Source organism: Dermochelys coriacea, chromosome 10 (genome assembly GCF_009764565.3).
Source record: "Dermochelys coriacea isolate rDerCor1 chromosome 10, rDerCor1.pri.v4, whole genome shotgun sequence".
Lineage (NCBI taxonomy): Eukaryota > Metazoa > Chordata > Testudines > Dermochelyidae > Dermochelys > Dermochelys coriacea.
Genome location: NC_050077.1, coordinates 24134367 through 24711082, shown reverse-complemented (window position 1 = coordinate 24711082; position 576716 = coordinate 24134367). Strand labels below are relative to the sequence as shown.

General features: G+C 41.3%; 1 protein-coding gene, 1 long non-coding RNA gene and 1 other non-coding gene across 5 annotated transcripts; 1 reads left to right on the top strand and 2 right to left on the bottom strand.

Moving 5' to 3' along the window:
• Nucleotides 1–125522: 125522 nt before the first annotated feature.
• Nucleotides 125523–447464, bottom strand: GRIN2A (glutamate ionotropic receptor NMDA type subunit 2A). 3 transcript variants are annotated; one of them, XM_043493655.1, is made up of 13 exons: nucleotides 447272–447464; nucleotides 445281–445703; nucleotides 267632–268224; nucleotides 237530–237644; nucleotides 213597–213802; nucleotides 210098–210266; nucleotides 209818–209971; nucleotides 207208–207333; nucleotides 203351–203580; nucleotides 184699–184859; nucleotides 154386–154573; nucleotides 133967–134205; nucleotides 125523–128224 (listed from the first exon to the last, which is right to left on the bottom strand). In XM_043493655.1, exons 2-13 carry the CDS (start codon nucleotides 445683–445685, stop codon nucleotides 126434–126436), a joined length of 4377 nt encoding a protein of 1458 aa, XP_043349590.1. In that variant the 5' UTR covers nucleotides 445686–445703; nucleotides 447272–447464; the 3' UTR covers nucleotides 125523–126433. The 3 variants fall into 3 exon arrangements, with proteins under 3 accessions (XP_043349590.1, XP_043349591.1, XP_043349592.1); XM_043493656.1 differs by lacking the exons at nucleotides 445281–445703; nucleotides 447272–447464 and adding an exon at nucleotides 434013–436705 and having other exon boundaries at nucleotides 125524–128224; XM_043493657.1 differs by lacking the exons at nucleotides 445281–445703; nucleotides 447272–447464 and adding an exon at nucleotides 301484–301557 and having other exon boundaries at nucleotides 125524–128224.
• Nucleotides 417459–417611, top strand: LOC119863115. The gene has a single exon (XR_005295501.1). It is a non-coding gene; the product is annotated as a 5.8S ribosomal RNA (ribosomal RNA).
• Nucleotides 447465–530183: 82719 nt separating the features above from the next.
• On the bottom strand, nucleotides 530184–534286 carry LOC122456089. The gene is made up of 3 exons (XR_006274750.1): nucleotides 533953–534286; nucleotides 531483–532594; nucleotides 530184–531444 (listed from the first exon to the last, which is right to left on the bottom strand). It is a non-coding gene; the product is annotated as an uncharacterized LOC122456089 (long non-coding RNA).
• Between the last annotated feature and the right edge of the window lie 42430 nt (nucleotides 534287–576716).

The window sequence follows — 576716 nt, the reverse complement described above, 5'->3', positions numbered from 1 at the left end:
TCCTCTGTAGCATGGGGCATGGTTCACTTGAGGGAGGCTTGTCTGCTCCTTGAAGTCTTTAAACCATGATTTGAGGACTTCAATAGCTCAGACATAGGTGAGGTTTTTTGTAGGAGTGGGTGGGTGAGATTCTGTGGCCTGCGCTGTGCAGGAGTTCGGACTAGATGATCAGAATGGTCCCTTCTGACCTTAGTATCTATGAATCCATGAATCTATGAATTCCTTCACGCTGGGTGAGGTTCCTTTCATTTAAACATTAGGTATTGGCCACTGCTGCACTGGCTTTTATAGACCAGTGGCCTATAATCTCCATGGCTGTAGCAAGCCTCTGATTTCTGGTTAGTTATGGTTCATTCCAAATGTCTACAATGTATTATTTGTATTATCACAGCACCTAGGAGCCTCAGCCATGGACCAGGACCCTATTGTGCTAGGAATTGTACAAACACAGAACAAAATTAAAATCCTTCATCATCAATAACTACAACAGATCACAGCAGGTAGAATTTACAAGTGACTCAGGCTTCATTTTCAGCCAGAAGGTAACTCAGCTTTCAGTTTTGAAAGCACAAATATTTGCACTCATAATGAACTCAAAGCAGAGACGGTGGAGATATAACAATGTGGGCACAGTTCTTTGCAGTCACAGAACTGCCCCGTGCAGAATATCTGCCCCATATCTAGAAGCCAGCCTCTCCATTGTTCCACATCAAAAACAACTCCATCCAAAACATGCTGAAATACTGGATTCTAACACATGTAGTAAACATTCTAATATAGAACAACAACTTAATATGAAAAAGCTGATGGAATTCATTAAAATTATATTAGTTATATTGATGGCTGGGCTGCAGAAATAGCAATCCTGATGAAAACTGAATCATTCTTAATGAATAGCCCAATCAATGGGGATAATATACAGAGATGAAAAGCCAACAGCCCAGCTCAGCTTCTTTCTTTTATCATAAAGAGGTAAGTTTGAAGTGTCTGAGAGCATGACAAACATAGTAAAAACGTGCAATGCCCTACTGTGTCCTAGTTGCCAGTGGTGATACAAATCTGTTATTGTACATGGATATAAAATATATTTCAATATACAGTGGGTGACTGGCTTTTATCCATTGGTAACTGAAACTGGCAGGGGAATACATGGAAATATTCAAAATTGGCCTAATCTGACAATTTCACAACAAATGTATTCACGATCACTGGGCAACCATGCTAATGCAATTGGAAACATCATTGCTGAATGAAAGGAGAGAGACAGAATGGAAACAAGAGCGCTATGTCCTGGAGGAAAATGCACATAGCAGTTAGAGCCTAGCTGCCACATGCCTATGAGGGAGAGATAATGCAATAGGCCAGAATGTAAATTTGCAATCTCTGAAGCTGGAACTGCTATTACACAGTTCTATGTCAAGTAAAATGGAAGAAAGGCTGTTAAATCTCTGTCAGACATTAGTCCCACCAAGACTACCCTTACAGCATAACCTACAAGCTGAAGGTTAAGACATGACTTGATCATGATTTATATGTGCCTGATAGTAAGAAGCCCTTTTTAATCTCACAGGTAAAGCCATAATGAGATCCAATGGCTGGAAGCTGAAACGAGACAGACTAGAAATAAGGAGCACATTTTAAAGTATGAGGGCAATTAACCAAGAGAACAATTTACTGAGTGATGTGGGAGATTTGACATCACTTGAAGACTCTAAATCAAGACAATGTCTTTCTAGAAGATGTGCTCTAGCTCAACCAGAAGCTATGGGCTTGACGAAGGAATTACTGGCTGAAATTCTACAGATCCTTCTCTGCAAGAGGACAAATTAGGCGACTGTAAAGATCCCCACTGACCTTAAATCTCTGAGTCTGACTTTCCACATTGTATCTCTCTCTCTAAGCCACAACACCACCACAAAGGCAAATAAGATTGACCGGCAAATTAATTAAAGTGATATTTCAGCTCCCACGCTCATTCCTTTGCTCAAAACAGATTTTTTTTTTCTGTGCACCAAAGACATTAATTCTCTCTCCTGATCATAACCCTAGCTCTATTCAACTCTGTGATATCTGTCTGAGCTACCATCATTTTGATTTATTCATTATTTTTCCCTTTTTTTCCCAATTCTTCTCATTTATTCAACTCTCTTACTGAAGGACAGGTAGGAGAATGGGGTAAAAATGCCACTCAATGCCCTGCTAGCCACTACTAAAATTAACAGAAAACTAATAGAATGTGGCAGTCAGAAGCTTTTGTATTTCTGGAAAACTGATCTTACAAAAATCTGGATAGGTTCCAAATTTCAGAATGGGTGGCTTCTTCCCACGGTTATGCTACAGCTTTTCCTTCAGTCGAGGGAAAGAGAAGCCTCCATTCTCCCATGACCTCAATAACAGTGATAGACAATTCCAGCAAGCTGCACTACCCGGTGTGCTGCACAGCCCATTGGCTGAATAAAGCTGATGGGCTAGAGGTTTTGGGGTGCCCCCCACATTAGGAAGCATTATGTGAAAAACGAAGCAATGAAAGTGTGGGGAGTGACACTTGATTACCTATTGAGGAGTTAACAAAATGCTGCATCCACATAACTTTCATACCTCACTGGCATGTACAGAAAATGGGAGTTTTGTAGCCACTTCTTGAATAACCACACAGCAGACAGGGGGTCCCCCTCTGACATCTATCTTTTGGGAAGAGGGAGTGACACCTTTCAAACTCTGATTGTGTTCTGAGGAGGGAGCATCTCCAGAAGCAAAGGTAATAAGTAATTGCCTACCCAAAGGAAATCTGAAGTTGAGGGGCCAGGCCCAATGCTGGAAGTTGAATTAGGCCTTCGGAAAAGTAATATATTGAGTACTGGATTAAGGGTTACATTAGCTCATTTTGTGTCAAATGATATGTTATAACTTGGTTCCACTTTAATAGAGTGGTTATCATTAGAGTGAAGTTATGTATTTTCATATTTTAATTTCCACTAATTCATATAAGCCAGAAATTAATCCTAGATGCAGGAGAATGGTTTAGATGTCCATTCATGACAAACTCCACCTGGCCTCTTACAGTGCATGCAGTGATTCATATATCCTGTTAGCTTTCTCCCCCATCTTCAGTCTGCCTCTACTTGTATTGTTGTTAGCACAGAGTGCCCGAGGTAAGCAACAGCTGGATTCGTTGCCCAGTGTGCGTTGCCCAAAAACCACAATGGGGTGGAGAAGTAGAAAAGTTTATTTGAAGCTTCAAGCGGTACAGAGAGACAACAATCTCAAATCCTGCACAGCAGTGCAAGCAGTTACACATATTTTTATACATTCTTTCTTTAGCATACTTATCCAATAGCAAGCTGCCCTGAGTATCCATATAGCCAATTCGGTATACCAGCCAGTTCCCCTTTTTCCTCTTATCATCTATTTTACCATATATGGAGTTGTTTGTTCAGCATTATCTAACATTTCTGTCCTGTTAGGCCTAATCTTGCTTCAGCCAGTTTGCGTCTGCAACAAACTGTTGCAAACTCCTCAGCATGACTGCTGTGAGTATCTCTGGGCAGAAAAGGGAAGGGGGAGGCCATCTGGGCCTAGAGTGAGGGGGGCTTCATTGACACTCGTGGTCTTCCATCCCCTTGAGTTACCTAGTGGCCATGCCCGGTGTCCCTAACAGTATCATGCTTCTGTTTCTCTTTCAATGTGCACAGCAGGGAAGGAGGGAAACTATCAGTGCCTCCTATTTGCAGTCTCAATATGGCATCTCTTCTCAAGGGGATGACTAAACCCTTAGGCAGGAGATTGTCACAACTCCCTTTGTGGTTTCAGAAAAGGCAGAAAATGCTTCAGGCGTTGTGGTTGGGGTACAGCACATTGTTGTGACAAGTACATAGCACACCTGGGTTTGCTACCTGTCCTGCACTAATAAGGACAGTCCTAGATTTCAGTTAACTCTATTGACTGCATAACATGGCTTTTCCTCTCAACGTTCCCTCATTGCAGGAGATGCCACTCATTTTAGTTTCAAAGTCACCTATGTGTCACACAAAATTGCAGTTTCTATTGTTCAAATTTATTTACCATCAAATACTGAATCATGGAACTGAGGATATAGGAAGGTCTATTTACACTAAAGGGAGGACTCCCACAGCAACATAAGTTTCCTGTAAGAATTTGGTGTGTGTCCTTCATTTTGGGTCTTGGCACATATTGTGTCACATATTTGAACCTCGACAAGTCAAGAGGAATGATCTAAGTGCAGAATTTCTATGCTTTTGAGGTGGTGAGTGGCCTTTTAGTTAGATGGCTCTCATTAAAATAAAAAAATCATATTACTGAAACCAGGCACACTGCTTTGAAGATTTAAGAGTCTGTCGGCAGTCTTCAAATCATATAAACACATCCAGTTTTCCTTTGTACTAACAGTGATAAACAATCATTAAACTGGAATGAGATTTCTCAAGTCCCCAAATTTCTCATGAAGGAATTTCCTCATCCTTCCCTTCCCCACTATAGGCTGCCAGTATTTTAACACTTTCTCCTTACAGATGGTCTCTGTTGCACAGAGAAAGAGCAGAGAACTCTTCTCTGATTCCTGCTTGTCTCATTCTTTTAGCATCACTCAACTGCAAGATAAAGTTGATCACACTCTAGATATATGTCTCCAGCGAGATCACAGTTCTGAAATGTAATATGGGAAAGCCAGTGAGAGTTGGGCAGCTAACCCCCACAGTGCTACTTTGCACACTTTGGTTTGGAAAGACAAGCACAATAAAATGTAGGAAGAAAGTTGTAAGCTGTTGAGGAGATGGGATGGAAGAGAGGACTTGTTTTCCTCCATCTCAATGAGTGACTATTCAGACCTATTCAAACACCATAGGAAGAAGGGAAATCAGAGATGTTTTCCCTCCCCTCTTTTCCACGATTTCAGAAAAAATGCTTTTTAAAATTATAAGGTGATGAAAAAGATTCTACAAGAGTCAGGGACAGGAAGCTGGAGTGCAAACATAATGATGAGGCCTGAATTTTATTTGCTCTGGTCCATGATTTGCAAACAGAGTTGCTCATGCAGCAGGTGTCATCTTACTCTATGAGTAAGCCCTCCCATGTCTCAATTTTGGTGTCAGTCTTAAAGTCATTAGCATTTAATATGCATGTAGAATATAATTAATAATGGGCAGTCAGCTACGTCAAATAGCCACTCATATTTAGAAAATGAAAGGCTCTCCCACTGTAGAAATAGTTGCACCTATTGAACTAAATCATAATATTAAAAAGAGAAGGTGCTGCTAATGATACCATTGGAAAGAAAGTCACAGAACAGCACTCAGCCAGTGCAGTGGGTAGTTTCCCAGAGAAGAGGCATTCATGGAATGTGTCCCACATTCATCACACTTGCAAGTATTTAAATGTTTTCAGGTGGCTCCCTGCTCAAGTTTGAGCCTGTGAAAATTCCATGCACTGTCACAGAAAGCAATTGAGTACATATAGTCTATTTTTATTCTAGCAGAACAAGGTATTGTGCGGGAACATTACATGATTTTTTTTTAATTAGAAGTTTACTTTCTAACAACCTTCCAGAATTAGAGAAAGGCCTGAATCAAAACCCTAGATCCAAATCTCACTCTACTTTCATGATAGTCTGAACAAAAAAAATCTCAGTTCTAAATATGCCCAAATTCCACAGTTTGAAGCTTCGATCTATATCTGAACTATTCTGAGGTCAGAGCTGGTCCTTTGTAGAGTGAGGTTTGAGCTGTGAATCTGAATCCTGGTGTGGATCCAGATCTGGATCACACTCATTTTTACGTGATATAGAGAAGATTTTGTGTGATCTTGTTCTCGCTCTGTTGTATTTATTTAGATGGAATAAATTGGCCCTATGAGTCAAAGGTGTTAACATGACCCTGTTAGTGCCTAACATTAAACGTTTAAAACAAGGTTTAGGGTTTGGTAAACAGCCTATTTAGTATCATTGCAAATCCAACTACAAATAATTTAAAATCATTTATTAAAGTTCCTGAAAAAAGGAAAAACAATTAACATTTGAAATGTAAAGTATTAAGTAAAGCTTTCTTTTTAATGACTTCCCCTAGTTCCCTTTCCCTTTAGTTGGAGAGAGTTTTTAGGATTTTTCTTTCTATTTGACAATCTTTTAGATGGTCATAACAGCCCATTTTGGAAAAAGAAAAGAAGTTAATTGAAATGGGCTGGAACTGTCATTGTTAAAGTCTGAACCTGTTTCCTAGGGCAGGTCTACAAAAAACCAAAATTGCTTGCACAAATTGATTAATGGAAAAACAAGAGAGTCCTAAATACTGTTGAGATGAACAACAGAGTTATTCAAATACTGTTCTTCAGTAGTCAGCCAGCTCCAGGTCTGATACTTCACTAAAGCTTTTTCTTTTCAAACACTTCCAGCCACCTACTGTTGAGTCCAAATTGCTCTTCAAACTATACAGCCTAGGCCCTTTATTAGTAAAAAGTATAATGTTTATTAAGCTCTCAGAAGGCAGGTTAGAGGAAAACCACAGAGCTTCTATTCACTGCCAAAACACCTGGCAATGGTTTATGGAAAGACCAAGAGCACAGGTCTTTAACATCTGCTTTAGCATAAGCCATCCCATCCTAACACTGCATCATCTCATTTGTACAGCTACCCCCATGCTAAAAACTTGATATCCCTCCTCACACGCTTTCTCCACTGGCCACCAGTTGGCTTCATGGAGATTTCACACCTTGTGCCTCTATTATTCCTTTAGACAGGGCTGTCTCCTCACTTCGACTTGTTGGTGGGCTTTCTTTGAGAATAGATAGAACACTTTCACCAGGAAGCAAGTAGAGAAGAGTCAGACCTATTCGGGGTAAACGACAATAGATATTAGCTAGAACTGATCAACTTTTTTTAAAACAAAAAACAAAGTTTGAGAAAACAGACTTTTTTTCAAAATCAGAAATTTGGAGAAATTTTTTTTTTAAAAAAGTGTCCTGATTGTCAGCAAGATTGGAGAAGTTGTTTCTTTTCCCCTTTCTCCTTCTGCCTCTTTCTGAGGGACAGAATGGAAATAAAAAAGAAAAGGGAGTGGGGGAAGGCGATTACATTGCAATGTCAAGATCTTAATCTATTGAAGAAGAGTCCTTTGTTCACATTGTTCCTCTCATATATTCTGGAAGGGATATGGAGGTCAAAGCTAACATGGTGAGTATGCCAAGATTAGTTCTGAGGGGATTTGAGTTAATACTTAGACTATTCCTCACTGTCAAGGTGATGATTATCTGCTGCCAGAAGCTTATCCAGGTATTACTTGTGTAGAATAGAAGGAAACTAACCAGTATGATATATTTCAGAGTAGCAGCCGTGTTAGTCTGTATTCGCAAAAAGAAAAGGAGTACTTGTGGCACCTTAGAGACTAACAAATTTATTAGAGCATAAGCTTTCGTGAGCTACAGCTCACTTCATCGGATGCATTTGGTGGAAAAAACAGAGGAGAGATTTATATACACACACACAGAGAACATGAAACAATGGGTTTATCATACACACTGTAAGGAGAGTGATCACTTAAGATAAGCCATCACCAACAGCAGGGGGGGGAAGGAGGAAAACCTTTCATGGTGACAAGCAGGTAGGCTAATTCCAGCAGTTAACAAGAATATCAGAGGAACAGTGGGGGGTGGGGTGGGAGGGAGAAATACCATGGGGAAATAGTTTTACTTTGTGTAATGACTCATCCATTCCCAGTCTCTATTCAAACCTAAGTTAATTGTATCCAGTTTGCAAATTAATTCCAATTCAGCAGTCTCTCGTTGGAGTCTGTTTTTGAAGCTTTTTTGTTGAAGTATAGCCACTCTTAGGTCTGTGATCGAGTGACCAGAGAGATTGAAGTGTTCTCCAACTGGTTTTTGAATGTTATAATTCTTGACGTCTGATTTGTGTCCATTCATTCTTTTACGTAGAGACTGTCCAGTTTGGCCAATGTACATGGCAGAGGGGCATTGCTGGCACATGATGGCATATATCACATTGGTAGATGCGCAGGTGAAGGAGCCTCTGATAGTGTGGCTGATGTGATTAGGCCCTATGATGGTATCCCCTGAATAGATATGTGGACAGAGTTGGCAACGGGCTTTGTTGCAAGGATAGGTTCCTGGGTTAGTGGTTCTGTTGTGTGGTGTGTGGTTGCTGGTGAGTATTTGCTTCAGATTGGGGGGCTGTCTGTAAGCAAGGACTGGTCTGTCTCCCAAGATCTGAGAGAGCGATGGCTCGTCCTTCAGGATAGGTTGTAGATCCTTGATGATGCGTTGGAGGGGTTTTAGTTGGGGGCTGAAGGTGATGGCTAGTGGCGTTCTGTTGTTTTCTTTGTTGGGCCTGTCCTGTAGTAGGTGACTTCTGGGTACTCTTCTGTCTCTGTCAATCTGTTTCTTCACTTCAGCAGGTGGGTACTGTAGTTGTAGGAATGCACGATAGAGATCTTGTAGGTGTTTGTCTCTGTCTGAGGGGTTGGAGCAAATGCGGTTATATCGTAGCGCTTGGCTGTAGACAATGGATCGAGTGGTATGATCTGGATGAAAGCTAGAGGCATGTAGGTAAAGTAAAACTATTTCCCCATGGTATTTCTCCCTCCCACCCCACCCCCCACTGTTCCTCTGATATTCTTGTTAACTGCTGGAATTAGCCTACCTGCTTGTCACCATGAAAGGTTTTCCTCCTTCCCCCCCCCTGCTGTTGGTGATGGCTCATCTTAAGTGATCACTCTCCTTACAGTGTGTATGATAAACCCATTGTTTCATGTGTTCTGTGTGTGTGTATATAAATCTCTCCTCTGTTTTTTCCACCAAATGCATCCGATGAAGTGAGCTGTAGCTCACGAAAGCTTATGCTCTAATAAATTTGTTAGTCTCTAAGGTGCCACAAGTACTCCTTTTCTTTTTTCAGTATGATATATTGTGGGTGAGGGGAACGGGGATGTTTCAGCTCAATATAATATTACTTTGTCTTTCCTATGCATAAAAATAACAAACACAGTGTGAGAAATTATACTTTAGATATCAACTGCAATTAGTAAGTTAGACATTCTCATTATTTTTAGACATTGCTTACTCCAGCAGGAGGTTTGAGATTTCTATCATTCAGTTGTGGTGTGGAAGATGAAATAGATGAAGATGTCTACATTGGGAAACATATTATTCTTGTATTTCAATAAAATCTAAGAGTTCCAGTAATGGACCAGAACCCAATTATGCTAGGTGGTATTGTGATAGGGGGCATCTGGCTCTTTGAGGCCCCGTGCTGGAGGTCCTCTGGTCCTATCACACCTCACCCCAGAAAAGGAGCAGCGAAGGTGGGTCCTCCAGGCCTGCCTGGAGAGGCTACATAGAAGCAGCCAATCAGAGCTCAACCCGCTCAGATAAAAGGAGCAAATTGGTTCTTGTCTGTGACCTGAGGGGTGAGGAAGTGGGCTTTGATCTGGCTACAAGAGCTTGATGGGCTTTGTTTACTGGCCCTGGAGGAGATAGGATGTGAGAATTCTAACCCTAAGGTAATCGGTGAAAGGAAAGGGATCAGGTGGTAAGAAGCCCAGGGAAAATGGCAGGAACCAATCAAAGGGGGAAGTATGTGGCTGCTGTTTATGGGGTCCCTGGGTTGGGACCCAGAGTAGTGGGTGATCTGCATTTGTCCACTGGCAAAGTGGCCTAAGCCCTGAGAAGGGAGCAAAGGTTCTTTAGATGCCCAAGTGAAGGTCTGGATTAAAAAGGGCTTAAGACTCTGGTGAGGGCCAACACTGTGTTGAACTTTTTGCTACCCTGGAAGGGGTCATCCATTTTGCCTGGGTGTACTGGCTAGAAGGCTGGGCCACTGAAGACCTGCCTGATGGGGTTGGCAACCTACATGGGTGCCAGGAGCAAGAAAAAAGATTGCAGCACCACCCCCAGGGCATTGGCAAAGCCTCTGATAGTGTGGCTGATGTGATTAGGCCCTATGATGGTGTCCCCTGAATAGATATGTGGACAGAGTTGGCAACGGGCTTTGGCAAAGCCCGTTGCCAACTGTGTCCACATATCTATTCAGGGGACACCATCATAGGGCCTAATCACATCAGCCACACTATCAGAGGCTCGTTCACCTGCGCATCTACCAATGTGATATATGCCATCATGTGCCAGCAATGCCCCTCTGCCATGTACATTGGTCAAACTGGACAGTCTCTACGTAAAAGAATGAATGGACACAAATCAGATGTCAAGAATTATAACATTCAAAAACCAGTTGGAGAACACTTCAATCTCTCTGGTCACTCGATTACAGACCTAAGAGTGGCTATCCTTCAACAAAAAAGCTTCAAAAACAGACTCCAAGGAGACACTGCTGAATTGGAATTAATTTGCAAACTGGATACAATTAACTTAGGCTTGAATAGAGACTGGGAATGGATGAGTCATTACACAAAGTAAAACTATTTCCCCATGTTATTTCTCCCCCCCACCCCACCCCTCATTGTTCCTCAAATATTCTTGTTAACTGCTGGAAATAGCCTACCTTGCTTGTCACCATGAAAGGTTTTCCTCCTTTCCCCCCCTGCTGCTGGTGATGGCTTATCTTAAGTGATCACTCTCCTTACAGTGTGTATGATAAACCCATTGTTTCATGTTCTCTGTGTGTGTATATCAATCTCCCCTCTGTTTTTTCCACCAAATGCATCCGATGAAGTGAGCTGTAGCTCACGAAAGCTTATGCTCTAATAAATTTGTTAGTCTCTAAGGTGCCACAAGTACTCCTTTTCTTTATAAGAGGTAAGTGTCAGACTGTCACAGGTGTGCAAATGCAGAAGAAAAAGACAGTCCCTACTCCAAATACCTTGCAGTCTAAGGAAGGTTCAGGAGACAGCCATTGACAACAAACTTACAAGGGAGCAGAGGGAAACAATGAGCATTCTGGTCAGAATGATAGGCACCAGTCAACAACATATTTTCTTTGTTTAACTACTAGGCTACATGATATGTTCCTGCTGATGGTATGAACAAATACATTTGAAACTACAGATCAGTTATATCTGCCCTATTTTTTTCTAATCTCTGTGGAAAGTTTTTTTTCCTTAATATTTTTAAGAAGCAGAGGAAAACACTGGGAAAGTTAACTACCAGTGGGTTTACTTAACAAACTACATCGTCCAAAGATCCTCACTACGATTAGATTATCCTTTTCTGTGTTGATGTTCAAGCTAGGAGCCATGTACAATCTTACTGTGCTATATTGATAATTATATTGTGTATACAGTTCCAAAATGTGAACTAGGTACTTCATGAACCAATTAAGACAGGACCCTGTTTTATAATCTCATCAACTCATGGCCTCATCCAAAACACATTGAAGTCAGTGGTTTTGGATCCAACTCTAGGATCCTGATTCTGCAATTAGATCTATATGGATGAACCTTTCACCCAGAGTTGAGCCTTAGTGCAGAGGTCCATCCGTGTGGACCATATTGACTTCACTGAGATCCGTAATAGACTATTTACACAACAAAAGGGGATGGGAGAATAATATACCATATGAGATTGTTCCAAGTGTTTCTATCTATATAAAATGAGGTTAATGTTTTATTGATTGTCTTCAGTGACTAACTCACACAAAAATATTGTAAGAAAATAGCCAGGACTCCAATGCCCGCTCTTCAAAGAAATATCTAACTGGAATTAGGAGCTAAACTCCATGTAGGGAGTTTAACTAGAATGCAATGGTAGATTAAAATTATGGGAATATGTTCTTGGGGCAAATAGATATTTTAATACCTTTTTGCCTACTCATAATTGCATGGATAATCAAACAGGGGCAGATTTCAATGGCAGCTGCTGTGTGCCAAGCACTTTAGACACATATTTCACTTCTTTTAACAGTGAAGGTACTTTGCCATTGGAACAACTTACTTAGGGTCATGGTGGGTTGTCCAATCACTTGATGTCCAGTCTTGATTTAAAGATATCTTTTAAAAATATATTCTAGGGTTCAAACAAAAGTTGCAGGCCTTTTGCTGAGATTATTGTATGACGGTCTATGACTTGTGTTACGCAGAAGATAAGACAAGATGGTCCCCTCTGGCCTTCAGATCTATACACTTGTGTGTCTGAACGGGATCTCAGCTCTTCTGAAACTCTGGTCTCATTTGTGTGTGCTTGATGAATGCTTTAAAAATATGATGAATGTTGTATTCTCCAGATACACACTCCATCAAAAGTGTTGACTGGGTAAGTGCCTGGCATCATTATTTTTCAGATGTCTGGGAGAATTGTAAATGAAGTATTAAATTCAGGTAATTTGTATATGGGGTAGAGGTAGGGTTGGAATGGAGGACTCTTCCACATGACAAGCATTTCCATTTTTCTCCAGGGTGAAAGGACGTTTTCTAAAGGTCTCTGCTTGCATTTATGTATCCAAGTGAAAGTCAGGTTTTCTAATACATTTACCCCCCACCCTCCCAAGGTTTCAGTTCTAAAACTTATGGTCAAATTGTTCAGAGTCACTCAGTTCTAATGTGGTGTGCTGTTTTGAAAGTCTGTCCCCCTGTCCACACTGGAAGGGAATATAAGTTTCAGATATATTAAATTGTGTCAGTTTCTATGTGCCCTGTTTCCCAAGGACCTTTTCCTGTAGGTGGAAAGTGGCAGGGGAAATCCCCTCAGGACTGGTTCACTAATGATTTTTGCCAGCAAGGGACTCTGATAAGGTGACCGTACATAGAGCATCTTCCTACAGCAGGCCATGGCATGACAAGTGCACTTATCTCAGTTTCTCCTCAATTTAGCCATAAAAAGAATAGTTTCTCTCCCTGTCCAATACAAAGTCCCACTTTAGTCATGTACAATCAGTAATCCATAGAACCCTCATTGTAAAGCCACTCTCTCAACTCCTGCAGTAAAACATATCAGAGGATGACAATTTTCTATTCACCTCTCCAGAGACATCGCTTCCAGGTCAGTCACCACCTGTGAGTCCACCAGCTCTCAGTTCCCAGTTCCTTTCTGTCTTTGTTCCAGGGCCCCTCTCTCCTGGCCATCTACCTGAGAGTGATCAGGCTCATGACTTTTCTACCCAGACACAATCCCACAACTCAGCCCTGTTCAGCCTCCCAGCACTGGCTGTCAGACTCAGGAAGGTCAGCAAGCTAGCTCTACTGGTCTCCTAACCAATTCCTCCCTGTTCCTAGGGAGGGCTTGGAACCTTGCCACTTCCTACAGCATCCCTGCCTTGTCCAGACAGCTCTCACCTGCCCTTTCCTGGCTTCTCCACTTTATACTGTCAGGCAACTCAGCGTCACCAAATCCTTCTGTCTTCTCTCAAGTCCTAATTGGGGAGCAGCTGACAAATCACAGATGCACTATACCCTGCTTCCTCTTAAGGGGCCAGTCCTACCCTGTGATAGGCACAAAAACAGAGAGAGAGAGAGAGGCTTTACTAATCAGAAGGAGCAGGAAAAGAGGCAGGATTAGATTGTGATTACCAGTGTCTATAGTGAACATGAAGTTGACAAATTTCAATTTGTTAGTCTCTAAGGTGCCACCGGTACTCCTTTTCTTTTTGCGAATACAGACTAACACGGCTGCTACTCTGAAACCAGTGTCTATAGTGATAGCCTGACTTATAGCTAGGCAGCTTGAATTGTACAGCATGAAACAATGTGGTTTTGGTGAATAGCACAGCACCAGCGATGCAGCTTGACCTATCAGTCCCTAGATAATACCATCAATGTCAGTTTCTCTCACTAAAATGTTTCCCATGAGGGCCAACACCTCTCCTCTTCACATGGCTGATCACTGTGAAACAGAGTAGTGGTGGAAAAGAACATAACCTATGAGCTTCAGACAGCATTTAAATTTGGTCCTAAAAATCCTTCAGTCGGAGGAAGAGGAAAGGTGTTGGGTGATGGTGAATGAAGCTCAGTAAAACTGCCAGTAGTATTAGTATCTCCCAGAGTGCTTACAATGCCCTGCAACTGGCATGTCCTATGGCAAGCTACTCTGGTGCAACCACCTAGAACCCATTTAATAATCACCTCTTTAGTTTCCCAGACCTGCAGTCAAATGCAGAACATCATTCCATCCCATCACCATTAGACACCTCCATGGCTTCCCAATCTCTCCCATCCATTACCCCATAGTTTCTCCCTCACTTGCTCCCTCTTTCTCCATTGTCTCCCACAATCTTTTCCCTTCTGCTGCTTCTTGGCAATCACAGTCTTACCCCCCTGCTTAGGGCTGGAAAAGAAAACAATACATCGTCTGCATGCTTGCCATCTCCGTCTATTGCACACACGATTTCCCTGCTTTCCCTTTCCATCATAGGTGGTATGAGTGGGGATGGGGGCTCATAGAGAGGCAGATAGAGGGTGCCCAAACCTACTAATAGCAATAAGCATCAGGCAAAGAGAGAAGTGACGGGGATCTTGGCAGGTCTGTGTGCAGAGGACAGGGATGCTCCATTGGCCCTGGAGGCAGCATGTTTGCATGTAAGCAACCACTTATGATCGGTGGGAGAGAGGCAAAAGTTGGGGAGTGGGGGGTGATCAGCCCCCCTTTCCCTCCCTGATATTTGTCTAAATGTGTGGGGTCCCATGAAATGCAGGATACTGAGAGTGTATGTCAGTGTTTTGTTAATGGGAATGTGATCAAGATGGGCAGAATCAAGGGCAAAAAGCCATCTCTGGACAGGGTTGTTAGTAGTATCCTATGACGGGAATGATCTACTCTAGACAAAAAGACACTTCTCCAGCCTCTCTCTAGTTTGAACACTGTTAAGAAGAATAAATGAATTGCAAACTATTAGTGTAATCTGAAAAAGATTCATCAGTTTATTTGCTTTAATTCAGTGAAAGGACAAAACAGGAAAATACGCAAATCCGTTGTAGGTGATGAAAAGGAAATTCACATATGGGAAAGATTTGATTTGATAATTCATTCAGTCTGATAAGAAATGCCAAGCTTGCATTACATAAAGTAAAATGCATTTTAGTAGTGTGAATCTGAGAGACTCTTTCCTTGCGTCACACAAGACGTTTTCACAATCACGTTTTCACTCATGCATGGGATTTTTTATTTGTCTGCACATTAATAGAATGACTCTTGCATAAAACTTTCACATGACTATTTGCGGGAAGGATTTTTAAGTAAGGCACTTATGTGTATTCAAGATTTTTTTTAAAAAAAAGGATTACTAAAAAGAAAACTGATGTAAATCAGAATTTTTAAAATGCCAAAAGAGCTTTTAATCAATTTTAACTTCTTGCAGGCTGCTGCGTTTCACACACAATTCACATGACTAAAGTTTACGTGGACATATACTTTCATCACTTTTATGCCTATGTACACTCACTGAAAAAGATGAGACTTATATGGGACTCATTATATGCATCCTTCTAGTCCAAATGCAATATAGTTAAGTCTATTTCTTTACATTATCAATGGGAATTCAGAAGTCTAAAGATCCTCATCATAGCTGTTTCATTAAACTCCATTTAATCTTTCATCTCCATATTTCAACTAAGAGAAATGATAATCAAGGAACTGTACTGTCGAGGACACATTTTAGATTTATTTCTAGGGTAAGGAGACACTTACCATTTTCCGCATTAAGAAGCAATTAGAAATGGCAGCCACTACATATACTAAACAAACCCTCAGAATAAAGTATTAATGGCCAGCCAGTGCAGTACTGTCTAAAACAAGAATAATTTGGCCAAGAATTTGTTAAAACCCCTCCGTTAGCCAAAAGAAAAACAAAGAAATGTCACTTTTCTGTTAAACCTCTAAAGCTTTGCTCCCCTGCTGTGCTTCTCCTTCTTCAGTTTTATGCAGGTGTACCTCTGTTGGTTTAACTGGAATGCAATAGTGGGGAATCATGTCCTTAGATTTGTTTCCATACAAACTTAATATTATTAGCAGGGATGTTGTTGTGCTTTCTTTAGAAAATACTTGCTTTGGCTGATGAACAGAATCCCCAAACTACCCTTTGTTTCTGCCTGAAGCAGTGTAATCTTTCTGAAAGTTATAATAGTTAATTTGTATGGTAGTAACTCCCCTGAACCTTATTGTACTGGGGTCCGCACAAATATAGTAAGAGAGAATCCCTACCCCAAAGAACCTGCAATGTAAATAGATTAATAGATTGTAAAATCAGAGAGGACCATTGAAATCACCTAGTCTGACAGCCTGTTAATACAGGACATGGGATTTATAGGCAAAACAGACTAAGTATAACAGAGATTAAGTAAAAAGAAAAGGAGTACTTGTGGCATCTTAGAGACTAACAAATTTATTTGAGCATAAGCTTTCATGAGCTACAGCTCACTTCATTGGATGCAACCGATGAAAGCTTATGCTCAAATAAATTTGTTAGTCTCTAAGTTGCCACAAGTACTCCTTTTCTTTTTGCGAATACAGACTAACACGGCTGCTACTCTGAAACCAGAGATTAAATATTACCCATCTTTTACAGATGGGGAACTGAAGCTATATCTTCCCCCCCCCCGCCCAGTCTAGTGTAGTAAGCACAAAACATCCTTTCTCTCATAGGCTATCACTGTTGCTCTCATCCTAATAGGAAAAGGTGAGTTATATGTCTGCCTTTAGACCCTATGTTTGTGATCAGTGTTCTAGTGTATAAAGAATGGTGGGACGGTATAAGTAGAAACCTCAACTAGGCTGGTTTGTTTGTTTCTGTTACCATGCTATTTGTGTCTCTTCTGACTGGCACTGGTATGCCTAATATGGCAGCTGATATATGGGGGTCAATTCTGCCTTCATTTTCAAGACATGCATTGATAAAATGCTGCGTAACTCAACTTTGACTTACTTATACCCCTGTGGTGTATTTTCTAGTTGGGAAAACAGCTTTTCAGAGCCAGGGGTGTTGCATCATATGGAAGAGTGCAGGGGCAGAGGCATAAGAAAAGTCTGAGAAATACATAGACACGTTATTCATATTTCTCCCCTCTGTCTTAGTCCCTTCCCTTGAAAATAACCAACAAAAATTAAACCTGCCAAAGTCAGTTTTAACTTGCACTTCAGTTATAGGCACCACTGGAAGCCCATCTTTTCCAGTTCTAATTGGTAATGTCCCTACTAAAAACTAAATATGGCACAGGGCGTTACAACACCATAGAGATGAACACATGTGCACAAATAGACGTGTGGACCTTCACAGTAGGTGACCCCAGCATGGAGATGATAGCATGTACATGTCACGATAGCGTAGGTCTATAACTTGCACTATGTTATCTTGTGAGGTTAACAAGGGGAGAAGGGGAAATCTGGAGGAGTCCAGAGAGGCCTTCTATCCCTGTTCCCTATACCTCCAGAGGGGGAACCCCATGGTGAAGATTTTGAAGAGTTGAGAAAAATGCTGCAGATGTGGAACTACTCCTCCCCCTACAGCCACACACAAATACAGAGGATCCAATCCTGCAAACTCTTAAGCACATGCATAACTGTACTTCAATAGGACCACTAATGTGAGGAGAGGTATGCACATACTTAAGTGTTTGGGGCCCATGTTTGCTTATTTGAAAAGCTTGATTCACATTTTCTTTGCGCACACTTGTTTTCATTGTGCAACTGACTTGCTCCGAGATCTTTCATGTGGCTCTGACACTCCACCTGCCCTTTTCATAAGTGCTTGTGTGTTTTTCTCTGGTGTGTCACGAAGTATCCAAAGATAGGTCACTGCTCAACTACATTACAAGGCTCTCTTATTCAAGAAGATGATATGTCAAACAGCTGTGACAACAGGAGCTCACAAGGGGCAGCCTTTAAAATTGGAACTGTTTTTGAGCTCCAGGTTTGACTAGACACAGTGCTACGATTGAGCAGAATATGTCAAATGACTGACATGATCCAGAAACCTTTTTGGTTAAGAAAGGCTTAACTATCTGCTTAGACCTCATACAGAGCTGAATAATGAGGCAGGGAGTGAGGGCTCTAAAAGGTAGTACAGGAAACCAAATAAACAGCTACTTGGAAGGAAAAAAGCCTTAGAGAAAGGAGAGAGCTTTATATCCAATTGTTAAAGGGCAGATTTGGAGCACCCATGGAAAAAAACTAGCATGTGCTTAGCACACACTGGTAGCCAAGCTTCCCTCCTCCCCCCTCCTCCCTGCCAATGCCTGCCACCCGCTGGCAGCCCTGCCGATCAACTCCTTCCCAGCACCTCCCACCTGCTACAGATCAGCTGTTCTGTGGCATCCAAGTGGCGCTGGGGGGGAAAAGGGGGAGGTGCTGGGATGGGGTGCGCTTGGGGGAAGGGGAGGAACTGGGCAGAAAAAGGTAAGGAAAAGGTGAGGAGGGGGTGGAGTGGGGGCTTAGGGGAAGGGGTGGAGTGGGGGCTGAGCAGGTTGAGCACCCTCAGGAAAAGTTGGAAGCTGGTCCCTGTGCTTCCCAATTTCATTTGGGATGATAAATTTATTTATATCTGAGGTTCTCAGTTACCACAGGCATATAAATACAAGGCATATAAATATCTAAATAATTGGAGATCCTGCCTTTTTAACTACTAGATTGGATTAGTGCAATGCTTTCTACACAAGATCACATTAGGATACTATCGCTTGTTCTGTGTTAGCCACAGGGGATATTAAACCCATCATTTGCCTCCTCCAGTGACTTACTATTGACTTCTTGTTACAGTTCAATCTGTGTTTGGTTTGTAAAGCCCTATCTGACTTGGGTTCTTGATATTTGAAGTGTTGACTGTTTGCCTCTGAGCTGCCATGGTAACTGAAGTCAGCCGTTGCTCAAGGTGACAAATTCCATCAATGATCATTTTTCTAAAAGGAGATTCAATGACAATAATATAAATGGATATAATTTGATGAACTAGGGACAAGCCACGGATAAGGCTGTTGTCCAGTGTTTGTGAAGCAGTTGGAATTTTCAGTTAAAGATGTAGACTGGGATGGTTCCAGGATTATTAAAACCTGGTACTCAAGATGTACTTTGTCTGTTCCTCAGTACAATTTATTGATGATAATAGAGAACTGTATTTACAGAAATTAAGAACTTAAGAACTTGCATAAAAGACAGAGGAACTAGAATCTAACTTATTTCATTGGCTAGATCTATTTTTTTCATATCTATAATTGTACATGTTGGGTTTATATTAAAAACCAGAAATGTGTTTGAGGAGATACTCCCATAATGAGACTGAGAAGATATTTATATAATAATGGTCAAACTGCAATGCCTTTCCAGGCAATTCATGGCCCATTAGGAAGAGTCGTAATGAGTCTTAAATGATAATGGGTTACTAGTCTTCCAGAAATCCCTCACAATGAGGTAGTTATGTTGTGTTACTGCAATCATAAGTTATCGATGGAGAATCATGGCTATGTGTTGTCAGATGGAGTCCTTGGGATCTATAGTACTACTAATATTACATTTATTCTCAGTGGTAGGAGCAGACAAGGGGTACTATTGACAATGAAGGTATGGTGATGCTTATATTGTTTCAGTAAGATGAGAGAGGCATTGTCATAAGTGGAGAACTGGAGTCTTTCAAAGAATTAGAACCATATATTAAAATAATAGGGAAATCAGGTGGTGGAATCTGGGCACAGAAAGACACAAAAAGTAAAATCATCACTGATGGTGATTCATATAATTGTGTGCAATAACCACCGGCTAAGAAGGACAAAAGATGATCTGGAAAATGCTTTGGCTGGGATACCCTCTCCTATAGAAATACCCAAAGTTTCCCAAACAGAGGGTTTTTTGTAACAGTTCCATCAGAGAATGGTGTTTGTCTTCCCCCATACACCATAGAAAGGCCAGGAGGCTCACTCCAAAACTAATGGATTCTGCAGAATCCATTGGTTTATCCCAAAGGAACCGGAAACGCTGGGTTCCTCAGTGCCAGCTTTGGGGTAGGGAATCCGTACAGAAGGGACCCTCAGCAGCCCAGAAGGTCAGGCCCAATGAATGTAACAGCCTGAAAATCCCTAAATGTGATCAAGACTCTGAGTTTAATTTTTTTTTAAAGTATTTTATAGAAGTTTTGGATTTTTGGCATCAGAATTTGAATATTTTTATGGATGTGTATGTGTGTGTGTGCATTTTTCCATATATAAGTAATGCAAAACCATATTTGATATCAGATTATTAGACTTCTCAAGCACTGGATGGAGGTCAGATCAAGAGGGGAATCCTGTTTATATCTGTTATCTTTGTGTCTGCTAGAGCCAGAATGTTAACGCGTTTCCATTAATAAAGGGGCAAACTATTTTGTGGCGAACAGATTCTGCTGTTCCAGCTGTGGCAAGCCTGAGGCTGTCACACCTTTCTTATACGCACAAATTCTAGGATTTTAAATAGCAAACTTTCTCCCCCTCCTCCCCTGCAAATTCAATGGGAAAAGTCAACCTCTTTTTTGAGTCTGTCCAGCTTGCTGACTATATTCATGCAGAACCTACTTGTAGTCCACTTGAAACCATTTTGGCTCTTGAAACTTAATGGGAGGCAGCATGGCCCAGTAGATAAGACATGGAAATGTGACTCTTGGATTCTATTTCTGGCTCTGTCACAGACCTGCTTTGTGACCTTATGCTTAATGCCACTTCACCTTTCTGTGTGCCTCTGGGTAAGCTGCTACTTATCTCTTTTGCAAAGCGCTCTGAGTTCTTGAAATTAAATAAGATTCAAATGTAAAGTCTTATACTGAATGTGTACCAGAGAGGAACCTGCAGTCTAATCTTTGTAGCTGTAACTCTGGACAAGTTTATAATATTAAAATATTGTTTTGGCTTAATGTATTGTGGATGTTTAATTCAACTCATAGTTATCTGAGAATCATCTGAAATATTTCCTGTTTCAGATATTCCTTATTCTTTTATTTTCTGTGGATCAAGTACAGGGTTTTTATTTTCAGGGATGTTGCCAAGTTTGCTCTTCCCTATTTTGACCTTGTCTTGCCTCACTTATAACTTAACTGGAGGGCGTTTTCCTGAAGATGATGTACAGTCTAGTGCATGTGGGAAATATGGCAGATTGTTGCATAACAGGGAGGTTGTTGCAAAGGGAGGTTTAACACGAGGGTAAACCTCTACCCTTACAAAAAGTGCCACAGGATCGCCAGTATCCTTTCAGAGCAGACCAGATCTCTGATTTCAAATGTATCAGTTGATAGATGGCCACAGGAAAGTCCATGGTACTCATCATGGTACCTGCCTGGGAAGGATAAAAGTTGAAGGTATAGTTCCAGGATATGAACCTGTGATTCCAGAGAAGTTTAGGGGGGAAACCTGATTCCACTAAAGCCAATGGGAGTTTTACCACTGATTTCAATGGGGCCAGGATTCTTCAAGTTAAGTGCTTCAAACCTGAGGCCTAGGATACTCATACTTCTTGCATCACTTCAATATTCTCTTCAGCTTTTTACTTGATTATTCATGCAGGGAATGTGAAATATTTTGAGAGTTGTGAGCACTCTGGTGATCTTTCCATTTTCACTTTACCACCCCACAACTCCTCTGTGTTTCGGTGATCCTGGCTTCAGCTGAAGAATGGGTGGATGGTGATCCCTTCCAGAGCCCATCTTGAATCAGCCATTTGCCATTTGAATCAGCCACTGTTGAGATTAGCTTGTCAAAGAACCAAGCTGCTTTTGCCCTCATCCAGGAGCTGCTGTCTTGTGGGCTGCCTCCACAGCACGCCCATCCCCGATCTGGGAGCAAGGGACTGAAAAATAATCCTTATGGCATGTATACTTAGTTTCAAACACGTTATATCCTCCCGAACATTGCAACTTCAATCAAACAATCATAAAAATCACCTCTCCCTTGAGCCAGTGAGCAGATGCCATGAAGGTGGATGGATAGACATAGCTCTGAACTCATGGCTGATGTAGAAATCTTCTGGGAGAAAGCATCATGGGTCACAAGGTCAGTGATACCCATGGCAACATAAATCCTAGTGCAACACTGACAGACATCCAGCTTTTAAAAGGTTAAATCTGAAATGATAATGGTCACAAACTAGTAAAATTGCTTTGTCTCAAATAACTTCCTGTGGCTGCAAGAAGAAGCCACAGCTGAAACCCTTATTAGACCTTTAAAAAAGTGATCTGCCTTGTAAATCTTATTGAGACTCTGTTATAGCAAGGTCTGATTGAGCTGTGTCAGATTGACGGGCTGGCAGATTAGTGAGTACAAACTTTTGCTGATGAAAGGACTGTGAAAGGGGAAACTATTCAACTGTGAGCAAACAACTCTTATATAAGATGGAGCCTTGATCTCTCTGCTGTCTCAGCAGAGTGCAAACAGTAGGTATTAACATACAAAAAATTGGTAAGAGAGGTCATTTTAAGCAGAGGTATCAATTATTGCATATCACAGGTTTTAGAATATACATTTATCTCTTTGTTATCCCTCCCTCACTCCCAAAAACTCACAGATTAAGTAATGTAAGTGATTTTATGCAGTAATAAGATATATGAGAGTATTGAGGCGTTACACTAATCAGCCTGTGTACCGAGGAATAACACTGGATTTCTTCTTGATGTCTTTGGTTTCTTTCTTTGCTACAGGTAATGGCAGGGTATTATTTTTCAGCATGAAACTAATAGTGATAACATGATACCCCAAAAAGCTATTAGGATCAAATGAATTGATTAATCAGCATCCCATGTACTTATTTTACAATAGAGTTGACTTTAAAATCATTTAAAAAAAAAGAAGAAATTCATTGTATCTCTTTGCAGTATAAATAGATTTCCACAAAAGAATGTTAGAAAAATGGTTTATGAATTAAACACTTCCTGTTTAAAGAGGCTTTATTGGTTTGCAAAAGAGAAACAAAAGAAGAGAAACATTTTGTGTAGTATACTCCAAGTGTGTGCACATACATAAAACTGAACCTTTATACTAAGCAGCAAAAAGGAGTTGGTACATGTTTATATATTTGTAGTTACATACTGTACACAAAACAGGAAATATTCAATGACTTATTGGAATTTTTAAAATTTAAATATTCACCATAATCCAGCTGTTAACCATTTGTTAATTTTTAGAAGCACAAATCCACTTAAATATGCACATCACAATACAATGCATCCACTGACTGAAATGTAGCTGAAAAGAGTCTTTCCTGTTCTCTACAATATTTTAAACAGCTGTTTAGAAAACGTAAGCGCTGTTTATTGTACTACTAATCTTCTTGGTGATTTGTTCCAATGTACTAACTGATATGAAATTTCATAAGGACATATTGATGTCAATGGTATGCATAGCATTTTGCATATACAATGATATTCCTTGCCTGTTTCAGCTAATCATCATTTTGTTTCCTCGGGTAGATTACTCTATATTTTATAATGTAAGAGAGATTATTTCACAGAGCCAGAGAGAATAGATAAGATGAGAAACTTACACAATATTTATAATATCCAGCAAACCCCAGCAGGTGATGTTGAGTGTGGCTCATTAGGAAGTGGCTTCTACCCTGTCAGGTAATACTGGAATATTGATCACACTGTAGGATGGAATTGAGATCAAGCATAAAATGCATTCACATATATTTGACTTCTTGTGCTAGATAGCCTGTGAAAATCTGTGTACAATGTGCATATTAACATTTAATAAGAGGCAATTTCTGATTTGTCCTGGTTGACTGGATAACAGGTAATATGAGAGAGATTGAAAGAAAGAGAAGGTCTTGAAAGTCGTGTCTGGGTCTGAGGGAAATAGGAATAAATCATCTGCGTGTAATGCTGACTTGGGACCTCATCCAAGGTCAATGGAAAGACTTGCACCAACTTCATATGGCATACCCATTGGGAGGTACTGAGCTCCTTTGTCACCCATTGACTTCAGTAAGAATGGAGTGTGTGCCGAGGAATGGACCCTTAACTTCAAGGGTTCTGCAATAAAAGTGAAAAATCTTATTAGCTGGATTATACTGAATAGCTGTGGACAAAGATTCACCAGTACAAAGGAGTGGGGGGGGGGAAAGTTACCATTGTCTAGTTGAGGAAAGGATGGTTGATGAAAGGGTGCCATTAATTAACTCCTGATGATGGATTTTTGTGCTTTAATGATGTTAGATGTAAAATTTAGCATCAAACTCAAACCATTTTAATACGGGACATTGAAAGTCCAGTCCAATTTGTCAAATGCTTTCTTAACATCTAAAGAGCATGCTTCCACAGTAGTCTGTTGCTTATTTGCAAAAGAAGAATGTTTCAGAAAATCCTGGCATCGTCCATACCAAACAGTTGCAAGTCCTCCTTGACTCTGGGATACTTTGTGTTGAATAACTTTTCCCAATATCTTTGACAGAAATTAGGACCTATTACGAATTAGGGAAATTAGCCTTAAACTGCTATCATACTCTGCATCCTTGCCTGGTTTTTTTCTAATGAGACTATCCATCTCCATAAAATAAGGTTGTGGAGGTTTAATAAATTCCAGCACATCATATTGGATTTGCAATTTAGGGGCTAAAGAATCTGTAAAAGCTCTGTAAAATTCAGCTTGGAAACCATCTGAACTTGGAGTCATTTGAGGTGTCATAGCTGTAATGACAATTTTATTTCTTTTATATTAATAGGCAGTTCAAGGTTATCTTGGAGAGAATTAGCTGTAGCAAGAGCATTCAGGAAACAAAAGGAAGTGCAGCTGCAGGTACTCCATGTTCACCTTCGTGTAATTGGGGAAAAAAACCCAGCATTTGGCCTATAAAGCTTAATACTAACTGAAGTGCAGATTTTCAAAGTCAGAAGCCAAGGTCTGTATTCAAAACTGCATGCACAATTAATCTAACTGTCTATTTTAGGTACTTATATGGCCCTGTTACCATGGCATCTGAGCACCACACAATCCTGAATGTATTTATCCTCATAACAGCCACATGAGGTAGGGCAGTGCTGTCAGCCTCATGGTACAGATGAGGAATTGAGGCACAGAAAGATTATAACTTGCCTAATGCCACACAAGAACCTTGTGGAAGAGCAGGGACTCAAGCCAAGGTCTCCCAAGTCCCAGGCTGAGATAGATGAGGGACCATATCTGTCACTTAAGAATGGCCAAACAACAGCCATCAAGTCTGTTCCTGTAATAAATTTCATGCTGCCTTTACATTAACAAAAGCCTTCAACCCTTATAAGAGAGTATCCTCTGATGCACAATATCTTTACATCCCACTATTTAGCTGACTACTGTGGCCATAGTCAGATCTACTTATATATCTAGCCTTGAGGTGTATAAAAATCATATCTTACCCTGCATCCTTCAAAGGGAATTTATGTCAGCCAAGTTGTCCTGGATCTTCAGTTCAGGATTCCATCTGAATTTGAAAGGGTACTGGGTTTTTTCAGTTCCAGGATCTCATCTATGGAGTTAAGTCTTCTGGAATCCCGCTGTAGCTGGCTTCAAGGTGAAATGTGACTGTGCAAAGTTTGATGTACAGTATTTGAGTCAAGCCATCAATGACTATCCTAAACTTCTTTTTTGGATATTTTTCTTGAGACTTTCTACCCAGTTTTCAGTTGGTTGGTTGTTGTTTTTTTTCTGAGGTATTGCCATTGTGTGTTCTGAGCATTCGGCTGATTTTCGTTTAACTCTGTACACTGCATCTGGAAATGGATGTTTCAGAAATAAATTGTGCTGTGGTGCTGCATGATTCAATTTTGACTTGTGTGCAGATTCTGTGGACAGCAATCCCATCCCAAATTACTCCCTCCTGAGTATTCCTAGTGCATTGTCAAATATTAGCAGACAAATAAAAGACCAAGTTTCCACTACATAGAGAAGTACTTCAGCTACACACATACATTACTAACATCAACATGGAAACCTACTTACAACACATCACCAAAGAGACTTTATTGGAAGAAAAGTACATGAAGATAAGTAAGATTGCAAGAGGAATTGTCATTGCCAGGTTGCTTATAGGTGCCAGGTTGAGCAGTATGCTTATTCTGTCTGCAGTCTCCTGCTCCTGGATAGTCCAGATTGTGTCTGGTTTGGTAGGAAAGGGGGCACAGTAGTGTGTGGTTCACCTGCCTCATCTGTCAATGATAGAAGGTTAAAGATCCACACCACCCCTCCAGCTCCTTCAGACTATGTAAAAGAGTCAGAATGATGTAAAAGCCCCATATCTGGCCTGTGAAGGATTCCCTTGGTGCAGGAACTGTGGATGAGGCAAGCTGAGGATATCCTTTCCCGCATTATTTTCCCTGGCATAGGAGATATGCCAGGGGTGGGCCTGAGGAGTGGGAGGTGCTGCAGTGTGCAGTGCTGTGGTGGTTTAGGACTGCATTGCATCATATGGTTAGTTGCTGGAATTTAAGCCCTCAGGGCTGTCTAAATTATTCCAGGAGACCTGTCCAGACCCAAAACAGCCCAGGATCTGGATGGTGCAATGGTGACTTAAAGCCACCTTAGCCCCCAACCCTGGGATATGAGTTCTGTACTGTGCCCTTTAGAAGTGTAGCACAGAATTGCAACCAATTCTAATTGTCCATCTAATTGTTCTCCTAGCGATTGTGCTATCATTCTCATTAGAGATCTCTCCGCTGGTACTCAGGACAGCAGAAGAGCAGGGATGGAGAATAACTACACTGAGGTGAATCTTGTGAAAAACCTTTGACTATCCTGAACTATCTTCGGATGTGCTGCTGGCTCCCGCCGGGTTCAGCACTGATCTATAGTGGCTGGACAAGAAATTGACTTCCCTTGGAAACGGTTTCTAAAATTTCCCTCCTCCTTACCCTCACTTGGCAAGAAAGGTGAGAAATAGCTTATTTTGAAGTTGCATTTAAAAATGGAATTATTTTAGGAAGGGAGATTTTGGGGGGCCCTAGGAATAAGCCTCATACCTTGCTAGATCGTCTGAATGGAGTCCTCCCTTAGTGCTTCCTTATGCAGCAGCAGGAAGCAGCCCCTTTGCTGAAGAGAGAATTTCCACAGTTAGCTGGAGAAAAGATGAAAACTCTCTTCAAAGCTTCATGCAATAGTGGTGGGTGGGGATCAGGCAATGGAAGAACACCACCAGGGGCAAGGAAGTGACTCCTGCAAATTCCTGCCACAAGGGAGTTAGGGATACAGCTGAGTAGCAGCAGTGAGTTACCCATCAGAAACAGGTTTCATAGTAGCAGCCGTGTTAGTCTGTATTCGCAAAAAGAAAAGGAGTACGTGTGGCACCTTAGAGACTAACAAATTTATTAGAGCATAAGCTTTCGTGAGCTACAGCTCACTTCATGCATCCAATCAGAAACAGTTATCTTCGCCTGTTTATTTGTCTCTCCAGAATAAACATAGAGCCAAATGTTGTCCCCTGTGCAAAGTCTGGGTGAACAGACTATGTTCAGGGGTCTGTACCTGTTGGGGTGTTGGGGGGGGGGCTGGGGGGGTAGGGTGGAGTCCTAACCTTACAACCAGGAGCCTGTAGCAGCTTCCCAGCCATTCTGCAGCCTCTGAAGTAGAAGCAACAGCTTACTCAGTCCCCTACATGCTGGAGCTGGTAAATTATATGAAGCATCCAGAGGTGTGGAAGGATGTGGCATGGGGGCAGGCCATGGGGGCAGGATTGCACCTCAGTCCCCTCTCTAGTCTGAGTGCATCCTACCAGACTAGAGACGTATCAAGGTATCATGCCTTTCTCTCTCCTGCGGTGGAATTCTGCAGTTCTCCCAGTCCTAGTCTCGGCCCTCCACTGCCCTGTGTATCGACCATGTGTATTTAGGGGGTCAGACTGAGTTCTGGAACTCATGGTTCTTCGCTTTAGGAGTCTGTGACCACTGGTATACAGTGATCAGAGCCGTCTTAAAACCAAAGTGGTGTTCATGTAACACTGGGAACAAGTCTGTAGAGAAAAAAAAATTTTAAATAGTCTACACATTTCCCTCTTAAAGGTGTACCATCTCCTGATTGTAATCTAAGCAGGACGAATGCCTTCAAACACACTCACAGTTGGCTGTGTCTCAGCCTGGTTCTCCCAAAGAATTCCCCCCATCTTGAGTGAGAGGCCCTTTTTTAAACTGCCAGAGTTCTTTTGTTATGTAGTCCTGGTTTTTGCCCTTCTGGCCCAAACTAGTCTGGTAGGATCAGCAGGAGATCAAGCCAGAGTCCTGAGAGCCAAAGGGTCAGCAATTGTCTCTTAACAACTGTTCAGTGTTTGCTGAGGGCTGACTTATCTTGAGCCATTCTCTTCCCTTACAATCCCCTATTAAACTAGAACATTCATATAGTAAACATTCCAGGTCAACATACAGTATTCATAAATTAGAGAGCAGCTCCAATTCCATCACAGGAAGATTGAGGAAGAAATCAATATAGGGAAGTTTCAATCAGTGTCTCTGCATAGTCTTTGTCCCTAGTGGGAATGTCCTTGCCCCATCTCTTCTTTCCCCTTCCATCTCACCACACTGCTGTAGAGACATAATGCAGCAGAACCAGTGGTAATACTGATTATTAGGCTTTGCACTCTCCATCATGGATAGGCAGCATTTGCCTTCAAGTACATTGCCATTCACTATCGCAGTATCCATTCTTTCACCACAAATTGTGAAAGGACCAAGCCTATTTAAGTAACATACATGCACATTCTGTGAACCATTCTTGCTAGCATAAAATATAGTGCCAGACATAGGTGCTGGAACTGGGGGTGCTGCCACACCCCCGGCTTGAAGTGGTTTCCATTATTTACAGGGTTTACAGGTTGGTTCATTGGCTCTCAGCACTCCCACCATAAAAATTGTTCCAGCGCCCCTGTTGCTGGCACCATCCTAACCCCTGCTTTCACACAAACTTAATCAAAAAATAAAACCTCTCCTGTTAAACTATCCCAGTATCCAAAACTTCTTATGTCAAGAACATTTTGATTTATCAAATAACCAAATATGACTCTCCCTTTATCTTGAGCTACAATTAATGTCTGCACATGATTCATAATGCACAAACATGTAAAGCACTTTTATTAAAAAAAAATTATTGAGTCTTCACTCCCTACAAAGTAAAAAATATCAGGTGACTATATGTAGAGGTTGTTTTGAGACAAAATTATTGTGGAGAGCTAAAGGGCAAGTTAGTTTATACATCAAGGAGTGGTTTCTAGTTTGCAATTTTTTTGTGCGCTGTCAATAACCCTTTGGGTATGGCAGTTTTTAATTCAGTTTGTTAGACCATTGTAGAAGAAGTTGTTTCTGAGACAGATTGAGTACTTATGCACCAATTATTGGCCTGTTAATAGTCTTCTGAAATTTGAAAGTTGTCGTGTACCCATATGTTATCCATTTACAGGAGTACTGAACCAGGATTCTTGAATTATGCAGTCTGACCATGAGTTACATTTATGCACAAATTAGCCAACATATATAAAACAAATGAGACAGCAGGATAGCCAAAAATATACTTATGACCATTATCTATAACATGGTCATTCTCTGTTCAGGAACAATTGATTTATCTCTTGCAAGCTTTTCCTTGCTTTGATTCTTTAAGAAAATTTATTTGGGAGAGCAGGCATCTGAATTAATATTGGCTGACCAGAAAATAGATATCTTCCCCTCCTGACATTTCAGCCATCACACTGAGTTGTTGTTTTAAATCACATCATAGCATGTTACCTTGTAACATGCTGTTACATCTGATGTATAAATCACTAAATCCTGTTAGAATCAATGTATGCTCAGCTGCAGTTCTCCTTCCGTATACCACTGCTTTGTATCAACGTTTAGTAGACCCAGGACCAACTGCACTTGACAGCAGTCCTGCCCTTGATGAAGGAAATGCCAATTTGCTATTGAATCCAATCATATAGTTTCAATCTATCAAGATTTGCCTCATAGCCTCGCTTAGTTCTAAGATTACTTTCACCAATGGGGGTAGACTGGCTGGCTGGGGGTATACTGACTCATAGCTCAGGATGCTACAAACACTTGACAAAGTGGACACAATTTTATATAGCCAATACAGGCTGACAACCATTGTTCACCACCACTACATTGCGGTGCAGGCCTCACATACCTTAAGGTCTCATGCAGTTGGGGGATGATGCATGCAGATGTTTGCTGAATACTAACAGATGTTGCCACCAGAGCTAGGAAAAAATGTTTCCCATACACCACAAAGCACAGGACAAATCTCCTGTCATCTAATATGTATAGTAGTCATTTCTATCCCCAATGGTTCTCCAGATGTCACAGTTTGAAAGGACTGCTGGTTTATTTGACCAGACAAATGGAGTTCCTGGATCACTCTCTCGCTATATAACTTTCCATTAGAGGATCTCGTTGTGGGAGAACATTTCCAGTTTGTGTTTTAAGAAATCTTCTATTAGAAATGAAAGAGAACCATTTTTAAAGCTGTGTGGGGAATATATTTTTTTATTCGTTAGGTCAGGTCCAAAAATCCAAGCACCTTAACAAAAAAAGAATCAGATTAGAAACAAAATGACATCATGACAACATGGTCCAAAAGTCAAACAAATATCCTTGGACTGTGTTTAAAAAACAATTCTGTTAGCCCACCATCCCCAGCTCTCATAAATAAGACTCCATAGACAGGCGAGCTCATAAGTATACATCATAGCAGGCACCGGAGAATTAGTAATAAGAAAAATGACCCAAATGCTAGTCTGTTACAGTACTTGTTAATTAGATTTTCAGTATGTAGAGTACAGCTTTCAGGAAATGATTGCTGTGCAATTACATACAGTAATTACTCAAAGATAGCTTGTCAATACATTTGTTGGTTTCATAATTTTCTGTCATTTCCCAAGTCTGAGCCACTATAGCTTTGAACTGTATTTACACTCCTCTTGGGGCACCAAGCATTACAGACTGAAGGGCCAATTCAGGCTCCATATTCTGGCTGTCAAAGCAAGGGGACAGACTTGTTCCCTAAGGCCCTAATGAAGTCAATGGAAAGACTTCCAACAAGTTCAAGGGCAGCTGTGTGGGGTCATAAGCCCACTTTGTGTAAGAGATAAAAGCTAGATCCTCAGCGCTGGCTGAAATTAAATAGATACTTAGCTGGTGCTATCTACCATAGCTTCACTGCAGTCACTTATTACAGTTCATAACACCTGAGGATCTGGCCCACTGAATTTATTACAATCTCATTTTTAGAAGTGGTTCATCAAAAAAACTCACTTATTTTTGTTCCACACACTTTCAAAAGAAATAAGTTAACTTTTTTTTTTAATTCACTGAGTGTTCAGATTTGCTCTCTCTGTTCCTCTCCCCCCATTGTCCTTTTCCTATTTTGCCAAGGAAAAAGGGGAGTGAGGGGAAGACAATGAAAAAATGGGGAAGAAAGTGTGTGTGGGGGAAAGGGAGGTAAACCAGAAACCAAACAACAACAACAACAACAAATGAAAAACATAATCTCTTTAGTTTGAAAATGATCTCACCACACAGTTAGCAGTGGGGGGTCACCATCTGGCTTGTAGGAAAATGTGTGTGGCCCCTTTAAAGGCTAGATAACCAGAAAGGGACTGGCTGTTGTGGCAGCCTCCGACCAGGTCATTGTGGGCACATTGACCCATCCCTCTACCAGGTCACTGGAAGAGAGGGGAGATTATTTTCAGATTATTTACATCCATATTGATGCAGAAAAAGCCCTCTTTTATCTTTTTTTTGCAGCATAGCAAGACAATGGAAACTTTCCAGAAATTCTAGTTTCAAGAAAGGGTAATTTTTCATTTTGAAAAATGTTGAGCAGGCAGCTCTAATTTTACACGATAATTCCTCTGACTTTGAAATTTTACTACTGATAGTGGAACGGTACTTAGGCTAAAATATTCTCACCCATGAGAGTACCCAGATTTTAAGGATTCACTAATTTATTCTCTAATAATCCACAAGTAAATTTTGACTCTTGTCCATGGATTTTGGATTAGGCTTTTCCAATAGTATGAGTCAAAAATAACACTCCTGAGATCAAGGAAGATACACTGTCTGTCAAAGCAAGGGGACAGACTTGCTCCCTAAGGCCCAAATGAAGTCAATGGAAAGACTTTCATCAAGTTCAAGGACAGCTGTGTGGGGTCATAAACCCACTTTGTGTAAGAGACAAAAGCTAGATCCTCAACACTGGCAGAAGAGAGGTAGAACAGATTGATTTATGTCACATGTTCACCACTGTGACTTCTATGATATCAGTGCAGTTATTTCTGATTCACCTTATTGGAATGGCCTAATCCAAATTCCATTGCAGCTAATGGAAGGACTCTCCTTAACTTCAGAGTGCTTTGGATCTGGGCCTAACTGAGAGGAGATGTGGCGCCACCACACAATATTCTTCACCAAACCTCAAGCCAAATTCCCCATGAAATTTATTATTTATTGTTGAAATGTTTGCATTTTAACAGTCCAACACATTTTTAATATGCAGGGGCAACTATGAACTATGTAGTTCTTCTTCATGACAATATAATCTTCTCCTTCTTGTATCAAGTGATTAATTACAGAGTGCCAGAAAGATATTTCTCAATGACCCAGTTATACAGTGGAGTTGCAGACTGTAAGAAACCTTCATTGTAAGTGACAAAATACAAAAATTGCTGTTAAAGAAACTATTTCCACATCATCCAGATACTTTAACATAAATTTAAACCCTACCCACAAAGGGCAGCTCAAAAGCACACTAGTGCAACTTCAACTTCCCTGGGTGCCCTGCCCATTGTCAAACTTTGCACATGAAAAAACATTGGTTAGTCATAAATACAACAAGGCAGCATCAGTGGAAATCAGTATCTTGTTTTAAGCATATATTTGTTAATACTTGTAAATATTTGTTAGTTTACTTTTCGACAACAGGATGATCTTCTGTTTATTTTTACAGATTTCAGAGTAGCGGCCGTGTTAGTCTGTATCCGCAAAAAGAAAAGGAATACTTGTGGCACCTTAGAGACTAACACATTTTGAGTGGGGAGATTTTATATACACAGAGAACATGAAAATATGGGTGTTACCATACACACTATAACAAGAGTGATCAGGTAAGGTGAGCTATTACCAGCAGGATAGAAAAAAAACCTTTTGTAGTGATAATCAAGGTGGGCCATTTCCAACAGTTGACAAGAACATGTGAGGAACAGTGTGTGTGTGTGTGGGGGGGGGAAATAAACATGGGGAAATAGTTGTACTTTAAAGAGATCCACTTCCTGGACACTACAGTGCTAATAAGTTATGGTCACATAAACACCACCCTATACCGGAAACCTACTGACCCCTATACTTACCTACATGCCTCCAGCTTTCATCCATACCACACCACACGATCCATTGTCTACAGCCAAGCTCTACGATACAACCGCATTTGCTCCCACCCCTCAGACAGAGACAAATACCTACAAGATCTCTATCAAGTGTTCTACAATACCCACCTGCTGAAGTGAAGAAACAGATTGACAGAACCAGAAGAGTACCCAGAAGTTACCTACTACAGGACAGGCCCAACAAAGAAAATAACAGAATGCCACTAGCCATCACCTTCAGTCCCCATCTAAAACCTCTCCAATGCATCATCAAGGATCTACAACCTATCCTGAAGGATGACCCATCACTCTCACAGATCTTGGGAGACAGGCCAGTCCTTGCTTACGGACAGCCCCCAAACCTGAAGCAAATACTCACCAGCAACCACACACCACACCACAAAAACACTAACCCAGGAACCTATCCTTGCAACAAAGCCCATTGCCAACTGTGTCCACATATCTATTCAGAGGACACCATCATAGGACCTAATCACATCAGCCACACTATCAGAGGCTCGTTCACCTGCATATCTACCAATATGATATATGCCATCATGTGTCAGCAATGCCCCTCTGCCATGTACATTGGCCAAACCGGACAGTCTCTACGTAAAAGAATAAATGGACACAAATCAGATGTCAAGAATTATAACATTCAAAAACCAGTCGGATAACACTTCAATCTCTCTGGTCACTCAATTACAGACCTAAAGTAGCAATTCTTCAACAAAAAAAACTTCAAAAACAGACTCCAACGAGAGACTGCTGAATTGGAATTAATTTGCAAACTGGACACCATTACATTAGGCTTGAATAAAGACTGGGCATGGATGTGTTGTTACACAAAGTAAAACTATTTCCCCATGTTTATTCCCCACCACACACTGTTCCTCACACGTTCTTGTCAATTACTTGAAATGGCCCAGCTTGATTATCACTACAAAAGTTTTTTTTCTCTCCTGCTAGTAATAGCTCACCTTATCTGATCACTCTCATTACAGCATGTATGGTAACACCCATGGTTTTATGTTCTCTGTGTATATAAAATCTCCCCACTGTATTTTCCACTGAATGCATCCAATGAAGTGAGCTGTAGCTCACAAAAGCTTATGCTCAAATAAATTTGTTAGTCTCTAAGGTGCCACAAGTACTCCTTTTCTTTTTGTTTATTTTTATTTATTCTTACAGCATCAAAAAGTGTGGTACATGTCCCCAGTACAGAAACGCCTGGATCTCTGCTCCAAGGAGCTTACATACTCCATCTCTGATCCTGCACATCAGTGCATGATATGTTTCCACCTTGTGTGTCTAATTTACAGGGGAGGAGTTAATTACATTCCCAGCTACAGAGCCTGGATCTTTAGTTGAAGCTGTAGAAAACCCTGGCAGTTGCTCTGGATGTTTCCAGTTCAATCCCCATGGTCAGTAAAGATGTTGGCTGCCACACCTGCACAAGCTTGTATCCATGTGTGGGGCTCTACTAACTCTACTATAGAACTGGGACCTAATACCAGACATGAGCTGATGAGGAAGTAACACAACACTGTGACCTGGTCTACATTTGGGGAGGTGGGGGGAGGAATCGATCTAAGTTACACAACTTCAGCTACGTGAACAATGTAGCTGAAGTCGACGTACTTAGACCTACTCACCGCTGTGTCTTCACTGCGGTGAGTCGACTGCTGCTGCTCCCTCTTCGACTCTGCCTGTGCCTCTCTCAGTGGTGCAGTACAGGAGTCAACAGGAGAGCACTCAGGAGTCGATTTATCGCATCTAGACTAGATGCGATAAATCGACCCCCGCTGGATTGATCGCTGCCCGACGATCAGGCGGGTAGTATAGAACATACCCTCTGGGGTTATATAAATAAACTAACACAGTTACCCACTGAGGCCTAGTGCTCAGCATTGTGGAGTGCATTTAGTTGTAATGAATATAAGTTTGTTAGTTATTCTCTTTAAGGCTTGTTTGAAGAAGCGGGTTGTAAGAAAGGATTTGATTAAAAAGAAAGTACCAGCACTGATCTGACTTAAACAAAATTGCAAAAGTGATTTTGGGCAGTGTTCCACTCCTAAAAAAAAAGGAGGTGCCAGAATTCATGTCTGCTACTGCCGTTAAGTGGTAGTACTGGAATCTGCCATTTCAGATCACCCAAACAAGTGCCAGACCAGAAATCCAGAGCATTCCAGCATAATTATAATTATAATTCCTTGCCCTGGAAAAACAAGGTGTTGAACCTGGCATCAATGGCAGACATTAGTGGGCGAGGGACAATATGATACATTTCTAAGGGCCAGATTCTGATTTCCTTAAATCCCTGCATGTGGGCCAGATTCTAACCTCAGTTACACCAGAGTAAAATCAAGACTTTGTGCATTAACCTCAGTGAATTTTTGCTGTGTTTATACTGATGTAACTGCAACCACAAACTCACCCTATCTGTCTTTATAATTTGCTGTGAAGTGTGCTATGGTATGTAAATGTTCCTGCTTTTCTTTTGGTGATTGTAAAGAAGAAAATTCATAGCCGATTGCATTTTTAGAAGAAAAAATTTAAGAGCTCTATCAAGGGCATTAGAAAGGTAACACATTGGCACCATTAGTGGCAGCCAGATAACTTTTTCCCCCATGGCTTCATTTACACTGGTGCTGGTGATCAATTTTAGCAACATGGAGACACTGCAAGGACTATTAGTAAAAGAGTTCTTCCCCCTCCCACTGAGGTTCAGATTTTTCCATTTTCTGTTCTCACAGCTATAAGAATAAAAGCTAAATACACAAAGCAAAAGTGTACCAAATGATAGCTGCTTTAGCCTCAGTTACTATAAGAATTTCTGTCATTTGCACCATGTATTATTTCATTGCTAGCCTTAAATTAGCATTTTCTGGGATCGCTTAATTATAGACAGGAATAAGCTTTTGCTTTCTATTTAGATTTCCCTAATTCTGAATTTTCCACACTCTTGCCTTCTGTAAAGAAAAAAAGAACAGAGTTGTGTGATCTAAATGTCACTTTTCCGCTACAGCATGAGTCTAGCCTAGATCATGAAAACATGCTTCTAACTCGTTTATACAAATCATGTAGCAGCTTATTGTTACAAATAAAGTGAGAATTCTAGGTTGTTTGCAATAGTTTCCCATTCCTAAGATTTCTTAGGCATAAGATTTCTTAATGTTGCATAAATGACCTGATATTTCTGTAGCTGTGTATATTTTCAAACACTACCATCTGCTTCTGACTTTTCAATCCAAGCAGAGCTGGCAAGCTAGCTATTAAAATAATCCATAATAAGTAGGGCTGTCAATTAATTGCAGTTAACTCATGCGATTCACTCAAAAAATTAATCGCAATTGAAAAAATTAATTGTGATTAATCTCAGTTTTAATCACATTGTTAAACAATAGAATACCAATTGAAATTTATTATACATATTTTTGGATTTTTTCTGCATTTTAAAATATATTGATTTCAATTAAAACACAGAATACAAAGGATGCAGTGCTCACTTTATGTTATTACTTTTGATTACAAATATTTGTACTGTAAAAATTATAAACAAAAGAAATAATATTTTTCAATTCACCTCATGCAAGTACTGTAGTGCAATCCCTTTATTGTGCAATTTACAAATGTAGATTTTTTTTGTTACATAACTGCACTCAAAAAAAAAAAAGCAAAACTTTAGAGCTTACAAGTCCACTCAGTCCTATTTCTTGTTCAGCCAATCGCTAAGACAAACAAGTTTGTTTACATTTATGGGAGATAATGCTGCCCAATTCTTATTTACAATGTCACCAGAAAGTGAGAACAGGCATTTGCATGGGACTTTTGTAGCCGGCATTGCAAGGTATTTATGTGCCAGATATGCCAAACATTCATATGCCCCTTCATGCTTCGGCCACAATTCCAGAGGACATCCATCCATGCTGATGATGCTTGTTAAAAAAATAATGCATTAATTAAATTTGTCACTGAACTCCTTGTGGGAGATTGTATGTCTCCAGCTCTATTTTACCCGCATTCTGCCACATATTTCATGTTATAGCAGTCTTGGATGATGACCCAGGACATGTTGTTCATTTTAAGAACACTTTCGCTGCAGATTTGACAAAATCCAAAGAAGATACCAATGTGAGATTTCTAAAGATAGCTACAGCACTCGACCCAAGGTTTAAGAATCTGAAGTTCCTTCCAAAATCTGAGAGGGATGAGGTGTGAAGCATGCTTTCAGAAGTCTTAAAAGAGCAACATTTTGATGTGGAAACTACAGAACCTAAACTACCTAAAAAGAAAATCAACCTTCTGCGGGTGGCATCTGACTCAAATGATGAAAATGAACATGCATTGGATTGTTATGGAGCAGAACCCATCATCAGCATGGATGCATGTCCTCTGGAATGGTGATTGATGCATAAAGGGACATATGAATCTTTAGCACATCTAGCAAGTAAATATCTTGCGACGCCAGCTACAAAATTGCCATGAGGACACCTGTTCTCACTTTCAGGTGACATTGTGAAGAAGAAGTCGGCAGCATTATCTCCTGAAAATGTAAACAAACTTGTTTGTCTGAGCAATTGGCTAAACAAGAAATAAGACTCAGTGGACTAGCAGGCTCTTAATTTTTACATTTTTTTATTTTTGAATGCAGGTTTTTTTGTACATAATTCTACATTTTTAAGTTCAACTTTCCTGATTAAGAGATTACACTAAAGTACTTGTGTTAGGTGAATTGAAAAATATAATTTCTTTTGTTTTTTACAGTGCAAATATTTGTAATAAAAAATAAACAAAGTTAGCACTCTATACTTTGTATTCCGTGTTATAATTGAAATCAATATATTTGAAAATGTGGACAACATCCAAAAATATTTAAATAAATGGTATTCTATTATTGTTTAATGATGCGATTAATCACACAATTAATTGCTGTTAATTTTCTTATTTGCTTGACAGCCCTAATAATAAGATTATTTCTTCTTATTATTATTATTACTAAATTAGTCAACTTATTGTAATTCTGCTTGCTTTATAAAACATGTGTTACCTTCACTCAACACTTGTCTGAACATAGCAAGGTTTACATATTATCGAAACCCCAGTCTGGGTGAGAAATGAGATATGATTCAATTGATTTACCATTCCAGTTTAGACCATTGAGTCATGTCATCAGGTACACAGCTTCCAGCAATAGCCAGCACCAGGTGCTTCAGAGGAAGATGGAAAAAGCCCTATAGCCAGACTGGTGTGGGAGAGAAGACAGGCAATGACGAACTGTTTGTAGAGAATAAGCTTATACCCTTATGCATGAGATTTGATTACCTTTAGCATCCTTAAACTTGCATAGTTAAAACTTTCATTAGAGATCATAAACTCTCCAATTCTTAAATTCAGCCACAATATGTGTCTTGATGAGTTTGTGGGTTAATGAATTCCAGAAGTTGAGAAAACATTGTGTAGGAAATTACTTCCTTCTGCTGATTGTAAAGTTTCATTTCACGTCTTCCTGTTTTCATGAGACCAGATAAAATTAATTAAACTGGTCAGTCTGGGTTTTTTACTAGTCATTTGTTTATATTAATTGGGAATGATTCAAATGTCATGCTCCAAGACATAAAAAGATTCCTGACATACACAGGGAATCATCCATACCATGTTCAACATCACCCAATTGGCTAGGTGAATTATTTTGTGTGTGATCAGCAGAATCACCCATAGAAGCAGTGAATAACCTCAGTAGCCAATCATGTTATCTGGATGGCCTATCAGAGTAAACACCCTGCCATCTCTTCCACAATTCTGAAATACCCTAGAATGTCCTTAAAATCATCAGACACTACCGGCTAATCAATGCTATGGCATCTCTTCCAAATATACTGTGGAAAGATGCAAATCCTAACAGGTTTCATGCAACTTACAGATAAGCATATTGGCCAATCAGATATATTTCCCCACCCTCCTTTCATTTAACCCTTTTCCAGTTCATAACATTACAGTCAGTGAATATCACTAACATCTCACACTCATTTTAATTGCACAAGGACCCCAAATTGTATTACATGTGGCACTGGAGAGGTGTTGAGTCTATTTCCAATTAAGCCTGGAATTTGACAAAAATGTATATACTGCTCATTACAGAAAATACATTAGTCATGTAATGATTCATGAGCTATTCATCTGTAAGCCATGCAAAAACTGTCCATGTTCAGAATTCCTTTCTAAATTTAGATCCTACAGTAGTTCACTTTAAAAGAAATATTAATCACCAATTGGGAACATTAGTCTTTGAGAAGAAATAGGGAAGGTCTCGGGATTCTAATTAGTTCAGAAAGCTATGAATAAGTACAGCCAACTTTAAATACTAAGATTAATTTTGATTATGTATTCCACTAATTAAGAAATATCTTTAGTAGTAAATTGTAGAGTTCTACTAAGTACACCTAATATGCTTTAAGGCCTCAGCTGTGTGTGTTTGTTTGATTGGTTGGTTTTGTTTTGTTTTGTTTTTTTAGTGACAATAAGAATTGAAAAAAAAAATTAGAATTGTGTGTCTGCCTAGGAAATGCTAAAGATTTGGATTTTGTAGTCTTTCCTCCAGTAGTGCTTTATATAACTACACTCTATGAAATCCAATCAACACCTAAGGAGCTAGCATGTTGTAAAGAGATGGTTCTACAAGATGTCACGTGTTCTGACTATCCACTGAGATAATGCCAGTATAATTGCCATGCTCCATGTAATTAATGTGGTTTAGGAGGGGTTTAATGATAATTCTATATTGAAGCATCAGATTAAATGTTGAGATAATACAACTCATAAATTGGACTCAAGTTTCTAAAAGGACCTCAGCTTTGCCTTTAAATATGTATTCAAAGTTTTGCATGCACACAGATATTTTTCAGTTGAAGAGAAAAGAATTGGCATGTGCAAATCTCAGAGTTAAGCACATGACAAGCCAGTTTGTGGGCATAACATTTTGTTTGCCGGCGTACATGCTATTCAAGTTTTCAGATGTTTGTTTGCACCAAATTAAAACCCTGATTTTTAAGCATAAGCCTCATAGTAATACCACTTAGTTTGTTTGCAATAGCAGTCATGTTTTAGGGCTTATTTTCCATGTCATTACTAGGCCTCAATTTAGCAAGGTATTGAAGCATATGCCTAACACCATCTACAGTTACATGCTTCAGTACCTTGCTGAATTGGGGCCCTAATTAGCAAAACTGACTGCAAGTACTCATGCTCTTCTCAGTGATCCAGCAGGGACCTGTTTGCCCACCAGAGTATCAATCTCGGTTAAACAGATCTAATGCTTATGCTCCAAGGGTGAACTGAAATTCTAACTACTGTTGATGCGCTGACAAAAGGAACAGGGGAAACTTTTCTACTCTGGAATTGCCATATGCAAACTAGAAAAGATCTAGATGGCCAGAATAGAAACAAAATGCTATTTTGTCTGTTTTGCCTCCTCCAGGAGCCAAACTAATAATAAAGGAAACATTACTCCTGTGCTAGAGTCAAACTTCAAAGCAAATCTTTGAATGAATTAATCATTTGCCAACCTAGTGACTTGGCAATGTTTGCATGAGGGTGAGAAGTTGACGTCTATACTCCTTTGCCTTCTCGCAGCTCATAGCGTGCTCTTGAGCAAGGAACAGCAAACAGTCCCACTGTCTGACTCATGTTTTGCAACTGAGTTTTAATTTCAAAATAGGTTGATAAAAGTACCAATTAAGCACTAGTTTCCTGTGATATAGATTACACTTCTGTGAACAATAGGTAGCACTGATATGATAATGAGTTGATTGTCTCCCAACAGCAGTTCTAGAACTGAAAACTATTTCTATGCAAGTCCTGACCTCAATTATAACATGGTCTTCAGTTCATTTCTCCCCCCTGCCCCCCGGGTCTGATTCTTCACTCATGTACACAGATTTTACTGCAGTGTAATTAATGTCTTCAGTAGAGTTACTCCCAATTTACAACAGCCTGAGAAAAGACTCAAGCCCCATCAAGTAGAGGATTACTGTTCTACTTATGAACTGCTGTGGGTAGAAGATTGTTTCACAAAAGAGGACCCTTTTGTTCAGGATTTGTATTGTTGGTATCTAAAGCTATTACTGTTACTATCTGCGAGCACAAGGTCAAAACATCATAAATTACTCTAAGTAAATTACATTTTTCACATTCCTTTTCAGATGCCATTGATTATTTTATGAAAAGTAGTTGTTCATAGTAATGCTTTTGTTCCAGATAAAATTGTCTTAACCCATCCCAGAATATTTCTTGTACATAGGGTTGCCAACTATCTAATCGCACAAACCCAAAAACACTTGCCCCACCCCTGCCCCACCCCTTCTCCAAGGCCCCGCCTCTGCTCACTCCATCCCCCCTCCCTCCACCGCTTGCCCTCCCCCACCCTCACTCACTTTCCCAGTTGAGCTGGGGCTGGGAGTGCGGGCTCTGGGCTGGGGGGTGGGCGGAGGGGTACGGAGTTTGGGACGGGGCTCTGGGCTGGGGCAGGGGGTTGGAGTGCAGGAGGGGCTGTGGGTTCTGGGACGGAGTTTGGGTGCAGAAGGGGGCTAAGGGGGTTGGGGTGTGAGAGGGGGTGAGGAGTGTGGGCTCTGGCTGGGCAACGCTTATCTCAGGTGGCTTCTGGAAGAGGCCAGCACATCCAGCTCCTAGGCAGAGAGGTCAAGGGGCTCTGCGTACTGCTCCTGCCAGCAGGCACTGCACCCGCAGCTCCCATTTGCTGTGGTTCCCAGCTAATGGGAGCTGTGGAGTCAGCGCTCAGGGTGGGGGCAGTGCACAGAGACCCTCCTGGCCGCCCTTGTGCCTAGGAGCCAGATGGAGATGTCTGACACTTCCGGGATCCACGGCAGGTAGGGAGCCTGCCTTATCCCTGCTGCATCACTGGTCTTTTAACGGCCTATTAAAATCTCCCAGATTGGTTTTAGTAGCCTCTGGGAGATCGAGACCGATTCCAGGAGACTTCAGGCCAATCTGGGAGGGTTGGGAAATCTACTTGTACATTACACAGAGGCAAGTGCTATCCCAGATACTAGCATTGGGGTTAGTAATTTTGATGATCTGCATAATCAGAACCTTAAACGAAATCACAAAATCAGGCACAATGCATAATGTCAGGGCACATGATCACCTAAAGGTTGATCTAACATTCATGAACTAAACATGTTAACTATGTAGCTACAGAAATCAGTGCTCTGTTGGAGAGGAAGTCTCAAATTACTACTTTGGAAAATAGTTTTGATGAAATATGACTTTCTTTTGTAAAAATTCAAACCAATGTGCAAAACATTATTAAGTGTTAAAATACCACAATATGTGTATCACAATATGTTCCCAGGTTTTTAAAATCTCCATCCTCTGAAGCATTAGGCATGGCCTCAACTGGAGATGGGACATTGGATGGGGAGGGCCAGAGCTCTGAGGGGTCACTGAGCATTCTCTCTCAGGTGCTTGGCTGGCTGTTTTTTTCTTGGGACTAAATGCGGGGTCAGGAAGGATTTTCCCCCAAATTGGCCTTGGCCGTGGCCATGAATTTTTTGTCTTCCTCTGCAGTATGGAGTGCAGGTCACTTTCCAAGATCTTCTGGGTATGCATCAATCAACTCCCTGCCATTGCGGGGGGCTTGAGCACTGGTGCACCTTAGTCCCTCCTATTCCCTGACTGTGGCGCATAGCAGTCTAGTCTCCTGCGGGCTGTAATACTTTGGTCTGATTTCAGTTTCTGGGGTTAGTGGCGGTGGTGGCCCGTGATAGACATGAGCTCAGCCTGGATGATCTGGCCTTAAACTCTGATTATGTGGTGCAGATATACAAGTAATTTGCATGCCTGTGGAAGGAAGGAAGGACTTGTGGTTAAAACTCTGATCTAGGACTCAGGAGATGCAGGTTCATTTCCTCGCTCTGCCACAGACTTTGTGTGATCTTGGGCTGCCACAATTTCTCTGTATTTCAATTCTGAAACTCAATGGTGTAGAAAAGATATATTAATTAACATATGCACTGATGCAACACAGTGATGGGGCCCATATAAGTACTTACAGAGATTATTACGTGCAGTATCGTAGGAGACAAAGGGAAGCACAGAAAAGGGAAACTCTTCAACAGGAGCAGAAAAAGTTTATTTAAAATCCTTTAATCTCTAGCAGGAATCTGTGATCTTTTCGTCAGCGTATAGCATGACTAAAAAACAAGGCGTAGCGTTAAAGAATGATGCAACCAGCTAAAGAAAAAATATAACATCTTGCTTTCTCTAAGATTTATGCATTGCTGAAGGACCTTGACATTGAAAAACAGGAAGATGGCCAGCAGCCACGCCAATAGTAAAGTTACAAAAACAGCATGAAGGTGTGTGATTAATATCACTCAGAGAAGTCAGAGAGTAGTGTCTGCTCTCTTGATTTTATACTAGAGGTATTTTCAAGTAAAGCACTGAATGAACAAGAGAGACAATACAAAAAGATGACTTCGCTCTCATGGGAAGAGAACCAAGTTCAAGAACTATGGCAGGGATGTAAAAATAATCACCCCAATCACATATAGTCTTATCACCTCATACCCCAGGCTATGCTTGTAAAGTCTTGTGAACAGAGCTAAAGAAAATACATCCATCAAAACTAGGTTTCTATGGAAAATACCTTTTTGACCCAACCAAAAATGTTCATAGAGAAGTGTTGTCTTTTCTCCCTTTATAATCCTTCCTCCCTTTTCCAATGGGGAAAAGGAGTAAAAGAATGAGTGAAAATGTTGGGGAAGGGAGAAATAAAAATAAATGAATTAAATTTAGTTTTGTTTCAAGTTTTTTTGTCAAAACCCCAAAGTTGCAGGAAAATGTTGGTGTTTTAAAATGTTTTCACAAAACATTTGTCTCAATCGAGACATGTGATGCTGAATAACAACTACCTCTGCCCCTACTAGCTGGAGCATCCAGTCTGATGATATTTATACTGTTCTCTCCATAGGCTGAACTAATCATACTGCTTCTTTGCCTCACAGGATTGAAGCCAGAGTCTGCACTGCCTCCCATAGTCAGTTTGCACCTGTACAACACTTATAGAAAATGAAATCCAGATCAAACTTCTCCTTGCCCTTACTCTGGGAGCTACCTTTTGCACCCACTGTGCATTGGTGCCAATAACTACACAAGGTGCAGGGCAGTGGAGAGTCAGGCCTCAGTGGTTTAGGAGTTAAATTCATTAATCCGGTTCCTGGGGCCACAGACATGCAGTTCGCTGGTGATTATTAGCTGTTGTGACTTTTGCCTGGGCTGGAATGTGGAGAAGGGAGGGTGCTGGATAGGAGATGATAGGATTAGCCTGAAGGGTGTAATGGAATCTGCTAGAAGAAGCTTGCTGATGTCACAGTGTGGTATAATGGAAGGTATAGCTGTACCAGGAGTTTATACTGGTGCCTAATGGCCTACCGCAGCTTTGCTTTTAGATGTCAGTTTTGGTAACACTGTGTGCTTTCAATGCTCTGTAAGCCACACATGATATAACGTGTAAAATAAAAGCTGGGAAAATATAAACAGTGCGTGCTTGAAGCATGCCAGCAGTACTCATTTGCTCTAAGTTGCAGCAAATAATTAGTGTGAAACAAAAAATTGAACTAAGAGGTCCAAAAGAACTAAAATTAGTAACATGCCAGAGGAGAACATGGTCATAGCCGAAGGCAAGGAAACAGTTGATGGATGTTGTGATTACGGCAGCCAAAAGATAAATTCCATATTCCCGATGCTGAGTTCTGTTTAACAAATAAATTAGTAATGTTGTCAATAGCGGTTCCACCGGGGCTGACTTAGAAGGGGTGAGACAGGATGATATAACCTTGACTTAATGGGACTCTAACAGCTGCTTTGGGTATAGAGTGATTGAGGGCCGCATGCTGCTGCTATTTCTGTACTACTGCTCCCATTGTCATTCTAGCCGCTGTATGTAGTGGGGGGCGGGGCAGCTGTCCTTAGTCATTTGCTGTCACTCTAAGATGCTTCACTGGCAATTTTTACACCAATGTGCCCTTTTGCATATTTGAATGGCCCCCACTGAAGTTTCTATGAAAGGAAAGGGGAACTGACACTATCCATAGCAAACAAGTGGACTGCTGCCTTTAATTCAGGGCTCAGTGGCGTCTGTAAGGCACGGTGCTGAGATGAGGACAGGGAATCACTCTCCCTCCTGGGAAAAGAAAAAAGAGCATGCAGAGCATGCATCTGCTGCTGCACCCCTTTTCATGGGGCACTCCTTATTCCCTCCACTGCAGAGCTGACAGCTGTATCAGGGTAAGGGCAAGAGAAACAACCCCACTTCCAGCCAGCTCCCTTTGAGGCATCTTGCATCCTGGGTGAGGAGGGAAGGTACATTTCTTAACCCTGAGGGCAGGAACCACATTTGTGATTTGTCCTTCTGAAGCACACACAAGAGGTGGCAAAGGCTCCTTGTGACCTCCCTGGTGGTATTAGGTAGACCAAGCAGAATGCAGGCAGATGCACTGCAATATGTCCAGTTGAGTCTGCATTTGCAACACCATTTTTATTGCTGTTCTGAACATCTCTGGAGAAAAAGCTTCAAACTGTCCCAAGCAATGGAGTAGTTTTATTACATGAGGGGGAAATATCAAGGAGGATGTAGATTGAAACTACGACATCAGTTTTATTGATCAGCCCTTGCTCACAGTGGATTTGAACCCAGGTTTCAAAGAGATAAAAACTTGGGGCTGGGATTCTGTGCTTATTGACGTTAGTGGTAAAACTCCCATTGATTCCAGTGGTACAAGATCAAGGCTCTAGTGCGTTCACACAGTGCATGCATCACTATGCATCTCACTCCCAGTTTCTGATTTTTATGTCCAAGTGAAATCCAATAGGCTGGATGCCTTGACAGGCTCAGGATAGTACTGGAAGGTGTGATAGCTCATCTTATTTTAAAACAAATGATATTGCAGCAGAAACTTATTTACATTTTAAGCACTATGAGCAGCAATTCTAACCCAGAACAATATAATTGACAAAGGCCTCTGTGTTCTCAGATATTCACCGTAGTTCTGTAGAAGAATAGAATCAGACTTTGTAAGAATCCACTCTGTTACAGCAGTCTCAATTCTCTATGATAGACAAATGTACTATTAATAACATGTGTTTCTCCCACACACTCCCTTTGTTCCCTGAGAATCAAAATAGGTTCCTCTATAATCATGATAGATGGTTTTGCATGTTGCCAGCAGCCAAATTAAATGTGTTATTTTTATTCTTAATTCATACAGAAGGGAGAGAAATGAGAATAAATAACAATCCATTAATTAAATCTCATGGGCACACAGATTGCCTCAAATGGGAAAGAAAAATATTTTTCTGTAACTGCTATCCTATGCTAAATGGCTCATAATTGCTATTCAAGAATAGATCAAGGGTTTGTTTTTTCTAACATCTTCTTTGTTTCTATTTTTGATCAGATTGCAAATTAGATTGCACTGTACTTTTACTTTCAACATCACTGCAGAAGTCCTTAGGCTCATACATAGGTCAAGACCAAAAGGTAGATAGATCTTAAAGGATCATCTCTAGAGTTGGCTGGTCAGACAATGGTAATTATCTTTTGAAAAGATCTTCAAAGTTTTTGTTCCACATCAGAATGAAAACCAAGCCTTTCAAAAGATTTCATGAAACAGAATTTTGTCAAAATGGCAGCTTTCTGATCGAAAAGGTTAGGTTTGGGTCTCTCTCTATAGAGCATGTATGACTCCTTTAATGCTCCTACTACCTGGGAGCTTCAAGTCAACCTCAAATCAAATAAAAAGGATCTTCATTAGAGGGGTGGTCTGAAGCTTCCATTCACAACTGGTGTGGAGGGATAGAGGAGTCACAATGTAGCTCTGACATACCTCCATAATCCCTATGGCTTCCAGGCTGTTCCTGTGAATGTCACCCACTTGCACAGTTGTATTTCCCATTGCAGTAAGGAAACAAAACAGTAGGATCCTGTGCTTTAAACAGAAAATTTCTAAAGCAAATCCTAACTCATCAAACCCATATTATTGTAAATAAATTGTCTTCTATTTCATACATAGAAAAAAGAGACTAGGCTCAATTAATAATGATGGAACTTGAGTGATATATCCTCCAAATTACATAACAGGCTGAAGCCTCAGGCTCATCTGAGCAGGAACAGAACATCACATCATTAAAAAAATATATGTAGTGTGACAAAGCTCTCTCCTTGCCTCTGTGGGTCCCACGTTTCCTGGCAGATTTCACTAGCTTCAGAGACTCACTATGACCCTCCACGTAACCCTTCTTTCTCTAGGGACAAGAGTCACAGTCTACTGAGCCATTTTCATCATAAGCTAGCGAGGGAGGTGAGGAGAAGTTATCCTTCCTTGCATAGTCTCTGTTGTCTCCCAGTCTCAGTGATTAATCAGGGGGCAAAGGTGGGGGAGCCCAGGCCCACCCTCTACTCCGGGCTCCAGCCCAGGGACCCTAATAGTATCAGCTATGGTAGCTGACCTTTTAGAAACATGACATGTACAATTCCCTGGGCTACTTCCCACACAGCAGCCCTCACTTCCTCAAGCTCCACTTCACCCTTACCTCAGGGCCTCCTTCCTTGTTCCTGATATGGTGTGTACTACTCAGCCTCTCCAACAGCACAACTTCCTCCCACAGCTCCTGACATGCCCTCCCACCTGACTGACTGGGAGGCTTTTAACTTTTCAGCCAGCCCCTGATTGGCTTCAGGTGTCCCAATCAACATAGCAGTCTCCCTGCCTTCTGGAAAGTTCTTAATTGGCCCCAGGTGTCTTAATTGAGCTGGAACTGCTTCCATTTCACTTAACTTGGTACCAGGGATTTGTTTAGCCTGGAGCTAATATATCTATCTCCCACGACTCTTCCAGAGCCATCTGGCCTTGCTCCGTCACAGTAGATAAAGATAGACAGAGGAATAACATGGAGAATTGAAATCCATACACACGTCATGTACATATACAAATCATTACACATATATTTCTCAAGGTTATGCCTCTTGCAGGGCTTTCCAGTGTGTCTTCTGCTCTCTTTGTCTTGTAGACTGTAAGTTATTTGGGGCCTTCACTTTATACAGCACTAAGCACACTGTCACCACATTAATGTTTGCTAACAATAATAATATTAAGAAGGAGGAGAAACACAAGCCAGAAAAGAAAAAGAACAGGTCAAAGAATATTTAAATAAGTTAGATGTAGTCAAATTGGCAGGGCCTGACAAAATTCACCTTTGGAACTAACAAAATTCAGGAACTAGCTGAAGTAATCTCAGACCCATTAATAATTATCTTCAAGAACTCATGGAGCATGGGTGGAGTCCCAGAGGATTGAAAAGGGCAAATATAGTAGCTATCTTGAAAATGGGTAAATAAAGAGGCCCCGGGGTATTATAGACCTGGAAAGATACTGGAACAAATTATAAATCAATCAATCTCAAGAATCATAGGGTGATAAGAAATAGCCAACATAGATTTGTCAAGAACAAATCATGCCAGACCAACCTAATTTCCTTTTTTGACAGGGTTACTCGTCTAATGGATGGGGGGAAGCAGCAAACAGCTTGAGTTTAGAAAGGCTTTGGACAGTCCCACATGACATTCTCATAAACAAACTAGGGAAATGTGGTCCTGCTCTACTTGGCATTGGTGATGCCTTAGCTGGAGTACTGTGTTCAGTTTTGGGCACAAAAAAGATGTGGACAAATTGGAAAAAGTCTAGAAGACAGCTACAAAAATTATAAAATGTTTAGAACTCCTGACCTCTGGGGAAAGGTTAAAAAACTGGTTCAGTTCAGTTTCGGCTTAAGTCTATGGGGAAAGGATAAAAAACTGGACATGTTCAGTCTTGAGAAAAGAAGACTGAGGGGGGCACCTGATAACCGTTTTCAATTATGTTGAGGGCTGTCATAAACAGCATGGTAATCAATTGTTCTCCTTGTCCGCTGAAGGTATGAAAACTAATTATCTTACTCTGCAGAAAGAGAGATTAAGGTTAGATATTAGGAAAAGCTTTCTAACTATACAGATATTTAAGTACTGGAATAGGTTATGAAGGGAGGTTGTGGAAGCCCCATCACTACAGATTTTAAAGAACACCTGTCAGAAATGGCCTTGGTTTACTTGTTCCAGCCTCACCATGGAGTGATGAACTAAATGACCTCTCAAGGTCCCTTCCAGCTCTCTATTTTTATGATTCTGAAGTAAATTAATAAACTAACCCTCCCTCAAGTCTCACAGACACCGAAGTATATGGTGGCTCCCTAGAGCACGGCAGATGCACCTGACATGATATAAAGAGCTATAAAAAAAGACACCAGATTCAAGTAAATAGAAATCACTTCTTCAAATTAGACTTTTAGTTATTTAATGGCTAATAAGCTTGAAAGTTTCCTTCTTACCTTGAGTTTTGAGGAGGTCTTAGGAGCTGCCCCCATGGTTTAACTGCCCCTCCCCACACAAAAATATATGGATATAGGATCACCACCACTACCCCCAGCTCATTTTCCTCCTTAAAAAGCTTTCAAAGCTTTCCACCAATCAGATTTCTTCACATCTGAACAAAGTCAACCTGAAGATCATGTATCAGGTCCAAGCCTCTTTAGAGCACAGAGGCAAAAAGTGATCATTTCAGTCCATTGTATAATTTATTACTGTAAAAAACCCTCTTTATTTCAATATATGCCAATAGGCTTTTGATTGCTTTTCCCCCCTCTGATCAATCTGGATTTAGCAAAGGATTCAGCAGCTAGATATAAATGCCATACAAGGACAAAAAAAAGTTTCAGAAGTTCATCTTCTCTACAAGCTCTTACAGAAAACTTTGAGGTGGAACAACACAAGGATTTAGCATAACTAAGGTCAATTCCATCAAAAATATCATACATTAATGCAACAAAAAATGGATTTCAGTCAATCATACCTTAAAAAAATGCAATGTTAGCTTAAGTCTCTTGTAACCAAATGACACTGATAACCCCTATTGACACAATGTTCAAGCTTTACAGAAAAGTCCTACCGAATTTAACATAAAATTATGGCCTTTCTGTAGGTCTTTGTGGATCTTCCTATAGAATTTAATAGAGAATTATATTCCATCAAAATAATTCTATAGGATGGTTTTTAAAACCTACAGAAATAATCTCTATTAAATTTATATCTAATATTCTATACCCTATTCTATAGTTTAAGTAATTTATACTAAAACTTGTTGGTTTTGTCCCTATTAAATTAATTCTGTGAGATTTTTTGTAGAGGAGGGACTCACTACGGGCCATGCCCCCTCACAGCTTCCTTCAGGGCTGTGGTTCACTGGATTCCCCCTGGAGTTCTGCAACAAATCCCAAAAGTGAAAACTTAAAACACTTCTTTCCTTCCCAGACTTGAGCTTCAGTCTTTCACAAGTCTTCCCTGATATGCTGCTCCTCAGCTGAACACTGTCTGCCTTCCTGGAGATGTGCCCCTATTTTGAGACCCCTCTGCAGGAGGTAACTCTCCTCCTGGGGCTTCTCCTCTGGTCTCTCCTGACAGCTCCCGGACTGCTTTCAGAAAGGAATAGAGGTAGAGGTAAAGGTGGTAGGGTAGCATTGCACATCAATGATGTAGTAACCATAAAGAAATAAGAAGAAATAGTGTGTACAAAACTGAATTTGTTTGGGTCAGAATCATTCTGGGGAAGAATCATAAAAGGGATTCTACTGGGATAGTGTTAGGAGACTGCTATAAACTCCCAGGGTTGGACTTGGGTATGGATAGAGATCTCTTTAATATTATAGAAAGATAAGTACTACTGGGTCACAAATGGATCATAATGGGAGACTTCAACTTCCTGGATATAGACTGGAGAACAAATGCTAAAACACTGATAGGGTCCAATTAGTCCTGCTTGTGACAGTTTTCTTTATCAAATAGTCACTGAATCAACAAGAGGTGGTGCAATTTTAGACATTGTTTTGGTAAGTAGCGAGGACATCAAAGAAGACCTGGTCATAGGACATAACCTTGGATCTTGTGATTATGAGTTTAAATTAGATATAAGCATAATCAAATCCAGATCATCAACTTTATGTTTTTCTTATTTCAAAAGGAAATCAAGGGAATTAGTTAAATAAATCAACTGGATTGGAAAACTCGAGGACTTAAATGTGGAGGAAGTTTGGAATTTCTTTAAATCAATTGTACAAAATCTTTCTGCAATTTTCAGAGTGGTAGCATGTTAGTGTATATCAGCAAAAACAATGAGGAGTCCTTGTGGCACCTTAGAGACTAACAAACGTATTTCGACATAAGCTCTCGTGGGCTAAAACCCACTTCATCAGATGCATGGAGTAGAAAAATACAGTAAGCAGTATAAATTTTACAGCACATGAAAAGATGGGAATTGCTTTACCAAGTGCGGGTGGGGAGGAGGTGTTCAGTGCTAATGAGGCCAATTCAATTAAAGTGCAAGTGGCCCATTCTCAACAGTTGACAAGAAGGTGTGAATATCAAGGTAGTGCTAACGAGGCCAATGCAATCAAGGTGGACATTGCCTATTTCCAACAGTTGACAAGAAGGTGTGAGTATCAGCAGAGGGAAAATTACTTTTTGTAGTGACCTATCCACTCCTAGTCTTTATTCAGGACTAATTTGATGGTGTACAGTTGCAAATTAATTCCAGTTCTGCAGTTTCTTGTTGGAGTCTATTTTTGAAGTTTTTTTGTTGAAGAATTACCACTTTTAAGTCTGTTATTGAGTGTCCAGGGAGATTGAAGTGTTCTCCTACTGGTTTTTGAATATTACAGTTCTTGATGTCTGCTTTGTGTCCATTTATTCTTTTGTATAGAGACTGTCCAGATTGGCCAATGTACATAATGGACCCCCCACTTGGTAAGGCAACTCCCATCTTTTTATGTGCTGTAATATTTATACTGCTTACTGTATTTTTCACTCCAAGCATCTGATGAAGTGGGTTTTAGCCCACGACAGCTTATGCCCAAATCAATTTGTTAGGCTCTAAGGTGCCACAAGGACGCCTCGTTGTATCTGCAATTTGTATCCAAAGCATGGAAAAAACTTGTAGGGAAAGATTCCAGACCCAACTGAATGAATAACCCCCTCAAAAATGTTATTAGGAATAAGCAGAGAGCCTACAAAGAATGGACTGATCAGCAAAATAAGCTACATCTTGGAGGTTAGAAAATACAGGAATAAAGTGAGAACTGCTACAAGCCAACCTGAACTATCACTTGGCAAGGAAATTAAAACAAATAATAATATGTTTTAGTTATATAACTAAAAACAGAATACGGAAGGATGAGGTTGGGTTGCTAGGCAGTGTAAAAGGGGAAAAGATTAAGGATAATCTAAGTATAGTCCCAAAACTAAATGAATACTTTGCCTTGATCTATCAAGCAGACAACGCAGCAAAATGAATGCAAGAATTAAAACATTAAGTTGAATTCTTAACACAAGTGATAACCAATTATGCCACTTAAGCAAGAGAGCTCGATGCGGAAAATTGGAACAAAGAAAAATCAAATGGGCTGCATGATTCTGTGTGGATTACAGTTTAGACTAGGAGGAAGTAGACAATGGGAGGCCTGCGAGAGAGCCATTACAATAATCCATTTGAAAGAACATCACTGCATGCTGCAGGATCTTAACTGTATCAATAGCTAAATAGGCATGAATTTGTAAGATGCTTAACAAGTGATGAAGATGTGTCTGAGGATGAAAAGGAAAATCAGTCAAAAGAAATACCCATCTTGGATACTACAGCAGCAGAAGACTGGTAATATAAAAAGAAAAGCAGTACTTGTGGCACCTTAGAGACTAACAAATTTATTAGAGCATAAGCTTTCGTGAGCTACAGCTCAGTGAGCTGTAGCTCACGAAAGTTTATGCTCTAATAAATTTGTTAGTCTCTAAGGTGCCACAAGTACTGCTTTTCTTTTTGCGAATACAGACTAACACGGCTGCTACTCTGAAACCTGGTAATATAAAAGAAATTAGTGTCAAAGGATGACACTCAAGTGCAGAAGACATGGCCAAAAAATAATTTCCTTTTTGTCCAAGTTAAGTAATTAGCAGGCAACCAGGCATATGCATCTTTTCATCTCCCCAGCATGTAAATTACTCACTTTTCACGTTCATTGAATACCAAATCAGTCCACTTTCACACCCATTTTATAGCCAATGTCTATATCACTGCTGAATTTATCCCACAGACTAACCCGGGAGTTGCACCCACTTATCCAGGCTCCATCTACTGGAATTTGGCCAATGGGCTATAATCCTGGGCAGAGGAGAAACAGGAAGTATGAATGGTGCACTATTAATGGAATGGAGGCGTAGGCACAGAAACACTCACTTGGGAAGGTGAGCAGATATTTATCACAATAACACTGAAATAGACACTGGTTTACAGTAACTTCTCCTTAATTTACTAGTCAAGGTTCTCTGCACACAGCTCATCCCAACCTTGATTTGCCCTGAACCCCCTTTGGATAAGATTTCCCAACTGTCCAACAGTTTACGCAAGAGGAGAGAAAACCCTCCTACTTATGTTGCAGGGCCCTGTCATCTCTCCACCCCAGTTTCCCACTCGAGTCAGCTTTTCCTGCAGAGCCCAGTCTTCCACTTCTCAGAATAGTTCTGCCAGTCTCCCAGAGAGCAGCCACAAGCAACAGCTCCACCTGTGGTCTGGTTGGGAACTACAGCTCCCCTTTTCACTTTCCCTGAACAAGGCACTAGATTGTTTTAAACATGTTTCTAGCATGTGAGTATCACTCTACATAACACCAGTATTAAAAATATGGCCTCATGTTTCCACAGTCCTACACAAAGTAACTCTGGTTAGTAATCTAGATGAAAATTCATGAGTAAGAGAGCCTGTTTCAAAGATGCTTAAGTCAGAAAGCGAGTTGGACAAATTCTACTTTATTATGATCTGTATGGCAAAAAAGCAGCTGTATTATAATATTAGTTATTTTAAAGCTTAAAGAATACTTAGATGATCTCTTTGGATTAAGGGGGTTTTGAAAGGTGGCAATAGCCTTTTATAGAGTCAAAACTTTTTCATTAATAGAACATGTCTGGGTATGAGGAAGTGTTAGATCTTTATCTCTGATTCAAGGAAACCTGTCTTTAACTAAGAGAATTTTTCTATTGACTGTTCTTGTTATGGTTTGGAAACTGTGCAAAGCACGAGATAGATTTTATCTTTAAATTCTGTGTCCTGCTTGGGTAAGGACTTAGCATGCAAGTATCTGTGGCACCTTAGATATGACATCAGTAAAACACAGTCAGAAAGATTGTGTGCAGAAGCAGAGTTTATACATTAGGGGCTAATTGTCCTCTCTAATATAAATAGATGACTCCCGCTGAAGTAGCTGCCCATGGGGGCATCCATCTATCAGCAAAATGTGACCTCATAGTCTTGAAGAGACTGAGGGAGGAAGTTTTACATGGCTGAGCATTACTGCAGAAGCAACCAAAGTTGCTGTTGCACAGAAAGCAGTCTCCAAAACCTGTGTTCAAGTTAATAAACCCTTTTGCGCCCCTCTGCCTAATCTATAAAAAGGACCACATGGGCTAGACTTTCGGCAGAACTTTATAACTGTATCTTCCCTGCTTCACTCAGACTCCTCAGAAAGGCCATTCTTTTAAAATCAACAAATTAATGGAGAGGATTCCAACATAACCCGCAACCCACCTCCACTCTCACTCTCCAACACCAGCAATAATGTGAGAAGGCATACAAATGCACCCTCCCTTCCCCTGTTATACATGTGAACCCATTGAAGGGGTCATATAGCAGCAGGCTAACCAGCATTAAGAGCATTACAGTAATCTAGTCCGCTTGTGATAAAGTCATGGATAAGAGGATAAGACCGAGTGCTACCGTGTGGGGGGGGGGGGGAGGGCTCAGGAAATATTTTCTCAGTGTTTCTCAGTGTTAAGACTGGAATCCATGATGACCCTTAGATTTCTAAAACACTCAACTATTAAACAATTTAAGCCAAAAATAGGCAATTGTCAGCAGTTGTCCAGTCTAGGTTTAATTCAAGCATAGCCAATTAAAAAGCCATCCAAGACCGAACAAATTTCAATCAGATGGTTTCATAGCACAGAAGCTGCAATTCTAGGATCTCCAAAACAGACATTCACTCCATTAATGGCATAGCAGTGAAAGCCCAGTGTGTTGAAGACTATGAAGACTGGGCTGGAATTACAAATGATCACTTTAAGAGCTAGGGGAGGGGGAAGATCCATGGTCTTGCATACAAAGGGCTCCATAGCAAAGCTTTTGAACAGAGTTAAGTCAGCAGACAGCCATTCTATAGTAAGGTGGGGGTGAGTGGTTTTTAGAGAGCAGCCTGCTTTCTCTCTCTCTGTTTTGGGGTTCTTATGTTTCCTGAAGTCTAATAGGCTTGCCAGAATTTCATTTTTTTTAAATAATCCTGATGGATAATCTTGATGTTTATTTTTAAGCATTTTTTTCCAATTTTTATCAGTTTACATTTTCACAGTTGTAGGAAATTGGAGGGATAGTGTCCAGCAATGGGGGAGGGGTTGGGGGATTAGACAATAACTACTTAATGACAGCAGATGCTGAGATTCAAAAATTTAAAGCATGATAACTATTAAAACACAAATTGAAACATCACAATGTCAAAATAGACAAAAAGAAAAGGAGTACTTGTGGCACCTTAGAGACTAACAAATTTATTAGAGCATAAGCTTTCGTGAGCTACAGCTCACTTCATCGGATGCATACATTTTCCACTGTATGCATCCGATGAAGTGAGCTGTAGCTCACGAAAGCTTATGCTCTAATAAATTTGTTAGTCTCTAAGGTGCCACAAGTACTCCTTTTTGAGGATACAGACTAACACGGCTGCTACTCTGAAACCTATCAAAATAGACAAAGTAAATCAAACTGATCAATTCTCAAACAGAATTTTTCTTACTTTGCCAAACTATACATTTCAATTATCATTAATAGAAATATTTTTTGTCTTCATGTGTACAGTGAAATAGATATTTACTGTTATTTACAGATTAAAAATGGAACCTTTCTAAGCCTACAAATAATATTTTATTGCACCATTACAGCAAGAGTATTTCTGTATGCCATGGAACGTAACACCCAGTATTACCACCTAATGAGAGAATCCAGTGAGAACACATAAGTAACAAAAAAAAAAAAAAGACTATAGCAAAGAGAGCCCCAGGGGATATCATGTGAAACAGTAAAAAGACCCACTGTTTTTTAAGGATAGAGAGATGTTGGGAATAAAACTTAAGTGTTGATTAGGGGTCAGACAAGTTTGTTGGGAGCAAGGAGACAAAAGTACTTTTAACCAGCTCTGCCACTGACTTGAGGGATCTGAGGCAAGGCTCAGCCTCCCTCTGTTTCAGATTAGCCCATTTATAAAATAGGCATCATAATATCTCACTGAAGTCTTGTGAAGCTTAAATAAAGCTCTGAGATGCTTGGATCACAGATAGTATTATCAACTAATGCAAAACTGGGTGATGGAATAACAGCACTAAAAATCTTTTGACAGAGGAGCAGTGCAGTCGAATGGATTGACCCCAGAATTAGGAGCCAAGAACTCATGAATTTTAATTCTAGCTCTAGCACCAGACTTACTGTGGGGCCTTGGGTAACTCACTTAACTTCTGTATTCTTCATTTTATCCAGTTTTACTTCGCTATTTCATAGGCATAAGGAGAATTAATTACTAAATATTTGTATAATGCATATCTGAAAATCTTAGGCTAAATTCTGCCCTGAATTGTACTTTCTCTGTGGTCAATGAAGTTATAGAGAGTAAGTTTGGGACTAATTTGTCATACAAAGTTCTAAATATTATTCACTTAACTGCACCAGTAATTTGAACTGGGTGAAGTCAATGGGACTTAAGTTCTTAAACTCCTAAATCACTATTGAAAATAGGATTTAGTCTCCTATTTCATTTATGCACAGTTAAAAATGTTACCTCAAGAGGATAACTAATCTTGATCAAAACTGGATCTAGAGTATCTCTCGTATTCCATCAAAATGGGCTGATAATTCTTCCTGTAGGACAGATAAATTGATCATTAACTACCCAAGTATGGCTGTCCTGAGATTCAAAGAATTTATATTTTGTTTAACTATTCTACAAATTAGAGGTAGCCTTTAGAGCTGTGTGGATGATGGAAATCCCATTTCAAATGATTTAAAGATTTTGAAATTTGTTTTCATTCCAATTTGGAACTAAACTTAAACATTTCTAAAGTCTCCATTAATGAAAATTGTCCCCAAAAATTCATTCAGATCAATTGAAACACTTTGTTTCAGTTTTGACTTTATTTTATATTGTGATAGTTTCATTCTGAAAATATTGAAATGGGACATTTCACCATTGTCAGAATTTTTTTCCAGTTTTTCTCCTCAACGAAATGTCAATGAAATTGACATGATTTTGCAAAGTGTTTTGATTTTAAAGAAAAATGGTTCTGTCCATTTTTTTTTCCAACCAGCCATACTAGTCTGAGCCATGCAGTTCAGATCTGGATGGATTCAGAGTTTGTCAAACTGCAAGAATGTTCAGCTCCAATGAACCACTTTAGACCCATCCCGAGTGCAGACAGTTCCTGGGTGTTAGATTTCCTGGACTTCCTCAGTTCTAGATTTACAGTAAAACTAACCAGATCGGGATGAGACAGAATCTGAACTAAATGCTAGCACATCTACTTCCAAATCCAGGTCTTTTTTGACCATCCCATGTTTAGGCTCCTGTTGAAGCCCAGGTCAGCTAATGGATAAAAAAGATCACACCGCTGTGGGAATGGCTCTTGTACGTTACTGAGCATAACGCACCACAAATAGCCACAGTCTGTAAACTCTTCTGAAACAGGCCCCAGGAATAATAAACATGCTTAAATATGCTCTTGTGATGTATTAGCAGATGCCCTTTATAAGTGTATATATGCTCTACCTATGCATATTGAATTATACTCTTTCTGCCATGCTGAAAACTATTGCTGAGAGAATAATTTATTCAACAAATATAGCCTGTGCCATCTTAATGAAATATCAACAGATTGCAATTTCATCAAATTTGATATTGGCATTGTCAAGTTTTTTGTGTGTTTTTTATTTATTTATTTAATTTCATGGATTATTTTGCATTCTCAGAATATTCTATTCCTGATATTAATCAAGCTGTGCTGCTAATTGTGTGACTGGTCTGATAAATCTTATGGCATTGTTTCGATCCCTGATTGAGTACATGTATAAATACTCCTGTCACAAATAGGAGACAGATGCAAATGTAAAAATATCAGTCTTCAAAAATGCTCATGCATGAGACTTTGAAATTCACTTATAAATAATGTATCTGACAACTGATTGGAAAACACATCAGATAAACTATTCATGAATATTATTCTACTAGCTCCAATTTTATTGTAACTTGTGCACCCCTGAGGGATAAAGAATAGATTACTCTTACTTGGAAGAAAGATTATTGAGCTGATACAATCCTTACTTCACGTCAAAATATTAGAAGAGGTCTGCGCTTTCTTTTGTGTGTTCTCAGGGAATAGGTCTAATTGAGAAACCTATTTTAATATTAACATTTATTAAAAGTTCTGTAAAATGCTTAGAACCTGGGATAAGCCCAGTGAATAAATTTAAATAAATATTGTGTGTTTTCCTAATCAAATGCCAGGGAATGGGCCTATAAAATGTAACAATAAGAACAATAATATTCATGAAAGGAGATGTGTATCTGTATATGTAATTTAGTGATTCCATTAGTTTCCATATACCTGTAAAATAAGTTTGGCCTTATTCTAGCCCTCACATTTCTAGTGATTTGTGTTTGATCAATCTTACTTTTTATTTGCTTAATTTAGCTATGGTAAGATTACATATTTCTGAGAAAGATAACTGGGAACAACTTCTTTTTGCTCAAATATTGCAATAAATGCATTTTATTAATTAGCATAATTAAGAAACAATTCTATTTTCACCTGGTAACATTTTCAATATAATTCTTAACAAATAATACTACATCTATATGTATGCACACACAATACTACATCTAAAAGCAAACACATTTTGGGGAAAAATATTCTGAATTTGAGTGAGAACATAATAGGCAAGTTTAGATGTTACAATAAAGGATGAGCATTTATAGCCCAGATGTTAAGAGAAGTGAAAAAGCCATTGAATATTTGGTTTATATTTAGCCTTTTGTCAAAAAGCTTAGAAATGAGTTACTTTTAAGATTTTAAATTGGAAGCAAAGCACATGTAACTTAATATATTTACGTATATATACCAGCCTTCGTACAGAGATGATCATAAACAACATATAGGCAAACCTCTCTTTCACAAATTTCAACCCAGCCATTAATGCCTTGTTCTCAGGGAGCAACTCTGCTTCAAAAATGTATCCTAACAGAGACACTAAGGCAGACAGCTTGCTGCTTGTCACATTTCCCCATTTCCCCCAGAGAAACTCCATAAGAATACCACCACCACAGCATTTTCTCCAAGTCTAAACACTAGCTTGCACGTTACAATAAAGAATTAGCAGGACTGTCACAACATTTTAATGACAGGTTTCAGAGTAGCAGCCGTGTTAGTCTGTATTCCGATGAAGTGAGCTGTAGCTCATGAAAGCTTATGCTCTAATAAATTTGTTAGTCTCTAAGGTGCCACAAGTACTTCTTTTCTTTTTACGAACATTTTAATGGTCCACTACATACATGTTATGGAGCTGATAGCAACAAACAGGTTTGTTTCTGCTAAACTGTTAAGCTATGTAGTGTCCCAGAAGTTAAATATCATAAATAGCCAAAGATGTGTCTGAACGAGACAAGGGTCTTTCCACTTAAGATGCTACTTCAGCCATGATTTGGCCTATAGTTTCACAAGCTGGATGGGTTTTTGTCCAAATTCTATCTCTAGTTATAAATTGAATACTTCTCCTTTGTTAGTTAGAGTTGGCTTGTTTGCATTGTTGACTGTGTTCTCTTTGACCTCAGCTATCTGGCTGTGCTGGCTTTCCGAGCTAGTACTTAGTAACAGGTAAAAAGAAAAGGAGTACTTGTGGCACCTTAGAGACTAACAAATTTATTTGAGCATAAGCTTTCGTGAGCTACAGCTCACTTCATCGGATGCCATTTGGCTGATTAACCTCATTAGTGTTTTAGAAATTAGGGCTTATCTCCCTCCATCCACTAAAGCAGGCATAGATGGATTTCCCCTGCTACTGGCATACCAAAGGGTTGCCAGGACATGGCTCTCAGGCATGCTGAGCAGGAAGAGCAGGACTCAGGGCCAGCTTCACTTCCTGCTAGTCAACCTGAAGCACTCCTGTGTGTTCACTAGCTTTCCATCCATTCCATGCAGAGGGTAAGTGGGCTTCTCCTGTGCTCCGACTACCAGAAGCTTTGTGGGGATGGTTTGCATACTGTCCTCATACTCTGCCCCTCCTGGATAGTTTTCTGTCTCTTTTTGGAAGGTTATGCAGCCAGTGTGTCATAGGCTTTGAAGGGTGGAGGTGCTCCTCCCCAGGAACCCCATGGTACACTCTCTGCTGTTCCTGTTGCTCTTTCAAGCAATAGCAGTACAGAAAACAATCCCTATTAAAAGAAGTATTAAGACCCCTTGGAATCCCCCCAAATCTAAAGTTAAACTATTTCTGGAGAAAGTAAACTACACCATCAATCATTTGTTGACCCGGTCTTTCTTGTTTAACTTTAAGAAAAGTAATGATCAAGAAAAAAATTAAATAGTTCAGGTGCCCTTTGCATTAATCTGTGATACAACCAGATTTTCACTCCTTCAGAGAAACACCATCAATTGTTTTTCATGAATTCTTCTTTACCATTCAGCAAAGCACTTATATACCTAAACGTAAGCTTCCAGGGTTGAATTTTCAAAGCTGCCTAAAGGATCTGGATGCTCTGTTCTCATTGATTTTAATAGGCATTGGATGTCCGGCTCCTTTAGAAATCTTTGAAAAGCCTTAAGTGCAGTGTTGAATAGACTTGGACTTAAGCCTGTGTTTTGTTGAGCTGGAGCCTCGAGCAACAGACACAGAGGTAGAGAATGAATGTTAATGAATTTTTCAAATAAATGAAAAGGACGAAAAAGAGACAGCCATAGTGAATGTGCAGAAAGTGCATAATGCTGTATCCAAAGCCCACTGAAGTCAATGGGATTCTTTTAACTGGTGTTTGGATCAGGCCCACAGTATCCAAGTTGTGTCAAAACAACTTAAAAGTATATACACAATCAGGGCCGTCCCTAGGAGGGTGCGGGGCCCGGGACATAGGTGTCAAGTTTCTAATCTGCCGGGGGGGTGCTCTGCCCTGGCTCTGCCCAGGCTCCTCCCCCGCTCCACCTCTTCCCGCCCCGCCTCTTCCCTGCCCAGTTCCTCCCCCTGCCACAAGCATGCTGCACCCTCACCCCCCTCCCCCAGCGCTTCCTGACGCCGTGAAACATCTGATTAGTGGCAGGCGGTAGGCGCTGAGAGGGAGGGGGAGGCACTGATCAGCGGGGGGAGTGGGGAGCCAGTGGGCAGGAGGCACTGTGGGGAGATGAGGAGGCAGGACCAGCTCTAGGCACCAGCAAAGCACACACGTGCTTGGGGCGTCACATTTCCAGGGGTGGCATTCCGGCCATCCTTTTTTTTCCCCCAGCCCCACTCAGTCAACCAATGTGCCCCTGCGTGGGGCGGGGCAGCGGGCTCAGTAAGGGGATTCCAGCCTGGGGGCGGTCCCTGCCCTGGCCCCCTGCCACCGGGGGAGCGGGGTGATGCCCTCCTCCCCCCATGCCAACCCCTGCCGCATGTGTCACAACCGGCAGAGGAGCCGGAAAGGAGCAGAGCCCGGGATCGGTGCAGGATCCTGGTCCACCCCCCTCTCTGCAGCTCACCCGCCCCCCAGCCGCTCTGTTGGTTACTTTCCCCTCTGCAGGGGTGGAGCCGGGTCTGAGATTGGGCTGGGGGCCCACAGGCAGGATGTACAGCTCTGAGCACCTCACTCCAAACACTGCTATAGCATTACACAGTCTTTTAACATTACCAGTATTAGTGGCTTCTGGTGAGCGCAGTTTCTCAAAACTGAAATTACTAAAAAATCATTTGATGTCCACTAGATCTCAAAATTGTTTGTCAGGACTCGCATTCATTTCAATTGAAAGTACCATTGCAAAAAATTTAGATTTCACTGAATTATTAAAAGACTATGCAAGTACAAAACCCAGAAAAATTCAGTTAATATAAATTCTTTTAATTCACCAGAAACTGGGCGCACTGGAAGACACTAACGTTTTTTATTACAGTGTATAGTTGAACCCAAATTGGTTGTAATTGTGATTTTGTTAAAATTAAAATGAATACACTAGTAGGAAATTGTTTTATTTCACTAACTACAAATTCTCAGTTTTCATTTTTTTTCTTTTAAACAGTAAAAAAAAAAGACACATTGCAAAGTGCAAACATGTGTAAAAGCCAAAAAAAAGGGGGGGGGGCAAATTTGCTGTTTGCTTGGGGTGGCAAAAAACCTAGAGCCAGCCCTGTGGGAAGGTTCTGGTGGGGAGGTTCTGGTAGGGGGGCTCTTCCCTGCCTGCCACTAGCCATTTGCCTCCTCACCCTGCCCACCTCACCTCCCCACCTTCCTCCTCACAATTTTCAGAAGCACAGGGCCCCCCAAAGCACAGGGCCAGGGGTGGTCGCCCCTATTCACCATTCCTAAGGGATGGCTCTGTACACAATAGAACACTTGGGGGGGAAATACATACATAAACTGAGCCAATCAAGGAAAATATTGGTACATGGGCTTATTTTCCTGGAACAGATCCCATGAGTTTCTTATCTTCTTGAAATATTGTATTGTCAATTACAAGAAATGCTCCAACAATGACTAAAGAATTAGTTTTGCCTGCAGCTATAGATGTGTGTGTGCTGAACTGTTTGGGGATTGGAATCCCTGAGGAAATTATTCATTTGCATGTGAGAGACTTAGTTCAGTGTCAGGAGACATGAAGCAGCAGATAATTAAACCTATGAAACAAGAGAAGTGTTCATTCCTGAGAAATTCAGGAGTAGTTGGCACTTCTCAGGTGGCCATCTCCTAAGAAGGGCTGAGCACTTGCCACTCCCAATAAACTCCAGTTGCAGGTAATGAACCCCAGTTCAATACCTCTTAGGTCTGACCTTTATGGCTTGTACCTGCTAGGTGTTGAGTGAGCATTCTCAATTCCCAAGGGAGTCATGAGGTACTCAGCACTTCATACCATTGAGTCCCTATTGAGATGTTAATGCATCCATTGCATTAACTGCCTGTCATTTATGCTTCTCCACCACAGAAATCAGAACCTTCAAACTCCCACCAATATCAGCGGGATGAGAGGACTCATAGCTTGGTACTCTAAAATAGTTTGACAGCATCACATTTTGCCTGGTCAAATTGCTCTTGTTGCACTAATGAAAGAGCCATATTCTAGAGTAGCATCCGATAAAGTGAGCCGTAGCTCACGAAAGCTTATGCTCAAATAAATTTGTTAGTCTCTAAGGTGCCACAAGTACTCCTTTTCTTTTTGCGAATACAAACTAACACGGCTGCTATTCTGAAGCCTGGCATTCTCGAGTGTTACTTGCAATGGATTCAAATGGAATCGAAAACCTGATAGGACTTGCTTTTCCATATATAGTAATAGTGCCGCCAGCTTTTAGCAAAGGAAATATTCAGATAGCAAATGGGTAACCAGTCTTTCTGTGAGATAATCAAAAAGTCAGCTGATTGGTTTGTAGTTAATTACTAGCACATATGCATGAACTGAAAATGGAGAAAGAAAAGAAGTACTTGTGGCATCTTAGAGACTAACAAATTTATTTGAGCATAAGCTTTTGTGAGCTACAGCTCACTTCATTGGATGCATGCAGTGGAAAATACAGTGGGGAGATTTTATATACACAGAGAACATGAAGCCATGGGTGTTACCATACACACTGTAACAAGAGTGATCAGGTAAGGTGAGCTATTACCAGCAGGAGAGAAAAAAAACCTTTTGTAGTGATAATCCAGGTGGGCCATTTCCAGTAGTTGACAAGAACGTGTGAGGAACAGTGGGGGAGGTGGGGAGGGGAATAAACATGGGGAAATAGTTTTACTTTGTGTAATGACAAATCCACTCCCAGTCTTAAAATGGAGAAGCTTTCTGGTTTTGGGATGCTGCTCCAGTGATTATCCTCATTAGCAGAGTATTTCAAAGGCATTAGGTAGAAGGTCCAACTGGGAGATGCATTTGGATCCCTCTTGCTGTACAAATCAAAAGGCACAAACACACATGAGAACTGATAATGAATGCAGACGTTAGGCTGCTGAATGACCAAACATGTCATGTGCGATGTTTAGTTAATGAATTCATGCCAAATGGACTTGCCGAATGGTATAGTTCTCATGATTGGGTAGAAAAGTACTCTTATACAAGGAGGCACTTTGCCTGAATTATCATGCAACATCTCAGGTTGTGTTCTGCAATCAGTAATCTGGGAGATAACGTACAAGAGAATATTCAAGGTCCTGGATGCACGCTGTATTATGTGAGTAACAAGATCCAGCCCCATCCTCTTATCTCAGCTACTACAACAGCCACTTGGTTGATCTGGATGCTGGACTTCAGGGCGCTAACCTTCTATTCCTTGCCTCCTTCCCATTTAAATGGGCAGGAGGTGGAGGAAGAGCCATAGGCCACACGTGGCATTGCAGCCAAATTTCTCCCATGCTTCGTTTTGTGATTTAGTCAATATTCTACACAAATTACAATATTGTACCTACTGAGCTATACGTCGTGTGCAGGAGACATTTTAAGACACTCTCACCATTCTTTTCCTTTGGAGAAATAAGAGAAGTATCTGTATCTAATGGTTTTGATTATCTTAACATATACCCGCTTTGGATCCAGTCCTCTTCCCATTGATTTCAGTGGTGCCAAATTGGACCCACTGTCCCCATTGACTTCAGCAGGAGTTGGGTGCATTGAGCATCTTGCAGAATCAGGCTTTTACATTATGTAATCCTATTTTGAAATCAACTAGAGGAACTGATGACTTTCTCTAAACTTATTATTTGCTGAGGTGGTTTCAGCAAGTTGGCTTACATTGGACGAAAGCATTTACAACCAGTTTATAGCTGAAGATTATCGGCTAGATTTTCTCACAAGCTAATGAAGCCAACATTATATTGGTTCAAAGATTTTTATCAATACAAACCCTCTCCTAAGGTCATTTGTCTGGATCAAACTGTGCTGTGTTGATTTGTAAACTTAATTAACTGTTTCACCAAGAGCCAAGAATGGGAACATAATGATTAATTATATCTTTTTAAGTAATGCAATGGCTGAATTAGCTTAATAACAATAGAGATGAATCTTGATGATCCCTTTCAGATGAATACAGGCAATTGTTACAAAAGCAAAGGTAAGGAAACATTATGCATTAATAGAATTGAAGTAACTACATACAGCAGTAATCATACAAAGTACCTCAAAAGAAGAATGGTTAGAGCACCAGCCTAGGACTTGAGATACACAGTTTCAATTCTTTGTTCAGCCATAGACTTCCCTTTTGACCTTGGGCAAGTCACTTAGCTTCTCCATGCTGAAGTTCCTCTTCTGTAAAATGGGGATAATAGCACCTCACAGGGGTGTTGAAGATACATACTTGTCAAAGATACTTTTTTTTCAAAATGCCATTCCCATCCTCAAGTGTTATCCTGCATTACATAAAAAAATCCTTTAGCATGCAAATATAAGAATGTTATAATTTAAGAACCATCTTAATCCATGGTTTAGGCATAATGGTCCAGTCCTAACAACCATTACTCATCATAATATCCATTTGAAATCAGCTTCTTCATGACCACTCCAGAAAATAAGGACTTGCAGATTTGGCCATAAATGATGCACATACATAAGCAAATGTCCATACTTACACTTGTGTTAAATACTGTATTCATGAAAGTATTAAAGCTGTCTTTAACTTTTACAGCCATACAGATCATTTTCTTTTTAAATACGTACATCACTAGAGACAACAATTCTAAACATTTAAATCTTTATAGCATTCTAGGAGTAACACTGGAAGTGACATCTATATAGCAAATCTGACAGATTCCTTCTTGCAGAAGTTTAGAACTCTGTCAATACATATTTCTCTGAACTGACACTTGGCAGGTGAGTTACCTTTCTGTGCTCTTGTAAATAAAGAGACTTGCCCCAAACCAAATTCTACAAATTTTACCTTGATGAAAACCAACTGTGCTCATTTTTCAGGAGTTTGTTGTAAAATGTTAGAAGGACTACTGCATAAAGTGATTGTCAGAATGTCATTGTTGTTTTGGACCCTCTAGTTTACCAGTATGAATAAGGAACTTCTAAAGCATGATGTAATTAACAACGTAATAACACAATGTATAGCTAATTTGGCGCCTGAATACTAGGGCAGTAAAGGTGAATTAAAATATTTATGATGGAAAGCTATTGTGCTACACACACCCTAGATCTGTACGAGAGGCAGTGTAGTCTAGTGAATATGGCACTGTTAGGTCTTCACAGCAGAGTTTTCTCTCACTACGTGTTTGCACAGTGTAACACAAGGAGGCCCTGATATCACGTGGGGCCTCTAAGACCTACTGTAATGCAAATAATTAACAATAATAGACCATTGCCCCCTCCACTCCTGTACAACACTGCTCCTCCTCTCCTCCCAGACTGCTTAGGCTTCATGGGATTCATGTTATGTAGAGTCATATATAAGGTGACTTATTTTGTTACTGTCCTGGACAGGTCTGCGCATAAGGAGTGAAATTAATCTCTGGTTTAACTGCAGTGGCAACAGTTGAGCTACACCAAGGGGAATGGGGTACTTACTGGAGGACTTTTTTTCTGCTACCCAGCACTGAATGTTCCTGGTGCTTTCATGTTGTTGATGTATTGTAATGAAACTGTGTGGCAAATAATGCATGACTGTATTTTACACACATTTACATCTGTAATGAGTTTGTAATAATTTTTAAATCTGTAACCTTTAAAGGACAACAGCTGATTGATTCCTCAGAGTTAGAAGTTGTAGGACCAAAATCACTGGTGAAAAAAAAAATCAAAGCAAACATACCTTCAAAGCTTTCAAAACTGTGTGACTTAAAAAGGAAAAGTTAAAAGTAATGCATGTTTGTTTATTTTACATTCATTTCAAAAAGAACAATCCAATTGAAGTGTTGACAAACTATCTTTTGCAATGAGTCACAATTAAATGGAGATTGTCAGACTCAATTAACGTATCAGTTTAGTTCAGATGTTGTTCTGTCAAAATGAAGTGAGGATTGGTTGGTTGGTTTGTTTTGAAGTCTCGACAGCTTATTCTTTGTTGAGAAATCTAATACCAAAAACAAAAATACTTTAAGGAACATTATTAACTCTTCTTGATGCTGTCTAATAGTATAGAAACAGGTTTCAGAGTAGCAGCCGTGTTAGTCTGTATTCGCAAAAAGAAAAGGAGTACTTGTGGCACCTTAAAGACTAACAAATTTATTAGAGCATAAGCTTTCGTGAGCTACAGCTCACTTCATCGGATGCATTTGGTGGAAAAAACAGAGGAGAGATTTATATACACACACACAGAGAACATGAAACAATGGGTTTATCATACACACTGTAAGGAGAGTGATCACTTAAGATAAGCCATCACCAACAGCAGGGGGGGGAAGGAGGAAAACCTTTCATGGTGACAAGCAGGTAGGCTAATTCCAGCAGTTAACAAGAATATCAGAGGAACAGTGGGGGGTGGGGTGGGAGGGAGAAATACCATGGGGAAATAGTTTTACTTTGTGTAATGACTCATCCATTCCCAGTCTCTATTCAAGCCTAAGTTAATTGTATCCAGTTTGCAAATTAATTCCAATTCAGCAGTCTCTCCTTGGAGTCTGTTTTTGAAGCTTTTTTGTTGAAAAATTGAGAATTATTGTTGAGAATTATAACATTCAAAAACCAGTTGGAGAACACTTCAATCTCTCTGGTCACTCGATCACAGACCTAAGAGTGGCTATACTTCAACAAAAAAGCTTCAAAAACAGACTCCAACGAGAGACTGCTGAATTGGAATTAATTTGCAAACTGGATACAATTAACTTAGGCTTGAATAGAGACTGGGAATGGATGAGTCATTACACAAAGTAAAACTATTTCCCCATGGTATTTCTCCCTCCCACCCCACCCCCCACTGTTCCTCTGATATTCTTGTTAACTGCTGGAATTAGCCTACCTGCTTGTCACCATGAAAGGTTTTCCTCCTTCCCCCCCCTGCTGTTGGTGATGGCTTATCTTAAGTGATCACTCTCCTTACAGTGTGTATGATAAACCCATTGTTTCATGTTCTCTGTGTGTGTGTATATAAATCTCTCCTCTGTTTTTTCCACCAAATGCATCCGATGAAGTGAGCTGTAGCTCACGAAAGCTTATGCTCTAATAAATTTGTTAGTCTTTAAGGTGCCACAAGTACTCCTTTTCTTTTTGAGTATAGAAACACACACCTAAAGACTCCAGCATATAAGTACTCAGCTATCTACAAGTAGATTTACTGAACAAATGTGTCATTAGAATGGTAAAGTCTTTGTCCATCTGAAATAAATGCCAAGTCTCAGTACAGTTTTAAGTGTTTTGTTATTGCTGTTGCTGGTTGGTTTCTAACTAATTAGCATCCTGGTTAGCAGAGACCAAGGACAAAATAAAAACAAGCCAAGTGAGATACCTTCATTTGTAAAGGTGACCCAGAGCAGTCAAGGCTCTGACTCGTTCCTGGAAAAATGGTACTTTGCATTTCTTGGGTGGGAGAGTTGGTACTGCAGCATAGGTAGCTGAACTATATGTAATTTTTTCCAGTGCCACTTTGTTTTACCAGAAGCCAATTTGAAAGATGCTTCAGACACTAATCTAAACCTTGATCCATTTTAAATATAGCTTCTGAGTCATTTTACTAAGCTCCTGGCTATTATCAATATCCATCAAGAATTCCAATGTGTATTAACCTACAATTAGATAATGATTAACAATTACCAGGACTCCTGCAAATGATGAATGTAGCAATACATGCTGGGCATAGGTAAGACTCTTGTGGCTCTAATTTGCTTTAGTGTGGGGTAATAGGTGCACCACCAAGTGGAGGTGTCTGGGGGGCATTACAACTGAGATATTCAAAGTAGTGTACAGGATTTAGATGCCTACTTCCTATCACTTTTAAGGGAATCGGGTGTTCAAATTGCCTATATCTTGGCAAGGTAGGCATGTGTGTGCAAGCGTGTGCATGCGTGTGTATTGTGGGGCTTCTGGAAGCGCCCCTTGCTGCACCTGCTTCCTAGACTCTACTCAAAAAAAAATTGACTGTTACAATATTGAACCTGACAATTTTTTAACACAGACCTATGTTTGCGTCTCAAATCTAACTTTTAACATTTCATGCACGGTCTGCCTTACAGACTGCTATCACGATCAGAAATTCAATACAGCTGGAGCGATGTTCTAGTAAGCAAAGTTCTTTCTGTGTGAATGTTCGGTGAGTGCCAAGTGGAATTTTATGGAGGGAGCTGCAGGCATCTGCACATTACAAAATGGACTTTGGGAAAATGGAAGAAGGGCTACAGGGTTTTCTAAACATTATTGTCCTGTGATTGGTCATGTTCATTCCACCATTCGTCAACAGTATTTCTGAAGAGGTAATTCTTATTTGTGTTACCGTAACTTATAGGGAATTTTTTAAAGCATTTTTAGGTTTTGTAGAAACCTGATTTCTCACTGTGGGGCAAAGGGGTTTGGAATGCCCAACCACACACACAGGCATCTTGTCTTACTCTAAGGGATTCAAAAGGGCTGTATATTTCTGATTAAGTGACTAATGTCCATTTAAATCAATGGCAGTCTTTCAAGTGATTTTAGTGGGTGTTGGATATGTTCCGTACTCTCTGTTGTAGCTGCAAGAATATTATGGACCTTAAAATCCACTTTGTATTACAGAGTAATACAATATATTCATTTAAATTTAGTGTCTTTCATTCTTAGGGCAAAACTAAGTGCACAATATATAGATTATATGAACTTATTTAAAGGGAGGCTCGGCTGAAATAAATGACTTCACCATCAAGCAAACCTCATGGGCTAAACAAGTGTGATTATAAAATGACTTAATTCCTCCTCCAACTCCTCATCACAATTGTGTGGAATGCCAAAGGAAGAGAAAAAATAGATGCTTGTCCACAAATATTTCCCATTGTTAGATCTGGGACATTCTGGGGAGGATACCCCTCTCCACACCCAGAGATCATCAAGTCCACCAACCTACTAACCACTATTCCTATGCTTCTGTATAAGGTTGTCATCATGGGCAATATAAATTTATAATTTCAGTGAACTTTTTAATAACTGCTGGGACATGAGCCACTATAGGACACATGAATCTCAGAGGAAGACAACTGCTGTGAGTGATTTTTAAAAGTAGCTTTGAGGAATGGTGACATTCTACTGTAAGTTACAAAACAATACTGTTTGACAAAACAAAAAGTAAACCTGTCTGTTAGGAAAGAGCACTTTTTGCCCTAGCTGTCTGCTAACATTGCAGTGTAGAGCTCAGGAATGACTGAAGATACACACATGTGCATGCACACAGAGAGAAAAATACTTGTTTCCTGTTTTATTGTCTACTTCTAGTCCTACATCAGTGGGCAGAGAGGAAGCCTGTTTCTAAATCATCACAATGATGAACATTTTCCTGTAACAACTGCCAAGCTCAGCCCTGGGGCTCTTGTTAACCTCAGTGAGATGGTACCTAGTTATGTCCGCATACAGTCCATTTCTACCTCTCTCAGCTCACAATGGAGACATATGCAATTTTATTAGATAAACAAAATCTGGTTTTCAAAGACATTTTCTAGGTAATTATGTACTTTCCTACTGGTTTTGAAGACCAAAAAACACCTGCTGGGAAGTAGGCATGCAGTGGAAAATAAGGTAGGAAGATATAGATATAGATACACACACACATACACACACACAGAACATGAAAAAATGGGTTTTGCCATACACACTATGATGAGATTGAAGTAATCTCATCATAGTGTGTATGGCAACACGATTTTTTCATGTTCTCTGTGTATATCTATCTATCTATCTAGCTAGCTAGCTAGCTAGCTATCTTCCTACTGTATTTTCCACTGCATGCATGTGATGAAGTGGTTTTTAGCCTACGAAAGCTTATGCTCACATAAATTTGTTAGTCTCTAAGGTGCCACAAGTCCTCCTCATTCTTCTTTCAACTAATTCAATGTCTTTAAAAAGATGTTTAACTAATTCTATATTTTTTCAGGATCCCTGGTAATGAACTGTGTCTTTACTGCACAAAAACCTGAATAAAATAGATGTAAGGTTTATGAAAACCACTTTATTCTCTCAACTGTCTTTCAGAACTATTCTACATTCTAATATGTCATGCGGGTTTACTTAAATAAATACGCCATGAACAAACATAACTGGCAGGCAAACTTTATTTGAGTCTTATTTCTCTATTAAGTTTTCTTTCTATTCTTTATTTCTTCCCTTTTACTATAGGTTGTTGCCACAAAAACTCACCCTGCAGACATACAGACCTAAAGCTTCGATGCATAGATGTCTGAGCTCAGAGAGACAGAATTTAGAAATATGTATTTTTTTTGGTCTGAATGAAGTTCTCAAGTGCTTATTTCACATTTTATGTGTAACTATCTATATACATATATACCTATAGACACACACACATACACACACACACGCACACACACAGAGTCAGGTCCTCATATATATGAGCCAGTTCCTCTGCTGGTGAAAATAAATGAGATATGCTGATTTACATCAGCATCTGGCTCTGTATACCTGTAGCTGATATAATGAATGATGCTCCAAGCCTATAAGAAATAGCCATGCTTCAACTACCAGCTTGATTGTTTTTTGTTTTATTTTTGTTTTTGTGCCACAGCAACAAAGAGCAGATGCTGTGAATCCCACTGGGCAAATCATTTATACTAGTGTCTTTTAATAGCCTTGGAAATAGAAAGGCATTTTACTGAGAAAGCAAAACTTCATCTTGGTTATGCTTCCCAGATGACTATTTGAAAAAAGTCTGGTAAATAAAACAAACAAACAAAAAACTAAAAACTTGTTTAAAGCATTATGGTATATAATTTGCTAAAGGTATTTTTGTTTTTTTGTTTTGTGCCCTTTATACTAAAAAAAGAGTGTAAAGTGAAAGTAACTCACATGTCAAGGTCACCTTTTATTGCCTCTTTTCCAGCATAGAACTTCATATGCCTATCCCAGGGCTATTGAAGACCAAAAAAAAAAGCCATTTAAATATCAATAAGACTACATCTATTTTTTCCTAGGCATTTTTTTCTAATATTTGTAATGTAAAAGTTCTTGGTATAATTTTATATAGCCTGGACCCACATCTATTTTTATGATTTTTAATAAATCATAATAAATTGATAATCCATATTTTTACTAAGAAACAGCCTCATGCTTGGCTGTGTAGTGTATGGCTACTATTGGAACAGAAATTTGGCATCAGCACATGTATCAACAGACAAATCAGGCCAAAACAGAAAAGTGCTTGAAGTTGTCCAAAAGTCATCCTGATGTTCTTATTCCTCTGATTATTTATAGGGCTAAAATCAGATCTTTACAACTGAACATTAATAAAAGACTCTAGGAGTAAAACTATGAATGCAGATTGTATGGGAGACAGTATCTACACTGACTTTTCATAAACAATAATAAAACAGGTCTATACCGTACTTAAATATTTGATATACTTGACCAGATAATCGGTATTTCAAGTCCTATGTATCCTATCACTGTCTGTTAACCCTAACTGGTGCTTCAGAAGAAGGTGAGAGAACTTTATTGGTGGAGGTGCTGTCTTCTGAGGGATACATTAAAAACAAGGTCCTGACCAGATGTGGTTACTGGAGATTCTATCACACTTTTTTAACGATAGCAAGGGATGCAAATGTCCTGTCTAAATTGTAATTCAGGCTATTACATTCTGCCTACATAAAAATATGTGGGGATATGAAAGGCAGCATTGCCTGCTCACTAGGACACTGGACTCAGACTCAGGAAACTTGGTTCTATTTCACAATCATGTATAACAGCTTCTTTGATTAAAAACATTCTTGGTTAAGAGAAGTGATAGTAGTAATTAAAATAAATATACATATATAACAAATGAAAAAAAGGGGAAGTTGATAGCAATGAGTACAAATTGGCAGCTAAGAAATGCAGAGAATTGATAAGAGAATCTAAAGATATCTATGAAAAATCTATGGCCAATAGGATTAAGGATAATAAGAAGGAATTATTTAAATATATATGAAGTTCTAACACTAATATTGGTCTAATACTAAGTTAAAATTACCTATCTTGATTCTGAAAAGGCAAAAGTATTCAATAAATAGATATTTGGAAGAAAACAGATTGATATATTCATATTTTTTATTACATCAGTAACTAAGGAGGATGTTAAACAGCAACTTTTTAAGTTAAACATTTTTAAAATCGGCAGGTTTTGCATGCAGGAGTATTTAAAGAATTGGTCAGGGAGCTCTCTGAACCATTAATATTGATTTAAATTAAAAAAACCAGTGGAATACTTGGGAAGTTTCAGACGATTGGAGGAAAGCTAATGTGCCAATATTTAAAAAGGGTAAACAGGACGACACAGGTAACTATAGGCTGGTTAACCTGACTCTGATCTAGGCAAAATCATTGAATGCTTATATGGGATAAAAATCAGTAAAAAATTAAAGATGGTAAAATAATTAACATCAGTCAACGTGGTTTATGGAAAACAGGTCTTGTCAAACAAACATGGTCTCTTCAAAAAGATATCAGAAGTCTGGCTGATAAAGGTAACTTGTGTTGAGTCTATATACTTTTGACTTCTCTAAGGCATTTGACTTAATCCCATATGACATTCTGATTTTTTTTTAAATTATACTATATAAAATCAAGGTAGCCAATAACAAATGAATTTAAAACTGGTTAGCTATAGATCTCAAAAAGTAATCATAAATGGGGAATCATTATCCCATGGGTGTGTTTCCAGTGGAGTCCCACAGGGGTCTGTTCTTGGCCCAATACTACTATCTTTATCAATGATGTGAAAGAAAATATAAAATAATTATTTGTAAATGATAAAAATTAGTTTGGGGTAAATAATGCTTATTACAGGTCAGTTATATAGACTGATATGGATTGCTTGTTAAGTGGGCGTATTTGAACTCGATTTTAATACAACAAAATGCAAGATTATACATCTAGGAACAAAGAATGTATGATACATTTACAAGATGGGAGATGGTATCCTGGAACAAACAATCCAGAAAATACTGAAATTATGCCATTATATTTGGGAAAAAAATGTTATACTAATTATTTAAATTTTATGACCCTAGATGCTGCATTGCCTTCCTTGCTGTAGTGAGCTAATACAAAGAGGAAATGCATTCTTTCCTTCAGAGCTGAAACCTTAGACCTAAATTTAAGGCTTGAATGTTACACAGTCAGGAAAGGATAATAATAAAAAAACCTTGATAAACACCTGGAATATCACCATAGAAAAGTGCCCCGGAGCACAGATATTTATAAAACAGGATTAGATCATCTAAGGGGATTCATTCGTGTTTAAAAGCTCCACTGACTTCAATAGGAGTGGCAGGTCTTCATTGTAATGAAGACGTGACACACACACAGAAGTACTGGTAAAAGACCAATTGTCATCTCCTGGACCCAGCCACAATATGGGTCATATGCTGACCTTTGTCACTTGGCAGGGGATCGGTCTCCAATGAAATCAATCATATTCCGTTTCACTGAGGATTTGGCTCCTATACAAAATTCACACTGCAAAAGCAATTTACATAGGACACAGGTGTGGTGTCTGGCCATTCTGCTGTTAATGTATATTGCAGCAGTAATGCAGGTTGAATTTATAGAAGTCGTTTTTTTAGAAATCGTTTTTATATAGTCGATCGTGTGTGTCCCCACACAAAATATTCTAAGTGCATTAAGTGCATTAACTTAGTGGAGTGCTTCCACAGTACTGAGGCTAGCGTCAACTTCCGGAGTGTTGCACTGTGGGTAGCTATCCCACAGTTCCGGCAGTCTCTGCCACCCATTGGAATTCTGGGTTGAGATCTCAATGCCTGATGGGGCAAAAAACACTGTTGCGAGTGGCTCTGGGTAACTGTTATCAAGCCTCCCTCCCTCCGTGAAAACAATGGCAGACAATCGTTTTGCTCCTTTTTTCCTAAGTTACCTGTGGAGCCTGCTCATGGAACCTGCTCAGCTCACCGTCACTGTAAGTCTCCTGGGTGCTGGCAGACACGGTACTACATTGCTACACAGCAGCAGCAACCCATTGCCTTGTGGCAGCAGATGGTGCAATAGGCCTGATAACCATCGTCATCATGTCTGAGGTGCTCCTAGCCACCTCGGTAAGGTCGGTCAGGAGTGCCTGGGCAGACATGGGCGCAGCAATTACATTAGGAGTGACTCGACCAGGTCATTCTCCTGCCCTCAGTCCTATTGTACCATCTTATGGTGAGCAGGCAGGAGATGAAGATGGCTAGTAGTTCTACTGCACCATCTTCTGCCGAGCAGCCAGTAGGTATGGATGGTTAGCAGTCCTACTGTATCTTCTGCTGCTAGCCAAAGATGTAAAAGATAGATGGAGTGGATCAAAACAAGAAATAGACCAGATTTGTTTTGTATTCATTTGCTCCCCCTCCCTTCCTCCGTGAAATCAACGACCAACAATCGTTTTGGTGAGGTCTGTCAGGGGCACCTTGAAAAGTTTAATGGAGATTCACTCCTGCCTGAAATACCAGGAGGAGGGATAGCTCAGTGGGTTGAGCATTGGCCTCCTAAACCCAGGGCTTTGAGTTCAATCCTTGAGGGATTGAGGGGGACATTCTGTGTGACAGGTTTTTTTTGTCTCTCCTTCATGTAAAGCCACCCCCTTTGTTGATTTTAATTCCCTGTAAGCCACGTCGTCAGTCGCCCCTCCCTCTGTCAGAGCAACGGCAGACAATCGTTCCGCGCCTTTTTTCTGTGCAGACGCCATACCATGGCAAGCATGGAGCCTGCTCAGATCACTTTGGCAATTAGAAGCACATTAAACACCACAGATTTCAGAGTAGCAGCCATGTTAGTCTGTATTCACAAAAAGAAAAGGAGTACTTGTGGCACCTTAGAGACTAACACATTTATTTGAGCATAAGCTTTCGTGCATCTGATGAAGTGAGCTGTAGCTCATGAAAACTTATGCTCAAATAAATTTGTTAGTCTCTAAGGTGCCACAAGTACCCCTTTTCTTTTTATTAAACACCACGCGCATTATCCAGCAGTATATGCAGCACCAGAACCTGGCAAAGCGAAACCGGGCGAGTAGGCAATGTCAGCGTGGTTACGAGAGTGATGAGGACATGGACACAGACTTCTCTCAAAGCACGTGCCCTGGCAATGTGGACATCATGGTGCTAATGGGGCAGGTTCATGCGGTGGAACGCCGATTCTGGGCCCGGGAAACAAGCACAGACTGGTGGGACCACATAGTGTTATAGGTCTGGGACGATTCCCAGTGGCTGTGAAACTTTTGCATGCGTAAGGGCACTTTCATGGAACTTTGTGACTTGCTTTCCCCTGCCCTGAGGCGCAAGAATACCAATATGAAAGCAACCTCACAGTTGAGAAGCGAGAGGCAATAGCCCTGTGGAAGCTTGCAACTCAGACAGCTACCGGTCAGTCGGGAATCAATTTGGAGTGGGCAAATCTACTGTGGGGGGCTGCTGTGATGCAAGTAGCCAACACAATCAAAGATCTGCTAATATCAAGGATAGTGACCCTGGGAAATGTGCAGGTCATAGTGGATGGCTTTGCTGCAATGGGATTCCCTAAATGGTGGCGCCATAGATGGAACCCATATCCCTACCTTGGCACCGGAGCACCAAGCCAGCGAGTACATAAACCGCAAGGGGTACTTTTCAATAGTGCTGCAAGCACTGGTGGATCACAAGGGATGTTTCACCAACATCAACGTGGGATAGTCGGGAAAGGTACATGAAGCTCGCATCTTCAGGAACTCTGGTCTGTTTCAAAAGCTGCAGGAAGGAACTTTCTTCCCAGACCAGAAAATAACCGTTGGGGATGTAGAAAAGCCTATAGTTATCCTTGGGGACCCAGCCTACCCCTTAATGCCATAGCTCACGAAGCCATACACAAGCAGCCTAGACAGTAGCTGTTCAACTACAGGCTGAGCAAGTGCACAATGGTGATAGAATGTGCATTTGGGCATTTAAAAGCACGCTGGTGCAGTTTACTGACTCCGTTAGACCTCATTGAAACCAATATTCCCACAGTTATTACTGCTTGCTGTGCGCTCCACAATATCTGTGAGAGTAAGGGGGAGACGTTTATGGTGGGGTGAGAGGTTGAGGCAAATCGCCTGGCTGCTGGTTACGCGCAAGCAGACACCAGGGGAGTTAGAAGAGCACAGGAGGGCGCGGTGTGCATCAGAAAAGCTTTGAAAACCAGTTTTATGACTGGTCAGGCTACGGTGTGAAAGTTTTGTTTGTTTCTCCTTGATGAACCCACTGCCCCTTGGTTCACTCTACTTCCCTGTAAGCTAACCACCTCCCCTCCTCCCTTAGATCACCACTTGCAGTGGCAATAAAGTCATTCGCAAAAAGAAAAGGAGTACTTGTGGCACCTTAGAGACTAACAAATTTATTAGAGCATAAGCTTTCGTGAGCTACAGCTCACTTCATCAGATGCATTTGGTGGAGCTGTAGCTCACGAAAGCTTATGCTCTAATAAATTTGTTAGTCTCTAAGGTGCCACAAGTACTCCTTTTCTTTTTGCGAATACAGACTAACACGGCTGCTACTCTGAAACCTGTCAATAAAGTCATTGTTGCTTCACATTCATGCATTCTTTATTAATTCATCACACAAATAGGGGGATAACTGCCAAGGTAGCCCGGGAGGGGTGGTGGAGGAGGGAAGCACTGGGAGGGGTGATGGGGGAGGGAAAGATAAGGCCACACAGCACTTTAAAAGTTTAAAATTTTAAAACTTATTGAATGCCAGCCTTCTGTTGCTTGGGCAATCCTCTGGGATGGAGTGGCTGGGTGGCCGGAGGCCCCCCCACCGCGTTCTTGGGTGTCTGGGTGAGGAGGCTATGGAACTTGGGGAGGAGGGCAGTTGGTTACACAGGAACTGTAGCGGCAGTCTGTGCTCCTGCAGCTCAACCATATGCTGGAGTATATTAGTTTGATCCTCCCGGAGCCTCAGCATTGAATCCTGCCTCCTCTCATCATGCTGTTGTCACCTTTCTGCTTCAGCCCTCTCTTCAGCCTACCACTTACTCTCTTCAGCCCGCCACCTCTCCTCCCGGTCATTTTGTGCTTTCTTGCACTCTGACATTGTCTGCCTCCACACATTCGTCTGTGCTCTGTCAGTGTGGGAGGACAGCATGAGCTCAGAGAACATTTCATTGCGAGTGCGTTTTTTTCACCTTCTAATGTTCACTAGCCTCTGGGAGGGAGAAGATCCTGTGATCCTTGAAACACATGCAGCTGGTGGAGAAAAAAAAAGGGACAGTGGTATTTTAAAAGACACATTTTATAGAACAATGGGTACACTCTTTCACGGTAAACCTTGCTGTTAACATTACATACATAGCACATGTGCTTTTGTTACAAGGTCACATTTTGCCTCCCCCCCAGCGTGTGGCTAGCCCCTCCCCCTCCCCATGGCTAACAGTGGGGAACTTTTCTGTTCAGCCACAGGCAAATAGCCCAGCAGGAATGGGCACCTCTGAATGTCCCGTTAAGAAAAGCACCCTATTTCAACCAGGTGACCATGAATGATATCACTCTCCTGAGGATAACACAGAGAGATAAAGAATGGATGTTGTTTGAACGCCAGCAAACATACACTGCAATGCTTTGTTCTACAATTATTCCTGACTACATGCTACTGGCCTGGAGTAGTAAAGTGTGCAATCATGGTGGACGGAATGAGGCTGCCTTCCCCAGAAACCTTTTGCAAGGGCTTTTGGAGTACATCCAGGAGAGCCATGAATGAAAGGGCAAATTAATCATTAAACAAGCTTGCTTTTAAATCATGTATAGTATTTTAAAAGGTACACTCACCAGAGGTCCCTTCTCCACTTGGCAGGTCTGTGAGGAAGCCTTGGGGGGTACTGGTTCCAGGTCCAGGGTGAGAAACAATTCCTGGCTGTCGGGAAAACTGGTTTCTCTGCTTGCTTGCTGTGTACTATCTACAACCTCATCATCATCATCTTCCTCATCCCAAAACCTACTTCCGTGTTGCCTCCATTTTCATTGAAGGAGTCAAACAACACAGCTGTGGTAGTGGTAGCTGAACCCCCAAAAATGACATGCAGCTCATCATAGAAGCTGCATGTTTGGGGCTCTGACCCGGAGCGGCCGTTCACCTCTCTGGTTTTCTGGTAGGCTTGCCTCAGTTCCTTAAGTTTCACGTGGCTCTGCTTTGGGTCCCTGTTATGGCCTCTGTCTTTCATGCCCTGGGAGATTTTGACAAATGTTTGGCATTCGAAAACTGGAACGTAGTTCTGATAGCACGGATTCCTCTCCCCATACAGTTATCAGATCTCGTAACTTCCATTCGGTCCATGCTGGAGCTCTTTTGCGATTCTGGGACTCCATCATGGTCACCTTCTCTGATGAGCTCTGCATGGTCACCTGCAGGTTGCCACTCTGGCCAAACAGGAAATGAAATTCAAAAGTTCGTGGACCTTTTCCTGTCTACCTGGCCAGTACATCTGAGTTGAAAGTGCTGTCCAGAGCGGTCACAATGGAGCACTCTGGGATAGCTCCCAGAGGCCAATACCATCTAATTGTGTCTACAGTACCCCAAATTCAACCTTGCAAGGCCGATTTCAGCACTAATCCCTTGTCAGGGGTGGAGTAAGGAAATTGATTTTAAGAGCCCTTTAAATCGAAAAAAGGGCTTCATCGTGTAGATGGGTTCAGGGTTAAATCTATTTAACACTACTAAATTGACCTCAACTCCTAATGTAGACCAGGGCTATAATATATTTATAACAGCAACACAGTCTAAATCCTACAAGATCTCAGCATCCCCATCTCCCATTGCAGCTCAATGTACCATTGAGGAATAGTTAGTATTTCCATTACAGATATCTTGCATGTCTTTATATACGACTTGGTAGTAAGTTTATTTCAGATAGTGAACAAACATATCAGTCTGGGAGCTTTTTCGAAGAAACATTAAAGACTGTACATTTGAGAAGCCTGTCAGTTCTGAGTGATTCCTTAAATATCTTGAACTCAAAATTAAGTTTATATTTCAAAATTAAATTTTGCATGAGGGTGGTATGTCACAGAGACTTGAATGGCTCTGTAGTTTAAAAGAAATTGAATTGGCTACCTTGCTGACTTTTTGACAATAGTCTCAGAATGTGCATATTGATAATCATAATTGACTCAGTATTGCAGGTTATTAATATAACTTTGGGGGTGTGTAATAGGGTGCAGACTCACCACCGTGGTGCCTCATTCCAGTCGCTCTGGGAATTAGTGCTGTTCAGCTGTGGAGCGCCCTCTGCAGGTGGTGTCTTGCCCATTGTCTGCTCTGCAGTGCTATCTGGGACCCACATTGCTCCCTGGCTTGCAGCGTTCTCTTCTGGACACAGAAATCCAGCTGTGCCCCTGCTCTATTCTCTCCCCTTCTAGGGGTATCAACAGTCCTCAGTCTGCACCTGCCTTCGTGGCCACCTGCCACCCCAAAGTCTAGTCCTTTTCTTCAGGGACAAGGCACAGTCCATCAGCCATGCTCCTCCCCGACTAGGTGCAGGGGAAGGGGGAAGGGAGGGACCCAGGCCCACCCACTACTCTGGGTCCTGGCCCAGGGACCCTCTGGCAGCAGCCATGTCCTTCCCTCCTTCTCTCCCCTCTACTGCGCACACTCCCTGGACCCTAACCCACTTGGCCCTTGCACCTTCTCGGCCTTTCTTTCAGGGGCCTCAGCCTGGCAAGTATCGGGCTGGAGCTTTCCCTCTGCTCCCCTGAGCCTGCCCAGCGCTGCTCTAGCTAAGGTGCTATCCTTGGCAGCCAGTCCTCCTCCCTTGCTTGTCAGGAAGAGACTGCAGCTGCCTCTGCTTTGTAGCCTTTATATAGGGCCCAGCCTGGCCCTCATTGGCTGCCTTTCTGCCCTTCTCTGATTGCCCGGATTCTACACAGGCTCCCTCCAGGCCCTGCTTTAACCCCTCTTCTGCCAAAGTGGAGCAACTGCCCCATTACAAAGTTCCACGTTAAAATGTGACTCATGGTTCAAAGTAGCTTTCATGATATAAAAACCCCAAAACAGTCTAAATGCAGATAGATCACTACTGCATGTCAGCTCCATAATGGAAACAAATGAACAATTCCAGTTCATTGGGTCAATGGTATTCATTAGTAAAATTTTCAAAATATATTTTTACATAACATGAACAGGAACATGCATGTGTATCACATTGAGCAAAAAGCCTTTTGCCTTTTCACTGATTTTTCCTACAACATTTGGCAAATATTGAAGTATGTGCCTTCAAAGGGCTTGCCCTTTCCTGATCATCTTCCATTTCCACTTGAAATTCGCACATCACAGTCATTTATATTAGCATTAGGCTGCAGTTAGAGACAGCGTTGTAGCATGTTGTGCATGAAATGGTCACCAGAACATCTGAAATGAGCAGTATTTGACTATTTACACATTTCAGTTTAAAATGGAATAAGTGCCATTTTCTCAACAGTCCCGTGTTGGTTTTGTATTAAAAATGAGAACATTTTAAAGAAAAATTGTTTTCAACGGTAAGAAACATGTTAAGACTGTGCATATTGCCCTGGTCAAATGATAATTTTCCAGAAATGTCAAGAAAATGCAAAAATTTTGATGTGGGAAAAACATGGTGGCATGTATCTATGAAAGTATCATCCAGCCCCAACCCTAATTATATAATCATTGCAGGAACAAAGAAGCCAAATTTGGGCTGGGTTGTGAAGGAGACAGCTCTTTTCCAACAACTAATGTCTGAAATAGCAATACAGATGGTATAACCTGCCATGGCAAGTCCACACTGGCAGAGGAAGAATTAACTGGGACCAGAAAGCAATTAGTGTGCCCAGTTGCACTGGGAGGGTGAGCCAGGCCCAATATAGAATTAGGCCCAGAATTAAAGATGAGTCCACACTGTGAGGAGTGGAGATGATCAGGACAATAAAGGGAAGGCCCAGGGAGAGATTAGGCCTTGAGATCCTCTCCTGAGCAGGACACTCTGGCAAAGGTCCAGAAGATATACTGGGGAGTCACAAGGGTGGAGCAAGGGTGCATTGAACCTTGACAAAATGGCAAGACCCCAGAGAGACAGCCCAAGGATCAGGTTTCCAGAGAAAAAAGAAATGGACATACAGTGAGGCTTAGGATTTCAGATGTTAGCCATGCCTCCAGGGAGAAAGCCCAGGGAGGCAGCACTCAAGTACAAGAGTTGGAAAGAATTCTGCAGAGTTCAGGAAGGGGTGAAGAGCCTGTGAAGGAATGAGCCCAGGAAGGGGCTGACCTAGAGAAAGACTGAGATAAGAAGTGATCCAGAGTGGCAACAAGGGTCTCTGGGCTGGAACCTAGAGTAGGGGGAGGGACTGGGATCCTCTACCAACCACCAAGGAAGGTGGCATGAAATCCCCCAACTATAAGGGGTAAAAGGACCACTAAGCCTAGACGTGCACTAAGACCTGGCGTAAAGTCAAAAGACTATTGTTTTGTGGAAATCTTACCCTGGAAGGGGTGGGACTCAATGTGACCTGGCCAAAGGGCCTCAAGTCACTAGAAGAAGCAGACCACCGTAGGGCCAGAATGGCTGTCGGCAGGCAGTGGCAGAGGAGGAGACCCTGCTATGGCATGCCCAGCCATGAGGGGAAGTGCCAGCTTGGGAATCACATTTCTATCTTGTTGCGGAGATGAAGGAAGGAGACATGCCTCAGGGCCTTAATTCAGCCCTGGATGATTGCTACTTCCCACCACCCAACACAGATGTAATGAGGTTGAGTAGTGCCCATAGAAGACAAATTAAAACTACTAATTATTCCTTAAAAAAAGTTTTTAATGATTTTTGGCTTTCAAGGCAACACAGACAAAATAAGAAAAGAAAGAGTAAAGACCAGCATTGTATAAGAATTAGGATAAATGGCAGGTTATATGAAGACAAGCACAAGTACATGTATAGTTAGTATTTACCAACCACTTACCACTGGTTTTACACTACAGTATTGCTACAACTAAGATTAATTTAGCTTGAGCAACCAGACTTCTTTATTTCATAATTTTACCCTGCATTTCTCCGAAAATACGTTATCCTTTAGTCGGCCATTTTTTGCACTGGCAAGGTACAGACAGTTGAGAAGTGCACGTCCCTTCAGTTTAGGGGGTGTGGGTCAGGTTTTCCTTGTGACTGAAACACACACACACAGTTTTGTGTCTTTGCACTTTTCATTTTATTTGTTGGCCATGTTTTAAAACAGACCAACCAATTAGGGTGGGCCAAATTGTCAGTGTGATTAGAATTGTATAAGTTATGCATTATTTTTTTGTTGCCAATTGTCTTAAATGTGTTTAATGTAGGTTTGATAAGTTATGTCCAAGGGCATAACTTATCTATACTACAGAGGGATCGGCACGAAGTATTATTTGGTTGCAGCGCATCCTGACCACAAGTTTAATTTTGCAAGGCTTGCTTTTTGAAGCTTCCAGAAGTTTGAGGCCTAACACTGCTAATACCTTTGTTCATTGCAAGCTTGACAATACTTTTGCACACTTGTCACATACAGAAATTGTGCAGTATTTAACTGTTACCTTCCAGGTGTGTTTCAGTTGGAAAGTGCCTTATGAAATCCCAGAAAAAATATCACAGTTAATGCTTAAAATTCTGTAACAAGCCTTCTCTGTAGGGAGCTAAGTGCTACAGGATGTTCAGGTTCTAGATCAGTCAGTAAACATGGGACCATGTCCATGAACAGACCAAGTTTTTTTTTAAGAACAGAAGTAATCTCTCTCTCCTGCCATCCGTCTCCACCCTCTGGCAAACAGGACAAACAGAAGTCAACCGAGGACAAATTTGGCCCATCATCTTTAATTGGTACTTCTTTCCAACACATGCATTGCTATACATTTAAGCAGGAGACTAAAACAGACAAAAGATCATTCAGAACTATAGACAGTGTCATAGAGCTGTTGTGCACCAAACCCAGCATTGAGCTTCTCATTTGCTGTCCCACAGAATGCTAGAAGTTGCTCAAGCAGCATTGCTCTAATGATGTAAAATCCATTATAAATTTCTAAAGCAGCATTCTATTTGCCAAGTAACTGAAGGTGAAGAACTGTTGTTGATTTACACAGTATGACACAATATTATAATATTGATTATTCTCATTGGCCAAGTTACGGCCATATCTGAAAATGCATGCTAGAGGCGAAGACAGCCCAGGGAGCTCCACCCTCTTCTTCACATACGACTGGAGAGGGACAGCATGGGGCTGTAAAGCATTAGGGAGCATGATGGGATAACCAGCTGGCGTTATTGCAGCTATCCGTGCATTAGAGAGAGTATGTCTGGGAATGGACATTGCACAGAGGGAAGGTGATGAGGCCATGTCAAGAATCAGCAGAGTTGTGTTTTGCAAAGACACAGAATGTCCCACTGCCATAGTGCTACCCAGTAAGCATTAGTGAGTTACACTGGCATAAAACCTCCCTACATAGTGCTCCCCCATGCCAGAGATACAATGGAGAATTCTCCTCTATTTATTGGAAGAGATGTGCCCCTCTACACTCCCATCCTTACTTTAGCACCTGCATGAATATTAGCAGTAAAAACACTAAGGCCCCTACCTGGTTTACTCTCTCTGATAACTCGGCAAAACTCTGATCAGAGGCACTGGAGCTATCTATCTGTCTGCAGACTCAGACAGACATTGTATCAATTTATACTGTCCATGTTTGAAGGGCTATCTTTGCTGCAGAGATGGAGACATGAGTGTCCCATGTCATGTTGTGCCCAGGGTCTCACATTAACTTAATCCAGCCCTGATGGTATAAATACATCAGTAGATTAAGGAGGACAGGATAGACCCAACATATACCCAAATTCAAATTCGGAGCAGGATTTTGATTCAGCATCTTCCTCCAAGCCTATTACAGAGAAAGGTCAGAGCCTACATACTGAGTTGAACTTTCCCAAACTTTGGCTGTCAGGGATAAAAGGTTTTGGGTAAGGCCCATCTTTTGTAAACACAGAGCTCTTACTGATGCCTTTGCCTTGATATGCTCTTCATAGTATTGACTATTTGGAATAGGAATCTTATTCTTCGACTCGTGCAATTTTCTGCAGTTGTTTCACTTCTGTCCTCTGTCTTCTACCTTTCATTTTGTGCTACCTCTGGGAGGACTTCATCTTGAGAAAAAGCTCAGTCAAGCTCTGGTATTTTAAGAGTAATACGTAAAGAAGCTCCTTGAAAAAAAGTAATATCTATATTTCTTATACATTGGTGTGGACATTTTCTCCTCTTTGCAGCTGTTTTCACATGTCACACTTTAGCTTTTGCAAAATGGTAAAAAAAAATAAGCAACTAAAAAGCCTAGGGCCTTGTCTACACTGCCACTTTACAGTGCTGCAACTTTCTTGCTCAGGGGTGTGAAAAAACACCCCCGAGTGCTGCAAGTTTCAGCGCTGTAACATGACAATGTAGACAGTACACTAGCGCTGGGGGCCATGCTCCCAGTGCTGGTAGCTACGCTCCCAGTGCTGGTAGCTACTCCCCTCATGGAGGTGATTTTTTTTATAGAGCCAGGAGAGCTGTCTTTAACATTGCTAGTGAAGACATGCCCTAGCTTAGGTTAAGGGGCTCTAATGAAAACTATCCATTTTCACTTGGAAAATTTTCACAAGAGTTTGTGAATTCAATCAAGGACGTCATCTCTCTCTCTCAATGAATAGTGGTAGTGTGCATGGGTGTGGATGTTGGAAAAAAATCAGTTCTAGCCCAGGGGAAAAAAATGTACTTTTTTCATGATTTTGTGCAATGTTAAATGTTACCCCTTTTACAGCAAAATGAATGTTTTCACTTATGAAAAGTGTATTTTGTTTTGATGTCAAACAGATTAGAGGAAAAACGTTTTGCTTTTTGCTTAAACAAATATATTGTTGTTTTACCAGCAATTAGAAGAGGAGATTTTTTCATGCCACTGTCTGTATAAAAAGCTGAATCCTTCCTCATGAGTAGAACTCCAAACAATAAGAAGAAACTCACTTTGCCAGAAAGTAAATAATTGTTGCACTGTAACCAGGTTAAGCTGGAGTGTGTAAGCCTCTATCACAGTGATGTATGGCAATATCAGCTACTGGGCAAAGCAAATTAGTCTCTCAGGTACAGTGTTTAATCATTTCCAGGAGCAAAGATTCTTTCTTGGAAGTGAACCATAATATTTCAGTGAAAATAGCCATCTTTCAAAAAGGTTCTTTTACACCACAAAATGGAGAAAATGGGCATTCAAAAAGTACAAAATAAGTAAACAAAAAGAAAACAATCACACTCAGCAAACTAGAAATTGAGGATTTTAATTTTTGTGATATGTACCTTTAAGAGCTCAGGGGCCCTGCAAGCCTAGCCTAGCTTGTCTGTTATACATCCCATTGCCAGCTGTGAACTGGGACCTAAGAGGCAGACGTGAACAGTGATACCTATTGAGCGTGCTTATAGTTCAGTTTCAAGCACCAAGCCAACAAGGCAGGAAAATCCTACTAGCAATTTCTGTTTCTTTCACACAGAATGGCCCCCTCAATTTCTGTTTCTGTTGGGGTTTTTTTGTTTTTGTTTTTTTGTTGTGGTGCTGGCGTTTGGGTTTGTTTTGTTTCTGGGTGTATAATGTGTATACAGTTTTCTCTTCAGGTGAACCCTAAAAAAGCATTTCAGGTGATGAAATTTGCCTGGACATTGATAAACTGTCCAGTTTTTTTCAAACTGAGTATTTCTTCCAGACTCACTGATAAACAGTCTTTCACCAAGGCATTAAAGTACAGGACTACAATCTATTGCTGTATCTTACCAATATAACATTGTTATTACATAATGCAGTACACATTGTATTTCACTTTTCCATCACTACTTTTGACAAGGCACTGAACTAGTATCTACAGTCCAGCATTAATGAGGTGCACCTTTTCAAAACTTAAAAGACTCTTGCCATAGAAAAACCCTGTGTAGAAGCAGAAAAAAGTAGAGTTGCCAAGAACTTCTTACAATACATGATGAGAGCACTTCTTCCTTTCATCAGTGCTGTCAATTACAACTCAAACATTATGTGCAAGCAGGAGAAAATTACCTCTGATCTAACTAAATGTTAACAAATGCAGTGGTTCAGGGTACTGGAGCAGAAGGATACTAATGGCCACTGCACCTGGAGAACAGAAGAGACACAATTATATTTTCTTTATTTTAATTAGGTTTTCCAGAATTACTATATAGCCCAACAAATTTATGAAGTACAACATTAGGCTTCTTTGTCTTTATGATTCATTTTAAATCCAAAATTAGCCCAGACATTACTTTTTAAAAAATCACTTATGAATTCCACTTACACATAGTGGAAAATTAAGACTTGATAGTGTCCTTAAATGTTGAGGAAAAAATCCTATAGAATGATGCCCTCGAAAAAGAGAGATTATATTCCAGCACATAGGGAATGAAGAAGAGTAGCTCCAGGTCTGATCTTGACCCCTAAAACAATGTTTTGATTTTAAATACTTGTTTATTTCAGTTTTAAAATAAAGTACCATTAAATCAGGGACAGTAAACCTGACACTTAAAGTGCTTTATAACTTGTTTTAGCTCCTTTTCTCTTAATCTCCAAACTTTAGCATATCTTACTTAGTGCGTTTGCCATGGTACTAAGCAGGCTGAGGTCTCTATATACCAAACCCAAACCTTGTTTGACACTGTTTAATGTTGGACAGTCATAGCATTATGTTGACTCTTTGGGCTCGTATTTTATTTTAATTAATACAACAGTTTCCTTCAACCTTCAGATTCAAAATCAATTCTTCCTTGGTAGTCAGAACCAAAGCTAAAAAGGCTGATGGCTGGATAAGGCCTTTACCTTCTGAAACAAGACGCTGTGCCCAACATATTTCAAGTACTTACTGGACATTTGGTGTTTTATCTGGCTTGTCAGAGAACATCCACCACTCATTGGATGGTATTTATATACATTTTGTATTTGGGGCAAAAAAATGTTTTTCCTCCCACTTTGTAATTATAAAAATAGTGAAATTTTTCTGAATATTACATACCTGCCCCTTCTGTGGTCTATCCAGCCTTCTCACAGCAGACAATTGGCTTCCATTGTCACCACACTACAGAGTCTCACGGGGCTGTTCCCTTTGTCAAATGATATAATAAATTTGAGGATTAATTACATCTCAAATACCAGAAAAATAGAAGACTATATTCTGACTGGTAGGGAGAAAATACATTCTCCCCTATTAAGTTAATAAGTTTTTATTTATTTATTTGATTAATTGGTTGGATGGACTTGGGCACCTGATGTTTAGACACCACCAGCAAAGAAATTGGGGCAGAATATACCATGTGACTTGAGCCAGGGGTCAGAACCCAACAAAGGAATGATTCTAAGAGAATACTTTAAAAGCATACTGCAGATGATATGCCCAAATTCAGAGAAAAACACTTAAAAATGTTCTTAAGTCCCATTGACTTCAATGGGATTTAAGTACCCACTGAAGTACCATTCTTAAGGGTACTTTCTCAGGATCATAGCACTTAATACCATGAACAGTCTAGTTAAAGACACAATGCCTGGTGTAGCAAGTGTTTGGAGGTTTGAGGCTGAGCCAGCTCAAGAGAGAATTTTTTTGAATTGGAATATTCACTGGTTCCTATTAGATTACAATTTAGAGTATAGGCTCTTCAGGGCAGTCAGTACAGCACCTCCCATATTGGGGATATCCACAAATGAGAAGAAATCATTCTGATAGCTCAAACGACATTCACTCACAACATTAATGAAACTTTCCCGGACACTCACACACTTTGCAGATGCACTTTCTCACATCGCAGAGGCTTCCTTAATGCATCCATCCCATGGACCATCAGTTCAGATAGCTCCCTTTTCATATGATATGTCTGTTAAGATCTTTGCTTGTAACTAAGGTCCTGGTCCTGCAATTTCATGTTCATGGGCAGACTGCTGGGCCCACTCAGAACCCCTTTAAAATCAGCTGGGCTCCACACAGGTGAAGCAGTCTCCCTACATGCAAGAAGTTGCAGGGAACAGTTGAAATGCTGAATTGCACTAACTTATGCAGGCACCCTCATCTCATGCTGATGTTATCCTCACCTAAACCACACTCACCTAAACCATATGCCACCCTGTGGTTCCCAGAACCCATCACACACAATCTAGGCTTGATTCTCCTAACCCCTATTCTGCTGGCTTCTCTTGAAGCCTCGCTGTTCACCCCAAGAGCTACCATAATGCCTTCCCATTCAGATTCTCAGTGCTTCATTTCTCTTCCTGACTGCTTTCTCTCTCTTTCTTTCTCGCTAAACCTAAACTCTACCAGCTGCTCCCATTAATGCTTATCGTTCTGTTGGCCAGCCAGCTTTGAAACAGCTGTATTCCAAGTCCTCAACTCTGGAGGAGAGCGAAGGTAAATTCCAGCTGAATGGCTTTGCAGATCAGCCAGCTGGCTAGTTTTGGAAAAGAGCCCTTCCCTGAGCCCCAGCAGACAAAATGAAAAGTACTTTGGTTAAGCAGGAGTTTCTGTTAACTTGCATTTAGTTAAATGGGTTTATGCTATACTTATCCAAAATAATGGAGCAGAAGATTTTCTACATATGAAAAGTCTATCAAATCTGTATTATGACATCCTTCAGAGAGCACAAATGAAAGAAAAAAAACCATTATTTATGAAAGCACAGCGATTCCATAACTCCAAAGAACAATGGAGGGAAATGTGAGTGGCACAGAATTGTAATGTAAAATTGCAATGAACATTATTAAGAGCTGGGGCAAAACAGAGGTGCTACAAAATTGATGTTATCAGTTCAATTTAGTTTTAGTCATTCAAGGTGCAGAATCATCAGAGTTTTATTATAACCAGTCAATGGCCTCAATAGTTTTTCCTGGCTGTGAGTTTATCATCAAGTTGCAAGAATAGCAAGCAGCACATGTTACAATATAAGGCTTTAAGGGCATTTTTACTGTATTGTAAAAATTGTGTTTGCTGAGCCTCTGAGGCTGAACACACAATATGAGAAGAAAGCTGGCTACTGTAAATCCCTTTGAGATTCTCCTGTATTCCGAAAATAAGAGTGTAGAGAAAAATAGGAACTATAAAATACCTACTATACATGATAGTTTCTTGACAGCTCAGACAACCATGTTGGGGAAAACATGGTTTCAAAGTTGTTCAATCTGGTACACAAACAACAGGAGTCAACATAATCTCAGAGTCTCTGCACTTGAAATATGTATACCTTGTTCAAATGAAAGTTCCTATTTTTGGCTGTGTTCACACTTAGCACTCTTACACACAATCTGCATATAAAAGTTAACAGTAGCTTGCACAAGCCCAGCCTAGGGCATATCATGGCACTATGGCTAAATAGAAGACTTTAGTCTCCAATGCCATTAATCCTACATATGTCACAAGAGTCAAATTAATTTAAAAAATATATACACTCACACACACACACACACCAGGTGAGGCTTTACCACACATTGTTTAAAGCTTAACTATTGTACTTTAAATTGTTATGAAAACTCCTAACTAATAATACACATCTCAACACATCAACCTTCATATAGACTATTACATTTATAAACATGCAAGAACATAATAGCATCCAGGATGGCAGGAAGAGCGGTAACTGGATGAACAGCCACAGAGCTTCAGGTAACAAATATCTAATCCTCATTTGCCTCTTTCTTTACCAGTACCCAAGTGCAATTGTGATGGGTGCCATCTCAGCCAACACACGGGGAGTGAACTGGAAGTCTCCAGAACTTGTAAAAACATGAGCTGCTGCTTGATCTCAAGAGTTAAATTTTGCTACTTGCAACTGTAATGGACCCATATCCTCTTCAGATCAAGAACAGTGGGGGACCTGTAAAATACAGTCACCGGTGAGTTACACCCCTACATTGTTGCATGAGACTAAATAAGAGTAGAATTTGGCCTCAGGACTTTAACATACAGAAAATACAAATTTGAAGGGAGGTGATAGCATCTTCTAATGTTTTGGAGGTGACATGCAATGTTTGAAAATAACACTGTCAATATCCAGGACCATTGTATTGCTTAAAATGTACATGTGATTGGCTGACTACGCTCATTGTTCAATATTAAAAAACGTTTGAGAGAACAAATGACCTAGCTTAGTCAAGTTTATTAACTAAAACAAAACATTACAATACAGAAAAGAAAGAGTTAATACCATACCAGTCCTTTGGGGACGCTTGTTTCCCACAGTGTACAGTTCTCCTTACACAGAAGGTGTGCTTGCAAAATACACCCCATGATCACCTGTTCTTACAGGGCACTTTTTTTACAAGTGAGAAAGCACTTCATACATCACCCAAGACTAAAATTCACCAATCAGCTTTTTACCTTGCTTTTTTCTTTTACCATGGTGTACCCTTTTCTTAGCTTTGTTTTGGATATTACATTCCAAACCAGTGGGCACAGAGGTACATCTTGACCTCATTGATGAGCATGATCTGTGCTCATTCAGATATCTTGTTTTTGAGATGTTCCTGTTTCTAATGCCAAAGCTGACTTCAGCTTTGTAACATGTTGTGGGATACCTGAGCAGAACTGTGGGAAAAGCAAAATATATTCAGTTAATATAACTTCTCAACACCTATTTATACTTATTTATAACACTGCTATCATGTGACAATACTGTGTATATATACACTCACTCACTCACTCACTCACACACACACACACACACACACACACACACACATAGAGAGAGAGAGAGATATTAGGGCTGTCAATTAATTGCAGTTAACTCACGCAATTAACTAAAAATAATCATGATTAACGGCAATCTTAATCACACTATTAAACAATAGAATACCAATTGAAATGTATTAAATATTTTGGATGTTTTTGTACATTTTATACATACACATATAGTGTATTCAGTGTTGTAATTGAAATCAAAGTGTATATTATTTTTATTACAAATATTTTCACTGTAAAAATGATAAACAAAAGAAATAGTATTTTTCAATTAACCTCATAAAAGTACTGCAATGCAATCTCTTTGTCATGAAAGTGCAACTTACAAATGTAGATTTTTTTGACACATAACTGCACTCAAAAACAAAATAATGCAAAACTTCAGGTCTATAAGTCCACTCAGTCCTACTTCCTATTCAGTCAATTGCTAAGACAAACAAGTTTGTTTACATTTACAGGAGATAATGTGGCCCTCTTCTTATTTACAATGTCACCAGAAAGTGAGAACAGGCATTTTCATGGCACTTTTTACCCTGCATTGCAAGGTATTTATGTGCCATATATGCTAAACATTCATATGCCCTTTCATGCTTCAGCCACCATTCCAGAGGACATGCTTCCATGCTGATGATGCTTGATAAAAAAAATAATGCACTAATTAAATTTGTGACTGATCTCCTTGTGGGGAGAATTGTATGCCCCCTGCTCTGTTTTACCTGCATTCTGCCATATATTTCATGTTATAGCAGTCTCGGATGGTGACCCAGCACATGTTCATTATAGGTTTCAGAGTAGCAGCCGTGTTAGTCTGTATTCGCAAAAAGAAAAGGAGTACTTGTGGCACCTTAGAGACTAACAAATTTATTAGAGCATAAGCTTTCGTGAGCTACAGCTCACTTCATCGGATGCATTTGGTGGAAAAAACAGAGGAGAGATTTATATACACACACACACACAGAGAACATGAAACAATGGGTTTATCATACACACTGTAAGGAGAGTGATCACTTAAGATAAGCCATCACCAACAGCGGGGAGGGGGGGGGGGGAAGGAGGAAAACCTTTCATGGTGACAAGCAGGTAGGCTAATTCCAGCAGTTAACAAGAATATCAGAGGAACAGTGGGGGGTGGGGTGGGAGGGAGAAATACCATGGGGAAATAGTTTTACTTTGTGTAATGACTCATCCATTCCCAGTCTCTATTCAAGCCTAAGTTAATTGTATCCAGTTTGCAAATTAATTCCAATTCAGCAGTCTCTCGTTGGAGTCTGTTTTTGAAGCTTTTTTGTTGAAGTATAGCCACTCTTAGGTCTGTGATCGAGTGACCAGAGAGATTGAAGTGTTCTCCAACTGGTTTTTGAATGTTATAATTCTTGACGTCTGATTTGTGTCCATTCATTCGTTTACGTAGAGACTGTCCAGTTTGGCCAATGTACATGGCAGAGGGGCATTGCTGGCACATGATGGCATATATCACATTGGTAGATGCGCAGGTGAACGAGCCTCTGATAGTGTGGCTGATGTGATTAGGCCCTATGATGGTATCCCCTGAATAGATATGTGGACAGAGTTGGCAACGGGCTTTGTTGCAAGGATAGGTTCCTGGGTTAGTGGTTCTGTTGTGTGGTGTGTGGTTGCTGGTGAGTATTTGCTTCAGATTGGGGGGCTGTCTGTAAGCAAGGACTGGTCTGTCTCCCAAGATCTGAGAGAGCGATGGCTCGTCCTTCAGGATAGGTTGTAGATCCTTGATGATGCGTTGGAGGGGTTTTAGTTGGGGGCTGAAGGTGATGGCTAGTGGCGTTCTGTTGTTTTCTTTGTTGGGCCTGTCCTGTAGTAGGTGACTTCTGGGTACTCTTCTGGCTCTGTCAATCTGTTTCTTCACTTCAGCAGGTGGGTACTGTAGTTGTAGGAATGCATGATAGAGATCTTGTAGGTGTTTGTCTCTGTCTGAGGGGTTGGAGCCAATCTGAAGCAAATACTCACCAGCAACCACACACCACACAACAGAACCACTAACCCAGGAACCTATCCTTGCAACAAAGCCCGTTGCCAACTCTGTCCACATATCTATTCAGGGGATACCATCATAGGGCCTAATCACATCAGCCACACTATCAGAGGCTCGTTCACCTGCGCATCTACCAATGTGATATATGCCATCATGTGCCAGCAATGCCCCTCTGCCATGTACATTGGCCAAACTGGACAGTCTCTACGTAAACGAATGAATGGACACAAATCAGACGTCAAGAATTATAACATTCAAAAACCAGTTGGAGAACACTTCAATCTCTCTGGTCACTCGATCACAGACCTAAGAGTGGCTATACTTCAACAAAAAAGCTTCAAAAACAGACTCCAACGAGAGACTGCTGAATTGGAATTAATTTGCAAACTGGATACAATTAACTTAGGCTTGAATAGAGACTGGGAATGGATGAGTCATTACACAAAGTAAAACTATTTCCCCATGGTAATTCTCCCTCCCACCCCACCCCCCACTGTTCCTCTGATATTCTTGTTAACTGCTGGAATTAGCCTACCTGCTTGTCACCATGAAAGGTTTTCCTCCTTCCCCCCCCCCCCCCCCCCCCCCCCCCCCCCCGCTGTTGGTGATGGCTTATCTTAAGTGATCACTCTCCTTACAGTGTGTATGATAAACCCATTGTTTCATGTTCTCTGTGTGTGTGTGTGTATATAAATCTCTCCTCTGTTTTTTCCACCAAATGCATCCGATGAAGTGAGCTGTAGCTCACGAAAGCTTATGCTCTAATAAATTTGTTAGTCTCTAAGGTGCCACAAGTACTCATGTTCATTATAAGAACACTGCAGATTTCACAAAATGCAAAGAAGGTACCAGTGTGAGATTTCTAAAAATAGTTACAGCACTCTATCCAAGGTGTAAGAATTTGAAGTACCTTCCAAAATCTGGGAGGGATGAGGTGTGGAGCATGCTTTCAGAAGTCTTAGAAGAGCAACACTCCAATGCGGAAACTACAGAACCCGAACCACCAAAAAAGAAAATCAACCTTCTGCTGGTGGCATCTAATGAAAATGAACATGTGTTGGTCTGCATTGCTTTGGATCATTATCGAGCAGAACTCATCATTGGCATGGATGCATGTCCTCTGCAATGGTGGTTAAAGCATGAAGGGGCATTTGAATATTTAGCACATCTGACACATAAATATATTGCGACACTGGCTACAACAGTGCCATAAGAATGCCTGTTCTCACTTTCAGGTGACTTTGTAAACAAGAAGCAGGCAGCATTATCTCCTGCAAATGTAAACAAACTTGTTTGTCTGAGTGATTGGCAGAACAAGAAGTAAGATTGAGTGGATTTGCAGGCACTAAAATCTTGCATTGTTTTATTTTTGAATGCAGGATTTTTGTAAATAATTCTATATGTGTAGTTCATCCTTCATGATAAAGATATTGCACTGCAGTATTTGTATGAGGTGAATTGAAAAATACAATTTCTTTTGTTTTTCAAAATACTTGTAATCACAAATAAATATAAAGTGAGCACTGTATACTTTGTATTCTGTATTGTAATTGAAATCCATATATTTAAAAGTGTAGAAAACATCCAAAAATGTTTAAAATAAATGGTATTCTATTATTGTTTAACAGTGCGATTAATCACAATTAATTTTTACTCACTTGACAGCCCATATAATATATGTGTGTGTGTGTGTGTGTGTTGAGAGAGAGAGATGTATATCATATTATTTATCATGCACAAAATACCTCTTAACGGTGTATATATTATGCCTATATATTGGCAAATAATTGTATGTGTATATATATATATATATATATATATATATATATATATATTGCTCTACTGCTATCTTGTGACAATACTGCCTCAAGTCCTCAACCTATCATGGTACATCAGAGTTTGAAACCTCTGGACCAAAAATTGTATTATTCTTTTTTTTAATTCTAAAAGAATAAAAACAATAAAAAGCTCCTCTGAAAGCCGAATTTCACCCCTAGCAATTGTCAAAATCCAAATAAATACAGGAATTCAAATAATTCTTCAAAATATTTGTTGGATTTATATTGTTATAGTGGGAAGTATAATACTTATGCTGATACATTGAACAATGAGAAATTGGTTAAAAATGCTTCACTCAAAAGCAGTGGTTTTGATCCCTTTCAGGGAAAAATCTTAAAAACTCGCAGCTTTATTAAATTAGAGGCATCCAATTATATTGCATTATATGCCACAATGAACAGAACCTGATGCAACACACACAGTTCTTATATAATATGCAGTATAGTATCCCCCATTCAGAATAAAATATCTTTATTCAAGATATCTTCATATTGAAGAAGTTACCCATGAAAAGAGGAGTTTTCTCCTGTTAACCATATCCCTAAGATGAATTGGAAAAGATATAGAGAAGTTAGACACAAATTATTAGGGGTATGAAACAGCTTCCATAGAAGGAGAGATTTAAAAGAACTGGGACTTTTCAGTTTGGAAAAGAGATGACTATGAGGGGATGTGATAGAGGTCTATAAAATCATGACTGGTGTGGAGAAAGTGAATAAGGAAGTGTTATTTACTCCTTCACATAACACAAGAACCAGGAGTTACCCAATGAAATTAATAGGCAGCAGGTTTAAAACAAACAAAAGGAAGTACTTATTCACTCAACACAACATCAACCTTTGGAAGTCATTGCCAGGTCATGTTGTGAAGGCCAAAACTATAACAGGGTTCTTAAAAAAAAAAGTTCATGGGAGATAGGTCCATCAATGGCTATTAGTCAGCAAAGTCAGGGATACAACTCCATGCTCTGAGTGTCCCTAGCCTCTGTTTGTCAGAATTTGGGAGTGGACAAAGGGAGATGGATCATTTGGTGATTGTCTGTTCTGTTCATTCCCTCTGAAGCATTTGGTATTGGCCACTGTCAGAAGACAGGATGCCGGGTTAGGTGGACCCAGTATGGACATAATTTCAATGGGAGTTTTGCCTGACTAAGCATTGCAAGTTGAAGCCCAAAACTGCATCTTTTCCATCTTTGTTCACTGTCATACTCCAGACTGTATTTCCAGTTCCTCCTCTTCTTGCCCCAGTGAAACAATATTGGGTAGAACATATTAACTATGAATCTTCTTTTTCTTTTACTGCTTTAGTATCCTTGAACTCAGCACTTCTGCACTGAGGTTTGTTTTTCTATTAAACACCAAGATAATGGACAGCTTCTGTTAGTGTTCCAGATTATCCAATAAAAAGAAAAGGAGTACTTGTGGCACCTTAGAGACTAACAAATTTATTAGAGCATAAGCTTTCATGAGCTACAGCTCACTTCATCGGATGCATTTAGTGGAAAAAACAGAGGAGAGATTTATATACACACACACACACACAGAGAACATGAAACAATGGGTTTATCATACACACTGTAAGGAGAGTGATCACTTAAGATAAGCCATCACCAGCAGCGGGGGGGGGAAAGGAGGAAAACCTTTCATGGTGACAAGCAAGGTAGGCTAATTCCAGCAGTTAACAAGAATATCAGAGGAACAGTGAGGGGTGGGGTGGGAGGGAGAAATACCATGGGGAAATAGTTTTACTTTGTGTAATGACTCATCCATTCCCAGTCTCTACTCAAGCCTAAGTTAATTGTATCCAGTTTGCAAATTAATTCCAATTCAGCAGTCTCTCGTTGGAGTCTGTTTTTGAAGCTTTTTTGTTGAAGTATAGCCACTCTTAGGTCTGTGATCGAGTGACCAGAGAGATTGAAGTGTTCTCCAACTGGTTTTTGAATGTTATAATTCTTGACGTCTGATTTGTGTCCATTCATTCTTTTACGTAGAGACTGTCCAGTTTGGCCAATGTACATGGCAGAGGGGCATTGCTGGCACATGATGGCATATATCACATTGGTAGATGCGCAGGTGAACGAGCCTCTGATAGTGTGGCTGATGTGATTAGGCCCTATGATGGTATCCCCTGAATAGATATGTGGACAGAGTTGGCAACGGGCTTTGTTGCAAGGATAGGTTCCTGGGTTAGTGGTTCTGTTGTGTGGTGTGTGGTTGCTGGTGAGTATTTGCTTCAGACTGGGGGGGCTGTCTGTAAGCAAGGACTGGTCTGTCTCCCAAGATCTGTGAGAGTGATGGGTCGTCCTTCAGGATAGGTTGTAGATCCTTGATGATGCGTTGGAGAGATTTTAGTTGGGGGCTGAAGGTGATGGCTAGTGGCGTTCTGTTGTTTTCTTTGTTGGGCCTGTCCTGTAGTAGGTGACTTCTGGGTACTCTTCTGGCTCTATCAATCTGTTTCTTCACTTCAGCAGGTGGGTATTGTAGTTGTAGGAATGCATGATAGAGATCTTGTAGGTGTTTGTCTCTGTCTGAGGGGTTGGAGCAAATGCGGTTATATCGTAGCCCTTGGCTGTAGACAATGGATCGAGTGATATGATCTGGATGAAAGCTAGAGGCATGTAGGTAGGAATAGCGGTCAGTAGGTTTCCGATATAGGGTGGTGTTTATGTGACCACCGCTTATTAGCACCGTAGTGTCCAGGAAGTGGATCTCTTGTGTGGACTGGTCCAGGCTGAGGTTGATGGTGGGATGGAAATTGTTGAAATCATGGTGGAATTCCTCAAGAGCTTCTTTTCCATGGGTCCAGATGATGAAGATGTCATCAATGTAGCGCAAGTAGAGTAGGGGCATTAGGGGACGAGAGCTGAGGAAGCGTTGTTCTAAGTCAGCCATAAAAATGTTGGCATACTGTGGGGCCATGCGGGTACCCATCGCAGTGCCGCTGATTTGAAGGTATACATTGTCCCCAAATGTGAAATAGTTATGGGTGAGGACAAAGTCACAAAGTTCAGCCACCAGGTTAGCCGTGACAGTATCGGGGATACTGTTCCTGACGGCTTGTTGTCCATCTTTGTGTGGAATGTTGGTGTAGAGGGCTTCTACATCCATAGTGGCTAGGATGGTGTTTTTAGCAAGATCACCAATGGACTGTAGTTTCCTCACGAAGTCAGTGGTGTCTCGAAGATAGCTGGGAGTGCTGGTAACGAAGGGCCTGAGGAGGGAGTCTACATAGCCAGACAATCCTGCTGTCAGGATGCCAATGCCTGAGATGATGGGGCGTCCAGGATTTCCAGGTTTATGGATCTTGGGTAGCAGATACTCTTCTTCCTTCTCCATTGTACCTGCCAGACGTGACATATCTGTTTTCTATGGCACAGAGTCTGTACAACCTTAGGTAACTAAAATATGTTGATATTTTTAAAAGGACTGGCACTGTCTAACTTCTAGAAAGAGGTCTTCAGTGTAAAAGGTTAACCATTACAAATTGAGTGCCTCATTAAGTTGTAATTCCTGCTGAAAGACTATTCTTAGATTCAATCTTTGAAATCATTATTATGGTACTTTTTATAACCTATCTCATTAAAAATATTTTGATCACTCTTGTTATACTTTACTCCTCTCATTAAGGACTCTTATGATCATTCTTCTTATGCTGAAACCCTTGAGGGGAAACAAAGCTGTTCCCTCCATAGGTTTTTCCTGTACCCATTGTAAGGAGGACAGTGTGATAGTATTCAGTACAGCTGCACTGCCTTATTGCCACTCAGCCAGCCTGCAAAACCAAGAAAAAATTAAGCCAGAAAAGAAACCACTTTTATATTCCTGGACTCCTGTGGACACTTCTGCAAGTCCATGAAGCTCTAATGCATATAAAAATCTGCATGCATGATCCATTGAAAAAAAGTCATGTGAAAAGTCTTTCAATAAAAAAGATTTAACAATGTAACTTATACAAGGTTAATAGAAAATGAAATTTCTTTGCAGGATACAGGCCAAACCCACAGTACATCGAAGGACAAATTGTTGGTGAGTTGCATACTTTGTCAGTAGTGTCCAGCCTATTTTTTAAGTGAAGGATAGCTTCCCATTGTATGCTCACACTATGAATGGAACTTGTCAGGTATACAGAATAATATAATTCTGATCTTGTCAAGGCTTCAAAATTTGTCTTGTTGGTAGTTATAGATCCAGACAGATTTGGAGGTTTAATTTTCATTATCATATTTCATCTTGGATGTCTACGGAGGAACTTGTTCAGTTTAGTCAATTATGTTTTCATCTTCATAACCACAGTTTGAATCATGCAATAGTGAAAGTAGCCAACCACCTTGGGGACTTTGAAAAAGTGAATAATGCATCACCATTGTATCTTAGTATTATTATTTGTATTACTGTAATGCTTAGAGTCTTCATCCAGGAACAGGGCCCCATTGTGCTAGGCATTGTCCAAACACATAGCGAGAGACAGTCCCTGCCATAAAAAGCTCACATTCTAGCCAGAGAAGACAGACAGAGTTGGAAGCAAAACAGAGGTGAAGGGACATAATCGATTTGATATTTACACTATCTTATTAATCATAAAACTTCTAGCTAAACTGGGAATCTCTAAGCATTGTTGGTTTGATATTCATAGGTTCTAAGCACCTGCAGCCCCACACTGTCTTCCACAGGAGCTGGGTTTGCTCTGAAAAAAAAATCAAGCCACAAGAATTGCTACTGGAATCAGTAGAAGAGGGTTTGATGATTTGACACGATTGCATATGGTATTTGTGGGAAGTTTGTAAGCACACTAAGGAGAGGATATACTGTACACCTATTGTTTTAAAAACATACAGAAAGGTATTGAAATTCATGGGCCTAATTCAACTCTCAGTAATACAGTGAAATATTTCTAGTCTGACTCAAATTCTGTAATGTGGGGTAAAGAAATTAAGAATTTCAGACCAAGTTCTACCTCACTTACATTCATGCAATGGGCAGAATTTGGCCATTAGGATAAACTAGGAACACTGGGGCCAGAATCTGCTCTCATTTACATCCAAGCAACCCTCCCCTCCACCTCCACTCCCTCCTCCCCCCCCCAGCATTAATTTAAGGCCAGAAGTGACTCTGGATTAACACTGGTATAGCAGAGCCGAATCAGCCCACAGTTAATTTCCAGTAAATTCAATGGAGTTTAACACAAGTAAAGGAGACTAAAATTTGACTCATAAAATATGGGATTTTTTTTACCTAATATTATAGTACATATGGTACAGCATTCTGGTAAATATGATTTCATACACACCCACGTGCTGATCTCAGCCCCTGAAATAAAATTGCAGAAATACCATGAGTGACTAGGGTCAGGTTTTTATAAGTATTGACTCAAGCTCATCACTAAAGGACTGATTTCTATCATCAAAAGTGAGGGGTGTGTGACATACCCTTCAAGTTACCTCTGTGATCCACATATGAGATGTTTTTAGAATTAATGGATATGCACGCCATTCTCTCAAGATACTAATCTGTAATGCTTTTTTTGGCAACCTAGAGCATATCTATATGGAGAATTAGCACACAGCAAGCTGGCCACCTGTATCCTGCTAGCATGCACTAAAAATTCCATAGTGCACTTTGATCTACTACTGTTTCAAAGTGCACTACAAGACTTTAGTGTGCAATAGTAGGGTCCACACAAGCTGGTTCACTGTAGAGTCGTGTTCTCCCCCCCACACAATTTGCCAATCCCCAACACTGCTGGGATTTAATTCTCCAGTGCATACCTACAATGATTTTAATGGATTTACTCCGGCATAAAACTCATGTACCATAATGAGAATCAGTCTCCTGCTGAATGTGATTTGACATAGTCCAGCACAAGTCACAATACCAGTACTTGCACCTTTTTGTAAAATAATTATTGTGCAGAACAAAGACTTTCAGCTTATTTGTTGGTTTCAGAGTAGCAGCCGTGTTAGTCTGTATTCGCAAAAAGAAAAGGAGTACTTGTGGCACCTTAGAGACTAACAAATTTATTAGAGCATAAGCTTTTGTGAGCTACAGCTCACTTCATCGGATGCATTTGGTGGAAAAAAAAAAAACAAAAAACCCCCAAAAAAACACTTTTTTCCCCACCAAATGCATCCGATGAAGTGAGCTGTAGCTCACAAAAGCTTATGCTCTAATAAATTTGTTAGTCTCTAAGGTGCCACAAGTACTCCTTTTCTTTTAGCTTATTTGCTGTACCTCTGGTGTCCCAGCACAAACCTACTGCATGTCTGCTGCATGTAAATTCTGGTCGGAGAACACCTGAGAACCCTATTCTCTGGATTTGATAGCTAAAACAAGATCTGTAAACCAACAGAATGGTTGGTTAAGTGACGAAGTATGAGTTTATCAAGTGTCCTTGAAAATATGGGAATCCTAGCCACAATTTGCGGATTATACAGAATTATTTAGGTATTTGAGGCTACATGAAATTACAAAGAAATGGAAAATGACCCAACAAACGGAGACCACTGGACTGCTCAATAGTAGATTACATTCAGAGAAATGCCAGGTAATGTACATTGGGAAGAATAACTTGAACTACTCAAACATTGCTGGGTTCTGAATTAACTGCAGCCTCTCAGGGAAAAGACCTGGGTGGCACCACAAGCAGCTTAATGGAATCATCTGCTCACTGCATAGTAAACAACATCTCAGCATGTAAAGACAAAGCTAGAAAACAACACTGAGATTGTAATGCTATTTTAGAAAACATTTGGTGTGCACTCACCTTGAAGTGCTGGTCTCCCATCTAGAAGAAGTTCTAACAGAAATAGAAGGAGTCCAAAGATGGGCAATCAAAATGATTAGAGGCATGGAGAGACTTCTGTATGAAGAGAGGGCTGTTTAGTTGAGATTGGAGCTGAGAATGAGGGGACATAACTGAGGCATACAATAATGAGAGAGACACATGGAAAGGATATATCAGGAGCTGCCTCCTATCCTTTCCTTTCAGGATGCCAAAACAAAGAAGCATCCAATGCAATTGACATTGAGAAAACAGCACATAGTTAACATATAACATTGCTGCTTGATCGTATAGCACTGGGCATTTATATGAATAATGTCAATATCCACAATTAAATAAGAAAAAAAATAAAATGATGTATCTCTCTACATACAACCATTAACTGCCTGAGTTTGGAAAGAATCTTTCTGAATTGACAGGTTATTTCATAATTGTCCATTTCAAGGATTCTTCCACCTTCCTCTGAAGCATCTGGTAATGGACATTGTCAAAGACAGCACACTAGGCTACCTGGACCACTCGTCTGACCTGCTATGACAATTCTCTATCTTAGGATCTAGTGTGGCCACCCATCCGCATAGTATCAGCACCTTCTACATAAAATCAATAGCAACAGTGTAACCCTTAGTGCACTTCATGGAGCCTCTGGCACTTTTTGGTGGAGGTAAAATCTGCTTTGGGTAGAGGGGCTGCTTTTCATTTTTTAAATTTTAATACATTCCTTGTTTTGGTTGGTTGAGTGGGTGAGGTTTATTGGGTGTCAGTGTTCTGAGTCATTCTTATGTCAGAAAGACCTTTTCAAAGAGGAAAGTTTTGCATTATTTTCTGAAAAAGGTCACTGTATTTTTTGATCTCAGGAAGTTTGTTCCATGGACGGCTCCCAAAGACCATCCCCATTCCTTTGTTCCTACACAGCCCTAAATAGATTGGAAGAGAAGATATTCTAGTTAAGGTACAGATGTGGTGGAGGCATGGGAGCAGCAAGCCCGGCACTTATTTCACGTGCAAAACACCCATTGATTTCTATTTATGTATTCCTTTTATACCACTGAGAGTTATTAGAAGACTGCTTACACAGAGTCAGCATGTTTGCTTAAACATTAGCATTATGGGCAAAGATGTTCAAAGGACAGGTGCTTAGCACTTTCTGAACATCAGGCCCCTAAATAAGAGGTCTCAGGCTGGGCACTCAAAAACCATAGTCATTTCTGAAAACCTTGGCCAAATGCAGTAGATTGGGTCTTTGGGATGCTTGGTGAAATAACACATAAGGTGTCAATATTAAGGCTGTATTTGTGTCTCTCAGGCTGGAGTTTTATGAGCAAAAATGTTTGAAAAGCTATTTGACTAAAAAGCAAACACATTGCCAAAAATATTACTGCAGAATGAACATTGAATGTAATTGGTGAAACACTCGCAAAGCACAAATAAATATAGCAGCAGCTTTGCTCCCAAATGAGAAACAAAGTTAGTGTAAACATTCGAATTCCCACTTGTCTTTTTTTCCAAAGCACAGCCAAATATTGCTTCTTTACAAGTGCAGTAGCAATAATAGCACTCAGAGGAAGTTCAGCTACCAGCAGAATTATACAAGGTGCAATTTTTCACTTGCTGGATTGAAGGAGAAGGTAAAGTCAGCATCGTGCTTATGTAACTGCAGAATATTTTTTCTACGTTTCTTTCAAACTGCCAGTGCTTCTTTTTTCTTTAATTGGAAGCAAACGTACAACTTTGAGCCTTCTTGTTTTTCCTTTGAGCACAGATAAACCCCACTGCAGCAAAACGTTGTCTGTTACTATTCCTGTTAGACTTTGGGGATGGGGGGATTCATTCATAAAATGATCCAGTCCTGTGAGGTTCAAATCATCCTCAACTCTAGTGAAGCAGAGGGACTATTCGCTTAAGAAAGGACAGGGCCTTTAGGCTCTCAATGTATTTTTAAAATATATTTTTTCTGTCGATAGTCCTGGAATCAGATTCCCCCGCTGACTTGCAAAGTAGGTATAAACTGCCACTGTTCTGCCTCACTGGTATGTTACACTCTCTTTGCACAGGTATAATTGATTCACAGGATGCAAAGCAGTGGAGAATCAGTCCCTGGGCCATTCACATCCCACCTGACTAGCAGGGTGAATTCCACTGAGTTCTTATAAAAAAGAGCCCCTGCCTTTATTGCAGAGCAAATGGGATTTTAGTACTTCTGGACTGTAGCTATGAAACTAGTAGCAGCAACTGTACACAGATCATCAGAAAATGTCTTGCGATTTTGCAATGATCTGCCATAACCAACGTTAATATTGACTATCATCTATACATTGCCTTCCCTCATCTCCCACGGCAGCATCAGGAAATAGCACTGCATTGTAGTTGGATTATTTTTGGAAAGCGAGGTTTCAGGTGGGGAGAAAAACAGTGATGTGTACAGAACATGAGTTAAATGTTAAAATGCTGGTTCTAGTAATGCTACCTTGTCACAAAAAAAATGCCCCCCCTCCCAAAAAAAAAAGGATTTTGGGAATGAATCGAAGGCACTTACTAGGAAGAAAAAGAAAGTGGAAAACAAATCAGAGGGGAACTTTACTATTTTCATTTGCCTTTTTCATGGTGGCTCCAATGAAAAGGAGGGTAGCTGCTTACAAGTGGCACTCTGTGTAGTAATATACCTAGTGAACTAGACTACTGCAGTGGAGCGAGAGTGGTGGGAGCAGGAAGTCTGCAGCAACTTTTACTTGAGCTATAGACCAGTTGCTTGAACCTGAGTGTTTTTTGTGGCTAAAACTAGAAGCTAATGCCATCTGTAAGCTGTTGAGAGCAGCAGAGGGAGAAAGTCTGGGTGCCAATGAGAAAAATCGGGTCCGGTAATTAATGTTGTGCCCAAGCAGAAGGACGTACTGTCTTGAGCAATTGCTATTAAAACCAAGATGGTGTTTATATCATAGAGATAAAGTACTATACTTTTGTTGATGAATACTTTGAAACTACTTACATTATAATACTTGGTTTACATTGAAATATGCTGATTATAGCTGGAGGTTTTTGTTTTAAAATAGTTTGGTTTCCCAGTCTCCACTTACACAAAAATTAAAGGTGCCATAGAAGAATGACAACTTTCTTTGTCACACTAGTAATGGAATCAAGACAATAATATTAGAAAATAAGAATGTCTTTGAAATGGATCCTAAATGGACTCAAAGCCAAAGTGTAGCTGAGTCATCAAGGCAAAGTTAGAAAGAGAACCAGGTCACTGCAAGGGATTAGAAAACTAGTTTGGATATAATACTGTACTCAATCTGGATCTTTAGACAGAAAATAAGGGAATCAGAACTGAACCATTTTCCAGGTTGGCATCACATAGTTTTGCAAACCATATTTAATTTTCCAGCACCACTTATTCTAACTCTTAAAGGGATTGTATTTATTTAATTACTTAAATGATGTAACATTCTTGAATTTGGCCTCCATAAATCAGGTAAAGTAAGGCATACCAGTTAATTCTATATTGTTCTGAGACACAAAATGGAATCAGATATGGGCTTGTCAATATGATAGAAAGTTATCTAGTAAAGACTCAAGAGTATGGGCTGATTTCATTTTTAGCTGATTTCACAAAACCTACAGCTTCATAACTAGGACCCTACCAAATTCACAGTCCATTTTGGTCAATTTCACAGTCATAGGAATTTTAAAAATAGTAAATTTCATGATTTCAGCTATTTAACTCTGAAATTTCATGGTGTTGTAATTGTAGGGGGTGCTGTCCCAAAAAGGAGTTGATGGGGGTTTGCTTATAACTTTATCAAACTTTAACAATTTAGACTGAAATTTTTCATGCTGGTGTCTGCCTCGGGCTTTGTTTTTGTTTGTTTTTTAAAAGAACATTTCAGACAAAACAGTTCAGTTATTTCCAAGAACGAGGCTAGGGAAATGTACATTGTTTTGTCCATGTTAAAATAAATCAGGCGACCTTTCTTTTGAACAGCTTCTAGCATGCTTTGGAGTGTGGATTTGAAATTTGGTGGCTTTTGTATCTAGGATGTTTCTTTTGCCATCCTGATGAAAATCAGCCCAAATTTGGCCAAGTTATGAGCCCTTGAAAAATCACCGTTCATATATGCTTCTGGATTTCAGCAGCTGAAGTCCTCAAACATTCTCTCCACACTGGGCCTGCTCCACAGCTTGGGGCCAAGCAGCACTGTTCCTGCAACTGCACCTGTGGGAGGCTGCAGGCCATGTCAGGTCAACTGGGAACAGGTAGCTTGTATCTCCTGAATTGTCAGTGAACCCTTTGTTTGGCCCAGGCAGCACAGAGGAGGAAGCTTGCTTGTTTGAATGCAAAAGTGACAAGAGGTGGACCAGGGGAATTGAGGGAAGTAGATTGGAGCCTGGAAAGGGGACATGGAAACTGGAATTGGAGGCTAGTGGGGGAGATGGAAACTGGGGCTGGGAGTTGGGAGTTGGATGGTCAAGAAGACTAGAAGCTGGAGAGGAACTATAACCAGTTGGGCAGGGACCCTGGGATTGGGAGACAAGGAGGGAAAGGGGGAGGGAGACTGAGATCAGAAGAGGAGCCAAGGAGCAGACTAGGGCTGAGAACCAGTGGAAGAGGGATAAGGAAGTGGGTGAGGAAGGACAGACACATCTGACAATGCACCAAGATGTGGGGGTAGGGTGGGATGGGGATTGGGGCTGACTGAGAAAAGAGACTGGGACAAGAAGCCCAGGATGGGAAATGACACTGAGGCTGGAAAAGTTGCCCAGGCAAAGAAAACTGGGGCAGGCAGCCAGCAGGGATGGGGAATATGAGCGGGATGCAAGAGGTGACTGGAGGCCAGGGTAGGGGAGAGAGAGAGATTGGATGAGTTATCAGGAAGGGGGATAGAATGGGTTGGTGAGGCATGGAGACTGGAACTGAGAACCAGTGGATGGGGTAAGGATGTGAGGAACGACAGGAGACAGATCTGATGGTGAGCTAGAATTCAGGGGGAGAACTGGAACAAGGTGTGGGAGAAGGACACCAACATTGGACAAGGGGTCCAGGAAAGGTGATTGAGACTGAGATTCGGTTGGGAGAGGGAATGTGAGTGGGGGGGGACACAATAGGAGGTTAGCGTATGTGACAGATAAAGATTGGATGAGATGCCAGGGGAAATAGGGACTGGGTGGGCCAGAAAACTAGGACTAGAAGTGGAGGCGGGGACTGGGACAGGGAGTCCAGAGCATTGAGACTAGACTTCACAGGGTAAAGAAACACTTGGCTGAGAAGCCAGGGATGAGGAAGAGACAAGGCTGAGACAAGTAGAAGGGGCCTTGCTTGGGGGGAATGGGCAGAAGAGCCTGTGCCGAGTAGAAGGCATACTTCCCTGCAGAACCTGGAATGGAACCCAAGATCCCGAAGCCTCACGATTCCTGTGCAACCTTCATTTGTCCCCCCCACCCCCGCCTTGTGTGTATGCATGATGATACAGTTTTTAAAAACATTATCACATCCTATTTTTCCCCACAGTATTCTTGCCTCATTTAGTGCACATGCTGGAACTACTCTGGGGATGAATTCAGGGCTGTGTAGTAAAGAAGACCTGTCTATAGGACCCTTGCTCCATGTATAGCAGAAGTTGAAAGATGTTGAAAGCTTGTCTCTCTCACCAACAGAAGCTGGTCCAGTAAAATATATTATCTCACTCACTTTGTCTGTGTAGTGAATGAGGCAGGGGACTTCAAGAAAAGAAAGGATGTTCTCATAGTTAAGACAGTTGAATCCTGGCCTGGAGAACTGGATTCTATCCCTGCCGCTGCCATATAGCTCCTGTGTGATACTAGTCAAGCTAGTCACTTAAACTAAACTTTTCATACATGGTCACTAAATGTATATTCCCCATTTTCTGGGTGCCCAACTTGATATCCTGGGTTCTGATCTGTAGAAGTGTTGAGTGCTTACAGCTGCAACTGAAGTCAATGGGAGCTATGCTTTGAACATATTATAATGCTAAGTACTCTGAAGAATCAGGTCCTAGGTGTTTCAAAGTGGGAATCCAAAATTAGTGGATAGTTTTGACCTTAATCTCTGTGTGCCTCAGGTCCCCAGTTGCAAAATAGGGATAATACCACCCTTTTATCTCAGAGGGTGTTGTGAAAACAGATTCATTAATATTTGTGAAGCTCTCAGATACAATAGTGACAAGTGTCATAGAAAAGCTCATGAGAAAATTAATAATTCTGTCTTCAGAGCAGGGTTTGCATAGTTCGTGGTTAATATGTGGAATTATGCAGAGAAAACAAAATATTGAATAACTGTTTACTAAGTGAGAGCCAGCCATTCAGTGCACTTAATGAGGCAAAATTCCTGTGGGGAAAAACAGTGTGATTATATAATTAAAGACTGTCATAATACATACGCACGAGCAGACTGAATTAAGGTTGCAAGGTCCTGAAAGGCCTTGAAGTTGCCAATCGTGGAAGGCACTGATGGTGGAACGGCTTCATCTGGTTATGTAGATGAAATAGTCAGTGGAACAGGCTAATATTTATATTCCTTGGTGAGAACTTTCTTATCACTTTGAGGGTCATGACTTAATTCTTAAAAGGAGATCCTGTTGTGGTTGTAATGCCTTAGGAAGTCTTGCAGAAGGAAAGCTACAGCTCACGAAAGCTTATGCTGAAATAAATTTGTTAGTCTCTAAGATGCCACAAGTACTCCTTTTATTTTTGCGAATACAGACTAGCACGGCTGCTACTCTGAAACCTTCATCAAAATAGTTTCAGATGAGCATCACCAGCTCTTTGTGTGTGTTTGGAGAAAGATTCACGAATAGCATATTTGCCTGGGACAAGAGTTTCCCCGGACAGAAGAGGCATTTAATATGCACATCATGTAGCTGTATAGCTGTCTCGCAGGCTGGACAAGTGTGGAAGCCTTGAGACCTAGACTCAACCAGTATCAAGGAATTTTTGGGTGGGGGGGAGGCAGGATGTTCCAACAGGCTAAATGAACCCTAATAAGACTACAATAAACTAAGTAACACTAAGAAACTGTTAGCTACACTAACAGCTGCAGGAAAGCAGTGGGACAGTGCTGCTCCATCTTGCAGCCACAGGCTTCAAGAATAAACTAAGTGGTAGTTGGGTCTGTTTCACTGTTTATGTCTTTGGTGAGCAAGGAGGGGGGTGCAGGGACCTGCAGGGAGCATGTGGAGCCCCAATGGACACTGTTGGTCAAAAGATCCCAAGCTTCCATGCACACACCTAGAGAGGGATCCATGTGGACCAATACTCAAAGAAGAACTAAAACATTAAACTATTTATAAACAGAACATGAAACTCACCAGTTTAGTTTCTCTGTCCATGTGAAGGACAGAAAGCAAAAACCTGGACTAAATGGTGCAAGGTAAATCAGATCTTTAAAACCTGTCACCTTTAATAATTAAGGTCATATTATCAACACAAAGGTGCTTTTTTAATTATACAGTCCAGGATGAGATGTACTATATAGGATGAGATGCTCAGATACCATGGTGAAGAGACAGGGGAGAGAGAGAGATCTTAACTGTGTCCCCTCACTGGATTTCAATAAGTGTTTGATTTAAATAAAAAAATAATTAAATTGGTTTAAAATCTCACCTAAGTAGATTTTTGGAGTGAACTAGTGGCAAATGCCCTAATATATATTAGGTGATATTGTCTAAATAAGGGTTTTCAAAAACTCTCTTTCCGCTTAAGAATACTTCTCTATATGGTCTTGTCTACACTGGGAAAATATCAGAAAATATGTTAACACATTTTAACTAACATGACATCAAACATGATTTTACCCTTGTTAACCACTAGAAAGCCAATGAGTTTTTGAATGACGTATTCCTGTTTACACTACACGTTTCATATTTGAGTTAAAATGTTTTCTAGCATAATGCATCTTCCCAAGGCAGGCAAAGCCTATGGATGATCTGTTTGGATGCTCCTCTGTCAAATACAGTGCGGGGGATATTCATTATACTAACTAAAGCATCACAAGCAAAAATGTCAGAAAAACTAAAAGAAAAAAAGAAAGCTGGAGAAAGCTTACATAAGCGATAGATGCAATATGAAAGTAATCAAACAAGCTGTGACTGTCTCTTCCAAATCTTTTTAACCTTCATCTTTTTTAGGTTTGCAATGCTTTGGTTGGGGGATTTTGTTATCCCTGCAGTGGTTTGATGTGACATTCTTTGGTGTCTAGGAATGTGGATAGCTGCTTGCTATTAACTTCTACTCCATTATCTGCTAAAAGTCCCTTCACTCACTCCCTGGGTTCCCTCAATTTGCCATACTAAAGAACATCAAGGAATTGTAGCAGCCTGTTGGACATATTGTTCTTCTTGGCAGGCAGATTACCTTCCAAACTTCCAAGACCTAGAGGATCATATATCATCTGATGACTTTGTGTAGCAGTACTCCAGCATCCTAAGCAGGGACTTGGCTTCCTTTTCTTGCTATGAAAGGATCCTGCAAATATCCTTTGGACTACCAGTTTGCTTCAAGGTGCAGCTGAGCCATCAGAGGCCATAAAGCAGCAGTTTCTTTTTCTTTGAGCAGCAACAGCAACTGCACAAAAAAAGACATCATCAGAGAAAGCGAGAGTGTGCCAACAGGAGCTGCTCTGTCATATTTTGCTTAGTAAAACAAAAAGGGTTCCAATGCTTTATTCTTTTATTTTTACGCATGCTTCACCTACCCAACTAAGGCAGTTAGTGACAGGGACATCACTTGTTAAGTTACAGCAGCCTCGGATCTGCTCTAAATTACGCCTAGCTAGTCAAGGCTCCAGAGAGCTATTCCATAAGATGGGGATTAATTTGGGTTTGCTTTAGCCACAATAATTCTCTCCAGGGGCTGCATGTGAAACCAGAGGCCAGAAGGATGACAGAGCTATGGGGGGCTCCATCCCAGAGCTAAAGCACTCCATTTCTGGCCTCCTCCACTTCTCACGTTACAGCTGGGGTTTGGATGATCTCATTCTGTCACAGCTTTAATTACCATTCCTTTACCCATTTACTCTCTGACTCTTTTACTGACATCTCTGTTCCTTTTCCCCCAACACCATCATTTCTATCACCTGAGCAGCCTCCTTTGAAACCCTTTCTTTGGCTGAACAGGGCAAAATGCTGCGACTTCTTCCTCTAGAATGTTTCCAAGATCCATATATTGCTCTGTATCATGACAACAAAAACAGTAATTCAGGCCTTCATGTAGCATATGGACTACCACCACCACCTCCTCCTCTCCATCCTTTCTATCATCACATCTCTCCCACCCACTCCCTCCAAATCCATAGAAAACACCACCACCAAGATCTTCCTAGCTCATCGTTCCCCCGGCCCCCATCTTTCTTTCAGCTCTTCTATAATTGTAATGTTAAATTGATAAATTCCAGATTCTGCACCTCCTGTACAGGTTAGTAAGTACCAAGGTGAGATTCTAAGGGGTCACACGCAAATTGCTTCTTCCGTTGCAACTGTTCTCCTAGCACAAAGTTGTTCTGGTTTAAGTCCTCCATTAAAATTCAGCCCTTTGATCATTTTCATACCCATCACCTCAGGATCAAAGCCCAGATAAGACAACAGACTACAGGTATGCAGAGCTGCCTTCTGCTGACCTGTAAAGCCTGCAGCTGCAGCTACCCCATCCTCATCTCATCAGGAGCTTTCCTATCCTCATCTCAGAGAAAATCCTTTGCAACTTTCCATTATCTGTTATTATGGGGAGGGAGCTTTCTGCCCATTTGCTCTTGTCCTTGACAGGACATAGCGGAGCCTCCTTCCCCAAGCTCCTTGTGTATGCTTTGATTGGGGTGAGGGTATAAAGAACCAAGTGACAGGCCTCTACCTGCCTCCAGAGTGGAACTCCATGGTTCATGCCACTTTGGACTGGATCACCAGGCTACAACACACCCTCTTCCCACCATGCTTCCATGGTTCCAGGGCATGCAGTGCCTTGCACTGTCCTGGCAGTCTCTCATGAGTGCACCCCCACAGGTGACAAATTTCATTACCTTCACCTTTCTCCAGGTGGAACCCCTCCCCTCTCTCAGTTCTACCATGCAGACTGGATCCCAGGGTGGTGGACTTCCTGTTTCCAATAGCGTTAACATGACCAGCCCAACTGCAATTGATACTTGCAAGACAATCATCTCTGGGTACCTGGGACAAGAGACTGATTAAAGTGGCTTCAGAGAGCTCCTTCCAACCAGATGTATTGTGCATTTGCCTAGAGGTACACAGCAAGGATGGAGAAAGGGTTAAACTCACAACAAGCCCAGAGGTCTGAGGCTTGCTTGCAGTTCATCGCCTCCTCTCTCAAAGCTTAGACCAGCTGTCTCAAGCACATCCTGCAGAGCCCCTGCCTCCTGTATGTTCTGCCTATAGCAGGGTGTCACCCAAGAAGCAGCTGCCCACTCCCCAGCTGTGTTTTTTTTTATGGCTTAGTGTTCTTTTGATCTTCGTCTCTACCCCTGGAAAAACAGGCCCGTAACTCTTCTGGTGATGACTGGTAGGGATTTCCAATGACTAGCTCACCCATTGTTTCTCTTAGGACCCTAGCTATTCTCTCTGGTGAGATCTTCTCTCTTGTTTTTCTTTCATTTTCTTTCTGTTCCCCACAACAGCCTCCTTTGATTTAACTCTGTGTAGTCAGCCAGAATAATATTGAGGCACACATAATACAAAATATAATCTCTCCCTCATTCTCCACAATTCCCTTTCTTCCCCTCCCCAGCCACCGTAGATGACCTCAAACATTACTACCATCTAGGCAAAGCTCTACACATTCCAGCCTTCCAAAATGCTTCTCAATAATATGGCAAGTAAAGCTGGGTGAATAATTGATTTTTCAGTTCACTGACAGTTATGAAAATTGGAGAAAAAATCCCCAAACTTTGGTTAGACCCAAAACAAATCCAAAAAATATCAGTGAACAAAAAAGTGCATTTCAAGTTGAAACAAACACATTCTTTGATGGAAATATTTTGTTTCCAGGTATTTTTAAAGGGCTTGATTCACAAAACGAGGGAGGGAGGAATGTTGTTACCCACCTTATAACTTTATAACTCTTAGCCCAGTGATTAAGGCACTGAGATGTGGAAGACCTAGGTTCAAATCCCTACCTTACAACTGAAATTTGAATTGGGAGGTCTTGCGTGGATCTTTCTCCCCCAGTCTCCTGTTAAAGCTGTCCCACTCTGTATAAAATACTTGAATAGTCACTAGGCCAGAGTCAGCAAGATCAAACTACCAGGCAAAGTCGGTCACTCGCTTCAGGGGAGAGAGATCAAATTCAATTCCCTGCTCCAATGAAAATGTAATTATATAAAGTGGGAAAGCTTCAACAGGAGAATGGGAGAGAGACCATCCCAAGACAGACCTGGTGCTGAGAGAGAGAAACCTCAAATATTTCCTGGGCTAAAAGTTATAAATTGGCCACTGCTGCCACCTCCTCTTTGTGAATCTAGCCCAAATTTTTTTTCGGGACTTTTTTTTCTCTCTTGTCCAAAACTATTCAGCAAATTCATGTCAAATATGTGAATATTTTTGGTCAACCAAAATGGCATTTTTCAGTAAATAGACTAATAAAAGAACGTCACCCCTCTCTACTGGCAAGATATCACTTCCTCATTGGAACTGGAAGGGGACTTCACAACAGCCTGAAAGAGCTTCTGTGGACCAGCAACCAGGGAGGATGCCTCTTTGTCTGGATAGGAGCCTTTGCTTTTTGTCTGTCATAGTTCAGAAGGCATGAAAGCCCAGCAACCTGTTACAAACCCTACTTGATGTAAAAAGAAAAGGAGTACTTGTGGCACCTTAGAGACTAACAAATTTATTTGAGCATAAGCTTTCGTGAGCTACAGCTCACTTCATTGGATGCATCCGATGCTCAAATAAATTTGTTAGTCTCTAAGGTGCCACAAGTACTCCTTTTCTTTTTGTGAATACAGACTAACCCGGCTGCTACTCTGAAACCTACTTGATGTAGTTCCTAACTCTTCTCCTATTGAGGAGCATCACAAAAGACAGTCCTTCTCATGCAGAATGGATTTTTCATAAGCTAATTGGCTCTGTCCTTTCATGTCCCCTCCCCAATAAAGTGGCAAAATGGAGTATATAATATCTAGCTTCAGGTTTATTCACCTTTTGATAATTTGTTACAGCAAAAGGATGACTCGAACTATATGATTATTACCACCTTTCAAATCAAATTAACTGAGTAAAAATGCCCCAGGAAAGCTTAAATTGTAGGCAGTCCTAAACCTTGTATCATTTAATAAGCAACATAGACAAGAAGAATGACTGTTTTTCATTTTCATATCAATTGGCAGAAATTATCTTTATTAGAAAAATGAAATTTTCATGTATTTACATTTTTTTACATCATGTTATACTTGGCACGTGTGTTTTCCTCAATAGTTATATACATTTCAGTTCACCCAGACATTCATGTCCCTCATTCACTTAACTTTTTTCTGCATGTTTAACAAAAATGAAGAACACAACACAATTTATAAGACAACCATAGTAATTATATATTTTTTCTATCATAAAAAGTTTGAAGCAAACATTTTTTAGATATGTCTGAAAATATTTATACAGTATTAGCACTTAGTCATGCACTGGATTAAAATATGTTAAGGGGTAGATTGCTGGAGACAATACATAACAAAGGAAATAAAAATTACAGGGTTCACAACTCCTTTGGGTTGTAGTGTGTGCTATTAGATAAAACCAAATTACCAATTAGGGTTTTAAAGACATGATGAGGTGGGTGAGGGGAGTGGACAGCTGTGTACAAAGGTGTGTGTGTGTGTGTATAAGTAACTATATTGTGGCTGGCAGATGTGTGTCTGTATTAAAACCTTTGTTTGAGTTCATTAAATCAATCTTATCTGATAAAAATAGGCTTATAATTGGAATGTTAAAACTATTTTTTATTCATTCTATTTTTCCATTCCCTTCCTTTTGGACAATCCATCAGGCTAATAAACACCAAAATCTAATCTCGCTTACAAATGAATTATTTATCCTTTATCCCATTTGATGAATAAGCTTTTATTTCAAATCTAATATTCTGATTTACTTCCCCAGGTGTTAAGAGATTGTCAAGCCATTACCATTCTTTGCTAGGAGTTTTCAAGTTATAATTTGGCAAATTGTACTAGTAAGTATTAGAAATCATAGACTATTTAATTTCCTGAGTATGAAACAGAAGAATTCCAAGATTTCTGGTAAGATGTTATTGATAGAATACATATTTCTACTACTGGGGGGAAGATAACCATGTTGTGTAATAACTCCAGATATTTTTTTCTATCTTACGGGGAATACCTTTCAGCAGGTACAAATAGTATCAGCTACTATTGCGAATTTGTATTTTGTGAGGACACTAACAAATGAAAATAATCTGAATTCAACATTTTGAGGCACAAGCCAATATTAATTTTCAACTATGGCTCAACCTTTAGAGTATTATAAATAACTTATGCCAAGACTAAAAATTCTAATCTGTGCTCTTGAGACCTGTCTGTAAATTTTACAGTAGGATTACAATCATAGTCATTTATTTCTTCCAAAAATATGATGGATTAAAATTAATGGTATTAACTCACAAATTATGGGCCTATGACAGCACTTGAAAGCAACACATATAAAACTGTGCATACAAACAGGACAGATGCATCCAAATAAGGTCGACATGTTCCTAACACACACAAATCATGTTTGTACATGCTAATAATAGGGTGGACAAAAGATAGCACATGTGTATGTGTACAAATTTACAGATCAGATTGTCTTTTCCAGCGCAAAATGCTGGTTGTGGAATGAATGAGATATTAGTTTAAAATCTTATCATAAATTCCATCCAAAAGTGCACATAGGCGAGATAATGTGAACCACAAATTGTAAACAGCTCTCATTAAAAATTCTACAATTTCACATAATGAAACTTTCATTATTTTACTGAACATCACTTGTTTTTTAAATCATATTTGTGAATAACTGAGAAAAATGGATCTGATCCAGCATTACTGTCCGAAACATTCCTATTTAAGTCAATCGGATATTGCCTGAGTAAGGAATCCTGGACTGGGCCAGAAAAAAGTAAATTAATCAAAGATGGTTTTATTGTAGACAAAGGACTGGAAGTCAAGTCCTTCAATGAAAGATGCATGCACTCAGCTGTAAACAAAATATGACACCAAGGATTTTTCCCCATTAGAATTGAAGGGTGAAAGGTTAATAGAAACAATTAAAACTCTCATTTGGAGAAAAATAAATGGCAGGAATGCCTTGAATGACCTTTCCAAAAGAGGAGTTGTGGGAGTTTAATGAAAAAGCATGCTGAGAACTGGACATTTTCTGTAAGAGTTTTTGGTTAAAATGGTATAACTTCAGAGTCAAATACTGCAGTTCTCTCTCAGTCCTTGCTCAGACAAGACATTCATTGTAGTCAGTGAAGGCTTTGACCACTTTAGGAGCTAGCCCATTCAGGATATTACCTCCCCTACCTTTTCTCTCCCTTTCAGAAGGAACCAAATAACCACTGCCTAGACTATATAGATAGAGGTACTAGCAGGCAGCGGCAATGTTTATTATTATTATTATATTTATTAATTATATTTATTATTGTTTAAAAATTGCCTATTTTTAATAACTTTGTTGAATAACTGCCTTAGTATATCAAACTCAAGGGGCTGGACCCTCAACTGGGGCAAATCAGCATAACTCCCTTGAAGTCAACATAGCTGCACTGACACACCAGCTGAGGAATTGGCTTTACAATATAATCAGCATGAGCAAAATCTGCTTTTATTTTTGTCTAACTAGTTTTCACATTCGTTACTAAAGAACAGCATGTAATTAGTTTGTCAGATCTTTGAGACAGGGACTGTCTCTTCCTATGTGTTTTTACAGAGCCTACAACAATGGGATCCTGATCCTTACTAGGGCTTCTAAGCACTACCGTAATTTAAATAAAGCAATAAAATAAATATTTGCCGGTACTTGCGGCATTATTAAGGAGAGGGTTTTGAATGGGAAGAATGCTGTCATTTAAAAATAAAACATTTCTGGAAATGCTTCCAGTAGTACAATACTTGTTTTGGGAGAATGCTCACACACCATCGTGTTGGCATGTGTATGAATGCATGTATGTATACACTTTATATATATTTAGGTTAGCAGGTTTAATTTAAATACAAAATCATATGGTATCTGGTAATTAAAATATTGGGCTCATATAATTTAATAGTGTATCCTATAGTAGGAATGCACTAGTAGTAATAATATGCAGGAAAATTACACATTTTATTCCTTTTACCATTAATACACTTATGCTTATCAAGATGATAGGACTTCCTTTTCCATAAAATCATAAATAAAATATTTAATTTCATTCCTTGACCCCTTTTTACCATGTAACCCTCATCTTTTTTCTCCCATTTTCTTAGTGATGGGCTAGCACTGTAAACTCAACAGCACTTGAATCTTCTAGATCAACAATTTCTGTATGCTCCAAAAACTCTCTCTGATAACCAGTATCTTAATTGCAGGATACCTGCCAATACATGTCATTTTAAATCTTAACACTGTTTCCTTTTCCCAGTTCTGAACATAATGTTCACTTTGACTTCTGTATGACATATCCCTAATAAAATCTCTTAACACCCTCTGATCTTTTATTGATAATGTTTGGAGAAAATATGCTTCACAGATCCCATCCATTCAAGAAACATTTCATATAAAAACCCGATAACACTGCTCTTAGTGAACACATGCAAAAAACTTGCATGGTGTGGGGGCCTTTAGCTGCACAACTCCTAACATAAGTTGCATAAGTAAAGATTCTGCACGAGTCTTGACAATGCAGCTCAGAAACAGAATCTCCTCCCCAAGAAATAGCGTAAGTTGTTTTTCTGATTCATCATCAAAAGATCTGATCAGCAAATGATATATAATAGAAGAATCCAAAAATGATGGTTTAGGTTTTTTTTGACAAAAATCTGTAAAAAAGGACTTTTCCAAGCATATGATGTACAATATTTAGATTAAAAGTTATTTATTCTCATTATGCATTTGCTAGGGGAAACATAGCCCTGCTCCTGATAGCAGCATAAATGCAAAAGAAGATGCTCTCCATGTTAATTTCATGTCAATGTAAATACAATAATTTCCCCCCCATTAAAGCTTAGTGCCATTTATGAGAAATGAGGGAAATGTTATTAGTTCCCTAACAAAGTATAATCTTACTTGTAATTTTATATTGCACTGTATTAGTATCACAATATTATATTTATTTGTATTTATTTTCACAGATTTATAACGTGCATATAGAAATATACATTTGAACTATATTAGTAAAAACAAATACTAATACAAAAGGGAAAGGACAAAAAATATCAGAGAGTATAACTAGTTATCAGCATTACTTTTTAAGTTGTGGAGAATCAGAAACATCTCTTTTTAAATACATATAATAGGTTAACCTATTAATGAAGGTCTTGCATGACAATGTTACAGCATGATTATATTCTATACCAATTTAGCCTTGCTTTTAATACAAATAAAGAATTAATCAAAAGGACTAAAAAGGAGAATTAAAATATTTCAAAACAAAATAAAAAAGATCTAAGAAGCAAAGAGGTAACTCAGTGATCACCTTAATATTATTTTTGGTTTTTAAATTATAGATATGATTATATAGTAAGATCATTATTGCATGATCTGCAGTGGAACCCTGACAGCTCTTTAGACTAACACTAATTTTAAAACCATTTAAAACACTGACCGTACAGTACATGGTACATGCTATATATGAGACGTAACAAAAAAAACAACTCATGAACATGCAATAACAAGTAAGAGCATTTTCACTGTTTTGGAGGAGCCTGCACATTTATAATTCTAACTTTAAAAGATTCAGGGTTTTGGAAGAGCGCCAAGTTCTACAGAAGGTACTCAGTACACGGGTATGGGGAAATGCTGCAAAAAATGCAAAGAGTATCTGATTGCTGATGTGAAATAATTGGGGATCTTATTTACAAACACTGTGGCCTGCTCCCCAGCAGTGTTATAAGTGAGTTCTACAATTCTCCCCACAGTTCAGTGTTGGACTAGACCTCAATGAATATAAATCACCATCTCTTAAGCTCACAGACATGGTTCTGACTGCATTATAATGAAGAAGAATTGGTATTCTGTTAATACCACAATGAAAGCTAACCATTAACAGTAACTTCACAGTATGTACAGTATGCTTATTTCAGATTGAACACTCCTGTAAATTATCAAAATTATGCAACAAGAATGTCGGTCCTGGTGCTGCCCCTGTTGAAGCCAATGGGAGCTTTGTAATTGGCTTTGATGAAAGCAGGTGGACCTTTTTGTATTGCATCATATGTACATATGCAGTTGTGTTTATATTCACAAATATAAGTGAGCATTCATGATTAATTTTGTTTCCTATTAGTGACAATAAATACTAATATTTTGCTAATATAATTAAATACTAACACAGTACAGTGTAGATTCATTAGGAAAATGGTTCATATTCTACAGCGTTAAAGTGACTATTCTTTCAAGCACTGCTCAAATAGGGAAAGGAAAGTACAATATCTGGAAGAGTCTCACACCAGAGAGGATGCCAAATCAAAAAAAAGACAGTCATTTACATCCAGTTGCAGGAAATACTTTTTACACCAAGAAGATTACTTTACCATTGTAATTCTATTGTATTTAGTTTAAATTGTAATGGACATTACCCTGTTCTGGTGCGCAATCTGTCATAAGGATCCTAAGGACTAGCACTGGATTTCTAAGGATGGAGAGAACCTCATGCATGTTTTTACTTAGATGGAATGGAGCACACACTGATGACCAGTACTTGATATTGTCCATCAAGTACGTAGAGCAGTTATCGCTCTATATTAAGCAATAGAGGAATCTTCTGTAATGATCAATGTATTTATTAGCTCTTATTTACCATATTTCTTAATGAAATAATTGTGAATCAAACAGCAAAAGATTTCAACTATTAATTCGTCCAGAGTCTGAGCTTGATTCTTAGTCCTTTTCCTCTGCTATGGTTCAAATCAGGAATTCCTGATCTATTGATTGATTTAGAGATAAAAGCACATTGAATAATTCCATATCTTCCCCTTCCTTGTTCTTTAAAAAGCGCATATAGTAGTATAGTAATGATGTAGATACTAAGTTATTTTACAATAGACAGATTCTGCTACTCTTACTTTACATTGAATTGTTCCTTTATACCATGTGTGGTCACCAGGAAAACAGTGGGAACACTAGGGAGTAAGGTATTAGAATCAGGCACTAATTTATACTGTCACATACTTTGGAAATGGTAGTTACCTACACTGAAATTAGCAGAATCCAACTCTTTGCCACCTTCAAAACCATGTGGATAAAAATTACCAGGAAAAGACTCTCTTGATTTCTTTAAACCTTGTTGTGTGTTCTCACGCAAGGGCAGCTGAAAGATTATGCTGACATGCAGAAAGGAAAGGGAGAAATATGAGATTATGCTGGAGCACAGTTTGCTACGGTGACTGGGTTCAATTCCTCCCCAGAGGACCTGCTCGTATCTGAGATTCTTCAGTAAGGAGATAGTGAGGTCAGAGAGAGACTAGGCAAAATATCAAATAAAATTTGCCAGAAATAAGAAAAAACATCTGTTTTTTTTCTTTTTTCCACCCTTGTGTTTAAATATCATGTTTTTCCCTTTTTGTTGTGGGAGTGGTAGTTAGTGGGTGGCTGCAGAATATAGCAAATGTGGAGACTGTGATACAGAAAATGTAATTAGAGGAGAAAACAATTTTAAAAAAGAATAAAGGAAAAACATACTGGGATGAAATAGGAGGAGAAAAACCATGAAGTCACTTCTACAATTTCTGTGAAATAGGAAAGGAACAAGATACAAATATGCCAGCAGTAGCTGTTTTCACCTCTATGTACCTGAGCTATGTAATGCTACAAAAACAAACTAACAGTCTTAAACACCAGTGACAACAATGGTCATAGTGATTTAGAGTCTGATCCAGCTCCAACTGGAGCCAATGGGAGTCTTTCTATTAACGTCACTGGGGTCTGGATCAACTCTTTGGTGATAACACTGACCAACAAACTGCTGCAGCGATAACTGAGAAAGTGTAACAAGTCACAGGCGCTGCCCATGGAAGTATAGAGATGGGGGTCACATGCATGAGGTTTCCCTTTCCCTCTCCAAGAAAGAGGAAGGAGATAAAGAAATCCTTGATCTCAATTTGACTGTTAGTGCAATGGTATCAACTATGTGAGAGTACTACAGGCAGACAAAATCCAGACCTCCCCAGGGTTCTATGGCTCAGTATCACATGCTGTGGCTTTTGGCTCCATTGCTAAAAGCTTTTCTTCAGCTTTTTAAATTTTTTTTTCTTTACACAGATCCATCAGTAACCATCCCACCTTTGTCCCTGAAGATGAGCCTTTATATTTCTTCTCTTTTTAGTTACGGTTGTATGCCACAAAATCAAGATGGTAAATACATCGTGGGGATAAGAATCTGAGTGTATGTGGTTCCTCCCATTAAGGCATCAGTGAGCAATTGTGTTACTATATTACTCAGCCTTCCTGCTGCTTCTTAAATTTGGTTTCTTTGTGATGCACATTTACATTGCATCTATGTAGAGACTAAGATGAATGCTGTCTGAACTGCAACAATCTCCAGAATTCCACCCACCTCAGAAAAAGAACACACCACATTATATTTTTCAGCTAATCTGCTTGTACATTTCACAGAAGTACAAGTCCACCTGGTTTCAGGATATTTACATTTGAATCTCCAGTTACCTAGAAAATTTTGCAAATGGGGAAAAAATCAACATTTTAAAGCACACTATCCATGTATATATATATACACACAACATGCAAAGCATGTGTGCCTATATACAGAAACAGATGACACAGCAACCTTAGAATTATCAGATTTTGAGAGACTTACTGCAAATCATAATAATTAAGATGGAGTCATTGCTAAGTTTCATGATTCATCTTGTGATAAAATTCCCAGTAAATTCAATGTCACAGGTAGGGATGGCAAATTGGTTTGATTTAAATACGAGTTACTCTGCTGGTTCAAAATAATCTAAGCCTTTAGCTCATGACTAGCATTGGACAAACAGTGGAAACAATTTGCCCCAAATATATTTGCTATACCAATTTGTGGTTCAATGGGATAGTGTTCATACCCTTGGTTTGTTCACCTTCCCACAAATGCCAGCCAGTTTTTGTCCACATGATTCTGTGGGAAGAACAGAGTGATCTAAAAGAAGCACTCACCTAGTCACCTATGTGCTCTGAGTTTAGGTGTTTGGTAGTGAGCGTGTTTGGAGGCAACAAGAAAAGCGAAAAAGAATGTCAGAGGTTTTAAAACACCCTAGATGAAAGTTCACACTGAGCAGCAACAAAGAGCGGGATGGATGATGCTGAAAGAGCAGAACTTGTCCTTGCCCAAGGACACATAACATGTTCCAGTCCTAGAATAGGAAGCAAGGTGCCTGCAGTGTGTTGAGATACTAAGGTGCAAGAGATTGGTTTCTGGGGACAACCACCCTGTGGAACTTCTCTCCTTGTGGTCCAAGAATATCCATGTACACACAAGAGGGTGATTAACCTTACCACCATCATCATGGAGAAATGGAGAACCAGGAAACAGATGAGCCAGTCAAGCTTCACAGCAGTAAACTGGACAACAGCTAGAAGATGGTGCCCTAGAATTTACTAGCCCTGCTTAGCTCAGAGCTCCTCTCAGCATCTCTCTGAGAAATTCAACACCTTAGTGATCCTGGCTGGCATGTGCCTCCTCCTCATAAAAGTTAGGTCAACTAATCAGGAAATGGAAACCATACCGTGTGACTCAGGGATTATCACAAAGACCAAATTTGAATACAGAATTATCAAGGGAGTACTCATTATGAACAGCTGGAAAAACCTCATAGATTTTATAAACATACTTGGGCCTAATAATCTCAATTGAGATTTTCTAAGGAGCTGAAGGGAGTTACGCCCCCAATTCCCATGAGGGTTGAGTGCTCAATTCCCTTTGGAACCTTTGAAAATACCAACCACCATCAACAAATTTGTAAAAAGCTCATTGTGCACAATTCTTGAACTGAAATAAAGCTCAAATCTACTTATTAAATTGTTTTCAAGAAATAATTCAAGCAGCTGTAATAATGACTACATTTTGTCTCATCTCTACTTTTGGCCCTTTGTTCTGAATACACTTTATCAATGTGTAGAGAGCAAGAATGTTGTCTATATTTTCTCTCTTGTGAAGTGTGCTATCACAATTCATGACAACAATTGGTATATTGTACTTATTTCATATAGGTATTATAGTTTTATCTGATATGAACATGATACTTCTCAGAGTCAGAGCTTAGGGGAGAGCTATGGACACTTGGGTTGAAAAAGGCAAAGATTATTTTTGCCCAGCAATGATTACATTTTCCAGTCCAATGGGCTAGTACTTCTTCCACTTAATTCCATTGTTTTCCACTAGAATTTCCCAATTCTGCCACTTCTTCAATGAACTCTTTAAGGAACTTGAATTCATATAAATTTGAACTATCTGCCCCCAGCACAGTAAATGGAACAGCTCTCAGCATAGTTCAGGGAATAGGTGAGCACAGCTTGTTGAATGTTTTCCATTGTACACATTACTTTGGTATACATTTTCCCCCATGGTAAAATGCAGTATATATTTCTGGAGTGCAGATTGTATAATGTATATATGTGAAATAATCTGCTGAGCGCAGAAACAAATGTTGTGTAAGAATGCATCTATACCTTGTGAATGGCTTTGAACCATCAGTGGGTTATTTAACATATGCCTCACGAGTGATGATAAAGATATTGTCCCTTAGTTTCGCTATAACTACATTACTATGTGTGGATATTAAATCTTAATGAAGGGTTAGAGAGGTTTAAAAAACTAGCCTGATGTTCAACAAATATACAAGATATTCTAGAAGGAAGAAGTCACTAAAAAGGTGTTAATCTTTCATAATACGGTATACGCAAAAATGGTATTGCATTCCTGACTGATTACATTAAACATATGTTGGTGTCTGATACAATATTAACAACTGTAATAATATTAACATACAATTAATTAGATGTCACCATTACTGCATTGTGAACAATGAGCTACAGATGTTTTCATTATTATTTTGTTTTGTAATGAAGGGATAAAAGAGATACTATACAGCCCTGAGTAATGACCATTAAGGGGCAAATGCAAACACATATTCGGCTTCAAGATAAATAATGAGGTCCATAGCTTGACAGTTTTAAGATCCATATATTGATATCTAAAAATATATATTCTAGGTTATGCAGCTTATTTTTGACTGCACAATGAGACTGCAGAATTTTTTAGTAACTGAGTTTGTAACTGTAAGTGCTTATGAAATATAATGAAAGCATTTGTACACCAGCATTAACCAATATCCATATGTCTTCCTTTTGATACATAACAGTTTGGGCCTATATTTTCCACATTTATCTTTATGAGATTAGAATGAGCATAACATTTTTGTGCTAACACAGTTTTTTATTCCATTTTAGGGCCCTGAGTTTTTTCTTTTTAATTATTTTGATGTTTGAAAACAAATATGAAACTAAAAATATAGTTTTGAAAGTCTAGCTCTCTATTCTTTTACAAGCCTGTATTTAGTTACAGTGCAAATGCGCTCTTCACTCTTTTTGTCTGTCAAACTACATGCATACCATATTGCTCATCCAGTATTAGAAAACCATTAAACATTCCTGATGACGGAAATACATTGAGTGATGCTCAATAACAGAATTTAGCATAACTAAAACAGTAAAATAATCAAAATACAAAATAGCATAGTTGCCAACATATCTTGGCATAGGTGCCAACTCAGTGGGTGCTCTGGGGCTCAAGCACCTATAGGAAAAAAATAGGGGGTGCTCAGCACCCACCACCCAGAGCTGTTGGGCAGAGCCACCAACAGGCGCTCGGGGAGAGGGGAGGTGGAGCACCTCCTGGGAAAAATAAAAGTCAGAGCCTGTGTAACTTGGGGCTCTTCAATTCAACCTCCATTTATATAAATGGCTTCCCCCCAGTTTTCAACAAACCCTGGATACATCTAAAAAGATGTCCTATCCTCTTACCTATTCAAGTACTGAGGGTTTTGCATATTATCATAGTACTGTTTAAGAATACACTCTTTGCCTCTAAGATGATGGCAACTATGTTTCCCTATAGATAAAGTGTAAATGGGAAACTTAAACATCTGATTCAATACTAGGCATTTTCTTATACACACGTCTATTGCTGCAGGAATTTAAAACTCTTGGAGTTGAGTACACACTATTCTTATTTGCAACATAAGGCATAACATGCTCTGAAAGGTACATATCATTATGGACCTGGCCATCTCGGGAACTATATGATGCTGTGGACTTTATTGATGACCTTGAATAATTATCATTTCTTGCTTTTGCTGCTAATGATTGTTTGTAAAGATCAGCAGGACTTCGGCCAAAAACTAAGTGCTGGTCATCACGATAGGAGTGCAGAAAAGGGTTATCTGCAGAGTGATCAGGATACAGGGATTTGCTCCGCTTACTGTCCTTCAGAGTTTGCGTTACAAGTGAGCTCTTGTTACTCAACAGTTTGCTTGGGGGGACATGAAATGTGTTTGCATATGAGCTGCAGTCTAGAAACCTCTCCTTCTCTTTCAAGCTTATGCTGCGAGCAGCCCTTCCAATATCTATGTCCCTGGACTTATCGGGGATGTTGTCAAAAGAGTGTTGCCTGCTGATCCTCATCTTATCCTTTTTCTGATGCTGGATTGCATTATTCTGAACCCAGTCATGCTCATACATTTCTTCAGGATGCTCCAAGTTGGCTGCTTCCTGCAATATTTGATCTTCATCAATATCATATAGGTTCCCCATCCGCAAGCAAGCATCACATTTATAGGGAGACCTGCTTGAATAATGGCCTGTGTAACTGGGCAGATTTGAAAGACAGCTCCTGCAATGGGTGGAATTTTGTCTGTATCTATCATTCACCTCGCCTAGCGAAGCATTTTTATCTTTTAAGGTATAGTGCTTTGAATAAAGTTTGTACTGGTCATTATTTGGAAGACTGTCTTCATTATGCAAAGGAGTCCTGTTACCGTGTTCTGCTTTCCTGTAGTTGTCATTGTGATCTTGGTAAACAGCAGGGAATTCAACAGTCTCTGGAAGGACAATATTTTCAATATATTGGGGTGGGTTCAGGTGGAGACCTGGCTGCTTGTCAGCATCAATTGTGTAAATTTTATCCCGAGGAGTGCTTTGTTTAGTTTTCAGGTATGTCAGCTCCACATCACTACAGTCCTTTGGGTATTTTGACACCACTGATTTTTTTTTAACATTGTCCTTGGTTTTGTGGTGTTTGTTATTATTTTCGGGTTCCATATGGCAAGTGGTTCTGCTTGAGGTCTCTGATACATCCGAATGGACAATCTCCTCAGGAAGGTATCTCTGTCTCTTCACAGAATGCTGCCTATTTTCTTCTGAACCATTTTCTCTCTGTGAACCTTGGCTCTGAAGAATCGATTCTTGATGTAAAGATTCCACAGATTTCATCCAAAGCTGCCTGGGTCTGGAGTTTACTTTTGCTTCTGCTGTAACAGCAACTTCCACTGTATTTGGATTTGATTCATTTAGTGTGAGAGGATGCTGACCTTGGAAAACATAGTTGTTAAGATTGTCTTTGTGTCGGTTGCTGACAAATGTTTGCAGTTCACTCATATTGTCACCAAAAAGGTTGTCCTTTGGCTGAAAAGACCTGTTTTCAGAGAATATCAAATTCCCCTTATCCATGACCATGTCCATAATTAGTGAACCCCTTTGAATAAAATCACCTGTTCTTTTGGGGGAATTAATTCTTGAAGGATTAATATTGGTCATATTTTTGGCTGTTCGCAGTAGTTTTAACATGTTGGTTTGGGAGCTGGTCAGAGTAAAGTCAGGTGATTTCTTTTTTTCCTCAATGTGCACTCCATGAATACAGCTATAAATACCCTGTAATAAGAGTAACATAAAACAAATTATATCACTAACTGGAAACTTTAAATACTGTAATTTTACATATTTCATTATTAGCAATATGATTAAATTGGACATCACTTATTTAATGAGCACAAAGAGCAGAAGGGCCTGCTGTCTTCCTTCAGCATATTTCTAGAATCATACATAAGACAGCGATGATAAATATTTCTTGATTTCATCTATGTAACAGTAAAAGAAAAGCATTGCTAACATCAAACAAAACATTTTCCCCAAACTGTATCATTCTTTGGCACCATAGGCCTCAGGCATTAAAAAGGAGAAAGTTATACTATTATACTGACAGGTTTCAGAGTAGCAGCTGTGTTAGTCTGTATCCGCAAAAAGAACAGGAGTACTTGTGGCACCTTAGAGACAAACAAATTTATTAGAGCATAAGCTTTCATGGGCTATGGCCCACTTCATCGGATGCATAGAATGGACCATATAGTAAGAAGATATATCTATATATACACATACAGAGAAGGTGGAAGTTGCCTTACAAACTGTAAGAGGCTAATTAAGTAAGATGAGCTATTATCAACAGGAGAAAAAAACTTTTGTAGTGATAAGCATCCGATGAAGTGGGCTGTAGCCCATGAAAGCTTATGCTCTAATCAATTTGTTAGTCTCTAAGTTGCCACAAGAACTCCTGTTCTTTATACAATTATACTGTTAGCACTGGATAAAAAAAAAAGTTTTCTGCCTCCAGCCATGTGTAAGCCACCAGCTGCTCCCAATCTGATGGGCATGTCAAGAAGGTTTCCTGGACGGAAGATGAAGGCAGGACAAAAAAGGACTTGAGCCCATCATAATTTCTGATCCCTCTCTTTTTCTAGCATCCTCCTCCTTGCCACAGCAACTCCTGTCCATTCGAGATCCTACAAAAATAATTATTCTTTAATATGTCAACCTCTTTGGCATGACTGCTACCCTCACAAACACTGAATAGTACTTAACTCCATGAGTGATCCTATAGAAATCAATGGAACTATTTACATAGTAGGGAACTACTCAATTTAAGTAAGTCAGGAAGAGGTCCTTCACAATAGTCAGTAACAAAGGGCTAATACATAGTGCAACATCGGCAGTGAGTCTGAATTCTGGTGGCCATGGCTTCCCTGATGAAAACACTGAAGATTTCTTATAGCCTTCTTGAATACTATTCTTTATTTCCTGCTGGGTAATTCATGTGACAGCTAGGTAAATAGATGCCATACTCATGGGCAAAGGGGAACCACTTGGTGTTACAAGGGTTATGCCTACAAGATCTCAACAATTGTAACAATGAGAACAAAGAGAAATGTTCATTTCTTTTGTCCACAGACAACTGAAACACTAAGTTTAATTTCTGTAAATTAAATTCAGTAAAGATCTGCAAATCCTAAGCAGCCAAAACAGAATGTAAACATAATATAAATGCATTTTATGTATGATACCTTTATACTGTTATTTTTTAATTTGCTGCTAATTATCAGCAAAGGGAGTAATTATGAATGTAGCATAATTACAATGCACATAATGCATATTATCTGTTTTTTTCCAGTTTTCTTGTTAGCATAAAAAATGTCTGCATTTTTGCTTACTCCTGTTTCAGCCTGTTAGCTGTGCAAAAGCAATGGAATGCCTTAGTTTATGAAGAAGCTCTCACAGACTGCTGACATCTGCTAAATTGAACTATAAAGTTGATGCTAAATAAATAGGCCAATAAAGGATTTTGGTATGACTTAGTTTAAATACAAAATCCAAGAGAAGTTCTAGAAGTTATGTAGCATGTTAAGATTGTATTCTTAGAAGGACTTTTGAAATCATAAACTCCTTAGTCATTGGTCAGACAAACGTCCCAACAAAGTCAATGGGCCAAATGCCCAAGTGAGTCAATAATTTTTTATTCACTCCTTACTGGGGAAAAACTCTCATGATTGCAGTGAGTATTTTGCCTGAGCAAAAAGTGAGCGATAGCAACAGAATTTAACCATAGTAAATGCATACAAAGCAAAGATTAAGGGCCTTGCTCTTTTGTAACTGACTTGTTTATTTTTTGGTTTCGTGGTTCTTTTCTTACTTGTTTAAAAGTCCCTACCCATCATTCCCTTCTCCTTCTCTTTTGAAAAGGTGTTAACTACAGAGAATACCTAGCCAACAATGAGGAAATCACAGAAGTTCAGTGAGGACCCAGAAGCCTGGATGCTTATCTGAAATACCCACACCTGTTGGTCTAGAAAACTAGACTAGAGTTGAGCAAGAACAGGGATTTGCTTGAAAATTATTCTATTTTCCCACTTTCAGTCAAACAGAAAAAGTCAGTCCACATGGTATTTCAGTTCTGTTGTTTCCTCTCCCAGTCAGAATTAGTGTGGTGTATTGCAAACATGAAAAATAAAATGTTCTAAAATGTTAAATTAACTTTTTGAAATTGGATTTGCTTTGCATTTTGGAGTGAAGATTGAAGTCAGTTCATATTTTAATTTAAACCTGTTTACCCGTATGTAGCAGGATTCTACTAAATTTTAAGCTCTCCTTTAGGATGAATTAGCTGTGAATTTGCTTGTGAAAGGAGTAGCTTTTTCAAAGTATTTGGGAGAATTTCAAATATAAATAAGGGAAAATAACAGGCAGATTTACAATATGCTGTAAAACAGAGCAGCTCTTTCATTGCAAAAACGTAAGACCTTTTGTTACAGGATTACACTAACATTTCAAGGGAATGTAGTAAGCCTGTTTTCTGAACGCTACAGAAAAATATTGAAATGAACAAGACAGATAGCAGGCTTCCTAGAAAGCTTTTGCATTAACCAGGATAAGAAAACCCTGAATGAACAACAGTAACTCCTTGCAGATACTACAGACTCATCAAAGGGAAGTATGACTGGCTTGGAGTCCCCTTGGATTCTAAAGATGTTTGCAAAATATTATTAATGCAATGGTTTCATGAAGCAAATGAAATCACTGGAGGCCACCCCCAAGAAAAACACTCCCGCCATTATTGCTTTGTCACAGCAAAAACCTCTCTCTCACTCCCAGATGACATGAATGGAACATTATAGCCATAATAAACCTATAACACCAAAGAAATACAACTGAAGATGAAATGTGCCAATTCCCCATTTACAGTGCCTGGGTTTTGCAAAGTAAATGAGAACTTTCCTTTTTAGCTACTCTCACTCTTGTGAATCTCAGCCTTAAAGTTGGTGTCATTTTTGTAGGTGTGGATTTCATTGCTTTCAATGTTGGTTACTATTTAAGATCTTTCTAAGAAAATTGGGTGGGCTCTCACAGAAGATAAATCTACGTTAGTCTACAGCATACCTAGATGCTTTAGCAATAAAGCCATAGGACCAAGCTGATCCTTTGGATCACAGTTTCTCAAACCTTTTTACAGGGTGGATCACAAATTTAAAGACTGTGCAAAGGAAAGAGGAGATGGCCCATGAGAAAATCATGAGCCAGCTCCTCACCCATTCACAACCACATAACATCCCCTAGGTAACAGCAACAATGGCTTATGTGGAAGAGTAAAATATTTTCAGCAGTCTTAATGCAAATCAAAGGAGGAGAGTCAGCACCATGTGATCATTTTAATCTCTCGTCAAACCATCAGTGGTCCATGCAACACAATTTGGAAAACACTGCTTTAGAGCACAGCAAACACTGATCTTCAAAGACTTCATCTCCTCTCACCTTGATTATTGCATATTCTTCTCCATAGCCTCACACTGCTCCAGATCTTTGTGCACCAATATGTGTAGGATGCTGCTGCCTGCTCCTTCCCATACACAAAGAAACACAACTACAACATCCTCATCTTCTTCTAACTACTCCACTGCGTCCTGTTCGTTTTGGAATCCATTAAAATCAATATCCTACTAACATACCAGGCATTGATTTCTCTTTCACCTTCCCCTCCCACACTCCCTATCTTCCCCCCACCCCAATCCCTCAACTACTGTTGAAGCCAGAGCCTTAATCTCCGCAGTTACTGTCATCTGAAACAACTTCTCTCTTTTTCTGCTCATCAACTCTGCAACTCATTATCCCACCATATCGCAAAAACGAATCACCTTTTCTAAAAGAAACAAAACCAAAAGGCACCAAATGAACATTTTATGCAAACTGCAAAATTTACCAAATGGTGTTAAAATGTATATTTAACACAACTGAGCATGATTTTCCACACAGAAAATATTCTCCATATAATTCAGTGTGGAAACATCTTCAGACTACAAAGTCCATCTCTGATTTGCCCAGCTGGGAAGCCAGGAGTGGAGTGGAGTGGAGGTAAAGCGGGTGCGGGGGGTAAAGAGGTCTACAGTGTATCTCACTTGAAAAAGTAAAGAAGCCAATATGAAAAAGGAGAAGTGATTGTGTATGGTGCATTTTTTAAAGGTGGGGTTGTTTAGGAAGCTCAAATTTATGCATAAGCCAGCTTCGTAAATATCTGGTCCAGGACAGTATTCAGTGAAAATAACAGATTTTACTTGCAGCTGTCTGTAAAACAGGTCTACAAAGAAGCACCAAAATTAAAAGTCCCATCTTGCAGTTTTGTAGTTCCATATAAACATTGCAAACAAAAAAGTATATAAAGGTGTTTTTTTTTTCAAAAGTTAGATGCAGTCATAACAAAACTATTTTAAATTCATAAGGGCCACATTCCTTGCGCACCCCAAACTCCCTCTGATGCCGACGTAGATCTGAATGTGTCCAAGGATCAGTCTCAAAAGAAGTAAAACAAACATTTAAAATGCCCACACCACTGAGTTTGGTGCTAACACTCATGGGCCATAACTGTAAGCTTTCCACATAGGGTATCACAGGGCAAAATCCCTTACCAACAAAATAGGACATAACATTTACTCTATGCTACTCCTTTTAGCTGAAAGTCCAATAGAGTTTGGATTTACTTTGGGGAGTAGCCTCAACATGTTTTGGGGCAAATAGGCATATGGTTCTATTCACTTTGGCTACATTAAAAAAATTTCAGAGTCCATCGGCTATTTAATGTTTGATGCATAAAAAAACCCTCGTTTGTCAAAAAGAGTAAGACTAAACATATTTTCTGCTTTTACTTCTACAATTATTTATTTGGATATAAAAATCCACTTTTTAATTGGTAGAATTATCTTTAGAAATTGACCTAATCTCTAACCTAAATAAATTACATTTTTGTGTGTCTAATCTGAGTTTTTTGAAGGAATCTAATTAATTAGGAAAATGTAGCTGAGAAATACCTTCTATACTATTTAACACTCTTAGAACCCCACATGTTCTATGAAATGCACAGTACTGAGAGTTAATATTTATCATCTGATTAATGCAGGTTTTTAAAAATTGCTTCATTCCAATGATTAGCCCAGTTCCTGTTAACAAGTAAATCTTGTATTTCTCCACTAAACCTTTCCCTAATGAAGAATCAATAGCCTGTGATTTCTGTATTTGCTTATTGACTATCCTGACATGTGCTAGTCCACCAGACAGCTTGCAGTCACAGCTATCAAATGAAAGAACAAAAGAAAAAGCCCTAGGAGTGTATATAAAATGCAACTATAATACAAACCCAGTGGAACATCTTATCAAAGTTTTTAAAATGTTTCAGATATTCAGCAAAGGGATAAATTGAGAGAAAATATGTCTGCCTCAGAGGGTGTGGATCAGTGGTTTTAAGAAACTAGTTGTTATATTAACTACTGGATAAAAGATGTTTATGAAAGTTATACTAACCCTACTGATTGAGAACAACAATCCTGGCCTGTCTGTGCAGACCCCAGTGAAACAGAATCTGAGTTTCCAGTAAAACAAATGTTCCCAGACAAAGGTTATTAGGCTGAGTGCCATGGCTGCTGCGAGCATGTAAAATACGCCTGCCATGTTGTCAATATCCAGCTGACTGCTCATGACTTCGTTCTTCTCATTATGACAAATACCAGTCAACCACTGTGTTTCCAATTCTTCCATCTCTCCTGGAGAAAACAAGAAATCATACAGTTAGGATTTGAAAACCATCATTCATAGTATATTGCAAAAATGAAAATCTAGGACATAGAGTAATTCCATCTTTAAAAATACAGTACTCTAATATCTCATTATAAAGTGACTATTCTTTTCTGCTAATTTAGGACTACACTACTTTAATAGATTTCAGGTCACAGTACCTCGGGTTGTGACTTCATCAGATTTCATATGTTAGCTAGACTTAATTAGCCATTCCCATCTCGGATTTTCAGGAAGAGGAGAGAAACATCTGAATGTGGCACAGTCTTCAAAAACAGACCTTTTGCGTTTCATATATTATCTCTCTTACTGTGGAAGCAGACTTTCAACAATTTAGCTCTTTGACATCTGACAGGATCTCCCTATCCTGTTTTATTTATCGGTATTTTTAACTTCCATTGTCATTTGTTCAAATAAGTAGAGTTTTAAAAATAGATATCTATGGTGATATCTCTATTCACAGGTTTTATCTCTTTGCCATGTCTGTATCTAGTGGAGGATTGTACTCTATAGAACTAGTCAAAAGGAATGTAATCTAGTGGGCAGAAAAAGGACTGGAATGCAGGCTTCCTGGCTTCTATTCCTAAGTCTGCCACAACCTTGCCAGGGGATGTCAAGCAATTCACTTTACTCAGTCATACCCAGCAAAACAAATATACCATCTCCCATAGCTGGGTGGTTCTTAGGCTGAATATTTGTAGTTTACAGGTCTTTGAGTTCCTCATCATTATTGTCATCACAATATGCAGACAGCTAGTGCAGATCAGTCTGGCTTTGTTAGGCAAGTTGCTATTTAAAATATACAAAACTAAGTACACTCATCCAAGCAAATAAAAGTGTTATAGGATCTAGAACTCTGAATGGAGCTCTTTCAGCAATGTATAAAAAATATTTAAATTATGTTGTACTTTGTGCATGGACAGAAGCTACTGCAGGTACTTATAGCATTCAATTCTCCCATCACCATCTCCTCAATTCTTCTCTCTCTCTTGAATATTACCTTATTCGGTGAGAAAAAATCACTTAAAAAGCATCTTTGGGGCAATCCATGCTCCCCCACCTCCCATATTTTTCTTCTCTGTGATGTAATCACCACATGGACCAAAGCAAAAGACTAGTGAGGCTCAGTATGAGATCCAGATATATTTCAGGATCTCCCTTCTCTTACTTTTCAGCATGCCAGTGGCATGTCAGCAGCAGTGAGGTTTTCATAGAAAAGCTACTAACTAACTTATCACACTATTCCAGGCTTTTAAGAAGGGGCTAAGCTTGCATGACAAAGGGCAATGTCCTCTTAGCATTGCTCAGAGTCTGAAACCCTGGCAAAGTGTTCACTGCAACTGTTTCTCTCTAAACTCATTCTTTATGTTCCCTGAACAGCAGAAATAGTTTCTATCCTTTTTTAACCTCACATTTGGTTTAGTTCTGTCTGCAAGCACACAGGAGAACTAATGAAATTGCTTCTGGAAAGGTTTTTATATTGTACAATGTGACTACTCTCGAAACATCTTTAGTGTTCCTCTACTGGAGCATTACATGCAAAATGCATTTTGATTCTAATGCTAAACCTTTTCTTCTCAGAGATATGCAGTGGCATGATTCTAATTTCTTTTGTAATGACATGAATTGTCTGCTTTTGGCCATAATGATCAAGAATGAAATGGGACCTACAGAGAAGTATCATGTTAGCTAGCTTCATCTACTTCACAATTTAGTACACAATACATTCTTGTGCAGATTTCCTAAGCTACCCCTTCCTTGACAATGAGCTTTGTAATATAGAAGGTGGGATCTTCCTGGTTTTCTGAGAAACACCAGAAGGCACTTCAAGCCTGTAATCAAGAAGAGGGTTGGTGTAAGCTGCAAAGAAGTTGTATTTACATATTAGTTACCCCCCCCCATATCAAACTGGAACGCTACTGAGATGGCATGTAAGAATAGTTCACAGCATATAGAGTCCAAGGGCAGACAGGCAAGTTGATGGCCACAAATAATTGGGCTATGAGGACTAGAGTAGAGGTAAGTGGGAATTAAACACCAGGACAGAAGAGAAAGGTTGCCTGCATACTTCAGTGATGAGCATTTTACAAGTTCCTACGTCAGAGGAACCAGTCATGACTTCTTAGGGTATATCTACACTGCAATCACTGATCGTGATGACAGCTTGCACATACCTATCCAAGCTATTGTTAATCTACCTAAGTCAGATACCAGAGCAGTGAAGCTGCAGTGGCATGGGTTTCAGCATGCAACTACCCGCCTGAGTAATTGCCCTGGGTTCTGGGCAGGCTTCTACAGTACCTGAGCGAACTAGCCGTGATGGCAGTGTAAACATACCCTTCGTTAAGACCGAATTGAGTTTTACAGTTAAAGCAGAGATTCAACCTCTATGTATGAAGAATAGTATATCCTCACAAAAATGACAGTGCTTACTCTTCAAGATCTCATAACAACACCACAATGAAAAACAATTCTAAATTGTCTTTAAAAATCACTTTAATCTGGGACAATAAACACGAACGTTCATTAATCACAATTATATAATTATTGCCTGTGCTCAGGATGCTTATATGCACTTTCTTACCTTAAAATGTTTGGATTCCTATTCTTTGGTTTGTATCCCAATACCATTTAGAGCCTCAATGAGATATTGCTTTGCCTCCCATTTATAGTCCTCCCTAAGATCTACCAATAAAACACAAAGGCTCAAGAAAAGAAAAATAAAAGTCCAGAGAAAGTGTAATATTGCCTGCATGTTTATTACCATCAAAGGTTCAGACAATCAGCCTGCATTGCTTTCTATAGGAAAATCCACTGTCAGATGTCAGGTTTAGCTGCTGTGCTCTTTCACAATTCACAACAAATTTCATGGAGGGATTTGACTCTCTTTTTTATAACTGTGTATTTCGCATTTCCTCTCCTTCGGCATATACACCAAAAATAACTAGTGATAAGCCACTAAGCTTTTGAAAAAAGGACAGCACAGAAACAACCCAGGCTTTTTTAAACTGAGATATGACAGTGCCCTAGCAACCTACAAGGAACCAAGTGTTGTGCAGTGGTTTATTGCCTCTCCTTATACCTGGTTAAGAGTGCAATCACTTCCAGCAGATACCTAATATATACGCTCCGCAACAATTTACCTCATTTTGAAACTATATAGGGTACACGTTTGGGAATTTTGTTAAACTCTAAGTTGACATACAAATGAAAGGACATTGTTAGACTGAGTATAGACCAGACTGCTAACATACACAGAGATGGGCTAAGTCATAATTCTGGAATCCTGATTTCAAATACCCCACATTTGAGATCTGGGGGGTTAGGTTAGGTCATTAGAGCGAGAGAAGCTATTTGCAACAGTAGGTGAGCTGAATTCAAAACACTGAAGTTTGGGAGTGGTCTTAATTTTGGTTCAGGATAAAGATACTGTCTTTTCAGATCCTTCAGTACCCTGAGCTGGAAGTGGCCAGGGAAAGATGACCCCCAAGGGTAATGAACAGTCTTGGCATATGCATGTAGCTACAGGTAAAGGACTAGCAGTCTGCATATGCTCTCCCTATGTGTGCATAGGTCTGGCTAGTGGGCTAAAGCTGATAGTGCAAAGGTCCCCAAACTGTGGGGTGTGCCCCACAACAGTCACAGAGGAATGTTCGGGGGGCCCGGATCAGCCCCCACAGGATATGGGGAGGGAGTGCCAGCCAGCTCCACTCCTGGCCCCGGCCCCACGCCCTTGCCTGAGGCTCTACTCCCTGCCCCAGCCCTACCCCCAGCTGTGGCCCCCTTTCCCCTGGACATGTCCCCCCCCTTCCTGGAGCCATGGCCTTAGCTCTGGGATGAAGGCGGGCACAGACAAGGGTGGGGGGGGCACGAGGTAACAAGTTTGGGGATAACTGTGATAGTATAACATCAGGTTCTTGGAAACCTGTGAAAGTAAGCTCAATGTATATAAAAAACAGGCATCTGTGAAGTTTGGCATCAATGCAGTTGGAGCCTGAACTACAGTCTGCTAATTGGTCTCAAGTTACTTATAATTTATCATTCAATTTTTAAGGCTTTTTGTTTTAATATCAGAAACTTGCCAGCAGGAATGGCCATACTGTTATTGATTTATTCTTCATACACCATATGCAGATAGGATTAAAAGGCTTATGGACTAGTAAAAGTTTCAGTATCAAAGAACATGGATGAAAGAAACAGGACTAGAAAATGAAACCGATCTGAACAGATTTACAAAAGGGGTAACAGCAGTAATTTTTTTCAACTTTAACAGACTCAAAGCATGTCTATTTGGTAAAAATTACAAATAAATAGAAAGTGACTGCAGTAGGTGGTATGTTAATTTCTACACTTCTGTATTTATAGAAACCTGACTCACCCATAGCACAGAGAATAGTGCAAGTAGATATTTGTAAATATCACCATGGAAGGTTTTCCTCCTTTCCCCCCCCCTGCTGTGGGTGATGGCTTATCTTAAGTGATCATCTCCTTACAGTGTGTATGATAAACCCATTGTTTCATGTTCTCTGTGTGTGTGTATATAAATCTCTCCTGTTTTTTCCACCAAATGCATCCGATGAAGTGAGCTGTAGCTCACGAAAGCTTATGCTCTAATAAATTTGTTAGTCTCTAAGGTGCCACAAGTACTCCTTTTCTTTTTGCGAATACAGACTAACACGGCTGCTACTCTGAAACCTATCACAAAGTAATGACCCATAAGAGCCATTTCAAGCAAAGCTGCCATACCAACATTCATAGGAGGCCATGGAGCTCTCACCATATCAGACACAGGCGTAAATACTAGCATGACATTACTGCTTATGTTTCAGTGCCACGTGATGTGGCATGTGAGCTGCTTGATCCTGACTGAACTCTCGAAAAACAGCTTGAGTTCCCTTGTGATTCCGGGTCTCTTTTATTATGGCCCTGACTGGAGCACATCACAGGCTCCCCAACATCTTTGTCTCTTACAAGTGAAATACCCTGACAGTGAACTAGAAATACAAGGTTTCAGAGTAGCAGCCGTGTTAGTCTGTATTCGCAAAAAGAAAAGGAGTACGTGTGGCACCTTAGAGACTAACAAATTTATTAAAGCATAAGTTTTCATGAGCTTCAGCTCACTTCATCGGATGCATTTGGTGGAAAAAAGTTTTCCACCAAATGCATCCGATGAAGTGAGCTGTAGCTCACGAAAGCTTATGCTCTAATAAATTTGTTAGTCTCTAAGGTGCCACAAGTACTCCTTTTCTTTTTTTAGAAATACAAGGGAAGTCTTCTTAGTGCTTATAAGAGAGGTTCTCTTCTGTGTTAGATTTATCAGCAAACGGCTGAGTACCTCTCATTTCAGTTTTTAAAAGTTCTCGTGACACTTGGTTCTACGGACCATGAGACAGTCACTCTGTCATGAGTTGGGTGGCACTGCCAATCGTTCGAATGATGCCAGCTTTCTATTAAATAGTGAAACTCTAGCTGTCTCACCAGCTCTTTGAAGCTATTTATAGTGTATCATGGGCACAGGCTGAACTGCACTTTGGACCCCTTTTAGTTCCTCTCAGGTGAACCCCTTTGAGAATAAGTCTTGTTACCGTCACACCTCTCAGGGCAGAACTATGTCATTCAACCACTCTGGGCCTGATCTCCTCTCACGTGTTAACAGTTTTTGGCACCTGTGAGCCCTTTCACTCTGGGGACCTGGGACAGTGGCTGACTCAAAAACAGTTTCTTCAGAACAAACCATTCAATCCCCTGAAGGCACAAAGCTTGCAGAGCAAAGGGTAAAATAATAAAGGTCTATATGCATATTTCCCCTCACCCAACCCTTAATCTTTCCCTACAAGCTTTGGTACATTTCACCTAGCCCAGGTACCTCCATCTCTGGGTTGGGAGAAGCTATCTGCTCTCTCTCTCTCCAGACATGTCTGTCAGTTCTCACTGACATGCCATGGGCAGCCCATGGCAACTCACTCAACTACTTCCCTTTTCTGGGATGCTCCTTTGGATCCTAGGCTCAGCCCCGGGAAGAATAAACCATTCTAGCCTGGAAGGAACAAGGGGGATAGCCTCTTCCCAACTGATGGCCAAACATTGTTATCCCAGCCCCTCTGATGCTATTTATCACAGGTGTCATTGTTTTATTTCCTCTTGATTCCCCCTTGACAGCATCCTTTGTTCTAACTCTGGTAGAATATATTCAGGTAGAATAATACCACACAGATAAATGCAGATGCATATGATATTTATCAAAAACTAATACACTACTCACTCATTTTCCTCACCATTTTTATATAAAAATAATGCTAAAATCCTTGGCTTTTTTTCAACAAGAAAAGAAGTTACAACTTTTTAGTAAATGTATGGTGCTTTCCTCATCCTTAATTAAAACAGTTCCTCATTAACAGCCCAAATAGCTCCCTAGTTAAAAACAGGGTGGGAACAAGCAAGCCCAAGCTTTTGTAATTCCATCTGGGCAGAGACCAAAAAGAAAGTCATTAAAACTTCCATTGCTAATCATTTGTACAAAAACTAGTTTCCAAACTGGTCATACTATTCCATTCAGAGAAAGGAACACTCTGCTGATTTATTGACATTTGAGTATTTCCTGGGCATCTTCTTCCTGGAAGGGGAATGGGATGAGAAAAAAGGTAGAATCCTTGGTGCTTTGTCTTGGCTTTCTTCTTCCACTCACCCCTGCTATCTATAGGGAGCCCTGCTCCTATGTTTTTAACCAGCTCAGTAGCTACTGAATAACTGTCAGGAGAGGATATGTGGGAATCCTTCAGTTGTGTCTATGTGCTGATGTACAGCAGTCCAGAATTGTGGTTGGGGTTTTAATGCCCCTTTTCCTCCAAACGTGTAACATGTGCCTGAGTAGTACAACCAAATCACTCACTACAGATAGTAGTAACAAACAAGGGTAGGAAAGCTGATACAGCTCAGAGTAGCGACGGAGAGTGAGGTAAAGGGCTCACAGACAATTATCAGAGGAAAAGAATAGCTGATGGAATTATTTCAGCAGATGAGAAACCCATGTCAAGGAGCCATCAAAATACCCGTCAGTAAGAAATAAGGATGAGAAAAACACATAGTAAAGTAAGTGAGGCTGTGATCAACCAAGGATTAACTAAAAGGAAAAAGACACAATTATCATTGTGTAAAATGGCCTTTATGAAGTATTTAACTTTTATTGTTATTTCTATTGTATTAGCGCTCCAAGGTTCAAATCAGGATCAATGCCCCACTGTGAAAGGTTCCATAGAAACAAATGCTGTAGGCAGACGCTGTCTCTGCCCTAAAGCCCTTGCAATTTAATTTCAGAAAAGACCCAATGAGAGTCTGAAAATGGACCAGAGTAAGACAATCAAGTAGTTTTCTTTTCCTCACAGCTAGACTTATGTTCATTTTAGTCATCTTTCATAAAGACTATTAAACTTCCATTAGTTAAACTAGCACAGTACTCAACTAAAACATTTTATAGTTGTCCCACTCATTTTGATTACAAAAAACTGAGAGCAGTTTCATTTTGAAGCACCATCAGGTATTACCCAGCACAGCTGAGCTGCTTTGCATGAGCAGTAGATAATTCCTAATAATTGGGATGTTTTCTGGAGAACAAGGGAGTGTATGCTGAATCACATAAGTGTATCCTAGGTTCAAAAAATGATTAGTAATGAAATCATATCAGAACTTTGGCCAAATATCTCTACAGTAGATCATTTAATCTTTGTAAAACCTTTTATTTACAATTTTTCACCTCAGATTATTAGCCATGAGCTGGAAACTAAATCTGACAACTGAATTCCCTCCACAAACTTCACTGAAGAGGTTGGATTCAAACTCCTGAAGTCAAACCCACCCCTAAGATTTTGAGTTTGTGTCAGACACAAACTGGTAAGGCTTACTTTCCAAAGTGAATTTGGATGCAGCCCAAGTCGTCAGAAAGCTTTCAGAAACCTCACGAGAACAGATCTTGTAAAATTTCAGCCATTTAGGAGCAAAATCTTATGAAAAGAAGACAAGATTTTTAGCACAAGACAAGATTTTATGTTCTTCTATGTGTCTGACAATTTTATTCTTTACTATCGTTTCAACTAATTTACCTGGTACTGACATTAGACTTACCAGTCTATAATTGCTAGGATCACCCCTACAGCCCTTCTTAAATATTGGTGTTATATTAGCTATCTTCCAGTCTTTGGGTACAGTAGCTAATTTAAAGGACAGGTTACAAACCATAGTTAATAGTTCCGCAATTTCACATTTGAGTTCTTTCAGAACTCTTGGTGAATGCCATCTGGTCCCGGTGACTTGTTACTGTTAAGTTTCTCAATTAATTCCAAAACCTCCTCTTGTGACACTTCAATCTGTGACAATTCCTCAGATTTGTCACCTACAAAAGATGGCTCACGTTTGGGAATCTCCCTAACATCCTCAGCCATGAAGACTGAAGCAAAGAATTAATTTAGTTTCTCTGCAATTACTTTATCGTCTTTAAGTGCTCCTTTTGTATCTCGATCATCCAGGGGCCCCACTGGTTATTTAGCAGCTTCCTCTTTCTGATGGACTTAAAATTTTTTTTGTTATTAGCTTTTGAGTTTTTGGCTAGCTGTTCTTCAAACTCCTTTTTGGCTTTTCTTATTACATTTTTACATTTAATTTGGCAGTGTTTATGCTTCCTTCTATTTACCTTACTAGGATTTGACTTCCACTTTTAAAAAGATGTCTTTTTATCTCTCACTGCTTCTTTTACATGGTTGTTAAGCCACGGTGGTTCTTTTTTAGTTCTAGTTTATTTAGTTTTAGTAACCAACAAGAGACTGCTGAATTGGAATTAATTTGAAAACTGGATACAATTAACTTAGGCTTGAATAGAGACTGGGAATGGATGAGTCATTATACTAAATAATACTATTTCCCCGTGTTATTTCTCCCCCCACCTCACCCCCCACTGTTCCTCAGATGTTCTTCTTAACTGCTGGAAATGGCCCACCTTGCTTGTCACCATGAAAGGTTTTCCTCCTTCTCCCCCCCCCTCCTGCTGGTGATGGCTCATCTTAAGTGATCACTCTCCTTACAGTGTGTATGATAAAACCCATTGTTTCATGTTCTCTGTGTGTGTATATAAATCTCCCCACTGTATTTTCCACCAAATGCATCCGATGAAGTGAGCTGTAGCTCACGAAAGCTTATGCTCAAATAAATTTGTTAGTCTCTAAGGTGCCACAAGTACTCCTTTTCTTTTTGCCAGCTATCTATGTTTCTAATGATTGAATCTCCCATTACTAACACCTGCCTTTTCCTAATGACTGGAGTTCCTCCCCCGGAGAGGTAACTCAGTTCGAGAGGATACCCCATCATCATCTGGAAGGAGGGTCCCAACTATGGGAAGGTTTCCCTCTGTTCCCGTTGACTGCTCTCCTTCCCTGGGCCTTTCATCCTCCTTAACAGCGCAGGGGCTGTCTGACTGGAGGTGGGACAAATCTACAGTGTCCTGGAAAGCCTCATCAACATACCTCTCTGCCTCCCTTAGCTCCTCCAGTTCCACCACCCTGGCCTCCAAAGCCTGTACATGGTCTCTGAGGGCCAGGAGCTCCTTGCATCGAATGCACACATACGCCACCCGCCCATAGGGCAAGTAATCATACATGCTACACCGAGTGCAATAAACAGAATAGCCCCCACTCTGCTGCTGGGCTTCTGCCTGCATTTTCTCCTACAGCTACCTAGGTTAAAGATAGGTTTTTTTGTTTAAATCAAGAAGTTTTGATAATAATTAAGTTTAAAAGTTTTAAAGAATGGCAAGTGTACCTCGTCCCCTTCCCAACTTCCTCTCAAAACTCCCTGTTAGCGGTCCCTGGTCACAAAGCTCCCTGGTCACTTGCTCACTGCTTTATAAAGCCCTGGCTTTCTTGATAGCCCCGCCCCGACTAAGGCTCAGCCAATGAACAGAAGCTTCTAGATTTCAAACCTTGTTTAGAAGCTCCAAATGCCGGCCACAGCACACGGTTCTTCAAACAAACAATCAGACAGACAAACACAAGCACAGCACAATGCAAGTAACCCCCAAACACAAACACACACTACAGACAGCCACTTACCCCAAGGGTCCCATATTTACTCCTCCTTCACCTGGAGAACACCCTCTCGAAATTCCCTGTTAGTGGTCCCTGGTCGCCTTAGCTGAAATTAATGACGCTATTTATGGAATAAGGGACTACTCACATTCTGAGTAAGGAGGTCAGAATCTGGCCCTGTATCAATGCTTGGTTCTTGGAACCCATAAGTATCAAGAATTCTGAGTTTCTTTCCCCAGCACCCACAAAATCATATGACATATTTATCATTTCTGGATTAACGTTGACTTGTTAAAAATGTCAAAAGAACAAAAGGCCTGAGTAAAAGCTATGAATTCATTGTGAGCTAATGACTAGAGTCTGTGTGGCCCTGTTATTGAAGGATGAATAAAACCAGAACAGCTAAGCATGATTTCCAACATTACATTCTCACTCACTCCTGTTCAGCTACACACACGCCCCCACCTATCCACTCACACTCTCCAGTCACATTTGTTCCACCCACTGCTTAAGGAGGACACTAAATATATAAACAGAAAATCACAGGGAACACGGATGTGTTCTGCCTAAGCAGCACGCACTGTAAATATGTACTTTTACTCACAGGACATTTTTTCTGGCCCTTTATGGTACAGCACGAGTCACAATGTATTATAATTTAAATATCCATTTGGAAGATTTATGCAAATACACACCAGAAAAAGAAGTAGGGGTGAGGTTTGAGAGATTTAATGAGAAGTCTTTTTCCTACAGTTGCATTTTCCCGGCTAGGGGTTGGAAACACACACCTACTCACTGAGATTCTCAGTCAATGTATAAAGCTGCTTTAAAGCCCATGGAAAATTAACCAACATTTGGAAGATTTTATTAGCAGGGTAATGACTGTGTGGAAATCTGAGCAAAACAAGGTTTCCTCCCACTAGTTTGTTTCAACAGCTCTAAGAGTCAAAACCTTAACACTGCCACATCAGCCAATCTTTAAAGGACACCGCTCTCCAGGAGACCTCTTCCCAGATCCTCACTCAAGTGATCTTTCTTAACACCAGCTAACATAATAGCCTCCTCCCCTTCCTCAAATGTCTGGCCTACAGCTGAGGTTCTACCTAGGCAGCCCAGCTAGTAGTTATCCAATCCATTTCTCACACACATCTTACGCCCAGCCACGCATCCTCTTCTCCAGCTCCTTCTCTACTGATGCCTTCTATCTTCTTCCATTGTCTGCCTGCCTCTCCTTAACTGCCTTCCTATTCCCTCACATCTTACCAATTTCTGCCCTTCTCTCTTGTCTCCTACTGCTCCTATCCCCACTTGTCCAATGGCTCTCTGCTTCTTCTCTTTACAACATCCTCACGTTACTCATCACTCTACCTGTCCTGATCACGTGCCCCGCTGCTCATTTGTCCCTCAGCCAAGGAAATGCCTCCTCACAAATTTGCCAGTCCCACCCCTAGAGCTATAAAAGGATTCAGAAATTATGCTGCAAACTTTGAACTATTTTGCTGCATATTTTCTAAAATTACTGTTTTGTCACCAGTGGAAAAAAAGACCATCAAAACTGGAGCAGAAGGTGGGTAGATTTGTCTTCAGATGCTTGAGTTTTCACAGGGCTTAGAGAGCAGGTTGAAAATATAGAATGCCAGGCAGCTTAGCCTAACTGACTAGACAAAAAATCAATAGAAAAGAACAACCTGAGAGTATAGCCGGGCAATTTTTTCAGCAGACCTTTTCTCCACTGAAAAATGCAGATTAGATTGACCAAAATAAATTTGTGTCAGTTTCTGCTAATTGTTTTGGTCTAAACAAAGAGAAAAAAAAATCAGAAAAGTTGAAACATTCCATTTCAATTTTTCAGGCTAGATTCGCAAGGGGATTTAGACGCCATGCACAAAACCGCAGAGGAGGAGATACCCCCCCAGGTTGGAGTGAAATTCACCACTCACCAACTCTTTATTAAGGCAAAACACTAGCAAGCATCAGGGTCAAATCCCTGATCTGAATCAGGGGCTTGAATACAAGTGACTGCCCTAACATCAGAGTCATTATCAGTCTCTTATTTAAGCATTTTATACAAAGAGGAACAGCTTAAATTGAAGAGATTGAGAAAGACCCACTCCAGCATACCCAATAGCCTGGTGGTGAGACTGCTCACAGAGAGGTGGAGCAAGACTTGGATACAAGTCACTGCTCCAGAGAGGATTCAATCTGGGTCTCCCACATACCAGGGGAGTATCCTAACCAATGGGTATAGGCAATCACCAAGCCCACATCCCAATATTCTATTTCATGAATCTAGCTCACCATTTCCTTTGTTTTTGTTAAACATGCTCAAAGTCAAAATAAAATTTTTCATCTGGGTCAATACAAAAAGTTTAGTTTGATCCCAAATAATTTTTTTCTGACTTTTTTGATTCATCAACAATCCTGGGAAACTGCAGGTTCAGTTCAACCCAAACTCATTTGGTTTTTGTTTATTTCAGAACTGCCAGTGAACGGAAAAAAACCCAGCTATTCGTCCAGCTCTCCTTGACTGCTGCTAAGGTAGTGGGCTGGCTTACAGGTTGGTTAGACTGCCTTACTGAGCGCTGTAAAGTTAATTATTTTGTAAGGGAAATCAAAGTGGATGTTGTATAATCAGATCCCTGCTATTAGGGGAATACAGTCCTACCAGTGGCCAGAATGATGGAGCTGGTTGATAGCAAACAGAAGCATAGAAAGGCCAATACCAATTCTTCCATTGGTTACAAACTTAGCACTACTAGGGTTAAGGGACATTTTATTTCTGGGTAACAGATAAATGTAAGCATGCCCTCTAATGAATAAAATGAGCCCCTTTTGTGCATCAAACTGCACTGCATTTAGAGAAGTATCTTGAAATAGTCAATTATTTTAAATAAAACTGCAAATGTTAATTACCAGGCTGGAGTCTGTGCATAGGTAATGAGGCTACTGAGACAAAAAAAGGACATCTGCTATTGTTAAGCATGCTTAATTCACCTTTGGGCTTTAAAAATTACACACACAAAATACACTGCAGGAATCCATCTAATTGTTAAGGTTAAATCAGAGAAGCACACAAAATCATGTAGTATGTATGCTAGTTATGTTCATATATGCACATATATGATACAGCAACTTGCTCCCATGCAAATGTCTGGCTAATACCATCCAAAAGGTTTTCTTATTAACAAAGTATTCAGATCAAAAGGTTATGCATGTACAACTCATAAGAATTTTTTCTTATGCTTCTCACACTGGTTAGATTTATAATTATTCACTGACTTTCCTCAATAACAACAACAGATAAACATTCTCTTGTTGATAATGAATAATTATCTGGCAGTACCTCTTTCATAAGCCTCATTTTAAAGAGTCAATCCTACACAAGCGTGTGAAGTATTTATGCAATCAATAGTTTGTGTATTTACCCAAAAAACCCTCATTCTGAGCCTGATGAAGGTGTCCTGTGAAGTTTATTTTAAGACCACCAAAAACATTTACTTTTGGGTTTCACTTGAAAACTTAGCAAAGATGTTCAGTGAATTATCAGAATGACCTGCCTCTATGGAATCTTATGCTCTAATAAATTTGTTAGTCTCTAAGGTGCCACAAGTACTCCTTTTCTTTATGGAATCTGTGTCCATCCCTTCTGATTGCTCAAAATTGAGTTATAAGAAGTCTCACCTAAAGGGATTATGGATAGAACCACTGAAATTAGAGCGGGAATACACCTATCATTTCATTTAGCCCATCTCATTGCTAGCACAGTTGAGTTATTCCCTACGTTACATTTTCTAATGCTTTGTTCCATTTTATTTTCAATGTGCCACAATTCCATACCACAGATTTCACTCAGGGAGTTAATATTAATTGTCAATTTTTCTTTTCTTAAGATTATATATTTTCTTATCTCCAAACTTGCAGGGTATAGCAGAAATGATCTTTGGTAGAATTGATAATTCAACTTCTTCTAGAGCCCTGGGCAGGTAACATACGTTAGAATAGAGTGGTGTACATCATGCGAATGATGTCCTCCTATTGCAGGAAGTGGGTATTGCTGGACCTCCTTCCTTCTAACTCTGTGTTGCTAACCACCATACTTCTTAAGTTGTGACTGAACAATTCTTTAAGAACTTTTACAAATTTAGCCTGGTTCTTTAGAACAGAAAATGCACATTTCAGAAACCCTGAGTGGCCCAGAAATCCTTTTAAACTACAAAACAATAAAGCAATATTGCAAATATGTTCATATGCTCCATGGTTTACTTATGAAACTTGTGCTTAGGTTTCTAAGCACTGTATGGGCAAACAAAGTGTACTACTAGAGACAGCCAGTATTGCATCATTGACGTGCGTTCAGCCAAGTACCATTTATACCATGGTCTATTTTATGCTGAAATATAGTAAATTAATCATATTCAAGAAATTTCTAAAAAGTTTTAAAGCTTATTTTAACTGTTTCTTTTATTTTAAACCAATAAAAACCAAGGTTCTGGACATGAGTATTCACAATCTAAACCAATACACAGGTTAAAAAAAAATTAGCTACAGGAAAATCCTACTTATTTTGCCCCATCCACATCAGCATATGTAGTGCCTGTCATAACACAATAAGCTGACTAACTGTGGTAAATGATTAGACAAGACAATCTTTAACTCTTTAACTCTTTAACCTTTAACTCTAGCTTCCCTGCCCCAACATACATGCATGCGCATGCGCGCGCGCACACACACACACACACACACAGTCTCTCATCACACTCCTATTTTTGATTTGAGAAAATACTTCTTTTACAATAATTGTAGACAAAGTAGTAAATATAGATGCAATAGCATTTTCACTGTTTGGACAAAGAAGTTTTGCCTAGATTTTTCAACATCTTTGTTAGCTTTTTCTCTATTTTTTCAAAAATGCACATAATCTCAGCTACTAATTTTCAATAGAGAAACTGAATTGTTAGCAAAACAAATTATTCTCTTACATAGGAGGATGACAAGTAAAAAAGGTAAAAGAACTTAGAGTTAAGAAAGTGTAAATTATGAATTACAAAATGCACATAATTTAGATGTTAGGCTACAAAGAGGCATTATCAGAGAATGACTTTGCATTGGACCAGGGCAGTGTCCAATAGTATTAACCCCAGATTGTGAGACACAGGAACCCTGTATTCTTATCCTGATTCTGACAATGATTCCCTTTGTGGCCTTGAGCAAATAATTTAACCAGTCTGCCTCATTTTTCCCAGCTATAAAATGGGAATACTATTACAAGCAATTCTATTGCTTGTAAACAACTATTATTATTCTGAGCAATTTTAGAACACTGCACACTGAATAAAGAAAAAAAATGAAAGTAATCATATTGTAACCAGTTAAAATCTAGGTAATTCATAAAAATAGAGTATGCCATTTTGTTTTATACTGGAGTTTTATGGCTTATTTGCTCATTGGTTGGAAGAAGTAAATAATGTTTCTATTGTAGGCCACCCTGACTCCAACAGATCAGTAATGGTGCCATAAGCAACTGTCACTCTACTGCAGACAAAGTTAATGAAACAAGATGAGGCCCTTTAAATTGCCCCCAAGCCCCGGGGTTTTCAGCCACCTCTGCAGCTGGTAGCTTAGGGGTGATTTAAAGGGCCCTGGGCTCCCAGCCGCCACTACCGTGGGATTTAAGGCCACACCTCTTCCGGTTAAGGCCACACCCCCTGCTCAGGATTCCAGCGTATCAGTAAGTCCTCTAACTTACTTTCACCCCTGCATAAATCTATATTTGTTTCTCAGTTATGCCATTCCCTCCACTGTGGATGGGGGCAGAAAGTCTGTGACTGAATAAGAATAAGGGAATAAGTGATTGAACAGTTATTTCAACATAAGCACGTAGCATTCCTTTACGCTGACTGGATGAATGACTGATAATGGCCCTCGGAGTGCAGGAACTTTCATAACACTTGTACATTTATTGAGATATTGTATAATGTGCACCCAGACAGTGGAAGGGTTAAACTTTTCACTCTGGTGAAGAGATTCTGATAGCCCCATAAGCTTCACCTGAAGAGGAGAGTGTCCCTTAAAGAGCAGTGTCCCTTGTCCCTTAAAGAGCAGTCATTAAGAGCATGGAGGGGGAGAGAGAAGTATATTGGGAGGGAGGCATCTCATTGGGAGGGGCTACTCCTATTCTGTTGTTGATCAGGAAGGAATCAAACTGGCTGCCCTCTGAAGACAATCATCTTGGGATCTAATTCTCCAGTGTCTTGCATATGTATAGTCATTTGACCCCAAATATAGAGTGAGCTTAAATGAAACCCTTCTGGTTTACATCCACTTTGCATAGGTATAATTGATTCATAAGGTGCAAAGCAGGGAGAATGAGGCTTTTGTGTGGCTTTGGGTGGTTGGTTTGCTACCCTACAAGAAAGGAAGAGCCAGAACAGTATTTAGTTGACTATGTCAAAGGAAAAGCTTTCTGTTAACTACAAGAAATAAACAGATTTGGCTTTTTTGGACCATGATAAAGGAGTGGCTTGTCTCCTAAGAGGGGACTCAAAGGCAAAAGGAAAATCTGTTTTTAAATGATTCTGTGGCCTTCTTAGAATCACTACAACTAATATCTAGAGGGAGAGAGAGAAACATCTTCATTTACATTTACAAAAAGAAAAGGAGTACTTGTGGCACCTTAGAGACAAACATATTTATTTGAGCATGAGCTTCATCGGTGAAGTGAGTTGTAGCTCACAAAAGCTTATGATCAAATAAATGTGTTAGTCTTGAAGGTGCCACAAGTACTCCTTTTCTTTTTGCGGATACAGACTACCATGGTTGCTACTCTGAAACCGTTCATTTAAATCTGTTTCAGAGTAGCAGCCGTGTTAGTCTGTATTAGCAAAAAAGAAAAGGAGTACTTGTGGCACCTTAGAGACTAACAAATTTATTTGAGCATAAGCTTTCGTGAGCTACAGCTCACGTCATCGGATCCCCTGCTTTGCACCTTATGAATCAATTATACCTATTTTTTTTCATTTAAATCTGTCACTGTTGAGCACACTTCAGGAAAACCAGCACTTTAAACTCAGTGTCAGCATTATTCAATAATGTTCTTTGTAAATGCAATGACTATAGTCATTCCAAATGTACAAAATTTGCCAGATTTAGCAAGATTCAGAAAAGCAATTTATCCCACTAATAGACATTATTGCTAATGGTCAATTATTAAGTCTTCATGACCACATGTTTTGCTTTGACTTCTCACGTAAAGTGATGGCTGTTTACATATAGAATATATTGAGAAAAGTGAAGAGCAGACTAGGAGAAGGTCAACTAACCAAAATAATTTTTTGTCTGAACAAAAAAAAACAAAGAAGAAAATAAAGGGAAAAATAAAGCTTAAAATGAATTTTTTTTTAAGGTTAAGCACCCAGTATAGATAAAAATAATAGTTGTGTGCACGAGAAGAAAATATTTTCAAATACAGAACAGGCATCATTTTGTGCCCAGGTCTTCCTTTTGTGCCCAGAGATCGCAGACAGAAGCTAAAAGGCATGTTTTTGAAAAAAAACCTCAAGAAATATATTATTACATATGAAAGGTAATAAATAAGCTTAGTGAGGTATCCACAATATGGGTCAATGTAAATTAATACCTCCTTTACAGAGGACAACATTTTTATTTAGTTTTTGAGGTACTTAATGTTATTTTTGAGTACCCCAGAAACAGGGTGGATTTGATTTAAATACTGATTTAAATCACTCATCAGGAAGACTAGTCAGGAAGACTTGATTTAATAATGACTTTCTACATAAAAGTGCATTATTGTTGGTTGTTATAACCTTAATACATATTCTTCACAACTAATAGATAGATGTAGGTTTCATTTTTAGAAGGTATATTTTTAAGTGATTTATTTTGAAAACTTTTCAGATTATTTTTACAGCTATATCAGAAAATGAATGATTGATTGGTTATTTCATTTACCAAAGGTAATTGAAACAGATATTTATGAAGTCATGAGGAGGTGAACTATCTTCCGTTCAATAGGTCAATCATTAATATTTGGAGGATTTTCTTGCCATGGTGTATTTGGAGGAGAACATCACCAGGCAGACATTTAAATTGTTTTATTTAACTAAAACAACAATGTTATGTGTTCTGGATTTTTTTCAACAGCAAACATGTAATATTTTAAAAAAAACAAGCATATGAATTTTTGAATTTAGTTAAAAAATTAAGTTTTTTAAAATCAGGTTTGTTTTGTTAAAATTGTTTTTAACTAAAATAGTTAAATGAAATATTAAAAAAAATTAAATTGACTATGTCAGCCAGGTCAACATGAGAAATTTAAAATATTGGCTTCTGCAGCTAACTCAGTCGTCTTCACCTTCATTTTCCTATTTGTCCATAATCTGGAAAAGAAAAACAAGCTTTCCTGCTTTTTCAGGTCCCAAACAATTTCTCAGTTTGGAATGAATTAGTCCAAAGGAAGAAAATATTCTTTCTACACTGGCAGAAGAAGCTGCTGCTGTTAAAAGTGAGATTATCACTTCAACAGTCTCTGAATCCAAGTGCTTAAGTGACTTCCACCAGGTTACTAGTGTGACTTTTTTTAAAACATCATCAGCAAACACATATTTCTTGAATGGTTTTTATTCCCATACTGGCTCTATTTTACAGTCTGTTGCCATTTAGGTTTTCCCTTCTAGTGAGAGAATGGTATGGTAGATCACAAATCAATGAAGGCTACCCTCAAAAAGACCTCAAGACTTCTGGAATATGCTGCTCAAGCAGTTGCACTTTTGTTTATACTGCCTGTCCCTCCCTTCTCACATTTATCTCCAGACTTCTTCTCCTTGTCCAGATCTATTCCAGCCCCAACAATCTTCTCTTCATTGAACTTTTTGAAATTTTGCACTTTTAGAAAGAGGTAAGGGGTTGACTCTGTGTACACAAATTTGCAGAGGGACAATAGGATTGAGGTCTGTTATTTCTCACCTCTATATATTATTTATTTATTTTAAAACATTTTTTCTGTTAACAAGCATGTTATCTCTGGAGACACAAATCCACAGTTTGAGAACTGCAAAACTAAGCATCTCTGATGGTATCTTCTAGACTGAGCACTGAGTCCCATTGGGTAGATAGAACGATTAATTTAAGTAATCTATACAGAAGACCCTGGAAGACCATAAAATTGGGTCCCTAATCCATGAACTATTGGAACTCATTTACAAAACTTTTCTTAAACATTACACAAATATATTGTCTCATACTATAGAATTAGAATTTATAATCCCTACTCCATGATGAGATATTTTTGAGTTATAATGTATCTTAATTAAAACTATCTTTCGATGAATTTTATGACAAAAAGCTTTTTGTCAAAAACAAATTTAAATTTAAAAAAATCAGATTTTTTTTAAATCATTGATTTTTTTCCACCCTGCCCAAAAAACAACTATTATGTTCATTACATCTCTGGGTTCTCTTCCCTGCTCTGTTAGTGTCTCAAGTTACTAGGCAATTTATTTCACCTCTTTTGACCTGATTCAGAGTCCATTGAAGTCAACGGGTATCTTACCTTTAAATTCAATGGGCTCTGAATCAGGTCCTTGTGCCTGTCTGTACAATGGGCACACACATTCTTACTTTGATGGAACATTGTGAGACTCAATTCTTGAATGTTTGCTAAATCCTTTCAGATTTTTTACTAAGAGCTATGATACTGAAAAGTATTCTGGTCAAAACCCTGATATTCTCATGAACATTTTATAACCTGGATGTCATTCAATGATTTAGCCATCCAGATATAGTCTCTAGCATCAAAATCAGTGGATTTGGTATATTTGTGTGGGATGTGATATGTGAAAGTAGCCTTTTCATGAAAATATGGCCCAGTGGTCTTGGAGATTAGGTGAGTGGAGTGAGTTGAAGGGAATCACTGGGTTAGATTGGGGTGCAAACTACCCGGCTCAAGAACACCTAGACAGAACTTTTTAAAAAATTCTTTCTTGAACAAAAAAACTTATAGCAAAGAAGTAAAATAATTATCTGTGCACACAAAATAGAGAGGAAGAAATGTTTGGCCCTACCATCACCAACAAACTGAAGGAGTGCTAGATCAATCTGTCTCTTCCAAGGTGACCCTTTCTGGAGAGCTATTCCATAGCCTGTAGTGGCAAAGATGTATCCACTGCCTATTGTTACAAGTTTGCAGCCCTCATCTCTTCCAGCCTTGTAATTCAGCACTGCTGCATCATAGATGAAAGCATCCAACTTCCTGAAATAAAAGACAACATTTTACAAACCAAATCATTAGGGACAACAATTGTCTGCCTTCTTTCACCCTGGACATCAGGACTCTGTTGAATATGACTAATGATACTAAAAAATACATATGATAAGTTGCTGTTCTGTATAGACAGACATTAACAAAAAGCCATATATTTTTAGAGGGGGCAAAACAGGACACAGTTTTGCACTTCTATTTTAAGGGACACAGTTAAAAATATACAAAGAACATGACTAGCCAAACCAGTAAACAATTGTAATAATGTCAAAGGCCAACACATTTTACCTTTGGGATTCAAAATGAATAATCCATAACTCTATATTCAACATAATCTTAAAGGACAATGGATATGCCAGTAAATAATGTAGAATAGAAGTAAAATGACCAACGAGCTTTATTGAAAACATTGAATTAGTCTGAAAATCTGACTAAGCCACTTTTCTTGACACTTCCTTATCTTTCTCTTTCTTTCCAAAAATAAAATGCACCAAAGAACGAAAGTGGAAATTAAGCCCCTTGTGAGACAACAGAAATAATAAGCCTAAAATATTATATATATATATACACACACACACGCACCCCATCCTCATTACTTTTATGTCCGTAGCACTGTAAAAATAGAAGAAGATGCTTCAGAAAATTGTAAGCCTTTTTACTCATCTCCTTAAAAAAATAACAGAATGCACATGACTTAACCACATTGTCTTTGAATTATGCAGCAAAGAAAACCTCATCAGAGACTAAGTAGATAAAAGAAAAGGAGTACTTGTGGCACCTTAGAGACTAACAAATTTATTAGCGCATAAGCTTTCGTGAGCTACAGCTCACTTCATCGAAAGCTTATGCTCTAATAAATTTGTTAGTCTCTAAGGTGCAACAAGTACTCCTTTTCTTTTTGCGAATACAGACTAACACGGCTGCTACTCTAAAACCTGTAAGTAGATAAAGGAAGGTAAGTAGCACCATCAAGGGATTGCATATAAGGAGTGCAGTAAGGATAGACTTAGAGGTAGTGGGACAAAAGGGATCATTTCACAGATAGAGCAAGAGTGTGCATACGCATGGAAGAAGAGGCCAGTCAAGAGGAACTGAATCTAAGAAAGAATATGAAAGTATATTTAATGGTTAGAGAACATTTGGGAGTCAGGACTTCTGGGTCCCAAACGCTAACTCTGCTACTGACTTACTGGGTGACTTTGGGAAAATCATATTGTGTTTCACTTTCCCCATCTGTAAAATGGGTATTGTTATATTAAAAAAAAACCATTAAAAGACATTACTTAAGTTGCAAATACAAGCACTCAAAAGTCAGGAAGTGCCAGATTTATGGTGGTCTGTGCAATATTAATTCTGCCTCCTCCTGTCTCCAACCGGTGCACTGAATGAAACAGGAGTCTTGTGGAAAAGACAGTATGTGATCAGACCCATAACTGAAGAAGAGCTCTGTGTAGGTAGAAAACTTGTCTCTTTCACTAGCAGAAGTTGCTCCAATAAAAGATATTACCTCACCCACCTTCTGTCTCTAGTATGTGATAATGTAACAAAGACTGTATCATAACACATATAGACAAAGGAGCAGAATTAAAGATGCACAGGCAACAACAAATGTGACATTTCCTCACTTTTGGCTGCTTGACTATGTAATCTAAACATTCTTTTACCTCTGGTTTTTGGTATGTAACTTTTCATAGATTTTTAAAAGGAAATGGGTGAAACCAACTTGTGTTCTGTAGAGTAGTGATTTTCAACCTTTCCTCATTTGCAGACCCTTAGCATTTTAGAATGGAGGTGTGGACCCCTTTGGAAATCTTAGACATAGTCTATAGACCCCCAGGGGTCCACAGACCTCAGGTTACAAACCACTGATCTAGAGCTCTAACAGCTCCCCCCTCGACCCACCAGCCCCACTCTCCCCTATGCATCATCCAGATTTGAAGCCTGAATCTTCAATACTGCAGCATAGCTGGCAACAAGAGGAAGGCTGTTGTCTCAGAGGATTCCTGAGCTACTGGCACCATGTTCTGGATCCTGGGGATGGCCAACAAATCCTGCCCCAGTCTGGTTCTGTCCCTTCTGTTGGAGGAGCTCCTGCCAGAATTGGAGGCTGAGACCATGTCCCAGTGCTCAGAGTGGGGTAGAAGAGACCAGCCTTGCCCTCCTCACTTCTATTCTAGCTTCTTGGGCAGCTCCCAGGTGTTCCCAGGGCTGTGTCTGCTGCTGCTGTTTTTGTGGCAGCATAAGCCCCAGCTGATTCGACTGTTCATGTTCAGTTATTTTGGCATGCTGCCAAATATGCCCTCAGGAACGCAACCAACAGGAAATATGTTGATTTTTTAAACAGTTTATAACTTACCTGAATGGAATTTCATAGAATAAAGAAAAGACTTTGAGTCAAAGGGCTTTCTCCCTCACAAATTTCAAAGGCTTTCTGAAAGCAGCTGAGGTTTTACAGCTTTTAAAAAAAGAGAATCTCTTCTAATGAAAAGTGTTTGCCAACTTAAATGCAGCGTCATTACCAGCTCCCCCTCTAATAATGCTTATCTGCCTCACATAGATGATAATGAGGGTTAGTGTCAATAAAGTGCTTTGAAATCTTCAGGTGAAAGATATTACAGAATTTCAAAGCATTTCCTCATATTAATTAACACTGAACACTCACGTCCTCCTCTCCTACTCCAGAAGTAATGCTTATCAATATAAAAGAGGTATCAATACAGTGCTTTTTAAAATTAAATGTGCTGAGAAAAAGGACTAAATTTGTCACGCTGACACTCACAGTTCAACACTGATGGGCCCCTATGTAAGAACCTACATACACAAAGCAGATAGATTCTTGGTTGTAAGTATTTTGGGTCTATATAGTACAGAATTTTTTGGATGTGAAAACTGAAGAGCCTGAGAAGTACTGGCAAACAGCTGATGTGTGTACAGCAGTTAGCTGTAGAGACCCAGTGTTTTGCACTCATACAGTATATTTGTGGTGAATTGGACCCAGCTATTATGCAACAAGTAGCTGTTTGTTGAACTCAAGTCTCTGAAGAAAAATTAAATGATTCCTTGGGGACAAAAGCTGCAAAATCACCAACAGGCCCCAGGAGGCAATTTAGAGTAATACCATTGTGCCAAACATTTCAGTTCCAAACAATTATATTTAGTACATGAGTTGTAGACAGCAGTGTTCAAGCATGAGCGTTATGACAGCTCTCAGCAGGCAACATTCATAGCCTTTCTATAGTGGCACTCTGTACAGAACGTGCTAGGATTTACAATAAAATTGCAGTATACAGTATGCTTCAAGAAAACAAAACCAGGGAAGGCTAGATAAGACAGACAATTGTTGACTCTGGTAAGATTTCAATCATAATAAGCCATCTTTTACGACCCTCAATAATTTTGTCTACAAAAAATCAGCAAGAAAATTGCCATATTTTCTCTGAAGGTTGAAAATGTTGAAGAAAATGGGTGAGACTTTTTGAGTATATGTCTACACAGAAACACCATATGGATAAACTGAAGCACAGAAAAATTAAGTGACTTGCCTAAAATCACTGAGAGTTAATGTAGGCCCCAGAAATCACAGTAGTATTAATTCCCATACTCCTGCTATAGCCACTAGACATCACTGTCTCCCTACTTTCACAATCTAATATTAAATACATTACACAAAGCTGTTATATTTCTTCACATTTTATTTATAGTGAGAGGAGAGAATTGGTCAATGTATTTAATGTTAAAATCTGTCAGAAATTACATGGAAAAAATGAAAGTTTGTGCAAAAATTATGCATAAGTGAAATTTTCTGTAACATTTATCATTAATATTTTAATAGAAATTTTATTAAAATACTTTCAAAATCTTGGATATCCTGTTAGTGAACAAACTAAACTATTCTACAAAGATTGATAAAAAAATTCAATAAAAATATTGCCCAAACCAGAAAGTTGGTCCATTTTGAAGCCTGTGAAATATAAAACATCTTTAGCAATGTTTGTGTACTTGTTTTCTAATTCACCTTTTGGGGGAAGAGGAGAAAAGAGAACATAAGAAAACAAATCTGTCCAGTATAAACTGCCTTCAATGAAGTTATACTGGTTTATGCAAGCAGTGAATTTGCTCTTTGATGAATTTCTTATTTCATTTCTTGTTTAAATTAGTAACTCCACTTATATCAATGGAATTGTGCCTGTTTATGCACATAAAACTGTGGGCAAAATCTGGCTTTGGGATCCACACTTCATCTCTCTATTTAATACACACACAAAACTCCTGATGCCAATGGACATGCTACACGGGGATTTGAATGCAGAATAAGAAGCAGAGGTCCACAATGAAGAAAAATACCCCTGCAGTGCAGATTCCAGACCAACATTTTGCCTTAAGAAAAAAACTGCTCTGTATAAACCAACACAACATAACCCGAAGTTTATCACCACTTTAATATATGTAGCAATCTATCACCTTGCTGCCAAATAAGATCTCATTGACAGGCTTTACACTTTAAGGGTTTTTTTTATAAAAAACAGTTTAGAAACAAAATACAAGCAGCTTACTTAAGTGCATGATGGAATCCAATACTCAATAAATATTTAGCACCTGAATTTCAGAGGTAAAATCTAAAGTAAGTTTTGGGTACCATTAAAAAAATGCAAGTGTTTAGGGAAGAGTCAGGCCAGCCATTTCCAGGGATACAAAGACTAATCAGTGTGTGACCCTGACATTGTCTAGAACTGCAGATGTAATTAGGACCTCAGGAAAGATGAATGCCAAAATTAGGCATTAGAGAAAAGCCACATGAAGCCAATGTAAAGTCAGTCAAACATCACAAAAGCACTGGAATAGATTGAGGTTATTGTCCTTAGTCTTTTGCTACTTTAAAAAGTGAAGCTGCTCCCCATGCTTCCTGCATTGCTTTAGTTGCTCTTTAAGGACTGTCATCAGCTCAACTGTTACAGGCTGTGAGCTGGTTTTCATTATGGGGAGATCCATGCTGTAGTGAAGCCCCGCTAAATCGACAGCAGAACACTCTCCGGTAGACCGTGGTACTCCAGCTCCCCGAGAAGATTAGGGGGAGTCGACCGGAGAGCATCTCCCATTGACGCAGCACAATGAAGACAGCAGTGTAAGTCAACCGAAGCTACGTAGCTGGAGTAGCATAACTTAAGGTTGACTTACCCCCAGAGTGAAGACAAGCCCCGAGTCTGTGTACAGAGAACTTTTTGAAGCAGGAGAAGCCCAGTTTCAGAGCTAGAAAAACTAAAGGAGCTGCAGGCAATAATTAAAGGGATAAAGTTTGAGGCTTAGGTTAATAAGGCCAAAGATGGTTTTTTTTAGCCACTCCTTCCTAAAACTTCATTGCTGAAATCCTCAGCTCGTGTAAATTGGCATGGCTCCATTGAAGCTGAAGATCTGATCCTATTTTATTATACAATTTAATTAAAACAACCATGTTTTAATTCATAGGTCCTGACGGGTACATATTGCAATGGTGCACACTCACACTACTGCCTAGAAACAACAGGTAATGGAACATACAGCAAAAGAACACAACTAGTAGTTCTCAATTCAGGCCACCCAGTTTTTACCAAGTGACTTTCAAACACCATCTCCTGAAGGAACTAGAGAAGCATCATGCATTTCACTAATGACATCCATGGCTAGTGGAATCCAGATAAACTTGGACTATTATCTGGGGCGAGGAAAAATACTTCTTTGAGAAGCTAATACTGACCCAATCAATCATTTTGGGCTAAATTCTGGTCTTCAATATAGGCACAAAACTGCCACTGAAATCATAGGATGTGAAATGAATGTATTCAAGGGAGGGGAAAAATGATCCTTTATTGGTCATGGCTTAAACCTTAAAAGACAGCAATACATTTCAGATTAAAATACGAATTGGCATAATTAATCATTTACATGTTTCTTGAGATACTGTCACAGGCGCCGACTTTGTCATTTGCCAGGGGTGATCAACCCCTGCTCCATCCCAGGCCCTGCCTTCACTTCACCCTGCCTCTTCCTCCTCCTCTCCATCCCTGCCTCTTCCGGCCCTCCCCCTCCCTGCAGTGCCTCCTGCACACCGCTGGACAGCTGATTGTGGCGGTCAGGAGATGCTGGGAGCTGATCGGCAGGGCCCGCCAACAGGCGAGATGCACTAGGAGCAAGGGGGAGGAGCTGATTGGCGGGTCACCGGTGGATGCTGAGCATCCACTATTTTTTCCCCATGGGTGCTCCAGCCCTGGAGTACCTATGGAGTTGCTGCCTATGTCTCCTGTCCTTACTATGCAAATAAGCTAAAAAGGCCACATGGATTCTGCTCAGTGCTTCTGAGAACATGGAGCAGTAAACCAGCAAAGGAGAAACAGATTTCCTTCTATAACTGTTATGTCTAAATATGAAGTACATCATGACATTCAGAAAAGTTAGAAGATGCTTTGATGTGGCCATAGTTATTTGCATTACTCTTCCTTTCTGTCAAATGGTGTTTCTTGAACAAATAATATCCTGGTTCCTTTGCAGATCAAAGGGATTGATGCATGACTGAAGTTATTTTCCCCTTCTCGACTAGTGCCCTAGTTCCACACACACACGCACCAGGAATTCTTTATTAAATGGGTACCATTAAGTGAAGTGTTCATCTGTCATATACAGGATGTTAACTTCAGATCCAGAGCTCCTCATTCTTATTTCTACATGCTTTCTGTCCAGGACCCCTTAATATGTTCTATAAATAGCTATATAAAAGCTAGGTATTATTACTATGACTGCATATTATGGTTCCACGAGCACAAAGGCTGAGTACACCCTAATATTCAAAGTGTGCAACTATAACACAGTTTTAATGCATAGCATTATCTCTGTAAACAGCTATCTATTCTATGAACACTTGCTTTCTCACTTGGCTCAGCAGTTTCTTTTTTAGCTCTCATTATGTTCTTATGTGTCTCTCTTTCTTGGTTTTGTGTAATATGTTTAAAGGCAAATTATACAATTACGGCTAATTAATGGAAGGCAGTTAATGGGCCACCTTTTCTTTCAATGACTTGTGCAGATTAATTAATAAAATCATAGATCCTTTTTTTTATTTTGGAAGCTTACCTAGGTTATACCTGAAGTGACCAAATTTTACCTTAATTTCTCCAGATTTGCTGTAAGTGATTGATAGAATGACTCCACTACAAAGGAATTACAATGTGAATAGCCAATGGGATATGTATTTACCAAAGCTGTAGTCATGTGCATTAACATATACATCATGTGACGCAGAGGTGTCCGTGGCATACTTTATTGGCTAGGGTTATTGACTCACCACAGAGATCAGAGCAACAGTTAGTGATTCTTCAAACCACTAGCACTTTTTACAAAGTTAATTACCAAGAATGTTCTCTCTCTTTTGACTTGGCATCATTAGCATGATTCTGTAACTAACTCACTTTGGTTTCAGAGTAGCAGCCGTGTTAGTCTGTATTCGCAAAAAGAAAAGGAGTACTTGTGGCACCTTAGGGACTAACAAATTGATTTGAGCATAAGCTTTCATGAGCTACAGCTCACTTCATCGGATGCATTCAGTGGAAAATACAGTGGGAGATTTATATACACAGAGAACATGAAACAATGGGTGTTACCATACACACTGTAAGGAGAGTGATCATTTAAGATGAGCTATTACCAGCAGGAGAGCGGGGGATGGGGGGAGAGAAAACCTTTTGTAGTGATAATCAAGGTGGGCCATTTCCAGCAGTTGACAAGAACGTATGAGGAACTGTGGGAGGGGAGGAGGGAAATAAACATGGGGAAATAGTTTTACTTTGTGTAATGAACCATCCACTCCCAGTCTCTATTCAAGCCTAAGTTAAGTTGTATCTAGCAGTCTCTCGTTGGAGTCTGGTTTTGAAGGTTTTTTGTTGAAGAATAGCCACTCTTAGGTCTGTAATTGAGTGACCAGAGAGATTGAAGTGTTCTCCAACTGGTTTTTGAATGTTATAATTCTTGACGTCTGATTTGTGTCCATTTATTCTTTTACGTAGAGACTTTCCAGTTTGACCAATGTACATGGCAGAGGGGCATTGCTGGCACATGATGACATATATCACATTGGTAGATGCGCAGGTGAACAAGCCTCTGATAGTGTGGCTGATGTAATTAGGCTCTAGGTTGGTGTCCCCTGAATAAATATGTGGACAGAGTTGGCAACAGGCTTTGTTGCAAGGACTGGTTCCTGGGTCACTGGTTCTGTTGTGTGATGTGTGGTTGCTGGTGAGTATTTGCTTCAGATTGGGGGGCTGTCTGTAAGCAAGGACTGGGCTGTCTCCCAAGATCAGTCAGAGTGATGGGTCGTCCTTCAGAATAGGTTTTAGATCCTTGATGATGCGTTGGAGAGATGACTGCATAATTTCTACATGAACTCTACAGATATCTTACATCTATTCTGTCCAAATTCTTTTGCCTTTTAAAATAAATTCAAGAGTAGCCAGAACAGCTGTCACTTTTACAGCAACCCTTAAAGTGGGACATTTTATTTTGATCTATTTTAGAGAATCTATTGGAATCTGCTCAAGGCTGGGTGAAACATGAGAATATATTTGAGCTACCTCAAGATGCTCATTGTGGAGTTTCTTTTTCACACATTGTGTAAATATGTTGCTCGTAAAGGATACTGGGTTTACAGTCCTGGAAAATGAATCTTTCATTTATCCATAAAATAGGACTATCTGCCACAGCAGCAGAGCCATGCAATCTCATAAGGGTGCCTTTAAAACCTGCCCCAGAAGGCCTAATTTTAAGGCTGAGAAGATAACTCAGTCTCCAGCATCATTCAATGCTTAGCCCTCGTCTATACCTCAGAGTTAGGTTGACGCAAGGCAGCTTACATCAACCTAACTCTGTCAGTATCTACACTAAAATTTCGCTCCCATTGATGTAACTCACTCCCTACACCAACTTAATTCTATCTCCCCGAGTGGTGTAGAGTCAATGTCAATATAGTTAGGTCGACGCAGTGTCATTGTAGACACTGTGTTGCTTTACCTCAACTGTTGATCGCTTTCAGAAGCCATCCCACAGTGCACCACACACAGTTCAATTGGTGCAAGCCCTCCAAGTGAGGATGCACACCGCCGACATAAGGAGCAGAGTTTAGACATGCAAAAGTGATGAAATGACTGTGGCAGCTGTATACCAATATAAATTAGGTTGACTTAATTTTGTACTGTAGACATGCCCGTAGTCCACTACAGCCTCTCTGCAGGTCCTGCCAATTAGTGCCCGTCCACTGGGAAACAGAAAAAACTCATCACAGAGCCATTACAACTTTTGTCACTACCAGCTTGTGTTAGATTTGAGCAGGCAACCTAGAAGCAAAAGACATGATGCAGAATTAAAAAAAAATCCAAGAACAAGTGGGTCTGAAGGAATCCTAGAAAATAATCCAGGCTGTATTTTAAGCTTTTTTAGCTATATAGCAGTATTTTTGACTTCGACATATCCTTCTGTTGAAATACTGGGGGCAGAGATGGGATGAGGCTGCAACTGAAACAGAAAAGGGACCCCATTGGATGTCCTGTTTCCTGTGTGACACTTCTGATGCTGTGGCTGGAAGAAGAAAGAGACCCCATTGTAAATCCCAGCTGCAAACTATGTCTCCCACCCAACTGCTCAACAAAAAATATCTGCTATGCTATCTAATGTTTTTGTTTTCAGTAGCTCCAGCCTATAGTACCTGTCCAGATAGACCCTTATAAAAACAATAGATTTCTTCAGAATTTATATACACTGCATTTTCAGACACATTGAAGCTGTCTGCTTGTTAGGGGGAACATTACCTACCTATTCCTTCTGACTATCTGTGTTAAAAGAGAATCTAACCTATTTTTCTGATTGATCCATAGGGAAGAATGAGTTTTCCCCTCTTTATCGGTCTCCTGCCTCAAAATGCCCTCACTCAAATTTATACATGGAAAATGCAGAGCACATTAAAAGCAAATTTCTGTTAGAGCAGTGACACCATGCTGCATTTTGACTGATTGTAGAGGCTTTACCTCATCTGCCAGGCCAACCTCAGGCTACCAGGAAAGCTCATATGAATCTTTCTGCATCATTTGTCTATTGTGACCTGAACTGACATATTCACATAACTCATTCTCAATCCAATTCCATTCACATCCTTCTCAGTCCCTCCAACTACCTTCCCAATACATATAAAATTTCTCTCAACAACAGAAATGACTGAAAGTAAAAGGTATAATTATTATTATTGTTTTATGTGATAGGATAAGTCCTATTTCCAGACTCAGAAGCCGGGTGATGAAGTACTGTACTTATAAAGCTTCACTTTATTAAAACAATAAACTCAAAACAAGTATCTAGTTGAGGGAATATGTTTTTAGATTTAAGATTTTGTCGCAGCTAAAGCTGCATAGTGAAGGATAAATACAGCATATTGCAATAAGTGTCTGTCTTCATCACCAAATCAAACTGACAGTAACATAAATACAATATTTTTTCAAGAAACACAAGAGAGATTCCCCAGATGGAATGGAGTGGAACAAGGCCTTTAACTAATTCAATTGCCAGCCCTTTTACATTGCTTCCAATTTGTTTTAAAAAAAGGCTAAATATAATTACATTTGTAAAGCTTGATTTGGACAGAAATGGAATAAAAAACCCAAAGGGTATATACATTAACATCCACATACTATCTAAAGGAATTTAAAAGCACAGAGAAATAAATGGCCATAAGTCAGTGTTTTCTGAAGAGCGGGGCAGAACAATTAGCTGGGGAGCACAGACCTCACAATTATTCTCTGTTTTTCCTCTCTTCTTTTTTTTTTAAAGTAAGTTTATCTGTTACAGTTGTGAAGAAAATCTTAAAAACGTGATCCGAATGTAACTGACACGATGCCGTTTGAGGTTGTAGAGCACCTGAACTAATAATTATGAGGTGTGAACTCCCCCATTCATTCCAATGGGTGCTATATCACAATGGATCTCAAACAGGGGTATGTGTACCCCTAGGGGTATGCAGAGATCTTCAAGGGGGTACATAAACTCATCTAGATATTTGCCAAGTTTTACAGCAGGCTACATAAAAAGCACTTGCAAAGTCACTAAAATTTCATACAGACAATGACTTGTTTATGCAGTTCTAAATACTATACACTGAAATGTAAGTGCAATATTTATCTTCCAATTGATTTATTTGATAATTATATGGTAAAAATGAGAAAGCAAGCAATTATTCAGTAAAAGCATGCTGTGACACTTTTTTGTATTTTTAGGTCTGATTTTGTAAGGAAATAGTTTTTAAGTGAGGTGAAACTTGGGGTATGCAAGATAAATCAGACTTCTGAAAGGGGTACAGTAGTCTGGACAGGTTGAGAGCTATTGCTGTGTCAGGTATCAATGATACTGTAAATTGCAGGCACCATTGTTAACTAGTTTGCTGCTCATTAAAGCATGTAAGAAAGGATAGGAAACATCACACAAAGTGCTACACAATCTTCTCTGAGTTATCACTCTTTTCACATAGCAGGAATGACGGGGCGTGTGACTAGTTTCATTTTCCTGAAAAGTAGATTAAAGAACCTGTAATGGGGTTGGCACCCACATCTTGTGAGTGTTCCCTTCTGGTTGGGCATGTCTGCATTCTTTAGTTCTGGTGACCCCTTTCGGTAGTTCTCATATGGGTTTTTCAGAGACAGTGCTCCGTCCGAATCACCCTGTCTGCATGATAACCATCACAAACCCCTTCCAGGGTATACAGTTCACTGGGGACTATCTCAGTACCCCTCTGGTGGTGTCTCTCTTTAGCCCTCTCTGGGCTTTGGTCTTTAAGTAGGCTAGCCCTGGTATAGGACTGTATCCCCAGGGCTTCCTCCCTGAAGACACTATCTTCCTGCAGCCCTCTCCAGGCTCAGTCCCTACTTGGTCCTAGCAGCCAGCCAGGAGCGTCTCACTCCCCTGGTCCCTGCCCACACTGAGCTGTTCATGGCCCTGCTGCTCTTCAAGGCAGCCAGGCCTACAGTCGTTTCTTCTCCTGATCCAAGCAGCAACTAACTACTTCTCTGTGGCTTCTTTTATATGGCCCTCCTGGGCCCTGATTGGCTGCTTCCCTTGCAGCCACTCTAGCCTGCTTGGAGGACCTCTCCACTGCTCCTTTCCTGGGATGGGTGTGGCAGAACCCTGAGGCCTCCAGTAGGGGGCCTTTGGGCCTCGTCCATCCAATCACAGGGCCTCAGCTTTCAGAAGTTTGGGGGAAACTGCCACAAAGTTGAGTACAATTTAATCCTTTACAATTTATGCACGCAGCGGCACATCCTATCTTTACTCCAATGGCCGACTTCTGTTTACTTCAAGCAATAATAATAGTGGTAATAGTGAAAAGGAAGAAAATTAGTCCCAATTGAGGTGCAAATGTTTAGGCCGATTAGATTTCAGAAACAGTACTTTAACAAACAGATCTCTGAATAAAGCTTCCTACTGGAACAGCAAGATTAAGGATAATACCCTTCCAACCCCACACTCATTCAATAATAACTTTCTGCCCAGTGCCCAATTTGTGTGACTCAAACTATTCATCAGCTGAGAATAACTCCATTCACTGTGCAGATACATGAATGTGAACTGAGGTTCAAAATCAAGTACAAGAATGAAATTGAAATTGAAGTATCACAGCCATACAAACCAAACTAAATGAAGTTATTGACTGTGGGAGTTGACTGAACTCACCCGACCAGAAGAAAAAATTTTGAGGGGGCTGACCTGCTCAGTGGAGTATTTGCACAGAATGACACCCATAAAGTTATTGCTCACACATATGCCCCTTCAGATCTTTTAAAGAAAACGTATTTGGATTTTACATTTATTGTCAAACTAAATAGGCACTACTCAGGTGTAAATGTGCATCCTAAGAGGGCAAAGCATCTTTAAGGTGACTGGGTACTTTGCTTAGAGCATCTTGAGTTAGAGGTTTCTAGGGCATTTCTAGAGAGATGTCCAAAAGAAGGAATTTCTCCACCAATACAATATCTTGTCAATCACAGGTGAACCTTAAAAGGTCTAGTGCTGGGGAGGCACGTACCCAAAGTGGGTAGACTTAGCTAGAATAGTCACAGTTCTCAGATCTGCTTTCCTGGATTGACAATATTTAGAGAGCTCTACCTTTCTGGTTCTTCCAATCAGGAACACTACAGGGACAGATATTTTCAGAATGTCTTCTTCCAGGTCAGCACAGAACCAGAAAATAAACAGGCATAGAAATGAAAATGAATATATTTGCTTAATGAAAAAATTATCAGAATATTTTTGAACTTCAGACAAACTCAGGTCCAGATTCCATTTGAGTTATAAGCTAAAGTTCAAATAATATAATTTATCTGAATTAATTTGCTTCTCCCTGTCTCATATTTCTACTGAAATTTGGATTCTGTTTTACAGATGTAAACAGCAGAAATGGATTCTTAGTCTCTGAAAGTCTCTAATGTATTGCCAGATAAATGGGTTGGCAGCTGATTTGTAAGGATTAAAGCCATCCAGAGGCTAGTTAGGTAATGGGATACTCTATGTTTCTTGCACATTTTCCTATAAAACATTGACAGTCAATTATTTGAGGCATCAACCACTCATCCTTTTTCGCATTCAAATGTTGGGTTTATCAGTATGTAACTTTAACAGCTCATAGAAGGAAGATCACTAGGTGCAATAATTTGTTCTTCACCACACATGGTACCCCCAGGTATTTAGACTCTCACAAAAATCTCTATGTACTAATCTTCTAACGCCCTGAAGAAATAATGTGCAGTAATTTTCCTGCAAGTTCCTCCTTTACAGAATAGTGTTTTAGGGCATGCACTAAAAAGTCATATAAGGTAGAGTATAACCTGCAACTTAAAAGGTTCTCAAGTATTTTAAGGCATTTTATATTTATTGCTATGAGCCTGTCATAGAGCTTGCCCTTTAAGGGCATCAGCTATCCAGCCTACCTGTGATGGGCTCCACTGAAGGGAGTGAATCAACCCAGGTCCACCTGGGTATAGTTAACTGTCTCACTAGCTGGAAGGCAGTTAATTAAGCAAGGAGCATGAGGGCCTAATAAAAGGCTTAGGAGAGCTCAGCTATAAAGAGCACCTCAGAAAGAAAGCTCCAGAGAAGGGGTCCTCCTTGGGAGCAGGAATGAGGCACACCATGCAGCGAGGCCTGAGGGAGAAACCCTGAACAAGCAGGAGAAAGACTGTAGGTATTTCCAGGTAGCAGAGAAGCCTGAGGCCTTACAGCAGAAGAAGCTGCTGAGGGAGCCAAGAGACTTTTGTTTTGGGACTTAAGTGTTAGCTGGGCTCTGAGGTCAGAGCCTTTAAACCCTTGTACAAGTGCTCATTTCCAGAGGCTTTACCCAAAGGAGATATACTGCTGTAGAGTATTTGGCTTCTCCGTGGCCAGAGATGTTTGACCTTGTTAACGGAAACCACGGACAGCTTCACCAAAGCCACACTTCCTCTCAAGGAGGTGCTCAGGAGGATGCTGTGCCCCTTCTACAGGGCCACAGTACAATGTGTATTAGTAGTGCCACCGGACATTGATTTCTGTGCTTTATAACACTAATCATGTGGCTGGTAATAACTTGCGCAAGATAAAAGACAACCACTAATGGAATTTCTTTCAGACAGACCAAAAATCTGACAAGAGTTTCCCCGAGTCTCAGACAACTGCTTGTAAAGATAATGAACAAGAAAAGTGCAACAGCTCTCCTTTATCTCCTGACTGACCATTTTATCTGCAACCATTCCATCACTCTGGAAAATAGAAAAGTCAGAAGTTCCCGTGGATTTGTTTGCACTTCAAGTACAATAGTTTAATTCCAAGCCTATACAATCTTGAAATCTCCGAACGTACAATAACTCTGTGAAGCAACAATGCAGAAAAACAAACACCTCCAAATTAATAGAATTTTGGAAGTTAACTGATGGGAAAGGCCTATTCTGGCATCCCAACCATCTCCCTGATCCAGGACTGATTTTTCTATGGCTTGGACCACTGTAAGGGTAGACATGTTGCAGTCTGCATAATTTTAAAGTTTAAGTGGAAATAGCAAACTAACCGTTTCACTCTTCCAAATGATGTGTGATGAATTGGAGTGTCAGGTACAAAAGTGGATTTGAAAATGGATGGAATATTAAGCATTCCAGGACATTCAGGAGTGCTTATAATATGACACTTTGAAAAAGAAAATCTTAGGTTCCAATGTGTTAAGAACCTCAAATTCCTATTAACATACTATACTTTCAATGAAATGTTAAAAATATGAATGGGACAAGGATTCAGCCATTTAAAAAAACATTTATTTTAGGTGGCTTCTTTTACTCTACTTCAATTCTATTTTGACACTTTACAAGACACAAAAAGGAGTAAGTTTGGTAGTGCTGGGTAGAAAGAGGAAGTCAGAAGAACAGAGTCACAGGGCAAGTGTCTTTTGGGAAAATCAGTCACTCAAGGGAGAGATTTCTGTTTTTTTGGATGAGATTAGGAGACTATTATTTGAAGGTATGCAGGAATGTAATAAATTAGACAAAATTCAAACAAATTTGGCTAAACAAAAGTTAGAGGGACTGGATGGCCCAGGGCAGTGTTTCTCAACCAGTGGGCAGGCCATGAAAGGCAAACAGGAAAATTCCGAGGCATTAAACATGTCATTCTAATCTAAAGCAAAGAAAGTCTCACATCCCTATACACCCTAGCCCTTTTAGGTCTCTTTCAACACTCTCTCTCAACTATGCTTTCCCTTCCAGAGCCCTGGTCTACACTAGGCGTTGAGGTCGAATTTAGCAGCGTTAAATCGATTTAACCTTGCACCTGTCCAATTGACGAAGCCCTTTTTTTCCAACTTAAAGGGCTCTTAAAATCGATTTCCTTACTAAACCCCCGACAAGGGGATTAGCGTTGAAATCTGTTTTGCTGGGTCGAATTTGGGGTTCTGTGGACATAATTAGATAGTATTGGCCTCCAAGAGCTATCCCAGAGTGCTCCATTGTGATCGCTCTGGACAGCACCCTCAACTCAGATGCACTGATCAGATAGACAGGAAAAGGCCCGCGAACTTTTGAATTTCAATTTCCTGTTTGGCCAGTGTGGCAAGCTGCAGGTAACCATGCAGAACTCATCAGCTGAGGTGACCATGATGGAGTCCCAGAATCACAAAAGAGCTCCATCATGGACTGAACGGGAGGTACGGGATCTGATCGCTGTATGGGAGAGGAATCCGTGCTATCAGAACTACGTTCCAGTTTTCGAAATGCCAAAACATTTGTCAAAATCTCCCAGGGCATGAAGGACAGAGGCTATAACAGGGACACGAAGCAGTGCCACGTGAAACTTAAGGAGCTGAGGCAAGCCTACCAGAAAACCAGAGAGGCAAATGGCTGCTCCGGGTCAGAGCCCCAAACATGCCGCTTCTATGATGAGCTGTATGCCATTTTATCCATTGTCTGCTGTTGCCCTGACGGAGGGAGGTGCGACTGACGACATGGCTTACAGGGTTGGCTTACAGGGAATTAAAATCAACAAAGGGGGTGGCTTTGTGAGAAACTGAATGGCCGCCTCAAGGATAGAACTCAAAACCTCAAGAATAGAACTAAAAACTGGGTTTAGCAGGCCATTGATTTCACAGGGGGAGGGAGGGAGGGTGGAGAAAATGAATACAAAACAAATCTGGTCTATTTCTTGTTTTGAGCCACTTCACCTATCTTTATACATCTTGCTGGCAGCAGACTGTGCAGTACGACCGCTAGCCATCATCACCTCGGCAAAAGACGGTGCAGTATGATTGCTGGCCATCATCTTCTGCTGGCTGCAGATTAAAAGACAATTGCCGTGAGACGAAACAAGGGAAATGACCTGGCTGAGTCACTCCCATGTTTGCCCAGGCGCCCGGTTAAAAGAGCACCCAGGACTACGTCGACGACGGCTACTAGTCATACTGCACTGTCTGCTGCCAAAAGGCAATAAACTGCTGCTGTGTAGCAATGCAGTACCGCATCTGCCAGCACTCAGGAGACATACGGTGACAGTTAGCTGAGCAGGCTCCATGCTTGCCGTGGTACGGCGTCTGCACAGATAACTCAAGAAAAAAGGCACAAAACAATTGTCTGCCCTTGCTTTTACGGAGGGAGGGAGGGAACGGGGGCCTGACGATATGTACCCAGAACATCCCGTGACAATGTTTTAACCCCATCAGGCCCTGGGATTTCTACCCAGAATTCAAATGGGCGGTGGAGACTGCGGGAACTGTGGGATAGCTACCTACAGTGCAAAGCTCCAGAAGTCGACGGAGGCCTCGGTACTGTGGACACAGTCCGCCGACTAAAGAAAAGGAGTACTTGTGGCACCTTAGAGACTAACAAATTTATTTGTTATATTTATTTATTTAGTCTCTAAGGTGCCACAAGTACTCCTTTTCTTTTTGTGAATATAGACTAACATGGCTGCTACTCTGAAACCTGTCAGTCTGCCAACTACATGCACTTAGAGCATTTGTGTGGGGACACACACACTCGACTGTATAAAAACGCTTTCTACAAAACCAACTTCTATAAATTTTACCTAATTTCGTAGTAAACATAACATAAAGCCAAAGATAGTGAACAAACAAGGACTTTCAGGGATTATTTGAGCATCTGCAGCTTTGCCCAGCCCTATTTATGTTAAACATTATTTGATTTTGGATCAATAGTTTCACATTGTTGTTTTCACATGGGGAAACATCTCTTTCAAGCCATTTCCACTCAGCTTGTTCTCAGTTGGCTGTTTATGATGTAGTTTTCTATTTGGCATCATGACAAAATAATTTATCTGCCAGTAAAAAAATTTAAACAAACAAATATTCGAGTGACACCCTTGAAGCACCCTAACTTGAAACATGTCTGAAAAGTGATAGCGTCTAACTTCAGAGATTTTTAATGCCTAATAGTAAATTGTGGACTGTACCTGCCAAAGGTCTTGCACTATAAAGGAGCTAAAATTACATTTCCAAGCTGATCCTTAGTCTGTTAACAGCTACAGACCAGGCCATTAAACTGGATGTGTGCAAATTGACAAACATTGCATCCTTTAATAGAAGGCAGCTTCCCTCCTGTGTAAACCTCTGCATCAGCCTAGCTGCTTAACCTGCATATCTAGCCACATCAATTATTGCAAATAAGAACAGATGGATTTACATGTTGCTGTGGGGGTAGCCGATTGTATATAAGGGGACTATTGGTTCATGGAGTACAAAGGACTCCTGTAACTGCAGCCTACATAAAATAAAATATATTGACAACTTAATCCAGTCAATGAAACTCTCACTTAAATGGGCCTGCCACAGTTCTGATCTATCAGCTGAAGAATCCATTTCATTCTGTAAGATAAGACAGACACTGTGACCACCCTTCTTCAAGCAACATCCATGTATGATAGAATAGTACATGAGAAAAGTGACAAAGAAAAACAAGGTGCTCAATTAGTAAGTGTGTGTTTGTGTAAGTGAGATGTATTCTAATTGATTTCTATGTTAAGAGATTTCCCTAATTAAGGCTTTTGGTTTAAGCCATTAGCCGTAAAAAGCCCTATTGAAATTCAGGTGTAGACATGCTTAGACAAAGGCCTAAGCCAGGAAAATAAATACATCTCTCATGCTGCTCCCAATCTCCAAGTCTCTGCCCCCATCTGTCATTTTCACATCTCAGTGATGCACAGGAGAGCTGTGCATGGAGAAATGGCGACTACTAAAAACTACTAACAGTAGTAACAAATACCAGAAAACCAAAAAAAAAAAAAAATTGCCCATCTCAAATTTTTTTTGTTTGAAAAGAGATACCTCCTCTTTACCTACCCCTTCCTAAAAAAAAATAAAGCAAACAAAAATTGGAACACACGAACATACCACAAGCGGCTGGTTATTTCTCGTTCAAGGAATTATTCTGGTTTTGATTGACATAATGTGAATCAACAGGTACTCTAACGATACGAATGGCCCTAAAAGTTTAGATTGGTTAACGCAGCACTGGCCCCCTTGATCACTGCAACTCATGGAGCTCACTGTTTGATGTCTATAGATGCACACACTACAGTGATGGCAGGGCTCTGTTGCTATGCAGAAGCTATCAGGCCAGGCCCGCTGACTGACCCTTCATTTGCACTATCCTCTCTCAAGCTCTTCAAACACATGACAAACCTGAGCAGAAATGGTGTGGAGTCAGCACAAGTGAAAGAGTCAATTTCAGCCTTTGAAATCACAAAGGTGAGATGAAAATCAGAGGATTCCTGAAGGAAATTGGGAACATAGAAGACTTCAGCCAGTATAGATGCCTCCTAATATGCAGAAGGATGGCTTAAAAAGGACTTGCAATGTTTTCTCCTTCCCTTGAACATGCATGTGGAGGACGAGTTATAGAAGTGGCTGATCAGAAGAGAGTCTGGCTATGTCTACACATCTCATTTAGATAGCAGGCTAAAGACAATAGTATACTACTACTGCCATGGTAGCACAGACAGTGGTGAGTGGTGGTACAGGCTAGCTGTCCTAAGTATGTACCCAGGGGATCCAGACAAGTTTGTACTTGGGGCTGCTAGCTCATGCAGTCACTCACTGCTGCCCATGTTACCATGGCTATGCCTTTTTTAGCATGCTAACTCAATGAGAGATAGCACAAGTGTCTCTACACAAGCTGGGAATCACATCCCAACCTCCAAGTGTAGATGCAGTCAGTGTTGAAAGATTGTGTTTTGGGAGCACCAAGTTCCACATCAAAAGTCATAGGACTAGGTTGTCAAGTATCGGGGGTAGCCATGTTAGTCTGTATCCACAAAAACAACAAGGAGTCCGGTGGCACCTTAAAGACTAACAGATTTATTTGGGCATAAGCTTTCGTGGGTAAAAACCCCACTTCTTCATGCAGAAGATGCCTCTGAAGAAGTGGGTTTTTTTACCCACAAATGCTTATGCCCAAATAAATCTGTTAAGGTGCCACTGGACTCCTCGTTGTTTTTATAGAACTAGGTTGAACTCCAGGCTCAGGAGTTTTCTGTTCACATTCTGCTCATAACTTACTTTGTACTTTCTTGTTGTAAGCACTATCCTTTGAAGAAAAGCCCTTGCTGACTGAAACTGGGATTCTGCTGGGTCATTCTGCCAGCCTGCATATTTCGACCTGCTCTAAACCCTAAGAGGGGTTTTCTCTGCTTTAACTGAAACTTGCACATGTTTATTCTACTGGCTTGACTAGCTTTGTCACAGCTCTTGGTACAGTTTGCTATGTTGTTGTCAAGGTACCTTCCCAACTCTGAACTCTAGCGTACAGATGTGGGGACCTGCATGAAAGACCCCCTAAGCTTATTCTTACCAGCTTAGGTTAAAAACATCCCCAAGGTACAAACTTTGCCTTATCCTTGAACCGTATGCTGCCACAACCAAGCATGTTAAACAAAGAACAGGGAAAGAGCCCACTTGGAGACATCTTCCCCCCAAATACCCCCCCAAACCCTACACCCCCTTTCATGGGGAAGGCTTGATAAAAATCCTCACCAATTTGTACAGGTGAACACAGACCCAAACCCTTGGATCTTAAGAACAATGAAAAATCAATCGGGTTCTTAAAAGAAGAATTTTAATTAAAGAAAAGGTAAAAGAATCACCTCTGAAAAATGAGGATGGTAAATATCTTACAGGGTAATCAGATTCAAAACATAGAGAATCCCTCTAGGCAAAACCTTAAGTTACAAAAACACAAAAGCAGGAATATACATTCCATTCAGCACAGCTTATTTTACCAGCCATTAAACAAAAGGAAATCTAATGCATTTCTAGTTAGATTACTTACTAACTGTAAGTGGGGGAATAGTCCCGATATTGTGGGGAACCTTCCTGACTTCTGCACTACCCCGGTGAAGTGGGCTAGCGAAAGGCTAGCTGAGTCCTCGCTCCCACTTCCTTTACCCAGTGGCCTCCCTGCCCTTGAGGACTCCCCTTCCACTCTCCTGCCTGGCAGAGTCCTCGTATCCTCAACAAGGCTGGGCCCAGGATTCCTGGGGGGCTTGATCCCCAACCCTGCTGTGGTCACCTAGGACAGGGGCTAGGGTGTCCCCACTCTGAGATACTCTCTCTGCACTGGGCACTTCTCTGACCCACTGACCATTACATACAAGTTAAAGCAAATGCAAGTTATTTAATCAACAATTAATTTGAAAAAGAATAAGGAAAAATGGGAAAGGTTAAAGGAAACACATCAACCTGCTCTGTGGCAGGGAACATCACAAACAGTTTCTCTGGAAAGTCAGGGTACTTCACAGTCTGTTCCTTGGAAGTCCCAGGCTTCTTCTCAGGCCCTGGCTGTGCTGTAGGGATGCTGTGGATTGGACACTCATTCTGGTGGTGGCCACACGCTCTCAGGCTCTAAGTGGTAGGACCCTTCTTCCCAGGGTCGCACCCGCTCTGTCGGGGTTATGATCCAAGCCTGGCCTGCAGAGCCTCTTGGCTGAGGCATTTCCCTGTGCTGGGCCCGCTGCCCAGGGTCTCCAGCTGCTCACCACACCCAGCTCCGGACTGCTCCAGCCCCAGCTCCACCACTCTGTCTCAGCACTGCTGCTGCTGCTGCTGCTGCTGCTGCTGTGCCTCCAGCTCCCTGGGCTGCTTCTTTGGCCCCTCTGCCTCTAGTTGCTACAGCTCTGCTCCCAGGACAGGTCTGCTCTGCAGGCTGCTTCTGTGACTCTGCTCCCAGCGCTGACCTGCTTCCTGGGCTGCTTTTATGGCCCCTCTGGCTCTGGTTGCTGCAGCTCTGCTCCCAGGGCAAGTCTGCTCTCTCTGGGCTGTGCCTCTGGCTTTGGGGCTGCAGCTCTGCTCCCAGGACAGGGTCTGCTCTCTCTGGGCTGCTTTTCTGGTCCCTTTGGATCTGGCCCAGCTCTGCTCCCCAGCTCAGCTTGGGCCCCTGCTTTCTTCTTAGTTTGGCCCCACTCTGTCTGACCCAGGCAAATCCAGCTCACACGAGGATGGGACCTCCATGGCCTCCTGATTCCCTGATTAGCCTGCCCGCCCTGTCATTCAGGCTGACCTGGAGCATTGGCCTCTCCCCATTGTTCCTGGGGGCTGTCAGTCTTAGGGTCCTGATTCCCCATCGACCCTTCCTTTTGAGTACTGGGAGCTAGCAACTAAAACACCCACACTGAATGTTAGTTAGGGGGCAACAGTCCCCTTACATAACTAACAGAAGTTCTGAGACTGCATTCCTGATCTGTTCCCAGCAAAAGCATCACCCAGACAGATCCTTTGTTTTTCCGCCCTCCCAATTTGAAAATACCTTGTCTCCTCATTGGTCATTTTGGTCACGTGCCAGTGAGGTTATCTTAGCTTCTTAACCTTTACAGGTGACAGGGTTTTGCCTCTGGCCAAGGGGGATTTTATAGCACTGTATACAGAAAGGTGGTTATCCTTCCCTTTATATTTATGACTGTTGTACTTCAGGGTAAGGAGGTTTCCAGAGAAATGGGCTAGGGGTGGGGGGAGATTAAGAAAACCATCATAATCAGTCATTCCATGGCAACCATCCTACACGTCATCCTACACATCAGGTCATTTGTAGCAAAGGAAACAACTAATGTTTGGTATATGAGATAGATAATGAAGAGAGATTTCTTTTGTATTCTAATATCTAACAAATAGCACAAAGCAAAGTGGATGAAAAGAAAAACTAATTTGTTTGTACATTATTAACAAAGACTGTGGTGACACAAAGGGAAATTCCCAATTACAATAACATTGTTCTCCTGAGTGAAGTACATAAGAAGTCAAAGTCTGGAAGTATACAACAGCAAAATTTTAAATAACTATTGTGAACCTTACAGTATCAAAATATAGAAAAGGAATTACCAACTTAGGTCTCTTTAAACTCATCTGTCTGGGTCCTAGTCCTCCAGTCTCTTTAGCATTCCTTTCTCTTCAAATCTTTTTGAATAGTCACCTCACAGAGACTATCCCCAGAGTACTACTATTTTCCTGCAAACACCATTCCCAGTGTAACTGGTTCCATTACTGCAGCCTTAGGCCTGAATCTGATCGTATACCAGTTTTACATTGATGTGTCTCCATTGAGTTAAATCAAGTTATTCATGATTTACACCCATGTAAACAAGGATAGACTCGTGCCGTGTATATCTACAGTGACAAATACATTGAATTTCTACTCATTTTTTCATTTTGTATTGAGTAAGTGGAATGACATCTGGGATGTAGTCTCTTCAGATCCAGCATTAATTATTTGTTTATTTGAAGCTTGCAGCCATGCTACTTGCCCATGCTATGAAAATTACTCTAATCAAGTTCCAAATAGTAATTACAGGAGAGCTGATAGAGATAATAAACATTTTTTCTGTGTAAATCAGATCTCACGTTGAACCTCAATCCTAAATCTGATCCTCCATCCAGTAAGTGAGCACTACAGTCAATTAACTATCCTGAGACCTGATTCTAAACCAATACCAGTCAGCTCAAGTACCACAATAGGTGTTCTTGCAATTACTTTTTAAAAGCTTTGTTTTCTGGCTCTTCCAGCCCTTGTAGTGTGCCTGATGGTCAAAAAAAGACTAGATTTAGTTGTAACTAACACAAAGTGTATTTTTTAAAAATGCAGGATACTGTGTGCCCACATACATACACACGCACTACAACACTCCTGGCCTCTCTCATTTACAGACTGTGTGTTATTTACTGCAATGTTGCCACAAAAAGCCCTGGACAAGATTAATGGAATGGGCTGCTGACTACAATACACACCTGAGTGTCATGGATGCCCAGACCGATAATTTTCACTGTCCAAATTAGAGATCTGGACCAACACCCTGTGGAATCTATTTTTCACAACTATTGTAGAGGACTGCAAAGTAGCAAACCTCTTTTATTTTCTTACAATTCATTTTAAAATGAATGAAGGACTAGATCTCCGTTTTGTAAAAATCTACTGAAGTTAATGGAGTGACAATGGAGCAGAACTGGTGTACTAGAGTACCGTCCCTTAGTATTTTGCAGATCTTTTCTAGTCTATCATCCTTTATTGATTAATAAACAAAATAATTAATGCAGAAAAATAAATGTATAGTATTCTGTGTGTCTGGAGTTCTGTGTCTGCTTCCTCCTTTGCATCAGCCTCTGACCTGCAGCAGTTTACTTTAATAACCTAATATATCAACCACCACTTACATGATTAGCCTTATGTCTTGCTGTAATATCTGGTATTAAAGTAGGACCTGAGCCAAATAGACTGAAAATAAAAGTATCACAGAAATGCTGCCAGTTTGGGGGGAATTTTCCACAGACTTCTGTTGTCACCAAGAACATGTATTTATTTTGTATGCTGCTTTAAGACAGAAAATTCCAGTGAGGCAGATTAGAGCAGTGACATGTTATCTTCCAGGATAAAGTGAGATTTATTTCTCCTGCAATCACCCATGTAGTCACTTCCAATTGCCAGTGCTTCTAAAGGAAAGATGGACTTTCAGCTATCATAAACCATGAGAAATAAGAGTAAGGAAAATCTCATGGCATAGGTGCTGGAACTAGGGGTGCTGTCACAGCCCCTGGCTTGAAGTGGTTTTCATTATATACAGGGTTTATAGTTTGGTTCAATGGCTCTTAGCACCTCCACTATAAAAATTGTTCCATCACTCTTATCTCATGTTGTGGGACACCTGCTGAGAAGATAAGAGGGCTGCACACTGTGTGGTAGGATTGGGTCCCAAAGGCTAGCGTATGATTCATCATAGCATCCCACTCAGCATGCAGGTACAAGAGGCACCCAGAACAGCTAATGTCCCAATACATATTCTATATCATGCCATGATGATAATTAAAAGTCAGTCATAGTGCCTAGGTTAATAATTGCCTACTGAACTATCACATTATTCTTTATACCTGTAGAAGTGGTAGTGCCATTTTGTATGCCCAAAGACTGAAAACTGAAACTGAAAAAACTCCGCACATCCTTGTTCAAATATCTACATACCTATAGACAACACCCAAACAGCAAATAGCATAAGGTGTGCTGGCTGCTTAATACAAAAATACATGGTATTTAAATGTCTTATTTTGCATCAAGCACAGGGAAATGGGAACACCTTTCAGGCACAGAGAGGGAGGGATAGTTGTTGCATGAGGAAATTGGCTTGCTACCTGGCCAGAAATGTCAATACCAAAACAACATGAACACTGTTTTTATGGTATTTCTAATAGCGATGATCAAAGCTCAAATGATTTGGAAGTTCTGGTCACAAAAGTATACAAAAAAGCTGATGCTGATGCTTATTCAAAGCTAATCTGAACCTTCAGAGTCTGAAAAAAACAAACTGATATCTCACAAGAGGCCACTTTCTAGTCTGATTTCTATGTGGGCCAAAAAGACCACACCATTATTGTTAGCTACGTATTGAGTACTAAGTATTCATTACTGTATTAAGGGAGACCAGACTCCTGCCGCAAGGAGCTTTCCATACTAATTAGACACTGATAGTACAAAACAAATATAGGGACAAGAAAGAAAGAAAGAAACTGAGCATTAAACCTTCAAGCAGCTAATGCTTTTAGCTCTGGGGGCCCCTGGCTTCAGTCCCTGGTTTGCTGGCCAAGGGGAATGTCATCCCACAACACATACTACACATTGCCAGGGTAAACAAGAAAATCTGAAAGGAATGGAGTGTGATGAAGATAAGAGATATATTGGAGAGGATGAGTATGAAGAAAAGAGCCCGTGAACTTGGCCAGGAGGTATTCATTGGTGACCTGAATGACAGTGGTTTCAGTGGAAAGGAATGAAATTGGACTGCACAGGAATTAAAACAGTAATGAGGGCATGAAGGCCATGAAAATAGACGGCATGCTAAATAAAATGGAAGACAAAGGGGCAGAGAGAGATGGGACAGTTGCAGAAAAGGCTTGAGCTAGCAATGGCTGAGAAAAAAACAGAGGAGTTCAGCAAAAAAAGCAATGAAATTGACCTTTTAGTTCTCAGGACGAATAGTCTAGGGTATGAAAAGTTTGGCTGTTTTCTTTTTGTATTTGTGTGCTGTAAACCTATTGTGACTATAAATTGTAGGTTTTGTTTTGACATTTTATTTAATAAACATGAACATAAAGAGGAGTTCAGATGGGAAGCAACAGAAGCCAGTAAACAAGAGGGAATAGAGTCACAGGGGCAAGTCAGTTCACTGAGATTGAGCCATATCTATACTGAGTATGTAACAGCGGAGATATGGAAACAGAGGACCTCCTGACTACAGGTGATACAAGTGACAAATATAACTCAAGAACATAACGGGAAGCAACTGATGTGCTGGCTGGGCTGCAATACAGTGTTCTGTAGTAACAGAGTGAGTGTCCACAATCATAACACTGATTTGGACCCTCTGCAGCTTTTGAAAAAGTGACACTTTTGTAGTCTGAAACTTCAGCAGCTGATGGTGTATTTTTACTTGCCTTTTAATCCTTCCTTAGATGCCATGAGACAAAACACTAAATAACTAAGCTGTATGTAACAGTTGTCTTATACTGATATGGAAAATACTGTACATGGCAGGTTATTTGCACCATCTGCTGCATAAGTGTCACTCAAGGGAAGCAGGGTAGACACCTAGGAATGTCCAGGTTGAGAAATCACTTAGAGGAGGAAGAGAAACTCCTGCGGGAAAAGTCTATGAAAATGAATAGTTTATGCTGTCAAGAAGATTAAATCTTGTAGGGAGGAGGAACAGCTGGTGCAACAGGAATCAGTTTTGAGTTTTAGTGGATATTCAGAATTCCCTTGCAACCAGGCAACTGCCTTCACACACCATCACCTGAATGGTATTTTATTTGTGTTTCACAGCAATGTCTTAGAGTCTTTTATAGTGCAAGCAGCTGGATCAAAAACTACACTGAATAAAATGTGTACAACCCCGCCCCCGCCCCCACCCCTGCCCCCGCCCCCGCCTGCAAGTACACACAACAACCCAAATACACAATCTTTGGCCAAGAGAAAGACTTTTGCTGAGTGTAGCTACCTTCAGGAAGTTTCATACAGCTAGAGGATTGGAGAACACTTCAATCTCTTTGGTCACTCGATTACAGACCTAAAAGTTGCAATTCTTCAACAAAAAAACTTCAAAAACAGACTCCAATGAGAGACTGCTGAATTGGAATTAATTTGCAAACTGGATACAATTAACTTAGGCTTGAATAGAGACTGGGAGTGGATGGGTCATTACAAGGAGTAAACTATTTCCCCATGTTTATTCCCCCCCTTGACTCCCACACTGTTCCTCAGACGTTCTTGTGGCACCTTAGAGACTAACAAATTTATTAGAGCATAAGCTTTCGTGAGCTACAGCTCACTTCATCGGATGCATTGAAGTGAGCTGTAGCTCACGAAAGCTTATGCTCTAATAAATTTGTTAGTCTCTAAGGTGCCACAAGTACTCCTTTTCTTTTTGCGAATACAGACTAACACGGCTGCTACTCTGAAATCAGACGTTCTTGTCAACTGCTGGAAATGGCCCACCTTGATTATCACTACAAAAGGCTTTTTTCCCCCCCGCTCTCCTGCTGGTAATAGCTCACCTTAAGTGATCACTCTTGTTACAGTGTGTATGGTAACACCCATTGTTTCAGGTTCTCTATGTTTATAAATCTCCCCACTGTATTTTTCACTGAATGTATCCGATGAAGTGAGCTGTAGCTTACGAAAGCTTATGCTCAAATAAATTTGTTAGTCTCTAAGGGCCACAAGTACTCATTTTCTTTCTGTCCAATCATGATTCACCACACACATATAAACTAGAAAATATATAACTTGCATTGGTTAAACATAAACTGCGGTACTGCCTTCAGTTTTGACATTTTAAAAAGACATTGACAAATTGGAAACAGTTCAGAAAAGAGCAATAAAAATGATAAAAGTTTATAGGACAGGACCTAGAGTACAAGTAAAAGCTAAGAGAGACTTGAGCATGTGGACATAAGAAGAGACATAACACATCTGTCTACCAGTACAAAAAGGAGATTTATATTAAAATGATAGGCACCTCTTATTCTGATTGGACAATGAGGCCCAAACAAAAGTAACAGGTTAAAACAGTAGCAGGAAAATTAGCTTCCATACTAACTTTAAATATTTATAAGAAAAGATATGCATTAGAGTAAGATGTGAGATTGCTACTGGTGGAAATATACTGCCACTTAATTCAATCTTTGGTTAACCTGAACCTCTCATTTGATTAATACATTTGGAATCGAATCATTAGTAAAAGTGAATAATCTCCATCTTCTACTATACTTAATTTTGATAGTTTTAATCAGGTTTTAGAAAGAAAATGTCAAATTCTGAAGATGACCCGTACATTTATAAAAGATGATCACAACTAATGTGTTGTTCAGAAGTTGCTACTGTAGCAATATGCACTGGTATGTGATATGCAAGCAGTGAGACACACTTGTAGGGGGCAAATGGATGGAGATCAACCTTTCATTCAAAGAGGAAAAGACTTGTTCAAAGACAAGAAGGCAGTATACATTGTTTACATCTGTGATGGGGTGTGCATACCCTGCACTGGACAAGAGGGGTTAACCCCACACTATCAGCGGTGGAAGTCCGGCCCCCCAGACGTGCTGGACAAATCCAACTACTGCCTCGGTATAAAAGGGAGCAACCCAGCTCATTCTAGGCTGACTGCCGGAGGGGAAGGACTTTGGGTTGACGCACCAGCCAAAGAGCCATCACAGCTTTTGCCTGCGAGAACTGGAGACCCTAAGAGCCAGACTGGAGGGCTGCAGCTGATGGAACCGCAGAGAATCACCCATGTTGAGGAGCCTGGGAACCCCAATGCTCAATGGACTACAATGTCTGGAAACGTGGTAGGAAGTGACCCAGAGAGGATGTGCAAGTGGTACCTGCCACCTGAGTGAAGTAAGCATGTTTCAGTGGGAGTCCCCGCTGACCCAATGGCAGAGCACTCTGTCACTGTCATGGCCCTGGGTCGAGGCTTGGTAGAGCTGGGTGGGTCTGGGCCTCTCTGCTTGGGCTGTCATCCTCCCACCAGTGGCGGCCCCTTCCTCCTCCCCAGATACTGGCCATTGAGCCTCACTTTCCTGTACCTAGGAGATGCGATATTGATTCTGGCCATTGGGTCACACTACCCTGTATCTGAAGGCTGTTATATGTACCCTGGGTGCTAGGCCATATTGCCCTACACCTGAGGGCCATCATATCGACTTTAGTCACTAGACCACACTGCCCTGAACATAAGGACTGCTGGCAATGACTCTGGCCACTTTCGGCCAAGAGGCTGTCGGGGAGACTGTAACGGCACTGGTATCACAACCCTGCCCCGAAATGGGGACAGGGTGTGTATACCCTGCAACAACATCTAAGTTAAGATATTTAAGAAATAAGGACATTGATGCTGTTACAATGTTGGCAGATGAATTAGGCAACATTTGTGGTCCATCCCATCCCAATAGATTTTATGAAGAACAAAATCAAATGGTTTGAGTCTGTGAGAATGCACAATGCTAGGTCATCAGCAATAAGAAAAGGAACATTTAAAAGGCATAGATTAGCTAGAAGAGGGGGAGGTTGCCATTTGCAAAATGGCCACTTTAAGGTTGTACCTGCTTGGCTTGCCAAACTTAAAAGGCTAGTTCCAGAACGGTAGCAAGGGGAGAGGGGAGGGTTTCCTATAAGAGGGCAAACCCTGCCATGGGGAGGGAGAAAGTAGAGAAAAGGTTGTCACAAATCATGCTTCTTCAGTGTTGGGCATATTACCAATATATTATGGTTTGGGTTTTCATATTGATTTGTACTTTTTTTCTTTTCAATTTGAGAAATTTTAATTCCACATTTTGAACCTACCACATGTTTGGTATCACAGCCTCCAACATGATTAAAATGGCACACATATTATGTGAGGACAGCTTTTGCTCCCCTGTGGTTACAAAGTCCATCTCTGAGAAGAAGAACCATTCAACCAGAGGCTTGGTATCTGACAGTCACCTATCATTATAAGTGTGGATCAATATTCCTCAGTTTCTGTAAAGCCTGCAGCATTCATTAAAATAAATAAAAAATGCTTACCCAGTTTTCAAGCTGATCAATGCATCCTCAACGCCTTTCTGATTATACTTTGTCATATAGAGGTGCATATCTGGGTAGTTGTTTCTGATGTTTCTCTCTGTGCTCCCATTTGGAACAGTTCCAAATCGAAATGGGGGTGAATAGTCATATGGCCTCTGAAACTAGAGAGAAGGAAAGAAAAACGCAAAAGAGACATGTAAACACATGGCCTAGGTGAGACAACTCTAACAGATTGATCGTCTGTTAAATAATTTGCATAGACGGCCTGAGTTTTGTCCAGCTAAAATCTCCACATCACCTGCTTCAAGGACAACTTGTGTTTCTGCCATGCTGGACTGACACCTCCTGGAAAAGCCCCTCTTGTCACTTGTGGAGCTTGTATGAAAATGTTCACGCCCAAAGTGACATCAGTGCATTTCTGACATTCTATATTGCTCCCTCACAACCTCCAGGATGTCTTGTGATGGCAGCTGAGTTGACCACAGGAGGCTTGAAACACTGGAACCAGGAGGATGTCCCTCCCTTGAAAACCAGCCCCTCCCTCAAAAACCAAAAGCTAAAAGAAAGAGCAAGCAATGGAGTGGGGATGGACAGGTGATATGCCATTGCCAGCCACACTAAAAATACATCCCTCAAATGAAGTCCTCGCCATACACATGCTCTTATTTTCTGTAAGTTTTAGGTGAAATTTTGCACAAGAGACAGCATAGGATGAAAGGAGCCTTCCCTGTCATTGGCCTCTGACACAAGGGACCACAAAGACTGTACCAGACTAGCACCTGCAGCCTGCTTGCCAACCCACAGGGAGAGGGCAAGGTCAAAGGGAGGGGAAATTGGCTTGAACCAGTGCAGCTGCCTTCATGTGGATGGAAGTTTATTCTGCACCCTTTGAAAAGGGCAGCGGCAGCTGCCTTGTCTCCCTCAACAATGCCTTTGACAATCCCTGCTGGGATAGTGCATACCTAAGCCCAGCCCGGACCTTTGACTTAAAGACTAAAGTAATTCATTTATGAGCCTGGGGTCAGTGGCTTACTGGCAGCGAGGAGTTTTTCCAAATTGGATAGGGTTAAAAAATGGACATGCTATGGAGCTAGGAAAGACAGAATGGACAGGCATCACACTGGGAATGTTTCAGTATTTCCATGGGATTAACAGTAGCTCTTTGGGCTTGAGGTTGCAGATTGAGTAAATATTTGGATAACATTGTAAGGAAATGTTACCAAAAGTGAAGGTTAATTAAAATGTTTTGTTAAAATTGGCCCTAAACTGAAGTAACTTGACTAATGAGGAATTTCAATTTAATATGACTAAAAGCAATTGTGGGAAAGACATTATCTAGGATCCTCACTCCACAGTTTCAATGGTAAAATGCTCTTTGTATTATTACTGTAAAGTTAGAGTCCCAATCCATCTCCCATATAGTGCAAGAATCAGCCAATATTCATTTATACAGCACTTGCTTTCTTTGGGCCACAGAGGTAGTGTTTCCTTTCATAAATTTTGCTCTTGGTACAGCAAGAATTCCCAGGGTCCAATGCCAACTGTGAGACAGACTGCAAATAGGCTTGCCTATAAACTATTTGCTATAGGAACATTTTCACTTCTGTCAAACCTTGGGTTTAGACTCAAAATAGTTTCTTTATTGCAGTATATTTTTCATGGGATGCCACTGCAATTGAATACTTCATTTTAATGAAGCCTATGGGAAACTAGAATGAAACTAACTTTATTTCATTTAATTTTGTTGCAATATGCTTCTTCCTGTATATTTCTATTTGCACATTCACACTGCTTTCCTGTTTAAAGGATTATTTCTCTACATTATCTGTGCCATTTGATTCAGGCTTAACCTAAAAATCAGACTTTTACACTTTAGTTCATACTTTGTGTAACTGGTTTCTTGCTCTCTCCTTTCTGCATTTTGTAAGCAGAATTGAGCCAAATTCTGCTCCCAGATATATGCCCACAACTTCCATACATGTCCGTGGGAGTCAAATTTTGAGGGGAGAATTAGGTCCAGGTATTTGTTTGACTTATAATTAGTGTCTTAAAATTAGTATGACTAGTTCCTCAAGTACTAAGGCTGGTTTAATTTCCTGGTCAAAAATGTTCAGATTTTAAAATTTCAACGAATTTTTTTTGCTGTTATTGTAATAATTTATTTTTTTGAAAATTCAAATTTGATGAGTTTTTGCAAGCTCTATTCATAGTATTAATGTATAAAAGCAGAGTTGGAAAAAAGTGAAAAAATTGTTTGAATGCCTTGGTGACTTCTCAAGAAATTTTGCTCTATTTTCACTTTTCATTAAGATCCATATGAGCAAAGCTGTCTTCATAGGACTGTTTGCAGGAAATGAATTTCAAAGTGACAGTCAAAATTCAATTCCAAAACATTTATTTAGGGCAGAAATAGCTTATAAAGTACAGGTAATTCAATCAAAGAACAGAATAAATAATATGTGACTTAGGAGACCAATCAGACAACTCAAATACTGAAATGCTAATATTAAAACTAAAAGAAGCAAATCGTTCAAGAAAAATCCATAGGCTGGACTTTATTGCCACAAAACATTCAACCAAGTATTGCTAGCCAAGAGCAAATTCTTAAAGGAGTTAAATTTTTTTTAGAAGTGATGGTCTGTTCATGCTCTGCAAACAGGAAAAGAACTAAATGTAATGAATAAATGTTCTGCAAATAGTTCCCCCAGCTCGAAGGAGGAATTTGAAAATTTCAATGATACTTTTAATAATATCTATTCTGTGAACTGACATAGGTTGGAGGGAGCATATAGGACTTGTGATTGCATCAAAGGTCCACAAAGCATGGGTTTCAGGAGGCAGCAAAAAGCCTCACTTCTGGCAAGCCTTGCTTTTAGACTCAAGTTCTCATATATTTTCAATCATTCTGAAGCACCCTGATGGGAATTGGAATATATGGTAGCTATCAGGATGCAATTTTATTTTAAGATCTTTTGTCAAGTATTTTCAGCTCTTTTTTATTGTTAATAAAAATCTCTAAATTAAATGCAGAAAACTTCAATTTTGATCGTAAACGGACATTTGCTATTATTCAAAAAGGCTATCAATCCATTCTTAACTCCCCATATTATGCCTGCTACTAGCACTGCAGCATATACAGTAACCAAAACTTCTCATCCACTGATCTAGGACCCCCATGACACATGTATAATGGTCTGAGCTGAGAGAGTAGTCTTATTCTCATTTTTATAGTTTGTTTTTATCTATATGCCTTTCTGCTCCAGATGTTTTCATCCAAGTGACTGATATCAGGCCTGCATGATGATACCCACATTTGAACTCTCTTCCTTCGCAAACACCATGGTAGAGACGGATTCCAGATATGCTGCCATCAGTCTATTTCTTACCAGTACAGCGCAAAGTGGAATTACAAAAAGTATTGTTAAAGTCACAGCTATCAAAAATTCATATAGAAGCTTTCATCTGACAATTCTAATGACACTCTGTGGGAATGTCTATACTGCAGCTGGGAGCATGCCTCCCAGCTGAGGCAGACAGATACTTTCTAGCTCTTGTCAAATTACCATACTAAAAATAGCAGCATGGTCACTGCAGCATGGGCTAGTTACCTGAATATAGACTTGGGGCATCTGGTGGGCTTGTACCTGAGTGGCTAGTCTGTGCCACTACTTATGCTGCAATGTTCACATCACTGATTTTCAGGCAGAGCTTGTGCATATTTGTCTACTCAGGCTGTCTATGTAGACATATCTTGTGTTGTTCTAATAGCAAGTGGAAGAGGCAGGACAAGGAGAGAGGGCACAGGGCAAAACTTTTACTCTAAATGGCCAGTCAACCAGTCTGCCTCTTGACTTAATTCTGCTGTATGCTGACAAAGATGAAATTAATCATATAACAATAAATAACTGCTCAAATGTTTGCCCTATATTATTCCACACAAAAAACCCTATGTTAAAAGAACTGCATAGTTGCAAAATCAAGGATTCCGATGTTAGGAAATGCCAGAATTAAGGCTGCCTGTGGAAAACAATCCAATCTGAGGCAGACATCCAAAACACAAAATTTCAGCTAGAATAGCTGAAGTTTAGTGAAATTAAAAGCAGCTGAAACAGGGTCTTCTAATGGGAAGTGCCGGGCCACCTTAATAGATTCATAGATTCATAGATACTAAGGTCAGAAGGGACCATTCTGATCATCTAGTCCGACCTCCTGCACAGCGCAGGCCACAGAATCTCACCCACCCACTCCTACGAAAAACCTCACCTATGTCTGAGCTATTGAAGTCCTCAAATTGTGGTTTAAAGACTTCAAGGAGCAGAGAAGCCTCCCTCAAGTGACCCGTGCTCCATGCTACAGAGGAAGGCGAAAAACCTCCAGGGGCTCTCCAATCTGCCCTGGAGGAAAATTCCTTCCCAACCCCAAATATGGCAATCAGCTAAACCCTGAGCATATGGGCAAGATTCACCAGCCAGATACTACAGAAAATTCTTTCCTAGGTAACTCAGATCCCATTTATCTAATATCCCATCTCAGGGGATTAGGCCTATTTACCCTGAATATTTAAAGATCAATTAATTACCAAAATCACATTATCCCATCATACCATCTCCTCCATAAACTTATCGAGTAGAATCTTAAAACCAGATAGATCTTTTGCCCCCACTGCTTCCCTTGGAAGGCTATTCCAAAACTTCACTCCTCTGATGGTTAGAAACCTTCGTCTAATTTCAAGTCTAAACTTCCTGGTGGCCAGTTTATACCCATTTGTTCTTGTGTCCACATTGGTGCTAAGCTGAAATAATTCCTCTCCCTCTCCTGTATTTATCCCTCTGATATATTTATAGAGAGCAATCATATCTCCCCTCAACCTTCTTTTAGTTAGGCTAAACAAGCCAAGCTCCTTAAGTCTCCTTTCATAAGACAAGTTTTCCATTCCTCGGATCATCCTAGTAGCCCTTCTCTGTACCTGCTCCAGTTTGAATTCATCCTTTTTAAACATGGGAGACCAGAACTGCACACAGTATTCTAGGTGAGGTCTCATCAGTGCCTTGTATAATGGTACTAAAACCTCCTTACCCCTACTGGAAATGCCTCTCCTGATGCATCCCAAAACCACATTAGCTTTTTTCACAGCCATATCACATTGGCAGCTCATAATCATCCTATGATCAACCAATACTCCAAGGTCCTTCTCCTCTTCTGTTACTTCTAATTGATGCGTCCCCAACTTATAACTAAAATTCTTGTTATTAATCCCTAAATGCATAACCTTACACTTCTCACTATTAAATTTCATCCTATTACTATTACTCCAGTTTACAAGGTCATCCAGATCCTCCTGTATAATATCCCGATCCTTCTCTGAATTGGCAATACCTCCCAGCTTTGTATCATCTTCAAACTTTATTAGCACACTGCCACTTTTTGTGCCAAGTTCAGTAATAAAAAGATTAAATAAGATTGGCCCCAAAACCGATCCCTGAGGAACTCCACTGGTAACCTCCCTCCAACCTGACAGTTCGCCTTTCAGTAGGACCCGTTGCAGTCTCCCCTTTAACCAATTCCTTATCCACCTTTTGATGTTCATATTGATCCCCATCTTCTCCAATTTAACTAATGATTCCCCATGTGGCATGGTATCAAATGCCTTACTGAAATCTAGGTAAATTAGATCCACTGCATTTCCTTTATCTAAAAAATCTGTTACTTTTCAAAGAAGGAGATCAGGTTGGTTTGGCACGATCTACCTTTTGTAAAACCATGTTGTATTTTGTCCCATTTACCATTGACTTCAATGTCCTTAACTAATTTCTCCTTCAAAATTTTTTCCAGGACCTTGCATACTACAGATGTCAAACTAACTGGCCTGTAGTTACCTGGATCACTTTTTTTTCCTTTCTTAAAAATAGGAACTATATTAGCAATTCTCCAATCATTCGGTATAACTCCTGAGTTTACAGATTCATTAAAAATTCTTGCTAATGGGCTTGCAATTTCAGGTGCCAATTCCTTTAATATTCTTGGATGAAGATTATCTGAGCCCCCCGATTTAGTCCCATTAAGCTGTTTGAGTTTCGCTTCTACCTCAGATATGGTAATATCTACCTCCATATCCTCATTCCCATTTGTCATGCTACCGTTATTCCTAAGATCCTCTTTAGCCTTATTAAAGACTGAGGCAAAGTATTTGTTTAGATATTGGGCCATGCCTAGATTATCTTTAACCTCCACTCCATCCTCAGTGTTTAGCGGCCCAACTTCTTCTTTCTTAGTTTTCTTCTTATTTATATGGCTATAGAACCTTTTACTATTGGTTTTAATTCCCTTTGCAAGCTCCAACTTTACTCGACTTTTAGCCTGTCTCACTTTATCCCTACATGTTCTGACTTCAATAAGGTAGCTTTCCTTGCTGATCCCTCCCATCTTCCACTCCCTGTATGCTTTCTGCTTCTTCTTAATCACCTCTCTAAGATGCTTGCTCATCCAGCTTGGTCTACAACTCCTGCCTATGAATTTTTTCCTCTTTCTTGGGATACAGGCTTCCGATAGCTTCTGCAGCTTTGATTTAAAGTAATCCCAGGCCTCCTCTACCTTTAGATCCATAATTTCTTCAGTCCAATCCACCTTCCCTAACTAATTTCTTTAATTTTTGAAAGTCAGCCCTTTTGAAATCAAAAACTCTAGTTGCAGATTTATTTTTGTTATTCCTTCCATTCAGTTTGAACTGAATTAGCTCATGATCACTTGAGCCAAGATTACCCCCTACAACCATTTCTTCTATGAGGTCCTCGCAACTCACCAAAATTAAATCTAAAATGGCATCCCCTCTAGTCGGTTCAACAACTACTTGATGAGGAAATCCATCAGCTATCGCATCTAGGAAAATCTGAGCCCTATTATTATTACTAACACTGGTCCTCCAGTCTATATCTGGGAAGTTAAAGTCTCCCATGATCACGCAGTTTCCATTAGTATTTACTTTATTAAAAACATTAAAAAGGGCTCAATCCATATCCAAATTAGATCCCGGAGGTCTATAGCACACCCCAAGCACTATTGTAGGAGAGGCTTTACTAGTTTTCTTTCCCAATGTAATTTTTGCCCAGACGGACTCTGTCTTATCCATTGCATCGCTTCTTATTTCTTTACATTCTACCTCATCATTGATATACAATGCTACTCCACCACCTTTACCTTTGTTTCTGTCTTTCCTAAACAGCACATACCCTTCAATATCTGTAGTCCAGTCATGACTACTATTCCACCATGTTTCTGTTATCCCTATAATATCTGGTTTCATTTCCTCACCAGTAGCTCTAGTGCCTCCATTTTGTTACCTAGGCTCCTTGCATTGGTGTACAAATATCTTAATTTTTGCTGTTTGGCCTCGCTCACATTTTGTACCCTATTAGGCACAGTCATTCTACAGCCAGTATAACCTATTAGACTAGTATCCACACCACCCTCGCTCCTTATATACATTCTCCTACCCACGGCTGTATCCTTTCTTACTTCGTCTTCTTCCCTCTCTATGCTAAAATCTGGCGTGGAGATTACCTGGACATCTCCCATCCATCTCCCCCCAATTCCTAGTTTAAAGTTCTCTTTATCAGTTGTGCCAGCCTCCATCCTAGAAGTCTATTTCCTTCCCCACTCAGATGAAGTCCATCCCGAGAGAACTGTCCTCTGTCCGTGAATGCCTCCCAGTGGCCATACATCCCAAAGCCCTCCTTATAGCACCACTGCCTAAGCCATCTGTTGACAGTCATAATTTTGTCACATCTTTGTTGCCCTTCTCTAGGAACAGGAAGGATCCTGCTAAAGATCACCTGAGCCTCAATTTCCTTAAGCGTCTTCCCCAGCCTAGCATAGTCTCTCTTAATACTTTCCAGCGAGAATCTAGCTGTATCATTTGTTCCCCATGAAGGATATTTAGGGGATTCTTTCCCGCTCCCTTTAGGATCCTTTTCAACCTCAGGTCTACATCCCGTATCTTAGCACCCAGAAGACAGCACACCCTTCAATTCTCTGGATCAGCTCTAGTTACAGGCCTGTCTATTCTTCTCAATAAAGAGTCCCCTATCACATAGACCTGCCTTTTCCTGGTGACGGTGCTATTCTCCAGTCTCTCCCCTGTTCCCTCTGGCTGCAACTTCTTTCCATTCCTGTTTTCCCTTATAATCCTCTTCAACCCATCCTGTATCCTCCTGGAGTTCATATTTGGTGTAGTCTCCCTTGACTCTTCCCCTTTTCCTATAGGACTAGCCTCTCTTCTCTTCTTCCTTACCCTTCCACCTTCAACAGGTACCTGCTGAGCCCCTTCTTCATTTTCCAACTCTGCAAACCTGTTCCTAAGCTCTATTTCTCCTTCACTAGCCCGTCTTTTCCTCTGCCTAGTTCTTTTAGTCACATGCTTCCACTGACCACTTTCCTCACCCAGTCTCCCCTCAAAATTCCCCAGCCCTGCTTTCATATGTAAATCTGAGCTTTTCCCTTCAGATACTTCATATCTTTGCTCCATCATCTGCTCAAACCCCTTCCTAAACTCAACCAGACTTTCCACCTGCATCTCCAAACCTCAGATCTTTTCCTCCATCAGCTCTATCAGATGGCATTTCATGCAGAAAAAACTCTTACCAGGTCCCCCCTCCAGGATCATGTACATACCACAGCTTCCACATCCAGTCATCCTCATTGTGTCTTCCACTACAGGAGTCACTCCCACAGCTGCCTCCATATCTGTCATAGCCTTCCCACCTAAGTCCTGTTAATCTGGGAAACACAAGCCACACCAAAAAGACCACTCCCCACCCCAGCAAAAGCAAACCCCAAACAAGCCCCACAATACAAACTCCCACTCAAACTCCCCTATTTACAGCTCTATGTGCTGGCTGCTGTGCCGCTGCAGCTGTCTGTGCCGCTGCCTGACTGGCTGGCTACCTTTATAGGACCTCCAGTCAGAAAAGCCCTGCCCCCTAATCAGGGCTCAGCTTCTCTCCCAGCACAAAGCCCCGCCCCCTAATCAGGGTAATAATACGTGGAGCTATAAGTCCTACATATAATTAGGCTTGAAAGGATTTGATTTTTCTCAGTAATATCAGTAAATCTTGATTTCACTGAACCACACAAACCAGTGAACAAATAGTTCCATTGATAATAATCAAAATTTACACATAGGCAAAGTAAGACTTCATGGGTAAAATCCAGCGATTTAGATTTTTTTTAATTATGGTGGTTACAAAAGGACTGGTGAACGAACATTAAAAACAGATAGGATTTGTGGATTTAAGGATATTTACTTTGTATATTTTGACGTGTGATTTTAACAATTTGTGTTTTAATGGTTTATACATCTTTAACATTTTGAATTTTAATATCTACCACAATTAAATAATTATTGACTGACGGCCCCCAATTTCCCACATCTGTGAACATTTAAATCAATAACAAAGTTTAAAAATGATTACAAATAAGCACCAATATTATCCATTGAAATTATAAAAAGAAAATCTAATTCTGCCAAGCCTATCTATAATAAAGGCAATCTAGCTATCATCATCTCTCCTCTCCACAGGTCTCTTATTGTGTCTGGAGCATTTAATGGGTCTTAAAGTCTTGAAAAGTTTTAAAGTTATTTTTTTCTATGTTTAACATTATAATGGGGCTCCTGCAAGGATTGGGCCCTGCTGTACTAGGGGATTCTTTTATACATACAGAGAAGTAGACATGAACCAGACATGACATTCTAGAAATTCATGAGTAACTAGACAGTGCTGATCATTAGCTTGGATTGTAAAAAGAAAATTTTTAAACAAACTGTACAATGTCAATTTCTAAAATATAGGTGCCAACTTCTAGACAAATAGTATAACGTCAGTCTCTATAATGCAATCTCCAAATTATGCTTAGACCTGTACAGATGCACTGAAGGGCAGGACATCTCCATCACATCCACACAGAAAAGAAGTGGGCCTATGACTAACAGTACCTACTTGTGCTGACCCAACCCACCCAGTGGTGATTTTTCTGGCCAAGGCTACAGCACACTGGGATACTTACACTTGGGGATGGGAGGAAATTCTTTGCTACGTCTTACAAAAGAGATTGCATGACCTGTAGAAATCTGGGCTCTCCTTCTCCCCATCTTGTATCTGTTGTGCAAGGTCAGTTACATTCAGTCCCTGAGCACAAGGCCCATATGGAACTAGTCACCACAAAGGCAGTGTGGTCACAAACTAATGGAGCCATCAGCTGTGGAGCAGACCACATACTAGAGCTCCTTAAGGTGCCCATCAGGAAAAATACCCATAATTTTCTACTGTTGTTCAATAATCTTCCCCATATTTTTTTAAAAAGGCATCCTGTGGTATAATAAGTAACAGCTGCTCAGAATGCCAACCTTTTGCACTTACTTTGTTTTTATACAAAAAGTACACCAAGGCTTTTAAAAATCCTTTTAAATAAAAAAGGATGTCAAAACATAATTTCCTCTTTTCTTCTAATCTCCTGGAGAATTGTGAAGAAGTTTCTGAACACCCACTTCCAGGACATTCTGTGTGGGTACTTCTAGTGCGACAAGAATCACATGGAATTCAGTTTTCAGAGTAGCAGCCGTGTTAGTCTGTATTCGCAAAAAGAAAAGGAGTACTTGTGGCACCTTAGAGACTAACAAATTTATTAGAGCATAAGCTTTCGTGAGCTACAGCTCACTTCATCGGATGCATTTGGTGGAAAAAACAGAGGAGAGATTTATATACACACACACACAGAGAACATGAAACAATGGGTTTATCATACACACTGTAAGGAGAGTGATCACTTAAGATAAGCCATCACCAACAGCGGGGGGGGGAAGGAGGAAAACCTTTCATGGTGACAAGCAGGTAGGCTAATTCCAGCAGCCTGGATTTCTACATAGACTGCTTCCGCCGACGTGCACGAGCTGAAATTGTGGAAAAGCAGCATCGCTTACCCCATAACCTCAGCCATGCAGAACACAGTGCCATCCACAGCCTCAGAAACAACTCTGACATCATAATCAAAAAGGCTGACAAAGGAGGTGCTGTCGTCATCATGAATAGGTCGGAGTATGAACAAGAGGCTACTAGGCAGCTCTCCAACACCACTTTCTACAAGCCATTACCCTCTGATCCCACTGAGAGTTACCAAAAGAAACTACAGCATTTGCTCAAGAAACTCCCTGAAAAAGCACAAGAACAAATCCGCACAGACACACCCCTGGAGCCACGACCTGGGGTATTCTATCTGCTACCCAAGATCCATAAACCTGGAAATCCTGGACGCCCCATCATCTCAGGCATTGGCACCCTGACAGCAGGATTGTCTGGCTATGTAGACTCCCTCCTCAGGCCCTTCGTTACCAGCACTCCCAGCTATCTTCGAGACACCACCGATTTCCTGAGGAAACTACAGTCCATTGGTGATCTTCCTAAAAACACCATCCTAGCCACTATGGATGTAGAAGCCCTCTACACCAACATTCCACACAAAGATGGACTACAAGCCGTCAGGAACAGTATCCCCGATACTGTCACGGCTAACCTGGTGGCAGAACTTTGTGACTTTGTCCTGACCCATAACTATTTCACATTTGGTGACAATGTATACCTTCAAATCAGCAGCACTGCGATGGGTACCCGCATGGCCCCACAGTATGCCAACATTTTTATGGCTGACTTAGAACAACGCTTCCTCAGCTCTCGTCCCCTAATGCCCCTACTCTACTTGCGCTACATTGATGACATCTTCATCATCTGGACCCATGAAAAAGAAGCTCTTGAGGAATTCCACCATGATTTCAACAATTTCCATCCCACCATCAACCTCAGCCTGGACCAGTCCACACAAGAGATCCACTTCCTGGACACTACGGTGCTAATAAGCGATGGTCACATAAACACCACCCTATATCGGAAACCTACTGACCGCTATTCCTACCTACATGCCTCTAGCTTTCATCCAGATCATACCACTCGATCCATTGTCTACAGCCAAGCGCTACGATATAACCGCATTTGCTCCAACCCCTCAGACAGAGACAAACACCTACAAGATCTCTATCATGCATTCCTACAACTACAGTACCCACCTGCTGAAGTGAAGAAACAGATTGACAGAGCCAGAAGAGTACCCAGAAGTCACCTACTACAGGACAGGCCCAACAAAGAAAACAACAGAACGCCACTAGCCATCACCTTCAGCCCCCAACTAAAACCCCTCCAACGCATCATCAAGGATCTACAACCTATCCTGAAGGACGAGCCATCGCTCTCTCAGATCTTGGGAGACAGACCAGTCCTTGCTTACAGACAGCCCCCCAATCTGAAGCAAATACTCACCAGCAACCACACACCACACAACAGAACCACTAACCCAGGAACCTATCCTTGCAACAAAGCCCGTTGCCAACTCTGTCCACATATCTATTCAGGGGATACCATCATAGGGCCTAATCACATCAGCCACACTATCAGAGGCTCGTTCACCTGCGCATCTACCAATGTGATATATGCCATCATGTGCCAGCAATGCCCCTCTGCCATGTACATTGGCCAAACTGGACAGTCTCTACGTAAACGAATGAATGGACACAAATCAGACGTCAAGAATTATAACATTCAAAAACCAGTTGGAGAACACTTCAATCTCTCTGGTCACTCGATCACAGACCTAAGAGTGGCTATACTTCAACAAAAAAGCTTCAAAAACAGACTCCAACGAGAGACTGCTGAATTGGAATTAATTTGCAAACTGGATACAATTAACTTAGGCTTGAATAGAGACTGGGAATGGATGAGTCATTACACAAAGTAAAACTATTTCCCCATGGTATTTCTCCCTCCCACCCCACCCCCCACTGTTCCTCTGATATTCTTGTTAACTGCTGGAATTAGCCTACCTGCTTGTCACCATGAAAGGTTTTCCTCCTTCCCCCCCCCCGCTGTTGGTGATGGCTTATCTTAAGTGATCACTCTCCTTACAGTGTGTATGATAAACCCATTGTTTCATGTTCTCTGTGTGTGTGTGTATATAAATCTCTCCTCTGTTTTTTTCACCAAATGCATCCGATGAAGTGAGCTGTAGCTCACGAAAGCTTATGCTCTAATAAATTTGTTAGTCTCTAAGGTGCCACAAGTACTCCTTTTCTTTATGGAATTCAGTGACTCATTTACAAGATTGCTAAAGAGAAGAGAGTCATAAAGGTCTCAAAGCCGAGGACAAGGGTAAATTGCCTGTCACCATATACTTAGCAAAAGAAATAGGAGGAGGAGGGAGAAATAACACATTCCTTGAATGGGAAGTTATTGAATGTTGAGAGTCAGGGACAACTGCTCAAAAGAGGGATAGATTTCTCCTGACTTTCCTCTATAAATACATCACCAAGGGAACTGACAGTAACAACCCCAGTGCCTGGCTGGGATCACTTCATTGCAGTGACAATATTGACAAAGGAGCTTGACTTTTCAATTGTGACTAGAGAAAACTAAAGAAAACAAAAAAGTATTGATTCACCAGCCAAGAATTCATAGTGAAGTGGATTTATGAGTTTCTTTATGTCCATCTCTTAACAAATACAGAATTATAGACCATCTCTTTAATGGGTCTTTAAAACTACTGGAGTTTTTCTTCAGCTCATTATGCAGTGTCCATTTGAACTGAGTTTCAGGGTTGGTTGGTTCCTCTCCCATGCCGCCCCCCCCCCCCTCAGAATCTAATCTTGCTGAGGCTCTGAATTCTGTAAAGAAAACCACTAATGATAATTCCTGGACTATTATACAAAGCATTAGGGAATCCTACCAATGAGTGCCAAAGGGCCAGAGGGAAAATTATATTTATTTCAACATGATTGGGATTATTGCCCTCATAACCCATGGTTACTTTTTTAAAACACTAATTATTTTAAATCTTTAAAGTCTGAGAACATTTCAAGAGGCAGGGGGTGGGAGGAAATGTATGTACCTAAAAGAATATCTTGAAGCAATTCTTTATTTTTCAGGATTTCTAGATACTTTAACAAATTCACTGAAAAGATGTGGCTCCTCTTTTACTTAATATCTATTGGTTAGGTAGAAGGGAATCTAAAGATTGTAAAATCAAAATCATGTCCATAGACTAAGTACATTTTTAGTAGCAATATGGAAAGGAATTACTGGCATTTTCTGGCTAAAGATTTATTTATTTTTTGGGGAGGAGTGGGAGAAGGGAGGGACAAAACCCATATAGAAAATCACAGATGTACTGAAATCACTAGCTGATGGCCAAGTCCAGTGACATATATATTACCCATTGCCTATATATGGGCCAGAACTTTGAATCTAAGATCTTTTGACACTTTCAGTTCCAGGTTGCACCAAAAGCGGGATGGAAAGTGGAGCAGGGAGAGCAGTTTTTTCCAGAACAAAATTAGTCCTGCTCATTCTGTTTTTTATCAGTCTTTCCTATGGCCATCTACATAGACTGCAATTAACTCTTTCTATCTCTGAAAATTCTGGGGATTGTTCAGGGCCTGGGTATGAAATGCAGCTATTTAAGCTGTTGCGTTCCCTTGAATGGTAGTTTTAAAATAACTTTACGTGTTCATTTCTCATAATCCAAGTATTTGGGTACAAATCCTCTGTCCTGTCTCCGTAAGAGCAAAATGAGAAAGCACACCATACTGCTCAAAATTTAACATGAGATTTGATCAAAAGGCACTGTACTAGGAAAAGCTGCTTGCATGAACACGGTGGGACACAGTGTCACATTTATGAAGATTTACACATCAACTACAGAGCACTATCACAAAAACATATCTGCTATGTATCACCCTCTCACTCTTTCCATTTTAAGAAAGGGAAACATAAAAATGTCTGCATCAAATATTTCTTATGTGTTGCAATTTAAAATAATTTCTCTTTTTCCCTATTCCCATCACTGACTTTTGGTAATGGTTTTGTAAGTTAATTACATTGTTGGTACTATTCTTAGAAATAGTCTTCAAATGTTCTACCTTTAACAAAATACATATTGCATGTGTTCATGGTGCAATTTTTCATCCTTCTAAACCTGTGCAGAAGTATCTGTTTTATCTAAAAGGGAAAAAACGATTACTTACCAGTATTGTAACTGTTGTTCTTCGAGATGTGATGCAGATGTGTATTCCATGTAGGTGGGCATGCATCCAGCACATGGAAGCCAGAGAATTATGGCTAGCAGTACCTGTAGGGGTAGCAGTTGTGCCCTGTGGCTATAAACCCGTCCCCTGGGGATATAAGGGCAGCACCACCCTCGCCTCTCTCAGTTCCTTCACACTGACCATGAAGAGCGCAGGATCCAATGCAGAGGGGTTGGAGGGTGGATTGTGGAATACACGACCACATCACAATACAGATAAGCAACCATTTTCTCTACTTCGAGTAGATGCAGCCATGTATTCTATGCAGGTGACTCACAAGCAGTACTCGCAGGAGCCTTTTTAAACAAAGACTGCAGAATTTGCATCAGATCTGGATGCAATAGTAATACCATAGTGGTTTGTAAACAGATGTACAGAGGACCAAATAGCAGCTCTGCAAATGTCCATTACAGGAACATCATATTAGAAACGTCATCAATGTTGCCTGGGCCCCATGGAATGACCGCACACCCTTTGAGGAGGTGCAGTCTGAGGTACTTTGTATGCTGTCATGATACAGGAAATTATCCACCTGGAGATCATCTGTGAAGAAACTGCTGGCCCCATCATTTGGTCTGCACATGACACAAACAGATGAGATGAAGAATGGAAAGGTTTAGTCCTATGCAGGTAAAAAGATAAACATTGCCTGACATCCAGTGTGTGAAAATGCTGCTCATGTGGAGTTGAACTCAGCTTAGGGAAGACCACTGGTGAATATATCACTTGGTTCAAATGAAACTGAGAAACCACTTTAGGTAAAAACGTAGAGTGTGGCCGCAGAATTACATTGTCTTTGGAAATTGCACATAAGGCAGCTCTGCTATCAAAGCATGCAACTCACATCCTTGGAGAGGTTATCACCACAAGGAAAGTGGTTTCCTGACACAAGAGAGAGAAAGAAGAAGTTGCAAAAGGCTTGAACAGAGGCCCCATAAGAGCCGCTGAGACAATATTAAAATCCCACAAAGCAACCAGTTATTTCTGGATGGAGATGAGTGACTCCTTTCAAGAACCTCACTGCCATGGAATTTGAAAAAACTGTGTTCCCATGGATGGGTGGATAAAATCACTGCCAGGTACACTCTCAACAAACTAAGTAAAAGACCAGAAGACTGAAAGTGTAACAGGTACTCCAAGATGTCTTGGATATAAGCCATCTTCAGCTGAACTCCCTGAGCTAACAACCACATTGAGAACCTATTTGGTCAAATAGGCCACTCTGATGGAGGGCTTTCTGCTGTTAAGTAAGATTTGCCAGACAGCCTTCCAACATCGTTCCTCATCATCATCTAAACATGCAGCATGTTTAGATGATGAGAGGCAAGGAGCTGAGTGCTGGATGCAAAACCTGACCATGATCCTGAATCAGGAGGTTGGGATGAATATGAAGATATATGGGAGGGCAATCCAGTAATGTGAGGAGGTCTGAGAACTAGCACTGTCTTGGCCACAGGATAGCAACGAGAATGAGCTTGGCACGATTCAGTTTCAGTTTGAGAATGACCTGCAGATGATCAGAATTGGAGAAAAAGCATATGGGGTGTATACAGGAGTGCTAATTTCCAGCTCAGAGCCCAAACTGAGACCCCTTCAGGAGCAAATCATCTGGCATTTCTTGCTGTCTCTTGTGGTGAACAAGTTGATTGTTAGAATGCCCCAAACTGCAAAGATGGACAGCAGGATATTGGGCTTCAGAAACCACTTGTGATTCAGGGAGAAATTTCTGCTGAGGTGATCTTCCAGGTGATTCTGGATCCCAGGTAAATGACTGCTCACAGGGCTAATGTTTTTGCTGATGCAAAACTGCTAGAGCCTAATTGCCTCTTGACACAGCATGCTGGAGTGTGATCCCCCATCTGTTCACATAATACATCACAGTGGTATTGTCAGTAAAGATGTGCACTGCTGAGTACCTGATGTGATCTTAAAAGGCCTGACAGGTATTGCAGATGACACAAAGCTCCAGGACATTGATATGCAGACATGCTTCCTGTTCTGACCACAGGCACTTAACTTTTAGTGACCCCGGATGTGCTCCCCAACCTATTACAGAGGCATCAGTGACAATAGTCCTGGTCACTGTGACCAAGTGAAAGGAATGCTCTGGCACAAATTGCCCTGAATCATCCACCACCATAAGGAGTCCAGAATCAGTGGAGGATTCCAGTCTGCCCAAGGGATGACTATTTGGATGATAGACTGACTTCAGCCATATTTGATGAAGGCAAATTCTAGCTAAATGCACTACCTGTGTGCATGCAGCATATGGCCTAGCAACCTCAGGCATACTTGGGCTGTGGTTGAGACTGAAATTCCAGATATAGATGTCAAATCGGATGGAATCAGTCAGCCAGCAGAACTGCTCTCAAACTTGTATAGTCCAATGAACTTGATTATATGAGAAGGAACCAATGTTGACTTCCCACAGTATGGTACTGGTTAGCACTCCTCTTTGGAAGAGGCTCTATGAGTCCTGGAGTGGTCCCAAGTAGCCTTATGGGACCTCTTCCTCGCTGCCCCAGAGAAGGGAGAATGATTCCTCTTCTTCTTGGGGGAAACAATAGGGTCTGAAAGTGAAGCAGCAGCACTTGCCAGTTTGGAAGGCAACTGCTGATCAGATGAGGGCTTGGTGCTGAAGCAGGTGTCACAGCCTGCTCCAGAAGGTGCTGCTTCAGCCAAAAGTCTCTGCCACCTGCGTCCTCTTTTTGAATGATTTACAGATGGAATACCATTCCTTAATGTGTCCCTCACTAAGACACAGGCACTTTGTGTGGTAATGACCATTGGGGATGGCCCCCGCATGATGGACCATGCTTGAACCCTGGTGAGAGTATCACACAGGGCAGCCAACTACTCAACCTAAGGTACTACTATCTAACTATTATGTAGAGAAAATCTCACAGAAAACGGAGACCAAAATGTGAGGTGAAAACACCAGTCAGCTCCAATTCTAGCCACAGGAGGTAGGAAGGAACTAAGAAGGGGTTGGAGTGGTGCTGCCCTTATACAGTAAAGGGAGAACCTAGCACCAGAGGTGTGAGCGCCGCCTCTACAGGTACTGCTAGGCAAAATTCTCCAGCTTCAGTGTGCTTGGCACATGCACACCTATATGGAATAATACACAGCTACATCTACTCAAAGAACATGAGTTTAATGATTCACACAACTTAGTTTCACATGACTTCATTTCATTGCATATTTTTCCTTCAGAAAAAGAATATAAAGCCTCTATAAAAAGAGATTTATGTATATATATATATATATATATATATATATATATATATATATATTATTTGGACCCTGGGCTTTTAAATAAAGAAATAAGTTTAATATGAAGGCACATAGTTTCATTGAAAGCAGCGGTTGCAAGTTCATATCTTGATAGGGACTTTTAGCATCTAGCATATCTGATTAACTGAGTACAATGAATTGGAAAATGGAGATTGGGTCTCTTTTCAGAACTTGAACACCTACCTTTTTATCACTTAGCCCAGTCACCTGATCAACAAATTCCTCTTGAATCATAAATGCAGCCAGGTTGGCAGTGTAGCTAGCCAGGAAAATGACAGCAAAAAAGGCCCAAACTGACACCATGATTTTACTGGTTGTCCCTTTCGGGTTTTGAACAGGCACAGAGTTGTTGAACACCAAGCCCCAGAGCAACCACACTGCTTTTCCAATGGTGAAGGATGGCCCATGGGGAGCTGTAATTGCAAAAGGCACAGTCGTTTTAGTTTTACTTGACTGCAGTTCAATTGGGTTAAAATACAATATATATTAACAAAATACTCTCAAATAGGTGGTTTAAATCCTTTCAGTATGAACCCATTATATTCCTGATGGAATAATTTCAGTTCTTTAACCACTGTACTGAATACTGTAATTGAAGTTCTTTCCATATTTGTTAACACATTATTCCAACATTTTTCAAGGTAGAGTTTACCCAAAATCAATTTTAAAATGAAAATTGAAAACATGCACTGTAAGTTTGGGTTTGGATGAGATGCAAAGGAAGGGGATATCTCTCTCACATAAACTTATGCCACAGTATTTACCATACTGCTAGTCTAATATGGCAATCAAAATTTAAAATGCAATACATTGGGGTGAGTGTTTAATAAGTAAATACAAATATTTTTGTTATATTATTCAAGACTTTGTCCTCTCTGCTCTATTTTAATGATGCTTCTTGACATTATAAACTCTACTGATTAGTTTAATGAAAAGCCTTTCCCACTTCATTATTTACATTCAAAAAATTAATTTGTGAGTTGAATAGTTTAATCACAGTTAAGAAAGTTTCCATTCTGAATAATCATTAAGGCCCATAGTCAGCAAGGTTTTTCAGCATGTACTTAACTTAAAACATGAGTAGTCCCATTGACTACTACAAGGAACTGCTGACAGGCATCATGTAAGGCACATGTTAAGTACCTTATTGAATCAGAGCTAACAGGATACATTCTCTCCTCAGAATGCACAGTTAGTTCCCACTGACTTTGATTAGAGAAGTATTACTGGGAAGAATTTGACCCAACTAGTCAGGTTTTTAATCAGTTTTGATTTTTCACTTCAGATGAAAGATGCGGGAAAAAATGGCCAACATAGAACCCCTATACTCAAACAGCAAGAGAAGTGGGTCATTATCCATTTAAAAATCATTTACTTGTATAGCCCTGTGTCAATAGGCTACTAGAAAATTAGATTTAATTAGAGCTGAGTAGGAAACTGTTTCCTGTCCTGCAAGAAGTTTTGAAATGTAGAAAAATTTTCACAAAAAGTCAGAATCTCAATTTTTGCAAACCTAAAATTTAAAAAAATAAAATAAAATCAGGACAGATCAATCAAAATGTTTCATTTTGATTTCAACTTTTTATATTATAAATTAACTTAAATTTATCAACACAATATTTTGAGCCTTCCAAAAAAATCAAACATTGTTTCAAAAAATGGCAACATGGGACATCACTATAATTTCAAAAAAAGCTTTTCCTTCTATTTTTCTTTAAACTGGAAATTAGCTAACACTGACCTTTCCTGCAGACAGTTTCAGATTTAGAGAATCTGGGTTTCCTAATGCAAAAACAATTTCATCAAAAAATTCCTAATTGACACTAGAATTAATAGTACTTGCTTGACTTGTTTTTTTTGAAGTCTGATTTACAAGAATTAATTTCTGTATAATGCTATCAACCATTTTAAACACTTAAACAATATACAGAAATATTGAAAGGAAAACAAATAGGATGTAAAAGAAACATTCTAAAGCAATAAACTCCTACTCACACAATGTGTATGCAGTTAATTTATACTCTCATTTCAACAGAACTCTTCCTTTACTACAATGTTAATTTTTGATGTTACATTCAAACAGAATGACTTTTGAAAAGATTATCTGCTTCCCTGACTGCAGTGGCACTATGAGAATATTGTGCAATAAATATATGTAATGGAACTGACTTTTGGTTTATGAAAGCACCTTTCAAGGCCATTAAAGGCTGAGCTGATAGTGTGGATATAATGTACTTTATGAGCAGTGGAGATAAGAAAAGCATAAGCCATTCAAAAAAAGCGAAGCTGGGTATAGAAGCTGAAGTTTAGTTTTTTTATCATTGTTCTTTTTGTCTCTGGAAGCTGAACTACTGTGGGGCCTGATCCTGCAACCCTTGCTTCTGTGAATAGGACAATCCCACACAAATATCCTCATGGTTCTAAGACTCGTGTAATTGGAATCAATGGAAGGACTGGCATAGGTTCAGTGAAGATGGAAGAATCTGGCCTATGGCTCATGCTACTTCTCTGTAGATTAATACTTAAAAAATGCTACATTAAATCATTTGGCCTTCACAAGGTATGGTGTACAATGTTCTCAGAAACCAGGAATGTATACTACCGAGAAGGCTCCAGGATTTTTAGATAATTATATAGTGACATCTGTTTAATTTTACATGGCCTGATTTTCAAAGGCATCAAGTCAGGTTCAAATCACTGGGACCTCAAGACGTCACGCCCGCTTTATTTTAATGTTACAACAAGTGTGAAGATCTTTGCTCATCAGCAGATGTATGACTGTTATACAATATGGTTTTTCCTCTGCAAATAACATTCATAACACCTAATATATTGAGATAGATGATGACTATTAAATCTATTAGGGTTTGTTAATATTTTATAAAGATGAAACTATGAAAGCTACATGACATCAAAGACTTAGGTAAATGTGGAAAGAGTGGTAATATTGCCCTTAAACTGCTTCTTTTACCTGTGGTTTTCATAGGGAATCGCTTCAGAATATACATTCTAAATTCTTTTGAGAAAAACCCAGAAGAAAAATGTCATCTGTTCCTAAAAGTTTATTAACCATGAATATTTAGAATTCACCAAAGAAGTGGGTAATCTACCTACTTTCTCAACTTCTTATATGAGTACCCATCGTCATAGTATCTGAGCATCCTGACAGACCTATGACACACACTAGAATATACTGTTAGCATATAATAGTCCCCAGTTTCAACTGGTATTGCCCAGTTGCAAGATGTTTAGCTATAAAATAAAGTATGTGTGATGTAGTTAAAAAAAATTAACCATTAAACTGAAAGTAAAATAACAAAGTTAGATGCAGCACAGCATAAATGCTTACAAAAAATATTGATTCTTGGGGCAAAAATGCTACTAAAATAGTTTGATTGAAAAAGGTACATTCCCTATAATAATTTGATGTAGTGGTATATTTTGAAATAATCAAATATTTTTTGGAAATAAGGGGGCGAGTTCAACATACAGCTGTGCACACTACATTGTAAGGAACATGGCCCTTCCGAGCTTCTCCTTTCAGAGCTGAGCCTATTGCAAGGGAATCCTATCTTTTTTACAAGGACTGTATTAGATCCTGTTTAATCCCCATGTTTTTTAAAAATTACGCAGAACACCGCAATAGTTTAGATCAGTGAGTTTGAATTCCCAGTCAATTCCCAGGAGTCAATGGGGGCTTGGAGTGCAAGGAAACTAGAATCAGACTCCTATGTGCTAAGATACAAGTTAATTCCAAATATTTTCCATAGCGATACTTTGAGTCTAGTAAGGTATCTTGACCACCACATTACTGCAACGTGATTTTCCATAATATCACTCATTCACAAACTTCATTACACTATATTAATGCGAAGCATGACAACACAAGCTCTCAACCAGATAAAACATTTTAGTTAAAAGCAAATGTAGTTGTAGAGCTGTTCTTATTGCTTCAATTTTATTGCTTGTTTTGAGAGGAGTGAGGGGTGGGAGGTGTGTAATTTTGCATAGTCCTTGATTTTGTAAAATGTAAAGCTTACCTTTCCCTTTTGCTAAGTTCCTGTTATATCCTACAGGACTAAAGTACTCAAATATAAAGACAGCCATGGCGGACACAATGAGAAGCATCACAAACATCATCACCCAGACAGAAGCACTAAAAGGCTCTGCAGCAAAACAGACAAGAGAAACAGAAACACAGTTCATTAAACCAGTCACAGCACAACAAGAATTCTAATGTCTAGCAACTGTTTGTAAATTAGCTTTTACCACCAAAACACTAGCTATGTAATGATATGTAACAAGAGGCCAGTTTGACTGGAAGACTGAAAGAAAGAGGGAAAACCTGCAACCTGTCCTTGATTGCTGTTTCTAAATAGGCTAAATACAATTAAAATAATAATTCATCTTAAAATAGAGTTGCAATTCAAGAACGAAGGCTGCATTTTCTGTTCCACTGGGCAAAACCTGCACTCACATTGATCAGCAAATTTTAGTTTGATTTATCACATATCCACTGATTTTTTTGGTATTATATAATCTTTTATACAATCTTTTAATTGTTTGTTTATATATTCAGTTATATGTGCCTATATAAACATGACCATTAAGGTCCTGATTCAGCTAAATCAGGTCTGAAGTACATATCCAACTCTCTCTCCCACACTTATCTTAGCTAAGCCAATGTGGCAGGAAAAAAAAGGTAAATCTGTGACTTTACAGACAACTTTGAAGTTTTAAGGAAAACTTTTACTATGCTCAGAAAAGGGAAGGATTTACTGCCTGGAGAACCAGTTTATACCCATAATTTTTACAAATATGAAGATTATCTTCAACTCTATTGAGGGTAGTACAGTTAATCTATAATAATTTCTGTGCCTGTGACATATCAGGAGATATAGGCAGCTTGCTGCAGGGATAAGACAGGACAGGACATTCACTCAAATGCCTCATGTAAGGGCATGTGACCAATGAACATGGAAGAGAGCTTTTTATTTTACCTTTTCCTCTTCTTCCATTGAGCAGGCATCTCTACATGTTTCCACCACATGCAGATATGTCCTTTCACAAGTTATGTTTTTAATTTCTGGAACAGGTTTTTTAAAGTAAGTAGTAGTAGTTTTTGCCTAGCTTCTTAGCAAGTGTAGCAATAATTTTGCTAAATCTGAATTACATGTTTTGAAAGATTTTTTAGAGAGGGAGTGATGGACTGAGATTCATTTATTTAAATAAGATGGATCATACCCATCTGTAATGAGAATATTTTGGCTAGAATAGTGTAACAAGTAAGCAAAACAACAAGAGTTTCTTAAGGGGTATTGGAGACTTCTAGGTCAGTTTGGAAGTAGACAGACATAAGGGGAGCCCTTTTAAGAAACCCAGATTGTGTTGATAATAAATATTGTGTTATTTATTCATATATTTATATTTGTTTATTTATTCACATATATTTATATTGTGTTATTTATTCATATATATTCAATATTCATATATTAATTGGCGTAAGAGCTATGTAAAAATTAAAGGGGATTAGGATGTGTTTTTAAAGGCGAAGGAGTACTGAGAACCCAGAGATAATTTTAGATGTTGCTTTAAAAAAAAAAGACATAGGCTGAATACGTTTTAATTTGGGAGAACCTAGTTAAGATACAATTTGAAATACAGATCAGAGGAGATGTGGTACAATATCAGAGAAGTTCTCTTAGAGATACTGAAATGTCTCAGAATGTTTCTGATCAGAAATAAATATTAGACAGAAAAGTCCAAGACTGTCAGCAATACTACACCTCAAATTAAACTAGGTAAAACAGAAATAAGGAAAAGGGCAGAACAGGACAATGCAGCTAAACTGGGCTATAAGCAATAGTTTAAGCAGAATGTACTTAAATAATATAAACAGTCTGGCAATGAGGAGGAGGATTAAAAAATAAACAGAAGCAAACTGAAAAGAGCAAAAAGCAGCATCGAACAACAAATATAGAATAAATAACTAAGTGGATCTTCACATCACATATAGTTACATTATAATGAGTCCAAGTGAGCCATGTGGTATGCAAAGGACAGCAGGGGAGCCCCCAGGTGAGCAGCTAATAATAAAGCAGCCTCAGCAAAAGTTACAGGCTGGTGGGAAAATATTTTAGAAACAAATTCTGTGTGCGTTAAATGATACCACCAAGTGCATAATTTGATTGGAAAGAAGAACATGGATTATTGAAAGGGAAGTAACAAACTTGAATTTAATCAAAGATAAAACCAGCAAAAGAAATGCTGTGGTGGATGTAACTTATCCACAGTAGTCGTGCTTACAAAGAAAGAGCTTTCCATTAGGAGGGATAGTGCTGATTCTCATGTTTAAATCTAAGGAATCTCTCTCAAAAAGATAGGAATGTTCTAAACAACAGGAACTTTTAAGTGCAGTCGGTGTTGATTTTCACAAAATACTTGTAAGATCTAGTTTGTATGACTATTGGTAAGATACGTGTTTTGGGTGAGATCTGAACTACCATTTGTAAAAGACACTAGAACTTGGAAATATAACATAGCAAATAATGAGGAATAATGCAATCAGATTCTTGGTGATGTATAGCAAAAGCTCTCAAAGTCTATGGAAATGCAATTAAATAGATCTGGAAGGAGGAAAAAAAACATACCTAGAAATGCAGATGGAGAAACCGTGCCATTGCTCCTTGACACCATGACACTTATCCCAGTCTCAACAAATGGCACTGAGAAGTCAACCACTTCTGAACGCTCTTCATTAATTGTAAGAGAACCCACAGCCATAACTGCTCTCTGATAGACCACCTGATCCAGAAAGAGAAGAAACCAACAACGTTACCCACACATGGTATACCATATTTCTCCAAATGAATTCAAAACACTTGTTTGCCAAGTTTTTACTTAAGAGTTCTTTTACCTAACAGAACTTACTTCACCAATCATTCCATTCCACACATTATTGACCTTTTTGCCATGCTTCCCATTGGTCACCAGATATAGGTCATATGTGAACTTCACAGTTCTAGATAATTTCTTCAGGATGTCAATGCAGAATCCCTTGCAACATTTCTTTATGTTAGTTCCTTCATTAGTTGAATTGCTGTTAACATGAAAGAAAGAACCAACCAGTTCAGTTATGAAAAACAGAAGAGGCTACATACCAGCAAGTTTGACTGTATTTATCAGTAAACAAGTGGAATTCAAAAGTGAGACATACAGACAGTGCAGTAAAATTCTGCCTTGCAATGTGTTGCTTCTTCATAAATTTGTTCAGCATTTACATAGGATGGTGATAGTACCTTATAAATACCATAGATAGATTTAATTAGCAATAGATTGGATTGTTTGGTATCACACTTCTGCCATGTATCTTATAAGCCAGCTACGAATTCCTGTGACCAGTTTTACAAGAAGGGAATGGGTACTCACATAGCTGAAGGTAGCACTGGCTCCAATTTAAAATTACTGATGTACTTGAAATAGCACTCGGAAGAAAAGGGGACTTAACATACTGAGCTATAATAACATAATATAATATAATATAATATAATATAATATAATATAATATAATATAATATAATATAATATAATATAATATAATATAATATAATATAGGGGCTAAATTGGTCAGATAATGAACAAAAGAGGCTTAAATAAACTTTTTGCCATACTGAGAAGCAATTGATGAGGACCATTGTTGTCTTGGACCAATTTAGAAATAATAGTGCACATATGACATTTTATATGTTGTTAGCAGGCCCTGCCAATAAAATTCTTATCTTTAAATGACTCAGCAGGATTAAACTGAGCCTTATAAATAAGTGTTACATAAATCAAAAGCATGTCTCTAGTACAAGGCTCATTTCAAACATATAATAATAAATAAAACCTAGTTCTTATAGAGAGCTTTTCATACATAAATTTCACACTACATAAAGGGATGCAAGTGTCATTATCCCAGTCAGATGGGGAAACTGAAATACAGAACTGAAGTATCTTTTCCAAGGTTATACAGAAGTTCCACGGTAGACCCTGCAATACAACATAGGCCTCATGACTCCCATTCCATTAACCTTCCCACTGGAATATACTGTCCTCCTATGTAAAGAGGTTTGTATGGTCTTGACTAGAATTGGATGGGAAATTTTCATTTAATTCTTTCTCCTCAGAAAACGTCAATTACTCAAAACGAAATGTTTTCATGGAAATACGTTAGTTTCAATGAAATTTTCATTGGAAAGATTTCTCATGTCTGGGGGTGACTGGGAGTATGGGAGTGAGTGAGAGACAGAGACCAGCCAGAATAGCCAATAACCGTTGGTGAGGGCACTCACTTGGGAGGTGTGAGACCTAGGTTCATGTCACCACATGCCTTAACCAAGAGGCCACAGAGCCAGCCCCTCTCCCTGGTCCAATGAATATTTAATTATTTAGACAAAAGTGCAATAGCTCCAACATGAAGGAGACACACACACACACACACGTGGCTTCTTGTCATTTAGCACTTATGCCTACATGAAATTCTCCCACATGAAAGTTATATTAAATCATTACAATCCATTTTAATCTGAAAGTGAGGAGAAAAATCTCCTTGCAGTTCCAATAGGTGGCTCTGGGCCCCTGTATTTTGCCCTCTGGAAGTACACAGAATTCCCATCAGCATCAAGCAGAGTTCTGTGCATGCAGAGCAAGCAGAATAGCAAAACTCAGATCAGCCATGTGGAGATTTCAAGAGGAGAAATTTCTTACATTTTACTTCAATGCACATTTCACGACCATAGCAATTTAGAAAAATGTGAGTGTTCTGATAGGCCATGTTGATGGGGTGTTCACACACACTTGCCCTGAAAGGGTTAATGTAAGGTAAGAAGGAAGCCAGTTAACCAAACAGGCCACAGCTGAGGGCAATCAGGTGGTGTAAGTAATCCCCTGGCTGAATGAGGGAGCCCAGCAGAGGAGAAAGGAACTGGGCTGAGCTTATCAAGCCAGGAAGCTGATAGCAGCAGAGGGAGCTGCAGGGAAGCAGATTGCAGTCACTCCCTCGGAGAGGGGAGGTGTGTTTGCAGCTACAGTTACTCCCTGGGTAGAAGGAGCTGTGAAGCTGGCAAACCTGGGGAAGCAAGGAGGTAAGGAAAGAGCTGAGGGGAAAGGCAGTAAGGTCCAGGAGGGAACAGATCCTAGCTTCTTGATTAGAGGGTCCCTGAGCTGGAACTTGGAGTAGATGGTGGTCCCAGGTTCCCCTGCCAGCCACTGAGGAATTGGCACTGTAGGGTAGTGAATGGGAAAACTGCCAGAGACTGCTAGCAAGGAAAGATTTTGATACCCTGGAAGGGGAAAACATGTATAGTGACCTGGGTGGAGGGTCAAGTCACAAACAAGGAGAGAGAGAGCGCGAGCAGTAGGTTGGTAGTGCAAAGAGCAACAGAAGGCGCCCCGGATATGGAAAGAGCTAATCCCCAGAGTAGTTTTGAGTGGATCCTGTGACATCATGGTAACACTAAGGGTTTTGTAGGAATATATAAAAACAGCAACAACAAGTTTAGAGTCTGATCAAAGCCTACTAAAGTCAATCAAAAGACTTTAATTGATTTCAGGAGGCTCTGGATGAATCCATATATAACACCATTCATCCCACTATCTCAAAGTAGTTCTACAAACATTGTTGAACCTCATAACATCCCAGTGAAGTAGGTAAATGCCATTATTATTACACTCATTTTCCAGCTGCATAGACAGAGGCAGGTTAAGGGCCTGATTCAACACCTATTGAAATCCATTAGATTTTTTTTTCCTGTTTAACTTCTATTGGCACTGGTTCATCCTTGGTGACAAGCCCAATACTGCAGAGAAAATCACAGGCAGAGGTGGGAATAGATCCTGGTAAATATGAGACACTGATAAGTACGACACACTGGCATTCTGTATCACAGAGCTTTCTTTACAAAATATTATACAAAAAAATGCATCTTTTCAGTATCTGCCACTGTCAAAGGATTAATCGAATCAGTAACATTTCAACATGGCTGGACATTCTTAAATCAGTTTTAAAAGCTCGTGTTAAATTATAACCTTTGTTATAGTGTAATCTATTTCCATATGACTCAACGACTAAGTCTTCATGATTGAGAATTTGCTGTGAATTTATTATCAAGACATTTATTTAATATGATTTACATAACATTAATCAGAAGCTAAAGTGTGTACAAGTCCAAATCACAAAAAGGAAAGACTTGTACAAAGACATGAATAGTGGGACAAAACAAAGAAATGCAGAGGAAAAGGAGAAAAGAAAAATAGAGAAAATTGAAATATATTTTAAAAATGCAAAATAGGAGACATAAGGGAGAGAGTTGATGGGAAGAAAAAGAAGAAGCTAAAGAGCAGGTGTATATGAAAACAAAGGTATTTCCCAAGAAAAGTTTGTACTTACTTAATTTTGACAAATTTACGGCATGGCACAGTATTTTTTACACAAGTTTCTGTCAAAGGATCCATATCCTCAACGATGACAAAGGGGGCCTCCTCCAGGGTAACAATACTCAAGTGGTTGTCATCAGGGTCACTGTCTGCGAAAGAACTAAATCTTGGCCATACGGAATATGTCAGGCTCAGAGTCTTGTTCTCCCATTTTCCCACCTGAAACATGGAGACACACACACTGCTGATATCTGCTTGCTTGGGGCTGTCGCTGTTTGAGATGTAACTTTTAGGGGAGTGATACATAGTTGCAACAAACTATACTGGAAAGAGTCTTAATTTTCCATCAGAATTGGTTTAGAAATATTCAGCTGACACACTAAGAGAGAGAAACCAGTAGGATCAAGCCAACTGAGGATATATAATTTTAAGAGGAAAAATGTAGGTAAAGGTCTGCTAGTCTCAGTGACAACATTGATTGTTAGTATTTAAACCTTGGCTATAACATTGTCAACATTTTGAAAATAATATTTTATGTTTGCACTATAGCAGCAATAGGCACCCCCAACTGTGCTGTCTAAAACCCATGCAATTGTCCCTGCTCCAAAGAGTTTCCTATCTAGGAACAAAATATACGTCTGTCAATTTTATGAGAGTGTTATTGGCATAACTCTCTGAAACAAAACAATACTTACCATCACCTCTCCCCTTTAGGCATTCTTCAGCAAAATACACACCTCAAAGCTTGGCATTTTTATTAAGAATTCCACCTTCTAGGTAACAAATTAACACTAATACAATAGAGAGTTGTATTAAAGGGACTTTGCAACCAGCAGATAGGCTTCAATCTGGAAATCTCTGCAATAGCATTCTCTGGGTATTACAAGTGTTGACTGATTATCAATTCATCAGAACGTTATCCTTGTATAATAGGTGAATATAACTGAGCCGCTCAGTAATAGCAACCATAATGTAATTAAATTTAACATCCTTGTATGGGTAAAAATGCCTAAGAAGCCCACTACAGTAGTATTTAACTTCATGGTATGCCCACAACTTCAAAAAGGGAAACTACACAAAAATGAGGATGCTAGTTAAAAGGAACAGTCCCAAGGGTGAAATGCCTGCAAGCTGCATGCAGACTATTTAAAAACACCATAATATAGGCTAAAACTCTCCCCTTTCTTCCCCCCCCAAAAAAAAACCTGTAAGAGGACGAATAAATGCCTCCACGGTTAGAGTAAAGAGAAGGTTTGAAAAAGAAGCATCCTTGAAAAATTGGAAATCAAATCCTAGTGAGGAAAATAGAAAGGAGCATAAATTCTGGCAAGTAAAGTATAAAAGTAGGCGGGGAAAAAAATGAAAAAAAATTAGAGCAGATAGCTAAGGACACAAAAACTAACAGCATTTTTGTTTAAATACATCCGAAGCAGGAAGCCTGCCAAATAGGCAGGGGGCCCCTGGATGATTGCGGTGCTAAAGGATCATTCAAGGAAGATAAGGCCGTTGCAGAGAAGCAATATGAATTATTCGCATTGGTCTTCATTGCAGACAATGTCAGGGAGATCCCCTGAGCCATTCTTTTTAGGTGACAATCTGAGGAACTGTCCAAGATTAAGGTGTCCTAATTGATAAATTGAACAGTAATATGTCTCCAGGTCCAGATGGTATTTATCCAAGAGTTCTGAAGGAGCTCAGATATAAAATTGCAGCACTAACAACCCTGGAATATAACCTCTCTCTTAAATTAGCTTCTGTACCAGATGACTAATAACATAATGCTTATTTTTAAAAAGGCTACAGAGCTGATCCTGACAATTACAAACCAGTAAGTCTAACTTCAAAACCAGGCAAATTGGTTGAAACTGTAGTAAAGAACAGAATAATCAGACACATAGACGAAAACAATATGTTGGGGAATACTCAACGTGGCTTTTGTAAAGGGAAATCATGCCGATCCAATCTATTAGAATTCTTTAAGGAAGTCAACAAACATGGGGACAAAGATGATCCAGTCGATATAGTGTACTTGGACTTTCAGAAAGCTTTTGACAAGGTCCAACATCAAAGGCTCTTAGGCAAAATAAGCAGTCATGGGATAAGAGCGATCAGTACCTGGTCAGTTTTCACAGTGGAGAGAAGTACAGGATCCCTCAATGATCTGTACTTGACCTGTGCTATTCAACATATTCATAAATGATCTGAAAAAGGGATGACAGTGTGGTGGCAAAATTTGCAGACAATACAAAATTACTCAAGACACTTAAGTCCAAAGTTGACTCCAAAGAGTTACAAAGGGATGTCACTAAACTGGCCAACAGATTAAATTCAATGTTGATTAGTGCAAAGTAATGCCCATTGGAAAACATAATCCCAACTATACATACAAAAGGATGGGGTCTAAATTAGCTGTTCCCACTCAAGAAAGATCTTAAAAGCATTGTGGAAAGTTCTCTGAAAACATCTACTAAATGTGCAGCAGCAGTCATAAAAGCTAACAATGTTAGGAACCATTAGGAAAGAGAGAGATAAAAAGACAGAAAATATAATGCCATTATATAAATTCACCGTATGCTCACAACTTGAACACTGCATACAGTTCTGGTCACCTCATTTCAAAAAAGATATATTATAATTGGAAAAGGTGCAGAGAAGCACAACAAAATTATTAGGGGTATGGAACAGCTTCCATATGAGGGAAAATTAAGAGGACATATTGTTCAGTTTAGAAAAGAGATGATTAAGGGGGAATAACAAAGGTCTATAAAATCATGAATTGAATGGAGAAAGCAAATAGGGAAGACTTATTTACCTCTTCACGTGACATAAAAGCTGGGGGGTCACCAGATGAAATTAATAGGCAGCAGATTTAAAACAAACAAAAGACAATACTTTTCATATAACACACAGTCAACCTGTGAAACTCATTGCCAGGAAATGCTGTGAATGCCAAAAGTTTAACTGGTCTCAAAAAAGAATTCATGGAGGATAGATCCATCAATGGCTAATAGGCAAGATGGTCAGGAATGCAACCCTATGCTCTGGCGTCTGATTGCCAGAAGCTGGGACTGGATGACAGGGGATGGATCACTTGAAATTGTTCTGTTCTGTTCATTCCCTCTGAAGCATTGGCACTGGCCCCTGTTAGAGACAGGATACTGGGCTAGATGGACCATTGGTCTGACCCAGCATGGCCCTTCTTATGTTCTCATATTTTTACTGTTGTCAAACGTGCAGAGTCATTTATTAAATCATTGTTAGAGCTGACTGAGGTAAAAAACTAACCATCTCACTTTTTTCTGTGACCTGAAAAAATGGCAGGCCTAATGTCATATTTGGCAAGCACAAATTCCAGTTGTGCATGTTTTACGTCTCATTACAAATAATGTATTCTAACTTGTTTTACTTAGAAATGAAATAGCCTTAAAAGCTTAACAAGCAAGCAAAGACTCTAACTTTAGAATAAATGTATTCTATCATTTCTGCCTATTTTGAAGATTCAAGACAAATTTTAAATTTAAACTTTGTTTTAAAAGTTTGTCCTCATTTAATTTTTTAAAATTACACACATTCCTAAGGTAATGGCCCCAATCCTGATCAATCTTACATAAGTTTTACACCAGTGTCACTTAAATTAATTCAGTGGTGTTAAGTCCTGATTTAAAATGGAATAATAGAGATTCAAATCAGGCTCAATATCTGTCTCTCCTCAACCAATCTTGACTCTTTCTGCTATCCAAAAATCAAGTATTACTTCAATACTTTGTGAATTCTTTTTATAGCATTCCCTCTTCAGACTGTTTATAACTGCTTTGTATCTTCAAATATAATTGCATGGTTTACCTGAGCCCTATGATAATAAAAAATACAAATAAGCTATCAAGCCACTTAACATACATCCTAGGAATTTTTCCCAATCCCTGACTAATTTAGCGAAAACCATTTAATAATATAATCATGAATCTGACAAACATTTGTTTCTCTAAAAAACAGGCTGAAAGTAACAGTACAATCTGACAGGCCAGACTCATGAAAGCAAAGTAGGGTTTGGTGATACTTCTACATTTTTAGAAATTAAAAGAATAAATACTATTATTGCTTTGTCATCTTTAAAAATTAAATATGTTCAAAGAGAAAGAGAATTGAATTTCAATACAAATTGAAAACTGACAATTTGAGGGATAGAGATCACAATCTGATAGCTACTGAAGTTTCAGTTTTGTATGAATTATGCAAATTCAGTCTTGCATTCAATTTCCCCAGCTACAGACACTGCAGATGTCCACCACAAAACCCACAACATTCAATCCCACCAAAACTACTGGGATTCACCTTTTGGAGAACTGGCCTGTTGTCGTCCTGGCTTTACACCATTTTCTCTGCAGTGACTTAAGTGAAGCTCTTCTTAATTGACTCGAGTGGAGAATCAGGCACCTGGCCTGAAAATCCTGCAGAAAGAGGATCTTCAGAAAATTCAAGGGACCCATTCCCAACATGAGCAGAATCATTGGCTCAGCTGTGCGGCCATGGGTCATTCTGTGACCTTACTGATGGGGATCAGAGTGTGCAGTAGAAGTTAATACTTTTCTTAGAAACATTTATTTCTCCTGTTTCAAGCCATAAATTACTTATATTTAATTTTGTAGAGACCCATCCCACATACTATTAAATTGTATTGTAGTAGTGTCCAGGTGCTCCAGCAGGGATCCACTGTGCCAAATGCTGTACAAACAAAGGTATAACAGACCATCGCTCCCTCCAAAGAATTTATAATTTAAGGCAAAACACATGCTTAAATCCATTCCCATTCAGAGCAGCACTTAAGCACATGTTCTCCCCAGCTTAATTTCTATTCAGTTTGAATTTCCGCCTTCCTGGGATGCACATGGACTCAGATCAATAATGCTGAATTTTAAAAGGAAGTATGAGAATGGCTGCCTCTTGTACACTAAGGCTAAAATTTTCAAAGGAGCCTAATAGGTGCCCAATTCAAAATCAAGGGGATTTCGGAGCCTGACTTCTGTATCCTACTTTGAAAGTTTTGGCCTGAAATTTGACAAAATACAACCTATCCCCATTTGATTCCTTCCATGCATTTAGGCCATTGGGAGAAAAACAATTTCACATGCATGAAAATATTCCTGTATATCTGTATGACAGAGCTGCATTTCGAAAAGGGATTGTCTGCTGAGTGACAGCATGTAATCCCATTCGCAGAGTGTCCATGCTTGGGTGTGTTCGCACACAGACATTCTGTACATTTTTGCCCATGGTGAAACCATTTTAGGAACTCCGCCAGCTGGTACTGGGAGAGTTCCAAAAGGATTAAAACTTCAGTCAAATGAAGGGCAAATATTGCAATAAAAATAATCAGAATTTCAAACTGCACAGAGTAGCAGCATCTACCCAGGGTTGCCGGGTGCCCGGTTTTTGACTGGAATGCCTGGTCAAAAAGGGACCCTGGCGGCTCCAGAAAGCACCTCCGGCCGGACCGTTAAAAGTCCGGTCGGCAGTGCAGCAGTGTTAAGGCAGGCTCCCTGTGGCTCCCATAAGCAGCAGCATGTCCCCACTCCTGCTCATAGATGTAGGGGCAGCCAGGGGGCTCTGTGTTCTGCCTCCACCCCAAGTGCCAGCTCTGTAGCTCCCATTGGCTGGGAACTGCGGCCAATGGGAGCTGTGGGGGTGGCGCCTGTGGATGCGGCAGTATATGGAGTTGCCTCGCTGTGTCTCCGCATAGGAGCTGGAGTGGGGACATGCTGCTGCTACTGGGAGCTGCCTGAGGAAAGTGCGGCCCAGAGCCTGCACCCCGATCCCCCTCCTGCACTCTGAACCCCTCGGTCCCAACCTGGAGCACCCTCCTGCACTCCAAGCCCCTCATTCCCAGCTCCACCCCAGTACCTGCACCCCCAGATGGAGCCCTTAACCCCCCATGCCCCAACCTCCTGCCCCAGCCCTGATCTCCCTCCCACTCTCTGAACCAGTTGATCCCATCCTGAAGCACCTTCCTACACCCCAAATCTCTCATCTCCAGCCCCACGCCAGAGCCCGCAGCCCCAGCCAGAGCCCTCAACACCTCCCACACCCCAATCCACTGAGCCAGTCCCGTGAAAATGAGCGAGTGAGTGAGGGTGGGGAGAGTTACAGAGGGAGGGGGGATGGAGTGAGCCAGGGGTAGGGCCTCAGAGAAGGGGAAGGGTCTCGGAGGAGAGGTGAGGCAGGGTTGGGGCAAGGGTGTTTGGTTTTCTGCAAGTAGAAAGTTGGCAACCCTACGTCTACCTCCCACCTGTCTATTCACACCAGTAAGAAAAATAGAAATAGGACATGGCCGGGATTCTGTGGATTGACCTGCTCATGAATATAGCAGTGCATCTGTAGACATAGCTACGTGAAGAGACAACATTCTGTATAATTTTAAAGGGTTTCTTGTTTGGCAAGCCACTGCTTCTTCCTATGATTCTGCTGAATCTCTGTCATACGTGGAAATATAATTACAAGCTGCCAGCTGGAATCTGAGTTTATTTGTTCATATAAAGATGAGGATTAAAGAAAAGGTTTCATAGTTTAGTGTTCTATGTTTCAATTACAGTTATTGTCTGAGGAGGAGAGTAAAAAATGGGAGGGGGGCTGATTTTTAAGAAGTTCTGATCACTTACAACTGCAGATCAAGTCAGTGCAAACTGTGGGGTGCTGAGTTCCCTCAAAATTAGGCCCGATATCTATCACAACTGCCACTTTGAGGTAGGGGATTTACTCTAACAGTGTCAGCCTAGTAACTTATTAACTAACCTGAAAGTTAGCGATCCCATTGTATGTCAGCATTGTTCATCAGTGGACTTGAGTAAGACACACTCCTAGGTCTCAGTCATACAGACCCATCCAGATGTATTGCTATACACACAGAAGGTCCCATTGACTTCAGCTGGGCTCTGTGGTATCAGGGAATTAGTCCGAGTCTATTGGAAAGCTCTCCACTGACCAGCTTGGCAAACAGCAACAAACTGCTGTCTGTCTATACCGTATTGAAGCAGGAGGGGACAATGATGAGAGGAAGAGGTAGAAAAATGCTGAGGAAATCTTGCTGGTGACTTGAGAATGGCAGATCATGTGTAATGTTAATTAGAAAATGCCTGCAGGTTCCCTTCTTAAGGAATTTTTGGGCTGGATATTGCTAGTTCTAATTAAGAACTGGTTAGCACAGACACTGGATTTGCTCTGTCAAAGATGCTAGACACATGAGTGAACAGCTCCTATCTTCACATGATATTTAGACTTCTGAGCAGTATGATGGCTGAACAGTATAAGTTTTTAATGAAAACATACAATTTATGTAAATCAGCCACAGCTCTGAATTTCAAAATCACATTTTTTTCAAATTTATTTATTTTCATTTGGCATGCATATTGTTTAGTTTTTACAGAATTAAAGTATTTAGTTAAAAGGTAGGAAGGATTTAATATTAAAATTAACTTTGGAAGTTTTCTGGTTAGCATTTTTGTATGTTAAGTTGAATTATAGTATTGCTAATAAGAATCTGAATGATAGTACTAATGAGAGTTTTAAATAATACTATTTTAAATCTTCAAACATTTATTCTTCACCACATCCTTGTGCAGTAGATAAATATTCTCATTTTACAGACTGAGGGACTGAGGCAGAAAAGTGAAGGCTCCTACATCAGCAAGGAACTTAAGCACATACTTAACTTTAAGCATGTAACTGCTTTCCCAGATCAGGGCCCAAGTGATTTACCAAAGTCAAAATTGGGACTAGTTAGCATCAGAGATATCTTATAATTGGGGAGTTCCAGGCTCCCATTATTATGCTCATACCACTAGACCACACATCCCTCTATGTTAAAATAATATCCAAATCTTTGTACGTTACACCCACCTCTGTTTATAACCAAGACAGTCAGCTTCTAGTTCAAATAAATTGTGTCCAGAAGGGTATTCGCTAATCATTTAGTTATCTTATTGCATAAGAGAAATGTAAATAACTAAATATAGACAGATATGAAAGACAAGTCTTTGGTGCTTGATGAATATGTTTTTAATATTATCCCTTCTCTAAAGATTATTGCAAAGATAGATTTGAGTTTGCACAAAGGAAGAACTCTCATTTGGTCTAAATAGCTGATAATATGTTTTATTTTCAATGCCTTGCTGATTAATCCTTTAAGGCTGCAAGCAGTAATAGAACTGACCCTCTGATAATGCAGACTCTGGGTCTGTCCATTACAAGACTTTGAAAAAATAAATATCTCCTGAAACTAACAAGATGTTTGCTGTTGGGATACTGGCTCAGAATGTTCCAGTTTTTAGAAACAGAAATAAATGCCCAGAAATTAAATTACAGCACTGCTTCTGCTTCTACTATATTACCCAAGACTTGGCAGAGTTAATGGATTATCCTAATGAAAGCAATGAAGTCAATTTAATTTGGACTTTAGCATAAACATTTAATAATATTAACCTTATTGATAGAAAATATGGGGCTACATCTAGCAAGCAGGACATACTAGGCAAAATTTTCAAAAGTACTTAGGTCCCATGGGGACTTTCAATAAAACTCAGTCTCCAAAATCACTCTAATGCCTGTAAAATTTTACCCACTACAATTATATTTGGAAAACTGCAGATGCCATGTACCGTGAGTAGTCATTATGATTTGTAAGTTTGGCATTAAGGCTTTGTGTGTGTATTGGATCTTATCCTCTGCAAAGTAGTGATCCCCAGCTTCGATGCATTCCACTTTAACTGAAATATGCAAAAGATATTTTCAAGGTATGGTGCTAGGGACGTCTGTTTTTTGAAAAACCTATCTCAAAATATATGACCATTTTAAAAAGTATCTTTACTCAGAGGCCACTGTTTGTTTTACTATCGATGAATAATGTACTTTAATTTGGGTTTAAATATGATTTTGTAACTCTTTTGATATAATCATCTCAGTGAGGAAAAACTGTTCATATTTAAGTCATATTTTTGACTAATTTTAAACTTTTATTGGGGGAAACTGCTATTGTTGGTAAGTGTTGGACTGCCATTCTAATCAGATTTTTATTAATTATTATTATTAACAATTCTTTGCCCTTAAAAGATTTCATGTGAGGGACTTAAGTACTTTACAAACATTGAACAAGCACATCTTGGGTAGTAGATAATTAAATAGTTGAACATTTACTATACAGGGAAATATTTTGCCAAAGCTGGGCAATTTCTATGCAATTGCACATAACGGTTTGCAATTCAATGCGATAATGCACAGACTTCATTTTTTGTTGAATTCTCAACACCTGATTATGCCTGATTTTTAACTATATGAAACCCACTGATTTAACAGGAGTTTGAAACTTCACCCTCCAATCAAGTCCGAAAATCTACTATTGAGCTGAATTGGGTTAATCTTTTAAAAAGACGCACAAAAAATCAATTTGATTGATGTATATTGGTATCACTGACAAAGGTACACTATCCTGTTTATTCGTATGCAACATTATTTTAATTTATATTCTCTAAAAGCTAAACTACATTTGATATATATACATTTGGATATATGAATCTCAAAAGCAGGGGATGATCTCTCTCAGCTATGAATGAATTAACTTCAAAGCTTTTCAATAGTGTAGCAGTAGGAGTGCAGTGCTTGAGGGAGATGAATGTACATTGGTAGTAGTCTTCCATCAAGGACCTCTGGAAATATATTGGGTCAAGAAACATGTTCTGCTGGTTTAAAGTGTAGCTTAACTAGATCTATATCAATGCAATGGGAAATCTAACATTTTATAGAGTGCCGTTTGTATGCGCAAACATAATATATTTTGATGAAAATAGGCATTTTAGCTATCAGTCTAAAACATGGGGAAAGGCGCATGTATTACCAGTATATTTCTTATAAGTTTGTTGATCTTAATTAGCATACATTTGCCAAAGGGCCTTTTAAGAAGAAAATAAATCACTAAGGTGCTATAACAGTTTCTCTCTTTGCACAGACCAATTCCAGCACCATTAGAATTTAAATTGGAAAAAAAATATGCTTCAAGAATTATCTGAGTTAAACATCTAACCAGAAGAAAAGCTCTACATAATAAACTGCACAGTGAGGGTAGCAAATCCATGGAGATATTATTCAATGCAAAATACTAACCCGTATTGGTGGATGACTAATGGTTTAGTATTGTAGGATAAAATATCAAGATGCAAAATTAAATGTATTTTATAAGTTTAAGTATAAATATCAGAGTACTTAGGGCTCATTTCAGTGGATGGTATATGATTTTTAAACCAACATCTAAAGAAATCTCCAGAAAAATCACCCTTTTTAATGTAAGAAAGGAAGCAATTGTAGGAAAAAAAATGATAGAATGTTTTCACACATATAATTCTAGTCAATGAGGGAATGAGATGCTGCATTCTCAGCAATATGAAAGGCAATGGAAGCACTCTGCTGTAAGACCTGCTCAGAGGGGATTCTAATCAAGACACATGAACACAAATTTATAGCCTGCCGCTGCAGCTACCAGGTCTTCCTCCACCAGATAGCCCAATCCTTAAATGCCTCTCCCTCATCCCTAGTGAAGGGTTGCAGGGTTCCTCTATTCCTCCCTCAACAGAAAAGGAGAACAGAGCATGCAGGATATTGTTAGTCTATCAAAGGGCACTTTAGAGACTGTCTCCTCTCAAGACGACAAAGGGGAAAACAAGACGACCAACAGGGACATTCTTCACTCCCCTTTCCACACTTGAGGCCAGGAGAGATTAGGGCCTGACAATAGTTTCAGCTTCATTTCTGCTGAATTGTGAAAGGATTTACTTCCTTGCCAGGAGATCACACTCCATGTGGCTAGAAGCACATGGGTTTACAGTCAAAAGCCCATGAAGGTGAGCCCAGAGCCAATCTATTGCAGAGGCATTTGTAGTATGACAAATTTGCCATTAGGATTGCTTTCAGAAGCACAAAGCATCGTAATAGAAATCTGGTCCTACAATAAGGAGCACTGCAACAAGGCTTTGATTCAATTCCTTACAGGGAGAGGAGAAAGCTGTGCAGTTCAGTTCCATGACTTTGGTGTAGTTCAATCTGCTCATCACTGTGATCAATTATAGGAACAAGAGGAGATTGTTTCTACTAATCAGACTGTGCACTACAGGAAAGAGTCCAGCTGAGTTGTTCTTCACTTCTCTCTGATTCAAGACATATGGGTTTACTCATAGGATATTCTGTATTCTCCACTCTCAGCTGCTCTATAGCTATTTCCTCTTTTCTCCATTCTCCATCCCAGCTATTTCAGCTTCCATTCACAGTTAACCACGCTGGCCTACAAGCACAACAGACAACTCCTATGTGAGGACCCTATGAGTCCGACAAGTACCGCTTCAGCTATCAGTAAGCCTCTTACATCACTTAGTACAGCACTAATAAGGAGACCACATAAATTCTTGGTTATCACCATCAAGAAGAAAATTGTCACCATTAATTCTTAATAGGAATATAAAAAGGTATTCCAACAGAAGATCCAACATTCTGAAGTCTTAACACAAATCTTTGTGTTCAGTGTCATTTGTTCTCTGCCAGTGTACATCCTGCTGGGCATGAATAAGCCATAACGACTGCCAAAATGTAGGCTATGCAAAATATTGTCAAATACATAAAGGAAGTACTAAACAGAAATAGCGAGCATTGCTACTTGTTGCCATAAGCAGATTGTTAAATTGCAGCCCTATGCTGCTAATTCTCTTTCTCTATTGATCTTGGTGGCATAACAATACACATAATTAGAACTTAAAATTGAAGAGTCTAGACATCTACATCAGGTCTTGATGATTTGAAGCACGTAAGCAAAATAGAGCTAGCTTGTATAACACAGAAGAATGAAGCATTACAAGTGAATGGGGCATTTTACAACCCTAAAATGCCCACTGTCTCTTGTCGGCCACTGCACAATGATAATATAGTGCAGAAAAAGTAAAGCACTCATTACATACTTGTGTGGGAAGGAACAGGAATCTTAGGGACAATTTGCATAAGTCTATTCTAAAGGTTTGTTCAGAAAGCAGTGCTGTAATGAGATGTAATTTGTAAGGTGTAAAAGCTATCATTAGGCTTGGCAGAATTCTATTTTTTATTATTTTTATAATTTCAGTGATAATATTGATGCTTATTTTAATTGGTTTAAGTGTTACACAAAATTATGGGGCTTACACTTTTTTTTTTAATTTTTAACCATTTACCTTTTCACAGTTGTGGGAAATTACGGGAGACACAATTATTTAATGACTGTCTGAGATTCAAAAAGTTAAAGCTTGATAACTGTTAAAACACAAGTTACCAGCAGCCCATGTCAAAATATACAAAATAAATATCCTAAATAAAACTTTAAAGTTCTCAAGAAGCATTTTTCTTCTCTTGCCTATATGTACATTTTCATTATTATTGATGGAGATATTTTTGTCTGTGTGTCGTGAAATTGACAGTTACAGATATTTATCAATAAAAATCAAATCCTTTTAAGCCTACCTATAATGTAGTCAGATGTAATTTGCACTTTCTTATACACTGTTTTCTGATTATGTCCAGAAAGTGCATGGGCTTAATTATTTTCCTTAGTTACAGGTATCCATTTTCTAGCCAGCCTGCTGAAGACATTATATTTCATGTCTCATACCACAAGCACTTCTGGGCTAGTGTTCAACATGGGGAGAATCAAGTAATTTTTCTCTAATATTCCTTTTAAAATCTCTTTTCCCATTGTGGTAATGTGATTTTTTTTTATAGAGTGACATCCATTTAATTGAGCAGTAAATACACTGTAGAAGGACCATTTGGAACTCTGCATTTTGTAACCTGGAAGATGGAGCTATTGAATAGTTCAGAGACAGGTCTGAAAAACTTGATTTATGCTCCATCCCTAAATCCAATTAGCTACATGTAGTTACAATCTACAGCAAATAGATCTACAGAACGAAGAATAGTCTGCTTAGAGGGAAAAGGGCATAGAAATGTGTGTGTCTGGAAAGAGAGAGTCTGTTTAAAGATTCCTAAGAATCCAATTAAAGTCAACAGAGAAATTACAAGTGGGAGTAAGATTACTGTGGGCAGACATCATAGTGATGGGACCACACACACACACACACACACACACACACTCTTCCATATACAAAGGTTTTGAATCTCAGCTTTAACTATAAAACTCAACACAGCTTTAACTATGAAACTGTGATCACTGCTTCCATAATATATGCATACAGTATACATTTGTAGGCACACACACACACACACAAATATACTTAAAAGCTCCTATATTCTTGCAGCCATGTCTTGCATCTTAACCTGGATTTGGAAAGTTTTTCTTTTGTTTTGGTTTAATCTCTCCAGGATACAGGTGAAAATATACAACACAGCTGAGAATGCAGGAGCTTGTTTGATGTCAGATAGAAATACTAGTTATTAGAGCCTCACCGCATTCAGTCTTTACCAAAGTAACCCAGTGAACTGGCTAGAAAAAGCACTTTCTGATAACATCTTTTGTATATGTACATTTTCTGCAAACTACAACTGGCAATAGTCGAAGGTGATGATAAATTGTTAATCTTTATGTAACATATTTAGACAAACAACCAAACTCCACAAAACATAACATACAGAATAGCTCATTGCTGTACATTACAGAAAATAGATAAATCAAGTCACTGTAACTAGTAATATCCTGGCTGCAGACAGAATAACTGCAGGGAAGTAAAGAAAAACATATGTCACATACACCAAACAATTTCTGAAAGGAATAATCAGATATAAATGTGCAACTTGTAGAAAGTCAATATTATCATTGAAATGGATAGCTTGATGTTGTGGTGGGAATAAAGCATTTTAACAATAGGATTCCATTCAAAAGTTTTTGCAATCTATGTGAGGTACTATGAACTGTCAGATTATATTTATGGTACTAAAACTTTGTCAGGAAATTAAAACATAAGTAATCAAAGGAACAGTGTGTTAACAATAAATATTTGACAAAGATTATACGTGAAAGAGTAGATACTATACAACAAATAGCACTATAACAGGGCAGCTAACTAATGCAAAAGCATCATTGCAATACTTTGCATTAGTATAATTCAGAATATAATATGCTTGCTAAATTACAAGACTATTATTCATAATCCTTTTGTAAAAAAAAAGTGACAAAATGAGATGAATAGCTACATCTGCTCTCATTACTGTTCAAGCAGGCACATTGCCTTTCAGAACACATTTCAGTTGCAATCTATAACAGAGCACATGCTTTCTTTTTCTCTGAAATACCAACAGGTGTGGTGAAGATGCATGTGGAGTATCTTACTCATATCAAGAAATTAATACCAAGCAAATATATGGCCTGACATACACTTTTTGTAGGAAAAGTAGCTGTTTCTTTTGTTCTAGTGGACTTCTCTAACTACTCTTTGGGAATGCTTCATCTTAGTTTTAGGTCAATATCTGGAAATTACAAGATTTGATCAATTAAGCGTGTCAATTTAGTAACAACAGGCAATGGCAGAAAACTACCACTAAAAACAAACCTTTCAAAATTCAGGGGTCCTGCACATGCCTATCACAACATGTGGTACACCTTATCTAGTGCATCAAAAGTGCCCAGCAACAACTATGTGGGTGACTTCAGCCAATCACTAAGCTCACACATGAACTCACAGAAAAATGATAAAAGGACAAAAACCCTGCATCACCTGTGTATGAACACTTTCCAAAAAGTGATCATTCCATATCTGATCTTACAATACTCATCCTCAAAGGAACCCTGCTTGCACCTTCAGAAGGCAAGCCTAGGAACTTAAATTCATGATGTTAGACACCACATATCATAGACTCATCAGGGACACTGGTTTCATGGCTCATTACGACAATTTGTAACACACATGCCAGCTAACCCTTAATGGCCCACTTCAAACTCCTATTGCATAACAATCTAACCCTTATTGCCCACTCTATTTCGATGGCCTCCTACAACATTCATTACCCCTTATGCTTAACAATCTGCCCCAACTTGTATTTAACTTATTCTGATTTCCTTCCCAAGACTGAAGAAGAGCTCTGTGTATAACTTATACCTTCCACCAACAGAAGTTGATCCAATAAAAGATACTGCCTCACCCATCTTGTCTCACTGCAGAGAAAAGCATGAGAGAAAACTCCTCTTTTAAGGAAAAAAAACATTTGCCATACCCCTTCCATTGCAAAATATGATGCATGGCAGGATACAGAATACTGTAATCACTTCATATTTTTGAAGGTCCTCTTGCATGACACTTTTATCTAGATCCCAGTTTCCTCAATTACTTTAAGATACAGCATGCTACAATTAATACATATATGTGTTAATGACAGGAAACATTAATTCTAGATATTCACCTGAAGGTCTTGATGAAGTTCAAGAAACATATTGGAACCTCTGACCTTCAAAACTGGGTTGAAAGCCTCACAAGGGAGACTATGCAGCTCTACCCCTTATTCCTCATTCCACTCCTCTGTGGACAGTAAAGCCCAGATACTGTGGCCCTCAGGCACTAGAGTAATAAGTGAGGTGTGTATATATACCCCCCCAAATTATAGAGAGACAGCAGCAGAGCAGTCACACAGGCTATCGCAGTCTTGAGTGGTTTTCCCGCTGCTCCTTAGTTTGTGGAGAAAAGTCCCAGTGCACAGCATAGTTCCTTCAGCTCCTGTGCTGAGATTAGGATTTCACCCAGGTAGCCTAGTGCAACATAGCTTTGTTTAGTGCAAGTTTTCAAATAAGCCTGAGAAGTACTGGGTTAAATATAAGTCTCTGGTATGTACACTGGGAACTCTCCAATAATGCAGGTTTGGCATTTCACTATAATAGGAGAGTACTACTCAGGCCAATGACCCTCTCTCTCTTCACCTCCAGATTGATGGTTTGACAGCTGTCCTTTTGGCTGATGCATAGGTTACTGAATCAGGGACCTTCCAAAACTAAAAGCATGAGCTGCTATAGCTTGATCTAAAGTGCCAAGAGAATCTATACACTGGGGTTGTGACAATTCATATCCTCTGTGGATTGGCCCTGAAAGGGATCTGTAACACACGCACACCAGTGGGTTATAGTGACAGGGCCTTGGCAGCTGAAGCAGCCTCTGGATGGCCATGCCTTCATTCCCAGTGGGAAACAGCTCCAGCACAAATGCCCCTGCTCCTGTATCCTTCCACTGGGCCCAGCTGCTATAAAAATAGGAGTCAGGCATTCTTCACCACTCCTCCACAATAGTTACAACTCTTCCCTTATTTTTCAGCCAGAGAGGAGGAGAAGAATGGTGATTATTCTTTTGGAACACAGAATTTAACAACTGCTAGGTAATAACTGATGCATTCCAAGGAAATTAGCTAAGTGCAACACCGATACAATGAAGTGAAATTTCACTATAAAAAAAACTATTAAAAAAAAAAGCCAAGTGGTTCACTGAAAAGCAGAGACGCAATTCTGGATTTTAACTCTATTCTGAATACAGTTTTATCATGAACACATCTAGAAATACGTTGTGTTTACATTTTAAACAACATGACTTTAAACAGGACTTTGCAACTAAGGTAGCCAAGAAAGTGTGTTGCTACATCTACTCTACATGTAAAGTCCTGTTTAACATCATGTTAGAACATATTAGCCCCATGACAGAGTTGCCTATAAGAAGGTTCCATTGTATATTTCACATGAGGAATATGTAAACAAATGGACATTTGGTTCCCAGTTATTTCAACTGTTCTAGTTAAAAGGTATATGGTCTCCCCATATTTTTTATTGAAAGTACCATAATGTGATCTGAATTGCCAACAAAAGTGCAGCTTCACTTCATCTACTTTGGATGCAATGATTTCCTGAGAAATTATACTCGGTACTGTATTACCTCAGTAATTTTTCAACATCACGGTAATTTTACAGCAAAAGGCTTTCCAAAATCTGAAACAGTGTTCTGTTTTTCAGTTCTAAACATGGACAGTGTTGCTTCCTTGTAATGCTGTACATGCTACACTTCCTCTATGGGCGATATGAAACAGGAGATATTTTTTTCCAGACGGAACTCTCCATGGAGAACTTAGTTCTCTTATCTAGGACAGGGGATTCCCCCACCACAAGCCTCCTATTTTTCAGCTATGCACATCATGTCTTGCACATCAGGGCTGACTCCTCCTTCTGCAAGTTAATCAAAGTGCAAAATCAAGCCCTTGACCACATACAATAAATGCAATATTGATATTAATATTAATTTTATATATTATATATAATATAATATTAAAATGCACAGTTGGAATTGTAATAAGTCTGGACACGTGGAAGTGAAGGTTCCTACAACAACATGAGATTTGGAACAGACTCAGCTGTGTTGTACCTACAATGTAATATTTTCTACAAACATTTTTACAAGAAGCAGGAGTAAAGCAAAAAATGTTTTTTACATCTCACTGATTTATTATACATTTTTAAAAAGTCTTATTTCTCTTTTTCCCCCTTGCCCTAGAAATATGAGATATCAGATGCTCACTTCCCTTTCTGTGCAGGTGGACAGACATGAACAGTGATATGATATACAAGGCTATAACCTCACCTGTACTACTCCCTCCCTCCAATCTAGGAACAAGGGAGAGGTAAATCTCACTCTTAGTTTATAGCACCATTTGACATTATTCTAAAGACTGGGGTTCTTCAGAAAGAGAAGGATTTGAGGATATTGTAACTAATTTTATAAAGATAAAATAGCAAGCAGGAAAAATGTTTTTAACAAATCAGGTTATGTGTTTATCTTTACACATCACAGAATAATAATAAAGCACAAAAATGTTTTTATCCTGTGCTCACTTTTATATATGTAACATACTCTTGTTTAAGTGTAATATGTTCCTGCTTTTGCTATTAAATGTTCACCATGAAGTAAAGTTTAATATAGGATATGCAAAGTAGCTGAATTAATTTTTCTCTAGGAACTTAATTTTGCATTTGATATTTGTTTATCTATTTTACTATACTTTAATATCAGATTGATATGTTTTTTGCATTTAATTTCCTTGGCTTTAAAAAAAACCCAGAGGCTATGTGATTCATGCTTAAAATGTTTATATTTAAATGGCCCCAAAAACCTTTGAAGTTCACATCTCTGTGAGGTCAATTGAACAGGAAAGGATGATACCTCATTGAGGTGAACAGATGCTACTGTTTGGCAGTGGAACAATTTCTGCAGGGCTAGTTTAACAGGACAGCAGCACATCACACTGTATTAGAGCTAGGGTGGTGTTGCTTACGATTGCATTTTTATCCAGATAGACCGTTTCAATGAAGCACACACATTACACATTCCACGTAAACTGTCTTGCCTCAGAACAACAGCCCCTGTGCCCAGCAAGAATGGGAGGGAGAATACATAATTGTGGAGCCTCTTTAGGATCCATCATGACATCTTGGTGGATGCCTATTTAATATTCCTAGAAGTGATTTTCATAACTATTATTCATTCAACCAACGTTTTTCAAACTTGGTTGTGGACCACCCACTCCCTCCTCTCCCACCCCCCATTAACACTATTTATACACTTAGTGTAAGTTTCAAAGTTTGCATGTCTGAGTCATTTATAGAGGGAAAGTGATTCTTTTTTTATTTTTACAGTGAGAACATGTACCTTTTTTCAGCCTGTAACAACTCAGCTATGGCTGAATGGATTTTCTGCACATTTAAACCTTGCAGCTAAATCCAGTATAGGTATTTTTAGTCCCAAAAGAGAAATTTTATGGAAGTTATAATCAAGTAAAAACAGATTATTATACTATGAGCAAAGGGAAACTGAATCAAGGGGTTTCATATTAAAACTTGTACCTTAAGGAGAAAATTAGATAAAAGCACTTCACATTAAACAGAAGCAATTACTTTTCATTACTCACATTATAAAGTAACTATACTGCAATTTATATGTACATTCGCTATACTACAAGGACTAGTGGATTGTTGTACTATCAGTATTTTACGTGAGTGACCCATATAATTAGATACTAGGAGTTTTAAAATCCCACTGAAACAGAACTGTAATACAACCTATTGAAACACTGCCAGTTGAAGTAAAATTGTGTCCATCAGGAAACCAACAAAAGGAAGATGTTGGTCTAAGATCTAAGTTTAATAATATATTTAAACTGTTTGAAAGGTGTCGGACTTTTTGTCAAACTCCTACAAGAGCAAGAAGAGGGGAAACATTAGATAAACTTGTGATAAAATTAGATAAAATGACACTGTACAGATCTAAGTGTCCACACTCAGTTTGTTCTACTAGTGAAGGAAACAACTGAGGTGTATGGTATCTAGGAAGGCACATGGAGCATTGTCTATCCATGCCAGAAGAAAGACAGGAGGCCATGTATGTGGTTTAATTAGGCCACAACTTCATTCACTTATAACATGTGGGAGTACCCAGCAACAAATTGCATAATGCAGGGAAGAGGGGGTAAGCTTCCCACCGGTCCAGACACAGGAGACCCAAACCCCCTTCCTCAGCTCCCTTAAGAAGACCAGAAAAAGAACAGGGATCTACTCCGCACTGACAAGATTTAGGAGTTCTTTCTTTCAAAATTCTTTTCCAGTCCAATTTACCCCATAGTCATATCCCTTCCATACAGAGAACATGCACTGGATGTCCTCCACAAGAAGATGCCAGCAAAATACTTGGCTCCTCCCCCATCCCCACTAGGTCCCCAGATGTCCACAAATTCCCTCTTTTATTTTTAAACCAAGGAGAGCCATATTTGCATGCAGTGTCTGCTCCCAGGTTGCCACAGAGCCTATAAGGTTGCAGTGGGTACAGCAGAGATTATAAAGATTTGCATAAATGATTAGGCTAATACCTTCTCATGTCTCCAAGTTGAAATTCATGAATTCTCATACCTTGTCTGAAGCTGCACAATGGAACTATAATGCTTCAAAACATGTCTGTAGCAGAGCCTATACTCAGTCCTCCCCACTCTCATATGGTGGTCACTTGTTGAAATAGACCCAAGTATTTCTTTGAAGTCTGGAGAGCATTTACATCGAGGAGTTTGGACATGACCTGTCCCCTGGTTAGTTTCCCTAAGCAGTTACTAGTTCAGTTTTCAAAACTCTATCAAACCGCTTGCTTTGGTGGTCCCTTAAGACAAATTTAACTATATAAAGTGTATGAAATTATGATACTATGAGGCTCACTGGCTATGTCTTAAACCATTTTCCCCTTGAGCTGTCTCATACAAATACTGACCTCACAGTGTGTCGTTATCAAAGTGATTTTTCCACAGATAATATATAATAGCTAGACAAGTGCATATTTAAAAATAACATTTAAGATTTTAGTGATGGTTAATGAGCAGAATGTTCCTCAAAATATTCAGATTTACATGTTTAGTTCACACTGCAGGGTTAATAATTTAATTCATGTCAATGAATGTAAAGAAATACATCATGTGATATGGTAAACGCTCTCTGCATGGCTATCATGTTTACTGAGTCTACAAAAAGAAAAGGAGTACCCGTGGCACCTTAGAGACTAACAAATTTATTAGAGCATAAGCTTTCGTGAGCTACAGCTCACTTGCATCCGATGAAGTGAGCTGTAGCTCACGAAAGCTTATGCTCTAATAAATTTGTTAGTCTCTAAGGTGCCACGGGTACTCCTTTTCTTTCTTTTTGCGAATACAGACTAACACGGCTGCTACTCTGAAAACTGAGTCTACAGTAACTCATTCTTGATCATACAAATTCAGCTTGGAAACTGATTCAGCAACATTTAGGCAAACTGGAGCTCCAATCCTACATTCTGTATGTATCCCAGATGTGGATGTCACGTGACTTCATGGATTTCAGTGGGAGCTTTGGTTTCCCAAGCAACGCATGATCAAGCATTAAGAATTTAAAATACATCTGTCATACCTCTGCCTATTTTTCCCAGGCCCTGATACAACAGGCATTTTCTCAGTTCCAGGTTATGGCATAAAAGGAGTACTTGTGTCACCTTAGAGACTAACAAATTTATTTGAGCATAAGCTTTCGTGAGCTACAGCTCACTTCATCAGATGCATGAAGCTGTAGCTCACAAAAGCTTATGCTCAAATAAATTTGTTAGTCTCTAAGGTGCCACAAGTACTCTTTTTCTTTTTTGCGAATACAGACTAACACGGCTGCTACTCTGAAACCTGAGGTTATGGCATGTTACTCACAATTAACTTGATTAATAATCTCACTCTTTTCAAATGTGCACATAAGATTGACAGAATCTGGCCCTCAGTAAATGCATTTTCAATGGGAATACTGTAAGAGTGAAGATTTGTAGGATCAGTCTCATAATATATTTATTTATGTTCTACATCATCACATTGTACAGCATTAGCATTTATCAAAGAAAAGAGAATTATTTACTAGCTACAGTGGATTTTTTCCCATGGAGCACATTCCCTGGGCATGGAGGTTTACATGCACCAACAACAGCTTAGCCCTCAGTATAATTAAATGCATTCTAGCTGCAGTCACGATTCAGAACCTCCAGCCAAACTTTGAAAGGATTAAGATTAACACTCAAAAGGAATTTAACACAATGCTTTTTAATAAAAAAATATTTTGAAAAAAATATTGACCATTTATAGCTTTACTGCCAGGCAGATGGTGATGATGATGATGATGATGATGATTTATTTTTGCTGGTAGGTAGAGCAGGACATGACATTTTAATTAGCAGTCAAAAAACTTTAAAAACATGAAATTATTCAAATTAATAATTTTTAGATTTTTAGGGTTTTTAGATTGTGTTTGGATTTTCAAACCCATCCAAATTTCGGAAAGATTGTGGGGTTCACTTACTCCTCCAGCGTGAGCTCAGTTTAATTAGTGAACTCGGAAGAAACCGCAGAGCAGTCTCCAAAAAATTCTCTGATCCACATGGCATATCTTGACCAATATTCTGCTCTTTCAATGCATACAGAACTCCTAGTGATGACAAAATGACAGATTTGTGTCACCGATATTAATGGTAATACTGCCCATATGGAGAGAGCAGATTATCGTAGTGGAGTATATTTGCTGTTTTAGGTCACAAAAGACAATTTTCTTATCTTAACTCAACGTATAAAATATTAGTGCCACTCTTATATCACATTAGGTGATTTCAAATTTGTTAAGATTTTGAAAGCTGGGAACCACGTATCATTGGGACTTATTTGGTAGGATATAATTTAAAAAGTCAGTTAGGACATGAGAAAATAAAGAAGCCTGGACTGAAAAAAGAGTTTGTGAAATAGTATATTAAAAGGGGATATTAAAACATTCAAGACTATTATACAATAAGAACCCAATTCTGATGTTAATGGCAGTAGATGGTAGTTATATGACAGAAAAAATTTAGTCCTAGATGCTAAATTGCCATTTTAAACACTAAACTCCACTTTAAAAATATTTACACCCTATAAATTGCCATGTTTGCTATCTATATGATAAGATTACAGGAGTGTCACTCTCTGTGTCATTCTGAAGCTTAAAATGGCTGTTGAGTCACTATGAAATGATAAGAACAGCATAGTTGAGAGCTCTTTGTTTAGAATATCATCAAGATGAATCATCACTGGGTTTTGCAGTCTGCTACTGTCCGATTTTTAAATTCTCAGCCACTTTGACTTTGCAAATGACACCCAAGCAACAGCAAGCCATGTGTCTATGCCATTGCTGGGTAAGGAATCATGTCCCTAGCCTTTGTTTGTCACAGGGTGGAGATGGATGGCAGGAGAGAGATCACTTGACTGTTACCTGTTAGGTTCACTCCCTCTGGGGCACCTGGTATTGGCCACTGTTGGTAGACAGGATTCTGGGCTGGATGGACCTTTGGTCTGACCCAGTATGGCTGTTCTTATGTTTTTATGCCAAGAGTCCAATACCATTGTGATATCAGAAGTATATTCAGATTACTTCCTTTACTTTGCAGCTACTTTGCATGCAATAACTTTACTGGTTGTATGAGGGAGACTGTACAGATGGTGGATTACTTGGCATAATGGCTACACCCGTGCAACCACATGGGCTGTCAGCAACTAGTTCTGCATTAACCGGCATACCTACAGGATGTAGTAGTACTAACACAATTATTAGAGCTGGTCATATTTTGTCTTAAATATGCTGTTTCATCAAAGTGGAAATGTTTTGCAGAGATGTACTGATTTTGACAAGTTTTCAACAGGAAGGTTTCTGAAGTCCTAGGTGGCTTCTCTAGCCGCTTTTGACAGACACCCGTGAATTGAAAACTTGACCTTTTTGATCCAAAAATAATCAGATGTTTTAAAATAATTCTATTTGGCAAAAATGTTTGAGAGGTTTTGTTGTCATTCCAATGCAAAACAAAAACAAACTTCAAAACCTCCAAAGTTGTTGCAAAATGGAATGGCCACCAACAGCCAGCTCTACTATCTATCATGCAAATACTGTGCACTTACAGACAGCCTTACATCCAAGGACTTCAAATCACTAATGAATGAAGGTTCAACATTCCTATTAGGCAGGTATTGCTATCCCTGTTTTACAGAAGGAAAAACTAATGCACAAGAGACCTACCTAAGGTCACTCAAGATTTCCAGAACAAAACAAGGAGTAGAACCCATAAGCCCAGATTCCCAGTTTTGCGTTTTAGCCACATGATCATCCTTTCCTTACCTTCAGGCAGTGGCATTTACATAGAAAGTATATGCTGCACGTATATGCAGCCTAATATAGACATTGAACACATACCATGTCACCAATCTATTTAAGGGATTTGCTTACATTTACAGTCAGAATAGCAGTGTATTGACATCAACAAACTAGGAATTCAGAAGTGTTTCACGGGAGAGGGAGCTGCACTGAAATTCTCTCTTTGCGCCTTTCAGTACATTAATATGCAGACAAATGCTCACCTTCTCCCACTTCCGGTCCTTGTTCAGCACTATCACCACCAGCTTTGGGTGTGCCTGGTAGCCATCTTCTGTGAAGGACAAATCTTTACCTTCCCAAGTCACATTCATCATAAACCTACGAGGAAAAAAAAAAGTTTAGTGAAAAATGAATGAGCTGGCCAACAGTTAATGAGCAAGCTAATTCATACATCAGAACAATACTGATGAAATACACACGCATTAAATCCCATCACTGCTATGAAAACCCTAGGTCTGCAGCTGGAGTCTCGGGGCATTCCTTGAAGGGAAGAAAAAGCAAAGTACTATATACACATGACTTGCACTGCAGAGGTAGACTGTTATTTCCCACCTTGTTACTGGATTTGCTTTCATCAATTTATCATGATTTGGTTGATGGTAGGTGAACAATAAAATACTCGGTGGTTATGCTGTGTCCTCTTACTGCACAGGAGGAGTGTAGATGAAAACCGTCCAGTTCAACATAATTAAAATAAGCTCATACAGCTTTGTTATTAGACATTGTTTAGGCCAAGAAACAAACCGTTCATTTGATTCTACATGTAACATTTGCTCATGCATCTATATTTTCTATCCTTACCTGTAACTTCATTGTGATTTAATTAAACCTGTTACCAAGAGGAACTATATGCTCCATCTGTATTGATACTGATGTTATAATTAATCATATTTTATATTTGCTTATAAGGAAATATGCAAAAAATGTGACTCACCCATTTTATCTCCATTTACATCAATAAAAAAGAATACACTAGAGGAATGCTACCACCTTTCTGTTATACAGATCAATTTGAATGTCAGATTATGTTAACAAACATTTTATAGCAACTTAATATCATACCTTACTATGGCCTTCAAATCTGACCTGAACCTGATGGGTTGAGATTGGATCGGGTGAAGCCTTGCACTGCAATAGGGTAGGCTCTCATCACCTCCTACAGTGGTTTTGTGCCCTGTTCCTGCTCACCCTGCTATCTTGTTGCACTGCGTGTGCTGTGTAGTGAGTGTCCTGATACGTCTCAGTGAGCTGATGGTGGCTGGCAGGAGTGGGTCATGAAGCCACCCCATAGGCAGGAGGCAACCAGAGGCATGAGGAGCAGTAAGCCCCCACCAGGCCAAGTCCCAAGGATGAGGCGGAAGTGGCACTGATACAGGTTCTAGAAGGAGTGTTGTGTCTGAAAAGGACTTGACACTCTCAGGCTGGGTTCAAAGTCAGCTGTTCCTATGTCATTCTTGCATCTGGATAGAGCTTTAAAATTAGGCCCAAACAGACCTCTATAGCTTACCCCAACTCCTATATTCTCTCTTTCCAATATTCTCTCCCTTATTCTCAACTACTCCCTTTGCATTTATCTGTGTTTTGAATTTTGTTTGACTGGGCCGAGGTTCCCGAGCAATCCAGGTAACTCTGCATAACTGTCCTGTCATCATCATCATTTATCAATCAACCAATCTTTGCAGCATCCATATATTTTATAAGCAGTGATTTTATATTTGCTTCCAGAACATTAGTGAATATGTGAATACCACCAGGCCTAGTACCAATCTCTATGGTGCGCCCCTATTCGAGGATTATTCCCCACTGAGAACTATTTTTTGACATCTATCAGTTAGCCAGTTCTATCAGTTAGCCCATTTAACATATGCTCTATTGATATCATAGTACTAATTTCTTTAACAGAGTGTTGTGCAGTTTTAACCAAAATGTGTTACAAAAGTCTTAAGTATTTTAGATCTACGAAAAAAGAAAAGGAGGACTTGTGGCACTTTAGAGACTAACAAATTTACTTGAGCATAAGCTTTCATGAGCTATAGCTCACTTCATTTGAGCTGTAGCTCATGAAGGCTTATGCTCAAATAAATTTGTAAGTCTCTAAGGTGCCACAAGTCCTCCTTTACTTTTTGCGAATACAGACTAACATGGCTGCTACTCTGAAACCTTAGATCTAGGAAGTTATCTTTATCAATCAAACTTGCAGTCTTGTTGGGGACACCGGGCATGGCCACTAGGTAACTCAAGGAGATGGAAGACTACGAGTGTCGATGAAGCCCCCTCGCTCTAGGCCCAGATGACTCCCCCCTTCCCTTTTCTGCCTGGAGATACTCATAGCCTTCACGCTGAGAAATTTGCAACAGTGTATTGCAGGCACAGACTGGCTGGAGCAAGATTAGGTCAAGCAGGACAGAAATGTTAGATAGTGCTGAACAAACAACTCCATATATGGGGGAATAGATGATAAGAGGAAAAAGGGGAACTGGCCGGTATACCGGATTGGCTATATGGAGACTTAGGACAGCTTGCTATTGGATAAGCATGCTAAAGAATGAATGTATAAAATATGTGTAACTGCTTGCAGAGGTGTGCAAGATTTGAGATTGCTGTCTCCCTGTACCGCTTGAAGCTTCAAATAAACTTTTCTACTTCTCCACCCCGTTGTGAATATTGGGCGACGCACACCAGGCAACAAATCCAGCTGTTGCCTGCCTCGGGCATTTTGTGCCAGCAACAGTTTTTGGCGTCCGTGGGTGGGCCAGAGGTTACAACACAAGCCTTGCCCGCGTCCCTTGCAGGGACCGGCGGGTGAGGACTCCGACCGACGCCCAGTGCACACCGGTGTGATTCCCGGGGACCTCAGAGGGGCATAGCCCAAACGGCTCCGTAGGGCACAACGGTGCAACGCGCCTGATAAATGGAGAAGTGCTGCGGGCGACGGTGGGGAACCGGTCCTTCGAATAAGGTAGGAACCTTTTGAAATCCAGATTGTCTGGTCTGTTTTGAACCTGGGGACGCCCAGAGTTACCCTGTAGGCATGGGACAGGGACAGAGCTCGGGAGGGAGGGCACAGTGTACGCCCCTAGAGTGTATCCTAGCAAAGTGGAAGGTATTTGGATCGGATCCAATGACTAAGAATAAATTAAAATGATACTGTACAGTTGACTGGCCTCAATATCAAATAGAGGACCAGGAGCAGTGGCCAACAGGAGAGTCAATTAATTACAATACGATCCTCCAGTTACTTTTGTTCTGTCAGGGAACGGGGAAATGAAATGAACATCTGTATGCGCATTTGTTTTTGGCTTTGTGTAATCGATCAGATGTCTTACAGCTATGTAACTTGACTCCGACTGGTTCGGTAGTGGCTAATGTTAGTCCCCAGACCCCCACTCCAACTGTGATGGCAGGTCTGGTGTCCCCTTCGGCCCCCATGCCCCCATCTGATAGGGCCCCTACAGTGGGCTTATATCCTTTACTTACTGAAACTAAGATCTCCCATACTGGCATGGGTGAGCGTCTGGTCACGACTATGCAGGTCTATACCCATGTGCCCTTTAACCCTATGGATTTGGCTGCTTTCAAAGTACAGGCATGGGGAGCGTCAGCTTTCCAATGAGAGGAAGGAGGCTGTCTGCCAGGTTCCCGTTCCCATTAATCGTAAACGCCTCAGAGCCTTCCTGGGCATGGCGGGGTTCTGTCGATATGGATCCCGGAATTTGGACTGTGGGCTAGACCCCTGTATGATTGTGTAAAAGGAGCAGATCATGACCCCTTCTATTGGACCCCAGAGGCCGACAGGGCATTTAAAATCTTGAAAAGGAAGCTGATGGAAGTTCTGGCTTTGGGCCTCCCGGATCTGACTAAGCCATTTCAACTGTATGTACATGAACGAAAGGGGGTGGCCCTAGGAGTGCTCACACAGTTGTTGGGAGCATGGAAACGTCCCATGGCCTATTTTTCTAAGCAGCTGGACCAAGTAGAAAAGGGATGGCCAGCGTGCCTGTGGGTAGTTGCAGCTACAGCCTTGACGCTGGCTGAAGCTGAGAAACTAACTTTGGGAGGGACAATACAGATATATACCCCTCATATGGTCCGAGCTTTATTGGATGCAAAGGGAGGCCTTTGGCTCATGCAGGCTCAGATGGCTAAGTACCAGGCTAAACTTCTAGAGAATTCTGAAGTCACCTTTCAGTCTTGCCCCTCCCTTAACCCCGCCACTCTCTTACCGGAGACTGAGGAACAGGAACATGATTGTTTAGAGATCATAGATGCCCAATACTCTAGCCGCCCGGACTTAAATGATATACCCCTCCTAAATGCAGATCATGAGTGGTATACTGATGGTAGCAGCACTGTGATAAATGGGCAAAGGAGGGTGGGCTATGCTATCGTAACCCTCCATGACACTGTAGAAGCCAAGGGTTTGCCCACTGGGACCTCTCTGAACTAGTCGCCCTTACCCGTGAACTTGAACTGTCAAAAGGAAAGCGGGTCAATGTTTTTACCAATTCAAAATATGCCTTTGGAGTGCTACATGCTCATGCTGGCTTATGGAAGCAAAAGGGAATGCTGACAGCTCAAGGCTCCCCAGTCAAGTACGGGCCCCAAATCCTCCGGTTCCTAGAAGCCGTACAACTCCCCTCAGAAGTGGCGGTGGTACACTGTAAAGCTCATCAAAGGGAAGATCAAAATGTGGCCGGGGTAATGCCCGGGCAGAAAGAGAGGCTAAGCATGCTGCCATCCTGATATCCCCTCAGACTGAGAATGCCCATATGCATGCCCTTATCCCATCCATGGGGGAGCTTCCAACCCCCCAGTACTCTGGAGAGGAGAGACAGCTAATCGACAAACTGGGTCTCCAGGAAAAGGAAGGATGGCTCCATTCCCCGGAAGGGAAGGTCCTTCTACCGAAGGGCCTGATCCAGCCAGTGTTACAGAAATTACATCAAACCACTCATGCTGGCAGGAAAGCACTTATCCAACTGATGGGAAAATACTTTATAACTTCTGGACTCCGACCCCTCGCTACCCAGGTACAGGCGGACTGCTTAGTCTGTCAAAAGAATAACCCCCGACCAGGACATCCAGGGCCACCCGCTGCTCTGGAACCCACTCCGGGCCCCAGGCGGGTGTGGCAAATAGATTTTACTGAGTTTCCTCAGATCCAAGGGTACAAATATCTCCTTGTCTTAGTGGATCGATTCAGCGGATGGCCAGAAGCCTTCCCATGCCGCAATTGCACTGCCAGGTCAGTAACCCTTAAGTTTGTTAAGGAGGTCATTCCTCGCTTCGGACTTCCCCTGTGGATGGAATCTGACAACGGGACACATTTCACATGAAAGCATCTTGAGTGCCTTGCAATCCCCTGGAAACTCCATACGCCCTGGAGACCACAAGCCAGTGGCATAGTAGAGCGTACCAATCAGACCCTTAAACGACATCTTTCAAAAGTGTGCCAAGAAGCCTCCCTGCGATGGCCTGATGCCTTACCCCTCGTCCTGCTCCGCATCCACGCTCTCCCAAAGGGTAGATTAGGGCTTAGTCCCTTTGAAATTATGTTTGGGAGGGTATGGCCTATGAATGGCACACCGGTTCTGTCAGGGGAGTGGGAGCTGAGTAATGGTTTTTTGTCTCAGTATATGTGTTCCCTGTCTGCTGTTCTCTTGTCTCTTCACAGGTATACTAAAGACTCCCAGCCTCTTCCCTTGGACTCTTCCGTCCACTCCTTACAGCCCGGCGATTCTGTGCTTGTTCACACCTGGAAAGACGAGCCTCTCCAGGAAAAGTGGAAAGGACCCTACATCGTCCTGCTGATCTCCCATATAGCGGCAAAGGTCGAGGGACACAAGAACTGGATCCATCACTTGTGTCTGAAGGCAGTACCCACCCCTTCATCAGCAGAGCAGTGGACCATCCACCCCATTGATTCCTCATCTAGTGACAATCTCGGGCTAAAGTTACTGTTTAAGAGACCCAAACAGCGGGCACCTTAGCGCCAAAATGGGCCCACTCAAAAACTGGAAACCCTGGACAGGGAGGACCCCGGTAATAGTTAATCGTGTAACCCTGTTATTTTCTATGCTGTTATTTCTAAACTGTGCATATCGGGAACATAATTCCTTTGTTTTACTTGTTCACCATGTTGCTACTTTAACAAACCAAACTGATTGATGGGTGTGTGCTCCAACTCCACTTTCCCCCAGAATAGGAGTGCCCCTTGTCATGCTGCCCTTAACCCTAGCAGAATTAGCCGCCACCAAAGAGCAGGAAAGTAGAAATCGAACGGACTCACCATTCTGGGATAAGATCTCTTTGCAGCAAGCTACCTACAAGGATCAGGAGTATTCAGTTGCAGTGCTCACTGAGGGAGTGTTTTGTTTTACCCAAAACCAATCTGATCACTATAGGCGTCCTGTGGGAAGGAGCTCCTGTGTTATTACACAGTGGGCCGATGGATATTGGATAAAAACCGAGAGGGGAGGTCAACAGTGTGGATGTAATGGTTCCTCCCCTTTTGGGGAAACTCTTACGAATGATCCTTCCACAAAAAGAGGGTCAGGAAATATAAATTGCCGTTCAGTTAATATTTCCATTATAGCAGGCCAATGGTGGGTTTGCAGCGGTCCTTATGGTGAGTGCAATTTGAACGGCACAATTAGAAATACCCCCCCTTGTACCCACTTGGGAGGATGGGAAGCCCCCCTGGGGGCATATGAATTGTTTGGAAAAGCGGCCTTAAATATCCCAGGAATCCCTCTAAGAAACAGTCCTTACTGGGCCCTACAGGGCCACTATTTTGTATGTGGCCGAAAGGTTTACAAGGTATTGCCAGCCAATTGGACAGGTAGCTGTTATATAGCTTATGGAGTTCCTCATCTTTCAATAACCACCACACTGCCCAAAGGAAAGATTAGGAATACCCGAGATACCTCTGTTGAGTCACGAGAAGAGACCCTGCAGCGACTCAATGCGGCCTTGGAGGGCAATGCTAAGAATCCCCTCACAACTGAAAAGCTTACAGGGTGCTCCATATTGGGAATTGTGCCACTGATTACCGGGCCAGCCATAGCATGCATAGGCTGCTATATTCAAGCTTCAAATAGTGCTTGAAAAAGTAGCCTTAGAATTAGAGGACTCGATTCATGATCTAGGGTCAGCAGTAGTAACATTAAATAAGGAGGTACAGCAGCTCAGAACGTATTCCCTCCAAAACAGGCTGGCCTTGGACTACCTTTTGGCATCCCAAGGGGGTGTTTGTGCCCTTGTTGGGTCCCGATGTCGTGTATATGTAAATGACAGCAGTTATGAGATTTATGATAAGGTGGTACAGGCAGAGGCCCATGCCCGAGCCGGAGCACAGGCTGCTTACATTGCCCCCGAGGGTGGTTGCAAACCTTGTTTTCAGGCTGGGGTTTGTCATCTTGGCTTGGTGGTTTATTTAGTCTGTTGTTGAAAAGTTTTCTTCCTGTCTTAATCGTACTAATGGTGTTATGTTGTGCAATATCATGTGTCAGAGCCCTTGTAAAAAAACATGGTAATGCATTCCCTTCAGGGCTACCATAAAATGCTTATGCAAAGTCCCCTTATAAAAAGATAAGGGCCCAAGTGAGAAAACTCAGAGACAAGGCTGTTGAGTATTCTCAAAGGAGGGAGTTGTTGGGGACACCAGGCATGGCCACTAGGTAACTCAAGGGGATGGAAGACCACGAGTGTCGATGAAGCCCCCTCGCTCTAGGCCCAGATGGCCCCCCCTTCCCTTTTCTGCCTGGAGATACTCATAGCCTTCACGCTGAGAAATTTGCAACAGTGTATTGCAGGCACAGACTGGCTGGAGCAAGATTAGGTCAAGCAGGACAGGAATGTTAGATAGTGCTGAACAAACAACTCCATATATGATAAGAGGAAAAAGGGGAACCCGGCCGGTATACCGGATTGGCTATATGGAGACTTAGGACAGCTTGCTATTGGATAAGCATGCTAAAGAATGAATGTATAAAATATGTGTAACTGCTTGCACTGGTGTGCAGGATTTGAGATTGTTGTCTCCCTGTACCGCTTGAAGCTTCAAATAAACTCTTCTACTTCTCCACCCCGTTGTGATTATTGGGCGATGCACACCAGGCAACGAATCCAGCTGTTGCCTGCCTCGGGCATTTTGTGCCAGCAACAGTCTCATCAAAGAGTGAGAGCGAGACCAATTTTCTGCAAAACCATGTTGACTGGCATAAATTATATCTCTGTTTCTTAATTCTTAATCAATTGACTCCCACATCAGCTTTTCCACTATTTTGCCTGGATTGATGTCAGGCTAACCAGACTTGTGTCATCCTGCTTGCCCTTTTTGAACACAGGCACTACATTAGCACTCTTCCAGTCTTTGAAAATTTTCTCCTTAATCCAAGATCTATTAAAGATGAACATCAGAGCAGGCCATAGATCTCCTCAGCCAACTCTTTTAGGACTTTTGGGTACAAGTTATCTGGGCCTGTTGATTCAAAAGTGTTTATCACTAGTAGATGTTCTCTAACATCTTCCTTAACTACTAATGGATTGGAAAATATTTCATCATTCTCACATTATTCTTACCAAATACAGAACATAGTGATTTATTGACTGCTTCTACCTTTTCTGCATCATCATTAACTATTTTACCATCTCCATCTAGTAATGGGCCTGTAACCATTGCTAGCATTTCTTTTTTTCCTAATGTGCTTAAACTTCTCTTTATTGTCCTTAGCCCTTCCAGACATGGATTTTTATCTCATGTCCGTAGCTTCCCATATCAGTTCTCTGCATTTTATAGCAGTCAATATAAATCAGATGTAATCTATTTCCTCTTTCTCTATTTGTTGTGTATTGCTTTTTATTTCTAATTGCTACCTTCATTTCACTACTTAACCAGGAATGCCTTTTAGACAAAGTTTTCCCTCTTTCTTCTTTGTGAAATAACAGCTTTCTAGCCATCTAATAAACTCTTCTTCAAGAGCTCTATATTTTCATTCACAACTTTTCTCTAAATGTTTCTGCCCAGTCAATTTTGCTCAGTTTTCCTCAGCTTTGGAAAATTAGCCCTTTTGAAGCACCAAGTACATACATTACAAACCTCTAGTGAAGAGATAATGTACAGCAAGTCTGACTGTTAAGCCCTCAACAACTTCAATACAAGTAAAATCCTTGTTTCCCCATTCTTATCTGTGCAGATCCCCAGCAACAGTAGAAACTGTATGGTTTTGCTGTAAAAACAGCAAGATTAAAACAATGCATGCTTGCGGTGACCAACACACTCTTTTCACCCAAAGCACATCTCATGCAGAAGGGAAGACTGAATTGTGCCAGATGGTTTACATCTGGAAAGAGGCAGGGACAAGTCTACATAGAGAAGTTACTCAAATACAATTCATCTGGTACTTCTACCTACATGGGTCAAGGGCAAACATCAGAGGTTATCCTTCTCTTACCTTCCTCTTCTGTTATTCCTCAGACTCCTTCACTGGGTCTTGATTCATTCAATTGAAATTGTAAGATCTTTGGAGCAGGTACCATACCTTCCTGACAGACATGCCAAACCCATAAAAAAACACAGAAATTGGCCTCTTTTTTGTCTTAATTGGCTTGTGAGTTGCTTTTTGGCTAGTTTTTGGCGTGCAGCTTGTTTCTTGTTTGGCTTGTATCTTGTTGCTTCTTTTTTTTTGATTGGCTCCCAGCAAGCAGGGGTAAGGGGGGGGGCGACTGCAGTCCCAGACTGCACCCCAAGGGGATCTAGTCACATAGAGTGTTGGGGTTCTTAGAGATTGTCTTGTTTTGGCCTTGTTTTGAAATGGGATTAGCTTGATTTTTGGCTTATTTTGAAAGACGGAGTGCTTTTTTACCACGTAAAAGTTGGCAACTGTGCTTCATGTTTGGAGAGCAGCTAATACAATGGGGCCTTAACCTTGCTGGAAGCCTTTGGGCAGTACCATAATGCAAACAAACAACAATCTAGCCCTGAGATTGGAGATGCACTCTATTCCCACAGCACAACCTGTGGGGAGGACTGTCACACCACCTTAATGAATATCAATCCTCCAAAACATAACATAGCAAAGCTGACATGTGCATTGGGGACGGTGGTTAGACATATCTGCCTTTGTAACAAATCTATGATAATATATTTTCATAACATACCATACAAGTTATGATCAGAGCTATATCTTAATCCATTCAAAGGATGTGCAACCATTCATTGCCCCCCTTTTGATAAATTTCTAAATGCTGAATAATGGGACCAAGACTTACTATCATTATAAGAAAATAACATACATCTGCTCAGTTTCACACTATAGCATTGCCATTTAACACCCCTTTCCTGGATAGTAACCTACATGCTTGCAGTATGTTAATTATTAATAATAATATTAATTATTAATCTAGGTCTCATCTATTAAAAATGTTTAAGGGACCTTTTCTCCAAATTCTCTATATAAAAATCAACTTCCAAACCATACACAGAGGACATGTATATTACTCTCCTATGCAATAATGGAAATAGTATATGTCATACCTTTTCCTATTCTGTATGGGCTTGGGTCAGATCCTTATTCTTGCTCCAGCCTGGGTAAGCCAAGTAAACTGAGCTGGAGCAGCACAAAGGAGAATTAAAAGCCCTGGTTCCAGATGAAGGAGGATTCCCCAACTCTTAACAGGCCTGACAAACTCACTACACATTATTGTCACGGTATTTATCTATAAAGAATGTTGTCAGACACATCAAATGAAATCCGGTGACACACTAGTCTTTAATATCATTGTGAGATGTATGTAGAGATGATACCTAAAAAGTTATGTGTATATACTGAAAATATATCCCAGGAGTCACAAAGGGCATCCTTTAATAATTGGAAGTCTAATCCTAGTGTGGAAAATAGAAAGGAGCATAAACTCTGGTAAGTAAGTGTAAAAATATAAATATGCAGATGAAAAAAGGATTTGAAGAGCAACTAGTGAAAGAAATGAAAAACTAACCCCACATTTTTATTTTAGTGCATCAGAAATAGGAAACCTGCCAAATAATCAGTGGGGTCACTGGACAATCAAGGTGCTAAAGGATCACTCAAAGAAGACCAGGCTGTTATGGAGAAGCTCAATATATTCTTTGCATCAGTCTTCACTTAAGAGGATGTGAGAGAGATTCCCATACCTGAACCATCTTTTTAGGTGACAAATCTGAGAAACTCTCCCAGATAGAGGTATCAGTAGAGGTGGTTTTGGAACAAATTGACAAATTAAACAGTAATAAGCCACCAGAACCACATTGAACTATTGCTGTAACCTATTGCTTAAATCAGCCTGTGTACCAGATGACTGGAGGATAGCTAATGTAATGACAATTTTTCAAAAAGACTCCAAGGTGATTCTGAAAATTACAGGCATCTAAGCCTAACTTTAGGTTGAAACTATAGTAAAGAACAGAATTATGAGACTCGTAGATGAACAGAATATGTTGGGAAAGAATCAACATGCCTTTTGTAAAGGGAAATCATGCCTCCCCAATCTATTAGAATTCTTTGAGGAAGTCAACAAACATGGGGACAAGGATAATCCAGTTGATACAATGTATTTGGACTTTCAGAAAGCCTTTGACAAGGTACCCTCTCCTGGAAGGGGGAAATATAGATGGTGACCCAGCCAGAGGCTCAAGTCACGAAGAGGATGCTGCGGTACTTGGACTGAGATGGGTCTGCAGTTGGAGAAGAGGACGGGTGAGTACACCGGGAGAGGGAGCAGCAGCCAGCAGAGCTAATCCCTGTGATGGCCAACAGGAGGGGCTGTGGTGAGTGGACCCCATCACAGCGCCCTATCACCTGTTTGAACTCAATGCTAATAAAAAACAGGGACATGTGAAGGCAACAGGCACCAGAGAATAAACACTGTGAGGGTTACAGACCCTGGGGACAAAAACAGTGGCTTTGGGGGAATATAAAAGGGGAATGCAAAAGGACATATCTTTATCCTTCACTGAGGAAGCAAAAAGAACACACTTTTTGCATTCATGAATGCTGCACCCTGGCCACGTGTGTTAGTTACACTGGGAGATTGCTTTAGGTGAGAAAATGCTTTAGACAAGAATTTTAGCCTGTTAAAATTAAATTTAGACTCTAAGAAGTGTGTTATTTTGATTTACATGTAACCTATTCTTATTCTCCTTGCTCACTATCTCTTATATCTTAATCTTTTTAATAAAGATATTTGTTTTCACTGTAAAAAGATTACAGTGCTATGTCATAAAAGACCTGATCCTGAGTTGTTCCCGTTAATCTGTGCGTACATTGTCTCTTTGGGGACAGTGTACTTGGTAATTACTGGGAGTGTCTACTGACAAGAGCTGGATACCGCAAGGAACTCGCGGGTTGGGGTGTACTTGCCACCAGCCTGCATGGAGACGGCGAGGTCTCCAGACAGCTGGAAGTCAGTGTTTGTGGGGAAGAGGCTGTTGGTTTCAGGGAGCTGAAGCACAGAAGACAGGCAAGACTACTTCACGCTAAGTGTAGGTAGTGGCAAGACACCTCACGACCTTGAGTACCCTTGGGGAGTGTCACATGCTAACTTTCGTGAAAGCTACCACCAGCCTTGCCTTTACTAGGATTTGACCTTGTGGTAGCTAACACAAGGTAAGGACACTCCCCCCCGCCCTCCCCACCACACACACAATAAAGACCAGACCTAAGGGGTACAGCACAAAAATCTCACCCTGGAAATTTAACAATTACTTTTTGTTGGCACACCGTGCCGTCTTTCTAAAATTTTAGAATGAAGGTAACGTAGCCAATCCTCCCATGGGAAGCTGATACTCTTATTTCTGAATCATCCTCCAGGATATATAATTTCCGATGGATCTTTCACTGATACTTTTAGGATAGGTCTGCATTGGATCTGGAGGTGTAATTTCCACCTCAGATTATATATATATATATATACACATATATATATATATATATATATACACACACACACACACACACATCCTGGTTGAGCTAGTGAACTAAAAATAGTACTGTAGCCATGGCTGCATGGACAATGGTTAGCTGCCCTGAGTATAATCCAGTCTGAAACCCTAGGTACGTATTTAGCGTGCTTGCTGGTCTCACCCCTCATGCAGCCATGACTACTATTTTTAGCATGCTAGTTTGATCAGAGCTAGCAAAGGTATGTCTACTTGAGCTGGAAGTTATACCTTCAGCTCCGGTGTAGACATACCCTTAGTGTATCTGATTGTAGTCCCTTTAGCTCAACCTATCTGTCTGATGCTATATATTGTTTATGTTTAATTTTAAACATATACCAACTCAGCTGGGCACTTGTACAAATTTGAGCAATATAAAATTTATATAATTAATGTTGAATAAAAAAACCCATGCACTCCTCATATAACAGATGAGTATAAATACACCGTCTCCCCCCAGATGCTTCAAGCAAAAGCACGAGTAAACCGATGGGACAGCAACTTTGCACTAGGACTTTAAAGATCAATATCAGATTCTCGAATGAGGAAGCCAGTAAAGTAAGTAGAACATTGATGCAATGTACTCCTTATAGCCTTGCTTCCTCAAGCAATCAGTTGCTGCTTTCTCCACTAGAGATTCAAAGGTTCACTATGTACTATACATTACAATAAGCCATCCTGGAAATCACAATGACTCAAGTTATTTTAGCAGGTTCCACAAGTGAGTGAGAGAGATGTTCTTAATTGCCACATCAATTACAGATTGATAAGAGTCACCTCGGACTTCAAAAGTATCTGTATATTGTGAAACTCCTTGAGGAAAGTTGGGTATACCTCCTCTATAACAGAGGCAGGCATCATTCCCATTCCATCAAACTTTATTGATGCTTCCTCCATCTACATAATCTCTAAGATTATTAGGACTGAAACCAGATACCCAGCTATCATCCAGGTTCTTATTTAGGCCAAACAACTGGAAATGAAAGCAGACATTCTGCAACATCAGTATTCAACAAAAGACATTTAAGCTATATGTTATCAGCATCCTGATGAGACTACAACTTAAACCACCACTTTAAAGCTCCTCCAGCAGCTTCAGTGTGTTGAGCAGGAGTGACAAAAGTATGACTCGATGAAACCACACAGAGAAAATTCTCAGGGCAGATGAGCAGCACGCAATACTACTCTGGGGTCCCTCAAAGGAAAAAGGATATAAAAAGGGTGACTCCATTTATCAATGCCAGAATCCACAGACAATTTATTAAACTTCATGTTGATTCTTCTGTATCTGTTAACTTGGAACGGATCTTTGTCCATCTCAAGGAGGTCAGACAATAAGACCAGTCCAATTTTTAAAGCATATGGAGACCTGAACCTAAGACTGATATGGAATGAGAAGATTTGATGATTCCAGTTATTGCCAGACATTCATCACCACAGCCATCTCATCAACCTTGCCAAAGAAGTTCAGGGTAAAGATCTGGAAACAGTAAGCCGCTCTGTCAAAATCATGAGATTTTCTGAGTAAAGACCAAGAATGGGATTTTCCAAAGTGTCTGAGTAACAATGGAGCACAGGTCTCATTGAAAATAAATAATCCTTGTGCTCCTATGTGACTCAGACACTTTGGAAAATCCCACCAAAAATTAATATTTAGACACTCACATCCTATTTTGCCTAATGGAGGCACTAACAATGGATCAATCTGTCTTGGCTAGGTTTGACCATTTCTTATTATGTTTAAATGAAATTAGCATTTGTGAAAGATACCAAATGTACACCCCTAGTGACTGAAATCACGTATTTACCCACAGAGGACACATAGTATGAGCAGGGAGGCTCACACTGCTTTGCTCCTGATGAAAGTGTCAGAACTAGCTTCTCAGGAAGGCTCTGAGTTGATTACTGCAGAAGAGGTTGATCTGTTACACAACGTGGTCTTCTTTCAAGGTGGAACTCACCTCACTGTTAAAAGAGGTGATTTCTGACACTTCAGTAATTCAGTCTTTTTAATATTTCACCCCCAACTGGTCAAATATTATACCCAAAGCATTGGGAGAAGCACTTCAAAAGGGAATAGAATAAAAATAAATCTGTTGGGTGCCACTTATGAGGAATGTTTGAAGAACACCAGCCAAGAGACCCCAGGAAAGTGATTTATAAAAAAAATATTCTAGCTCTTTACAGTCAGATGACAGAGACAAGGAACTAGCCTAAATTCAAGGTAGTGCAGAAACGACTTACTACAACCTACCTACATTACAGATTGATAGTTTCAGCATCCCTCACTGGCTTCAGTGTCCCCCTTGCCAGGTTTCAGATCTCAGGCTCCAATCTGAGCAGGAGCATTTACACTGCAGTGTTTAGCCCCATAGTACAAGCCTGAGTCAGTTGACACAGGCTCTGAAACTTTCTTTTTTTTGGCGGTGGGGGGCAGCCACCATGTAGACATACTGAGAACAAACTGCTTCCCCTGTGCCAGGATCAGAAAAGGAGGTGAGAAATAGACATTTTTACTGCTGCTGAGAGCCCAAATGCTGGCAAGAGACTGAGCTATTTCAATCTGCAGGCCAGGCTACCTTGGATTGTAATAATATCCAATTCCCAATGTTGTGCCAGGTCAGTGCTTGGATGGGAGACCACCAAAAGCAAAGTGTTGCAGGAAGGGTTGGTTCAATAGTCGATGCTCTTCTGTCAAGTCTCACAGAATCACATCCCCACATTGTTGTGAATGCCTGGGAGATTGCTATGGACCCTATGACACTTTTCACAAGAGGTGAACTATTATCCCCAGAGTCACAATTTGAGTAGTTTCATTCTGCTTTCCTCAGTTTACACCAAATTTTCAGTTATTTAAGATCACTCTTAATGAACTGAACTTTTGTGTAAACATGCACTAAGGAACTTTCAGTTTGTACTAGCAGAGTCTACATGGGCCAGTTAATGCACAACAATTTGTGTGCTATAGAATTCACAACTCACTGGTCTGCATTACTGTACCATGAAGACAAGTCCTCAGTCTTTAAATTGGGCAGCCATTAAAAGTATCTCTGAGCTGGATCCTGGTTCTATTGAAGTTAGTAGGAGTTTTGCCATTGATTTTTGATAGCAACAGGAATGGGTTCATTGTATGTAAATGTATTGGGTCTTCCAATATTTGTGACTTCATATACGTTTTTGTGTGAATGAATGGCCAGATGCCACTGGAAGGGATACCATATAATGTCTTTAATAAATAAATTCAGGAGGCTAAGGTGTGATTTTTGCTTTCGGGATTGGAACAGCTGAGACAATAGCATACGTCATTCCAGAGGAAGGTGAAAGCATCTCATATCTCTCAACAGTGAGCCTTGTGGAAATGGTGCCTGCTAGCCTCAAACTATGAATTTCAAAACTTCTATCTTTAAGAGTCTTCTTATTGTAATTACAAGAGAAATTTGCTTTCATCTGTAGTTCAGAAAAGCAATACAGACATCTAGTGGCCAGTTGAGTTAATGACAGATAAGGCTTCTCATCCTCACCAAAAGAATACACAGGGCCATGAATACATGACAAGAACCATAATGAAAAGCTGACAGCTTGTGCCACACACTCTCAAAACTCCTTTTCTTTTTGCGAATACAGACTAACACGGCTGCTACTCTGAAACCAAGAACCATAATGTAATTTCAGTTCTACCTTATAATGAAATGTGAGTATGAGCAATGAATGACAGGTCACAGTGATGGTTATAGTCTAATCCAACAATTTGCAGTTTTGTTTGGTTTCCAGTTGCCCTAAAACCGACATTTGGAAATTCCTATTGCCTTCTTGCCAACATTAATTTTAACAGCCTGAGCTGTTTTAAAGAGGAACCACTGATCCCACACAGCTCAAGAAGAAAACTTGAATCTCAGAGTAATGCTCAGAGCACAATATGAATAGGACTTCTGAAGCTCATGTAACATCTACCTCCACAATAAATCATTGTCCTGGGAAGAACTAGTTTAGCAGGCAAGGGGTGAAAGTTATTACTAAAACAAGATATATCATGGCTAAACTAAACGTGAGCACTAATAGAATTCAATGGTGATTAGGAAATAGAATACATGTTCAAAGAGATGACGAGTCCTTAGGATCCCTTACTATCTGAACTTCAGCCATTAATTTCCTGGCCTCATCTTTCTGCCAACAAACAGATAAACTCAATAAATGTCACAGGTGCCATCAACTTGGACTATCATTTTTCATCTGCGTTCTCCCTCACTACCTAGCATTGCAATTCCAAAACAACTGAAGGCAATGCACAGAAAGTGAGAGAGGGTTGAGGCTCAAAGAAATATGGATTTCATCAAAATCTTTTTTCTTGGAAAATAAGGAATTTCTAGATTTCAAAGTTGATCACATCTTACAGGAAACATGATGTTTGCCAATATTTCAGTTTCCTCCAACTAATATGAATCAGCCACTTTAATAACCAAAGAAGACAGCCTGTTTTGGTTTGGCATTCAGCCAGTACTGAAGCTTATAAAACTTGGACCCACTCCCACTTTTTAATCTTTGTTTCTTCATTTCAATGAATCCATGAATTATTGAGTTTCCTTAATGTGGTTTTATGTGAGACTTTTGTAATTCTGGAAATACTTATCAACAGGTACACCAGAAATATACATTATCAGAGAGACTTCTTAAAGAAGCCATTAAAAAGTAAGCTAATGAAACTCAGGGAACTCTATATGGCATGCTACATAGACTGCACTGGATATCATGTAAAACTCCAGTGATCTGACTCGTTTACTTTAAATTACTCTTCCCCTTTGTATTTAGCTTGATCTGTTTTAGGATCTGATGCATTTTCAGACTGTAGCTCTTAACTACACACAACTGTACACTGGGGAAGTTTTTTTTTAAAAGGTCTTATAATATGGACAGTTCTCTTTTCTTTCTCATTTCAAACCCTTCCGAATGGTAAATAGGAAGTGTTTCCCTATGTCCTGGGTACCTCTCATCTGTGATATCCTGGTTCTGAGGGAGCTGTAGAATCCCAGGCCTGGGGCCAGCACAGGATGAATCCATTTTGGGAACAATGTGCTCAGTGGCTGTGAAAAAGAACTGGCATGCCAACTATCTACGCCTCCTGCCAGCTGCTCCTTAAAGTATTAGTTGCATCAGCTCTGGAGAAGTCATTCTGCCCAGGATTGTACGAAATCAGCAGCAAAGAGTAGGACAGGATAAAAAAAAGCTGAGGGGAACTGGACAAAGCTTGAAAAGGATGGTTCAGCATTCAAGCCTGCAATGTTGATCATTACATGCTAGCAATAGTGCAGCATAACTCAGACTTTAAGGTCAGAAGGGACCATAATGATAATCTAGTCTGACCTCCTGCACATTGCAGGACACAGAACCTCACCCATCCACTCCTGTAATAGACCCCTAACCTCTGGCTGAGTTACTGAAGTCCTCAAATCATTGTTTAAAGACTTCAAGTTACAGAGAATCCACCATTTACACTACTTTAAACCTGCAAATGATTCATACCCCATACTGCTGAGGAAGGTGAAAAAAACCCAGAGTCTCTGCCAATCTGACCCGGGGAAAACTTCTTTCCAAACCCAAATACGGCTATCAGTTAGACCCTGAGCATGCGGGCAAGAACCAGCAACCAGACGACACCAGGGAAAGAATTCTCTGTAGTAACTCAGAGCCCTCCCAATCTAGTGTGCCATCACTGGCCATTGGAAATATTTGCTTCTAGCAGTCACAAACTTTGGAAATACAATAGGTTGTAGTGAGCCAACATTATTATTCATAATTCATGCTTTGCAAAAAATAGTGAACATTTTTTTACATTAACTTTTTGCCATTTGGGGTAACTTTGCATCTCCAAACATAGCTTTTCTATGAAATCTGATTAAATATCTTTTTTCATATACCAAAAAGCAAGAATGCACCAATTTTAAATGTTGCATTTCAATGCCGGCTTCAGGTGCATTTATGCCAAATTCTGGGGAAAAGAGGCACATATTTAAGTTGCAAAAAGAGGCAATTCCTCTGTAAAATAGGCCTCCTTTTAAATTCCTAAAGAACCTTTTGTTGTGACTCTTTCATACTCTCGGTCATCTACATTGATCTAATTTGGCACAGAAAAGTGTTGTTTACATTTTGAGTAATTATAAAAACACACTACCTCTACTAGCCAGCCAGCACCAATGATACGCCACTCTCCAGTGGGCTCTTAGCTGGATGAGTGTTGTCACATGCAATTCCTGTTGGGCTGGTGGAATATGACAAGAGTTCCATTAACACCACTCTTCAGAGAGCATTGGGGGCAACTAGAGTGTGTGCATTAATCAAAGATGCTAATATAGCTTGCAGTGTTTAAAATAGGCTCTTCAGTAGTGAGCTACACTTGCCACACAATGATTCACCAATCAGATCAGTTAATTACTATGCCATGGTTGCCAATCAGGAGCCATCATCCATGCAGAAACAAACTAGAGAAAGTTAAGAACTATTTGATCATCTAATCCATCCCCTGCCATCAGGGAATGGTTCACTGCAGTGTATTTCTCAGGCATTTGTTTGGCTTAGATGTAATTTTTTCACGTCACCGAGGGTATCCTGGAAGTGGGTTGTTTAAAATTAAGTTGGTAGGACTGGCAGCCTGGCACTCATTAAAGGGCCTTCATCTATGCAACTAGTACTCTCTGAAGATCTGCCAGAAGCCAGATTTGATTATCTTCAGTCACACCTTAAGGCTCACGTCCTCATGAATGCTTTTAATTAATGAACCATCACTGCAGAAGAATAGTGGTTTCACTTGCCATTTGGATTCCTTTTAAAAAAATCCATTATAAGACACGATGATGAATGCTGCCTTATAAAAGTAATGGGATAGTATAGCATAGGTGATAGGAAAGAATTTACATAAGCAACTGTCATTCCAAAGAGATAATTATAGCCATCAAAAATGGCAACTTGTTCAGGCATTGGACTACTTGCCAAAAAATAGGATACTAAGCAGAAGATGTCAAGTATGCTGTCCATCTATATAATTGTAAATAGAGATTGGAATTACTGACTCTTAAACTATAGCCTGGTACCAAACACATAGGGTAAAATTAATCACTGGTATAATCAGTGGAAGTGAAATGGGTCCAATTCAACTGTCAAGGGAACTTCAGAAATGAAGTAAGATGCATTATCAAGAAATTCTAGGATTTATCAGGAGAAAAAGGAGTGATTTTTTTCTTGCATTGACTGAAAATAAATGTATACCTAAATATGCTTTTATCGTTCCATATTGATTTAGGACAGCACAGCAAGTGTCCTACTAGTGACAAAAACATTTTGCTCCAGACATAATCCGTTAAGTAATGAAACATTCTTAATCAGGTAGCAAACTATGTTATGTTTATTTATCCCAATTTTTGACAGAACTTAATGAAATAAGCAAATCCTCAGTAAACTGGTTGTCAAGAGATCTGTTGCTGCATACACGCATTACACAGACTTGTTAGATTATTCATCAAACCATTGTGTTCATGTAAAATTAGGATTGACTCAAATTCAAAAAGAAAAAAAGGAATTAATCTGGCATTGCTGGAAGCTGGAATCAAAGTACTGAACCAAATGAATTAATATCAGGGTTTGTTATATAAGAAGCCTTTCCCACGTAAGGGATGCATTGCTTTCACAGATAGGATGCAGGTTGGCAACATCGATATATCAGAGACGAGAGTGAAATCAGGGAATGAATGTGTGTAGAGGATCATATTGAAGACTAAGTTCCACTTGATTTTAAATTTTCAAATAAGTTGTTAGATTGGTTTGTTTTTCTAAGCCACACTGTACAAACTAAAAAGAAAAGGAGTACTTATGGCACCTTAGAGACTAACAAATTTATTAATTTGCAAACTAGATACAATTAATTTAGGCTTGACTAGAGACTGGGAGTGGATGGGTCATTACTAGATCACTAGTAGATTACTACATCTCAAAACTATTTCACTTGTTTATTCCCCCTCCCTCCCACCCCCCATTGTTCCTCAGACGTTCTTGTCAACTGCTGGAAACGGCCCACCTTGATTATCACTACAAAAGGTTCCCACCCATCCCCCCCTCTGCTAGTAATAGCTCACCTTAAGGGATCACTCTCATTACAGTGTGTATGGTAACACCCATTGCTTCATGTTCTCTATGTATATAAATCTCCCCACTGTATTTTCCACTGAATGCATCTGATGAAGTGAGCTGTAGCTCACGAAAGCTTATGCTCAAATAAATTTGTTAGTCTCTAAGGTACCACAAGTACTCCTTTTCTTTTTGTGAATACAGACTAACATGGCTGCTACTCTGAAACCTGTCATTATGCAAGGCACTGAATTTAGCTGTATAGAGTGGAAATCTATCAACTTCATGAAAAAACTCATACAGATAAAGACAGACATCATCTTCCTTTCCAAATGCAAACAGATGGACATAATACCAAAAGGACTGAAGATAAAAAATCCATTACAATCTACATATCACACTAAACTATCTAAACTACTACATGCCAAAAGGGGCCACAACAGTGGTTCCCTTAACCCACCCAGCAATATTATTAATCTATCCAATTATACTCTTAGCCCATCAGAAGAATCTGTCCTATCTTGGGGCCTCTTCTTTTGCCACTCCACCCCCACGAACATGATACAGTTCTGTGGTGACCTAGAATCCTATTTTCAACGCCTCCGACTCAAGAAATATTTCCAACACACCTCTGAACAACATACTAACCCACAGAGACCTTCCTACCAAGACTACAAAAAGAAGGATTCTGGGTGGACTCCTCATGAAGGTCGAAACAACAGACTGGACTTCTACATAGAGTGCTTCCGCTGACGTGCACGGGCTGAAATTGTGGAAAAGCAGCATCACTTGCCCCATAACCTCAGCCATTCATAACACAATGTCATCCACAGCCTCAGAAACAACTCTGACATCATAATCAAAAAGGCTGACAAAGAAGGTGCTGTCGTCATCATGAAGAGGTCGGAATATGAACAAGAGGCTACTAGGCAGCTCTCCAACACCACTTTCTACAAGCCATTACCCTCTGATCCCACTGAGGATTACCAAAAGAAACTACAGCATTTGCTCAAGAAACTCCCTGAAAAAGCACAAGAACAAATCCTTACAGACACACCCCTGGAACCCTGACCTGAGGTATTCTATCTGTTACCCAAGATCCATAAACCTGGAAATCCTGGATGCCCCATCATCTCAGGCATTGGCACCCTGACAGCAGGATTGTCTGGCTATGTAGACTCCCTCCTCAGGCCCTATGCTACCAGCACTCTCAGCTATCTTCGAGACACCACTGACTTCCTGAGGAAACTACAGTCCATCACTGATCTTCCTGAAAACACCATCCTAGCCACTATGGATGTAGAAGCCCTCTACACCAACATTCCACACAAAGATGGACTACAAGCCGTCAGGAACAGTATCCCCAATAATGTCACGGCTAACCTAGTGCTGAACTTTGTGACTTTGTCCTCACCCATAACTATTTCACATTTGGGGACAATGTATACCTTCAAATCAGCAGCACTGCTATGGGTACCCACATGGCCCCACAGTATGTCAACATTTTTATGGCTGACTTAGAACGCTTCCTCAGCTCTCGTCCCCTAATGCCCCTATTCTACTTGCGCTACATTGATGACATCTTCATCATCTGGACCCATGGAAAAGAAGCCCTTGAGGAATTCCACCATGATTTCAACAATTTCCATCCCACCATCAACCTCAGCCTGGACCAGTCCACAAAAGAGATCCACTTCCTGGACACTACGGTGCTAATAAGCGATGGTCACATAAACACCACCCTATATCGGAAACCTACTGACCACTATTCCTACCTACATGCCTCTAGCTTTCATCCAGATCATACCACTCGATCTATTGTCTACAGCCAAGCTCTACGATATAACCACATTTGCTCCAACCCCTCAGACAGAGACAAACACCTACAAGATCTCTATCATGCATTCCTACAACTACAATACCCACCTGCTGAAGTGAAGGAACAGATTGACAGAGCCAGAAGAGTACCCAGAAGTCACCTACTACAGGACAGGCCCAACAAAGAAAATGACAGAAAGCCACTAGCCATCACCTTCAGCCCCCAATTAAAACCCCTCCAACGCATCATCAAGGATCTACAACCTATCCTGAAGGACGACCCATCACTCTCACAGATCTTGGGAGACAGGCCAGTCCTTGCTTACAGACAGCCCCCCAACCTGAAGCAAATACTCACCAGCAACCACACACCACACAACAGAACCACTAACTCAGGAACCTATCCTTGCAACAAAGCCCGTTGCCAACTCTTTCCACATATCTATTCAGGGGACACCATCCTAGGGCCTAATCACATCAGCCACACTATCAGAGGCTTGTTCACCAGCACATCTACCAATGTGATATATGCCATCATGTACCAGCAATGCCCCTCTGCCATGTACATTGGTCAAACTGGACAGTCTCTCTGTAAAAGAATACATGGACACAAATCAGATGTCAAGAATTATAATATTCAAAAACCAGTTGGAGAACACTTCAATCTCTTTGGTCACTCAATTACAGACCTAAAAGTGGCAATTCTTCAACAAAAAAACTTCAAAAACAGACTCCAACGAGAGACTGCTGAATTGGAATTAATTTGCAAACTGAATACAATTAACTTAGACTTGAATAGAGACTGGGAGTGGATGGGTCATTACACAAAGTAAAACTATTTCCCTTGTTTATTCCCCCCCACCACCACCACCACTGTTCCTCAGATGTTCTTGTCAACTGCTAGAAATGGCCCACCTTGATTATCACTACAAAAGGTCTCCCCCCCCGCTCTCCTGCTGGTAAGTGATCACTCTCGTTACAGTGTGTATGGTAACACCCATTATTTCATGTTCTCTATGTATATAAATCTCCCCACTGTATTTTCCACTGAATGCATCTGATGAAGTGAGCTGTAGCTCACGAAAGCCTATGCTCAAATAAATTTGTTAGTCTCTAAGGTGCCACAAGTACTCCTTTTCTTTTTGCGAATACAGACTAACACGGCTGCTACTCTGAAACATTTCAAAGAGAGATGAATACAGAGATATCCCATGTTTACAATTCCTTTAAGTGCTAGGGTGTTCTTTTGATCTCTGAATTAGACAGGGACTATTTATTACATTGTTGACCATTACCCAGATACATGTAAATATGCAAAAACACAAACATTATCTCCCCATGTCTTCAAGGGTTGAATTTGAGCCATTTATTCTGCAGGATGTTTAACCCTTTCTAGCCTTGTGTCACCGAGTCCCACTGTAATAGGGATAAACCCTCAGTAGGCAAGACATGTTCTACTGAGAAGAACATGTTCTGCTACTCTGAAACCTGTACAAACTAAGTTAATCAAAACAGATATAGACAGATATTTGTCAGTGTTTTGTTGGTTTGTTTATTGAATAAGGCCTCAAAGTTCATTCAAGATGGCTCCACTTTGCCATGTATGTGCCTAAGCTTACTATTGACTTCAACTGGACTACTTACAGAAATAAGGGCTACTTGTATAACCAGAGTTTGTAAAAGGGTTTGAGGGAGAGCTCTGTGTGGCTCGAAGGCTTGTCTTTCTCACCAACAGAAGTTGGCCCACTAAAAGATATTACCTCACATATCTTGTCTCTCTGAGGGTATGTAGGATCAGGTACTGTATTCCTAAGCACTGCTTTTCTCCAGACCAATGCCCTCTGCACCGCCTGAGCTCTGCATTGTAGCTGGATGAAGTAGAGTACAAGAATGACCACTTGTACTAGTCTTTGCACTAGCCCCCACACAAGCTAGTGATGGGGCCTGTGTAGAGGACAGGGGCAGGGCACAGAATCTGAGTTTATATTGTGCAAGGAGTAAGCAATGGCTGGGCACACTGCTCCAGACTCACACTTTGGCCAGAGATTGGAAACAGAGGGAAATTCACTACCTACCCAGCATAGCCACATAGTCACTGTAGCTGTAAGTAGGTTCATACATTTCGCCCACACTTCATAGTGTATCTATAGATGCACCTCCAAACCTCTTTGCTATCCAGGAGTGAGGGCAAAGAATAGCAGTTATGCTATGCTCATCAAGGAACACATCTGAGCTGATTGAAAAATGGGTAATATTTTGCAAAAAAAAAAAACCCAAAAACCTGTCCCTGATTTTTGTTCCAAAACTTTATACATTTTTACCCTACTAGAAAAACTCCAATGGCATGTATAAAAAAACAAAAACAAAAAAACCCAAACACATACACCTTTTTTATTTCATGGGAGGGCAGAATTTCTCATGGTGATCAGCAGGGTTTTTTGGAAGAGGGAGTTTTTGTTCAGACATTGTGTTAATACACTGCTAGCTCTAAATGTATTGTTATGTTAGTGACCATATTGTGTGTAATGGTATATCTGCCTTGGGAGATTATGGGTATATTGCAAGTGAGGAGGGAGCATGTAAACAGATCAGCCATTCTGTTTTTCTCAACTGCAAATTGTTACCTATGCTCCTAAATTTAATGCTACTCGAGGTAAACCTCTAGACATTAACTTGAAAAATATGTATGTTTCATATTTCTGAATTTTCCTTTTCATTTTTTCTACATGGTGAGGCACTCTAGGGGAAAGCTGATTTCTTCCCACATATATTAGAAATGGACATTGATCAGCTTATCCCAATAAATTCAAGCAAACCAGCATTTTTCCTGTGTCTAAAAAAGACAACAACAGCATCTTAGATTTGCAGTGAAGGGGGGAAACGGTTTGTGTGTGCTCAAGAGAGATAAAATGCCTTCAGCCAGTGCGTTGCTCACAGGAGTCAAGGGGTAAAACATTGAAAGTTTTTGCTTTGTAATAGATTTCACTTCAAAACAGATTTTCTTTTAAAAAATCCAGAGCTTAAATTGATCATCTGGATGCAAAAAATAGTGTGTAAAATGTTACCTATCTTCATTTACAAACAAACTAGGTATAGTGAAGTGGGTTTAGAATATAATGCTAGGTTTCAAGCTGAATTTGACAGTGATGATAAAAGTGAGGGTCTAAAATCCTCTTTTTTCTGCTTCTTTCCTGAGCTTAAAAGAAAAGGAGTACTTGTGGCACCTTAGAGACTAACAAATTTATTTGAGCATAAGCTTTCGTGAGCTACAGCTCACTTCATCGGATTCATCTTTCCTGAGCTTGTTCTCATTTAGCATCAGGTATTACTTCCTCTAGGGGTTTTTTCAAGATACAGTACTCCCCACTGAGTTCTCAGCTTCAGCATTTGCAAGTTGTATCACATCTGTAATTCACTGTTATGGTGAGACATTCAATACAGATCAGTAAGGCATGACATAGTGGACCTTAAGCCCTTCAACTATTTACAATAATTTTAGCCTTTCCCCCGTTCGTCAATACTCCTGGTTTAAATCCGTCCTTTAATACTGCTTTCATGTATTTTTTTTAGTTTAAAATAGAACAAGGCAGCATGAAAGCCCTGAGTGCTAATCCTAGCTCAGCCACTGACTTGCTGTGTAGCCTTGGGCAATGCACTTAAATAGGTAACTTCCATTATTCTGATGGTAAAAGTGAAGCACATTCAACTTATCTGCTGCACCACGGTACTAAGAGGGTTAATGTTTCCAAAGCACTATGGAAGTGCTAAGCATTTGTATATATTGATTCTGGCATTATACAGTAAATATTAATTGAGTACTCCAGAATAATAATTTTTTTAAAATATAAAAATGACTAATTACAGTAACTACATCAAGCAATTTCTTATTATTGTGACATTTCCTCTATAAACAGTAAATAGCACCCTTTCCACTCCCATTATATTGTGAAGTTTGGAAGAGAATGAATTGTCTTCCATACAGGAAAACTTATGCTCATGTTATAGGTAGACATGACTGCTTCCAACAGGAAAGTGGCTTTATTCACCGTATATTACAGCTCCATCCACCAGTAATTTGCAGGTGCATTATGCATTACATACTGTAGGATTTCATGTTACAGCCTAATTGCATTGCGGAGATGCATACATTCCCCTTGTAGTCATACAGATTTAATGGCAACTCATGATCACACAGAGAAGGAATGCTAAATTGCTAGTTCCGCTCCAAAGCAGTGAGTAACTGAACAAGGTAAAATGTTTCAAAACATATCCAAGCTTTAAAATGGACTTCCACCTTGAACAGTGTTTTTTTTAATACAAGAGCTTTTAAAAGTGAAAGGGTATAACTGTGAAAGATATTCAAGACTGCAACATTCATGGAATTTGGGGTGCAGAGTTAACGTGGAATTTATCTTTTCAGTGTAAGCTCTAATATTAAAGTGTGTGATTTAGTGAGCACAGTGTCAGTAGTTTTTTGGGGATTTTTTTAAAATGTTGACATATACTTAATAAAAGAAGAAATCAAGAGCAATAAAAACTTCATATAGAGATTACAGTGAATCTGTCATTGATTCAGATTTGTTCTGTCTTAGAATAAATGATTTTGGAAACATATTGCCAGTAGCTATGTTGCAACAGGTTGTCACTGCATAGTTTTTTGAGTGTTCCTCCCTTCCCTCCTCTTCCTCCTCCCTTCACCCCCGCCCCGTGGTGGGGGGAATTCACAGATTTTTCTGCAGCAATTCTGGTGATTTTCCACAGTTCTTTCAGAGGCTCACGGTGGGATGGAGGGAGCCAGGAGGAGGAAGCCTACCACTTAGTGCAGCTCCTCACCAGGGCCACACTAATTATGGAATGTGGATATGAAGCAAGAAAAGCTCTACATGATACAGTATTTGACATTTAGCAGAAACTGCCGACAATGATGTCTACATAGACGGCAGCAGCACCAAAGTGGAGCCATTTTGAAAGGAAAAGCAGCTATTCCTGGATGCCATAATTTTACATACCAATTCTTAATATAAATACGCATGCCTATTCTACACTATACGAAAGCATAACTCAATCTCCTTTTCTCAAAGTGGACATAAAGAAAAGCTGTTCTCCACATCTGGAGGTTTACACATGCACCCTGTGTGATGTTGCCCTCCATATGTTTTATGGAAATATGCTTAGAAGTGTGAATACGATGTAATTGGAATATGCTTTATGCAAAAGGTCTCTTGTAAGGTATCATAACAAAGGTTATAACCTACTGAATATATTCCTCCTATTTGTATGCATGTATCATTCTTGTTTCTGAAGCTAGAAATATGAAGTATAATTCTGAGGTCCTATTGTAATTATGCAAAGTATGGGCCATTAATGGTGGTTTAAAATCTTGATGGCTCCCATTGACTAGGACAAAAGAGGTGGCCAGTCATGAGAAAACCCCTGCTTACCACCTGAGATGTCTGCTGGATCTAACAAACACTGTACCAGGGGAAAGGATTGGGTCCAGACTAGGAAGGAGTCTAGTCTGTGAAATAAGCTTATTGGAACATCTTTGAGGGTGAGATATTACCTGTAATCAATTTCTTAATGTATTAGGCTGTGACTTGCGTGTTTTCTTTTATTTTGCTTTGTGATTTACTTTGTTCTGTCTGTTATTACTTGAAACCACTTAAATTCTAATTTTTATACTTAATAAAATCATTTTTGCTTTTTAATAAACCCAGAGTAAGTGATTAATATCTGGCCACAGTGAGTGCATATATTCTAATGTGAATGTACTGTGATACTGAGCAGTAGCCAAATTATAGGTCATATGGGCAATGCCCCTTTTACTGATTGACATTCCATTAGGTATCACACACACACACAGTATTTCTGGAGAGGATTTCTAGTTTTGTGTGTGTGTGTGTGTCCCTTCTAAAGTTACTGTGTGTCAGGAGTCATAACTCTGGAAGAGGAAAAGCAATATGGTATACCAGCAGGTATAAAAAGGAGAGAGAGAAAGAGAGAATGATTTGAATGGTGGATAAATGTATTACTTAATTCTATTTAAAATATAAGAATGTATTGATTTCTCTCTCAAAACTATGTATTTCTATATACTATACTTATAAGTCACATTCATTATCAGCAAAAGAAAATAGCTACAATTTTGCATGCGTTACTGTATTTAGGAATTCTATACACATATTTCTCCTCTTTCTTTTCACATTTTCAAAATTCTGGAGAAATTAGGAGGACCAGAACCTGGCTCCTTTCTCTGTTTGTGAATTATTCAGACTTCCATTTTTTACTATTTTGCCTGGTTATTTGGAAATTATTCAATGAATAGTTTATACAAAAATATTTCAGCCTCTAGAGTGCTTAAATTCTTTCCCATAAGCACAGCTTTGAATATTTTTTTTGTGTTGTGTGATTGCCACTTAAATCAAACAGCATTCTTGCCATTCCCTGACTGGACACTTCCCAAGCATACTTGTAGCATACTTGCTCAAATACATCTTGGTACTCATCACAGCATCATTCATTACACAACCATGTAAGTACAGGTATTGAAGAATACGATATCCAATTACATATACAGGGGAGACTTTAGGGAAGCAGAATGCAGTTAAGTGTGGTTATTAAAGGTTCTCTCACAAGTGGTCAGGACTTTGACTTACATTTACTCGAGCATCCCAGTACCCCTAAGACAAGACTAGAGAAGAGTTTATTGAAACTAAACAAACTGTTCCCATTTGAAAAGTGACACAATATTGCGAGAATACTTCCATGTCAACTTAAGTTAATGCTGATGACTTTTTACATAAGTTTCCAAGGTAAAATACTTACAAGCAGAGGTAGCAAAAAACTACAATAGTAACAGACTTCTGTCCCTGTCTGTTATTAGTTGCCCAGATTACCCTGGACGTGTATAATTTCCTGCATCACCATTTTAACACAGAGTAAAAAGATGTACAAAGTATTAACTAATTAGAGTCCTCTAGGAGTTAAAGGGAGTAACGCAAACTCAGTCAAGGCCTGCATAGTATTTTGGCAATTTCACCTCCACATTACATTTTTGAGAAATGATTACAGACACAATAGATAATTAATTAATGTCCCACCAACCCACTATACTGAAACCAGATTTCTGAAGGTACCAGATCCAAAGAGATGGTAACTCTCTAGTGCAAGGAACATGGCATCAGTTCCATAGAATAGTACAAATAACAACATACCAGACCTTTTTGTAGAAATCCCCTGGAAATCTCTGACAAACAATAAATACAGCATATCTTTTATAAGGAGGCTGAAGGGATTAATAAAAAGTATTATTTTACTACAAGGAAATATATTGGTACTAATCTGAAAAAAATAATCTTCAAATCCATGTATAGTGTAGGAAAAAAGTAGAACGTCTTACTTGTGTAGTGTGTGAGATGGTCGATCAGTCTTCTCTAGTTGTCCATAGCAGCTGGTTTTTGCTTCTGGAACGAAGGAGTACTTTTCCAACATGGCTGATGCAGCTGTGCTGATAATCCCAAGAGCGTCCCGCACCCGAGCTTCTAAACTGTAGTCCCATTCATCATAGGATGCTGAAATTAGCCCTGAAGGAAATTCTTTGGGAGTGATTTCTGTGTTGCCACTAACCAGGCTGGGGACTATCCAGAAGAAATCATAGCCTGTAAGGCCTAGGGAACGGGCTTCATCAAGAATGTAAACAGCTTCATCCTTGGAACAATAAAGCAGGATAACAGATGAATGAATTTTCTTCAACTGAATCTGGGTCTTGGCATCTCCAATGGCAGTATCAAGTATGATCACATTCTGCATGTCCCAGCCCACAAAACTGTTTTCCACTGTGGTCTTGATGAAACTTATGAAGTCCCGATATCCAGGAAAGGTGCTGGTCACCAGGGAAAAGACATGCCAGTCATAATCTTGCATCACTTTCAGCATGACAATGGCTTCCTGCTGGATAGACGCCCCAAACTGGAAGAATGTGGACATCACATCCTAGAATATGCAAAAGACAATGAAAGGTTACTATAATTGGATTGATGTGCAAAGAAGAGAGGGTGTCTGTGTCTTCTGTCCTCTTAAGGCCCATAATGGTTACCTCTCTAACTTTCAGTGACTGTACGAAGTTCAAAGAATCTTTTTTACATTTTACATATAACACAGCCAGACAGATTTTGCTGTTTTCTTGTAGTCAGTAACACCAACCACCAGTAATTGCAATGGCAGATTAAATCTTTAGGAAAAATGACATGAGCATCTATTTATCTACTTGGGAAATTTCTCAAATCACTTGAAAGTAAAGGAAGTAAGTCAAACTAGTAATTATAGATGAACCAATAGATCTCTACACTATTTGAATGAATTAACTCCACTATGCTGATGTAGATTTACCAACTCTTATTGTGAAACACTGTAGTCCAGCTGGATTATTAAACAAAAGGGAAGCATCTTTATTGCATGTGCAGTATATGTGTGAAGCAACACTGAACACACAGGCCTGGTTTACAGAGGTGCAGAGCTACCACAAATCTAATTTATTTCAATGGGAGCTGTCAGCAGCTCTACAATTCAGACCCATTGTACTTGCATACTCTGCATTCACTACTCATCACATTACATTCAGATCACTCTGCCCATCTCAAATTAGAATCGTATTATATCCAGTAATAAAATAATTACTACTGATTTATAATAATGATAATCTAGGAGTGTCTAGCAACATGTTCCAGTCCTCATGAGATTAGTTAAATGGAAGTAAATTTGAAGAATGGTCTTGCATTCTATAACTTGCATCTATGTGTGTTGTCCTAGTGGGCACATGGGCATCCTTAATTTGCCATCGGACACTTTCCTTGAGTTTGCCTTGCTTAGGTGTATATTCTCAGTCACAATATTTGACACATTCCATTTTCCTTATGTCTCCCTATTATGTTTATGTCATCCAACAAAAATCCACTTTTGTCATCTAACAAAAGACGACCACTTATATCACGATACTTGTGTGTACTTTATAATAAACTCTTTACAGGCTTCTAATATTTCATACATGGACAGGTCATTTTCTAAATTTCTATTTAGATTTTATATTCTAAATTTACACAAATTAAAATTACTAGATTATCAAAGCATATACCATCAGTTATATAATTTTACTTTATCCCCGGTGGTAACAACAGGACATGTTTATTTCATTTTCAGACACTGATATTCTTCATAGATCATCATGTTAATATATATATATCATTTTTTGAAGAATTTCAAGCATCGGCTGTTCAAGGTTTCTAACGCTATCTCTAGAAAAGTGTCAGTCATTCCTCTAATGACTTTATTATTAATACAAACATATATCACAGTTCATCTCAAAGTGCCTTATGAATTCAGCTAAGAACTATTATTTCTATTTTACATATGGGGAAACTGCAGGAGATAAGGAAGCAGATACATCTATGACCAAAGTCACACAGCAAGTTGGTGTTAGACTCAGAATTGAAACTCAGGTCTGTTAATGCCCAGTTGTGTATTCTGTCCATTGAACTATACCAGCTTCATGCAGAGAACTCTCTGCACAGGTGTTTGAGTCTTTTTGTTTGTTAAGGAGGCAAGCAGTGTTATTGTTTTTAGAGCCTTAAGTACCCAACAGGAGGATTTTCTAGGGCTTAACCCCAATGCAAATCCTACCATAGGGTCAAACTATGATAAAAGCCAACTAGGGCAATAATGTGTGCATCACTGGTGCTAATTAAATCTTCTGCCTTGGCAGGTATTGTCATGTCAAAAGGTATTGTCATGTCATTGTCATGTCATGTCATGTGACTGCCAGTGCTAGCCTTCCAATAGATTTGGGTAATATCCAGTTTGATGAATTAAGGACACTATGAGGCATATTGGGGAAAGAATTAAACATGGTATATTTTACTGCTGAACATTTATAGGAGCAATTCCCCAGGGACTCCAATTATAAAGCTAAAAAAAGTCTTTCTTTCATGGATACTCACAGCTACATACAAACTGAGCACATTGAAAATATGCTCAGAGTCAGCATTTCACATCACTACACCTAAAGGAATTAAACATCCCAAACCATTTCCATTAATCTAACTTTACATTATTTCTCCAATACAAAGTAAATAACCAAGTGATTGACTATTTGGAGAAATATTACCAAACCAATAATTAAATCTAATGCACTCTCTTTGCTTTTTTGCTTTTCAGATTTCTAAACTGTGACTGATACTTTTTTATCCGTGGTGTGCTCAGTTGCAATGGCAAAAGGACCTACTATGCACAAATAAAACAGATAAATAATAGCATTTAGAATGTGTAAATAGACTTGATGATGAAATCCATCACATCCTTTCACTGCATCCCTATGTACCACTCATGACTATAAGCATAATGGAATTGCTCCTCCAAGTGAAGGATCTGTGCAAGGGCCATTGCCTGCATAGATTCCGGGGGCACATCAGGGAACTCCAAAGAGCAAGGAGACTTACATGAACAGACTATCAGCCACAATACAGCTCAGAGAAATACTTACAAATGTATCCTTTTCTAATATGCACATATAGACGCTCAGAGCCCCAGCTACTGTCACAATCACTTCCATGGTCATGCATGTTTCAGAAACATTGGGTAACAACATAACTAAAGGAATCTGGCAAGATGAGCGAAATGATTGAAATGAAGCTCTCTCCTTGAAGGATGTCATCTCTGAAATCACTTATTTAGAAAAGATACATTAGCATTCAATGGAGCTTTGGCAACATATTAAACTTTCTAAAGTTTGCCTACTATTGCAGGATTTATTGAAACGGCCTTTTAACAAATTTTGACTATGACTTGACTTATCCACATATTACAAGCAAGCAATTTGCGATTAATACCATCCAATGGTCCAGCTCATTAAAACAATAATTAAGAGGATAAGACAGAACTTTGCTGCAGAGCATTCAGTGTGTTAGCATTAATGTTATGGACCAGATCCTCAGATACTCCATAGTCTTCACTGGTGATATGTTGATTTATATCAGCTAAAGATCTGGCCACATGTGCTCTGAATGATTTTTTTTGCCACTACCTTAAAATGGGAGCAGGAGCACGACCTAATAGCACAGTTAAAGAACAACTGGAGACTTACAGCTAAGGATAGCAGCAAGATGGAAAGTTGCAGGCAGACACCTTTAAAAATTCAGTGGTATCGACAAGTGCATATAAGGATCTATCTTTATGTGCATATAAGGAAAATATTCAGACATTACATGCACAGGATTTATTTGGCAAAAGTGATCATTTTGGTGAAGCTGGGAAATTGCAGGCCCAATCCAACAGCCTGTAAACATGCAAAACTCCCCAAAGGGGAGGATCAGGTTCAAAAACACTTAAAAATATTAATTTATGTTTTCTTTAAAGTTTTAAAAGCATCACCACTGGTAAAAATGGTCATCGCTCCATTGACTTCATTGTGTATCCTTACTTCTTCTGGGGAAGAGCTAAAACATTTAGTCAGGTAAATGATGCAAATATTTATTTGCAATCTGCAATGGGATACTTTTCCTCTTTGTACCAGAATCAGAAGAAGACAGTGACTGACGCAAGAACAAATTAATTTACACCTTGCTGGGCAAGTTAAGCTTGTTTTGATCTTGCCTGTTTAGAAAGTGAGACAATGGGTTAGAAACCAGATTGTTATTCAAGATATGTGATTTAAGCACCAATCAAGAACATCAATTCTATTTAATGATGAAGTATATTATGAGATTAGGGATATAACTAGGGTCCTACCAAATTCCTGGCCATGAAAAACGCGTCATGGACCGTGAAATCTAGTCTCCCTCTGTGAAATCTGGTCTCTTGTGTGCCTTTACCCTATACTACACAGAGTTCATGGGGAAACCAGTGTTTCTCAAATTGGGCGCCCTCACCCAAATGGGAGTTGCAGGGGGGGTTGCAAGGTTATTTTAGGGGGGTCATGGTATTGCCACCCTTACTTCGGCACTGCCTTCAGAGCTGGGAGGCCAGAGAGTGACTGCTGTTCTCCAGGTGCCCAGCTCTGAAGGCAGTGCCCCGCCAGCAGCAGAACAGAAGTAAGGATGGCCATACCGTAACTCCCCCGACAATAACTTTGTGACTCCCTCCACAACTCCTTTTTGGGTCAGGACCCCTACAATTACACCACCATGAAATTTCAGATTTAAATAGCTGAAATAATGAAATATATGATATTTAAATCCCATTATGTGAAATTAACCAAAATGGACCATGAATTTGGTAAGGCCCTAGCTATAACCAAGATATTTGCTAACTATTTCTCTCTCCCCTCCCTATCCTGTTGGAAAAATCTTACAAGAAACTGCATAATTTTCTCTTATTTTGTGATCAGCACCTTTTTTGTAATCATTTTGAAGATTTTATACCAGGTGTAGTAGACTTTACTCCTACTTTACACTAATTTATCTCTAGCGGTAAAGATTTTCAGTAGACTATTTTAACTTTTCATGGAGAATGAACAACTGAAATTCAGAGAAGGGTATTCCTGAGCGTAAGTTGATTAGTTGAATATCAAAAGAAGGAAAATAATACTAGAGAATAATACTACTAGAGAAGCATCAAAGGTGAGCAGATATTGTAGCTTATAGAACAGGGGTGGGGAAACTGTTTGGCCCGAGGGCCACATCGGGGTTGCGAAATGGTATGGAGGGTCGGGTAGGGAAGGCTGTGCCTAAGCAAACAGCCTGGGCCCCGCCCCCCATCAGCCTCCTCCCATTTTCCCTCCCCTGACTGCCCCCTTCAGACCCCCCAACACATCCAACCCCCCCAATCCTTGTCCCCTGACCGCTTCCTCCCGGGACCCCTGCCCCTACCACCCCGCAGGACCCCACCCCCAATCCAACCCTCCCTGTTGCCTATCCCCTGACTGCCCCAACCCCTATCCACTCCCTGCCCCCTGACAGGCCCCCTGGGACTCCCAACCCATCCAGCCCCAACTCCTTGTCCCCTGACCGCCCCCTCCCAGGACCCCCCTCCCTAACTGCTCCCCCAGGACCCCACCCCCTAGCCAACCCCCCCTGCTCTCTGCCCCACCCTGAACCTCCACCCCATCCAACCACCCCCTGTCCCCTGACTGCCCCCCCCGGACCTCCTGCCCCTTATCCAACCCCCTCTCCCCCCACCCTCTTACCATGCCGCTCAGAGCGGCAGAACAGTCTTATTGGGAAGCCTGGGGGGGGGGCAGGTGCAAGTTGTGCTACCTGCGCAGCAGCATAACTACAGGGGAGGAGGAACAGCAAGGGAGGGGCTGCGGGCTAACCTCCCCAGCCAGGAGCTCAGGGGCCGTAGTTTGCCCACCTCTGTTATAGGATGAACTTGACCTCTGCCCATTTCTTTCAAATATAAGGGGAATGTAACTTTAGTTAATGTCAGAACTATATCATGATTTACTTTCGCTGTTTTAAAACTTTGCACTGGGGAAAGGCCAAGTGAAGTCTGAAGATGATAAGGCATGGAATTGTCCCCCGCCCATGCCTTACAAATATATGCCACATCTCCCTTTATTACTTCAAGGAATAAAGACCAGAGAAGCAGAATTTTTAAAAGCATGCTATATATAACTTAATCAAGCACATTCTGCTCAAAAATATAAAATTGCTGAACATAGCTTGGGCATTTTTGTGGGAGTATCAGTAATAGCTCAGTCAGAAATACCTCTGGTTAAAATTCTAGTCCCAACCCAGGCAAAACTTCCAGTGGAAGTTTGCAGAATTTGTTATATTTTTTGAGTCTATAAAGACTAGTGCTTTCATAACATGGGTTCTTTTCATGTACTTAGCTAATTAACAATAATTAAAGGGATTTTGTAAAGTTTCATTTTACAGCACTTATTCAGCTTGAGTCTCCCTGCTGCTCCGATTCAAGTTTGAAGTGAGTACTAATTTTTGTCATTAGTTTTATATATAGCAGAAAAGCAAGCAACTAAAAAAACATGGTATGAACGAGTGGGAAGAGTCACTGCTGCACACTGTACAATTCACTTTTCTCTGCTCCTTTATGTTTTTCCAATAAAGGAATCTAATGTATAAAGTTTGTAAGACATGTCACCACCTTGAAAAAATGTGAAACACCTCTTGCAGAGACATTTGTTTTGGTCACTGAACATGATAATGTTATTTTAATTGGTGCACACCTTCTGCGTTTTCACACTGAACAGTTAGTGATTGCTCATACAGTGGAAACTGTGGAGTCCAAGTTAGAGTTTCTGTTCAACTGAAAAGGCTAAGTGAAAAATACTTTTGAGAACAAAAATGAAAGATGGCTAAAAGAGAACATCAGGGAGTACACAGCCTGTGACTGAACTTGGTGACAGACACAGCCAGACTCATGTCAGATACCTGGTGACCCTGCAATGATGGGCTTGGGAACTTGATGAGAGAGCATCACAAGGCCGCATCCTTCTACAGGATAATTTTCTACTCCCACTGCTGTAAATTGATTCACGAGGACCAGCCTGCCTTTGTGAAGATTCTTACCCGGGATTTAGGAGGAGGCTGGATCTGTGGACTATCTCAATACCTTGAGGAGGAAGTAAAGACCCTGAAGATATAAGTTGAGGGAAAGGGACCAGCCAGCTGACTCTTGCAGGTCCAAGAAAAAAAAACTTGGAGAACTGACTGCACCCTAAATTTTAGGAGGGGTTAAAGTCTACCAGGGTACCCCATCCCATTCCTGAATGAAGGCAATTCCAAGTAGTAAGAGGGAGTGGGGTCAGCCCTGGGTCTGGAACTCTTCAATATTTTCATTAATGATTTGGACAATGGAGTGGAGAACATGTTTATAAAATTTGTGGAGGATACTAAGCTGGGAGGGGTTAAAAGCTCTTTGGAGGAGAGAATTAGAGTTCAAAATTACCTTGACAAATTGTAGAATTGGTGATTCAGTAAAGACAAATACAAAGTAAGTCACTTAGGAAGGAAAATACACAGCTACAAAATGGGGAATAACTGGATAGGTGGTAGTACTGCTGAGAAGTATCTGATGGTTATAGTGGATCACAAATTGAATATGAGTCAACAATGTGATACAACTGCAAAAAAAAAACTAATATCATTCTGGGGTGTATTAACAGGAGTGTTGTGTGTAAGACACTCTATATAGTATCCCACTCTACTCACCACTGGTGAGACCTCAGCTGGAGTACTGTGTCCAGTTTTGGGCACTATTCTTTAGGAAAGATTTGGACAAACTGGAGAGCGTCCAGAGGAGAGCAACAAAAATGAAAAAAATGTTAGAAAACCTGACCTCTGAGGAAAGGTTAAAAAACTGGGCATGTCTTAAGAAAAGACAACTGAGGGGAAACCTGATAACAGTCTTCAAATATGTTAGGGGCTGTTGTAAAGAGGATCACAATAAATTGTTTGCCATGTCCACGAGAGATAGGATGAGAAATAATGGGCTTAATCTGCAGTAAGAGAGATTTAGTTGGAAATTAGGAAAATCTTTTTAACTATCAAGGGTAGGTAAACTCTGGAATAAGCTTCCAAGGGAGGTTCTGGAATCCCCATTATTTCAGGTTTTTAAGAACATGAGGTTAGACAAACACCTGTCAGGGATGGTCTAGGTTTACCTGGTCCTGCTTCAGTACAGACTGCTGCACTTGATGACTTCAACTGGTCCCTTCCAGCCCTACATTTCTATGACTCTATGAAAGTGAGACAAATTAATCAGTCCCTTTACAGCAGCTTCTTCTCTACTTCAAGCAATATAGCCAACACCTCAACAAACTTCAGAGTTCATTGAGGACTCAATTAAAATTTTGCACATTATATCCTTTGACTGGTAACTTTTCAAATAGTTACTACAAATGATTGGAGTAAAGTTAATCCCTGTTCAAAAATTGAGAGGGCTGCTGTTATGAAGCTGCTCCAGCAAAAGAAAATACACTGCCATTGCCAGCTGTCTGCAGGGAATTAACACGAGAATCTATTAGAATCCATATTCACAGATGTTCAGGCCCAAGAGGACCATTATGATCTTCTAGACTCACCTTCCGCTAACACAGACTATAGAATTCTTTAATAGAGTCAACAATATACCGCATGCATGAGGAATGGTATATACAATTTATTTGGATTTTCAAAAGGCCTCTGAATAAAGTCCCTCACAAGACGGACCATCGGGTGAGAGTGAATGCTGTGTTGTGGATTAGAAACTATTTAAAAAGATAGAAAACAGAGCATAGGGAATATGTGGCCAATTTTCAACATGGAAGGAGGTTAACAGCAATATGCCCCAAGAGTTATACTAGGACCTATGCTATTTAATACATTTATTCATGAATTGGAAAAGGGATTAAAAAGAGAGGGACCAAAACCTGCAGATTACAAAAGTATTTAAATTAGTCAAATCTCAAAAGGATTTTGAGGCACTTCAGGAGTAACAAAGCTAGGCCGCTAAACATAATGGCATATGAAGTTAAAAGCAGAGGCGTGAGATGTATATTGGAAGGAATAGTTTGAACTACTCAGAGGTGTTGATGGGTTCTAAGTTAACATACATCTCAGGAGGGAGAGCAAGGTGTCATTGAAGATAGTCCACTGACAATATCTATTCATTATAGAGCAATCAAGAAAGCAAACAAATTGTTAAGGGATACTGAAAAGGGGTGACGTTAAAAAGTTTTAAGCATTATTCTCCATTGTAGAAAAAATAGAAAGAGGTTAACATTTGTACCCTCTTACTCTTCCCATTAGGGAAGCTAGAGCCTTACCCATTCACAAGAAGGGAAACATAAAAACCAGGGTAAAATAAATACACCTTGGAGACCAATTATGTGCACTTTTCACAACATCTTATGTCATGGAAAAGAAAAGCTGTAGGAGGAATCTGTGCAGGTGCATCTGCTACAGTGCTGCAGACAGTCAACTGTAAACTGGCACTTTCCAACTGAGGGCTGAAAAGCAGTAGCAGTTGCTGCTACCACTGCACTTCATTAAAAGGTTTCAGACTAGCAGCCATGTTAATCTGTATTCGCAAAAAGAAAAGGAGGACTTGTGGTACCTTAGAGACTAACAATTTTATTTGCGTATAAGCTTTCATAAGCTACAGCTCACTTCATCGGATGCATTCAGGGAAAAAGTGGTCTTAATTAATGAGCTCATGTACAACTAAGGGGAGGTTCAGTGTCACACCTACTGTTTTGGCCTAGAGCTACCAAGAACAATTAAACAAGAAAAAATATGCATTTGTGTCAAGAAATCAAGCACTCCTCCTGTTAACAATCTTGGTTAAACAAGTGTCCTTCTGAAGTATGCAATGTCAGAGAGCTGTCACTCAGCTCTCGGCACTCCAGGCCACATAACAGCTGTAAATGAACTTCAAACTCATAAAGGGGTCAATCATAGTCAATCATCTGGATGAAATATTTGACACTCAGGAATGAACAGATCATATAAAGCATTACTCTTCTCTCTTACCCGGTAAGGTATGGATCTGGAAAGAAAATTCTATCCAATATCAAGCTACTGATTTACAGCTCAGACATTAGCTGAAGTTACATAAAGGTTGTTTCATATATTCATTACCATGTCAGAGAATTACAAGTAAAAACATCTGAATTAGACAATCTATTTGTGAAGAATTATATATAGGGTCTAAGAGAAGCAGGAGCTGAACTTGAATGTTGCAATCCCTGTAAGCTCTGTCAAAACACTTAGACAATGACCATGTTCACACTCAAATATGCTACAATCAAGGGTCTGATTTTGCTCCCCAAGTTAACACAATCTACAGTTGACCTCGATAACAGAATCAGGCCCAAAGGCATTCCTTAAGATAAGTTTTGTATAAGAGTACTATATGCACTAATGAAAAGGTATGGATATCAGGATATACGAATTGCTATAAAAACAAATGTCACTGGACATCAGGTTCACATCTGAAAACATTCCGTCTGAACTGAATTCCAAAATTTCTCTCATTGCCTTTATGTAGGGGGTGAAATAAAATCCAAAACTGTAATTATACAAGGCTTCTCAATCTACGCACACCTTTTATACAGATAACTAAGTAGGTTTAATCAAAACTTCCACTAAAAATAAAGCAGCATGCAATTTAAAAAAAAATACTACTCTAATATTTAACCAGCAGGTGTGTTTTCTCCAAGCGAACTATCAGTCTGGCAGAGGGTGTTTATTACCCTAGGGTATATAATAAGGAGCCAGTCAACTCCAGTTGCAAATAACTTCTACAGAAGGCTAAGACTGTAACAGGGTTCAAAAAAGAACTAGATAAGTTCATGGAAGTTAGATCCATCAGTGGCTATTAGCCAGGATGGGCAAGAATGGTGTCCCTCGCTTCAGTTTGCCAGAAGCTGGGAATGGGTGACAGGGAATGGATCACTTGATGATTACCTGTTCTGTTCATTCCCTCTGGGGCACCTGGCATTGGTCACTGTCAGAAGACAGGATACTGGGCTAGATGGACCTTTGGTCTGACCCTGTTTGGCCATTTGTATGTTCTTATGATTTTCTAGAAGTACCAAGAACATCAAATTTTGTACCTAAAACTAACTCAAGGCAAGAGAGTCTTTGATAATGTTTCATCTAAAAAAATCTGACAATATGAATGTAACTGGTATGCTGAAGAACAACAGTGAAGTTAGAAGTTTTATACCAGTATCCACTGTGGAGCCTTGATTCATCATAGCCCAAAATATGAACTTCCTGAAGAAAAGCTTTGTTTTACGAAGTTGGAAAGCGGAATGAAGTCTTTGTAAAATAAACGTTCCATTACCCTGAGCTAAAGCATCCTCATGAGATGCAGAACTCTCACTTTGGAAGCTGAGGAGATAAAATTCAGACAGATACTGATACATAGTGATGACTCTGAAGTGTTGTAAGTGCCAAGATGAGACCTAACTAAGGACATGAACGTTTGATGCTACAGTATGTGATGGATGATAGGGAAGATAATTATAATGTAGAGATATGCAGATAAAAATATGCACTACCTGCATCTACTGAATACACCCACTCAGTCCCACACCTTTTCCTTGACAAATCAATGTTTCAGTGTTGGCATCTCGTTTCAGGATGCATAGCCTTGCACAGGCAAGACTTCTGAGAATAGTGTTGTCATACTTCAAGAGACCTTTCAGGCATTATACCCTTTGGGCAAATAGTACTCTGGGCAGAAGCATCTCTGCCCTACATATATTCATGTTATTTAGATCTTTATGTGTATAACAAGGATTTTTCTGCTATGTACTGTATCTATCTTATCGAGTTATTATTCTTCAGTTGATGAAAAGTAAAATATACAAAGGTGTGGTTCTTATTTCTAGCAAAAAATAGAAAAGTTCACCTACAATATGCAGGATGGATACATGATGAAAACAATGAAAGGAAGCTAGAAATGAACTCAAGCTGCCAAGCCTAGCTCACAATATTTTTCCATCATATTCATTATTTCTTTACTTACAAGGTTTAATGAAAAGTTCTAGGGAGGATTACAGATGTGATACTGGGTTGGATTTATGGTCTAGTAAATCCAATACTTTGTCTCCAATGGTGGACAAAAGCTAAAAAGAAGATAACTCTTCTTAATGAGCTTAGCCAAATATTTGATACTGTACCCCTTTCAGGAGTCTGATTTGTCTTACATATTCCCAAGTCTCACCTCACTTAAAAACTACTTGCTTACAAAATCAGACATAAAATACGAAAGTGTCAGAGCACACTACTACTGAAAAATTGCTCACTTTCTCATTTCTACCACATAATTGTAAAATAAATCAATTACAATATAAATATTGTACTTACATTTCAGTGTATTGTGCATAGAGCACTATAAACAAGTCTGTATGAAATTTTAGTTTGTACTGACTTTGCTATGCTTTTTACATAGCCTGTTGTAAAACTAGGCAAATATCTAGATGAGTTGATGTACCCCCTGGAAGACCTCTGCATACCCACAGAGCTACATGTACCATTGGCTGAGAACAACTGGAGTAGGGCATTTAGCCTCTAGAAACTATGAAACTCCAGGCCCAGGCCCTACATGTCCACTATACAGCCCCCTCTTGATCGCTTGGCAACAGAGCTGCCTAAGAAACCATCATTCTAGCCCTCAAAAAGGAGGGTTCCACATTGCCTAAGAGTTATTACTGACAGAAGCCAGCTTAAAGTTAAAGCCATTGCTGAGATGATGATCAACATACTGCACCCATTCCCAGCTATGGAACAACCCCTCCCCACAAAGGTCTCTTCACCCTGTCCCCATGAGCAGATCCATCCCTTCTGTACAGAAAGAGGAAGATCCAGTTTACTAAGATGTATTATTCAACTTCATTTAATTATTTTTTATTCATGCAACTGAGAACAGGTGAGCTTGGAAAGCAGTCAAAATAGCATCACAGAGAGTCTCCATCAAATGGTATTGGCTGCTGCTCGGTTCCTCTTCCAGGCGACTGTTTTCCAATGCCTTATTCAGCATGAAGGCAGCACAGGTCAAATTATTAAATTAAATTTAAAAAGCAAAAAAATCTAATCTTTAAAAATCCTAATGCCTTTGCCACTCATGTTCTGTCTACACTTATAATACTCCCTACTGTGAAACTGCAGCCATTGTGCTGGGCGCTTTAGGAGATGTTTAAATTCTTTTTTAAACTAAAAGTTAATGAAGCGAGGTCAATGGTTTTTCCTCAGGGGACAAGCATCCATCACCACAACGTGAATATCAGCCTTGTTGGAAGTCTCAGTGAAATGGCAAATATTTAAATGGGCAGAGATCAGATCAGCCAGAGAAAAGCTGCTTCTGCTCCCCGGCGTGTCCATCGGACCACAGATGGCCACTCTAAGTTAGGGTAGACTCATCCAAGCAGAGCCAAAACACCTTCAAAAAGCAATCAACGACAGTACTGGTGGACCCGCTGCAGGCAGTGGGACAGACCACCACAACACATGCTGCTCATTCCCCCGCCCCTGCTGCCCTAGGGCAGTCCTGGCCGGCTTGCCCTTGCGCTATCATCACTACACTGAGCAACTGGAAGGCACCTCAGACAGTAATTCTACATCTACATCAGTGGGAGCACGGAGAACAAGTGTCAACTGAAGTGTGGGGAGATTCATTAATATTTGTAATCTTCAAGCCTGTCAAGAGGATAGAGGTTATAAAGCAACGCTCACAATATGAATGGTCCTAAATTGCAAGATCCCTGCCCCACAACTTGAGCTTCCTGCCCCACTGCCTGCCCACAAAGACTATTCTTCCTGAGCAATTTCAGCCAAATGGGGCTGCCTCTGAAAGGCATTACTTCTGACGATGATCAGCTAGCTCTAACATGTCATACCAGGAAGTGCTGCCTTACAGAGTTAAACACACTGGAACATTAGAACTCAGTAAACAGTCAAAACAACTTCACGAATATTTTCATGAACAAAAAGCAGAAATTTGGGCTCTTTGTGATTAGTGGGTCATCCACTATTCACAATTATTTTCACATCCACTGGGTATTCATAAAAATATAAGACATTAATTCTGACAGCTTTGCAAATTTTAGCATAAATGTTTATTTTTCTGAAAATTGTAACCAGAAGTCCATTGTTATTCATTTCTATTTTCCAGTTTAAAAATATTACAGGCATCCAATCTGACATACGATACCAGTTGTACACCATATATATAGAATAATCAAACTAAACCATTTGGGAACACCCAATCTGAAGATTATTCATCCAAATTATTCAGCAAATAACAAATAATTTCAAAGAAAATCAGCATTCATCAGCAAATGTTTCACTAGCCAAATATGGGGCTAAATTATTACTTTTCATAACATGGTCCAACCAGTTTTAATCATCAATGTCACTACAAATTTTATTTGAACAATTTAACCTCATCTGTCTAATAGAACTCCAATAAGAGATAATTTTCAACAGCTTTTCAATTTCTCAAATATGAAACATTAGAGCTTTTTCTGTAAAAATAAGACACAGGCTCAGAATAAACAAGCAGAAAGTAGTATCTTTTAAAATATAAACTTCTTACTAATTGCCGGAATGATTTATCTTCAATTATACACCATCCATTTGGCACATTTCACTCTAATAGATTACCTGGCTTTAGTAGAAAATACCATTAAACCATTCCTACTGAAAGAGGCCCCAACTCAGTTTTTCAAATGACTAAAATCTGAATAGAGAGGCTGTTTCACTCCAATGTTTGAACAATACTGTTACATTCAGACAGAAAGGGTGTGTAAGTGCTAAAATGTGATGTGGTTTTTAAATGAAAAAATATCGTCCAAGAAGGTGTAAAGGCTGATGACATTTAAAAAGGCACTCCATTATTGCACTGAGACCAAGCTCCATGCTTCTGTTCTGCTTTGTCCAAAAAAAAAAAAGTCTCCTATATCAGAAAAGTCATTCATTATATTATATTGTGTGATCAAACAAACATATAGTGTAGTTCTGTATACTAATTGCTTCACCACTGTGAAAATAACTGGCTATGTCATTCCCTCTAATGGATGGGTAGCATTTTTTTCCTTTAATTCATGCCCTGGCCAATAAGTTTTGTGAACATGTCAGATTTATTAATCCCCAGTCTCTCCACAAAAACAGAAGACTCTGAACGAAGAGTAATGACAGAAAGATGAAACCAGGTGTCAGGTCTAAAATAGCTGGAATATACCATTTTTTGCTTTCCGTGAGGAATTGTTTTCCTTGTAGCATCATCTCAACCCCTCTGAGAAACATGGTGGATTTCATCAGCTGGTCATGACCAAACTTCATCATTGGCCATAGACTGAAGTATAAATAAAAACTGCAATATAAAAACACCACTTAAGTGTTTAGAATTGTGTGACAAATGAATGTAGAGGGGAAAATGAATGTCAAGGACTCAAATTATTATTTGAAAATGAGACAACTAAATCAGCAAGAGGCCCAATGGAGCCATCACTGAGGTTCCACACCTCTTTTTGGAATCTAAATGTATGCTGCTAGATGTTCCCATTAACAAACAAATGAGCAGAAGAGTCTGAACATGCCAAACATTAATAGGACTGCAGTTTACTCTGCAGACAGAAAGAGTAAGAGTTACACACAGGGCCTGATTATATAACCGTTGATGAGGATAGAGTCTGGAGCTTAGTGCATGAGTCTCTACTGTATGAGCCAAAAGCCAACTGGCTGTTAGCTAAGGCTGTAGAGCAGACTTATTTCTCTCCCTCCCTCCCCCCCACACCTTCTCCCTCTCCCTCTCCTCCACTAGATGGGACAGAACACCACACCCTGGAGGTGTGGGTTACACACACCAGTATGATTAAGGATTCCACAATGTAGTATATAATATTTTTATTCCTTTTGGAGTACAGAAGACAGTTATTCAGCAATTCAGATGTGCACCATAGTTTCATAATCCTCACCACACACACACACACACACAAATCTAATTTCAAGCTGTTTCAGAAAACTTGGATGAGAATAGATAAGAGGACCTGAAACTACTGTAAAAGCTAAAATTTATATTACTTACTATCAGTCCAATTTAGAGAGATCAGACAAATCGCATTAAGAATTCTTCAAAAGCTGCCTTTTAAAAAAAGCTTAAATGAGATGGCTTAAGACACTTTCAGGATATTAATTGTGTCCTCGCTGAAGCATAGCTCTGCAGGTAGAGAATCAGTATACAAAGTTTTTATTCTCTTAATTGCCTCTGCCGTGTCTATTAACAGACTTTCATCCACATTTACATTTTTGGCCAAATTCTGGCAAGTAGTCAGTTTGCACAAGTTTGTCAAGCAGAAAATGTGGCATGAGGACATGGTCACTTCTCTGAGAGTACATGCAGCATAGAAAGAAGGGATGTGGGCTGGCCAAGGTTTGGTTAAAAGTGGTCCATGTACAAGGTAGCATATCAGTGAATCCTGAAGATTAAATGGCTGGTACATGTAGGATAAAGTATTCTCCCTCATGTGGTTTTCAATGTTTTCAATGACACCTCTCTGCACAAAAACAGAGATTTGGTCTGTCTGCTGGGATCTTAGCATAAATATTTTGATATATAGAATACTCTTATCACCAAAATATGGTCCTTTGTTTTTTTTCATTCCAGCCGGCCTAGATTAGTAAAAAATAAAGAATTAAAACAGCAATACAAATTACGCAGGGTATGTGCAGTACCATTTTGCAATTAGCATCTAAAAATGTGATTGGTAATATGAGAGACCTATTTATAATTAATCACGGAATGTGTCATTTAAATAGAAGTTTCTGTAAGTGATGTTCGTAATTATTGCACTTTTGCTTTAGTGTTCTTGTATTAGCTATACCTTCTTGACAGAAGCAAATGGAAAGCGCCCTTCAATAGCAAATTCACTAATGCTTAGTCGTGCTATCCTAAATAAAATGGGTTTATTTTTAAACCTCATACAACCAAAGTGACAACTCTTAGGAGCAATCCTGCCTCCGCTCTGGGAAACAGTTCTTATTTATTTGTATAAAATTTAACTTTTTTTTCCAAATTTTATAAAACCAACCAGTTAGTACTGAGAATTGTCATAATACTAGTGGCCTTGCAGGCCTACTTTGTTAGCCTGATCGGTGAAAATTTGGACAAGTTTCATGAATTGTCACGATTGGTTATACAAAACTGCTTAAGAACAGATGTGAGGAGGTGACAGAAAAGATGGGATTAATTATATTAGAAAGGGTCTACTGATACCACTCAAAGATTTCAGAGTAGCAGCCGTGTTAGTCTGTATTCGCAAAAAGAAAAGGAGTACTTGTGGCACCTTAGAGACTAACAAATTTATTAGAGCATAAGCTTTCGTGAGCTACAGCTCACTTCATCGGTGAGCTGTAGCTCACGAAAGCTTATGCTCTAATAAATTTGTTAGTCTCTAAGGTGCCACAAGTACTCCTTTTCTTTTCACTCAAAGATTGTGTTAAGATTATGATGTAAACAAAAGGAGCAAAGGATTTGAAGTCAATGAACCAAAATTGATATGTCAGAAAGAGGCTTAATTGTTGGACAAAATAATGAGAGTATAGAGTATAAAAAAGAAAGGCTTTGGTAGGGAGAGAATTTTTACCATTGCTACGGCTGTGGTGGAAGGATTATTGCTGTGACACCAGCCCTTGGATACCAGAGAGATGAGCCAGGGTCCAGGGCAACAGCTGTCATGACCGAGGTTCCCTGTAAGCTGCACGGCAGGTTATTTAGGGCCGCGCAGGTGCCCCAGCCTGGCCCAACTCTGCCGGAACTGCCGCGGCCAGGGAGAGAAGCCCCTCCCCAAGCCCGAACCAGCCGGAGCTGCTACAGCCGGGAAGAGGAGCCCTTCTCCTGGCCCGGCCCAGCCCAGCCCTGCCAGAGCTGCCACAGCAGGGAGAAAAGGAGTACTTGTGGCACCTTAGAGACTAACAAATTTATTTCAGCATAAGCTTTCGTGAGCTACAGCTCACTTCATCGGATGCATTTGGTGGAAAATACAGTGGGGAGATTTATATACACACACAGAGAACATGAAACAATGGGTTTTATCATACACACTGTAAGGAGAGTGATCACTTAAGATGAGCCATCACCAGTGGAGGGGGGGAGGAAAACCTTTCAGGGTGACAAGCAAGGTAGGCTATTTCCAGCAGTTAACAAGAACATCTGAGGAACAATGGGGGGTGGGGTGAGGGGGAGAAATAACATGGGGAAATAGTTTTACTTTGTGTAATGACTCATCCATTCCCAGTCTCTATTCAAGCCTAAGTTAATTGTATCCAGTTTGCAAATTAATTCCAATTCAGCGCCCCTCCCCACAAGCCCAGGTGCTGCTGCAGGGGGAGAGAGCTGGGGGGAATCCTCTCTCCCTGCCGAAGCCCCAGGGCAGCCTGCAGCCAGAGCCCTCACGTCCACCGCATACCAATCCTCTGCCCCAGCCCTGAACCCCTCATTCCTGGCCCCACCCCAGAGCGCGCACCCCCAGCCAGAGCCCTCACCCCCGCACATCTACCCTCTACCCCAGCCCTGAGCCCCCTCCCACACTCCGAATCCCTTATTGGTGCACATAAAATGAATTCTGCACATGGGTGGGAAAAATTATATGGAACACTGGTCTTGACTAATCTACCAGTCCAAAGCATCCATCTGTGACTGACCAATGAGCCTGTATTCTGAAATAAAAACTGTATTTCCCACATCTTTACTGTGCTATCTCTTCTGTCCATTCTGTCTCTATCTGTTTTGTCTAAAGTGACTATTTGACTGAACACGAGACTTTAACCAATATTCACTGTCTCCCAAAAGGGACTTTGTTTGGCATAAACAATCAATTGCTGTTTCAATGCTCTTTACCTTGTTTTGATTCTTTTCCTTTAGTATGTTGACATTAATACATTTCGCATTAATTTTGTAGTTTGTTTCCCATGGTACTAAGCAGGCTAAGGTTTCTGTATACCAAACCTCAGACTTCGCTTAACTCTGTTTAATGTTGAACACTGGCTGGGTTATGTTAACACCTTTAGTCTATATATTCCATCTAAATTAATATAACAGGATCCATGAAATGTTTGGCTCTAAAAAGCTCTAAAAAAACCCAAGAAATCATTTTAAAACAAAACAAACAAACACCTGACCCATAACTCATACCCCAAACCCCAGCAAGGACATTGACTTCCCGAACTGTCAACAGTCTCAGATCTGACCCTCTTTGCAGAAACCTGATGGCCATTTTTTTTAAATCATATATGATAAGGACATCTGTGCACATATTCCCATACTTCCTCTAGCAGATGGGAAACCTTCTAACTCATGAGACGTTACCTGACCTATTTAGATTTCACCAATAAAAGACAAACTTTTGTATTCTCCAAATGGATCCAGAATGTTAAAAAGAAGTGTAGCTTTTAGTTCGATTCAGGACTCATGTTGCAGTTCAAAATTGTTCACTTACCAACAAACATTGTCATGTGATTATAATCTCAGATATTTCTAACTATGCATTGATAAGCATAGAGCTGAAATTATACCAGCTTCCAGCTAAAACAGACTTTCTTATTCAGTACTTTAATTTCAAAGTGACATGCGCTCTGTTATGAATTTATAATAGCGGATTTATACTTTTCATTCTTGATGTTGAGCTGTGGGATTAAGGGACTATTGCTTGGAACTGTTTAAATGTATGTTACACACTGAGAACATAACTGAACTTTTCACTTCAGTTTTGCATTTTTTGTATAATACATTTTTCACCAGTAATTTGTTACGCACATTTTTTTGTGTTGTCACCTCTAATTGCCCTGAACTCTCATTGAATAACACTTTCATATCAATGAGTATTAGCATCATTTTCTTTTCTTTTAATAAGCATCCTCATAGCATGTTTCAAAGAGTCCGCACCAGCACATTGTATCATCAGTGAGAGGACACAGTTTTCTTTCACTGAGTTTTCTACGTTAATTGAACCGTGGAGGCAGGGAAATTTTTGGCCAGCATAGATTTGCATACCCTGTGCCAGAGAAATTTAATATTGATGCACATGTTAAGTCAAATGGCGGAGGAGGGGGACGAGAACAGCATTTACCACTAAGCCAATAACAAAATGCCCAAACACTAGCATTACTATTAAGACAGTCAATTCACAAGATAGATACAATCTCCCAAAGCACCGGTGAGGAGTGCAGTATAATTAGTTAGGTCAATTTCATAGGCACTATTTAGTTACTTTTGCATTGAATTCAAGAAGCAAGGTGGATATGTGCACAGTAAAATATAGGAGATGTAAGCAAGGAGAGTGGAGATTGTGCTGTTACCAAAATCCACAGAAATTGTTTGTTCCTTGATCAAATTCTTCTCCCCTCTCCCAAATGTACAATATAGTTCATCTCCACCCCATCTTGTCCCAATCTTCTCCTCCATAGTCCTCTCTGTCCCTCTTGCTTCTTTAGCTACATCAGGAAATTAAAAAATTCCAGTAGTGACCATACAAGCATTTTCTTCTGTTCTTGAATGACAGTTTGAGTTCTTCTATACCTTCAGCAGCAGGAAAGGACTCATCATGCATTACTGAATCCATAGTAAATGATGCCTTATGAAACAGCTGATGACTGACTGGAGGACCTGAGGGCCCAAGGCAAAGCCAATGGTCATTACTTCTTTAGTCATTAAAAACCTGGATATTGGACTGTATTGGTATTATACAGCTCCCTTTATTAAAATGTTACATGAAACTATTTCAGTTACAATTGGGGGTGGGAGGGAAGAGAGAAAGAGTTATTTCTAGTTCACATGGTTCATTAGTCCTAAGGACTTACATAACCCATAGTTTACCACTGGACCCAATTAAAGTGCTGAAATAAGGACACTGAGCTAGACTGAATTCAGAAGACTTTTAATAAAGTTAACAATTAGTGTCACAGCATTTCACATTTTCTTTTCAGTACTCAGATTACCTCGAGTTTGATTTTTCCCCTTTTTAATATGAACCCAAAGCCCGCTTAGCTCCCAAATTCCTACCCAATTAACTCACTGCTTTCCATGCCACTTGCACCTCAGACTTGCCAAGGCTATTTAAAGTTAATGAAGGTGGATGGGCTGAAAGTCTCTTCAGGCTATAGTTCTTTCTCATTGCTTTCATCCCTGTCTCTCATGTCAGTAGTATTCTATGTACTGATAGAATTTCAACCTAGATTTGCTACACATGCACATAAGCAGATTAATGAAATACTACAGAAAGGAGTAGCAAATTACATAACACACAATGCAGCTCAGGCATACAATACACGCATAAGAATCTATAGGTGTTTTATTCCCCAGTGGTGTTTAAGGAACTAAAATCTTCATCAGTTTTTAGGGTTGTTTCTTTCCCTGTCTACAAGACACCAAAAAAGGAGATTTCCTAATCAGACTTCTTGGATCCAAAGTCCCAAATTGAATTCAGTGAGAGTCATCATGGGCTTTGGACCATGTTTCTTTAAAATGCAGAGCTTTTACCTCTATGATCAGTGGATCACCATCACTGTATCATCATAAAAGGAGTACTTGTGGCACCTTAGAGACTAACAAATTTATTAGAGCATAAGCTTTCGTGAGCTACAGCTCACTTCATCGAGCTGTAGCTCACGAAAGCTTATGCTCTAATAAATTTGTTAGTCTCTAAGGTGCCACAAGTACTCCTTTTCTTTTTGCAAATACAGACTAACACGGCTGCTACTCTGAAACCTGTATCATCATATGATCTCTTAGGTTCTCTGACCAGGTCACTGTAGTGCTCCCCTTCCGGTATATCAAAGTCCTTTCTTTCAAACAGTCTCAGGCAGTATTCTCATTCACTGCCCCAATGGTGTTACTTCCCCAGTGGCTAGTAGGGGAACCCAGGCCTGCCCACTGCTCCGGATTCCAGCCCAGGGACTCTATACCTGGCAATTGTGCTTTTCCTGGATTCCCTACTATAGCTTTTGGCTCCTCCATCTCTACATGTACCAGCTCAAACTCCCTCCTCCCAAGGAGTAACTTTAGACTACTGAACTTCATAGCCTCAAACATCCCTCCCTACTCCCAAGGAATGACTGCAGACTACTTCCCTGCAACCTCTTTTTGTTGCCAGCTCCCTGGGTTTATACTAATCCAGCCCACACTTGCTCATCTGACTTTCATCTCAGCCTAAGCCTCTTGTGTGATCTATCACACTATTTGGCCCTTTCTCAGTTCCTTAACCCTCTTGAGACTGGTGTGGGATGAACACCCTCTCACACTCTGGTAAACACATATTGTTTCCTGTGGGATGCATTAGAGTCCCCAAGTAAAATGCAATTCTGACACCTTTATGGCCTCCCTGAGGACACCATACTTAGATTCAGACCTCCAGCCATCACCTTTCTCACTGCCATAGTTGTGGCATAAAAAATCCCAAGTCCATGAGGGGTGTAGCTACCAGCGCTGGTGCACTGTCTATACTGTCATGTTACAGCGCTGATACTTGCAGCACTCAGGATGGTGTTTTTTCACACCCCTGGGCAAGAAAGTTGCAGCGCTGTAAAGTGCCAGTGTAGACAAGCCCTAAGCGACTTGTGTATCACACAGGGAGCTTGTGCCTGAGCCAGAACTGAACCAAGCTTAATTCCTAGGGAAGTACTTTAACCATAAGACAGCTACTGCAACCTCCTCATTTCTTGCCTGACTATGTCTTACCTCTACACCTTTCACTCCATCCCAAACCATCAAAAGTCATCTTCCTCTCGGTGAGGCTGCAGTAACAAACAGAGAAGTACCTGTGTTGTTGTTCGGTGACCCATAATGAGAAAATTCTAACTTCCCCTGACCACGATTGAAACCCACCTCCCATCTCTGTTTCAATTCCATTTACTAGGGCTTCTCACAGGACCCAGGATGTGACCAATAGTGCATCATAAATCAATGATTTCACTTGATCAGCAGCAAATATTGAACTCAAAAAGATGATTAATGTTAATTTAGAAATAGCAGAGTCAGGAATGGGTATCTGTTTCTTGTAAAATTAAGATAAATATCCAGACTGGAATGCCAAGTAGAAGCAAATTGTTTAGCAAGCAGAACTTTCCGACATTCTATTCTTCTTAACTGAAGAAAAGAGTGACACTGATTAGATTATATTGATCATCAGAGTAGCATTATTTGTTGCAATTAGATGTAAGGCTCTCCTGTCGCCAGAATTCTATTAGATTAGTCTGTCTAGACCAACATGTCCCAGTCTTGCCAAATTGTCATCATCTATCAAGTATGAAAGAAAGAAAACTTGTGTTTTCGGTAATCCCATGTCATTCCTATCCCTGCACCACTAAAAAAAATGGACTCCTGGCTAACCAGATATTTTAATTAAGGCTGCATATGCATAGTAGTTGCCACACAGATGCACACCTCCTTCTCCAAAAAGTAATCAAAGCCATATCATCTGAGCCAGCCTCAGGAGGACTGGTTACTGAGATGGTTCTCTAGGGAACACCACTAACTTAAATGATGCTTTAAAAAATAAAAAGAGGTTGAGGATTGAAGAGAATATTTAGGTTCCCCCCAGCACACACACACCCTCCTGCTGCAGCCGTGGAGCTTAGGTGCTTGTTCCTTTCAAGCCTTGAAATCAGATTTACAGTTTCCCTTTCCAAGAGCTAGAAACTTAAGAAAGAAGTTCCTTTTACATTGCTGGTTCGCTCACATTAGGGAAATGCAAGACTGCATACAGATGGCACCACTGAGTTCCCTTTTGAGATTCCTCCTGCAAGCTCTGACCAAAGGAGAAGAAAGAGATACCCTACTAGAAGGCAATGAAGGATAAAGACTGTATATTTTTTCAAATTGCTCTGAAAGCTTCATTTGTTTTTTCAAATTTAGTATTAATTAAATGTTCAAAATAGGGCTGTCAATCGCAGTTAACTCAAGTGATTAATGCAAAACAAATTAACTAGATTTTAAATTAATTGTGATTAATTGCAGTTTTAATCACACTGTTAAACAATAACAGAATATCAATTTAAATGTATTATAAATATCTTGGATGGTTTTCTACATTTTCAAAGGTATTGATTTCAACTACAACACAGAATATAAAGTATACAGTGCTCACTTTATATTATTTTGTTACAAATATTTGCACTATAAAAATAAAATAAATAGTATTTTTCAATTCACCTCAAACAAGTACTGTGGTGCAATTTATCGTGAAAGTGCAATTTACAAATGTAGAAATATTTTTTCATAACGTCCTTCAAAAACAAAACAATGTAAAACTTTAGAGCCTACAAGTCCACTCAGTCCTACTTCTTCTTCACCAATCACTATGACAAACAAGTTCATTTACATTTACAAGAGATAATGCTGCCCTGAGATAAAGTTAATGGTAATGTATTACAACATCATGAACCTACTAGATTTTTTTTACACTGTCTCTCCATATACACACACACTCACACACACTCTGTGTAAATCTATATCTATAATTCTCTATTGCATTTGTACTGTAGAGTTGCTGTTTCTGTATCACTCAGACCTGCTTTACACTCATCAATTCATAGTTCTTTCCAAAATATTTTAATACAACATGAGTTCAAAGCATTTTACAGTTGATACTGTGAAGGCACATTCCCCCGAACATTCACATATGCAACAATAATGGAATCTCTTGATAAGAAACCTCTCTGCAATTCTGCTTGCTCGCTTGCTTGCAATAGCATCTAGCTGAAGGATCATTTTCTTTGATAGCCCCAGGCTGTTTTGCATTATATGCAGTATAAGGAAATAAATCCTTTTTATTTTTCATGAAAGTTCCCCATTTACAAATGAACAAATTGCAGGAAGAAAATTTTAACTATTTGTCTTTTTAAAAACCATGAGTGATGAACAGCTTTTTCCATTCAACATAATGTAATTAAAATGAAAATTCTTTATAATCAGCCTGACAAACTATATGCATACAAGAACTATTGTACTGTATCTCTCTTTTGTAGTGAACACACTAATTGAGGCATTTTCAGTTAACACCACAGTAATTAATCTCCCCATAGTTATATAAAACCTATCTCAACAGTTCTTGGTGTGCCACATTTCCAGATTTGGATTGCTGCTACTCCAAACTGTTCTTTTATTGGCCCAAACTCTCAATGAAAAATGTAGTACTTATATCTTGCTATTTGGCTCCAGAGCTGTAATGAGTAGCACTGGACTTTCCTGGCTATTACAGGCAGATTTCTGCATACAATAGCCCAGTTCAGTACCCACACACACACACATGTACACTACTTATGCACAGTACATACATACATGTATGTGTATACACACCTCTAATTAACTGAAAACATTGAACACTTAGGGGTAGATTTTTCAAAAGCACAAAGTGCAGCAAGCCACCACTTTGTGCTTTTGAAATCTCCACCATAGTCATTACCAAAAAATAATCACCACAACCAGTCAATTCAATGACTAAATTAATTTAAAAAAAAAAGACTTCACAAAAAAAAAAGTTTGGAAACAATGTAAAAATTCCAAGAGATAGCTACAAATTTATCTATACTACTACAAAACAGTACACTAATGCTCAACAATGCCAGAATTTAATGTGATGTTAGCCTAACCTAACTTTGCACAGATGAATAAATAAAAACAGAACAATTTACTCTCCCAAGAGTAAGTGCTGGATTTAGCATTTTTCAAGTATATAGCCATATGAAAACTCACATGAAAAGAAGATTAATTGTATTGGAGATCTATGGGGGCATTTTCTGAAGTGAACTTCTAATACTAAACCTACAATTTTCATGCACAAGTATAGCTATTAAAAGCTGTGCTGTTGTAATTTTATAGAGCAGTATTAGAATTGATTTGTTCTTTAGGGCCAATTTCACCAACAGTGTCGTGAGTAAAGAACTCATTTTTTATTTCACAAATTGTCATTCTGAATAATTAACATTAAATTAAAAATATCATTTTTTGATATTTTTAATGCTTTTAATGTTTATAAAAATCTGGCACATTTATAGAAACAGCACAGTCCAGGACTACTGATAATTAATGTTTCTATTTAAACAATATTATGACTATCTGCATTTGTAAAAAAAGTCTTATACCATTTACAATTCCTTAAAAAACATATAAGCAAAACAAACTGCAACAAGCACCTAATTGTCAGATTAAAGTAACCATCAAATGATGGTTACTTTCCAAAAAACAATCGCCAACCAATCACTTAGGCAAATTTTCTCTCAGACATACCCTTAATTCTGGCAAGGTGCAAGTGAAACAAATGGGCCCAGAAACACACTCAAAGTCAGCAAAATGAACGGTGGATGCACAAATTGAGCATGTTTCAGGGTCAAGTACATGCCAATGAAAAAAGCCTAACTTTGCACTAACCTCCAGAGTCTTAAGTCTCATGAAAGCTTACTGGAATGCGTCCACTGATCTCTCTTGCTGAGATAAGCATTGGGTTTGTGATGATTTGGGGAATCTGCCTGTACAATTTATTAATTCTGTTTGAGGTTATGAAGTGGTTTATCAAATTGTTGTGTCGGGGAATACCTCTATTTGGATGTGGAATCCAGCAGCTGCTGATATGGGCTACAGAATGGATCCAGTCCAGGGACAATGTAGAGTTGTTAACCTTAACAGCTTCTCTGGACCAAATAACGGATATGCTAAGGAGAGTGGACTTCCTTAATCTTGACTACAGGGAAAAGGAAGCAAAGAGAGGAAAATTCCCTGACAGAACAAAGATGACAAAGTAGAGGCTTAAAAAAGGACTCACAGGAGGAGCAATGGGAAAGCTTTTGGAGGAACAGGAAGGTTTGAGCAGGCGACAAGAACAGGCAGGGGGTCTGGTTTCATAACAGGGGGTCTGGTTTCACAGTAGGAGGGACCAATCAAGTTCAGAGAAAGCAGTGGGCCTGGGAAGACTCCATGATTTGGAAGACTAGTCATGAGCTGCAGAGTAAGGATTCTGGATTCCCCAGAAGACTTGTCTCATAACCAAAAAACTCTTCTGAGTGATGAGAAACTGGAAGCAGGAAAATGAATATGGGGGAAGGGGTGCACGTATGCGCTACAGATCAGTATTTCTTGTGCTAAGTAGAAAGAAATGGTGTTTTAAAATCCTGTGCTAAGTCTGTCAGAGTGCCGATCTGCTTTCACTATGACGTACGTTTAAAGAGGTAAACTGTAAAGCTTTGCTGGGATTCTGGGAAACCTGCAAGGGGAGGTTCGAGGGAAAAAGAGCACTAGCTTTAGGGCCTCAGCAATTGCACCATGGAATCCCCACAGTCAAGATGTGTGTGAAAAATAAGGTCTACACCTGGAGTGGGTGCCTACAAGCCCAAACCCAGGGACAGTGCCTAAACTCTGCCCAGCCCCAGGAAGCTAAGGGCATGCGGGATTCAACAATTGGATCCCCCTCAGTAGGCTGGTCAGTGTCCAACAGGGTGAACTCAGTAAGATCTGTGATAGGACAAAAGTTTATGTCCAAGATAATCAGGACCCAGAACACATAGCATTGTTGTCCTGCACTTCAAAGGCTAATGATTTAGCCTGGGATACCGCCTATTCACTGAATTGGAAAAATGAAAAGAAAGATCATTTAACCAAGTAATCTTTTGTTCTTGAAATGTATTGCCTCTGCACATTATGCAGAGTGCCCTGCCACTTAAGATTGTGCCTTCCTACCAATTTGTTCCACTGATCTTTCTGAACATCACCAAAGATCCTGTGTGGGATGCTGGCTGGTAAAAGGAGATAGAAGGAATAAAGGCTGGGTGATGACAGACGAATGACAGCAATATCCAAATGGAGGAGGGCTGACCTAGAAAAATAAAACCCCATGTTGGGCAGCCATGATTAAAAATGATGCACAGAAAACTACAGACCCAGTAGACCCACTGGGATCCAGTGGTTTATCTCTCTGGATCCTCTTTTGGATGCATATTTTTGTTGGGCTGAGGAGAGGCTTTACTCTGAGGCAAAGGCTGCCCTCAGAAAAAGCAGGTCCCCTAAAATTCCCTAGCCCAAACCTGGGAAGGTCCTATTTTTTTGGACCCATAAAGATTTAGAGAGGCCATTTCAGTCAGGCATAACTGGAACCAACCAGGGCTTGCATTGGGCTGGTACATGGTAGTATGGCATAATGGCACCTCTTTCGTGCTGTTTTATCATTCTCCAGAAAGTTCTGCTGCTACAGGCAGGGCAAGCAATTTCATTGTGGGGCTTTGCAGAGATAGCATTGTCAAGGAGAATACCTACCAGTACGTTGGAGCTAGCCTTTACATTGCACCTTGCTAGGGCCTTAAAAATCCCTCCTTTCCTGTAGGAAGAAGAGTGTCTTACAGGAATTAAATTTTAATCAGTGGAATCCACACTGCAGGGCAATAAATCCCTTACAAGTAAAGTGTCATTTTAGGATCCCTGGACTGCATATACAGCAAGAGTAAAATATCAACCTTGTACTTGGTTTCTTCTCAAACCATATGGTAGCATCTACCATCCATGGATCACAAAGTGCTCTATGCACAGTAATTAAGCCTCAATTCTCCTCAGGGCTAAATAGTTCCCTGATCTAGCAACATGTAAATTCATTATTTTTCAGTAGATCCATCAAAAATATGCTAAACGTATAAGTGTACATCTCCCATGGAACACATCCTGTGTCTGGGGAATGAAGCATGTAAATGCCACGGATTTAAGATGAGTCACACAGCTAGCAGCTTTTGGGGTTTTTTAAGTGTTTACAAAAGACGTCAGATAGCAATCTCAGAGCCTGAAGATCTCTGTCTGCTCATAAAAAGGAGGTACAGTAAGGGCAGTGCCAATATTCCTAACACCATTCTTTGGAAAAAAAAAAACGGGGGTAAAAGGATATTTCAGCTTTACAGACCTTTTAGTCCCTCCCAACAGGGATGACAATACCCACTATTACCAGTACCCAAGCGCAGAAGAATACCCATGCTCTGCAGAACAAAAGAGTTATCCCTGCCCCAAAGAGCTTTCAATTGTAGACGTGACAATGAGTATAACAATATGGGGGTGGGGGGATAGGGTGTGAAAGCACAAGAGTTAGGATTATAAAATCACATGGTGACTCAGTGGATGGTGTGCAAATGCAATTTATGATAGGGGCAGGTGTCCAGAAGAAAATGAAATGGTATTAATTCACTTTGTATTTCCCTGAAGAACCATCAACAAAAGTTAGTGATCCATAAGAAGAACAAGGAATTTGAATTTTAGCTGAAGTAGCATACTGTAAGGACTGAGGTTGCTCCTCTTCCAAAGTTTGAAACTTTTCTCTTTTATTGTGAAGCAATTATTTAGTTTGTCTCAAAAACCCCTGCACTTTTAAACAAATAAGATATTGTGCACTTCCTGAACTCAACAGCAGAGACTGAGCATTTGAGCCATTCACAGGAGAAAAATGTTTCAGCAGAGGGTTGGAATGAAGAAAAGACAGGGCACAGCCCCTTTGCAACAAGCTACAAAGCTCCTTCAGAAACAAGGATGGAATCATGAGTCCCCTGACCATCTCCAACCATTGGCCAAGCCCATACCTTTCCTTCATGCTGCAAGGCTCCCATGCACTGGGATGGTGGTGAAAGGGTACAAGGAAATATGCTGATGTTCCTTACTCACCATCTTTATGCAGCAGAACACCACGAGTTCTGCAATCAGCATTAGAAGATTTTAGCTTTATTGTTTCATAATCCTTAAACAAAAAGAAAGGGAGTACTTGTGGCACCTTAGAGACTAACAAATTTATTTGAGCATAAGCTTTCGTGAGCTACAGCTCATTTCATCGGATGCATTTGGTGGAAAATACAGTGGGGAGTTTTATATACACACACAGAGAACATGAAACAATGGGTTTTATCATACACACTGTAAAGAGAGTGATCACTTAAGATGAGCCATCACCAGCAGCGGGTGGGGGGAAGGAGGAAAACCTATCATGATGACAAGTAAGGTAGGCTATTTCCAGCAGTTAACAAGAATATCGGAGGAACAGTGGGGGGGGAAGTTGGGGGGGGAGAAATAACATGGGGAAATAGTTTTACTTTGTGTAATGACTCATCCATTCCCAGTCTCTATTCAAGCCTAAGTTAATTGTATCCAGTTTGCAAATTAATTCCAATTCAGCAGTCTCTCGTTGGAGTCTATTTTTGAAGTTTTTTTGTTGAAGGATAGCCACTCTCAGGTCTGTAATCGAGTGACCGGAGAGACTGAAGTGTTCTCCGACTGGTTTTTGAATGTTATAATTCTTGACATCTGATTTGTGTCCATTTATTCTTTTACAGAGAGACTGTCCAGTTTGACCAATGTACATGGCAGAGGGGCATTGCTGGCACATGATGGCATATATCACATTGGTAGATGCGCAGGTGAACGAGCCTCTGATAGTGTGACTGATGTGATTAGGCCCTAAGATGGTGTCCCCTGAATAGATATGTGGACAGAGTTGGCAACGGGCTTTGTTGCAAGGATAAGTTCCTGGGTTAGTGGTTCTGTTGTGTGGTGTGTGGTTGCTGGTGAGTATTTGCTTCAGGTTGGGGGGCTGTCTGTAAGCAAGGACTGGCCTGTCTCCCAAGCCGTGTTAGTCTGTATTCGCAAAAAGAAAAGGAGTACTTGTGGCACCTTAGAGACTAACAAATTTATTTAAGCATAAGCTTTCGTGAGCTACAGCTCAAGAATGTGACACTAGAGAACTAAAGATATTTGCTAGGTTACAGTCTCATTTCAACGTGCAGCAAGTTGTGCATGTTACATGAGAAGTAGGATGTGCCACTGGCAGACAGAACTAGTCATACACATTTCTGGGGATGTGCAAAGGATCGCTAGGGAAGAGGGAAATTCAGATTAGCGTCCAAGTGGCTAGTAAACAATTTATCCAGGAGGACAGTAGAGTAGCCCGCACAGAAAAATATCCTCTTGCAGTCAGATAAAGTGACAATGGCCGAAAGCTCTCCCTATCTCTTCCCCATTCCCTGGAGAGGAACAGACCTGAGATCTTGTATACATATAATAAACTGTTTCTTGGATCTTCTAATCCTCCTAGCCAAATACATTGTCAAACAGAGAGTACAGGACCCTGTAGAAGACTCAAAAAAGCAAGACAGCTTCTGTGTATTTCTTTACCCCACCCATCACCATAAATACAAGCATATCAGCGAGGAGAAAACCTGATTTCTATAGTCTGCTGTCCGAACTCCCATCATACAGCACGGTCTCCAGCATGAGCAGGGAATAATGTGGGGCTGGAGAGAAAGATGAAAGAATGCGTAGGAGCAGCATTGCTGGCAGAACAATATCTAAATAACCACATTAGATGCCGAATCATCTGTTCCCAATTTATTTTACTTTGATTAATGCTGAATCTCAATATAGCTTCCAAGGATGTAGATTTACTACAGGCATGTAGAGTGTATTATTTTCACAATCAGTCATTCCATACCCTAGCTCATTATGAGAAAGCAATTTTAAGGCACAGACTTCAGATACACATGGGAATCACTAATGCATACTTCTCACATTATAAACAAACAAGAAAATCTCACACTTCTAGACACTGGGGATTGCAGCTGCTCCCAGGCTATAGCAGGCAATAGCCAAATTCTGCATGCTCAGCAGAAACCATAAAGTTTAACTCCCAGCAAATCAGCTACAGTACTGAGTCCTATTTCTTCTTCATTGGCAGGAAGAGAGGAATCAAGGCAGCATGTTTCTAGCTATCTAGGCGCAAAAGAATGCTTCTGCCAAAATCTCCTTGCTGTTTCTTCCTGGCCTGCCAGTAAGGAGAAGCAGCACCATGCCTCTGATTTACTGTGACTTAGGTTCCAGATGTTTGCTGACTCTGCAGGTTATATGTGTTGCCTTTTTTCTTCATATACATTTCAAGTTGTTAGCTTGTGTAAGCGGGGGAATAGTCCTGCTATTGTGGGGAACTTTCCTGGCTTCTGCACTACCCCAGTGAAGTGGGATAACAAAAGGATCCGAGTCCTCGCTCCCACTTCCTTTACCCAGTGGCCTCCCTGCCCTTGAGGACTCCCCTTCCACTCTCCTGTCTGGCAGAGTCCTTGTAACCCCCACAAGGCTGGGCCCAGGATTCCTGGGGGGGGGCTCAACCCACAACCCTGCTGTGGTCACTTAGGAAAGGGGCTAGGGTGTTCCCACTCCGGGGTACTCTCTCTCTGCACTGGGCACTTCTCTGACCTACTGACCATTACATACAAGTTAAAGCAAATGCAAGTTATTTAATCAACAATTAATTTTAAAAAGAATAAGGGAAAACGGGAAAGGTTAAAGGAAACACATCAACCCGCTCAGTGGCAGGGAACATCACAAACAGTGTCTCTGGAATGTCTGGGCAGTTCACAGTCTGTTCCTTGCAAGTCCCAGGCCTTCTTCTCAGGCCCTGGCTTTGCTGCACGGATGCTGTGGGTTGGACACTTGCTCTGGTGGTGGCCACACACTCTTAGGCTCTAAGTGGTAGGATCCTTCTTCCCAGTGTCGCACCCGCCCTGTCGGGGTTATGATCCAAGCCTGGCCTGCAGAGCCTCTTGGTTGAGGTGTCTCCCTTTGCTGGGCCCGCTGCCCAGGGTCCCTCTCGGTCCCTCCAGCTGCTCACCACACCCAGCTCCCGACTGCTCCAGCCCCAGCTCCACCACTCTGTCTTTGCTCTGCTGCTGCTGCTCTGCCTCCAGCTCCCTGGGCTGCTTCTTTGGCCCCTCTGCCTCTAGTTGCTACAGCTCTGCTCCCAGGACAGGTCTGCACTGCAGGCTGCTTCTGTGACTCTGCTCCCAGCACGGACCTGCTTCCTGGGCTGCTTTTATGGCCCCTCTGGCTCTGGTTGCTGCAGCTCTGCTCCCAGGGCAAGTCTGCTCTCTCTGAGCTGCGCCTCTAGCTTTGGGGCTGCAGCTCTGCTCCCAGGACAGGGTCTGCTCTCTCTGGGCTGCTTTTCTGGTCCCTCTGGATCTAGCTCAGCTTGGGCCCCTGCTTTCTCCTTAGCTCAGCCCCACTCTGTCTGACCCAGGCAAATCCAGCTCTTACGGAGGATAGGACCTCCCTGGCCTCCTGACTCCCTGATTAGCCTGCCCACCCTGTCATTCAGGCTGACCTGGAGCATTGGCCTCTCCCCATGGTTCCTGGCAGCTGTCAGTCTCAGGGTCCTGATTCCCCATCGACCCTTCCCCCTTTTTAGTACTGGGAGCTAGCCAACCAAAACACCCGCACTGAATGTTAGTAAGGGGGCAATAGTTCCCTTACACTTGCATTAACCTCAACATGATAAGTTAGGCAATACAGCATTTGTGGGTCTAAACTATTCTTTAAAGAGGAGCTTTTACAGTGGAATCATTCTGGTAAAAAAGGCTTTTTGCAAAAAGTCTTTTATTTACAATGTCCATCTTTCTAACGCTTGAATATATGTTTAAAGCTATTACTCCCTCTCAACCCTTATCTTCTGATAATTTTTTTCTTGGCAAAATTTATCATCGTTGAGCATTAGGACATCACTTTGGTAGGACCAAGTGTGAAACAGATATCACAATTATCATCTTCATGGGAAACACACCTTTGATAAGAAGCCAGGAGAACAAGAAAAGTAAAGCAAAGCAAATTTTGTAACAAATGAAGATTAAACTTTTATACAATAGAGCATAGCAGAACTTGTGCATTAATGACTAGGGGACTCAGTGTGAATAATGAAATTTTGTGAATTAGTGAAGCTCAAATTCAGTCTCCCCTCTCCCCAACTACTGAATTGAATCCAAACCTGCTCTACAAGCACTGTCCCATGCCTTAGATTTGAATAGCTTTTAAAGCCTGTGCAGACTCATTGGGTACAGGTAGAAATCTGACATAGCAACAGAGCCTTTGTAGATCTCTATTCCACAGTGCATGCCCTTATATAGGCTCCTGCCTTCCTGAAATGGAGGACTAGGCAACAACAGGTGTACCAGCAGTCTAATCCCTAGATCACCAATTAAATCACCCCAGGGTAAATCTGAGGTCAAAGCTGTGCTTAATGGATAGATTGGGAAAGGGTGGGAGAGAACTACAAGGCTAGTTAACCCATTAGCCCAGAAAGCAGAAAAGGCAGTGGAAGGAAGGCGAAGACAGACATAGGTATGTGCTCCTGTGTGAGAGATGGCTTTTAAGGGGGGAAGAGAAGAAATCTCTTTTATTGCACCATCTTCCAGTTTGTGGCTGGAAAAGACAAGAGTGGGGCTGTGCCCTGTGACACTCCCCTTCAATAACCAGGCGCAGATTAACATTATCCGGTTTGGCATCCATTGTGCTTTTACACTTAAAGAAGGACCTGCCAATTGTGCAGCATGCTTCCTCCACTGTATCACACCATGGGCATGAGGGTTCTATTTAAATGATACCTTTTTAGGAAATTATGTCTACAAATTATATAAAAACAAAGAGTTTATCTTCATACACTTTTCTTTATTCATAAAAAGTCAGTCAGCAAGCCACTTGTACCCATCAAATGGCCACTGCTGAAAACATGGTAGTGACTCCAAATAATTTTAAATGTTGCTTCACTATTTCAAACTTGTTTAAAATGAGGATGGTGCAAGTTAACATGAAAATCTATGGCATCAACCCATAATTCCCACCTGGATTTGCTTGTCAGTTCTCAAAACAGTAGCTTAAAGCTAACTATAATAAGTGCTTAGGTTTGTAGGAATCCTTAGTGTATGAGTGAATAAAAATTGAAAGTGAAAAAAGCGTCCAAGGTTTCTGAAGGGAACTCCTCACAATGCATCCATTCCTAGAGTTAAAACAGATCTGATTTAATCAATCTTGACAATTTCACTTCAGTACTATTGCTCGCAGTTTCTGCAAAGGAAATGAACAGCTAATAATCTGAATGCCAAAATGAAACACAGTCTGCTGGGAAGACTCGGCCATGTGGATTTAAAATATTACTGAATAAATTTTAACCATTAGCTTTCCCTTGCATGTCCAGAAACTTCTATAGATACATCCTTGCATTACTTTCAAGTTCACCTCCTTACAGTAAGAGAGCCTAGTACACAGGGGAGCACAATATCTTCTTATATGATGAAGTTAAATCAGCATTATAACCATCAAGACACCAGTTGGAGAAAAGAAACTTGAAGAGCTAACAGATAGTGACAAGGCCAAAGCAGTTAACACTGCATCTACAAGCACATTCGCCCTGGAACAAGAGCCATATTGCTAAGGCACTGTGTGAACAGGATGTAAAGTAGATGGATTTCTTTCAGTTTCAGTACATGTTACACACCACACACATTCAGTCTCCATGAATGTTGTGGCGCAAATTCAATCATCCTGCTATTTAATTTGATGGGTAAGCACAGCAGGGTAGTACCAGTTATCTTTCTTCCAGCTGTCCCAGAAGCACTGGATAATTTTTAAAGTACCTACAATATAGGTTAACTGGACATCTCAGGCTGGGTACCCAAAAACTGAGGCTTCCAAAATCACTAGTCACTTTTGACAATCCTCGCCATAGTCCCTCTAGCTTCCAGCTAGCTATGATATGTAATGGACAAATGGCTTTTATTCCAAAATATAGTAATCATTTTTTTCTTCCACAGTCCATAACACAGCAAAGAATAAGAAAGATGTTTCACAATTGTTAGAGACATGGAGTAAGTGAACATTAAGCAAAATGGTATTAATAATGGTTCAATGCACAATGAAAATTTACTGGAGGAGAAAAACACAGTGGATCTAATGAAGAGTGCATTGAGAAGGAAAATGGAACTGGAAACTCACTTGTGTCTCAGATGTCACCAGTACTGGAAAAATGTACAGCACACTATTCCCAATAGAGTTTAAATAAAGAGTGGGATAGGCAAAAGGGATAGGCAAGCTAAGCAGACCCCATTTTAACTGTTACATCTTCACTGAAGCACAAAGAACTTAGTACAAAAGAATTGCAAAGTCCTTTATCAGGCACATTTTTGTCAAAAGTAATGTGGAGGAAATGGAAAGGCCCAAACTATAGGGGACTGCCTTGGATAATATCTAGAATATGTACTGGCATATATGGTGTGTGAGGAAAGCACAATGAGAAGAATACTTTGGGGATAGATCCTCAACTCAAACTTCTCCCTTTCAAGCCCCAATGACTAAATGGAGCTAGTCAAATGGGCCTTAATGCTAAGAAACAAGGAGTTGGGCAAAACAGAGTCCTGCTCCTTGCCACTGCTGCTAATTTTCCTACAATCATACTAACAAAACTTTGAAAAACAAAAGCCAAAAAAGACTGAGGTTGCCTCTGCACCTCAGCAAAGCACAAGAGCAGCTGGGGAGACCAAGAAGATGATGTTGCCTGCCTAACTAGATGGAAGCAAAATTATCATCTTTGGTAGAAGAGGTAGCCATCCATTCGTATAGTCATCTGGCATCAAGGGCACAAGAAGAACAATGGATAGCTCTGTTGTCATTGGGAGGAGTCAGCTGAAGGGAGAAGTGATGAGAAAAGACATGTCCAGGCCAAGTATAAATTGGGGGGAGGGTGTGAAATCAGCTCTTTAGCAAAGTTGCCTCAGACACAAGAGCTGTCAATCAGTTATTAACAAAAAGTATACATTCTGACAGTCTCCTAAGCATTTTTGCATGCTACCAGGCATATTAAAGAGAAAAGTCCCATCAGCAATGCAGTATTTCTAATTGACCCCAAAAGCCAGCTGTCAAGCTATTTACACTCTGCCAAATGAGTTTTTCAGAGTGTGTGAGGACACAAGGACTTTAATACATTATTTACAAGGGAAATTCCCACTGTAGTGGAAAGTGGGGTGAAAACATAAACTAATACATGATAGCAGTAAGGGAAGGCCCCCAACATGTTCTGCCAAATTAAAGGCTAGTCACTAGTGAGTTACATTTGGTTTCTGATCAATTTTCATGTTAGCTGTATAGAAAAAAAATCTCTGGCCATGACAGTCCCCATATAAGTTTACACAAACTGATAATCCACAAGAGTTACTTGCATGCCATGGTTTCAGCTAACAAAGCTGAGTCTAGTTGAGGAAATAAACTTTTTGTTCAAAAATTCACCGTTAACAGGTTCTGAAAAGCCAAGCCTTAAAAAATTAAGGTGGCTCCTCTACAGATATGACTTAAGCACTAGCACTAACCTGAGACAACACTTATTGTGGTAGCATTACAGAGTGTGTCTTTTTCACAAGACTGAACACTTTTTTCAATATGCTGAGGGCCATGTTATTATCTGAACCTCAAGGGACCATACCTTTTCTACTGAAATAAAACACTTTTATTAAAGGCACCAGATGTGTTAGCTGCCATTTGATTAATCACCCGAAGTTGTGCAATGTTCCTAGTAGTTCAAGACAGAAGTTTGAAAAGCTGAATGAGTAGGAGAATGGCTGGTGGTGCTGGAAAGATACTCTCTCTGCATTATGAAGCCAGTTTATGCCATTTCATCAAGAACTAGTGGGAGCTATTTCTGGATTCAGTGTATTTTAAAGAACATTCATAATTTTACAAACAGGCCAAAGATCATTTAGCCCTTGCATGTTGTTATAAGTAGTAAATCTATATGAAGATATACATAAGTAGCTGATTTTGTTAGCCCATATAAAATGAGTAGTGGAACAGTTTAAGCTAAATTCCATCCAGATCAAATACAGCAATATGCTCGACTGTGCTTCAGTGGACTTGTGGGCTTTCCATTTGTCAGATTTTGAGTATTTCAGAGCCTATTGATGGGATTTAGGCACCTAAATGCCTAAAAAAAGTCACCATTAAACATTTCATGCCTTATTTCTAGTCTGAATTTGTCTAGTTTCAACAATTTTCATAGATAAGGCCAGAATTGACCACTGTGATCATCTAGTTTCACCTCCTGTATAACACAAGCCAGAGGACTTCCCTGAATTAATTCCTATTTGAACTAGAGTCTACCTTAGAAAAAAAATCCCCTTTAGATTTTAAAATGTCCAGTGACAGAGAATCTTCCACAATCCTAGATATGTTGTTCCAGTGGTTAATTTCCCTCATTATTAAAAATGTGTGCCTTATTTTTAGACAGAATTTGGACAGCTTCAACTTCTCACCATTGGATTGCCTTGTATCTTTGTCTGCTAGACTGAAAAGCACTCTATTATCAAATTTTTGCTCCCCCTGTAGATAGTTATAGACTGATCAAGTCACTCCTTAACCTTCTCTTTGTTAAGCTAAATAGATGGAGTTACTTGGGAATCTATCGCTATGGTGTATTTTTCAATCCTTTAATCATTCTTGAGGCTCTTCTCTGAGCCCTCTCCAATTTATTAACATCCTTCTTGAATTGTGGACACCAGAAGTGGACACAGTATTCAAGTAGCAGTGATACTGTGGCAAGTCACTAAGGTAATATAACCTTCCTACTTGAGATTCCCTTATGTGTACATCCAAGGGTCACATTAGCCCTTTTGCCCACAGAGTTGCATTTATGCAGCTTATGTTCAGCTGATTATCTACCATGACTCTTAAGTCTTTTTCAGAGTCACTGCTTCCTGTTCCCCATCCTTAAAGCATGGCCTACATTCTTCGTTCTTAGATGTTTGACTTGACATTTGGTCATATTTAAAATACATGCTGTTTGCTTGCACCCAGTTTAACAGTGATATGTGCATTCCTTTGTATCAATGACCTGTCCTTTTCATTATTTATCACTCCCCCAGACTTTGTGTCCTCTGAAAACAATCAGTAATGAGTTTGTTTGTTTTTTGCCAGGTCATTGATAAAAATATTAAATAGCTTTCCCATTTACAATTGCATGTTGAGACCTGGCAGCTAGCCAGCTTTTAATTCATTTAACATGTGCCGTGTTAATTTTATATCATTCTAGTTTTTTAAATCAAAGTATCATGTGGAACAAAGTCAAATGCTTTATAGAAGACTAAGTGTCTTTTACATCAACACTATTACTTTTATCAACCAAATTTGTAATCTAATCAAAATAAGATATCAAGTTAGCTTGACATGATCTATTTTTTATAAAAATCCACATTGATTGGCATTAATTATAATAGTCTCCTTTATTTCTTTAATAATCAAATTCTGTATTAGCCATTTCATTATATTGCGCGGGATCGATGTCAGGCTGACAGTACTATAAATACCGAGGTCATCTCATTTACCCTTTTTAAATATTGGCAGTTTAGTTTTCTTTCCATCCTCTGGAAGTTCTCCAGTGTTCTAAGACTTACTGAAAATCAACAGTGCTCTTTTAAAACTCTTGGATACATGTTATACAGACTTGCTGATTTTAAAATGTTTACATTTAGTAGCTGCTATTTAACATCTCCTGAGTTACTGTCAAAATGGAAAATATTCCATCATTATATGAATGCATCATCTGTCTTTTTCCCAAATGCAAAACAAATGTTTTGAACTTCTGCCTTCCCAGGATGAGTCTGCATATTGCATGATTATTCTGAGATATGGGAACACCCTCAAATACTAGAATTCTTTTAATTTCCCCATGAACCTGTAGACTGAGTTGTACAGATGATTGTTTGTTTATCAGCCTTTTGTACAATTCCTAAAAATGTTATACTGACCATAATAATCATTTCAAACATGACATTCTATTGATAAAAGTCTCCATCGTCTTGCTGTACTTACAAGTTACAGCAACATCATAGGATATGATTTATCCAGAAGTTCTTTGCTTCAGATTCTCACAGTAACACAATGTTGCCAACATAGTTCATTCCCAGCAAGTAGCACATAACTGAAATATAATGTTAATCATAATCTGCTTAAAATTGCTTATCAGTGACTTCCAGAGAGCCAACTAAGAGAAAGAAAATATGCTTGGCAAAGGACATAAAACAAAGTTAGAACACTGGAAAATCTAAGTAAAAACAAACAAACAACTTGCCATTACAACTAACACAGAAGGTTCCTATTTACCAGAGCTTCTATATGGGGGTTGAATTGTTTCTTAACCCCAAATATAAAGCTTTGCATGCTCAGTTCTATTTGTTTTGCAGTAGTGACTTGAGGCCCAAACCAGGATTGGGGGTCTGTGACCAGGGTCCCAGTGGGGGCCAGCTGTGATCACTCAACTAGGTTGAACTGCAAAGAATGGGGCAGAAATCCCCCAAAATCTGGTGGATATTTCAATACTTAGATTTACCAAGACAGCTTCTTTATTACCATACTGGTTACACAGAAGTCCAAACAACACAGTTACCTTGAAGTGATCCTGCCTCAGGCTTCCATCCAAATAAGTCAAATATGATGATTTCTGAAAATCTTATTTCATTATATAAAAGAAAAGGTTCTACCAATCCCAAAGGATCATCTACCATTCCCAGGTAAATGTTTCACATCTTACCCAAATAAATGCATACAGCCAATTCTTATCAACTAAACTAAAATGTATTAAAAAACAAAAGAGAGCAAGTATTGTTAAAAGAGCAATATACATACCCACATGAGTTCAATTCTTTGAGGTTCAGATTCATAGCAGAGATGGTGAGCTTTGTAGTTGCAAAGAGTTCTTTCAGAAATAGTCCATAGGTTATAGTCCAATGTTTATATTTCGGGGCAATCGAGTTAGAACTGGGGTCTCAGTCCTTCTGGTTCAGGCTTCCCCTGCATGAAACCTTATGCAGATCTGAGAGGAACAGGATCAGGACGCAAGGATTTTTTATACAATTTCATGTCTTTTTTGACAAGTTGGAGTTCCTCAGGGAACAAAGGGTAATTAGTATGACTTTGAAGGAGATCCATCATCGGTATTTGGCTATACGAATTAACATAAGGCAATTGGCTTGTTCCTCCACCATTCACAAATGAAAAGGAGTACTTGTGGCACCTTAGAGACTAACAAATTTATTAGAGCATAAGCTTTCGTGAGCTACAGCTCACTTTATCGGATGCATTTGGTGGGAAAACAAACAAAACCCCCTTTTTTTCGGGGAAAAAAACCCCCTTTTTTTTTTCTTTTTCCACCAAATGCATCCGATGAAGTGAGCTGTAGCTCACGAAAGCTTATGCTCTAATAAATTTGTTAGTCTCTAAGGTGCCACAAGTACTCCTTTTCTTTTTGCGAATACAGACTAACACGGCTGCTACTCTGAAACATTTCAAAGAGAGATGAACACAGAGATATCCCATGTTTACAATTCCTTTAAGTGCTAGGGTGTTCTTTTGGTCTCTGAATTAGACAGGGACTATTGATTACATTGTTGACCATTACCCAGATACATGTAAATATGCAAAAACACAAACATTATCTCCCCATGTCTTCAAGGGTTGAATTTGAGCCATTTATTCTGCAGGATGTTTAACCCTTTCTAGCCTTGTGTCACCGAGTCCCACTGTAATAGGGATAAACCCTCAGTAGGCAAGACATGTTCTACTGAGAAGCCTCTGCCACCCACAATCTGGTAGCCATTGCAGTCAAAACAGTCAAATGACCATAAGGAACAAAGTGATGTTTAGATGACAAGGGAAGAATTCTAGCCACGTGCCATTCAAAAAAATTAAGTGATGTACTTTTACATGTGACATTGAAATTCTTATTAATGCTGCATTCCTTTTCCACACAGGCCACTCCCTTGTAGAGAGAGTCACCTTATAGCTCTGTACCTAAGTAAACAATTTATCAAGCATAAAATCCCATAAATAGTAAATTTGAATTAACAACAGCACAGGAATTTCAAACCTTCATGTGACAATATGAACTTCTTTTAATGCTTTGGTTTGTTGTATCTTTGTGCGTGTCACAGTATGAATGGTTATGGCTTTGGAATATACCTACAATAAACAGATGTTGCTGTTATCAAGCTCCATATTAACATTTAAGCCATATTAAAAGTACTCCTATGACTCTTCCTGCCTAAAATATATATTTTATGTGTAGTGATTTATGTGCTTCTATAATGTGTATGGTGTTGCCACTGATTGACAGTTTGGTTCATTATTTGACAGGCTTTTTTATAATATCTACATATTAAGGAAATAGGGGTAAATTTGATCAGTAGCCACAAGAAGAAGGCATGCAGCAATTGCATCCACTATTTTAAAAAATATATTTCCTGAAAGTGAGTCAGTTTGACTCTTGACAAACCATCCAGCAAACACTCTTTTTTTCCTATTATTTTAATTGTTTTTATTAGAGTAGCACCAAGATAAGCCCCTATTGTACTAGGAGTGATGCTGCTTACACATAAAAAAGTCCCTGTCTTGAAGAGTTTACAATCTGAATGGACAAATCAGACTGGGGGGCAGGGCAGAGATGGAAAGAGGGAGAAAGAAAGTGGGAATAGAAGGCACAGAAACGTTAAGCGACTTGCCCCAGGTGTCACAGAACTGGAACTGAACTTCATCTCCTGAGCCCCTGCCCAATGTTTTACTCATGTTTTTTTAATGTTCTGTGTAATCCACACACCTCCTGGGTGTAGTGTTCTGTCCCATCTAGTAGCACTGAGACCACTTAGAGAGAAATTAATTAGTCTGCTCTACAGCATTAGCTAATAGCCATGTGGCTTTTAGCTCATGCAGTAGCAGCTCATGCACTAAGCTCCAGAGGTCCCAGGTTCAATCCTGCCTACCAACAGACCCGGGTCTGTCAGCATTACATCTAAACTTGCATGTAACATTTACTGTATGAAAGGGAAAACATATATTAAAAAGAGATCACTCTAGCAGCACATAAAAGCTCTGTGAAGTTTGTGGTAGGGAAACTTACAATTGTGAACAAAGATATAAAGCTAGTTCTTATTCTGGGACCCCTTCATGCTACAACCCCAGCTATACTGCCAACAAGCTGGAATGCAAGCGAAAGTGTGCTTGTGAGGAATGTGACGTGTTTGTATCCTTACATTAATCCTTATAGTAAACATGGGTTTGTCAGAGATTCCATACAACATTAGGTATTCTCCACAAGCAGTTTAAGAGGTGAGTCGCTTTACTTCTCCAAGATTGTAACGGGTGAAAAGGGAACTTGTATCAGGAACAGATAATAAAGCATCTTTAGTATAAATAGTAGTTAGATTCTTGAAGGCCTTTGTGAAGGTTACAAAGGCCCAGTCAATTGGCTTAACTCATTTTAATGTCAGCTTTTGCAAATAGATATGGAAATTTCTCCACTCTGAAATGAAACCAATCCCAGAATGGTTTCATCACTGTGATCATAAAAATACTAATACTTCTACAAGCACCTTCCATCTAAGTCTATTAAAGCACCTTTCACGCACTAATGAATTAAGCATCAACACCCCTATGATGTAGGAAAGTATCATACCCATTTTGCAGATAAGGAACCAGAGGTATAGACAGGTTAAAGGCCACACTAAAGGCCATTGTGCTGAATGCAGAGCCAGAAATGGAACCCAGATTTTCCCATGTCCAGACTCCAAGCACGTGCTTTAATTGCAAGAGCCAAAAGGCAATTGTGACAGTGGATTAGCCATTCGGCACTGAACATGAATAGTTTTAATTTTTATTTAATTTTTATTTTTAGCACTTTCTTCTACCTGTCCCTAATTCAAGTGAAGAAGTTTCCATTCTTCTTCACTGGTTATTCTGATAAAGAGCAGGAATACTTATTCATAATAATTTTCTGTAGCGTTGCAGATCAGCTTCACCCCGGAGACTAGCACACTCACTGTCTTTAGGAATCTAAAAACAGAGCAAGAATGTTTAGAAGGAAAGTGTTAAAGTATTTAACCTAAGCTACTCAAGATCTTACATCTAAACATGGAAAAAATTTCCAGACTCATATTGTACTCTCGGGGCAAATTTGTCTTTAGCCATCAGCCCATGTAGCAAATCCAATGGCTCTGTCCCCAAAAATGAGTGCATGTGGCTTTATGGAGCTGAGCTCCGAACCACTTAGGGTACACAGTCATAGAGTTTAATCAATAATACAAGCCATTAGGGACCACCAGATCATCTCGTCTGACCCCCTGTATATCACAGGCCACCAGCTCCACCCAGCATCCATACACTAAACCCAACAATCAAAATTAGTGCATCCCTTGTGCAGGCTGTTGAATCCATGTTCCCTGACAACCCCTAAACAGTGGAATCAGAGGTTCTGCTGCAAAAGCAGAGTGCTGTGCACCCATGGAGAAGGGTACTGAATTTGGGACTATATGGGTTAGCAAACTAGTCTAGGCAGACTAGCATCTTTTTGTTTATAAAAATCAGTTTACATAAGGAAGCAGATTAGAGGAAGAATGAACCAATCTCTAGCTGACGCTCAGTGTTTCTGGAAAGCTGGTAATTTCTGCAATGTTGAGTTACACTCTCTCATTTGTTCTTTTCTTTGTCAAACCCACTGCACTGACTGGGGAAGAAGAGGAAAGTGATTAGAGGGAAATTCTACCTGAACAAACACTATGCAGCTACAGATGGTGCCTGCAACTCTTCACCAGAGCCGCTCATGTTTCTGGCAGTGAAAACAGTAGATTCACCTTGAACACACTTCCCATTTGTGTGCCTCTCTGGACTTCCTCAATAGAGGATTCGTTGTTACTAACTCACAGAAGCAATAGCTGGTCCCTTGATGGATAAGACAGGTGCCAAAAGACATCTTTACTCTTTTCTCTCATGCAAATATTGGGAGGTGGGGGACAGGGCAACTTTATTGATTTTATTTGTCCCTCCTTTGTAGGTTTCCTAATGGCCCCTTCATACATCCACAAAATTTTCTTCCCTGCCAGTCTTTCCTCCTTGCAGCAGCTTCCTCTCAAGCACCTAGATGCTGGCCACTGTTGGAGTCAGGATACTGGTCCAGATGGGCCTCTGATCTGGTCCAGCCCAGCAACTCCTGTGTTCCTAGTGTTCTGCTAAACCCTCAGATAGCATTCAAATCAAGAGCATAGCTATGGTAAGTTGCATTTAGCTTTGATCTCACCCTCAATGGATTTGGCAGTTCAGTTTAAATCCTGAAAATTCATCTGAACTTTGATCTTATCCATCACCAGCTCTCAACCTCCCCCCACTACCCTTTGGGATCTTTCTCCTTTAACATGACCCCCATACTTTCACACCACACAGGGAGTGCTTATCCAAATGTTTATATAAGCTAAAAAGTTGTATGTTTGATTCACACTTAGATTTGAGCTGAGGATTTGCACAATTTTTACTTAGGGTGACCAAATGTCCCGATTTTATAGGGACAGACCCGGTTTTGGGGTTTTTTTCTTATATAGGCTCCTATTATCCTCTGACACCTGTCCCGATTTTTCATACTTGCTGTCTGGTCACCCTATTTTTACTTGTTGTGTCATTCACTGGTAAGAAATATATACATTGCTGCTTTGAAAAGAAAAGCAATTTTTCAGCTTCACCGACTGCTTTTCTTTTATAGCAGTACTGACCCAAGAGGCAAACAGCATTTTCTCCATCTGGTGAAGAAAATAGGCCAAAAAGCTAATTTCACCAAGTCACTTGGGTACAAAATATTGCACACAGCTCTTGTATCATAGCTCTGCAAGCCATGCTCTGCTGATTACAACATTTAATTTTCTCCAGGAAGATCAATGGCAATTTCTTAACAATAAAATTAGTTGTGTGTGTGCCAATAAAAGAAATCTGCAAGTACTGCTGCATTAAAAAAGACTAGGGTATGTTTAAAGGATTGTGTCATGGCAAGAATCCAGTCTGCAATTAAGCAGGCAGTGATTTCTAAACTATTTATTAGAATATGAAAACAAACAGCAAACAAATAAGGAAAGAAGACTGAACAAGAATTCAAACGGAATAGGGCTCCAGCACTGCTGATCACAGATGTCCATCCATCAAATCTGCTACAGGACAGATTACAATACAATTTCAGAAAGTATTTTAAGGGGGGGGGGAGAAAGAGCCTTCAAAAAAGGCTTGGAGGGGTAAGTCTTCTTGAAATATACACCCAGAAATGCTGACCTGAGCTAGCAATCTTGAGAATAGATTCTCAAGATATTTTCTTCTATCTCTCCTTTGGTGTCCTGTTGAAATGAGAATATGCAAACTAGTAAAAGCAACATAGTGTAGAGGAAATGATATCCAAACTTACTCAAACCTCAAAACATGTACAGCCCATTTCTGATTCTCTCTTTTCCCAAATGATTTGTAAATCCCTACTGATACTTTTTAAAAAACAAAATCCACACCAATAACTCAAGTATGACTAGGTTAGAAGTACAGCTGAACAGTAGACTTTATTTTTTTGGCATAATGACCTTGTCAGAGTGGACCATGATGCTACCTGGCAAAAGATCGATGAATTTACAGTACTACATTCATAAAGGTGTAGTCACAATGGGACACGTATAACCTGGCAGTCTCTGGGTTCTGCTCATGTTTCATGTATAATAGTAAGTAATCTTGAGACTAAATCTGTGTAAAAATACTTGACTTTAAATACTTGACTTCAGCACCTTCACCCAGCAAATATTACTCACCTCGGCAACATTGGTGCATTCCATTTAAAATTCTCTGTGCATTGACCCTATTTATCCATTTGCTGTCCCATTCTATTAGTCAATGCCAGCTATTACATCAAGAACCTTAGCTTGGTTTCTGATGAGATGCGTTCAATATCTGCCATACTTGAATGTTTCCAACATCCTACGAGCAAGATTCTGATTCCCCCTCTACTATATAAGATCCACACTACACCTGTGTATCTGCCATCCTGGCTAGAGTATCATCTAACCAGCTGGGAAGATTGTTCGCAACACACAGTTCTCCAAAGAACCACATGCTGTTGCCATTCTGTGCTCCACCTGGCAAGCGTGTTTCATTAAAGCAATAAGTACCAAATACGCCACTAGTACAAGTCAGCATCCATTCTGTAATACAAATAGCTTCCCTGCTAGGCTGAGGTTTGGAATCCTGGAATCCATCTTGAACACAGATCTAACAGGTCTGCAGCACTTTCAGCTGTTGCCAGAGCATGAGCTTTTACAGAACTTACTTAAAATACCTATTTTATCTGCAGGCTTCCAAATGTTCAACAGCTTTAATGAAACAGGACTGATGCTGCTCAGACTAATTTGATGAAATAGCTTTGTATTACATTTCCAACATAAAAGGGAAAAAAGGAGCGGCAATGCAGTACAGTTGTATAACTCCTTTCATGGGAGGATCTCAATGTGCAGAACAAACGTGAATTAATTAACGATACCTCATAACACTCCTGTGGGATGGTAAGCAGTATAACCTGAGGCACAGAGAGGTAACGCTAAATGATTTGTCAAGGGTCTGATAGATTCAGTGTCAGAAATGTAAAAGGAACCCAGGAGTCTTTACTTCCTGCTCTAATTATTAGGCCACATATCCACTTGTCAATACACACACTATTTATAACAATTTTGGACTTTTTTTTTGTTTTTTGGCCTAAACAGATTAAATTTCCTGTTAAACCCTGGTCCAGACTTCAGAGAAGAAATATTATTTAAGAAAAGCTCAGAATAGGGTAACAACACACACTGATAAAATAAGAATGCTGAGGGCAAAATAGAGTTACACCGATTGGAAGAAAATCAGTCTAATAACTCTGTTGCTCTATTACGGGGCCTTGTCTTGATTTTTTTCCTGATCACACTTAACAATTGTACTCCAATCTACATTATGGAGGTTACTTCCAACCGACAAACTAATTTCATTCTTTCTTGCTAACTAGTTACACCTGTATTACTAGATGATTTACTCAGCATCAAGAACAGCTGCGACAGTAGAAAAAAATCATAGAACCACCAGATTAGAAGGGACCGCAAGAGATGAACATCAAAAAACTAGATCAGTGTGGTGATCAGTGTCCTGTCTTGTTGTTTTGTTATCCAGAGCATACACAAGTTTTGTTTTGTTATCCATACAGATACACAAGTTGTTCTCCAGTATGAAAATATGAAACAAGGACAACAAATTGCACTCCGATAACAGAAAAACGCCAACAGATCAAAACACCGAATGCAGATCAAAAAGCCCAAAATCAAATTTACAGAGAAAAATCACCACAGCTTCAACAGAGAATAATTCCAACCACTTATTTTTTCAGGGCTTCTCCAGCTGCATATTTAAAAAAAATATATTGAGGTCACTTACCACCAGCACCTTACTCTTATACTTTTCATAAGTGGTGAGCTATGCTCCCTTTTATGTGTTCTTCCCCTTTCTCAAAGTAATCCAGAAAACCAGTGTTTGAGATCTTTATATTTATTGCATTTGAAATTACCAGGATGGTCCTGGAAATAGAAGCCCTAGTTTTCACTTAAACTTTATGGGAAGTTGCTTTAATTTTTATTTAGTTCCGTTATAGCTGAGAAATTGAAAGTCCAAAACACAAAATGAGATGACATGCATCTATGCAAACAAAACCCAATAAAATCTAAAGACAAAGGAGGTCTGTTAAGTTACTTTGTCAGTTCTGTTGCCAATACAAGATTGCTCCCAACTGAATATTGAATGCTTTAAAAAAAAACAACAGATGCCATAGGATTATGCATTTTCATTCTACGTTTATCAGCTTTCTGAATCCTCCAAAGATTAATATAAAAACTTATTCTTTTATAGTTCCTTCATGGCAATAAAATTGTAAAGCTAATTAAATGGAAAACCGCATTCACTACAAATCAATGGTCTGCATTTGATAGCAATTTTATAGCCCTAACTATAAAACACCAAAAAGCAGCCACTTTGGAGCAAACGTCCTCAAATTATATGGAAAGATGTAAACCAAAATTAATTATTAAAACATCAGACACCACACCCTCTTCATGCGTGTGTGTGTGTATATATATATATATATACACCAAGTACTATAGTGAGTGCCTGATAGTTCCGACTATGTTTAAAGTTGTAAATCAGTTTCCATTATAGCTCCTTTTCTCTCATGCATACTTTTCTAAAAATAAAAATTCCCTTTTAGGGATGATATTTTCATGCTTTCACTCTGCCCCATGGTTAAGTTTTTCCTGAGAATATGAGCGAACCCCTTGCCATTGTTTTGAGTTCTGCAATGGTGAGAGGGGAAAAAATTAAATAAAAGCAGCTTTTCCTCATTTATTAAAAATATTGCTACTCATTTTTCCATGTAAGTCAGTCAAATGGCTGAACTTTGAAGCCTCACATGTTAGTATTTCTCATTGAGGAGTACAGCCTTACTTACATAGAAAACACATGTTGGGTAATAAAGATACCAATAAGTGGAAATTGTCTAGTAAACATCAAGAGAATAAAAATAATTGATAATACTTCTAAAGAGATGCACTGCAGTTCTGTGCAGGGGTGTGGAAAGTTTTTTTTAAGTGTGCACATGGTAGAATTTACAGCATTTCAATTCTTCAGTAAGAGCATATTTGTTACTTTATTTGCAATTTGGGGCAAGCCCAGGTTTGTTGGCTTAAAGGGCGTGATGTGAAGCCCACCACTTCTCCCAGACCCATTCCATAGGTGGGTAATTATGGGTGGTATTCTGAAAGGTTACAAAGTTGATTCTGGTCCACAAGTTAATTAAAACTGCACAGCATCTACGGACTACAATGGATACTTTTAAAGTTAATAAACTGGCAGTATACTCATTTATTCAGTTGTGACTATTTAAGACATTTTAAAAAGTTATGTCAGCTGAAGAATTTGAGGTAGCTCTGATGCATATGCCTCTAAGGATTTTGTGTACCTTAAAACCCTGAATCACTATAAGGATTTCAGCTACACTAAAGCAACTTAAGTGTTCATGGTATCAAATATTTAAGGCACTTGCAGGTTACGTTGTCTGCAGCATAGAGGCATCTTAAGTGTGTATGTCACATTCAAATATTGTCTCTTAAATACTTAGCAAAATGTATGTAAAACACAGTATCACATTCAACTTGCATTGTTAAAAGCACAGGAAGTTTGGTAATGAAACCGTTAAAGTTCCCACACTTTGTTCACTATGTTGGACATAGTATTTTCAAGTCTTTTTTCCTCTCTGTTATAGTGTAGCATAATATATCACTTTTTGGAATAAAATTTATACAGGATTTTCAATGGCCAATTTAACATTGCTGTTGGAAGTATAGCTTTGGAATGTCTCGGCTTTTGCTGAAATTTAAATAATTATTTTGTAATTAATATGTAAATAAAAGCTAAAATTTGAAAAATTTGAACTTAACAGATAGACCCTTTACATTTATGGTATACCCTGTGCTATGCCAAATGAGTCAGTGACTACTCAGGACGGTTTATGAATTACAGAAATAATGATACAGCATCATGTTCCGCTACAGTGGTATACATTTTGCTGCTAGCTACAAGAACAAAAAAACAAACAAAAAAACAGGAATTCTACTGATACTTAATTATTTTTGTCTTTGTATTTATGAACTACATTTCAGCTATATATTTCTATAGCCAAATGCTGTGCATTGATTAAGTTATTCCTAGGGCTGTCAAGCAATTAAAAAATTATTTGTGATTAATCACACTGTTAAACAGTAGAATACCATTTATTTTAAATATTAAATATTTAAATAAGTAAATAAAATGTTTACTACATTTTCAAATATATTAATTTCAATTAGAACACAGAATACAACATGTACAATGCTCACTTTATATTTATTTTTATTACAAACATTTGCACTGTAAAAAACAAAAAAATTGTATTTTTCAATTTACCTTATACAAATACTGTAGTGCAATCTCTTTATCACAAAAGTTGAACTTACAAATGTAGAATTATGTAAAAAAAACTGCATTCAAAAATAAAACAAAGTAAAACTTTAGGGCTCACAAGTCCACTCAGTCCTACCTCTTTGCCTCATGGCACTGTTGTAGTTGGCGTTGCAAGATATTTACGTGACAGACGTGCTAAAGATTCATATGTCTCTTCATGCTTCAACCACCATTCCAGACATGCTTCCATGCTGATGATGGGTTCTGCTTGATAACAATCCAAAGCAGTGCAGACCAACGCATGTTCATTTTCATCATCTGAGTCAGATGCCACCAGCAGAAAGTTGATTTTCTTTTTTGGTGGTTTGGGTTCTGTAGTTTCCGCATTCGAGTGTTGCTCTTTTAAGACTTCTGAAAGCATGCTCCACACCTTGTCCCTCTCAGATTTTGGACAGCACTTTAGATTCTTAAACCTTGGGTCGAGTGCTGTAGCTATTTTTAGAAATCTCACATTGGTATCTTCTTTGCGTTTTGTGAAATCTGCTATGAACATGTGCTGGGTCATCGTCCGAGACTGCTATAACATGAAATACACGCAGAATGTGGGTAAAACAGAGCAGAAGACATACAATTCTCCCCACAATTCTCCCCCCAAGGAATACAGTCACAAATTTAATTGACGCATGTCCTCTAGAATGGTGGCCGAAGCATGAAGGGGCGTACGAATGTTTAGCATATCTGGCATGTAAATACCTAACAACCCCAGCTACAAAAGTGCCATGCAAACGCCTGATCTCTCTTTCAGGTGACATTGTAAATAAGAAGCATGCAGCAGTAATTCCCATCAATGTAAACAAACTTGTTTGTCTTAGTGACCGGCAGAATAAGAAGTAGGACTGAATGGACTTGTAGGCTCTAAAGTTACATTGTTTTGAGTGCAGTTATGTAAGAAAAAAATCTACATTTGTAAGTTTTAGGATAAGGAGATTGCACTACAGTACTTGTATGAGATAAATTGAAAAATACTATTTCTTTTATTTATCATTTTTGCGGTGCAACTATTTGTAATAAAAAATAATAATATAAAGTGAGCACTGTGTACTGTGTTGTAACTGAAATCAATATAGGTGAAAATGTGGAAAAACATCCAAAAATATTTATTTAAATTTCAATTGGTATTCTATTGTTATAAGTGCGATAAATTTTTTTCATCACGATTAATTTTTTTGAGTTAATCGCGTGAGTTAACTGCGATTAATTGACAGCCCTAGTTATTACAGGGGAAATTCAGGTGCTCTGATTTCTACTACGAGTTTTAGTATGTGTCCATGAAACTGAACACATTGAGAGAACATTACTCACTAGTAATCTGTTTTGTCATAGTCTTCTACTCATCTGGCCCAACAGGAAGAAATGATATAGGATGGGGGGAAAAAAGCACTTTATGCCCACCTCAGCCACTACAGATGCATTGTCAGTTTCTGAATGACTCTGGTCAGAAACAGAACTCTGAAGGGGCAACACTTTACTTTAAAGGAAAGTTTATAGTACACAAGGATGGTGCACAGAGGCAACCTTAACATGATTTGCAGGCCCTGATGCTTTGGGCTGAGCAGAATACTTTGTGGATGCAGAAGCAGTGCTGTGGGGCCCACTCTTTTTCAGCACCTGTCCTGAGTCACAGCAGTCACTCATGTGGAGTCTTGATGCACAGAGTGGGAATTCAACTCTGGTTTATTTTTTTGAAGGCAAAGGCTTCAAGACATATTTTGCTGTCCACATGTCAGACTAATTGGTACACTCTGCGGACACCAGAAAAGCTTAAGCCATTCTCTGAGAATGCTCATTAATTGGAGTGACATTCTGTGAACAGATGAAGCACCTCCTCCATACATGATCCTTCCAGGACAGATTATATCACAACCACGTACTCCATAAGGAACACCAAATAGACTTTTAAACACTCTTGCCAATTCTTGAAGCCTCTACGTCCTCTTCCTCCCCCCATACTGGTAATGGCAAACAAGAGAAAGAAAAGCACCAATGTGGCATCCCAGTTGTGACTATGCAGATAGGCCAAAGGCTTTGGAAGGAATTAGAGCAAGAGGCCAGATGACACTGACAGTGCAATACATTGAAGCAACAAAAGAAATTGGTTCCAAAAGCCAGCCTGCGCTCTTCCCTAACACCAAAAACTTCAACAACCCTGAACCTGAAACTTGAGGAGATAGCACTGGGTGAGTCAATAATCCAGATAGTACCAAAAAAACAAGCCAGAGGCTGCTAAGTACCTGGCATGATGGCTCATTGATATCAACAATGCAGGCAGCCTCCAAATGAAGAGCCTTTGATGAATCAGTACTAAGATGTAAAATTTTGCTTTCAATTTCTCACCACAAAAAAGGGTGTAACACTGAGAGGTGGACAATCGGATGTGATACATAAAGACTCTAAGGGAGAGTCTGTGCTGACTGAAGTCAGAGGGAATGATGGTAAAATGCAGGGGAGAAGCACGCTTGCCAGCTGAAGTGAATGCAGCCATGTATGAGATGAGATCACTTGGTTTTATGCAGAAAACCATGGACCAGAGATGCAACAGAATCTGTTCTAAAATCTACAGAGGGTGGAATTGTTTTGCCTGTTATGTGGGGAATATAGACAAAATTTAAATTACAGGGAAGCAAAAGGGAGTTTAAGATACTGTCAGAAATCACACTTGCTCTGAAATGGTCAGCCACAGGCCACATTTTTTTTGTAAAGCTTCGCAGTTTAGAGAGGTTAGGGTGACCAGATGTCCCGATTTTATAGGGACAGTCCCGATATTCAGGGCTTTGTCTTATATAGGTATCTATTACTCCACACCCAATGTCCCAATTTTTCACACTTGCTGTCTGGTCACCCTAAAAGAGGGTGACCCATCCAACTTGAACTCAGACTTCATTTCCTTCTTACTGAAGGGTTGCTAACTTCAATCTTGTTTTAAATAATTGTGTGAGCCGATTAAGTGTCACTTCCCTATGACGTAGTTCACGGGGACCTTCTGAGATGTAGACATGTTGAGAAATTTTTGTAAGCTGCAATACAGATTTCCCAATATTTGCTGATGTCATTTTTACCAGGTTTTACATGGAGTTTCCTTCTTTTCCAAGTTGTTTAGAACTGTAACATCAGATTCCAATCAGCAGAGCCGACCGCCTACAGCACACAGATCTACCCAGGCCAGGGGTTCAACAAGCACAGACTGGACCAGCATGAAGCCAGTCTTTATCCAATCACACCACATCTCTGGGCAGATTTATTGTTTACTGCAACTCACTTGCTCACTCAAAAGAAGAATTCACAATTCCCTACCACTTTTTGTCTCTCACCTATAATATGTGCTAAACAGCTTACCAAGAAGCATCAGGCTAATTAACATCAAATCAGCTCTAACTGGAAGTGATTCAGCAGTCTTAGCTTGTAGTAGAACTCCTTTCAGGACACACTCATGTGGAAGGCTAATGCTGACATTAAGAAGTGTGCAGTTATCAAACTCTCAATACCAGAAAGAGAGTTGTGCAGTAATTGGAGAGGGGTCAGAAACCACTTGGGACAAGACCATGCACTGTATTGATATTTCATTCACACTATTGGATCAGTAAGCTCATAAAACCACCAATGCATGCAACAATATGTTCTTTATTATTAAAAGGGTGGCCAGGCCACTGTTTTGGTCTGGATCCAAATCTTAACTTCCCCCACCATTCAGAGGTCCAGTAATCTGACCTGTCTGTGCTTTTGGCCCAGAACCATCTCTAATCTAAACAGATTCAAAATTGAGATCATGCAATCTGAGACATCTCTGTGGTAGCCCAATTAATTCCCCAGTCTTTCTGGAGTGTTATTGCTTATTTTATTAAGGGACTGAATGAATACAGATATATTCAGTCAAAACATCCTATACTAATATGCTTAAAATACAGTCATAGTCCCTGACTTCAGGTTACCATTTAATAAGCTCCATGCCATATTCTATTACTCTGCACTATTATATACAATGAAAACTAGATCAAAGCAATAAGCCAATCAAAGCTGTATGTTTTGGTTAGACATAATCTTTGATTTTAATATGGACACAAAGGTTGCAGGAAAGGATGCATTCCCTCCTTCCATGTGGAAAGATGAGCTGCTGTTAAATACTGATGGATTCTGGAAGCATCCAGAAACTCTGAAGTTGTACTGCTACCCAGCCAAAAGGTAAGGGGGGTGAGAAACTAGCAGAGTACTAAAACTACCGTGATTAATGCACTGACACCAAAGCATCTTTTCCTTGCTATTTGCTATTACTCCCATGGTTACTAGATGACTTGCACCAAAGGAAACATGAAGTATTGAGATTATTTCTCCTATTATCCTATATATCAGAGGTGGGCAAACTACGGCCCGCAGGCCAGATCCGGCCCACGGGGACCCTCCTGCCCAGCCCCTGAGCTCCTGGCCCCAGAGGCTAGCCCCCAGCCCCCTGCTGTTCCCCATTCCCCGCAGCCTCAGCGCACCGCGCTGCCAGCGCAACTCTCTGGGCAGTCGAGCAGCGCAGTTGCAGAGCCATGGCCTGACCCGGTGCTCTGGGCGGTGCAGCTGTAGCGCCACCAGCCACCGGTGCTCCAGGCAGCGCGGTAAGGGGGCAGGGAGGGTTGGATAGAGGGCAGGGGAGTTCGGGGTGGTGGTCAGGAGTTGGGGATGTGGATAGAGGTCGGGGGGGTCAGAGGTGGGGAACAGGAGGGTTGGATGGGGCAGGGGTCCTGGGGGGGCAGTCAGGAAGGAGGTGGGGTTGGATGGGGTGGCTGAGGGCAGTCAGGGGCAGGGGTTCAGGCGCGGTCAGGGGACAGGGAGAAGGGGTGGTTGGATGGGACAGGGGTCCTGGGGGGCAAGTCAGGAATGAGAAGGGGGGTTGGATGGGGCAGCGGGGCAGTCAGGGGTGGAGGGTCTGGGGGTGGTTGGGGACAGGGAGTGGTGGATGGGGTAGGAGACCCGGGGAGCCGTTAGGAAGCGAGAAGCAGGGGGGTCGGATAGGAGGCAGGGGCTGGGCCACGCCTGGCTGTTTGCGGGGAGATAGTCTCCCCTAACCACCCTTCCATACAATTTTGGAAACCTGATGATGTGGCCCTCAGGCCAAAAAGTTTGCCCAACCCTGCACTATATGATCTGTATAGAGAAAGCAATGCGGGAGGTGGAGCTACGATATCCATACACAGAAGCAGCTCCATGTGTCTGGCTGTCAATGCCATTATTCCTCTGGAAGTCTAGCATGCTGGCAAGGGTTGTCAGGAAATATTTTCCATGATTTTGTTAACAGTACCAGCTGAAGTGCCGAACAGGCTACCCGATGTCATTGGATATTAAGGAGACATCGCTTGTGCTTCTCCACCTCACAAAAGCCAGGGAACAGGCAAAGAGTTCAAGCAGAATCATTACGTGCAAGTGCACTTGAATACTAGCCAAGGGACCAGTCCATGGGTTATACGTCTTTGGCTGGTTGCTTACTTCTCACAGCTGTGATGTCTGCTTCATCATAGAACTGCTTTCTGCAAGTTCCTTCATGCTCACGGTCTGCTAGCTGCTTTCTTTCTGAAAGACTACCTTGGGGCAACATTCTTCTGTAAAACATTGTAGGTTACACTATCACAGTTTGGTCTTCTCCTAAAAGACTCCCCAGGTATCTACTGGATATTTTTTCGGGGGAGGGAGAGGTGAGGAGCGTTAAATAGCCATCATGTCTGAAGGATGCATCTTTCTTTTTTCTGCTGTTCTGGCATTTTGTTTTCATGTACGTGATACGTGTTCCATCTGATAAAGGAAAATTAGCCACTTCAGTTCTATAAATATTAAGAATAGTTATGGTGACGCATTTTTGTGACAGGGCCCACTCGCCTCTCGTGAACGCCTCTACCAGCCAGGCGTATCTGCACCTGCATGCTCTCTGCATTGCTTGCGGTGATCTGGCAGGTTTTCAGTGACTCAGCCCTCCAGCCTAGTCACATCTGCTCTGTATGTGAAATGCGCATACAGAACACACCCCGTCCAGGGTAAATAGTCCAATAGGGCCTATCACAGTACCCTCTTTTGGTGTCAGCCTGCAGCCCTGTCCCTGGGCTTAGCTCTCAGTCTGTCCTATAGGGCCTATCACAGTACCCCACTTATTGCTGCTCCTGGGCTAGCTTTCAAAGTGTCTTTTAGTCCATCCTGGGCTCGCTCAAGTATTGTTCCCTGTTCTGGAATGGAGCAGTGCCCCCAGGGCTTTCTCCCTGGGGACTCTTCACCTGGTGCCCTAGCTGAGTCACTGTTTATAGTAGGGGCAGGGGTAAAAGTTCACAAATTACTGACCCCCCTTTGGGTCTTCATTGCCTTTTTCTGGGCTAATCCCTTACTCAGGCTGTGATCAGGTACAGAAAATACACTGTGGCATTAGTTTCACTGAGAAAGGGCTTCCCAAAGAAAGAAATGCAGTATGCAGCCTTCCCACACACTTTTCTGAATTTCACTGGGGCTCAACTTGCAATCCTTTAAAATCTTCTTTGTCCCATTTTATCCTTTTCAGGAGATGTGGTAGGGGGAGTATTGGTGTTGGAGTTTCAGTTCTTAAGTGATCTATTGAGACAAATGAACCTTTTAATGAGCATCATAAATACTACTACAGGCCACCGTGCAGAACATGCTCACTGCTGATGAATAGGGCCTTGTATTGAAGAAGCCATGATCGCTTGCAGACTAGAGTAAATTGCTTTTGAGAGGGACATGTAAGAATATAGAGCTCAGCCTCCTTCAGGTTGATAGAGGAAAGGAAATCCCCTTGAAAGACAGAAAATAGAATGGATTTTAAAAATATCTGTCTTGAATTTGCTGGTTCCCTGGAGAATTTCAGATTTTTCCATCTCCCTCTTGAGTGTTAGCGTGTTTTCTGTCGGTATAAGGAAGAGAACGCCTCCTGCAACTAACTAAAGAAATGCCAGCTTTTATCTAGCTCCTCCTAGACTGCTTGAAGGTCAATAGTGACTTATCTTCTTTCTGAAGGCTAAGCTGCTACTTCATCTAACCATCTGTCACCTGCGTAAGGACTGGATATAGGTCTTCTGGGGCTTGGGCCACACAAGCCTCTGAGTACCAGCCTAACAGGAGAAATAAACATCATCCATGGATGTAATCAAAACTGAGAAGGCTGCTTTTTTGAAGTAATTGCTCCTAGTCCCACAGATATTGTAGATAACAAAATGTCCCTCCTCCCTTGGATGAGCTAGCAAAACAGGTGGAGGCAATGGAGGCTTTTAAAGGCAGTCGCAGAGAGAGATCTCATTTTCCAGTTAGATAAGCCCTAGGGGAAAACTAACTGAAATCTAATATCCATAAAGTTTTCCCTTCTGATGCGGCTTTGAGAGAAAGGACATTAGAGAGAAGTAAAGGTGCACAATTAAACCTGCTTGCCTTTTCTTAACAAGCAAAGAGTTACCTGGGAAGGGGGGATTGGCCTTGTGGTTTGTTTGTTTGTATTTATTACTCTTTTCATTGGTGGAGTTACAGGAGGGGAAAGAGTGAGATTTTGTTCTTCATATGAACCTAGATGCAGGTATCTAGCCCACAAAGATATGTCCCATGAGGGTATAATACTGAAGGAGCTATAAGGCAGTGATAGCCTGCCAAGAACCTGGGCAAACTGTTAATGGCAATAGGATGAGGTTTGATAAGCTCTGTAACACTCCAATCCCTTTCTGAAGCCAGGTCCACCCTAGGTGTGCTTTACATGTATATCTATACCAGTACATTATACCTAGTGGGATGCAGCTTTGAATGGCTTTTGCTGGTATAACATATTCCAGCCTCCTTACCCAGCAAAACAATCTATACTGGCAAAAGCATGTTTTTTTCCAGAATAACTGCATCTATCCTATGGGCATTTGCTGGAACAGCTATGTCGGTCAGTGATCACACCTTGTCATGCCCTTGACTATAGTGGCAAAAGTCTGCAGTGCTGACTATCTGGGTTTTTATACCAGGCCTATTGCCATTGTATCTGTTCCTGAGGATTAGAGGTTGGTCCACTCATTCCAAGTAGCAGCTGTCTGAGGAAGGGATGGATCTAAAGGTAGAGGAGACCTAGGATTACTTTAAATCAAAGCTGCAGAAGCTATCGGAAGCCTGTATCCCAAGAAAGGGGAAAAAATTCATAGGCAGGAGTTGTAGACCAAGCTGGATGAGCAGGCATCTTAGAGAGGTGATTAAGAAGAAGCAGAAAGCATACAGGGAGTGGAAGATGGGAGGGATCAGCAAGGAAAGCTACCTTATTGAGGTCAGAACATGTAGGGATAAAGTGAGACAGGCTAAAAGTCAAGTAGAGTTGGAGCTTGCAAAGGGAATTAAAACCAATAGTAAAAGGTTCTATAGCCATATAAATAAGAAGAAAGCTAAGAAAGAAGAAGTGGGGCCGCTAAACACTGAGGATGGAGTGGAGGTTAAAGATAATCTAGGCATGGCCCAATATCTAAACAAATACTTTGCCTCAGTCTTTAATAAGGCTAAAGAGGATCTTAGGGATAATGGTAGCATGACAAATGGGAATGAGGATATGGAGGTAGATATTACCATATCTGAGGTAGAAGCGAAACTCAAACAGCTTAATGGGACTAAATCGGGGGGCCCAGATAATCTTCATCCAAGAATATTAAAGGAATTGGCACCTGAAATTGCAAGCCCATTAGCAAGAATTTTTAATGAATCTGTAAACTCAGGAGTTGTACCGAATGATTGGAGAATTGCTAATATAGTTCCTATTTTTAAGAAAGGAAAAAAAAGTGATCCAGGTAACTACAGGCCAGTTAGTTTGACATCTGTAGTATGCAAGGTCCTGGAAAAAATTTTGAAGGAGAAATTAGTTAAGGACGTAGAAGTCAATGGTAAATGGGACAACATGGTTTTACAAAAGATCGTGCCAAACCAACCTGATCTCCTTCTTTGAGAAAGTAACAGATTTTTTAGATAAAGGAAATGCAGTGGATCTAATTTAGCTAGATTTCAGTAAGGCATTTGATACCGTGCCACATGGGGAATTATTAGTTAAATTGGAGAAGATGGGGATCAATATGAACATCAAAAGGTGGATAAAGGGGAGACTGCAACGGGTCCTACTGAAAGGCGAACTGTCAGGTTGGAGGGAAGTTACCAGTGGAGTTCCTCAGGGATCGGTTTTGGGACCAATATTATTTAATCTTTTTATTACTGACCTTGGCACAAAAAGTGGGAGTGTGCTAATAAAGTTTGCAGATGATACAAAGCTGGGAGGTATTGCCAATTCAGAGAAGGATCGGGATATTATACAGGAGGATCTGAATGACCTTGTAAACTGGAGTAATAGTAATAGGATGAAATTTAATAGTGAGAAGTGTAAGGTTATGCATTTAGGGATTAATAACAAGAATTTTAGTTATAAGTTGGGAACGCATCAATTAGAAGTAACAGAAGAGGAGAAGGACCTTGGAGTATTGGTTGATCATAGGATGACTATGAGCTGCCAATGTGATATGGCTGTGAAAAAAGCTAATGCGGTTTTGGGATGCATCAGGAGAGGCATTTCCAGTAGGGATAAGGAGGTTTTAGTACCATTATACAAGGCACTGGTGAGACCTCACCTAGAATACTGACAGGTTTCAGAGTAGCAGCCGTGTTAGTCTGTATTCGCAAAAAGAAAAGCAGTACTTGTGGCACCTTAGAGACTAACAAATTTATTAGAGCATAGCTTTTGTGAGCTACAGCTCACTTAAAGCTTATGCTCTAATAAATTTGTTAGTCTCTAAGGTGCCACAAGTACTGCTTTTCTTTTTACCTAGAATACTGTGTGCAGTTCTGGTCTCCCATGTTTAAAAAGGATGAATTCAAACTGGAGCAGGTACAGAGAAGGCCTACTAGGATAATCCGAGGAATGGAAAACTTGTCTTATGAAAGGAGACTTAAGAAGCTTGGCTTGTTTAGCTTAACTAAAAGAAGGTTGAGGGGAGATATGATTGCTGTCTATAAATATATCAGAGGGATAAATACAGGAGAGGGAGAGGAATTATTTCAGCTCAGCACCAATGTGGACACAAGAACAAATGGGTATAAACTGGCCACCAGGAAGTTTAGACTTGAAATTAGACGAAGGTTTCTAACCATCAGAGGAGTGAAGTTTTGGAATAGCCTTCCAAGGGAAGCAGTGGGGGCAAAAGATCTATCTGGTTTTAAGATTCTACTCGATAAGTTTATGGAGGAGATGGTATGATGGGATAATGTGATTTTGGTAAGTATTAAATATTCAGGGTAAATAGGTCTAATCCCCTGAGATGGGATATTAGATGAATGGGATCTGAGTTACCCAGGAAAGAATTTTCTGTAGTATCTGGCGGGCGAATCTTGCCTATATGCTCAGGGTTTAGCTGATCGCCGTATTGGGGTCAGGAAGGAATTTTCCTCCAGGGCAGATTGGAGAGGCGGACTAGATGATCAGAATGGTCCCTTCTGACCTTAGTATCTATGATTCTATGAAGGGATGGAGCAGCTGTATCACTGGTACAATCAGTATTTATGTAATTTTGATAGCCCTGTACATGCCTTCCCTTACTCTGAAGAAGAGACAGGACTTGCGTGTACCCAAAAAGGAGACACTTTATTCAGGACATTGCACACACAGTAGCTGTCTGGATCCAAACCTGTGACAATGTAACCATGCTGTCCTGCCTTGAATTAAGCAAGCGTAGAACACATTAACTATACTACACTACTCTGCCATATAAGTTACAAGCTAGGATCTTCCCGAGGAGGGACCAGCCAGCTAGCTGATCCCAGAATGTAGGTGATAAAATTTCAGAGAAACTGACATCTGCATTTTCCTTTTAATTACCGAAGAGGGTTATCAGAAATGTTTGGCCACTTTCCTGTTTGCATGTAAACTAAACCATGCCTGAGTTGACCCCTGGAAGTCATATAACAAATAAAACAAAAAACATCAGGACATATATGAATAGAATATTAGGCATTTTGCACATTCCACATCATACTCCATTGACAGGTAGTACAAGCAATATAAACAGCAGAGTGACAATCACTACAAATACTAATCCATTTAATTGCTTGGTTTCTACTGGATAACTATTGCAGATATTTACAGTGGAGCAGTAAGTTAGTGAATTAGACCTTTGTTTTTAAGTTGAAGACCTACATTCAAATTCTGATTACCTGATAACTGAAGTGATTTTTCTTCATTTTCAGGATTGAAGTGCATTGTCAAAGCAGCGTGGGGAAGTTTCAGGCTAGTACTGGGAATCTGTTATTTGTTATAAGTATTAAGTACAACCACAAAAATATCTGCAAAGACTGATATCCCTAAGACAGTCTTGCAATACATCTTCTTCCATTATTTTCCAGGAGTGTTTCCAATCTTCCTGACAACATTCTTCCTTTTTCTAATTAAGACAATTTTAAGGATCTCACTGCATCATCTCAAGAATGTGGCTGTTTTCAGAATCTGAGCTACCCCATGCCCATAAGTAAAAAAGTTGTTTGACATTTCCTTACCCACAGGTGTGGCAAAATGTCCCTCACTGTGATGATTTCTATTTTCACAAGTGCCAATTCCTCAGTGGTAGTGACTGAAAATGTAGGCTCAGGAACAGAGGGTAGGAGTTTAAAGGGACTTAGGAGCACAAGTCCCACTTAAAGTCAGTCCTTTCAAAAATCCAACTCTGAATGATTTTGTAGGTTTATAGCTCTACTAATATTTCTCTAAAAAGAATGAGGAGTACTTGTAGCACCTTAGGGACTAACAATTTATTTGGGCATAAGCTTTTGTGGGCTAAAGCCCACTTCATCACATGCATGCAGTGGAAAATACAGTAGGAAGATATAGACCTACAGAGAACATGAAAAAAAATGGGTGTTGCCATACCAACTCTAACAAGACTAAACAATTAAGGTGGGCTATTATCAGCAGGAGAAAAAAAACTTTTGTAGTGATAATCAGGATGGCTAATAAACTTCTGCAGGGACAGTATCAGATCCTTTAAAAGAAAAGGAGTACTTGTGGCACCTTAGGGACTAACAAATTTATTAGAGCATAAGCTTTCGTGAGCTACAGCTTACTTCATCAGATGCATTTGGTGGAAAAAACAGAGGGGAGATTGATATACACACACAGAGAACATGAAACAATGGGTTTATCATACACACTGTAAGGAGAGTGATCACTTAAGATAAGCCATCACGAGCAGCAGGGGGGGGAAAGGAGGAAAACTTTTCATGGTGGCAAGCAAGGTAGGCTATTTCCAGCAGTTAACAAGAATATCTGAGGAACAGTGGGGGGTGGGGTGGGGTGGGGGAGAGAAATAACATGGCGAAATAGTTTTACTTTGTGTAATGACTCATCCATTCCCAGTCTCTATTCAAGCCTAAATTAATTGTATCCAGTCTGCAAATTAATTCCAATTCAGCAGTCTGTCGTTGGAGTCTGTTTTTGCCCCTCCACCCCCACGAACATGATACAGTTCTGTGGTGACCTAGAATCCTATTTTCGACGTCTCCGACTCAAGGAATATTTCCAACACACCTCTGACCAACATATTAACCCACAGAGACCTTCCTACCAGCACTACAAAAAGAAGGATTCTGGGTGGACTCCTCCTGAAGGTCGAAACAGCAGCCTGGACTTCTACATAGAGTGCTTCCGCCAACGTGCACGAGCTGAAATTGTGGAAGAGCAGCATCGCTTGCCCCATAACCTCAGCCATGCAGAATACAATGCCATCCACAGCCTCAGAAAAAACTCTGACATCATAATCAAAAAGGCTGACAAAGGAGGTGCTGTCGTCATCATGAATAGGTCGGAGTATGAACAAGAGGCTACTAGGCAGCTCTCCAACACCACTTTCTACAAGCCATTACCCTCTGATCCCACTGAGAGTTACCAAAAGAAACTACAGCATTTGCTCAAGAAACTCCCTGAAAAAGCACAAGAACAAATCCGCACAGACACACCCCTAGAACCCCGACCTGGGGAATTCTATCTGTTACCCACGATCCATAAACCTGGAAATCCTGGACGCCCCATCATCTCAGGCATTGGCACCCTGACAGCAGGATTGTCTGGCTATGTAGACTCCCTTCTCAGGCCCTACGTTACCAGCACTCCCAGCTATCTTCGAGACACCACTGACTTCCTGAGGAAACTACAGTCCATTGGTGATCTTCCTAAAAACACCATCCTAGCCACTATGGATGTAGAAGCCCTCTACACCAACATTCCACAAAAAGATGGGCTACAAGCCGTCAGGAACAGTATCCCCGATAATGTCACGGCTAACCTGGTGGCTGAACTTTGTGACTTTGTCCTCACCCATAACTATTTCACATTTGGGGACAATGTATACCTTCAAATCAGCGGCACTGCGATGGGTACCCGCATGGCCCCACAGTATGCCAACATTTTTATGGCTGACTTAGAACAACGCTTCCTCAGCTCTCATCTCCTAATGCCCCTACTCTACTTGCGCTACATTGATGACATCTTCATCATCTGGACCCATGGAAAAGAAGCCCTTGAGGAATTCCACCATGATTTCAACAATTTCTATCCCACCATCAACCTCAGCCTGGACCAGTCCACACAAGAGATCCACTTCCTGGACACTACGGTGCTAATACACGATGGTCACATAAACACCACCCTATATCGGAAACCTACTGACCGCTATTCCTACCTACATGCCTCTAGCTTTCATCCAGATCATACCACACAATCCATTTTCTACAGCCAAGCTCTACGATATAACCACATTTGCTCCAACCCCTCAGACAGAGACGAACACCTACAAGATCTCTATTATGCATTCCTACAACTACAATACCCACCTGCTGAAGTGAAGAAACAGATTGACAGAGCCAAAAGAGTACCCAGAAGTCACCTACTACAGGACAGGCCCAACAAAGAAAATAACAGAACGCCACTAGCCATCACCTTCAGCCCCCAACTAAAACCTCTCCAACACATCATCAAGGATCTACAACCTATCCTGAAGGACGACCCATCACTCTCACAGATCTTGGGAGACAGGCCAGTCCTTGCTTACAGACAGCCCCCCAACCTGAAGCAAATACTCACCAGCAACCACACACCACACAACAGAACCACCAACCCAGGAACCTATCCTTGCAACAAAGCCCGTTGCCAACTCTGTCCACATATCTATTCAGGGGACACCATCATAGGACCTAATCACATCAGCCACGCTATCAGAGGATTGTTCACCTGCGCATCTACCAATGTGATATATGCCATCATGTGCCAGCAATGCCCCTCTGCCATGTACATTGGTCAAACTGGACAGTCTCTATATAAAAGAATGAATGGACACAAATCAGACGTCAAGAATTATAACATTCAAAAACCAGTTGGAGAACACTTCAATCTCACTCGATTACAGACCTAAGAGTGGCTATCCTTCAACAAAAAAGCTTCAAAAACAGACTCCAACGAGAGACTGCTGAATTGGAATTAATTTGCAAACTGGATACAATTAACTTAGGCTTGAATAGAGACGGGGAATGGATGAGTCATTACACAAAGTAAAACTATTTCACCATGTTATTTCTCCCCCCTCATCCCACCCCACCCCCCACTGTTCCTCAGATATTCTTGTTAACTGCTGGAAATAGCCTACCTTGCTTGTCACCATGAAAGGTTTTCCTCCTTTCCCCCCCCTGCTGCTGGTGATGGCTTATCTTAAGTGATCACTCTCCTTACAGTGTGTATGATAAACCCATTGTTTCATGTTCTCTGTGTGTGTATATCAATCTCCCCTCTGTTTTTTCCACCAAATGCATCCGATGAAGTGAGCTGTAGCTCACGAAAGCTTATGCTCTAATAAATTTGTTAGTGTCTAAGGTGCCACAAGTACTCCTTTTCTTTTTGCGAATACAGACTAACATGGCTGCTACTCTGAGACCCTTTAAAGTGGCTAAGTCATTGACTTCCTGGACCATTTCTATCTCTTGATCCTACAACATTCTCCTCCTTCCCTTGCACCTTTAGACACTTCACAAAAGTGACTATTTATTCCCCTTTACTGATGGGGAAACTATAGCACAGAGTGGCTATTGGCTCAATAAATGTGTTGCAAATACTATTTTTAAAATTAATTGCTTCATTAGATTTCTGGTGATTTCTTCTAATGTTCCTCCTGATAAACACCTTCACCTATAATACTGAATTTATGGGGAGTAAAAAACCATGACCCCTAAAGAGCAAACTGGTACATGCAGCTAGGGTGACCAGATGTCTCGATTTTATAGGGGCAGTCCCAATTTTTGGATCTTTTTCTTATATAGACTTCTATTACCTCCTACCCCCGTCCCAATTTTTCACATTTCCCTACATGCAGCAAATTAAAGGGCAAGGAAAAAGTTTTGGAATCATCTTGGTACAATCAAAATTTAACACTTATACAGAAAGAATTGGTCATCTCAGTCTACCCCAAGAGTCAGATATGCAAAATCTGCCTGCTGAATTCACATACTGGTCTTCTAGCAGTCTCAGCCAGGAGGCCAAAGACCCAGTGGGCCTGGAGACTGTATTTCCCCTTGATCGTTAGAAGAGGTCTTTCCAGGTCAGACTTGAGGAACATTTAAAGGTCAGGATGGGAAAGTTTGTCCTGTCTCTGCCTATGTTGTATCTGTTCTGTAAATTAACAGAGGACTTCAGCCTGCAGAGCATGTGACATAAGATCATTTTAAAGCTAACAAATCCAGTACCTAAGAAGCATTAAAACTCATTTAGAGAGAAACACTTACTCCTAGAAAAAGGTCATGGGCACGAATGCTGTGCTCCAAATAACTTGCAACCAACAGCAAAATATATACTCTACCCAACAAGGAAGCATAATGTAAATTAAGATGAACAACCTATCAAAAAACCGAGAGCTAATAATGAATGAAACATTTTAGAACTCAAATACAATATAAAAAATTAACTTCACAATAAGAAGCAACTACAGTACATTTATTTTTGGATTGTGCATTTGTGTCACCTCATTTGCACTTAAGGGTTCTTCCTTTATTCATGTGGCTTTTTAGTAGTTTGCATAATGCAGATACTAAAAGCAGAACCTAAGTAGAGTCTATAATATGAATTTATTGCAGATGATAGAAATGGAGCAGTGAATAAAGTATCCATCCAAACCTTGAACTGGAAGATATTTGTGCTCAATGACTCAAACTTATCTTAATGTTTAATGATTTTTGCCAAATTATGTGAAGTGTTAAATGTTTTTTCCAAAATTGTCAGTAAGTCCACCTAGCCATAAGAACAATGTTAGGATAAAAGCACCTCCTGTCCCTGCTTCATTATTAAAATGGTTTTCATTAATTTCAGCCATCTACAATAGGAATTTTTTTCATATACTAACAGATGTTTTATTTTTAATCTCTGTACGACATTGTTATTCACTCAGTTTTATGGTGTTGTGACAGCAGCTGCTACTATATTGATTTTGCTTTCATATCCATATTTTCCTCTCATCAATTGAATGAGCATTTGCCAAAACACGTTATGTCTATTCTAAGTTAATACCACAAAGGCTTCACTTGCAAATGAAGGTATGGGCAGACAGTTTTACATTTTAATAAGCCAGTAAGCTGAGGAAGCCCCTACTTCATACTCAAGTAGTCTTGTCTGTGCTTATCCTCTAAGCATTTTCATTGGCAATAAAAGTATTAGATTTAGTTTAATGGCAATTAATACCTTGCATTTCTGTGGCACATTTTGTCTCAGAATTTCAAACCAGTTTGTGAATGTTAATTAATCCACACCCCTGTGAGGTAAGATGGTTTTTGGTTTGGTTTGGTTTTTAAACACAATTGAGGCAGTTTAGGGCCATATTCAAAAGTGGTCTCTAATTCTGAACGCATTTCCTGAGACACCTGAAGGTGAATGTTCAGAGATGCTGACTCCCCAGTAGTTCCAGTTGAACTCATTGGGAATGGCAGGCACTCAGCACTTCTGGATATCAGGCTCTAGATTTCTCAAGCCAGACACTCAGAACCAGAGGCACTCAGAATCCAAAGCCATGCTTGAAACCAGAGACTTAAATAACTTATCCAAAGCCATACAGGACTTAATGGCAGAGCCAGAATCAGAACCAACATTACCTAAGTCCAAGAGCTGTGTTTTAACCATTAGAGTATGGACTACTTTCCCACCTTCACCTAAGTCTTATATTAAATGTTACAGTATGTCATTTCATTCACCTCCTGGATTGTAATGGACAAACTGCAAGTGCTGTTCAGATTGAATCATAAGTCACTCCTTTACAAGTGAAATGCTGTCCATCTTTTACTGTAATGGTCCAAACTATTATAAGATTGGTAGGTTTACTGAGACATTTTTAGTGTGCTATTACAACTTCCAAAAGTGTTTGTTTAGCTAGTGGCATATTCAGTATGGAGTTGCACTAGAATTCCCAGACAGCCCCCCAACCTGAAGCAAATACTCACCAACAACCACACAACAAAAACATTAACCCAGGAACCTATCCTTGCAACGAAGCCCGATGCCAATTGTGTCCACATATTTATTCAGGGGACGCCATCATAGGGCCTAATCACATCAGCCACACTATCAGAGGCTCGTTCACCTGCACATCCACCAATGTGAAATATGCCATCATATGCCAGCAATGCCATTCTGCCATGTACATTGGCCAAACCGGACAGTCTCTACGTAAAAGAATAAATGGACACAAATCACACATCAGGAATGGTAACATACAAAAGCCAGACGGAGAACACTTCAGTCTCTCTGGTCAATCGATTACAGACCTAAAAATGGCAATTCTTCAACAACAAAACTTCAAAAACAGACTCCAACGAGAGACTGCTGAATTGGAATTAATTTGCAGACTGGACACCATTACATTAGACTTGAATAAAGACTGGGAGTGGATGGGTCATTACACAAAGTAAAACTATTTCCCCATGTTGATTTTTCCCTCCTACTGTTCCTCACACGTTCTTGTCAACTGCTGGAAATGGCCCATCTTGATTATAACTACAAAAGGTTTTTTTTCTCTCCTGCTGGTAATAGCTCACCTTAACTGATCACTCTCATTATAGTGTGCATGGTAACACCCATTGTTTCATGTTCTCTGTGTATATAAAATCGTCCTACTGTATTTTCCACTGCATGCATCCAATGAAGTGGGCTGTAGCCCACGAAAGCTTATGCTCAGATAAACTTGTTAGTCTCTAAGGTGCCACAAGTACTCCTGTTCTTTTTCAATGAACTTTGTTTAAACAAGTGGTTTGTTTATTTTACACCAGTAAATAATAATGCATTACTATGTATAAACTGCCAAGGCGGAGCTTGATCTGCTTGCAAAAATTTTGAAAAGTTTGTCTCCACTGCACTAAAGAAGGCTTCAATTTATTCCAATTTAAGCTGTGCTGCATTCATTCATGGGTTGTTTGCATTAGGCAAACAGTTTTCAACAGACCTGGCATCAGAGAACCGAGCACTCGCCAACAGGATTCGAAACAATACTATACTCTGTGTTTCACAACTTATGTGCACTTTATCCACCACTGGTTTTTGAATATTATAATTCTTGACGTCTGATTTGTGTCCATTTATTCTTTTACGTAGAGACTGTCCAGTTTGACCAATGTACATGGCAGAGGGGCATTGCTGGCACATGATGGCATATATCACATTGGTAGATGCGCAGGTGAACGAGCCTCTGATAGTGTGGCTGATACCCACCTGCTGAAGTGAAGAAACAGATTGACAGAGCCAGAAGAGTACCCAGAAGTCACCTACTACAGGACAGGCCCAACAAAGAAAATAACAGAACGCCACTAGCCATCACCTTCAGCCCCTAAATAAAACCGCTCCAACGCATCATCAAGGATCTACAACCTATCCTGAAGGACGACACCATCACTCTCACAGATCTTGGGAGACTGGCCAGTCCTTGCTTACAGACAGCCCCCCAACCTGAAGCAAATACTCACCAGCAACCACACACCACACAACAGAACCACTAACCCAGGAACCTATCCTTGCAACAAAGCCCCTTGCCAACTCTGTCCACATATCTATTCAGGGGACACCATCATAGGGCCTAATCACATCAGCCACACTATCAGAGGCTCGTTCACCTGCACATCTACCAATGTGATATATGCCATCATGTGCCAGCAATGCCTCTCTGCCATGTACATTGGTCAAACTGGACAGTCTCTATGTAAAAGAATAAATAGACACAAATCAGATGTCAAGAATTATAACATTCAAAAACCAGTCTGAGAACACTTCAATCTCTCCGGTCACTCGATTACAGACCTGAGGGTGGCTATTCTTCAACAAAAAAACTTCAAAAACAGACTCCAATGAGAGACTGCTGAATTGGAATTAATTTGCAAACTGGATACAATTAACTTAGGCTTGAATAGAGACTGGGAATGGATGGTTCATTACACAAAGTAAAATGATTTCGCCATGTTATTTCTCTCCCCCACCCCACCCCACCCCCCACTGTTCCTCCGATGTTCTTGTTAACTGCTGGAAATAGCCTACCTTGCTTGTCACCATGAAAGGTTTTCCTCCTCCCCCCCCACCCCGCTGCTGGTGATGGCTCATCTTAAGTGATCACTCTCCTTACAGTGTGTATGATAAAACCCATTGTTTCATGTTCTCTGTGTGTGTATATCAATCTCCCCTCTGTATTTTCCACCAAATGCATCCGATGAAGTGAGCTGTAGCTCACGAAAGCTTATGCTCAAATAAATTTGTTAGTATCTTAGGTGCCATAAGTACTCCTTTTCTTTATAATAAGAGAGAGACTCCTCTTTGCTGGATTGGCATAAGGAACTTTCTCCTCGAGATATATATGTAATCTCCAAATTAAATTATTTTTTTCCTTTCAGGAATTAAGGCTCACACACCTCTCTCTCCTTTCCACCCTTCTGAAAGTTTTTGCAAATAGGCAGCCTTCACCAGAGTGGATTAAAACAGGATTGTATCGCCAGGCAAAATAATAAAGAAGATTGGCAAAATACCTCCATGAGGATGTTAACAGCTGCATGTACACAGATAAAAGTCTTAATGGAATTGTGGGAAAATGGGGGAAAGAGTGGAAAGAAGGAAAATCATTCTAAATTTCAGACCAAAATCAATGTTTTTAATTGTTATTCTGCAGCACAACTGTGTTCCCTGTGTTCTGTAAGATAACATTGTTCCATAGGCATGCCTGTGTATTGCCTGATTGCTATGAAAGGCCAGGGACTTGATCATTCAGCTCCATAGTTAATAGACTGGACATTAGGACCTGAGATTATAAAAAATCATTTGAAGAAGATAATGGTGAAAGGTCCTGAAACTGAACTGAGTGCTCACAGTTGAGTTTCCTGTGAACTGTAATCCATATTTATCAAAGCTGGCAAGAGGGTCCCACATTAGATACCGGTTGCCAGTCAATACTGGGGAAAAAGAGATCTAGCTTCCTTTGACATTTTTGCCAGTTAAATGGCATGCCCTAAATTTACATATTTCACCTTCTTGCCTTAGAAATTTTAAAATGAAAACTGGCATTAAAAGATTAAGTATCACCACATATTCCCAAAAGTATTTGTGAAACAATGTAATTAAACAAATTCTGCTCTGTAATAAACTTGATTCTAATACATCCAATTATAAAGAAAAAGTATCTGAAAATCTGAAGTACATCCAGAGAATAATTGTCATTTTGGGAATCTGATTATGCAGATCAAGGCAGAGCTCATTCTCCATTTGAAATGGCTAGAAAGTAGGGACTTTCCACATTTTTTGTAAAGCAAGTTTCTTATTATGCCAGATCCTGATATCCTTATTCATCCCTTACACCGAGATCAATCAAGTGTGCACCAAGTAAAAACCAAACAGAAACTGAAGTAAAGACTTCAAGATTTTGCCCATTATTTTTAAATTTAGACAGATTTCAGTGTCTTAACTGCTGTGAAGTTAAGTAAAGTAATCTAAACAATTTTCTTACAACAGCATTGGAAATCTCTGTTGCTTTCCTTTTGAGGAGCTGGATTTTATCATTCTCCCTCCCTCCCAGAATATCAGGGCCGTGCGAATGTTTCATTACATGATTCAAAACCAGATCAAACTTCCCTCATTTCACATTGTATTTCAAATGAGAATCTTGCATCAGGTTTATTGTAAGAGACTGGGTCAACTGATGGGTTTAGGTCAAAACCATGTAACCTATTTTGTGCCCTTGAGTACATGTGTGCGCAATACCTGAAATTTCAACCTGAAACTGAGAAAAAACAAAAACTAAAACAAAAAAACAAACAAACAGCAACAACTTAGCAACTTTGTACAAGTTCTACTCTGAGTGTTTGCATTTGTTCCAAGTTGAAATTCAGAGTGAAAGTTGGCAAGGTTTTCAATATCTATATCTGGAAAGTTTGCTCAGAAATAGTATTAAATGTGCACCCAGAAGTACTAGTCATCATCAAGGTGCTTTACAAACATCTAAGATGTTGTCCCTGCCCTGAATAACTTGCAGTCTAAGAAAATAAGTGATTTCATGTGGCAGGAGAGAAGGATACAATCAAATATAATATATAATCAAATAACAAAGTTAGCGAGAAAGAGCAATTTATTAAAATGACACTTAGTATGCACAGATTTTAGTAAATATTCATGAATGTATTCTAAGCAAGCACTGCTGGTTTTTTTCCCATCTTACTTTCCTAGCTTCTTCATGAAATAGTATGGCTAATTTAGGACAGGGTTGCACAGCCAGAAGTTGAAGTTCAGGAAAATCCACACTAACCTCATAGTGTCTAAGCATATAGAATGATGTCAGCATCCTCCATCTCTTCATCTGAAGCTGAAACTTTACTGATGAAAGAGAATTCCGCTTTAGTAAGCAAAAAAATTAATGAAGCTTGCCATTATACAGTATGTTGACCTAGATGAAAAATTTAAATTGGAAAACTTTTTGCACTGTAGCTAACCACATGCAATGATCAATGTGATGCTTCCTGGGATCCCTGTGCCTGCTATGGATCAGTTCCCCAACACCATCAGATGCTGGCAAAACAAACACTGCCTTCCAGACCTTTATAGCCCTGCTCTCTCTTTACAGGTTATGGACAGGCACATTCCAGCCCTCAAGTATCTCTCTGAAGTGGCCAGACCTGAATCACTGGACCCTCAGCGTTCCCAGGTTCTGTTCCCAAAGAAACAGTACACCACAGCTTCCCAGTTTCACCATAGGTAGAACACCGCTCCACTCAACAAACAGCAATTAGATTTATTTGTAGAGAAGGCAAGTTTAAGTTTACTTAAAGAACAGAGATTTAAATGAAAACAAGAAGGAATACTGGAAACAATGGGTTACATAGCAAACAAAATCATAACATGCATTCTAGAGCCTTCACTCAACTAACAGAACAGTCATGTCATATAGAGCACAAGCTCATCCAAACTTCTTCCCATGTATTACAGCCAGGTGTGGCTGTGATTTTCTGTTCATGAGGCAAGTCACATTGCCTCCTGAGTGAAAAGATCCAGCATTTGTCTCTGTTCCTATAGTTATAGTCCAAAAAAGTTCCATTGTCTTCTCCTGCCAACAGGGTAACCAGAACTGCTTGTGGCTGTTTAGTCCCCACCTGGAGACTTTGCAATCATTTGATTAGCATTTCGCTTAGACTGTAAATAGGTGTTCCCTATGAAGTATGCAATATTCACTTTACATATAGACAGATCGATAGATAAAAATCTTCTACCTGAAAGAACCTTGTTTATCTATTTATGTTGACAAGCACTATCTCACAGACCTTAAAACCATAATTTTCAGTGTGTACATACATAGGTACTCACACACCCCCTCTTTACATAATATCCATACATACATTTCACAATGATTATGAGGACCGGTGTAACACAGGCTTTCAGCAGAGAACTTATATGATTCTTTGGGAGTGGCAGCATTTGACCCCTGAAGGCCTTCTGCAAAGCTCAGTTCCCAGGCCCCTACCTGTGCAGAGGATGCCATTTTGCAGTACAAAATGGCATCTTCCACACAGCATAACCTCACATGAACCACGCATGTGAGGTCATACTACGCGGAGGATGCCATTTGGTAGAGCAAAATGACATCCTCAGACACGTAGAGAGAGTTCTGAGTCCCCTACTGAATCCAAGTAATTGAGTCACCATATGAGGGGGCCTCTCCTGCCTCAGGGCCCCCTGCGATTTTATGGGTTGCAAGTGCCTAACCCTGTCACTGCTCCTTGGTGAACTAGTATGTAGATACCAGACCCCAAGGATCCTTGTAACCCTTATGCAGCCCTGTGCCTTTGCTAGTTGCCACCAAGGTGCCCCTAGGTCACAATCAGTAACACATCTTGTTAATTATTTTATTTCCAAATAGTTTCTCAAATAAAACCCTACTAAACATTTGCAAAGGCATTAATAGACTTTTTTCCTCTTGCTAAAAAGTGGAAGCTGTAAATTGCCAAAATAATAAGACCTAAATCACTGGATTATGAAGCAATTTAAGTGTTGTTATGTAAGCAAAATGGCAACGGCCACTTTCTAAAGTTGTATAAAAAGCCAGAAAGTAAAGATTTCAGCAAAATTCGTTTGCTGCTTCTCACTTGTGATGGCTAAATAGAATGAAGCTTCATCAATGCTGCCATCTACAGAGCACTGCACCATAACAGGACAAATGAACAGGATTGAAAGTTTATGGTCATTTGTAGCCTGACAAACATCCTTGGGAACTGAATGCATGACTCCCCAGTTTCACATAGCAGCAGTGCCTGTAATCACACACTATATTGTGTTTTTCCTCTACAATAATAGGAAAAATTCAATTTTGGCATAATAAGTAAGAGTTCCAATGACTTCAGTGTTACTGATGTCGACTTATAGAATGGACAGAAATTGGCCCCAGTGTATGAATTTCATAAATTGCTGGGCAAATTATAAAAAAGAACTTCAATTTGTTGAAGCTTTTGAGATCTCTAATATACATTTCCTGATACAGCATTGTCTTTCCACTGAGACATTCCAGTTGCATGTACTCTGCAGCTGCTCACATTGACTGGGAATAAAAATAAAGGAAGACAGTTTCAGATGAACTCAACTGAACCAATAAAACCTTGTGCATTCCCAGGGAAATTTTAGCCTTTCCTTCATATTTCTCCATTAAAATATCATCTCTCAGATAAATACCTTACATCTCACAATAATTTTATCTCCTCTAGAATATTTATATTGTATGCTTCTATGTCATATTACAACTTTTAAAGAATGATATCAAACAAACAATATTTACCAAAAAGGAAAATAAGTGAAAAGAGTGATCAAAATTAAAATGTATATAGGAATGAAAAGAAAAAGAACAGGAGTTTGAAAATAATATACAGGCACATTTTACAATAAAGAATAGTGTAAATAATGTATTTAATTTTAGAGAATTTTTAAAATGCATATACTACAAAGTTAGCTTCCTTCCTTTAATACAGATCAACCTCACCATAGAAGATTTGGTTGCAGTGACATCTCTGCTTTGCTTTTGCTCACTTCAGGCAGTTCTTATTTAAACACTACGTTTCACTCAATGAGAACATGTTTTAGCTCAAATAAACCCCGTTTAGCATTAAGTAGCATGTTCTCCTCTCAGTGCACAAAAGTAACTCCAATTAGCATTAATGGGAGAAAGAGCTATATTTGTTCACATAATTTAAGTGCTAAATCTCAACTAAACACACGTCGATTCAGCTCCACAGATCCTGAATTATTGTGTGCTCTGGTTGAGAGATCTGGCATTGGGCTAGACTCATACAAGTCCTTTATGGACAAGGTAACACAACCGAACCTACAAAGAAAAGTTTTCTTCCAAATATGGGGTTAAGACAACTCTGTAAAGTGCAAGCGGCTATTGAATCTAAACAAAACTATTACTGGGTCAGTTAGAAGAACAGACATAGGAATAAAAACATTTGTCAATCATTTATATACAGCTTTAATTCCATCATTAAAAGCAGCAAGTACTATGAAATCCCATAATGCTGTCAGCTAAGAGGTCTGTACTGATTTCAACAGCCAGAAGAGCACTGGCAGGAAGAGAGGGTGCTGCAGAAGTATGGCAGCCTAGCGCGGTGGCTAGGGCATTCTGCCTTTGGAATGCACAGGCAGGCACAAGAGTTCAGGGGTGCTGGAGGCAATGCACTCAGAACAAGCACTTAAACCCCCTCTTAAAGGTGTAACCAGCATGCCTCCACACACACACGCACCCCTTGTATCCAAGTGCAAGCTAGTGAGCAGTTTGCAAAATTCTATCCGGGGTATTGTCAGGATTTTTTGCTGAATTCTATGTACCAAATAAGTGCACAGACATTCTTCAGCCAGCACTTGCAGAGCAACCATTGCTATACAGGCAGTCCTCGACTTTACGACGAACGGCACTTATGATGTTTCTGACTTGATATCCTGATTCGACTTACGACTTACAATGCTCAGTCCCACAATAGAGAGTGTTGCAATTCCGAGTTACGATGTTTTGACTTATGACACAATTTTCAGGAACCAATTGTATCGTAAGTCCAAGGACTGCCTGTATTTTATAAGTTCCAATGTGTTCAACATAGTTCAGATGAATGCAGGATCAAGGATGCCTCAAAAATACATTTAATCAGATTAAAAGGACTTGCAGATGGTTATCATGTAGCAGCTTTGCAGATTTCTGCAATATGAATATCTTTCAATAGGCAGAAAATGTGGACTGAGATCTGGTAGAATGGCTTATGTCCCTAGGAGGGCACCGCACATTAGCAGGTGCATAGCAGGAGAGGATGCAGCAAGAAACTCACTTAGAACATCTCTGGGGGGGACACTGGCATCCCTTTAATTCTGTGATAGACACAAATAGCCTTAGAGGAAACTCAAAACTGTGTGGCACTGTAGAAATAATGTGCTAGCATTCTCCTAATATCTAAGGTGGGAAGGGCAGCATCCTCCCTAGTCTGATGAGGTTTAGGGTGGAAAAGTGGCTTCTGAATTGCACGATTGATATGAAAGTCTAAGAGAACTCTGGGTAAAAATGGTGGGTGTAGTCAGAGGGATACCTTAACCTTGAAGAAAACAGTGTAAAGGGGGTAGGCGGTAAATCATTTAATACCCAAATTCACCAACTCTTCAAGCGGAGGTAACTGCCACTAAAAGGTGGCTTTCATTGAAAGGTTTCAAAGGGTACAGGTAGCTAGAGGCTCAAAGGAAAGTTTCCTGAAAGAATAAAGAACAAAATTGCAAGCTCCAAGTTGAGATGAATTCTCTGAAATTTGGGAAGCAGCTGATTAACGCTTTGATGAATCTGGAAGTTGCAGGGTGAGCCAATACCAAGAATTCTTTCACAGGAGAATGAAACCCTGTCATAGCCACTAGGTGAACTTTCACGGACCTCAAAAAAACACCTCCTTGCTTCAGCATGAAAAGATATTGTAGAACCTCCAAAATAGAGGACAGTAAGTGCACCAGTGGTAAAATCTCTTCTATTTCTAAAGGTAAATTTTCCTGATGGATTCCTTTCTACTGCTCAACAGGACTTGTAGAACCTCTCCGTAACAGGAGAATTCTAACCCCAAGAGCCATCCAAGTAACAAGTCTTGAGCCAGAGTGCACAAATGTTCCCCAAATCCTGAGTGAGAAGCCTGGGAAATCAGTGGGAGATTAATGGCCGGCTGGGTGGAGAGGTGAAGTAAATAAAGAAACCACATTTGTCTTGGCCAAGTTGGTACAATCAAGATTACTGTGGCTTTCTCCTGTTTGATAATGTTTAGAACCCTGAGAATTAGTGGCATTGGAGGGAAGGCGCACAGGAGACTTCTCAAACAAGATAGGAGAAAGGCATCCCCAAGAGAATGGCAACTGAGATATCCCCCTGAGCAGAATTTTGCACATTTCTGGTGGTGGTAAAAAGAGCTATGTTCAGAAAACTCCAGGTAAGGAATATCTGCCTGAATATGGATCTGTTGAGTGCCCACTCATGATCTTACATGAAATGTCTGCTGGGGTGGTCAGCTATGGTGTTTTGGAGGCCTGGCAAATAAACTGTCTATGGTAAGGATTTGGTGGGTTAGGCACCAATTCCATAACCTAATTGTCTCTGAGCAGAGAGAAAGGGATCTCACTGACCCTTGTCAATTTATGTAGTACATAGTGGCCCTGTTGTGTGTTGTTATGCGGATGGATTGACCTTCTATCATGGGGAGGAAGTGGTGGCAAGCACACTTCATGGCCCTGGGTTCCAGAACGTTGATTGGTCGAGCAGAATATCTGCTCTGGATAGTGTGGTCCTACAGATGAGCTCGTCATCCCAGGGGGATGCACAAAACTACTGTGACACACATCTTGTCAGGATTCTTTCATCAGTTGAGGAAGACTAGCCCATGGGTGGGAATAGAGAGTCATTAGTTTAGATTGTCTCTGTTGGGGGTATAAACTGTCCTGAGCCATGTCTGGAAGAATCATAGATGTAAGTGGCTGTGTAACATGACGAAGGCACACGCTGACATGTGTCTGAGTTGCTGCAGGCACGATCTGCCCGTGACCTGTGTGGACTCAATTGGACTCATCATTAAGTGTGTCAGAGTGAGAATTTTGTCCTTTGGTAGAAAAGCTCTGGATATCATGGCATTGAGACTCACCCTTATAAAGTCTTTCTGCTGTAGAGGTCAGAGGGAGGACTTTGCAGTGTTGAACTGAAGGCCAAGCATGAAGAAGAGAGACATAACCTTCTTTCCACCATTTGAACCTTTTAGAAACCAGTTGTCAATATAGGGGAAGATGATTATTCCCTATTGGTGAAGCTGTGCAGCAACTACTGCCATAACTTTTATAAACACTCTGGGCAGTAGAGAATCCAGAAGGGAGAATTCAATGAGAGTGGTCCTCACCTATGACAACGTGTAGGAGTCTCTTGTGAGAGGGATGTATCATGATATGAAGGTACACACCTTGAAGGTGGAGGGTCACAAATATTTTCCAGGATCCAGGAATGGAATAATAGCTTAGTGTAGTGATTCTCAACCTCTTTACCATTGTGAACTGCATATGCAGCTCTTTGTGTGTTATATGGGCCGCATCCATACAATATGTACACTACCTGTGTGGCCCTGAGGATGTCACATGGGCCACAGCTGTGTTCTGACTGGGTCACAAGTGGCCTATGGGCTGCAGGTTGAGAACCACATCTGATGAAATGAGCTGTAGCTCATAAAAGCTTATGCTCAAATAAATTTGTTAGTCTCTAAGGTGCCACAAGTACTCCTTTCTAACACGGCTGCTACTCTGAAAATTAACTTAGTGTTACCCTCTTGAATTTCTGTATGTTGACCAAGGTATTCAGTATCCTGAGAGCTAGAATCAGCTTCCACACACACACACATTCTTTTTTGGGAACAAAAAGTACTAGGAGTAAAATCTGTTTCCTCTGTGCTGAGTAGGAACAGGTTCCATGGCTACTAAGCAGGATAGGGAGAGAATTTCTTGTCTCGGGAGAGGCTGAAAAGAGACGGGGAAGAAGGGTGGGAGGGAGGCAAGGAGTAACCCAACATTAACACCTCTAAGAACCATCTGTTGGTGGTAAGCTGCTCCCATTAGATGCATAAACGGTGGGAGGATGGAGGAGGCCGGGTTGTATAGCAACAGATCTGGATCTTAAGGGTGGCCCTCATCTGAGGCATTGAAATGAATGCTTTGTAGATAATAGCTGCTGCATCCAATTTCTATTCTGCATTCTGGGTTTCTTTATTGGTGACTCCACCACCCAGTGGTAGCTGGGAAACTGGGCTGGGTAAGATCCCTGAGCTGTCTCAGACTGACTAAATCGCTTCTTATTTGCAGGTGTATATATGCCCAGACAATAAAGGGTCAGCCTACAGTCCTTTGGTGAATGCATGGAGTCATCACTGAATTAATTGAATAATTTAAGACCATCAAAGGGGAGGTCCTGTACAGTGTTCTGAACTTCATGAAGAATCCTTAGGACTGCAGCCATAAAGTTCAAAGCATGACTACAGCTGTGGAGACAGAGCAGGCTGTTGTGTCAGTGGCAGAAAGAAGCTTGCAAAATTGTCCTTGCAAGAAGCTGTCCTGCGATGAGGCCACAAAATTGTTCCCTCTGCTCTTGTGGGAGGTGTTCAATAAAGGAATTACATATTGAATAGTTAATGTGGTTATATTTTGTCAGAATCACCTGGGTAATTATCATTTCAGAATTGCAGGGTGGCAGACAAGTAATTTTTGCATCCAAAAAGATCTAAGCTCTTTTGGCATTTATCGTGTGGGGTAGCCTTGGAATGAGGCTGTCTTCTGCATTTGTTTACTTCTTCCACAACTAGGGAGTTAAATTCTGAACTCCTAGCTGGAACACAGTACTTTTTGTCTGACCTACTAGATTTTTGGAGGTAGTGGCAGAGGTCTGCCAAATGGTCTTGGCAGCATCTACTAACCCGTTGTTTACAGGAAGGGCTACCTGTGCTGAAGATGATGCGTGAAAAATGTCCAGCATTTGAGCTCGAGCTGAGTCTCTTGAACTTCTCCTAATGGGATTTGAAGAGTGTCTACCACTCTTTTAATCAAATCCACATTGTTTAAAGTAATCTACTACAGATGGAAATCAGCAAATTATGAGTTTTCAGATGATACCTTACAACACATACTTTGTACAAAGATTATTACAATAGTGTGTAAGATGTGAATATAAAAGTGTATTCTGTTACAGAGGTGTCATAACATATCCCCTGGGTGTGATGATAAATATTCAACTGTTGGTAGCCTTTTCATCCGCTCTCCTTCTTTCCTCCTCAAATGTCTCTTCCTGGAGCTGGAAATTGCTGTGGGAGAATGTAGGGAATTGGAGAGTGCTGATCCTGGTCTTCCCTACAAGTGCTGGATACCTTGGAGAATTGGTGGTGGTAAACAGCCCCAGAATCCCAATATGGCCATTACGAGGGGATCAGAAGGTAATGGGGGAGGCATCCAAGACTGATGATACCAAAGAGTGCTGCACAGGTCATGGTCACCCAAGCCTTGGAATATCCCTCGATGGAGCAGGTTCAGGAGAAGGTGGTCTAGGTATATAATCATAAGAGCCCTGGACAGAAATCAGAGTCTGAAAAGCAGTCATCTGCTTTGGCTAATGGTGGAACAAACAAAGGAGGAGTGATGGTTTGTGTCTCCATATGCATTGTACCAGGGAATCAGTGATAGACGAGGTGCCAGAGATAGCAGAAGTTGCAGTATCAGGAACTCAAAGGAGAATCAGGTTAATCAGAGACCACCAAATTTCTGGAAAACATGGATGCCTGTGGTACTGGCTGCAGTTGTACAAGAATCTGGGGGGCTGCGGACATGGAGGCCTGAGGTGCTGAGGAAGATGTGGGAGGTTATGGAGGTCATTAGACATCTACTGGACTGCTGGTCAAGATATGCAGTTGATGTTGCAGGAGGTACTGACTGATTTAGACTCCCTGGAGACTCTATCATCTCGGTCATGTTCTGATGGGACCAATCGGTGGGTACTGAATTATTGAGATGAGCTTGAAGATTTTGATTTACAACTCTTTAGTACTAAGACTACTTGAAGTCTCCACAGAAAACTTTGAGGCACACAGGGTCTCCAGCAGATTTCTTAGAGGTATGCTCTTTCTGAGAATATGTATTACTTCTCTTGGTGGAAGACTTTTCTGCATCATTTGTGATTCTCCAGGAGGCTGGTTGCTTGGGGACCACTGTACAATGAGGGTGTCTCCGTGCCTGAACATTGGAGGGCCACAGCAGGGCCTGGGCCAGCCTCCCTGGGTGGGGAGGGAGGGAGAACACCCACCACACTCTGCCCCAGCCCCACTCCAGTCCTGCTTCCAGCCCCAGCTGCCTTCACTCCCAGCCAAGTGTAGGGCATGGACTCATTCCATTACAGGTGGGGCGGGGCACCAGAGGAAACATTTAGGCACCCCTGACCAATAGGGACACTACTCTAAGAAGAACATCTGTTCATTTCAACTGGAGATCCTATAAGATTCATTAGATTCTACTCCCACTTGGCCAGTCTTCTTCACATTTTGCTGGTCAGCAATGTAGCATAAGCTTTCAAAAAAATAAAAAATAAAATCTGTGCTCTCTCTGCAATGAGTGAAGAGAGGATCTAGGTACTTTATTCATAACACAAATTACTGTAGTATCTAGGCAGAACATATACTGTGAAATTTAATTAAAATGAACTTAGCATTTAATTGCTACAGAATCTTTTTCAACTCCAATGATAATTACAGCATTACGTGATTCACTACATCGCAGTCCATTGGTCAATATGTGGATTCAACTCTAGAAAATAATATTTAAATACTCGTTTTTAGAGGAAACTAAGTACCAACAAGTAACACGTGAATTCTATGACACTGCTGGCTTCCCATCTGCCTGGGGAGATAAAGTCTACTTACAAATGGCTAATAAAGCATCAGTGCATAATGAGGCAAGCATCAGGAATTGTGATGTATTCTATTCCCTCAGTATATATGGGATGCCAGGTGCAGAAGAACTACTGTAGTTCCCTGGATAGTACTATAGCTATTTAACTTAGCAAGGTATTTGAATGCAGATGGAAGCAGACTGCAGGTTTCAATATGGCATCCACTGTAAGTCTTCTATAAATGCTTGGTCATGAACAAACAAAAGCCCTAATGACCTCACTTTATTCAGTGACTTATTCATAGGCAGCTTTTTATTTGTATGCACAAAAATACTGCACAATTTATTCGCAAGCATAGGCAGAGCAAAGAGCAAAGGCTTGAGCCCAACAACTGCCTCATCTTGAAAAAAAATAGCTACAACAGCCACAACATTCCAGCTTAGGCACCAGAATGCCCACTCTGATGATTTGGGAACTTAATTCCATATTTAGGTCTCTAAGAGTTGTGGGTGCTCAGTACCTGTGACAATGAGACCATTTATTTAGGTTCACTAAACTTGGACTTTGGTTTCTGACATTGAACACCCACGTTTGGGCATTCTGGCCAAGCCCTTCAGTGATGACCCTAATTTGAGTGCTGATTTGTACATTATTCGTGTAACTATCATCTACTATACCAAGTTTAAAAGGACAAACTGTCAGATAACTACAGTACTGCCCTCCAAATAGAAAAACTTATTTTTAGTCATAACCATGTTGATTTGTAATCTTTAGGGTTACTAGTTACTGGATTTCAACTTTTTTGAAAAAGCAAACAGGTAATCCTATTTCTATTTAGAGCACTAAGTATAATTTACAATTACTTATAGCTTTTTAGTGAGTTAGTTTAACTGATACACTCACTCAACAGTAGCTTCTTCTGTGGAGTGTTCAAAGATCTCACATCCTTTGTATCTTATATATATAAAAAATGAATAATCTTGTACCATGAATAAACTAAATAATGCAGAGTTCAACACTGCAGTAAGTGACCCCATTAATTTGAAGATTTCTTTTTCCATCATACAAACATATCTAACACAGATTTGTGGGCAAATAAGAGGAAGCTAGGCATTCTGTCAGGAGAAAGGAGGGACAAACATGACTGCTGAATGTGAAAATGAAGTGTCAAATAAGCGTGCAAAGTGCAATCATGAAGAAGTGAAGAGGCTTTCTACCATACAGGTCACAAATTCAACACTGAAGGAAAAAGAACTCAGAAAGAATTGTGGAGTGTAGGGGTGCTGCTTTGTTCATTGGGTTTGCATATGCACAATGCAGACATGAGTATGAACTGCAAACATTTAGAAGCAACTACCTGAGAAGAACATTGGAAGCAATAGATTAAAAAAAAATAGATTAAAGATTCTAAAACATTATAATAATGGGAGAATTACTAAGATGAGGTATCTGTACTAATATTTGTTTGTAAGAGTCACTTGCTACAAGCATGAAATGGAAAGGAAGCACAGTATACTACAGGGGGCCTCACCTGGTCTTACACATACACATTTTGCTTGTGGAATTTTACACAAATTGCAGTTTCATCAAGGTGTCAGATGAGACATTATGCCTACACACCAGATGCTACATTTAAAGAGCAGCCTTTTCTGATTCCCCCGCCCCATTTTCCAGTATCCAGTGAAGCTTCTTTTTGTAGTCAGCAGCATCTTTGTTTCCTATCTGACTGGTAGAGAGGAGTGAATAAATAAATAACAAAATCCTGTAGTTGATAAAGTTTTACTCAGGGATGTCTGAAATCAGTTTTATCAGATGTATACTTGATGAAATTTTTGTTTGTTGTCCAGCTTTGTTTGAAATTTGAACTGAGCTGCTTAGTTGCTGTTGATCACAAATCACATGGTATCATTTTTGTTCTTTGAGTGAATGAGCACAACCATTTAATCAAGTGACTGGTGCAAATGCTCATCAAAAACTAGCAGCAAAAAATAGCTTTTGGTGAGAATTAGAACATTCAAACAAATAATTTGCTTTCCATGAGCATTTGTGCTAGTAAAAAGTGATTGCCCAGAACAAATCTATCAAACACGGCACAAAGAACATTCAAAAATTGAATTCAATCACTTCAGTTTGCTTTCCATATGCACCCAGCCCTACTTACTATCTGTATCTGCTGAACTGCTTGGCTGGTAAGTGCTTTTGAGCAGCATTTGTTGTGTATGCATACAACGCTTAACAAACCAGGCTGCCAATCATGATTGTGATCTCTAGGAACTATCACAATAGCTACAATTCATAACCCAATGCATTGTTCTTGGTCTTTTGCATATATTTTAACTTAGTTGAGTCTCTCATTTTTCCTATTTTCTTTACATTCTCCTCATTGTAACTAGATTCTAACGTCTTCTACTCTACAAAGCTTTACTGTTCCAGTACCAGTGACTATCTACCTTCAAACATCCCATCTGCAAAGAAATAACCAGGCGTGAACTCTTGCATATAAACTTATAAGAATGTTCAGTGATTGATCCACATGCCTATGGGTTCATTATCTCCACAATGACTCCTTGGTACCTTCTGAATTTGACTGATTCCATCTTAAGTCACCAGTTTTCATCTGACTTCCATATACTGGACTTCATGACCTAAACAAATAAAGGTTTGCTTTTTCTTCTCATCTTTTTCAAGTCGTACACCACTACAGCTATAGTCCTTGTAAGAATTGAAATGAATGATGCCAGCAGAGATCTCAACTAGAATCTTAGAAATGTAGGATCTTATCAATGCTGACCAGGTATAGAGTACAGGTTTCAGAGTAGCAGCCATGTGTTAGTCTGTATTCGCAAAAAGAAAAGGAGTACTTGTGGCACCTTAGAGACTAACAAATTTATTTGAGCATAAGCTTTCATGAACTACATCCGATGAAGTGAGCTGTAGCTCACGAAAGCTTATGCTCAAATAAATTTGTTAGTTTCTAAGGTGCCACAAGTACTCCTTTTCTTTTTTCAGGTATAGAGTAGTAGCCACTGCAGTAGTGCTTACTTTGAGAGGGTTTTTCTCCTATGAGCATGCAATGAATACAATTAAGTCCCCTGGTGAACCTTGTCAGGGCATGTGGCATGGTCTAAGGGTTAGAGTAGGAGAGTGCATCAGAATTTGTTTCTGTTTCTACCACTTACTTGCTGTAAGACCTGAGGCAAGCCAATGAACCTCTTTCCCGCCGTGGAGGTAATACCTAATCACCTTTGTAAAGCAGTCTAACAGCTCCACATGAAAGGCACTTTAAATGCCAACTACTGTTATTATCATTGCCCACTAGGAATTTAGCAAACATACTTATTTTATAGAAGCAAATAAACAGCGATCCCATTGTAATGACTTTTGTTAAAATAAACCCGTGCTAAACAACCTACTGTACAAGTGAAAGACTCCACCTGCAGTCATTGGTTGCATCCAGCCATTCAGTGACTGTCACATTCATTTCCTCTGAAGAATAAAACACATCTTTATCAGTAGCAGGTCATGCGTATGTCTATATTTCAACAAACCTTTTGCTCTATGTTAGGTATGAATGGGTTTTTCCCAGCTGAAAAGCTGAGAAGTTAACAGTCCTTGTTTTGTGGCACTGACAGATTTCTCTAGTCAAGAAAGCACCTTTTATTTAATTTAATTTATTTATTTGGAAAAGTGATGCTTTTAAGGTAAGACAAATTTTGGGTCACTCAGCCTTGACATAATTTTCTTTAATGTCAGCAAGAATTCTATATAATGCTAAATTAAATGGCCACATCACCTTATGTAGGATTTACCGCAGGGAAGTGACCTTTATAGCTTTTTCATTCTTTTGCCCTATAAAAAAGAGCCATGTGTATGTAAGGATTTATGTAAGCTCAAACTGTCAAACTGATAACCGGCTCTTGCATGCTTTCATAACCTGAACATATCCAATTCCATTATATTGCAGTAGAGTATTTATCCAGCGTTGGTGTGTTTAGAAGTAATTGTACATCACATCTCCTGTAATATTTAATTCTTTTAGTGTGAAACTGAACCTACAGAAAAAACTTGAGACTGAAGTTTGGAATGCTTCTTTCCTTTGCCTCTCGGGTGTCTTTATTTCCGCAAGGTTGCACTTCATCACAGGGCTGACTGAGCAAAGGCTTGTGAAGTTGTCCCTTGGGTGCTTCCTCATCTCTCATCATGCCTGTCTAATCATTTATTTTTTCTGAGAGATAACTATATACTCTATCTTTCTGTCATAAGGAAAACAACTTTCAAGGTTATTAGGTGCATTTTTCATTAAAAGCCATGGATTTTTTTCCTCTTTTGCTTGCTTAATAAAAATTCACCCCCAATTTTTTATTTGATTTTTTAAGAGACCTATGAAGTTCCACCCTCACATGAATTTGTTGAGAATCAAAAACCTGACATCATCTTTCTTTACATAAATAAAGATTTAAATGGTCACAGCATGTTCCTCTTCTACCGTAACTCTGTTGCATTTTTGTCTGCACCCAGTTTTTCAGTTAGTCACAACTTGACTATATTTCAGCAAATGCAATCCTTGATTGTGACTAGGCTGCAAGTTTAACTCCCGTACAATGCTTGCTTCAAAATGAGGGTCCTCCTTCATATACAGTTTATCCAGACAGGTGTAAGTATTCGTCCAATATTTATGCATCTCTTTAAGGGTCCCTGTTAAAGCTCAGATTTGTCTTAATCTGAGCACTCGAGCTGTTTCTATCACTAGATATACATAGTAAAAAAACCAAACATGCCTTTGATTTCTTTTAGAAGCTCTCGTTTTAAAATTTGTGTCGGCTTTAATACTTAGAAAAATAATACTGGGGCATTGCAATTTTTGGCCAAGTTCTTGACATAAGAATTGCATTTACCCTGAGGTAAGTGGGAAAGCGGGATACCGGGAGGAAGCACAGGCAGGAATGTCTGTGAGGGGAGGGCTCCTGCCTCATACTGGGAATGAGGGGCGATCAACAGGTTATCTCAAGTGCTTATATACAAATGCACAAAGCCTTGGAAACAAGCAGGGAGAACTGGAGGTCCTGGTGATGTCAAGGAATTATGACGTGATTGGAATAACAGAGACTTGGTGGGATAACTCACATGACTGGAGTACAGTCATGGATGGTTATAAACTGTTCAGGAAGGACAGGCAGGGCAGAAAAGGTGGGGGAGTAGCACTGTATGTAAGGGAGCAGTATGACTGTTCAGAGCTCCGGTACGAAACTGTGGAAAAACCTGAGTGTCTCTGGATTAAGTTTAGAAGTGTGTGCAACAAGAGTGATGTCATGGTGGGAGTCTGCTATAGACCACCGGACCAGGGGGATGAGGTGGATGAGGCTTTCTTCCGGCAACTCACGGAAGCTACTAGATCGCATGCCCTGATTCTCATGGGTGACTTTAATTTTCCTGATATCTGCTGGGAGAGCAATACAGCGGTGCATAGACAATCCAGGAAGTTTTTGGAAAGCGTAGGGGACAATTTCCTGGTGCAAGTGCTAGGGGAGCCAACTAGGGGGAGCGCTTTTCTTGACCTGCTGCTCACAAACCGGGTAGAATTAGTGGGGGAAGCAAAAGTGGATGGGAATCTGGGAGGCAGTGACCATGAGTTGGTTGAGTTCAGGATCCTGACGCAGGGAAGAAAGGTAAGCAGCAGGATACGGACCCTGGACTTCAGGAAAGCAGACTTTGACTCCCTCAGGGAACAGATGGCCAGGATCCCCTGGGGGACTAACATGAAAGGGAAGGGAGTCCAGGAGAGCTGGCTGTATTTCAAGGAATCCCTGTTGAGGTTACAGGGACAAACCATCCCGATGAGTCGAAAGAATAGTAAATATGGCAGGCGACCAGCTTGGCTTAATGGTGAAATCCTAGCGGATCTTAAACATAAAAAAGAAGCTTACAAGAAGTGGAAGGTTGGACATATGACCAGGGAAGAGTATAAAAATATTGCTCGGGCATGTAGGAAAGATATCAGGAGGGCCAAATCGCACCTGGAGCTGCAGCTAGCAAGAGATGTCAAGAGTAACAAGAAGGGTTTCTTCAGGTATGTTGGCAACAAGAAGAAAGCCAAGGAAAGTGTGGGCCCCTTACTGAATGAGGGAGGCAAGCTTGTGACAGAGGATGTGGAAAAAGCTAATGTACTCAATGCTTTTTTTGCCTCTGTTTTCACTAACAAGGTCAGCTCCCAGACTGCTGTGCTGGGCAACACAAAATGGGGAAGAGATGGCCAGCCCTCTGTAGAGATAGAGGTGGTTAGGGACTATTTAGAAAAGCTGGACGTGCACAAGTCCATGGGGCCGGACGAATTGCATCCGAGAGTGCTGAAGGAATTGGCGGCTGTGATTGCAGAGCCCTTGGCCATTATCTTTGAAAACTCGTGGCGAACGGGGGAAGTCCCGGATGACTGGAAAAAGGCTAATGTAGTGCCCATCTTTAAAAAAGGGAAGAAGGAGGATCCTGGGAACTACAGGCCAGTCAGCCTCACCTCAGTCCCTGGAAAAATCATGGAGCAGGTCCTCAAAGAATCAATCCTGAAGCACTTAGAGGAGAGGAAAGTGATCAGGAACAGTCAGCATGGATTCACCAAGGGAAGGTCATGCCTGACTAATCTAATCGCCTTTTATGATGAGATTACTGGTTCTGTGGATGAAGGGAAAGCAGTGGATGTATTGTTTCTTGACTTTAGCAAAGCTTTTGACACGGTCTCCCACAGCATTCTTGTCAGCAAGTTAAGGAAGTATGGGCTGGATGAATGCACTATAAGGTGGGTAGAAAGCTGGCTAGATTGTCGGGCTCAACGGGTAGTGATCAATGGCTCCATGTCTAGTTGGCAGCCGGTGTCAAGTGGAGTGCCCCAGGGGTCGGTCCTGGGGCCCGTTTTGTTCAATATCTTCATAAATGATCTGGAGGATGGTGTGGATTGCACTCTCAGCAAATTTGCGGATGATACTAAACTGGGAGGAGTGGTAGATACGCTGGAGGGGAGGGATAGGATACAGAAGGACCTAGACAAATTGGAGGATTGGGCCAAAAGAAATCTAATGAGGTTCAATAAGGATAAGTGCAGGGTCCTGCACTTAGGATGGAAGAATCCAATGCACCGCTACAGACTAGGGACCGAATGGCTCGGCAGCAGTTCTGCGGAAAAGGACCTAGGGGTGACAGTGGACGAGAAGCTGGATATGAGTCAGCAGTGTGCCCTTGTTGCCAAGAAGGCCAATGGCATTTTGGGATGTATAAGTAGGGGCATAGCGAGCAGATCGAGGGACGTGATCGTTCCCCTCTATTCGACACTGGTGAGGCCTCATCTGGAGTACTGTGTCCAGTTTTGGGCCCCACACTACAGGAAGGATGTGGATAAATTGGAAAGAGTACAACGAAGGGCAACGAAAATGATTTGGGGTCTAGAGCACATGACTTATGAGGAGAGGCTGAGGGAGCTGGGATTGTTTAGTCTGCAGAAGAGAAGAATGAGGGGGGATTTGATAGCTGCTTTCAACTACCTGAAAGGGGGTTTCAAAGAGGATGGCTCTAGACTGTTCTCAATGGTAGCAGATGACAGAACGAGGAGTAATGGTCTCAAGTTGCAATGGGGGAGGTTTAGATTGGATATTAGGAAAAACTTTTTCACTAAGAGGGTGGTGAAACACTGGAATGCGTTACCTAGGGAGGTGGTAGAATCTCCTTCCTTAGAGATTTTTAAGGTCAGGCTTGACAAAGCCCTGGCTGGGATGATTTAACTGGGACTTGGTCCTGCTTTGAGCAGGGGGTTGGACTAGATGACCTTCTGGGGTCCCTTCCAACCCTGATATTCTATGATTCTATGATTCTATGATTTCTGATTTCTAAATCTCTTGAGTGAATTCTGAAAGGGTACTCAACCTTAGCAAAGTTGGCAAGTCAGCAAAGCATGATTAATTCACAAAAGTTTAGAATTTGACACTTTTTAAGCAATGATGACCAATGGGGAGGGCGTTTCTTGGCAATTATTGAGAAGCCAGAGGTGCTGAGAATGCCTTGGGCTCTTAACTTCAGCAATGACCAACTGGGTAAACTGTTGTGGCTTCCCCACACCATAATTATAGAGCAGACACTTTCAGTCAGAATAATTTTGATCTTACATTCAAATACCACCCCAACAAAAAATGAAAAAATTGTACAGCTCACTGAGGAAGCCCCCATGCCTCTCCTTTGTCATGTTGCCCAGAACTGAATACCAAATGGCTTCCTGACTTTGCAGACAGCAAATTCCAAAAGATTTCAGAGTGCAGGACAGAAAACAAACCACAATTATACAGCTTAATGCAGCACAACACATATTGTGAAATGAAGAAAGTATACAAAAATTGCTGTTTCTTAGCATGTCAACTTGCATATGGTGCATTTTTGTCAGCACTGACTTCTAACAAAGATCAGGGCAGTAAATAATGGGAAAGCAGAATTTTAATCACAGTTATATTGACAATATAGAATATCAGTGCCATCAAAATGAAAAAACTTTATTGCAGTAGGTGCCAGGCAACCTGCATTTCATTACAGTAAACTTACCAGAATAGGGAAGCCTCTGTTTTAAGTGATGAGCTATTTAAAGAATCCCCAGCTTTTTAATATTACTTTGTACAAACTTAAATTATTCTGCTACAAATAGGTCTTGACATAACCAGAAGTGGCAGTGGGTGTGGGACAAAACCCAATGTAAAAAAAAGCTACCTGTTTTGCAATAGCTCCTGTGTAACCAAGCCATAAGGCACTACAAGCTGGATTGTGACATTTAATATCCTTAAAAAGAACAGGAGGACTTGTGGCACCTTAGAGACTAACAAATTTATTTGAGCATAAGATTTTGTGAGCTACAGCTCACTTATATACCCAGAGAACATGAAACAATGGGTATGTATATAAAAATCTCCTCACTGTATTTTGCACTGCATACATCCAATGAAGTGGGCTGTAGCTCACGAAAGCTTATGCTCAAATAAATTTGTTAGTCTCTAAGGTGCCACAAGTACTCCTGTTCTTTTTGCAGATACAGACTAACATGGCTGCTACTCTGAAACCTGTCATTAATATCCTTAAGAAACCTACTCCATGTTGTGAATAAAAACCCTGATTTCCCACTAGTGTCTGGTCTGTAACCGCTATGATAGGAAGATTGATAGTATTTTGTTTTTAGTACTGTAAACACTTAATACATACAAATTAACTTTTTACATTAAAGCTTACGATGGCAATGACGATTTCTGGACTGTGCCCCTCTTGGCATTTACGCTTTCTCTGGATTACTTGTGGCACCTTAGAGACTAACAAATTTATTTGAGCATAAGCTTTCGTGAGCTACAGCTCACTTCATCAGATGCATTTGGTGGAATTTGGTTTTTTCCACCAAACGCATCCGATGAAGTGAGCTGTAGCTCATGAAAGCTTATGCTCAAATAAATTTGTTAGTCTCTAAGGTGCCACAGTACTCCTTTTCTTTTTGCGAATACAGACTAACACGGCTGCTACTCTGAAACCTTTCTCTGGATTCTAAATGTTAGACCTGCAGCAGGTTAACACTAATTATCTAGAGAGATGCCCAACAGCTTTGTCCCAGAATAGATTGCGTAGATGGTGGGCATCACATTCTGATGTCACTCCCAATGGTATTCACCACTCCATCCCAAAATTCAAGCTCCTGGGTATGGACATCAGCATTTGGCAAAGCTAATTGCCGATCATTGTGTAACTACTCTTTAAACAGAAAGTGCTGTGCTGCTTTCAGAAAGGCATCTGTGTGATGAAAAATGCCTAAGATATACAATCCCCTGTGGTATTTTATTCTTTCCTTAATATTTGGGTTTTACTTAGAGTTTGTGCTGCCTATGTGGTCACTACCCCCAGTGGAATAAACTGCAAAATCATGAAATAATGCCAATCATTCTGCACCTGATCTGCACTCTGAAAACTAACTCCTCTCCAGTAGGACAAATTGAGAGACTTTCCAGACAATGGGTAGGCCTGACCTCCAAGGTAGAAGGTCCAGGTAGAAGGTTGGAATCCAAGTAGAAGGTTGGAGATTCATGCCATCTTTCAAATAGTCAGGATATATTTTAGAAAAGCATGAACTCAATTCTATAATAAGCTCTTTATTATTATCAGAGGCAATATCTTTTCAGGGTGTTCAAAATCTCATTTGCATTGTTTTCTGAAGTCTATATAAGAAAGGATTAGAGCTAGTCAAATGTTGGAATCAGTTACTGAATTTCTCCACTGCATTCAGAAGATTTACATGTGCTTAGGGCTGGTCCTGATGAAATGTACAAAACTAACTCCCTGAATTTCTCACACAAATCTACTTAGCCCTGGTCTACACTAGGCATTGAGGTCAAATTTAGCAGCGTTAAATCGATTTAACCCTGCACCCATCCACATGACGAAGCCCTTTTTTTCGACTTAAAGGGCTCTTAAAATCGATTTCCTTACTCCACCCCTGACAAGGGGATTAGCGCTGGAATCAGTTTTGCTTGGTTGAATTTGAGGTACTGGCGATGCAATTAGACAGTATTGGCCTCCGGGAGCTATCCCAGAGTGCTCCATTGTGACCACTCTGGATAGCGCTCTCAACTCAGATGCACTGACCAGGAAAAGGCCCGCAAACTTTTGAATTTCAATTTCTTGTTTGGCCAGTGTGGCAAGCTGCAGGTGACCATGCAGAGCTCATCAGCAGAGGTAACCATGATGGAGCTCCAGAACTGCAAAAGAGCTCCGGCATGGACCGATTGGGAGGTATGGGATCTGATCGCTGTATGGGGAGAGGAATCCATGTTATCAGAACTATGTTCCAGTTTTCGAAATGCCAAAACATTTGTCAAAATCTCGCAGGGCATGAAGAACAGAGGCCAGAACAGGCACCCGAAGCAGTGCCGCGTGAAACTTAAGGAGCTGAGGCAAGCCTACCAGAAAACCAAACGGCCGCTCCGGGTCAGAGCCCCAAACATGCGGCTTCTATGATAAGCTGCATGCCATTTTAGGGGGTTCAGCCACCACTACCCCAGCCATATTATTTGACTCCTTCAATGCAGATGGAGGCAACAAGAAAGCAGGTTTTGGGGATGAGGAAGACGATGATGAGGAGGTTGTAGATAGCTCACAGCAAACAAGCAGAGAAACCGGTTTTCTCAACAGCCAGGAACTGTTTTTCACCCTGGACCTGGAGCCAGTACCCCCCGAACCCACCCAAGGCTGCCTCCTGGACCCTCCAGGCAGAGAAGGGACCTCTTGTGAGTGTACCTTTTAAAATACTACACAAGGTTTAAAAGCCAGCATGTTTAATGATTAATTTGCCCTGGCATTCGTGGCTCTCCTGGATATACTTCCAAAGCCTTTGCAAAAGGTTTCTGGGGAGGGCAGCCTTATTCCATTCACCATGTAGGACACTTTACCACTCCAGGTCAGTAGCATGTACTCGAGAATCATTGTAGAACAAAGCATTGCAGTGTATGTTTGCTGGTATTCAAACAACATCCGTTCTTTATCTCTCTGTGTTATCCTCAGGAGAGTGATATCATTCATGGTCACCTGGTTGAAATAGGGTGCTTTTCTTAAGGAGTCATTCAGAGGTGCCTGTTCCTGCTGGGCTGTTTGCCTGTGGCTGAACAGAAATGTACCCCGCTGTTAGCCACGCGATGTAGGGAGGCAAAATGCGACCTTGTAACGAAAGCACATGTGCTATGTATGTAATGTTAACATCAAGGTTTACCATGAAAGAGTGCACCCATTGTTCTATAAAATGTGTCTTTTTAAATACCACTGTCCCTTTTTTTTCCTCCACTAGCTGCATGTGTTTCAAGGATCACAGGATCTTCTCCTTTCCAGAGGCTAGCGAAGATTAGAAGGCGAAAAAAACACACTCGCAATGAAATGTTCTCTGAGCTCATGCTGTCCTCCCACAGTGACAGAGTACAGATGAATACATGGAGGCAAACAATGTCAGAGTGCAGGAAAGTACAAAATGACCGGGAGGAGAGGTGGTGGGCTGAAGAGTGTAAGTGGCAGGCTGAAGAGAGGGCTGAAGCTGAAAGGTGGCAGCAGCATGATGAGAGGAGGCAGGATTCAATGCTGAGGCTGCTGGAGATCAAACTAATATGCTCCACCGTATGGTTGAGCTGCAGGAAAGGCAGCAGGAGCACAGACCACCACTACAGACCCTGTGTAACCAACCAACTTCCTCCCCAAGTTCCAGAGCCTCCTCACCCAGACGCCCAAGAATGCGGTGGGGTGGGGCCCTCCGGCCACCCAGCCACTCCACCCCAGAGGATTGCCTAAGCAACAGAAGGTTGGCATTCAATAAGTTTTAAAGTTTTAAACTTTTAAAGTGCTGTGTGGCTTTGTCCTTCCCTCCTCCACCACCCCTCCTCGTGCTTCTCTCCTCCACCACCCCTCCTGGGCTCCCTTGGTAGTTATCCCCCTATTTGTGTGACGAATTAATAAAGAATGCATGAATGTGAAGCAACAATGACTTTATTGCCTCTGCAAGCGGTGATTGAAGGGAGGAGGGGAGGGTGGTTAGCTTACAGGGAAGTAGAGTGAACCAAGGGGTTGGGGGTTTCATCAAAGAGAAACAAACAGAACTTTCACACCGTAGCGTGGCCAGTCATGAAACTGATTTTCAAAGCTTCGCTGATGTGCACCACACCCTCCTGTGCTCTTCTAACTGCTCTGATGTCTGGCTGCATGTAAGCAGCAGCCAGGCAATTTGCCTCAACCTCCCACCCCACCATAAACATCTCCCCCTTACTCTCACGGATATTGTGGCGCGCACAGCAAGCAGTAATAACAGTGGGAATATTGGTTTCACTGAGGTCTAACTGAGTCAGTAAACTGCACCAGCGCACTTTTAAACATCCAAATGCACATTCTACCACATTCTGCACTTACTCAGCCTGTAGTTGAACAGCTCCTGACTACTGTCCAGGCTGCCTGTGTATGGCTTCACGAGCCATGGCATTAAGGGGTAGTCTGGGTCCCCAAGGATAACTATAGGCATTTAAACATCCCCAAGAGTTATTTCCTGGTCTGGGAATAAAGTCCCTTCCTGTAGCTTTTGAAACAGACCAGAGTTCTCCTGAAGATGCAAGCGTCATGTACCTTTCCTGGCCATCCCGTGTTGATGTTGGTGAAATGTCCCTTGTGATCCACCAGTGCTTGCAGCACTATTGAAAAGTACCCCTTGCGGTCTATGTACTCGCTGGCTTGGTGCTCCGGTGCCAAGATAGGGATATGGGTTCCGTCTATGGCCCCACCACAGTTAGGGAATCCCATTGCAGCAAAGTCATCCACTATGACCTTCACATTTCCCAGGATCACTACCCTTGATATCAGCAGATCTTTGATTGCGTTGGCTACTTGCATCACAGCAGCCCCCACAGTAGATTTGCCCATTCCAAATTGATTCCCGACTGACCGGTAGCTGTCTGGCGTTGCAAGCTTCCACAGGGCTATTGCCACTCACTTCTCAACTATGAGGGCTGCTCTCATCTTGGTATTCTTGTGCCTCAGGGCAGGGGAAAGCAAGTCACAAAGTTCCATGAAAGTGCCCTTACGCATGCCAAAGTTTCGCAGCCACTGGGAATCATCCCAGACCTGCAACACTATGCGGTCCCACTGGTCTGTGCTTGTTTCCTGGGCCCAGAATCGGCATTCCACCGCATGAGCCTGTTCCATTAGCACCATGATGTCCACATTGCCAGGGCACGTGCTTTGAGAGAAGTCTGTGTCCATGTCCTCATCACTCTCGTAACCGCACTGACATGGCCTACTCGCCCGGTTTCGCTTTGCCAGGTTCTGGTGCTGCATATACTGCTGGATAATGCGTGTGGTGTTTAATGTGCTCCTAATTGCCAAAGTGATCTGATCAGGCTCCATGCTTGCCATGGTATGGCGTCTGCACAGAAAAAAGGCGCGGAATGATTGCCTGCTGATTGCCCTGATGGAGGGAGGGGCAACTGACAGCATGGTTTACAGGGTTGGCTTATAGGGAATTAAAATCAACAAAGGGGGTGGCTTTGTGAGAAACTGAATGGCCGCCTCAAGGATAGAACTCAAAACTGGGTTTAGCAGGCCATTGATTTCACAGACGGAGGGAAGGAGGGAGGGAGGAGAAAATGAATACAAAACAAATCTGGTCTATTCTTGTTTTGAGCCACTTCATCTATCTTTATACATCTTGCTTGCAGCAGACTGTGCAGTACGACCGCTAGCCATCGTCATCTCCTGGGTGCTTGGCAGAAGACGGTGCAGTATGACTACTGGCCATCATCTTCTGCTAGCTGCAGATTAAAAGACAATGCACTGCTGGTAGGACTCAATCGCCATGAGACGAAACAAGGGAAATGACCTTGCTGAGTCACTCCCATGTTTGCCCAGGCGTCCGGTTAAAAGAGCACCCAGGACTACGATGACGACAGCTACCAGTCATACTGCACTGTCTGCTGCCAAAAGGCAATAAACTGCTGCTGTGTAGCAATGCAGTACCACATCTGCCAGCACCCAGGAGACATATGGTGACGGTTAGCTGAGCGGGCTCCATGCTTGCCATAGTATGGTATATCTGCACAGGTAACTCAAGAAAAAAAGCGCAAAACGATTGTCTGCCCTTGCTTTTACGGAGGAAGGGAGGGAACGGGGGCCTGACAAAAAGTACCCAAAACCACCCGCAACAATGTTTTAGCCCCGTCAGGCACTGGGATTTCTATCCAGAATTCAAATGGGCGGTGGAGACTGCGGGAACTGTGAGATAGCTACCCACAGTGCAATGCTCTGGAAGTCGACGGTTGCCTTGGTACTGTGGACACACTCTGCTGACTACATGCACTTAGAGCATTTGTGTGGGGACACACACAATCGACTGTATAAAAACGCTTTCTACAAAACCGACTTCTATAAATTCGACCTAATTTTGTAGTGTAGACATACCCTTAGTTAGTTGAAGGGCTTTTTGTTTGTTTATAGGATTTCTATATATTAGTCTTCACATTCTATTTATGCCCACTGTCTTCCCTTCTCTGCCCTTTCTCCATCCCTTATTTCCTTCTGTAATGAGCAGGGACAGAGATGGCTACAGAGATTTCTTTTTGATAGTGACAATGCTAAAATGCTCCTCATGGACATTCCAAAGTAAAATCTGCTTCTCATGCTATGGCTATTCATTGATTTCTATCTGGAAATGTTTTACAAGCAGAGACTCTTGGGCAAATCCTTCCTCTTGGAGAGTCCCTTGTGCTACTCAAGAGGAGAGTTATTTTTCAACTGTTGTTTTCACTAAAACCTAGTAGGTATTGGGATCAAATTACATAGGTTACATTTGATTTACAGCAAGTACATATAATATCAGATAGGCTTTACAGCTGAATCCTCCTGGTTTCCTCTGTATTTAAGCTGGGAAAGAAAACATTACATACCACCTTTCTCCTTAATTGGTTTATAATGCTATTTGTATGCAGCAAGCTCTTCACAGATATTGTTTAATTTGGACCTACTGTTATTTTGATATAGCTAATGTTACCATAAAATAAACTAAAAAACTACCTCGAACAGATTGCAAAAAGAGCAGAGACCTGGTGAGGTCAAGACTGTTTGCACTGAAGAAATATCCACCTGCGGTCAAATCCCCTGATGAGAAGATTGTGTCCACCTCCTCAAAGCTATTCATAATGACAGCAGAACCACAGTTCCCATTTAAGGTCAAGAAACACAAAAAAACACCACGTATGAAGGAGGTTGCAACAAACATCTGGGGTAGACACCTAGGAGTAATGAAACAAACAAGCCATTTCTCAATAGAAGAGTCAGAAACATATTAGCCACTTGGTTCAATGAAAGCTGTAAAGCACTGACCTGACTTCTGCACCGACTTGCGTAAGGCACTCATTTGGGTCTTTGTGCTGATCACTAACAAAGTAGCAACTGGAAAGCTAATTCCTGGACTTTTATGTTTGTGCCATTTGTTGCTTTATATTGGCATATGTGGACCCTTCTTAAATTTTGAAAAAGTAAAGCATGCCATGGCTCAATGAGCATTTTACCCAGACTCATTCTTCCCATCCCCACTAGGAACATCAAATCATTTCACAAAAGCTACCAAACAAACAGTCATCAGAGTTTGGATCAGGATTGCTCTGGTCAGGATGACCCAGAATTCAACAGCTCCACAAATCCCAAGTGGTTGAATCCTTTAATGGAAACCTCCCCCCCCCACACACACATATGTCAAAGACAAGTATTGTTTGCAATTGATAATCATTTGCCTGTGGTTAAATGCACTGACAAACTAGTTTCATTTAGCTCCTCTATCATTCATGACTAGGGCCCTAGCAAATTCACGGTCCAGTTTGGACAATTTCATGGTCATAGGATTTAAAAAACTGTCAATTTTATGATTTCAGATATTTAAACCTGAAATTTCATGGTGCTGTAATCATATGGCTCCTGACCCAAAAAGGAGTTGTGGGAGGTGGCAAGGTTATTGTGGGAGGTGGGGGTTGCAGTATTGCTATCCTTACTTCTCCGCTGCTGTTGGCAGTGGCTCTATCTTCAAAACTGGGCAGCCAGAAAGTGGCAGCTGCTGGCAGAAAGCCGAGCTCTGAAGGCAGAGCCGTCACCAGCAGCAGCACAGAAGTAAGGATGGCTTGGTATGTTATTGCCACCCTTAATTCTATGCTGCTGCCTGAAGAGCTGGGCCCTCAGTCAGCAACCACCACTCTCCAGCTGCCCAGCTCTGAAGGCCGTGCAGAAGTAAGGGCGGCAATACCAATATCCCCACTAAAATAAATTTGTCACCCCCCTGCAACTCCCTTTTGGGTCAGGTCCCCCAGTTTGAGAAACGCTGGTCTCCCCCATGAAATCTGGATAGTATAGGGTAAAAGCACACAAAAGACCAGATTTCACGTGGGGAGATCAGATTTCACAATCCATGGCGCGTTTTCCATGCTGTGAATTTGGTAGGGCCCTATTCATGACAACAGACACAGTTAATATTTTGCAGGAAGATGAAGCAGATCAAGCTGAGTGGGAAGATCTTTTCCTGAGTACAGTTCTATGGTTAAAATTTTCAAGAGCACCTAATTCATTTAGAAACCTAAGTCCCCCTGACAGACAATGAGACAGGTGTTTCTGAAAATGTTACCATATATGCCTATCAGATCTTTAATGCACTATCCCCTGCACATAGAAATGTCTTCAGTTTCACATGCTTGAGGAAATGGCAGAAGTTGTCCATAGAAACACTGCAAACAAATGAGCTTTAATGTTAGTACTCCCGTGGATAAGAGCTAGAAGGGTGCAGCCTTGAAATCCCCCAACACAGGGCCATCCCTAGCTGTTTTGGTGCCCTACGCAGCCCCCCTGCAGGGGGCCTGTATCAGGCCCCAGGCCTCCACAGCAGGGAATGGGGGAGGGGTTGGCCCCAGGCCTCCGTAGGGGGCTGTGTGGGGCCCTGCCCCAGACCTCTGCAGGGGGCTGGCCCCAGGTCTGCGTGGAGGATGGAGGCCGGCCAGCCAGGGGAGCGGAGCAGGCTGGGGCCAGGTCACTCCACTTCCTGCAGAAAGTGGCCAGCCCTCGTCCCCCACAGAGGCCTGGGGCCAGCCCCACCTTTCCATGGAGGCCTGGGGCCCCACAAAGCCCCCCTGCGAGGCCTGGGGTCCCAGGCTGCTCTGGTCCCCTGGCTCTCAGGCTTGGGGAGATGGGGGAACCGCCCCCCAGCACTCACTGGTGGCGCGGCGCGGCTGGGAGCCAGGGGAGTGGAGCAGACTGAGGCCAGGCCACTCCACTTACTATGCAGCGAGTGCACAGGCGGGCCTGGCTGCAATCTTCAGGGGAGTGGGGCTGGGGTGGGGAAGGGGCAGGGGCCTGGAGAAGAGCCGGAGCAGCGGCTGGAGCAGCACGCAGAGCAGGCCCTACGCAGTTGCGTGCTTTGCGTATGGCTAAGGATGGCCCTGCCCACATATTATAAATTAAGAAAATGTAGACTAGTCTCAGCTCAGGTTACCCCTTTGTTCATCTTCTGCTTTGGCCTCTCAAAGCAGACATGAGTTTTGTACCGCATGAGTCACAATATTTCACTGGGTTCAATTTTATCATGGTAGTTCACCTGCATGGTTTGTGGGGAGCTGGTATAACAAATGAGCGAGGTTTACTGCATGCATGGGGAAACCATTCCTAATCTATGAAGAAATGAAAATTACAATGGACAAAAAAATATTAAAACTGAAGGAATACCATTACTTTATTTCTGTTCTTCATCATCATATGAGAGTTGGGGATGAGAACGTTTGAGTGGGAAGTTGAACTGCCTAATCCTGAAATCCACATTATTTGGAATTTTGGACATAGCAAAGTCCGTTAAAGGTATTTCATTTGTCCTCTGCTATCATTCATTCATGGGAAAGTGTTAGTCCCGGCAATACTACCAATCAAATGTGCTCTGGTTATTTCTTGGTACTTGAGGAAAGTTTTATACATGGCGCAGAGATTTTTTTCTACAGTATGGTATAATTTCAGCATTATTCGAACTTGTGTGCTACTTGGATACCTTAGCGATAAGCACTATAGAAAAATCCTATTACAGTTTGGATGACATTCTGCTCAGGCAATCAAACAGCATAATCCCATGGTGCCACTAATAACTACATGAAGTGCCAATGCAGCCAGCAGCATTTGACATACATTACTTCACAAGGGATGTTAGAAGTTTTGACAGATGTTGCAATTTCCTGAACACATTTTTGAATTAAGTTTAAATTGCTTAGGAGTTCATTGTATTAAAATACAAACATTTACATATTATTGCAGGACTGTATGTAATTCCTCTAGGGAGGAGACCTGACTAATATAAGCCTGGGAAGTGTTCTCCAAACAACTTTGTGAAACAATGTGAACTTTTAAAGTTAAGTGGGTTTCCCAGAAAATCTTTAGGGGGAAATGTATGCAAATGTAACTCTTCCAGTTATGCAAAAACCCAGCCTTTTAAAGCTATGCCCTGAGGAGAAACCCATTGTCTACGAGTTACCTATTCTGAGAGCAAAGACCCAGATTGTGTAAAGGAATGACTCTCAGATTCACAAGCGTGTTTGTTCTGAGCCAAGGCAGTTCTGAACTTGTAACCACAGAAAAACTCCTGGATGGGGTTTGAAGGACTCCTCACCTACCTAGGGTCTTTTTGGAGTTAGAGTGAACTCTGATAAGCTTATTAGCATATTGTACATCCTTTTATTGTTTTAATATGTTTTCTCTAATGCTTTTATTTTAGGAATAAATATGCTTGCTTAGATATAGCTATGCAGTAACTTAACTGTGGGCAATTACACTGTTTATAGCCTATGAGGAAGGAAGGCAAAGCAGGCCTGTTGACACAGTCTGACTTTGTGGGGAATTACAGAGTAGGCAGAAACAGTGCAACCTGGAAATACCCAAGTCAGGAGGAAAAGAGATATGGGTCTCTGCCCAATGGATTTGATAGCTGGGGAGGGAAAATACAGGTGCAGCTGCCCTGAACTGACAGAAGTATCCTCTGATATTAAGGAGGTTAAGTAGAACACTTGTTTTGTTTATTCATTTATTGATTTGATTGTCAGGTCATTTTTATATCAGTCCACCCTTCCTCTCTCTCAATTAGTTTAAGATAAGAACATTTGCCAGTCTTGTAATTTTAAGGGTTCATTAATATCCTAAAACCAGGACATGTCAGGAATTAAGAATATTTATAATTTTATTAATATGGCACTGTCCATCCATGCCATCCCACTTGCTATCCTGAGCAAGGCCTGCTGGGTGCAACAGAAACAGTTGAAAGAACCATAGCATTGACTAATTTTAATTACAACAGAACAATGAAGTAGTCAGTTTAAAAGCTATTAATAGGTATTTTTTTAAGTGGGGAATGATTGTGGGGAATCTAGGTTAATTTAGCTGGACTTCTAGCTGAGCTTTAAGAACAGTACAAAAATTGATGTTTGGGTAATTCAAATGTTATTTAATTTAAGGCCTAGGCTTTTATTAAATAGGTTAATTATTCATTCATTATTATTATTTTGTTCTTACGTGTTCTGGAACTAAAATCCCAAAATAGCACAAGGGAACTGTACCTAGTATTTCTGGCCAATTACAGATACAAGGAAATATAGTCAATCACCTTTAGCACATAAGTGCATTAATCAGTGTATAGACCTTCTATAAAACTATCCTGAGATTTGATTGGGTAAGCATACCAAAATATGGAGAATCTGAAAAGTTGAGCTGTAAAGTCATACAAAAATAAACTCATGAGATTTCTGATTTCCTGCTGTTGTTTGGTTGGAGCTAATATGAGGGGCCAAAAACACCCTTGAGCTGTGTTAAATTTCACTTCCAGTCCTATTCAGAAGCAGGAATGGAATGAGAATATGTTAATTTAAGATATTAATATTTATTTTTCTCCCCCCACAAAATGTAAACGGTTGGTTTAGGTCCGGTTTGTGTTTTGTTCTTTTTCTATTGCTCTTGAGTATCTCTATGATGGTATCTGTGTCTGTGGACAATCTCCCACCACAAGTCAAGATGCACTCACTTAAACCAATTTAAAAGACGAGAGTAGTTTATTATTTCTTATATTTGATAAACATTTTGGAGTAGTGACGATGTCTGTGCTTGTGTTTGTGCAGTACCTCACCTATTAAGACCCGGAACCTGGGCAGACACTGGCAATATTATTGAGAATATACAAGTGTATATTTTTGCAATGGCATTGCACAATTTTTCATTCATTCATTGTTGAGCAGCAGAGGTGTGTCACTGTCCAGTATAGCTACAGAGGCCAACCTCACATCCTGATGTCTCATCCAGATTTCTCTGGATCCCAGCAGCACAGTAACTCTCCAACACCACATTCTACAGGCCACTATCCTCTGATCCCACTGAGAAACTATACCATCTGCTCAAGAAACTCCCTGCTATAGCACAGGAACAAATCTACACAGACACATCCCTAGAGCCCCAGCCAGGAATATTCTGTCTGCTACCCAAGATCCATAAACCTAGACACCCTGGATGCCCCATCACCTCAGGCATTGGCACTTTTACAGCAGGATTATCTGGCTGTTTGGACTCTCTCCTGAGACCCTAAGTGCTACCAGCACTCCTAGCTATCTTCGAGACACTACTGACTTCCTGAGGAAACTACAATGCCCATTGGTGATCTTCCAGAAAACACCATCTTGGCCACTATGGATGTAGAAGTTCTTTACACCAATATTCCACACAAATACAATACAAGCTGTCAGGAACAGTATGTCTGATGAGGCCACGGCACACCTGGTGGCTGAACTTCACACATCACACGATCTGTTGTCTACAGCCAAACCCTAAGATACAACCAAATTTGCTCCCATCCCTCAGACAGAGACACACACCTACGAGATCTTTATCAAGCATTGATTCCACTGGGGAAGTGAGGAAATAGATTGACAGAGCAAGACGGATACCCAGAAGTCACCTACTACAGGACAGGCCCAACAAGGAAAATAACAGAACACCCTGGCCATCACATACAGCTCCCAACTAAAACCTCTCCAGCACATCATCAGCGATTCACAACCTATCCTGGAAAACGATCCCTCACTCTCACAGACCTTGGGAGGCAGACCAGTCCTCACTTACAGACAGCCCCCCAACCTGAAGCAAATACTCACCAGCAACTACACACCACACCACAGAAACACTAATCCCTGTAACAGGGATCCAATCCCTATAACAAACCCCATTGCCTACTCTAGTGACACCATCAGAGGATCCAACCACACCATCGGGGTTCATTCGCCTGCATATCTACTAATGTGATATATGCCATCATGTGCCAGCAATGCTCCTCTGCCATGTACACTGGCCAAACCAGACAGTCTCTACGTAAAAAAATAAATGGACACAAATCAGACATCAGGAATGGTAACATACAAAAACCAGTAGGAGAACAGACTTCAAAAACAGACTTCAAAGAGAAACTGCAGAACTGTAATTCATTTGCAAATTTAACACCATTAATTTGGGCTTGAATAGGGACTGGGAGTGGCTGGCTCACTACAAAAAGCTATTTTCCCTCTCTTGGTATGGACATCCTCATCAATTATTGGGAGTGGACCACATCCACCCTGATTGAATTGGCCCTGTCAACACTGGTTCTCCACTTGTATGGTAACTCCCTTCTCTTCATGTGTCACTATATTTATGCCAGCATCTGTAATTTTCACTCCATGAATCTGAAGAAGTGGGTTTTTTACCCACGAAACCTTATGCCCAAATAAATCTGTTAGTCTTTAAGGTGCCACCGAACTCCTCATAGATTAACTTTATAAAAGGCACTTATTGTTTCTAGGACTAGTTTCACTATCCTTTAGTTCATCATAAACCCCAGCTTTCAGCCTGAGTTTTAGAAAAGATTCAGGACATCTAGAGAAGAGCACAGCAAGTGTAATGCCACGTTAGAGATATATAACCATTCACATATCCTGTGCTGCACTATTTTGTAATTTAGAAACATCTGGCCTACAAATTATGTGCAGCAAAATTTCAACTCATGTATATAGTGCAGTTACCTGTTTTGATAAAACACAGCTCCACATTTTAAACAAAAAGCTATCTGATCTGGGCATTTGCTTCTTTTTGTGCTCAACTTTATTCCTCCACTGATTGACAGTACAGCTACATAAATAAGTTCACATGAAAGTGATGTGCTCATTCCCACACTTAACAGTAAATTGCATACATTGGGAAGAAATGTGCATGCACCCCTTGACATTTTAAAATATGGTAAATAAGTGGCTGTACATTACGATTTCTTACATCCATTGTTTTAAGCTAATACTATTACAAAAACAACAGGAGAGGATACTCCAAAGTGAATAATTAACACTGTCTCTGCTCATGAACAATGCTGCTAAAAGAAGAATCACATTTTTATTGGTTCTGGTTAAATTACATAATACAATACAAAATGTTCCACAGCCATGCTTAAGACCCCTAAGACATTCATCTTTGTCAGTCATTGCTTTTTGAGATCATCTCAATCTATAAAAAGAGAAAACATACAGGCAGTAACAAATCTAATATCTTAGGAATTGTTCTCGACAAGATAATTGCCTACTTGCTACCATCTCATGAGAAAAACAATTGGGAGGATAAAAGTTCAGCAGGAATTGAGTTTCAACCTACATTTTTTGCTTGATTCCACTCAAAAGGAGACAGATTGGGGGGGTGGGGGTCAGCTGAGAGAACGGGGAACAAACCTTCATGAAAGAAGCAAGAGGTCATGCACCCAGACTCTCTGTGCAAAACCATCCTTTCCATCCAGCTTATCTCTCCCCTGGCAGTATCCCCCCCCTGCCCCCACCCAAGGAGGACATTCTGCTATTGGCTATCCCTCTGAGCCAGTATCCAAATTCCTTCTAGTCCTTGCAAAATTAACTGCTGATCAGCTTGCCACTTCAAAATGAGCCGGTTAGGCAAGGAAGCATGTTCTAGAACAAGCAGCTACTCCCCAGATCCACCTCTGTGTGCCAGATCCCACACTGTAGTTAACAGATTCTCTGAAAGAGTTAAGGACAGAACTGTTAAGTAGAGCCTTCATCAAGGCAATGTTGAAAATATCATGAATGCCTTGATCCAAAGGAATTTATATGCCCGTATTTTGGTATTTTCCTAATTTCTTCTTTAGTGCTACATCTCTTCCTGGGGCGAAGAATGACCTTTCCCCCTCAGTGAGTGTACTTCATCTAGTCAGATCTGAGTAGAACTGAACTCACACATGACTACATAGATTTGTAACTGAGTATACAGTAAGGAGGAGCACTGTACTGCATGCAACTCCCAGTAATAAACAAGCTACTTTAGAATTAAATCCCTTGCTTGTTTTATAAACCTGATCCACAATGGCTGGTAACTTTGATCCTGGTAATCCTGTAGATAGTATGCCCTTGACCAGTTTAACATCAAACACTCTCCGAGGGAAAGCATGTCCCTCACATAGCCCAAATAAGTACGAGGGACTGTGGGAAAAGCAACAGAGGCTTCCTCTTCCCCAGGTCAGAGAGTAGCAGCAGATCCACTCCCAAAGGCTCAAGGCTGTAGTAGCCACTGTACTTCCCATCTATAGGTGAGAATGGCCAATTAACCCTCGTAGCTGTTTATCCACCATCCCTTTGTCCATTACCTTGCATGAAGTGGTGCAAGAAACTCCTGCAGATCAGAATGTTCTGACGTTGAGGTTGTGCGGATCCATAACTACTTTGCTACATCTAGAAATGGTTTTCTCTTTTTTTTTCATCCCCAAAGGAAGGGGGAGGAGGACAAGAGATGTGCCCAGATGTAACCTTCCATGCTTAGCAAATCTGTGATATTTCCTAAAAACATTGACAGGTTTCAGAGTAGCAGCCGTGTTAGTCTGTATTCGCAAAAAGAAAAGGAGTACTTGTGGCACCTTAGAGACTAACAAATTTATTAGAGCATAAGCTTTCGTGAGCTACAGCTCACTTCATCGGATGCATTTGGTGGAAAAAACAGAGGAGAGATTTATATACACACACACAGAGAACATGAAACAATGGGTTTATCATACACACTGTAAGGAGAGTGATCACTTAAGATAAGCCATCACCCACAGCAGGGGGGGGAAAGGAGGAAAACCTTCCATGGTGACAAGCAGGTAGGCTAATTCCAGCAGTTAACAAGAATATCAGAGGAACAGTGGGGGGTGGGGTGGGGGGGAGAAATACCATGAGGAAATAGTTTTACTTTGTGTAATGACTCATCCATTCCCAGTCTCTATTCAAGCCTAAGTTAATTGTATCCAGTTTGCAAATTAATTCCAATTCAGCAGTCTCTCGTTGGAGTCTGTTTTTGAAGCTTTTTTGTTGAAGTATAGCCACTCTTAGGTCTGTGATCGAGTGACCAGAGAGATTGAAGTGTTCTCCAACTGGTTTTTGAATGTTATAATTCTTGACGTCTGATTTGTGTCCATTCATTCTTTTACGTAGAGACTGTCCAGTTTGGCCAATGTACATGGCAGAGGGGCATTGCTGGCACATGATGGCATATATCACATTGGTAGATGCGCAGGTGAACGAGCCTCTGATAGTGTGGCTGATGTGATTAGGCCCTATGATGGTATCCCCTGAATAGATATGTGGACAGAGTTGGCAACGGGCTTTGTTGCAAGGATAGGTTCCTGGGTTAGTGGTTCTGTTGTGTGGTGTGTGGTTGCTGGTGAGTATTTGCTTCAGATTGGGGGGCTGTCTGTAAGCAAGGACTGGTCTATCTCCCAAGATCTGAGAGAGCGATGGCTCGTCCTTCAGGATAGGTTGTAGATCCTTGATGATGCGTTGGAGAGGTTTTAGTTGGGGGCTGAAGGTGATGGCTAGTGGCGTTCTGTTGTTTTCTTTGTTGGGCCTGTCCTGTAGTAGGTGACTTCTGGGTACTCTTCTGGCTCTGTCAATCTGTTTCTTCACTTCAGCAGGTGGGTATTGTAGTTGTAGGAATGCATGATAGAGATCTTGTAGGTGTTTGTCTCTGTCTGAGGGGTTGGAGCAAATGCGGTTATATCGTAGCGCTTGGCTGTAGACAATGGATCGAGTGGTATGATCTGGATGAAAGCTAGAGGCATGTAGGTAGGAATAGCGGTCAGTAGGTTTCCGATATAGGGTGGTGTTTATGTGACCATTGCTTATTAGCACCGTAGTGTCCAGGAAGTGGATCTCTTGTGTGGACTGGTCCAGGCTGAGGTTGATGGTGGGATGGAAATTGTTGAAATCATGGTGGAATTCCTCAAGAGCTTCTTTTCCATGGGTCCAGATGATGAAGATGTCATCAATGTAGCGCAAGTAGAGTAGGGGCATTAGGGGACGAGAGCTGAGGAAGCATTGTTCTAAGTCAGCCATAAAAATGTTGGCATACTGTGGGGCCATGCGGGTACCCATCGCAGTGCCGCTGATTTGAAGGTATACATTGTCACCAAATGTGAAATAGTTATGGGTCAGGACAAAGTCACAAAGTTCTGCCACCAGGTTAGCCGTGACAGTATCGGGGATACTGTTCCTGACGGCTTGTAGTCCATCTTTGTGTGGAATGTTGGTGTAGAGGGCTTCTACATCCATAGTGGCTAGGATGGTGTTTTTAGGAAGATCACCAATGGACTGTAGTTTCCTCAGGAAGTCAGTGGTGTCTCGAAGATAGCTGGGAGTGCTGGTAACGAAGGGCCTGAGGAGGGAATCTACATAGCCAGACAATCCTGCTGTCAGGGTGCCAATGCCTGAGATGATGGGGCGTCCAGGATTTCCAGGTTTATGGATCTTGGGTAGCAGATAGAATACCCCAGGTCGGGGCTCCAGGGGTGTGTCTGTGCGGATTTGTTCTTGTGCTTTTTCAGGGAGTTTCTTGAGCAAATGCTGTAGTTTCTTTTGGTAACTCTCAGTGGGATCAGAGGGTAATGGCTTGTAGAAAGTGGTGTTGGAGAGCTGCCTAGTAGCCTCTTGTTCATACTCCGACCTATTCATGATGACGACAGCATCTCCTTTGTCAGCCTTTTTGATTATGATGTCAGAGTTGTTTCTGAGGCTGTGGATGGCACTGTGTTCTGCATGGCTGAGGTTATGGGGTAAGCGATGCTGCTTTTCCACAATTTCAGCTCGTGCACGTCGGCGGAAGCAGTCTATGTAGAAATCCAGGCTGCTGTTTCGACCTTCAGGAGGAGTCCACCCAGAATCCTTCTTTTTGTAGTGTTGGCAGGAAGGTCTCTGTGGGTTAATATGTTGGTCAGAGGTGTGTTGGAAATATTCCTTGAGTCTGAGACGTCGAAAATAGGATTCTAGGTCACCACAGAACTGTATCATGTTCGTGGGGGTGGAGGGGCAAAAGGAGAGGCCCCGAGATAGGACAGATCACTCTCTCAGATCTTGGGAGATAGACCAGTCCTTGCTTACAGACAGCCCCCCAATCTGAAGCAAATACTCACCAGCAACCACACACCACACAACAGAACCACTAACCCAGGAACCTATCCTTGCAACAAAGCCCGTTGCCAACTCTGTCCACATATCTATTCAGGGGATACCATCATAGGGCCTAATCACATCAGCCACACTATCAGAGGCTCGTTCACCTGCGCATCTACCAATGTGATATATGCCATCATGTGCCATCAATGCCCCTCTGCCATGTACATTGGCCAAACTGGACAGTCTCTACGTAAAAGAATGAATGGACAAAAATCAGACGTCAAGAATTATAACATTCAAAAACCAGTTGGAGAACACTTCAATCTCTCTGGTCACTCGATCACAGACCTAAGAGTGGCTATACTTCAACAAAAAAGCTTCAAAAACAGACTCCAACGAGAGACTGCTGAATTGGAATTAATTTGCAAACTGGATACAATTAACTTAGGCTTGAATAGAGACTGGGAATGGATGAGTCATTACACAAAGTAAAACTATTTCCCCATGGTATTTCTCCCCCCCACCCCACCCCCCACTGTTCCTCTGATATTCTTGTTAACTGCTGGAATTAGCCTACCTGCTTGTCACCATGGAAGGTTTTCCTCCTTTCCCCCCCCTGCTGTGGGTGATGGCTTATCTTAAGTGATCACTCTCCTTACAGTGTGTATGATAAACCCATTGTTTCATGTTCTCTGTGTGTGTGTATATAAATCTCTCCTCTGTTTTTTCCACCAAATGCATCCGATGAAGTGAGCTGTAGCTCACGAAAGCTTATGCTCTAATAAATTTGTTAGTCTCTAAGGTGCCACAAGTACTCCTTTTCTTTTTCCTAAAAACATTGTTTACATTAAAAAAAGCTTCCTAGTTACCTATGACTGAAAACAATCAGCTAGCCCCCTGATGTAGACCTGTAGAACTGTGCTGGGGAGAGATACCCCCATTCTGGAGGCATCTCTCCCATCAGCTCTCCTCCCGCTCCCCCAGTGTGACGTTGGGAAAAAAATACAGGGAGGAACCAGACAGACTCCAGCCAGTCAAAGTAGCTGCAGGGACTGCTGCACTGAAGGGACAGGGAAAAGTGGGCCCCCGCTGCGACCATCCCTCCTCCCAGAAACCTCTTGACCCATAACTGTGCAAAAGAGCCCCCCACACTTGACGCAGTATGATCCAAGTGGTCCCTCCCCTCCCCTCCACATATGGCCTTGGTGGAAAAGTGCAGGGAGAAACAAGCCAGAGACTCCAGCTGGTAGGAGCAGCTGTAGAAGTAGCCAAAGATAGGACCTCTGGACATTCAGACAACTTTCTACAGCTTTGCCTGGACATTCTCTGTCCTGCACTGATTGGCTGTTTGCTCCAGCCCTCTCCCCCCAAGCCCACAGTCTCTTCACCTCAGCTTCAATCCACACCTGCCTTTCTTACCCACTTCTCCTTGTTTCCTCCAACAGCCCCTCTCTTTGCACTTTTCTTTCCATTTATCTTCTTATCCCCTAACTTTATCCACCCAAATATCATGGAACTAACATGACATTAGCTACCATTACATTGTTCACTCAGCTTGTGTGTTACACCCCTTCCCTCACCTTGTCTATCTTGTCAATTTAGATTGTTAGCTCTTCAGGGCAGAGACTGTCTGCTACTCTGTGTTTGCACAATGCCTTGCACAGTGGGCCCCATACTGAGTTGGCCCTTAAGCACTGCTGTAATAAACATCTCTCCCCACCTTACATGAGAAACGTGCCATATTATTCCAAGCTCTATCAGTTCTTTATAAAAACTTGAATAATTCAAATCAATGAATTTTAGGTAGATCTTGGTGTAGGGGGTGTTAAATTATTTATTTATTTACTTATTTATTTATTTATTTATTTTCAAACTACCTAATAAGTGTTTTCCAAGATATCAATTCAGCTATTTACAAATTGGGATTATTGTGGATTGCTACATCTGAGGATTACTACATCTGAGTCTGAATTAGGAGCTCAGTATGATCAAGACAGGTCATCGTTTAAAATTTATTTTATGATTCACTTCAATAATGGGCGAAGGGAGAAATCCCTTATCTGGAGATGGTTGTTAAAGATGGGCTATTAAATAGTCATTTTGAGCAGACAGATATCAAGCAAGATTACAAATGGTCTAAATGGGTGTTTTGTCTTTGTCGATATTACAAAACTGGGCCCAAGAGAACCAGCCAGCCAAGAGGATAAAGGTTTGAATTTTCCTTTTAGCTTTCCACAGTAACAACAAGGGTCATGTTAGACTGAAAAAGAGAAACGTGTTTGGAGATTAGTTTAAATTTAAATGTTTTAAGATATTTTCTGTAACATCTAGAATATTGCTGGATATTCTTAGCAAGTTCATTTACTAGTCAAATGAGTCAGCATGCTGGTAAGACATAGTTGTAATGGAAGATTTTAAAACTCTGTGGGCAAGTCCATTTACTCAAATCACCATCTCTCTAAAAGACTGAAATTATATCTAAATAGCACTGTTACTAAACAAGCAGTAGAACTATTCTACAGAGTGAGGAAAACAGACCACTTTGAATTACTGTAAATCAATGTAACTCCACCAAATTTACATGCAGATATTAGAATTAGTAGTCTTCGGTCCAAAACTTGGTTTAGCCATTTTAAGGGATTTTTAAGGTTATTTTACTATTCCAGCCTTTTGATTTGGCTCTGTGGGATTTCTCCCTGATTTGTCTGATAATGGCTGTTGTTGGGGAGGATGTGAAGATACAGGTAGCTTCACTAATGATGGCTGCAATTACATGCTTGGGGTAATTTAGCTGCAAATGAGCAGCAGTTTCTTCTCACATGGCGATAGTAGTGCTATAACCCATCAGTAGGTGAGAAACGGTAAGTCATGGGGAACCTGCAACTTAGACCGAAGCTAAAAAAATATGGCTGCAGATCTACCTATCACAATCTGTATGCCATCACTACAGGTAGCTAAGAAGTTAACCCAGACAAACAGAACATTGACATACGCTACTCAAGGAACAACAATAAACCACATTGGAAAGCAAGTTTTATTGCTATACCTTGTTCTCTGAGAAGTATCATCAGAATGTTTTAATCTTCTATAAATTGAAAGTGTTCACTATGTATCTATGTAGAATGGCACACAGAATCACAAGTGTCGACTAGTGGCAAGAGTTTAGCTCCTGAAGAGGTGCTGAGCACCCAACCCCCCATTGCCCAGACAAAAGGCAGGCTAAGAAGGATGTTCTGAAACCTTAGATATTCTTATTATTTGATTTAAAAATTATTAAATTAGGTATCTTCAGATGCCAACTTGAAGTTCTGCATCACCTTATATTCAAGAGATAGGTTCCAGTCATTTGATTGGTGATTTGCAAGAAATTAAGCAACTTCTGTATAGAGTGGTAGTGCATAAGCCTCGTGAGAAAGCTGTTTTGGATAAATGCCTTTTGAAGTCTTATGCCATGTCTAAGCAGAAAACAGAAAAATGTCCTACCTCCACCATAGTAACCGCAAAGTCTGAATTATGGAATTTGTTCCAAGGGATAGTGTGCTTAATCTGAACAGTCTCCATCCAGTTGCTGATGCAAGTCTACTCCATGGTGATGAAATTTCAACTCACTTGAAGATACAAAAGGGAATATATGCACCAGATTGTCTGTGGCTATGGAGGTGGGGCAATATCTGGAGGGGTCAAATGCTAGGACTTCAGTACTTGGATTCCAGATCCAGTAGAAGAGCCTCATACTACAACCTGTACTTTGGAACCTTGTCCTTTCTGGCTGGTGAAGGCCAGCCTGGAACCACTGGTACTTTTGCTGATATCAGTGCCTCCTTAAAAGAGATCAGGGTGCCAATTGTTTTTGAAGAAAGCTTGTGTTTAGCCTCTGTTCAAAAAGTCAGCCTTCCATGTCAACAATTCTTCCAACTGTTGACTGGTATCTAATTTTATACATAGTTCAGATTCTTGAAGAGAACTCAGTGCTTTGATGCCTCTGATCTTCTTAATCTTTGTCAATCAGGAATTCAACCTGGATATGGCTGAGTGCACTGCTAGTGTTGGTTGATGATCTAGCAGTGGATCAAGATCAGGTGTACATGCTGATACTCTTACATCAGCTGCTTTTACCAACACAGATTACGATATGCTGATGAGTCTGTAGTCTCTGGCAGAAACAGACAGGGGCAGCTTCGAGTGGGTATGTTCCTGTCTCTCAGATTCCAAAGGATAATGTTGGGTAAGTGCTTTTCTACTCCAATGGCTTTCATGTGGAGTTCCACAATTATATACTGTCAGCCCTCATGCAATTCATATGTGAGCTCATTAGGAGAGTTATAAATTCGCTGGGAAAGAGTCTCAAACAGAGACTAACAATTATGTCTATCAGAGCACAGTGCAATGTGTTTTTAGCCTGGGCTATAGCTATATACCCTTATTTCCTATATGTTGTGAATAGAGTATTGGCTTGAGATCTCCAAGTCAAATATGAGTTGGGATTTATTCCATCTCTAATATTTTGTATTTTCTTTAGCCACATCTCAATTGTAAGGCTCTTTCAGGTGCCATAGTATGGGGAAACACTTTCTTGCAGCTGTTAGTATTTTGAACCAGGATCCCCCCTTAGTTATGAAGTTTGGGGGAGTATCCCTTAGAACATAATAATCTGGGTTCTATTTGGTAATTTACAAATACATTGAAGCTTTTTTGTAAACTTGTTGTGTGTGACCAGAATGTTTGGATCTGTAGAACGTCCAGATGTGCATGTGGCAGGCAGCATGTCTGCGGCCTCTCCAGCAGCAACTGGTGATCCTAGAGTTTTCTGTTAGCTATTGACTACTTTCTACTGGAATTTTATCCATCATAAGCTACTTGTATGGATATTTTCATTTTCCACTGTATAGAAATGAGTCTGAGCAACAATAGCAATGGGCACCATACAAGAACTTAAATATTGATAAATATGCTCTGAAAAGGAAAATATTTCCAACCAGAGAAAAATAAATATATGGCTCTTTGGAAGACAGACAAGTCTCTTCGGATTAGTGAGAAGAAAGGAAAGAATACAAGGTGGTCAGAAAAGAACCTAAGAAAAGTATGTTCAGAAAAATAAATATTTTCCATATGACCAATCATATCCCTTTCAGACTGCCTATTCAAAGAACATTACTAAAAGTAATGAACAACGTTTGTGGAACAATTACATAAATCTATGATAAGATTACTCCACATGAAAACAGCTTTAAAGGATGTGTTTTATTTCCAGTAGAAGGTTTATAGATTAAGCAAAATTGCTAGGTAACATGTTTTGGGTAATGAAATGCACCATATCTTAACCTGGTAATCAGACATATGCCTCCAAAAAAGTGAGAGTGACTCTCACCTCACCTATTTTTGTATATTTTTGGAGCTCACTGTTACCTAATAGTGCAGAAAGATATTTTTCTTTGGCAGGTTGTGAAAGCACCAGTTAAAGATTAGAAGATGAAGAACATGGGGAGAATTATAGCCAATGTGGCAGAGTGAATTCCAGAGTTTAGAGACTGTGAAGACTATAAAGCAGACTTTATAAATCCTGGAAGCCAACTTCTCTCATACTGGCCAATACTTTCTGTTGTGACAATAGTAGGTGCTGTATCATATCTGATATAATTAAAATCCTGGTTCTCTATGCTAGAGTTCAAGGGCAATATGTTACATGGAGAATAAATCGTTTATTTTATATTGGTTATCTTTTCAGTGTGCAAGGGGCAATACAGAAGTAACTTTCCAGCTCCATTTATTCCATGAACTGTACGGAGCACTAAAGATTCTTCCCACATTTTGATGACTTTGATCCAATTTTCTTTACTGCTGGCTTACTATAGGTGTACTCCATTACTGAAAATATATATAAATATAATAAATATATATTACCATCCCTATATTATTGCCGCCACACTGTATATGATTGTACTATATTGGTTTTGACCTAGCACACTCTTGTTTGTGGGAAATCCTCAAGAGGCAACCAAGGGAGAGGAAAACAGCTTGGAGTTAAGAATCCACGCCTCTAACCCCCACCCAAGACTGGGGGAACAGGTGAAGTAAGGTTTGCTACCCACGCAGAAACATCCTCTTTAGCCCAGGGAACACAGGGATTTCTCCAAAGTTTAGGTCCGTCTACATGAGAGAAGGCTTGTGCCTCTACTCTGTTCTACTGGTGGACAGGTGGTGCCAGGGACTCTACCACCCCAAAATGGGGAGTTCCACAGTGTGAGGAGCGTGCTGTACACAGAAATTGAGGGTCTCATTTTGCCTGTTGTATTTTTGGGGGACTACTGGAAGAGGCTCAGTAATTAAAGATAAAGGAGAAGTTATACAAACTTTTTACAATATTAAAAGTCACTTTGGAACTTTGTTTCTGTCAGATCTTTATTCATCCCAAACTGGTTCACCTATACCTGTTTTAAAACATTTTGCATGCTGTCGTTAGTGACTGTACATATTTAGTGACTTGCCTTTTTGATGTACAGTACTGCATTTTAAGAGAAAAGCTTCCTATTGCTGAAAATAGACTTTTTTCCCTTTCCTAACTAATCCAAAAATACATTTTCTTTGAAGTGGGCTCCTTCTGTTAACTTTTGCAGCCTCCTTAGTTTCTTTAAATATAGCATACCTGCAGCTAACAGACTTGTATAAGGTTACTGTTGACCGACTTGAAATACTTTTCCTTTTTCACACACTTTGCATTAAGTACATTTGAAGCAAGTCTGATTTATTTTAAGAAATAATATCTGACTTAAAGAAAATATTAAATCCACAAAAGAGACCAGCAGTAGCACTAGTGAAGTCCAGTTCTTAACTTTTGATAAGTTATATGCCTGAATTGTCTCATTTATTACTTCGTATATGGAGACATGGTTTAACATAGATTTAGTTAAAAATTCAGGACAGATTATAGGCAGAGCTGGCAATGATGCCTATACTTAAAGTCAGACTAACACTTTCTATTATACACTTGTTTTCAGGTTCATATGCCTTTGTAATTAATAAACTTGTTTTATGTTTTATCTTAACCAGTGGTTTTTTTGAGTGAAATGTTTGGGAAAATCTCAGCTCAGTTAACAAAGGTGTTGTGCATATTCCTTTCCACATCAAGGGAGGGGTGAACTGTTAATAAATTCATGCTGGTTGGGTTTTTGACCAGGGCAGGATGGTACAGCTCTGGAGTCCTAGCCTGGGGAGCTGGGGGTATTCTGGCAGTAGCCGCTCTATTGTTGGTTCAAGCAATGTCTGGCTAGAGCCGGCATGTAATTGCAGCTGGGTGTGTCCCTGCCTGCAAGGAGTGTAGGATCAGGAGTGGTCTGCAGCTTGTCACAGCAGCACAGTGTAAGAGGGAACCCAGGATGGTGAGTCAGAAGGCTCAGTGGTACCGCATTTCTAGATTGCACCGGGGGGGACTCATCACAGGGTGTCTTGGGGTGTTTGTTCCTCCTTTTTCTAGTTTCAGTCCCCCATTTGAAAAACATTGCCAGCTGGGTACCAGGAGACAAAAAAAAAAAATTATCAGGCAGGATGTTCCCTGATGCTTTTTTCTCACCTATTTGAGCTTCCTTTGTTTCCCTTCCCGCTTACTGCTTACATGCAAATTAAGCAGAGCACTCATTCCTCTGTTTGAGACTGGCCTCTTTGCCAATTACCAGTTTGGAATATGTGTTAAGAACACCATACAGTGGAATCTTCTAACTTTACATACAATGTCACCATACATATTTTATGAGGGCAAATTATGAGTTTTCAAATGTTATCTTACAATAAATACTTTGTACAAAGATTATTAAAATAGTGTGTAGGGTCTGGACATGGGGGTATGTTCTGTCACAACGTTTAATTTGGAAGAATATGAATTTCATCACACAACACTTTATTAGCACTTTTAATACCTCTGGTTAAGATGTACTCAGATACATTATTAATACATTTTGATCTCTTGGAGATACCTTTACACTGATTTTTTTTACTTAATTTCTGTGTCTCCTGCTACAAACTGGAATAAAGACTTTGATGTTATTTGTTTGATTACTGGTGGTTCTGTGATCTTCCAAGAGATTATATGGGTATGTTGTTTTCAGACTTTTAGCACTGTTTTTAAAAGCCTAATCACTTCTGTAGAGTACCACAGATTTACGTAGCTGCATTGAGCTCACAAGCCGTACTCCTGTAGGTTGTAATAGCCCTGTAACAGTTTGTAGCTTGTCTGGTAGGATGTCAGGCCTAACAATTCTGCATTAAGTGTTCAAACTCAGTAAACTTTCACATGGCATAATGGCTAAAAATTGAAAATAAGTCTGTGTAAAAAAGCATGCATGTCTCAAAGTTTGTGTGCAGTCTACTGTATTAATGTTCTTGCTGCATCTAAAACTGTGTTCAAAGAAAACCTTCCCCTTGAGAAAGACAAGGAAAGGAAAACTCCTGGTTCAAGGAAGAACAGCTAGAGACTGCAGATGCATTGCCTTACCTTACATTGCCTGACACAGGGGATTAATTTCTTAGCTAATGTTGTATTCCGTTGAATGATTTTCTTTTATGGCAATAGATATGCAGCAATCAGAGCATTTCAGTTTTGTTTTGCTGTCTTTCACAGATACCACTTCACCCTTGAAAATACTCAATAACTAACTCAAATGCCAAAACAAGAAAAACAAGAACCCCTACAGCAGTTTGTTATCCCTATTGCATCAAAAGTGAATATAAACTGTATTTTGAAGTGACAAAAAATACATGGTCTTTCCTTACATTCAAATCTAAGGCAGGCATTTGCTTCCTCTGATGAATTTATCACTTTTTCCACACGTACCAAAAAGCATAAACTGATTAGATCTCAAACTAAACAAACCTTTTTATATCACCTCTCCTCCATTGAAAACTGCCCAGCATCAATCCTGAATTAGCTGCAGGTGGTGTTAGAGCAAGATCTTGCTTTGAAACAAAACTGGCAAAACACAGGAAGTATTTCACTGATCCAGCAAATCCTTAGAATAAATGTGCACGTCTCTCTGAGTGATATGTGGCTAATGGTGCAGCAGCATTGAAATAATGAAACTGTCTCTAATGAAAGCAACATAGGAGAAAGGCAAATGCTATGAATGTATGGTTCCTGAATCTCAGGCCAAAGGAGACTTAGTATTAGAGCAAATTAGGCTAGCAGCTAATCTGCAGGATTTGCTCATTCATACAGAGCTGCAGGTCTGTCAATAATATGATAAATACATCTGTTCTGCAGTTAAGATGTCAGAGGCAGTTGCTTCAGAATACCTAATGAATAAAGTGTAGGATGATGCTGTCATTTCAACTTAGATCAAAACCTACATTTTCTATACCTTGCAGGAAGCTTTTTTATAAAAAAAATTAATTAGTATTATTTGGTGGTACAGTATGCGACTACCTGAAATCATTTGATTAATCAATACAAAAGCCTAAACATAAGGCTTAGAAATCAAAGGCTAGCAATATTTATGGGTATAGAAAATGATTTACACTCTAAAAATCAAGATACTGCAATGTGTGAAACAAACTGCAAATGTGGGCACTGTAATCTAAATTTCATATTTGAAGTTCAAGACAAACCCAAATGAATCAGAACAAACACACACTGTTTGTAATGTACGCAGACCTAACCACAGAATAAATGTAACCTTTGAAAGGTTGATTCTGTAAATAAGCTGCAGCAAAGAGGGAAGACTCATACAATTTACACTCCTGAATTATGGGGAAATGTTCTACATTTCCCCTGGGGGGGGGGAAGAGGTGAAACTTGCTCCACTGAGCTGGAAACTCACTGCTTTTGCATGATTCTGCCTCGGGTTGACCTGTATGTTTCCCATGTAACAGGCAGGGATGTAGCCAAGAGTTCCAATTTCAAACACAGTTAACTGTCGAGGCCATGTCCTCAACCTCCTAATATAATATAATATAGTGTGTGTGTGTGTGTGTATAAAATATTACATATGAGGATATGCACACTCCAGCAACACTTTACCTCTGCCAATATCCTAGTCTCTTCACAAACAAGTTTCACATGAGGATTTGACACACAGAACCCATCTGGCACTCAGTGGATGATCTGTTTATGGCCTTAAACCTCCATAATTGTTTCCGTTACTGCTGGAGCTCTGCAGCTTTTGACACCTGTGAAAAAGTGCTGACTCACACATTTGATCTAGCAGATGTGGTCAAAGCAGTATAATGTGCACCTGCTTTTATTCCCCCGAAAACCCTTAGATGGAGTGTTCAAGGTTAGTACTCTCACCACTCCTTGTCACGAAGACCCTGGGAAGCCATGGATATCATTAGAATGCTGACATGTTCTTATCAACTGATATACCTCCACTGTCACTAAGATGTCCTATTTCCTGGAAAAATCAAACAGAACAATGAACAGCAGCTGAGTCAAGTTTAAACCAAGGAAGCCACTTCACTTCAAGGAGCTTGCCAATACAGTAACACTGTCATTGATTGTCACCATATAACTCACCAAGTCAGAGCATAGTTTCAGTATCATACAAGACTCTTCGCTACTCCTGACCACAGATCACTATGGTAAGCGAGGAATACCTTCTTCCTCCAGGAGACTGCACACTTCCCTATCAGATGACTATTTTTCCTGTGATCCAGGCTTCTCTCACTTTTGGGTTAGACAACTGCACTTCCTTTACCAGGTAAGGAGAGTTGCAACAGTCTAACCAAGAAGACTAGCTACATAACAGAGAAGCCCATCTGTTAAGTTAAAATGATGACTCATCCTTCCACTGGCTCCCAATTCATTTGCACACTGATTTTAAAACCCTAGTTCTAATTTAGAATGTCTAACCCTAAAACCTGGCTATCCTAAAGGCTACCTTTCGAGACAAACTCATTAGGAAAACTGCAGCCTAACTAAATGTTCTGCTACTCTGAACACAATAGATGTCAACCAAGTAAACTCCTAAAAGTATTAAATCCTATCTTTTGGTACCTTCATGTGAAGGAGGACAAACTGGCTTAAACAATGTGTGAAATAGTTTGCTGCTTATCATTATGCAAAACATGGCACCACTGAAACATGAAAGCATATTTATTTTGAAAGGATATTTTAAACCTATGTCAAGATTCATTGCTGCAGATAGAGATTCTTAAGAATCGGGTTTAGTCTTAAAATATGGAAAAAGTAGAGAAAGTAATTTACACAGTTCTGCTGCATACCCGAACACTGAACATTTTTCATTTTCATTACAAATCTTGAACCAAGCTGATCCATTAACGCAATTATTAATCCTTTTAGGAAGTAGATGATATCCTGTTTTACAGATGGGGAAACTGAGACAAACATAGTAATTTGCTAATGGCCATATATAAATACATGCTATAGCCAGTATTAGAACTAAGGAACTCCTATAACCTAGTCTTGTGCAATTGTAACAAACCTCTCATTTTCTCTAGATTTATGACTTTTTATTCCAGTACCAAAAATGACTTGTTCACCCCTACACAGAAAAGAACATCAGTCTTGCATCTGAAAACCTGAAAGCCATTGCATGGTTTTTAACACTCACAACCAAGGTCTTGTTCCACCCTGCAAAATCATTTCTTATTCAAGACATTCTAGCTACATTTCCAAGACATCAATTACACTCAGCATGGTTTGACAAACTGAATGGCAGCTACAATTTTAGTAATTATACAAACAGTAGAATACATATCCTAGGGAGTTTGGCACTTGCAAAATTGATCCAGGACAGGCCCACTACTGCTGTTTAAGCATCATCACTATTGGCAGCAGCATTACTATTAAAGTTTTATGCCAAACAAAATGGAAATAGAAAGTCTTAAAATCAGCTGTTCAGAAGAGCTAATGGGCAAAGGGCAGCAAAGAGTGCTAGAGTCAGTGCTGTAACAACTACATTTTGAGCAGAATTGAGGAAATGCATGTTCCGCTTGCTTTTGTTGTAATTCCCTTAACGTCTCTGTTGAAGATATTTAGAAATAAAGTAAATTGGTTGGTATGATGGCCGTGTTTGTAATCCTGCACATACACATTTTGCTTTACTGCACCGTTGCTTAATACTTCTTATTTAAAGACTTAGTCTGAAGATTGATAGATCCAAAATTGAATTAATTTGTTTCCAATACGTGTACACAGCCAGCACAGTTTTTATACTTCTTTCCAGAAGAAATGCTTCACTTTTTTTTCTGATACTCCCTGTAAGCTGTGTGGTCGGGTGGCCGCTCAGGAGTGATTCAAGTGCCGCGCACACATCCAGAGCTGCACACATCCAGCAACGTGTGTTCCAGTGCCTCTCCCCCTGCTGCTTTGCAGCCATGTTGCTCCTGTGGCTGCTCCTGGGACCCTCCTGTTGGCTGTGTAGAGCGGGGCAGGAGGGCTGCTTATGTCAGGTTGTCGTCCCTCCCCCCCACCCCCGCAGAGGGGACAGGGTTAGGATTCGAAGGAGGAGAGAGCTGCTGAGGTCTGAATGAGCCTCCAGACAGTGAGTGCCTTAAAGAGACAACGCATGGTCTCTCAGAGACTTCCCCAGCAGCCAGCGGTCGCGCGTGCTCTCTCTCTCTCTCTCACACACATACCCCAGTCTTTCACACTCATCTCCTAATACATACTTGTATTATTGTCATTACTTCTTGATACTTCCTGCAATGGACATATATTCTCTGTAATTTTATTTTTTCAAAGTTTGTTATTTTAGTTTCTGGACTGGTCTATGCATTTTATAATTTTATTTCTCTCTTACACTTAAATGTAATTCTTTGAGTAGTGAGTTCTAAAATGCCTAACCTGTCCTGGCTGGAGTAATTATCCCTATGGTAACTTTTTAACATTATATATTATACCTAGGTTTTTTGTTTCTACTGGTGGCGCACATCCACACATACCTCAGTGCATGTAACAAATTTATTCCACACATGGATAGAAAAATTAGAGGGAACACTGGATACAGTATAGATTTATTTTAATTATATGCTACATATAAAGAGTCTATCCAAGGATCAAGGCAAACTTGTCAGTATTTAGTACTTTATTCTTTATCATCTACAACACCATCAATTTCACATATCCTCATTCCCCCACTCTCAAATAGATAAGCCAAGCTCTCACTCCATCATGAGAGAATTACAGGTGCAACCAATGGAAGGTTGCACCTGTGAACATCTTGATTCAGGTTTAAAAACTTTACACAAAGTTGTCTCCTCTCACCCACTACACAGGAATACAAGGACCCTGTATCTTTCTCTCCCTACATATACCTAACAAGAGATATCAATGCCAGTAACTTAACACTCCCAACCCAATGTATTCCTAGGATAAAAATAATAAACAAATTCCAGTTTTGAGCTTCTCGGAAGTTAAAAGATGCAGAAAGTTACAATTCTACTTACTACTAGGACTTTTCTAGTATTCTTTTAAAGAGTTATTTACGCAGCTGTTCAACTAAGCACAAATGAAATTTAAGTATTTTATCAGGAGATTCAGGCCACTTTCATAGCCCAAAAGTAGACTCTTGTGATCTTTGCCACTAATTAACATATAAGTGTTTTCAATATACACACATCAATATGACTAATCATTTCAGTTGTTGAAATTGAGTATTTTGCCTTGTGATTTTAATTTGTTTCCTTATGCTGATTTTTATTGGGTGATTCTCTCATCTCCTCCAGCAACCAAGATAAATGACATTATAAGACTTGTCCAAAAACCTAGGTCTTTCACTTTGAAGCAGAGAACCAACCAATTGAGCTGCCCAGCCCATGACACAGAAGTCTTTCAAGAATAGTGAGTTTCTGCTGCCATACCTAGTATTGTATTGCCCAGCTCTGGAGTCTTTAAGAATATGTGAAAGGTGTTATTTAGCCATACGTATTTTTTCTACTACTGAAACATGAGTTTGCTGCAATAAAGCTATTTTAAAATAAATTCAGACTCAGGCAAGGCCAGGGAAGTGTGCTGGCTCCCTAGTGATTGTAGGAGTTCATTGTGATGCTAAACTACTATAGAGAACCAAAGGACCCTGAAGGAATCATATCTAGTCCTTACCCTAACTAGTAATAACCTATGGATGAGACTACCAGAATGACATATTACATGGAGAAAAACAGTTGTTTGGTGGTTCAGCAGGAATGTTTATGGGGAACATTAAATCAGGGTTGTTTTGTTTTAGAAAATATTTGGATCCACATAATGGGAATGAAACTTCATGCCTCACACTGGATAGCGATGGTTCCTGCACTACATATGGAAGAACCAACACTACCCACCCTTGTTTTTAACAAACACTGACACTTGGAAAGAATGCTAGCTTCATTCAATTTGTCTGTATTTTCTACAAAGTATCATTGGGAGGATTATTCCTGAACAGTGTAGTTAACAACACTTCCTTCTCATTCTGTCATTGGTTCAGGGAGCTTCCAATATCTACAAGACCAAATCCCTGTTCAAAAGCTGAGTTGGATATACAGAATTTATGACCATAATCTGAAGGGTCATGAAGATAAGTGTAGCAGCTCTAATCTTGAGGGAGAACCCTAGATAAGCTTAAGAGACACCAAACTTTGTGCAACTGAACGTTTCATTGTTTACTTACTAGAAGTTTGAGGCCACATGTAGTTGGCTTGTAATGGAACTTTAAATTTAAAACATAAGTGCAACCTATCACAAATTCTAGCATGCAATGTGCCATCTAGATCCAGCTGGATTTTTGTATTAAAATGGAATACTGAAAGCTGGCAGTTATAGTCTCAATGCTGCACTACCATTTATGGGAAAGGTATATGCCCCAAATTAGAACCAGATTTTATCCTTGATCTTTTTCAGAAAGAATCCCTTGGCATCAATGTTTTTCTATCACAGAATTGTTGCCTAATCTATTGACTGTGTATTAATAGTATTGATTACTTAAATTCCCAATTAACACTCTAAGGTGTGATGGGTTCTTGCTCCAAGATCAGGATCAGTATTATTAGAATTACTGTTCAGTTGGGAACCCTGATGTGCATGGTTGCAACACTTATAGCTAGGAAAAGCTTCTGAATTTGCAATAGTTTAACTAGTTAAAGTCACAGACATGCCAAACCCGGCAAGGTAGATGACGATAATACAGAATGTGTGCCTGGGCATCCATATACTTACACCATACCTTGCAAAAAGACCTGAAGTATCAGTCATCATCCTGCTGGCATCTCCTAAGGCACATGGGCCAGCATACAACTTTTACAATGTATTACACTAATGTCACTATGCCTAATGCATATTCAGTAGGGATTTCTTCCCTTTTCCTTTTGTCTTTCCTCACCTTATTAATATTCGGGTGTCCTTCTCTCATAAATTACTAGTCCTTTTACGTCAAGCTTATTAGCATATGCATCAATTAGTTACCATGACACTCTTGTGGTGAGATATTTACTGATGTTCCTAACTTAAAATATCCCAAGCTGGTGTAAACTAGCATCTTGTGTCAGCAAGTTTAGTCATTACAGCATTCTATCTTCTGATCTAGGATTACTCTTGCTTAGCCATTTATGCTAAAGCTTTTAGGCCTTATGCCTTGTTTAGCTAAGCGATTGTCTTACAGGCCTTGTAGGTTTATTTATACCTTAACTTATACCTATGCCTTACCTACCAAATACCAATAGGCTACAGAACGAATATAGAAACATAGAAATGTTGGGCTGGAAGGGGCCTTGAGAGGTCTTTTAGTCCATCCCCTTCCCCCCCCCCCACACACACACACACTGAGGCCAGACTAACTACACCTAGACCACCCCTGACAGGTACTTCTCTAACCTATTCTTAAAAACCTCCAACGATGGGGATTCCACAACTTCCCTTGTTTACCTATTCCAGTACTTAACTATCCTTATGGCTAGGAAGTTTTTCCTAATATCTAACCTAAATCTCCCTTGCTGCAAAGTAAGCTCAATTACTTCTTGTCCCACTTTCAGTGGAAATGAAGACCAATTGACCACCACCCTCTTTATCATGGTTCTTAACATATTTAAAGACTGTTATCAGGTCCCCTCTGGCTTCTTTTCTCAAGATTAAATATGCTCAGTATATTTAACCTTTCCTCATAGGTCAGGTTTTCTAACCTTTTTTTAAAAAAATCATTGTTATTATTCTCCTCTAGACTCTCTCCAATTTGTCCACATCTTTCCTAAAGGGTGGTGCTCAGAACTGGACACAGTACACCAGCTCAGGCCTCACCAATGCCAAGTAGAACAGAACAATTATCCCCTCCTCCCCCATGTCTTACATACAACTCTCCTATTAAAACACCCAAAAATGTTAAGCATTTTGCAACATTGTTGGCTCATAATACAATACTACTGCCTAGCCAGTAATTCTCCATTTTGTATTTGTGCATTTTATTTTTTCTTCCCAAGTGTAGTAATTTGAACTTGTCTTTACTGAATTTCATCTTGTTGATTTCAGAACAATTCTCCAATTTGTCAAGGTCATTTTGAATTCTAATCCTGTGCTCAGAAAGTGCCTGCAACCCCTACCAGTTTGGTATCATCTGCAAGTGTTATGAGTATAATCCCTACTCCATTATCCAAGTCTTTATCATAAATATTGAACAATATCAGACCCAGTACAGATCCCGCAGGACATTATTAGATATGTCCTCCTAGTTTGACAGTGAACCATTGCTAACTACTCTGAGTATGGTCTTTCAACCAGTTGTGCATCCACTTTACAATTTCTTCCAGACCACATTTCCCAAATTTAATAAGGAGAAGATCTGTGAGACTGTGTCAAAAGCCTTAATAAAATCAAAACTTAAAACATAATGGGCCAAATTCATTCATGTGATACCTTCCCTCTATCCACTAGGTCAGTAACCCTGTCAAAGAAGGAAAATAGGTTGGTTTGGCATGATGATTTGTTCTTGACAAATCCATGTTAGCTATTCCGTATCATCCTATTATCCCCTAGGTGCTCACAAATTGGTTGTTTAATAATTTATTCCAGTACCTTTCCAGGTACCAAAGTTAGGCCAAGAGGTCTATGATTCCCCAAGGTCCTCTTTGTTTCCCCTTGAGAGAGAGGTACTATGTTTGTCCTTCTCCAGTCCTCTGGATCCTCACCAGTCCTCCATGAAGTTTTCAAAGATGATCACTAATGGTTCCAAGAGTGTTTCAGATAGTTTTTTTTAGCACCTTAGGATGAATTTCATCAGGTCCTGCTGACTTGAATACATGTACCTTATCTGAATATTCTTTAACCTGTTTCTTTTCAGACCAAAATTGGATCCACACATTTACTAACACTCATTTAACCTCTAAATTAATCCATCTTAAATTTAGAACTTCTAGTAGAGCAAGGACAAAAATGAATCAGAAGACCAAGTTAGAGTCAGACACGCTAAAAACAACCACAACAAAAAAATCCTGGCACATTAGCTTAAAACAGAAGCAAAATGCAAAGTGCTTTTAACCATTCAAAGCTTCGCCAATATTTCACTTGAGAAAGTGAGAGCATTGCCTGAAAAGTGGGACAAACATTTTCTTGTCAAAAACCAATGTGACGTCTTCACTGGTCAGGAACAAGTGATGAAAAAGTCTTGTTCCCACCTTCCTCAAGGAGGAGGGGGCAGATAGTTTGCAGACAGTGCTGCATAGAAATGGGAGGAAGTCCAAAAACCTGGAGTTTTTGCTCATGCCTTATGTCTACTGTCCCCATCAGCATCCAAACAAACAAACAGCATTTTCAACTTTTTTCCAAATAAACTCGCACTTAAATAAAATCATCCATAGATATTTGCAAGTTGAAAGGGTAACAGCCTCCTTTTGTCTGTGCTGTGTTCTGTCTGAATCAGGACTCAGTATTTCAATCTCAGAAGTTCCCATTTTATAAGTAGTCACAAATTGAGGCAGCCAGGAAATCCATTGGTTTGATAGGTTTCAGAGTAGCAGCCTTGTTAGTCTATATTCGCAAAAAGAAAAGGAGTACTTGTGGCACCTTAGAGACTAACAAATTTATTTCAGCATAAGCTTTCGTGAGGTGAGCTGTAGCTCATGAAAGCTTCTGCTCAAATAAATTTGTTAGTCTCTAAGGTGCCACAAGTATTCCTTTTCTTATTGGTTTCATAGCTGATCTTAGTGGACTCAAGCATTTTTCACAACAACCTTTAAAAAAAAATTAAGTAATGGTCATTAGATTTTTTTTGAGAGAGAGAGAGAGAGAGAGAGAGAGAGAGAGATATGTTGGGATGTCAATCACACTGAAAAGAAATTTAAGCTACAGGGACTATCAGTAAAAAGTGACTTAGTTTTCCCACAGTATTTCACTATACTTAAAATAGAAATAACTGCAGAATGTCAACCACTTGCACATGAATAATGTCAACCACTGTAATCTTCCTCCTTACATTTTAATAAAGTATTTGGTTTTGCAATGGAACACTAATAATTTTGAAATGAATCAAGTTATTGTACTTTGTCCTAATGCAGTTATGCAATAAATTATACAAATGCCATTGGTATCGTATGCAGAACATAAATGCATTTATTATCTGCATATATTCAGACTGTGCTAAGAAACCAGGGCGGGATATATTTTACCATGGTACTTGAATTGGAAAACATGATTTAATACCTCAACCTTGAGCTCAGCTTTGAAAGGAAACAGCGCATACTGAAGTGAAGCTGGAATATAGAATATTGTATCACCCTTAGCAAGTGTAAAATATATAAATGGATCTTTTCCAGGAAAATGGGTCATGTCCTTCAAACAGAGTACAGAGGCACTACTTATTTCCAGAAACTACCTCCTAAACCACACACCCATGTGCAGGGAAGAGTAGCAAGGCCAGGCTGGGAACCAAAGGCTCAATGAGATTACCAGAAACTCTATAAAGAAAAGCTACAGGGAAATTAGAAGGGAGTGAGAGGCTTCTAATAAGGCCAGGGCTGTAACTCAGACTGGGATTTTTTTGATTACAGAAAGCCGTTTTGTTTTTCCCCTTGTCGCTACTGCATTATAAAAAAAACACAAGAATAATATGCTGAAGATGAAAATTCATACCCCAACCTCTGGGTTGGTCCAGACTAATCTTTTCTTTTCTAACCGCAATAACCGAGTTTCTCCACTAGGAAGCTCTTCTGAGAAGTAGGGTTGCCTAACTGCCTCACTATCAACAGGAGCCAGGCATAACCTTCCTCCTTGGTCTCATCTTTCTGCCTGCCTTTCCAGTTAGGCAGAGAACTGGAAAGTAGAAAGAGTCTCATCCCCCATCTCCTAGATGTAGTTATTTAACTTGGGTTGGCCACCCACAGCTCAGTAAGTATTTCAACAGGTATATTAAACTGGTGGGTGTAACAAAGATATTCTGAGCAGGCTTGTGCTTAAGTGCTTAACCAAATCATAGCTTTAATGTATGTAAGTTATAACTAAAAAAAAATCAGCCTGCTTGGGGAAGCTATAAATAGGCTTTCAGTGTAAGATTTCCAGTACAGAGCAAATAAATCTGACTCATGGTAGCCAAATTCCTCATCTATCAAGCAGTAAGGGGCAAGTAACAGCTTATTCAGTATCTGTCTGATTTGAAAGATTTCTAGCTGTGAAAATGGTAATACGCCGGGGGGAGGGGGATGACAACACAGAAATCAGTCATTTTTCATACCTGTGTTTAATCAGCACTATGGCTAGTATTTTAATCTCAAAATGAAACATGGGGCCAAATTTGTCTCTGGTAATGCAAGGGAGCTCACTGCAGTTACACTAGGAATAAATTTGGCTCATTATGTTCTACCCACATTCCAGGCAAATACCTTTGTTATGTTTGTACAGATTTTGATGTAAATAATGTTCCTGAGTGCTGCCTCCTTTTTCAGTTTGCTGAATGTACAGATACAGATATAGTCTTATACAGAGATGCGGCAGGCATCTCACTGGCAGTTGAATCGGCAACCAGTGCTATTCTTTAAAGTTAAGGTATATATGGAGGTGGGGGTTGCTTGTATGGGGGAGGGAGGATCTTGAGTTAACAACTCCATGCAGATTTCTAGCACAGTCCAGGTCTCTTTACCCTCAAAACTCTGAAGCAGAAGCCCTGTCTAAAGGAAAAGATTAGAGAGTGACTCACCCCCGTTGTTAACTGAAGGCAAGAAATGTATTGACCTCCTCGTAGCCAGACACTCACGTTTTTTTGGTTCAGAGATGCAAGCCCTTCTCTCTGCAGCAGCTTCCTTCCCCTAAGCTTCTCCTTACCTTCTAAAGCAAAACTTTTCATAGCAGTTGCTGAAAATAAGCCCAGTCAATTCACCTTTCATTGCTTCCCTTCCTTGTCGCTTTTCTGTCACAAATGCACGGTACCAGTATATCCCATCAGAAAGGCTCAGACTAAAGCCCTGCAGCTGAACACCCCAAAATTCAGTGAGTTTGGTTCCAGATCTGAATTCTGTGGCTCTAATTCAGATCCATTTTTAGGAAACTCAGTACAGAACATTTGAAAACATACCCCCAAGAAAAGGCCACCATAAAGATAATGGTGGACAATACTTAGAGCTATGTTCTATCTACATTTGTCATAAACATACAGCTAAGGGTAGCCTAGAATTCCTCCTTACCTGTAAGGGGTTAAGATGCTCAAATAGCCTGGTTGGCACCTGACCAACAGGACCAATGGGGAAAGAAGATACTTTCAAATCGTGGGAGGGGGGAAGGTTTTGTTTAAACCCTCTGTGCTTCTGGTTTAAAATTATCCCATTTATGTTTACAACATCTCTAACTGCCTGTCGAATGAAATGTTTCTAGGTGAATGTTGTAAATATGCCACTATCCCTCCCTGAAAATTTCTGCTTTGAGGAGTTTAAACTCATTGTAAAAATCCATTTTTAAAAAACTGTGGAAAATAATTAGTAATGGCTTCAATATTCACTGCTAACCATCAAAGGCATACTGCAAGGCTCATCTTTCCTTCCTTTGGCATAAGGAGCTGTATAGGGACTGGGTAGCAGTGAAACGGGACTCTAGTGGGGGATTTGAGTTACATTTTGCTATATCTATGTCATTTCCAGTGTATCTTGGGGTAGGTGACAGGTGTGTATATTTTAGTTTATTTTTTTAAATATCATCAAGGGTGCTCAGATCTTTGGGTGACTGGTCTTATTGCAGAGGTGTGTGAATGTAAATAAATAAATAACTGTGACTTGGGATGAGGAGAGGAGATAGGAAGAAGTATCAGGAGCCAAAGAACTTCCAACAACTGTGGCCTGGATCTCTATGACCAGCTTCCACAGTAGGCTGCTTCATGTTAGTGTATGAGGTAAAATGCACACTAGTGAGAGATTATGCAGATTCAGTGCTGCAGAGAACACTGCAGAACAGTGAAAAGAAACTTCAGTGCAAATCAGCATTGTCCAGTTTCAGTGGAAACATTAAATTGAATTTCAATATATTTAATCTACAGCATTTATCAAGTCCCATATAAGTCTTTGTCTATTTATTGATATCATGCACAGGGGATTCTCTTTGCTCCTGCTTTACTCCTTCTGTAAATGTTAGCACTCAGGCTTTAAAGGTAACAGTCTTAAACTGAAAGGTTAAGATTTATAAAGCTCAGATACAGTAGCTTGTGCCAATTAATGATTTTTTATTAAACACCATTTAAAAACTATGACTCAAGCTAATGGAAACATAAGACATTTCCCTGCAATGAAATTTCTATGTTTGCCTAAACATATGTCAGTAATCTCATTCAAATTAGAGCAACCTTTCTTGCATCAGCTAGATTTAATTTTCAGGCTCATATTTTTTCCTTGTTACTCCCTTATGAAAAGTAATGAAAAACTAATGGACAGTGAATTTGTTTTCTCATGCAAAAGGGGCAGTTATTTTTCAATTCCAATAAATTTTCAGATTTAGCTAATTTCCAGAACACTATTTACTAAAACTAAAAAGCATCAACCTAGATGAATGCACTTGCCCACAGCATACCATCGCTGGCCAGATTTTGCAAGTTAATTGACATCAATCTTGCTCAGTACCTTGATAATTCCACCAAGAAAGGTACCAGGGACTGCAGGAAGTGATGTTAGCAATTTCGGTGGGTATCAATCACGACGGTATCAATGCCCCAGCATGGCAGTGTTGGGGATCATCTTTCAGACGAGATATAAAACTCCGAACAATCTGTGGGCATTTTTCATGACATTTCTCTCAAGCGCGCGGTTGTTAGACTGAGCATCCTAGATAAATACCAGTTAGGGTACTTATATTTGACTGCAACAAAAAAATACATTTCCAAACAAAAAACTTTGCTAAAGAGCCACCCTATAAGCATGAAAGGGGGTCACTTTATGAATTTGCAAAGGCGCCAGTTAAATTTCAGATTTTAAAATCTAACAACCTAGGTTTACTAATATAATGAATCTAATAGGATAATCGATTTTTAGCAAGTCCAGGGAGTGTAAGCTTACTAGTTTTAACGCTGGGTTCTTTTCAGGTCAGCTTTTAACTTGAACAGTATTTCTCACATCAGGACACTTGCTTATTCTTAACCGACCAACCAATTAGTCCAGAACCACATTCACCTGTATAATCAACTGGTCACTATTCAAAGGGTAGATCCAACCAATTGTGTGTACTATACACACAATTCAATTATCAGACTAAAGTTGAGACTCAGCAGTTTTATCAAGGAGCAATGCAAGCTACCAAAATGTCTTATATTACATCTATTTACGACCATCAGTTCTCAATTCTTTAGTACCGAACACACTTCCACAGATGTACATATCTTTAATGCACTTTGAAGAGTGTGCTTATTTCTCTGTGATTAGATGGGTTCAAAAGAGACAAGTTTAGAAAATTAAAAACAACTGCTTAAAGTTGCTATCACATTGTACAAAAAAAAGTTACCTAATGTTGTTACAGGTGACATGTAAGATTACTGCTTCTGAAAGATGAGAGAAAATATATTCCTCATTCTGTTTACTTAATACATTTGACACTGTTTAAGTTACACTGTTTCCCCATATCAATATTTCCCTGTTTGTGAGAGTCTTTCCAACAGCACCAGGGAGACAGTTTTTAAAAAGGAATATGGTTACAAAGCCACACGCAGCTTGGCAGGGGGATTTGGGGTGAAACCTGACTATAGCATTCCAGGTAATCATATCCCTTTAAACTGCAGTGAAGTTATCAACACTAATATTTAAGGGAATATTGGGGGACTCTGGTCTTTGAGAAGCCATGGAAAAGGCTTTAGGAATGGGGTGACTGAAGGGAACAGGAGAAGCTGGGATGGTTTCATGGAATACCATGTAAGGCCCTCCTGGCTCCTGTTCTTGCTGTTGCACCCAAATCTTTAAGTCTTCATAGGCCAGAGTGCCCACAGAGTAGCAAAGCCAGGGGGTGAAGAGTGGGGACCTAGGGCTGTAGAAACAGCAACTCTGTATGTACCATGTAGAACGTTTAAGGTCTGAAGGTGCCTCTGAACTTAGATCCCACAAGAACATATAGATTTTCTACAGGCAGCCTCTTCCCTACTTACAATGGTTCTCTCTATCTTGAAAACTACATCAATTTCAGAAGGAAAACCACTGGAGTTGGAAAAACGGTCTGTAGACATCTTAGCAGCCTCACAAATTTCTTAAGAACCAGAGTCCTAGACGAGCATGAAGTATTTGCTGGACTTCGTAGTTCCATTCTGAAAGTCCTAATTTAGCACTGAATAATGCCCTTGTTGTATCCTGTGCACAATATCTCAAAAGTCTTTAAAAGCAAACTCCTTTAAAGTTTCTCAGATACGGCACATAGTTGCTAGAACAGGGATGCGCAAAACTATGAAGCGGGGGACACATCTGGCCCTTCAGACATTTTAATCCAGCCCTCAAGTTCCAGCCAGGGAGCGGGGTCGGGAGCTTGCCCTGCTCCATGTGTGGTAGGGCTCCCGGAAGCACTGGCATGTCCCCCCCCCGGCTCTTATGTGTAGGGGCAGCCAGGGAGTTCTGCACACTGCCCCCACCCCAAGCTCCATCCCCACAGCTCCTATTAGCTGGGAACCACGCCCAATGGGAGTTGCAGGGGCAGCACCTGCAGACAGGGCAGTGCACAGAGCCACTGGCCAGAGCCTGCACCTCTGACCCCCTCCCATGCCCCAAACCCTTGCCCCAGCCCTGATCCCCCTCTCGCCCTCCAAACCCCTCGGTCCCAGCCTAAAGCACTCTCCTGCACCCCCAACCCCTCATCCCCAGCCCCATCCCAGAGCCCGCATCCTCAGACAGAGCCCTCACCCACCCATCCCCGCACCCCAACCCTTTACCCCAGCCCGGAGCTTCCTTCCACACCCTGAATTCCTCATTTCTGGACCCACTCCAGAGCCCACACCCCGAGCCAGAGCCTTCACCCCCTCCCACACCCCAAGCCTCAATTTTGTAAGCATTCAAATTTGCCCACCCCATGCTAGAATGTAGCAAAAAAAAAATCATTAGAACAATATAAGCTCTGATTTAAACATCTTCGGTGTCCTGTATCTAAAACTGCTTGACTGAATACTTCAAATATGGTGAAGTATCTCTTGGCATAAATGTGAAGCTAAAAGCTTTTACAGAGCGATTTTAGAGGGGGCCAAAGTTAGGTTTGTAATTTAAAGCAAGGTGCAGTCTTAGCTTTGGAAGAGCTACCACTGCTCCAGACTACCACACTGTCAGGAAAGCAGAGTGTTGCTGGGTCCTTTAAAGAGCTGCTGCAAACCACTGAGAAGGCTGCATCTCAATAATGGATGAAGTGGTTCACAGTCAGTATATAGGGTTTAAAGCATATTAGGACCTTTGGAGATGGAAGATGCTGTATCTAGTAAACATAAGCTACTGACTGAGTAGTTGCAAAAAGTTTACTATCGCAAGTATCTATTCTTTGGCTTTTGCAATAGATTGCAAAGGTAAGCAAATCCAAAATCTTACTGAGAATTTACTTTGCCTTTCCTTGAAATATTAAGTATGTTTCCAATAGGCAAATCTTATTGCTGCTCCTTATTAGATTTACACTAGTTAATCATGGGAGTTTCTCTTCAAGGTAAATGTTTACCTTTTGGCAGACTTTGTCATCATTTTAAGTTCCACATTAATGCAGAGGGGGATCCCCTGAGATACATAAATAATTATCAAACAGGCTCTGCAGGTAATTTGAACCACAAATTAAAGACTATTTATATATTTTAATAGATGCTCTAATGTGACAGACAGTAGTTTCTGTGGAAGTATGCCCATGATTTTGGATTTTACGTGAGCAGTGTCTGAAAACAAAAGTATGGCCTTAGGTTGAATTGTCCCAACAGGATTGATTTTTAGACTAGAGTGAGGTTAGAACCTCTTTTATAGTAGCGCTCACTCCTCCTCCAACAGCAGCAAGCTTCTCCATCTGGTAGGAAGAGGGGAGTGGAAGAAAGATACTACTGCTGCAATTGGGAAGAGAAGCCTGGAGGCAAGGATCCTCTGAGGTGCTAGATGAAAGGATGGACACACTGGAGGGGGAAGGATGAATGTATTTGTGGCATACAGGGTGATTGGAGGCTTGAGGAATGGTGTAGCATGGCTCCCCACTTGGTGTGATATAAAGTTTTAAAATTTTAATAAAGTGTCATGTGTGTCTCAGGATTTGCTTGGCCTGCGGAGACAGCTCTGCTCCGATCATGGTTCTGATAATTACATTCTTGGATGTACACAACTGACCTTATTTTGTTTTAGACCCATGACCCAAGCTGGCACGCATCCCAGAAACTAGTGCACTGCAAATGCATAACCAGATAATTATCTCCTTCTAGGTGGCAACCCCTGTTTGTTGTACCTTTAGGCATCATTCATTAATGAGATTCCACTACAGTGTGTTCTGTAAACGAGAGCCACGCGTGCACTGTGTTCACAGTGCAGAGAAACGTGCTGCAGGGGTTGCATTCATCCGCACAGTCAGGAGAGAAGGACATTCATTGAGAAGAGCTTATGAGTAACAAGAGTTTGATTAAATTACTATCCTCTCCTCATCCTTTGAGGGGTTGCCCTCCAGTTCAGGAATGAGGCCCAGGGCAGAACCTATACGACTTCAGTTTCCAGGGCTGCCAGTTTGGCACCTTTCACAAGCACTAAGTATAGCCAATTTAAACAAATAAAACCAACACTAATGATCATGCAGAGTAACAGCCAGGAGAGCTGAAATTTAATGTGCTTCAGCATTGACCTGGAAGGACCCACATTACAGATGTGGGTAATTCAGTCTCCATGGTCCATTCGATCCTTGTCCTTCACCGAGACTGACAACATGAAGCAGTTCTGATGCTCATATCTGCCCACTTGACTGAATGCCATCTGATTTCTAATACTGTAGAACACTGAACTGCAGGCTCTGGGTGGTAAAAAATATGGGATGGATATGAAAAGTGGCTGAGGAGTAAAATGTTCAGTATATCACAACGACCCCAGATGTTACTGTGTAACTGATATGTGGTGGGCACATCATGTTTGTTAAAGTTTGAAGTGAAAACCAGTGATCACAGTCTCTGTCATAATCATTACTCCCTTTCTACTGCAGTCCCACACGTGTATGGTGGTCAGCAATGAGAACTTTGCTGTGCATGTTATGGTCGGCCACCCATACTCTCTCACCCAGGAAATCTCTCCTCCAGCTATAGGATCATGAGGAAGTGCTAATACAGAATAGGAGCACTAAGGGTTGGAGCACTGGCTAACACAATGTTAGTGTGAGTTTCAACCACACTTCTGGGGATGGAAGATTCATCCTCTCCTCCTTTTTAAGCACCATCCCCAAAACTAAGATGTAGGCATTTCCCCATATAACACTAGAGGAGAATATCTATACTGGGGTCCTTCACCCTGACAGCTACAACTGTTTAAGGGTGTGTGCATCAACAGGAGCCCAGCAAATCAGATCAATGGTGCTAGAAGCAGCAGTCCTGCTTTCACAGCTTCCCACTGTGTCCCTATTGACTGCTATGACTGTAACAGGAAGAGCTTCTACCACCAGAGAAGTTATAAAAATAGATTAAATCCATCAAATGTCCCTAATAGATGCATTCTGCATTTTTCTAAAGGAGAAGTAATTCTGGAAGGACCAGTGATGACAGAGGTACAGTAGAACCTCAAGAGTTACAAACACCTAGGGAATGGAGGTTGTTTTGTAACTCTGAAATATTTGTAACACCGAACAAAACATTATGGTTGTAAATGTTTGAAAGAACAACTGAACATTGACTTAATACAGCTTTGAAACTTTACTATGCAGAAGAAAAATGCTGCTTTTAACCATCTTCATTTTAATGAAAAAAGCACAGAAAGTTTCCTTATCTTGTCAAATCTTTTTTTTTAAACCTTTCCCTTTTTTGGTAGTTTATGTTTAACACAGTACTGTGCTTGCTTTAGTGGGGAGGGAGGTGTCTTTGCTGCCTGATTGCATAGTTCTGGTTCCAAATGAGATGTGTGGTGGACTGGTTAGTTTTTAACTCTGGTATTCGTAATTCTAGTGTATACATTCTAGTGTATGAAGCCAATTAAAGGCAAGTTATACATCCCTAGAACAGGAATACCAAGACCTTAACTGCCATATATGCAGTTAGGATACTGGACTCATGATCACACAAGTGGTTAGGATAATAAGCCTGGGAGAAGATTTAATTGTTGTTGTAACATATGACAGTTGATTTGTTACATGAATTTTCAGTGAGCACAAAGATGTTTCAGGGTCCTGCTCCAGAACCTAAGTTGTCATTTAAAAAAGAAAAACAAAAGTTCTAAAGGGAGGTCTAAATATACAGCATATGAAAAGATGCGAGTTGCCTTACCAAGTGGGGGGTCAGTGCTAACGAGCCAATTCAACTAAGGTGGAAGTGGGCTATTCTCAACAGTTGACAAGATTTCCACCTTAATTGAATTGGCTCGTTAGCACTTACCCCCCCACTTGGTAAGGCAACTCCCATCTTTTCATATGCTGTATATATAGACCTCCCTATTGTATGTTTCACTCCATGCATCTGATGAAGTGGGTTTTAGCCCACAAAAGCTTATGCCCAAATACATTTGTTAGTCTCTAAGGTGCCAAAAGCACTCCAACATTTAGTTAAGCTCTCAGTGAACAATTTAAAAATCACAGATATAGGATGACTTGACAGACCCTCTCCCGCCAACAAAGCTACCGCCCCTCGTTGGGGGTGGTTTTACTTTGTTGGCAGGCACAGGAGAGAGAGCTCTCCTGCCAACAAAAAGTGACTACACTGCACACCTTACAGTGGCACTGCTGGAGCGGCACAGCAGTGTCACTGTCGGGTATGCAGTGTAGAATAGCCTTAGTTGGAAAGGACTTCAGTCTTTGAATCTTTTCTCATCATAGAAACAGATTTTAAAGCTTCCTGCATTCTGCTTCAGAAAACAGATTCCAGGTGATCTTCACTGTGACTGATGTGAAGATTTGTTCCTAACACTTGATTGTGGGATCCTTTTCTGGTCCTGGCATCCAGAAGTTGCAGACACTACTTTATTTTTTTCCATGCTGCATCCTACAACACATGCTTCTACATAAGCTACCAGAAACACAAAAGGAACATTTAAAGGCAAGATAATTTAAACACAAAAGTAGTGAAGGAGCAATACATTCATGTCACATCTTAGGGGAATGTCCCCATTCCATATAGTTCCTCTGACCTCTGTGTGTGCAAGAGGGGTCTGACAAATTAACTTTTACTAGGTACAATATGAAATTAATCGGGGGTGGGGGGATGAAATCAGAGGATTATTTAAGGTAATAAAAGGTAAAAGGTAATAAAAGTTACCAGATTTAACTTCTCTCCTTTAAGCTTATTTCTAACATGCAGCATTCCTACAATGGTGCCTTCATCTCCACATCTAAACTGCTTCCCTGTGACATGATGTAAGCACCCTGTATCCATGTGGGCAGTGAAAGGGAAAAATCACTGCACTGGAGCCAACAGGTTTGCAAGAAAAGGTCTTCAGCTGCGACTCGGTAAGACACAAGCTATAAAGAGTGGGGTGGGCAGGAACTATTGAGCTAAATGTTTTTGAAGAACACATGGATGTGCTAACATGTCCTCCATGCTGGCCAATGAGTAATAGGAACTTACTGCACTGGAGCTAAGAGGCAGTACTGGTTAAAGGCCTTGCAACTTTACTTAAATTTTGTTTGACATGGTCATGCCAACAGGGAATCCATTCTCGTGGAAAGTACAATTTACACGTGTATTCTAATCTATTTGTGAACATGCTTTATAGAAGAACTCTATTAAACAAACATAGTTCATAATATTAAATTATAAAAAAAAAAGTTGTGGAGTGTGTGGCTACAAAACCCTAATTATTCGCTCCATGCTTCAGAAGTATATGGAAGATGTAATTATGTATTTAAGAAAGTGTCTAGTATTGCACATTTTTCTTGATGGACTCTTGCATGTGTTACATATTGATTTGTTTCATAACTGAGTATCTTCCCACAGGTTTATCCAGCACAACCATCTGAGCTTTTATTTGACAGGCCACCATCAGGACACTTAACGCTGTCTAGCAAATGTAACAGAATGGCTTCTGAACCAAGCCTTAGTAATGAGACAGACAGGCCATCTAACAGGGGTCATATTTTTGAATGAAAAAGCATTTTGTTCTAATAGCATACAGAATTTTACAGCTCACTTTGCACAATGACTGATTTCTTACAGAATTCTCCCTGTTGAGCTCACTTTGCCTACACTGGGGTTTTATTTCACCAAGAGAGTTGCACAATTTGTGAAAAGAAGTAAAAATCTGTACAGAATTGTGTTTGTTGTATCACTTGTAATTTTGTACACATTTACTATTGCTTCCGCCCTCTTGGTTTGCTTTTGCTAAGAGCCTTCAGAGAAGGGTTAACTGTTTCAGAATGCAAAGCACGCTGCTCTTCCTCCCTCTGATTCTGCTTCTTTAGCCCGTGGCTTCTCCTGTATCCTACTTTTCCCCCCTCATAAAGGTATTAGAATATAAAGATGCAATGGCCTCTCTTGTAATGCCACGTTTGGTCAGTGCATTAGTATTAATGGGTGGGGTGTTCAGTGCACTGTACTGGTTGATCAGTTAATTGTTTGCTAATGGCAGTATAGTATAAGCAGCCTCTCTCCAAACCACAGGTTCACTACGTTGTATCATGCAGGGTAGCAAAGCACTAAATATGGGTGAAATTACATTCACTCATGGCCTTTCATAGAATATCAGGGTTAGAAGGGACCTCAGGAGGTCATCTAGTCCAATCCCACACTCAAAGCAGGACCAATCCCCAATTAAATCATCCCAACCAGTGCTTTGTCAAGCCTGACCTTAAAAACCTCTAAGGAAGGAGATTCTACCACCTCCCTAAGTAACCCATTCCAGTGCTTCACCACCCTCCTAGTGAAAAAGTTTTTCCTAATATCCAACCTAAACCTCCCCAACTGCAACTTGAGACCATTACTCCTTGTTCTGTCATCTGCTACCACTGAGAACAGTCTAGATCCACCCTCTTTGGAACCCCCTTTCAGGTAGTTGAAAGCAGCTATCAAATCCCCCCTCATTCTTCTCTTCTGCAGACTAAATAATCCCAGTCCCTCAGCCTCTCCTCATAGTCATGTGCTCCAGCCCCTAATCATTTTTGTTGCCCTCTGCTGGATGCTTTCCAATTTTTCCACATTTTTCACAAGTGATTGTCACCGAGATAAACATACCAACTGTAAGGGAGTAACCAGCACCCTCCATGTGAGCATCGTTCAGGGCTGCAAGTTCTGTATGACTTCTCTCATATACAGCATGCACAGGCTGGTAATTTTAAAAGCACTGTCTCATTTTTTAAAAATGCAATAGTATTTTCAAAGTAGAGGCTAGTAACACTACAGCTCACAATATTACTGCTGTCTGTAGGACAGCTATTTCTAGACAAGTTGGTTTGTTCCACTAGCTTGTGTCAATGGTCTTTCACAAATTTCATTTTCCATAACTGCATATGTACTGAGAAAGAGATACAACAAGAAGTCAAGGTAAAGAGAAATTAACATTATAATTTAATCCCAGAAAACTTCTGTCTCTTTCATAACACTGGGCCATAAGGTATGAAAAGGAAGCATTTTCTTGCCCATGAATTATTTTGGTTGGTATTTTTGGTGCAGCAGTGGAAAAGAGGCCTGTGTGTATACTAGCCATAACTGAAAGAATACCGAGACCAACACTCAATCTGTCACAGGGAAAAATAATCTCTAGTTACTGTAAAATTTGTTACTGCTTTGTCTTCCAAATCTGTGTGCTTGCTGGAGCCCCTCTCTTTAGCACAAACATTAGAGAGCAAGGAACTCCTTTAGTAGTGTGACAGGGCAAGGCCAGATGGCTATGGAAGAGTAGTCGTATTGGGATCCAGGAAGTGGGCGGGCAAATCCTGTCCACTACTAAAGGATCCCCCCCCCAGCCTAAGAGGGGGCTCCACAGGACCTTGAAAGCCAAATAATTACGGAGGACAACTAATGAACAACAGGGACAGGGGTGCGGTTAAAGGGTCAAACGAAGGGAACCGGATGGGGACACCGAGCAGAGAACCCTGGTCAGCGCCCACTGCTCCTCGAAGGTGTCAAGAGAGTCAGCGGACGCCGCCCAGAGGAACTCTGCCTGGAGGCGTGAACGGACGAAGGATCGGAAATAGGCCCCACAGTCATAGGAGACTCCATCAGCCAACCTCCTCACCCTGGTTTTATAGATGGCCAATTTAGCCAGGGCCCGGAGGAGGTTGACCAGGAGATCCCGTGACTTTGTGGGGCCACGGATGGGGAGTGCATAAATGAGAAGGTGAGGGGAAAAGTGCAACCAAAATCTTAATATTTGTGAGGAGCCGGAATAGGGGCTGCAGCCTGGCGCACTCTAGGTAGATGTGCCCGCAAAAAGGGCAGGTGTCCGGGATTGGGGTGAACCGTGCCAAGTACATGCCCATGCTCACGGCCCTGTGAAGGAGCCGCCCACCGATATCCCCGGCAGGTCTTGGGACCAAGGTGGAATAGAGGCCAGCCCACGGGGCTCCTTACCCTGTAGGGGTGGCAGGCTATGGAAGAGTAGCGGGAGATAGATATATTAGCTCCAGGCTAAACAAATCCCTGGTACCAGGATAAGTGAAATGGAAGCTGCTCCAGGTCAATTAAGACACCTGGGACCAATTAAGAACTTTCCAGAAGGCAGGGAGAAGGCTAGGTTGATTGGGACACCTGAAGCCAATCAGGGGCTGGCTGAAACTAGTTAAAAGCCTCCCAGTCAGTCAGGTGAGTGTGCATGTCATGAGTTGTGGGAAGAAGTTGCATGGTTGGAGAGGCTGAGTAGTACACACCATATCCAGTACAAGGAAGGAGGCCCTGAGGTAAGGGTGAAGTGGAGCTTGAGGAAGTGAGGGCTGATGTGGGGGAAGTAGCCCAGGGAATTGTACATGTCATGTTTCTAAAAGGTCAGCTACCATAGCTGATACTATTAGGGTCCCCGGGCTGGAGCCTGGAGTAGAGGGTGGGCCTGGGCTCTCCCCCCCACCCACACCTTTGCCCCCTGATTAATCACTGAGACTGAGAGACAACAGAGATTGTGCAAGGAAGGATAACTTCTCCTCACCTCCCTTGCTGGCTGATGATGAAAATGGCTCAGTAGACTGTGACCCTTGTCTCTAGAGAAAGAAGGGTTACGTGGAGGGTCACAGTGAGCCTCTGAGGCTAGCGAAATCCGCCAGAAAACGCGGAACCCACGGAGGCAAAGACAGAGCTTTGTCACATTAGCTAAGAATACATGGGTTTTGATAACACTGCAATGTGACAGAATTCCCTTCTGGAGTGGGGAGTGAGTGGTTTTTCCCCATATAAAAGTTTATTAAACAGAATGATGGGAGCATGCTGCAACAAGTTCTACATAAATCATGCCGCCACCATCTCCATCCACATAATTTGCAAAGATACACATTTTCCTGCCCATGCTTATTTTTCTTTATGTTAAATGAATTTCATGGTGGCCAAAAGGTGCCAGATTGATACCCTCTGGAAAGCAAAGACTCCCTGAACAGAATACACACACTATAGTTTGTGGAAAGTTTGCATTACCATTATGTCCCACAAGCAAGCTTCAGTTCTGTTCTGGAGTGACCACATCAAGGAGTCAGAGGGTAATTCTATCTACATAGCAAAGAAACGAAAAGGTGGAAAGGTCAATACTAGCAAGAAATGACATTGGAGATGGTGGCTTGTGATGTATACATAGGATTACAAGGTTCCTGACAAAGATGGGACTGGGGTGAAAACTTCAGGCCCATATCTGGATGTTTACACTCCCCTGAATTTTGAGGATGTTGTGATCTTGTCTGCAGTTCAGAGACCCTTTATCAAGACAATCATAATATTTTTGGCCCAACAACCTTGAATGATACAAGGGATATCAGTTTGTCATGGTGAAGATGAAGTTTAGTGCACGTATTGGAGAACTTGTTCTAATACAATAATTTACTATCTGTTACACTGCAGAGCAACACCTCTGGCTGCTTCTCAGCAAGCTGCTTTACATTTGCCTTTTGTGTGAATTTTCCCAAAAAGTTTCTTTTACAGGCAGAAGTTGATAACTTCAGTTTTAAAAATAACCTTGGAAATCAGCCTCATTTTTCTGCTTCTTTGGGAAAAGGACATTATCTCTGTAATTGACCTACCTGAAAGTTAGTGGGTGTAGAAATCAAAAGCAAAACATTTAGGCTAAGACTTTCAGAAGAGCTTAAAGAAATTACTGGTAGGTTCCAAAATCCTATTGAATTTCAGTGGGAGTTAGACACTTCATCAAAATTGATCCAGAAATGAAAGTGATCCATTACATCTACCCACACTAATGTATTGAACCCACTTTTTATGAGCAACATTTTACATGATGCACTATACAACAAAGCAAAAAAGTCAGTATGTCTATAAATATCTGATGTCTTTGTAAAGATTAAATATGAAGATAAAGCACCCTAAGCAGATTTGAGATGGGTCCAATCTAGAACCTAACACCTTCAAGTTTAAGAGTGTGTTACTGATTAACCTCAATTATCAGAATCCAGCTTTGCATTTTATTTCTGGGTCAGATCTAGTTCTAGTTTGTGTGTCCAAAATGTGACAAAACCAGATATTTATCACAAGACTCCAACCCATTTGGGGCCCAAATTTTGAAAGAACAGGTCTTAAGATTTTGGCACCTTCAGTTCCAAATCTTTGTCCAGAGAAATAAGGGCTGTCTTCTGAGCCAGATGCAAAAGTGGGTGTGAATGCAATGTTGAGTATGAGGTTTTTAAACATACTCCAAGTCAGATGCAGAGAAAGTTTTTGTAGCTAGAGAGTTGCTGAATGTTTCCTAAATGATAAGCATTAATTAAGAAGATCTAAAAATATCCCTGATTCCTGTCAGAAGAGCATATTACAAAATTAAACACCACAGTTCTGGAGGACCACGATCAACTTATGACAGAAGACTCTGAAAACACGTCAACACATGAATGTACAAGAAAAAATAAATTTAAAAATATAAGAAAAATATCCAGTATTCCAAGACCAAAACCACAGTTGAGATACGTAGTAATGTATTTATTGTGCCCTAGTTGCAGCTGAGCTGAATTTAAGAAGCCTGGGTGGATCTGTAACCAAGGATGACCCAAAGCGCACTCTACTGGGAATCATGGATGTAACCTTGTAATAGATTCATAGATACTAAGGTCAGAAGGGACCATTCTGATCATCTAGTCCGACCTCCTGCACAGCGCAGGCCACAGAATCTCACCCACCCACTCCTACGAAAAACCTCACCTATGTCTGAGCTATTGAAGTCCTCAAATCATGGTTTAAAGACTTCAAGGAGCAGAGAAGCCTCCCTCAAGTGACCCATGCCCCATGCTACAGAGGAAGGCGAAAAACCTCCAGGGCCTCTCCAATCTGCCCTGGAGGAAAATTCCTTCCCAACCCCAAATATGGCGATCAGCTAAACCCTGAGCATATGGGCAAGATTCACCAGCCAGATACTACAGAAAATTCTTTCCTGGGTAACTCGGATCCCATCCATCTAATATCCCATCTCAGGGGATTAGTCCTATTTACCCTGAATATTTAAAGATCAATTACTTACCAAAATCACATTATCCCATCATACCATCTCCTCCATAAACTTATCGAGTAGAATCTTAAAACCAGATAGATCTTTTGCCCCCACTGCTTCCCTTGGAAGGCTATTCCAAAACTTCACTCCTCTGATGGTTAGAAACCTTCGTCTAATTTCAAGTCTAAACTTCCTGGTGGCCAGTTTATACCCATTTGTTCTTGTGTCCACATTGGTGCTGAGTTGAAATAATTCCTCTCCCTCTCCTGTATTTATCCCTCTGATATATTTATAGAGAGCAATCATATCTCCCCTCAACCTTCTTTTAGTTAGGCTAAACAAGCCAAGCTCCTTAAGTCTCCTTTCATAAGACAAGTTTTCCATTCCTCAGATCATCCTAGTAGCCCTTCTCTGTACCTGCTCCAGTTTGAATTCATCCCTTTTAAACATGGGAGACCAGAACTGCACACAGTATTCTAGGTGAGGTCTCACCAGTGCTTTGTATAATGGTACTAAAACCTCCTTATCCCTACTGGAAATGCCTCTCCTGATGCATCCTAAAACCGCATTAGCTTTTTTCACAGCCATATCACATTGGCAGCTCATAGTCATCCTATGATCAACCAATACTCCAAGGTCCTTCTCCTCTTCCGTTACTTCTAATTGATGCGTCCCCAACTTATAACTAAAATTCTTGTTATTAATCCCTAAATGCATAACCTTACACTTCTCACTATTAAATTTCATCCTATTACTATTACTCCAGTTTACAAGGTCATCCAGATCCTCCTGTATAATATCCCGATCCTTCTCTGAATTGGCAATACCTCCCAGCTTTGTATCATCTGCAAACTTTATTAGCACACTCCCACTTTTTGTGCCAAGGTCAGTAATAAAAAGATTAAATAAGATTGGTCCCAAAACCGATCCCTGAGGAGCTCCACTGGTAACCTCCCTCCAACCTGACAGTTCGCCTTTCAGTAGAACCCGTTGCAGTCTCCCCTTTAACCAATTCCTTATCCACCTTTTGATGTTCATATTGATCCCCATCTTCTCCAATTTAACTAATAATTCCCCAGGTGGCACGGTATCAAATGCCTTACTGAAATCTAGGTAAATTAGATCCACTGCATTTCCTTTATCTAAAAAATCTGTTAAATCTCTAATATCACACTATGTTTACATAAATACCTCATTACAGCATCACTACCCCTCAAGCTCATTTACCAGAACTAGCCAATTATGACTTAGATACAAGAAAAATTACTTAAGGGGAAAACAGGTCTCTTCAAAGAAAGAACCAGGCCAGTTAGCATCTTGAATTCTTCATTGCCCACCATTCTGAAGGTCACAACCTTCCTAGTGGATTTCAGTCAGTCATGTTTTTTCTAACCTTCTTCCTGATTTTGTTTGTTTGTTCTTTCTTGACCTTATCCTTCTGTCCTCCTCACACTGTTCCTTTCACACTTCACCATGTTTTTTATTTGCCTTTTCATTGCCTCTTTCTTGCCCCCGTAACAGGGTTTACGACCCACCCCTCTTCCTGGGGCCCACCTGCTCTTCCCAGTAAGGCTGAGAGAGACTTCAGGGTTGTGCAACACCTGTGTCTTCATTTACTCAAAGTTGTCCCACCACCAGTGCCTGTCTATATACAAGCTTTACAGGTTTGTTTGCCTCCCTTACAGGCAGAGTCAGCCTTCAGCTAGGAGGCCTCCAGCTTCCCCCATTACTTACTGACTGACTTTCTCCCTTGCTGCTGCCCCACCCCCCGCTTTATGGCTTGCTCCCAGCCTTTATAGCCCTTGGCTTGTCAGGTCAGCAGGTGTTGCCAATCCTCAGGCCAGCATCAGGCCTTTTCCATCAGCCCCAATCTGCTTCCCTTGATTGGAGCTGACCAGGCAGGGGCTAATTAGGTGCTTTTGCACCAGCACCCTACTACACCCCCCTTCCCAAGAGCGGGATTTGTGCTGCTATATTTTCTTCCCTCTCCAACTGCCCAAATCTAACTGTCAAAGAACATGCCAGAACCTTCTGATTCTAGCATTCCATCCTTTGCCAAAGTAAAGGGGAGCCAACCAATACATTCAGCTCTGTACTAATAGCAATATGAGGAGGAAAGGTATCACCCATATTCAGATTTTGAGACCTATAGTGTGTAACTGAGTGCCCAAATTTAAGTACACCATAATGTTGATGCGTAAGTCCTTAGAGAGGGTATTTAAGTTCTGCTCTGGGTGTTGATGTGCACTTAGATGCCCAAAAGGAATATTTTAGGTGTCCAACTTTCAACCATCAAGTTTGAAAATTGGGCTTGACTTGGCCAGCACGCTCAACCTTCAGCTAAAAATTAAAACTGCCTGTCCACCTCAAAGGAATATATGATTTGCTTGTATGGCTTGCTGCTACACTAAGTACTTCTGGCGCTCCATCTGGTCACACTTCAGACTGCACTTTGGAAAGCATAGGGTGAATTCTGTACAAGTTCTCCCCAAGACACACAGTATGGGGCATAGCTGCCATTCAGAGGCATGTACAAGTGAACTGAAGTGGGGGGCTACATGTTGTTTTCAGCCTCAGGCTAGACATGGCTAGTCAGTTGATGCAGCCAGGATTTTTATGTGCCAGTCAGATTAGATCAGCTGCTTCTCCTTGAGGAAAAGGATGTACAAGACAACTTAATTTTAAAAAAAAATCATCAGGCTCTGCCTGGGTCAAATGCTGGGGCTGTTTCGGAACAGAGCAGAACAGTTGCAGCATGAGAGGGGGCACTATTGTTGGGAAAACAAAGCTGAAAGGGTTGAAGAGTACCTCAAAGTAAGAAATGTAGCTTGTTAGATGAACTGGAGACAAACATGCAAATCTGAAGGTTTTTTCTATCGGAGGATTCTAGGGTCTTATAGCATTACAGGACAGACAGACAATTACCATCCAGGACTAACATTTTACTTTTGGGGAAAATCAGGGACAGATTGTAGACATGGTACAGAAAACATGAAGCAGAAAGACCCGTGACACTTCAGTTTCACTGGTGATGGAATGAGGCTAATACAACAAACAGTCTTTCACCCTTCCTCACCAGCAGCTCACCGGACAGCCTGCACTTGAACACAAAGAGGGGATTGAGGGCTAGGGGCAGAGCTGGCAAGCAGCATCTTTTTGAATCACATTTCCATCAAAGCAAAGTAGAAAATCTTTCAGAAGTTAATGACTCCACATCTTCTATCCTGCCCCCCCCCCAGCTTTGATGCAAGGTGGGGGAAGTGCAAGTGCAGCAGAGATAGCCAGTGGACATATGTAGTGTTAATTCAACACAGGTTATGACTTCATCCTTAAAAAGAATGCTCCACAGTTAGTTTGTATCTGGAGAGACAAGTCAGAACTACTCTAACATCTTCAGACCCTGCATTTTGCCTTGTACACAAATACAATGAGCATGTACGTAGGACGTGTAGTATAATACTGTATCTGGATTGAGTCCATTGTTCAAAATTAACCACTTTTCCTATTACCCAAATTCCATCCATCCTCCTTACTCTCCTCCATTGCAAGGATAAGAGGGCCACTACCCAAACAGGCACACACCCTAGAGGAGCTGCTCCCTAGCTTCTAAACATTACATGACCAAATGCTGTGAATCTAATTCACAAAAAAGATTTAACAGTAAAAACACACAACCTAAGATCTGGGGGGGGGCACGGAGGGGGGTCTTCAAAAGTTTTTTCCCCATGGTCCTCCACATCAACATGGAAGGGGAGATGCATATAGCTTTGTATCTTCATTAATAAGAAAATTAAGACAAAATAATTGGCTTCTGTGGGTCCCTGGAAAAAAAAAAACCAGCTGGCAGCGCCAAATAGATTATGCTAATACCGATATTACTGAAGTTCTGGAAGAGCCTGAATCGCTCCAGGGAAGCAATAGCGAAACGAGGCATGGTCACTTTGAAACAGCATTTCATCCGATTCACTGTTCAGCCATTTCTAAAGCACAAAGTTATTTATAGGTAATGCTATCCATGCGTTGCAGACTGTACGTAGCACTCGTTAGCATATCACTGCAGCTTTACCCTCAAGCACAATAAATTAGCAGTAAATATTTAGGTCATTCTTTTAACGTCTATTTTTGGAAGAGATGCCATTTCTGTAAGAACAACATTTTAGTCCTTTTATCACTGCTGAGTAGAACTGCAAACAAATAATGCACCATAATGAAATTTTTTATATTCTTCCCTGCCAACATCCTGCTGTAATTACTCACATGTTCTGAACACAGAGTAGTGCTTTTCAGGTACTGGCAACATATGCCTACACAGCTTGACTCTGTACAGGATTTCTTAGGAATTCTGAGATGGATTCCCTCACCTTTATTTGTTACTGAGCATTGTTCACTAGTAAGAAATAGAAACAAATTCCCCATGTTTACCTCAAAGATATTCATAGATATTCATAGAATATCAGGGTTGGAAGGGACCTCAGGAGGTCATCTAGTCCAACCCCCTGCTCAAAGCAGGACCAATCCCCAATTTTTGCCCTGGATCCCTAAATGGCCCCCTCAAGGATTGAACTCACAACCCTGTGTTTAGCAGGCCAATGCTCAAGCCATTGAGATATCCCTCCCCCCATAAAAACCTTCATCTGTTTCTGCCCAGCAAGACCTGGAATAAGGTGTGGTGGTGCAATTCACAGACTTGCAGTAGAGCCTTTCTGGTGTAAATGAGAGAAAGAGTGGGGAGAATACATAGTTAATGTTTTGGGGGGGACTTCGTGCCTACAGACTTGCCAGAGCCAAGCGAGGTCACTCTGCTGGATGGGCTGAAATCATCCAGAGATAAGGTGGGTATTAGGTATGCTCATTAACCCGTTGAAATTACTTGGGTGATTTCCATGATGGGCAAGCAGCCTGGCAAGATGCACCTAGAGTCACTCTAAGAATGGAAACACTGGTAACTCAGTGGGAAGGGGGAAGTTTATAAATAGGTGGGGGGGGGGACTGAAGACCGAAGAACTCTGCAGTGGATCAGTACAAGAAGCAGAAGGGCCAGCTGTAAGGACTGCATTCTAGGGACATGGCTAGCTTAGTTGGATTAGACTGCAGACTCCCTCACCCCACTGGAAAAAAAATACTAGAAGTTTGGCCTCCTTGTAATTGCTTATTGAAATTACTACCTGTGAAAGGTATGGTATAAATGACTTGTCCAGCACCATACAGAAACTCAGTAGCAGAGGTAGGGATTGAGTCCAAGTCTCCAGGGGGGCATTCAACTGCTTTAACCACAAGACAAATCCTTTTCTTCCTGCAATCCCCTGCCTCAGTCACTACAACTCTACCTTCAGCAAACAAGGCATGGTTCCTACAGATAAGAGACTTCCCAGATAATGCCAATTCACCTCTAGTATGCAATGTTGTAGCCATGTCAATCCCAGGATATCGGAGACAAAGGTGGATAAGGTGATATCTTTTATTGGACCAACTTCTGTTGAGCAAAAAATAAAAGCCTCGTGACAACTCTTAGCGGTGGATCACTCGGCTCGTGTGTCGGTGAAGAACGCAGCTAGCTGCGAGAATTAATGTGAATTGCAGGACACATCGATCAGACACACTTCGAATGCACTTGCGGCCCCGGGTTCGTCCCAGGGCTATGCCTGTCTGAGCGTCGCTTGAAAGTCAATCGTCCCCGCAGATGCAGTGGCGGCGGGACACGCGGCCCTCATCCCCTGGCGGGCGCAGGGCCGTGAGTGACCCCACCACCACCCTCCGCTGGAGGGCACAGCTGGGGTGTCACAGGCGCCGGGGTGGTTGGGGTTGGGGAAGCGGGGTCGGCCGTGGGTGCCGGCTCACGGGTCTCGAGGGGGAGATGGGCCTGCCCCGCGTGGCTGTCTGTGGCAGCACAGCTGCCCACGGGGTCCTGGTCCCCTCCCTTTTCCCCGGGTCACGATGGTGCCCAGGAACAGGGGCCGCACGGTTGGGGCGCGAGACTAGCCAGGAGGAAAGTGCGGAGGGTGATGACTGAAAGCCAGGGAGAGAGAAGGAGCCAGGCGGCACGCATGCGTGATTGTGGAAGAGGAAAGAGAGAGAGGGTTCTCGTGAGGGCGCCCAGGATTCAGAACCCCCTCCTGTCTCCTCCTCCGTCTGCCACCTCTGCCGGTCATTTTCCCCTCTCCCTGGCCCGACGATGCTCCCCCCATACCGGCCTCCCGGCGCTGTCGGCTCTGCTCGCCCCAGTGCCCATCTTGGCACCTCTCCACGTGCTCTCCTCCGCTGGGCTGTTCTTCCCCAAGCTGGTCGGATCAGGCCTCCTCCGGGGCCGAAGCAGCTCTTCCGTGGTGTGGTGGGGGACTGCGACCTCAGATCAGATGTGGCGACCCACTGAATTTAAGCATATTAGTCAGCGGAGGAAAAGAAACTAACCAGGATTCCCTCAGTAATGGCGAGTGAACAGGGAAGAGCCCAGCGCTGAATCCCCGTCCTGCGGTGGGGCGTGGGAAATGTGGCGTACGGAAGACCCACTCCCCGGTGCTGCTCTCGGGGGCCCAAGTCCTTCTGATCGAGGCACAGCCTGTGGACGGTGTGAGGCCAGTAGCAGCCCCGGCGCGTCAGGACCGGGTCTTCTTGGAGTCAGGTTGCTTGGGAATACAGCCCAAAGCTGGTGGTAAACTCCATCTAAGGCTAAATACTGGCACGAGACCGATAGTCAACAAGTACCATAAGGGAAAGTTGAAAAGAACTTTGAAGAGAGAGTTCAAGAGAGCGTTAAACCGTCAAGAGGTAAACGGATGGGGTCCGCGCAGTCTGCTCGGAGAATTCAACCCGGCGGGTTCGGTTGGCTGTCCTGGGACAACAGATCCCCCTCGTCCCCCCTCTGGGGCGGTGTCAAGCGGGGACCGCCGCTCGGACGGCCCCCCGTCGGGTGCATTTCCACCAAGGCGGTGCGCCGCGACCGGCTCTGGGTCAGCTGGGAAGGCCTGGCGGACAGGCGGCTCCCTGCTTCACAACAGGGAGTGTTACAGCCCCCAGGCAGCAGCTCTCGCCGCATCCCGGGGCCAAGGGAGATGACCGCCGCCGCACCTTCCCCCTTGGCCCCCTGCCCCCTCCCCTCGTGGGAGGTGCGGTACGGGGGCCGCGAGGGGGATGGGTCCCCCTGCTCCCGGCGCGACTGTCAACCGGGGCGGACTGTCCTCAGTGCGCCCCGACCGCGTCGCGCCGCCGGGCGGGGAGGGCCGCGCCAGGGTGCCCGGGGTCTGCGGCGATGTCGGCAACCCACCCGACCCGTCTTGAAACACGGACCAAGGAGTCCAACACGTGCACGAGTCAGAGGCTCGAATGAAAGCCCATGGCGCAATGAAGGTGAGGGCCGGCGCGCGCCGGCTGAGGTGGGATCCCGAGGCCACCGATTCGCGGAGGGCGCACCACCGGCCCGTCTCGCCCGTCCCGTCGGGGAGGTGGAGCATGAGCGTACATGCTAGGACCCGAAAGATGGTGAACTATGCCTGGGCAGAGCGAAGCCAGAGGAAACTCTGGTGGAGGTCCGTAGTGGTCCTGACATGCAAAATCGGTCGTCCGACCTGGGTATAGGGGCAAAAGACTAATTGAACCATTGAGTAGCTGGTTCCCTCCGAAGTTTCCCTCAGGATAGCTGGCACTCGTCCGTCTCCGCAGTTTTATCTGGTAAAGCTAATGATTAGAGGTCTTGGGGCCAAAACGATCTCAACCTATTCTCAAACTTTAAATGGGTAAGAAGCCCGGCTCGCTGGCATGGAATGCGAGTGCCTAGTGGCCGACTTTTGGTAAGCAGAACTGGCGCTGCGGGATGAACCAAACGCCGGGTTAAGGCGCCCGATGCTGATGCTCATCAGACCCCAGAAAAGGTGTTGGTTGATATAGACAGCAGGACGGTGGCCGTGGAAGTTGGAATCCGCTAAGGAGTGTGTAACAACTCACCTGCCGAATCAACTAGCCCTGAAAATGGATGGCGTTGGAGTGTCGGGCCCATACCCGGCCATCGCCGGCAATGAGAGCTGTGGGGGCTATGCCACGATGAGTAGGAGGGCCGCTGCGGTGCGCCTTGAAGCCTAGGGCGCGGGCCCGGGTGGAGCCGCCGCAGGTGCAGATCTTGGTGGTAGTAGAAAATATTCAAACGAGAACTTTGAAGGCCAAAGTTGAGAAGGGTTCCATGTGAACAGCAATCACACCGTCATTGACAGGACAACTAAGGCAATGACGACTCTCCCCACGTATGCCAACAAACTGGAGGGAGAGAGTGATGAGTGGCTGATTATCTCTGTGTCACATTACTACTGCTCAGGCAGCCACAGAGGGAGGAAAATAAGTCAGGCTTTTCTAGTGTTCCTTTTGTCTAACATTTCCTATAAAAGGAACATACGAACACAAGATTAGAGCTGATTCAATATACACGTTAGTTTGGTTCAGATTCCCCATAGATTTCTTTTTTTAAACACAAAAAAAGGGCTTTGAAAAAAAAAAGTGAGATGCTAAGACCCTACAGAACAGAAAAGTCTCACTAAAACTACAGCATAATACAGCAAAATCCTGAAAAGGCTAAACTCCAGTCTGTGCCACAGCAGAGAGGAAAGCTGAAGTACTGGTTAGGGGAAAGAATATCAGTATAGTGCTTTCTGCATTACAGTGACTCTTATTGATTATATTTGGAGCAAGTGCTCTCAGTCTGCTCAGTGTCCGCCCACCACATACTCGAGGCCACCTAACCCTGGGGAAAAGCTGTAAAAACAGCAACTTTGGGTCTATTGCTAAAGTTAAAAAGGGAGTTTTTCAAAGTAAGAAAGGACTCAAGTGCCCAACAAATTGTAATTGTAAAAAACTGGTTTTTGAATGTTATAATTCTTGATGTCTGATTTGTGTCCATTTATTCTTTTACATAGAGACTGTCCAGCCTTTTACGTAGAGACTTCAGCGCCCAACTAAAACCTCTCCAACGCATCATCAAGGATCTACCACCTATCCTGAAGGACGACCCATCACTCTCATAGATCTTGGGAGACAGGCCAGTCCTTGCTTTCAGACAGCCCCCCAATCTGAAGCAAATACTCACCAGCAACCACACACCACTCAACAGAACCAATAATAACAAAACCCGTTGCCAACTCTGTCCACATATCTATTCAGGGGACATCATCATAGGGTCTAATCACATCAGCCACACTATCAGAGGCTCGTTCACCTGCGCATCTATCAATGTGATATATGCCATCATATGCCAGCAATGCCCCTCTGCCATGTACATTGGTCAAACTGGACAGTCTCTATGTAAAAGAATAAATGGACACAAATCAGACTTCAAGAATTATAACATTCAAAAACCAGTCGGAGAATACTTCAGTCTCTCTGGTCACTCAATTACAGACCTAAGAGTGGCAATTCTTCAACAAAAAAAACTTCAAAAACAGACTCCAACGAGAGACTGCTGAATTGGAATTAATTTGCAAACTGGATACAATTAACTTAGGCTTGAAAAGAGACTGGGAGTGGATGGGTCATTACACAAAGTAAAACTATTTCCCCTTGTTTGTCCCCCTCCCCACTATTCCTCAGACATTCTTGTCAACTGCTGGAAGTGGCCCACCTTGATTATCACTACAAAAAAGTTTCCCCCTCCCCCCCACTCTCCTGCTGGTAATAGCTCATCTTAAGTGATCACTCTCCTTACAGTGTGTATGGTAACACCCATTGTTTCTTGTTCGCTATGTACATAAATCTCCCCACTGTATTTTCCACTGAATTCATCCGATGAAGTGAGCTGTAGCTGTAGCTCACAAAAGCTTATGCTCAAATAAATTTGTTAGTTTCTAAGGTGACACAAGTACTCCTTTTCTTTTTGTGAAAAAGCAGAATTTTGCAATTCTTGCTTACAAAGGGAAAACAAACTTAAAATAGCCTGGCATAGAAGCTTTCCTCCCCAGCCCATTAAGAATTTCCCAATTCTGGTGTGGTGTTTCAAGTGCATATTGCGGCATAGGTGGATCTAATACGTATTAATATATGAATACCAATATGTAATAATGGTATGAACATTGTGACCTTGTAAATTAGGTAAGTTACTGTGTAACTGATTCTTAAAATTTCTGTGACTCTATGGATCTAACTTATAGTGAGGGTGGTAGAATGTTTGTTACATGCTTGCATTTAATGAGCATTGTACAGGAAGGTAACAATGATTTGGTAGCTAAAAACATCCCAACAAACAGCTGGGGGAGGGGGGAAGGAAGGGGAGAGGGCAGCAATTACAGCACAATGGTTCACTTCCATGCTCCAGGCCAAAGTGTCATAATTAATTACTTTGCCAGACTAGGTGCTTTGGAGATCAAAAGAACACTTGATTTACAAAATTCAGAGAGTAGGAAAGGGGTGAAGGGTTTTCCAGTGCCAGAAGCTGTCTAGGAAGCCAGGCTGACTCAGACACTGTGCAGAGAGAATCTAAAGGAATTGGGCCCTCCCAGATCTGGGGATTGGTAAACCTTAGGAAATAACTAGATTTCCATAAAGCCTATTTTTATTGTGTTTAGTATTGTGTTTCTCTTAGATGGATATTCTAAATAAATACTTTATTATAAAGGGGCTCTTTGGTCGCTGATTAGCACTATCATTTGTCCTGAAAGGAACAGTGTATCAGGACTGAGCCTAAGTCAGACCTGCAGAGGTAATTGTGGCTAATACTAATCATAGTACTAATCTCTGGCGGATTTGAACTCTGGGGAATGTTTTTGAAGGCTTATATGAGAAGCAGGTGCCCAACTCCCACTGAATGCATCCGATGAAGTGAGCTGTAGCTCACGAAAGCTTATGCTCAAATAAATTTGTTAGTTTCTAAGGTGCCACAAGTACTCCTTTTCTTTTTGCGAATACAGACTAACCCGGCTGCTACTCTGAAACCTGCTTTTTCACAGTCATCCAACAAGTCACCATTTTTGACAATGGAAGTTTGGTTTTTCAGTGTTGCCAAGGGAAAAAGCAGGCATGTATTAATGTTTGCAAAGTGTCTGGAAATTCTGGGATGGCATTTTTTTGGAAGGGCAATGGAATAATTATGTGAGACAGGCAGCAACGGGGTAGCAGCCAGGAACTGGAAAGGAGTCACCATTTGGTATCAGAGTAGCAGCCGTTTTGGTATGTTACTGAGATGCAGCTGGCTTCCATCTGCCTGACTGCTACAAAGAAAAAAATCCTGTAGTGGGTACTTGTATAACTGGATGCGATGGGTCTTGCCTTTCAAAAGGCCCAAAGAAAGCAGCACTCAATCTGCCCAACTACATGAGAAGTGATGTCTAGGTGGGTTGATCCTATCCTAGAAGGTATATCTAAACACACAATATAATATATATGCATTGCCATCACCATTATATCAGCGTACTTTACAATAACTAAAAATGCAAACATTAAATATCCATCTCCAAGCCTATTCTCTCTCTGCTTTCTCCACCCAGACTGGAAACAAGACGATCCATTATACCAGTTATGATGTTCTAAGTAATATAAAGTCCTGTCCACCTGCAATCTAGACAGACCACAAAATCATGTCATGTAGGCCATCAAATAGCCATTCGATAAGAATTATTTGAACCAGCAACTATAGAGGCAGGAGAACATATATTCCAGGCCAGACCCAGTGGCTCATATCTTAGAAGTTTGATAGTACTGCCCATCACCTCAGTATCTGAGCACCATCCACATGAAGTCAATAGCAATAAGCAAAATCCCTAATAGACTTTATGTAGCCTCTTGCTCTTTCTTCATTTTAAAAGAAAAAGCTCTGCTTGGGGTAGGGGTTTTGTTTTTGAGATTGTTTCATTTAAGAATATATTGTCATAAGCCTCAACTTGCAGAAAAGAGAGGTTTGAAATCTTAACACATAGATGCCATGTCCCACTAACATCAAAGCTACATGTACAGATCAAGGGGAGACTAGAACTCAAAGTTTCTCTCAATGTCCTGAATACTGCAATCACTATTTTCAACTGTATAGTGCAAACATTGTTTGAATAGGTTCATTTTTTTCTTAATATAATGAAATGACATACTGCAAAGAGCTTTTTAAGCAGTGGATGCAAGCCTTCGGAGTCGCTCTCCTGAATATTCAGCTGTCTGCGTGAGGAGAGAATTAAAACTCCATAAGGGTCAAAGTACCCAAAACACAAGCTCTTATAAATGCTTTAATTTTACATTTTAAAATGAAAACACTTCTCTAGAATGCAGTAATCTCATACGTTTTAGGGGCTTACCAGTAGAATGGGTTTTCTGCAGCTCTTGAGACGCAGTTTCCTGTACTCCCATAAGAACCCCAGAGTATGTTACCATTCCCAAAGCTGATCAAACCAAACATTTGGATTCTCTTCAGCATGCTCACCCTCAAGATTTGCCAAGGCCTAAGTTACATTTCACTCCATTCACCAAACTTGGTCATTAGTGATCTGCTAGCGATTAGCAGATCGACAGACACACAACTACCTTGGCCAATAGGATGGCTAGATTTGGGGAGACTGCCAGACCAGTAAAATAAGAATACTTAGATGGGGAGGGGAGTTCTCTCAAATCTCTTTACATAAATGCAAATTTATACTCTAACACACACCTGTGCAGCAGGCATCATTATCCATGTTTTACAAATATGTGAACGGAAGCACAGAAAGGCGGAGGGACTTGCTTGCGGTCAGATGACCAGTCAGTGGCAGAGTCAGGAACTGGAGCTCCTGGATCCCAATCCTAACAAACTCAGGATAAGAAATTAGAATTATTTTGCACCTCCAGAGTACCATTTAAAGTATAAAACCAGACATTTTAGAAGACAAAATTTCCAAACTGGAAAATTAACTTTTTTTTCCCCAAAAAAACTATAGATGTTATCAGTAGGGAGATAATAAAACACCAATTACACTGCTGCAAGTGAGCAATTTTTTTTAAAATTTGTTTTTATTCATAAGTACTCATCTCAAACTAGAGATATTAAATTCACTAGGGAAAAACTATGCTCAATTGCTGTCCACTTGCTTTCTCACAAACCCCTCATAATCTTCTACCCGCAGTTAGTAGACTATGTGCATTCTTAAAAACTAAAATAAGCAGCTACAACAGGCAGCATACAGATTGTAATTCTATCTACCCAGTTAAGGATAGAACTGCTAAAACCTGTGCTAATCCTTTCAATCCTTGGTCAAAATCAGAAGCTTGTGCAATTTAAACAACATGCCAAAGTTACGTTTGCTTATGGTAAGGATTTGATGAAGACAAAAGTTAAGGTCTTTGATAAGGGCACAAGTAAAAAGTGTTTCTTTTAAAATGAAACTAGTCCATGTCTGTTGACAGATATTTTAACCCATATGTGTAATTCAATAGTTGAAGAAACTGAGGCTAAATTAGTAGGCCACCTCAGACTGAACATGAGTTCATGACAAAGCTGAGAAGAGAATCCCAGACATTTTGACATGTTCTTTAGTCACAACATCATTCCTTTGAAAGGATAAAGTATTTATCTTCTATTAAGAAGACCTCCGAATGACAAAGTATATTGCTTTTTTTAAAAAGCAAACTTGAAGATGTACATATAATTTTCACTTTGTTGTTATGTTTGTTCTTTGTATTCAAATATTTTATATATATATTTCTATTAAAATAAATCAAACATGCAAAAACTGAAGACTCAAGCATTTTAAAAGGCTAATGTGGAAATTTTTAATTGTAAGATTCCCTTTTCCTTTTGAAAGGAGAACTAGGAGAATGTCACCGAATCTTCCAAAAGCAGTTTTGTGTTTGAACTTCCTTCTATACCTGCAGTTCATGTCTGCTTTTCTTGATGAAATATCATACATGGTCACCTCAAGACTTAGAACAACAGGGTTTCCCTTGAGCTTATAAATGCCACATCTGTGTGCTTCCATAGCACATGATGCTGTATGCTTTTACCTCCGGAGATAGAACAGAAATGGGAGAAAATGTTTCAAGACGCAAGTCTGTAAGCTTCATAGTATGAGAATGGCAGAGCCAGATCTATCTTTAACCTCCACACCAGGATAGCCAAAGGTTTCAAACATTACTGCATAAGCATGTTTCTGCAGTTTGTTAGGCCGAATCTTGAAGTCCTTACTCAGGAAAGTCTCTCATTGAAATCATTTTGGGATTTGGCTTTGTCGGTGAAAAAGGATTGGTCAAACTTGTCTGCTGGATATAGAAAAATCACCAATTTACTGTACTTATTCCACATACAGAACATTCAGTGATAGAAATTTAAGTAGTCACTGATTATTTCATAGAATCATAGAATATCAGGGTTGGAAGGGACCCCAGAAGGTCATCTAGTCCAACCCCCTGCTCAAAGCAGGACCAAGTCCCAGTTAAATCATCCTAGCCAGGGCTTTGTCAAGCCTGACCTTAAAAACCTCTAAGGAAGGAGATTCTACCACCTCCCTAGGTAACGCATTCCAGTGTTTCACCACCCTCTTTGTGAAAAAGTTTTTCCTAATATCCAATCTAAACCTCCCCCATTGCAACTTGAGACCATTACTCCTCGTTCTGTCATCTGCTACCATTGAGAACAGTCTAGAGCCATTCTCTTTGAAACCCCCTTTCAGGTAGTTGAAAGCAGCTATCAAATCCCCCCTCATTCTTCTCTTCTGCAGACTAAACAATCCCAGCTCCCTCAGCCTCTCCTCATAAGTCATGTGCTCTAGACCCCTAATCATTTTTGTTGCCCTTCGCTGTACTCTTTCCAATTTATCCACATCCTTCTTGTAGTGTGGGGCCCAAAACTGGACACAGTACTCCAGATGAGGCCTCACCAGTGTCGAATAGAGGGGAACGATCACGTCCCTCGATCTGCTCGCTATGCCCCTACTTATACATCCCAAAATGCCATTGGCCTTCTTGGCAACAAGGGCACACTGCTGACTCATATCCAGCTTCTCGTCCACTGTCACCCCTAGGTCCTTTTCCGCAGAACTGCTGCCGAGCCATTCGGTCCCTAGTCTGTAGCGGTGCATTGGATTCTTCCATCCTAAGTGCAGGACCCTGCACTTATCCTTATTGAACCTCATTAGATTTCTTTTGGCCCAATCTTCCAATTTGTCTAGGTCCTTCTGTATCCTATCCCTCCCCTCCAGCGTATCTACCACTCCTCCCAGTTTAGTATCATCCGCAAATTTGCTGAGAGTGCAATCCACACCATCCTCCAGATCATTTATGAAGATATTGAACAAAACGGGCCCCAGGACCGACCCCTGGGGCACTCCACTTGACACCGGCTGCCAACTAGACATGGAGCCATTGATCACTACCCGTTGAGCCCGACAATCTAGCCAGCTTTCTACCCACCTTATAGTGCATTCATCCAGCCCATACTTCCTTAACTTGCTGACAAGAATGCTGTGGGAGACCGTGTCAAAAGCTTTGCTAAAGTCAAGAAACAATACATCCACTGCTTTCCCTTCATCCACAGAACCAGTAAACTCATCATAAAAGGCGATTAGATTAGTCAGGCATGACCTTCCCTTGGTGAATCCATGCTGACTGTTCCTGATCACTTTCCTCTCCTCTAAGTGCTTCAGGATTGATTCTTTGAGGACCTGCTCCATGATTTTTCCAGGGACTGAGGTGAGGCTGACCGGCCTGTAGTTCCCAGGATCCTCCTTCTTCCCTTTTTTAAAGAAGGGCACTACATTAGCCTTTTTCCAGTCATCCGGGACTTCCCCCGTTCGCCACGAGTTTTCAAAGACAATGGCCAAAGGCTCTGCAATCACAGCCGCCAATTCCCTCAGCACTCTCGGATGCAATTCGTCCGGCCTCAATGCATTTTTGCATCTTTCTGGAAAAGGTTTTGCAGGTAGAGGGGAACACTTTAGGTGCCACTAAAATGCAGCTACCTCTGGGATGGAACAGAAGAGCTATTTAACAGCAGCATTTTATGACAGGATTATGAAGACCAATATCCAACTGAAACTTCGAGATGGTAGACCACAATTACAAAATGAAATTGAAGTTTGGCCAGGACATCAGTTATCACAAGCAATTTATAAAAAGTGCCAGATCTTTAATGACATAAAACCAGTGCTCTGTACAGTCATTTGAAAAATAGTAGCCCCAGTGGCATAGTAGCTCCTAATATGGTGGAGCGTTTTTTTAATGACTGCTCTTCTAGGTAGTGAGGTCTTATTCTAATAGCTAGCACTCACACAACACGTTCTAATCCCAGAATTTTACAGCTGCCATGTTCTCTAACGCAGTCTCTAGAGCATTGATAAAGTTCTGTTTACAGGAAGCACAAACTCAGTGTATTAGCAGACAGATTGGCAACAAGTTATTCTGCTGCCTCTTTATACTTACGTATACAGGAACATTTTTAGTCTTTAAAAGATTATATTGCAAATCAGTGAACACTGCTTGCTCAGAGCCCAATTCTGCTCCCTTTATTCACATTGAAACCCACAGGACTAACTCTTGTAAGCAAGGTGAGAGGATTTTACCCTTTACTTGGTACTTAATGAGCCAATATCTCATCAATATTTGGAGTCCTCTCCTTCTTTGACGGCAACTGTGAACATTAAGCAGAGGGGAACATACTTCATATGTTGATAACTTCCGCTGCGTTTGCTGTAAAAGGCAAGAGGATTGCTAGTTTCCCTTCTGGGACGTCACAAAGTGTTTCATACCCACACTTTCTTACTGTGCAAGGTAATGAGAGAAACAAAGATTCTCTCTCCCCACTCCCACTTCCCCCACACAATTCTGCAATCTTTTGAGGCACAGCATCCACTGAAGCCAATTGAAATCAATAGGACTTTTGCTTGAATACAGATTCCAATATTGGGCCTTAATAATGTATTATTGGCAGATATACCTCCTGCTAAGATCTGATGCTATGATCACTGACACTGATGTAAATCAAGATTAACTCCACCCAAGTCAGAGTCACATGGTGTAAAGAAGAGAAGAATCAGGCCTGGATGTGATGAATACACCTTTGTGTACAAACAATATCAGCATAAGCAAGCACACAGTAAAAGAAATTTGTAAAGATTTTCCTTGCCTCCAAAAGATGCCCATTCCTCAACTGGCAGCAGTTTCCAGTATAAATAGTCCATGTGTCACTTCCCCAAAATTCTAAATTTTGCAACAATTCAGATATCTTTTTAAGGTGTTTGGTTTTTTGAGGAGCGGAGAGTCTGAAAACCTAATTTCACATCTTGAGAAAGACCACCACCCTCCCCTACTTTTCCACTTCTAAACTACTGTGCAGTAGTCTTCAAACCTCATTTATTTTATTTTATTTTTACTTGCCCTAATTCATTAGCACTATTCCATGTCATTTTGCTTACTCTCAGATCACTAGAAACGTTGTGGGAATTCCCATGCTTTTAAATGGTATTAGATAATTACAGAGAAGCAGAGTAATCAGATTTTTAGCTTATTGGGTTACCCAGTCTTGAGATTCAGGCATGCAAGGGAGGAGTTTGTGCTATTTTTAGGCTCTCTAAATTGTTATGACAAAAAAAGAGAGCATATACACTACCAGATGAGCATAGCTAGCAGACTTTGCAAACTGAGTTGCTGACTTTACTCAATGTGAGAAATTAAATTCACACAAATCTGTACTTGTCACCTGAAACAAAATGTACTGAACCTACAACAAGAAATAAAGTCTTCCCACACTCCATGCTCTGAAGACCTGCATATATCATTGCACTGTGTTGTAGAAAACATAAGGTCATACTGCCAATATTAACATGTATTTAGTTCATGATTCATACTTTGTCCATAAACTCTGGTAAGATTATGACTACTTACCTTAAAAAGACTTTATATCATAAACGCTGGTAAGCATGTGGCTTGGGAGAACATCTGCATCACTGAAATGGCAGATACTCAGCCTGGATTCTCATGCATGACACAAGAGATTGTAGTAGGAATCGTGACAGCCTGTCTGATATCCAGAATAGCAACTTTTCTTCTTTAATTTAACATTCTTCTCGGCCCTCAAATCCTCTGAAGCCCTAACAGCAGGTTGAAAGCTAAACCAACATAACAAGCAAAATTCCTACCATATGAACTGAGAATTTAGTTGTAAGGGGAAAAAAGTCATCTTAAAAATACATTCAAATAATAGCTCCTAGATACCACAATAATAGCCCGCCCCCACTTAAATAGGCTGATTAGTGGAAACATTTTAAAATGAACATACACAGCACTCTGTAATAGAGAAAGAGAAGTATGGTGGCAAGAAAGCTTATTATGTCCTGTAAATTGGAGAAGTGGTTAGAAAACCTTTCAGCCTTCTATAAAAAGGAGAGTAAGAATATATTAGTGCTGGACAAGTAAGCCACAAGTTAGTCAATACTTCTTCCCAAAGATAATGAAGGTAAGCCTCAAATGATACAGAAGAGTCCTGGGACTATGACAAAGAATACCAGGGAGAAGTGAAATGGGAGCTTGCAATAGCAGCTTCAGTAATCAGATGCCACTGGCCCAGTTACAGCTCCTTATCTCACACAGATTTAAAGGAAAAGTTGCAAGATAATGTTTCTGAGAAATATGCCTTTAAGAAGAAGAAACTACAAACTGTTCAGAGGTAACCGGAGGAGGCAGAAGGTATCACTTAGGGAAGGAAGCAAGAAAGTGTTCCCAAAAGCACAAGAGCCAGGAATATGGATAGAAGGTACTCCAAGGTTGTCATAACCATAGGGGTAGCCTAAATTCCTCCTTACCTATAAGGGGTTAAGAAGCTCAAGTAATCTGGTTGGCACCTGACCAAAGGAACCAATGGGGACAAAAGATATTTTCAAACCTGGTGGGTGGGGGGAAGAGAGGCTTTGTTTTGGGTTCTTTGTTTCTGTGGCCGTTTTGCTCTTGGGACTAAGAGGGACCGGACATCAATCGATGTTCTCCAAATCTTTCTAAACAAGTCTCTCATATTTCAAACTGGTAAGTAACAGCCAGGCAAGGCATGTTAGTTTATCTTTGTTTTCTGAACTTGTGCATTTCCCCTTTGCTAGAGGGAGGTTTATCCCTGTTTTGTTGTAACTTTGAAACTAAGACTAGAGGGGGTTCCTCTGTGCTCTTTGAATTTTTGGCTACTCTGTAAGGTTAACTATCAGCCTAACTTTACAGGGGTGAGTCTTTTACCTTTTTCTCTTTACATAAAATCCTTCTTTAAGAACCTGACTGATTTTTCCATTCTTCTGAGACCCAAGGGTTGGGGTCTGTAGTCCCTTTGTAACCAATTGGTGAGGATATATGCTCAAGCCTTCCCCGGGAAAGGGGGTGTAGGCTTGGGGGAATAGGACTGCAAGTGGTCCTTTCTCTGATTGTTTGTTTGTTAAATCACTTGGTGGTGGCAGCAATCCCAAGGCAAGAAAGGAATCTGTGCCTTGAGGAAGTTTTAACCTAAGCTGGTAAGAATAAGCTTAGGGGGTCTTTCATGCAGGTCCCCACATCTCTACCCTAGAGTTCAGAGTGGGGAAGGAACCCCTAAGGTTCAGCACTGAAGGCTTTATTCTGGGATAGATTTGTGGGTTTTGGTTTTCTTAGGTTTATTTCTACAATAAAACTTCCACATGATTTCTTGATCTATGTTATCCCGTTTAGGGTTTACCACCGTCTAAATTCTCTGCTGAGTTTATCCTAAACCTTTATTTGTTTTAATTTCCCACCTTCTTTCCCTAAATATAAATATCGTTTGACTCAAAAGTGTGCAACTCCATCTGGTCTTGCCCTCCCAGAGAATCCTTCTCATTTGCTCCAACGAATCCAGTCTTTTCATTTTAGTGCCGCTACTGCCTTTGTCCTATGCCCAGGTAGCCAAGAGACGCCTGGCACTCCCCCACTATCAGATACATTCCTATAAGGCCATGCATTGGAAATTGCTTATCACACTTCTAGGATGCTGAAAGAAATGCTAAAGGAATCAGTAGGCAGAAGGAGAGCTGGCTAGGCCTGGTGACAGACTTAAGAGGCTGGAGAGAATAGGACTAAGCCAGCTTAGTGAAATAAAAGAAACAGGACCAGGCTAAGGGATGGCCAAGTATAGAGTAGAAAGGATGGGATGAAGAGAAAAAAGGACAGGTCTTGGAAACAGCTGTTCAGGGGAAAGAGGATCTGGAGCTGGGTGGATAAGAAGTGTAAGCAGTTGTACTCACTGCCGCAGTGCCAACCACCATCAGAGCATGGTGTTCCTGGGGTCTTCATCTCCAGCACCTGCTGCCGACTGCTTTATTGGTCCTGCAATGGCCTGTCTCTGGCTACATCTTCCGTGGCCCAGCCCTCCAGCCAGGACAGGTCATTCCAGTTCAGATTCCTGGGTAATGAAAGTCCAACTAAAATGTCCACACCAACATCCAAACAGAAAATCCTCCTGCCCATTGCAGGCTACGTTGATGTCCCTCTGCTCGTCATCCCTGGTCCTGTGGACTGCAGAGCTGTTCTTTGTTCCTTCAAGGGCTTTTCCCTTGGAGGCTGTTCTTCCTAGTAGGTTTTCCTCCTGCCTTTAGGGTAGCCAATGTCTAATCACAAAAACCCAAACACCCTTGCCCTGCCCCCCATCCTGCCCCTTCCCTGAGGCCGTGCCCCACCCCGCTCACTCCATCCCCCCCATCGCTCGCTCTCTCCAACCCTCACTCACTTTCACTGGGCTGGGGCAGGGGGTTGGGTGCAGGAGGAGGTGAAAGCTCTGGGCTGGGGCCAAGGAGTTTGGAGTGTACTCCAGGCTGAGCCTCGGGCTGGGGTGCAGGAGGGAGTGCGGGGTGCAAACTCTAGAAGGGAGTTTGGGTGTAGAAAGGGGCTCAGAGCTGGAGCAGGAGATTGGGGTGTGGGGTGCGGACGCTGGCTGGGGCGCTGCTTATCCCCCCTACACTGCCACCCGAGGTAAGGCAGGCTCCCTACCTGCCCTGGCCCCGCGCTGCTCCCAGAAGTGACTGGCATATCCCTGCGGCTCCTGGAGTGGGGGAAGGGTCTCCGTGCACTGCCCCTGCCGCTCCAGTGGCCGCAGTTCCCAGCCAATGGGAGCTGCGGAGTTGGCGCTTAGGGCAGGGGCAGTGCGCAGAGACCCCTGCTCCCCCCCCCAGGGGCCGCAGGGACGTGCCAGCCACTTCTGGGAGTGGCACAGAGCCAGGACAGGCAGGGATCCTGCCTCAGCACTGTTGCGCTGCCGGACGTTTAGCAGCTTAAAATCTCCCGGTTTGGCTTCAGTAGCCTCTGGGAGATAGAGCCTGATTCCAGGACACTTCCGGCAAAACCAGGAGGATTGGCAACCCTGCCTGCCAAGCCTCCTCTCCCCTGGGATGCTGGCAGCTTCCCTCTTTTTATAGCGCCTGTCTCAAGGCTCCCATGGGAACAACTCCCTGTGGTTCTTTCAAGCCTGCTTTCACCAGGCCCTGCCCAGAGAAAAAGAGCTCTCTTTTCTCCGGCTACATAGTCCTTCCTGACCCTTTTACAGCTGAGGTAACTAATAGTAATTAAGTCACCACATCACGATCAGCTGGGGGTTGTCTACTACATAATCACAGGCAATACTGAGCTGACTCCCTTTGAAAGGCCAGCCAGCCTGTGACAGGCCCTTTCACTGAGGCACAGCTCAGTTTAGTTAAAGGCTCCTTTTTGGTAGTTTCCATACTGATTTGCTACCACCCAAGGGGCAGCTTTAATTTCCTGAGCCAGCAGTTGCCAAAATGTGTTCTGAACCAAAACTCTTCACTTTTCTTGTAGAAACGTTTTTATTCCATTGTCAACACACACTCCGATACCAGTTCAATGTCTTATTACATAGTTTGAAACCTGTTACAGTTCGTATACCATATACTGGGCGTTATTCAACCATCCATGGGAACATCAGCTGCTAACAAGTCTAGAGTCAGCTCTGGTAAATTTTTAGCCATTTTGCAGATATATTTTTACTAGTCAGAACAGTTAAGTGGAGAAAGTAAGGGACAACGACTTAAGAGGCAACAGAAAAATAGCAAGCTAGTTTCTTTCCTCCAAAGATGAAGATGGCCATCCAACAAATTGACAGTCATCATCAGGTAGCATAAGACCCAGTGGCTTAATATACCTTAAGGAAACTGCATCGTTTCTGATATCATTCATCATGTGAAAACAGATGAACATACAGGTCCCCTCTCTTCCCAATGAGGTGCTTATAAACACGTGTCCTTATCTCTAGGGCATCCCCTCACAGCCAGATGCAGCATTGTTTCTCACACGCCCTCTGGCAACTTCTTCCTCAGCCACAACAGTCCATCCCAGTCAACCCCTTCTTTGTATTGCCTTCCTGGTTATTCTGTGGCTCAGCTCTCCAGCCAAGTCACAAAACAGTTTGATTGCCTTCCAGGGGTCAACAATAAAAAAAGTCCTTCTCCCCTCCTGGGCTTCTTCCTCATTCCCTGGTCCTTCACATAGCCTACCTTCATGCACCTTTCCACTCAAGGGTCCCACCACAAGAGTTAACCCCTACTCCTTCAGCTCTGATTCCTAGTCACAGCTAGCCTCGCTCTAACAAGCCTTCCTAGGAAGAAGGAACTCCCTATACCATCTCTGTCTCCTGGATCTCCACTCTGGGCTGAGCTCCTTAAACAACCTCGCTCCACCTCCTCTGCCAGGAGGCAATTAATCAACCACTTCCCAGGTGCAAGGCATAATTAATAGGTATTTACCCTTACCTTACAGGTGATGGGGCTAAGCTCCATCACAATTCATCATGCAATTTAGACATTTCTGCCCACACAGTTTACCCAGAACACATAATTAGTATCATACAAAAAACAACATGTAATTTATTTGGTAATTATATGTTTCTGCAACTGCTAAAAGCAACTCTTTACAGGTATGTTGTGCACTTAAAATAGATTATCTTAATTCTATTTTATGTTTAATCTAATAATAACAATCTGTCCTAATTGTATTGTAAGTTGTGTTGAGCTGGAAGGTGACTATAAAATCCTTGCTCTTTTGGGTTTCATAGTGGTTTTACACATGCACAGACTTCCCACTAGACAAAAATCAATGCAGTGAAAATTAAGTATTCTTATTGTTAATTCTAGTCATGTGGCAACACAAACTGGTAATGCAACTGGTCAAAACTTTATACTAATAAATCAAAGTAAAATGTACTGTCTTGAAGCAGAAGTTAGAGACAACACTCTAGAAGACAATATAAATGGGACCCTATTAGAAATGACAATAAAGTTAGAGTTAAAAGAAAAGAAACTTTCTACCTAACATGCCCTCCTATGTAATATAGACACACATCCACTCTGCTCTACATTTACAAGGATATCTAAGCATTATGAATGTTGTATGTAGTGTAGCTATACCTGTGTCAGTTCCAGGATATTAGAGAGACAAGATGGGCGAGATAATAACTTTTATTGGACCAACATCTGTTGATGAGAGAGTGAGACATTTTTGAGTCACACCTAGTTCTCCTTCAGGGCTTGGAAAGGAACTCCCAGATCACAGCAAAATGAAAGGTGGAACAGATTGTTTAGCATAAGTAGTTGGCACATATTGTATGGGACCATTCAATGTAAAGTGGCCCTTTAATACCTCTGCAGTCATAGGACAAACGAGGGGGTTAGTGGGTTACAGATTGTTGAAATAAGACATTAATCCAGTGTCTCTCTGCAGTCCATGATTTTTGGTGTCTAGCAGAGTAATGAATTTAAGCTCCCAGACATATCTTTTGAAAGTGCTGTTAAAAGGTTTCCTTTGAGGATTAGGACCGATAGGTCTGTAGTCCACAGGGCTAGCTTGCCTTTATTATATTCACTCCATTGTCTTTATTAGACTCTGCTTTCATATATTCAACTGTAACACAAAGAATCTACAGACTTGTATCCTGGAAAACCATTTGGCTTAAGTAAGTAAGTTAGCATATACTGGCATAAGTATAGTGAAGTATAATAGGCCTGTAACCTTTGGCATAGATAAATGGTGTAACAGTTACCCCACAGATTTTTGCAGGAAGTAAGGAGCTTGCTCAACGGCAGAAGTTGGAACTTAACAGTAAATGGCTGCCACAAAGTACATGGAAGTGAACCCCGCAAGATCCATTTTGGCAAGGGGTGATGAGAATGATGATAAGCTAAGATGACATTTACACATATCATATGTGTAATATGTTAACCTATAGGGTAACTACACCTCAACATTATGTGGGTGAAACCTAGATTTGGGCACGGTGGGTTGGGCAGTGGCATGGGACCTATAATAAGACAATCATGTGGAGGGAGTTCTCCACCTTTTGTTATGCGCTTTCTACCATCTGACCTGCAACTCAGAGAGGAACCTGGACCATCGGAATCATTTACCACCAGGTCCTCAAGGAAGGGTGTGAGTATGCAGATCTAAGAGTTTATGCAAAGAGTGAAACCACAGCTAGCCCCAATACTATATCTTTTGATGTAGCTTGGAGCTTTTCTGGCTTTGTTCATTATTCTAATAAAGATATTTAAGGCTTTACTTGGCCCTCAGTGTGAGTGTCCTTGCCCTCCACCATGAGGCTCCCAAAAGATATTGAACTTCATGGTTTTAGTTCTGCATAGCCTGACTCTGGGGTAAGAACCTTATCGCAGTCAAATCAATTGGCCATCAATCCAAACATTAACCTTAAAACGAATCAGGCAACATAGAGAGAGTGGTCGCTTTGTGAAAGAGTATTTTTGTCTTTTATCATTCTCCTGTTTCATTTTATTCAAGAGCACAGTGATTGTCTGGTTTCACCCACATAATTCTAACTAAAAAGAAAAGGAGTACTTGTGGCACCTTAGAGACTAACAAATTTATTTGAGCATAAGCTTTCATGAGCTACAGCTCACTTCATCGGATGCATTCTAACTGGGGCATTTAGTTAGGGTTCCCAGGTGTCCACGTGATCGAAAAGGGACCCTGGTAGCTTTAGTCAGCACCACCAACTGGGCCCTTAAAAGTCCGGTCAGCAATGCTGCAGGCCTGAAGCAGGCTAGTGGTACCATGCTGCACCCTAGGAGCCGGACCTGCTGGCCACTTCCGGGGTGCAGCGTGGTACCAGGACAGGTAGGGAGCCTGCCTTAGCCCTGCTGCGCCACTGACTGGGAGCCACCCAAGATAAGCCCACCTCCCAACCACAAGTCCCAACCCCCTGCCTCAGCCCTGAGCCCTCCCCCGGACCTGGAGTCCCCTCCTGAACCCCAAACCCCTCATCCCCTGCCCCACCCCAGAGCCCACACCCCCAGCCCAGAACTCATACCCCCTCCTGCACCCCAATCCCCTGCCTCAACCCACAGCTCCCTCATGCATTCCAAACCCCTCATCTTCAACCCCACCCCAGAACCAGCAGCCCCATCTGGAGCCCTCTCCTACTCCCAATTCCCTATCCCAGCCCAGAGTCCCCTCCTGCACCCTGAACCCCTCATTTCTGGTCCCACCCCAGAGCCAGTTAGAGCCCTCACCCCCCTCCAACACCCAATCCCCTGCCCCAGCCCAGTGAAAGTGAGTGAGGGTGGGGGCGAGCAAGCCACTGAGGGAAAGGGAATGTGGAGCTCGGGGGGAAGGGCCTCAGGGAAGGGGAGGGGAAGGGAGCGGAGCTTCAGGGAAGGGGCAGGGCTAGGGTGGTCAGTTTTGTGCAATTAGAAAGTTGGCAACCCTATAGTTAGTGCACAGGATGAGGTACACCTCATGTTATGATAGGCATGTGTAGGATCCATGGATCTTGAAAGGTGTGTTGTGATGGGTGTTGATCATCACAAAACCTGCAGACATGTCCACTGCATCTGCTGTTCCAGCACAATCTGGTGCTGCTTTGAGTTGATGTGTCCTCAGCTGGGGGGAGCTTTCTTTTGATGAGCTTGGAGAGGCTGGGGGAGTTGTATGAAGGCCAGAAGTGGGGATTCAGGAAAGATTTCCTTCAGGATGGAAAATGATAAAAGACAAAACCACCCTATCACCTGTGGGCGAACATGTTACACAAACCGATCGCTCTATATTTGTCCTCATTCTCAAAGGAAATCTGCACAACACTTCCAAAAGATCAGCCTGGGAGCTTAGGTTAGGGCTGTTACCTCCCATATAATTTTAGTAGGAGTAGAGCAAACCACTTCCTCAGGCTCCTTTGAAAAAAAGAAAAAAATCAATTTTCTGCCTTCATTTTCCCTTCCCTTTTTCAGTGGTAAAAAGAAAAGGAAAAGGAAAAGACAGACTGACAAGTAGAGATATGACAAAACAAACTAATTTCTGTAACAACAAATGAAATAAATTTGTGAAAAATTTAAAATAACAAAAATCTTTCAAAGCATGCAAAACAAACTTTTGAAGGTTCACAAAAACATTAACATCTTTTAACTAGCTCTCTCTATGACCCTCCAATACATTTTTGCTCCCCCACTGCCTCCCAGCAACCATGGAGTGACAGCAAGAAAGACTCTCCCTGGAACTATACATTTCTGTACACTATAGCTCAGTGGGTTTTCTTTTTAATTTGTCATTTTCCAGATGTGAGTTTTATTAAAAGCTGTCCTCTCCCTCAATTTGTCACCAAATGTAATAACGTTTAATTGCCAAGTTCTCATTAATAGAAAGGAGATTTAGGACCAGTTTATGATCTGGGATATGCTGAATGCCACCAGAATATTGTTTTGTTGTTAGTAGTTAATTATATTTTTATGAATAGTTGCTTCAATCTGTGGGAAGTTGGAAGATTCACTCACTATTCAGACAAATATGATAGTCAGGGCCTTAGAAGGAGACAATTTGCTTTTATTACTTGTTTCAAATATGTGTTTAGGCTGGTCAAGTACGCGGTTTTACGCAGAGTCCATCTCATCCCACCTAGCTAGTCCTCCCGTCCTTAGTTGTCCATCCAGTGACTTATACAGGGATAGATTCTCCTCTGAGTCTGCCTTTTCTGCTCTGCCATAGAACACTTATTCTCAATGGGTACCCAAGCTTCTTCTGTTTAACTACTTTGACCCTTGTCATGTACATGTGAGAGAGAGAGGAAAGTTGTGGCCAGGGTTAAGGAACAGATGGGCTAAAAGCCCCAGACAAATTAGCTAGATAATGTCCAGCAGCAATAATGTGTATCGGACAAGAGAGGAGAGTAGCTTTGCTCTTATTTATTCATATTTTACGTTATATTTTCTCTACCCCTTTTACCTCACTTCCCACTCCATTCCCTTGAATCTTTCCCTCTCTACGCTGCCCACCACCCCAGGTCCCACATATTGCTAGACAGGAGAAGCCGCATGCTAGCTCAGGTGTAAATTTACACAAAGGAGAAGAACAAAGCATCTGTCTCACTGAAATTAGTGGGAAGCCCCAATGATATGATAAGAAATATCACATATCTGAGGACATGAGATTTGCAGTCAGCTTTTCCCCTATTAGATTTAGAATGGCTGTCACTCCACATTTGAAAAATGGGATGAGGTTTGTGTAATTTGAGCTCTGCAACACAAAAACCAGAATCCAAGCATTTTAATTTTTACAAACCGACTGTAAATTTCTGCACCTCAAAATCTTAAGCACAGATTTTCCTCCTCTACCAACATTACATCTAATTGAAAAACACAGTGATGATGTTCCTTTAAAAAAAAAAGAAAGAAAGAATCAAGAAAACATCCCAAGGATTTATAAAAACAATAGTGTGACAGATGGTTTAGAAACAACCCAAATTGGGCAGGCTGGGCTCCTTCAGATAAAATCCACATTACTTGGTAGCTTCAGGAAAAGACAGCACAAAGCTGGGCCCAGATGATCACAGATTTTAACTCCTAGAGTTGCAACATAGAAATAGGAATAGATGTGGCCCTCAAAGGTTCTCATTTTCTTGAGGATTGCCTACTGGGCACTTCTACCAAAACAGCCATTCCCAGGTCTCCTCTCAAGCCAGTCCAAAGCCATCACCTGTATTTCAATCATATCAGAAAACAAAACAAGGAAATTAATAAAATGAGGCTGCTTGTTCATTAAGTTTGGTCAGCTGGGTAGCAAAAATAAAAAACTTTTAACTGTCCACTCAAGTGCAGTTAATGAATTAGAAATAGTGCAAACTGAAAACGTGTTTGACAGATATATGGATCTCCCTTCTGTTCAGCGCACTGTGCAAGTTTCTAAGAGTGTTCTGCATATATGAAGTAATTGCTAAAAGTACTCTATAGATGTCCTATTACTATTTTGTAGGTTATTAAATATAAAAGCAACATGGTTTCCTTCAAGAAGTATTTAAAAAGAGAGCTCTCAGAAGTTACTGGGAATGTCTGCAGGCAGGAGATTAAATGCCAAGCCAAAGGGTTGGTGTTCTAATTTTGCAGTCTGAGTTCCATCAAGTTAAAACTTAAAATTACTTGGATTGCTTGTGTGTGAATGTTGTGTCTTTTGTACTTCTGGACCATATGCAGCAGTGACTACCAAATAGTTTATTAGTAGTTTAAATGTTTGGCTGAACACATCACCAGATGCACTTACCAATTTCTATTTTAACACACGGTAAGAAAGGGCAGGTTGAAGTAAATGTAAATGGCATTATAATAGAGAAATTACATTGTTCCTACACTGAAAGATAGGCATAATTCCCCATTCACATATATGAGTACAGCTTGCAGGATCATGATCCTTAGGCTCTAATGTAGTAGCCTCAAACATAGACCAGGCAAATCTGAGACCATATGAATTTAGTCCTAACCACATCTACACCAAAAATCAAGCAAACATTCAAAAGTGATACTGAATGTAAATAATCCTTATGAGGAGCATGAGATCACATAGACTGCAATTCCCAAACTTCTGGAAGCTGATCCTCTCCTCCATTCAGGAAAATGAAACCAATTTTGTCCTCCTTCAACTCCTGCATGTTAGGCAGGCAGCATGTCAGCTTGCACTGCCGCTCTTTTGCTGACCAATCCTTTGCACGCCCATACATTGGGAAAAGTTAACATTCCCTTCCTCCACCCCAACCCAGCTTGATTGTTAGTCAACTTCTTCTGAGAAAAATCTTCATGAAGAAAATTTTTAGCTTCCTTGGAAATAAGCAGCCAAATCCTAGAAAAAAAGCCAACTTAACATTAGACAGGAGATATGTATGCAGTGTTGTTGTAGACGTTTTGGCCCCAAAATATTACAGAGACAAGGTGGGTGAGGTAATAGCATTTACTGGACCAATTTCTATTATGAAAGAGGCAAGCTTTTGAACTTACACAGACCTGAAGAAGAGTTCTGTGTAGCTTAAAAGCTTGTCTCTTTCACCAAACAGAAATTTGTTCAGTAAAAGATATTAGCTCACCCACCTTGTTTCTCTAATTAGACAGGAGAGTAAGATGCACATCCCATGAATCTTCCTCATTCTGCTAACTCATGCAGTGTCCCACAGATACTAAGCTTTGGCTTTTTAAAAGTCTAGTTTTTTTTTATTGCAAAGATATAGCAAATACAAGGACAAATAATCCACTGGAACACCTAAAGAAAACCTCAACAAAGTAATGGAAAATATTTATAAATTCACTTTATATTAATACTTGCAACTCCTCACATAGTAATATATTGGGAATGTTCATTTAAAAAGGAATATCAAGCTGATTTTAGGTGTTCTAATGCAAAACAGACTTCACAGAACTAGAGAAAAATAAGTTTATTTTATATTAATGTAATTTATCATGTAAAGTGCTTTCAAAAAGTCTGCCAATAATTATACATTAATTCTTAATTTTCTTTTTTTTTTTTGGCGGGGGGAGTAATCTCCTTAGCTCAACACTCCCAGAGTTTCAAAAGGTACCACTTCCTAATGATAATCCCTCTGGAATGTGCCACATATCTTTAGGATTGTCAGTAATTCCAATACAGGAAATGCCTCTTAGAAAATTTGTATGTCTATTATTAAAAGTTTCTAATGGGCAGCAGGACTAGAAAAGTTTGTATTGAGTTTTTTAGAGGTATAACAATACAAAACAAACAGTTTACTGAGGACACCTGCTAATTAATGCTCTTATAATTTACATGGTTTTTTTTTAAAACTGTCCAAGAAATTAGTACAGAAATCTTATTATTTTGCAAAACTATACCCAATATGTATCATATTTACAATCACATGGCCATATAATAGACATTACTACTGTGACAACCAAACAAGACTTACTACTGCAAAAAATCACAGATCAGCCTGTAATATTACACAGGCCATCTGAGACAAAACCTAGTGGGAAAGTTAAAGGAGTGAGTCTGAGCTTCATATATATTTGAATGAACACATTTAGGAGGTATTGCCAATATAAAGTAGACACAATCCTGCAATCCTTACTCATGCAAGTAAACCTTACTTATGCAAGCCGTCCCATTGAAATCTTAGGGGTTGCAGGATTGTTACCAAAACAACAAAAGCTTATGCTTTTCAGAGGTCTAATGTCCAATTCATGTTGATGCACTTAAGCATCTTGTAAATAATACTTAATATAGAAATCACTGAGTTAATGGGCTCCTTTTGTGCCTTTATAGTTTACTGAATCACTTGGCTGAAACACGTGAGAATTAAGAATATATGCACATCTGCAAGTGAAAGTCACCAGTAGCATTAGAAGACTAGCGTAAGGTTCTCTGCAGCACTGAAGTCTTGCATTAGGGTCACACAGACAGGATCCAGGAACTGAATGGCCACATTGTGATACCCAGTGCACTATAGAAAGGGTTTCTATGCTGACTCACCCTAGGCTAATGCAGAGAGCAGTAGTGGGGTAGGAGATGGGACATGGAAACTGTCATTTATGCAGACTCAGTGACCTCCAATATCACAGGACAAAAGGGCACACTCTGGATGCTAATTCAGCTCCATAAACTAGAATAGTCATCATTAGGTAGTTTGGGTTTCAGCCCCAAATCCTGGCAGTGGTTTGGAAAGTGGATTTCACATTTCCAGCCCTTCCATTCTTCTTCAACAATGTTGTGAATTTCGCCTGTGCTACACAGGAATTTATGTCCCCAAAAGAGTTTTAAAACCACGTAAATATTATTATTGTCAATGTCCAAAGCCCAGCTTTGAAACATATTACAGTAAGTACATGCCAAAAGCCAATCTAAGATTAAGGCAATTTATAGGTATATGTATGCAAAGGCTCTATTCAGCTGGTTAACTACTTTAAGATGGTTCCGTTGATTTGTTTAAAAAACTGCACAGAACTATTTTGCTCCCAAGCGGAGATCTTGAAAATTAAGTTTCACCTGAAAGCAAGTGTTTTTAAATGTCAAGTAGGAATAACCACTAAAACACAGATGTCAAAACAGAAATACAAATAGTTAATTACAGGATTAATATACTACTGAAATACCTCCGTTTTAGAGTAGCAGCCGTGTTAGTCTGTATTCGCAAAAAGAAAAGGAGTACTTGTGGCACCTTAGAGACTAATAAATTTATTTGAGCATAAGCTTTCGTGAGCTACAGCTCACTTCATACCTCCGTTTTAGTGATCTAAATTAATGTGTATCTATTTTACATTCTAGTTGACTCTATATTACACATATATGTGTATGTATGTAAGTTAGTGACCCTGAATCAGTCACTAGAGGCATGGATAAGATTAACTTCTCATCCCCATCTTTAGTTTTTTATAATTTGTGGCAGGTGGGATTCTCAGCTACAAGTTTTTTGACTAATATAACAACTTCAGCAGATCTATTTATATATTATACGTATTAGCTTTATAAAGATTTTATAACCTTAAGGATAGTTCAATAGCTCCCAATGTAATAGTCCCCATGACCTAGTCAGTATATCTCCCTTTAGTATTTAAAGTAGTAACATCAATCATAATGAACTCTGTGGTTATTCATGTGGACATAAGGCCCTCCTATAGAATTTCCACTAAAATTCAAACATTTATTAACTGAACAATTATATGACAGTGCCAGTTGTAATGATAAAGGTCACTCAGAATACTGAGATTGAAAGAACATCTTTAGTCCCACCAGTTAATAAAAAGAGTGAAATGCCGCTGTTTCTAAATCAGGAATGATTCCTGATTGCTTCTTCAAAGATAATAAATAATCCCATCTCTTCTTCACTTTTAAAAATATATCTGGGCCACTTTAAATAATTATTTTCAATATTTCTCTGAATCTGTGTGAATTACTACCCAGTATGTGACAGTCCCCCCGCCTCCCTTGTTTTATTGCTACAGAAAAGCTGTTTACCGCTGAACTGTAATCATGCCTCATTTCTTTCTAATATTTTGCCCTTGATAATGGTTTTAGAATATGATGTGCTGAAAAAATATTTCCTGAAAAGCTAATAAATGACTTTCTTCTCAGCAAATTTTATGTTGAATAATCCGCATCTCTTTACTTAAGTGACAACCAAGCTGGGATAAGGGCTCTTCACCATCAGCCAGTTGTTTCTTACCCCATCATTCAGCCAACAAATGCTAACAGTGGAACTGGTTGTGGCAAAGGACTTGATCCTTCAAGATGCTGAGCACACTCGACTCTTAGGAGTTTGAGCACTGAACACCAGGCAAGATTGTGTCCTGTTGAGTAGGAGTTTGTTATGCTTCTGCCACCTTGAGTAAGGAGTGTGTGCTGGGTGTATTAGTCACTGTTCTATTATTTCATAATCTTAGGATGGGTTATATGGAAAAACATTTTCCTAAGAAAAATCTGTTCGCATTATCTTAAGAGTTCATAGACAAAACTACCTGCACACCATAACCTCATGTTTACCACATGGGAGTCTAATTAACTGTAACACAGGTTCTCACTGAATTGCTGTAACTAAGTAAAAATCAAAGGGTGGCTCTTTATATCAGACTGATGTCACCCACGTTAAGCTATTAATGGGGGGAACATCAAATCTAACCTGAATAGCTGTACACTTATCAAAATCCTCTAAGTCCTCTATTAGCATTAGCCTCATCAAATCCATTCAAGTGCATTACATGTGCTCTTTCCCAATGTGGCACTTGTTTCTAGTGTCTGCCAATAACATTATACCTTTCCTTCAAGATGTAAAACAGGACAAAATATTTTATTGTCATAATTCAGTTAAATAAGCCATCTATTTTCGGGGTCATCAACTGTACATAACATTCCTAGGTTGATCAGAATTCAGCTTGGTGGTAACTAAATTGTCAGTAAGAACATTCTTTATGTAAACAAACAAATTCAGACCTAACCCCCAAACAATCTGTCAGGACATTGGGTGGTAATTCAGTAGGAAGCTGCATGATAATTTTGCTTTTAAAGATCAGAAAATAGGCTGTTAGAGGCATCCTCCTTTGAGCTGCTTGCAGTGTACTCAAGTTAGTATGCACGATGAAGTTACACTGGTGCAACACAAGCTTTAAATTATTTAAAAAAAAATTCCTACCTTATCTGCCATGATCATGGAGGAGCCGCCATGAATTCCCAGAATTGGAATAAAAGTCTGAGATGAAATAAAATCCAAAATCTGAGCTATCGCCTCCTGATCAGTATCGTCTCCAAAAATTACCCCATGGATCTTGGTGCCTGACATCAGGTCACAAACATGCGTTATAATGCTTTTAGGGTCAGTCTGGTTCACCAAAAGGGTCACTACATTGACATCAATGGCCAGGTCTGCTGACATTTCCCTGCTCCAGAGAGCTCGGATGTCTCGCTCTGTGATATACTTGGTCCTCCCCAGAATCACTGCAATGTTGAGTATAGGATAACTTTTCTCTGCTCCATGAACAAGATCCAATTGTGCCAGAAGAGCTTGGAGTACCAGGAGAGCATAGCCAATTTTCCCCATCTTTGCCAGCTTTATCCCCTGTAGAAGTGATCACATTGCATGAGAAAAAAGAGAAAAATATGCTATGTAGTCCCCCACCAGGCTTTTGATGCAAAATATCTGCATAGAATGCATCCTTATTAGCTTCTTCCAATGGCTCTTCACCTTAGCCTTATTCTGACATCATTTTAACTATCCCGTGAAATTAGCTCCCTAGTGATAGTGTTATGAACTGTCTACAGTAAACTAGAAAAAATGCCATTCAAGTTCTGGAGAAAGGCACCATTTAATGTTTCTGATCTAGTTAAAATTAAATGACTGAACCAATTATCATGGGGGAGATTTTTATTTTTTTTTTTAAACCAGGCACTTGTATTTTGAAATCTGGTGACAGCCTAAAAGGAAGATGCATTTTCCCCATAAAATTAGCCCAGGAAGGCACTAGAATCCCACACCCCTGCACCCCACCCATCTTGCAGGACCCCAGAAATGTAATTTTATTTTTAAATCTCTCAGATGGCTGCTGCTCATGCATAACTACTGCATGTCTGGAACAGATTCACACACATTATTCTAACCTCTCTCTCTCTCTCCTTCCCCTATTCTACATTCACTTTAGCATCTCTGAACTGGGGATCTCAGAGACAAAGTTGTCACTGGTATTGGGGGGACATCATGTTCAATAAATGAGAATCAGTGCATTGATTTGCTCTGGCCTCCCAGTAGTTCTTTAGGGGACTGAATAGGGAGAGGGAGATGAGCCATGGACAGAGAGGGTGATTTGAGACAGCCAAACACAATGTCTCCTTTTGCCCCCATGTCCCGAGGGATTTCCAGCCCCCTTTTCTGGCCTCAGGAGGGGAGTCCCTCTGCTACACACAAAGCCAGGCTTGCTGGGAAGCGTCATGCAGAACATACTAGCAAGGCTGTCCAGTCAGAGGGCCTTTTCCTGATCTCCCTCTTCACCCCACTAACCATAATGTCCCCATCGTCAATCAGTATCCATCAGCATCATCTGTTGCTGAACAACAAAACCAGGAGTCTCTCTGTAGTTTTCCCTCGGCGTGGGGGTGGGAATTTCTGATACCACTGAATTGGCAAAAAGAAAAAGGAGGAGTTGTGGGCAGCTTAAAGACTAACAAATTTATTTGAGCATAAGCTTTCGTGAGCTACAGCTCACTTCATGGGATGCACTGAATTGGAGCTCAGCTGCACTGTGCTTCCCAAGCCATGATACTGCATGCCAGGTTCTGATTACTGCAACAGCAGAGACAGCAAAGAAAGGTTTATAAATAAATTAACCCAAACCCCTGCAGATGTGAAGCTGCTTCATCTTCTCGCAGACTCGGGAAAGAAGCTGCTCTCCCCTACCCTTGGAATCATGGTTTCCTTAATAAACGAGACTGCACTGGAAAGCATTAATTGCACCAATTACAGTAGCAGGCACGCCCCCCCCCCCCCCCGCGTGGCATGTGAAATCCTGCAAAGTACATCCTCGTGCGTATGACCGCCGTGCTAGAATCCCCCCTTTCCACTCCAAGCACAGGGCAGTAGCGCCGCTTGCTGGCCGCGCGGCGCACTGCCGGGACTCAAACTTTGCAACCTACCGAGGATGCCAGAAAATGTAGTTGCTGCTATGTGGCACGCGGCGAAGTTTGGCATTTCCTTGTAACCCTCAACGCCAAGAGGCCGGAATTGCTTCCATCCCTCGGACCAAATACAGGAGGCTCGCTGCAGCTTGCTTTCCGCATCGCACCCAAGGGAGGCAGCTACCCAAGCAGGAAGAGATGCGAAAGCGGGCTGAAGGGGAAGAGTTAAGGGGGAGGAGGTGGGGGAGAGGAGACAGATGAAGAACATTAGTCAGACCGAAAGTGCGATTGAAACGTCTTCCCGACTCTGATGAGCACATGAAACAAGCACAGTGAACAAAAAAGTGACAGGCTGAGAAAGTTGGTGTTCCCTCCCCCCCCCCCTCCGCCCTTTATGTAAAAATAGATGCCAGAACATCTCCCCCAAGAGAAGTGACAGGGCAGCCAGTCTTCCCTGGAAGTCCTCCCTCCTCCCACCCATACAGGTTGGGAAAATATTTTGTGCTAGTAACCGTCTATTGCCTCCACCGGTTTTGAGCTACAAGGGGGTGAGCCACCCAACCTGGAAGGAATAGCTGGAGGCTAAGCTAATTCACAAGATCAAGGACGGGATTTTTCTTGACAGGTTCAAAACAAGCATAATAGGGGCGGAGGGAACAGCTGAATCAATATGGGAAACGGTTCTTTTTTTTATCTTGAGAAGGAGCAGACTGCTTCTCAGATCACCATCACCCACCAACGAGATACAGAATAGCAAATTCCCCCAGGAAAAGCTCCGTTGGCTTTGATTTGGTATTCAGTATTTCTCGGGAAAACAATAGAGATACTTCTTAAAGTATCCGTAGCTAAATTTAGGATGGTGGCATGTTTGGCAAATAAAAAAACAGCATGGACGATAAGCTTCGTAAGTGTAGACTACCAAGTAAAACCGAGGCTTTAAAGACGGAGAGAGACTGCAACATTTTACATGTGTGTCATTCCGTAGCTAGGAGCCCATTTGCAACTACTAACAATGTACGGGTGCTAGCCAGAAAGGGGAATACTTACTGCATTCTCCCGCCACATAGTTCCAAGCGTAAGATCCTCCAAGTCATGTCAGTCGATTCCTTTGCAAACAACGAAGTGGAAAATGAGTCTTTTAATCCCTGGATTTCATCCTACAACTTGTCCCCACTGCAGTAAATAGAAACCCAGCAGCTCTTTGTCGCTTAAAATCCCCCGTGATCAAGTTTTAGCAAAGCCACTTGCAACTGAGATTTGCTTTTTACCCTTGGCAAAAAACGTTCAGCATCATCTCTTTCTTTAAAAAAGAAAAAAGGGCAATTGTATGTGTTGCTGCAGCAACTCTACTGGACGCCAGCCTCAGAATTCCTCCCAGCTTCTTGAAAACTGAGCAGATTGTCAGCGTTACATCCTTAAAGTGTGGTAGAGAATTACAGTGCATTCTCCAAAGCAGGTTCTCTCTCTCTCTCCCCCTCTCCTCCTTCCGGGAGAGCGGTTTGCACTGTCCTGCACATGAGGGAAGGCAGGGAGCTGCAGTCAGGTTCAGAGCTGCATGCACTGATTCTGTGGTAACACAGGCTTCAAGCAGCAAAGCTTTCCAGCAATCCCAGACAGGGGCCTTTCTCTGCAACCCCCCTCCATTCAAAACCTCTAGGGGACGGGGAGGGTGTTTGGAAGAAGAAATTACGCCCACCAGTACCTAAGTTTGGTAAATAAAATGCAGACAAATATTTACCATTTACAAATTTATCTAAGTGGTTTCTTTCACTTGAAAAGGTACCCTCTGCCTCCCTTCACACTCTCCCCACCCTCTACCCCCAACCACCAGACCTGGACTAAATCAGGGCAGCCCTCCCACCAGGGAGGTAAAAACAGCAATGCCATGAGCAACAGCAGCCCTGAGAACTCCCACAACATCACAGCACCAGTGGCAGGGGACAGCAGCCCAGTTGGGAATCTCTGCCCTGCTCTACCATCCCTCCAGTCCTGACCCACACTGGGGGGTCATTCAGAGACACTGGAGCACAAGGGAATTAGAAGGAGCAGCTCCCAGGATTAAGCCAGCGCTTAGTCTCTAAGGTGCCACAAGTACTCCTTTTCTTTTTGCGAATACAGACTAACACGGCTGCTACTCTGAAACGCTGAAAGCTTGAGACACTCCTTCCAGAGAAGATGGAGCAGTAGCACCCTGGGGAAGGGCAATTTTGTGGGCCCCCTTCCCCTCCTGTCCTCCAAACCGGTAGAGGGGAATCCCACTTCATGCACCATGTCCCTGTGCTGCCCTACTCCACACATCTTCAATCCCTCTGAACACTCCTGATGTCAGGCTAACTTTTAGCTTAGACTCTAGATATTTTCCCTCTGTTGATTGCCTGTGTCTGTCCTCATTCCTGCCCCTATGACCCAGTCCAGCCCTGAATTCCAGGCACCCCCACCATCCTTCCCGCCCCTTAGCTCCCACTTTTAGTGTGCGCCCTTCCCCAGTCCCTTGCTCCTATTCTCTTCACCATCCCATCTTGCTTTCTCCCTCATCTCACTCCATCTGCCATGATGCAGTTTTAAGAAATGGGACCAAAATGCCATTTACCCATATCACCCGGCTCTTATGTTGCATGCCTTTATCCCAACCTTCGTCTTGTCCATATAGATCTGTGGTTATCAACCTATTTATCACTATACGCCACATGTGCAGCTCTTTATGCATTATGTGGGCCACATCTGCACAATATATACACTGCCTGTATGGTCCTGAGGATGTCACATGGGCTGCAGCTGTGGGCTGCTTGGGCCACAGGTTGAGAACCACTTATGCAGACTGTTAACCCTTCAGAGTAGGGGCCGTCTATGCATTTGTACACCACCTTGCACAGTGCGGCACTGATTTCAGCTGGGGTGTCTGGGCTCTACTGCAGTACAAAGCAACCAATCACAGACTTGCCTGCCGTTACCTTAGTCCAAAATTACCCTAGACTCATTACTGTTTTATTGCCCTTGACAATTCCATGATAAAATCCTCCAGTAGCCATATATTTTTTCTTGTGGTCTTTGGGCCTTAAAATACTGAGAAGACTTCAAAATACACATTGCTTTAGTCCAGGGGTCGGCAACCTTTGTCACGTGGCCCATCAGGGTAATCCACAGGAACAGCGAACCGTGCCTCTCAGAGCTGCCAGGGGCCATACCTGCAGACAGTCAACATAAACAAAATGTCTCATGGCCCACCCGCAGATTACCCTGATGGGCCTTCTGCTGAAGGCTGCTGATCCCTGTTTTAATCCCTCTAGAAAAGCAGTTGAATATAAACCAAATATTTGAAGATTTAAGCATTAGTACATTTCTTGACACAGTTCTCGTCTATAAAGATTATATGGATGCCTGATAATGTTACTATAGTTAAGATTGTGTCATTGCAGTTATAAATCCTTTTCCAATGGGTTATCACTGAGCCAAGCAAGTCACCTGTGGGTGAAACCAGAACTACAAGATCTTAAGCCACAGATGAAATCCACAAGAAAAAAAGCTGGGTCTAACAAGGGCATATAATAAGTTTACTGTTTAAATATCAAAACCATCTTAGATATATTTGGCAAATACTTAGTGCATAATGTGCTCTAATTGCTCTTGGTAGCAAAAAAGCTGAATTGTGAAATAGCTAAGGTCTTTAACTTTGAAATATAGATATCATATCTACATTTTGATAGGTTTACAGCTATACATGTTGTCTGCATTGATATTTTAATGAAATAAGTTTGAAAAAAATACCCAAACATATAGAGCCTAATTCTGAAAGCACTTATTAGACCTTACTCACAGGAGTAGCCACGTTCTTTTCAATTAGACTCCATGTGAGCAATCTCTACTCAATTGAGTAAAAGCTGCAGAATCATATTTCTATGCATTTTCATGGGGTTTTTTTCTTTTTAAATTAAGGAAATTAGGTTCAAATATATCAGCAGGCCAGTTTTACCCAGCAGAAGCAGGAAAAGCACAACTAACACTAAAAGATCTTTAACTTACCATAGGGTGCCTAGGTGTTGCAACATATGCATGAAAAATGAACTGCTATTCCAATAATCCCTATAATGAACACTGAATTCCATTGATTTAGTAGACTAAGGTAGTAATTTATCGACATTTTGCTCCATTATGTATTTAAATAGAGAGGGTTACTTTTTGAAAGGCGGAGGATACATTGAAAAATAAGCTTGTTAAAGGGATCTCTGCATACATAGCAGGTAGCCTGTCTAAAAAGATTGCTAAACAACTTCAAGAAGTGTAAAATTACACTTCTGAGAAGAACATGAGAATTAAAGGGATTTTTCCCAGAAGCCCACAATTACAGACTTCTAAACAGATTTAGATTTTCCACCGCTATGGGAAGTTTTATATTAATGTTTAGTTTTTCAAAGCCGACATGAAAATATTAATCAGTTTTTCCTCTAGAACATTATCTGACTTGGGGGAGCATTTGTTAACAGGAGCAAATGACACTAACATTCAAATTCAAGAAATTGAATTCAAGAAATATTGAGATAACTGACCTGAGGGGAATGTGGTCTAATGGTTAACAGCAGAGAGACAAGCAGTCTATTTCTAACTGTTACTGACTTGCAGAATGATCTTAGACAGTTTACTTTCTCTCAGTTTGCTTCACTTTATTCATCTGTAAACATATACCTACCTCACAGATGATGTACTGTTTAATTATGAAGGGTCAAATTCTGTTTTCACACTGAGGCAGAAAACTCTCACAGACATCCCAGAAAAGAACAATATTAGCATCAAGTATAATCATGACCTTTTTAAAGAAAAGAGTTCTTGCACAGTGATACCCAAGTTGCCTGAAATCTTTCCCCCTAGACATTATGTATAAAATATTGCCATGCTATATTCGGAGGAGTCAGTCACTACTGTAACAATTTAATCATAATTCAAGAAATCTCTCAACTGAATTGCAAAAGACAAATAATTCAATTCTCACTACACTTAAAAGCAGCAGCATTATTTTAAGACTTTGTCAGCTTTGTGGAATTGAAATCAGTAAAGAGATATTGCAACTGGCTAGATTAAGGATCGGTGGGCACTCTTAGAGCTCTTTCCATGTTTTAAAGTTTTATTGGTTCCTGCAGTATAAAAAGGAAGAATGCTGCTGAGACCAGTAACACCTCTAAAAAGCAGAACTAACTTTTTAACTGAACCCATTGTATAAAAAGAAAAGGAGTACTTGTGGCACCTTAGAGACTAACAAATTTATTTGAGCATAAGCTTTCGTGAGCTACAGCTCACTTCATCGGATGCTGTAGCTCACGAAAGCTTATGCTCAAATAAATTTGTTAGTCTCTAAGGTGCCACAAGTACTCCTTTTCTTTTTGCGAATACAGACTAACATGGCTGCTACTCTGAAACCTGCCATTGTATAAAGTATTTTGTTTAGCTAATACACCAGTCCTGTGAAATGCTAAGCATCCTCCCCTCTCACTGAAGTCAATGGGAACTGATAGTTCTCAGCACCACAGAATCAGGCTCTATGTGAAACACATATCTCTGGCCAATCATGCATGAGCCTATTGGTTTGAAACAATGCTTCAGGTAAACACAGACCCTAAACTTGGGTGGTTTATTCCTTGTTAGACAGAAGATGACACACACATGTGCTGAGTGAACCATAAGAAATAAAGAGAAGGGGGAAAACTTGTTTTCAAACTTATTAAAACATTTGGTCACAGATGGTCCCCTTATTGAAAATTGGCTCAGCTATTCATTTGGCAATGTCCTTTGTTGCACAATTTACCAAGCCATGCATGAAATGATGGCCTTGAGCGACTCCCAGCTCTACAAAGGACGTGAGCTGGCTGCTGCCTGACACAGGAAGCGACAACCCTAAGCCCAGCGGCTGCTGCAGGGCCCCCTCCCCCACTCTAACCAGGGAACCCCAGGGACTGTGTTGAACCAGGCCTCTCTGAGCTTCCTTCTCCCTCGTTATTGGGTGGGGGGTCATTTGAGTTTTACAGTGGCTGTCTCTCCCGCACTTTGTTACCATTTCCCCCGTCAAATTAATCTCTAGCTTTATTCCAGGACTGTTTTATTTAACACCCAAGGGAAAAATCTGTTTCCCTGGGAAATCACTAAATTAGTCATATCTGGCCCTAGGTGAAGCCAGAATTTCATTATGGACTTTTTTACTTTTTAATTAAAACTACTCAATTTACAAAGGAGTATGAACTGCAACAGATTGTGTCAGCAGCCATCGTATTACACACCCTCTTATATTCACAAGGGTCTCTTTCCTCAGAGTCCCATCCTCAGCTGAAATCAGCATCCATATTTGGGAAAAGAGAGCTCTTTTGTTTTGGAACTGTGAAAGATAAATGTGTTTAGATATTTCACAGTTATAGGAAGAGTGGTGCAAAGTTCCCAAATCTCACAGCTTTGGCCTCAACACAGATTTTTCTTCAATATACAGAATCCAGATAGGGATGGTATTAACTGCTTTTACTTACTAATTTAAGACCTAATGCACTCTCCATTATACTGAATTTAGGTTTGGAGTTGGCAATCATAGAATCAGAGAAGATTAGGTTGGAAGAGACCTCAGGAGCTCATCTAATCCAACCCCCTGCTCAAAGCAAGACCAACACTAACTAAATCATCCCAGCCAGGACTTTGTCAAGCCTGACCTTAAAAACTTCTATGGATGGAGATTCCATCATATCCCTAGGTAACGCATTCCAGTGTTTCACCACCCTTCTAGTGAAATAGTGTTTCCTAATATCCACCTAGATCTCCACCCACTGCAACATGAGACCATTGCTCCTGGTTCTGTCATCTCACACCACTGAGAACAGCCAAGCTCCATCCTCTTTGGAACCCCCCTTCAGGTAGTTAAAGGCTGCTATCAAATCCCCCCTCACTCTTCTCTTCTCCAGACTAAACAAGCCCAGTTCCCTCAACCTCTCCTCATAAGTCATATGCCCCAGCCCCCTGATCATTTTCATTGCCCTCCGCTGGACTCCCTCCAATTTGCCCACATCTTTCTGTAGTGGAGGGCCCAAAACTGGACACAATACTCCAGATGTGGCCTCACCAGTGCCAAATAGAGGGTAATAATCACTTCCCTCGATATGCTGGCAATGCTCCTACTAATGCAGCCCAATATGCCGTTAGCCTTTTTGGCAACAAGGGCACATTGTTGATTCATATCCAGCTTCTCATCCACTGTAATCCCCAGGTCCTTTTCTGCAGAACTGCTGCTTAGCCAGTCGGTCCTCAGCCTGTAGCAGTGCCTGGGATTCTTCTGTCCTAAGTGCAGGACTCTACACTTGTCCTTGTTGAACCTCGTCAGATTTCTTTTAGCCCAATCCTCCAATTTGTCTAGGTCACTCTGGACCCTATCGCTACCTTCCAGCATATCTACCTCTCCCCCCAGCTTAGTGTCATCTGTGAACTTGCTGAGGGTGCAATCTATCCCATCGTCCAGATCATTAATAAAGATGTTGAACAAAACCAGACCCAAGACTGACCATTGGGACACTCTGCTTGATACCAGCTGCCAAGTAGACATCGAGCCATTGATCACTACCCATTAAGCCCGACAATCTAACCAGCTTTCTATCCACCTTATAGTCCATTCATCCAATCGATACTTTTTTAACTTGCTGGCAATAATACTGTGGCAGACTGTATCAAAAGCTTTGCTAAAGTCAAGATATATCACATCCACCACTTTCCCCATCCACAGAGCCAGCTATTTCATCGTAGAAAGCAATCAGGTTGGTCAGGCGTGACTTGCCCTTGTTGATTCCATGCTGACTGTTCCTGATCACCTTCCTCTAATCCAAGTGCTTCAAAATGGTTTCCTTGCGGACCTGCTCCTTGATTTTTCCAGGGACTGAGGTCAGGCTGACCAGTCTGTAGTTCCCTGGGTTCTCCTTCTTAACTTTTTAAAAGATGGGCACTATATTTGCCTTTTTCCAATCATCCATGACCTCCCCCAATTACCACAAGTTTTCAAAGATAATGGCCAATGGCTCTGCAATCACATTAGCCAATTCCCTCAGCACCCTTGGATGCATTAGATCTGGACCCATGGACTTGTGCGTGTCCAGCTTTTCTAAATAGTCCTTAACCTGTTCTTTCTGCACATCGGGATGGTTCATTCCTGCGCCCTCAATAAGGCTTCTTTAAAATACAGCCAGCTTTCCTGGACTCCTTTCCCCCTCATATTAGCCTCCCAGGGCATCCTGCCCATCAGTTCCTAAGGGAGTCAAAGTCTGCTTTTCTGAAGTCCAGGGTCTGTATTCACTACTCTCCTTTCTTCCTTTTGTGAGGATCCTGAACTCAACCATCTCACGGTCACTGTTGCCCAGGTTCCCACCCACTTCTACTTCCCCTACCAATTCTTCCCTCTTTGAAAGCAGCAGGTCAAGAGGAGAACAGCCCCTGGTTGGTTCCTCCAGTAGTTGCACCAGGAAGTTGTCCCTTACACTCACCAAAAACTTCCTGGATTGTCTGTGCACTACTGTATTGCTCTCCCAGCAGATGTCAGGGTGATTGAAGTCCCCTATTAGGACCAGGGCCTGTGTTCTAGAAACTTCAGTTAATTGTCCGAAGAAAGCCTCGTCTACCTCATCCTCCTGGTTTGGTGGTCTATAGAACGTGCCCACCACGACATCACTCTTGTTGCTTTCACTTCTAAACTTAACCCAAAGACTCTCAATAGGCTTTCTCAAGTTTCAGATTGGAGCTCTGAGCAATCATACTGCTCTCTTACATACAGTGCAACTCCTCCACCTTTTCTCCCTCACCTGTCCTTCCTAAACAGTTTATACCCATCCATGACAGTGCTCCAGTCATGTGAGCTAATCCTCCAAGTCTCTGTTATTCCAATCACATCAGAGTTCTTTGACTGTGCCAGAACTTCCAATTCTTCCTGCTTGTTTCCCAGGCTTCTTGCGTTAGTGTACATGCATGTAAGATAACTAGCTGATTGCCCTACTTTCTCAGTATGCATCAGGAGGCTCCCCCCATTGCACCCTCCTCCTTGTGTTTCCTCCCAATTCTGTTGACCTGAATGGTTAACTAAACTTCACAGTCCTGCATGTTTTTCTGCTAGGAGGAGAAATCTATGAGTGAGTCAGATGAGTGTTTGATACCATCCTGGCTTGTTTTTTGTTTTAAACAAAAGAATGTGCAAAGCCTTGTTTCCCAGAACACAGCAGGAATCAAACAGCAGGAGACAATTTCTTTGCTCAAAGCTCCAAGCCCCTTTCAATCAGCATTCAGTCCACAAGTTCTCTTAACTTTTTCTCAGGGCCACGCTACCAGTGGTGCTGCAGCTGCAGGCAGCTGGAGCTGCCTTCTCTCTCAGCTTCTCTGGTCTTTCACAGATCTCTCACAGATACAAACCTTCACAAAACAATACCCAGCAAACCCCCTTCACCGCACCTGCCTTTCATGTGCCTTTGTTTTGGGTAGTGAGCTGTGCTTGTGTTTGAGATGGAGAATGTTACTGTTACAGCTAACTGGAGTTTAACTACAAATATAAATACCTTAAATCAGTGGTTTTCAAACTGCGGGTAATGACCCAGTAGTGGATTGTGGAATGTACGGCACTGGGTCGCAGCGGCTCTGGTCAGCACTGCCAATGGGGCCATTAAAAGTCCCGCCGGCGGCGCTGCCTGGCTAAGGCAGGCTAGTTCCTATGTGTTCTAGCACTGCGCTGCACCCCGGAAGTGGCCAGCAGCAGGTCCGGCTCCTAGGCAGGGGGGCCACGGGCTCCGCAGTCTGCCCCCGCCCTGAGCACCAGCTCCACACTTGATGGGGGGGGGGGTGCCTACAGGCAAGAACCGCACGCCTCCGCCTAGGAGCTGGACCTGCTGCTGGCTGCTTCTGGGGTGCAGCATGGTCTGCGGTGCCGTGACGGGCATGAAATCGCCTTAGCACCCCCGCTTCACCACTGACCGGGAGCCGCTAGAGGTAAGCCTGCGGCCCAACCCCACTCCCCAAACCTCTGCCCCAGCCCTGAGCCCCCCCAACCCAGAACCCCTTCCTGCACCCCAAATCTCTCATCTCCAGCCCCACCCCAGAGCCCTGACCCACTCCCGCACCCCAATCCCCTGCCCCAGCTCAGAGCCCCTTCCCACACCCTGAGACCCTCCGACATCCCAAACCCCTCATCCCCAACTCAGTTGGGTCACGGGCATCAACAATTGAGTAGCCAGAAAAAGAGTTTGAAAACCACTGCCTTAAATGAAGAGCAGCTGCTAAACCCCCAATCCCCCATAACAGTATTTACTATGGAATTGTCTATACTTAAAACTTAGGCCTTGTCTACACTGGCAAGTATCTGCACAGGAAAGCAGCTTTCTGCACTGTAACTCCGGAGGTGTACCACACTGACAAGCCACTTAGTGCGCTGCGCAGTTGCAGTGTTTTAAAAAACCCACCCCAACGAGAGGCGTAGAGCTTTCTGCGCTGGGGCTATGCGCCATGGTGCCAATGCAGACACCCTGGTCGATTACAGTGCTGCAATTGGCCTCCAGGAGGTGTCCCACAATGCCTATTCTCACCTCTCCGGTTATCGGTTTGAACTCTACTGCCCTGCCCTCAGGTGACCAACCGTCGGCCCCATGCCTTAAATTCCTTAGGAATTTTGAAAGTCCCTTTTCTGTTTGCTCGGTGACATGTGCAGTGGTCTCAGTGCATCTTTCCAGGTGGCCATGCCTGCTCCATGCACTAAGCAATCCTCCACTTGGAGCAGCGCCGAGCTGCTGAACCTCATCAGCATTTGGGAAGAGGAGGCTGTGCAGCCCCAGCTGCGCTCCAGGTGTAGGAATTATGATACCTATGGACAGATTTCATGATGCATGACAGAAAGGGGCCATGACTGGGACACTGCAGTGCAGGGTCAGAGTGAAGGAGCTGCAGAACGCCTACCGCAAGGCGCAGGAAGCAAACCGCTGCTCCAATGCTGCCCCACGAGCTGCTGGTTCTACAAAGAGCTGGCCGTGATACTTGGTGGCGACCCCCCCCCCCTCCACTGAAAAGGCCACCGTGGATATTTCGGTGGCTTGTATTCCAGTCGAGAGTGGAATGAGCCAGGAGGAGGAAATCTTGGACGAGGATGTGGAGAAGGAGGAGGACCCAGAGGCAGAGGACGACTTGGAGGTCAGAGATGCATGCAGCCAGGAGCTCTTCTCTATCCCAGAGGAGGCTAGCCAGTCACAGCTGTCGGAGCTTGGTGAAGCACAAACAGGAGAGAAGGCCTCTGGTAAGTGGCTTTGATTTTGGGAATTGCTGAACCAAGTTGTTGGGGGCAGGAGGGTTGCAGAAAGCAGGCTTGTGTCTGTATAATGCACGTACCACCACATGCTTATCTGAGCATAGGAACATAGTGTTAATTGACTCCCTCATGTCACGGGAATCTGCCTCAGAGGTCTCCAGGAAACTCTCTTGGAGATACTGGGCAATCCGCTGCCGCAGGTTCCTCGGCAAAGCTGCTTTGTTTCTTGTCCCATTAAGGGTAACTTGCCCACACCACTCTGCCGTCACCGGAGGGGGGGAAGAAGGAGGACCATTGCTGCACACAGGCGAGCCGCTTAAGGGTCAAGGTGGAGCCACAGTCTTGGAGAAGACCCTCCCTTGATTCCCTGCTCACCCTCAGCAGTGAGATATCTTCCATAATGAACACAGCCTATGGAAAACGTGGGGACAGGAATGATTATCTAGCCCCCCCCCCACACGGTGCTGGCTGTCCCCAAGAGCCACATGCCCAGTGTACAGTAGAGTGCAGGAACACTGATTTACCCTGCCCCTGCAGCTGTTCACCATTTTGGGAGTCTTGGGGCTCATGTGTGTTTGCCTGGGGTCAGCCAGTTAGTGACAGGTGTGTGAATACTGGCTTTGTTTTAAATCACTGAATCAGTGGTCTCTGTGTTGTAAACAATACTGCTTCTGTAAAATGGTGCGTTTTGGCTTCACAGATACGACCTTGGGAGCCCAGCCTCCCTCTTTGTTATCACCGGCTGAACGGCTGCGCAGAATTAGAAAGCGGCCACAGAGAACTAAAGAGGACTTTCTGTGTTGTGTCATGATGCACTCCACAGAAAAACAAGAATTGAAGGAGTGGCGGGACAGCGAGAAGAGGGACCAAAAGGAGAATGCGGCGTGCCAGAACGAAGCCACAGAGCGGCTCTTAAACATTATGGAGCACCAAGCGGACACGCTCCAGGCACTACTAGCACCGCAAACCAAGCAGCTCCGTGCCTGCCCTCCCCTGCAGCAGCTGTCGCAAAACTCTTTCCGATGTGCCCCCCCGACACAGCCAACACACTCTTGTCAACCCCCTGGCTCCAGTCTATACCCGCTGCATTCCACTCCTCCCCCAGCACAGTCCAGAGTGTGGACTCCCAGTACCCACTCAACACCCATCCCTCTGCAGTGTAGCCCTGCTGAAGTACAGTACCCGCTGCATTGGACTCCAAAGGAGAAGGTTGGATATGACCCCTGGACATACACAAATCTTACACCCTCCCGGGACCCCACCTCCTCCTGTGACCTTCCCTTCCCCCATCCCCTATCCCCCTCAGTGCTCATGTGCCTTTTTGTTTGTTTCTCTCCTCCAGTTGTTGTTTTTTAATGAAATAATTGTTTTGGTTTGAAAGGTTTCAGAGTAGCAGCCATGTTAGTCTGTATTCGCGAAAAGAAAAGGAGTACTTGTGGCACCTTAGAGACTAACAAATTTATTTGAGCATAAGCTTTCATGAACTACAACTCACTTCATCAGATGCATTCAGTGGAAAATACATTGGGGAGATTTATATAAACAGAGAACATGAAACAATGGGTGTTACCATACACACTGTAATGAGAGTGATCACTTAAGATGAGATATTACCAGCAGGAGAGCAGAGCGGGGAGGAGGGAGGGAAGAAAATCTTTTGTAGTGATAATCAAAAGTTGACAAGAACGTCTGAGGAACAGTGGGGGGTCGGGGGGGGGAATAAACATGGGGAAATAGTTTTACTTTGTGTAATGACTCATCCACTCCCAGTCTCTATTCAAGCCTAAGTTAATTGTATCCAGTTTGCAAATGAATTCCAATTCAGCAGTCTCTCCTTGGAGTCTGTTTCTGAAGTTTTTTTTGTTGAAGAATTGCCACTCTTAGGTCTGTAATCGAGTGAACAGAGAGATTGAAGTGTTCTCCGACTGATTTTTGAATGTTATATTTCTTGACATCTGATTTGTGTCTATTTATTCTTTTACGTAGAGACTGTCCAGTTTGACCAATGTACATGGCAGAGGGGCATTGCTGGCACATGATGGCATATATCACATTGGTAGATGCGCAGGTGATCGAGTCTCTGATAGTGTGGCTGATGTGATTAAGCCCTATGATGGTGTCCCCTGAATAGATATGTGGACAGAGTTGGCAACGGGCTTTCTTGCAAGGATAGGTTCCTGGGTTAGTGGTTCTGTTGTGTGGTGTGTGGTTGCTGGTGAATATTTGCTTCAGGTTGGGGGGCTGTCTGTAAGCAAGGACTGGCCTGTCTCCCTCCGCACCGCCCCACCCCCCACCCCCCGTCTCCTGCTGGTAATAGCTCATCTTAAGTGATCACTCTCCTTACAGTGTGTATGGGAACACCCATTGTTTCATGTTCTCTATGTATATAAATCTCCGCACTGTATTTTCCACTGAATGCATCCGATGAAGTGAGCTGTGGGTCATGAAAGCTTATTCTCAAATAAATTTGTTAGTCTCTAAGGTGCCACAAGTACTCCTTTTCTTTTTGGTTTGAAAACAATCTTTATTCTATTAATTGAAATAAAACAGAGCCCTTCAAAGCAACAGGCAATTTTCTTAAACCTTCATAGTGCATCATCTGCACCAGTCACAATCACCTCCTAACATTACAAGCACTGCACTCCTGAGCAAAGCAACAAATATTAGTGGCTTTCAGCTTCAAATTGCTCCCTCAAGGCATCTGCAGTGGGTCAGTTGCCCGACTTTAGCAGACAAAGGGTTAATAACAGCCCTTGAAGTGGCTGCGCAGAACCCAGCCAATCAGAGAAGGCTTAGAAGCAGCCAGTCAGGACCAGGCTGGGCCCTATATAAAGGCTGCAAAGCAGAGGAGACAGTGGTCTCTCCCTGACAAGCAAGGGAAGAGGAATGGCTCCCAGGGATAGCACCTTAAATAGACCAGTGCTGGGCAGGCTCAGGGGAGCAGAGGGAAAGCTCCAGCATGAGACCTGCCAGGATGAGGCCCCTGAAAGAAAGGGCCAAGAAGGTGCAAAGACCAAAGGGGAAGTGGTCCAGGGAGTATGAGCAGTAGAGGGGAGAGAAGGACATGGCTGCCACCAAAGGGTTCCTGAGGCGGGATCCAGAGTAGTGAGTGGGCCTGGGTCCTTTCCCCTCACACTGTACCTGGCCATGGAGAAGCATGGCCCTGATACAGACGTGGCTTGCCCTGAGGCAAGGGGCTAAACTTTGGGGCTGCAGTTGGGCATGAGGGCGGTGCAGACTGAGGATACCCCTGGAAAGGGAGAGAACTGAGTGGTGCACAGCTGGAGGGCTGTGTCCAGAAGAGGATGCCGCAAGCCAGGGAGCAACGCGGGTCCAAGACTACACAGTACAGCACAGCAGAGCAGGCAACGGGCGGGACACCACTCGCAGAGGGAGCTCCATGGCTAAGACAGAGCTTATTCCTGGAGCAACCAGCAGGAGGTCCTGCAGTGGTGAGTCTTCAACCTGTTACAGCATCCCTGATCCTTATGACCCCACGCTGCTCCCTTCTAATAGCCTGGTCTCTGGCTGTTCAAATTCAGCCTCCAGGCACTAAGTCCTGCATAAAGCTTTCACCCTTGCCTTCACAAATATTATGGATCATACAGACACGGCTATAAGCATAGGAATATTGTCATCGGCCAGGTCCAGCCTCCCATATAGGCAGCACCAGCAGGCCTTTAAATGGCCAAAAGCACACTCAACAATCATTCTGCTCTTGCTCAGCCTGCTGTTGAACTGCTCCTTGCTGCTGTCAAGGTGCCCCGTGTATGGCTTCATAACCCATAGCATTAAGGGGTAGGTTGGGTCTCCCAGGATCACAATGGGCATTTCAGCTTCCCCTACAGCGATCTTCTGGTCTGGGAAGAAAGTCCCTGCTTGTAGCTTCCTGAACAGGCCAGTGTTCTGAAACATGTGTGCATCATGCACCTTTCCGGACCAGCTTGCGTTAATGTCCATGAAACACCCACAGTGATCCACAAGCGCCTGGAGAACCATTGAGAAATACCCCTTCCAATTTAATGTACTCTGACTAGGTGGTCTGGTGCCAGAATTGGAATATGCATGCCATCTATCACCTCCCTGCAGTTAGGGAAGCCAATTTGTGCAAAGCCATCCACAATGTCATACACATTGCCCAGAGTCACCGTCTTTTGGAGCAGGATGCGATTAATGGCCCTGCACGCTTCCATCAACACGAGTCCAACCATCAACTTTCCCACTCTGAACTGGTTAGCGACTGATTGGTAGCAGTCTGGAGTAGCCAGCTTCCACAGTGCAATCGCCACGCACTTCTCCACCAGCAGGGCAGCTCTCATTCTCATGTCCTTGTGCCACAGGGCTGGGATGAGCTCATAACACAGTCCCATGAATGAGCGAGCAGTATATTGGTCAACAGTGTGGGATTCATTCCTGCAGACTGAAGAGGCAGAGCACGCAGTACACTACCACTGAAAGATGGAGCCAAATGCAGACAGAAGCACAGGGATTGCTGGGATGTGAAGCAATGCATCACGGGTCATTGGGATAGGACCCAGGATGCCCCATGACCCCCTCTGCCTTCCCGCTACTCTTAGCGGCAGAAGACGAAGAGATGCACTGTGAGATAGCTGCCCAGAGTGCACAGTTCCGAATACCGCTGCAAGTGTCACAAGTGTGAACATACTATTGTGCAGGCAGCTGAGAGTGTGAACACACAACAGTGTTTCCCCTTCAGTGCTTTCTGAGCGGCTCTGTAACTGCCAGTGCTGTAACTCTGCCAGTGTAGACATACCCTTGGGTTGACCTAGCTACCTCACTCAGGGCTTTGAAAAATTTCACACCCAGAGCAACATACTTAGGTCAACCTAAACCCCACTGTAAGTCAATGGAAAAAAATTCTGTCTACCTAGTTATCACTTCTTGGAGAGGTGGATTACCTACAGTAACAGCAAAAACCCTTTCTGTTGATGTATGAAGCATCTACGTTACAGCACTATAGCGGCACAGCTGTACCACTGTAGTGTAGACATACCTTTGCCCAGGAAAAACACTTGTTTGTGTGAAGCTGATGCACATAATATTTTTTTCAAAGATATGTTCTTGAACAGACAAGAAATCATGTTCATTCTGATCATGAGTAAATAAAAAGGTCTAAAATGTATAACTGCAGTTATCCATGAAACTGAAGAGACTGACTGTAGTGTCAATATTACAGCCCTGTTCACCCACTAGAACATAAGTCCATAAGAAATGTGCCAACTGGATGGAGCTCAGATGGATTTGAGATTGCTAAAATTCTTAGGTCCTTTAAGAAAGGGTTTGAAGAGGGTCACAAATACCTTAAGAATCTTAAATCCATCTGAAGTCTCTGAGACTGAGATAATTACGACATTTCTTGAGAGCCATGTTAATTTTCTTTGAATGCATTGACCCAAGTGTTTGGGTTACATAATTTTAGAATCTTCCATGGAAGTTTTGTTTTTAGAACTTAAGTTATGACTGAAACAAAAGACCTAATGACCTGTCACAGATTCTTCATTGGTGGTATGCGTTGGCTAAGGCTGAGCATTGTACTGAGTAGAAAGCACCAAAATGCCTACCCTGCATCTGTTTTTGAGTTCCTCATTAAGTAAGTTTCTGCTGGGTGAGAATCAGACCTTTTTAAATCCCGAAAGTAAAGTTTAGTAAGGTGGATGAGAACTTCTCATCAACAGAGAGTCACTTCACTTCATGCTAGGGGAGGGTATTAAAATTCAAGAAGTGCTTTTGGTCACCACTTCCAACTCATTTTTCTACTGTAGTGACCATATCTATGGAACTAGGTGCTAAAGTCTGTAAGAGATGTGGTCCACTAGGGAGAGATCAAGTTACAAAATTCCCACTTGGACTTGAACTACGGTTCTGCTTTGAGTTTGAGCCTTCTGTTGTCTATTCCTGCCCCCATGTTTGAGAATAAGCCATATATTTATTACATTTCTGTATCTTTTACTCATACCCAAAAACCCCATTTAACCACTTGAGAATAAATCAGCCACTCTTTTTAAGGGGATACCTATCACAGTTCGGGGTTACCAATGTCTTTGACCCTGCTCCAGTCTGAGTGCACCTCTCCAGGTGACTTCCTTACAGGCCCTGCAGGCCTCTTACCTTCACTATCCTGCCTGGGGTGGAATCCCATGACCTACTGGGAAGCCAGACCACAGCACTCCCTATACCAAGAGTTTTAGGACTGCACAGCTCTGTTGTGGCTCCATTTGGAGCCCTAATGGAATTTTAATTAAATAGCATGTTTTCTTTATATTTACACCTAATATACTACTGTCATGGTATTTATCCATAAGGGTAGCATGTGAGTTTGTAACTTATCAATATTCATAATAAATGTGAGCTGTGTATATGGGTAATATTTAAGGAATAATGTAACTATACTGAAAATTATGGCCTTATGGCAGGGGTGGGCAAACTTTTTGGCCTGAGGGCCACATTGGGGTGCAAAATGTATGAAGGGCTGGGTAGGGAAGGCTGTGCCTCCCCAAACAGCCTGGCCCACACCCCCATCCAACCCCTCCCACTTCCTGCCTCATGATTGCCCCCCTCAGAACCTGTGACTCATCCAACCTCCCCGCTCCTTGTCCCCTGACTGCCCCCTCCCAGAACCCTACCCCCTATCCAAATCCCCTCTGCTTCCTGTCCCCTGACTGCCTCCACTGCCCCCTGTCTGACTGCCCCCTGGGACCTCCTGCCCCTTATCCAGACCCTGTTCCACTTACCATGCCACTCAGAGCAGCATGACTAGCAGCCGTGCTGCCCGGAGCCAGACATGCTGCTGCACTGCCCTGCATGTACGTGTAGACCTGCCACCCAGAGAGCTGCCCGCATGGTGACATGGCAGGGGGGACAGCAGGGGAGGGGATGGAGCGAGCCTCCCCGGCCAGGAGCTCAGGGGCCGGGCAGGATGGTCCCGTGGGATGGATGTAGCCTGCGGGCTGCAGTTTGTCCACCTCTGCTTTATGGTTTGAAGTGAGCATTGGAGCTATGGGGCTATTTTATTGCGGTGTAGACTTCCAGGCTCAGCTGGAGCCCAAGCTCTGGGACCCTCCCACCTCACAGGGTCCTAGAGCCTGGACTGCAGCCTGAGCCTAGAAGTCTACACAGCAATGAAACAGACACTGCCTGAGCCCCCCAAGCCCAAATTGGCTGGCATAGGCCAGCCGCAGATGTCTAGTTGCTGTGTAGCCATATGCATTGCTCCCTGGTGACTCAGGGTCTGAGTTGGCCTATTTAAGCTAGCGAGAGTTGTCACCCCTCCCTCCCTAGCCAATTATGTAATGTATTGCTCAATTGAGCACCTTTGCAGCAGTTCGGAAAAGCCAATATCGAAACCACTTTGAAGTGAAAAGAAACAATGTGACAGCAGGGAGATGGCCCTGTTTGTGAATAAAGACAAGAGACTGATTCAGTCTAGCACAGGTGAAGAAAGACACTCGATCTAGTCACTGAGAACGTACATTGATTAACAGAGGTGTTCCATGAAAGACTAGGTCCCAGGTATCGGGGCTAGCAAGCGCTGCAAGTGACCGAACACTGGGGTGAAAATCCCCTTTATTAGTGATAGATGCCTTTCCTGTCTAAGAATAGGTCCTTGTTCATGTTTTATTATTTTGTTTTGTATGTAACCACTTGTTTCCATAACTTACTCATTTCTATTCTTTCTTAAATACTTTTCCTTTTGTTTTACTACAATTGAACCTAATTGGTGTGTGGGATAGTGGAGCAGTGGGTTAACGTAAAACTGGGGTACACTCCTCCTTTGAAAGTAAAGGATCTGGGATTTCTGTGGGTATCCAGTGATATGGGACTGAACACAATAGGGGGACATTTTGAAGGGACTTGGGGTGGGGTGTATCTATTATCAGCCTGCAGGATAAAGACAGGGCTCATACAGCCCAGAAGAGAGTGCTTGAGAGGCTGACAGGCTGGTTGCATTAGGGAGCTGAGACCCAGCCACCACGGGCATGACTCCAGAACACTGGAGGCAGGTGGCAACAAGGTAACTCACATCCCAGGGGGCCCACAGAGCATCACACCTGGTCTATAGTGAAGAGTTCAGTCAGCCTAGCCACATCAGTCAGGGGTCTGAAAACACTATATGCTTGACTGACAATTATGCCGACATAACCCTCAGTGTAGATGCAGCTGTGTTGATGGAAGAAGTCTTCCTTAACATGTACCTTTGGTCAGGGAGGTGATGTTCTTACACTGACAGGAAAACTCGTTCTGTCCATGTAGTTGTGTCTACTCTGTGGGGCTATGCCAACATAACTATGTGACAATGGTATGCTGGTACAGTCTCTATAGTGTAGACATACCCTAGTCTTTCCATTTTGATGTCACTTCCCCCCCCCTCCAACCATCAGCCCAACCAATGATGCAGACAAGTTGGCTTTTGAGACCTTCAGTTTTCCTTGCTTCTGTTCCTTTGCCATGGTACAGAGGAAGACAATTTTCTTAATACTTCCTGTTAACGCTGCTTCAGCTGCCTGATGTCAGCAATTTTAAGAGTGAGTGAAGAGGGACAGCCAATGTCAGTCAGACCTACGCTAAGAAGAGTAAGAACAAGACACTTACAATGGAAGTAACAACAACAAAAGGGCTTTGGAGTAGGACTCCTAATGTTGCGAGCACTGAAAATTGCTAAGTCAGTGTTGGCAATGGAGAAGTGTTTTAGCAGTGTTCCTAATGTAAACCAGAGCCTGTGGTTTTTCCCTTTCAGTTGGTTTGACCCTCACCCTTTTGTTTTCCTTTTTTACATCACGAAGTTTGTGCCTCAAACAGTTTCAGAATCGATGTTGTTTCAGTCAAGGTCGGTTATTTTAGATTACATAATTTTGTTTGATGTAAACTCTATAGGCAAGGTAGGTCTCCGACTATCATCCTACATATTGAATCCTCACAACCTTGTCACTTAACAGACCTCTCTAAAAGGTGCAGTACACAACAGCATCCATACTTCAAAGTTTAAGACTTCTGTATGGCTTCAGAATCTGCAAGCAGATCTTCAAAGAGATGTAGTTTCCATTTGATCTACAAGAAAGTGCCTATGTAAACTGTCTATTTGTAACTATGACAGTCTTTATCCAAGATACTGAACTTTAATCTAACATCTTAAGATGAAATCACTATGCCTTCTTCCACAGACTTCTCATTAACTGGTTGCCCCATTAATTTAGTAGTTTGGGCAAGCAGTGGAAATGTTTTCTAAGATGCCACTACCCATACACAACAAGAGGGTTCCTGCCAGAAGCAAGATAAGAAATATATCTGCTCAATATCACATCTCCAATGTAGTGTACTTCCATTCCAAGTCCATTGCTGAGAAGTTGACAGTGATTTTCAGCCATTTGGAGCTCAAATGTTTGATGAGTTGGAACCCTTGGGAAGCCACCTGATGAGCTGAGATACCATTGAGTCTACCTGTTCTGCCACCATGGGCCCCCTTGCTAAGCCAGGCTCTTAAAACCTCTTCTAAACACGTGCGCGCACACACACACACGCGCACGCACACACATAGAGGCAGGGACACACCCAGCTGCAGATCAGCTCTAGGAAGACTCAGTTTAAGGGACTTGCTTCAGCACTCAGAAGTCCACCTTCCTGGGAGTGCAGACCCAAAGATGTATTAAATTTGTCCCCTTCCTTCAATGTCCCCTCAGTTCAATGCACACTTCTTGTCCCCTCTGTTAGAAATTACAGAAACTAGATTTAATAATAAACAAATTTTATTAATGATAAAAGGTAAATTTTAAGAGGTAAAAGGGGTAACAAACAGAACAAAGCAGATTAATAAGCAAATGAAATCAAATATGCAAACTAAGCTAGTTTCACCAAAGAAATTGGTTACAAATAGCATTGCTCACCCTAGATATTGCTGCAGGCAGTTTTCAAAGCTTCTGTGGTTCAGAGTTCCAGTTGTATTGCTTTTCAGACTAGACCCTTCTCAGTCTGGACTCCGCCCTTGCCTTCCCTTTTTTCAGTCTTTCCTCTTTTGCAGACAGGCCATGGAGAGGAAGAGTCCTGTTTGCCTTCCTCCTTAAACAGGATTTACCTAAGGCAGGAATCCTTTATTTCCCAAACATGACCCTTCCCTTCCAGTGGAAGGTTACAAGAAATCCCAGGTAATGTTTAGTATCAAGTGACAAGACCACCTGACTCTGTAGTATCACAGCCTCCATGAGTCCGTGGCAATATGGAGTGGCCACAGAAAGGACAAGCCTTTTCACAGTCCACGGTCCAAGCCATCAGCCCTGTCTGGCTTTTCCATTGTTGTACCTGAAGTGTTAGCAGTGGGTGTCACCCAAAGTAGCATAGTTGAAATACAGATACATAGTCAATATTCCTAACTTCAGATACAGAAATGATACAGGCATACAAATTGGATAATTGCATTCAGTAAATCAGAATCTTTCAAATGATATCTTATAAGACCCATCTTGCATAAAGTACATCTCAGTTATGTCATTCATATCATATGCATATTTTTATAAAGAATATGGAAGAACATGTTACAATGTTATCCACAATAGAAAAGAATTTTGCCTTTCAGAAACCAGACAGTTTAATGTTCACAATGTGTGGGTGATACATATTTAGAAGGTATGGGCAAAAATCTGCAATTAAGTGTAAAAATAGCTGTGGACTACATGGGATTTTGTGTGTAATTCTGAATGAGTCAGAAATGAGGGAATAACAGTAAGACTGTTCTCTATGAAATATAATTGATTAAATTCATGATTTTTTGTGGAATTGTTGCTTTGATATTTAAGATATTCCATTATTTTATCTCCTGAAATTTCTCAATGACCGTGGCTCAGTTTGGGCCATGTCAAATACAAAGAGGCTTATATGACAATGCAGTACACACAGACAATTAGTACATAGCTGAATATGAAAGCACTCCAACAAAACATTTTCTCCTGGGTACTGCTGTACAATTTTGAACAGAGACTAAAGTTCTCCGAGGATCTCATCACAGTGCAGATGCTCAAGACAAGCCATTCATGTTGTGCTCCTCTTCTGGTGATGGGAATTTTATGGCTTTGACCAAAACAGGATCAGAAGAGCTCTGTGCAATTGATCAGTCAGCAGGGTATCCAGATACTGCCCAAATTTGCCTTAGCCATTCACAACACCTATACTAATGATTTAGCTTCCAAAAATGGCTCTTTATAAGCACATTATAAGCAAAATAAGCTGCCATACATACATCCTATCACTCCAGTCAAGATTACTGAATGCCTTGATATTTTTCTGTCTCTGAAGTAATGACACTGCCAAGGAACTGGCATGGTCATTTCTATGTATTATAAAAACCTTTAAAGCTGTTCTCTCCTGTAATCTTTAGATTCTTTATGACCTTGTTTGATTTAAACTGATCTTTATAAATACCAAGTTTGTACTCCCTTTGGTGAGACCACTGCATCCCCATCTTTGAAAGGAAAGAAAGAAAGAAAAATGGATCAGCTATGGACCTCCTAAAGGAAATAATAGGTCATAAAACCAGACCCCCTAGAAATGATCCTAGTGCAGCCTTGCAAGAAAGCTGGCATCAGTCAAGACACTAACAGGTTACAGCCAAATCCTGTGCCATTTAGCTCACAGTGGGAGCAATGCTGGGCTTAATATCTTCACAGGTACAATGGCACATTTGTAATCATAGAAACAACGTGCTTGGATCCTTGAAGCTCACTTCAGAGTCTTTGGAAAGTTGGACCTTTATCTTTGTATATGGCTCTTAAAGAACTTAGTGTATGACAAAAGAAGGGAACATTAATTCATAGCCCTAATGGAACTAAAAACAGTACAGTATGAAGAGCTTAAACCCCCTATTATTAAGTCTGGGGGTAATTTATTTTATATATATTGTGACAAAGCTCTGTCCTTGCCTCCTTGGGTCCAACATTTCCTGGCAGATTTCACTAGCCTCAGAGACTCACTCCAAGTAACCCTTTTTTCTCTAGGGACAAGGGTCACAGTCTACTGAGCCATTTTCATCATAAGCCAGCAAGGGAGGTGAGGAGAAGTTATCCTTCCTTGCACAGTCTCTGTTGTCTCCCAGTCTCAGTGATTAATCAGGGGGCAAAGGTGTGGGTGGGGGGGGGGAGAGCCCAGGCCCACCCTCTACTCCGGGCTCCAGCCCAGGGACCCTAATAGTATCAGCTATCATAGCTGACCTTTTAGAAACATGACATGTACAATTCCCTGGGCTACTTCCCCACAGCAGCCCTCACTTCCTCAAGCTCCACTTCACCCTTACCTCAGGGCCTCCTTCCTTGTGCCTGATATGGTGTGTACTACTCAGCATCTCCAACCGCACAACTTCTTCCCACAACTCCTGACATGCACACCCACCTGACTGACTGGGAGGCTTTTAACTAGTTTCAGCCAGCCCCTGATTGGCTTCAAGTGTCCCAACCTAGCCTTCTCCCTGCCTTCTGAAAAGTTCTTAATTGGTCCCAGGTATCTTAATTGACCTGGAGCAGCTTCCATTTCACTTATCCTGGTACCAGGGATTTGTTTAGCCTGGAGCTAATATATCTATCTTCCCTACTCTTCCAAAGCCTTCTAGCTTGGAGGGAGGTGGGAAGCAGCTACTCCTGCTGCTAGGCCCTAAGCTCTCCCTGCTGCTCCAGCTGCTCCCCTGGCTGGGCCAGACACCCCCGCCCCTCCATCCTCTGCTACCTGGTTGCTGGACCCCTCACTCTCGGGTGCTGCTACTGCTCCAACTGCAGCCCCGGGGGGGCCTTTAGCCACTCCCCGGAGAGGGGAATGGATGAGGGACCCAGCCACTGCTGTGTGTGACACCACCATCACCTGAGAGGGGTTCCCCCCCCTTTCTGCATGCCTGGACCACCAACTGGAGTTTCCCTGAGCTGCTGCTGCTGCAGAGATCCACTGCCTGGATGCTGCTGAAGCCCGAGAGGGAGAGAAAGACGAATCGTCTACCAGTGGGGGAACACCTAGAGACTTTACAGACCACCGTGAAGGGGGCCCTAAGACTGAGTAATTTTCAAATTGTGCTCTTGTGGTGGGGGTCCTGACTGTGTTTGTAGGGACACAGCGTGTAGCGTGGAGCTGCCCCCCGATCCATCTGTGTGTCCCCCACCACTACTACCACCACCACTACTCCCTCCACCACCCCCACTGGCTGTATACCATCTGCCTCAGCTCCTGCCTCTGGACTCAGCTGCTTGTTGGCTTGCCATGCTCTATTTCCACCCTTTGGGCCAGAAGCAGCAGCCAGCCTAAAAAGACTTGTGCAAGTGCACGTGGGTGCACGTGGCCCCCCCCCAGACTGCCCACAGCTTTTCCCTTTACTATCTGCCCCATTTGCTACTTGTAGTTTTGCCCCCCCTTTTGCCCCAGCCACCCTTACTAGCTTCAGTTTATTTGCCTGCCCCGCCCATTTCCTTCTGAAGCCTCTGTTTGTTTGCCCTACCCCTAGCCTCTGAAGCTAGCCCCTTGGTTTCCCTGCCTTAACTCTAGCCCACTTAGCCCCTTGCTCCGTGCACCCATGCCCCCTCCCGTGCGCTTGTGCCACTCCCCATTTTAGTTTCAACCCTCTTCACTGCACGTCCAATGTTGTTGTATCCTCCCTCCCCTAGTGCACCAAGAGGAGCCAGAATTCCACCCTGTGTCGGCAACTGACCCCTAACCCCTGATTGCCCCCCATCCAGCCCAGCCTTTTGGCGCCCTCCTCCGTTGCCTGTAGCCTAGTGGGGAGGAGTGGTCGACCTGCTTCCCCTTTCCCCTCCTTCTTCTGGTATCTCCCCTTCCCTCCCTGCTCACAATGCTGGGGGACGAGATGGGTGGGGCCCCCCAGCAGCCCCAGCTACCCCTCCCCCACCTGCCCCTCCGTCACCCCCCCAAGCCTCTACCTCCACTGCCGAAACACCTGTCACCGCCCCTGCTGGGGCACCTCCACTGCTGCCACGTCTCTCACCCCCTCAGATTCGGGGGGAGCCCCCCCAGCCAGTGGGAAGGGCCATGGTAAGAAGAAGGGGAAGGGCCCCGCTAAAAAGACCAGCCTCTCCACGGCAGGGGCTGCCCCCAATGCCCCGGCCCCACCGCTGGCTGGGGCGTCCCTCCCTGCTGTTCCCTCCACCAGTTCTGTGGGTGTCCCTCCCCCTGCCCCCAGGGTGTACGCCCAGGTGGCGGCAGCCCCCCCCCCCCGCCTGCTGCTACGTCATCTCTCCCGCCCACCGCCTCTACTACCATCTATAGCAGCCGGGGCCCCTTTCCCACCATGACCAGGAAGCACAGCGTCCGTTGCCTCCTGGTGTCCGCCTCGCCCCACGTGGAGACCTATGTGCGGGATTTGGCGAGGGTAGTGGGGCCCACGGCCATTGTGGCGGCCTCCAAAATGTATGCCAAGGTCGTCGTCTTCTTAACATCAGAGGCCACCGCCCAGGAGGCGATGGAGAAGGGCCTGGCAGTAGGGGGCGTGTTCGTCCCCTTAGAGCCGCTAGAGGACTTGGGCATCCGCCTGGTCCTGACCTCCGTCCCTCCCTTTCTTCCCAATGCCGCTCTGTTACCCGCACTCTCTCCCCTGGGGAAACCCATCTCTGTCATCAGCCCTCTCCCATTGGGCTGCAAAGACCCTGCCCTCCGTCACGTCCTCTCGTTCCGCCGGCAAGTGCAGCTTCAACTGCCGCTGGCGGCACGTGACGGAGAGGCGCTGGAGGGGTCCTTCCTAGTCCCCTACCAGGGGGCCCATTACCGGGTGCATTACTCCACGGGGGAGGCCCGGTGCTACCTCTGCTGGGCAATGGGGCATATCCGGAGGGACTGCCCCTTGGCCCAGCAACGAGGAGCATCCGGGACCCCCGAGCCCCGGCAGGACACCGGCCCCGTCATCGCCGGTGCCCCTGGCTGCCTGGCGCCCGACACCACCCCTTCTCCTTCCAAACCACCATTGCTTCCGCTCGGCCCAAGGGGCATCCCTCCCCAACTATGCCCAGATAGCGGCAGAGCCCCGCCCCCGCTGCTTGCACTGGGCGGGCGCCTGTGGAGGAGGGTGTGGCAGGGACACCGCCGGCGTGGGAGAGGGCCCGCCCCAAGGGAATCTTCCTCCCTTGTGCTGCCCCACCGTTATCCCCCTCAAGTCCCTCAGCCATCACCTCTGCCCCTGACTAGCCGGCCCCTGGATGAGCCATGGAGGGCTGGGCCTAGTCCAGGGTAAGCGAGGCAAGCGGAAAGCTCGAGCTCCGCTTCTCCCATCTGATGTGGAGACCCCCGGAAGACCAGAAGGGGGCACCGATGCCGAGCCTTCCGCTTTAAACCCCACGGGTGTGATCCATCCACCGGAGCCAGCTGGGGAAGACGTGGCAGCATCTGGAAGGCAGAATCGCCCCTCCAGACTGAATCTCCAAGGCCTCCTCCAAGGCCCCGAGGCGCCATCTGAAATCCTCAGTGTGCCCGAGGCAACCGTTGTGTCCAGGTGCCGGCGGGGAGAATCCCGGGGTAGGTCGAAAATGTTTTCCCATCCATGATATGAAGAGATCGAGGCCCTGGGTCTGACCCCGGTCACCCAGGGGGAGGACGACCCTATATCAGCAGACCTCGATCTGGGCGACTTCAGTCCAGCCCCCCTTTCCCCATGTTCCCTCCCCCTAACCGTTGCTTCCGCTCCCACCTCCGAGGAGCCCCTGGACTCCTCCATCAACCCGGCTGCAGATGACACCCAGCTGAGAGCCACCGAGCCTGGTGAGGCGATGGCCAGTGCCACGCGGCCGGGACCCAAGCGACCAGGGGCACTCCTCATTGGTGAGGAGCATTCAACCTCCTTCCCAGGAGAGGGCCCTACAGAAGATAGTCCACCTTCTAATGCCGTGGCTGCCAAATCCACCATAGAACCTGTGCCGGGCATCACTGAGAGCCCTCTCCCGGCCCAGAATCTCGCTTCTAACCTTGTCCCTGCTTGTCTCTATCCCGTCCACCTCCCGAGATGTTATTGCCGCCCCTGGGGCTGTTTCCTTCCCTTTGGCAATAGATGACCCCCAGGGAGCGGCCTTTGTGTTTACCCATCCCGACCCACCAGGGGCTGCTATCTTCCCTCCACCGCCCTCTAACGCCCCAGCGTTCAAGGCACCAACCCATCAGGAGCCCCATCGGGGGTCCGCACTCTGTCTGCCTGTCGCGGCAGGCCACGGGGCTGTACCAAGGGCCCCGTTGGGGAGTAACCAGGAGACCATAACCCCACCCCCCATGCGCTGTGAGAAGAGTTGCGGGAGTTTTTAGAAGATGTCCGTGGCTCCCGCAACAAAGTACAGCTCGCTCTCCAGCGATGGGGGGACTTTAATCAAATTCTCCGGGTCACAAGGGCCCTCATGCGGGAGGGTAAAAGGACTGGGAGGCAGGGTGCCACAGCCTACCAGCAGATCTGCCTCTTCCGTGACTCCTTACTCACCTAGGGGGTAGGTCACGGACTGCTGCGTGGCCCGTCAGGAGCCGCGAGCGTCCCTGCTGGTGAGGATCCCCCCAGCCCTCCTCATGGCACCTCTTACCATAGCAACATTGAACACCCGTGGCTGTAGGATGGGTCTCCGCAGGTCCCAGGTGCTCTCCTTCCTTCGGGGGCGGGGTACTCTGTGGTTTTTCTGCAGGAGACCCATATGGATCCGACCGCCAAAGACAGCTGGCGGCTGGATTGGGGGGACAGGGTCTACTTTAGCCATCTCAAAGTTCGTATGGCTGGAGTGGTGACCCTGTTCTCCCCCGACCTACGGCCCGAGGTGCTGGGGGTCGCTGAGGCTGTGCTGGGCTGCCTGCTGCACCTCCGGGTCCGCATGGAGGGGCTCGTAGTCAACCTTGTCAACATCTATGCCCCGGCAGCGAGCCCGGAGCGGCTGCAATTCTAACAGCAGGCATCTGCCTTCCTCGGCACCTTGGATCCTCATGAGTGCCTGGTCCTGGGAGGGAACTTTAACATGACCCTCAAGGAGTGGGACCGTTCAGGGACCAAGCAGAGCCCCACCACCACCGCCGTCATCCAGGAGATAGTCGAACACCACTCCCTGGTGGACATCTGGCGCGACCACCACCCGGATGACACTTCCACGTTCACCTTTGTCAGGGTGGAGGCCCATCGGTCGCGCCACTCTCAGTTGGACCACATTTATTTATCACGCTTTCATCTTTCACGAGCCCACTCCTCCAGCCTCCGGCCGGCCCCATTTTCTGACCATCATTTAGCCACCATGATAGCCTCCCTCTGCACGGAGAGGCCGGGGCCAGCCTATTGGCATTTTAACAACAGCTTGCTGGAGGATGTGGGCTTCATGGCGTCCTTCCGGGAGTTCTGGCTGGCCTGGCGAGAGCAGCGGCATGCCTTTCCCTCAGCGTGGCGGTGGTGGGACCTAGGGAAGGTGCGCGCCCGGCTCTTCTGCCATGACTACACCCAGGGTACCAGCCGATGGAGGGATGCGGCCATAGAGCAGTTGGAACGGGAGGTCTTAGAGCTGGAGAGGCGTCTGGCCACCAACCCCGAGGATCCACCCCTCTGCGGAGCGTGCCGGGAGAAGCAGGAGGAGCTCCGAGCCCTCGAGGACCATCGGGCCCGGGGTGCCTTTGTTCGATCCCGCATCCGTCTCCTTCGGGAGATGGATCGCGGCTCCCGCTTCTTCTACATCCTGGAGAAAAAGAGGGGAGCTAAAAAACATGTCATCTGCCTACTGGCAGAAGATGGCACCCCCCTCATGGATCCGGTGGAGATGTGCGGGAGGGTGAGAAACTTCTACGCAAGCCTTTTCTCCCCAGATCCGACCGATCCTAACACTTGCAGAGTGCTCTGGGAGGAGCTCCCGAAGGTCAGCGCGAGCGACCGAGACCAGCTAGAGCTGCCTCTCATTCTGGCCGAGTTCTTGGAAGCCCTCCATCGCGCGCCCACCAATAAATCTCCGGGCATGGACGGGCTGACTGTGGAGTTCTACCGTCTGTTCTACCGTGTGTTCCTAGTCACCGTCTGGGCTGAGTCTTTGCAGAGCGGGGTCCTCCCTCTTTCGTGCAGGCGAGCCATGCTCACCTTATTGCCGAAGAAGGGGGACCTCCGCGATTTATGAAATTGGTGTCCTGTTTTGCTCCTCAGCACGGACTACAAAGTCGTGGCAAAAGCAATTTCGCTGCGGCTAGGGTCCGTGCTGGCGCATATGGTCCACCCAGACCAGACCTACACCGTCCTGGCCGCAGCATCTTCGACAACCTAGGGACTTTTTGGAACTTGGGTGCAGGGATGGTCTGTCGTTCGCCTTCCTGTCCTTAGATCAGGAGAAGGCGTTCGACAGGGTGGATTACGGGTATCTCCTGAGCACTCTGCAAGCGTTTGGCTTTGGACCCCAGTTTGTGGGTTTTTTCCGGGCACTGTACGCCTCCGCAGAGTGTTTGGTCAGGCTCAACTGGACCCTGACCGAACCGGTCAGCTTCGGGTGAGGAGTACGGTGGGATGCCCCCTCTCAGGCCAGCTGTACGCTCTGGCGATCGAGCCCTTCCTCTGTCTCCTCTGAAGGAGGTTGACAGGGTTGGTGCTGCGGGAGCCGGAGCTGCGGCTGGTCCTGTCGGCGTATGCTGATGACGTGCTCCTCATGGTCCAGGACCCGGGCAACTTGGCGCAGGTGGAGGCTTGCCAGGCCATCTATTCGGCAGCCTCCTCCGCGTGGGTCAACTAGGTCAAGAGCTCTGGCTTGGTGGTAGAGGACTGGTGGCAGGCGAGCTCCCTCCCACCCGCGCTTCAGGCCATCCGGTGGAGCATGGGTCCGCTGCTCTATCTTGGCGTTTACCTTTCTGCCATGCATCCCTCTCCGCCAGAGAGCTGGCAGAATTTAGAGGGCGGGGTGATAGAGTGGCTCCAGAAATGGACAGGACTACTTCAGTGCCTCTCTCTTCAAGGGAGAGCGCTGGTGTTTAATCAACTAGTCCTGTCCATGCTCTGGTTCTGGCTCAACACCCTGGTCCGGGCCCCGGGTTTCCTGGCCAACCTCCAGACATCGATTCTGGAGTTCTTTTTGTCAGGACTGCACTGGGTCCCTGCAGGGGTTCTCCATCTACCTCTGGAGGAAGGAGGGCAGGGCCTGAAATGTCTGCTTACTCAGGTCCATGTCTCCACCTCCAGACCCTGCAGAGGCTCCTTTATGGTACAGGTAGTCCGGCGTGGAGCATACTGGCGCACGCCTTCCTGCGCCACTTCCGAGGGCTCCGATACGACCGGCAGCTCCTTTCTCTCCATCCGAGAGGTCTTCCGCGAGACCTCTCCGGGCTGCCGGTCTTCTACCAAGACCTCCTCCAGACCTGGAAACTCTTTTCAATGACCAGATCCGTGGCAGCAACCGAAGGGGCAGATCTCCTCGCGGAGCCCCTTGCTACACAACCCCAGCTCCATGTGCAGGTGGTGGAGTCCCGCTCGGTGCACCAGAGGTTGGTCCTGGCAGAAGTCACAAGAGTCGGAGACCTCCTGGACTATGACCGGGGAGACTGGCTGGATCCCCTGACGCTCGCTCAGCGCATGTGGCTCTCCAGACCTTGTACTCCTCAACGCATACTTCAGGAGGTGAAGGCCGCTTTGCCGCCCGCTGCTTGGGTTTATCTCGACCGGGTCCTGCATGAGGGCATGCCCCACCCACCCGCTATCCCAGGCCCGCTGGACCTTTTAATTGGACCCCTGCCCCGTGGACCCAACCGATCTCCTTACCCCTTCACTGTAAGCCGGCTGCAAGAGATGCAGCCGGCCTGCTTTCAAACCGCACCAAGAAAACATCTATACACGCTCGTGCTCCATACCCTTCACGCCCTCACCCTCGTGTCCCGCCCCCGATACAAAATGGCGGGACCTCCTGCCACTTTTGGAGGGTGAGGAGCCCCAGTGGGCCAGCCTATATTCCACCTTAGTCCCGAGGCCTGCCAGGGATGTCAGTTGGCGGCTCCTTCACAGAGCCGTGAGCACGGGTATGTACTTGGCGTGGTTCCCCTTAATCCCAGACACCTGCCCCTTTTGCGACGTGAGGGAAACCCTGGCACATATATACCTGGAGTATGCCAGGCTGCAGCCCCTACTCCGGCTCCTCACCAATATCTTATTATGCTTTTGGTTGCACTTTTCCCCTCACCTTCTTATCTATGCACTCCCTATCCATGGCCCCACAAAGTCACGGGATCTCCTGGTCAACCTCCTCCGGGCCCTGGCTAAAGTGGCCATCTATAAAACCAGAGTGAGGAGGTTGGCCGATGGAGTCTCCTGTGACTGTGGGGCCTATTTCCGATCCTTGGTCCGTTCATGTATCTGGGCAGAGTTCCTCTGGGCGGCGTCCTCTGACTCCCTTGACACCTTCGAGGAGCAGTGGGCGCTGTCTGGGGCTCTCTGCTCGGTGTCCCCATCCGGTTCCCTTCATTTGACCTTTTGACCGCACTCCTGTCCCTGTTATTTTATTAGTTGTCCCCCGGAATATTTTGGGTATCTATGTCCTGTGGATCCCCCTTTTAGGCTGGGGGGATCCTTTAGCAGTGGACGGGCTTCGCCCGCCCACTTCCCAGATCCCAATAAGACGAATCTTCCAGAGCTATCTGGCCTTGCCCCGTCACTATATCTATATAATATTCATATTCTTTCTGGTCAGAATGTCAAGTGACAAATCCAAAAAATAAAAAACAGGAAAAATTTTACTCAAGAAAAGTGCCAGGAGAAAGACACCGGAGATAGGAATGACATTTGCCTTGAATGTAGACTAAAGTGTGAACACATTAGATTGAATTTTCCAACCTTCTATAAATAAAGACTAGTCCACAGCAATCAAAAGTTAACATTTAAAAAAAATAAAGCAATAAGTAGGCTGGACCTACAAGCTACTCCCTTAACCCAAGATCAAAGGTCCATGAACACATCTATATCACAAATATAACACAGCATGGTTTGTCTAAGTGAACTTGTACTACCATGTGGCACACAGGGATGTATGCCAATGACCGGAAAGAACTGTAAAAGAAGTCCTTGGCATCTCATGTAAAGGAAGCACATGTAGATTAAACATGTAGTATGTTTTTTGCCTTTGTAGATTATAATTATCAGTCTACTATCTGAAATCAAATTTAATATTAAACATATGTCACCGTATAAAAATGCTTCTGTTGAAATATCATATGCCTTGAACAGTCTTCAACAGCCACAAGATTTCTGAATAAAGTCCTGGTGAAATTCCAAGATTCCACTAGGATTGCTCTAATCAAGCTGATCAGCATCCTGGTATTTGACCTCCCTCTGAGAAAAGAGGAAATGATCCACTCCCTAACAATGGGCAGAACATTAGTGTGAAATGTCAAAGGACTTCAGATGATCCATGGGGACTAAAAAGCCATTTCAAACTTTGTATTACATGACAATTGTTTATCAGGAAGTCAGTGCTGTAAATCAGAGTATGGCACCTTTGTGTGTTATGTAAGCACTAAATGATTCTTGGTTTTACATGAAGTGTAAACACAAAAGATGAAAACAGAAGCTATGCTGCAGGCATGTTTACCTTGGAAGTAGGATTAACCTGAATTTCAGGATTGTATACCAAATGGGCTACAGAGAAGGCAGGATCATTTTTTAGTTATTTCCATTTCTGAGGGCATAGCTGTGTTCCTGTATGGGTATAATACTGTAGAAGTACAATTCATTTGCTGGGAGGAAGAACACAGGGTATTTAAATAGTGCCAATTGTGCTCAACCTGTCTGCATAAAATATTCTGCAGAAATGCAGGCTGGGTTTAACACTCAGGCCCATTTATGTATTACAGCACCACAAATTTATCTGTTTTTAGGAAAGTGCAATCTATAGAGATTTAGGTATGTCAGAAAGTTTCCTGAGGAGACAGTTCCTCACAGCCCTTATTGTGTCAGAGGGAAACTCCCCTGCAGCTCTCCCATAAAATACCAAAAAGGGCCTTAACTCATGTCCCAGCTATAGCAGCATTGAGGTTATATGTGCTCCCATATCATAAGTCCAGTCACCATATGGGAGATTCCACTACTTGATTAAATCTATTCTACTGTTTGCAAATACAGTGTCAACTGGACAGAGAAGCAAACAGGACAGATGATTTTAAGCAACGTTATTGTTTTGAAATACAATACCTATCCTGCATGAAACCAATATTCTGAGTTCATGTTCCGCATAAGTGAGTTATTTTGGTGTGCCTCTGCATGGAGAATACATTAAAACTGGGTTGAGGATATACAGTATAGAGCGACATTTAAATTGTTTCCACAGAAACTGGTTGAGAAGATATTCAAATACCGTCCATGTCAAATTACTGTGGCATGATCTCTACTCTATGAAGTTAGTATGCATCTCTGATTCGTTAGAATGCTTCTAACCAAATGAAAAGATTGATTTAGGAGTATTTACTGGTGTAATCTGGTATAAAGTGACATTGCATTGCAGTTCAAGCTCTGCAATGCATCAGAGGTAGGAATAAAACAAGCAAACAGTGCTAAGAATAGCACATTTAACTCTTCGCAGGTGATCAAAACACATGACAAAAGGAAACTTAAGTAAGCCAGGGCATAGTTAGGATGGGATTGATCCCTGTCTGCAGGCCTGTACCCAGACTCTGAATGCTTGGGGCAGGGAAAGCATTTACAGACCACTTCAAACATGCAGTCACAGCATGTGTGTGAAGTATCCACAAGCAAAGTACATTACATGGCTTCCCATTAAGTCAAAGTGTTGATGCGGAGCGTCAGAACCCTTTATAAACACACACCTTCTGTTTTTTATCATTGAAGTGCCTGGTGATTTTATGTTCCCTTGTGTGTCAACTGCAAACCTGGGATTTTCTGATGCTACTCTTCCCCTCAATCCATAGAAGATTTTGGTACACACTATAACTAACAGAAAAGGAGTACTTGTGGCACCTTAGAGACTAACAAATTTATTTGAGCATAAGCTTTCATGAGCTACAGCTCACTTCATCAAATGCATGCAGTGGAAAATACAGTGGGGAGATTTTATATACACCGAGAACATGAAAAAATGGGTGTTACCATACACGCTGTAACAAGAGTGATCAGGTAAGTGAGCTATTACCAGTAGGAGAGAAAAAAAATCTTTTGTAGTGATAATCAAGGTGGGACATTTCCAACAGTTGACAAGAACGTGTGAGGAACAGTAGCGGGGAGAAAATAAACATGGGGAAATAGAATATCCCTGCTTGGAGTTCTAGGGGTGTGTCATTACACAAAGTAAAACTATCTGCTACCAAGATCCATAAACCTGGAAATCCTGGACGCCCCATCATCTCAGGCAATGGCACCCTGACAGCAGGATTGTCAGGTTATGTAGACTCCCTCCTCAGGCCCTACGCTACTAGCACTCCCAACTATCTTTGAGACACCACTGACTTCCCGAGGAAACTACAATCCATCGGTGATCTTCCTGAAAACCCCATCCTAGCCACTATGGATGTAGAAGCCCTCTACACCAACATTCCACACAAAGATGGACGACAAGCTGTCAGGAACAGTATCCCCGATAATGTCACGGCAAACCTGGTGGCTGAACTTTGTCCTCACCCATAACTATTTCATATTTGGGGACAATGTGTACCTTCAAATCAGCGGCACTGCTATGGGTACCCGCATGGCCCACAGTATGCCAACATTTTTATGGCCAAGTTAGAACAATGCTTCCTCAGTTCTCATCCCCTAACGTCCCTACTCTACTTGCACTACATTGATGACATCTTCATCATCTGGACTCATGGAAAAGAAGCTCTTGAGGAATTCCACCATGATTTCAACAATTTCCATCCCACCATCAACCTCAGCCTGGAAAGTCCACACAAGAGATCCACTTCCTGGACACTACAGTGCTAATAAGTGATGGTCACAAACACCACCCTATACCGGAAACCTACTGTGATACAGCATGGACAGAGGGCAGCAAGAGAGTGTTAGAAGGAAGCCTTATTCCCTGTAGAGGGAAGAAAGTTTGCTATAGATTAATTAAAGCATCTGAAGCCAGTCACCTGATAAAATCCCCCTGCTTCAATCAGACAAGGGAAGGAGTTGAAGCAGAATGGATTGGTGTTGGAGCAGAGAGCAGTTTGGAGGGAAGCAGAGGAGAGTTTGGAGATGTGCTGCAGTGGACTAAGAAGACCATGACCCCAGGTAAAGTGACACTGGTTTGTGCAGAGGGAGGCCAGGAAGCCCACAAGCCGAAGGGCAGGAGAGGGAAGTAGCCCAGGGGAAGGAACCACTAATTCAAGCAGTTTACCGCTATCCCGAGGGCCCGTGGGCTGGGACCCGGAGTAGAGGGTGGGCCCGGGTTCCTCTCATTCCAGTCCCCTCCTCTAGGGCACTAGTGTGGCAGTTAATACCCCAGTTCAGGGGTGAGAAATGGTGCCCTGAACCCTCCCCAAGAAGAAAAAGCACGAGACCCACACTACTGACCGCTATACTTACCTACATGGTCATCCTGTCCACACCACACGATCCATTGTAGAGACTGGCTGTAGACTATACAACTGCATTTGCTCCCACCCCTCAGATAGAGACAAACACCTACAGGATCTCTGTTAAGTGTTCTTACAACTACAGTACCCACCTGCTGAAGTGAAAAAACAGATTGACAAAGCCAGAAGAGTACCCAGAAGTTATCTACTACAGGACAGGCCCAACAAAGAAAATAACAGAATGCCACTAGCCATCAACTTCAGCCCCCAACTAAAACCTCTCCAGTGCATCATCAAGGATCTACAACCTATCCTGAAGGACAACCCATCACTCTCACAGATCTTGGGAGACAGGCAAGTCATTGCTTACAGACAGCCCCCCAACATGAAGCAAATACTCACCAGCAACCATACACCACGCAACAAAAACACTAACCCAGGAACCTATCCTTGTTACAAAGCCCGTTGCCAACTCTGTCCACATATCTATTCAGGGGACACCATCATAGGGCCTAATCACATCAGCCACACTATCAGAGGCTCATTCACCTGCACATTTACCAATGTGATATATGTCATCATGTGCCAGCAATGCCCCTCTGCCATGTACGTTGGCCAAACTGGACAGTCTCTACATAAAAGAATAAATGGACACAAATCAGACGTCAGGAATTATAACATTCAAAAACCAGTTGGAGAACACTTCAATCTCTCTGGTCACTCGATTACAGACCTAAAAGTGGCAATTCTTCAACAGAAAAACTTCAAAAACAGACTCCAACGAGAGACTGCTGAATTGGAATTATTTGCAAACTGGACACCATTACATTAGGCTTGAATAAAGACTGGGAGTGCATGTGTCATTATACAAAGTAAAACTATTTCCCCATGTTTATTTCCCCCCCCCACACACACACACACACTGTTCCTTACATGTTCTTGTCAACTGCTGGAAATGGCCCACCTTGATTATCACTACAAAAGTTTTTTTTCTCTCCTGCTGGTAATTGCTCACCTTACCTGATCACTCGTTACAATGTGTATGGTAACACCCATTGTTTCATGTTCTCTGTGTATATAAATCTCTCCACTGTATTTTCCACTGCACACATCCAATGAAGTAAGCTGTAGCTCACGAAAGCTTATGCTCCAATAAAATTTGTTAGTCTCTAAGGTGCCACAAGTACTCCTTTTCTTTTTGTGGATACAGACTAACACAGCTGCTACTCTGAAAACTATAACTAACAGTTTGCTCCTAAATGTTTAACAGGTTGAGATGTATATTCCTTTCTTTTTAAAGGCTACATCTATACCCCATCTCTCCAACCTGTCTAGTAATGTTTGAAAAATAAATATAGCTGTCAACTGAATGCTTTAATGCTGCATCATTTGACTGTCTGGCCCAAAGGAAGGGAGAAAAGCAGTGAGGAGGACACATGGATTTTAGCTGGAATATTCTCTTTGCACCTGACAGAGCTTATGATGGAGGGGTCAGGGTAAGGGAAGGACACAGACATGGCAGACAACTATACTGGCATGTAACATGCCTTTTCATTCAAGTAATTGGAATTCATTAATCCCCTCACTTACAGTGTGAATTCTCTAGGAAAGGGAACCTGTTTTTTTATATGCTCTGAGAGATACCTAGCACACCCGGCGGGGAGGGGGGATGAAAAAAATGAAAATACTAGTACTCCTGGCTTAGTTTCTCCCATGAAAACTTATTCTTAAAGCCCTGTTCTGCCAATCCCATCTCTAAGCACTTGATGTGCTGCATCCACATGATGTACTTCAAAACGACAGATACTAAGAAAAACCCTAATTTACAGTTGGTTTAAATAAGTTTGAGGAAAGTCCAACCCACAAGTACTGAAGGGAGGGAAGGAATGTTATTACACTCATAGGGCAATCTTGCTGGAAGGATCTTTTAGGGGAGAAGTGTTTGATGCCTTAGAGAAGTTAGAGGGATGGGCAAGAGAGAGAGATTTTAGTAGGGCACATGCTCCATACCTTAGGACCAATGACGGCAGAGACACAGACACCATTAAAAATCAGAAGTTTCCAACAAGTACCACAGTGGTATGAAAACCCATGAAACTGGTATTTCTTCATACCTAAAATTTAAAAAAAAAAAGTATCTTAAATAGTGACTTTGCAATACTGAAAACTGCAAGTTATGACAATCCCTGTAAAGCTCCTGGAGAAAGGAAACAGAAACCAGCATTGTGCCACGTTATTGGAGAGAAAATGCATGAACGACTCTTTTATACCGATTTTAAATGCAGAAATTGTGGGAAATTTGACTCTAATGATAGACTTTCACTATTTATACCATACTTCACTGTGCATTAAAGGAGTTCAGACAGCTTCTCTCTACTAAATTCATTTCTGCTCTTTAGAAGCCACAGTAATATTTCTAGATGTCACTGTTCTGCACAAATTAAAAGTGAAAGACTAAGCAATAAAAGACCTAACAATGGTTACCAAAGAAAGTTGTTTGAAGGGTCAGCTCCACTCTGTGGAGTACTAGCAATTTGTTATCTTGACTCAAGGTATGATGGTTATTTTGTTTGTAGTGGATTTTTTTTCATATACATGGAAAGCTGCATTTGTTTTGCCCTAGTTTCATTATTATAAATTATTACATTTGAATCAGCTTCTGACCTAGTTCTTAAGGAACTGGAGGTTTCCAAGCTGGAATTCAGAGATGCTAACTTCTTCTCAGTGACAGCAACTATTCTGAGACACACGTTCAGATTAATGTGATCGGAGAAGAGTCTTAGCAGGCATGCAGCTACAACCCTGATGCTTACTCACTAACATCAATGGCAGAACTCCAATAGGGCAGAATTGTCCCTTCACAAAGGGCCCAATTTCCTAGCAATGTCTGCCAATCACTTAATTGCAGTGACGTAGACTGTAGTATTTCAGACCAGATAGGAACAATACAGGCTAGTCTTCTTGTTGGAACAAGGATCAGAACAGCTCCTATGATAAAACAGCCTATTTTATTGTTTGCTTTTTCTTTTTTCAGAGCCATAATTATTGAGGTATAACCAATTTTGGGGGTAAAGGAACTGCAGAAAAAAATCAACGGACTGGCTTCTTCAGAACCCCAATTCCTGGCATCCAACAAGGTCAGTTTCCACATAATCAGTTATGATACCCAGTAGATAGGACAGATGGGTAACTGGCCATTGTGACAGGGTCAGGCCAGATGGCTACAGGAGAGTGATAGAAGACAGATATATAAGCCCCAGGTTAAGCAGATCCCTTTTCCCTGGGTAAGGTAACAGGACAGTTCCAGAACAATCAGGAACTTGCTGAAACCAATTAAGGCAGACAGGCTAATTAGGATACCAGGAGCCAGTTAAGAAGCTGCTAGAATCAATTAAGACAGGTAGGCTAATCAGGGCACCAATTAAGACAGGTAGGCTAATCAGGGCACCTAATCAGGCTAAAAAGGACCTCATTTCAGTCAGTGGGGGGTGCACAAGGAGCTGAGAGTGAGAGGGTGTGCTGCTGGAGGACTGAGGAGTACATACGCTATCTGGCATCAGGAGGAAGGTCCTGTCGTGAGGATACAGAAGGTGTTGGGAGCAGGCGATGGGAAAGTAGTCCAGGGAGTTGTAGCTATCACACAGCTGTTACACAAAACACTGTGGACAGCTGTGATCCACAGGGCCCTGGGCTGGAACCCGAAGTAGAGGGCAGGCCTGGGTTCCTCCCATTCCCCTTCCCCCTATTGGATATAAGAGGAGTTTACCTGGACTGTGGGTCCCACCAGAGGGGAAGGTCCCTGGCCTGTTCCCTGACCCACTAGGTGGACCAGCAGAGACTGTGGGGATTGTTCTCCTCCCTTTCCCCATGCTGGCCAGCGATGAGGTTAGCTGAGTGAACGGCAGGTTGAGCCACTAGCAAAAGTGGCCAAACTGAGGGCTGCCATGAATCTCTGAGGTGAGCAAATCTGCCAATAAGCGCAGGACCCACCAAGGCAGAGGAGGAACTTTTTCACACCATTTAGAGTCCATTTCCATTATATGAATTTTCCTGCTCTATAAATAACTGAGTAGGGACACCTGCTTCTCGGTGACACTACAGAAACTTCTATTTTCTTTTATTTTCATCCCATTTACAATGGATGAGAATGAAACAGAATAAAACAATAGCACTTCCCTGTTGCCAAGATGATGTGTATTCTTCTATTGCAACCTTAGTGTGATTAGCCAACACCTGATATACTTGAATGAAAAACCTACTCTCCTCCTGAATTAAACACTCTCTAGAGGAATTCATCTTTCATTGCCTTTAGCGTGGTGGTGCAGTTTCATGTATACAGCAGATTCTCTTTCTGGGACTACCAATAAAAAAAAAATCACTATTAAGTTGCTACTTAAAGTGCTAAGTATGCACAGTGGCTGACTGTGTTTTAAAACTTTTTTTTTAAAGCAGATTGATGCTACTAAAGGGCCCAGTGCTGAACATCTTGGATACCAAAGTCGTTTACCTACAAAAGTGTTAAGCAGAGTAGCTGTGGTGGATTCTTCCTTACCTTCTCAATAGTAACTTAGAGGAACAAGCTTCATGGATGAGAGCATAAGGCTCCATGCTGTGGGATTTCTGATGGGCCTGCCAACAAGAGACCATTGCAACAGTAACAATGAGGAGTCTGGTGGCACCTTAAAGACTAACAGATTTATTTGGGCATAAGCTTTCATGGGTAAAAAACCTACTTCTTTAGATGCCCACAAAAGCTTATGCCCAAATAAATCTTTTAGTCTTTAAGGTGCCACCAGACTCCTCTTTGATCTTGTGGATACACACTTACACGGCTACCTCTCTGATACATTGCAACAGTGACTTGTGAGGTGGACAGAAGGCAATCCAATAGTGACTGTCTCTGTACAGTCTTATCTCCCAATCAGTTGTATTAGACTTCAGCCTTTCATCGCTATGCTTTTCTGTTTTGCCTTGGTATTCACTCTCATTTACTGTAAAATATATGAATTTAAAAGAAAAAAAGCAAAGGCCTTTGAACAGAGACCCCAAAAAGAGACATTTTTGCTACTCTAAGTGCAAACTAGATGAAAGAAGAAACTTTAAGCTGCTTAGTTCCACAGAGCTGTATTATCCAGAAACAGAACCCAAGAGGAACGTAAGCAAAACATAGAAGTGGGGGACTACATAAGGTAGTCTGCTCTGTTGCTCAATGGGAAAAAAATGACACCACCTGGTAGGAGCCCTTCCCATCATTCTCTTCTCTTCCTCCTCCCTGCTACCCTCTCTTTCTTTCACATCTCTGTCTGGTTCTGAAATAGCCTTCCTTGCTTCCAACTCAGCAGCCCGCCCTCCTTGAATGGATCCCCTTCTGACTCCTGACTTCATTCCCTCTAGTATTTCCTCCATGAGGCTCACCTGAATGCTGAAGTAACTCCTCTTCTAAAAATAGTCCTCCCTCAATTTCTTTCCTCTTCAAGTTTGACTTGTATTCCATTTGGCCCCAACACCACAAGTACCTAGAATCCTCATGCTGTCTTCACTCCTCCAGCTTTAGTTCCATCATACATCACTTAAGTCTTACTTTCCACTCCTTCCCTCCATTAAATCTCTCACTAAGGTCACTAACATTACTATTGACTAATCAAATGGGGGTATCCACCATTCCATTCTGCTCTACCAATTGCTGCCACCCCCATTCTCCCTAATCTTGTCACACTCTACTTTTCTGGTTCTCCACATTTGATACTGACAGAACGCTAGCTGTGAGTTATCTCATGCTTCCTCCACTTCTACTCCCCACATACTGGTCCTACTGTAATAAGAGTTACAGGAAAGCCAATAGCATAACACAAAATAATCCCCAAGTTTCCTGCATTCACAGCAGCCAAATCACATTCAATTCTTTAAGTGCTTTTTCCTCTCTCCATTTGATTTATCATGCCATTAATCCCCCCCCCCCATTATCCCACTCCATTCTCTACTTCTGCTACTTATGCAAATATCATCAACTCTTCCTGGGTAGGAGCCAATCTTATTTTCCATCTATGAAGGTTATATATAGAATTAATTGACCCAAGCAGAAACTTTTAGACTTAACAAGTTTGCTTTTCCACTCAATCATGTATCATAGGAAGCTGCCTTCAAACAATCCTGCAAAATGAGGTCACCTCTGACCTTGGCTGGGCCTTCAATTCAAATTACATGCAAAATTAAACGTGCAACTAACCCCCCACCTCCCAAACCAAGCTTAAAACTAATCAGAATACATTCAGTCAACACATTCCACATTTGCACTGGACATTCTGATACTTGGCCTGATTTCCTGCTTAAATTCGAGTGAGGAAAAAAAGCTAATTGCCTCCAAACCAACTTGCTGCATCTTCACCCATTACATGAAAAGTCACAAACCAGCATCTCCATCTCCACTGTAAATCAAATAGTTTTACTCGTTCCCCTCATTCATTAATTACAATGTAGTAAATGTCAAAGCTGTAATCTTCAAAATGTTGTGGTACAAAGATCTTGGTTATGGCACTTCTGTGATACAACATTGTTTCAGGTGTCCACGATCTAGACTGAAACTACTGAATTAGTAGTTAGACACACTTACTGAGTAATAAGAGGAAAGCAGCTGTGTATCAAATATAAAAATGAGCTGTTTCAATTAGCACTTATTTTGTCATTACTAGTTATACAAAGAATTTTCAAATAATGATTTTGAACTGGGACTGCATAATGAATATGTTTATTTTTAATGGTTTCTTTAGCATTTTTAAATCCATTTGATGCATGTTTTGCAGCATGCAAACACTTTCTTCTCAGGTTCAGAGTTGAGTAAGCAATGTTTTAAGATAAAAGGAAAAGATTCTGACCTCCTTTGCACGTTGGCATTCACAGTAGCTTTGGTGCATGACTCACATCATGGATCAGACACTTGTTTAATTTACTCTGCTTTCTCAAGATACTAAGGGTCAAATAATGCTATTGATCCATGCCATGAATTCCCATTAATGATGTCCTGCAATATACACAGAGTGAAGCAGAGGAAAATGCACAGGCAATAGAGCAAAGACAGTGAGCCCTGTGGATCCTGAAAGGAATCTGGTCTCTACTTTTAAACATGGGGCTACTGCTGTGGGATGAGGTCACATCATGCATCCGATGAAGTGAGCTATAGCTCACGAAAGCTTATGCTCAAATAAATTTGTTAGTCTCTAAGGTGCCACAAGTACTCCTTTTCTTATCATGTGGAGTGATATCAGTGAATAATCCTACTCATTGTCAGAATATTAACAGCTGTGTTCAAAGCAGGAACAAATTCAAAGTATTTGGAGTAACAAAACTGTACATTTGACCAAACATTGGAGCACTGATTACATTCACAAAGTTTAGAGAAATTCCCCCCCAGGAAAGTAACAAGCAGAAATGACCTTTTGCCATTTCCAACTTTATTGGAAGCATAGCTTGTGTTCTAAAAATATCTTTATGTAGTGAAAACATAAAATATCTTTTTATCCCTACCTAACTTCATAAATTGAAAGCTGACCTAAATTCACTGGGTTTTGCTTGATGTGCCTTTCTCTAACCTATTATTTTACTTTACACACTTCACTCTGCTATTGTACATTGGAGCCAAGGTATTTTCAAAGATTACATACCTAACTGTAGACTGACTTTTTTTCGAAAGGTTGCATCTTAAGAGAATTGTAAACTGCATATTAGAACTTAAGTGTCCCAAACAAATGAGTCATAATTTAAACAAGAATAAAAGCAATGGACTTCTATATACCACAGCTGATCAAATGCTATAAGAATGTGTTCCCTATTTAAGGCACGTCTTCACTGGCAACGTTAAGCACTGCCATGGCAGCGCTTTAACGTGGCTTGTGTAATCGCGGCTCTTAAAAAACAAAAACAACAAACAAAAAAACCAACCTCCAAAGGGGAATAGCTACCAGCATGGTTCCCAGCACTGGTGCACTGTCTACGCTGCCACTTTACAGCATTGAAATTTGCAGCGCTCCTGAGGGGGGTGTTTTTTCACACCCTGAGCAAGAAAGTTGCAGCGCTGTAAGTGCCAGTGTAGACAGGCTCTAAGTATGTTCAGGAAAGGGATAACATGTTGTGACATTCTATACATTGGGGGAGCATCCTGTAACCCCTATATTCCTCATTTATATAGAGTTGTGATATTTCATATAAAGCAGGCCATGTGAGGTATTGGGGAAAGATTATGATCTGCTGAAAGTCATTTTTCTATCTAAATATGTATATCATTCATGCATATGAAGTTATAAGAATTGTGTTGTATGGTTGTCAATAAAACATGCTGTGGGTTTGGGAGGTGCCCAGATACTAGCTCTCCAGAGACAACAACAAGGGCGGTAACCAACACCCGGATGGGTGCTGAACAGAAATCACCAGCCATTGTCCAGCAAGGGAGCTACGATGCAATGACTCACCTGCATAAGGCCACACCAGGAGAATTGCTCAACCTTGCCTGGGGACTTGGCAATGTCCACCAGACATGCCTGGACTTGTGTTCTACAAGCACATGGACTAAGGGTATAAAAACAGAACACAGCGGCCCCATGTTGGGCCTTTCTCCTGTCTTCACCTATGCTGCAAGCAACAAAGACACTCAGAAGACTGAAGATACCAACAGAGGAGACTGGCCCAGGTTTAAGGAAAAACCTGTACATTAAGGACTGCAATATCCAGTGGGGTGAGAAAAAACTGCTTACGCTAGATGTTGCCCAATCTAATAGGGTTGAGAGTTTAGACTGTGTGCTTATTTTCTTTTGGTAACTAACTGATTTTTTTGCCTCTTTTGTAGTCAAACTTCTTTTGCTGCTTATCTTTACTTGTGAGTTTGCCTGGAGTGTATGGTAAATCTGCTCGGGTTTGCAAAGGCTGATGTAGATGCTTTCCATTGATGAAGTGGTAATAAACCAGTGTCATGATCTGTGTGGAAAGGAAAAAAACACTACAGTACAAGTACAGTAGTGCTCAAAGGTTGAAGTGGTCCAGACAGACAGTGCTGCAACAAATGCACTATTGCTCTCAAAAACTCATTTTATCTGAAGTTTCACGCCCCTCATATATTAAAATTGAATAGAGTATCTGGAGCTATCAAGGCAGGTAGCAGTGCCTGCTCCTAATAAGGTAAGATATAGTCTATGACAGACACATGGAAGAAAAATGGTCCAAAGCTGAACCTTCAGCATGGTATGTTCACCTGCATGTAAGTATTTGATCATGTAATATGAACATAGTATGACGCATGCCAGCTGCCCACTCCTATCTCTGCCCAGAAAGGGAAATGGGCAAGAATTGAAGGGAGGACTTTAATCATAGAATCACCTCCTCCCTTTCCAAGTCTCACAACCACATTGTACAATGACATAAATGCATCCGATGAAGTGAGCTGTAGCTCACGAAAGCTTATGCTCTAATAAATTTGTTAGTCTCTAAGGTGCCACGGGTACTCCTTTTCTTTTTGCGAACCACATTGTAGAGACTATTTCTGTTTGTAATTTACTGGAGTACAGATGACAGCTCTTTATTCTTTCCTACTGGAAAGGATATGGAAATACCTGCTGATGTGCATATCAAGACTGATTTTCTCACTTGTTCTATGAACAAGTCTATTTAAACTCCACCCATCCTGTCATCCTTCACCTCAATCTTTGTGCACAAAATTAAAGAAGATTGGTAAAGGAACTGCTTCATGTTAATTCTGAGGAAACAAGATGTGCCAAAGAATTTGGCAGACATTCAGTTTCTCATTGGCCTGCGATCACCACAGGAATTTTAATACCCACACCACTAATTTGGCTGACCCAATCCTCAACAGTAGCCTTCTGTATAAGAATTGTTCAAATAGTAATTAATTTGACCTTTTATTAGAATAACCTATCACAAAGCAGTAGTATTTAATAGCTTTAGAAGACTACCTTGCTTCAAATTTCAGCGGCATCTGCATTTCCCCCACCACTAAACTATTGCTAGAAATCCTGCAGTATGTTAAATACCAGATAATTGTTCATCACCTTCAGAAAATGGCCAAGAGTTTCAGAAGTGAGTAGTGATTTTGGGTGCCCTACCTGAGATGCATTAAAGGGGACTGATTTTTGAAAAGTGATCAGTACTTTCTGAAAATCAGAGCCCTTTGTGATATCTCAGGATTGGCACCTAAAAATTGAAGCACCCCCAAAAAAATCACAAGGTCATTTTGAAGATTTTGGGCATGTTCTCATGCGTCTCGTGAATGGGAACGAGAGGTAAGAAATGTAGATCTTAAGTCAGAACTAGAGCCATTAGTAAGAGATGTGAAAATACTTATGGGCCCTCTCCCCTCTTGCAGAATGGGGGAGGAAGAAAAAAAAGAGTGCTCTAGAAAAACAGTAGAGATGGAAGGCACATGGAAAAGCTAGAGATAAAATTTTTAAACTATCTGTGACTTGAGAACATGTCAAAAAAGTCAAGATCTACTCCTGTAGATCTTGGGCCTCTGGGCAGACATGTAGTCTCCCCCACCCCTCCACCATGTACTACTTAGAGCTCTTCCTCCCTGAACGCTCACTCACAAGTCATGCTGTCACTGATTAATCTACCACAGCTGCCTAATAACTCCCCACATTAAGGATGCTTCAGAACTAGCAGAATTCACTCCCTCTGAAGTTTCCACTTCCTCCGCACTTGATGGATTTCCAGGCCATGTAGCTTGGCTGCTGACTGCCCCTCTAGCCCCAGCACATCACAGATACCATCTGCAGTGTTCACATGGGCGACATCTGCAAGTTGGAGAGGAAAGGAAGCATTCCACTTTGGTTCTGACGCTCCTTTTCCCAACATTTAGGGCTCTTTGAATGCCTTTTTCCTGAACCTCTTTCAACCGAATATAGGGTCCTATACAATTCGGAGGAGGAGTAACTCTAGTTGTGTGACTGGAGCATGAGACTGCTAGCAACCTTTCATGCTAGCCTTATTACTAACTGCTAGTCCTCAGGATCAAGGCAGGTGTTTTATGACCAGAAGTGGTATTGGTGGTCTAACCCTGCAGCTGAATACCTTTGTCTGAGTCACAAAATGTAGCTTCATTATCTTCATTCTCCATCTATCTATCCTCTTCCAGAACAGAAAATGTATGCTATCTGGGAGGTTCAATATCAGAGGTCTATTTCTGGCTGAGTTAGTGGCATTAGACAGAACAGTCTGTTCCATCTTCTAGTATTGCTACAGAAGGCACAAGTCAGGAGTATCAGATTATGGTAATTTACAATACAGGAAAAAAATTACTCTGTTGTTGCTGAGCTGTAGGCTCACCTGGATTTTCACACAGGCCCTAACCACTTTAATCCTTTTCCAGAAAATCCAAGTTTACACTGACCTGCGTAAACATACATTACAATTCAGATGTCTGTATTCCGATTTTTAAACCAACATTCTAGGAGATGTGGGGTTATATGGATCTGGGAATTATTGACAGGATAGAAAACCTTTCACTTCAGGATGGACAGCCTTAATCCAGCCTAGTTCAATACTTAGAGTAGAATTATTTTTATTTGTAGCCTCCTAAGTGACCAAAGTAATGATTTGGTGGGTCTTAGATCTAGACCTCTGTGTATAGATGTTCATACTGCAAAAACCATCATCACAATTGTTGCCAAATGCCTCCTTGTTGGCACACTCAGTACAAAGATCTAGGATATGGAGACTAATCTGTTTCCTCACACTTCATGCCTAGAAGTGGTCTTTCCAAGTAAGGATAGAAACATGTTAAGTAGGCCAGTATAGAACTTTCCAGGTCTCTTGCTTGTGTTCTACTACTCTGATATAAGTGGAAAGAGTCGGACAATATACACACATAGTAGCTTCTTATCCAATTCACCCCCTTCCTAATGTTTGCCTTAAATCAGCTGTCTTAGACTTAAGCAACAAATCCTTGAGGCAATACTACATTTAGCAGTTTAACAAATGCCTTAGCTAGTTATCCCAGACCTTCTTCCTGCACAACTTCTGTTCCTTTCTCTTCCCCTAGGGGGAGACACTCACCTTAATTTACCCTAGCTCAAAGAAACTCAGACAGCCAAAGCAGGTTGGTTAAGTAAGCAGGGTAGCTATGAACCTCTATACATAGCACTCAGGTAGGATTTTCAAGAGCAACATTCAATGAGACTCATGGTCCTAAGTCAATTAGCCTATCTGCTTATCCCCTGTGATTTTTTTTTATTGAATTTCAGTCTCCAAAGCTGAAATTCCAGCACTTCCCAAAGAACTAGACTCATGGAGAAAATACCTAGGATTAAAAAAAATTAACAAATTTTATAATTTAATGTAAATAAATAAGTATTGAAAGAAAAATATTGCTTGGAGAGCAGTCAATTATCCCTTCCACAGGGGTGCTAAACTCATGTACAGAGCCTGCCATGGCTCAACTACAATTGATAATGATCTCAGTTCACTCAAGTTCCCAGAAAGATTATCTGCAACCTGCCAATTAAATTGGGGAAGGTTATGTCTACAAAAAGAAATATGGCTCCGATATCCTGAGCTACATCAATAATAATTTTTAAACCTTTTCACTACCTGACAGTTACCCCACTGAGTTGAAACCTCTCTGTACATCTTAGAGATTGACAAGAGGTATTGCAGCCTTCAATGAAAGTGTAATGAGACCTTTTCAAACTCCTCAGCAGGACATGTTTGACATTCTCACTACAGAAAGCAAGAAGTAAAATACTGCAAAGGAAAAATATTAGTAAATAAAAATAAAGGAACTGAACTAAAATGGTAACTGTTTGTACCAGATTCAAGAAAGACACAATTCAGGTCATAGAAAGGCACAATTAAATGTCATATACCTCACCAGGGGAGCTCAATACTCCAAAGTGTCATGAAAGAGATTAAAAAATACTGGGGTAATTTGGTCTAGATGTCCACAGTATTTCTCTAAATCACATTCAACAAAAAGTTTAAAGCAAATTGTTTTCTTAACTATACAAAACATCAAAAATCTTCCTTATGTTTGCCCCTTACCACTAGATGCAGTGAAAAGTTTACACTTGATACCAATGAACTTGCTAATTATCACGGTTTTTAATCTCCCTTTGCTGAGCAGGGACACTAAAGAGATTATGATAGCTGAACTACTGCATTAACTGTCCTCTGCCAGCATCCTTCAAAATCTGGCTGCAGAACAGGATACTATACATAGGGGCCTACTGGCAAACCCCCCTCTCAGCTGTCAACAGAAAACAAGACACAGCTTGATACCTATACTGCCACCAGTATGCAATTATTCATCTTTATGTCTCCTTCATGGATGAAGAGCTGCTGGCTCAAACTCAAATCCAAGGGAAACAAAAGTAGAGGGTGTTTGAAAAAGACCTAGGATACACTCGGGCACTTGCCATTACTCCAATATCACCAGTTACGGAGTTATGACCTCTAATGGTCAAGGTAGCATGAAACCCCAGACGTCCTGCTGCTTCATCCCTACTCCTGGGCACAGATTCCCATAGTCACAAAGACTGTCTTCTACAGCCTCCAGATGGCCAGGAGGCCTCACCACTTGCCAATATGATCCAGACCTTATTAGTCACTGTCAGGTTGGTCTAGTGCAGCTTGCTATTAAGGAATGAATAAAGCACCACACAAGCTGCAACTTGTGCAGCACCCAAGGAGGCCATCTCAAGCAACAAAGCCCAATGAGAAGACACCAACCTTGGTCCCCACTGACTCTCTTGTTTACTTCCAGGTGGAATTTTATATCCTGCCTGTAATTTACATGTTCCCAAATAGGTTAGATCCCAGATACCTCTGAGAACATCTATAACCCAACAAGAGAGTTGCACTCCATAGGGATGGAAAAGCACAGGCTTAGAATGTCAGAGATCCTTTCAGAAGGATGATCCCAGCTGTGGAATTCCTTATTAGAGACCACAACAGCTCTATTTTCAGACCAAAATGCAAGATATCTGTGATGCAGTTTGCTCACCACAGGTGATGCCTCCTTGTGGTTGCTCTAGGGATCAGCTCTCAGCTGGTCTGACGTCCTCTTTCATCTGTTATTCAAGCTGCAATCCCTCTCTCTCGTCACAACTCCAAGTGCTCCCTCTTCATGACTCAGTCCTCTGGCCAGGTCCTTATGTAGTCCCCCACTTCCAGATTAAGGAAGTCTCTCCAGACCAGCTGTCTTGTTGGCATCTCCAACACTCCTGTGCCACTTCCCTGTGGCTGGTAGGGGAGCCCAGACCTGGTCTCTACACTAGGTTCTAGCACAAGGACCCTATAACAATTAGCCAAGGTCTGCACAGTCTCGCCCCTTGATGCAGTTTCCCTAGGCTTCTTCCTACCTAGCCCTCTCAGGCATCCTTTCTGCATAACTCCTCTGGGATTGGCCCTTATTCCAGGGCTAGCTCTCCCTCTTGGGCTTTTTCCTCTCCCTCTCACCAACCCACTCACTCAGCCTACCCCCTTCTTCCAGAAACTTCTTGACTTTATAAATTCAACCTACTCAGGCCCACCTGGGCAATTAGTCCTGGCTCTTCCTCCAGTTGCCGCCCGGCACCCTACTTGACCCCTCAGGCCCACATTAATCTCTTCAGGGCCTATGTAGGGTACACATCTCATCACAGTTCCCTCCCCCATCACTAACACTTCCTTTGGAAGTAACATCTTTCCCTGATTGGTTTCTGACAGGAATAGTAGTCAACAGTAAGAAAGAAAGACAGGAATTAAAATAAAGGAAATGTGAAAAAAGATCAAATGTGGCTAACTTGAATGCTAAATTGTGCAGGATAGTTAAATGCTGCAGTTACAGAAGCCTTAGAAATAGCAGAGATCAGACAGATGAATGAGCGAAACCCTTGCTTATACCCCTGATGAAACATGGTAGTTTGTTTCCAGCTACTGAGTTCCTCCTACATAGCTTACTTACGTTCAGGCAAGATACTTGAACACAAAGGGTAATGAGATCCAATCACATTCTTAGGGCAACTCATCCTTTAATCCTTGGGGTGCAAGCAAGCCTGAAGCTTGACTGAGAAAGCTTTGAATAGGTCTGTTCTTCCTGCCTGCCAGCTGCAGGTTATTGTTTCCCGAACTAACAGCACTGCCTGCTCCCAATCCACAAGGCAGAGTTACATAATTCCCCTAGAAGCTACCTTACCTTCAGACTGTTTTTACCTGTTCTGCATTGAGGTCATTGGGCCATACCCTCTCATCATACTCATTTCACAGAGCTTGTACTAGGTACATGAATAAATGTACTGGGACCCTGCAATAGATTTTGTTCTAACATTTCAATGTGAAAAAGCCTGAATATTTGTTAACAATATTTTTGTAGGATCATCCTTACGTATTCCCCTTCCTCCATAGGAGGTGGTGCCCCCTTTAACAAACTTGCACCTGTTACTGTCTCAAGTGCTCAGGGTTTATTATACCGTCATATCAAATTATATTAAGTGGTAGTATCTCCTGATTCATTTGAACAAACTGACTCATTAATTTCTGCTTGGCAATAGAGCTGATCAAACTAACCCAGTCTTGTTAAATAGCCTACTCAGAAAGGCCAGTTTTAATTTATTTATTTTTAATAAAAAGCTCTAGATGTGGCTTACAATCAGATTACTCAACTCATATGAATTATTCAGACCTAACAGGATTATCTTTCAACAACAGATCAGTTTAATAGCTTCTGAAATATACCAGCCATGCTGCATCATTGTAATATGCAAGTAGATGACAACTTCACCAGAATAGTGAAATCCAGGACAGATTGTCAGATGAGTACGGCAATCCAAAAGTTCACTCAATTTTGGGCTAAGACTTGGGTAACGAATCCTACAAGAGCCAACAGATCCTTCAAGTGCTAATCACATTTAGCTGTGAATGCATTTGGCATTTTTAAGTGCTCACTGAAAACTTATAAATGTACCTACTATGGATTGTTCAAAAACTGTTCACTGACTTATCCTGGAAACCATTACACCATGATGCTATTTCTGCTCCTTGATTGGAAGAATGAAACTTAGCAGGATGATGTACTCTTAGCTTAGTAGACTATCAGGATTCACAGACATTTGTAAACAGTAAGCAAACATCCTAATGACTAGATGTACAACTCTACCAATAGCAACAAGTCAAATCAAAGCTCAAATAGAAAAGCTCAAATTTTCAGAAGTGTTTCTGCTTTATTCAACTAGTTCTGAAGTCCAGTTTTGCCATGTAATTCATATACTGCAGCTACATGTGATAATACTTAACATTTTTATATCACTTCAGACAATAATCCTCACTACATCTTTACGGTACCAAGTTTAGCTATCCCCTTTTACAGACAGGATATACTGAAGAACAGAAGTTATGACCTGCCCATGACCACTGTAAATCAGCATCAGAGGCAAAACTAAAAATCTAAGTGTTCCCTGTTATGTCCTTAGACCAGACCTCTCCTGGACACTTCAGATTACAAAAAAAGAAGTATAAATCTATTTTTTAATCCAAAATTGTGTCATGTAAGTGATATGTTTGAAATGTGCAACTTACTGTGGTTGAAAAATTCCTGCCTCCAGTTCATGCAAAAGTCATTTGATAACAGGAAATAATTCTGTTTTCTCTGGGTTACATTAAATCCCCAACTAGCTCACTGAGAGATATGTAATTGTTTAATCAGAATCTGTGATATTACCTATTCCTCTGTAAGATCTAAAAGAAGAATGCAGATAGTATTTGCTTCTTGCTTTCTCCACATTTTTCAAAGTCTGCTTACTACATGTTTTGTGTTTCTTACACTACATGCCACAAAATAGGTGCAGGTATGAAATTTGAACACAATATTCCTTTACAAAGACTGATTCAGTTAGATACGCTCCAAGAATGTTTGTACTGTATTTGTGTGACAGACTGTAATCTTATGTTCACCATTTTTAGAAGACTATGATAAATTTTGTACAAAGTATGCCTCATGAGGTATTGTTTGAAAACTCATAATCTACTGAACATTATTGTCCTGGTAAATTGTGTGTAGCAGTACTGTACGTAAAGTTATAAGTTTTTACTGTCTGGCATTGTTGAGACATGCTCCAAGTTTAGAAAAGCAGCCCAAATCACTTCCCCCAAAGACAAAAGGTTAGCCAGCACCTCAGCCAGGTGTCAACATAATCAAGTGGACTACTACCAGGGTGAGCAGACATTCTTTGGCAGGAAGAAGGGTGTGAGTGAGAAATTTACATCTTGGCAGACAGACTTGCTGCCTGAACCACAGCTGGAGATGATTCTCAAAGCAGAGAAATGCTATAAGAAGGAAGAACAGAGAACACAAATCATTTCCATCCTCTCACGGCATCAACAATGTTTGAAAGACAAAGAAAGCATCATTGAACTGGAGGATGGGTCCTGGCTGGAAAGCTTTCAGCCAATAAGACTGCTGTAAACATATGGCGAAATAAATCTTTGCTTTGAATTCTTTTAGCTTGATAAGTTAGGTATTAGTTTGTGTTTTACCTTTTATTTCTTTGTAGCCAATTCTGATCTTTATGCCTCATTACTTGTAATCACTTAAAATCGATCTTTCTGTACTTAATAAACTTGTTTTATCTAAACCAGAGTGTTTGGATTGCAGTGTTTGAAACTTCCATTCAAGATAACAAGGTTTGTGCATATCATTTTCTATTAATGAAATGATGGACTTTCTATGAGTTTGTACTGCACAGAAGGAAACAGCTGGGCAGTATAATATGCACATTTCTGGGGGACAAAACTTGGACTGGGAAGTTGTTTGTGTCACTCTGAAATATTATTCAGAAGTGGCTGACTAGAAGCACTCACATAATTCAGCTGCAAGTGATTTTGTATGCTGAAGGCAGTGTGTAAACAGACCAGGAGTGGTTGTTTTCACAGCAAAGCAGTGTAAAAGATACCCCAATTGAAGAGTTGACGGGACACAGCTATTTGTCAGTCCACACTGTGCCCTGGGGAATGTCACAATTTGCGTTGCAGTTTATATAACTATGGACACCATTTTCTCCAGAGAATCTGAACTATATGCTTCCCTATTTTCTTTGGGTCCATACAACCACATTTCTGCATGCAAATAAACAGCATAAAACATCTTTTCACATAAGCACCATGCAAGCCATTAAAGTATGTCTTCCATAGACATTAATTGACCAACTCAGAATGTTCTGAATTTCAACTTTGGGATGCTTGTGTTCATCACCCCAGCCAAAGTTGTACATATCTGTTGAAGATTACAGACACATCTGTCCATGGATTAAACTTTACTAATGGGGTGGGGGAAAAACTAGAAAATATTAGAAATGCAAATCAACAATATGTCAATAGACAATATAAGATGTAGGTATGATAAATGCTACTGTATAACAAATAGATTATGATGTTAGAAATAACTAGTAGCAAACTATTATACCTATGTATCATGTAACAGCTTTTAGCATCAATCAGATGCAGCAACTAGAGGACGGTAAGATAAGAGATCATTTTTGTCATTTGAGCACATCTGACTTTACATTCAGTGAAAAGCGGGGCATGCACCCATTTGAGACAAGAGGTACACACACTAGCAGAATTAAAATAGATTTTTATAATAAGGAGTCTGAAGTGTTAGATTTCAGGGCATAAACCATCCATCAACTGCCTGGGATAAGGAAGGAGCTTCCCTTATTAGCATGTTATTTCCTAGTTGTTCACTACAGGGTTCCTTGCTCTTATCCCTGAAGCAGCTGGTACACAATACTGTTAGAGACAGTATATTGGGCTAGAGAGATCCAATATGGAAACTCTTAGGTTCCTAAGGAAAGCAGTCTAGAATAACTATTAGGAATGCTTCAGCTCCCTGGAATACTCTGTATAAGCCTAGTTTTATTTTCATTCATTCCATCAAACCGCTTAGAAGGTTCCTTCTGGCACATGCAAAATAATTTGCTAAAAGTAATTTTCTTTCACATGAAAATAAAACAAGGCTACCTGGTAGTCTAGAAACAACACAGTGCACTGCTGCCTCAGAAATCTATATTTGGCCTTGACTGAGGCAAGCTCTACACTACAAACTTACATCAATATAACTACATCACTCAGGGGTCTGAAAAATCCACATCCCTGAGCGACACAGTTATTCAGAGCTAATGCCTGATGTAGACAACACTAGGTCGACATAGCTACTACCTCTCGCAGAAGTGGATTAACTATGGGGATGGGAGAAGCCCTTCTCTTGGCATAGCAGCATCTCCTCTGAAGCGCTGCAGTGGCATCGGTGCAGCTGCACTGATGCAGCGTTTTAAGTGAAGACCCGCCCCCAGCCACATCTGGCTTACACTGGGTATGTTGTTCAGGAGAGCTCTACTCAGTCTCTCTTGGGCAGAGGGGTTGGTCTAGAAGTGTGGGGATTCTGAGAGTTCAAAGAAGTGGGGGTTAATCAAATAATTCCCCAAAGAAAGAACTGCATCAAAGAAACAGACCGTTGAACAAATTTATTCTACCTGATTTATATTTAAACCATCAACAGTAGCTTTCCAGCAACAACCTCATATTAAGTGATCTGATGCCTGATCTCATTGTTCAGGTATTGGACAGCACTATATGAACTACAATACTTTTCTTCCCTCAGCTGGCAGTTACAAGAAGAGAGATACCAGGCTCTCTCCGTGCTTTATTTTATGGTTATTCCAGAGGTTTGACTGGACAGAGATTGCAAGGGGATATTCAGGATTGGAGAACTAATCCTAATTTCCTTTATGATGATGTGTCAAATCCAAGTAACCACAGTCCAGAGGACATATTAAAGTACCTATCTGTCTAGAGCTCTATTTTTGAGAAAGTAGCTAATTTTAGTCTTGAGAAATATGATTTATCTTATTACTTTCACTTAGCTTCCCACCTTTACTATGTGGGCTTTACTGTAAAGATGCCAGGTTACTGTATCATGCTGAAAGAGGCAAAAATATGACTCACTGGTGTCTGGGCAAACCTTGGTGTCTTTTTAAGATGCTACATTTGGTGGCACTAGACATGGTAACTGTGATGGGTTGGATCACAGAAAACCGCCTGGGAACTGCCAACTGTTGTGCTGAGATTACCTCTGAGCCCATTTTCCCTGGCACCTTGGGACTTTAGTGCCCTGCCTGGTTTGAGCCAGACACACTAGCCTTCTACAAACACAGACCCAGGTCTGAACAACATCCCCCAAAAGCTGCAGGCTTAACTGAAAACAGTTTAAGAAGTCTCCAACATTCACATGCCCAGCTCCCAGTGGGATCCAAACCCCAAATAAATCTGTTTTACCCTGTATAAAGCTTATAAAGGGTAAACTCATAAATTGTTTGCCCTCCATAATACTGATAGAGAGATATGCACAGCTGTTTGTCACCTCCCAGGTATTAATACGTATTCTGGGTTAATTAATAAGTAAAAAGTGATTTTATTACATACAAAAAGTAGGATTTAAGTGATTCCAAATAATAGACACAACAAAGTGAATTACCAAGCAAAATAAAATAAAACATGCAAGTCTAAGCCTAATACAGTAAGAAAGTGATTACAGATGAAATCTCACCCTCAGAGATGTTCCAATAAGCTTCTTTTCAGACTAGCTTCCTTCTAGTCTGTATCCAGAAACCCCTCACACCCCCTGTAGTTACTGTCCTTTGTTCCAGTTTTTTTCCTGTATCCTTTAGAGGTGGAGAGGCTATCTCTTGAGCCAGCTGAAGACAAAATGGAGGGATCTCCCAGGGGCTTACATAGACTTTCTTTTGTGGATGGAGACCCCCTCCTCTCTCTATATAGAATTGAGCTGCAAGATGGAGTTTAGGAGTTACATGGGCAAGTCACATGTCCATGCATGACTCAGATCCTTACAAGCCAGGCCATATTCCCAGGAAAGCTCAGATGTGTAATGGCATCTCAAAGTTCATTGTTAGCTTAAGTGTTTCTTGATTGAGCTCTTACTGAGAATAGTCTTTTCTCAGGGAACTGACCAACTGCTTCACTGAGGCTACTTAAAATTAAACAAGTATATAACCAATATTCATAACTTTGAATACAAAGATGATACATGCATACAAATAGGATGAATATATCCAGTAGATCATAACCTTTTCAGAGATATGTTACTTAGCATATCTAGCATAAAAAACCTTCCAGTTATGTTATATTTAAACTCATAAGCATATTTCTATAAAGCATTATGGGGTGCAATGTCACAGTAACTCCTATGCAAAGTGAGACACTGTGTGCTCAAGTATTCAGCTTAATCTTTGGACCATGTTATTTCATACAAGACCAGAGGTACAAATCCGAGACCCACTTAAAAGATCCGAAAGTGCTATTATCTTTTCTTTATGCATTGTATATCAGGTGCATATAATTTTCTGCAGTTCTGGAAGCCTTAGGTAAATTTTTGATATGCCTTCATTAAAGAATCAACACCTTTAACTAATGGAGACATGATCCCAGTCCTATAGTCTTTATTTAGACAAAAGTCAAGGGAAAACTTCCATTGTCTTCAATGACAGGTAAAAGAGCCCTTAATAAGTACCGAAGAATCTTAGAGAACCAAGGTGGGAAAGGTAATATCTGTTATTGGACCAATGTTTGTTGGTGAAAGAGACAAGTTTTTGAGCTACACTGAGACCTGAAGAAGGAGCTCAGTGTAGCTGGAAAGTTTGTCCCTTTCACCAAGAAAAGTTGGTTCAGTAAAAGATATTACTGAACCTACCATGCTTCTCTAGTATCCTAGGACCAACATGGCTATAACAACTGAATACTGAATACTGAAGGATTTGTCACAAAGTGTTCTTACACAGAGCACGTATGAGTTTCTCCTCATTTATCAAGGGATTCAAACTCAATAACTTATTTCCCTTGGTGTCACAATTTAATTTAAAAATCATAAATGTTGCTCTCTAGATATAAAACATTTGCCACACAGCTTGCAAGGAACATTAAAACTGAAGTTATGTCCCGATATTTTCTTTTTGTTTGACCTTATTGAATGAAAGTTGTAAATAGAATTTATTATTTAATTGATTTTGTTTCCTGAAATCTGTATGTTTACACTAATTAAAAATAAAGAATGTGATCAGTCCTATACACTGAATCTTGTCCATAACTGTTCCTGCTGGGTTTAAATGGGCTCTAGGTGTGTCATGTTATAAACAAGTTTTCTGGGAATCATCATTGAACATAAAGCTATGATCATATCATTATGGGATTTTGCTCATCTATTCTAAAACTGAATGCTTCAAGACTAACTTTACATTTCATAGTTTTAATTATGCCAGCCCTCTGAAGAATCAGAATAGTTGGTAAAATACTATGAATATGGGATTTATAGCAAATTGCTATATTTGAGCATGTCAATTTTTACAGTTTTCAAGGTTTCACAATTCATACAATTTAACAAGATAAAAATGAATATTACCTGTCTTTAGAGTGTGCATGTGTCTGATGGTTTTTTCCCATGTATTTTGCATAGAGTACAACTATCTCAGATGGTAGCATCAGAAAAAAAAGGGAAGGCAATAAAATTGATATTGATTTTCTTTTAATTATGCCTGCCAGTATTGATGAATGTCTAGAATAATTGACATTGCCCACATTTAAATGTTGATAGCATGTTTACTTTTCAAAACCTAATTTCACCAATTATTTCATCATTTGTGATAAATAATATGACCCCCTGTTTTGTTATGTCCTTAGTTTACTCAGTAGCACTGTGTTCAGGGCCCAAGAAACAGCTGTTGTTGACAACTGAAATATTTTCTCCTAAGATTTCATAAGCCATGTGACTTTATACTCACTCTCCTTCCTGACTAATTCTAGAATTCTAAAATCCTTTATAGAAAATCACTACACAGTAGAAAATTATATCCCTGCTATGGAATAATCCAAGTAACAGCAAGGTAGTAATTTTTTATTACATTCTATGAGTTTAGAGTAATTTCTGTAGGACCCCAACACATTTCAACAGCTGAGATTTTTAAAGGGGCCTAAGGCATTTAAGTGTCTAACACCCCAGGGTGTTGAGTGCCTAAGTGACACCAGAACTTTTGGTTTTAAGTGACTTATGTGCTTTTGAAAATTCTGTTCAAGGTACTTAATTCTCTTTGGCTCCTTTAAAAATTCCAACCTTGTTTGGGGAATAACAGTCTTCTAGTTAATTATACCTTGGGAAAACAGTGGTTAAATTAGGGGGAATACTTTCTGAAACTCAAAAGATGACAAACACAATATTTAAAGGGAAAAACATCTGGGTGTTTAAAAACTCCAGATGACCAGATTTCCCCATCATTAATTTACATCTGAGGCACAGAAAGATTAAGAGGCTTGCCTATTGTAACAATATAATTGGCAGGATTTGAATACAATCAGAAAGTCCTGAGAAACAGTCCCCTGCCCTATAGCCTCTGATGTTAGTGGTAATGAGGTTAAATGTAGGACAATGCAGCATCCTGGGATTAAAGTGGCCTGGGTCACAGACTCTTAAATGCAAGTGTAACCCACATGTTTGATACTGCAGCATTTGACTGTGTTTGACCCAAAGAAAGGGAGCCAAGAAGTGGGGAGGAGACGTAGATTTGTTGGGAAACAGCCTCTGCACACGTACAGTGTGCAGGGAGGGCCGGCTCTACGCACCAGGAAAACAAGCAGGTGCTTGGGGCAGCACATTTCTATGGGCGGCATCCCAGCGCCGGCCATGCAACCCCTGGCTAGAAATATGCCCCTGCCGCCCCAGCTTGCCTCCATTCCGCCTCCACCTGCTCCCCTGAGCATGCCGCTGACACTCTGCTTCTCCCTGCTCCCTCCCAGGTACTGAGATGCTGCCATTGACCTCAAGTGCTGAAGAGTCCAGGGGACATATTATGGTCACTCTATAAAGACTGAGAAATCATCTTGAAAGATCAGAGTGTGTGTGTGCTAAAGTACAAAAGTACAAATATTAGGTTGAAATTTTATATTTAAATATATGTAATAGCAACAAAGTGCGGAAGTCTGTATAAGGAACACCAGCAGATTTATTACAATAACATTTGTTTAAAAGTAATTCATAGTATTCCACACAATGTTTTGTGCTATTTGTGATGCTCTCTGTGTGCACTGTATGCTTCTTTTTCTAAGAAACTGTGTGGTACTCTCTGAAGTTGATAGGGAACTATTAACAACTACTTGTCGGGGTTTGGTATGCTGTAGCCCTGACGTTTAACTGTGTAATACTCTCTGAAATGTCTTGAAAAGACAGAACTCTGGTCTGTACTTCAGCAAGAGTCAAGTTGAGGTGCAATTCGAAGGATGGGGCAGTAGAGGTATATGTAATATTGTGGCCACATCCCCCGAAAACATGTTTACACAAGCCTTATCCCTAAGGAATGTGCATAGGCTTATGTCATATTTTTGTGCTACTGCAATTCTAATATCAATACATATTGGAAATATATTTAAATAAGTAGTCTGAGCCCTAACATTGTTATAAATCTTCATTAGGCAATGTGACTTAGCACCACTGAAATCAGTTTAAACCCTGGCAACACAATGACTAATGCATACATAGCTTAGGGTTCTAAACTTTGTTTCACTGGGAGATGGTGCTTTGGCGAGGCCAATGGGCACACTCCCTACTCTGTTCACGTGAGTGTCCACACTATCAGAGGAAGAAGGGAGTGTAGTTTAATCTGTCCCTTGGATGAGATTAAGTCAAAATGGCTACAACAGAAAATGAGACATCACAGAGTGCATTACTATAAAGAAAATGGAAAGTGATACCTACTTCTTGTATGTGGATACCACATGTTGCCTAATAGAATCAAGGAAATGTTATTTAAAGACTTTGCTTGAGACATAAACAACTAGGTTTACATTTACATAAACAACTAGGTTACTCTGTGCTGAGTCATATTCATGAAACAGGATTGAGACAAATTCATTTTAATTGACAACCCTTTTTATTTTAGCTGTCATTGCAGAGGAAGCATACCTGCATGAAATCGTCCTTACTGTCTGAAAACGTGCTACTTTTGTTAACTCACATAAGATGTTATGGAGAGCCAGCTAGACCTCACTGTGATATGCAATGTAAACAAAGTGACTATTGAGCCTCACCCCAAATCTGTCTGAGCCACTGATTATTCTCTGAAAGCTACAGCCAAAAGGAATTCCCCCCCCCCCCGTGTCAGATTGACAGTGATTGTGGTTTTTTGTCTTCCTTTGCAGTGTGTGGGTGTGGGTCACTTACCAGGATTATCTGGGTATATCTCACTTAATCAATTCCCTGCCATTACAAGGGCCTTGGACACTCGTGTACTTTGGTCCCTCCTTTTCTCTCTGGCACCTAGTAGTTTAGTCTCCAGTGGGCTGTAATACTTTGGTCTTATTTCTGTTGCTATGGTTAGTGTGCAGGTGCTCAGTGTTGTTGGTGGCCTATAGGGGGTCAGAGTAGATGATCTGGTGGTCTCTTCTGGCCTTAAACTCTAACTCTGTGAGATGTACACTGCTCAGCCATGTCAGTTTTTTACCTTCCTCCAGCCCCTACAAAACATATAGGGCCAGATTTGCACTGGTTTAAATTGTTGTAGCTTTATTCAAGTCAATAGAACTATGCTGACTTTCACCAGCTGAGGATGTGGCCACTATTATAAATCATTAAAAACACTACTCTTCGACCGTATTCTGCTTACTGATGCTGAAGAGTTGTCTGATAGTGGCTTTGTGGACTCTCCAAAATACTTAAATTTGCTCATGAATTATTAAAAACACGTGGTAAAAAGTCAACAGTGAATCTGACAGTGATGTCTTTGAAACTATTCTTTTCTCGTTAGTTATGAATGACCCCCTAATCTCCCTCCCGCTTCCAATCATGCCACTTCATTACCATGAACAGTTTCACAGAGCTGAGTGTATGGTTCTTTCATTTTCTTAGAGCAGCATCTTCTTCTCTGAGCCAGCAGCACCACAGGGCCTTTCAGGGAGTTACTGCACCAAAGGAATGTAAACGCTGCTGCTTCCATTTGCTATCCTGTAGGACTCCTATGGCCACAGGCTTTATTCAGTGCTGGTATCATAGGTGCTGACTCTGTGAGTGCACAGGGCTGGAGTACCCACTTGAAAAAAATAGTAGATGCTCAGCACCCACCAGCCACAGCTATTTGGTGGGTGAGGGAGGGGCTTCAGGAAGGGTGGAAAGCAGCAAGCAGCAGGCAGGCGGGGGCCTCGGGGAGCGGGAAGAGCGGGGGTGGGAAGAGGCAGAGAGAGGGTGGAGCCTCGGGGAAGGGATGGAGTGGGGGTGAGACCTTGGGCCGAGTAGGGGTGGAGAACCTTGGGGAAAAATAAAAGGCAGTGCCTATGGCTGGTATTATGCAACTTCCTACTTAGAGATTTTAGAAAGTATATGAAATAAACTGGAAGAAACCTTTAAGGCAGCCTAAGCCCTGCCCCTCACCATCACAAGCAACCCCATCATACAATCCCACATCTAAATTTGTCCAGCTCTCAAAACCAATTTGCCTTCACAACTCCTGTTGGGAGGCTGTTCCAGAACCTTACTTCTCGGATGGTTAGAAACCTGCCTGAATTTGTTCATGGCCAGTTTATATCCATTTGTTCTTGTGCCAAGATTGTCCTTTATCTTAAATAGCCATTCCCCCTCCCTGGTGTGTCCCCTTTTCCCCCAACCCGTCCCCAATGTAGTTACAGAGATCCAACATATCATACATACGTTTTGATCTTTTTAATACCACTAAGTTCGTCCTCAAAAACTTCTTAATGTATTAAGTTCCACAGATTAGTGTATGTTTTATATAAAAAGTATTTTGTTTGATCAGTTTTAAATTACTGTAATTGCCTTTCAATTTCATTGGCTGTCTCTTTGTTCTAGTATTAAGGAAGCTCCTGATTTACCTTCTCTTAACTATTCACTGTTTAAGTTCCTATAGCAAATCAATTCTTCTCTTCTTCCTCAATTATGTATTTTTAATCTCTCCTTCCGAAGAAGACTTTCCATACCTCTAATTGTATTCATTGGCCTTTTCTAGACCCTGTTTCTGCCATATCCTTGTTGTAATAAGGTTGTCAATAATAAAAATAATATTAAAGATCAGAGAGTACCATTGGTTTATATAATGGCATCATATCAGTATTAGTCTTCTGTTTCTTAATACAGCCTTAAATATTTGTTTTCTTTATCATTACCATGCATTGACCTTTAAGCATTAAAGTTAAATCAATGTTTGTAAAGTCTTTGAGATCATGGGGTGGAAAAAGCATTAAATAAGTACAGGTTACTACAATATTTTAAGTGCTCATTTGTGAATGAAAATACCCTTTTTCCAGGCTCACACATGGATGTATTTTTAAATGATGAAATATGATGTAATGGTTCTTCCTGTGCTGCTAATTAAAATTGTTTTTCTTTTAAAAAGCAGAACAGGAGAATCAAAAAGGATTGAAAAATAGCAGCAATCTTAACAAATGAACTAACTTGTGTCATGAAATGACTGGATATTTACTGCTCTTAAGTCAGACCTTCAAGGAGAGAAAATGAAGAATGCAGTGGTTGTCAGAAAGTGAGGGTCCCAAACCTGATTATGTGTTTAATGTCTAATCTCAACCCCAAATTATTCAGAAATGCTAATGAATGGATAGAGTCCAAGAGTAATAGCAGAACAGATGGAAAAGGAAGAAAAATAGAATTTTCTTTAAACTTGCTGTGTCCAGTACATAATACCTCCTACAAGCTCTATCTCTCTTTTTTTTTTTTTAGAGACAGTGTCATTTCAAATTCAGTTACAAATGAGGAACAGATCATATTACTGAAATGCACATTAAAAATGAATTATAGTCTTAAAATAGGTAACGTGCAGCTTGTAATTGGTAATGTATAAACGCAAAAGTGTATGAATATAATTGAACAAGGTGAGTGAACTAATGAGTGAGTCAAACATGAGAATAATTAAATAAGTGTAAATGGAAAACATTAAAAATGAATTCCAATCACTGCATCATTAGTTATAATGAATCAGCAAGGTTTGGAATACAATATGGCTTTTCTGCAGTAAATATAGACCTCAGTAGCTGGTGAGCCAGATAAAAGCAAATGCTATAGCTTAGCAAGATGTACCTAGTTTTTTAAAAAACAAAATTTACAAAGGAGATTGCTCAGATACATTAATACCAAAAGCATCTAATGATTAAAAGCCTTTCTCCTCCATAAAAGGGCTCAACCATGCTCAGCTGCCAAGAAAAGTCCATTTCAAATCAGTACTATAGCCCACACCAATAGAGCATCATATAAGTAAGTACAACAGAAGCAAGTGCTTTTGTCTATTATTTAAGCCACTTTCTGATCATTAGTCCATACTTATTTAAAGAAGTAAATTAAATAATTTCTATCCTCTACTGATATTGTACCCCTACAATTCCTCAGATTCTTAGGTCTCATCTTACCTTAAACTACATTGCAAAAACTATCAGTCAAGGCCCCAGGATTTATTATTATTTGCCACTCACCCTTCAATGTCATATTTAATAGGATTTTGCGAGTTTCCAGACTGGTGTCCTAAGTAACTGCATAAAATGCCCAAGGTCCAAAAATAAAAGACAATATGATCACATCTTTTGTATACCATGGAGAATTGTACGCTTAACACCCTGTTTAACAGGACCTGAAAGTATTAAGAGCTTACTCCAATATAGTCTGGAGAAGAAGTTTAAAAGATGTAATAGAACAACTGAATGGGAGATCAAAGACTTGGTGTAATGGGGTTACTCGGTGGGCCGAGGAGCCTAGTGATTAGTATCCACTCAGTCATGGGGCAGTGGTAGGGGAGCCTGGGCCTGCCCACTCCACCGGGCTCTGACCCAGGGTCCTATGAACATCAATAGCATTTGATCTCAGAGAGGGGCCCTCTGAAATACCTTCCCTGGGTTGCTTCCTACCACTGCTTTGTTCCCTTAGCTTCTGGTCCCAGATAAGGAGAAAAGAAAAAGGGAAACAAACTGCCAACCCTAGCTGGGCTCCGCATACAGTCCTGTTCCTTCAGGGAGGTTTCCCCAGATCATTCTGGCAGAAGCCTTCAGGGTCGGTCTGCACTCCTCCCCAGCCTCCCCCTTTTGAGCTGGGTTGCTCCCTTTTCAACACTGTCTCCAGTTAGAGAATGCACTGCATAGTTGGAGGGGCGGGGCTATCTGTGGGGTTTGTATAACCCATCACACAAAATCTATTTGAACTAAGGAATTAAAGACAAACAAGAAGACAGAGGGGGGGCATTAAACAGTTTTCAAATACATAACAGCTTGTTATAAGGAAGAGGGTGAAATATTGTTTTCGTTAACCTCTGAGGATAGGGCAAGAAGGAATAGGTTTAAATTGCAGCAAGGGAAATTTCAGTTGGACATTAGGACAAACTTCCTAATTGTTAGAATAAATTAAGCACTGGAACAAATGGCCTAGGGAGGTGTGGAATTTCCGTCAATGGAGGTTTTTAAGAACAGGTCAGAAAAACACCTGTCAGGAAAGGTCTTGTTATTATGTTGTCCTGCTTTGAGTACAGGGGACTGGACTGGATGACCTATTGAGGTCCCTTTCAGTCCTGCCCTTCCATAAGACAAGTACAGAATATGAAATATGAAGTTTAAATTAAATACAAAGATGGGATATTTCTCCTTCCCTTTCAAAGTTAGGCATTTGGATTTTGTCTTCAGAGCTAAAAGAATCTAGTTAGTAGAATTCAGGAATACAAGTAGGTTTCTAAAAGAAAAGTTTCCATCTTTGGATGTAATACTGAGGCAAATATCAAATAACTGCCTCGGTATAGTTTTGACTGAATGGGTACGTAAGCTATTGATATAGGTACCTCTTTCATTTTTAAAGCAGACTAACTGCTTTCAGTTTTTCAGGTTTTAATAAAATTGGGAGCCAGTTTTCGATGTATTCCTCTCCTACTTTAAATTCTAGTGTGTACTAGCATGTTGAGCACTAGCAGGCCCAGGTGGACTCTGCTGGTGCATACTGAAAATTCCCTGGCGTGCATTAATGTAGTTCTATTTCAAACAGTACTACAACTACATTAACGCACACTAAGGAACTTTTGTGCACACCAGCAGGGTCCACACAGGTCAGTTAGTGTGTAACATGCCAGTGCACTCTAGAATTTACACACCTCTAGTGTGGGCTAATGCACCATGTAGACAAATCCTAAGTTTCATTACTGTTCTCAGGACAATATCACTGCCATCTATGATGATACAGGATTATCGGAGTAGAAGACTGAAAAGTATTTAGGAGTGACAAGTATATATTAAGGATATAAGTAAAGTAAGGCAGTAATGCATGGCCTACAGGCTAAGGCCAGTAAAATTTCAGCTAGTCACAGTAGGCCACAGGCTTAAGGAGACTTGAAATGAGTGGGTGATCTAAGACTGACCCTGTTACCCAGGGTTCTTTCAACCCAAAGCTCTTGGTAAGTTTTACTCTGTGCGAGGTGGTGTCAGGAAATAAATCAAGGGAGCTGTCCGACCCATAGATGGCTGGCACAAACAGGACAACACAAGAGTGCTTTCACTTAAAGCTAAACTTTACTTAGTCTCAAGCACTTACACTTACATGTCCGCAACAGGTTAGTAAATCATCCCCAACCTTCGATAATTACCGAAGCTGAGTGTGGCTCTTGAGTGACACAGCGACAGTCTTCCATTGGCCAAGTTTATGGCGAATAGAAGTACAGATAAGAAAAAAGAGCACAAGGTGTTAGCCGTGGTCAGAACAACAATATAAAAGAGGTTCCCTGGTAGGGTAAAAGTGGGAAGACCCCAGCAGGAACCACCCCTATCTCAATGACTACCTGTTGAGTGATCTACCAGACTCTATCAGGCTCTATCAGACTCTCTCTCTATTTGGAGATGTGAGTATAAATACGGCATTGGCTATTGCTTTGGGCTTTCTCAGTTTGTGTAGATGTGTTTGTGAATATAACGTATAATTATAACATAATACAAACAAGTCTGTTTACTTGTAAATGTGTTTGTGGTCACTGTATTCATTCTTCATGTGCTCCTAAGAGCCTCTCAGTCTAAAAGAATCTTAAAGAGTAACTTTCACCCTCTTGATTTGGAAACTGTAGCAACAGGAGCTGAACGTATTGTAGGTTTACACAGAATCATTAATTCAATTGAACTGAAAATAAAGGTTACATTAGCTTTAGACGTTCTCCATAGTACCTACTGGGTATAATAAAGTAAATGAAGTCTAGAAAAAAGTTCTGAAGTATTAATATCTGATATGTTGCCAATTTGGCAATTAATGCTTGCATTAAAGTGCAATATTTTAACTCATTAGCAATGTATACAAATATCTAAAATAAGCACCTATGAATTTGTTGAATTAGAGAGTTCTGTCATCACCCCTCCCCCCCCCGTCTCATTAACTGTGGACTTTTCAGGAAAAGCATGAGTAGCACACAAAAAAATCATTATAGCTCATGCTTTTGTTATTACTCTGACACTCCTCTTACATTTCTTAGCTTTAGTACAGATGAGTAAATTAGACAGTTTGCATGATACATTATTAGGCTAATAAATTGAGCAGAAAAAAACTGTTCTGGAAATGGCAATCTATGTTTGGAAAATTGCACAAATTAGGAGCAATAAAGAGAAGGCACTTCTTCAACTGAGTGATATATGCTCAGTGTCTAATTCAAGCATAACACTTGTGACATTTCTCTTAATGACAGGACGTACTGTAAATGCAGAAAGAAAGTGGATTTAATGCTAAGTCTGGTCATTCTATCAAGGTGCAAATAAAAAATGAACATTTAAGCTTTTATGAAATGCTAGTGAATATTTGGCAAAGTATTTGACTCTTACCACAAGATCATCTATTAGCAGGTACAGGACTAAAAAAATGAGCCATGAAAGTGACTCACTGTCACCAGAGGAGATCTTTACAACTGTTCAATGATCAATGAACTGTGTCCCAAGATGCATAATTACTCCAAATCCTAAAATGAGTTGTGCTTTAATAAAAAGGTAATAAAATATACCCTTCTTGAAAAATTGTGAAGCTGAACATTTGTTATAGAGCTCCACCTAATGTATATATGGACTAAGGGGTTCAGGCCACCTGTAGCTTGGTGGTATCTTGATTTAGAAGGATCTTAAATATTAGTGAAACGTACTTAGTGTTAGCAATGCTTCTGTTTCTTTCCCTGCCTTGAAACACATTCCTTAGACCCCCCCAAAAAAGTGCCGGGAGAAGTTTTGAAATTTAGAAAGTTAGAAGGAGTTTCACATCCTTCTAACCAAACTCAAAATATTGTTTCATGTTTGATGGGGCAAACATCTTTTTAAAAAATTCTCATTTAGCATGCAGTTCCTTTAATCACTTCCTCCTTTCCCATCCCTGAGACTATAGATTTCACAGGTATAACTTCGTGACCATGTATGATTTCAGAACCACAGCACACAGAAGAATGGCTGAAGCCATTGCTTGCCAACTAATAACTGTAGTTGAGCAAATACTGCAGAGTCAATGAGTCAATACAGAAAAGATCTCCCATGAGTATTTATAAGCATTTTAAATGAATTTGCTTTAACTGTATTTACTCACCTTTGTGTTTACAAATATTCAGTTGTATGAGTTTAGTCACAAGAATATTCACCAAACAAATACCACAGAACATCAACAGGAAGAAAATTATCTTGAGTATATAATCAGAAACCCAATACTACTGTCATGCACTCAGGACAGAAACATACCATGTGATGTGTTCAATCAAAACAACTAAACTAGAAAGTATGGGCTACAGACCAAGGATAATTCACAGAAGTGTGGCTAATAATTTTGAATAATGAATACATTTGAAAAATCCCTGTCTGCAGACAATTCTTATGAGGAAAACTTTGTAGAATTTTATTCAGTGCCTGATTCTTGGTTAGATCTAAATCTCTTAAACTTGCTGAACAATCTAGTAGAAAAGGACAGACTTTCCTATTAGGGCTTTGAAAGATAAATCAAGTCCCAATCAGTAACTTTGCTTGGGACCATCATACTTCACCCAATACAACTGCAACCACAACAGTGATCCCAGGAAACTGCCATCAGCATTTCTCTAATGGGTAGACAGACAATACAAAAGAAGGTACACAGTCACATTGTCTGCACCACCATTTTGCCTTTGATATTCCAGCTGTCCTCTGCACTGTTGCCTTACCCAGCTCAGATTGACTCATCCACCCATTAGCTGGTTCTCAGTGATTCCTGTTTACCTGTTCCATTTTGCCCTGTCTTGACAGCCATTTTCCTGTTCCACCACCTATCAGAATTTGATTGGTATTAATCTATTCTGTTACTTCGTTTACATCTAGACTATTTAATTGCTCCATCACCTGACTTACATCCTAGTTCTAATGCTTGTCTATTCTTTTCACTGTGTAATGTTACTCAACAGTCTTTTGCCCCTCATTATTTCCAAATAGATTATTCTCACCACTTCCTCTTTCATAAATACTTCTCTTATGTATAGGACCATGAACTTTGTACTGTTCACAAGTTACATAGACTTTGGTTTTGCACCTCATCTTAAATACTGCACTCTCCAAAAACACTTATGTTAATGCCCCTAATACCAAGCTGGGGAACTGGTTCAATACCAACTCACAGAACAATGCCACATACTGCATCATTAGTGTCTAAGTAGTTAAAATACTAAAAGAAAAAAACAACAACAGATGCTGAGACAATCGGCAGTTTTTCTCTCTGTTTCTTCCCATCAGGAAAGTGTCTTAACCATTTATATGTCTGACCTAGATAATATATTAGAGGCTAGCTTGTGTTAGTAAAATAAAATCTCAAAGCAATAACTCAATACCTCAATAGTTAAACATAACTATTTTTAAAATAGAACTTCTTGGCTTTTTATCGATTATTCACATCATTTTAAAATTGCCACTACTATCTTAATAGCCTTCTTAATTCAACAGTCATAACATTGTGACAATTCTGATAGATATAACAGTATCATGGGACATTGAAAGAAGTTGAAATGGATATGTAGGTCCAATTCCAGACTGTCAAATCCTGCAAGTTAAGTGTTTTTTGCACAGATCAAATCTTAACTGGTATACATATGTGAATACTTACATGTGCTAACCTTTGTTCTATGTCGAGTGTGGTTGAGTCTTTAGTCATCTTTAAAAGGCTGAGTTCTAATCAGTAAAAGCAGAGAGCCTTGCAATATTGAATGGATTTCTCACATAATGGCTGCTATGCAGTGGTGACTTGCTTAAGGGATTAGAATTCAAAACTTCTTGATTTCTGGTCTCGTGGACGGTGTTCAACCCTTATCCAATGCACCTCCAAGATTTCTTCATTGCTGGTATCTCGTGGTAAAGAAATAAATGTTAACGTTCAATTTAAATTATTTTAATTGATTATGATAAGTTTGGGCCTTAACACAGGTTGCCAATTTCAATTGATTTTAAAAGCCACCCTTTGTTTAATTAATTTAAATCCACTTTTAATTTTTTTTAAACCATCTATTTTTATTCATCCTGTGTGATGCCATTTTGAAAAACATTTTAAAAATGATTTTATAATTTTTACTGCTCAGTATACTTGGAGTGGGTGGAACATGACATGCTTTATAAACGTTTCTATTAGGTTGCACTTAAAGGTCTCATTCATGATCACAGCCCCATTGTGCTAGGTACTATACAAACAAATAGGAAAACACGCTTCCTATCCCAAAGAGCTTGCTCCTACTATGACACTTTTTCTGCATTGTTTCATTCTCAAATTCAAAGAGAAGCATTCTGAATATTTGTGGCACCTTAGAGACTAACAAATTTATTAGAGCATAAGCTTTCGTGAGCTACAGCTCACTTCATCGAATGCATCCGATGAAGTGAGCTGTAGCTCACGAAAGCTTATGCTCTAATAAATTTGTTAGTCTCTAAGGTGCCACAAGTACTCCTTTTCTTTTTGCGAATACAGACTAACACGGCTGCTACTCTGAAACCTGTCATTCTGAATATTGCAACAATAATTTTATACACACCATTGAGATTTAGCCAAGAGGGGATATAAATTTGCCACCCCTGCTTATGGATTTTCCAACGCTATATGTAACTAATGCCTTGTTTCCTATGTAAAGATAACAATATTTTCAATTTGATATTTCCTATTAAGTCAGTCAGAAAGCAGAATACACTAGTAATATTGAATACTTTCTCAAATTATTTTATTGCATAGAATGTACTATAAATTACCACACTGATGCTTGGTTGTATTTTCCTCTAGATTTATCTCTGGGATCTTTAAGTAGTAGACAGATTTGGTCTATATTCCTGATACACTGTTGTAAGCATTTCTTATGCTACAAAGGTTGATTTCATTTTCATATTAAATTCTTCAATTTATCAACTTCTAAATGTAATAGGATGCCCTCTCCTCAGGCAAGATATACATTTTTAATAAAATACAATTAAAAACTGAACCCTATTCCAGCAGAGATCATAAATGTGCCATATACCTTCAGAAGCATCATTTTCATTTGTATTTGGTGTTTCTGTTCAATGCATCATTTCTTACATTTATAAAGACAATGAGTTTATAGCTCATTGATTTTGTAGCAACAGACTTTCTTTATTTGGCTCTCCTGGAGGGCAAGGACATTGATGCTGGTGGTCTTCAGCATTTTCTCCATGTAGTCACATTTGGACCGTGAGACATGTACAACATTCAATTGGCAGATATTTACCTCAGGTCCAATCTGCCTACTACGTTGGCCCTGAAAAGGTAGGCTTATTTTGTTGCTCTTTTGACTGGGTGATCAACAGTCAACATTTGGTTGCCAGGCTGATGAAGTTAGTCATGGTTTCCTACTTAACAGGTGAGCTATGTGAAGGTCATCATCTTCCACCTGTTTTCAGGAAGTAGGCTAAGGCTCTCCTCACATCCAATGTATGCTATATTGCCTCAGATCTGGGTGTGTGAGGTTTCAGAAAAAATATTGGTAAGTGTATTGGTTGATTGAGACAGAATTCTGTGATTGGTTTGGGAAGGACTTTAAGATGTGTCCTCATTGATACTTTATCAGGATGGAATACTGTATGCAGTGGGTCAGCCATAAGGGCTTGAATCTCCCCTACTCTTCTGGGTGAAGTTATAACTATCAAAAATTACATATTCATTGAGATCTTTACCTCACACCTTCCCTGAAAGGGTTAAGGTGGCCCAGGAAGGGCCCTTACAGTTGTACCTGATGGGAGGCCCAGGGAATTACAAACACTAATTGTTGGGGGAAGAGCTAATATCAGTTTATAAAGGGTTTGTAGTAGTGGGAAGCTGCAGGGAGACAGTCTGGGAAGTGGTACAAGACTCATGGAAGTGCCATCTGGACACCTGGTCTGGTGAGACTGATACCCCAGAAGGGGAGACCATGTAGTGACCTAGCCAGAGGGCTAGGTCACGAAGAGGAAACACTCTGAATTACAGGAAGAAAGACCACCACAGTGATGGAATGACCAATGGCAGGGAGAGCTATATGGCAAGAAAGCAACTACACCATGCCTAGCCAGGAGGAGGTACTCTTGCATTGAGTGGAAACCCATTACAGAGATGTAGCAGGGAAGAGGACACCATGAACTTGAAGGGTGATCTCATGAAGGCTGCAGGCGCTAGAGTCAACTATCACAGAGGAAAAATTAGTTCTTTGATAGCCAGAAATACTTTAATTAGGCCTTTTGAGAACCTTATCACTGATGGGGTGGGCAAAGAGCATATGGTCCTCAACTGGTGGGTCATGGGCTGAGACACTGCAAAGCACACCTTGACAGAGCTAAGGGGCAGGTTCTTCATCTTGAATTCTAGTAAGAATCCGTAGTATTGAAGCATGATAAATGGAATCAATTCTTTCTGTTGGCACCAATGAGAGAGTCTCCTCCCTTTTGACAGGTAAATTTATCTTGTTGATTCTTTTCTATGGTTTATGAGCACTTCCATAACTGGGGAGAAGCAAGCCTGCTCTACCAATGACATCCATCCAGCCTCCAGTGCACTGAGGTGCAGGGACACCAGTTTCAGGTGTAGCATAAGTCTCTGGTTCTGAGACAGCTGATCTGGAAGCAGAGGAACAGATCCTAGGGACTCTTGCACTTGCAAAAATCTTTTTATCTGAGTTAACTCTGCTCATTTGGTAACAAAAGAACAAGCCCACATGTGGCTCTATATAAATATCACTGTGCATAGAAGCCTACTGTGATTTCCCAGGCAGCCTATATCACTTTATTGACACAATATAAGCCCAATATCCCATTGAGTTTTGGAGGGATAATGTAGAGAAGGATAAATCAAATAACTTAGGCTGATTTTATAGCACCATTCAACTTGAAGGACCTCCAAGCATTTCAGCTATGTGTACATAAACTAGTGTAAGCAGAGTCAGAATGAGCTCTATCCTGACATCTGGTGGTGAGCTGTGGAAAAGGACTTCAGGGGCGATCTCACTTGCATGGGCACACCCACCCTGCCTAGCATGATGACTGCTTGCCCAAATGGTCACTCTGACTGCTGTGGGATCCCCAGTCTCTTTGTTATTGGGGCAGGAGTAATAAAGGGTTGTTATCCTGGTTATGTAAATCAAGGACGGTAGAACTGTACTTGGCATTTTATGACAGATGGACTCGCCCTCAACTAAGTAGCACTCACTAGGCAAGGGACTAGTAGCACTCACTGGGCAAGGGTTCCAAAACCCACTGAATGGTGAGAGGCTGGGGATAGGTATGTGTACTTGGTAGCATGGGCTTGAAACACTACTTTGACCCTTCCTCTCTTTGCTGTGTAATAACAGAGCTAATTTTAGCTCCATTAGGAGTCTTGTTATATGATTCAGAGCTGAAATCACTAATACCTAGGTCTAAGTGTTAGACCTACTTTGGGCTAATAGTGCACCAGCACTGAGGCTCCCCTACTACCAGCTAAAAATCACTGAGAGCTGAAATCACTAAAGAGCTGAGTTAAGTGGGGGGGGGGGCTGAAGACAAGTTGGTGAGTGGACAACAGGATGGCTAGCATGGAGAGCGGAGTGGATAACCGGGTGGCTGGCGGAGAGATGCAGTTGGCGGTGAAGACTGCAGCAGAACCCCATGGAGAGGTGTGGCACTCGGCCATCAACCCAAGCAGTGGAGCATGTAAGATGCCCCTCATACCTCCCTCCACTTCCACCCAGGCTGGGAGGTAAACTCTGCAGATGAACTTCTGAACTCTGGGGGGCTGCACTGACCAAGGGCAGAAACTGTGTGGGGGTTATTAGGTTGCTGGACTATTAACTATTAGGTTGCTGGACTTAAGACCCTGAGGTGAAAAGGACACTGCCAAACTTACTTGGGGGTGGGTCTTTTGCTCATGGTTGGTGTTATGAATCTTATTTGTGGTGTTTCCTCAACATAATGCCGCATTGTTTCCCTCCTTTATTAAAATGCTTTTGCTACACTCAGACTCTGTGCTTGCAAGAGGGGAAATATTGCCTCTTAGAGTCACCCAGGGGGGTGGTATGTAATTGTCCCAGGTCACTGTGTGGGGGCTCAAGCCAGTTTTGCATTGTGTTATTGAAATGGAACCCCTAGATACTGAACCTTGATGCTGCCAACTCTGATGGGCAGAAGGGTTACACTAGAAATGAAATGCAGCCTCTCTGGAGTGCAGTGCAACAATCAAGTGCCTCTGACAGATCACACCAGAGGGGAAAGGAAAGAAAATGTTGGTAAGGACTCTGGGGTGAGCTCATACTACTTAATTAGGAGTAGCAAGAGCAGTGTGCAGTGCTTCAAAGAAGCCTTTATATACTATCTAAGAAATGTTAGAAAAGTTAGAATTGCTTTGTTAGATTAAAAAGTCCTAATCAGATCAGGATGCTTGTACTTTGAAACAATTAAGTCATTTTTCTTTATATAGCCCTAACTGTGCAATTAGCTACTCTCAGTAAAGTGATCCTTGATGTCAATGGAAAGAATAAAATCTGGGGAATGGGATCTTAAGTGAATAAACAATTAATTAAAAGGAAGAATTTCTAGATTTGGCTTAGAGTACATGTATATAGGCCAAATCTTGAGAGATACTGAACAGCTAATTAAATGGAAGTTGCAGGTACTCAGAAAAGTCTCCAGATTGGGCTGAATGTGTATACAGTCTATGCTTTCCAATTAGTTATTGAGGTAAGGATTGTTACAACACAAATGTGTATAGCCATGAGAAAGGTCTTACTCTATCTAGAGGGCAGCAAGCTAGTTTCCTCAGGCAGAGTTGCCTACAACACTATATATCTTTACTATAAACCCAGTACCAGTTTTGGGTACTGATATTAAGCCACGTTATCACTAGCTGTGAATAGGATGTTGAAATTGTTCTTGTGTATCAACTATATGCAAATAAAATCTTTAATTCTGCTCCTTGTGTGTCTCCATTAATATGGCCTTGCAATATCATTAAATTTTTGTCAAATACAATTAGCAACTCTGCTAACACTTTACATATTGATGTGCAACCATCTCACAGACTTTAAGGCCAGAAGGGACCGTCATGATCGTCTAGTCTGACCTCCAGCATATCGCAGGCCAAAGAACCTCACCTGCTCCTGTAATATACTCATAACCTCTGGCTGAGTTACTGAAGTCCTCAAATCAGAAGTCATCTAAGTTGAAGGAGGAGTTTTTTTGTTTTTAAGCTCTTCAGGGTAGGGATTATGCTTAGATCCACTATGGTATTTAGGTTGGAGGGTCCCAGCACTCAAGGGTCCTGCCTGAGCCCAAATGTCTACACATCAATTTTCAGCTCTATAGACCAAGCCCTGCAAGCCTGAGTCATCTGACCCATGCCAGCAGCGACCCTTTTATCCCTGTGTAGATGTACCCTCAGAGGCACTCCCTTATACCTTTTATAACAAAGCCTTTCCATCCCAAGTATGGATAGTGTACTCCAAAAAGACCAGAGGGTATTTCAAAGCCAGCTGACACAGCATGTTGCTAACATTTCCTGAAGCTTGTTCAATTCGAGTGAGAAAAGCAGATTGATCCTTGTTTTCCCATCTGACCTCCCAGGCCTATACAGCATTTAGGCTATTTGCAATTAACTAGTAGTAGTTCTAGGCAAGGTATGTGAGGGTTGGGGGAAGAGTTATTTAATAAGACAAAGCACTATATTTTAGTAGCTCATTGTATTATTCAAGTGGTATAGAGCTTTTAAAGCTTACTTTCTCGCCTTGAAACGTAAGGAGCTGAACCAAACAGATGTTTTCTTATCAAGAATTCATACTGTACTAGAGTTAGACATTCTAAATTAGCACAGTGCATTACCGTTTCAAGGACAATGAACGGACATTTTAAAAAAGATATTTCAAAGACTTCCTGACTATTAAAGCAAGACTGAGTTCCTAAAAAATTCTTCCATATATAAACAGATCTAGGCAAAAATAACAAACACCTGTACACAAAAACTGCTCCCTCCAGTGTCCTCATGACTTCAAGAGCCTTTCAGATTTGGTTACTATCCATTTAGGATCCCAGGACCCTATTTCACCCCACTCCTCCTACTCCATTCTTCTCTTCCTGTTCGATGGATGATGGGTAAGAGCCGCAGGCTTGAGAACGTAGAGAAAATAGAGTTTTGGCCCACCTGTCAAGTGACACCCCCCACCCCAGCAGGTGTTGAGTTGCTTAGCTCAAGCTCCCCTCCTCAGAGTCCAAAGAGGGAAAATTAGTTCTTCTGGCCTGCAGCCTATTGTTCTAAGGTGGATCCAATTTAAAAGGAGGACCATCAAGACTGAGGGCTCCTGATGGCTTTCCCCATTTTAGCCCCTCTGCTAGGAGTAAGGAATTTTTTTAAACACCTCACTGTCCCAGCCCAAGGTGGAAGCTACAGTGCAAAAGAGAAGGGTACAGTGCGGGTTACAATCAAAATGGTATTCACAAAACAGAATGGAGTTTGCAGATTGATATAGATTTACACTAATCTATCACATCATGTTCATAGGTTTTTTAGACCAGACAGGGTAAGATACTGTCATTGTACTGAAGTTTGGGCTAGTAGAATGTTATTTTCTTCCCTCTGGTTGATCCTCTTACTCTCTACCTTAAGGACTTGAAGATTATTTTCTTCAGTTCTCTACTACTTGACAGCATAGAGAAATAGCAATTTTTTCTTAGATTTTTAAAGTATTTTATTTAGCAATGGGGGTGTTTTTCCTTGATTACTCTTTTGGTCCATGACTGACTAGGGTTACCATATTTCAGGTCCCAAGAAAAAGGACACTGGGAGAGAGGGAGGTGGGGTGCAGTGTCACTCCCTATTATGGTGGCAGGGTGGCTGGCACAAGTCCAGGATGCAGCGACAGCCATCAGTCAGCATCTTCCTGCGGGACTGCCTCCCTAGGGTGGAGAGCCGGGGTCTGGGTGTGGCTGCAGGGGAATGGGCCAATCAGGGGATTCAAAGAAGAGACCAAAGAGGGAGTCTGGCCCAATCGGGGCTGTTTCTGAGCTACAGCATCTGCTCTGCAAAACTCCAGGATATTTTTGTTATTTGAAAAACCCGCCAGGACAGAGGATGGAGGCTCAAAAAAGAGGCAGTGTCCTGGAAAACCAGGACATATGGTAACCCTATAAATAGACTGACACTGGAGCAATGTACCACTGAAAACCTCTTTTTAGGGACAGGGTTTTTAAAAATACAGTCTTAAACCAGATTGACTATTATTTGCCACACCATTTTAAATGGCTTTTACTGATCAGAACAATATAAATGAATCAATTTTTGTACTGCTCCATCCCCCACAACAATATTATTTATTTAAATTGAGTATTCTTGATTTCAGCACCAAAGCTGGGATGTATTGGTTACCAGTTCATTCATTCATTCATTCATGCATTCATTCAGAGGAATCTTTGTTTTAACTTTATTCGGTGTCCTAATTGCTTTCACTAGTGCTGAGTTGAAAAGTTCACTCCTTTAGTCTTTTTGTCTTCAAGCCTTAGACAATTTTATTAGTTTATCCTTCAGTGTTAACAACTTCTTTAGCCCCCAAATGCTGTCTTAGCCCATTTTTCAGTATTGGAGAGAACACTTTAGTTTATGATTTTACTTGCTGTGGAGTAGCATTTATTTTAAGCTGTGCTTCTTTAATGCATATTTAATCCGTTTAACAAACCATTTAAAGAAAAATACTATATTGAGGCAATGCAGCAACTGCACCACATGATGGAGCCATGAGAGAGATCCTAGTTATCTGCATCTATTCTAACAGCAGAAAAGATCTTACATACAATAATTAGTCTATACAGTCTGAGAAATAAAGTACATATGGAGCACAAGGAATTGGACACTACACATGAAGTAGATGTGTAGCTGAGTTATAATATCCCTATCTTACTTTTAATTGATTTAAGTACTTGTATCAAAGAGCAGTCCATCTGAATTTACTATTTAAAATAGATAATTTTCAAATTTCACTTTATGGCTATAAAATCTGACACCTATACAGCTTTGATAATAGCTCAATATTTTATTTAAATATACTTAAAATCTGAGGGCAACAGGAAGTGTTCCTCATTATCTAACTAATAAAAAGGGGGCTTCATATTTTAAATTAACTATGTGGCTGAGTACAATTGCTAGAATAACACTGTCAGATTTAGACTCAGTTTACTAACTGTTCTGGAACCTAGAAAAATTGCAAGCCTAACTTAAAAAGAATGAAACCATACACCACCTATATAAGAACAACATTGAATACATTTTGTTTATTATTTTTGGAAGTCCTCTGTTAGTCATTACAACTAGATGATCAACAAGTGTGAATGGAAGAAACAGCAAACTATGGATTCAATACTTGGTGATTCTTGCGAAAAATGGCAATAGGCTTTCACCCTTTTGAAAATAAAGCAGTCTAGAACTTTCATAATTTACCTTCCAGGGTATTCTGCTTTTTCCAAACTGTTCGTACATATTGTTTGTAGTATCACCAACCAAACAATTATGATAAGTTTTAAAATCTCCTGATTTTTAAAATAAAGTAATATATTTGCGATTTTAAACCATTAGGGTTCATGATTTCAAGCTCTTCTCCACAACCAAAAGAATGACAAACTTACCTTTTCTTGTTTAATTTTTTATTGATTTTTCATAAAAAAGCAGACTCTGAAAAGTACAAAAAGGTAAATATCTTACATCTTGTATATCTTTCCAAGTACTGTATGCTTCATGGGATCTCCAATAGAATTATGAAATTAGGCGATTTACAGCTTGTAAATGCTGCAAGACCAGACAATACTACATAGTCATAACATGTTAGAGTGGGGATAACCATATTGAAATAATAGAAGAAATACATGAATAGGGAAAAGAAAGTAGGGGATGGGGAGAATGGAGGGGGAAATAGAGGAGGTGTTAGGTGAAATGGAGCTCTGGTATTCTTTGAGACATCAACACTTTTTATCCAAATGTATCTAGAAATAGGATAGAGAGGAATTATACAACTTTGAAGAAAGTTGAAATTAGTTTTTTAAAAATGAAAACCAACATTCTCACAACCACCACTCCAAGAGCTGTTTCAGAAAAATATCATGATGTTGTGGAAAAAATTACCACGCATTGTATTTGGATGAGAACAGCCTGAGGCCCACTTTATTACAAGCATGCAGGGGAATGACAGCCAAGCTGCCGCCCCCCCCCCAACCCCCCAAAAGGGAAAACAAAAGCTTATATAGCTTAAAACCACAAACAATTACACACACTTCCTTATTAACATTTTCCTTATTAGGAATACATTAAAATAAGCTTTTTCCTGTTATTCACAGTTTGTTCTTTTGCAGTTAATGCTTTCCTAACACTAGCAGTCACAGCTATATTTCATAAGACTGACTATTACAAATTGTTCTGCTTAAATTTTCCATTCTCTCTCTTCTCCTGCCCCTTGTACACAGTTATCTTAATCAAAATTATCTTGGTCAAAGTTTGGGCCTACTCAATTTTCCCTTACAATCTCCGCTTTTGTGCTTTTAGCACAACTATTAGTCTTAAACCTTCATTTTTATTAAACCTTGTATTTTTGATTTTAAATCAAATGGCTCAGCCTTTGGGGTTTTAGTTGAATGCAACGATAATACATGGTTAGGATGAATATGGAAGGTGCTAGTGTTATTACATCCTTTACAACAACAATAACATAATTCTAAACTAAACAACAACGCTAAAAGCATTAACATTCCCATTGTAAAAATATGATGGGGTTGTTGTATAGCTTAGTCACAGAACACATTTCAGAGTAGCAGCCGTGTTAGTCTGTATTCACAAAAAAGAAAAGGAGTACTTGTGGCACCTTAGAGAGTAACAAATTTATTTGAACATAAGCTTTCGTGAGCTACAGCTCACTTCATCGGATGCATTCGGTGGAAAATACAGACTCAATTAGCAACATCTTCCGAGCAGGACACTCATTTTGACAGGATTGTTTAATGATTGTAATTGACAGAGAAGGCAGGAAAATAAAAAAAACAAAACCTCAGAGATGTTCCAATAAGCCTCTTTTACAGACTAGCCTCCTTTTAGTCTGGGTCCAGCAATAGCTCACACCCCCATGGTTACTGTCCTTTGTTCCAGTTTCTTTTAGGTATCCTTTGGGGGTGGAGAGGTTCTACATCATACTTAGTACATAAAGTACACTCTATAGGCTGTACGAAAAGCATTTTTTTTATTTGATATATATTTTGAAGTATATGAATTTGCTTTTGTAATTCAGAGATTTTCTGGACCTTCGGGAGAAGTGAAAGCAAATTTTGGAATCAATCAGGTACTAAGGCAGTCCAATTAAAGGGTATCTGAAACTTAAGGGCTGATGGTAAAATTTTATCCGCAGGCCAATAAATAATATTGCCTGCAGTGATGGTGAGACTGAAAGGTATGTCTTGCAAAGTGGTGACCTTATCATACACACAGCTATTATTGGCTTGGAAAAGCAGATGTCCTGTCAGGGTAGTTCCTTGTCCCTTACCCTCCCAACAAACATTGGCATGTACTGTGACAATTTCCCTGGGCTTCAGTTTGCCTACACACTGGAGCTGTGGGGGTTCTAATGGCCAGAGTGTCCATTGACTTCCTATCCCTATCCAAATGTTGGGTGTTATTCCAGGAGCACTGACTATGAACCGGTTAGGCATACCAGGTAGTTTAATTTTCCTAATGTCTTGGTGAATTATCCAATCCCACATGCATCCTCCCCACAGACCTGGCAGGATTTGGTATGTGGGAGCCCACACCCCTCCAACGGGTCAGTACGCCTGGAAAGAGTATTGCGATTGTCTGCACTTCCACCAAGAAAGTTTCCAACTATGTCTCCAGGGCCATAGATTAGATGATACTTCTGAAGTATTTGTAAAGGCAGTGGACCAAGTTTGATGCTCAAGATCACTCCAGATGACCATCAGCTGGTCATTCAGGAAATCTCAAATTTCTAAACATGCCAGATCCCACTTCAATGCCTTCCCAGCCTCAGTGATATTTAGCACTTTTGTTGTCAGCAGTTTCTGGTTCTATTGAACTAAGGGCAGAAATAACATGTAATTCACCAACTCCAGCCTGCACATGAGTTAACTGTGCTCCAGTAATAAGACCTGTGGCCTTTTTCAATTGTCCCAGTTTTTCTTCATGCTGCTGGCCTTTATAAATGTTCCAAACCAGAGCCGCACTATTGGCTTCATCCCATAAGCATCCGGCCAGGTCCCTCTTTTTTTTTTTTCTAGAGGCAACCCAGGTCCTTTGCTGAGCTAACCTAATAGCAGCCCCTTTTGAGCAATCTGGATATATAGAGATGACTTGAAAACTGGTAAGGGCAGTGTGGACTTGACAGTTCCTAGTATAGCATTAATCACAATCCATTGAAATTCTAACCCATCCTTTCTCTGTGAAGGGCTGTACCACAATTGTTGGTTAGTTACTTGCAAGTGCTTTTGGGAGGCAGCAGCAGTGAGTGCATAGGAAGGGGTATGTTGCAATATGGTGCAGGTTAAATTATCAGTTACTGGGATAATTTTAATATAGATATATTTGTCCGTGGCAGAGCAAGCTCTTTGAGTATATGTTTGATTATTTACTGGTTGGGTGATCAAATAACAGTAACGGCCTACTTCATTCAATACACTACGGAGTTCAGGAGCGGCCATCATATTTACCCATCATAGAACCCATTAATTTCAATTTCTGATTCCTGGGGCTCATTGTAGTAATATTATATATTTCTGTTTTCACCGACCCATTTGTTTTCCACTCAATTGTTCACTCATATGAACTATTCTGAACTTTAAAAAAATATTTTTTTCTGAACAAAATTTTAGTAAATCACTAAGATGTGAAGGCCTGGGCCATTGGGTTTCATTAGAATATCCAATGTTATCTGTATTTGGGTAAATTTTAGGGGTGGTGACAGAGGTGGAGGGAATGGTGGGAGTAATGTCTGTGGCAGCGAGGTGTTTTTGGTATTCATCCTCTGGAAGCCAGTTAGGGAGGGCAGTGCATTTTGATGATACTTGTCCATAAGCACAGAGCCCGGCCCCCAGAAAAAACCCACCCCACCACTCAACTCCATATTTCCAAGCATGGTCCCCACAATTCCCTCACTGCCAATTAACAATACTTCGTCTTTTCCACCAGGGCCAATTCTTAATGTCTTTTGTAGTCAGGAATCCCTGGACTTTAGTGGTTTCAGCAGAGTGAGTGTTCCTTCTTCTTTCTTGGAACAGCCGTGTTTTAGCATTATGCAGGGGAGAGGTTACTAGCATATCACCCTGTAATGGTTTGGTTCTTCTAGCAAAGTCCAAATGCACAGTTGTTCTGTCAGTGGATAAGGGAAAGGTTACTAGCACTTCACCTTGTTCTTTTCTCCTGCTGTCCAGAAGGAACAGCAGCATCAGTCAGAGGATCATCCCAAGGTGGAGGGATGGCAGTCAGTCCCCGGTACCCCACAGCTGTGTTGGTAATTAACAGAACTTGGTAAGGGCCTCTCCAGCATGGGGCCAGGGCGGTCTTTCACTGATGGATCTTTATATAGACCCGTCTTTTGGTCCCAGCGAGTGGCAGGGTTGCTCAGGATTCTTGGATAGTGCTTCTTTTACCTGTGTATAAAGAGACCTGACACATTTCATTAGTGCCTGGTGATAATGAAGCATTGTGTCATATATTAAATGAATGCCCATCTGAGCCAGGGACAGTGGGGGTGCAGCCAGTAGTCACATTGGGTGCCCTGTTAGAATTTCATGAGGACTGAGTCCAGTCTTTTGACTGGGAGTGGCCCTCATATTCATTAATGCTAATGGGAGGGCATTTGGCCACTTTAAATTCATTTTAGCACAGATCTTGGACAGTTTATTTTTCAAAATCCCATTTTGACGTTTCACTGTCCCAGCAGACTGTGGGTGGTGGAGGCAGTGGAGATTATGTTGGATCTGTAAAGCTGCACATAACTTGTTATAATTTCTCCAATAACATTAGGTCCACTATCACTGTTGCTACTCACAGGTATGCCAAATCGTGGTACAAAATCCTTAAACAAAGTTTTATAAGTTTTGGCATCTGCCTTTTTACAGGGAAAGGCCTCAAGCCAGTTTGAAAATACATTAACTAAAACTAACACACTTATAATTACAACATTTAGACATTTAAATAAAATCAATCTGAATATTTACAAAAGGTCCCCAGGAAGGGGGATGTGCTGCCTGCCTAACCTTGACAGCTTTACCAACACTATGTTGCTGGCAGATTACACACTGTTGGCAGTATTGCTTAAAATATTCCTTTCTTTACAAATACCCTTGCTGTTTGCAGGCAACTCTGAGGAATTACTCCCCATATTTTCCTGTATTTGTTTTATAGGCAGGTCAGGTTTCAATGGATTCTATCTTTATTATTTAGGTGATTTGCATTAACACAGACATTCTCGGCTTGCTTTTGGATTCAAAGTTATCAGCTGCTTAGAGACTTTGTCTCAAAAAGACACAATTAACTTCTAACTTTTAGAATACACATTGCTTTTAAACACACATTGATTTGAAAAGGAAAACACAACCCATTTTGGCTCCCCTTTGGCAAAGTGACCGTTGATTACACAAAGCCACCTTAACACTTAGTGTGGGGCACTGACTACAGTTTTTATCTGCTATTTGTTACCGAAACAGATTTAAAATCTTTTCCCATTTTCCTGGCTTTGACTGCCCTGCTGCAGCAACAACTTTGGTCTTTATTTGAAAACATTTTAAACCTTGTAAAGCATTAAGACACCTTAATGATTAAATGCTAAATACCAAAATTAAACAACACTAGTTTCTTTTGTCTGGCAAAAGTATTTTTCGGTTTTACAATTTTAAAACAACAACAATTCATCTTAAACTTATAAAACAAAGACTGTACACACCAGTGTTTTTTTAGCAAATTTGACTAACTTGTTCATAGTTAAATGATTTCACTTAAATAACCTTTTGCCTGGATTATCTACAGACATTCCTCCAGAGAAATGTGCCCTTTCTCCAAAGGAATGGCTGCAAAAGAAATCAAGAATTTTCTTTTCATAACACCTTCTTTTAACATTTGTCCAAAGTTTCACTGCTTAATTTCCTCCTGTAACTACAGAGTTAACTTCCACTCTGTTACTTTCAACTTCCTTTAACTGTTGTTGCCTGCTTGTTTGGGCCCGATCCTTTTTTCCTCGCTGCATTATTCCTTTCCATGGGCACAGGCTTTATTTGACTACCAATTTAGCAAGGAGGGTGAGCTTTTCAATGAACCCCCATCCCTCCTGGTCCCTTTCCTTAACAATATTACTCACCAGGGTCACCCAAATTATCCCCCATAAGGCTTGCCACCTGGACAGAATGCACATGTAATAAGCAGGGGCACCCTCCCGTGGTGAGGGGGGAACTTTCAGACTGTCCCCCACCCATCTTCAATCACACACGCCCTATCTGCTAGCGGCTCATAGGGTAAAGAAAATTCTTACTCCCTCACCTCCATGGGAAAGGGTCCACTGGGGTCAGTGGCTCATAAATAAGGAAATGTTCCTATCCACTGGGTTACAAGATTTGGCTGACCCCCCCTTTTATTCATTCATACACACCTATTTACATACACACACATTGATTCCTCATATCTAGATGCATCTTATTTAACAATAACATTAATCTTTTATGTCCAGACTTAATACAACCTTTCCCTTATTTGAGGCGGTAAAAACCCATTAGCACCAGTGCATTGTAGGAAAGGATAGTAGCAGGGCTAGGGACAATGGGAAAGGTAGGGAGAACAGCAGCATTAACAGCATGGTGAAATGGGGGAGTTACACTCACTGACCATAGGAATAATGGCTTTTTGCTATATTAAAGAGGTGATTACTGGTCAAATTCCTTCCTCAGCCTGTTTTCAGAGAGGGTACTGCTGCACCTTGGGAAGGGGTCTTGCTGGGTTCAGGCGAACTTTACGTGGTTGGGTGGACCCAATGTACCCAAGCTGGTCAGCATGATCAGCCCACCAGGATGTGGGGGACCTTAGCCAGCAGTTCCTGTTGCAACAAGAAAGGGCTGGGGTCAGTCTCCGTCTTGGAGCGTACATGTACATTTTAATTTACATAGCAAGCCTCTTCCCAAAAGGTTAACCGGTGAGCAAGGGCGGAGGAGGAAGGCATGATGGTCCGACAGAGGACTGATAGAAATGGTCAGAGGTAAAGAGATGGGGTGGGGATTAGGAATATTGCCTACCCCAACTGCAGTTTAAATATAAGCTTATAGGATCTTCAGATGGAGCTGAGGGGGTACTCCAAAGAGGCCTTAAAGGGTAGAGAGATTTCTGCTGGCCAGCAGGGGCTTGGAAAACCCAATTTCTCTTTTGTGTCCTTTAATTGTGTTTTAAGTTTCTCCTTGGAGTCCTTGAGACGCCTCCTTTGAGATTCACAACACCGTTTTTTCTGTTTCTCCATACCAATAGAAATATGCATCAAACATTGGCCAGAAGTGCACCTCTAAGGTGCACAATCCTGTCAAGGTTAAAACTTTCCCTCTGGGGAGACTGTAATTTTGAATCATCCCTTGGAATATTGGAATATACCAATTCCATTTTTTCAGTAACTTGCAAGTAAAAGGACCGTAATTTGTGTACAAGTAGTACACAGGTGTGCCTTTTGGCAGGATGCTGGCCCTTTTGGACTCATCGTCCCCCATTTTCCAGCCTTCCTGGAGAGGCGGGGATCCTCTTTGGACCCTCCAGCCCCCCAGTACCCGACTTCCTTTCACACGGGGCACTCACACAGGGAAGGTTTGTTTAGAACGTCCACGACTCCCTTACAGGCTCCCTTCAGCAAAGAGCTTCGGCTAGTCTCAGAGAGAATGGCACTGCTTACTCTGTTGCTTTAGCCAAGGTGACAAGACCAGTCAGTGGCTCATCAGACCACCTTCAGGTGGAGCAGGGGAACCAGAGGAAAGAGGGTGAGGGAAACCAGACTGTCACAGATGGTAGGGGATGGGGGTCATACAATCCTAGACCCAGACAGACCCCTCACTGGTCATGCCTTGCAGAGGGAAACTGTCTTGGTCGGGGCTCTCATCGTAGCCCACTAGTTGGGGCCACAAGGCTTGCTTCAGAGACACCTCTGGTCACAAGCCAACGGCTACGCAGAGAGCTCTGAGCTTCTTCCTGTGGACCTTTCTCTCACTCAAACATTCACACTGGCACACAAAACAAGGTCCATCCATAGACCTACCCAGCCATTCCCAGTGGCTCTTCCAGGGGAAAACAGAACCCAAAGGACGTCAGGCATGTCTAGCAGCAAAAAGTCCGAATAGAGCATGCAACTCACCCAAACCCAGAGCCTACGGGCAATCCTCCACCAGAAACCTACAATAGAGATTTCAAAAGGTCTCTTACCTTTCAGATGGGCCCTGGGTCTGGCGGGGAACTGTTCACGGTCCTTTGGTTCTGGGGGTTGGCTGTCTATCTGAGTCACGGAACCATTTAATTGTTGTGGAAAAAATTACCACGCGTTGTGTTTGGATCAGAACAGCCTGAAGCCCACTTTATTACAAGCATGCAGGGGAATGACAGCCAAGCTGCCGACCCTCCCCCCTCCCCCCGAAAGGGAATACAAAAGCTTATTTAGCTTAAAACCACAATCAATTACACACACTTCCTTATTAACATTTTCCTTATTAGGAATACATCAAAACAAGCTTTTTCCTGTTATTCATAGTTTGTTCTTTTGCAGTTAACGCTTTCCTAATACTAGCAGTCACCACTATATTTCATAAGACAGACTATTACAAATTGTTCTGCTTAAAGTTTCCATTCTCTCTCTTCTCCTGCCCCTTGTACACAGTTATTTTAATCAAAGTTATCTTGGTGAAAGTTTGGGCCTACTCAATTTTCCCTTACAATGGTAAAATCATGAGTTGGCAATAATGAATGATTTTAGCCAGAAATTTTTGCTATCCTATTCCATCTGTACTTCATCTAAATGCAGAAATCCTGATTTATAGAAATAAATGCTTAAAATTTCCCAAGGCTAATGAAATCTGAATTTACTAAACACTCAGCTAGTTATCATATTAATTAACTAAATATTTTTTCTGTACACAAGAAAAATTGCTTCCAATTCGGTCCCGAAACCCCTCTTATCAATGTCAGGGAAATTACACCAGAAGAAATAAAAATTTGCTGTTAAACAAGAAAATTTGATCCATCTATATCAAATTATCATTACAAGATGGGAGCCAAAAAATCAAGCTTTATTTTAGTTGATTAACTTACTGATCATGTCTTCACTAGGAAAAAAAAGGTGTGTTCTTAACTCACTTGAGCTAAGAACACATTTGGATTTTTGAAAAAAGTGTAGCCACAGCCACAGTAAGTAAGTCTATACATCCAAGAAAAACCCACAGCTGGCCCGTGCCAGCTGACCTGGGCTCGGGCTGTGGGGCTGTTTCATTGCTGTGTTGACTTTGGTCCTAGAGCCTGCACTCTAGCCCAAGCCCAGAACTCTACACAGCAAAGAAACGGCCCACAAACCTAAATCAGCTGGCATGGGCCAGCTGCTGGATTTTCTTTGCTGTGTAGACATAGCCAGTGACAATTAAGACAACCTAAGGTACTATTAGGTAACAGGGTATGGGAATGCTGAGGCAATACTATGTTTCAACCTTATTACACTCCCCTCATTTCAGCTGACCTCTTTGCTGCAGCACAGACAGGAGCTCTGTCTTTTCTGGAAGCATTGCACAGAGGGAAACCTCTGGGCTGCTGAATATATAACCCTGAATGAAGGTGATAATATTTCCCAGTCAGCTTGGAACAGAGAACTCCTTATAGTTTTAGTATACAAAGATTTAATGCACACAAAAAATATAGTAAAAGTATAAAACATTATAAACAAGGCTGCGATTCTTTCATGGAGGTTGCGGAAGTCACAGATTCTGTGACTTTCCATGACCTCCATGACTTCTGCAGCAGCTAGTGTGGCTGACTTCAGGGCCACATGAGCAGCTGGCCTCGGAACTGCCTGAGTAGCAGCCAGTGTGGCTGGTCCCGTGGACCGCAGAGAAGTGGTCCTGGGGGCAGCCCTGAGGAGTGCCCAGGCAGCAGTCCTCGTGGGGGGGGGCATGGGGAGCATCTGAGCAGCGGTCCCAGGGGCTACCCTGGGGCCAACCTCACCAGCCACTGCTTGGGCAGCCACAGACAGCTAGCTCCGGGGACTGCTGGAACAGTGGCCAGTGTGGGGAACACGCAAACACCGGTCCTGGGGGTGCTCTGGGGACCATCCAAACAGCAGCAGTCCCGGGGCAGCTGGAGCAGCAGCTTGGGTCGCCCAGAGGCCATCTGGAGAGCGGTCCCAAAGAAAAGCGGCCAGGAGGCAGTTGTAGTAGTAGGATTTTATGTTTATATTTTATATAATTTAAAATGAAGGATAAAGAATAATAATTATGTACATGTATTAAATATATTTGTGTATGATTTGATCAAATCCTGCCAGCCACCCTTTTTGAATAGCAGAAAGGAATGGCCTAATGGGCCATTGGTACAGATATATCAGTCATCACAGTGTCTGTGCTGATTTCAAGGCAGTGACAGACCTTTGAGGGTCACCAATGTGTTGTAGGTTTAGCATTTTAAAATAAGTAAAAGAATGCCATGATTGTTTTCTTTTGCATTGCAACTTGATGTTCCTGTTCAAAATGTTCTGTGTAAATTAATTTTGTTTTGTGTGTGAATGAGGAATGTGTGTGTTAAGAGAGAAGTGTGAAGGCCATCGCTGAACCAGATGGTCTAGGGAGGAACCGGAGAGAGACGCAAAGGCACCAGGAGGCTGCAACGCGCCCCTATTGAAATGTCAGAGGAGGGCAGATTGACAACTCTAAAGCTGAGACAGGCACTTATCAATAGGGACAAAATAGCTGTGATCAAAACCAGCATGGGATAACTTGCTAAGGAACTTGATGAAAGAACAAGATAAAGGATGAGAAGGATAATTTAAGAAAACAAGCACTTGTCAAACAACAATTGATCACAGCATGTCGGTGCAAAACTCATTGGTTCCAATGAAGGAAAATCACTATATAAACAGGGTGCCTTGCCATGAAACTTTGGGTTCATCCTGTCAAGACTTCCCCGGAGCATCGTGTCATGACCGACGGAACCCGGCTCATCCCTACCTGTGATCAACCTAGCTGGTCACTAGGTTGATCTGGACTCTGGACTGGTAACTAGAACATAGACTGGTGGGACAGTGTTTGTGCGTGTGTTTGTGGTGTGATTGACTGCATATGCTAATTGTTGCATCTTCAGTAAATGAGGCGTATTATCTTTTCCCCTGAAAAAGATCCCATGTGCTTCTTATAAGCAGAACATTTTTGGTGGAGAATTGAGAAAGGGGGAAGACATGTACTGTGATTGTTGAAAATACTTCTAAAAGGTATACCATATGTATAAAGTGATCGATCATTCAGGTGTGCACACTCCCGGTCGTAGAAGTGCTGGGCAATAGGGGGAGGATTAGAGTCCTCACTCTGATCTGTCTGTCAGGGAAAACTATACAGATAAGATATATACAAACTGTGTAGGTAGATACACACCCGGTCGTAGAGGTGCCCGGCCATAAGGGGGAGGATTTGAGTCCTCATTCCTATCCGTTTGTCGGGGAAAAATTGCATAGGTGAATATACCCACAGTTGTAGCAGGATCGAGCCCAAATGGTAGGGAGCTTAGCATTTCCCACTCCTGCTCTGTCAGGCAGTTTTTAGTGGGTATAGACTTTTGTGTTTTGTAAGTCCCAGCACAAGCATGGGCACAGAAGAGTTATAAAGGTAAAAGAGATTAATAAAGAACTATGTTTAGGCGAAAGGAGTGCCCTAAGGACAAAGCTCAAGAAGAACAGAAAAAATTGCCATTCATACAGGAAATTATTCCTTTTAAACAGATCTTGCTCTGTTAAACCAAATTCTGAAGGATGTAGGAGTTTGGGGAGTGTAGTATTTTTTGTGATGTTGTGGTGATTTCACAATTTTGAGAGAAATGTTTAAGGAAAGGGGCCAGAAGGTGTGGGAGCTAGTTAAGGAGCCCACCCTCTTTGATACATTGGTAGTGGAACAAAGCTTGTGTCCATGGAAGGGATGGTTCAGCGAGGAAAGCAGGATCAGGCCCAGACAAGCAGGCAGGCAACAGACAAAGAGATTGGAAAACAGGTTGGGAGCCCTGAGGGGCATAGTGGTAGGAGTAAGGAAAGCAGTAAGTACAGGTATGTGGAATTCAGATCCCTGGAACAATACTTGGAATGGTGAAATCTGAGTTGATGAAGGTGTCATTTTGGGAGATAAGCAAGTGATTTAACGAAAGAGAGTGAGAAGTTAACTCTGCAGAGGCTGGGGGGAATCAAGCAGTTGAAGTTAAAAAGGAAAAGTGTTATAGAAATAGAATTCTTGGTTTCTTTGCAGCCATTCTGAAGGAAAAATGGGCCCTTTTCAAAAGGAATGCCTGTAAATAAGCCAGGCAAAGAAACAATCTGATTTAAATCATTTGACTATGAACAATTTAGTCAAATTTTCTAAAAGAACATAAGGGGTTTCTACTGGAACTTAACTTCCCCCAACTGTATACGAATGTAATCTATGTACAGCTGCATATAAATATATTGTGTAAATATATGCAGGGTTTAGAACCTAAACCAACACTCTTGGCTTGTAAAACTCTCTTTTGTAGGTTTAAGATAAATTGGTTTCTGTTTTGTTTTGTTTTGAAATAATACCATTAATGAATTCACCCTTTAACTCACCTGTGTGGCCAGTGCTTAAGGCAGATGGCCAATCCTGATGTTTAACAATTGATTATAGAAGAATTAATAAGGGCACCATCCCTATGGCCCCTAATGTGGCTGATATGACACAGGTCATCCAAAAAGTGCAAGCCACATCTAAATATTTCTCAGTTATTGGTTTGGCCAAGTGTTTCTTTGTCATACCCCTACATCCAGACTCACAAGATCGGTTTGCCTTTATGATAAAGGAGTAACAATGGACCCTTTGTCGGTTGTCCCAGGAATATCACAACATGCTATTGCCCATTGGCATGTTGTGGATATGCTCGACCAGTTGAGTCCACAAGAGAGGCCTTTTGTGTTTTCATATGTAGATGGCATTTTTATGTTTGGGAAAACTGAGGCATAAATTCAAACACTAATGGAAAAGATTTGGCATTAATTCAGGAAACAGGGTTCAAAGTAGCCTTAGACAAGGCTGAGTTGGTGCTACCTCAGGTTACTTAGCTGGGCATAGTCATTGGACAGGAAGGGAGACAGGTAGATCAGAGGAAGGTAAGGGCACTGGTAGAAATGTTGGCCCCTACCGACGCTCATTCTTTAAGAGTACTGCTAGGAAGATTCAATTTTTTTAGATCACACATTTATAAATATGCTGAAATAACTCACTCATTGTGGAAACTGCTAAAGAAAAAGACAAAATGGGAATGGGGAGAAGAGCAGGATGCCACTTTAACCCTGCTAAAACAGAAGACTCTCACAGCCCCAACCCTGTGTTTCCCTGATGAATATCAGCCTTTAGTTATTTGTTTGGCGGCTAATAACATGGCTTTGGCTTCCACACTATTACAAAACAACAGAAAAGGGTCCTTGTTCGATACCTATAAATATGAATGGATGCAATATGTCTCCAGCATGGTTAAGCCTGATTTGTTATTAGGTGAAATTATTGTTAAAAATTGCTCTCCAACAGTCTGTGGAGACAGAAATATGGAAAGTGAGCCTGCTCCCAAAATTGACCATGGGATCCTTTTGGCTACCCCAGGTTATGGGTCAGTGGGCTGGGAAAGAGGAGAAATTATTGGACACTCAAGGGTGTACGGAGTGGAGCCCTCAGAAATGGGTGTGCTTGTCCCTACCTCTCACCACAGAACCACGCAGGAAGGACACATCATTGGGAACACATGTATGGGACGAACTAGAAAAGGTGACTCAGTTTTTACAACAGACACAGAGGGATAAGGAAGTGTGTCATTCAAATATTACATGCAAATGGAGACATGCTAAAAATTGCTAAGTCTGAAAAAGAACTGACAGCCTATCATTGGTACGATGTTTTTACAGGCTGGTCCCCGACCTCTAACGGCATATTGTCTATTATGTTTCACCCATTACTAGTAGTGGTGATATTGTCCTGTGTTTGCTTGCTATGAATGTGTTGTATGTACTGTTGGACAAAAAGAATGTTTGTTAAATTACAGCCACAAGCTTAAATTGTCTCTCAGTATATTGCTATGAAACAGTTGTATAAAATATGACCCACTCAAGAATTGTTCTTAAGGAGTCAAAGGGGGACATGTAGTAGTAGGATTTTATGCTTGTATTTTATATAATTTAAAATTAAGGATAAAGAATAATAATTATGTACATGTATTAAATGTATTGGTGTATGATTTGATCATATCCTGCCAGCCACCCTTTTTGAATAGCAGAAAGGAATGGCCTAATGGGCCATTGGTACAGATACATCAGCCATCACAGTGTCTGCTGATTTCAAGACAGTGACAAACCTTTGAGGATCACCAATTTGTTGTAGGTTTAGCATTTTAAAATAAGTAAAAGAATGCCATGATTGTTTTCTTTTGCATTGCAACTTGATGTTCCTGTTCAAAATGTTCTGTGTAAATTAATTTTGTTTTGTGTGTGAATGAGGAATGTGTGTGTTAAGAGAGAAGTGTGAAGGCCATCGCTGAACCAGATGGTCTAGGGAGGAACTGGAGACAGACACAAGGGCACCAGGAGGCTGCAACATGCCCCTATTGAAATGTCAGAGGAGGGCAGATTGACAACTCCAAAGATGAGACGGGCATCTATCAATGGGGAGAAGATAGCTGTGATCAAAACCAGCATGGGATAACTCCCTAAGGAACTAGATAAAGGGTGAGAAGGATAATTTAAGGAAACAAGCACTCGTCAAACAACAATTGATTACAGCATGTCGGTGCAAAACTCATTGGTCCCAATGAAGGAAAGTCACTATATAAGCAGGGTGCCTTGCCATGAAACTTTGGGTTCATCCTGTCAAGACTTCCCCGGAGCATTGTGTCATGACTGACAGAACCCAGCTTGTCTCTACCTGTGATCAACCTAGCTGGTTACTAGGTTGATCCAGACTCTGGACTGGTAATTAGAACATTGATTGGCGCGACTGGGTGTGTGTGTGTGGTGTGATTGAATGCATATGCTAATTGTTGTATCTTCAATAACTGTGGCATATGTGGGAAATATTGAGTATCAGATGTTTTAGAAATGTGTACCAAATAATGGAAAAGAACAGAAAAAGAGGCGGGGCTGCGGGTAACAAGAGATAAAGGACAAGGCCAGAAAACTTTGGCTGAAATGAGGACTAACCTTTGGCTGAACTAAGGACTGATGATCTAAGCAGTGTCTGAGAGTCTTCACTACCACAAGATAATGGAACCCAAAGATAAGAACGTTGGGAACATTGGGTGATAAACAACAGAAAAGGAATAAACAAGTGCTGTATATATATGGCTGTGGGAAGGGAAATAAAGTGCTTTTTACCAGCAACTGTTTCAGTTGTCCTGTAAGCCAGCCTGCTAGCAGCAACATGGCATATTGCCTTTTCCCCTGAAAAAGATCCTGTGTGCTTCTTATAAGAATAACAGAGTCAACCCCCAAGACTGGAGCAGGGCCCCCACCACCAGCAAAGCAGCAAGGCCCCAGAAGTAGAGATTTAGTCATGGGTATTTTTGGTAAAAGTCATGAACTGATTATTGCCTGTGACCTCTCCATGACTTTTACCAAATATACCCATAACTAAATCTTAGCCTTAATTATAAATAGTATTTTGAATACTTGGAAATACATTTTTAACAAAAGCTATTAGTCAGTGAAGACTAAACGTAATAGGCTAGCCTCCTGCCTAGTGCAATTTTATCTCACCCAAAGCTTTTGCAGCGTTTTCAAGGCTGGTTGTGACCTTATTGTCAAAAATGTAAATGTGCTGTCTGTTTACTTCCTAGATGCAGGATAAGAGGCTGCTTTCCTTTTTGCCCAGTTAGAGTCCAGTCATTTTTTGCTGTGGTGGGGACAATCTTTTTTTATTATCAGATTAAAAACACGATACTTCTGTTGAGCTTGGTAACTCTTCTAATACTGACTCAAGATTCTTTCAGCTTCAAAGCTGACTAATTTTACTATCTACTTAAAGACAGATTCTGCAGCCTATGCTCATACTGAGTGGCATCTTAACTAATAATATCAATATGAAATCTATTGACTTCAGTGCAGTAGTGGAGTGCATTTTGCATGAATAACACCATGTCTATATTTATGGTGGCATGTAGAGAACAGGCACTACACATATAGCTACATGCTGTGGTGAAAGGCTGGTTGTGTCCACGCTTGTCACTGAGGTCTGCAGCTATGTGCTGCAGTCAAAGGCTCTGACTGCGGGGAGGCAGTGGGGAAAGGCTACAGCAGCAGGAGCCTTTCCCTGCAGCAGGGAAAGGCTCCGGCAGTGGGACACTCCACTGCTAAAAATAGCAGTGTAGCTAGATATTGGAGACAATGCATGGGCATGTAGAAAGTCATGTAGGATATATACCCTTGGGTTCAGTCTACTCTACTCACCTAAACCATGCCTCATTGTCTAACTGCTATTTATATCTCAGCATGTAGTGTCTGGCTAGGCTAGCTGGGCATGTAGTGTCTGCACTGTACACACCGCTTAAGTGTAGATGTATCTTAAAGATAGTTGAATCTGGCCCTAAACTATTATTCTTATGCTCATTTGAGCCATGTTAAGGACTGTTCAATATTAATATGAAAGAGATTTTTCTCTGCTTCCTAGATTTGTTTTTCTTCTCAATTTGGGGCTTTATCCATACAGACAAAATTAGCTCTGCTATTGACCGCAATAACACCTTTTAAAATGTTGTGTCTTATAATGAATTCATGTTGTGATTATGAAGTGATAATCAAGCCATTTCTATTTTCCCATTTTATCAGAGGAACTGAACATCCATAAATCTGATTGAATTCAACAGGAGCTGCAGGTGCTAAATGTGGCCTAAAGCCACATTTGGTTATGGTTACATTTCCTTTTAATGTGATCTTTCACAAATCAGTGACCTTTATTTTACTTTTTAATTAAAATTGTTGCAAAATGTAAAAGTTGGCAAATATTTGCTCCTTTGTGAATACCAAGTCAAAATACTGCATAGTGCTTTATTAAACTTTGCATTCATTAAGAGACCTGACTATAAAAATTACATGAATAAATTCCATTGCTATTTTGGTATAGATTTCTCTAGGGAAAAAGAAGAAAATACTGCATAGTAATGTACCTGTTTGTTGATATCAGAACAAAATGAAGACACAAAGTGAGGAGAACAAACAATGTAAATACCTCCTATTTAGTCAAATATAATTTGCTTCTGAATTAACCACTCAACAGAAATGAACTCCAATAAAAACCAGCCATGGAGAGAAAAATCATTTTACCAAGAAACAATCTTTTTTAGAAAGAAATTGCTAATGAAGGCAGATGTAAATCAATACACATGTTCATTAAACATCACCTTTTCTCCCGAAGATGAAGCATAATAACAAAAGGCATAACTGAGTATTTTCCAGGCAGTTGCATCTTCACAGAATATATTGGAAGGTGAACAGAAATTCAGAAAGGTTGCAACCCTGCAACTGGATCCCAGAAGAGGACCCCTGTATCTACACATAATCCCAATGAAATTAATAGGGCTCCACAGAGCCATAAGGACAGATCAAAATGTATTCTACTGCATGAACTGAGGGCTTTTAGGTTTTGCGGTGTCAGTAATTTGAAGTATGATGACTTTGGTTTAAGAAAGCTATAGTTAAATGTATAGCTCTGATTACCTCGTATTTCAAAACAGACTATACTTTCCCCTCTGGGATGGGTTTACTCAGAGAAACTCCCTCAAGAACGTCACTAGATGTGCTGGGATATTACTGAGAACAAATCCCCCTGCTAGACAAGGCTTCCCTCCACTCCCATCTTGCTGAGCTAGACATTCCAGTTGATTACAGCACAGACCAAGAGGATGGGTCATGCCCCGCTGCAGTTCACAGAAACTAAGATTCACTTAGCCCAGGGGCTTCTCAGTTAACAGAGACTTTCCCAGTATTCAGTCTTTCTGGGAGCCTAAACCCCAAATGTATCCGCTTCTGTATAAAGCTTATACAGGGTAAACTCATAAATTGTCTACCCTCTATAACACTGATAGAGAGATATGTACAGCTGTTTGCTCCCCCAGGAATTAATTATTCTGGGTTAATTAATACGCAAAAGTGATTTTATTAAGTAGGATATAAGTGGTTCCAAGTAATAACAGTCAGAACAAAGTAAGTTACCAAGAAAAACAAAACACGTGAGTCTAAGCTGAATACAGGTAAATCTCACCCTCAGAGATGTTCCAATAAGCTTCTTTCACAAACTACACTCCTTCCTAGTCTGGGCCCAATCCTTTTCAGACCAACGTTGTGGTTTATAGCCTGGGTCCAGCAATCACTCACACCCCCATAGTTACAGTCCTTTGTTCCAGGTTCTTTCAGGCATCTCTTTGGGGTGGAGAGGCCATCTCTTGAGCCAGCTGAAGACAAAATGAAGGGGGTTCTAGGGCCTTTTATATTCTCTCCCTTGTGGGCAGAAATCCCTTTGTTCTTCTGTGCAAAATCACAGCAACAAGTTTGTAGCCACCTGGGCAAGTCATATGTCCATGAATGATTCAGCCTTTTGCAGGCCAACGCCATTGTTTACATGTTAGTTTGAATGTTCCCAGGAAATGTCGATGTGGATTGGAGTTTCCCAAAGTCTATTGTCAGTTAAGCGTTTCTTGATTGGGCACTCAGATTAGTCCTTTCTCAAGAAGTTGACCAAATTCTTCACTGATGCGACTTAGAATCAAACACATTGAGATACAAGTACATAGCCAATATTGTTAACTTCAAATACAAAAATGATACACACATACAGAAAGCATAATCATAACCAGCAAATTACAACCTTTCCATAGACACTTTACTTGATCTCCTTTGTACAAGATTTGGTGCAACTATAGGACCTTGGTTGCCACAATGATCTATACAGTCACAGTTCATGTTAATAACGTCATTCCCTCCAGAAAGGACACCTCTGCTAAAGACATGTTAATGTTATAACAATTAGCTGTATGCCCTAATTTTCACTTCTCTCTAGGTTAGACACAGAGTTTCAAAAGAGACCTCTGTGACATTCCCTGGTGTTATCTGGACCGGTGATCTGCTAGGTTACTCCAATCCTCGACTCTGGGAGCCAGCCTTACCTTGCTGTGCTGTGAGAACCCCAACTCCCGGACTGTTCACGCACAGCCTCTGGCATGTAAGCTGCTCCCTGCTACATGAGTGAGCACTTTTGGCCAGCCACTGCTTGGATTGTGCAATCGAATGACACTAGCCAATATCTCCGGTCCCAGACACAACCCTAGGAACCTCCATCATGCAATGTCCAGTTATGCCCGCTGCAGGCTGAAAGCTTGTATGAGTTTGTCAATTTAACAAAGAAATTGATATGTACCAGGCTTGTTATTCCAAGGGGATCCACTGATACACTTCAAACCAAACACACTGCTTCAGGTAGAATAAACAAATTTATTAACTATAAAGATAGATTTTAGGTGATTATAAGTCAAAACATAAGTTAGATTTGGTCAAATGAAATAAAAGCAAAACACATTATAGGATGATCTTAACACTTTCAGTGCCCTTACAAACTTAGATGCTTCTCACTGCAGGCTGGCTGGTTGCCCTTCAGCCAGGCTCTGCCCTTTGATCAGCGCTTCAGTCGCTTGGTGGTGGTGTCTGTAAATGGAGGTGGAAGAGAGAGCCAGCATAGCAAATGTCTCTCCCTTTTATCATGTCCATTCTTCCCTCTTGGCTTTGCCCACCCCCTTCAAAGTCAGGTGAGCATTACCTCATCGTAGTCCCAAACTGATCAAGGGAAGGGCGGTGACTCACTCGAGAGTCCAACAGATCCTTTGTTGCTGCCTAGACCAGTGTCCTTTGTTCCTGTGAGGCTGGGCTGGGTTTGTCCCATACATGCCCTGATGAGGTGTGAATTGCCCCTCTGCTCCTGGGCTTGTTTTAAGTTTTGCCTGGGCTTGTTTTAAGCTAGGAGGACACATTTTCAGCCTCATAACTATATACATGAAATTACAACCTATAACAACAATGCTCAGTGCATCATGAATCTTCCGAAGGTACTCAACATGACAAACTTTGCACTGGATACCACACAATCATATTATAAGGATTAACATGAGGTGAAGGGTGTTCCCCCAAGGTACAGAGCATCACAACAACCTCTTTCTTTTTTATTTGTATTTGGTGTAAAAACTTTAATTTGGGATAAACTCTAAAAATGAAAACAACTTGTATAAGAACTTCTGTGCTGTGCTTTATTAGAAACTTCACTTGTTCTAAGCTAAAAGCTAGTTCTTTTCACAAGTATTGACAAGTTCTAGACAAAATTAGGATGAATTATGGGCAAGATATAAATCTATAACAGTACAAGCTTTTCCCTAGATGCATGACCAGAAGCTTTGCTGAGTCAAGGGCAAGGATTTTAAGAGCTATCATTAGCAGTGTCTCATTTTGTTTAGCCTCTGGACTACCTATCCTACACAGGAACAAAGTGAGAGGGTTTCTAAAGAACCTGTGTTTAGAGAATTACATTCAACATCTTGAAAATTGCCATACTATGTGAATTTAATAAAAGCAAGATGACTCTTGCTGTGAACAGAACTGAGCGACGTAATATACTGTTCATTTTATCTTGACAGGGAAAAGTGAAATCTGAAGCAAATCCTTCAGGGATAAAAAAATTCTAATGTTGTATTTATCCTGCTGAAAGACATGCAAGAACATTAAGGACTTCACCTTCACCAAGATTAATCATGATAAATATAATAACATAAAGATTTAATGAAAAGGACATCTGATGCCATGTAGGCTGTCTGTCAGTTGTCTATCACGTCATCCCTAAGGTTGTTCTGCTCATGATGTTAGCCTCAAAGACCCATTTATGTGTTTGGGTGATCACCTATTTGCTGGGTTGTTCCAGATTCCAACCTGCACGCCTAGGCTAAAACACTATTTTCCCCACTACACCCAGACCTCTGGAGTCCCTTTTTCCACTTTTAAGAAGGCAAGCAGTGACCCAGAAGTAATTGTAACAATGATATCTCAAATAAATTCGTTAGTCTATAAGGTGCCACAAGTCCTCCTTTTCTTTTTAATGATATCTCAGTAATTTTATCCAGTAACTTGTGGACAAGGACAAAACCACATCATAAATACAACCACTAAATGATTCCTAAAAGGAATGTCAGGTCATGTTGTAAGGTGTTATTGGTGTATGGCTATACTTTTGTTATGTATTATAATAAATGTTGCTGCAATTCAAAATGGAATCTAAGAATTCAAGATTACGCATGTGGTAGGAAAGGTTTGAACTCCATCTTAGTATCCTTTATTCATGGCAATTTCCTGCCGAAACTCTGTTTCCCTCCAGAACTTGAGGGACTGAGAGCTGGCTGGAACCAGTTAGGGGCAGTGTCCACCAGCGTATGCCTCAGGAATTCGCACCACAAAGAGCATTTAAGGAACTGTCAGTGATGACGCAGGGGCTGTCCACCATCGAGGCAGCCAAGTCCAGTTTCTTTGCACGGGCATTGGATCGAGACTTCGGCTACTGACACCTGCCAAGGACTTTGCTACTTACCTGATATCTGATTCTTGTATTCCACCAAAGGATCCAGTGAAGACTTTGCCATCAGCACAGATCTGTTGATCTCCTGCTTCAGTAGTAGAGAGCCAGATCCTCCGATGTTCCTGATATTCTGAGATGGTACATCAGTTGCCGGTGACCTCCATCTGCAGTGAAAGAGAGACAGTAATTGTTTTTCGGGCACGTAATAGTTTAACCAAAGGACAGTTTAAGGGTCTGGGCTTTATGCTCCTTGCTGGAATCTATTCTTGGGTATTTATAGTGATTCCCCTAGTGGTTCCCTTCCCCCTACCCCAAATTGTAACTATCCCTTAATAAATCTTTTTTTTTGTTTAGGGTTATATTCTCTCTATCCTTTATTTCAATGCAACACAGGTGGGAGGCACACAGATTTCTAACTCTCCCAGTTGATAGATGCTGGGAGGAGTCGAACCTGTTTTTTATATGTCACCTGCTTATTATTCTATAAGAGAGATTTTGGGATAACAATGTCTACACTACAACCTTTGGTTAACACAAGTTATGTCAGAGTACAGCTGCCAAAATTATTATATCACTGTCACCGAGATGGCTGCTGCTCCCTCTGCTTTGGATTGCTGCACAGAGGTGTGGGCAAAGTGGGTTTCCTGGTGTAATGCCCTTGGAACGATACAACCAAATTGCAATACTGATCACAGTAACAAGACCGGACCCCAGGAATGGGGATGACCCCAGGGACAGGGGCCCCGTATGTCTAAGTGCCTAGAATGGATGCCAGACTGATTGCCTCTTATGTCGGAAACAAAATACAATTATGAAGAGAAAGTGTTTTCAATTTATCAATTGGTGTTTTATCCCTGAATTTGAAACTATAATTGAAAATGATGAAATTACATCTATATCTACATTTATTAACTCTGTAATGGTTAATAGTCAGCCGAAGTTTGGAAGTGAAGCTGTGAGTTCACTCCCTAATTTTACAGTACTCATTGCAAAATTGGATTTGCATTTAGTCTCTATTGTAATGAACTCCAGTTCATTGTGCATATATGAGTGAGCAATTGTATCAGATTACTAAGCAAATCAACCAAGTTCTAAAAGCAGTTAATTGGTGGGAACGAAATACCATTGGAAATCATCCAGTTATAGCATTTAGCTTTAAATTATTATTGGTGCAAACTATATTAATCATAACAATTCTTATAACGTGTTGTAAAATGTGATGTATGTTAGGAGACTGGCAACTGAAACAGAAAGGAGCGCAGATGCTAAATAAACTACATAACCCAACTCCCTGAATCAATCCAGTGAAGTCCTCAATAAATCAGGAGTTTCAAGGTGGGAAGTAGTAATGTATGCTAAAATAGCCATGTCTGAGGCATATGTTTGAACAGTAAATGCTGGCTTTGGTGTAGTTTGGTTGATAATGAAATGCTGCCTTAAATGATCTGGTTAATACGTAAATTTGTTTATAATAGCTGTGTAGGACAGAGGGGAATATTTTAAAACAAATATCCTTAAATTGAATAATAACATTGTGATGGGTTGGATCACAGAAACCCCCTTGGGAACTGCCAACTGATGTGCCAAGACTACTTCTGCCCCTACTTTCCCTGCCAGCTTGGGACTCCAAAACCCTGTCTTGTTGAGACAGGCACACCAGTCTGCTCCAACACAGACCCAGGATTTGAAACAGGTGCCCCAAAGCTGCAGACTTAACTGAAAGCAACTTAAGAAAGTGTTCCTGTCTTTAATACTCAGATGCCCGACTCCCAATGGGGTCCAAACCCCAAATAAAGCTTATACAGGGTAAACTCATAAATTGTTCGCCCTCTATAACACTGATAGAGAGATATGCACAGCTTTCCCACCCCCACCTCCCAAGTATTACATACTCTGGGTTAATTAATAAGTAAAAAGTGATTTTATTAAATACAGAAGTAGGATTTAAGTGGTTCCAAGTAATAGCAGACAGAATAAAGTGAATTACTGTCATAACCATATGGGTACCCTAAAATTCCTCCTTACCTGTAAGGGGTTAAGAAGCTCAAATAACCTGGTTGGCACCTGACCAAAGGAACCAATTGGGACAAAAGATATTTTCAAATCTGGGCAGCGGGGGGGAAGAGGTTTTGTTTTGGGTTCTTTGTTTCTGTGACCATTCTCTCTTGGGACTGAGAGGGGGCCAGACAGAAGTCCATCTTCTCCAACCCATCCTAATCCAAGCCTCCAATATTGCAACCAGTATAGGTAAGCCAGGCAAGGCGGATTAGTTTATCTTTTGTTTTGTTTGTGAATTTTCCCTGTGCTAAGAAGGACGTTTATTACTGTTTTCTGTAACTTTAAGGTTTTGCCCAGAGGGGAATCCTCTATGTTTTGAATCTGAATACCCTGTAAAGTATTTTCCATCCTGATTTTACAGAGATGATTTTTACCTCTCTTTCACCCCCTCCTCCCCTTTCTTTTAAGAATCTGACTGAATTTTCCATTGTTCCAAGACCCAGGGGTTTGGGTCTTCGATCATTTTGTAACCAATTGGTTAGGATATTATTCTCAAGCCTCCCAGGAAAGAGGGTGTAAGGGCTTGGGGGGATTGATGGGTGTTCTGGGCCAAGGTATTCGAAGCACCACAGGCCTGGCAGGAGTACTCTGAGAAAAACAAGGCTTACACACAGCTGTGAGTTATTGGCTTTATTGAAGGTTAGTGACCCACCCGCAACGGGGATTCCAAGCATTGCAGTCATGGAGGCGGGGAACCCAGCACACCGAGCTCTGCCTGGGACGGAGTCCGACGGAGGGGCAGACAGTCAGCATTAAAAAGTATTACACAAAAACAGCTCATGAATATAAAGTTAGGTGCTTCTTAAAGAGGGGCTTTCTACTACCTGGCGAAGGGCCATGCAAAGCAGCTGTGTCCTTCAAGAACTATCTCCTACAATAACAAAGCAGCTGTGTCCTTCAAAAACTATTGCTATCCCACAATAACGAAGCAGCTATCTATGTCCCACAGTAACCTCTCGGCTTGAGAAAGCGGAAGTTCCCTGGCTAGGCCATACAAAGTCTTCCACAGTCCCTTACACTCCTCCCCTCGCTTTCTTGAGCGACGCTAAGGGCCATGAGATGCAGTGCGGAGGAAAAACCGCACACAGCACTGGGAGACTAGGCCACGACCGCAAAGGCAGCAAAAATATAAGCCAATAAGGCAAATAAGGCCAATAAATAGGCCTTGAACAAGATGGGCGGCCCAACCCCATAACGTGAATAGCCAGGACCAAAGCCAGGTGTCCCCTTGCTGTTGGCAGATCCCCACCGCCAACTGACAGAGTCGTTGTAAATTGGCCTCAATGGAGGGCCCAGCGTCCATCACATTAAAGCAGCACATACCAGCAAACTCCTGGCACGGATGGCCGTGTCGGAGTAACAAATAATCAATAGCTAGCCTATTTTGCAGCATTCCCTGGTGTACCTCACCCAACTCGTGTGAAAGGAGTGCGAGGACTGTAGAGGTTAGGTTGATAGCTTTTGTGACAGCACATGCAAGGTGTTTCACTGCATGATAATTATGCACCACTAACCCAGGAATGACAATCAATGAAAAAGCCAGGGCCGAAGCTTTGGCCTTGGAAAATAATGTCACATCGGCTTTACAGGTGGAGTCAAGAGGGATGGTGTCTTTCCGGAGGCGGGCAGAGACTTGTGAAGGATGTGGAAAAATGAGAGGGGCCACACAGCCAAGGGCGCAGGGGCCCCTTGAACTATTGGCTGGAATGAAAGAATAAGCGGTCCTGCCACATAAGAGAAACCAACCTGTGGGCAATTTTATATGTCCGTATGCAAATGAAACCTTAGTGCTTTCATTACAGATTAACTCCACATTGGTGTGATTTGCCCCAACGTGCCTGGCATTTACAAAGAACGTACAAAAGAAGGCAACAGTTACATTGGCCAGATGAAATGAATACATAGATGCATCTAGATTATATTGGGCAGGACCCAAAGCATACAAATCCATATATGTAATAGTCTTATCAATTGTCTTCAGTAAGGAATAGTACTGGACGAGGGTCAGATCGGTGCAGACATCGATGAAAAAGGTTTCCATCACGGCACCCACAGCATACGTACGCAGTAAGCAAAACGATGTTGCATTAACAGCACTTTGGGCTAACACCAACCAGGCATTCACGGAGGAGGTGGCAGCTCCTTCAGCAGTGAGGCTCATAAGGAGCGCCGCGACAAGCGGGAGAGTGAGACCATGCGAGGATAGTCTTCCCCTTCTTGGAGTATGTATGCCCATCCTTCTCTGTGGTAAGGACTATGGCAGCTTGCGATTCCCGCTGAAGTACCGTCCACTACACGTTAGCCAATATGTGCCACTCAAGGCGCTGGTTTATAGGCCTGCGGGAGGTAAAGGAAGCAGGTTACACAGGGCCTCCCCTCGCTGCCATTGCAGTGGCTCTGTTGCAGCGCTGGTGCAAGAGAGGGCGCCCAACAAGCGGTCCGAACTTAACCAATACGGGGAATAAAATCGTAAGCCTGAAATCAATGGTGTGATGAAAAATAAGCATGGTGGCTCACATTGGAGCTGCAACTGGGCGGACCAGGGGTTCACCTCCTGTCCAGGCTGCAGGGCATAAGGGTATGGTGCGTAAAAGGTAATTACGCCTTGCGCGGAGTCGATCATACCCAGCGCCTGTATGAGACTCACCCGTAGGTGGGCATGTACAGCAGGGGGAAAGACCAGGTGCTGGAAGGGCATCTGGCCACCCAATGAACGATTGTTGAGTAGCCAGACAGCCTGCTCCAGCACCCCAGACCACCCGCGGAGCATATGGGTGGTGATGAGGCGACAGATCTGATCCTTCAAGAGCCCATTCAGGCGCTCAATAAGGCCGCTTGCTGTAGGCATATATGGAAGATGGTAGAGCCAGTCCCCTGCCACGTCTGCGGCCCAGGTCCATACGGTCTGGGCCGTAAAGTGGGTTCCCTGGTCGCTCTGTAGAGTGCGTGGCGTTCCATAGCGGGAGCACAGTTGCTGTAGCGCAGCCAACATAGTAGCTGCGGCCGCAGTGGCGCTGGGATATACAAACAGCGGGCCAGTATATGTATCAACAGCCATAAAGGCATACTGCCAGTGCCGCTCTTGAGGCAAGGGGCCAATATAGTCCACTTGCCAATCCTGACAGGGACCTGCAGCCCAAGCAATTCTGGTGTTTGGTCCCGGGAGGGCAATGGGCGCCAAGTGGGAGCAAACTGGACAAGTGGCATGAACCGTCCGACAGGCCGCCAAGGGCAGGGAGGCGCCTTGGTGGAAGGCTGTGATTTGCGTTGCTCGGGCTCCTCGGTGGCCTCCTTCCACATGATACTGTTCCGCCAGTTGCAAGACCTCCCCCCGCGCCATGGCATCAGCCGCCGCATTCCAGTGGGCCTCGGAGGTTTTAGCCTTTGTGTGGGCGTCTACATGTTGCATGGCCAGAGGGGCCCATCGGGCATAACGCAGGAGCTGCTGCCAGAGCGCCGCTCCCCACAGGGGTTGGCCTGTGAGTTTCCAACCCTTCACCTTCCACACAGTTATCCAGGTCCGGAGGCCCTTGTATTATACCCAGCTGTTCGTATAAAGGTAAACCCGTGGCGGGGCGCCCTCAATTGCTAGGGTAGTGGCCCGCAATTCAGCCCACTGGCTGGAGCCAGCCATTCCCCAAGCCATTGCCATGACATTTGCATAGGGGACATAGGCTATGGCCCGCCATTGGGAAGCTGACCCGTTCATGAATCATGCATGTTTCTGCTCGTCGGTGGACAGTTAGTCCACTGAGGGGGCCTCCTCTATTGGAGAGGCGGGCACGGGGTCTTTCACTGGGGGCAGCTCCTCCGTGAGGGAGGGCACATGCTTGAACGTGACGGCCCCCAGTAACAGGGCATGTGGGGTAGAAAGGGAGGGCTGGCCCAGCAGCATGCGCTGTTGCAGATAATGCTTCCACTTAAAGTGGGTTGTGATCTGTGCAACCCCTGTCTGCGTTTGGGCCGATTTCACCCGTACCCAGTGCCCCACGGGAATGGGCATGAGCACGATGACTGGGGTGGGGCCCGTTATGTGCTTAGTATTCTGCAATGCCCAGACCACCGCCAGGATTTGCTTTTTCAGGGGAGTGTATCCGGGTTCAGCCCCCTTCAACGTACGGGACCAGAACCCGATCGGTTCCTTTTGCTGGGCCCCTACCTGCTGCCATAGCCCCCCAAGAGGACACATCCACCACTGTGGTGACCTCGAGCTCGAAGGGGACCCCAGGCTGTGGAGCGTAGAGCTGAGCATGAGTGAGCAGGGCCTCTTTACACAGGTCAAAGGCAGTTTGATAGCTCAACTGCCATTGCCAGGGTGCCGCCTTTTGTACTAAGGCCTGCAAAGGCCGCATAAGGAAGGCTAAATGAGGAATGAAGGCACGCCAGAACCCAAGTAGACCAAGGAAGGCATGCAGCTCTTTTTTCGTCTGGGGTGGGGGATAACCCTGCACCGTTTGTTGCACCTTCCGGGGAATTTGCCGATCCGGTCCCACCCACATAATACCTAGATAGACTACTGTCTGAACAGGGCCCTGTATTTTCTGTGGGTTCAGAGTCCATTCGCGCGCCTTCAAGCTAGTAACAACTGTGTGTAACACATCCACCACCAGTTCACGGGAGGGGCCGGATATCATCATGTCGTTAATGTAATGGTAACAACGGGCCACGTCTAGAAGCTGTATTCGGGCAAGGTCAGCACTCACCAACTGGTGGCAAATAGTTGGGGAGTGCTTCCAGCCTTGCGGCAGAACACAAAAAGTATATTGGCGGGCCTGCCATGGAAAGGCAAACTGCTCCTGACTCTCAGGAGCGATGGCGATAGAAAAGAAAGCATTCACGAGGTTAATTATGGTGTGCCAGGGCAAGGCAGCTGCTGCGATGTGTTCAGTCAGGGTCACCATATCTGGCACGACTGCCGTCAGCGGAGGGGTGACCCTGTTCAACTTGCAATAGTCTACCATCATACGCCAAGTCCCATCCTGCTTCCGCACTGGCCAAAGGGGGCTATTGTACGGGCTTAAGGTGGGCCGAACAATCTTGGCCTCTAACAGCGCGCTGATCATCTGGATAATCTCCTCCTCTCCGCCAGGGAGGCGGTATTGTTGCTTAGATACAACAGCAGTTGGGAGAGGCAATACCATGGGCTCCCACCAGGGGGAGCCCCGTAGGATTGTCAATGCCCATACCTCCCGTACCCGAGGCGCACTTACATACCGGGGATGTCTGAACGCAAAGAGGCCGTACTGGATATTCACAGAGCGACCCCGCAGGACATCAATGCCCAGTATGTATTCTTCAATAGCGGCCACCAAAACAGTGGCCCAGAACGGGGGAGCCTTCCCCAGGGTCAGAGTGACAGTAACCTTATACGCCGGGGTCTCCGCTCCTCCGAGGCCTTTAACGACAGTGGCTCGGCTCTGGGTCTGCGCGGAGTGCAAAATGGTGACCTCAGCGCCCGTATCTATCAACGCCAACACGTGTTGGACTCCTCCCCTCGGCCAGCGAATCGCTAGGGATACATAGGGGCGTTGGTCCCCCGCCTCCCTCCCGTGTGTGGCCGCCACGACACACAGAACGGAGGACCTGCCATGCCCTCAGTATGGGTGTGGCAGTTTCCACTCAGCTGGCGGAGCAGAGGGCTCTGGGGGCTTGGTTCACTCCACACTCTTCTCCCCTTTTCCTCTGGCACTACATTTGGTAGGGGGCAGCTGCATCCACCGCTTGTATAAGTCTGCCATCGGCTTTCCATTGATTTCCTCATGAGGTACACCAGCCTGCAAGAGATCTAGCCACAAGGCCTTCCAGGGCACCCGCAACTCCCCTTTCTCCTGTCCCCCACCTTGCTGCCCCTTTGCAGCCCGTATGGCTCTTGGCCTAGCACCCGCCAAGGCAGCTTCCAGTTGCATAAGGGTGGCTGCCAAGTCTCCCATGCACCCATTCTCTGCCATGACAATGGCGAGGAGGGAAGGTTTTAACTCATCAGGGGCCAGGCGTAACACTGTAGCTTTAATCAATTTTGTCACCGGTACATCGTCCGGCCCCATCTGCCCGCCCGTGGAGACAGCCCAGGCCATTCCCAATTGACGGAGGGTTTGCACCCCTTCCGGAACGGTCTTCCAGGGGCACGCCTGTGCCTCCAATGCCCCCACCGAGGGGTAGGCTGCCTCCACTGCAACTGCCAGCCAGCGGTACAAAGAGGGGCTTTTGATGTCTTGCCCCCGGCCTGTGGCCATGGCGGGTTTGCCAATTGTGCACGTACCTGAGAGTCTTGCAATAGGACCCCCAACTGTTGAAATTCATAAGAAAGCAACAAAACCGTATTACCTGCATTGTCCCAGGCCCTCACGAGCCACTGCAGGACGCTCTCCTCGGGCTCCTGTCGGAACGTCTTCACAATTTCCTGCAATTCACTCGTTTTAAACGTGCAGACAACTTCTGGTTGTAGGGCACCTCCTTGCACCCGCAACTCCCGGACCAGGCGCGCCAGAGCCACGGCAGGGGACTCCTCTCCCTCCTCGTCCGAGAATGAGGAGTCCCAAATATTCCCATCCCAAGTCTCGAGGTCCCAGAAGGGGGCAGCAGTCACCGCATGCACTTGGGCGATGGTGACCGGCTGCTGCCCGTGCCTGAGGTGCCTTTTATTCACTACCCGGGCAACCAACACTTCGCAGTGTCGTGTCAGCTCTTGGGCATGCTCCGCCTGGGAGGTGACAACTTCTTGAGCCACGGCACGGGCCTCCACCAGCGCTGTGCATTCCTGAGTCTTCCCTTCCAGTGCCTGCTGTAAGCGGAGCACTTCCGCATCCTGGTCCCAGATGGCAGTCAGGAGGAGCCAGCCTAGCTCCCCCATTGCTCCGTCCCAGAGCACCGGTTCACTCGCAACCGGTGTAATCCCTCAACCAGCTGCACGGGCGTGACCCCTGCAGCCTGTTGGAACTCTGGCCAGTCCGCCGGGACAGCCCACCCGGCCATAACCCGTGCTACCGGCCCCCAGCATTCCGTTGAGGGCCATCCTGGTATGTGCTGTAGGGACAGTGATGGCTTCCCCACTTCCCCTACCTTCGGCCAAAGCGGCATCGCTTCTCAGAGTACCCTGCTTGCTGCGCCAAATGTTCCGGGCCAAGGTGCTCAAAGCACCACAGGCTTGGCAGGAGTACTCTAAGAAAAACGAGGCTTACACACAGTGTGAATTATTGGTTTTATTGAAGGTTAGTGACCCACCCGCAACGGGGATTCCAAGCATTGCAGTCATGGAGGCGGGGAACCCAGCACACCGAGCTCTGCCTGGGACGGAGTCCGACGGAGGGGCAGACAGTCAGCATTAATAAGCATTACACAAAAACAGTTCATGAATATAAAGTTAGGTGCTTCTTAAAGGGGGTCTTTCTACTACCTGGAGAAGGGACATGCAAAGCAGCTGGGTCCTTCAAGAACTATCTCCTACAATAACAAAGCAGCTGTCTATGTCCCACAGTAACCTTCTCAGCTCGAGAAAGCGGAAGTTCCCTGGCTAGGCCATAACAAAGTCTTCCGCAGTCCCTTACAATGCGGGAAGAGGAACGCCAAGTGGTCCTTTTCCCTGGTTCTTTGTTAAATCACTTGGTAGTGGCAGCATACCTCAATCTAAGGACAAATAGGGTTTTGTGCCTTGGGGAAGTTTTTAACCTAAGCTGGTAGAAATAAGCTTATGGGGTCTTTCATGCGGGTCCCCACGTATGTACCCTTATTTTAATAGGTTTCAGAGTAGCAGCCGTGTTAGTCTGTATTCGCAAAAAGAAAAGGAGTACTTGTGGCACCTTAGAGACTAACAAATTTATTTGAGCATAAGCTTTTGTGAGCTACAGCTCACTTCATCGGATGCATTTGGTGGAAAATACAGAGGGGAGATTGATATACATACACAGAGAACATGAAATAATGGGTTTTATCATACACACTGTAAGGAGAGTGAACACTTAAGATGAGCCATCACCAGCAGCAGGGGGGGGAGGGAGGAAAACCTTTAATGGTGACAAGCAAGGTAGGCTATTTGTGTCAGAGCCAGAAGAATACCCAGAAGTCACCTACTACAGGACAGGCCCAACAAAGAAAATAACACAACGCCACTAGCCATCACCTTCAGCCCCCAACTAAAACCTTTCCAACGCATCATCGAGGATCTACAACCCATCCTGAAGGATGACCCATCACTCTCACAGATCTTGGGAGACAGGCCAGTCCTTGCTTACAGACAGCCCCCCAACATGAAGCAAATACTCACCAGCAACCACACAACAGAACCACTAACCCAGGAACCTATCCTTGCAACAAAGCCCGTGGCCAACTCTGCCCACATATCTATTCAGGGGACATCATCATAGGGCCTAATCACATCAGCCACACTATCAGAGGCTCATTCACCTGCGCATCTACCAATGTGATATATGCCATCATGTGCCAGCAATGCCCCTCTGCCATGTACATTGGTCAAACTGGACAGTCTCTACGTAAAAGAATAAATGGACACAAATCAGACGTCAAGAATTATAACATTCAAAACCCAATTGGAGAACACTTCAGTCTCTCCGGTCACTCGATTACAGACCTGAGGGTGACTATTCTTCAACAAAAAAATTTCAAAAACAGACTCCAACGAGAGACTGCTGAATTGGAATTCATTTGCGAACTGGATACAATTAACTTAGGCTTGAATAGAGACTGGGAATGGATGAGTCATTACACAAAGTAAAACTATTTCCCCATGTTATTTCTCCCACCCCACCCCACCCCCCAGTGTTCCTCAGATGTTCTTGTTAACTGCTGGAAATAGCCTACCTTGCTTGTCACCATGAAAGGTTTTCCTCCCTCCCGCCCTGCTGCTGGTGATGGCTCATCTTAAGTGATCACTCTCCTTACAGTGTGTATGATAAAACCCATTGTTTCATGTTCTCTCTGTTTGTATATCAATCTCCCCTCTGTATTTTCCACCAAATGCATCCGATGAAGTGAGCTGTAGGTCACAAAAGCTTATGCTCAAATAAATTTGTTAGTCTCTAAGGTGCCACAAGTACTCCTTTTCTTTTTCCTTATTTTAATAGTAGATATAACCACAAGGTATGCTTTTGGTTCAAATAAAGGTTTGAATAATAAACCTGAGCTGCTCACTCTTAGGTGTATGGCATTCTCATCTAATACATTCAAACTTAATTCCATTCCCCTTTTGCATCCAACCTGTGCACATAATGAGGCAGGGGCCCTTCATCATACTGTTTTTCCAATTAGTATCATAATGCACACTCAAAAGGGGGATGAATTAAGGTTGGACAGAATCTTAAATCTGGCATTTCCTTCTGGCATTTCAAGTGCTTGACTTTGCAACAAAAATATACACAAACTACAGTAACAGAATGTCACAATATGATTTATACATAAACACGAGTCCTGGAACACAGGTGATCAAACTGCATGCAGGCAATCCCTCCCATTAGGAATCTCAACTCAACACCAGTGCGCCTTTCCAAGGAAACAACTTTCCCAAGACTTGACTCCAGTCAGAGATCAATGTAGAGAGCAAGCTCTCTGTTGCTCACACAACTCTCTCTACCAAGAAGCTTGCATAACCAATAAAAAATACATAGTATGCCTTCTCAAGACTAAACATTTGCTCACATGCTATGAAAAAACATGAAAGACTATAAAAGAGCTTTGCTGTGACACTTGCCATAACAACTCCTACTGCCTTTCCCCTCAGTGCTTTTGAAAATCTCCCTTATAAACAGAGAATCATTAAAACAATTCAGCTATTTTCTTCAATATTATATAGTGAATTCTACAAGTTATTTATGCATTGTGTAAAATGAACTAATACCACTTTCATAGTAATTTATTTTAGGTTATAATGTACATAACTAAAAGTGTGCTGATGAGGGAGAAACAAGTTCTGGAGGTTGTAACTTGAATAACTGACATGGGCTTTTAATTAAAAACAAATACTTCAAAGAGGGGATGGGGAAAAACAAAAACAAAAAACCAGTAGTAGTAGTAGTACAGTTCAAACAAGTAACACAGTTTCTTTTTCCAGTACAGGCTCACAGCTGTCAGACCAAAATTTCAAGAATAAAACAGGAATTGATTTAGGGCACGAAGTACTCCAGGAATGTGAGCAAAGAATGCATCATTCAAAGATAAGTGTTCTACTAATTCCTAATAGAATACTATGAATAACTCATGGGAGTGTCCATGACAACTGCTGACCTCCTTCTTCACTTATGATTTTATATTAGTTTTGATACCCAAGCCTGGCTGTTACATTAGTAATCAGGTACATGCTTTGTGCTGCAGGTCTAGCAGTAAGGTGTTTAAAAGTACAGCTTGCTTAAATATTTTGAGTTTTTGGATAGAATCTCCAATTTATGGTGAATCTGGACCCTGGCTCCTGAGAATCAACAAGCAAAGTTCCGGTTGCAGTTGTTTTTTATAAATCCTCTCTCTCTTTCTCTCTCAGCAGAGTGTACTCTCAGGTAAGGTTAAGATATCTATCTCTGATATATTCTAATATTGATTTCCAACCTATAAAGAGAGCCTCCAAGTTTCCCTTCCTAGCAAAGACCTAGTCCCAGATACAATGAAGTTAGGAGCCTAAATAACTTTGTGGATCTGGGCCCTCGTCTCTGTAAATCAAATGCTGGAATTCACGGACATAGTTCATTACACCTTTCTTCCTCTAAATATGCCTGTTCCTAGAAATCAGTGCTACTGATACTCCATGCTTTCCATGTTTACATTTTCCTGATAGTGTTTATTTAATCAACTGCTTACATATTTTTGAGCCACCTTTTTACACACAAATTTACAAGACTTCCTAGACATGACTAATTAACCAACTTTGTACTGGTTTAAAGCAAGATTATTCAAAGAATGCAAGTAGGACTGGATGGCCTTAGTTCACAGTAACAAAATTTCTAACTTTGGTATGTGCCTGATAAGGTTCTAAGGCTAGTATAATGCTTTTGATTTTAACCTCTTACTCCATAATCTGGGCAATAAGTAACAGCAGTGGTCCTGAGGGATAAAGTAGAGGAAAAAATAGGTCACAGAATCAGTCTGGAAGTTAAGAAGTAGCATTTGAAGATCAGACAACTTGTTTATTAAGGAAGAAGGGAAATAAAGGTGGAAGAGAAACCTACATGGATAAATGCATATATTTATATGGACTAAAACTGTCTCAAACTTAAATTGTGAATGATTAACCAAGCAGGTTGGAACACTCTTGCAGATAAATGTCACTGACCATTGCTGCTTCAATAATAAAAATAAAAGTATAAATTCAAATATATTAGAAAGAAAAAGGCTATATCTGTGACTAGACTATAAACTACAATCTACCAAGGGGGTAGGGATTGTAATTAGACTTGGTCTGTGACATTTTTTTCTGGTGTTATCTTGGAATATCAGGTGTTTCCTAATTTTTCTGTAGGACCTTGTAGAAGTAACACCCTGAAGAGATGAAGATGTCAAAACTTTCAACCATTTCTTTGTTTATCCAAAAGTGTTATCTAGCCATTGAAGTTAAATAATGCTAAAAAACACAAACAGTCATATCTCAGTTGCTCAGCTTTCACTCTTCACTATTACAAGACAATTTACTTGTTATCCAGTCATCCTACTCTTTCAAACCTGTACAGGATCTGATTTTCTAAAGTAAAACAACAAACAAAAAGGATTATTGGCTCTATTACACACCACCAAAAAGCAAAAACAAAGTCCCTACTTTTCATTTGTAGGTCTCCTTTAAGGAGGTGGTGAAGTGGTAAAGAAGTTGAATGCTTTTTTGCTAACTGTTCAGGATAAGAACTGTTCACTTCTTACCCTGCTCAGAGTAGGCTTTCATGAGATTGTGCTATCAGGGTGAGAAGACATGATACTTAAAATTGCGGCAACCATCTGCAGTCCTTTTTACCAGCGCCTTTCATTGATGCTACCACCAATGGAATCTGGTATATGCTTGAGTCATGATTTTATTCTTCTGTTATCATGCTAAATCTGAATTTTCTGAAGACTTCTGATATATTAGTCATTTTTCAAGGATCAAATTTCTGATGCAAACTGTGTGCATAATATAAACCTTTTGGGAAAGATAAATATAAACACATATTCCCTTGTAGTTCTAACTCTGGATTTACCACCTGACCCACTAGGTAAAGAATCAGGAAATTATAACTGTAGAATGCTCCTCTGTTATTCTTCTGGGTTGTTGTTGTTGTCCTAATAACGGGCAAAAAGATCTTAAAAGTGGCAAATATTGTTTAGGCACTTTACAATTTAATTGTTGACCCAAGATGTTCAAGTTAGCAGCATTTACAACAGTTTTTGTTTGAGGATTTCAAAGTGCCTTCCTCCCAAACAAGAGTCACATGTCACTCTTCTTCTTCTTCTCCCATCAACTAGGGTTGGATTGTGTGCAAGCAACTGCCATCTTCATCAGCCTGAGGCAGCAATAAGGTATACCTGCTTACCATCTTTTTTGATGCAACCCCATCCATAGCGTCCTCAGCTTCCCTAGGATCTCTTTCCTATAACCCTCTCCTGCCATGCTACCTTCACCAGGTCCCCTTCATGCATTGTCTGCATGCGTCCCAACCAGTGAAGTCAGACTTTCTGGATTTTATCAGTCACATCACAGACCCTGACTTCCATCCTAATATCTTCATTTCAAATTCGTCTCTGTGTTATTTCTCCTATGGCACGAAGAGATCTCATCCTCAAACACCTGTAGGCATTGAACCTGCCATCTCTTTAACACCCAGGCTTCTTCACCTTACAGCACTGAGGGGAGCACCATTGTTCTATACAGTTGGGCTTTGAGTTTTAGTAGCGTACACGTCTCATACATTGCCTCTGAGATGTTAGTTCATATTTTTCCAACATTCTCCAGTCTGGATTGTACTTCACGTTCAAGCTTGCAGTCTTCCTTGACCTAGCCAACAAGGTACTTGAAGTGGTCAGTCTGACTTAGTCTCACTCCGTTAGTCTCTATGACTAATTTCCCTATGGCACCTCTACTGACCCATGTGACCTCAGTTTTAGTCATGCTTGTAGCTGGATGTGGCCCCGCCCCCTTATTCGCTCTTTCGAGTGCGGTCTGCACAGTTTCCTGTTATGCCGTTACAAAGCCACAAGCAGCGGAAAGTCCCCAGTGATGTTAGATGCTTGCTTAAAGCTGCATTGCTCTTTATAATCAATTGTATTCATGCTTATGAATATTTAGTTAATTAATGTAAGGAATGAGTGAGAGAGTGTGAGTGACAGCCAATGGCAAAACAAAGAGGCAAATATCACCTTTTATGGAACCCTGGTATTATCTTGGTGAAGGTATAAATTTTGAGACGGGCAGCCAGGTCACGGGTACCAACAAGGAAATGTAACAGCACGCTAAACTCGGGACCGGACCAGAAGCAGTAGAGCCCTCCCACGGATCTGAAGGGACTTTGGGGACTTGCATCGCCTCACAGCTGATCTCCAGGCAGCTGTCATCTGGCCAGCCTCAGCCACCTGCGAAATCAAAAGCAATCAATGCCCGCGCCTGCAGCCTGCCGTTATGAATGTGTTGTGTGTGTGTGAGTATAACTGCACAAGTAAGGGATGCCAATAAATCAACCCTCAGTGCTGCTCTAGTTCACCTTTTGTTGTGGTTATTTCTGGACTGGTTCCCAGGAGAGGCAACATTTAAATGGTGGAAAACGCTGACAGCAAAGGGTTAAATTGAACTTGAGCAGCACCTGTCAAGCAGGTTTGGTGGACCCGACTATTGCACAGGTAGGCTAGCAGTCCCAGATAGTTTCGGGCATCCCTCCCCTGGATCCCCTGAGTACCACAGTGAGTAAGGTAAATGCGCCCCAGGTAGGCTCGGTGGGAGGGGAAAAGGGGGCACCATGCCGATGTTTGGAAAAGGCAAGAGTGAGAAGGACAAGACAGAAAAATGTGAGTGGGGCACAGTCAGCTGCCCCTTGCCCTTTTTGGCATGGCTGCAGAATTTAGGCACAGATCCCTGGAGTCCCGGGGTGATCTCGGAAGGGGACACAATCCCGGACCTGGAGTACAATTATGAGAAGAATTTAGAGTTATATAAACCTGACAAAAGGAGATAGACCGCCATGGGAGCGTGGCTTCTGTGGCAAACATGTTAGGTTTGGCAAGCCGCTAAAGCGGAGCGCACCAGGGAACTGGAGGTGCTCTGCCAGGACTTAACCGACGCCCAGTGGGAGGGCCCCTCCTTCATTACCAAACAGGGAGCCTGACAGTGAAACAATGGTCCCCATGGCAAGTTGGTCCACAGGAGCCAGCTTAAACCTATAGGAACACCTGCCCTCATAAACAGACTCCGGTAAAGAAGGGGAGAATTCTTTATGTCTAAATATTAGTGCAATTTTCTTATCAGGATAGAAATAAAACATATTTAATCCATGGCTTTCTAGACTATTTTATTTTCTTCTTTGTATTGAACACAGATAATGAACTTCCTATTTGTGACATACATAGTGCTCCATTGGTAATGTTACCTGGAGTCTTCTGAACCCAAAGCTCTTGGTAACTTTACTCTTTGTGAGGCAGTGTCAGGAAATAAATCAATGGGGACATAGCACATCTGTCTGATAAACAATTGGTACAAACATGAGTGCATTCACTTAAAGCTTTTATTTAGTCTTCAGCACATACACATATATACAGCAGGTTAGAGCACTCAAATCTGTAGTTACCCAAGATCTGGAGTGGTCTTTGATTGGTCAACAATAGGTTTCCGGTGGCCAGCCTGCCATCTGCTGCTGGGTGTCTTAAGATGGGTACACAGAAAAGTCCACTCAACTCAGAGCTTTTTACCCTTTTTATGTTTGTTTATGTTACAATAACATGTCAATCAAGAAAAAAAAGTTAAGCAAGCAATTTAAAGCAATTAGTTGTGCAGATATATTTCTACATACCAACACTCAAATATAGCTAGATGTCCTGTTTTTCAAAGTCACATACTTCAGCAGGTTTTAAAAGAAAGCTGAACTGGTTGACAGCAGGGTCATACTCAATTTTCATGGTCACTTAACCCACTCCGTCTGGCTTGCCTCATTATGCTAAGGCTGCTACAAAGCCCTGTAGCTGCTTGTGGCAGTAAGCATGATAATCTATATTCCAATGACTGGCAGTGGCCTAGGCATTTTGCATTGTTTCCCCTCACAATAAGGTTAAGAAGTCAGAGCAATATTTAAAAAAACTATATAGGAAAATTATTTTTTAAAAGTACTGTGACAAAGTTCCTCCTCTGCCTTGGTGGGTCCTGCACTTTTTGGCAGATTTGCTCGCCTCAGAGGTTCATGGCAGCCCTCAGTTCGGCTGCTTCTGCTAGAGGCTCAAACCTGCGGTTCACTCAGCTAACCTCATCACTGGCCAGCATGGGGGAAATGGAGAACAATCCCACAGTCTCTATGTCCCATCTAGTGGATCGGGAACAGGCTAGATCCCTTTTCCAAATTAGACTTTGCCTTCTGGTGTTCCTTACAGACCAGGTCAACTCCTCCTGTGTCCAATCAGGAGTTGGGGGGATGTGGGGAACCCAGGCGCACCCTCTACACTGGGTTCCAGCCCAGGGCCCTGTGGATAGCAGCTGTCTAAATTGTCCCCTGTATCAGCTGTGTGACAACTACAAATCCATGAGCTACTTCCCCATGGCCTTCCCCCAGCACCTTCTTTATCCTCATTGCAGGATCTTCCTCCTGAAGCCTGATCACGCTTGTACTCTTCAGTCCTCCAGAAGCATGCCTTCTCAGTCCCTACTCCTTGCACACACCCCAACTAACTGATTGGACCTTTTTAAGGAGGTCCTTTTTAAATCAGGTGTCCTGATTAGCTTGCCTGCCATAATTGATTCTAGTAAGTTCTTAATTGGCTCCAGGTGTCTTAATTAGCTTGCCTGTCTTAATTGGTTCTAGCAAGTTCCTGATTGCTCTAGGGCAGCCCCTGCTCTGGTCACTCAGGGAACAGAAAACTATTCATCCAGTGGCCAGTATATTTGCCTTCTACCAGACTCCTGTACCCCACTAGTGTGGGTCTGTCACAGTATATAAACCCCTACTCTAGTTGCGCTACACTGAAGACATCTTCATCATCTGAACCCATAGAAAAGAAGCCCTTGAGGAATTCCACCATGATTTCAACAATTTCCATCCCACCATCAACCTCAGCCTGGACCAGTCCACATAAAAGAGCCACTTCCTGGACACTACGGTGCTAATAAGCGATGGTCACATAAACACCACCCTATACCGGAAACCTACTGACTGCTATTCCTACATACATGCCACAAGCTTTCATCCACACCACACCACACCACACAATCCATTGTCTACAGCCAAGCTCTACGATACAACCGCATTTGCTCCAACCCCTCAGACAGAGACAAACTCTTACAAGACCTTTATCAAGCATTCTTACAACTACAATACCCACCTGCTGAAGTGAAGAAACAAATGGACAGAGCCAGAAGAGTACCCAGAAGTCACCTACTACAGGACAGGCCCAACAAAGAAAATAACAGAACGCCACTAGCCATCACCTTCAGCCCCCAACTAAAACCTCTGCAACGCATCATCAAGGATCTACAACCTATCCTGAAGGACGACCCATCACTCTCACAGATCTTGGGAGACAGGCCAGTCCTTGCTTACAGACAGCCCCCCAACATGAAGCAAATACTCACCAGCAACCACACACCACACAACAGAACCACTAACCCAGGAACCTATCCTTGTTACAAAGCCCGTTGCCAACTCTGCCCACATATCTATTCAGGGGACATCATCATAGGGCCTAATCACATCAGCCACACTATCAGAGGCTCATTCACCTGCGCATCTACCAATGTGATATATACCATCATGTGCCAGCAATGCCCCTCTGCCACGTACATTGGTCAAACTGGACAGTCTCTACGTAAAAGAATAAATGGACACAAATCAGACGTCAAGAATTATAACATTCAAAAACCAGTCGGAGAACACTTTAATCTCTTTGGTCACTTGATTACAGACGTAAAAGTTGCAATTCTCCAACAAAAAAACTTCAAAAACAGACTCCAATGAAAGACTGCTGAATTGGGATTAATTTGCAAACTGGATACAATTAATTTAGGCTTGAATAGAAACTGGGAGTTGATGGGTCATTACACAAATTAAAACTATTTCCCCATGATTATTTCCCTCCCTCCGTCCCCCACTGTTCCTCAGACATTCTTGTCAACTGCTGGAAATGGCCCACCTTGATTATCACTACAGAAATTTTCCCTCATCCCCTCTCTCCTGCTGATAATAGCTCACCTTAAGTGATCACTCTCGTTACAGTGTGTATGGTTGTTGGATCTTATTAAAGAAGTTCAGTATTAAAATCACAAATGAGTTTGATTCCCCATAGTTTAAATTCCAGGGTATTACTAATTAAAAGGTCTCTTGGTTTTTGGTACTGTTTCTCTCCCTCTATGTGTGAAACTTGTAAGCTGCTAATTGTGTTAGTAAATTCTAAGACAGAGTCTGTTCTCAAAGCAATTCTTTGTAACAAAAACTACTCACAGAGAGAGAGACTCAAAGCAATACTCGAACAATAGAAACAGCACCCAGAAACTCCCCGCCCTCTTGTTGTATTCATCTCGCTTTGTTAACAATTGTGATTAAAATAGAGATAGAGGATGTATGTGGATGGATTCTTGGTGTGGATAATAACTGAATGATCAGGGAGGTGCCAGCCTAAGAATCCAGTGTCCGTTGGCTGAAGAAGGTGGCAAGTGGAAATAACCAGAGGAGGGCAGACTGGAATCCACCCAACAGCCTCAAGAATGGGAGAACCAAAGAACAAGATAACATCTGGCAGCATGGAGCTGTCAGGAATATGCCATCTGCTGATTGATTCAGCAACAGCATGATGAAGCAATTCCCATAGACTGGCATAGGAAGAAATTCCTATAAAAATAGACTCTTGAAAGTGAGACCTTTGGGGTCTGATTCTGCAAACCAACTTCCAGGAGCATCAGATGAGCATCTGACAAGGCCCTGCTCCCTCCTCATGTCCAGGCCACCTGGCCAGTGGCTTGGCATGAGCAACTCTAAGGCTGGTAACTATGATAATAACCTTGAAGAACCTGTGTGGGTGTGTGTATGAATGAATGTGTGAATAAATATGAAATTGAATGGAATGTTATAGCTATAACTAACTGCTTACTATGATTCTTTCTGTATTCACAATAAATGTGGCATTTTGCCTTTTCCCCTTTAATAAGATCCTGCTGGTTTTTATTTTATTGGTATAAAATGGTAACACCCATTGTTTCATGTTCTCTATGTATATAAGTCTCCCCACTGTATTTTCCACTGAATGCATCTGATGAAGCGAGCTGTAGCTCACGAACACTTATGCTCAAATAAATTTGTTAGTCTCTAAGGTGCCATAAGTACTCTTTTTCTTTTTGCGAATAAAGACTAACACGGCTGCTACTCTGAAACCTGTCAGTATATAAAATGTGTATGTAATCAATGTGTCAAAGCAAAACTTTATAATTTGATGCTTTTATTATTGAACCCTTATACACATTCACTGTATGATAAGAACATAAAATAACATAAGTACATGATGAGATAAATTATGCTTTAGCTGAGTTGTATGTCCATGATGGATCTATCAGAAAAGTGGTTCAGTTCTGCTGATCTTGTAGTTTTTTTCTTTAAATTTATTTTGTATTTAGTAGTGCCAGTGGTTTATGTAGACAATATTAACCAAATGACTGTTTACTGTATGTGTGAAGAGTTACCAGAATAGAGGTAGAGATATAAGCTATTTAATTGAATTTATAAGAGCAAAAAGAGTACCGATCAGTACTGGGTTCACAATAGCACCAGTGGCACCACAGAGATGGGCCCATGCTCAGAAGGAGCCCTGGCCTGCTCTGTTTGCCCTGCTCCTGGAGACCCCTCCGGTCTGCTGGCTCACCCCTGCCCACCACTTGCTCCTTTCAGCCTGCCCTCCATCTGAGGGCTTCTCTCCACCCCCTGGCCCCATCTGCCAGCTCCTCTTTGCCCCCTGCCTGGACCCCACTGCACTTCCGGTTCTGTGCAGTCTCTGCTTCCCACTAGATGTGGGGTCCTGCCTGTCTCCCCAGAGCCACCTGGGACTGGTGCAGAAACCTGGCTAGTCTCAGACAGTTGTGGGGAGGACAGTGTGGGGGGCTTGGCTGGGCCCCTCCAGGCAAGTGGGTCCTGAGGGAGCCTGGCTGGGGTAGGCTATGACCTGGCTGATTGCACTACTCCCAAGAGGCCGGAGCGATTCCCCGGCTCAGCCCGGCAGACATAGTCACCTGACAGCAGGGCTGGTGAGTGCGGCCAGGAGGCAGGGCATGGGGGAGTGCATCACTGGGGCGGGGGGTCGCGGGGGTGCGGTGCTGGGCTGTGACAGGATGGGGAAGATGTGTGTGTGTTGGGGCACAAGGGAGTGGGGGTTCTGTGTGGGGTGCTAGGCAGCTGTGGTGGAGCTGTGCGCAGGAGGGCGCTTGGGCAGGGGTGGTGTTGTGGTGGGCACTGTGCATTTGTGAAGGGACCGGGGGGGTGATGGGCACAGCAAGTCTGGGGGGGCTCTGGCTCTGGGAGTTGGGGGGGTGTTGGGAGGAGGGACTGTGTGGCAGGGTATGGGCTCGCCCCCTAGGGGAAAGGGCATGCTGGCAGCACAGGCCTGGGCAGTTGCCAGATGCACAGTGGCCCGCCAGTTTGTAAATAGTGCCCTCATGCTTGGCGGAGCAGGGCCGTCCCTGCCATGCCTCTGGCCGGCCCCAAACTCCGGGAACCGAACTCCCAACACCATGCTCAATTGGCCCCCATGGGGGCCCACAAGTATGTTTGGCGCCAGGCTCACAAAAGGTTAATCCAGCCCTAATGCCAATCATAAACTCCAGGTGCCCTTACCAATAGCTTAAACACACTTGAGAGTCTCTTAGGAGAGTTGAAAGGATTGACTGCTGTGCTTATCAATGGGTCTGTTAATGTACTTATTGTATTGTACTTCTGACTAATATTTTGATAGTAAAACTCATTGCTGGGGTACCAACACCTCATGTATAGGCACTCACAGTATTCTTAAAGTGAGAGAAAGTAGATCACCAAAAGCAAACTGGTAATACCTAAACTGTATAGCAAAGGAAAAATGAAGGAAAGCGACCCCCTATCTTTCCCCTAAAAGCTCATATAAAAAGAATCTTGCTGTATGTCGTGAAAGTCACCACATTTGGGCTATTTCTGATTAAATGGGAGAGAGGAGAGTAAGTTCCACAACCCTCCATGGAGCATACTCTTCTCACAGCTTCCTTTTATAATGCGAGGGATCTTCTGATTTTAACTGTGATAGTACAGGATAGGAAAAGAGAGGGTTTCTCAGTTAGGCAGGTCTTAGGCCATTTAGGGACTTTGAGGTAAATACAAAACCTTAACAGTTGCTTAGGAACCTACAGCTGAAAATCATAGAGCACAGGCTAGGAAAGATCCCGCTTTAAATTCTCTGCACCATTTTCGGGCTCTGTATGGAATTCAATACATCCAAAGATCATCTTCAACTACACTAACTGCTTCACCCAACAACTGATCTTGATCCTAATGCTCCAACAAATAAAACTTACCCTAAGGTGAATTTAAGCAGGAACTCCCCCAGTTTGAACCCTTGTTAACCATATAAGTATCTCATGTTCAAACGGACCCACACAAGTTCCCTTGTGGCAGAGGCAGGAGGGCCTCCTATGAGGCATGTTAGTACCTGTTAGTAAATATTAACCCTTTTAGTCCTTTTCTTTTTGTATATTTGATTCATTTATATATTAACTATTTTTTTTAGAATCTCTATGATATTAATAAACAGTATGTTGAATTCTAAGGCTCAGAATATTGGTCCTTAACCTATAAGTACCCCTATTCAGGAATTCTATGCATTAAGCTATATCTAATAATCCTTGCCTTCTCCATGTCTATAGAATTCCAGATATTCATGGAAACCATTCCCGTTACACACACACACACACACACACATAAACATAGGAGATTGATGAGGGATTGTTACTGCAGATGTTTCCTATTGGGGAATCAATAGGGAAGAATAATTATGGGGGAAGAAGGACCCACTAAAAGATATTATCCTGAAGAACATTGGTCCACTCAGCTCTAAACATTCATGCCTTCACACACCAATCAGATAAACTCAGAATGTATGTATGTTAAAAGAAATGAAATCAGAATATATGGTTCTGGGAGAGTAATCTTGGGAAAGAGGGGTCTCCTTATCTAAAAATGTTATTTAATGACAGAGGTTATGGAACTTAGTTGGGGAATGAAACTATTCATGCCACCAGTTACAGTGAAGAAGAGACACAGAGTCAGCTCTTTACCTTACATCAAGGGTGATAATGTACGTATTCTTTCTGTATTCTGTAGTACCTGTTATTCGAGAATCTCCAGTTGTCACTGTTGTCACTTAGGTGCATGTATGCTCTCTCTGTATGCTGTCCCAGCCCTGGGCAGATAGTTGGTTTGGCAGACCTCGATAATATTACCCAGAAAGAAGGGCCACAGGCATGGCTCAGTGACAAAGGCACTAAAATTATTAAACATTAAATAAGGTTAATTGCCCTCAAGACACAGTCCTAGTACTCCATAGGAGCTACAGGTTTGCTAACACATGAGTGTCCTGTGACAAGGAATAGTTCAGTCAGCAGTGGGAATTTCTGCTATCCCCAAGGCTGCACAAAGGGTTATGGTGAGACAACCCATTATTTACAGACTGAGACAAACAACTCTCATACCATTTTACGTATTTAATTACATCTGCTTTTTACATCCCCTTGTATCATGCTCCAGGTGTCTCAGGCACAACATCCTTATTCATTACTTCTAGCAGACCCTCTAATCTGGTGTTAGGCCAGGATGTCCCTGAGCTAATCTTTTGGAGTGTGTTCTATACCCAGTATCTGTTGCTTCTTAGGAGTGCCTGTGTTTTAGACACAGTAGCAATACTTTTGCCAAGGTCATATAGTGAACTTGTCAACATCTGCTTTAATACATGCCCTAACTTTGGTTCACAGCCTCTGGTTCAGGCCTCAGATATTGCACCAGGCCCAGTGCTCCAGGCTCTGTGTTTCTTCTACAGTCATTAACTCAGACACACCACAGGCAAAACCCCACACTTCTGCAGCTGTTCAGGCCCACTTTGCAGAACAGTTCATTCAGGATTAAAATAGTTAAAGCTAAATCCCACAGGATGAGCAAAATAATTAGAAATAGATTTCCGCTGTCAACATGGCCAAGGAAATTTGATCTGGTGGTATATCACAAATAATTATGGACATTGTTTATAAATGTCTGGTACTGCTAATTTTGCTGGTATTGCTCTACAAAACATAAATTTGAAAGAAAAAAAACTGGAACAATCTAGCCTTGCTTCTTCAAAGTACAGCCATTCCTTCAGATTGAGTCTCCATGCTAGTGGCATGTGACAAGATGCAAAGATGTATTTTACGTTCTGAAAAGTAAAAAGTCAAGCTGTTCTCCAATACTTCAGTCTTTAGGGAGTTAATTATTTACAGCTGTGTTCTTATCTTTGTATGTTATTACAGCAAAGACAAATACCAGCAAATTGTTTTGGCGTAGTAAGTGTGGTGAAGTGAGACTGAAATCTACTGAACAGCAACGGTTCTTTTTAATTATTATTATTTAAATCTATATGCATTTACAGTTTCTCCTCTGATATGTAATTTCAACCCAATTCAGTCAGTGATATTTACTTTTCGGATAGACCTTAACAATATGATTAGTATAAATGTTTTATAGCACTGCAGTATCTGAGGCGGAAAGACTTAGGGCAGGTCTACATTTAAAAAGCTGCAGTGACACAGCTACACTGGTGCTTTAGTGAAGATGCTACCATGCAAATGGGAGAGCTTCTCTTGTCGGCATAGTTATTCCACCTCTGTGAGAGGCGGTAGCTATGTTGGTGGGAGAAGCTCTCCTCTTGACATAGTACTGAGGGTGAGGTCGGTAGAACTGTGCTGCTCAGGGGTGTGGATTTTTCACATGAACGACATAGTTATACCAATGTAAGTTTGTAGTATAGACCGGGCCTTAAGCATTGCTTCTTGTGCCTTTCTCTAATCATTGCTCATGTGCAAGTTAGGCTATGTCTACACTACTGGTTATGATGGCATAATTTATGTCTGTTTTGGGCCAAGGTGTTCAAAGCACCACAGGCCTGGCAGGAGTATTCTGAAAAAAACGAGGCTTACACACAGCTGTGAGTTATTGGCTTTACTAAAGGTTAGTGACACATCCGCAACGGGGACTCCAAGCGTTGCAGTCACGGCGGCGGGGAACCCAGCACACCGGAGCTCTGCCTGGGACAGAGTCCGACAGAGGGGCAAACGGCCAGCGTTAATAAGCACTACACAGAAACAGCTCTTGAATATAGAATTAGGTACTTTTTAAACGGGGTTTTCTGCTACCTGGCAAAGGGCCATGCGAAGCAGTTGTAACTGGCCGACGGCCGGTTCTAGCTGGGTTTCTATGTCCTACAGGAACCTATCAGCACAAGAAAGCGGAAGTTCCCTAGCTAGGCCATAACAAAGTCTTCCACAGTCCCCTAAAATGTCGCTCAGGGATGTGAAAAAACCATCCCCCTGAATGACATAAGTTACACTGACATAAGTGCTGATGTGGACAGTGTTATGTCAGGGGGAGAACTTCTCCTGCTGACATAGCTACCACCTCTCGCTGGGGCTGGAGTAGTTAAGCTGATAGAAGAACTCTCTCCTGTCGGTTTAGAGCAGCTGGATTAGAGAGTTTACGGCGCAGCTGTGCTGCTGTAAGCTCTCTGTAAGCCGTAGCCTTAGCAACTACTATGTTTTAAGTAGCGCTGTTGATAAATCACAGTTAACTCAAAAAAATTAATCGCGATTAATTGCACTGTTAAACAATTTATTAATATTTTGGATGTTCTTCTACATTTTCAAATATATTGCTTTCTATTACAACACAAAATACAAAGTGTACAGTGCTCACTTTATATTATTTTTGATTACAAATATTTGCACTGTAAAAATGATAAAAGATGATACAGGGGTCTCAAACTCAATTTACCTTAGATCCAGTGCCCGTCCTCAAATCCTCCCAGCGGGCCAATAATTTCACTGAAGATGGTGTTCACACCACCTCACAGCCCGTTTCCCACCCTTTTCCCTCGCTACCTTGGCTTCATGCTGCCCCAGCTAAATCTGCCCGGCGACTAGTGACGCTGCCTCCATGGCTGACTCTACCCAGCAACTAGTGATGGTACCTCTTTCCTTCTCCTCCACGGCTCCCCCAGCAACAGCAGGGATGGGGAACTGCTTGCAAGGAGCCGAGCTGCCCAAGGTGAATGACATGTTGCTGAGTACAACCCCTGGGAGGGTCCCAGGAGCAGCAGGATGGAGCAAGGCTGGGGGGAGGGGCATGTGAATCTCTACTGCCCGCTCCCCGCCCCCCCCCGCTGGCAGCCATGAGGGCCAGATGAAAAAACGTTTAAAAAGTTTCCGCGGGCCACAGTAGGGAGGTTCTTGGGCTGCAAATGGGCCACGGGCCGGGAGTTTGAGACCCCCGATATAGTAGTTTTTCTTGTTCAGCCAATTGCTAAGACAAACAAGTTTGTTTACATTTACGGGAGATACTGTTGCCTGCTTGTTATTTACAGTGTCACCTGAAAGTGAGAATAGGCTTTTGCATGACATTTTTGTAGCCAGCGTTGCAAGCTATTTACTTGCCAGATATGCTAAACATTTGTATGCCCCTTCATGCTTCGGCCACGATTCCAGAGGACATGCTTTCATGCCGATGATGCTCGTTAAAAAAATAATGCTTTAATTAAATCTGTGACTGAATTCCCTGGGGGAGAATTGTATGCCTTGTGTTCTGTTTTACCCGCATTCTGTCATATATTTCATGTTATAGCAATCTTAGATGATGACCCAGCACATGTCCGTTTTAAGAACATTTTCACAGCAGATTTGACAAAATGCAAAGAAGGTATAAATAGGAAATTTCTAAAAATAGCTACAGCACTCGACCCAAGGTTTAAGAATCTGAAATGCCATCCAAACTGTGAGAGAGAAGAGGTGTGGAGTGTGCTTTCAGAAATCTTAAAAGAGCAACACTGTGAACCCGTCATCAGCATGGACGCATGTCCTCGGGAATGGTGGTTGAAGCATGAAGGGACATATGAATCTTTAGTGCATGTGGCACGTAAATATCTTGCGACGCCGGCTACAAGAGTGCCATGCGAACACCTGTTCTCACTTTCAGGTGACATTGTAAACAAGAAGCGGGCAGCATTATCTCCTGTAAATTGTAAGCAAACTAGTTTGTCTGAGCAATTGGCTGAAGTAGGACTGAGTGGACTTGTAGGCTCTAAAGTTTTACATTGTTTTATTTTTGAATGCAGGTTTTTTTGCACATAATGCTACATTTGTAAATTCAACTTTCATGATAAACAGATTGCACTACAGTACTTGCATTAAGTGAATTGAAAAATGTCTTGTGTTTTTTACAGTGCAAATATTTGTAATAAAAAATAAATATAAAGCGAGCACTGTACACTTTGTATTCTGTATTGTATTTGAAATCAGTATATTTGAAAATGTAGAAAACATCCAAAATATTTAAGTAAATAGTATTCTATTATTAACAGCACCATTAATCACAATTAATTTTTTAATTGCTTGACAGTCCTAGTTTTAAGCTTTGCATAGAACTTCTACCGCAGATAACATAATGGCTGCTATATTTGTCCACCTACTGTTCCCAACATTACCAGTGAAAGATTCTTGCTCAAGCCATTTTCCTTTCCTTTCCATGACAGATTGGAAACATTAACTGCATTGGTGATACTTTTTTGCTGATAGGGAAAGGGAGGCACTTAAAAATGACAATAAGAATGACAAAACCATTGCCTATAAACAGTAGAATCTCAAAAAGAAAAGGAGTACTTGTGGCACCTTAGAGACTAACAAATTTATCTGAGCATAAGCTTTCGTGAGCTACAGCTCACTTCATCGGCTGTAGCTCATGAAAGCTTATGCTCAAATAAATTTATTAGTCTCTAAGGTGCCACAAATACTCCTTTTCTTTTTGAGAATACAGACTAACACGGCTGCTACTCTGAAACCAGTAGAATCTGAGAGTCACAAATGCCTCAGGAATGGAGGCTGTTCGAGACTCTGAAATGTTCGTAACTCTGAACAAAACATTTTGGTTGTTCTTTCAAAAGTTTATAACTGAACATTGACTTAATACAGCTTTGAAATTTTACTACGCAGAAGAAAATGCTGCTTTTAATCATCTTAATTGGAATGAAACAAGCACAGAAACAGTTTTCTTACTTTGCCAATTTTTTTTTAAACTTGCCTTCTATTTTTTAGTAGTTTACATTTAACACAGTACTGTACTGTACTTATTTCATTTGGTCTCTGCTGCTGCTTGATTGCATACTTCCGATTTGAAATGAGGTGTGTGGTTGACTGGTCAGTTCATAACTCTGAGGTTCTATTGGAAACATCACTCTTGGACCTAGGCCCTGTCCTTCGATTTTTAAATGAGCCCATAACTTTGAGAGACAAGGTGGATGAGGTAATATCCTTTTACCTCATAATAACTTCTGTTGGTGAGAGAGAGAAGCTTTTGAGCCACACAGAGCTCGTCTTTGGGTCTGGGGAAGGACGGGAAAGGCCTGAAGCAGAGTTGTATGTAAGCTTGAAAGCTTCTCTCTCTCTCTCGAAGTTGGTCCACTCCAATAAATGATATTACCTCATCCACCTTGTTTCGCTCATATCCTGGGCCTGTTGGGGACACCGGGCATGGCCACTAGGTAACTCAAGGGGATGGAAGACCACGAGTGTCGATGAAGCCCCCTCGCTCTAGGCCCAGATGGCCCCCCCTTCCCTTTTCTGCCTGGAGATACTCACAGCAGTCATGCTGAGGAGTTTGCAACAGTTTGTTGCAGGCACACACTGGCTGAAGCAAGATTAGGCCCAACAGGACATAAATGTTAGATAATGCTGAACAAACAACTCCATAGATGGTGGAATAGATGATAAGAGGAAAAAGGGGAACTGGCTAGTATACCGGATTGGCTATATGGGTACTCAGGGCAGCTTGCTATTGGATAAGCATGCTAAAGAAAGAATGCATAAAAATATGTGTAACTGCTTGCACTGGTATGCAGGATTTGAGATTGTTG

Excerpts from the sequence above, each read along its gene's own strand:
- GRIN2A (XM_043493655.1), bottom strand. The coding sequence starts at position 445,685 with ATGGGGAAAATTGGCTATGCTCTCCTGGTACTCCAAGCTCTTCTGGCA. Across the intron at positions 209,972-210,097 it reads GGAATGGAATGATTGGTGAA|GTGGTCTATCAGAGAGCAGT; the intron begins GTAAGTTCTGTT and ends TTTCTGGATCAG. Across the intron at positions 154,574-184,698 it reads TTGATCAGCTTGAAAACTGG|GAAGTTGGATGCTTTCATCT; the intron begins GTAAGCATTTTT and ends CTTTTATTTCAG.